This window comes from Gambusia affinis, linkage group LG22 (genome assembly GCF_019740435.1).
Source record: "Gambusia affinis linkage group LG22, SWU_Gaff_1.0, whole genome shotgun sequence".
Taxonomy (NCBI): Eukaryota; Metazoa; Chordata; class Actinopteri; order Cyprinodontiformes; family Poeciliidae; genus Gambusia; species Gambusia affinis.
The window spans coordinates 2,456,175-2,887,116 of record NC_057889.1 but is presented as its reverse complement, the minus strand read 5'-3'; the positions used below and the strand labels follow the sequence as shown (position 1 = coordinate 2,887,116).

The window sequence follows — 430,942 nt, the reverse complement described above, 5'->3', positions numbered from 1 at the left end:
TGCTTATAATTAAGCTGTCTTATTAAAATCATAAACTTAAATATATCTTATAGGAATTTTAAATGGTATCCCATCTTAAGGGTCATATTTATGAAATGGAAGAAATTTTATTTTATGAAAAAGCATCAAAATTGTCTGTATTTGTCTTCAATACATTCACTGCAATTACACTGAAAAAAGTAAATGGAGCTCCAACTTATTTGGTCACAAATAATTGAAGTTTGTCAAACTTACTTTATTTATGTTTGTTTAACTGGACAATAAACTAAATAAATTAGCTTGGATGAGCTTCATTTGATGACTTTTGTCCAATTATTTGAATATATTTAATTTTTTATAGGAAGCTGAACTTCTACCCAGTATAAAGTCTTTTACAGCTTCTAACTGGTATTATTTTGTTCCAGTATCATCCTCCGTCCATTTTCCAGTCAGCTTTGAGCAACTTCCCTGTCCCCACAGCATGATGCTGCCACCGCAATGTTTTATGGTGGGTGTGTTTTCAGAGTGACATGCAGTGTTTTCATGTTGGTCCAACAGTTTAATTCTGCTTTTATTTGACATTATTTTGAAGTCATGGAGTAAACTCAAGTTTATTCGTATAACACATTTCAGCCACAAGGTCACAAAAATCACTTTACAGAATGAAAACATGACACAAAAAACAAACAAAAACATCAAATTACAGTAACAAAATAAAGAAAAGTAAAGAAAGTTGCAATTAAAGCTGGAATTAATTTATTTTCCAGTTATTATTAATGAAAAGCAGCTCTAAAAATGTTGGGTTTCACCCTAAACTTAAAGGAAATCAGTGTTTCAACTGTTTTTTAGTTTTCTAGAAGTTTGTTCCAGATTAGATTAGCATAGAAACTGAATGCTGTTTCTCTATTTGATTCTGCTTCTAAAATGTAATTTTAAACGGATCACTTTCTTGCCATTTTTTAAAACACAGTGGTTTATTTCAATTTTTAGGATTTAAAATAAAGATAAACATAAGAGAGGATGGATTTTGGATTTTATTCCAAACTAATATGTTCTAGAAATGTTACTGGGACTTTAACTGAGAATTAAGAGCAAATAAAAAATTGGAAAACAGATAAAAACCTGCATTTGTTACTATATCTGTATTTAAAAACATAAACTGGTTAATTTTAGTTTTCAGTCAAAGTTATTAAGATCTTTTATGGAAGAGCCAAAGAGCCACTTCCAGACTATAATATAGAAAATTATGAATTACTCAAGAAGTTAAAGTTCTGTTATCTTTTTACTTTAAGATGCTTCACATCTCAGTTTAGTTTTTGCACAGTTGTTGTAAGATACTCATGCCTACTTACTACAACCTACAAATCAGCTAATGAAATGCATTTAAAAGAGACAGAAAAGTGTATTTGGTGTGTTTTGTTGTCATTGTTTAGTTCCACGGTTCAAAAGAAAGAAGCAACCCTGAGCTGCAGCTGCAGAAAGAAACCCATCTTTTATTTTTTAAGGAGAGGGCGGCGTTCCTAAATTGAGGTCTGACAGTCGGATATTGATTGAGCTGAAACCTTGGACGCTGCAGAGCCCACACCTCTCCCTCGGTCTGCTGGATTTAGCATTGTTCTGGAAGAGACTGACCTTCAACTTGACTGATGGATAATCTGTTAGCAAAACAATGGATGAGACCTGAAACTTTCCCAAAGAAAACATCAGTTTTTATTAGACAATCTGGGCTACAATTAAAAAAGGGGGAAGATTAAAGGTCATTTCAAGAGATTTACCGTAGTTAAAATATATATTTTAACATTTTTATAGTTATTTTCTTTCCAAATAATAAGGGAGGAAAGGAAAGTAAATAGTAAAAGTGTAAATTTTTTTGCCACATCTACTGAATTCTGCTCTTTAAATCAAAGAAATTTGACAAGTTTTAGGTTTTGAACTTAAATTTGTGTTTGTGAAAGCAGTAAATTGTGTTTCTCCAAGAGTTGAGAACTTAAAAAAAAACACAGAAGAAAAAGGCAGGATTGGGAACTATTACCCACGATGCCTAGCGGCGGGTTTTTGCATCTTTTGTTGCACCATGGAAAATGGGTGTGTTATTGATTTTTTCTACATTAAATATAATTTTCCTTTCACATTAACATTATTGTGCTGATCTAATGCATAAAACCCCAGTAAAACAGATAGTCTATGATTGTAATGTGACAAAATATTTAAGCTCTATTATTGATTTTGGAATTAAATTCTCCTTTCTTTAATATATTTTATATGAACAAAGATCAACCTGTAAGCCGTTTTGATATTGTTGACCTAATGTGCAGTTGAACCAAACATTTCTGCAGGTTTTCACTCTTTAATGCGCTGAAGGTTGTTTAACAAGCTCAAGCTGCAACAGCATGTCCTGTGATTAAATCTGCAACTTTCTTCCAGAGATCCTCCGTTCTCTTTATACTCCTGCCTCTCTAATATTTGTACAGGTTTTCCTTTCAGGTTACAACTGAACAAAGACAAAAATGTGTTTGAATTTTAAATAAAATTCAGACTTTTAATTCCTATAAAACGGCTTAACCTTTAAAATAAGGATGAACAAAAGTAAAGGCAGCACCTGATTTAGCTTTGTTTGTGGTGCAGATCCTTGGGCCTACCCACTCCCACTCTGATGCTTTGTGGTTCCCGCTCAGCGCTGCGACCTTCTGAGCAGGAATCAACACTTCATCAGAACTGTTTCACTTCCCATCCTTGACACCACATTTTTCGACTTCGGCGGTGTTTGTTGTCACTTTCTTTTCACACGCTGATGCTGTGAAGTGTTTTCTCTCTGCATTATCCGTGCCTCTCTCTCCCGCTCTCGGCTCAGGGTGAAGGTGGAGAGGCTCCAGGCTCTCATTCAGGGAGCGAAGCGCCTCCAGGTTGCTGCCGATCAACAGCACCCTCTAGAGGCCTGGAGCGGGTACTGCTTTGGCGGAAAGGCTGATTAAAAAGAGACTTTAAGAAAACAAACTCTGATTATTGATTGAAATCATGTAGAATACAAAGACCAGGATAGAAGAAATTTTATAAGAATGTAAAGTGTGAGTTTTATTTACATTTGAAAGAGGATAATAAGAAATAAGACAAATTATATTCAGGATGCATATATTACTTTACATATGGAAGAGGATAGTAACATTGGTAAAAAATACTTTTTTCTAAAAATCCTGACTTTATTTTAATCTGAGAATTCTGGCCCCCTTTCCTTCATAATTCCGATTTTAATTTCACAATTTTGACTTTAATCTCAGAATTCTGACTTTTTATTTCCCTTGAAACTTTCACTTTGGATCTCGGAAGATTAAAGTCAAATTTTTATTTTATTTTTCTATTATTATTATTATTATTATTATTATTATTATTATTATTATTATTATTATTATTATTATTATTATTATTATTATTATTATTATTATTATTATTATTTTATTTTTTATTTTTTACAGTGACCCCAATCCTTTTTCATACTTATGGGCAAAATAAATGGACAGCCAATAGAAAAACTTTCAAAACCTCTAATTAAAAGCATAAAAAAAAAATCTAAAAATTCAGAAAAGTGAAACGTTCCTTCTCAATCCGACTGCCTGTCAGATCCTCTCCCATCGTCTCATTTTCCATTTAGAGAAGTCAAGAAAGGATTTAAAAATTCTCTCAACTTTTTACAAAGAACTTTGAGTTTCTCTTTGAGAAATGCAAACCTGTCATTCGACGGTCCAGTTTGCCTCAATCTTGATGTTTTTCTTTATCTTTTTCACAACATTCTCATCCTGATTAGGAAAAGTTTGTCAAATCTTTGGATCAGAGAACGATGCAGAGAAAGACCCAACTTTACCTAATATTACTGCAACATTCAGAAGATTTCATTCTATTGTTGGTTAATTAAGATTGATGAAATGTGGATTTAATTGGACTGGATTGGATCTGAAATGTTGCACCGAGATCAATAAACTTTGTGCAGTTTTTAAAACATATTTCCGTCCTCTGAAAACCAAACCCTGGATGTTCCCGTTGTACTGAAAGTAGGCTGTTTTGAAATGACTTGTTTGCAAAGAAGGACACTGATCTCTCTTGGCTGAAGATTAACAGTCGATATTGATCCTGTTTCATCTGGTTCACATCAGCAAACCTGCAGTTTTGTCCTCTGAACATTCAAAAACAGACATCAGTGTTTGAGTCAAATTCATATATTCACCAAAAAGAAAGGAAGAATACAAGAGTAATCAAAGAAGGACACAAATAACAGCAAATATTTGTTGTTTTATCTGTGCTTAAAGTAAAATGAGACCAGAATCTGCAGGTTAAATCAAAGTCCAGGAGCCAGATTTTTAAAACCTAACATGACGGGTTTAAAATAACAAATCAGGTTGTTTCAGACCGACCATGCTCTTGTTTACCAAAACACAGAAAGTGACTCTTTGTGAATGAAATGCCTTCACATTGGGGTGCTGGACTGCAAAAATCTGCCATAAACAAGGATTCCGACCTTTTGCTCTTTGCTGTCCTCGTCAATGATTGACGAATAACTGAGCCGTCCCGTTCATCCGCCCAGCTGAGCTATAAGCTATACAGACTGTAATTATCCATCAGAAGGGGCGTCTGGTTGAGCGGATGATGAGCTGCTAGTCTGAATCCTCAACATGGACTTAAGCAAGGCAGCTCTTCTCATTGGAGCCTTCATCTGCTCTGGTAAAAGGAAAACTGTTGATTCCTTGAACTAAGACTTATGACTAAGACTAGATGGTTTAAAACTGATTTCACACAAACAAGATTGGATCAAATACTTCTGTTTGGTATTTTTTTTGTTTAAATTGATAAAAAATTTGATATATAAAGATACTGCTATGACATACAGTTACCAAGTTCTCCTTTTAGCAAAGTGCTTTTCACTGGATTTATTCCATTCATCAAATCTGACATTTAACCTCCTGAATCAAATGAAAATTCATATAAAATGGTCACATTTTTTATGTATTTATTGCAGTTTGCAGCTGTTTTATTCCAGTCCTGTATATTTTTCTGTCCTTGTCCTTTTAATACTCAGGAAGTATGGTGTAAATAAAGCCTCTGTGCAATACAGTTTTTCTCTCAAAGTCTTTTCAGGAGGATTTTAAATCGCTGATTAGTTTTCACATAAATCAAAGGCGAGACATTTGATCAGATTATTTAAGCACAAAATGGAGAATCATGTTGCATGTTGCTTTTTCTTTTGTATAAAAACTCATTTTAGACTTTTATACAACTCAAATTTTGTTAATAGGAAGAAAATAATGACTTTAATTAGTATTAAATCTTCCATGTTCCAGAACAAAGCAGCTTTTTTTCTAGTTACACCATTTTTTGGTGAAATAATTAAACACTAAGCATTTTAAACCAATAAACATTAAAGTAACAAGTGCAGTTAGACAACTTATGTCTCAGAAACTATCTTTAAACTAAAACTAGTCTTCTGCCCATCTTGCAGAAAAAATTTGTTTTGGAAGGACTAGATTTTTTTTTTTTTCATGATGTGTGAAACAAAAGAGAAGAGTTGATGGCTTATTATACCTGAAATCTGATTATTTTCATGGAGTTAACAGATTATTTAAAGGAACTAAAAATTATTAACATCGAGTTTTATGATATGCTAACTGGTCAGTGTAGCTAAATGCTAATAGCTTAAACAAATAAAAAAAAGAGATTAGTGAATAAAAAACTTAATATAATTTGGATAAATGTGACTAATTAACTTAATCTAATCCAGTTTATATTAAAATACTAAACCTATTATTATGTTTATTATTAATATTATCTTTTTTAGCTAGCAGTCTTGAAAGTGCTAGCATGCTAGCAGGAAAGCAGCAGATATTTCTTTAAGAAATCTGTCTTATGAGAGGAGCATGAAGAAAATCAAACTGTTGTTTCAAATGTTTTGCATCTGTATAATGAAAGTTTTGTATTAATAGTTTTTCTTGTGAGTTTAAAATTTTTTTGTAACCTGGAGTCGGACATTTTGCTCACTGGTTGTTCAAATCATTCAACTTTATGCAGAGCTGAAGATTTTAAGTGACAAAAAATCTGTAAGATTCTGGAGAAAATGATTCAGAAAACATTTTCACATCTCCTTTTTAGAAGCATTAGGAAGTGTCTCAGTGGTTACAAAAATGAGAATATTCGTTATTTATTCATTCAAATGTGTTGAATGAAGCCTTGAACATTTAGAAATCTTTGTATGACTAAACTTGCCTTCACATTTTCTTATATAACGAGGGGTCCTCTAGGTCATGGACTTGATTCCTGCAAACAAATTTAGATAAAGCAGCTCATAAAATGTCTCAAACATCCCGGTTTAGCTAGAATATTTATTTTATTTTATTTTTATTTATCATAAGATGAAAGATTCTGGTGTCCAGCAAATAGTTTTGTTGTTATTTTAGGTCATTTTTTCATCTAAGTAGTATATAAATATTGCATATTAAATACATATGCAGAGTAGGATTAAAGAGTCACTATTTGGTCGTTTATTGTCTTTACTTCTTTTCAGTTTATCCACTTCAAAAGACGTAACAATACTGAAAATATGTACTTCTGTTTAACAAACATTGACGGATAAGATCATCGTCTTTCAATGATGGATAAAATTTTTATTTTTTCTTCCAGTTGGTGGAACAGAAGTAGATGGTTACTCTAAAACTGAAGGCGCGTGGGTTCTCTCTCTGAACAAAAGACAGTACATGGTAAACAACGTAGCCGAATGTGCAGCCAAATGTGAAGCTGAAACGTCCTTCACGTGCAAGTAAGCCGTCCCCTAAAAAACTCCCGTCTTCTCCAGTCTCTGCAGTAAGTTTAAAGTTTGATCCGTCTTTATCTTTCAGAGCTTTTGCTTATGTGGAGAAGGACCAGGAGTGTTGGACGGCAGCAGCAAATTCAAAGACGGAGCTTGTTCTTCGCAGACAAAACTCTGCTTTATATGAAAAAAAGAGTAAGCTGCTTTTTGTTTTATTAAAGATGTTTCCCACCTTATACACGGCTTGTATGTTCATGTTTGCTCTGTGGTGCAACAGCAGTGACGTTTGAACCATGTCTGCAAACAGCAGCGATCAATGACAAGCCAAACACTTTGCTCTTGATTTGTGGACTCAAACATCACTGTTTGGTACCAGTTTGGTGCCAGTTGCATAATTCTGTTTGGTACCAGTTGCATGATTTTGTTTGGTACCAGTTCCATGATTCTGTTTGGTACCAGTTTGGTACCAGTTGCATGATTCTGTTTGGTACCAGTTTGGTACCAGTTGCATGATTCTGTTTGGTACCAGTTTGGTACCAGTTGCATGATTCTGTTTGGTACCAGTTTGGTACCAGTTGCATGATTCTGTTTGGTACCAGTTGCATGATTCTGTTTGGTACCAGTTTGGTACCAGTTGCATGATTCTGTTTGGTACCAGTTTGGTACCAGTTGCATGATTCTGTTTGGTACCAGTTCCATGATTTTGTTTGGTACCAGTTGCATGATTCTGTTTGGTACCAGTTTGGTACCAGTTGCAAGATTCTGTTTGGTACCAGTTTGGTACCAGTTGCATGATTCTGTTTGGTACCAGTTGCATGATTCTGTTTGGTGCCAGTTTGGTGCCAGTTGCATGATTCTGTTTGGTACCAGTTTGGTACCAGTTGCATAATTCTGTTTGGTACCAGTTTGGTACCAGTTGCATGATTCTGTTCGGTACCAGTTTGGCACCAGTTGCATGATTCTGTTTGGTACCAGTTTGGTACCAGTTGCATGATTCTGTTCGGTACCAGTTTGGTACCAGTTGCATGATTCTGTTTGGTACCAGTTTGGTACCAGTTGCATGATTCTGTTTGGTACCAGTTTGGTGCCAGTTGCATAATTCTGTTTGGTACCAGTTTGGTGCCAGTTGCATGATTCTGTTTGGTGCCAGTTTGGTTCCAGTTGCATGATTCTGTTTGGTGCCAGTTTGGTTCCAGTTGCATGATTCTGTTTGGTACCAGTTGCATGATTCTGTTTGGTGCCAGTTGCATGATTCTGTTTGGTACCAGTTGCATGATTCTGTTTGGTACCAGTTTGGTACCAGTTGCATGATTCTGTTTGGTACCAGTTGCATGATTCTGTTTGGTACCAGTTGCATGATTCTGTTTGGTACCAGTTTGGTACCAGTTGCATGATTCTGTTTGGTACCAGTTGCATGATTTTGTTTGGTACCAGTTGCATGATTCTGTTTGGTGCCAGTTTGGTTCCAGTTGCATGATTCTGTTTGGTACCAGTTGCATGATTCTGTTTGGTGCCAGTTGCATGATTCTGTTTGGTACCAGTTGCATGATTCTGTTTGGTGCCAGTTTGGTTCCAGTTGCATGATTCTGTTTGGTACCAGTTGCATGATTCTGTTTGGTACCAGTTGCATGATTCTGTTTGGTACCAGTTTGGTACCAGTTGCATGATTCTGTTTGGTACCAGTTTGGCACCAGTTGCATGATTCTGTTTGGTACCAGTTTGGTACGAGTTGCATGATTCTGTTTGGTACCAGTTTGGTACCAGTTGCATGATTCTGTTTGGTACCAGTTTGGTACCAGTTGCATGATTCTGTTTGGTACCAGTTTGGTGCCAGTTGCATGATTCTGTTTGGTGCCAGTTTGGTGCCACTTGCATGATTCTGTTTGGTACCAGTTGCATGATTCACTCTGGAAAACTACTTTGTTTCGTCTAGAATACCTCCTGGAGTGCATCAATGGAAATGGAGCAGATTACAGAGGAACCAAAGACAGAACAAAAACAGGAAAACTGTGTCAAAGATGGGATGCAAAAGTTCCACACAGACCCAAGTACCTCTTCACAGAACCAGATTTATTCCACTTTTGGTATTTTATCATTTGATATCTTTTTTCTAACGGCTCCTTTTTTGTGTCTCCTGAAGTTTCTCACCACAGACTCATCCCCTCAATGACCTGGACTCAAACTTCTGTAGAAATCCTGATTCGGACGCCCAGGGACCCTGGTGTTACACCACTGACCCAGATACTCGCTGGGAGCATTGCAATGTCTCCAGCTGCACTGGTAGAGTTAATGTAAAAAGAAACAACTCCTCATCATACGTGAGGAGTCTCTGTGTTTTCATTGCACACAGAGTTTTGTTTGGAAAACTTTGTGTGTATTATATATTTTATATGTTGAAAAAAACATAATTCCAGTTAGTGGCTAGAGGAGTCTCCCTCAACACAGATCATACCAGAAACCTTGGTTTAAGTTATGACATTTCTTTAAATATCTGAATGCAGAAATCTGTTAAAACCCAGAGGACAATTTTAGAAATCAAAGTTTTCACCGTTATTGCAATTCAGGGTCTCTCTTTTGATTTTTTTGTTGGTTGTTTTACCACATAAACAGTTTTTCATACCTTTTGAGTGATGGCTACTGTTGTGTGCGAGAAAAAAAACATGTCAGAATCTGTTTAGCATTATCAGCAACTTCAAAGTTAAGCAAGAGCATAATATTTTCTAAAGTTGAGGTGGAATGAAAATATCACAAAGGATGAGTAAAGGAGAATATTTGACTGGTTTAAAAAATGTCAACCTTCTGACTCGTTTGCAGAGGACTGCATTGTCTGCAGCGGTGAGGACTACAGAGGAAAAACCTCCACCACTGAAAAAGGCTTCACCTGCCAGCGCTGGGACTCCCAGAAACCTCAAAATCACGGCTACAACCCTTCAACGTAAGACCACACTGAAATATGTACACACATGTTTTATTTGTAACCATGTTTAACTAGATTAGTCCCAAATACATGTGATTTAGGGGATAAAATAAATCTTGTTGTAGTCTGCCAGAGAAGTACCTGGAGGAGAACTACTGCAGAAACCCAGATGGAGATCCGCGGCCGTGGTGCTTCACCACCAGCCCGTCCAAACGCTGGGATTTCTGCTCCATTCCTCGCTGCAGTGAGTCCAAACATTTCTTTTTGTTTGCTCTTACTCTTCCCAGTTTTGTGCAGATGTTCACACAATCATTACTTGTCCCTGAGCTCTGCTGGTTTTTTATTTGTAGCATCGGTGCCTCCCACCATCGTCCCGGAGACGACCTGCATCACCGGCGAGGGTCAGGCGTACCGAGGAACGATCGCCGTCACGGAGACGGGTAAAACCTGCCAGAGCTGGTCGGCTCAGACGCCCCATAAACACAACCGCACACCTGAAAACTACCCCTGCAAGTGAGGACAAAGGCTTTTTAAATACAGTGATGTTAATCGGTTTATAAATATTAGTGGGATTTATTAATGCTCATTACGGAAGCAGAGAGGAGACATTTTCCGCAAGTAATTTTTCCAGATGATTGAAGTTCATCTTGAGAAAACAAAGTTTATTTGTGTGAGGATTTGGTTTTTATGTGTGTTTATTTAGGTTTCTGAGTTCAGTTTAGTCTCCATGTTGTACTGTTTACCTCTTGATCGTCTCCAGCTGCCCCTCGTTTCCCCTTGTGTATTTAATCCCACTGTGTCCCTGCTGCTGGTCAGTCTTTGTCTCTGCTACCAGTGTTGAGTCTCCTTACCTGAATGCTCACCTGTGCTGCCTGGACTTTTCTGTGCTCCTCGTTGTTAAAATACCATAATGCCTCATGGGTCCACCGCGTCTACCTCACCACCTACAACCATCCTATTCATGACAAATTGGTGTGTCAAACCTGATTACTTCCTTCCAATACCTCCAATCATCTCATCGTCTCAAAAAACCATTTACCATCTCATGAAAACTGTTCAGTTCGTGAAAACCGTTGGCATGTTACCTTATTATTTTTGGAAAAAATAATCGGATAAACGATATGTGGAAAATGTCCATTCCCGGCTTCTGTAGCTCACGCCACCAAAAGCCCTAAAAACATCAATAATTGCTTTGTCTGCGTTCTTCTTTTTCAGAAGTTTAGACGGTAATTACTGTCGTAATCCTGACAACGAAAGGAGGCCCTGGTGCTACACCACCGACTCTGAAACTCGCTGGGAGTACTGCAGCGTGCCTCGCTGTGGAGACGCTCCGGATCCGGGTACACCAAAAAACAAAACATTTCTCACTTAAATGTAACTCCTAGAATTAAAATCCACTACTGTAGCTGAACACAGGAAACATTCAGAGTTGTCAAAGGCCAAATATTGTGAAAATGTTTGGTTTCTCTGTGCAGCTGAAGGCGTGGTTCCCCCAGAAGAAGACGACTGTTACGAGGGGAACGGCAGCAGCTACCGGGGAATAACATCACAGACCATCAGTGGGAAAAGATGCCAGTGGTGGAGTTCACAAACTCCTCAAAAACACAGCAAGACCCCAGAGAGTTTCCCTTCAGCGTGAGTATTAACTGATCAGGAGTAATGATGATAAATACATTTTATTAAATATATCGATTTACATATCTCTTCAGTTTTACTGCCTCCACACTCAACAGAGTCTAAAAAACCTTTTAAAATACCGTAGAATAATCTCACACTGAATTTTTTTATTAAATATACACATAAGAAATAATATTTTACTAAAACTAATTATGTCAAACCTCTTTGTACTGTTGCTAGCAGGTTTTGTTTAAGCCTTTTTTGTCAATAAAAACCACCAAATAGTCCAAATTACCCTCAATCACCAAAATGCAACGTTTAAAAAGTTGAAATGTCTTTCAGGCCACAAAAATGTGATTTTTAATTTTAAAAAACTAAAGTAAATAAATAGTAAATATTTATTTATTTTTGCCTTTTACCATAACTAAAAAATGCAACATGTTAATTAAACAAACATAACGAGTTTTTGTAAAAAACTGATTTGAAATAAGTGTTTATTTAAAATCCAAAACTCTGATCTACTTAAAGCATAATTTAAATGTTTTATGTTGCATCTGTTGTGTAGAAATTGTGACTCCAGTGATTTTTTATTATTTATTTTATTTTTTTAAAAAACAACAATTATTTTAGGGATTTTCTCCCCACTGATTATTGTACTGCAATGTTCTGCTTAGTCTAGATTTTGTGAGGTTATTTTATGACGTTATTTTACAAACGGGTGTGCCAATAAGCATAAACTGTGGTTTAAGTTTTATTTTTGCCACAATAACCGAAAATCAATTAATAGAACAGTACCTGATTACTTTAGATTTCCTTTAGATTCACACTAAAAAGTCATGTGTTGAGTTTCTTTTGAACCATAATAAATGAAACATGGAATAATATATTTGTTGTTTATTGATGAATTTGAAACCGTAATGTTTTGTGTTTCTATGATGTGAAACATTGTTGATTAAATGTGCTTTATTAATTGATTGGACATAAAGCTTGAAGTTTTTGTCTTTCAGGGACCTGAAGAGGAATCTGTGCAGGAACCCTGACGGAGACCGAGCGCCGTGGTGTTACACCACCGACCCCACAGTCCGCTGGGAATACTGCAACCTGGAAAAATGCTCCTCCAAACCGGAAGGAGCGCCAAGCCCAACTCCGGCTCAGAGAGGTGCATCTTTTTCTTTTCACTCCATCATTGTTGTGGTTTTACTCCTTGATTTATCGACTGTCTTCGGTACGTTTCAGACTGTAAGATTGGAAATGGAGCGACGTACAGAGGCCCGACCTCCATGACGCTGGTGGGCGTGACCTGCCAGGCGTGGAGCGCTCAGAGCCCACACCAACACAACAGCTTCACACCAACCAGCCACCCTGATAAAGGTCTGGAGGGAAACGTAAGCATCTTTAGTTATTTCAGGCTTTTATTCATATTATGTATGTTTATTGACAAGTATGCACCACCTTTTAGTGGTTTTACTCATAAAATCTATTAAAATACCTTTTGTTTTATGCTTATAATGTAAGAAAATGTTAAAAAGTTCAAATATTTGTACATTAACTGAATTGTACAATAAATAAAATTACAAGAATAAGCTCAAATAATATGTTGAAATAATACAAGAACAAATTCCTGATTATGAGAACAAATTCATATTATGACGTTTTTCTCATATTTTATTAATTTTACTTTATTCTTATAAAATTGACTTTATTGTTGAAATATTATAACTGTTTTTCTCATATTATTTTGACTTTATTCTAAAATTAATTCGACTTTATTCTTGTAAGTCCATGTCTTTCTTTTGTACTTTGACTTAATTCTTGTATGGTTATATTTTCATAATATTATGACTTTGTTCTCATGCAAGTTTATTCTCGTATTATTACTACTTTAATCTCAAGTTGTTTAAACTTTATTCTCGTAACTTTTCAACCTTATTCCCCCACTTTTAGTTTTTAATTTCTCTTTTCACGGCTCTAATATTCCGTCATAAAATTGTGTGTTAAAGGGGCCTCATTGTTGTCTGTTTATACTCACTGTGTCTCCATAAATCTCGACCAGAGCTGCAGAAACCCAGACAACGATGTGAACGGGCCGTGGTGCTACACCACTGACAGGAACAAGAAGTGGGATTACTGCCAGATCCCTGATTGTGGTTTGTAGATGTTAATTTATACCTGGATTGGTTGGTCAGAACACGACTGAATAGAAAAACGTTTGCAGTTTTTTTTTATCACTTTATTCCAAACAGATCTTCTAGATAATACCTAATCAAATTAAATTCTGTCACCCACTAAAAAAAAACAAAAAGTTGGAGAGTTATGAAACAATAAATAAATTGGTTCCTAAAAGTGAATTCTAGATTTGTACAACATAGATTCAACATGTTGATTCTTGTTCTGGGTTGCTAAGTAAACTAACAGGAGTTTCTTTATGTCTTGCTTCGATATTAAAATGGTAAATCTAAATATTTGTCTAAAGTAATAAGTTCTCTACAATTTACAAAGGTAATAAACGAAAAAGCATAAAACTAAATGTTTGCTGGTTCTCCATGTTTGATTATTGTTCTGAGTTGCTAAGTAATAAACTAACTGGAGTTTCTTTAGATCTTGCTCTGATATTAAACTCAATGTTGTCTAAAGTGATAAGTACTGCACAGTTTATAAAAGTAATAAACTAAAAGGTATAAAGCTAAATGTTGGTCTAAAATAATGAGTACTCCACAATTTCTAAAAGTGAGTTCTAGATTCGTATAGCTGAGGCTAAATGTTGGTTCTCCATGTTTGATTCTTGTTCTGGTTTGCCAAGTAAACTAATTTCTAGTTTCCCTATGTGCTGCTTCGATATTAAAAGTATAAATATAAATGTTGGTCTAAGGCAATAAGTACTCCACAATTTATAAAAGTAATAAACTAAAAAGTATAGAGTGTAAGTGGAATGAAATTACAATATCAGGAAGAATATGGCACATATAGTAAGATAAGACACAGACATGCAGCCAGCAAAGACGGTGACAATCACAGAGTGTATCTGTTTGCTGTGTGTGTGTTGGCATGTGTGTGACCATGATCCATGTAGATCGGTCTCCCAGGCAACAGTCTGATCTGATGGTCTTATCTGAGAGCAAGTCCTTGGAAGCGCTCTGCTCCACAGTCACACGGATGATTTCAGAATCGGAGCGTCTTGTTTACAAGTCATCCAGGAGATTTGAGATAGCCATCCAGCCAAGGCTGACACAGGGGAGCCAGTTCAGAGACAAAATGCTTCAGGTCGGGTGGATTTTAAACTTCAAACTGCTCTAAAGTCTCATCTCTGTTGATTCCAATCATCCAAATGAGTATGGGCGTTCCCACCGGGCCAAAGTAACAACTTCATCCTGCTAGTGAGTTCTAGGGCCTGTGAATCTCAGCAAGAATCACATCTAACTTGCACCTCTGTCCATCAGCATGTTGGTGTGAGTGTTCGCTAGTCGGCCCAATCCATCACAAATTTGTTGATATCGCAGGTATCTTCCAACTCCAAACAGCAGAAATCCAAATAAATCCTGGTGTATCCTGGTGGGTACATCTCCGCAGGACAAACAGACTCTCCTATACCCAGTCTTCTCTTTGAGAAAATCTTATAAATTGCATTGAGAGACCAGTTGACCAGATCCATAATTTGTAGCTTTGATGATGTACAAAGAGATGCTCCAAAAAATGCAACACAAAAACAGAGCAAGTGAAGGCGTGTAGGGTGGCCGCCTTCACCAAGAGTTAGACAGAAGAAAAGATAATTACTCTTCTGTAGCTTGGAAAATTATCCTGAAACAATAATAGTTATTTTTTAAGTTAACCTGGAGAAAAATTACACAAAAAACTGAAATTGTATTCAATGTAATAACAAAACTAAAAAGCGGAAGTCTCATAAAGACAATTAGGAATAAAAAGTAAACTCTTTTAGTTTTTAGTTTTCATCTTTATCCTCCTTAGTTAGTTTAAAAGACAAACTCTCACTTTGCTCAACCTTTTATAGTTGTATCGATTGGACTACTGCTTATTTGGAACCCGATAATCCAAAGCACTGTGTCAAATGTCTTAACAGTGAATGTCAGGTAGAGGCCACTGGTCATGAGATTTTTTTACTTAAAGGATTTTTTCAAATCCCCAGGAAGGTTAGGACATTAAATCCAAGTGGGCCGGTCTTCATCTTAGATTTATTATTGGTAAGTAGTGATCTGAAAGGTACAACCAGAGTACCGGTTTGCAGACACCATTGCCGGTGAAAGCCGTCAGTCAAAGGAATAAATCCTGGAAACCCAACATGGATTAAATCTTTATCGTTGAAGTTTTAAAGAGAAACAATTTTCTCTGTCTGTCATTATAAAACTTGAGGACTGTGAACTGTCTTTGTAGCTGGAATGGACTGTGGGACGCCGGTAAACAGGCCGAAGCGCTGTTTTGGTCGTATTGTTGGTGGCTGCGTGTCCAAACCTCACTCATGGCCCTGGCAAATCAGCCTCCGAACCAGGTGAGCATGAAAAACCCTCCTGAAAATGTCAAAAATGATAATGGAACCAAAACACAAGATTTTCAACTTTAAATTATTTATTATTCATTACACTTTTTGCACAAGTTCAATCTTCGGGTGTCTTCACACCTGACAGTCCGATTGGGACCAAAGTTGCAACATTTTCAGCTGCTGTAGTTCACTATCACTCTGCACTGTGTCAAATGATCCAAACTAATTAACAAACCTGTTCCCCTCCTCACAAGAGTCAGTGAAGGAAATGTCACAAAACTTCTGATGAAGACACCGAGCACAAATTCATTATTCACAAAATGTAAACAAAATGGAGTAGAGTCAAATTTCAGTGGCTTTAGAATTTCTCTTTAGGGTTTGGTAAAAGACCACGGCCCCGTTCTACTGCTAGCGCTGAAATAGCATGTTTTGATTGTATTTACCCAGAATGCCCTGTGCTATAGTCTGCTTTTGGATCAGACTCCATTCTGCTTGCCTTTCACATCTGCATTCGAACCGCACCAGAGTTCACTTTTTGTAGTTAGAATCAGAGTTCAATTATGCATTCACACCTCCCCAAACAAATGGGACTTTCTAGATAAAAGAACTGGATTTGGATTAAAATTGACTATACAGAGCTGGTGTGAATGGACCCTTGGGTAATGAGGTTTTAATCTGGTCAGTTCTGCCTGTTTTTGGCTCCTTTCAGAATGAGCTGTCTCTTTAAATCTGCCCCCAAACTCATTGTTTACACTACATGTGAAAATGGCTGCAAACAGATGCATAATTAAACAAACCTACATCTTTGAAAAACAGAAGTGGAGCCTCCTGCACAACCAATAAGAATGCAGCAAGTGGTTTCTGGGTGATAAATCAACACAAAACACAGAGCATTCGGTTAAACCAGCTGACCAAACATGCTGGGACAATACCGGTACTTGAGTTGCTAGGTAACGGCGCACTGCCTGTCGAATGTGATTTAACAGTCTGAAGGCTTTTGAAACAAAAACATTAACTTATTGCCAAAAACTGGTTGTTTTTTCAAGCTCTTGGGCTTTTCTTTAGAAGCAGTTGAGGCCCAAATGTAAGTACAAAAATGTGCTAAATGTGAATTTTGCAACACCTTTACTTATTTCATGGTCTTTTCTATTATCAGCTCAGGAATCCATTTCTGTGGTGGGACTCTGATTCACCCACAGTGGGTTGTCACTGCTGCACACTGCCTGGAAAGGTCAGACAACAAAAACTTTACAGCAGTACGCTTGTATAACAAATCCTGTAATTAAAATAACACTGGATGGCTGGTTTGCATGGACTTGCTCTGCGGTTGCAGCTCCAAACGGCCCTCAGCCTACCAGGTAGTCATGGGAATCCACGGGGAAAGAGCTACAGAACCATCCAAACAAATACGGCAGCTGGAGAAACTGGTGCTGGGACCCAATGGAGCGGACATTGCTCTGCTCAAACTGCAGAGGTTGGTAAAAGTCCGATCATGATCGTGTCCCAGCGCAGCATGTTGTTAAGTCAATTATTTAATCCCATAACTACACACTTTTGTGTTTTCAGCCCAGCTGTTATAAATGACAAAGTGCTTCCTGCTTGTCTGCCTGAAAAGGACTACATTGTTCCCAGTGGAACAGAGTGTTACGTCACTGGTTGGGGCGAGACTCAAGGTACGTTACAAAATGCTTTGAGTTTAAAAAAAAAACGCGCCAACTAAGATCCAAAATGTTCAGAGCGTTCTCAGCAGATGGGTAAAAACAAAAAAATAAATCAGCCCAAAACTTACGTGATTAAAATACTCACAGCGGGAAGAAAGCAAAATAAATCAAGACTTGCAATACATCAGGATAAAAATAAAATATGCACATTACATTTGAAACATATTGGAGAGATCTCCTCTGGCTGCTCTCAGGGCTGGCTAGAACCACTAATTAGAGAGAGGGGGCGGGTCTTAGCGCAGTCAATCATGTCCTTTTTGCTAGCGCTACAGTTTCTCCCTGTCAATAGAGCTTGCTGTGAATGCTAAGGCTAGTTAGCATGGCCACTGAGTTATTTCTTCATCATTAGCACATTCAACAGCACGTTCACGAGGTTGATTGACTGCGCTAAGACCCTCCTCCAGACTTTGATTGCTTGTTTTACACTGGGAGTGGTGTATTTCTTCAGATGAGCATATCAGGAATATTTTACCGTTACAACAAATATGTAAAACAACATTTATTTTTAAAATAAAAGTTACATACTGCAGCTTTAAAAACTGTTGTGAATGTCCTTTGGGATGAATTTGTGTTGCAGGTACAGGAGGTGCGGGTACGCTGAAGGAAGCTGGATTCCCTGTGATTGAGAACAAGAAATGCAATCAGCCATCTTACCTGAACGGAAGAGTTAGGGACCACGAGATGTGTGCCGGAAACATCGATGGAGGAGTCGACAGCTGCCAGGTGAAGAGAGCTTGTCATAATTCACCAATAATGTCATAATTCACCAATAATGTTATAATTCACCAATAATGTCATAATTCACCAATAATGTCATAATTCACCAATAATGTCATAATTCACCAGATAGAAAATTGAAAGTGAATTGATAACTCTGAAGGTGAATTAATTCAAGCATCATTTATTAGTTTTCTAAGTGTTCATAATTTATACAGATCGATTATATTGTTTAATGTTGGAGAGATGGTACAATAATTCATTTATCTACCTGCTTACTGTTACATTAACAAGCATGTATAAACTCATCAAGGGGAGGAATGTTTCAGAGCCTATTTTGATGTATTTGAAATAGTGGCTTCTTTTTGGTCAGTTTTCTACGATGGGGCCACTGTAAATAGAAAAATCAAAAAATCTAGAAAAAACAAGAACATTTTTAGAATTTTTATTTTTTGGAAATCGCTGCAGCTGAAATTAATATGTTTTTATTCATATTACTAGTTGTTTGTATTTTTGGCCAATTTTATAATTGTCTCTTTTTTTGTTTGTTTTTTACTAAACTTAATTTTAATTTTGTTTTATTGTTTATCTACCTGTGATGTTGTGATTGCTGTGCAGTGCTTTCCTCAGCTGAGGTTGTTCTAAATGTGCTACATTAATAAACTTTGACTTGAGAAATTTTGAGATTAATCAGAAACTTTCTAGAAAACAAATCTCTTCATATTTTTGACTTTTTGAGCTGACTTTTTGAGCTAATTTTTTGTAGAAAATTTTTGAGATTAATCTGAAACATTTTGGAATATTTTGGCAGAAATTCACTCCTCTTTTATTCCATCTACAATGTCCCTAATATGCCATCATATTTATCTTTGCATGATCTAATTCTAAACTATTATAGCTGTGAAACAATATTTGCAGTTATTGTTTTTAGAAATATCTCTTTCTTCCCTTTAACCAGCTGCTAACAAATCAACCACAAGGTGGCGGTATTGTAATAGCTGCTTTTCACTCCTATTTCCAAGAAGAAAGAAAATCCCTGAAAACCCTCCTGTTTAAACAGGAATTTTCCTGATTCAGCAAACTAAAATATAACGTCAACATGTGTGTGGCTTCTTTTTCCAACAGGGTGACAGTGGAGGTCCTCTGGTGTGTTACGCACAGAATAAGTACGTCCTGCAGGGTGTGACATCATGGGGTCTGGGATGCGCCAACGCCATGAAACCTGGAGTCTACGCTCGGGTTTCCAAGTTTGTGGACTGGATCGACCGGACAGTGAAGGCCAACTGAAATGTTTTCTAACATTTCAGTTAGCATGAAATGAGACCGGAGGTCAAAAACAGCTGCACACCTTCCTGGTTTTGGGTTTATGTGAGAGTTTTATGTAACAAGATTAAATTGTATGTTATTTAGAAGAAACCTGGAGCCTATATGTGATTAAAAGTTTATTGATGAACATTCTGCCATATGCTTTTTGAATTGATTGAATGAAATAAATTACACTGGATTTGGTTCCAAACATCCCTTTATTTTAATTTTATTTTCATCTTCATTCTTTTAGATGCTTTATATAAAACATTTTAAAATGCTTTATATCATTGGCCCCCAACCTTTTTATCACCGTAGACCGGTCAAGGCTTGGCAATTTTACTGCGGTCCGGGGGAACGGGTGGAGAGGAGGTCACATGAAACAATGTTAAACTTTTTAAAACACCTTTTATTTTGCTGCATTTCAGGGGAAATTGATGTTTAAATTATTGCAGATCCTGTTTAAGGTAAGTTAAATTAAGATAAGTTAAATTAAGATAACTTTAAAAAATGTGAAAATTTGTTTTGCAAGGAATTTATTCTGCTCTTCCTCTGTCTTCATGATGCTGTTTGACTGAAGTCCTCCAAACGCCCTTCAAGCTTCTGCAGAACAGCTGAGATTGTAATAAAATGTTCTGGTTTCAACCTGAACACATCATTAGAAGTCTGTTTTTAGTACTAGACTATATATAAAAGCAATATTTTTACTTGTAAAGAAAAAAAATAGAACAGCATGAATAATTTTCAATAAACTTAAAAATGATTCCCTATTTTGTTCGTTCAATACCAGAACCTGGATTGTTCTTTATTTACCACCACAAAATGTGACAAACTCCAATGAGCCTGTCAAAAGTAGAGTTTATATGAAGCACATTTCAGCAGCAAAGCAGTTCAAACATCATAGAAACATAGCAGCCAGTTATAAAAGCCAGTTTGTTGCTTTACAAGACATTGTAAAGCAACAAAATTAACCATCAAATATAAATCAAATATAATTATCAATGTTTCTTTTATTACGAATTAAAGGCAATAAACAGGTGGGGTTTTGACATTGACATAATCCATGCAGAGTGAAAAAAATCCATGTAAAAGCTAAAACCAGGTAAAAACCTTAAGCAAGCTGAAATATTAATTATAGTAATCGGGTTAGCATTCATATGGCAGCTGCAAAAACTACACTACATTAAATACAAACAAAACAATGTAAAAGCACAAATTAGTTAAAATGATATTAGCTTAAATCAAGCTAATCATGTTTTTTGCTAGCCTGGTGGCTGGAAATGCTAATTTTAATACACCATCTAACCATAGCATATTAGCAACCAATAATCTACTGGATGTAAAATGCTTAAACAGCCGGCATGCAAAGTTGTATGAAACAATCCTTTAAAACTAATCACTTTTCCTCAGGTGTTAAACAGAACAAAAGTTATTTAACTAATTTCTGACAGCTAAGAAACTAGATGATTAATTATTATTAATTAGACAGGAACTGAAACATCACTTGCAAAACACAAATGTCATATACTGAGGCATTCACACTAATGACTGATGCAACATGCTGCTGTTCCTGACAGGATTTCAATAAAAATCACCATAAACCATGTTGGTAATCTGCATGAGGAGGAGGAGCTGTGCTGTTGTGTGTTTTTAAATGAACAAATTGATAAAATGCCAACCTCTTTTCTTTTTTTAACTTCATTGAGTTAGTAGCAGAGTAAGATATTTCTAACAAATGTGCTGAAGAAAATTAAAACCAAATACAAATTCTTTTTTTTTGGCCACCTGGTCTTTTAATTGGTACCTTATGTTTAATGCATAACTCCACTGGGTCAATGACAATCTCTGCAAACACTGGCTTCCCAGCATTACTGTTGCATCACTGTGGAAAAAAGTTACACAGTTCTTGATATCATTTTGGATTTTGGATATTGAAGGAAACACATTTTTGATACATCAAGGATTTTTCTTTAAAGTTTTCTGCTAACCTGTTCATATCTTGCTGCTGTTTAAACTCATTACTTGTGAAAAAAGACATCTGTCCACACAGTCAGTCGCACTCCAACCTCCCTCCGTAGACAAGAACAAAGAGCTGTTTTATCCTTAAAGGACTACATTTAGGATGGACTACAAAAATCAATTGATTGTCCTAAATTTCCTAAAACCAGTTTGGGTAGTGATGTTTTATCAGAAATATTTCATTTATTATTGTTAAAATTGATACTAAATATAATTTTCTCTAAACATATTAGACAAAAACATAGTCAGAGAGAGAAATTAAAATGGATAAAACGTTGACAGTGTAAATAGCAAAGCTTTATTTACTGGAAAGAAAAATATATAAACAAGGACTATGGACTGTTGCTCTTTGAGTTACTTGTCAGGCCAACCATTGGCTAAAAAATTAACTGCCCTATTCATCCAGTACATTAAATTTACCCTACTACAGGGATGTTTGAGTGCAAATAATGATGAGCTGGTGTGAGGTCCTCACCATGGACTTCTACAAGGTAGCATTTCTGCTGGGAGCTTTCATCTCTACTGTTGTTTGCAACATTTTGATGTCATCTTTCTAATCACACTTACTTATAAAGTATATGGACGTTAATCTTCTTACCTTGTAAAAATGTTCGCTGTAAATCCGCGGTTACACCGAGGACTGCCAGTCATGATTGACGGCTGTTATCCATCGACACCGTATTAAAAGTTACACAATAAAAAAAATGACAAGCTAGGTTTCTACACTTGAGTGTTTATGGGGCGCACCGCATAACACCCTATGACATTTTTAAAAGTGAAAGCTAATAAAAGCGATATTAGATACAGAAGCTTCTGAATATTTCCTGGGTCTCATGAACTGGATTATAATTTTTTTCTAGGCATGTAATGCTGACTCCTAGAACATCTCTTCACCTTCTGAATTTGTTCTTTTCACATACAGGAGTAGCTCTGGATCATGTCCTTAATAATCACAGCTTTCTGCTCAGTGGCAGGATGCGTCCACTTTTCACATTTTCAGCGCCTCAACTTGTCCCTCAGAGTCTAACCTGGGTCAACTTTCTTCTGTTAGTCTGGCTGGAACAATATTAGAAGAAGCAACTGAGTAATAATAAAAGAACTAGCAGTTAGAAAATGCTGAGTCACTGGTAACTATAAGACAGAACATTCTGTGAGAAAATGTTACTCTGTAAGAAGTTTAAAGTTTCTGAATGCTTCCTGGATGCTATGAGCACAAATTCCAGTCATACAGCTGGATTATTTATTTCCAGACATGATATGCTCATTCCTGGAACGTCTCTTTACCTTCTGAATTTCTTCTTTACCACATGCAGGAAGAGCTCTGGATCACGTCCTGAAAAACAACTTTCAGTCCAGTGCAGGGATGCGTCCAGACTCAAAGAAGAAACTCGTTCTGATCACTGATTCATCTTCTGGGGACAGGATAGAAATCCCTGCACAGAATCTGAAAGACAGTGGAATCGAGACCTATGTTATTGGTAACATTTGTTTGTTGTGTAGATAATTCAGTTTCATTCGTTAAAGAAAAACACATTACCAACAAGAAGTTGTTATTCTTAGATCAGCACTATAACGAAGCATGTTTTTTTATAGGTCTGGGCCCAAATGTTCACAGACAGAATTTCATTAACCAACTGAGGACCATTGCTTCTGAAGACACAGAAAACCATTTATATCTCTTTTCAACTTACCAATCATTCAGTGATGCTGCCATCAATATATCCAGAAACCTCTGTCATGATGCCACCAATCTGGAAAAACAAGGTATGTTTGTTTAAAAATGTAGTTTGTTTAAATGTCATGAAATAATAAAACATAAATCCCTTAATCTGCATTTCAGCATTTTATAAAAGTAGATGAGTTAGCAAAAAATAAAACTGTTGACAAATTGTTGGGATCTTGGTTCATTGCAGTTATTTATGGGTTTGTTTATTTCTGTGTTCCTTAGTTTTTTATTTCTTTCCTCTGGTGCTCAGAGGTGGTGCATGACAGCTTTTCTCAGATTTCCCCTTGGCTGTCTACAATGTAGCCAGAGCTAAACGACTGAACATAAAGCGCTATAAAAATACAGGTCTTTTACCATAAACATGACTGGACCAGCTGATCATACATTGTCTTTCTAAAACCTGCTGACATTTCATTCTTTATTGTCAGGGCTGCAAGCTGATCCAACTAATTCAACAGGTAAACACATTTACAATCTGATTCACACTTTATGACAGCGAGTTCTGCAACAAAGTGTGCTTGTACTCTTTGGTCCCCAAGGAAACTCCTCAAGTGGGAGCAATGCAGGGGTGAAAAATAGTTTTAAATTTTTGTAATGTAAAATAATCAGTTATCATCAACACATGATGTTGTTGCTACTATCAAGTATTAATTTCTACAGGATTTGGGTTGTTTATTTTTAATTAATGAAATGGTAATTTTGCATTTACTCAACATTTATCTTTCTGAAATTTAAATAGTTTGGTCATCTGAAACATTCAGCCGTGAGCAAAAACTCAATCAGAGGAGATCTGTACTCTGAACTGCACACTAACTACAAAAAACAAAAAATTAAAAGACAATTCCATTTATCATAGAAACAAATGATTAAAAAAATATTGTCAAAAGAATGTAATATATAATAAAGTGTATTTCCTTCATGTGTCTTTGCTTTCAGAGCCGGACTCTGAGCTGACCCGTATCACTGGCCGTGGTGAGGCGTACCGCGGCACCGTTGGAGTAACAGCGAGTGGCAAAACATCCCAGGATTGGGCAGTTCAAAGGTCACACAACCCTCCAAACATTGAGCCAGAGAGATTTCCTGATGCGTAAGAGAAATAATTTGAATAACAGACCCAGAAGCAATGAGTGGAATAGAGTTTTCAGTAAAATATAAATGAGTTTATGTTTTTATCAAGACACAGTACAGCATGATTTATTTTGTCATGATACATATAGTACAGTACAATATGTCTTACAGTATACTGTAAAGGTTAAACATGAAACAATACTGTTGGATGTATTTTTCACACATAGTATATTACAATATTATTAATACAACTGGAATGGTATTATGCATTTGAAACATTACAGCGTTAAATGTTTTTCACACACAAAATCCGATGACATTTTGCCATAATATAAATACTCTGTGATGTATTTTAATGACAATTATTGAATGATTAATTTATTTCATGATGTGTTTTGTAGTGTGATGTTTCTTTAAGTGCCACAATAAAAATAACTAAACCAAAAGAGGAAGAAAATTTTGATTTTTGTTAAAAATTCAGTTTTGAACATTGTTTTAAAATCCAGTTGGTTGTAGTTTGATTCCAGCACATTTACAGGTTGATTTAAACCTTTTTCGTAGACTGGGTCAAGAAAACAATGCAAGCCAACTAAAAAGCTGACCATCATGTTGTATTGTGAAAAAACAAATGCTTAATTTAGAAGTAATGCTTTGTATTAAAAACACATTAAAAACTGATTTCTTAAGTTGGAAGTAATTTGTCAAAATAAAACTAAGCTACTTCATTAGTTTTCAAGACTTGCTTCACTTCCTGATTTTCTTCTTGTTTTCCCTTTTTTCTGAGAAAAGAAAAGACTTTAAGTGAATAACAATAAAATTGTATTATAGTGTCAAAACACAATAAATACATATAAGGTACAGGATAAAATGCTAAAGTCTTACTGAAGACTTAGCATGAAGGGTTAGTGATTTAGGTTTTTTTTACCGATCAGGAAACTCAACGTCCTCGATGGAATCAGGGAGAGAAACTCCTCTGGTTTCAGGCAGGAGCAGAACCAAACCTCCAGCTACCAGAGCTACAACTCCTGTTTAGGAACATGAAGGTCAGTGAAGGTCAATGCTTGGATAACTTTAACCTGAACCAGACAGTTCTGGTCAGCATTTGCTTTGTTTTTTTCCCATTAGCTTAAGAACAATTTATACCAGATTAAGAAACCTTATGATGAAACCTTATGAAGCATTACGGTGATTTTTTCTGTCTTTGTTTTTTGCCACACTTAATATTTAAAATCATCAGACATCCTGTGTAAAAACCAAAATGTAGTTTTTAAATAGTGATTTAGTTTCTACAGAAAAATCAATGCACTGCTTAGAAATATGATTTTCTCCTGTTAAATCACAAATACAAAAAAACTAATTTTTTGGTGAAATTTCAACAGCCAGTCTCTGCCTGGAATGTAAAATAAAATAAATCACTTAAAAAGAACCTGAATGACAACATGAAGTAGGTGTTAAGATCCCAGAAAGCACAACAAAGCTGCTAACATCAATCAGACTGTAAATAGTAGCAAAGGCATTGTTAAGGTTTTTGCATTGGCTGGCCTGTCCAGTCTGAACTGTTCACTGGATGTCAACACAAACAAGGGAACATCAGAAACCTACCAAAGATAATGAGAGGCAGTTCAAGCCAGATGCTGGCCAGTCTGTAGAGCAAGAAGGGAGAAATAATTCCTCCAATATCACAAAGAGTGGAGCAAACCGACACTCCTAGGTTCCTGTAGCACAAAGTTAGAGAGGTTAGTTTTACATTACATTAGCTTTAAAGGAGTCATCAAACACAGTCAGCCAAATGGATGCTTATTTATTAATCACCTGACACAAGTCGGGTAAAGCTCAGTGTTAACAAACACCACCATCTCAAAGGCCATGGTGATCCCCAGCCGACCGATGCAGGCCACGATGGTCTTTAACCAGAACATGCCTGAAGAACAGAAAGTATTTATGCAGTGGCTGTTTTTGTGCTTCATCCAAATTTTAGCCTTTAAGAGGTCTTACTGTCAGGAATGAAAGCAGTAATGATGCAGGAGATTCCAGCTACGATGTTGGCGGACGCAAAGGGAAGCCGACGGCCGATCCGCTCAATCGTCAACAGGATGAGGAACGCGGCGGGAAACTCAACCAGACTGGAGATGAGGAAGTCCATGTAGACGTTTCCTCCTGTTATCCCCACCCGCATGATGAGGCCCTGATAAACCACAGCACTGGTGAACCTAAGGAATGAAGACATGGAAAGTTAAATCTTTCCTACATGCAGGGCTGGAAAGATCCGACGTTTTAGATGAACCTGACCAGTTAAACATGAGGATCAAAGTGTGTTTTCTCATATTGGGAGTTCTGATCAAGTCCAACAAAGAGGCAGAGGTGGACTCAACTTCATCATCAGTTAAAATCTGTAAGACACAATTAATTAAAATTACAATAGCAACAGTAATGCAGTTATGGATTAAATTATACAGTACTGCCAGTAGTTTAAAATATGTTAGGTAGTAATATCCACATGGTGTAATCAACCAAAGTGAACAAGTTGTTTTCAGTATTTTTGATGAATTATATAATTAAATTGTACATTATTTCTTGAAAATTTTATATTACATCCAATTTTCAACAACTGTTTATTAAGAATTATGCAGAGGTGGGTACAGTACCCAAAACTTGAATTCAAGTAAGTAGGACTATTTCAAAATACTTTTACTAAAGTAAAAGTAAAAAGTAGCCGTCCAAGAAATTAGTCAAGAGTAAATAAGTTTTTGGTAAAAAGTCGGTTACTCAAGTACTGAGTAACTGATAAAATTATCAATCATTTAATATTTAAAACATGCAAATCAGATGGACCAAAATATAAATTTAAGAGAAAATTTGGGTATTTTTAGAACCAAAATAACAATAACAATAAGTCATGTATATATGACTAGTTGTCATATATACATGGTAAAATCAGTTTATTTCAATAAAAAACTTTTGAAACTCTAACAAAGAGCTCAGGTTTGTGTCTGGTGAGTTTCTGGTTAAACATGTTTGTTTTTCATTCACTGAGTAAAGAATCCAGAAATTTTACTCATGTAAATGTAACTAGTTACTACAGTCTTATTTTAATATATTCATTGTCAAACTCACTGAATGTACAAAGTTATCAAATACATGCTGAAGTGACAGAGTGAAGTAAATAAATACCAAACGTCAGGAAACCTATTAAAAACATTTTCTTCATTGTATTGATGGATTCTTTCATCAAAGCAAAAGGGATAAATAAAAATGTACTCAAACCTTATTTACATTTTAAAAAATGTCTAAATCCTTCCACTTCAGCGGAAAGGAGACTGATGACAGGATTTACCTCAAAATGAGAGGAGAGATTCTTCCTGTTCTCCTTTGCAATAGCCTCAGTTATTTCCAGAGCTTTTGAGGAATTGTTTTGAGAGATGAGCCACCTTGGAGACTCTGGGATGAACCTGACAGACAAAACCACAGAAACATTTTCATCTTCAAGCAGGCAAAAGGGGTTGTTTCTTTATCTTTTTAATATCAACAGTCGCCTGTATTCTGACAGCAGCAGAAAGCAGGTTGCATAAACTAAGAAGATTCATAAACTCTCAGAAAGGTTTCCTGTACCTCATTCTTGTGATCAATAGATGAATCATTTGCTTGGCATAGAGATTTATTAACGATTGAATACGTTCACTGGACTGATGTTCCAGCTCAGTCATGCATCAACACAGAGAGCCAATCAATCTGCTCTGTGTTAAAACTCTGGAGAATGAGTTAATGTTTCAGGTGCTCATCAGGGCAAAGGTGAAAATGTGGCCTCTGTTGTTCTGTGATTCTACCATCAACAGAACATAGAAACGTTCAGATCGAAGGAAGGAACCGACAGCGGCCAGTGAAATACTTCATGGCATAAAATTACGTTTTTTAATCCATGGCATCACAAAGTCGCTGATGTTGCTTGTTAAAATAATATCTCTAATGGACAATCTCAAGTTTTAATCCTGGTTGCACAAAGGAGCGTCATCACAGATCCTTCCTCCTGGCACCTGGGAGACTTTAAAACCATCACTGCTCCCAATAAACTCAGTCTCAACATTCCTGATGTTATTTAAAACTTTTTAAGTCTGTTTTTTATACAATTGTACATGTAAATGTACATTTTGGAAATTACCCTACTCGTTTACACATTTCTTTGACTCTGGGTTTGTTAATTTAGTATTATTTCACCTCATTATACTTTTTTCATGGTGTCACCATCCAATTGTTTTGCTCAATTCTTAAACATTGACCATGTTGGGATCAATGTTTAGCGTTACAGAGATTATGTGTTTCCAAGTTGTCAGATAATTGTTAGATTATACAGTAGAAGCATTTGGCTTGCTGTGGAGAGAGAATCTTCATCTGTGCAGACAGAGAGTCTGCATTGAGAAGCATTAATTAAAGCTATGCTAATTGTTACACTATTTGGATTACAATTGCAGAATAAATATGAAACATAAACATTCATTTTACATGCATTGTAATCCAGTTGTAAAACTGTATTTGCCTGGTAATAACTGTGTAATAAATATGTTACATCTCAGATGCATAGAAAGATACACAATTATAATACAGGAGTATTTTGGAGAAATCTACAGATTAATTTATTTCAATATCCTAATTTACTACAAAAGCAAACTTCATAGTGACAGATTACATGAAGTAAAAATGTTGGCCAAGTCTTTACATAAGGACAAAAACCTGCAGTTTGTTACCTGTAGTAAACAAAATAAAGGGCATACGGTGCCGTGAAGGCAACCTGCAGCCAGCGCCAGTCAGTGATGAAGTAGGCGAGCAGAGGGAGGATGAGGAGCCCAATACTGAAGAACATCTGATACAAAATGCCGACTGTGCGTCTGTACTTTACCCCAACTAGTTCTGTTACTAAAACAACAGAAAAGGCAGAACATCAAGCCACGTTCTGTTTGAGAGAGAGAAGGAGACAAAGTGTGAACGCTCATCATTACGCAGCACGTATATGGCCATCCAGCCTCCTTTGACGCTGAAGCCGAAGATGGCCCTGAGCACCAGGATGACGATGTAGTTTGGTACTACAGCCAAACCGATTCCTGCTACGACGTTTATCACGTTGGACATGAGGAAACTCTTCATTCTTCCAAATCTACAGAGAAAAAACAAAAACAGCATGTGATATATTCTCCTTAAATACTTTTTCGATATGAATGAAATCCTAATTTTAAACTACTGTCAGTAACAAATGGCTAAGAGTTTGATTTTTCTTACTTTTTTGGGATATTTTTTTTGTTATTCTAGGTATTTATCACGGCCCTACCTGTCAGCAAAGTATCCAAAAGCAAAGCTGCCAATGAGGAAGCCCATGTTGAGAGTAGACTGGTACATATCCACCAGCCAAGCATCTGAACACACCAGGTTGAACTGAAAACATTTCAACAGAAAACGTGAAAATGATAAAACAATAAAAACAAGAAACTAATTCTGAGAGATTAGTGGGTGTCAAAATAAAAATATATATATTTTAGTGATATTAAACATGTCAAGTTGGTCAAAATGTGTCATTTTATTCTTTGAATTTATTTTGTTTAGTCAAGAAGTTATTTCTCCAGCCATTTATTGATATAGTCAGCGCTGTTGCTCATGACGGTTGGTGGTTACCATAGCAACCAGTAACTGACAGCTCCTCCCCCTTTTTCTGTTGCCGTGGGTAACTGTGGTTCACATTGGGATCAGCTCTGTGTTTTCTTTACAAGTATTATTTAAAACATATGAAACAATTTTGCCATTTTTTGTACATGTTTTTTCTATTATTACAAATGTTTATTTTTTTCTCTGCTGTCTGCTGCTCATAGGAAGCTGTTCCTCTGTAGTTTGTTTGTTATATTTTATTTAATATTTTGGGGCAGAAGCTGCTGGACCCAGTTAGCAGGTATTTTCTTGGACTGTGGAAACACCCAGAGAAAATTCATGCATACAAAAATAAACTGCAGCTAAGAATTGTTCCAATCCCTGCTGCACTATGAACCCTTTTCTTTTATCTAATGTGGAAATATTGCATGAATTTCATCACATTTTTTAAACGTTTGCTCAAATGCACAGATTTCTTTCTCACCTCAGTGACAAATGACTTCCTGCCTTCATAATGATATTCCCAGCCTTCCTGAAAGACAGAAAATAAAATAAAAGAGAAACTGTTTCATTAAGAACAAGTGAAGGACACCTAAACTTTTGTATAGAAATTGGAGTTGCCATGTTGGCAGGTGTTTGAGAGTATTGAAGATGTCAGTCATAAAAAAAATGTCTTAAAAGCAAACCCATATATTCACAGGACAAGAATACTTTCTGTACAATGAAAACAACACAACATCAAAATTGCATTTTTTGACCAAATTTTGCAACAGAATCACTGCTGACAAGCAGACTGTGGAAAATCCCTTTAAATGATTTATTTTAGTGGTTAAAGCAGGTACAATACAGTATGATGAAGAGGTAAAATATCCTGTGGTGAACTGATTGACATTAATGGAAAACGTCTGATTCAATTATAACACTGAAAAGATGCAAATTAAACTTTTCATTCCAACCCTGCACATGTTCCCTGACTAAACTACTGACACCGACTGCATGGTACCGATGGCAGCTGTTGTATGAATCCGATATTTATCAAAAAAAAATTACAACAAAAATTTAATTTGTAGTTAGTTTGTCTGACGCCACAAAGAGAAGTTTGTTACTCCTTTCACAGCTCTAGATGTAAAAAACCTCCATTACATTTTTTCAGGATGGGAGCAAAAGGAGGAAGCAGCGTGAATGTGGAGCTGCTCCGCTGCAAACCTCACAAACAGGATAAAACCTTCATATTCTGTAAAAGATTGTTTACAACTCCACAAGAACATTTTTATGTAACTTCAGGGTCACAGAGGGGCTAACAAGAAAAGCAAACACCATTATAGTGATCATTTCTTAGCAGACCAACATTGTCTTCTGTACATTTATTGTTATTATTCGCCCAGCGTTACAAGGTTATGAATTAGGACGTTTTTCAAACCTTTAGCAGAACAGAGGTCACACATGAAGACTTGTGTCTGAATCAGAGGTGGACAGTTTTGTCTTTTTTTGTGTATTTCTTTATTGTGTCGACATTCAGAGAGCAAAAACAAGGATCTGAAAAGGCGATGACTGTCAGAAAACATCACAGCGGTTGTTTACCTCCATTGTCAGATCGCTGTCGATCATTATGTTATAAACCCAGTTCTCTGACCTTCAATAACTGCAAGATTTTCACAAAGAAGGGCGAGGTTACACCACTGGAGAGATAAAAATTAAAAACTGAATGGTCCTTTGTGTCTTGTTCTCCATCAGAGTGGGGGTAAATTATTCTTTCACACTTTGCACCATCAAAATCTGACCTACACATTTGCACCATTGGATGATGCAAATGTGTAGGTCTAATGAGAAAGAAAGAAATAAGTCAGTTTATTTCACGTTATTGTTGGCATAATAGTATAATTGAAACAGAGACACATTTCCAGGTTCTTGTATTCTACAACTTTCCCACTAGAGGGCGAAATTTAAAATACACTTTCACCTGTTGCAGAGGTCAGAAATACACTGAGGCAGTAGAAATTATTTTAATTCCATATAATGTGTAATTTTTTTATCTAGATACTGGAGCTCTACAGGAACCTGTTTATGCTGTCAGCTGGAAAACTTTCTACATACTGAGGCAGAAGGTTTGAGATGCTGCTTTTTCGGTTAAGAAACTAGTAAATTTACTGTTCCTTGCCAAACAACCACAATACAAAGGTGCCAAATGAACGCATGAAAAGATGCTGAAGAGAGCTGACGAGTGACAGAGCTGTTTGAAAAACAGAGACGGAAAATATTTTACATGAAGTCCAACAGACAAAGCAGTGACATGCCTGCACTCAGGAAGCTTTGGAGAGAAAATATGAAAACTTACATCAATAACACTTACAGTCCCTCAAAGAAGACACCATTGGCTACATTTTGATGCATAAATTATTTCTATATGGTGAAATATGTTCAGACAGCAGCATGTTGTTTGTGAAAAAGCAGTCAAACTTCTGAAGATTTCCACCAGTGGATTACAATAAAAAACTGAAAACAGACAAAAATCTGCATAAAACCTAAATTGTGATTTTAGAAAAACTGTAAGAGATATCAAAAAGATGAATCATTTGAAGATAGTTTAACACTTTGTGACTTGATTAAAAGTTGAATGGAGTTGCTATGTTGAAGTAGGCAGTAAAATAATAAGCTGTCAAAGAGCACAAAGTGCTGAATTTTGTGGAATTCTGAAGAATTTCAATGCTTTTCAATGGGGCTGAAATTCACATAAAGGTTTAAATACTTCAAAAAGTAGAATAGATTAAATTACCAAAAGTAATAGAACAGTTCCCCAGAAGAAGCTGAACATTTTGATATATGAATTGTTAAAATCGGTTGAATTATGCATAAGTAAACTCAGAAGGCAGACAGTAATAATAACAAAAAAGAGAAACAAAATCTTAAGAAGTGAAAATGCTGAATGCATTTGACTGCAAGAAACTGACCTTGCATGGTGTGACAGCCACTCCGCTAAAGTCCAGTCCTTCTGGGTCACAGCTGAGTTCTGTGTTGTTCCAGTCCACCTCATGCTGATCGCAGCTGCTGTGCTGCAGGACTCCTGAGACGTTGACCAGCGGCGCCGTCAGGCTGCGACTCTTCTCCAGGCTCCATCCGCAGGCCGCCCTCTTCTCCACCAACACAGAGTCCCGGCACCAGTGATCCGGCGTGAAGCCCTGGAAGACAATCCCAACGTAGACGCCGGAGAAAGGCAACGACAAGAAGCAGAGCATGGCGAAGATCCGCTTCTGGCAGCGGCCGAAAGAGCCGGCCTCCTCCAGGAGGTCATCAAAGGTCGCCATCCAAACGCTGCAGTTTGAGTGTCTGATGCTGGTCCGTTCTGCTCACTGTAGGTTACTGTAAAGGTCTGCCCTCAGAGATTTTCAACATTTAAATGTTGCGTCACAAAGCAGGTCAATGTCCGGAGGTAAAGTCCAAAAGTTTGATGAAAAAAAAAATCTAAAAGCTGCACAAGAGGGAAAAGCTTCATTCTTTTTAATGAGTGAAAGGCAGAGGAGTTATCCAAACCTTAATACACATAATTTGTAACTAGCATTCACAAGCATGCTTTCCATTTTCAATGAAGTATTACACAATCACAGATTCAAGGAATACAGATAATCATTGGTACCCAGGAGTGTTTAGGGTTCAATGATTTACATATTTACAAACGGCTTTATGTGGAGAGAAAAAGGACATTTTCATTACCAGCTTAACCAACATTAAATGAAATATAGGAAGAAAAACAAATGCTGCATGTTTTTTTCTTCTTCAATAAAGAATAAAGTCAAAACATTCAAGAAAAATGTTGAAATGCTGAGAAAAATGTCAAAATTCAGTTTTAAAGATAAAACATTGGCAATAATTTGGAAATAATGATGCAACTGCTGTATTCAAGATGTTTATATCCTGAAATAATTTCCCTCTTATTACATTTTATTCTAAAAACATAAATCATATTTACATGAGGAATAATTTATAGATGTGATTTACTTTTTATACTTTTATGTATTTCATTTTAATCTCAAAATGGGAAGCAGCAAAACTTCCTCATTGTTTTTTTCTTCTTCATAGAAATAAATATAACTTTTCTCCACATAAACAACAAACCAGAAACAATATATAGACAATAAATTCTGAACTTTAGCTGGATAAAGGCGAGCTACTGTGAACTAATGAAAGTTCATAAACAATATAGTTTGAACATGAAATCATGAAGTAAAAACTTCAGTTTTCTGCTCCGATATGTTTCAGCTGCATGATTATCGCCCCCTGCTGGCCATAAGACGTCACGTCAGATCAGTAAAACTACTAAAACTTTTTACCGCTCAACAAAAACACTCAATACTCCAGTTTATTTAGAATAAAACTCTTTAATAATTTAATACTGCAGCCAAACAGCAGAAAACATAAAAGCAGATTCATCTTGGCTCTAACTTCTGTGAATATGTGAATAATACAGCAACAATATAAGTTTTAATGAATCCAAACAAATAAAAACAGAGCTGAGGAAGAGAAATAAATAAATCAGACAGCTGCTGGTTGTTTGCAGGACGACACGTTGCTGTTGGGCAGCAGGTTGGCCAGCTGCTGGCTCTCCAGCATCGTCTGTTCCTTCATCCTGCACACAAACATCATGCATGGAAAAAACGTCGTTCACCGACGACTGCAACAACTAGCAAACAAAACTGAAACTGATTAGCTAATTTATACAATAGAAAATTCTAATTTTACCTTAGTTCACTTCAGGAAAACAGGTAATAAACACAATCTTTTAAATATTTTGCTACATATGGTTAAAATTGACAACAGAGATTTAGCCAGGCTAAGAAAAAATTAATAAAATAAAATAACGAGAACTACGAGAAGTCATAGTATTGTGAAAAAAACTTGTACAAGAATAAAGTCATAATATTACAAGAATAAAGACGAAAAATTATGAAAACTGACAACAAAAAGAGTATTAGAGAGACAATAAAACAATAGATAAAATTAGAATAAACCTGTATGAGAATAAAGTCATTATATTGTGTGTTTATTCTTACATGTCTTTATTTTTCATAATATTACAACTTTATTCTTGTACGACTTTATTTTATGTCTTTATAAATGTACTTTTATTTCTTTCACTATTTCTTGGCCTAGCCCCAATACTCGGCTGTAAAAAACAGATTATTGTGGAAGTTTAGTTTCAATCTTTATTTTTTAGTAAAAAGTAATGTCTCCCCCTGCTGGCTAGTAGGTAAAATGCATGCTCAGAAATCATAAATATTGGTTTTACTTTTAGACTCCGTTTCTTTTCCTCAGTTTGATTCTTTAATCTACATCCATGAATGAAACTGGACAGGTGCATTTAAAAATATTCTCTTTTTTTGAGGCATGCAGCTCACCTCCCAGGAAACTCAATATCGTCGATGGTGTCAGGCAGCGGCACACCTCTGGTTTCTGGAAGAAGGAGAACTAAACCACCAGCCACGAAGGCCAAGCATCCTGCAGAGCAAATGATAAACTCAGCTTTTATAATCATGTTTACGTCTCATTTCCCCTTGCAGTCACTCAGTGGAGTATTGATGCAGTTCCTTAAATATCCACTATGACCTCACATTTCCACAAACGTTTGGAGTGACACTACTTTGCTTTAACACCACAACATATAAAACAATCTAAAATAGTTTTATTTAAACTTATTAGACGCTATTATGTTGTGGTTGGTGAATATTTGCGTCCCCAGAAGTAGAAACACTGATTAGTTGATATAATTTACAGGCCTGATTTTGGACCAGACAGTGGAAACGCACACAAGATACAGACAAGGGAAACTAAAAGAACTATAAAAAATGAAATTAAGAGGAAAACTGTTCTGGTTTACATTGATCCATCCATCCATACATTTTCTAACACTCTTAAATGACACAGCAGGCTATTTAAAAAACTAAGAGCACACCAAAAATGATGAGTGGGAGCTCAAGCCAGATGATAGCCAGTCTGTAGAGCAGGAAAGGAGCGACAATGCCCCCAACGTCACACAGGGTGGAACAAACCGACACGCCGAAGTTCCTAGAAAGACAACAACAAGTCTGAGATTTAAAATGCTTCTTAACCGAAATATACAAACAATCAAAGAAAGAGTCTTACCGGACAAATGTTGGGTAGAGTTCAGTGTTTACGAAAACGACCATCTCAAAGGCCATGGTGATGCCCAGCCGACCGACGCAGGCCACCACAGTCTTAAACCAGAACATGCCTGAGAGAGTCGAGGAAAAATAAACTGTTAACTGCTCAAAGACTTGGAGTAATGCATTTAGTTTTCACAGCTGATGCTTCGATATACTCAGTTCGATTGGGGATCAAAATTTAAACATTTGTTACATTTTCAGCTCGGTACGGTTAGCTATGTGTCAAACAAAGTTAACCCTATGAAAACCAGGTCCACCTCCTCGCCTGTGGGGGCGCTGCATCAAGAACCACTGAAGGAAACAAAACGAAAACTTCTGAATGTTAAACAAAATGGAGTGGCAACAGATTTTAACGGATGTAGGATTTCTCTTTTGTCTTTGGTGAAAGACCACGAGCCATTTCTCCCACTAGAGATCCATCGACCGAACTGAGACCGAGGTTTGTAGGCGCACCAGAGTTCGCTTTAGAGTCCAATTACACATTCACACCTCCCCAAACGAGCCAGACATTTTAGAGTTAAATGAAAGTGGACCAAACAGGGCTGGTGTGAATGCTTCAGTTTCTCCTGAGAGCCTCACTGTCAGGGATGAAGGCTGTGATGAAGCAGGAGGCGGCGGCCACGATGTTGGCGGTGGCGAATGGGAGGCGGCGGCCGATTCGCTCGATGGTGAAGAGGATGAGGAAGGCGGCAGGGAACTCCACCAGCCCGGAGATCAGGAAGTCGATGTAGACGTTTCCTCCCAGAATCCCCAACCGCATGATCAACCCCTGGTAGACGACTGCACTGGTGAACCTGGAGGCACGCAGACACAGAAGCCTTAGAAACACATTTTTGGGATTAACAGAACAATAGAAGCATTAAAATTGTACCCTAACATTTGAAACTGTGTCAAAGTCAAGCTAAAATCAAATCCAGAAAGATTCTCTTCAGCCTGGGAATGAAAGGGTTAAAGGTTGTTTTTTTTTACATATTTTGCTATAAAACAGATCATCTGTGAAAATATCAGTCTCTTCCACCTCTTACCTGAGCTGATATTTCTGTCTGAAGAAATGCAATATTCCTGGTCAAAAACAACCAATCAGAGCGAGGAGGAAGGTCACAACGCCATCAATCAACCTCATGTACTTGTTGCTACCATAATTAGTGGCTATGCTAACTAGTCTTACCATTCACAACAAGCTCTGCTGACAATGAAAAACTGAATCAGCCATGATTGGCAGCGCTAAGACCCGCCTCCTGGCTCTGATTGGTTGTTTCTAGTTAGCGCTATGAGATAGAACAGGAGCTCAGTTTTTTCACAGATTTTCTATCTCATACCACATTGTTATAACAGAGTCACTTTGAACAAATTATTGATTTAAAACAAGCTCCTATATCTGCCTGAAAAGTTACATGTAAGTTAGTTTTGTCTTGTTTCAAATTTACTAAGATATCTGCACTGGAATCTAGATGAACAAAACTTTTGTTTTTCAACAACTGGGGGAAAACCAGCATTTGCGTGGAGTTTTAAGAGAAAAGCTCACCAGTTGAAGCTGAGAATAAGCGTGTGTTTTCTCATTTTTGGAGTTCTGATCAGGTCCATAAAGGAGGCGGTGGAGGAATCAGCGTTATCATCCGACAGCGTCTATAAAACACAAACATTCAGGAGTTTCACACGCCGGGTTTTCTGTGTCCAAACTGAGGAGGAGAGGTGAGTTTTACCTCAATCATCTTGGACAGAGTCTCCCTGTTTTCCTTCGCCATGTCTTTGGTGATCTTCACAGCTTTGGACTTCCTGTTCTGAGACAGCAGCCATCTTGGAGATTCAGGGATGAACCTTAGAGGTAAAAACAACGACAGAAATCAGGAATCTTCCACAAATCCCAGTTTTTCACCTGAGAGTATATCTAAAGCCGTGTTTCCAAACCCTGGTCCTCAAGACACACTGTCCTGCAAGTTTTAGAGGTTTCCCTGCTTTAAAGTGCCTGATTCAACAAATACCTGTTAATCTGTCATTAATTGAAATCAGTTGGATTGAAAAGCAAGGAAATACCTAAAACATGCAGGCAGTGAGCCTTGAGGACCAGGGTTGGGAAACACTGATCTAAAGTATGAGCTAATTTAGAAATATTTTCAAGAAATTTCACAGCATATTGATGGTAAATATGACTTTCTATCAAGTAACGTTGAGGGAGCAGAAGTAAGAAATGCTGCCACCTGCAGGTGGGATTTAGTAGTCCATTTTGACAATTTTTTCTGAAAATGTCTCCACTATCGCTTGGATTTCTGTAACTGCAGAATCATAAAAACCTGGAGGGAATGATTGATGTAATTTGGCAGCAAACAAAAACTTTTGCAAGCCAATTTTGAAAAAAACTCACATTTTTTGATAAAATGTTTTTCCACTAGGATGAGGTGTTTGGTTTTTTTTTGGTTTTTTTTTGTGGTGTATCAAAATTAGTGTATTTTGCAAAACTGCAAAGGAAAGTTTTTTTGTTTTTTTTTGTAAATCACACTTATCATGTGATCAACAGGCTACGGAAGAGGATTACGGCCAAAAATAACAAAATTTTTCTTTGTTCACTAAAGAAGTTCACTGTTTACTCATCAGTGAGGCATTCAGGTGTCTCACCAGTAGTAGGACAGGAAGAGGATGTAGGGGACGGTGATGACGACCTGCAGCCAGCGCCAGTCCGTGATGAAGTAGGCGAGCAAAGGGAGGATGAGGATGCCAACACTGAAGAACATCTGGTAAATAACTCCCACCGTCCGTCTGAACTCCACCCCAACGATCTCTGTGACTGAAGTACAAACATTTTGTTAACTACACGGATTTAATTTATTTTTATTTATGTAGAACAATAATGACTTTATTAGAACTGAAAAATCACTTGATGTTTGTTTTGTACAGATGTGTTCAATTGTATATTGGAAAGGAAAAAAAGGAGAAAATTTCCACCAAAAAACTCTGATTTTGAAATTAATCCCAGAAAGTTTCTAGAAAAAAAACTATTTTTGAGCTCCATAAGATGAAAATTTACAAGAAAAAAAAAACTATAATTTTGTTTTACAAAAATAAATTTGAGATCTCAGAAATTTTCTACAAAAACATAGAAATAACTGAGTTTGAAAAGTTGAAAATTTACCCCAAAAAATTTTTTCTTTGTAATTTTTAGATTAACGTAAAAAATTTTCTAGGAAAAAAAAAAATTCTGAGCTCAAGAAATCATAAATTTGCTAGAAAACTTTGGAAGCTTTGCTCAGCTTCCAGAGTCAAAAATTATTCACTTTTGTGAATCTCCTAATTTTTTCTCACACATTTTCAACTTCAAGTCCAAATTTTCTCATTTCTTTCTGGGTTTTTTTCCCCTACCAATTTTTTGACTTTTCAAACTCAGAAATTTCCAAAATTTTTCTACAAAATTCTCAGTTTTTTTGGAACTTTATCACATTATTTTGTGGTACTGCTGTGATAATAAAAGTGATAAAAGCTACTTTATATATATTTTATGACTGTATGCCTGTTACTGTAAACCACAGAAGTCAAAGCACCACAAACACATTCTGGACAGTTTTAACAGTTTTTAAACATCATTAATTAGAATTTATTGTGACAACAATAAATCAAAATCTTCTCATGATAAGAAATTTATCATAATAACTGATAAACGATATGATTTGGATGTTATATAAAAAGATTCTCACTGAGTACGTATCCCGCCACCCATCCTCCTTTCACTCCAAACCCGTACAAAGTCCTGAAAACCAGTAAAGAAATGTAGTTGGGAGCCACGGCCACCAGGATGCCGGCGATCCCGTTCAGCACGTTGGACATGAGGAAGCTCACTTTCCTCCCAAACCTGCAGAGACACAAACATTTACTGGGAAATGATCCCAAACTTCGACGTCGTCCTGCTGTTTAAACTCAGAGCAGAGAAAACAAACCAACCTGTCGGCCAGGTAACCGATGGCGATGCTGCCGATCAGGAAGCCGACGTTCAGCGTGGCCTGGTACAGATCCACCAGCCACCCGTCTGAACACACCAGGTCAAACTGGAGACAAAATCAGGGTGAAACATGAAATAATTAACATTTTATTATCATTAAACAGAATATTATTAACCTGTCAGAAATATCAGTCTTGGCCAATAATCTCCTGCAAAATTTTTTTTTTATCTCAGTGGGATTTTCTTGGTGAAACAAAAGTTAACAAAATAAAATAAAAATAAATAAATGAGACTACAAACTTTTGGAAACCACAGAACTACATTACATTGATTTCAGAAATTTTAAAGAAAAAGAAAAAAGAATTTCTGAGCTTCAAAGGTAAAAAAAATAAATAATAAATAACATTGGAAAAATGAAAAATGAAAATTTAAGTGGAAAAAAAAACAAGGAACTTTTCTGGGTTTGAAATATCTAAATTTTATGACTTTTCAAACTGAAAAGTTTCCAAATTTGTTTCCTCCAAAATTTCTGCGATGAATTTCAGAATGTTCAATTTCTCAAACTCAGAAATGTCCTTTTTCTATAAATGAAATTTACTCTGTCTTCATAGTTTTGTCTTATTTCAATTGGTCAAAGATTTACACTTGAAAATAGACCAACCTGGTAAGATTTTGTGTTTTTGCAGTGAAAACCAATTTTCTCCTGCAAACTTTCCTCTGGCAGAAATTTTGATCCTTCACCAAATGCAATAAAAATAGAACATTTTTATTTTCTATCAACTCAAACTCAACTTTGAGTCTCAACTTTCCTCACCTCGGTGACGAACGACTTCCTCCCGTCATAGTCGTACTCCCAGCCCTCGGTGCAGCCGGCCGTGGGGGTTGCGCTCCTGTCAGTCTCCCGTGGATCGCAGCTGCTTTCCGTCACGTTCCAGTCCATTTCGAAGCGCAAACAGCTACTGGGCTGCAGAACCCCGGTGATGTTGACCAGCGGCGCCGTCAGCCTGCGACTCTCCTCCCGGCTCCATCCGCAGGCCTCCCTCCGCTGCACCGCCGCCGAGTCCCGGCACCAGTGATCCGGGGTGAAGCCCTGGAACACGATGCCCACGTACACGCCAGCCCACGGCATGGACACCATGCACAGCAGGGCGAAGACCCGCTTCTGGCAGCGCCCGAACTTCCCCGCTTCCTCCAAGATGTCGTCAAAAGTGGCCATGAGTTTTGCCTCCAAGCAGCTGATCTGTATGCCGGACCTCTCGCTGCACACCGACCATTCAAACTGCGGGCCCAGTTCGGCCCAGTTGGGCTTTTAACGGGACCAACTGGAGCAAAGGTCCACTGAAATGCGTCTGTTCTTCGCATGCTGTGCAGCAGAGCATGAAAACATTTGCTGTGATTTTTTTCAGACGTCAGACGAACAGTTAGAAGTTGGCGCAAAGCCTGCATGAATTTCTCAAAGCTTCGTTAACATAATTACATCTGACGGAGCAGCTTGATGCAACCAGTTAAAGTTTAAATAGTGCACATTTAAACCCGCTCAGGTCTGAATTAATTCAGACTAGCTCGCATCGTCTCAGACAAGTCTGAAAAGTGTTTCTATGGAAAGAAATTGGGGCCATACAGTTTGTTCAAAAGAACAAACAAACAAAAAACAACTTCTGTTCAGTTTCAAAATAGATTTGAAACTGAAAAAAATAAAAATAAAAATCAGACTGGAAAAAGAAAAACAAAGATTTTACATTAAAAAGTTATCTTGAAATTGACAAGTTTGAAACTGAAAAACAGATTTGAAATTGGAAAAGGTAAACTGAATAAAAAGATGATACTCAAAAATATTTTGACACTGAAAAGATTTGAAACAGGAAAAACTATTTTGTAATTTTAAGAAATTTGAAAAAAACAATTAAATTGAAGATTTGAAACTGAAAAACATCTTCAACACAATTTTTCTGTTTCCAATCTTTTTTTTTATTTCAAATCTCTAAAATACACTTTATGGCCCCAATTTAGCTCCATAGAACCTGAAAAAGAAAACTTGATTTCAGAAACAGTTTTGAACACTTAACAGTTTTACATCCTTTTTACAGTTTTAAAACTTCTTCAGTTTCAATTGTTTTTTCTGTTGCACAAAATTTATGGCCCAAATTTAGCTCCATAAAAAGTTCAATAATGTAAAAAAAAAAAAAAAAAAAAAAAAATCGAAGGAATATTTCATAGAAACTGTCATCAGGATGAGATGAAACTTCAACAACAGAGTGCAGATCTCTTATTTATTCAAATAATGTATTATTCTTCACATCAATCTTTAGTTTTTAAATAAGAAAACTGAGAAAAAGCTGCAAACAGAGAACATAATTCAGACCAACTCAAACATAACGAACCCCATAAGTACCGAATCATCATCCCAGGGGGGTTTTTCTAGTTTATGTCACAGTTTTCTCTTAACTCCAGATTTCATCCTGAAAGTTTCCCGGATGAGAAAGTTCAGGAGAACGTTTACGACAGAACAGTCCCATGCAGAGGAGAAAAGGACGCAACAGAAAACGGAAAAAAGTTACAAAATTCCCAAAACAACAGTTCAAACCAGAATTCAATAACAAGTGACTGAACTGGGGCTGTTTTTTTTTCTTTTATTTTACATTGATGTAACTCCAAATCAACAGTTTAATAATTTAATTTCATCTTCAAACCCTTTGATAAATAATCTGAAATCATGTTGAGGAAAACCCACACATCATCTCTCTCTCCCATGATGAAATCTGATTTTTAAAATGAGATACTAGTGATCTAAATGATAAAAACAGGAGCGCTGACGTGTTTGTTTTTGGTCAACTCATCCATAAAAACACCGTCAGACTCTAAAAATGAAAGAGCTTGACATAATGGTTACCTACAGAAGCTTGAATACTCCAGTTAGTCTAATCCTAAAGAAATTTCTCTCATAATTTGCACTTAAAATATAGATTTTTTTTGTCACATTCTAAGACTTTGTTCCAGTGTATTTTACAGGAAGTGACAAAGTCTCAAATAGATTGTATTTAGGTAGATGATAGTAATAAATGCAGCTTAACAATAAATTTTGTTTCCATTTATCAGGTTTTTTCAAGTGTTTTGAAGATCAAGAAGAAGAATTTTGTATTTTTTTAGAGGAGAAGATAAACTCCTTCTTTAGGGGTGTAGCAGTACATGTGATTGTCCCAAATCCCTCAAACTACGACAGAAAGAGCATAAAGTATGGAAAGCTGAGTTGGGAAAAAATGAAAATCCAATCTAAAGCTCTCCACACCAAAGCAATGCAAAGATCGCATCAGCTAATAATGACAGATGTTTGTTTAATTTATTTTGAAACATTTAGAGCTTTTGGTAACCAATGGTTACAAAGGAGAGCATGTTGGGAGTATGGCAAGCCAAATGGTCATATAATCAAGCACTTTGTTGTGCCTGGTTGTATCTAACATTACTAAACCTTTAATAAGTAACAAGGCTCCTAAATAAAGTTTGTTTTCTGTTTGAATTGAGGTTTTTGTTTCTGTGCTAAACCCAGATCAACCCTGACATGTGGTTTATTTGTACTGCTACACCCAATTCCTGTTTCTGATCAAAGCTGGAAACTGCAAAAAACACAAAATCTTACCAAATATTTATGTCTAAATTCTAGTCCAAATATTTGAAAAAGTTCTAGTTCCATCGGTAGATTATATCTGCAAGTGGATTTATAACACGGGAAAAATGTTGTCATAAGTGATATAAAAGCACTTTCATCAATGTTATGGAATTATTGATTTACGCCGATATCTTTCTGAAAAGTTACGTGTAAGTTAGTTTCAAGTACACTAAAGTATCTGTACTGGAAATTAGACAAAACTTGGTCAGGTTTTGTGCTTTTGCAGTGGAAACTGACTTTTTTTGGACAAGCAAAAGTTTTTGCATCAATTTCAGTTCAGATTTAGATGTTCATTATCATTTATTTATTTTAGCAAAACTGAAATAAATTAAGTTAGATTTGCAAAACATTTAAAACTCTTGTTTGACCTGTTTTTAATTTGATCATTTTGCGGGAGCTGCTACTTTTCTTAAATTCAGTAGCGTAAATTGGACAAAATATAAGAGGATGTTCAAGAAAATATGAACCATTTTAAATCCTGGAATTACTCAAAACTAGAACATCTGAGCACTGATTCATTGGCAAACCAAGCTGCCCAAATACGGCGTAAAGAACACTGCAGATTGGTTTCATCTCTCACACCAAACAGATACTGATGCAAGTTAAATCCTGCACGTTTTTGGCCAACTGTGAACTCTGACACTGAAAAATCTAAAACATTTTGGAGCAGAAACATCAGCAAGACCTGCAAACCAAAGTTGAGTCTATAACATACAAGAGCAGGAAAAAAATCTAGATTAGTGACTGAAATATGGCTTCCAATCTCCAGTTTCCCTTCAGTCGACCGTCCATTCCCACTTCAGGCTGTCGTACAGAAAATCGGTTAAATAATCATAAAATAAACGTGTGTGCGACACACCAAAGAGGTCGAGAAACAAAAAACAAAACACGATCGTCCATTTACAAAAAAAATCTGTTCGACGGACAAAATCATCAAGGAAGGCATCAAACTTTCTTTTTAAGGGGAAAGAAAGAACAAAACCTGCTCTGCTAGCAGCTGTAAACAGTGTCTTCGTCCCTTAATAACGTTTCACCAGCTTCCCAACACGTTCCTAAAGAAAAACCTAACAAATGTTGTGCTGATTTCATCAAAGTGCTAAATTAATGGCACGACCTTATTCCAAACTGAAAAATAAAAATAAAGAGTTGTGGTTTTCTCAGAGGAACGTGTGCAATCAGGGTTTAATTGAGAGACGCAGGTACTAAAGGCCTGAAGAACAGTTTTAAATAATAAACCTCTCAATAAGTTAAAATCAACACCGGCAGTCCGAGTCTGAATCGGCCGAGAAAAGGCGCCGCGGAGGGAAAGAAAAGCAATCTGTTGGTTTTGCTGCTGCCGTCTTGGAGACATTCACTGAGAGAAGAGTTCAGGCGGTGACATCACACCCTGAGGAGATCCTCGTCGCTGTCGTCGTCCTCACGCTTCCGGCTGCGAGGTTTGCTGCTCTTCCTCGCCCGGTCCGCCTCCTCCAACAAGCCCACCAGGTCTTCATCACTCTCCTCCTGAAATAAAGAACAAAAAGCACGCTGTGAGGCTTTGGAGACGATAAATTATCCCAGAAACTATTGTGATCAACAATCATATTCTAAACTGACTAAGCAAGTATAAACAAAAACCAATTTTACTGGTTGATAAACTGTCACAGAAATTACAGTAAAAAACGATGCAATTCTTGTTTTGAGTCTAGATATTAATATCTGCATCAGTTCCAATGTTGGAAAGAAAAATCTAGATTGGGTATCGGTGACAATGTGTCCAATCCATAAAGGCAGATCTATTCATTCTAATTCTATGCTTTGTGCTCTGAGTGATGCCATCCTTTATTTATTTTGCATTATATTGCAGAACTGGCAAATAAATTTATATCTATATTTTAAATCAACTCCATTGTTTCTCTGTATTTGTCATTCTACCTTGCAATGGATAATAAAATAATCCATTTTATTATTTGCACATAAATAAAATGGATTATGGAGTTTTTGTAAACAAAATTTGAGTTTAAAACAAATGACCGATCGACCGGCGTGACCTCTGACCTGCAGGACGGAGCTGCGCTGAGTCCTGGACGCCGCCGAAGGTTTCAGCACTCTGACGCCCGGGACGCTCAGCACCTCGTCCTCGCTGTCGTCGTCCTGCTCGTCCAGAGAGAACGAGCGCAGCCCGTCCGTGTTCACCGGCTTGGTCCTGATGTGGCCGTTGCTATGGTTACTCCTCCCGTGGTGCGAGGAGGAAGACAGAGGGGCTTCCAGCTCCTCCATCAGCCACTCCATCTCCTCCTCACCGCCTTCCTCATCTGTGTTGACCTGGGGGTCAAAGGGCGGATTTAGCAGCAGCAAACTGAAAACTCCTGCGTTCTCTGAAGGCGGGAAGAACGAACCTTTGAATATTTATACGAGACTTGATTTCCTCTCTTGCAGCAGCCGGCGACCTTCTGCATCACGAGCTCCCTGGAAGGAAATGAAGAAACAAAAACTGATTTTTTCTTTGGCTGATTTCACACCTGTCAGTCTCATAATCAAATGTTGCAACCAAAGTTGTAACATTTGTTTAATTTTCATTTTGTACAGTTTGCTTTCACAAAGTCAAAGCAAACTGATTGAAAATAACATTCCCCTCCTCGCCTGTGGGGGCGCTGCATGAAAACCTCTGAAGAAAACACTTTTGACTCCAAAATCACTTTAGAATGGAATCTTGGCGTCAAAAATCTAACTTCACTCAAATTGTGAGTTCGAAAACGGTTCCCAGCCCAGGTATTTACCCAGAATTCCCTGTTCTGTCAACCGTTTTCTGCTTTTCTAGCAGTCTCTGGTTCACTTGGCGTTCCCATCAGCATTCAAACTGCGCCAGAGTTCACTTCAACGCAACAGAGACTGAGGGTTGTAGGCGGACCAGAGTTCATGAGCTCAACTACACATTCACACCTACAGAACAGCGAATATTTAAAATAATAAAAGTTTTTTTTGTTTTTTAGATGCAGTGTTGGCTTTTAAATCCTCAGATTATCTGTTTACATTTTCGCTTTCAATAAACAAACTGGACTTCCTAGACAATCGATCTGCAGTTTGAGTAAGACGGACTGAACAGGACGTACCTTCGTTCTCTTTTGTGCAGCAGATATCCCAGCAGACAGACGACCAGAACCACAAGCAGGAGGGTCAGCATTATTCCCAACGTCTGGCTGCGGCGGGAAGAATCGATGTCGCCGTCCGACGTCTGACGATCGACGGTTCTGCAGAGAATCGACCTCCGTTTGAGTAAAACCTCTAAAACGCTTGAAGGCGTGACGTCAGGAGACGTTTACTCACATCAGCCCACACACGGCCTCTGTGTGCCACACAAACAGGTACTGGCAGTCGTCCGTCTCCAGCAGGAACTCTGGGATGCCGACGCCGACCGACGGGTTGCAGTAGAACGTGATGGTGGAATAAACGGTTCTGTTCTCCTCGTTGTGGCACTTGGAGTCCGAGGGAACGATAACGTCCAGGTTTCCTCCTGGAGACGCCAAGCAAAGACCTTAGGCCTGACATTTAAAGACTTTTTAATCTTTGCTAGTTACTTGTTGTTTGCTTTATACATTCATCTGAAAGACCAAAAATTCCTCAAGATTTTCACAGATGTTTAATTAAAACTTGTTCTGATTCGGAGTTCGTCTCTTCGTTTTCTAGTAACTGTTCTGGCGTTTGAAGCAGGTTGATCAAAATGCCTCTGACAGTTTCTTTTTTTTTTTTTTTTTTCAAACTTATCAGAACTTGAAATTCTTGGCAGCCTTCACTTCTCCTGATTTTTGACCCTTCAGTTTTTGATTTGGGCCGGATCCAAAGTTGAACACCTTTATTTTAGACAAACTTTGCAATGCTGAGTGTTAAAGAAGCTAATCACAATGCTAACAGGATTAGCATGTATGCGGCTGATCCGAGAGGAACCAGCTTTTCTACAACAACCGCAGGTTTTGGTGTGAACCACGTAAATTACCGTTGATGTAGTACTTGGCCTTGTCAGAGGAGCCAATCTTGCGCCTGTAGTTTGTGTTCAGCTGCACCTGGCAGATGTTTGCTCCAAGGCACTTGGGCAGGGAGTTGTTGGTGATGCCGGACAGCTGGATGTGGTAGATGTAACGGTCGCCGTTGGTACGGATGTCGCCAGATGCCTGATGTGCTCTGACACAGAAATAAATAGTTTTCACGTTTAATTTTGGGCTGAAACTAATGACTGTTCTAGAATTTGATTAATCGAATAAAAACAATTGGAACATTTTTCATCTAATTCTTTTTTTAAACGGTGCTAGAAATTCATAAAAAAAGATGCAATAAACCATTTAATTCCTTTACCAAATAAGAAAATAAACATTTTATTGCAGAAAATAAAATAACATTTCGGCATTCCCTTAGTGCACATTTGATGCTAAAAATACTTTAATTTCATTTATATCGAACATCAACATGTGAAAAGCTTTTTGCTCGACTCATCCAAACGGTGTAAAGTTCTGTTGATTAACTTTTGGATTCACTAAATAGCTTAATAAGAGATTTATTTTTAACACAGTGCCACTAGAAATGTTTATAGTTTTGGCTGAATTATCGCTCAGACTATTATTCTTTCAGTAAACAGCATTTTATAAGTCTGTATATTCCACTTAATGATTAACTGATTACCAATTAGTTGATGATGATTTCAATAATTGATTAATTACGATCGTTTCAGATTTTACAATAAAACTATCAATTCAGAGCAGATGTTTGAGGTTATCCTAATTAGTTTGGTGAAGAAGTTCTTGAATGAAAACTGGGATTGTGGCTGAAAACTTTTATCTCTGTTGCACAGCAGGTTGGTTTCTGTAATATAAACATTAATATGACTCTGTATGGGCTACCTGGTGTAGAGTTCTCCCAGGTTCAGACTGGTTCCGGTGTCGGGAACCTTTATCATCCCGTTCTCGATATGGACCTCCTTCGGCTTCACAGCGCAGGCAAGGAGAGTCTCCCAGCCAATCAGGAACTCACAGGTTGCCGTGTCGACCCTGTTCCACGCACAGAACAGAAACCATCATGGACGACTTCACAGAGTCGCTTTCATATTTACACTGAATGAAGGCGAAACTTCAGACACGGTGAGGAAACATCAGGTGAAAGTGAAACTTTATGATGAAATTATTCAGTTTTAGTTAATAACATCCTGAAAATAAAATATGAGATAAATTCTGAGCTAAAGAGAAGAGAGAATTTATTTTATAATGTTCATAAACACTTTAATGCAAAGGATTAAAGGAGTCAAGGAAGGAAAGGAAAGAAGGAAAAAAGAAGACATTTTACAGAAGAAAAGGAAACAAGAAAGGGAGGACATGTAATATTTTAGAGAAGATATAAAGAGAAAGAAACAGAGAAAGAGAGAAAAAAGAAAGAAAACAATAAAGAAACCAATAAATGAAGAAAGGACAGGATAGGAGAAAGGCAGGAAACAGAACGACACAAAAAAAGGAGAGAATAAGGAAATAAGTTTGTGTGTGAGGAAGAGATGAAAGTCATGAAGAAGGAAGGAAATATAAATCACTGCCTGCAGCATCACATGTGGAAACTAAGATAACAAATCAACCCCTTAATGTAGCAAAACAAAAATATTTTCCTTAAAAAATGAATTAGTGTGACATTTGTAATGTCTGACTATTTTCCAGGTGAGACATTTAAGATCTGTGTTTGTTGTGTTTCACCTGAGGAGTGACGGGTGACCCACAGTGGAGCCGCAGCTCAGCTGGATCACCGTTTTGGCCTTCAAACTGTTTCCACACACATTGTCTCCGTCTGAATAGTTCACGTTTATCTTTCCATCTGTGGAGGAACAAAAACCCGATGAAAAGGCTCGAAATTTACACGCAAAACAGCCGAACCTGTGGTTCAAAAACTACTTTTAAAAGTTTCTGTTGAGGGAAAATATTTCCTGCTATAATCTGTGTGTTTCCTACCAGAGTAGCTCATTTTCTGGGTGTAAGCCCAACCCAGAGTCTCAGTCTGTCCGGATTTGGAGTGTCGACACACCGTCGCCCCCGTTGGACAGCTGGTCAGCCCACCATAGATTCCCTGACACAGGTTGAAGTAATACCTGCAGGAAGGGATCCACATTTAAACGCACCATTTATCAATCAGACTTAAAACATTTAAGAACGTATTTTGAATCATAAAAAATCTAAGGCAGTTAGCTTCTGCCTTTGTTCACATCTGGATTTACCACATCTGCCTTCTTCTGTTGCAAAATTATGGCATAAGATTTAAAAATGCGGCATGACCGCTTGTGACTGCAGATCGGATTTGATGTAGTTCTTCATATAATCGATTTTTTGTTGTGAAAAGCTCAGAATTGGGCTGTGTAGACTGCCAGGGACAGTTTGGGTTCATAGGTCACAATTTCCTGTTGGTTTGGCATTCAGAAGTACTGCAACTGTTCCATGAAAGCCATAAGATTTTAATTTCGCCAAAGGGTTTCTCCTTCCTCTTCATTATATTCTTTGAATTAACGTCTCACATAAAACAGCAATAAATCCATTAAAGTTTCTAATTGTAATGTGACAAAATGTAAAACAGTGGGAGTGCTGTGGACGTTTTTCATCATTAGTGAGTCATTAAGTTGTGCAGAAGTCTGTTAATCACTCATCGGTTTAAAGCAGAAATGTTAAAGCAGCTTAAACCAGAGGTCACATCAAGGTCACATCAAGGTCAGGAATTTCCTCAAAGAGACCGTCATGAGATGTTTACGATATCACAGATTTCTCTGTATTTGATTAAAACTTCTAAAATTCAACAATATTTAAAATCCTTTCACAGTTAAGGAATTTGGTCTGCAGATAAAAACATTTTTGAATTAAGCATAAAACTGTAATGTTGAAGTTTTTTTGAGCCGCTATAGTGGGCCGGATTTTGCCCACAGGCCTTAAATTTGATACCTGTGATCCAAAGCATGCAGGAAATACTACTTAATATATTATTAAGCTGAGAAGATTTTCAAATAAATTATGCAAAATTAACTGATTAATGTTTCTGTACTTCCATTTGGGTCTTAACTGCTTTTAAAACCAACACAAACACTTAAAATAAACAAATACCCAGCCATTTATTTGGCAATATGTTAATATTTTGGGGTGTCTGGAAAATGAGCCATTTCACAAACCTCCTGTTACCTAGCAACCCAAGCTGAGCTCCAGTAGGTTTGGTCAGCTGGTTTTACCACTGTACAATGGCTGCTGGAAAAGACAAGTGTTTTTTCTGTTGACTGACCATCCAGAAGGCACCTGCTGCACTGTTGTTGGTTGTGCAGGAGGTTCCACTAATGTTTTTCAATGATGTAAGGTTGCATAATTGTGCATCCGTTTGCCGCCATTTTCAGGTACAAGTGTAAACGTTGAGTTGGAGGAATTACAATTAAATTATTTAAGAATGATTTTGTGCAAAATAAATGTAACGAACATGCTTTGCAGACCCATCCTGACCAGTTCATTGGTCAAATTTAAATACAAACACCTAAAAAGACAAAGGCATGACAAACTTACGAATATCCATGGCTGGTGAACTTCCACGGCTTGGTGCGCGACGACATGGATCGCAGATCGAACGTATGATGCTGGCTCACCAGTTTGCACTCCATCTTTGTCGGAGGACAGACGGCGCTGGTTTTCCACTCGAACGTGGCCAGGCAGCCGGCGGTCTCGGACAGCAGCTCCGGGGCGCCGTGGCCCACAAAGTGATCGCAGGTGAAGAGGATGGACGACTGACGCTTCGCAGAAGTTGGAACTGAAAGAGAAAACAGAGGAGAATTTTACATTTGAGATGTGGTGTCTTGCAAAAAAAAGAAATCTGAACTTGGACTAGGCCGCTCTGATACAATCCCACTGTTCCTCTGAGTATTTCACAGAAATAACTGCAAATGAAAGTGGTTGCATTGGATTTTATTTAGATGATCTGAAGCTAAAGGAGCTGAAAACATTTGGATTTGCATGTAAAAATCAAATTGAAAACATGTAACGTTTTCTTTCCTCTTCATGTTGATCAAGGTGCAAAGATTTTAATTGCTTGTGTTTTTCTACAGTTTTGTTACACATTTGCTGGTGTTAATTAGATCACATTTACAGATGTGGAACATCTGGTTCAAATTCTGTTGAAAATTTAATTTTAAAAAATCCATTAAATAGTGGATTAGATTTCAAAATCTTTTAAATTTTACTTTTTGCAGCGTTGACGACATCCCGACCTTTTCGGAGTTCAGGGGTGAAAAACTCACCTCCGTTGCAGAATCCCCACTTCTGGTCGGCGTCGTAGTTTGAAGTTGTGGCGCACCACTTCCTGCCATCCGTCCTTCCATCATTAGTGCATTCGCTGTAGGACTTGCTCCGGAAGGTGAACGGGAACACGCACGTCTCATTGTTGGTGGTCACTAGAAGACACAAAAGCTGCTTCTTTAACCATCTTCAGCAGGAAGACGTTTCTGCTACAGTAATGTTCAGCCTGCTGCAGTTAAAAGCAGAGTTTTAACACTTTTCATGCAGCAAAATTCAAGCACTTCTAAAGCATTTTCAAGATAAGCTGTAAAACTTTTCCAGAAATGCAGTTTAGAGATAAAAACAAAAAAAAAGACATTTTAAATTCTCTAAAACTCACTAATTTATTACCATTAATAATAATGTCTTATGACAGTTTTCTACACTGTGAAGACAAAATTAAAGCAAAATTTTATGTTTTGAAATGTCTCTTTCACACATGTACTAAACATCTGAGAACAAATTTAACAAAAAATTTTCTAATCACAATTACGTTCAACATACAGATAATTGAGCCGTTAAGAATAAGAAATATTCTGTTAGGATAAACACAATGCATAAAGAAAGTTACAAAAAAATCTCTGAAAATATTTACTGCCATTTACCAAATTGAATTAATTTTAGTAATTCTAATTAACCTAAAAAAAGAAGCGATTAATTGGATAAAAAATTTTTTTTTCTTTTTTAGGTGTATGAAAATATCTGGTTTCAACTGTAAATAATGTTTTCCAAATTTGGGCTTTAAATTAAACGTTAGATTGCACTTTATTATAAAACTGTGAAGCTTGAATATCAAAACTTTCAAGGATTTTATACAGAAATCAAGCACTTTAAAGGATTTTAAGCACCTGAAATTTATAACACTAGAGATTAAGTTTGGTTGTTTAGCTTTAATGCTGTACAACAATTCTTTTAAAAATATTTAAAAATTTTTGGTTCTTTTGTAAAAAATCGTTTATAAATTGATGGTTTTGTGTCATAAAGGACAGAAGCGTCTTCCTACTGGCTGGGCATGGATCTCCTCCTCCGTAGTGCATCAGCACCGCCTGGTCTTCGTGTTTGAAGTCCATTGTCATGGCTTTGCTGATGCCGTACGATGAAGCCGGTATCTTTGAACCAGAACCCGGAACCAGGCAGACCGCGCTCTGCTTGCAGCTTTTCTCCACCACCGAGTCGCAGACGTTGATGCGATACGTCCCGGAGGATCCACTCACCTGCAGAACCGCAGACAAAGATGTTTATTTCCGAATCCAGACTGACTGGAACTGGAACACGAAGCCTCTGATCCTCACCTGGACTTCGCCGGAAAGAGTTTTGAGATCAAACGTGAAATCCAGCTGTGAGTCTTTCAGCTGGCAGCCGCTGGTTTGGGTCGCATCCGGGCAGACGATGGGAGTCGCCCACTCAAACAGGTAGACGCAACCCTGCAGCCTCAGCATCTGAGGGGAACCCTGGAGGAAAATATCCACAGATTAAAGACGGGGAGGCGGGATGGGATTATTTCTGGTGAGAGACGGCAGACTGACCAGCTCCAGGCCTTTCTGGCAGGTAAAGACGATGGTTGAACTGTAGTTCTGATGAGGATTTGCTGCACACCGGGTCGAGCTTTGGTAGGTGATGAACACTTCACCTGTTATTTTGTTCATCTGTGGGCCAGAGGTTGAACGGCCGATATCCTGCAACAGACAGAATTACAGAAAATTAAAGCAAAAAAAGAATAAGAAACAGAGCAAAACTCCAGTTAACACTTTAAAAAAAATCATCCAGCTGTTTCTTGGTGTCTGGAAAATGAGCTGCTTCAAAAACCTCAGGAATGTTGAGTCTTGATGCGCCGTTTAAACTCTAATTTCTGACCATTTTTATTTTAATGTCCTGTGATTTTTTTTAAAGCTCAATAATGATGTGAATACAGAAATCAAGGTTGATTTATCTGTGCACTGCCACATATCAGAGCTGAAAGATTTCTATAAATAAAGTCAATCGATAACTATTAATGACAGAATTTGTGTTGATGGCTGCTCTAAAAACCAGACCGTGTGCTTTGAGATTTCTCACCACAGGTGGTCCGTTATCGGGGTCCATGCAGACTGCAGCACCAGGTGGGCAGGTGACACCGGGGATGGGATTCAAAGGCTCGCAGAGGTTGAGGTAAAAGTCAGGAGAGTTGTCGTTTTGGTCCACTGCGTCGTCTGATTGGACAGGAATGGAGAAGAAGACGGAGTTAAAGAGGGAAATAAATGAGTTAAACAGCAGGCAGAGCTGAGCCCACCCACCTGTAGCGCTGTAGTATCCAGTGCGGTGAATGAGAGGAGACAGGTCTATTAGAGAAGAGCCGTTGTGGGCCGAACAGGTCACCTAACGATTTTAAAAAATCATATAAAAATGATTAAAATGAGAACAGCTTCAGGCCCATTTCACTGGACCACTGCGGTAAGTCCCCATGTTGAAAAACATTCAGTTCCAGTGTTTTGTGAATCATTTTCTAAGCAAAACTTCATAGAAAACAAAAACAAAATCATAAAATCATGCATCCAATAGTCAATACTATTGAAATGAAATTTTTATTTTATTTTAAACAGATCTAAAATAAGCTTGTTGTAATAAGAAATAAATCAAAAGATGATGTGCATGATTTATCATTTTTCTCTTTCTACCAAAAGCTGGACGATAAAAGTCTTCAGTACTTGGTCTCAAGTAGCCTCATTTTTTGAAGGACAAATTCATTTACAGACTTAAGAATGCAATTTTATTTGTTGTTTTGTTTGTTTAGATTTAAAATCCCTTCCAGTTCCAATGTTGGCTAGAAATGAAAGTTTATTCAGCTTACAGAATGACAGTTGACCATTACATCTGAAAACAGTCTCAAAACAACAATATTATCTTTTAACACAATAACATTTGGTACAATTTAGCATCCAGAAAAACCTAAACCATAAAAAAAACGTACCGTTTGTTCACAAGCCAGCGCTGTGTGGACGGAGAAGAAGTGTGTGCACGTCTCAGGGTTTGTGCTGATGAAGACCGGCTCCTCTGAGGTGGAGCTCATGTAGGAAGGCCTGAACAATCACATAAAGACAAAAAAAATAAATGTTAATGGTTGTTACCAAGAACAAATCACACTCTTTATACAAAAAACAGTAGGAACAAAAACACCTCCAGCTGCAGAGCATCCAGAACCAGAAGGAAGAACTGAATCGTATCGACGCCTCAATGAGTAAACCAACTTTTATTACCAGAGATAATAAAATAACGGTCTGTAAGTCTGAAGTCTAATTCAGACAAGGACTAAATCAATTAATCGGTTTAATTGTAATTAACTGTCAACTAATTTAGTAATCGATTGATCATTAATTGGAGTAAGAAGACTCAAAATAAGGCAATTTGCTGAAAAAAATCCAACATATTCAGAGCAGCCAAAACTGTTCAAAATAAATCTATATTTTGTATTAAAGATTAAAAAATCTTTGTCTGTAAACACATTTTACCCAAAACTCCTCAAGTGGCGTTTTTTTATTTTCACCCAGTTCAGGTTCATGAAAGAAAAACTGTTACTAAACACTAAAACGTTGAACAAATTGTCTATTTTCATCTTTTAATATTTTTCTTATATTGTTTAAAAAAGGATTACGCAGTTAAATGAAAAACCTGTAGAATATGCCATTATTTTAAAACTGATTGACCATCAGAGTAAAGGATAGATTAATCGATTATTATTTATTAGTTGCAGCTCTAAAATCTACACAAAATAACGATAAATTAAAGAGTTGAGAGCAGCAAGAAAAACACCTGCAGATGAAATTGATGATGGTCTTGTGCTTCAGGAGGGGGTTTGCAGAGCAGGGACTTCCTCCTTCATACGTCAGCTCCAACACATGATCTCTGTACGACAGCTTGGTGCTCGATTCACCGCCGCTGACGGCCGTGTTTCCCTCCTTAATGCAGACGGCTGCACAGACAGATTCATATCAACTCATCCTGGTATGAAACATTCACAACTTCAGTCTGTTTAAACATCTCCAAGCACTCCAGCGGTTTTAATAAACTACTTTCATGTGCTGCAGGTTTGTGTTTCCAGTTGGAGAGAGGGTAATAATTTCAGAGGGTTTTGATATATTTGGACGCAGTGATGACGCAGAAACTCTGTAAACGGTAACCAGGTGAGACCTGCAGGACATATTTTAACAGTTACTGTGTCTGAGCACAGGACACAGGATTGTTCAATAAATAACCCAATTTCTTTACTTTCTTGTTAAAATTTTAAGTCATTTTCTGTCTCTCTGGCTGGTTAAGGTTCAGTTTGTCTTCTAGGGGAAAGGAAGGAGACGCGTACCAGTTCCTGCACTGCATCCAGAGTTCGTCACTTCTCCACAGATGTTCAAGCGAAACATTTTCTGCGGTTGCTTGTGATCGTAGACGATGTAATCTTCAGATTTCTTCAGTGGATTCAGGTCAAATAAGTGACCTGGAGGAGGCAGAAATAATTAACATGGGAAAAATGTGAGGATCAAATCTAAAACAAGAGCATTGTTGGAGTGAATTTCTTTTGAAACTCTGATAATTTGTACAGTGAGAATGAACAAAATGACCAAACTAAAGGATTTATTTTCTGCTCATTTTGATAATCATGACTTCCAGCTGATGAAAATTTTGAGATTATCTAATAATAATAATAAAAGAAGACATTTAACACAAAATGTCTGGACAGTACATATGGTGGGCAAGAAGCGACTTTTGCATGAATTATTGCAGCAATGCAGTTTGGTATGGAGGCTGTCTACGTTTATTTAATAAAGCAACTTCTGCTCATATGAAATGTTGGGTCTGACTTATATTCTTACTCTTAACAGATTTAGAAATCTTTAAAACTGTTAAAATTGCAATTTTCCTTCCACTTAACTTTCCCATTAAAGTGGTTGGATACGCCACTCTGAACAGTCAGCTCCTAAACCAATGATCTTTTTACTTACAAAAGGGCTTACAGAAGTTAACTGACCATTTAATTGTCCAAACTGAAATTAAGAAAATATATTTGCTCAGTTGCTGCACTTTTCAGATTAACTGAATCTTGAGTTTTCATTCGATTGTCCATCATTTAAGAATGACCTGTAGCGGGGTTGGTCACTCTGCAGTCGTCGTGTTGGCTGGAGTCCAGAGGGCAGGCGGCCGCCGTCTGCCACAGGAAGGTGTAGACACAATCCTCTATCGCCGAGATCAGGATGGGTCTGGAGTCCTGAGTGGGACAAAAGAGTACAGACGCAATAAAAAAACAAAAAAACAAAAACAAAAAACAACAGCGACACAATAAAAAAACAAAAACAAACAAACAGCGACACAAAAAACAAAAAAATAAAATAACCATAACAGCTGAGGAGTTTGTTGGCAGAACCACTGAATGAATCAGGGCTGCAACTGATGATTAGTTTATTAATCGATTAAACGATTAATAAACGATTAATCGATTAAACGATTAATAAACGATTAATCGATTAAACGATTAATCAAATAATTGGCACATTCAGCAATTTTTCATTTAGCTACTTGAACCTTTTTGTACAATACTAGATGTCCATCAAAAATGAAATAACCAATAATTAAATACCTTCTTTGAATAAGAAAAATTTACATTTTATAGCCTAAAATGTAATAACAGCATTTTGCAGCTTCAAAAATATACTTCTAATAACAACATGTAAAAAAACCCACCTGGATTATTTTTTGAATTAATAATTTGTTGGGTTTTTTTTTGGACCAGTTAAAGCTAAAATTAACCCTTTGAAACCTTTTCTATATACAGAAAAGGTTGCTTTTAATTTAATTTTAAATGCAACATCCATATATTTTGTGCCGTTTTGGCTCAGAATATTTTGCTTTTTACACAAATTGCCTTTTTAAAGTCTGTTTACTCCAGTTAATTAATCAGTGACTGAATTAGTTGACAATTATTTCAATATCCAATTAATGTGAGTAAACGTTTCAGCCATAGAATAAATTCTGATAAATCTGCACACATTAACCGTAAGGTGCATAAAATTAAAAATTCAGCATAATTTGGGGAGTAATACGTTGAGTGTCCTTGGTAGCTCCTGTACCGTTAATCCCAAACAGATGTTATTATTTAACTTGAGTAATGCCAGAGGTGTGTAGCTGGAGGCTGCAGCTTCTCTCACCACTTTGTCTTTGTCACACTCAAGACGGATGATGCTGCTCCGGTTGTTGCTGCCGTCCGGACAGCGATGGCCGCCGGTGTACTGCAGCTTCAGGATGCCTCTGTCCGGCTCAGGGCCGGACGTCAGCTGCCCCAGACTCACATAGTCGTCCCCGTCCTTCAAGCAGGACGCTGCGCTGGACGGACATTTCCACGGGGCTGCAGGGCGACGTGCAAAACGCTCAATGTTTGACTTTGGAGTGTTTAGTGAATGTGGAACGCTTTTGGATTCACACCGACCTCCCTGCTGCACCAGCGACCTGCAGACGTTGATGTAAAACATTTTCCTTTGGTCTTGAGTCGAGACGTCCACCTCCCAGTTCTTAGAGTCCAAAGCCAGAGGTGAAAGGTCGTAGGAGTGGCCCTGACCGTCGCTGAGGATAAAACGAGACAAAAAGAGGCAAAATTTAATGATTTTGGCTTTAAGTCAGTTACTTATTTTGGACTAAATAAATACATATATCCCCCAAAATGATAAATTTTACATCTTTAAAATATTTTAATTTTATATATTAACTTTGATTTTAAACTAAAATCCTATTTAATTATTTAATTTAATATTTTATATCCCTATTTAAATAACTTTTTCACAAAAACATTTTTTTGGTAATTTTTTCTTTTTATAAATTTTTTTTAGAACCAACATGAAGAAAATTAGTTTCATCTGTTCACAAAGAGAGATATAAGAGTGATATAAACCTTTACACTCCTCTTTTCAGTTCATTATATTACTACACTGCCAGATTTTTATCTACTTATATTTAAAAATATACTTCTCTCCCACCTTCGATTATTGTTCTTGTATTTAAAAGGAAAAATAATCCTACTTTAATCACAGTCCAGCTCATTTATGCCCCCTAGTGGAGATTCCTGTCATTTCAGACTATTCCAAACCCAGTCCTGTAGGATTTCATCACCATGTGCACACAGAGGGGAGGCAGAATGCGTTTTGTGCAGGTTTACTTGTAGGAGCAGCTGGTGGTTTTGACTGGGATGCACGCCAGCGCAGTGGGCCAGTTGAACAGGTAGGTGCAGTCCGGCGTCTCCTTCATGAACTCTGGTGCTCCCTGGAGACGGGAAAACCCAAACACACATTTTTAAGTATTTGAAACAAAAATGTAACAATCATAAACAAATCCTAGCACATCATTAGACAGAATAAATAATAAATATTAGAGCTGCAAATAATTATTTTGGTAATGGAGTATTCTGACGATTAGTTAATTAATCGGATAAAAAAAAAATTGACCATACTACAGATTGTTTATTTAACCATTTAAACCTTTTTTATGCAATATTGGAAATTCATTAATGATGCAAAAAAAATATTTAAATCCTTTGGTAAATAAGGAAATTAACATTTTATTTTATTTTATTACTAAAATGCAGTAACACGGTATTCCTTCAGTGAACGCAGCTAAAAAAATCTTTCCAAAATCAACATATGAAAAGTTCAACTCTTTCTGCTTGACTTAACATCAAAACAGTTTACGGCTGATCTGATTAATTTAAATGATTAATCATTTAAATTAATCAATTAATAATTGGACAGATAAAGATTTTTTTATTATTTACAGAATTTGAACCAGATAAAACTAAAACATCTAAGGAGTTCAGGATAGAACATTTTTACAGACAAAATGTTTTGTTTTTATCTTAAATGCAAAAATGTGTATATTTTTTGTACAGTTTTGTATAAATTGCTCTGTGTTGTTCTTTCAGCAAACAGCATTTTTAACTGGAATTGCTGCATACCAGTTAACGATTAATCAATTACTAAATTAGCTGATGATTAATCAGATTAATCGTTTTCGTCTAAAGTGAGCCACAATGTTCCCGCAGCTGGTGACACCTACTGGATGCTTGTCAGGGTTGCAGGAGAAGCTAATGACTGTGGATCTATTATAGATTTTATGGCAGACATCCCCACTGGTGTAGTTCAGGAGGATCTGATCCCCAACGAAACTCAATTTCTGGTTGGACAGTCCTACAGAACCAAACACAAGAGATTAGAGAAAAAAAATACTATAGACAAAAGAATATGAATACATGAACACGTCCTTACCAGCGATCTTGTGAGTGTTTCCAGCCACCTGGCAGGACGACACGCCGTCTTTGGCGGTGCAGACATTTTTCTTCAGTGGGCGGCAAACCGACAGGTAGTAAGAGTACTTGCCACTACGGACGATAAGATCTTCGTCTTTAAGGGAGCTGAAGTCAAACTCATAGCCACTCTTGGTGTCACGAACTCGACAGTTATCTCCTGCAAAGAAAAGACAATTCTTGCTTCAAGTTTTGTAAATCCTTTTGATTGAAAACATCTGACTGTTGGAAGTTAAACGTGGTTTTACCTTGAACCTTCCTGATGGGGCAGGCCTCCGACGTCCTCCAGCGGAAGATGTATTCACAGTCTTCTTGACGGTCAAACACGGGGGAGCCCTGGAAGTAAACAGCCATGCATCAAGACGAAGCTACTTGATTGGTTTTGGTTAGTTTTCTGCAGAGGTATGTGCTAATTTATTCAACAATATTTGCTCAAATTAAAGATGTTGAATTGAATTTTCCAGGGGAAAAAACGCAAAAATTGCTACTACAAAAGGCCCACGTCTATTCATGGATTCCCCTATCTGTAGATATTTGTTGTGGACTCTCTCACTGAGATCCTTCAGACTAGCCAGGAGCAATTAGCAAACACCTGGTGGAACTAAACATCAGCTGAGATTATTATAGGAGCTACTTCTCAGTAAAATGCTGATAAAAACATTAAATTGTTAGTAGAGGAGCCGTATTGTGATGACTTCCTGAAGGCAGAGTTTCAGAAGGAGTAGGAGTTTTTAAAGAGACAGTACTGTATTTCCACTCTCATTGGAGCTGAAAGACTCACCGGACTGTCGTCACACTGCAGTATGATGCGTGTTGAGTAAGTGGACGAACTGCCACACTTGTCTCCGCTCTGGTACACGATGCTGATGGAGCCGTCCTCCGCCACCTGCGGGCTGGACTGCATGTATCCCAGGTTGAAACCTTTCCCACCAATCACAGCGCAAGCTCCGAGAGGACCCACTGAGGAGGAGGTTTACGAGAAAGGGTTTGAAATCAGAGGCTAAAGTGGAAAACCAGAGGGAGCCAGAATGTTCTGCTGTCCTAACCTGGACATTTGTCCATCGTCGGAAGCGGCTTGCAGACGTTTATGTAGAATCTGCGCGACTGGCCGGCGTCCGTCGGGATCCACGGAGCGTCGTCTTCATCTCGGGCCAGGTGGCTCAGATCATACTCATTTCCATGGGAATCTGGAATATAATCAAGATTACTTAATGGCCACAACAGTTAATCAAATTAATCGTGATTAATCAATTATTGAAAACATTGCCAACTAATTTAGCAATCGATTAATTGGAGCAGCCAATTCAGAACGGAGCCTTAAAACCAGTAAAGAATAAGAATAAAGTGTCGGTGTTCCTACCAGCGATGGTGCAGTCGACCGCAGCAGGGACGCAGGCCAGCGCGGTGGAGAACTCAAACAGGACGTCATGAACCACATGGCTGGATAAAGAACTCATTTCCTCATGAACCTGCGTTATTGAGCCCGGGTGAGAGTTTGGGTCGCACACAAAGTTAACGATGAACGTGTCTCTGGTTCCTGGAGAAACATGGTGACATCACAAGAAAAAGAAAAAAAGAAACTCAGGAAAAATGTGGAAGAACATTAAATATTTTAAGAAACTCCATAATTTGTAGCGTTAAAATGTTTCCCAATATTTTCCTGGCCTCCTGTTCGACTACAAACAGTAAACCAACCAATCACAGAGCAGCAGCTTTTCTGCTGTTCGATGTGTCGATGCTTCCTGAATTTGTTCTCAACCATCTTACCTGATGAAATAAAGGTTTTAAAAAAAACAACATTAAATAAAAAAAACACAATGCATTTCGGATGTGATGAAATCAACTTAAACGACAAATAACTGAAATCATTTGTGAAATTAAAAATAAAATTCAGTTTTTAATTAGTTACAGTTATTTTACATTTATTGTTAAATGAAATGTGTTTTCAGTACCTGTTTTGTCATCCAGCTGCCCCATGTAGGTCAGCTGTAGTTCACCGTTAGTGGAGTATTTGAGCGTCTTCTGCACCCCCACTGGGGACACCGGCAGCTCCCCCTCCAGCTCACAGCCACCCATTCCCGAGCCACATTTCGGGGCGTCTGCACAGATGTTCAGCTGCAAACAGGAGGTATCACTTCTGTTTAACAAAACTAAAACTCCTGGATACATATCATAATAAAAGAAGTGCAGTTCGCTTTGTTACATTTAAATGAGGGAAGACAAAATAAGGACAAACTAACAAAAAAAATGCAACTTTTTGTTATTAAGTGAGTTCCTGGATTTTTTTTTAAATGATCTAGAAGATCTTGCACTGAGACGAATGTAAAATGACACACCAGAAGCTGTTTTCATTAGAAATACTCTCAAAACTTTGTCTATATCCGATTGATGTAAAAAATAAATAAATAAATTTTGCAATTGATGTGTTTTCTTTAAATAAGAAATGAAACTAAAATCACACGCGACTCGTGCGATGTGAAAGAAATGTTTCCATTGCAGACTAGCAAAATAAACTGAACAAAAACAAATCCCCTCACCCTAGCACCAAAACTTAAATCGGTGTGTTTCCGTAAAGCAAATTTATTTTTGAAATGTCAAATTGAGCAACAGAAACATTGTTGGTTTCACCAGTCAGAGTTTTACCAGGAAGTCTTTGCCGTTAGCAGTTGTCTTGTATCCTTCCTTAGAGGCCAAACGCTGGAGGTTGTACTTGAAATTTGAGTCAGGGTCCACAATCGCACAAGTCTGAAAAATACCAGCAATCAACATTTTTCAGCATTTTACCTTTGAGTGAACAGGTGATCTTTGCTGCAGGTGTAAAAATGAGGAGGATGTTGGAAACGTACGTTATTCTCAACGGTCTGGATGGCGCAGGCTGCTTTGGTCTCCCAAATAAAGATGGCAGTGCAGTTCTGGTTTAACTCAAACTGCGGCGACTTGACCTTCAGAGTGAGAGGCAGAAACATGATCACATCCAGCTTCATGGAGAACATCCACAGGTTGGTTTTGTGACAGACTGGACTTACTACGGCTCCTCTGTGGCAGACCAGGTGGATGAGCGTTGTGTAGGACAGTTTCTGACCCTCCGACATGCAGACAGAACCGTCTGTGAACTCCAGCAGCAGACGGTCCCGGGCCTCGATGATCGGCCCTTTCTTGGACTTCCCCATGCTGCTGACGGACACCACTTCCTTTGGCGAGCCCTGAAGGCGAAACACGAGGCCACTTAAACTTCCTCTGGATTACCAAAAGGCTACGATGCTAACCCGCGGTGGGAAAACCTGAGCTAATGCACCAGAAGCAGAGCTAATGCTTTGCTTCTAGAAACATTTAACTTAGTTTAATGCACTTTGCTTCCCCTTAATACATTTTTCCAGATTATTTCAAAATCTCTAATTCACTTAAAATTAAATTGCTGCTTGAGAGTTGTTGTCTTTCAAAGACAAACATAATTCGAGCTGAAGTTAGCATTTTAGCATTAGCTTATGCTAAAGCATTCATTGTTAGGATTATTTTTAGTATTTTCCCAATTTTTATTCAATTAGTAAATTAGTAAACAATTATTCCAATAATCAATTAATCAACCTGACAATAAATGAGAAAGAATTTGATTAAATGTAGTGACTGTATGCAGTTTGCCACACTTATGAACACTTTTATCACTATACCACCACAAAATATTGTAGTAAAACTTGAAGTTTTACTAATATCTGGTGAAGAAAAAGGTGAGTTCAGACCTTTTCTGTTATGTACTTCATCTGGCAGACCGATGCGTCGTGGTCACATCCTGGAACGGGGACGATTGGCCGACAGACGTTGATGTAATATTTCTTCTGATCGGAGACGTCGGTCATATCCATCGCCACCCAGTTGTTGGCTGAGGTGGACCGCGACAACCTGGAGGCAGAAGAAGAAGCAGCAATTAGGTAGTTGAGGACAAATTGGTACACTGCAAAAACATAAAATCTTAGAGTAAAATTGATCTAGTTACTAGTGTAAATATCACAAAACCAACTTGCAAGTAATGATTCAATGAAATTTAAGAACTTGTTTTGAGTCAATAATTACTTAATATTGATTAAAAAAAATTCTTGTTTGACCAGCAGATTATTTAACTTGTAATAAGATATTTTTCCAATTTTATCTTATTTCCTTATGCTAAGGAATTTGAAAGAAGACCAGAAATACTTGGTAAAATTTTGTATTTTTGCAGTGGCTGTTTTAGATGAATTTTATATTCAAGCAACAAAATGAAAACACAGATTTTTAAAGAGTTTACGCAATAAAATAAAATCAGATTCAGATGCAGAATGGCCGTTTATTTTTCAGTTTTATTTGCAAAATATAAAGAAATTTATATTGTATGTTTATATTTATGTTGTTCGGTTTATTTATTTTGGATAAATCCAGCATTAAAAGTTCATTAGAATTTAAAGTTTATTGATCTTTCAGGATGTGTTCTTCCATTATTCAATCAAACTCAATGAAACTTTATTTGTATAGCACATTTCAGCAGCAAGGCATTTCAAAGTGCTTTACATCAAATCAAACACAAAAACACAATGCAACATAGAATCAACAATAAAAACACAACATAGTCAGATTCCGTCCATAAATTTGCAATTGATTACGTTTTGAATACAACTCTAAACAAGTGGGTTTTTAGTTGAGATTTAAAGGAAGTCAGTGTTTCAGCTGTTTTACAGTTTTCTGGAAGTTTGTTCCAGATTTTTGGTGCATAGATGCTAAATGCCGCTTCTCCTCGTTTGGTTCTGGTTCTGGGGATGCAGAGCAGAACCAGAACCTGAGAGGTCTGGAAGGTTGATACAATAACAGCAAATCTTTAATGTATTGTGGTGTGGAGAGACTTTAAAACTGGTGTTATGTGCTCTATCTTCCTGGTTTTAGTGAGAACACGAGCAGCAGCATTCTGGATCAGCTTTTGCAGTTGTTCCCATTATATTACTTGAAAATGGTATAAACAACAATATTATTGTTTCACCAGCTTCCCAACACAGTCGTGATGATTTCATCAAAGGGCTGAATTAATGCTGTAATTAATGCTAACGTTACATTTAAAAACAAAAGCATTACCTGGATAGGTCATACTGGTCCAGTGTGATGGGATCCGTCACCAAACACTCGTGAGGCCGCTGAGGACAGGCGTAGGACGTGTACCAGCGGAAGTTATAGGTGTAGTTATCTTCTACCTGCATTCAGGAAGTGTGAATCAACAACATGCAGAAAGAGTTTGAAGGACGTCAGAAGAAGGAGGAATTTTACCTGGAACTCTGGGCTTCCTGCTCCAGCCTCGGGGTCGCACAGGAAGGAGATGAGGGTGGATCTGAAGGTGTGGTTCGCATTGTTGTACTGGGAGCCTTTGCTGTAGGTCAGCTGGATCAGGCCGTCGTAATAGGACAGGTGGGAGTTCGCCTCACCCAGACTCCAGGAGCTGAAAGCAGGAGCAGATGGGAGTTAATCCTGTAGGTTTGGATTGAGTGCAGAGATTTGGAGGCGAAGGTTCACCTCTTTTCCACCTGGCACGCTCCGGCATTCTCAGCACACGCAGCGGCTTTGACCGGACCGCAGACGTTGATGTAGTAGTCGTAGCCGCCGCTGGTCACGTTGTAGTAGCCGCCGTTGGGTTTGGTGAGAGGAGACAAGTCGAAGGAGAAACCTGTGGATGCAGTTAGAATGAATGAAATGATTCTCCCTGTGGAAACTGAGATAATTCACATAATTTTTAAGCATATTTGAACAATATTGACATTCTGAGTTGAATGGTGCATTATCACCAGTAGGTGGAGGTAATACGCACCAAAATAGCTTCTTCTTGAGTTAATACATGCAAGAAGAAGACGATAATGACTTTTTATGCGATACCGGCGTGACACAGCATGCTGCTCCCAGCAGCCACTGGCTGGGGGATCCAATCAATTCACAAGGTTTCCAAATGGACATTTTATTGAAAAAATCCTTTTGCAGGAACCGATGAAGCAACATTTTTACCATCCCCTTGTTTCAGTTTTTGGATTATAAATAAGCAGCTAATAAATGATGCCATCATCTAAAATGTCTGGAATTAGCCTAAACCTCCTGGAATCTTTGCAACTTAAAAACCAACTGGTTGAAGAATACTGAGGATCTAAACCAGGGGTGGGAACTCCTGGTCCTGGAGAGCTGGTGTCCTGCAACTCTTAGAGTCTCCCTGGTCCAACACACCTGAATCCAACAGCTGAATCACCTCCTCAGTGCAGTCAGGTTCACCAGAGTCCTGCTAATGACCTCATTATTTGACTCAGGTGTGTTGAAGTAGAGACATCTGAAAGTTGCAGGAAACCGGCCCTCCAGGACCAGGATTGCCCAACCCTGGTCTAAACTATAAACAACAAAAAAGCCAAATATGCAAAAATCCCTTTTAGATCATTTTTGATTTCCAATGAAGCTGATTGAGGAAACAAAGGCAACCATAAAAAGCTAAATATGTTGGGGTTTTTTTCTCATGTTGGGGTAGTTTAGCAGGAAGTATTGGAGACTTGTGTTGGTGTCGTACCAGCCTGGGGGTCCTCCACCGTGCAGTCGTGTCCTTCTGTTTTGGAGAGGACGCAGGCAGCGGCGGTGTACCACTCCACCTCATAAAGACATTTATCAGGGGAAACGCTGCGAAGCATGGGAGGGCTCTCAAGATGGCCTGCAGAACATGCAGGAAGGAGGAGAAAGAAGGTTGTCGAATTTTAAAGAAGATGCTAAAGATGCATAAACACAGAGAATATGGCAGTGAAATCCTGTTGTTTAATTCACCTGGTTTGCATTTGAGAGTCAGGATAGTTTGGGTCGTCTTCCTGTTTTCACAGGTCGTCCCTTCAGTGTATGTCAGTCTGATGTCACTTCCCTGTTTAGTCATCCGGGGAGGAGAGAGGAAGCTGCCCAGGTTGATGGTTTTATTATTTTTATCTGAATCAGAAAGAAACAAAGAGATCATTAAATAAATGAATCGTCATATTCAGCATAAATTATAATGATACACTACAAAAACAATATCTTACCAACTATCTTTGGTGTAGTTTCTAGTGCAAATATCTTGGTACACTCAAAATAAGACAAAACTAACTTAGAAGTATTTGAAGTCGATAATTCCTTAATATTGACGAAAACGTTCCAGTTTCACTGGCAGATTATTTCACTCATAACATGGGGCGTATTATTTTCATCTAGTGATCTTAAATATCACAATCAAATTAAATTTCTATGACTTTAAAGTAATCGAATGTGACTTAAAAGACATTTGACTCCGTAGTTTAATGCCTTGAAATTGGGCTTCTGTCTCTTTAAAACTCCTGCTCTTTCTGAAACTCCGCCTTCAGGAAGTCATCACAACATCGCTCCTCCATTAACCCTTTAGCAACATTTTTTAACCAGCTTTGCTCTGAGAAGTAGCTCTTGTAATGAGCTCAGCAGTTGCGTAGTTGCTAATAGCTGCTGGCTAGACTGAAGGAGCAGAGTGAGGGAGCGATGCTCTGTGAGGTGGAAGCTGGAAAACTACAACTTAGAAGAGGAGCTGCGTCTCGAAGGCGGGGCTAAGTCCACACAGGCGTTTTGCACAGCTGAATGGTTGCCATGGAGACTAAAGGATTTCTCAAACATTCATGAAATAATCAAGGCAACGCTCCAGGTTTGTTTTTGATGAGGGAATAACATTATAACATCAGAAAAGTTGATTTGACATAATATCGCCACTGTGAAACAAGTTATCTTATGCTGCTGAAATGTTACTTGTGATGTACTGAGATATTTACAGTAGAAACCAAAATCACTTGGAAAGATTTTGTGTTTTTGCAGTGTAAGATTTGTGATTCTCGTGGACGTCTTACCCACAGCGCAGAAGGAAGCGTCATCTGGGCAGCCGGCAGCTCCTCCTCTCCTCAGGACTTTGTGGCAGATGTTCAGGAAGTAACGCGTGTCTGATTTGGTGGCTGGGCCGACCTCTACCCTCCAGTTCTCACCGTCCTTCGACTCTGAAGCAGAACAGAGAAAAACACAACAGATCAAGACAAACTTGAATGATTCCAGGTTTCTCAAAGTTCTTTTTAATACAGAACTATGATGTGATAAATTCTTTTTTTTTTCCCATCAATGTACTCCTTGGGCTTCCATAATTCTGAGTGATGTCAGCGTGCCCAGAGCGGCCATCTTGTTTGGACTTTGAATTCAAGTCAACTCCATGATGGAATATTAAGGACAAGCTACGACTTCGTGGAATATCGTCTCTACTGCCTTGAAATTGAGCTGTTAGCATGTTAGCATGGGGCTGTCGTACGGCAACAGTTTTCAGTCAGAGGCTTCTTCAGATTTGTTGCAGCACTGACTGCTAGTGGATCACCATCCACAGAAATACTTGGAAGACGTCAACTGAAATTATGCTAAAATAGCTCAATTTAGAGTGAAAATTATTTAAAAACTCAGTGGAAGGATTAATTGAGCAAAATTAATTGCAGGTCGGATTAATCAGAAGTGGAACTCACCGGGATATCTCGTAAGGCGTGAGAGGTCGTAGTGTTTGCTGCCGTCTCTGACCTGACACAGCAGGTCCTCCTTCTCCTTGACGCAGGCGAACGCCGTGTCCCAGCTAAAGTAATACGTACAGTCCGTCTCCCCGGCGAAAACCGGACTGCCTTGTCCGTTGTTTGCTGTAAAACACAAAGAGAAAAATAAATAAGATCACATATGACATCATTTGACATTTACCTTCGAACTGCACCTTATTTTCTGATGCTGATGCAATCAGTTTTAAAGCTATTAAAGCAGTAAGTGCTCAAGAAATGTGATTATGTTACAGAAATGTCCAACTCACATGCGGATTTGTTGCATTGGAAGTTGATGATGGTCATCCTCTGGAAGCCAGAGGAACATTTATCTCCACCTGGATAAATCAGACTGAGGTCTCCATCTGAATACCTGCAGAGTAGAAAATAACCCTTCAATGAATATTAACCAAGAACAAAATATTTAGATTCTGCAGATTCATTAAAGCTCTTGCACCTTTTTGTTTTCATACAAATCCAATTCTCAGGTTTTTCAAATTCAGGCCAAAGTTTCCTCTCAGTTTATGGATCTGAGGTAAAATCATCAGATTGCGACGAGTTTACAGGCTACATATAGTAAAGTAAACCTGAAGTGATCAAAGGTACAAATTTATATTTTATTACTTATAATTTGGGTTGAGCGGTAAATCAATCTTATCGATTAATCAAATTGTATTGATTTTTTAGATTATAATTTTGAAAAATCTGTATTTTTTTCCACCAAAACAATCATTGGGTTTCCATAGTTCAGGGTGATGTTAGATATTTTCTGAGATTTGTATAATTTTTTGTTATTGCTCTATTTTTTTATTTTTTTTGGGGGGGGGGGAAATTGTTTAAAAATAAGATTTTATTTTTAATCCATACTGTAGACTTTTGATCAATAATCTAGACACTAATATCAATGAAGTTTATTGAGTATGCAGTATTTTACATCATAAAAACATCATAAACCTGCCAGTAATTGTATTTTATCAAATAATAAACGTTTGGTTCTCTGTAGAAAACTTCAAGTGTCACATTATGAATAAATAAATTGGGATTAGATCTATTTTTCATTAAACCTAAAGAACAGAAACCGGCACACAGAGACGAACATTACCGTAACGTCTGGTTCTGGAATCGTCCGGCCACTTTAAAGGTGTTTCCGGACTTCTTGAACTGGCAGGACGAGGTCAAAGGGTCGTTGCCACACACATCATTGGAGACGCTCCCACACACGTTCAGGTAATACAGGTAGCTCTCAGAGCCTTCACCGGACGGAGACGGGATGAAGTAGGGCCTGTCTGCAGCTGAACGCACAAAACCAACAGCATGTCTGTGAAAAACTCACAGAAAAGATGATCTGACTGGATTTATATTGGCATTAAAATCTAAATATATCTATATATATATCTATATATATATCTATATATATATCTATATATATATATATATATATATGTTTGTTTGTTTGAAAACTACATAAAAATGATGATTTTTTTTATGAGCTGAAATGATTTAAAGTTTCTTTTTCGCTGTATTTTTTTCAACACGATTTTGAAGTTTTTAAAACTGTTTAATGTTCGAAAACATTAAAATTTATTCATTTACAGACTTCGTTCAAATATTTCAAACTGCTTCAATGCATTTTTAATAGTTTTATTTCTTTTTTCTGCATCATTTTTTATTTTTGCAAAAGAATAAAAACTGCTGTGAAAGATGCAACATTGGGGTGTGAAATTCAGACATTTTTACTAAAACCGTTTCTAAACTTTATCACGTTAAAAACAAAGTTACCAGCTGAATGAATCATGTTTAAGTTTTAATTTTAAATTATCAGATTTTAGATGCATTTTGCTCACTGTTAATCAGTAAAATTGAATAAATGACAAAAACAGGAAGCTTAAGAATAAAAATAACTGGTCTGAGTTTGATTTTCTAAACTGAGAAAAACATTTTTAGATAGTGATCTTGGACAAAAATACAATACATTTATCTAACAATCAATTGATTACAGATAGAAAATAATCAGATTTCATTAAAACGCTTCGAAGCTCAAACCATTTTCTGGTGTAAATTTGCATCATAACAGCAGGTTTCCAAAAGGTTTCCCTCCATATTCTCAAAGATATTTACATTTCCAGACATCTGCATTTTTCAACCAATCTGAAGTATAAAAATAAAACTTTTTGTTGGTGAATCAGATGGATGGATGGATGGATGGATGGATGGATGGATGGAAGGTCTCTATATCCATTTGGTTTTAGAAAAGAAATTCAGAGTTTTTATGGTTTTTCAATATTTACCTGCAGATCATTTTCTGTTTAGTGATCAATGTTGCATGGATGTTTGTATTGATATATTGTAAATTTAAACTGGTGCATGTGTATAGTAAAAATCTGGGATTAAAAAAGCTCCTGTTTAGACTTACAGCCGTGGGTGAGAGGTGAAAGGTCAATGGAGATGTCGTGCTGTTCGCTCGTCAGTTTGCAGGTGTGACTCTCCAGGTAGTCTCTGTGACAGGCGTACTCAGTCACCCACTCCACCTCGTAACGACAGTTTGTGTCGGCCACCATCCTGGGGACGCTGCCCTGAAAGGAGAACAATCAGGAGTTACCTGGAGAAAGAGGAGGTTAAGTTCCCAAAGATTATACGCAAGTAACATGAAACAGTATTTGCCCGAGAAATTATTGGAGTAAAAAGTTATTGGTAAATTTAACTGATCAAATTATCAGTCACTTAATATTTAGAAATGATATCAATTGGACCAAAATAGTTATGTGGAAATTTTGGTATTTTAAAGTTCACACTGCAAAAACACAGGATCTTAAGTAATTTTAGTCTAGTTTTTGGTACAAATATCTTAGTACACTTGAAATAAGACAACTGACTTCCAGGTAACTTTTCAGAAAGAAACATGAGCCAATAATTCATTAATGTTGATGAAAACGTTCTAGTTCCCATGGCTGATTATTTAACTTATAATGAGAATTTTTTTCAGTTTCTCATGAATATTAATAAGTTATTGACATGAAACAAGCTCCTACATATCACTGAAACGTAACTTGTAACTTGGTTTTGTTTTATTTCAAGTGCACTAAGATATCTGCTCTAGAAATTAAAACAAAAATACTTGGTAAGATGTTTTTTCAGCAAATAATAAAAATAATTTATATAAGTAATAGTTACAAAACAACAAAATCAGGCAAGAAAAAAAACTAAAAAATTTTCAAAATCAATTTTTTTCAATAAAAAACTTATGAAACTTTAATAAAACCTGCAGTGAAGTTACTTACAGCAGGCAGAGTATTCAGAAATTTTACTCAAGTAAGAGTAGCAAATAAAGTTACACAAATAAAAATAAAAACAATCCTAAAACTAAGTTTTTTCTAAAACGTTGCTACCCAGCCAATGCCTGGAAGCTGAAAAGTTAAATCTGAGACCCAGACCAGTTGATGGGTTAGCAGCGCTAGCTGTGGGACTTACAGGATGGCGGCTCGAAGGACAGATGAAAGCGATGTTGACGGTCGGCCGGTGTCCTGCACATCTCTCTGGAGGCGTCGAATTGGCGCTTAACTCATACTGTAACCTCAAACTGGACAGAAAATTACATAACAATTTTAATTCAGTGTTTTGTTTTTTAAGCCAGAAACAATTAAGTTGTTCAAATACTAAAACTTTCTGAAAAAGCAGCACGGTGGAATCGTTTCGTGTTCAGTTTTAACAACAAGCAGGAGAAGAGCTGGAGGAAATGTCTGCAGCGATGAGAGACTCGCCTGTCGTTGGACACGGCCTCCAGCGGCCGGCTGGGAGCCCCCATGCTGAAGCAGTATGGACCTGTGATGAGGCAGGCTGCAGAATCCTTTGGACACGACTTATCTGCAATGTCTGCAGGACAGAACAAAAGAACTGAAATCCTACAGAGACCTGCATTGAAAATCCTACCAGCCTCGTTAATGAAACTGATCCGTTCAGCATCAGTTTCTTTCACTGATTAAAATAAAATAAGGAATTAAATCAAAGTACTATTTAGTGATAAAAACTAACAATTTCAAAAGTCTATTAATGTTTCTGAAATTTAAACTGAAGGTCTTTTACTCGACCTAAATCTGATATACCTAATAATGAAATCCAAGCCCTCAGCTTTCTATGACAGGCTGTTATAGACAGAAAATAAATCATTTTCCACCTGAAAAATCTCAGAAACTTTCAGAAAAAGAGTCAAAATTTCAAAGAATTTGCAATAAAAAAACTCAAAAATTTTTATATTGATCTCAGGAAGTTTCATGAAAAGATTTCTGATAACGTTTACAAATATTCTTTGAGTGTTTGACCAACATTAATAACCCCACTGCTTCCAGCAGCTGACAGTGACACTGATTTTCTGACAGAGAAACGTAACGATGAGGTTTAGGGCCACAGATTTAAAAAAAAACAATAAAAATGCAAAGATTTTTCTCTCAGAAATTCATTTTTTAAACTTCTGAGATCAAAAGTCAGAATTCTCAGAAAAAAGTCAATTCTGAGAAAATAAATCCCCCCGTTAAGATTAAAGTCAGAATTCAGAGAAAGAAAAATCTGAATTTTTTCTTTTTCTTCAGCGGCCCTAATGCTCTTCCATAAAAACTGCTTTAAAACGGCCCAGTATTTCTAAATCTAATCAGCCGTCCAGTTTTCACTCACTCAGGCTTCGGCAGATGTTGATGTAAAAGTCGGAGGAGTCGTCGCCGTCGTCCACCAGGTAACCGTCCTCCACCTGGATCAGAGGGTTCAGGTCGTGCTTCTTACCGTCTGAGTCGAACACGTAGCAGGGAACCTAAACACAGCAGGAGCGTTAATACATTCACTCAACAGGAACACAAACAGGAAATGGATTTTACATCAACACAAGATAACAGGTATGATTATTTTAGAGTTCAATTATTCTGACGATTAATAGGATCAAAAAAATTGGTACATTTTGCAGATTTATCATTTATTCACTTAAGCCTTTTTATACAAACTTAACACATAAAAAAGAAATATTTAATTAAGAAAATAAACACTTTATTGCCTAAAAAGCAATACTGCATTCCTTTAGATAAGATTTGATCATTCATAGCAAATAATCAAGCTAAAAAAAAAAATACAACTTGTGAAAAGCTCAGACCTTGACTTATCAATACAATGCAGGGCTGATCAGCTGCAGCCCTGCATTAATCCATTTTAGATTAATAGATTAATAGTTGGATTGTAAAATATGCTTAATCGGACTTTTTTCAACAGAATTAGAACCAGGTGAAGCCAAAACTACCACTTGAGTTCTGGGTAGAACATATTTAATAACTAAGAAGTTTATTTTTATTTTTTTATCTTAAATAAAAAATGTTTACATTTTTGGTTTAATTACTCTTCTTTGAGCAAATTGCCTTTTTTGAGCGTATGCTCCAGTTAACTATTAATTAATTACTAAATCAGTTGACGATTATTTCCATAACCGATTCATCACATGATTAATTGTTTGGGTCCTAACCGGTTGCAAATGTTTTGGTTACATCAGTGAACTTAACAGAAGTTGAAAAAAAAGTAATTTGTGACTGAAATGTTTGAACTAATGCAACGTTAAATTCATTTCACGATGACAGCATATGACAGGCTTTCTGCTGCGCAGCACAAACAGCAGCGCTTCATGGGATGTGGAAGCTCCACTTTCTGTCAGCTGACTAATTGTTTCTGCAGAAAGATGCGGTTTCCTTTCTCACTCAGAAACCTACAAGCAGGACCGGCAGTCAGGACTCCCACCTCTTTGTGTGGTTTGAATTTGTCCTTCTTGCAGGCAGCGTAGGTCTTCCACTCAAAGTAATGAACACATTCAGACAGCGCCACGAACTCTGGGGTGCCCTGTTAGACACAAGTGTGAAAAAAACTGTTTCGTTATAAACAAGCAGAAAACAACGTAAAGGACATCGGCTTTTTACTGGGTGGGTGACTTTTCGGAAAGATTTATCATAAGTTTCCTGTGTGACCTAAAGTGCATGAAGTTTATCTGCTTTTACTTACCAAGAAAAAACATCTTTTGAGTTTTATTTTTTAACAAACTTTTTCTGTAGCTACAATTTCCTGGTATATGTGAATATTTGAGCTCTGCAGCTCTTTGGTTGGATACCAAACGTTATTTGCAAGAATTGCCACAAACCTACCATCAAACAAAAACACACACGGTCCACTTTTTCACATCTGACACCGAAATCTTAGATTTAGTATCGACTGACATCAAATACAGAAAAACAGCTGAATTGATTTAAAACGTTGTTTTTTTAAAACACAGATATAAATGTACCGACTTACAAATTTATTTCCCCAACTCTGCACCAGTACAGCTCACTTAAACACACCAATAGTTTCAGAAGCTTGGTCAAACATGTAAAAACGACTTTAATTTGTACAGTCAAAGGAGTATATCGACCAACACAAAATAATAAAGAAACATCATTGCAGTAAAAATTGTGCAGAATCAAACACTGAAGCCCAACAAGTCAAATAAATATTTAAAAAGTTGAGACGCTGAACTTTGCTAGCAAGTTTGTCAGCATAATCTTCCCTTTTTATCATTTCATTGTTCTTTTTTTATTGAGTTTCATTTCTTGTTTTCAGACATAATAACTTGCTAAGTCCTTTCTCTTTGGAAACAGAACTGCTCTCATTGTGACTCGACAGGAAGTGACATCACTGCCAAAGCTACAGCAGCTCTCCATCTCTCTTTCACACACACACACACACACACAAAACCACAGAACAATGATCAGATCTAATCAGCAGACATCTGTTGCTCTGCATTCATTCTATACAGAATATCAAAAGTCGCACGTTTTTGTTCTTCTATTTCTGTTGCTTCTAAAAACACTTATTTCAACTTATTTGGCAATTATGTCATGTTTTTTAGTGTGTGGAATTTCAAAAAAATGAATGTAACATCACAAATCATCAGGCACTGCGCCATCGCCAGCAACCCTGATGGAGCTCCAGCATGTTTGGTCAGCTGGTATTGCTGCTGTATGCGCTGTACAACGGCTGCTGGAAAGACAAGTGTTTTTCTGCTGACTGAGCATCTAGAATTTCCTTGTTGGTTGTGCTGGAGGCTCCACTTTTGCTTTTCTAAGATTTATGGTTGTATAATCGCACATCTGTTGCAGCCATTTTCATGTGTGAGTGTAAATGCTGAGCTAGAGGGTCAACAATTAGGAAATAAGCAGAGACTAAAATCTCATTATCTAAGAATGAGTTTGTGCAAAAAATGTAATGAAAATGTTTTGCATAGCCAATAGGAAGAGTAGGTCACCTTTAAAGAGTTTTTATACCACAGAAATTTTATAATTCTTAAAGGCAAAAATGTTACATTTGCATCTTTTTTATCTCATTTTGCTAACCTAACCTGTTCAAGAAGAAAAATAAAGTTTCCTTTACATTGAAATGCTGCAGAATTTTTGTTTGCATATCTGTAGACGTATTGAAACACATGCAGGGTTTGTCTTTAGGCTGCCAGAACAAAACAGCTGCACAGAGCAGCTGACGTCAGGGAACAGACGAGAATACCCCACAATACCAGTCAGTCACTTCCATATATCCTGAATATTACACAACGCTTGTTCAGGAAGAGGCCGGTCGACGTCAGGCCGGTCGCCTTGGGTCTTACCATGGTTTTCCCACACTGGAAGTCGATGCTGGTCTGAACCGGGTTGGCTCCTCCCGGGCATGTGTCGGTGGCCTTGTAATCCAGCACGGTGCCGGAGAGCTTCTGCAGGGAAAGGTCACCTGCAGAGTAAATGAGGACAGGGTCAGCACGCTGTTTTATCTGCTAAAATCATTCATGTTCACTATTAGTTTTCATCTCCAAGCAAACAGTTTGACAGATTAATGTCTCAAACTCCCAACCTCCAAATTTATTTTGACTGCAGAGTCAGAGCAGTTTTCATTTTTCATGTCAATACTCAACCGGAAAGAAAAAACTGTCTGCTGTGGGAAACGCTCAGCGCTGCCTGGATCAGAGTTTTAAAAACTGACAGCAGGCCAGAGAATTTTTTTAAAATAAATATTTGATATTTATTGGCAGAGAATTTACAGATGGATAAAAAAAAGAACTGGAACACCTGAGAAAAAAACAAATGTTTCTCCTTGTGATTGAGTGAATATTTTCAGTGATTTTATGTGTTTGTTTGTGTGACCTCTGGATCAAGATAGGCTGCTATCACATGACAATCATAAAAGAAATGTAAACGAGCAACCAGATGACCGACAAACCTACAAACTACAGGAGAGAAGGAAGAACAGTCGGTCTTTCCACGGAGAAACTGAAACCTATATTAGCAACGCACGGTATATCATCATTAATATGCAACTATTTCAGGCATTTTTTTAATGTATTGATATCAGTTCAATAAGAAAAACTGGATCTTTATTGCTTTATTTTAATATATCGTAATACATTTCATATTTTAACATTGTTAATATCTAACTTTGCTAATGTTCTTCTGTTACAGTCTGGACTTACGGTAAATTCAATCACGTTTATTGGTATTGATTAGAACATTTCAGCAACCAGGCAGATCAAAGTGCTTTATATGAATAAAAAAAATAAATAATGAAGTAAACTTTTTTAATATTTGAATGCACAGATAATTACTTTGCAAGAAAGATTGAATTTAAAATACACCAAAAACTACATGCTTTGCAGAAAACGAGAAAGGAGTAACAAAATCCAAAAGTGATTCAAAGGTAAACAGAAAAGAAGCTGGGAGAAATTAAACCATTTCCTATTCAGCCTGTTTGTTTTTGGAATGTTTTATTTTTTTAAAGCACAGCTACAGAAAAGATTGCATCAGATTTTACAGAAACTGTTTGACATGTTTCAACCTGAGGGTATAAAACATGTAGCTTAAAGTCTCTGTTGATTTTACTTCCCTGAGTTCTGAGAAAACTCACATGATTCCTTGAACTCACTGTTAGTTTAACTTCTCTAATTTACCCTTTGGAATACAATGAGTCGGATAATTTAGCACCTTATCGTAGTAAACTGCTGAGCAGATAAAGCCTCAAGCGAGCAGCTCTGTGTCCGTGAGCTACTGATGCGTTCAGGGGTCATGTGAGAAGTCAGTCACAGTTGTTTAACTCCAAATCATCTGACCTCTCTGCTGCTTGGTCACCACTTACTCATTCTTCCTCTTTACAGAAGAGTACTTCCTCAATGTACTAAAATAAGGCTGTAATAAAAACCAACAACTGCACAAGTTTTCACTTGATTATAAAGCAAGTGAAAACTCAGAAGTGTTGTCTTTAAAGCTACACGGCTCCTTGTTACAGCCGTGACTCTGATATCAGATTTTCAACAAAGGGGACTTTTGTGACCTCCGGCTGCAGGACAAGCTGTTATTTTAGCCTGAAATAACTCTGTCTGGCAGCCAAGGAGGTCAGCAGAAGAATAAAGGAAGTCTTAACCGGCATGAGAATGACTAAACATTGAGACTGATTCAAACACTCTAAGTGAGCTTCTGTAAAACATCAGCTGCATTTTTTTTTAGCTCAAATATATTTTAAAATCAGACAAAGAAACTCTGAATGATTTCATATATCAGAGATTTATTTATTTATCCTAAAATTAAATGTTGTCGTAACTAGCTTAGCCTGACACGATACATTTGCAGGACGATAAATTGTCCCAGAGGTTATTGCGATAAATGATAAAATTATTGTTTTAGTAGCATTTTCAAATATAAAGAAAATAGCATAATAATACCAGATCAATCAACTTTAATTTTGTAAAGAACACTCCACACTGCAACTTTAAGATATTTTAAATATAAAAAATAAAACTCAACAACCAAAAACAATAAATAAAAATAAAACCAAAACCACACAGAACTGAAAACAAAAAGATTTTTAAAAATCCCTTCAAAAATTATTAATTAGTGGAATAGAAATTATCAAACTCATTTAAATTTATCATGCAATTAATTAATTAATTATTTGCTTATTGCAACTCATAGACGTGGATTGAGTAGCTGTCAGTGATGCAACTGCATCTGAAGAGGCCTCTGACTGAAGACTGTTGGTGTATGACAGTCTCATGACTGTTATGACATGCTAACAGCTCAATAACAGAGTGTGTGTCATCCAGAAACAGTCTCTGGATAACACAATCAGTTGTTAGCAAGCTGCTCTTCCGGCTCCTCTTTAAATCTTCCTGAATGGTTAGAAAATCGAGTGGAGAGACAGCGGAACAGGAGAAAGGATTTTTACTCATTATGCATCCATGAAGCCTCCTTTCCAACTCCTCTGTGATTTAAGGTTGCAGTTCAGGTATTATTGGAGCTTTAGAGATGCTAATTAGCTGCTCTCAGTTGTAAAACCTTGTTGCTATGGTTACACATTATAACAACTGTCTGAAAGTAAAAAAAAAAAAAAGTGGGAACAAAAATCCTTCCAGCTGTGCAGCCAGAGGGAATAATTATCCAAACATGAAACACCTCAATCAAAAAAAAAAAGTAAACGTTTAGAAAAAGAACAAATGAGAATAAATGTAGCAGCGATGCTCCAACATGCCGTCATAATTAGAGCTGCAGTTCTAGTATAAAAAATAAACAGATTTATATTAAGTTATCCAAACCTAACTGGCCCAATGTGAACAAATAAATGACTAATAAACGAAGAATGTAGTAGGAGATCCATCCAGTTTGTATTCTTACTCAGAGTGAAACCAAAATGTAGTTCAGACCTAAAACTGAATTAATTTTTCAAAATGGGTTCATTCATGCAACAGAACAGGTGCAACATCCTTCTTTAGGAAGGAAGCAGAGAAAAAAAAAGCTTGTTTTAATTCAGTAATTCCTGAAAACGTACCAGTTCCACTAGCAGATTAATTTGCCTACAACAAGGGAACAATATCTTTTTGTAAGTAAAATAATTGGGTCTTTTTCATCAATATTAAGAAATTATTTACTTAAAACAAGCTCTTATATGTTGCTGAAAAGTTACTAGTAATTAGTTTTGGGTTATTTCAATTACAATAAGATATTTTCAGAAGAAACTAGATCAAAAATACTCTAAGTTTTTGTGTTTTTGCAGTGAAGGAGATGAGGATGCTGCTGACAAACAGGAGGAAGAGGAGGAGGAGGAAGAGGGACTCTGCCTGTTCAGCACAGAGATCAGATCTCCGATGAAACACCAACAAACTGATCCATACAGCATCAGATCAATAGTTCAGTCAGCAATAAAACCTCCTGTTGTCGACAGCAAGACTGAGAGCGCCGTCAGGTTGAGGCGGCATGGAAAACATAAAAACATCAATTTTGCCTCTCACTCAGTGAGGAACACACAGCAGGAGAAAACGCTGATCAATGCTTTACCTTCAAGATTAAGGAGGATTTCTGCAAGGTTTTTATGTGAAAATTATTCTAACAAAACTCTCATTTTATGGTTGCATTTCTGTGACATCAAAAGAAGAGAGTTTTTCTAAAAGAAGATTAGATATTTCTGGCACAAACAAAGCATCTGGGTATGAAATATAAAAACTATGGAGTTTAGGCATTTTCACGTTTAAATTCAATTTTAAATTTAAACAAATTTAAAATTGAATTTAAATTCAATTTAAGTTCAAATTGAATTTAAATTCAATTTTAAATTTGAATTATCCATGGATTATGTTACGAGAATAACATTTTAATATTTTGAGAATAATGTTTTAATATAACAACTTTATTCTCGTAACATTACTTTGTTGTTGTACGATTATATTCTTGCAATATTACAGTTTATTTTTTCTTTTCTTGATGTGAACCTAAATCTATGTTGTCAACCACAATATTTTGGATAAAACAAAAACGAGAAGCTCTTCTTATATTTTCATTAATCTAATGTTGTCTGTTAAGTTTCAGTCATATTACATAAAAACCCTCAGGAACTCCTAAAACACTTAAAATTGTTTCAGTTTAAATGAAAATACAGAAAAGGTTTTAAGAAATATCCATTATGTTTTATAGAATGATACTTTGATATTTCGATTTTGAGTTTTAATTGCCGTAATTTGTCTATATGATTGGAATAAAAGGTATTTCTGGATATGAAATGGATCCGTTTCCCGTTTAATTATATTAATCTGAATTAAAACAACAGCTTCAAATGACCAGTCAGAACGTGGATTGATCTGGATCAGATATAAGGCAAACTTTTCCGTTGTATAAATATGAAACTAGTCCTGCTTTATTCATCAACCCTTTTCACTAGCCAGGCTGTCATCTGGGTTTTCCTCGGGGGTAAATGACGGATCCTGACTCCATTCAGCAGCTGCGACTCCTTTTAAGGACGTATCAGACTTTATTTAGCAAAAACGGTAAAATCTTACTTAAAATAGAACCAGTTACATCCGACTATCTGACGTTTTTTTACAAACCGAACTTAAAATGTTATGAAATTCAAATAAAACTGCCAACTAAAGCTGATGGATGCTGGTTCTAGACTTTGACTTCCAAACTTCAATACCTTCGTAGAGTTTAGGCAGTAATTAAAGTTCTGCTTTAAGTGAAACTTTATTAAATTTAAGGACTTGGCTCTTCTGACTGGCTGTTTGAAACAACCAATCAGAAGTCAGGATTTCTACAGAGGCAGTCCTAATCCCGCCCACTGAGTTTTGATGGTCAAAGTTCACAGTTCAAATTAGGGCTGAAATGATTAATCGTAATTATTATTAAAATAATAATCAATTAATCATCAACTGGAGAATACAGACTCAAAAAAACGTCTTGCTGAAAAAAAACTACATATTCAGCGCCAGGATTAAACTAAAACAGTACCAACAAATTTACTTAAATAATCTATGGTTGCAGCCTTAGTTTAAATTAATTCATAGAGGTCTTTAGGACAAGAATATGACAATTTATTTAATTAATAATGAAATAATTATGTCTAGTTTTTTAAATTAAATGAATAAATTTAATTGAGGCACATATAATTAATTCAACATTTAATTCTGTATTTATTTATTTTTAATAATGATATTTAAATAATTATTTCATACATCCATTATTTCTTGTAATTTGGCATGCTTCACTCTCCATACGAACATATCTACCAAACACAGACACTTTTCCCACATAGCTCAGTCCGATATACCACCAAACAAAACCAAAGCGCTTTCTTCCTCCTTACTGGACTGTACTTACCGACCGAGTACTTGACTTCACTGTCAAGGTTTTGGGCGCAAACTGCAGTGCTGGGCCCACAGCTGGTCGGTGGTGAAGACTCACAAAGCTTTATGGTGTATTTCACTTTATTGTCCAGGTCTACTGCCTCCCATTTATAGCTGAAAGGCAGATAAGACAGAATTAATTAGGAAAGAATTGAAATCAATATTTAGTTAATAAAAATGTGAAGGGGCAAAACATCCAACATCTTCAATAAAGTGTTCACCAATTAAAACCAGATTGAGGTTAATTATGGACTTTTTCTTTAGTGACAGAAAGTGACAAAACCAGGAAACAAACAGCAGCCAGTGTGAGCATTCAGGTACCTGGTTATCATTCCTGTCATATTACTGAGTCAATATTTAGACAACAGCTGCACTCACAGAGCTCCAGTGAAGAAAAGCAAATATTTAGTCTCAGATGATTTGCATCTTTTATGCTGACTGCAATAAAAACACAACGCAAAAGCCTAAAAACGCCCCACATTTCCCTTCAAAGTACTTTTGTAATCATTTTCAAAATTGATTTTTTAGTCATTTTATGTTAAATATTTTACAATTTAAACAAATGGGAGGAACCAGCGTTTCATCTTTCCTAAACTGAATCTGAATGCACTTTGCCACAGACACTTAATTTGTTGTCATCATTTAATAACATTTCTAAAAAAAAAAATACCACAATGTTAGCAAAGCATAGAGCTGTATTATTTATGCCTGAATACGAACAATTTTTAAAATTTTACACATCTCAGCTTCATGTTTGCTTCTTGAGCAAACAAAGTGACACACATAAAAACCTCCATTCTTTAATGCAAAAATAAAGAAATTACTGCAATATTATTTTTGCATATTGTGATGCTGCCATGAAAGTACCTGGCATGCATCGCATCAAAGATGTACTTTGCATCCTTTGCAGGACCTTCTTGCTGCAAAGCAGCAGTGCAACTGTGCAGTTTGTCCGCCATCATGCCAATTAACCCAGGATGATCAGCACCTCTTGTGATGTCATCAACAAATACGCAAGAACAGAGCCAGAAGTTTAATTTTTTATTGATTTTCTATTTCCATTTCATGTATTAAAATGTCTATTAAAGTAAGGTTTTTTTAGCTTTATTTATATCTGGATAAAATATGACAAAAGTAAATTTAATACACAGAAACTATGAATCAATAGCACTTTAAAATGTGCTCGGAAAATGTGGTCAATCTGGTCCTTTCAGCTCCCACCAGCACGCTTTTATCAAACGGCAGAGCTTCTGCGTCAACCGTCGCTGCCATCTCAACCGCTGGTGTCCAGTTTAACCGACTGAACGCGGTACCGCCGAAGCTAAAAGTTGCTTCTGTTTCGAAAACAAAGAGCTGCTTTTAGCTGGAGATAAATGTCAAAGGTGCTGCGATGCTAGCATTTGAACGAGTCTGGGGGGAAGCGATTTAGCGTCAGCTAACACAGAGATAACCCGGTTTAAATCGTTAGCTGAGGGGTTTAACTAGGAAATAACGCTGTTTAATGCGTTGTAACGTCTGTCTGTTTCTGGAGGAGGTGTGCTTGTTACCTGCAGAGGTCCTGGTACCACAAGCTGCTGCGGACCTCTTCTGCTCCGGACCGAACCAAGAAACATCCCAAACCGATGCACAGCCACAGAACCAGCCTCAGAGGCTGGCGTTGAGTCGGTTTATCCCGGAAAAACATGTTTCTATTCAGCTGGACCCCGAACGTGGAGCCGAATTAAGACGACATGATACAGCAGAGAGTATCGGCTCTGAACCGAATCAGTAGGAAGTGACTGAATCACATGACAGGACGTCACATGACTCGGAGGGTGCTGACTGTAGAGGCGTTCGCGGGCAGTAGGAAAACTAATTTCCAATCCACCAAAAGCACAAACGTCACCATATCCATTTCCGTTTGGTGTGTTGAGTCATTTTGGAATTAAAATACCATTTATAGATCGGTTAGTCCTCTTGTGTTGGTATTTGTCTATAAAATAAAATCAAATAATTAAAATTAAAATGAGAAGCACTTTCTCTATATTCAAACCCACATCTACATTATGTGTGTTTTAAGTAAGAGTTAAGTAAAACCCTTGAATAAAAAGAGATATGATAGTAGATAGAATAGAAATAGATATTGGATCTACTTTTTTTAGAGTAACATTTTAATTGTGATTTTATTCTCGCCTTTTTATACTGGAATTAATATTGGAAACATGCATGAACAACAGTGACAATTTGAAGAAGAGATATAACTTGGTTGTGTTGCTTAAAGTGTACTATGGCTATCTGGGACTGTAACAGAGATCAACCGTATGAAAATGCATTTGTTCAATAACAATGACTTTTGAAAGCTAAATAGGATTCTGTACTATTCAGGATTCTTGGCAGAAGACATACTGGAAATCAGAGCATAACTTTAAAATCATTTGATATTAAATTATGACAAAAAACTAAAGTTTAGCCAGTATTTGATGATGTCTGTAGTGTCTGAATGCAGAATGAATGAAACTCGTTTACTAATGTACATTCATGGAAGGACTACTACTGCCTTATTTCACTCGGAGCCTTTAAAATGCACTCTTAACAGCATGAAGACACATTTTTTTGGAGGTTGGTGTTTCTGAATGAACGCCACAGAAAGGTAATTCCAGGACAGTTTGAGTTCTCTACCGCCATCTAGCGGCCATCTTGTAGAAACACGCTGCGCCAAATGGCATAGCTAGACTTTCTAAACAGCCTTGAATTTCTTTCTGTATTTGTATATTATTGCCTCATGATAGGTTTTTAAATTAGTACCTTGTAACAATCGCATTAAACAGCCCTATAAGTATCAATAAATTATTTTACCTGACATATAAAACCCCAAATAAAAGTGGTAAAACATACTGAAACTCAAATTACTAACTTTCTTTGGCTTTATAAAATTGCTGCTCCCTTAAGACACATTATTCATTGCTGTGCCTCAAAGTAGAAATAACTCATGACCCTTGGTGTTTGAGTTTAGATAAACTCATAGCCACTAATGGGCCCAATAGCCTAAAGAGAATTTGTCTATCCTGATCAAGAATGACATATCAGACAAAAGAACAAGTCCAATGCAGACCCAAAGGTGCCAGTTTATCAAAGATGTGCTTTCAAGTAGATAAAGTGGGGCTATCATAGAACATTAACACTTCAGAAATCATTGTTAGCTTTTACTAAGCCAGACTAAAGGTTAAAGATCTTCAACTGAGACGTGAGCTGGTTAACAGCAACTGTTTCTAGTAATTCATAGAGAAAAGGCAACTTTGAAACGTGAGAGAGAAATGTTAGAGAATCTTTATCTAATCTAAATAAAGATAAGATTTATTTTCATCATGGATTACCTCAACCGTTACCTAAGATTAACCACAATTTTTAAAAAGCTGGGTTCAGTTTCACAAGTCACTCCCAGGCACGATGACTAGAAAACCTGTAGAATCAAGAAAATGAGTAAATAAAACATCTGACACAAAACAGGCTAAAAGATATATATAAAAAACAACTAAGCATGGCATAATCTAAAGATAAATCAAGAACAGAAGGGAACAATGCCATTACCACTGACGGTTTCTAATGGTCTGGGGCTCCGATAAACCACAGTGAGTAATCGTTGTAAAACAGAGAAAACATGAAAAAGGTTGCGAACTTTCCAAGAGATGTTGGTGTTTCAAAATTACTCTAACTGTGCATCAGTGACTCAGTGTTCATAACTCAACAACCGATTAGTAAATGAAGTGCAATTTTGCCACAGCATCACATTAGAATCCAAAATCTGCTCAGTTCCATGACGATCAAGATAAATCTACAGTTACATTTGAGTCGTGTATCAATCAAAACAGGCTTTAGTGAACCAAGCTATCAGCAAAATACATCCTGCCGTCAACAAAATGGCCAAAAAGGTAACAGTTAGCAAAGAACAAGCCTAAAAATGATGAGTCAAGATGACAAACCAACAAACAACATTCTTGCTCTCTGCTACCATCTAGTGGTCATTTTATAACTACACAAAACAAAACCCATCATACAAATCAGGTTAGCTTGATTGCAAAATAGCAATGAATTTTCAGAAATATTTTTGTAATTTTAGAGGCTAATTGTTGCTTTTTTTACAAATCTGCATGCATTACTAAATGTTTTCAGACCTCTGTAATTTTTAAGGGTGAAATGTATTAGCATTAAAAACTGAGCACTTTTTGCAGTTGGTTCCCAGGGTGAAAAGGTTTCAAACGTTGCAATAAACTCTTGCTGGTGTAAAATGCTATCCCAAAGGAAATTGCGACCTAATTTAGAGTCTAGAGGAGTTCTTCAAATTACCGTAAAAATTTGGGAAGGTGAACAAGGATTTGTGTAATGAAGATAAGATTCACTCACATAGTTTGGAAGAAAGACCAGCAGAGACTCGTTCAGTCTTTCACAGGTGCAGCCGATCATCTTCACGGCCATCATTCAGTCTTTTTGTCCATCACTGTTTGGTTTGGGTCAACAAACCAGTACAGGTCCGGACAACAAAAAACGGAAATGGTTTCGTCCCAAGCTGTTTCTCTGGACACATTTCAGCCAAAGTAACTGGCTACTCTATTAAACAAAACAAGTCTAACGCACTACTATCTACTTTAGAAATATTTAAGTGTTAAGAAACATTATTTCCTTTAAGTTTTAGTTGAAATTTTTGTTCTGCAAGAAAGGATTTACACATTATAGAAAACAGAAGTGTTGCATGCAGGCAGCTTATAACTCATCATGCTCTCCGAGTTACTTTAAGTCATTTAAAAGGAACAGTACATTTTAATAAAACACACAATTTATAAGTAAAAAGGCAGAATTAGTTAATATATTAACTATCTGTAGTCCCCTGGTTATGATGTGAAAAAAAAGAATAGACTTAAAACCCAACGTACTAAAAAGATGAGAGATTACTAAGAAAGTAGACAATGTAATACATCAAAACAGATGCAATTTCTTTAGTTTTGACAAGTGAATCAATAACTAATCATTTCACTTAGGTCGGATTTATATAGATATTCTCTTCCTTTTTTTTATTAGCCTCTTAAAAAGGCTTGTTTTGTTTATTCAGGTTACATTTCTTTTATATTAAAATTCAACTGAAACATTTGGAACATAAAACCCAAAACAGAGCAAGCATGTTTATATCGCTACATATTTAAGAGCTTTTTGTTTCAGCTTTTTGTTATTAAAAGCCTTCCAGGCGTTGTCATCAGAGCCGCTGATGACTCTGACATGGTTCAGACAATTGATGCTGCATTTTGTGAGTAGGTGGAGCTCAAAGAACTGACAGCTTGTCAACAACTCGCTGAAAGAGAAGACCTCTACATAAAAGGAAAAAACTACTTTTATTCTGAGTACTTTATACAAAGGTAAGATAAAATTATCTGTTTATGGTTTGGAAATGAAGGGAAAATGTACAAAATTTTGGCCTAATTTAAATTTTTCATGTAACAAACAAGAGTAACATCAACTCTGGGATAAGTCGATTCACATTTAGCCTAAATGATGCCTGTGCTGATTATCACTGTGTTTGTGAACATCAGTTTGAATTGCAATAAATATTTTCAGCTAATGGATAATTGATGCACTCTCACCCTTCTCTCGGCGCTGACGGGTCAACAAAGTGTCAGGTTTGTTTGGCCGTCTCAGATTTACAACCAGAATCCTTCAGCTCACACAAGAACAAGCAGCCAGGCCGGGTTAAATGTTAACTGCATGTTTGTAAATGCTGAATGCAGCTTAACATTTATGAGAGCTTTAAAATGGTGCCCAGAGGAACGTCTAAGCTGTTTATTTTTAACCCGACTACTTGTTAATAACTACCAGATGTTAAAATTCCAACAAATTCTTGATCTCAAGCCAGAGAAGGAGCAAATTTAGCTTACAGTTTTTAAAATTATGGGCTTAAATATGATATGATAATATCTGAACAATCCTGCACTAAAAAAAATGTTTAATACAGGAGAGTGTCTGGTTTTCTGAACTGAGCTGCTCCTTGCTGAAGCTGCATGGCTGCGTCGCTGGTGTTCAGGCTGCATGACCGAGGTCCACAACTGGTGAGTCTGAGGCTTATTAAGGCCACTGCAGATAGAAACAAAATATGAGAAAATCTTTGAGAAAAATTTCAGGAATTCTGGGATTTATCTCAGAAAGTTTCAAGAACGTTTCCGAGTTTAAAAAGTAGAAAATTTGCTAGAAAAAAAATCAAAAACCTTTGAAATCTCAGAAATTTTCTAAAAAACTTTGGAAATTTGAAGTTTGAAAAGTCAAAAATTTTGACTTATGGAAAATTTGAGTCTTAAAAGTTGAGAATTTTTTCCTTCTTCAACTAAAAGATTTCTGACTTTTTTTTTAGAAAAAAGTCAAAAATTTTGACTTACGGAAAATTTGAGTTTTAAAAGTTGAGAATTTTTTCCTTCTTCAACTAAAAGATTTCTGACTTTTTTCTAGAAAAAAGTCAGAAATTTTGGACTTTTCAAACTCAGAAATTTCCATATCTGTTCTAAACAATTTCTGAGATTAATTTAAAAATGTTTTTTTTTTTCTTGCAAATGTTCAGTTTTGAAGCTCAGAAAACTTAAAAGATTGAGATTATTCTGAAAATTTATTGGGTTTTAGTGGAAATTTATTCCTTTTTTTCTACCAACGGTGGCCCTAACACGCTGTCATAGGTGAGGGAAGTGCTCCTGGAACGAGGATGGAAAGAATATGACAAACGGAAACGTGAGGACAGCGACTGGAACCTCTACTGGAGGGGGTCAGAGTTTCACAGCTCAGAATATCACAGCCTGCTGCCATGGCAACGCCTCAATCACCATCCCAAAACTGCTGGCATCACGCGAAAGGTGATGCTTTGATATACAATTACTGTTATTTTGCATAGATTACATTTCCACAAATTATTAAGCAGCGACCCAACAGAACCAACAGTCTTTCTGTGGATACAGCTTCTGTAAACAGAATTATTAATTCAAAAAGGGGAAAGACAAGAATTTTGTTGTTGACTGAACATCCAGAAATCACTTGCTGGATTCTTGTTGAATGTGCAGGAGGCTCAACTTCTGCTTTTCAAAGATGGACGGTTGTATAATTGCGCATCTGTTTCTTACGTGGATTTAAAGTGACAGAGACCCTAAAACAGCTCAAAGTAGGCAGAACTGGGCAGACTAAAAATTGTAATAAACATTTTTTGTTTAACCCACAGGCCTAATCTGTTAGAGGAAGCACAATAGGTCACCTTTAACAATTTTATTATGAGCTTAATTGAAAGTGAAATAAAAACATGTTTTTATTTCCAAAATTAGTTTATTTCAACAGAAATATGCCCAAATATAAAATTTATGAAAAACTAAATTATGCTCTCCTAACTTCTTTTGAAAGGACTCATTGGTACGCAACCTGAGGAGAATGAAGGCAACATTTGGTTCAGCTCTCTACAACTTCAGTCCAACAACCTTCATCCTTCCCAACGAATACACCAGTTTCCTGACTGAATACAACAAGCTGCTTCCTAATAGAGAACAATCAGTTTGCTGGATTTGTAAACCCGTTGACCTCTCCAGAGGTCGAGGTATTTTCCTCTTCCGGAACATGAGAGACCTGGTCTACAACGGCTCTGTAGTGGTGCAGAGGTATATCAGCAGCCCCCTGCTGATATCAGGGTACAAGTTTGACCTGAGGATTTATGTGTGTGTGAAAAGCTTCCATCCACTTACTGTTTACATCCACCAGGAGGCGCTGGTGCGCTTCGCCACAGAGAAATACAACCTGTCCTCTCTGTCTAACGTGTTCGCTCACCTCACCAACACCAGCATCAATAAGTGCGGTCCCTTCTATAAAACCCAGAAAGGACAGGTCGGTTCAGGGTGTAAGTGGACTATGAGTAAGTTCAGGTATTTCCTCCAGAACCAGAACATCAATGAGCTGTTTCTGTGGCAGAGGATCAACAACATCGTCACACTGACGCTCCTCTCCATCACTGCGTCGGTACCGGACTGTCCAAACTGCGTGGAGCTTTTTGGCTTTGACATCCTCATTGATAGTAAGTTCAAACCCTGGCTTCTGGAGGTCAACCACAGCCCGTCACTGGCTCTGGACTGCCAAACAGACTTATCAGTAAAGAAGGGGCTGGTCAGTGATCTGGTTGATTTGATGAATTACACAGATATTGATGGTCTAAGAGGCAAAACTTATCAGACACAACGAAATGTCCAAACTTGCTTTAATGCCAACATCTCAACACCTGTTCCTTCACTCCCCAAGCTGAAAGATCACAACTTTCAACAGAAAAATAAAAAATCTTCAAAAATGCATCAGGAAAAGTCAAAAAGACACCTTCCACCTATTGAGACTTTACACTGGATACTGGGCTCATACTCAAAGATGAACGTGGTGAAAACGGGTCTTTCATCACGCCAGATGAAATATAATCCTCAGGTTACTGGGGTCACAAACCGAGACGTTGCTGAAACCCAAGATGAAATGGAGAACGAGGTTTCCTCTTCGGTACTCGGCACTCAGGGCAGAAGGTCAACATTCAGACCGTCTACAGATTCCTGGAGGCTTCCAGACATCTACAGGTATTCGTTTTCCTTCTTACTACTTCATACTTTGAGTACAAATAGCCAGACTTTCTCGTAATCTACAGATCTATTGGCCTGGATTTCAAAATATTGTTAGAAGTTTTTTTGGACTTTGGCTGCTTTTAGGGAGTTTCCCCACCAGCTAGTCTGGCAATTCGCTTTCACAATGCACTGCATCAAATCCAACCTAATTGAAAAACCTGTTCCCCTCCTCGCCCGTGGGGGCGCTGCATCAAGAACCACTGAAACAAATGACACAAAAACCTCAGAAGAAATGTAAACAAAAATAGAGTGGCATAAAATTTTAGCAATTGTAGAATTTCTTTTTGTGTCTGTCTAAATAGCGTGACCCATTTCTCCAGATAGCGCTAGGCTAGCTTATTTGTTTTGGTTGCATTTACCCAGAATAAGTACCAAAGGAAAGAAGAAAGAAATAGAAAAAGTAAATGAAGGAAAGATAGATTTTAAAGAAAACTCAACTGATGTCAAGTGTTGCTTCACAGGAAACGTCGGAGGTTCCATGTTCAGGAAGCGAAGCCTCCAATTGGTCAACATGTTCCACCAATCAGAGCTGGAGGCTTCATTCGGACCTTTCCGTTTAACCCGGCAACACTGAAGGCTTCCCTGGTCAAACTGGACGTCCCGGTTGTCATACAGGAGCTGCAGAAGCTGACGGCTCGGGTGGCTTCAGGCCGACGGAAGGACACAACAGGAGAGGAAGAGGATGAAGACTGCTTTGATTCACTGCTGTGGGGGCCAGAAGACCCCCCGCTGCTCAGTCAGTGGTTCAACACCAAAACAAAAAATACCTGATCCAAGAAGCAGAAATGATCAGATTACGTAATTGGGAATATTAGATGAAATTTGTTTCAGTGAAACTCATATGTTGTGTTTTTGTGTCTTGTTTATTAAAAGAACCAGGAAGAACATCATGCGGCCAACTGGTTCTTTTGTTTCCTCGTTAATTATTCAGGGTGCTTAAAGGCCTCTTTATGGGAAAAAGAAACAAACACAAAACCTCACCAATGAGATTATCAACTGGAACATGATGCCCATAAAGAATCCATTAAGGGAGTCCAGTTAGCATCTTCTATTTCCTGAAATTTATGTCATTCTAGTGCTTTAAAAATGTTCCAGTCTATTTTCCAAAGCCGTGATCCGTATTTATCAGGATGGGAGATTAAACTGAGGGCCAGAAGAGGGCAGCAAGTCTCAGTTTCAACTGACTGATGAAGTGAGAGCAGAAAACAATTTCAGATTATTTACACTGAATCTGAGGGGGAAAATATCACAGAGAAATTAGAGTGGTTTGATAAAATCTAATTAGTGTCTAATTGACCTCTTGATGTGAGAGTTTTGTGTCAAAGTTTCCACTTAGTAAATATTGATTTTACAGTTTGGTTATGAAACACAGAGGATCGGAAGGATGCAAAGGGATTTATGAACACTTTTCCACATAGTGACGATATTAAAAGGAAGGAGATGTTTCAAAATGAATAAAGAAAAGAACATTTGATAAAGGGGGAGAAATGAAAGAGGAAGGAAAATAAAGAAAAAGAAAAATGAAGGAAGAAAGGGGATAAGAACAAGACAGAAAAGAGAAAGGAAGAAAGAAGGCAAGACTGAAGGAGAAAATGAGTAAAGTAGGAAGAAAAAATGAAGGAAGGAACGAAAAAAGAAGAAGAGAGAAAATAAGGAAGGACTAAGAAGAGAAGGAAGAAAAAACAAATAATTATTTACTTAAAATAATTTTTTATATCTTGCTGAAAAGTTTCTTATAAATTACTTTTGTCTTATTTAAAGTATTAAGTTATTTGCAGTAGAAACTAGACATCGACTGCCTGGTAAAATGTTGTTTTTTGCAGTGTTGTTATTGAAACACACAGGTCTGGAACACTGGTACCAGTTTTGACATGTCCATGTAGGGGTGGGTGGTGCGCTGACAGGAATCCTGAAAGGAGCTTTCAGCAAAACAATCAGACATGACTCTAACACAGATGTAGTCAGTGTTTTGTAGCAGTTAAGCAAGAGTTCGTAAAACTTGTATTTTAATAGGCCAGTGTGGAATTTACTGTTGTAAAGCAGGTTTGTGGTTTTCATTAGCAGCAGGTTAAGCTGTCTTGTAAAGTGGGAGGCAATATTACTACTTCTAATGCATGAGCAGAACCGGGTTTAGCACATTATTTCTGAATAAGCCCTGTGTAAAGATCAAACCTAGTCATCATCACAGGTTATTTCAGCCTCTTAATATGTTTTGTTTAACCTACACTAACATTAGAAAGATTTATGTCATGCTCATAATTAAAAAGGTGGTTAACGTGAAGATAAATTCAGCTTTGAATAGATTTTAAAATACTTCTGTCAGTTTAATCGGTTTTCTGCTGCTCCAATCTGGATCAAACTTCCAGAAAACTTCAAAAATGCTGAAACTCTGAGTTCCTTTAAATCAGAACTAAAAACCCACATTTAGTAAGATTAATAATAACTGAAACTTCAATGCAAAAATACAAAATCTTACCAAGTATTTTTGGTCTATTTTCTAGTGTAAATATCTTAATTTTCTTGATACAAGACAAAACTAAATCAAAAGTAACAGGATTTGAGTTTGGCAAAGTCCAAGTCTCCGGAGAGGAAAAGAAATCACCTGTGTCGAATAATCCACTTCTTGTTTTTGCCATACTTCCTGTTTGTTTTGCCAATTACTCGTCTACCTGTCTTTGTTTGCTGAATCAAGCCAGAAAGACGATCCCAAGATGCTACGAACGTGTTTTGATACTTGTTAATTAAACATTGTTTAATCTTTTTGTGGCTGTGGTCTGTTTTCTTGGTCCGACTCGGACTTCCTTCATCACACCTGGGGAGAAATACATTGATAAGAGCTTATATTACTAATAAGAATAAGCAGTAGCACAACAGAGAGCAAATCCTGATAGTTATCCAATTTGCAAACAGTTAATAAGCGAGCAATCAAAACAAAACAGTTTTCTTTCTTTGTTATTCTCCCATATGTTGGTCGGACTGCTTTGGCACAACATAATGACTGGGTTTCAAGTTGCTCCAGATTTTACTTTTGTTTTCTCTCCAAAAGTTCTTGTGTGCACAGTTCTTCAGATTGAATTCAAGCCTGACTATTCCCTCAGTGCTGCATTATGCCAGTGTTTTGGTACAACTGCAGACGTCAATGTTGCAACAGAACCTTATCATTGCACTAAGTGTTTTGTCAAACAGGTTGAGTGTGTGGCAGATGGGCTGAGTTGCTCCTTCTTAGTAATATTGAGATACTTCCAGCAAATCATGCAATGTCTTGTCAGGAAGTGAAAAAAGAAAATCCAGATATGTTAGATTAAAAATGTTAATTTATTTGGGGAGAGTGTAAAAGTTATATTTATAATCTGTGATACAACATTTGAAATACGTTTGTGTAAACTAGAAGTCTGCTACTTATGTTGAAGCAGGAATGCATCCAAAAGTCACAGGACAGTGGCACTGGAAACCTCTGGTACAAACCAACTCTGACTGACCGCAGTACATCCGCAAATACGTGCATGCAGACGACCTTGAGACTATTACAACACTTTTTTAACCTATCATTTCATAAGTCTTGCATGTGAAGCAAGAGGAGACTGGCAGAGCATTGGGTTCTTGTGATACAGATCTGCAGATTATTTTGTTTGCGCATAAGTTTCTCATGAGACAAACAGTAAAACAGTAAGAAAGCTAAAACAGGAAGCAAACGATAAAATGTGAAGACGGATCCTTAAAAATTATCAGATGAAACCAAATAATCTGCTGCTAAAGCTCTGCTTGCATGCCATCATACAACCGCAGAAGGTTTGAACGTGAAAAATCCCCAGGATATCTGTACTTTTAGTTTCTTTACTTTCTCAGACAGTTAAGTTATTATCTAACTCAGTTTAGGCAACATAAAAACATTAGAAGCATAATATCATGAAAGACATTAAAAGATTCAATGCTTCAGCAAAACGCCTCCAGGACAATCCAATAGTGGAAATCCTTCACTATTTAGAAAAAATACCTTCATCAAAACAAGAATTGAAAAATTCCCCAAAAAATTGGAAATACTCTTCCAACCCAAATATCTCAATATACAGGGATGAATGTTCAAAATAATCATTATTTACTAAAAAACATTTATTTGAATTCATTTGCCTTCTATTGTTGAAACCTTTTTAGCATGTGTGAGATCACTGATTATATTTCTTCCTGTTTGAGAATTTCTTAGCTCTAAGCAATTATACCAAATATTATGGCAGTGTATAAATGCCATTAGAGATAGAAAAAAAGTAAATTCCTGCCAAAAAAACTCAGAAATCTTTAGATTAATTTAGAAATTTTTTAGGGGAAAAAAAAAAAGAAATTTCTGAGCTTGAAAAGATAAAAATTGGCAAGAAAAGTCAGAAATTTTTAGAGTAATCTCAAATTTTCTGAAAAAGAAAATGTTTGACATTTGAACATTTCCTGAGTTTTGAAGGTCAAGATTTTCTGATTCTGAAACTCAAAAATTTCTAAGTTTTTTTCTCGAAAATCTCATAATTTCTGATTTATTTTAGCTAAACTTTGACTTTTCAAGCTCAAATTTCCAAATGTTTTCTAGAAAATTTCTTTGCTTTTCCCCGCAAATTGTTGATTTTTAGAGCTTAGAAATTTCCTTGTTCTGCTAGAAAATTTGAGATTAAAAAAAACTTATGAGTTTGTTGGCAGACATTTATTTTTTTAATTTTATTTACAATTGCTCTAATATGCTGTCGTAAATGTACATAATATTTTTTTCTACATTTTGTAATGCTACACCTTCAGTAACTGTCCTTGAGAGCCACTGTTTTGCAACCTTTAGATGCATCGTTGGTCCATCACACCTGAGTCAAATAGATGATGAAGATTACGTGGCGTGCCCTCAGGTTCTGAGAAGGCCAAATGTGCATTTTGAGGTCCTGATGCAATCTGTGTTCAATGATCAAATTGCAAAAGGCTAAAACTCAGTTTCAGCATTTTTATATCTTAGATTTTTTTAAAACCTAACTATTTCGAAACAACCTTCTACTGTTAGCTAAAAACTTTAATTCAAAGCCTCTCCATATGCTTCATCCATCCATCGTCTGTACCCGCTTATCCATGTGGATCACTGGATCCAGTGGTCATTAGTGTGAGGATAATGCTACATGCAGTTCTCATAGTATTGCTGTTCTGATGATTAAAACTAAAGTAATGTGATTCCTGTGTTGTTAAAACGAAGATGCAAATGACTAAATGGAAAACGTTATGGTTAAATGACTTGGGATTTTCAACGGTAATCTTGAAGAGAATATAATCTTATTAACTGTGTTAGTGTCAGATTACCAATGGAACAAAATGATGAAGTAATCATATGTCATTGAGACATCAAGTGTTTCAACAGAGTATAGATAAGAATACAGCTGAGAAAAGGGAACTAGTTAGAGGTGTTAAAGGAAGAAATAGTAAGTTAGCTTAATTTGGAAAAAGCTTGGCGCTCTCAATTTCTTTCCTATTTCCCGGATTCTTCCAGTGAGCCGCGTGTGCCAATCAGGAGCAGCGATGCGTGATGACGTCACAGAGTTACAGCGTTTAATCTCATAGGAAACCACAATGAAGTAACAACATGAGCTGCAAAGCAGCCAAGATACAGACTCATTCCCTGAGACAGACAAAGAATAAAAACAAAGGGACAATGACAGAGAAAGAAAAGGCAAAGACATGTCTTTGGAGAAGGCTGATGCCAAAACGGCACAAATATATCAGCAATCTAAATTATTAACATTGTGCAGTAACTTTTATAGTGAAGGCGTTTCTCTCCTTGTTAATGTATTCAATTAAGGCGTACCCCTGGTTCGACCAACCAGGAGCTCCCCTGGACACTCAGAGGAACTTAGACCTTCCCTTAATTTCACGCCAGAGATCAAAGGCCATTTGCTCTCTGGAAGAACAATGGAGCAAGCAGCTGCATCCTGGGCTCTAGGGCCATTTGGGCAAATAAAACCATAAAATAAGACTTCACAGATACCTGTGAAATTCGGAGTGTCTCCTTCACAAAGTTAACTCAGTGATTTAATTTAAGAAAATATTATCTTCACAAACCTAATTCTGGTCTACTACATTCAGCATCTCAAAAGATTTGAATCTTTGCCTTATCACATAAATCCTGAACAATTTTCTAATACTAAACAACACATTTTCATTGAAACAATTTCCATTTGGTTCAGATATTATCATAGTACAATTTTCAAATACATTCAGCATTCACCATTCTAAACTTAGATAATACACTTTGGTTAAAAACTTGCTATTAATATGTAGAACATGTCTTAGAAATTAAATGTTAATGATCTCAACATTCTATGTTGCATTTTAGTTCAAACCCTGCCAGATGTGGTTATAAAACCTTTTGATGTTCTGTGAACCCAATCGGCTTCTGCCCTGCACTAGATGCGAATTTCGTGGCTTCCTGAGCCCTGATAACAATACTAAAAGATCTCCTTTGATCTGCATCTAGTTCCTGACCTTTGACATTTACTCTGGTGGATAATTTCCTGTAAATTCTTCACAGAATATCTGTTTAAAACTAAGAAATTTATACAACATAGAATGTTCAAGATACCTTTTACACATGACATAAAATTAACTGTTTAAAGCATTAGAAATAATCATTTTTCTTAACAGAGGTTTTGGGCTGGAAAAGTGAAGGGTCTTGAACAAGAATGCAAACCGAATGACATCATTTCTCCTAAACTTCGGGGGATTTGAGATAATCTATTCAAGCATTCACTCTATAAAGGGAGTCTGCCAACCAATGAAACACATGTCTATTAAAAAAAAAACTATAAAAAGAAGTGAAGGAAGAGGAAGTGTTGCTGTTTCCTCCAGACGTCAAAGGAAGCAAAGGAACCGGAGCCATTGCAAAAAGGATTCAACGCCTAAACTCAAGACTGTCAATCCTGACTGGGAATTTCTCATCAACTGTGGCTCAATATCCAAAGAAAAAGGCAAAGAACTTGGCAACTGAAGAGCCATCCATCCATCCACTTGGAGGAAAAGAAGATCTGATCTGACTGGGGTATGAAAGCCATTCCATCTCCCAAGGTCTCCACTGAGACTCCTTCAGTTTCAGCAATAGAGAAATACACGTTAGGTTGATTATTTTTATTACTTGAGTATTCTTGCTGCTAAATTTAAGTCACCTTTAATCTTAAATTCTTCAATTGTGGTAAAATTGTATTGGTGTATGGTCCATAATCTTTTTGGAGATTTAAAGGTTAAGGCCAAAGTTGGTAAAACAAAATCCCTGGGGCTCCATATGAGTCACTAAATAATACCTGCCTTAGGGTCAAGAGCAAGTTGCAAAACAGAGAGAGCATGACTGTTAATGTTTGATGTCTGTGAATCCACGTTGACTGCAGGGCTACTCAGTCTGACTAATTCATAGAAAGACGTGGGGTGGGACACCAAGATATGGGTCCATAAAGGGAGACATGGAATAAGTTGTTTGCCTGTTGTCCTGCCCATCCCAGCCTACAATTGGTCTGTGGTTTCCTTAGACAGCTCTTTGGTCTTGCTTGATTTTCTGAATTTTTGTAGATTATATCCTTCACATTTGAGATACACCTATGATGAAAATTGACATTTCCATTCTTTGTAAGTTGGAAACCTTATAAAATTGGTGATATACCAAATACCTATTTACTGCATGTCATAATAATGCCGTACAGAAATGATGAAAATCACTAACTTTGTCTCTCATCACAGGGGGGACAGTTGGATTGAGTCATTAACACCCTCCACACACAGTGTAAGTTACAAAATATCATTGCTAACGAAGCAGCGACTGCTGTACCCACTATTATTGGGAAGTTGAGTGGAAAACATTGGAAAATGGTAAAACAAACAACAGAAGTAACTGGAACTTTCAGAGGAATGATAATTCAAGACTGAAGTAGATTCACAAGGTGTGAACTGAGGATGGAGTCTGAATCAGAAGCATTTTGACTGGGCTAAAAGGAGAAAGGAGTGGATTGTTGCTCAATGCTCTAAAATCCTCTTTTCAGACAGAAGGAAACGTGTTTCATTTAAAGACTAATGATCCAGTGCCTACAGAAACATGGGAGTTGAATAAAATCTTGGGCGACTGTGGCTGTATGGTAGTCGTCTTGCAATTGGAAGGTTGTAGGTTCGATTCCAGCTTCCTCCTGACACATTAATTCGCCTCTGGGCAAGGCACTTAAACCCAAAGTGCCTACCGATCTGTGTATCAGTGTGTGTTTGTGAGTGCGAATGGGTGAATGTGACTCTAGTGTAAAGCGCTTTGAATGGTCAAAATGACTGGAAAAGCAATATATGAGTTCAGTCCATTTATCATTTACCATTGAGCTTTAAAGAAAAGCTTCCAGTCAATATTGATTTTCTCATCTTATCAAAGCTTTGGATTCAGTCAGGAAATTCACTGGGATTGTTGTTGACATAATTACCCTCCAATGTATGTCAAAGCGGGAATCCTGGAGGCAGAAGATGGGATGCAGGTTTGTGAGCTTGGGAAACTGGTGACACTGGGAGGATGGGTTATCTTCATCCTCAATGCAGCCACTGCTGCTACCAGTAGTTCCTGCTGTGGAATGCATGGGAAATGCACGGCGTTTCGGAGGTGTTAAGGTTCGACTTGTGTTGTTTGGCACTGTGTGACAAGACGCAGCTGTGGTTCCAGCATGATGCTGAACTCTGACCGAATTGGGCCTGCGCTTTTTCCGGGTCTCGACCTGCTGCTTGTGTAGAGAAGGAGCTGTGTTTTTGTTTCATCAGGGCCTGTAGATTGAATTTCCATGTTCAAGGTTGGGAATGTGTTGCTTCAATGCCTGAAAACTAACAATAACTTCCTGGTTTCTCCAGGCAGGCTCAGTTGGAAAGACTGTAGTCTAGCTAAGAGGTGGAGAGTCAAAATAAAGACAGTGTTCTATTTTTAAAAAATGAGTGCGTTTTTAAAAGAACATGCACAAATAAAAGGCAATGCAAGTGGCAATGAACACAATGATCAAATTAGACTCAACACTCACCTGGTCAGTCCCAGGTGACACTTTAAGAAGCTGGTGGCACATTTCAGTTTTTATTAGAATCCATAACGCAATTCTGACAACTGGGATTTCATCAGTTTTTGCATTTGTCACCTAAATTGTCCAGATCAGAGATAACCTGGGTACATCTAAAATAGAATTTTAAAAGGCTGATTTTACAGCAAAATACCAATATTATCTCTATCTGAAAGACATACTGTTGCAAGTCTGCTTCTGAATGGCTGAAAATGAAAAAAACTGAATTTCACAAGGCTTACTCAAAGTCCGGACTTTAATCTAACCCTTAAACATGTCATTTATCCATCCATCCAGCACTATACCAACTTCTGATAAATACAAATAAGCAGCATTTATTGCATTCCTTTGGCATGGAGTGCTTCAACAGAACAGCAAACCTTTCTTATTGAATTTAACATCTAGCAGTCTAGACATTTGTAGCTGCCTTTGAATGTCAATGAGGAACCTTCCCGACTAATGAGTTGTCTGAGACAGAAGTCCTAAATGAATCATTATGAGGAGCAGAAGAGTGTTGAACAAATTTGAAAGGAGTCGTTTGGTAAAAATCTTCTTGTACTTTAAGCCACTGAACAACAATGAATCCGCTGCTTATAAAAAATCTGAGGGTCAAGCAGTGATGAGTGTCTGGGACAGTTTGTTCATCTGACTCGTAGGTATTCGCCTCTCCAGTAAACCATCATGGTGACGGTTTCTCCAGACAGTAAAAGCTGAATGATAATGGTGCTATGCAAACAGTAGTGTCAATGTTGAGCTCTCATTATGTAAGCTAATGCTATACTGGAAAACAAACTGGATTTGTGAAGCAAAGGCCAGTTCCGTTTCCTACTTTTAACCACAGAAACAGACCATCATAGATATTTTTTAAAAAAAAGGTCATGCTCACATTTGTTATGCAAAAAAAAAAAGCTACAGACTTTTTGTTATCAGCAGGCGGTCTCTCCATTACATTATTGGTAGTGAAACATTGCAACATTTATAACTATGCAGTGTTGTTGATGTGATTGTACCAAAACTGGGACGTTACTAACATTGTGAGATTAATAGTATCATAATCCAGTAGATTATTCATCCGTTCATCCATTGTCTTGGCCGGGATTCAAACCCAGGACCTCCTTACTGCAAACAGTGATGGGTAAAGATTTACTCAAGAAAAAAATAGTATTACTACAACATATTTTTACTCAAGTAAAAGTAAAAAGTAGCCGTAGAAATTCCTCAAGTAAGGGTAAAAATGAAATTGGGCATAAAGGTGAATAAAGTACTGAATAACTGATCAAAACATCGATTATTTAATATTTAAAAATATCAAGATATGTTGAGATGTTTGTGTTTTAAAGATCAAATGAAAATAATTCACATAGAAAACATCATTACAAAATGAAATCAGGCAAAAGAAATATCTTTTTTCAATGTAAAGCTTGTGAAACTTTATTATAAACTGCAGGTGTGTGTCTGTTTCTGGAGGATTTTTAGTTAAAACAAGCTTCTTTCTAATTCAGTGAATCTGGGTTCAGTATCCAGAAATTTTACTCGAGTAAAAAAAATAAATACTATAGTAAAAGTAGAAAGTGCAGTGTTGTAAAAGTACTCCTAAAAGTAGTTTTTTTTTTCTAAAGAGTTACTCAAGTAAATGTAACTACTTACTCCCAAACTCTGGCTGTGATTCAGCAGCGCTAGATAAATTATTTAATTTAATTCAGTTTGTTTTTATTGCACCAATTTACAACATATGCTGTCAGTTCAATCCAATCATACACAACAAACAACATGCTAGTGTGTTCATGCTTTTAGTTTGCTGTTCTGCTTCTTTTATTCATTGATATCTTTGTAAAATTAATGAAATATTAATGTTAGGATCATCTTTTTATCTGCATATGTTATCAGTTAGATTAGATGTATGTAAATGTGGGAGGAATGATAAAGGTGGAACAGGAGAAATGGGATCCTGCAACAGCAAAACATTTCAGCCTTGTGAGAGACGGCCCGGTTCAAAGTGAGAGGAGTCGACTGCAGAAAGAGTTATAGATGTCAAGACTGTGCACACAAGATGTCTAGTGATGTCAAGACTTGGCTTCACTGCCTGAGAACAGTAGTCTGATTGTTTATGTTCTCAGCTGGCTGCATATTTTTCTCATCCTCAAAAAAGCTCTATTAAATGTTCCACTGGGTTAAATAATCAGAGCTTAAACTCTGCAGATTCCACACTGATGCTCTTCAGTGACAGGATTAAAAGTTCAGTGCAATATTTCTAGGAATCACTCATTCTACATAAACTCTTGGTCATTTATTGGTGCATTTTCTTCATAAACCGCAAAAAACACAAACAAAACTGTTTTTATGGCTTTCTCTAAAAGTCCATAACAGACTGGTCTTTGTAAACGGTTGTGTGTCTCTGTGATGATGTCCATTGTACAGCAAAAGTTAAAGTTTACAGTCTCCCTTAAAGGCAATCAATACCAAGAAAGTTGAAGATGAATTTCAGCTTCCCGATCTAATCTAAAATATTATGTTTCTATGAAAAGCATCTGTGAATAGGCAAATTTTCCACCAATACTGAGCTGTGAGTAGGCTGGGTTACCTGTATTGAGTTTTTAAAGTTATCTGTTCTGTAGCATATTAAGTTAGCCTGAATAACAATCAACTCAAATGGAGTGTCAAAGAAATTTTCTTCTTTCAGAATTGCATGATAATGCTTTGTTTTCCTGTCTCAGGCTGGCAAAAGATGATTAACGCCAACATAGTTACTAGGATTAAAGAAACAACAAAGATTTGGGTCTATACACACTATCTGGAGTGATTTAATTATTTAAATTTCACTTTCAGGTCCAGGAAGGAGCTCCACTCTGAAAAAGACCTTGACGACAAGTTTCAATCTGCAACATTGTCTGGATTTGCTGCTGGAGTAGAAAAGGTGTTCAAAGCATGGAGAGTTTGAGGCCCAAAGGCAAGCATCCATTCTCGCGCATTAAAAAAATGTTTCTCCCTCAGGATGCAACATTCCTCACAGCTTCATTTACTTTCCCTTACATAGACCGATGGCAGTGCTGCGTCCAATCTCCTCGTGACTGTGTGTAGGCTTTCCATTATTCCCAGAGACCCACATCTGCGTACTCTGAGGAGTTTTTCTTTAAATATCCCTTCATAGCACAATTTTTTTAAAGTGACATTGGGTCATTGTTGAAAACTGTCAGTTTTGGGACAAACTGCAGCTTCTGGGATTTACTCAGACGATCAAACTTCTCACAACTTGCACCAGGAAACCAAGACATGCTCTGCTGGAAGGTGAAATGCTTTTTTTCCTACCCCAGCTGGCTTTCAAATTAGGTCAAGTTAACGTGTCTTGACACGACTCCTACTTCGACTTGTCAAGACTTCACAAGTTTCCGGTTGGGCATTCAGGAATCCAAGCACTTTGAAATATTGCTTTATATGCAACCAGGTTTTGTTTAGCCCCTCAAAAAAAGCAGAACTATGAAAGAGATTTTGCAAACTGGTTCTGGGGTTTTTAATCCTTACTGGTCCAAAAGTGGAAAAGCATGAGAGGCCCCATGGGCCAAAAGTTACAAACTGTCTCACATGTACTATCAAACCCTTACACATGCAGTCCAACCGTCTTACACATGCTACCGATGACTTCTCTCACTTCAAGATGACACAGGGACACATCTACAAGACCAATTTTAACTGAGGATAATTAATTAACAAAAAGCTTTAACGTCTTATAACTGCCGGAGAGAAACTTAAAATGTGAATCAGATATAAACTGGAGGTGCGCTTTTATTTTAAATCGAGTGCAGGATAGTTTTCTGCCATTTCCGAAGAGGCGGCGAGTTTTACCGCAATGGTAGATGGGGGTTCAGGTGCTGGCTGTCGGCTTCTATCCAACTCTTCAAATAATGCTGACACTACTGTAGGAGCACTAACGATGTCATTTTTCTGTCTGTGAAAACCCGCCTTTTCCTGCCTGGGGTCCAATCAGAAACTGAAGTTTAAAGTCAGACGCTGTAAGAGAGTTTGTAAGTTTTGTCCCATGGGGCCTCTCATAGAAAGCAGTTGATGACTCACCTCCTCCGTCAATAAGGAGGGGCCACAGATTCAGGAGAGAGTAAAAACTCAGAGTGGACGCCACTCACTTGACCTGAACTTCGAACACAGATCTTGTCGCACAGAGTAGGACTGAAACTTTTTAAAAGGCAACTTCTTTACACACAGCAGGACTGAAATCAGAGCTCAGAAGCACAACAAAGGCAAAGAAGAAACTTGTTCAACAGGATTTCTCTGTTCTTTGGAGGGTAAGGCTTGATCTAACGGCTGATTTCAACATTTTATGGAACAATTTGTTCTTCAGTTTTAGGGATTAACTGTTTTCTACATCTCTGCTATTTTCTTATTTGCAGACATGACTTTAAATACATCCATCAACACCAATGACTGTTCTGTTGCTAGCAATGATCTGTATAAGTTCTATGCAGCTGTGATGATTGTGATTTTTATCTTGGCTTTGCCTCTGAACGCATCGGTCCTCCACCTCTTCATATTCAAGCTCAAGTTCTGGAAATCCAACAGCAACAACATTTTTCTCTTCAACCTGGTGCTGGCAGACATTCTGCTGCTGATCTGTTTGCCAATCAAGGCTCATAACTTCATTGATGGAAATAGGAGGAGTCAGACAGACGTCATCTGCAAAGCGATGCTGTTTATGTTGTTTTTAAATCGTGGCGCCAGCATCGCCTTCCTAACGGTGATCTCTATAGATCGATATTATAACGTGGTGCACCCAGGCAGAAAAAACCTCCTGAAGGTTCTGAAGAAATCTCCCTACATCTCAATCTTCATCTGGGTGTTGCTTCTGCCTCTCACCATTCCCACCATGATGAGGAGCTTCGACTGCTGCAACAGCCTCGACATCGATAAGACAAATGGCCCGGGAAATAAGACTTCTTGGAGGGAGGTAAGGCTCTTATCTTGTTTGCATCAGCAGTGTGAAATGGGAAAAACACTGAAAATGTGATTCATAAGAGATTGAAACTCTTTTGCAACCAGTTTACCTCCTTTGTAGGAAAAAGAGTCACAGTTAATGACAGCATTTCAATAAGTTCTAGTGACACTTTTCAGTATCATCTCAGTTATACAATGCAATAATTTAATTTGAAAATAAGGAAATGAGTCAATCATTTGGCTGAGAGTCTTGGAGAAAGTCTGTCAAGCTACTTGCTGAGTTTTTAATGAACTTTCTGTTGGGTTGTTGATGTTTATGACAATCTCAATTTGTGTTTTGTTTGATAAATTTTCCCGCAGCCTGAAGATGTAGCCAGAGAGGTGGTTTTCTTCACCCAGATCTTCATCCCCTTCATCATCCTGGTCTACTGCACCGTTCGCATTGTCAATCGATTGAAGAAGAAATCCGTTGGGGATAAGACGAAACTAAGGCGAGCGGTCCTCCTCGTGACCACTGTCATGGTTGTTTTCTCCTTCTGTTTTCTGCCGTGCGCCATCGCCAGGATGGTGCTGCTGATCTTTAGGGTCAACGCAGAGCTGGAAAACTTTGAGATAACTGCAGAAGTGGTATTTGATGGCCTCATGGTCCTCTCCTACCTGGACTGTCTGCTGGATCCGCTGATTTACTGCTTCTGTAGCACCAAGTTTAAAGCACTTTATGTCTCCAATTACTTATCTTTTTGCGTGAAAGAACCCCCGGAGCAAATCAGCTCAATGGGAAACACAACACAACCGGCGCGCAACAAAGTCATTTAAAAAAGTGACTTCAAGTTCTGCTGGGTGTTTATGAGCCGATAGCTGCTGTGCAACAACCAGACTGACTGTGCCTCGGATTCCAGGCCCAAGAGAGGCTTTACGTTAAATTATGCTATGAAGATCAGAAATATGAGGAATATTTCAATACATTTTATATCTTAGATGTAAAACGAAGTGCTAATGTGGTTATAACTCTGGATCTATAGCTTCTACTGATGTTGACAGAAGTTCAGTAAGATTTTTTGTTTTTTTATATTGCCAGTACTTTTTCAAGGGAGTTGTGAGTAAAGTATGCACATCTGTTTTTCTTTTCTTCTTGGACTGTGAGATGAGTTACACAACCCCTTCCTGTTAGAGGAATCCTCTGTTCAAATCTGTAGCAGAAATTGTTGAGAGAATATTTTTATTCTGAAAATCTAAATGCAAGAGTGCTTTGAGTAGCAAACCACACTTATGCAACCTGATTGTTTTAGCAGCTAAAGAAAAGTCATTTTGTAATCCAAGTTACGTTTGTTACATACCTCTCTTTCTGACATTTACATTCATTTTTATGAGATTTGAAGGTTACTTTGTGTTATTTTGGTGGGATCTTCTTCACTGTTGTATTTTCCAGATTTCAACATAAGCACAAAATATGACTAGAAACTTTCCTGAATTACAACAGAAGTAATGACTCTTCCTTCTTACCTAGAAAGGTGACATATCCTCCTGTGACTGAGTAACCCCACCTGAATAAACCACATCATTTTAATGATATCATTTTAGTAATACAGGTGAGAAAGGATGAGTACCGTAAGCTGCTCTGTGTCTGTTTAAAAAAAGACTAAACCTCCTCTAGATAATCTGTCATCTGCTGCGTCTGACGCCGACATCCATGAGTCACAACCTTTATGGATTATTACCCAAACTGTCTTTCCAGGATAAACTTTCAACCTCAGCGTCGAAACATGAATCAACCGGCGATAGTTTTAATTCCCTAAAGGTCACACCTGCACTCTCAGAGTGGGGAACCATAAAAAGAGTAAATATTGACAAAGAATTGTCAAAACTCAGAACAGTTTGCTGGTATGTGATACTATCCCAAAGTTTACAAACACATAAAATGTTTAATTTGTTTAATTTGCTCACTTCTCTCAAATTTCACCTGTTTACTACATTAATAATGTATTTTTTTTTTTTTTTGGAAGAATGTGTCTTTATGTGTTCAAAAATAAACTGTCAAATTTATTCTGGGTCGAGTCTGTAGTGAAAAGTAATCCCATATCACCATGTTGCCACCACCGTGTTTGGTTGCAGTATATTTTCCTGTTTTTGGACCAAGCAAACATTTTACAACTGTGGCCTGAAAGGTAAATGTTGTGCTTTCTCTGTGCGATCTGTCATTGCTTTTATCACGTCGTAAAGTGAACAGTAAATGTCTTCTGCACTGATATGTGACAAACACTTGGACATCATACACCCAAAAAATGGCTTTTGTTTACAAGAGTTATTGTGTAAATACTTCTGTGCTGTAAATAAAGGTGTAGGGTGTGATTTTTCCAAATACAACGTATTTAAATATAACATTTAATTTCTACTCTCTGCTCCTTTATGCAAACATTTAATCTATATGTGTATTTTTTTTTACAAACAATTAAAGCAAAGCTTCAATGTGTGAGTATGAGTGATATCTACAGTCACAATGTGCAAATTACAAATAACACAACCATCCAATCTCAAGCTAAAATGGTAGAAATAATCACATGTTATATAACTATTATAACTTTGTGTTGTTTGGTTAGTTTAATCTGTTAGAATGACAGGTTTTACCGAATCAAAGCAGGTTAAAATATTTTAAAACAGAAGGACACACAAATCTCTTGGAGGCAAAAATGTAAATAAATAATCCTCTGCATTAACTTGGCTTCACATTCGTAAACAGATTCTTTTCTAAACAACATTTTTAGTCACATTTTAACATTCAGTCGCTGTTTTTCTTCAGCTTTTTATCAGACATCTTAAGTTAAAGCCAAAACTAACTGGTACTTAAAGCTGGTCTGAAACAATCAATCGGATTAGTTGTGATTAATCAATTATTAAAATGATTTAGTCACTGATTAATCATTAACTGGAGACACTCAGTTAACGAGACTTTTTAAAGTCTAATAAAAAACTAAAAAAGGACTTTTTTAAAGAACAGCATAGTAAGAGTAGTCATTAATCCAAAACTGTTTAAAAAATACACATTTTTGCATTTAAGATTAAAAGAAAAGGCTTTGTCTGTAAAAATGTTTAGAGCTCTTCAAGTGAGATACTTTTAGCTTCACTTGGTTCAAATTCTATAAAGAAATATAGAATTTGAACCTATATTTCAAATTCTGATGAATAACTGCTGTCCAGTTATTCATCTGAAAAACGATCAACACTTCAACCCTGCACTGAAGTTTTTGAGCTCCACGTGCTTCCTTTGCTACAAAGCGCCCTCTAAAGGAATGTTGTGTTACTGCATTTTAGGCAATAATTTTTTATTTTCATTAAAAATCTAATTAAATTAATTGTTTATTTGCATTTCCTTTCCTCTAAAATAATACTAAGTGGTTAAAGGAGATATCTGCAGAATGTGCCAATTTTTTAGCAGATTAATCGTCAGAATATTTGATAGAATACTGAAGTAATTATTAGTTGCAGCCCTAATTTCACACTTTCCTAACATTACCCACCTTGAGCAAATCCCTACAATCTGTGGAGGCATCATGCTGCCACTACCATGCTTCACTGTGGGTATGGTGCTATTTTGATGATGTCAACAAATAACAGATTACAGGTCTCTGTGTTTTCATTCTGACTCAACCTTCAAATCATGAGTCTAGACATTAGAAAAATATTGCTTGCGTTACTCACCAGGATGTGTCAGAAGTTTCTGCAGCCCCTCACTGTCGCTGTTGGCTTCTTGAAAGCCTCCACAAACAGGTCCAGTTCATCTTAAAACTAACTCCCAGTTCTTGTAAAGCTACTTTTGCCCCATATTGCTTCTTTCTCCAGTGTGTTCAATGGCAGTTCTCATGCTTGATATGCAATGAGATCCATTGCAGACATTTAAGATTTCTTCACCAAAAAGATGCAAAAAGGATTGTTGCAAACAATTATTTTAGTAATTTTAGCAATTTCTCAATTATTCTGTTGATTAATCCAATAATAGATTTGATCAAATAAAGCAGCAATGGATATTAACACACATGTTCATATCTGTGCATCCCTAACAAGCTTGGAAAATTAACTTGCACTAACAGCTCACTTTTTATGTCGACCTGGATAAATATCACAGGTACAAATAAAAAGCAGCATTCTCACTAAAGCACTTTAAAAAATAAACCAACAAAAATATGGATACTCCCGTTTTTGTTTATGTGAGCTACTTGTGCTAAGCATCTACTCTGCCACGCACTTCCCCGCTGTTCCCTCCGGGATAAAGACTTTCATATTAAATAAATCGCGGTAATCAATTTCAGGATGCCTATTGGTCCCCCAAAAAGAATTAAAAAATCTAGGCATTTTCACCAGGCACTGAAATCCCCGCCGACAAAGTGGACATGTACGGAAAGAAGAAGATGTTTGATCGCTCTATGTTATGCTAATAGCGATTAGCAACTACTGCTGGTGGAAGTGAGAGCTTTGCGCAACAGAAATAATTGTCCGGCAGGAACACATGGCGCTAAATAGAATAACATAATTTAACGAAGGTTCGAGAAAAATAATTTACCTAAAGAAATTTTAACAATCGAGGTACCCGAGTCATTCAAAGAATCATGAAAACCCTAAATGCAAAGGAACGAATTTCATAAAAAACTCAAAAGATTTTTATTTCAGTTTAAACAAATTCACTGTGAGTAGAGGTGGGTTTTATGTGTTTGTTTAAGGGTGTGCACGTTTATGCAACCAGGCTGATGATAGATTTTTTTATTGTATTAGCTGTGTCCCTGTAAAATGTTTTGAAAAAAAGTTACTAGATTTGTAGCTTTCTTGAAAAAAGTTGGTAAATTTGTTTTAAAAAGAAGCGGCCCCAGGATGGAGCCTTGGGGAACTCCATATGTAATTTCATTCAGTTTGGATTTAAAATTGCCTATGGACACACAAAAGGTTCTATTGGACAGGTAGGATTTAAACCAGCTGAGAACTATACCAGAAATGCCAACCCAGTTTTCTAATTGTGATAATAAAATGTCCTGATCGACTGTATTCGAATGCAGCACTCAAGTCAAGTAAAACTAATATTGACATTTTATTACGGTCAGTGTTTAGACGGAGGCCATTGAATATTTTGACAAGTGCAGTTTCAGTGCTGTGATGTTGACGGAAGCCTGATTGATGGACATCAAAACAGCTGTTCAGGGCCAGAAAGCCATTTATCTGCTGCAAAACCATTTTTTCTAGTATTTTAGAGAAAAAAGATAAGGTAGATATTGGTTGGTAGTTGCCTAGAATTGATCGGTCTAGATTATACTTTTTGAGAAGTGGTTCAACTACCGCAGTCTTTAGAGCCCGAGGAAAGACTCCAGAGAAGAGGTCCGGAGCCAAAACCTCTGAGACCTTTAAGAATAAACTTGTAGGCATGATGTCAAGGGTTAAACCAAACCATGCCTGCATTACCACAGCTAATTACTGTCAGCATTATACTGAGATCCAAAGTGAAAGCAGACGACTGGAAAGTATCAGGCCTCAAAAAGAGAGAGATTAGATTACAGCAGATGATGTTTCTGACTGGCAGAGTGTGGTAGGGAATAAAAGATGTGCCAAAACCATCACAGCATGACCCATCATACTGGTTATTTCAGCCAAAAGCTAGAGCAAGAAACCAGTTAGAGGCACAGCTACTGGTTCTTTGAAGAACAACGTTTGGGTAGTTAGAAAGCAACAGAAACTGAGAAGACGCATGATTTCTAGAAAATTAGGATTAGGTCAGTTTGTGTTCACACTGAGAGTAAAGTTAGAGAGCAAAGTTTGAAGAATTTCCTGTCACCAAATCACAACTGGTAAATTTTGAGACAAAACAAGAGCGTAGAAAAAAATGCTATAACCTAATCTGGTACATCATGTTCTGAAACTCTCACATTATCATCTCACAGGTTGAACTTTTCTGCTGCTCTGGGGGCTGGGCTTCACTGCCATTGCAAAGCGGCTGGCGGTGCCTGCTGATTTCCGACATTACACTTTTCACATGGTTTCCCTTCTTCTGTAAGAGCATTTTACTTTTAGGTCACTTATCTACTGCATGCATCTTTTGAACCACTTCCTTTTGTCACTGTGGTAAAGTTTTTATGCAACTGGTAAAATGATGACTTCTTTTATAATCTGTTTTCTGGAAGTTCAAATATTTTCCATTCAAAGGGGCAGATAACTGACATTATCCATGACTAACTATTGTTGCCTCCGGTGTCACCTTTGCCAGTGGGTGCAAGACAGAACATGCATACCCTGTATATGTGTGTGTGTGTGTGTGTGTGTGTGTGTGTGTGTGTGTGTGTGTGTGTGTGTGTGTGTGTGTATGTGAGATGTGTTGCAAAAGTAATGTGGCACTGGTTTTGTGCAATATAACCTCATGTCTAGAACATAGTGCGTCAGAGGAGAATAATGAGGCAGCAGCAAAGGGAAGTTATACGGTAAATGTGATGCTTTGCAGGAAGTAAAGTTTAAGTTGGAAATCATTAGCTCTGCATGTTTTAGTGCAGGAGGTTGATTTAATGTTTTACTCCAATAGAACAATCTGTTTAAAGTGTAATTTGTTTGCAATAAGTCAATAAGTGCTTTGGTTTGGATTTTGAAATGAGCACTAAGATATTTGTTAATGTTGAATCAAGTCATTCTCTAAATGGTATCGTCTCACTAATGCATTTCTATTAGGTTGTTTTTGGTAAATGCAGCATTTTTATAAAAACTGAAGGACAAAGTAACTTGATTGTGTTATAAAATGGCTCCATGTGCCTGGAAAATACATAATATTCCCAATTTAAAGGACTAAATCTCTTTAAAAAGAGAAGTGGGCCAAGATTCTTCCACAATATTGCAAAGGAAAGAATAATAATCTGGAAAACAACTGTTTTCTATTAAAGGTGAATTTATAATAAACTCTTTTTTTCTGTTCAATTCTTTTTGACAACAAAATGAAAATCTTTTGCTTTTATTTCTACTTTAAGTTGACCTTGAAATTTTGCTCTCGTTCTATATGAAATATATTAAACTGCTTGTTTCTAACAAGCAGTTTTATTTTATCTTGAAAAACAAAATGTTCATATTTTAGCTGCAAAAACAATTTGTTGGCGTCGGGACTGAACCATATAAGAACAAGTGCTTCTACCCTGTTTTTAGCCGAAATACATTATGTGGTTCACTTCCTGCTGCAGTAAAAGCTTTATAACCCAGAAGAATTATAAATCCATTAGGATCCACAGAGCAAGGACTTCTCTTATGTCAGGCAGTGCACAGGATGACAAAAATGAAGGACTTGATAAAGGTCAGAGCAGAATGCTGAATTTGTTATTTGGTGTGAAAGGCAGCATAAAACCTTAAGGTGCAATAGGCTGAGGAAAAATAAAGCTAAAGGTAAAAGGAAATTACAAAGACAGGCCAAATGAATAAATAATATATTGCTTTGGGCAAGAACTGTTGAAAAGTCTTTACTTACTTACTCTTCTAGGAACCACAAGTTACTTTTTAAGCCTTGTGGTCAAAATATGACTAACAAAATTCGGACAAAGAATTGTATTTTTTCACATCTTACCAGAAGCAACTTTATGACATTTTTTCATAAGTTGCATCAATTAGAGATTTTCCAAGACTCCATAACCTCAGCGTGACTCAAGCCTGCAAGAAACTGATGTCAAGTGTGAAGCATCTGAGAGTGACGTTAAGTTCAGACGGAAGAGAAACAGGCAGAGGAGTGAGCACCGGCACAGGCTGCAGAGCAGAAGGCAGGTAAACTACATCTGCATTCACAGCAGACCTGCTTAGTCCATTTTAATCAAACTCCAGTTTGTTTGTCTAGGAAGTCCAGTTTGTTTGGAGGGCTGTGAATGTGTAATATAGCAAACTAGACTCAGTTGAAGTGAACTCTGATGCAGTTTGAATGCATATGTGAACGCCAAGCGAACTGGAGATCGCTCCGAAAGCAGGAGTGGACTACAGCGCAGGGCATTCTGGGTAAATACAATGAAAACAAACACGCTAGAGGAGGAATTAGCTCCTGGTCTTTTACCAAACCCCAAATCCTACAACCTCTAAAATCTGACACCACTCAATTTTTATTTGCATTTTGCAAAGAAGGAAGTTGAAAGAAATTACTTTGTGACTTTTTCTCATGAGATTGAATTAAGTGGAGATTTACCTACTGATCCCTATAAAACTGGATTAACTTTAGGGATTAAATCTGGATTGCAACAACAATAGACCTGTCTCTTCTTGACCTGCTGGATCCCAGCATTGTGTTTTTCACACATCTTAAAACTGACAAAAGAAAAGGAAAATAAATCACATGAAGATTCAATTGAAATGGTTGAAGGCCAACTGATTCCGATCTGAATGTGAGATCAACGCCTGGTAGAGTTGGTAGTGGTATTCCACAGGGATCTTTACCCAGGCTGCTTTTATTTCTATGTTCATGCTTCCTCTGAGTTGATAGCCAGGTTTATTTTTCTATACAATCTAAACAGGAAACTCCTGTATTGGGGATCTAAATGTTTGCCTGGCTTATAGATGTATTTAATTTTTTATATTGAAGTCAAATGAAACAGGAAACTGTGGTCACAAAACAAACATTTGTCTGTGTAACCAGTTAGTTACTCAGAATTTTACTTCACCAGTTTCTAGAGAAAAGGTTGTTGCATATGATATAGCTTACTAAGAAGACAGCAGAGATAAAATGATACTTATCAGTTTCAAATACTGCTTTATACCAGTTTCAGGTGGGTCAGACGAGTTTTGACACGTTCGCTAGATATTGCAAAGCTTTCTTCAATTTTGTGAATTGTTGATAAAAATCATCACAAATCCAGGTTTCACCTTTTGGACAAAATGAGTTACACCTATCTGTATTTGCAAATATTCACAGAAAAAAAGTTAAATGTAAACGGTACAGAAAATTTATTTTAATGCGATCGCTTTAGGAATGTGACTAACAATAAAAATTAATTTTAAAAGATAAATTATTTAGAAAAATAGGTGGATAACTGCAAAAACACAAAATACAAAGTTTTTTTGGTCTCGCTTCTAATGCAAATATTTTAGTCCACTTTAAATAAAATAAAACTAACTTACAGTAACTTTTCAGCAAGATACAGGATCTTATTTTAAGTCACTAATTTCTTACTTTTGATGAGAAAGTGCTAGTTAAATTGGCAGATTATTTCACTTATAACAAGAAATTTTTCCCATCTTAAATGTGAAATAATCTCCTAATGGAACAAGCATTTTTTTCATCATTATTGAGAAATTAATTACTTAAAATACACTCCTTTATCTACCTGGAAAGTTACTTATAAGTTAGTTTTGTCTTATTTTAAGTGTAGTAATATATTTGCGCTAGAAACTAAACCAAAATTACTTGGTAAGGTTTTGTGTTTTTGCAGTTTTACCCAAAGATTGGACTGAAGTAAGAGCTCTGTTACTTCGTATTACTAGTTTCCTTTTTGTGTCTTTTTAGGCCGAAAGCAGGATCTCATCTCTCTTTGTTGTTTACCAGCAGACGTTTGTGTAATATTTTCCTGGGAAACCATAACTTACTCAGTGATTCCTGATGAGAGGAATACTTTGACATGCGTCCACATGATGCTGCAACAGAGAAACGTTCAGGAATTTCACAGTTGAGATACAAATTAAATACTAACCAGTCAGGTTCCTCAGAACAAGAGCTAATTTTTGTTTAGTTTTTCTCCTTAAGGAAAGGAGCTCTGACGCTTCTCAGTTAGTTGAGCTGCTCTTTTTAACCACACCTCCAGATGAAATAAACTTTCTTCCTCTTTGAGGAATCAGTTGCAGCCTTGCCTGAAGTGAGAACACACACACTCAGACGGAGTGTTTTCTCCTCCTCTCTGCGCTGCTTCTGATCTCTTTTGTTTGTTTGTTGTCTCTGTTTCCCTGGGATCTTTTGTCATGGATGGCAACGGATTGTCTGGATTTCTCAATCACTGCAAGGATCTGTGAAAGGAACTGTTGAATTTGCTGTTTAAGAGGAAAGAGGGGAAAATCTGGAGTGCCAGATCGTGGCAGAGTGAAGACGAAGGATTCAGTTTGAGATTCATCAAAATGTGTAATATTACTTCTTCATCGAATGACACCTGTTACACACAGAATGCAGTCACTTACCAAGTCCTCTCCGGCGTGATGACTGTGGAGTTCATTCTGGGACTTCCTCTCAACCTGTCGGTGCTCTACATCTTCATCTTCAGGTATTTTCAGCTACAAAGATAAACATTTTCCTGACATTAAGATGTAGATATGGTTAGATTATGAGGTTCAACTGTGGTAGCAAAGGCTGTTGAGATGCATTTAAAATACAACATCTGCATAAAATATCAAACAACTTAACTTAAGTAAATGTAATTCACTGTTAAATTAGTTTGCATGTGCAAATACAGACAAAAACTCTGATGCTTTCTGTTTTATGTAAGATGTTTATAGATTATAGAAATTGGACTGCAGGTCCACATAGATGCCACCAGATTAATGTGCTGGGAAACAGTTGTTCTAACTATGAACGACAGACCAACCACAGTCTAACATCTTTATGTAGTCACACATTCTCTGAATTCAAGCGTTCTATGCAAATATAATAATATAGCAGTAATTAATCCTGACATGTGAAACTTTACTGTTGTTGATACTGTAAAGAAACAGAATAGTTTCAATCAACCATCTGCAAATGCCAGGAACCAAACGTTCTGATCAATGTTCTGTTTCTAACTAAATGTTCTGTTTCTAACTAAATGTTCTGTTTCTAACTAAATGTTCTGTTTCTAACTAAATGTTCTGTTTCTAACTAAATGTTCTGTTTCTAACTAAATGTTCTGTTTCTAACTAAATGTTCTGTTTCTAACTAAATGTTCTGTTTCCTTTCAGGTACAAATTCTGGAAGAATAACAGCGTGTTCCTCTTCAACATTGTGGTTGCTGATTTTTTGCTGGTGGTCTGTATTCCTGTTAAAATTCACCACTATCAGAACAATCTGAGGCACAGTGAGGATCAGGTTGTTTGCCGTCTGATGCACTTCATGCTGTTCCTCAATCGAGGGGCCAGCATCGGCTTCCTCATCACTCTGTCCCTGGACCGCTACTTCAGCGTCGTCCATCTGGGGAGGAGAAACTTTGTGAAGGTGCTGAAGAAGTCTCCACTGATCTCTGTGCTTATCTGGGTGTTCTTAGTGCCGCTCACCATCCCCACGATGCTATCTTCCTTCGTTTGCTGCAACAGCCTTGGCCGAATTAAAACCACAACTCTGGAGGTTTTTGCGGACACTTTCAGAGAGGTAACATTCTGGCTTCACTAATTCACATCAATATTCAATGTACAGATATTTACCAATGACTCATTGATGAGAAATAATTTTATACAATATCTACAACCACATACTTGGCAATCATTCACAGACAGGCGGAGTTTGGTAGTAACTAGTTACACTTGAGTAACTTTTTAGAAAAATTTACTTTTAGGAGAATTTTTATTAGTGGAAATATAAACATCTCCAATTTATATTTTGTTTCTTCTGATTATGTAATTTTTAAATATTAAATGATTGATAATTTGATCAGTTGCTCAGTACTTGAGTAGACATTTTACCAATTACTTTTTTACTTTTACTTCAGTGAAAACATGTTGAAGCAGTGCTACTCTTACTCTGGACTCTCTGTCCACCTCTGACATGGTATTACTGTAAAAACACTAAATAAAAACCCAGAGGAACCAGCTGCCAACAGCGGTCTCTAAAGTATTAAAAAAACTATATAAGACTAAATAAACAGATAAATCAGAAATTAAAAATAATGAAACACTTGAGAAAATATTTAAATATCCCAGTACTTTGAAAAAATAATATATTGATTTAAGAGACAGGTTAGAAGCAAGACAAATGGAAGATGTAGCTTTTTAGCATACAGTGCTGTATTTAAGTCGACCTGCAGCAGCTATTTACATAAACCAGTCTCTCAGAGAAACAACAATTCAGGGGATTAATTATTACCTACATGGGTAAATCTTTCCACTTCACTAACTGACAGCTGAGTTACTCACATCAGTACATTTCTTTAGGAATCACCACTGATTTGTATTTTTCCACCAATTTTAAAATAAAACCTGCAATAACAACTAAGTATTTACCACATAAAGCACTGCTATCCTGAGTAATAAGCTTTTTTTTTTCAGATCGTCTTCTTCTCTCAAATCATCTTCCCCTTCATCATCCTCATTTACTGCACAACTTGCATCATCAGTCGACTGAGGAGGAAATCGATTGGGGAAAAGGCCAAACTGAGGAGAGCCGTGTTCGCCGTCCTGTCTGTCGCCATCGTCTTCTCCATCTGCTTCCTGCCATGCACGGTGGCTCGGCTGGCGCTGCTGATCGTGAGGCTGAAACACTGTCAGGAACTGGAGGACGTGGTGGTCCAGGTGTACGACGCCCTCATGGTTTGGTCCTACGCCGACTGCTTGCTGGACCCACTGGTTTACTGCTTCTGCAACTCGGGCTTTAAGGTAGCTTACGTCTCCACTTTCTTCCCACCACGTCTGAGGAAGAAACTGCTGAAGTCTCCCTCGGCCTCACCGATGGTCACAACAACAGCAGCTACAATGACAACAACTGTAGTCTCAGGGGCTAAACTGATTTAATTGCAAATAATGGAAAAATGACCATTAGTCAATCTTTCTGGTTTAAATGTAGCTATCATAAAAACTTGTCAACTACTCCTGCACCCATAAACGTTTCTTCTCAGGAACAAAGCTTTAAAATGTTCCCATTATTCTTCCTTGAAAATGTTAAGATAGGTACATAGGATATAGAAAATATGTTACATTACATTTTTTGTATAAAATCATTCATAGAAAATGATTTTTGAGTGTGATCAGTTCTGCCTATTTTGAGCCGTTTTATGATGTCCTGTCACTTTAAATCCAAATAAGCTGTAGCCACGCCCCCTCAACTCAACGTTTACACTTCCCTGTGAAAATGGCTGCAAACCAATGCACAATTATACAACTGTATGTCTTTGAAAAGCAGAAGTGGAGCCTCCAGCACAACCAACAAGAATGTAACAAGTGGTTTCTGAATGATTGCTCAAGAACTAATCACTTATCTCTTCACTGAGGTTGCTAGGTTACGGTCTAGTGCCTGCTGATTTGTGACTTTGCATACAGAAGCAGCCGATTTTTCAAACACCAAAAAAAGACATGAACTTATTGCCAACAACATCTTTAATGAAAGTTGTTTTAATGTTTAAATAGCAGAAAAGTTAGTTTCAACAAACTAACCTATAATTTCATGGAAAGTTATATATAAATTTATTATTTGTTTCTGAAAAGTTATCAGTAAAGTCTTTGATTATGACCCATAACTTCCATTTAGAAAAATAATTTGAGTCTCAGAAAGCTAAAATCTCTTTTTCTGTGAATTTCAGAAAGGTATCCTGAATGCTTCGGGTTGACAAATGGCAGCCTTCAGGAATATAAACATTACATTTCACAAAATTACTTTGTTAATTTCAGGAAAGTAACTTCCTGGGTAGTAACTTTTTAGTTACAGATAAATAACGCATACGTTCCAAATAGGAAACATTCAAGTTCCAAGAAAACAAATTACAAGAAACTGCAGGAAAAAGTAACTTGGGACTTTCAGAAAAGTACCAGCATCCATCAGGATGAGAACCTTCATAATCAAGGAACTTAAAGCAAATTCTTTAAGGAACCAGTAAATCAGTGCTTCTCAATTCCAGGTCCTCCTGCGCTGCATGTTTTAGATCTGCCTCTTTTCCAGAAAAGCTGATTCAAATGATTGCATGACCTCTTCTGCAACCATCACGTACTGCAGGAGGCTCTCAATAATCCACAGATTAAATCCAGGTGTTTGGCAGAAGGGAGGGAGCGTGAGAACCGCAATTAAGAAACACTGCAGTAAATCAACATGCAAGTTTTAGGAAGGTGATCTGTGAATCGTGGAAAAGTAACATCCATTTCAGAGAGAAACCTGTTTCAGGAACCTAAATGTAAACTTTTAAATCATGGGGATTAACAGTTAAAGTTTCAGAAAAATAACATTTTTGTTTCCTGAAAGCAAATTGTAAGTTTCTGTTAACATAAAAATGTCTGTAAGCTCCAGGAGAGCAAACTGAGAGTTTCAGAAAAAGAACCTTTACTTTTTTCAATTAACTTGTTAGTGTCAATAAAGTAACATCAACTTTGAGGAAAATAATGATAGTTACAGATAAAGAACCTCAAGTTTTACAAATGCAACCTGTGAATTGCAGAGAAGTGGTTATGTGTGTCAGGACAGTAACCTTTACTTCCAGGAAGTTAAGCCTTATTTTAAAATTTTGGTAAAGTAGCCTTTAGGTTTCAATAAACAATGTATTAACTTCAGAAAAACAACACATGAGATCCAGCAGACTCTCTAGTTATTAGTAGGAAAGTTTCAAGAAATAAACCTGCTTGTTGTGTGATAATAACTTTTCCTGTTTTTTAAGTTTTAAAGTCTAAATTTTATTTTGTTGCATTTTAATCCAAGTTAATTTTTTTTATCCAGATGAGGGAATCTAGTGGAAATGCTTCTGCACTTTTTTCACTGTAGGGTTTCCATTACCTCTTCCTGTAAGGTGTGTGTAATCCTGTAATGTTTGTTCAGGTTAAAACATTTAAACCTCTGCTGTGGGTGTTCAGAGACGTTTGCGTCGTGTTTCGACTCATCTCGTCATTTTTTCCTCCTTTCATTTGGTTAAAAAATTATACATTTTTATGTTCAAATAATATAGTTTGTGATGTAAATATTTATATATCAAATCACTTATATATTTATTTTAATTTATTCCAAGCCAGGAGTAAAAGAGTTGAGATTATTTATGTATATCTTGCAGGTTAATAAAAAAGAGCCCAGCTCAGTGTTTAAGACTTGAAGTGTTGAACTTTTTCTCTTTTCTTTTCAGAGTTGTAAATGTTGACTGGCCGTTTTGTCTCCAGTTTTAAGCTTTGTCATCATTTTATTGACTCTTCATGTTGTTGAATCTGTTTCATGGGCTACAAAAATGTCAAATAAAACTTTTTATGCTTTACTGTAACAATTCATGTGATGTTGCTTATCTGAATTAGATTATTTATGGTTTGTGATGCTGTCTGAAGATCTCTGTATAAGGTTGCTGTAAATACAACCCACTCAGGAAGGAGTCTGGGAGTTTTCTCGTTCATTTTCTCCAAACACCCAGAAAAAAAAAAAAAAGATCTCCATACCATCCTAATGATGCCTTCCCTGCAACGTCCAAATATTGACATACTTCTATCTCTTCAGGCTCAAATTTCCACTTTTTTGCAAGCAATTACAGAAGTTTGTTTAGACTGTATTATCTGCAATTACACATTCACAAAAAACAGTGAAGGTGTGGACACTTTTACACTGTGCAGTGTTGCAAGAGTAAATGTGGAGGTGGCTGCTAAGCTGGTCTAAGCAGGAAAATATCTGAAAACCATCAACAACTCAGAGAAAGTACAACAAAAACACAGATCAGCTTCTGACGTATTTTGAAATGGGCTTCTCTCTCTGACCACCCAAGCAACGACAAAAGTTGCGTATGGCATTTAGGTCTTGAAATACAATTGGAAAGTAAGTTTTAGATTTCTAAGTCTAAATTCTGACCCAAAAGGATTTGCTCCAAAACGAGGAATTAGCATCTCATCTGGAAATCTTAACAGGCTGTTTGGATTTAAAAACTCTTGACGAATCTTCCCTGTTGCGCGTTGGTTCTGCAAACTCCACTGTAGACTGCTACACTACTGCCCTCTAGTGGTAAGAAAACTAACTTTCAGATTCAGCAGAATTTAATAAAGAGAATTTAAATAAATTAGAATAACCTAAAAAGGTTAATCTTTTTTAGAAATTTGATTCAAAAAGTGAAACTGATATATAATATAAAGCAGATATTTACATACATTGAAGAAAAATACAAAATAGTCTGACTCTAAATCAGACCAAACTTCTCCTGTTACGATAGCCGAAGTCAATTATCTTTGCTAAAAAACAAAATACCAGAATATTGTTTGATTAATTGTTTAAATTCAGATTATTTCAACTCTATTTTGGTAGATTTGAACTTCAAGGTGCATGATTCGGAGTAATGTTTTGAGCATAAAATTTGTTTTGGTCTTCCCGATTGGCTAATCAGGAGATCAGGGAGATGTCCCGGATCTGATTTTGATCAATGTGAAATTAGCTGCTATCCCTGTATGGCAGAACATTTTGTGTTTGTAGTTACAATGTAAGCAGTGAAGCCGATTGTATGTTAAAACGGCCTGCCATAACAGATGTCCCTGACCAGCGTCTACCTCACCTGGTGTAAAAGGTTGTTTTGTTTATGAAGACACTCTGACATAACGGGTCAGTATTCTTGGTCATCAGGGTTTTAAAGACGGAAACTAGAATGAGAAACGGCGGCCAAATAAGTCGGAAACCTTGAAAGGACGAGCCATGAACAGGTATTACACAGTGAATGAAAGTTATTACAACTAACACAATAAAGAGTAAAGAGTAGAAATACCTTTTATGGAAAGTGCACTGTGATGTTGGATAAATCAGCTCATTACACCTGATCTGAATTGACCAGAGAACTTATGAAAGATTTGAGTATTATGACTGTTTTGAAAGTCCGATTTATAGAAGCAGAGCTGAAGAGCGACAAACAGGAGAAATCTTCTGGGATAAATATTTTCTGGGTCAAAGGAAAAGGTTTATTTCTGGTGTTGTTATTGAAACATGCTCATACCGTACACTCACCGCCAGGTGGCAGCAGAGGCCAGCGTTTAAACCGGGGATAAATTCAAATTCAACAACCTCACGGCATTTTATGATCAACTTACAAACTAAATGAGGACAGTAACGTTATTTGTCAGCTCATTTAAAACGTGATCTTAATAAAAAAAATAATAATGTTGCTTTCCTCTTTTGAGACAAAATGTGATTTTGGAATATTTGAACACCCAAAATCATTAGCTCGCAACAAAAATCTAGATTGTATGTGGAGAAAGCAACTCAGATAACAACAAAAATAATATTATAAAATAGTTTTATCTTCTCTAAACATCAGAGTTAGAGTTTTACGTAAAGGGTACATTTCTTTTAAGAATCCAGTAATCTTATCGTTCTTCTATAGTTTTATGAAGTAAATAGATTCTCTTAACTGAGCTGTTGATCTCTGTAGCTCCTCCAGAGTTACTTTGGGATGTCAGATGATGGAAGACTGCCTCATGTTCCTCCCATCAATCAAAAAGTTCTAGTTATAAGTGAAATGATCTGCCAGTGGAACAGTATATTTATCATAAGTTAGTGTTTTCTTCATTTTCTTCATGTGTATTAAGATAACTGCATTAGAAGATAAAATACTTGGTAAGATTTTGATTACTTGCAGTGTAAAGTTTTTGGTCTTAATATAAAAACTGATACTTAAATAAACTTACTTTATCTATACTCACAGGAATATTTATAAAGATCAAAACATTGGGAACTTCTACAAACCCGGCTGGCTGAGGAAGAGCTTGTCATCACTCAGAGTGAAGAAGAAAACCAAGCTGGCCGCTGAAAATCTGCAACAAAGAGAGGCATCTTATGATCACTAAGGCATAATAAGGGTTTTTATTATTTTTTATTTGTGTGGCCAATAACTGTAGAGGGCGCTACATGCTAAGTAACAAAACTTTTGTATTGTTGGTACATTTAAAGGGACAATAAAAGGTAAAATCTCTTCTTTTTTTAGCATAACATCATAATTTAATGCTGTTCCATAATCAAAATAGCATTGCAGGATTTCTCATGCATGTTTGAGAAATCCTTTAATCTCCATGGCAACAATTCATCCTTGCAAAATGTCTGGGTGGATCTAGCCCCGCCTTCGAGACGCAGCTCCTCCTCTCAGCTGCAGTTTACCAGCTTCCTGCTCACAGAGCAGCCTTCCCTTACTCAGCTCCTTCAGACTAGCCAGCAGCAGTTAGCAAACACCTGCTGGAACTGAGCTCATTATATGAGCTACATCTCAGTAACATTGGTAAAAATATTGCTAAAGGGTTAATAGAGGAGGCATGTTGTGATGACTTCCTGAAGACTGTTTCAGAAAAAGTATTAAATTACAAGGACAAATTTTTTCCAAGTCATATTTGATACATAGAATATTTTGATATCAATTAAAGGTAATTTAGTTCCTTGATTTTGCCATAAAACTGCCTGGAAAACACGAAACACTTCCCCTTTAAGCTCTTCTGGTCTAAATTACTGAAAATTAAATGAGACGTCAAAGTTTCTGACAGGAGGAAATGATTTAAAATTTTATTTTAAATGGCAGAGTTGCTTAATATTGCTGATAATACCCACTTTATTCCAAAAATAGTGCTCCAGATCAGCTTCCAAGAGCCAGTGAAGCTGCAGTCCAAGCCAGCAGAGATCCAAGGTGGCGCTCTGCCATCTCCAAAGAGACTCATCTTCCTTGGTTTGCTGTGTGATGTCAGTGCCAGGCTTCAGAGGGCCTGGCGCCCAATATTTTCTCCTCCTGCTGGGGTGTGTGTGAGTTTGCATCCAAACACACACACGTGTGCATGTAGTGTTGAGAAACACACATGCTTGGAGATTAACAGTGATGACAGATGAGGCCTGGACCAGAACATGGCTTCGGGCAAAGGTCAGAGGAAAGAGGTCATTTCACAACACAACATGCACACAAAACACTACAGAGCAAACGCACCGCGGAAATATTTACAGTGAATAATCTGATCTAACCTTTCTAATACTGTTCACCCAGTTTTCATATGCAAATGGGCAATTTCAATGTGCATAGAGAGGATATTTAGTTTTACACAAACAGGTGGGTAAAGTAGCCAAAGAATTAACTCTAGATTAAAAAAGTATTTGATAGAAGTTTACTCTAGTACTGAGAAACTGATCAAATTATTAATCATTTTAATATTTAAAAACAATGTCATCAGATGGACCAAAATCTAAAGTTAAGTGGAAATTTTGGTATTTTAAGGACAAAAATGACAATAATTCATACAAGTAACTAAAAAATAACAAATTCAGGTAAAAGAAATGTTTCACAAATCAGTTTCTTTTAATAAAAAAAACTTCTGAAACTAACAAAGACTTCAGGCGTGTGTGTGTGTTTTTGTGTGTGTGTGTGTGTGTGTGTGTGTGTGTGCGTGGGTGTGTGTGTGTGTGTGTTTTTGTGTGCGTGTGTTTGTGTGTGTGTGTTTAGGTGTGTGTGTGTGCGTGGGTGTGTGTGTGTGTGTGTGTGTGCATCTGGTAAATTTCTGGTTAAAACAAGTTTGTTTTTCATTTAGCGGGTAGAAAATCCAGAAATTTTACTCAAATAAGAGTAGAGACACTTTATAATGAAGTTACTCAAATAAAAGTAAAATGTACAACCTAGTAAAAATATTCCTGAAGTATTTTTTTTTTTTTTTAATAGTTACTCAAGTAAATGCAACTGAGTAAAGCTAAATAGCTGCCAATAAACTAAAACCTTTTACAAAAGTGCAAAATCAACAACTTCCAATTTATTTTATTCTCATCAATCATTCACCATCAGGAAACATTTTGTTTCATCTTTAAACAAATTATTAGTGGAAATTTTGCATATTTATGGATTTTTTTAGTTGAGTATATCTAAACTATTAGAAAACAAAAAGCTGTTCTCTGAAGGATTTAGTCAAAGTGCTAAGAATCAACATTCTTAGCACTTTGTTGGTTTCATGAATAAACTTGTACCAAATTGAATGGGCTCGCTTTTATTTTGGCAGAAAAAACATTTTCAAACAAAGCCGGAAACTTTAGTGTAAGAAAAAACTCAACATGTCTAATTTCCGAGGTTGATTTATTCAAAACAAACTGCATCTCTTCTATTATTCTATAAGCAACTCTAATTTAAAACAACTCATTAAACAGACTATAAAAATAGTCCCACCAAAAAAATAAGATATTTCACAATTTGTTTCCAAAAGAATTGAATCTTACAGATGTACAAAGCAGGAAGTTAAAAATCATGTATGATAAGAAGCTGAACAATATTGGGTGGATTTGTTTGAGTTGGCTGTGAGGATTCCTCAGGACTTTTTGCCGAGTCCGATTGGACAGGTGACTCCTGTCCCGCCCAGGCCGCAGTATCCATGTGGGTTTTTACTCAGGTACTGCTGGTGGTAATCCTCAGCGTAATAAAACGGTTTGGCTTCAGTGATTTCTGTTGTGATTGGACCAAAACCTTCCTCTGCAAGAACCTGAACGAAGCAGAAGAAAAGAAAACACAACAGAAAATAGTTTAAAAGTCAGGATATAAATGTTGACCGGTGTCAAAAGACTAAACATTTTCTTTAAAGGACAAATTTACTAAAAAACACACATTAGGAGGTGAGCAGGACATCATTAAAACTGAGTTTATTTTTTTTTCTTGCAGGTGTGGCTTGTTTTTATTATTATTGTAAACGTATACTGTAAATTACAATAGTTAGCTGCACATTGGATAAATTATACATCATGTATGATGTTATCCATGTTAATTTTTTTAATCATCAACCTGCTAGAGATGAGATGAAAATTAGCCTTTCTTGGATGCCCATGTTGATTAATATATATTGTCCCCTTCATAAAATGAATAAATTCAAATTCAAAACATTTAAAAGCCAAAATATGAATTTTAAAATGAACTCTAAAACATTTTGTGTCAACAAAGCAAATCTCTTTTTCAGTCGGATTATTGAAACTTTTTGAAAGGACAGAATAAAAGCAAAATGATTGAATCAATATATAAAAACTAAATAGTTTTCCTTCAAGGTTTTCCTGAATAAAAGCAAAGTGAAAGTATAATTATTGATGATAACCGTACAGATGGATTTTAACTAAAGAAATAATATGCTTATTTGTATGAATATTTACACAGATGCCTTGCGAAAGTATTCATGTCACTTGTACATTTTCTCATTTTGCTGTTTTACAACAAGATTTTGTGTTTTAATGCAAGTCCAACAAAAAGTGGAGCATATAAATAAAAATTTCCAAAATTATTTACAAATAGAAACAGAAAACAGTGAGTTAGGGGTGGATTAAATTAACCACTAACTGGAACAATCTAAAATGTTTTGTGCTTTGTTGTGTTTATGAATCTATTTTAGCCTTTCAAACGGATGTTTCAGCTGTCAGTCTGACTTCCTCCTGCAAAATGAAGCTGCAAAAGTTGGGATAAAACGCCAGAGTCAGTTGTTGTTCAACATTTTTTGAAAATAGTGTCTTCTGTTGATTATGCATTACCCAAATGATGTATGCATAACCACAATATAATACTCTTTTAATGCTGCACGTAAACTTTAACAAAAGCATAAAAAAACCAAAACTACAACCATAGCTAATAAACACCAAAACAAAACCACGTTTAACTAATAACAACCACTAAACGCACTCTAAAAACTAACTAGAAGCAACTGAATTAGACGAACAAAATGTCACAATGAAATAAAACTAAACTATAATGAAAAACCCAAAACTACTGAGTTAATAATGTTTTCATTTACATAAAGAAGACAGTATTAAGCTAAAAAAGAGGGTTTGTTTCTCGTGTTCTGATGGTCTAAATCCAATAAATGAAGCTTATAAAAGCTTTTATAAGACAAAAAACTTAAAAATGGTGCAAAAAACCCCCCAACAACACAACTTGATAATTTAAACCATAAACTTTCTTATATTCTCAAATAAAACTTTCTTTTTGTCCTGGTTTCATGTTTTCTGTCTTTAACGCTGTTTGTGTGTCTGCATTAAATCAAATTTACCTGAAGAATCATTAACCTTTAAGCTGAACTAATCCCATCAACACCTCATCCTGCCATAAGCATCTTATACGTCTGAAGTGAAGAAAAACAGACTTACACAATGGCTGTATCGGTTGGTAATGACACCTTCTCCGGCTTGTTATAAAAATTACTCAACCAGATGGTGTGTGGGTAATTTAAAAGACAAAGAGAGACAGTGCGCATGAAAACACACACACACACACACACACACACACACACACACAGACGGTGATGAAAGTTTAATCTGCGATGGAAGAGGCTGCCGTGTTTTTAGCTGGGAGGTTTACAGCTCAGCTTTTTGTTTGATCATCTCATGGATGGTGGAGGAGATAAATATGATTTGACATTTATTTGCTTAGGCTTTTATTTGCAAAGCTGCTCCTATTTCTTCTCGACTTGACAGCAGCAAACCCAAAACTCGGAGTTCATTAAGTTTACGGTTATTATCCTGTTGGTCAACAATCATCTGGGCTGATTCTGAAGCTCGGTCCGAGATCAGCGATTCATTTTCATCAAATGAAGAAGACGAAGCGCTCTGGTTTTACTCAGTAAAAATTTTATGTGAATGTAACGACAGTCTGGGCATCCAGGTTAATTATTTAGAGGTTGGCGCTTCATTTGATTTAGAGGAGGTACTCAACTGGAAACAAACTGCGTGCTATAATTCAGAGTTTGATTATACGCTCCATATCCTGTCATTATGTGCTGTGTGTGGCTATCTGTTCAGAAAAGGTTAATAAACGGTGTAATAAATCATCCTTAATATATTTCATAGGTTAATTAAAGCGCTCGGATGCGCTAAAAATAATTTTTATTGAAAAGAAAGGTGGGAATCAGCTTGAGAACGTTACCTTAAATGACAAATAAAATGGATCATTTCATGAAAATATGCAATTTAAATTTTTTAATAACAGACACAAGCAGAGGAAATAATGAAAAAGCTCGGGTAAGTGGAGGAGGAGGGTAACAAACAAAGATCAAGCAAAAGCAACTAAAATTTAATCGAGAGCAGATGTAATGATGCTTCTGTCTGTATGGAAGTTCATTACTTAAATTAATGAATTAATTAATAAAATTCATTATTTTATTACCAAATGATGTAAAAAAAAAAAAAACATGTTCATGCAATGAAAAAAAACCCTAGCAATAAACAACAAACCACTTTTAGTTGCTATATTGGTCCCAAATGTTGCAATTTTGTCTGCAACATTTGGGACTGCAATTCCAGCTGCAGCGGTTTCCTTTCAGCTGTCAGACAATCTATTTACAAAACCTGTTCCACTCCTCACCTGTGGGGGCACTGTGCCAAGGACTACCGAAGGAAATGTCAGTGAAATCTCAGAAGAAGACACTGAGCACAACTTCATTCTTCATAAAAAATAAATAAAATGGAGTGGTGTCAGATTTATAGCAGTTGTAAGATTTATCTTTTGTCTTTGCGTACTATGACTAAAAACCTCGGTCTGGAGACGACTCCAATAGCAGAATGCAGACTACAGCACAGGGCATTCTGGGTACACAGGACCAAAATAAACATGCTAGCCTAGCGCTAGCAGGAGAAATGACTCGTGGTTTTTAGCCAAAGGCAAAAGTGAAATCCTAAAATTTCTAAAGTCTGATGACACTCCATTTTTGTTTACATTTCGTGAAGAAGGAAGTTGCGCACCTGTCTTCTTCAGAGGTTTCTGTGGCATTTCCTTCAGTGGTTCCTGGTGCAGCGCCCCCACAGGCGAGGAGGGGAACAGGTTTTTGACACAATGCAGTGTGAAAGAGAATCGCAGCAGGTGGAAATGTAACAAATATTGCTATTTTTGTCCCAAATCAAACCTAGTCTACCGGTCTGTCATGTGTGAAAACAATCTTATAAATCATCTACTTGTTGCACAAAATCCATAGGTTGCAGACTTGCAACCTGGATATTTATATACTTTATATATTGTCATGACTTTATGAAAGAAGTCACCCAAGCACTGATTAGCAACGTCATGTATGAAGTAAAAACTTTACAATTCACAACAACAGGGGAATTTTCTCTGAAAGAGAAAAGTTACTTCAGTTGTGGATTTAATGCACTAAAACCAGAGCGGAAAAATTCAATATGAATAAATTCTCTAAAAACTAAAAGAAAAACAAACATTTTAAAGCTAAATTCAAAACAGCTTTAACGTTATACCCTTGTGATGGCACTTCACATTTCAAAGGTCAGTCCTTTAGGGAAATAGGAGTTCTTTTGTTTTAGCGCAAAAACAATCACACTAAAAGTGTCCTCAGTAATTTCACACATTGGTGGCTTTGAGAGAGGTAATTATTTGAAAACCATTTTAGCTTAATTGACGTCAGCATTTGGAGACCGTTAGCAAAGAAATCAGCAAACAAGCCCAGAGGGTCTGAGAGGCTTTAGAAGCAGGAGACAGGAAAAGAGTTCAGCTCAGCTTTCAGTCTGATTCATCACTTCCTGTGAGGTTCTAATGGACTCAATCTACGGTTACACATATGTAGGGAAGGTTTTCTGCAGATGCAACACAGCAGCTATAATGGGATGCTGTTAGGTCATGAACTAAAAACGGCTGGAAAGTCTTGATGACAAAAAAAAAAGAAACATATTTCCATGTATTTTCAAACATCAAGGAAAACATATTAATACAGTATTAATATGCATGTTGTTGTTTACATCCGGATATTTTGTGCACGATGCTGGAAGGCAACAAGACGATTGTATTACATGCCGTATGTAGCCGAACTGCAGCAGTAGAACAATCCCATCAATAGCCTTTGATTTCTTTTTCTTTTAATTCTTTGTATTTATATTTGACGAGTGTTTGAAAATGTTGAATGTTTGTTATGATAGATTTTTATGGGATGGTAAAAGTTAATTATTTGTGATTGAAAGTGGAATAAAATCAGCTGAAATTCTCAGCAGCTGCAGATTTGTGTGAAACAGGGTTGGGCAATATTGACTTAAAACTATATTTTGATATTTTATGACTTTATTGTGATATTGTAAAAAAACAATAAAAAGGACTATTTATTACTTATTTTTTAAGTAACCCATTGGCACAGCATTTATAGCACCACAAACAAAAATAAAACTTGAAAAACATTCTCATTGTATCAATAAACTGCACAAAGTATTTAGATTTAATAAAATGTACGGATATTTATTGATCCTCTGGTGGAATAAACAATGGAGAAAATAGCAAACAGAACATTTTAGATCATACTGTCACTTTATTTTTTATTTATAGTGACAATAAATCAAAGAAATTCTTCATGATAAATGATAAATGTGCATCTTTAATGTGAAATCAAATTCCTTATTTTCCAGAACTACAAAAAAAAAAATCTTTTAGGGGTTAATTTAAGACTGAAATGGCAGAAAATATGGCTGCTGTCCTGTTTACACCAGTTCTGCATGTGAAGCTCAAAGCGGCAGCGTAGCCTGCTGTGGTGGCATCTTTATTGTCCTTCCTTCTTCTCAATGTTTTCAAAGCATTTGCTTGTGCTGGAGCCTGATGCTGTGTTAGCTGTGTGCCATAAATGCATAATTCACATCCATTAATTTGCATGTCAGAGAGGTAGATTGCTCATTTGGTATGCAAATACCTCCAACTGCTCCGGTAAAGCAGGAAAACGTGAACAACGCTGATAAGCGGCCGGAAGGAATGAGAAAAAAAATAAAAGAAAACAGAGGCTAGGTGAAGGCAGAAGAGAGGGAATCTGTGCACAAAAAGGCAGAGGAAATAAAAGCAGCAGTTTTTGTTTAGAAGTGGAAAGAAAATGGATCAGCCAGAAAAGATACCAGAACAATGAAAACACCCAGCTTTCAGGAGCCATGCCTGCACCCACAGGCCGAGCACACATTATTACATGAAGCAACGATACACACACACACACACACACACACACACACACATTTACCACTACCTGCCATTTTAGACGCAGTGCACACCCTAATGATGGGTAGAGGCGAGAAAAGAAAAGGGAGGCTCCTTTCATGCTGCAGACAACCACCAGCCGCCTGCAAGGTAATTTTCTGCAGCGTTATTGTGCCTCACACACACACACACACGCACACGCACACACCAAATTACCCAATCACACTCTGTGTGAACAATACAATCAAGGCAGCCAGCGAAGCGAACATGGTCAATGCCGTGACACCAAATGAACCCGTCTGTTTTCCTTCTGGTTTTATTTTTTTTAAGTTTCTTATCTCTGGTTTAAACTTTTATTTCACCTTTCTCTGCTCCTCCATCTACATTTTTCATGGCAGCTGAGTGAAAAAGGGAATAAAAGAGCATTTAGCTTTGTATTTAACTGAGCTTTTCAAAAATTTAGGTCAGCGCCTGATCTGCAAGGCTTCGACACAGTCTGGGTTTTCAGAAATAACGAATTGGGTGGCTGGATACAAAGACTTTAAAGAGATTTTTTGGAGCACAAATTTATAAATATTTGAAGGCATGTGGCGAAAAGAAGAGAAGAATTTACATAAATGGCAGCTTTAGGCCCTTCATCATCAACCGGACTTTGTTCTGGTATAAACAATAAAAATTATGCATCATCAGAACGAACCCAAAGTGTGAGTATGAGAGTGTGTTCGTTACTTTTGCAACTGAAGCGATTTTTGAGTAGGACAGATTTAATGCCCAGATGGTTTGGCATGGAGTGTGTTTGCTAAAGGCCAAGCGCGTTCTCTCTCTCTCTCTCTCTCACACACACATACACGTACGTGCACACACATGCAGACACAGATGGGAGGGGGTGGGTGAGCCAATCTGGTGAGAAAAATAAAAAGCGGAAGCAAAATCTAAGAGAGATTTTCAGGAGGACATGGCTGTTAGAGCTGGAGTCAAGAAATTTCTCCATTACGCAGAGAAAGTTGTCTGTGTTTCTGCGAGAAAAAAAAAAGAAAAAAAGAAAACCAAAGCGCCAGCGGTCTGTTTCATTGATGTAGAGATAAAACTGACCTGATCCAACATCAGTATCAGAGCCGATGCTGATGGCCACCAATCTGGACACAGTGGTTTCTGTCATTTTTATTGATTAGATTTACACAAATAGATGTTTACAGCCAAACAGACTGGAAAATAAACAGTAAACTCATGGGCCGCATGTCACATTAAATCCAATAAGCTGCTGCTGGCCACAACCCCCAACTCAACGTTTACACTCCCACGTGAAAATGACTCCAAACAGATTCGCAATTATACAACCGTCCATCTTTGAAAAGCAGAAGTGGAGCCTCCTGCACAACGGACAAGAATGGATGCTAAGTCAACTACAAAGGCTTTTCTCTTCCAGCAGCCATTGTACGGCGCATGCAGCGGTGAAACCATCGGACTAAATGCGGTGCAACTTGGGATGCTAGGTAACGGCGCAGTTTTTAATAAAAACATTTGAGATTAATCTAAAATTTCAAAAAAAAATTTCTAGGAATTTTTTTAAACTCAGAAATTTCCAGTGTTTTTATGACAATTTCTGAGATTAACCTAAAAATATCTAAATTTTTGGTCGAAATTTAGTCTTTCTATTTTTTTAACCATCCAGTGGCTCTAATAAATAATTGGGGATCCACGTTTATCACGTTTATTGTTAAACAACTCAAACGTCTGAAAGTATCTTGATTTTAAACAAAAACAGAAAATTACAACTCCGGATGTAATAAGTCTGATCTCCAGGTAAATGTTTTGCACTTCTGAGCTTTCTCTTCACTTCCTCGTCCCTGCAACAAACCAAAGATTATTTTTATAGGTTTTAATACTTCAAGCGCTCGTGGAAAACAAGCTGCTGAAGGAAATCAATACGTGCAAAGTCCCTTAAAAGAGCCAGACCTTCAAAAGGATTAAAGCTTTAACAGTTTCACTTCGGCACAGTTTTGTATTGAAGCAGTTAGAGTCACAACAATCTTTACCATCTCTGTTAATTAACCTTTTGAATCTCCACTCCTCACCTCTCCGCGTGTTCAACCTCATCCTTCCATCTCTCTGCTCAAAGATCTGCTCACAGTTTTCGTCCCACCTTCCTGTCGGCTGACTTTGTTTTCTATTCATTCTAAACATAAAAGGCCTCAAACCAGCTGAAAGCAATGGAACAACCCCAAAAAGCCCAGCAATAACAGAAAATCCTTTTCAGACAGATATCGCTGAAAAGAAAAAAGAAAAAAAAAAGGTTTCAAAAAGAAAAGGAAGGCCAAACAGGGTGAGGAGAATAAGAGAAAAAAAAGACTAATGAAAACCAGACTACACTAGAAAAGAATAGAGTAGAATAGAGTCGCCTCTACCCCCGTCAGTTTCCATGGAAACAAGCCTTTTGGTGCGATGGCGGTGGAAAAGCCTCAGCAGGAGAGGAGTCGGCGAGGGAGGCGGCGTGTGAACGGCTTTTTGTGTGAGTGGACTTTAAAAGCGTTCGGACGTAGACGAGCTGCATGCACAAGCAGGAATAAAAGGAACGGTTCTGATGAAGGGAGCGGGTCCGGACAGCAGAAAGGGATGCTGGGAAGTGAAGTCAAGCTGATGTGAATCCTGACAAAGCTGAAAAGATTAGCAAAATACTGATTTTTAATGTGGCTCATATAGTTTACTGAAACTAATAAAGTGAACTGAAACACATAAAAACTAATTAATGGGGAAAAACTACAATTAAATTACTGTCATCTATTTCTAAAACATATGAATTATGGAAACAATAATCTTCATTGTTATGTTTATGAATTTGATCTATTTAGTACTTTAGAACTGATGTGAAATTGATTTTTTCTCCCCACAAACAAGCAGTTTACATCAGTTCAGTTAATTCCTGCTGTACTCACCCATCCTGGAGTGAAAACAGCAGGACGTATTCACTCCAGGACCAGCTGTGGGGAAGTTTGTTTCATTTTTCAGACTGAATCCTGATAATGCTAACTACTGGTTTCCAAAACAGAAACCATTATGGAGCAATTATTAATGAACAACGTGAGTCAGAATTAACTAAAACTGATGAAATAACAAAAGCTGAAGTTGAAAAAAAACAACAATTTTATTAACTGAAACATATAAAAACAGTAGGTAATGGGGAAAAACTATAAATAACTGGAACTATATTGTGCATTTATAAAAATAACTAAAACATAGTAAAATTACAGATATAAAATCCTTTGTTTTTCTGTTTACAAATCTATTTTTAAGCCTTCTGTTCTCATGTGAAATAGATTTTTCTACGTCAGCTGTCGGCAAATTATGATACTTCATAAAAACCAAACCACACACACACATATATATATACATATATATATATAATCACAACATAATACCTTTTTGAATTCTGAAAATAAAAATTAAACAAAGTATGAAAAACTAAAACTATCACTACAATACAAATGTAACTAAAACTAAACAATATTTAACTAAATTAGTAAATGAACTCTAAAAACTAACTGAGTTGGACAAACAAAAAGTCACAACAAACTAAAACTTAACAACAATGAAAAACCCAACACTATTAAGACTCAGGCCATTTGACAGATGAAGACTGCAAATCATGCCTGATGCTAGGGTTTAAAAACATGTTTAAAAGGAGTTTTGGTTCAGAAAAGTTGGAAAATTACAAAAAATATATCTAAAAAAATTGATACTTTCAGTTGTTTAATAGCAGAAAAGGAGCAAAAACAGCCTGATTTCAGTGAAAATGGGTCAAAACTCGAGTCAGATGAGTGGTTAGGAATGGTAAATATTTAACACAAGGGTAAAAAAGAAAATCACCAGATTAGATCTGACCTCAGCAAACAGCAACAAAACTGAGGCACCGCGCTGCAAATCTGTGCATACAGTTATCTTAAGAGAGAGCAGAGATTTTAATGAGCTCCGTTTTTAATCCCCGCCCCCCTGCACAGCAGCCAGCGGGCGCCGGGGAGGATAACGAGGGAAAATGAACACGGAAAAGTCAAAATGCCAAAGGTTTAAGTCTGTGTCAGACAAAGGGAACATGCAACACAAAAGAAACTTTGCTCAGCATTAACTTTAGTCCAAGGCGTAGATGAATTCATTTCTGGATTTTAATGCTTAACTTATTCAAGAACCAAGTTGGAGGAAGAATGAAGAGTTTTACTGAACATCTTTAATAATATTATAGAACAGCAGCAGCTCATTTAACATGGGTGACCCAGTGCAGTCTTTCTAAACCTGTGGTACCCGAACACGGCGCCCCCTGGTGGTCCGCAACATACTGCATCCTAAAAATTATTTATGTGGTGAAAGAAAATGTTTATTTTTGCTAACACAACTCAAGTCTGTTATGTGTTTATTATGCTTCTAAATTATACCTGTTGTATTAAAGACGTTTTTTGATTTCCATGTGTTTTCTATCATTGAAACCTTCCACATTTTCAGAATCTGTAAATAACTCAAAACACCCCAATGATGGCCAGTCATGTTTACAAAACAGCACCAAACGTCTCATTTGGAGGAACACAGACAATGAGCTACCAATATTTTTATTTCAGGTTGCATATATGAAGATGTTGTGTTGCTGGGGCAATTTCAACTTAGGCAGTTCATGAGTGTTTGTTAAATGGGTAAGTAGTCCTATGCATAAAAAAGTTTGAGAAACACTCCCCTAGTGGTATGGAGGACTTTTGTGGAGCAAACTTTCACACTTGCTGTTGTTTTGACTTTATGCAGCATTTTCTCTTTTGCTTCCATTTTCTGTGTTTGCAGCTTTTATCTGTTGCATTTGTCCCTGGTGAAAGTTGTTTTTTTGGTTATTGTCGGGGTTATTTAGCTCTTCTGGTTGTTTTTCTTCAGAGTCAGGCTCATGCCGTTACATTGGCTCATCTCTTTTGTCTCAGTGAGTCGCCCTGCCAGGCCCATTTCGCTTTGTGTATTGGTTTCCTTTTGACCGCCTGCTCTGCAACATCTCAGTTTCACTTTTAAATAAAACTCTAATTGCTATCCATCTGCCCCTCCCCTGATGTTGTCCTTCTCTTCCCACTGACCCTGACAAAAAAGGATTCACTCTGTCCTCTACAAACCTCCCAGCTGTCTCACACAGTTCAGCTTTTCTCCAGATTCTTTAAAGGGATCCACATTTAGTTGTAACAATAGACTTTATTTCAGAAATATTTATTTTAGACATTAAAACAACACTGTAATAAAACTGTAGGCTGCTTATTGTCACTCGGACTTAGCCATGTAGCTGCAATGCATTCTGGGTAAATGATGTATGCTTGGTCAGATTGTGCTAGCTCCGTCCAGCTAACAGTTTTAAGCCTTTTCAAATTGAGCTGGAGCGTGTTGAAATCGATGGGAATGTAAAAATCAAGAGAGAAAGAGAAACCAAGAGATATGATGAGGAGAAACAAACAGAGGAGGAAGAAAGAGTTAGCCGAAGAAGCTCCTGGTATTTTGCTGCTACCTTCAACTTCATAAATTAAACGATGAACGATATGTACCTCTGGTTGGACTGTGATCCGGTAAGCACTTCCATTGTTCTGTGTCCAGTACGGTAACACCTGTTTAGGGTCCGGTGTTGGTCCGTGGTTTTAGATTCAGTAACGGCAGCAGTAGCATAAGTTATGTTAGCTGCCTGTCTAATGTTTGTCCCAGTGTTTTTCGCTCTGGCAGCAGCCGGGTTTGGCCGCTTTGTGGATAAAAACTGTTGGTACAGGATTTATTTTTAGCTTATAAAGGTAACGACCACCTGTTAGAGCCTTCATCAGTTTTGCTCGTACAAATTACCTCAAGTCTTCTGGAGAGAAATGTTGAGAGCACAAATTGGTCTCTCGGAAGTTGTGATCGGCTTTTTTTGACCATGTTGTTCTTTTTTTTTTTTAAGTCATGTGGGAAGTGATCCAGACTCACCTCACTATTTGTTTTTATATATTTTTTTAATTCCAGCCAACAGCAATGCAGTGTAGTACTATCTAAAATGACACCAATAAAATGAAATATGATAAACAACAACTCAGGTAAAGTTAGCCTTCCCGTGTTTACTCTGTAGATTCCAGTACAGAATGGATCATCAACCCATCAGATGAAAAAATGGCTACCTCCATGAGTGAAAAATATATAAATAATTTTGAAATAATTATGACTTTTGCCGTATCACAAACAGCATTTTGTAAGTTAAAAGGAAAATGACAACTTATTTAGGCCAACATCTTCTACTAATGGTGGATCCCTTAAAAATCAAAATGCTTTTGTGCACAAATTGTTCAAATAACAAAGACTGGTGGATTTGTTCACCTTCTGGTACTGATCCTTGGAGGCCAACGCTTCCTCAAGCTGCTGCTGCGTGTAGGCGTAGATGGCAGAGCGGTACGTTGTCCCCACATCGTTCCCCTGACGCATTCCTGAAAACACACATGCTCGTTTTTTAAAACGAGGATCTCGATGGCAGCGTGGCGTCTTTGTCTTCGGTTCTTGGAAAACGTTCCAAAAATATAACCTGTCTTCTCCTGTCTTGGCAGAACCGAAAGCTGTTTTTTCATGACTGATCATGTCATCGTTTTGCTGTCAGTCTGTCAGCCTCAATGTTTCAGGCTTTCCAAGGCTGGATCACATATGTGATGCTCTAATAATCAGTTGAATGCAGGAACAGGTGTGAAAATGGTAGATATATTGATCATATGTAGCAGGACGTAGCGAGCAGAAACTGGCAGTGGGGATTTATCATGATAAATTTCTTAATTTGATAAGAATTTTGAGGTATTGTTGTCACAATAAATAACAACTGATGATGTTTAAACCCCTCAAACTGTTCTTACTGTCAAGATTGATCATTTTTTCCACTGTTTGTTCAATGAAAGCATAAATAAATATCTATAAATTTGAAAATACTGTGGTACAAATCACAGTTCTTTATATGAATTGTGTCGTAAAGAAACATTACAAATGGGACTGGGAAAAGTCCCAGAAGTTGTTGCTGCAAGTAATAATGTTGTTGCTTTGGCACCATTTTTAAGTAAAACATTACAAACTCAAAAATCAATAAACTTTAAATTCTGATGAACATTTCACCCTGGAACCTGAAGACATTTTTAATATCCAAAACAAATAAACAAAACAACAGAAACAACAAATAAAATGAATAGTGAAGTTTCTAGAAACAAAACTGTTCTTCAGATTAGGTGAGAATAAATCACCAGACTGAAGACATTTAACATCCAGGTTTTGGTAGAGAGAAACGACGAATCAAGCAAACAGAAATAATTGAATTTGTTTTAATTTATGAAGCGATTAATTGATTAATTAATTGATTGCTTATTGTGACAGGTCTAGTTGTGTTTGTGTAGACACTGATGCTGCTGTGTCATCCACTCACAGTCATGCAGTTACTTAAAAAATGTAACAAAGGCTGATTAACATGGCCACCGATGACGGCGGATAAATAGTTTTCCTAATATAGTGACTTGTTTCTCCGCCATTAGACCATTTAGCAGCGCATTCATGAGGGTGATTGACAGCACTAAGACCCTCCTCCTGGCTCTGATTGGTTGTTATTGGTGCATTTCTTCAGACAGCAGTAACAGCTCAAAGAGGAGGTGGAGACGTGTTTTCACACATTATCTGTCTCATATTACACAACATGATAACAGTTTTAATATGTAAAAACACATTTTTTATAAAAGTTGCAAGCTGCAGCTTTAACTCTGTATTGCCCACACCTAATAGAAACTCAAAAATAAACCCCCTCCTGTTCTATTTCCAGGATTTAGTCAGGAATGTTGTGTTTACCTTGAGTCGGATTGTGACTTTCCCAGAAAACCTTCAGCAGGCTGATGAAGCTGATCTTCTCTGGATGGTAAACAACTCGCACCACCTCAGTGTGTCCGGTTCTGCCTGCAAAATACAACCAGCAGCATCAATGCTAGAACTTAAATATAAGTAAATGCAAAATAATTTTTCATCTATTTAGGAAAAAGAAACTAAAACCAACCAACAGTTTGTCAACATTCACACAGTGAAAGTGACCCAATCAGATTTCTTCGCCATTATGCAGCACATATCAGACAGACCGATGTTCATGGCAGTCGAATCCCGATCTTTTCTCCCCCTCAAAGAAATTGGATTTGAGCCTCTTCCAGTTGTGGAAATTAATCGGATACGTATCAATCATGTCGCATTTTACCCGGTTTTTACTTCAGGGAAGTGAGACATGCATCATAATTCTGCACCAGACTCGGTAAATCAGGACATAAATAATGGCTGAAAATTATAATTATGAAATTATGAAACACTGAAGCGCATCTAGAGAAGGGCATTTATCGCATTGTTTACCATTTATCATTATAAATGTTTTATAGGAATTTTGATTTATTGTTACTCCAATAAATTCTAATTAAAGACTTTTAAAAACCCTCAACACTGTCTTTATTGTTTGGATTGTTAAGTTTTACAATTTTTCTCTCTTTTGTTCCACAAGAGCATCAACAGATACAAATAATTTTGAAAAGATGATTGAATGTATTTAAAGAGTGCAGCTTGGTTGTACAGATCACACGTTTTGTAAGACTGGTGTCTGGTGAATCACAAATGTTTTTCAAGACCAGACCAGTATGTGTGTTTGTGGGGCTGTGATTGCTTTAGCATGCAGATGCAACCGGAAAGTAACCTAATCAATACAACCTGAAAGTAACCTAATCAATACAACCTGAATGTAACCTAATCAATACAACCTGAATGTAACGTAATCAATACTTCTTATCGCCACGTTTATTACTATTACATTGTTAGCACAAAATATCCTGATAAAACTCCAAGTTCATATCGCCCACTGCTCAGTGCATCACATCCCATCACTTTAGTTGTGACTCCAAACCCAAACGGACCTCTCTGCAGTCAATCAGAACCAAACATGGAGAAGCAGCTTTCAGCTTCTATGCTCCACACATCTGGAACAAACTTCCAGGAAACTGAAAAATGTCTGAAACACTGAATTCCTTCAAATCAAGGCTAAAAGACCCGATTGCTTAGATCTGCTTTTGTTTAATTAGAACTGGAACATTGATCAACACATTTCATGTTTATTGATTTTGAAGATGAAACATAATGGTGACTGTATGATGTTTTTATGACTTTGAGCTGCACTGATAAAAGCTTTATGTAATCTAACTTTAAGACTGTTGGATGATCCTCCATCCATCCATTTTCTTTACACCCTTCTTCCCTAATGGGGTCGGGAGGGTTGCTGGTTCCTCTCCAGCTGCGTCCCGGGCGAGAGGCGGGGTCACCCTGGACAGGTCGCCAGTCTGTCGCAGGGCAACACAAAGACATACAAGACAAACAACCATGCACACACTCACACCTAGGGAGAATTTAGAGAAACCAATTAACCTGACAGTCATGTTTTTGGACTGTGGGAGGAAGCCGGAGAACCCGGAGAGAACCCACCATGCACAGGGAGAACATGCAAACTCCATGCAGAAAGACCCCCGGCCGGGAATCGAACCCAGGACCTTCTTGCTGCAAGGCAACAGCTCTACCAACTGCGCCACTGTGCAGCCCTGTTGGATGATCCTCTTTTTGCAAAACAAACAAAATCAAATCAAACCCTTTCAGCAGGTATTGATCATTGGCAGAAAGTACTAAAATAACCTTTTGATTTGGTTGAGTTTATATTTTTGTGGCATAAAGTGACTGAATTATACAATCCTTAACATACCTTCACAGCAGAAGCTTTAATGCTTTGAAATGAGAGCTTTAGGATTTCTTTTTTTTAGATGTACGACCTTAAAAAAGAGCAGATTTACACAAGAAAGACACATTATACATCCGGTGTCCTTGAAAGGCCAGGCTGGTCCAAAACTGATTTTCTGCAGAAGAAAGATTTCCTCTGCTGCGAGTCAAACAGCAGCTGGTGCTGGTAATGAGTGTGACCCATTACGTGACACCTCATCTTCTCCACGTCTCTCATTCCACCTCCACTCCTATGTCTTTCTCTGCCTTATTACGTTTTTAATATCAGAAGTTATGGATTCCTACGGCAGATATTGGCGAACAGAGACAAAGCAGCGGTCCGCATTAAATTAATGTCTCACCAGGCCAATCTCGCAGGAATAAATTCATCTCAGACTGGATGGGAAATACAGTAAAGATTGGAATCGGAGCAGAAAATAAAGCGGCAGCTGGTAGGAAATGTACATCCAGGTGCCAAATGATCTCATAATCAGGCTGTTACTCAGAATGAAGCAGTCAGGTGAACGTGTTGGATTACCAAGCGGACAGATTTCCTAATTCTGGAAAAGTTTTAAAGCATTTTGTGCCAGAAAATAAGTTTCACTGTTTGCAGCATAAAAAAGACAATATAAACCAAAAAAGCAGCCAACATTACCATTATTTGTGGTAGTTTCTTCTCATTTTGCACATCTAATTTGACTGCATACTAAAAATTACACTTACTGTCTTTTTTTTCACACAGTCTGGGTACTGTTTTTATTTCTCTCAGCCTTGGAAACAACATAAATGAGTCCCAGAGGAAACCCTAACACCAGGAGCAGAATGCGACTTAACTCTCATCCCTTTCAAAGCCTCAAACTGTTTAGCAGAAGAGCTGCTCAAATCCAGGTGCTTTGCCATCCTGGAGCTCAATCCATAATAACTGGTCTAAAGAAGAAGAGTAAAGTTATGTGCAACTTCATGAAGAAAAGAAAAAGGTTTCTTGATAGTTTGATGCAAATACAAGTCAAACAGCTTTAAATTAAAAGTATAAATTGCTTCAAACTTGTGTTTTTTGTGCTTTAATCACCATTTACTCAGAAGGTGAAGTTGGTTTGGGAAAATAAGTTTTCTTGTTATGATTTTAAAATTACTGTTCATGCATCATATACCTTGCATGTAGCTAGAATGTTCTCCAGTTAATTTCTAATTATTTTTGACTGTTTATTTCAGTCTTCAAAATGATAAGTGCCCTTCTTGACACAAAAATACACCTGGAATGACCCAAAGGAGGGAACAGAATGTACAACCAGGGACTTTCCTGAAAGTTTGCATGTATGCCCACAACCATTCTCAAGCATTTGTTCCTCTGGCTCGTATAAAAAACAAACAGAAAAACAATTTATTACTCCAAATATGCATACAAAGAAAAAAACCTTAGCCGTGTACAAAGAGCTCAGAGGAAACCAGAATTATTGTGACTGTTTTCATAACGTCAATGAAAACAAAAAAAAATACCCACAAGGAAAAAAATTAAGAAATGGAAACAAAGAAAGTGATTTGAAAAGGAAAAATGTTGAAAGACAAATAATGTAAAACTGAAATACGATTTGGAGTTGAAATAAAAATAAAATTGGAAAGGATATTTGAAAAAAAATTATAACTGAAAAAAAGATTAGAAACTGAAAAAATTAAACAAAACAAAGATTTGGATCAAAAAGAAATTTCTAACCTGAAATAAAAAAAATTTAAACTAAGAATTAACTTTAAGAAAGATCAGTTAGAAAAATTGTTAAAAAGATTTATGTATGAAGAACGCTGTCAATAAATGAGAGACAAAAACACCAACTCAATCAGAGAGGAACAGCGTTGGAGTGTTTTCAAATCTACAAACAGGGACTTCTTCTCAAAAACAGAGTAAAAATATGCAAATCTAATCAACACAAATTGGACCTAAGCTGATTTGATGGTAAAAATGTAACCAACAGTGAATATTCAGGTATTGTCTTTCCTGAATATGTTAATGTTGGAGGAGCACTTTATTCAGCCAAGTGGCCTCTTTCAGCAAAGACACAGAGCTAATTAAAAACGCTCAAACCAGCTCTCTTTACGCAGAGTTTCCTGTTTATATCTAAACTGTCTACACCATGCAAACTATTAAATGCTACAGTAACTTCCTGATAAGAAATAATGAAGAAACATGCAAGAAATATGATATAAAAACAAAACAAATCTCCTCGATTTGTCAGGGGAGAAAACATCTACATGAGTAACACAGTCAGCCGTGACTCTGAACACGACTCACAAATTCATACGTGGGATTTCCTCTCCTCCGATAACCCTCCAAAGCCGATAAGTCAAGCGCTCAACTTGTTCCTTCAAGCATTTCAAATGTGTTCAAGTTCAGTTTTACACCATATATCCAAATGTCAGACAAGAATCGAGGAAAATAAGGAACAACTTTCAAACTTTTGTAGTTTCGTCTGTAACCTTCCAACAACTTATTGAATATATTCAGCATTTATCAGCAATTATGTTTACTTAGAGACTTTTGGTGCAGATTTACCAAATCATAGCAAATTAGAGATGGGTTTCATATGTTCAAATATATCGATTTAAAGATGACTTATTATGAAAACTTTGTATTTTGTATGTTTTTGTTCTTTCATTTGGGTTTCCGCTGCTTATAAAACCAGACCAAGTGATTAAAAAAAAAAAACATTCAGCCGGTTTTTGGAAATAAGTTAATGTTGTTTTTTTTTGGTGTCTGGAAAATTTGCCATTTCAAAAAACTTCTGAGTGTAACGTCACAAATCAGAAGGAACTGTTCTGTTACCTGGCAACCCCGGGGAAGCACAGCCCTGTTACCTGGCAACCCCGGGGAAGCACAGCCCTGTTACCTGGCAACCCCGGGGAAGCACAGCCCTGTTACCTGGCAACCCCGGGGAAGCACAACCCTGTTACCTAGCAACTGAAGATGTTGAACATCACCGCTCTCAACAAATTTACTAAATGTTTATGGCTCTGCTGTTATTTTGCTAAATTCAAATAACATTTATGCTGTTATTTACACGTCTAAGTTTCAGCAGCGATCAACAGTGTGACAGGAAGATGTAAGATGTTAAGAACATATTTATGATGGGCATTTTTTACTCTGCTGAAATAATTTTGACCCTGTCAGAAGTTGCTAAAATCAATAATAAATTCAAACTTGTGCACTCAAAGCTGCAAATTGTAACTTTTATTAAAAAAAATCTATTTTTTGACATGTTTGTTAAAACAGTAACTACGTTGTGACAGTATGTTGTGAAACAAATAATCTGTGAAATAAAAAAAATCCTCTTCCTCCTCCGAGTGCAAACTAGAAACAACCAATCAGAGCCAGGAGGCGGGTCTTAGTGCAGTCAATCAATAAGGCCATGCTATGGCTAGTTAGCATGGCCACCAATTATGGCAGATAAGCAGTTTTCCTGTAACTGTAAGTTGTTTCTCCACCATTAGCACATTTAGCAGTGCATTGATAAGGTTGATTAACAGCGCTAAGACCCTCCTCCTGGCTCTGATTGGTTGTTTTTGAAAAGGAGCAGGCATTTCTTCAGATGGCAATAGCAGCTCTTTTCATATATTATCTGTCTCATAAACTGACACAACTTGGTGAAAGTTTTAACAAATATCTAAAAAACATATTTTTTAGTCCTTGTTTTTTAAAATCATATAGTTGCAGTTTTTATTTCTGATTTCTCATCATCATCCAATAAAGATAAACTCATAAACAGTTTGACAAAATAAAACCGAGTGAGACAGTAACAGACAGGTGGTGATGCGGGGCTAATGATGGATTTACTGTGTGCTGGCGGACTGGAAGAGCCACTGGGGGGTCTGGACACACATCACACACACAGAAATAGTCGCTGCTCTGAGCGGTCGGGCATCAATAGCTGCCTTATCCATGCCCCGGTTTAATAGGGCCTGAGGGAAATGAGGCGCTCCTCTGTTTCTGTCCTGTTTTCCACAGTTTATTAACAGTCAGTAGAAACACATGCATGTGTGTGTTTGTGTGCGTTGGTATGCAGAGTCTACCTGTGCACACTTCCTCGTACGTGGCGTTCGGAGTGTAGCCGCCAGAGTAGCCCACTTGGGTGGAGTAAACTCCCTTTTGTGTCCAAAACTTCCTTTCTGCTCCCCAGAAACAGCCCATGCCTTACAGAAACCAGAACGGAGACGTTTATATATCACATCTTTTCTCCTGCTTTAAATGAATTATTTCCTATATAGCACGAATCGTCTGGTGTGTATTTTGACACTTACCAAACATCACCATCTGTGTCCCCTCTGGAAAGGGCGGAATAGTCCTGTTTCCATTCACATCATGTTTGGCTGCACGAAGAGGGACAAAATATTGAAGTTATTAACAATAAAAAATGTATTTAGCAAATGTTTCACCTGTTTTCTTCAACCCCACCAAATTATAAAACAAGACAAAATGAATAGACAACCACACATTTATGTCCAAAAGGTTGATTAACAAAAGAACGGGAAACATGTTGGAGTAAATGGCATCCTGAACACTTAGAAACAGAAACTTTTTAAATAAATGTCTGGTTGCATCCGCCAATAAACTGGAAATTATAGGTTTATTTTAAAACATAATGAACTTTTGAAAACCTTTAAGAAGATGACAAACATATTTTTAACACACCAATTTTGAAAAACCTATTTCGTTGCATCTAATCAATAACTGGATGTTAGTACTGGCAGAAAATAAGAAGAAAGTGACAAGAAATGGTAGGAGTAACGTGTGGCAGGTTTTTTGATGAAACTTATTCAAGTGTGATTTTAATTGAGTTTCTTATTTAATCGAAACGTCGCACTTGCGAAATTGTGTTATTTCAACATGATACAAAGTTTTACGAACATTTTTAATGGAAAAATGAGTCCAGTGGTTTAATTGTCTTAAAAGGGATTTATTTTGTTGTCAGTATTACATCATGTTATTATTCTAAAACATAAATACAGAATACAAGAGCAAAAAGGTTATAGAAACTGTGAAAATGCAGTCTGAAAGCATGTAAATTCAAAATATTCAAGTTTGTTTCCCATTATTGTTCCCTTTCAAATGTTTTGATGCATAAATATTCAGCTTCATCCTCTCTAAAGACGTACACATTTATTAATCCAGAACGTACAGAGAAACCCAGAACGTGGCACAAAGTCTACCTAAAAGCTGAGAGTACACACAGTGACCCAGTTAAAGAGGGTTTGCAGATTTTCAGAGCAGCTGCGCTCGGTCCAATCAGCGGTGAGCCAGAGGTGCATGAGGACGAATACGAGTCCGTGCAGCCACCTGGCTGAGCCACAGCGCATTAACTCGGCTTGCTGCGGGCTGCACGTGTGTGCAGATGGTCTACTCAGGGGGAGGAAGATGGATTCAAAAAAAATTGGAATGATGGGGGGAGAAGAAAAATGAAGCAAACATCTGGATGCACACACACACATGTTCAGCGTCTTCATGCATAGATGCATAATTGTCATGAGGGCTGCATGCTGATAGACAAAAGCTGGAGAACGGGTGCTGCCAAGCAATCAGCAACACACACGCAGAGTGATAATCAGCTTGAGCTTTCTGTTCTGCTCTCAGCATTCTCAAGTTTTGCAAACATGCATCATCTGCATCTGAGTCAGTGAGTTTAGTCTGATTACATGAGGAGCCTTTTATTGTGAAGGATTCAGATGCTCCGTTTTCTGCACAGGGAACGATTCAGTTGCTGCAGGGAAAACATCTCAGCCTCTTTAAAGAGGATTATTCATGTTCCTGAAGCCACTGTTGGTTTTTCAGAACAGCATCCATACATGCAAAATTCATGTGCATTTCTTTCTGAAAACTCCACCTTTAGAAAATGTCCCTTTACATACGGTATTTTTTAAACTGTCACCATGCCGTGATCGTTTGTTATGACACAGATAATCTGACTGATCTTCTCCACCTCCTTCCCATGATGGAAGAAACACACCAAAAACAACCAATCAGAGCCAGGAGGAGGGTCTTAGCATCTTAGAGCTAAATGGACCTTACCAGAGGGGCCGCTTTTCATTGGCTGATGCTCATTCTACGTGGTCACGTGGTTGGTGGTCTCACAAACACACGCTTCCCGTTAACTAAGTACAGCATAATAGCAGTACTGATACAACTTCTGCACAGTCTTACGTTAGCTAAACAGCTCAATATGCAATGTATACTGTATGTGACATACACTAAAGATTTTATTTTAGCAGAAAAGGCTTTGGACTAAACTGTTACTCGTGTTAGCCACAATAGCACCAAGTACAGCTGGTCAATCAACCATCGCTGTGTTCAGGGAAGCGCTGATTAATAATCGAGAAATAAATATCAAGCCTGGAAACTTGATATCGTAATGGACTGAATATTAACGTAATCTTTGCTCGTCTTGCGGGGCGCAGGCGGTTGCCACGGTAACAGGTGTGCTTAAACTACAAAGAGAGAGAGAGAGTAAAAAGGTACGAGTGGTTTTGAGTTGATCACCTGTTCGGGTTATTTTACCTTTGTTTACCTTTGCTGTGGCGCATTACAGCCGCTGTAGTTTTTAAACGTTGGACTACGTTGGACTCATTTGTGACTATACGTCATTCACAACAAATATTAAATAGAACAAATATATTTCATAAAATTTTAACAAACAAATGGCTTCTACCGCGATAATTATGTGAAATTAAATTAATTATATCCCAGCTTGAGAAGATTTGCCTTTACCTTAACAGAACTCTTTGGATCCTTCTATCAGTCTGTAGCTTCTCATATTGAAGTCATCAAACCAAAGTTCAGATCATCCATAACTGACTGACACCTGCTAGCCTCAGGTTTGCAACCAGCTTGTGACTGAGAAACCAGTAACTTCCTCCCAGATGATGATATGAACTTGTTACCTCCTCTGTCCATTGTAGTAGCTGATATATTGTGAAAATCCGGTAGAAATGATGCACTAATGGAGTCATTTTTACATAGAAACAATGCGCTACGAGGCTTTGCTTGTGAGACTTGTGGTCACGTGGGTCGGTTGTGGGCGGAGCTTGGTAAGGTCCATGTGCTAATGACAGAGAAACCTGTCTGTCTGCTGTCATTGTTGGCTATGCTAACTAGCCTTAGCTAGACTGCCATTGACAGCGCTAAGACCCGCCTCCTGGCTCTGATTGGTTGTTTCTAGTTGAAAGCAGAGGAGTTCGATTTGTCCACACATTACCTGTCTCATAACAAACTGTCACCATGTTGTGACAGTTTCAACAAATATGTAATAATTACATAATGCAGCTTTAAAATGGACAATTTCTTAACCAAACAATCCCTGCATCATGACAAATATATACTTCATATAAAAGGTATTCAACCCTTTTCATATTTTACCCATTTTATGTCGTCTAAAAATCAATCATGATCAACAATATTTGGACAGTTAAAAAAAAATAAAAAAAAATTATTGATATTAAAATAAAAGTAATTTCTACAAAATAATGACTCAAACAGTCGTCTCCTTCAGAGCGACTGACCTGATTCAACAGAGGTCCATCCATTTGGAGCAAGTAGCCTCACAATGAGTTGAATGGAGATTTACTTTACATTTATTTTTCAGTTAGACAGCGACCCGAAGCATCCAGCTAAATATTCTGGACTGACCTTATTTGCAATTAATTTCAAAAGTCTGCAAAATTTCTAAGATTTGTCTAAACATTTTTTTCAAGCACATTTTTGACTTTTCAATTTCAAGAATTTCCATTTTTTTCTGAGAAATTTCTGAGATTAATTTAAAATTTCTGAGATTTTTTGCCAGAATTAACATTATTTTTTTTAATCTACAATAACTCCGATAACAATCCTCTATTTTCTATTTTATGTTACATATTTTTATTTAAACATGTAATTATAAGTATTTCGCGGAAATCAGTTTTGACTGTGACAATATTTTTCATCCAAAAAGTCAATTTTGTTGATCATGCTTGATTAGTAAAAGAAATAAAATATAAAACATCCAAATACTTCTGGTAGGCTGTAGAATTGATGTTTTTTTCTTGCGTTATTTTTGACAGCCACAGTAAACCAAAGCATAACTAAATTGTTAAGCTAACATTTTCCAAAAGGAAAGAAGCAACCAGCTCCTCCTACAAAACTGACTTTATTTTCAGCCGCAGAAGCAGCAAAGACACCAGAACAAAGTCAGCGATGCCCCAGTTTTCAGATGCTGCAAATCCTGCAGGAAAGCTCCAAATAAAAAATGCAAACTAAATGTAGAAAAGAAATAAAGGTTGGTGAACAACACACAGCATTCTTCTGCATCCCTCAAATCTTAATGATTTTAAATGGAGATTTAAAATCCCGAGACGGATCCTCAGCCTCGTTTTCCTCCCTCCTCCGCTCACATTATCCTCTGTCCGTGTGTGTGTGTGTGTGTGTGTGTGTTGGTAATGGCTGCCTTCAGGGAACTGCAAAGGAATGTTCATTACAGGACACACACACACACACACACACACACACACACACACACAGATAAACAATTTAAATGTAAATGTCAGTAGGAAAGAAAATAAGTCCAGACAGAATACTAATGACTTTAACAACTCGCCGAGTGTGTGACAGAAGAATCAAGAAACAACAAAGCAGCAGCAGAAGATACAGATCAGCTGCTTATTATTTCTGTCCAGCTGTGCAGCGGATGAACTTGTGTATCTTCAAATGTAAACATCTTCCTCAGATGAAGAGAATCCAAGAACACACCTTCAGCTGTTAGGACGACAAACGAGTGAAAAGATTCTGTCTTTTGTTTTGTTTTAAACTGATTTTGCGTCTCTTAAATATTTTCTTTATCATTGTAGATTTTCTGACCAAACAAAATGATTACTAAACCACAATGATGAAGATTTGGTTTATTTGACCTGTGCATCCTCACAGAAAAGGAACATTTACAGACACAATAACTACAATGTGGTATTAGAGCCATGCTAAGAAAATGTTAAAAAAAATTAAATCATGAGAATTGTCAGAAAATTATGATGATAAACTCATGAAATTACAAGAATAAAGTCACATTACAGCTTTATTCTAGAGATCGAACGACTTTATTGCTATATTATTCTCATATCATTTCAACTTCATTCTTTTGTGACTTTCTAATCGTCTTACTTTGGGTTTTTCTTCTACGACTTTGTCCTCATAATATGATTTTATTCTTGTGCAAGTTTATCCTCATAACTTTAGTCTTGTGATATGACTTTATTCTCAAAAAGTAATATTAATTAATTTATTTAACTCAATATTATGTATTTAATTTCTCTTTGGGATCAATAAAGTATTTTTGATTTTTAATGTTTTCTCCTATTATTACATCTTTGTTCTCATAATGTTATGAATTCACTCTGGTGTGACTTTATTCTCAAATTATAACTATTCTCATACAATTATGACTTTATTCTTGTCTGGGTCATTTTAAATGGCGTTTTAAAACGTATTTTTATTTGTTGGCCTGATACTGTAACTTTTCAGCTGTGATGTTCTATTTTTATTTTTTTTATTTCTTTTCATCAACTTATTCTATTATATTATTGTCTTTGTACAGCTTTGTGCAGTTTTAACCTGTTTTCAAAAGTACATACAACTTTATTTTTATTGTCGTAATATTATGACTTTATTCACATACAAGTTTGTTCTTGTAATTTTATTTTTCAAGTTTTTCTTAGTATGGCTCCAACACTCTGTTGTAGCTTGAAATATATACGTTTATATATAAAAATAGGTTTGGTTTGAAACAAAAGTAACCAAGTTGGTTTCTGTTAAAAGCAGAAATGTTGTCAGTTTTCCTCCATGTTTAAACGGGTCAATCTGAGCCATAATCAACTGCTGCAGCCAATTAAGGTCGCTGGAGGCAACATGAGGCTAATTTTAGCACAGTGTAGTACTAAAATAGTCCGCTCCAATAACAACATGAGGCTTTTTTATATTCATCTTTTGGAGGAAGCCACATCAATATGGGAAGAACAGATGAGCAGAACAGAAAGTCTTTAAGAACAGACTGTAGATTTATAATTAAATAAAACTAAAAGATAAAAGACCAGCAACATCAGGCTGCAGAAACAGAAATCTAGTTTTCAATAGTTTCTGGGTCTGTGTTTTTCTTTTCTTGTATCAATGAATCATAAAAAATAAAATTCTTCATAATATTAGAAAGAAAAGTTGATTTCTGTTGTATTCTTTTAGCATTAGCTGCTGCACTGCAAAGACACACAACCTTACAAAGTAATGTTTGCTCTAATTTCTAGTGCAAACACATTTCACTTATGAGATGTAAAAATGTCTTGTAATAAGTTAAATAATCTACCAGTGGAAATAGTAGTTTATTAGTTAATATTTAGGAGTTATTGACTTAAAACAATCTCCTATTTCTTGCTGAAAAGTTTCTTGCAAGTTAGTTTTGTCTTATTTCAAGTGTACTGAGGTATTTGTACAAGAAACTAGACCAAAATTACTTGGTAAGGTTTTGTGTTTTTGCAATGTATTGTTGTCGTAACCTTTAAGCTGCATTGTAAGTATTTTCCTGTAGTGATTCTAAAATACCCAGAAAGTAAAAACATTGCTTGTTCTTAATCAAAAGTAATTCATGTATTTTTTTGTTTGGTCTCATCTATAAATACTGCACAGCTTATGTCTACTAAACTCCTTTAGACAATAACAAGACACATTTAAAAGGTGGTAACAATAAAAACAAAAGCAGTAACACATTTTATATTTCCCAGCTGGTGCATGAGTTGTCACTCCAACAGGACGAAGCAAACTGCATTACATTTTTGCTCCATTTCATTTTTCCTAAACTGATTTTAGCTGTAAGAGCCCAGTTTGTACTGGCAACTAATTTGCTTTTATTTGGTTGTGAAGAGCAGGTTAGAAAGCATTTCAGGAAACTTCACATCAAACAGTAAGCCACTTCATTTTAGGTACAAAGTGTGTGTGTGTGTGTGTGTGTGTGTGTGTGTGTGTGTGTGTGTGCGTGTGTGTGTGGGACTAACTAGGAAGCCTCCCAGTCTCTTTCTTTCCCAGCACCCTGAATCCTGTCACAATAATAAGCCTGATCACAGAGCAGGCCTTTATCCATGGTGACGTCTGTACCACACACACACACGTACGCACACACACACACACACCCACGCACACACACACACACGCACACACACTCTATTAGTGCTGCTCTATTTCAGCTGTGTGTGTAAAGGCAGCCAGAGCAGCTCCAGAATCAGCCAATCAGAGCACAGTACACTCTGCAGGCCTTCATCACGTTTTAATTTTCTGTTGAGACGATAAAGATAACAAAAGACACTCCTAAAATATGCAAGATAAGGAAACAATCATCAACGGGTCAGCCTTCATGATGGAAGAGTCTTATTCACATTCATTTCCATCCTAAAGACTCGACTATTTTTAAAGAGAAAATTATGGAAAGACCAATCTGGGTGGCGTTTTATATATTATATAAAATCTTGTAACTCTTCAGTTCCTCTTCTTATCTGTCATTTTATAAATATGCATTGTAACTCTTTAGTCCTAAATTATCCGCAGCGCTCATCTTCGTTGTGTCTTTTATTCACTTCTAACTTGTTTAGATTTATTTTCTGGTGACTTTTTGATTAATTCAGTTAGTTTTAATTAGTTTTTAGAGTGTGTTAGCTATTTTTATTAGTTATCATTAGCTAAATGTTGTTAAGTTTTAGTGTAGTTTTTATTGGTTGGAGTAGTAGTTTTAGTTTTTTTCATACTTTTTACATGCAGAATTCAGAAAGGTGAAAGTATTGCATTGTGACTGTAAACATCTATTGGGTAATGAAAACTCAACAGAAGATATTGTATTTAAAACATGTTGAAGAACCGACTGACTACGGCATTTCATTACAACTTTTGCTGTCTCCATTTTGCAAGTGGTAGGGAGTGTTTTAATTTACCGACAGCTGACAAAAATAAAAGATAAATCTGAAAATTTTAATGCATTAATATTAGATAAGATTATACAGCGAAAGTCGAAGGTTTTCTGTGGAAAAAGTTTAACATTTTTTAACTTTCTTGTGTTCTGTCGCCAGCCTGCGTGACCACGTCTACATGTTGGAGTTTGAAATTTGACATGCGTGAATTATGCTGGTCGCTCGGCTGGATGAGGACAAGCGACCTCATTGCACAAGTTTCATAGGAAATGGAACAATAATGAGCTCAGCTGATGCTTAGCTCCACATGGTCTATGAAAAAGTGGATTTTTAAACAAAACCGGCCCTTTAATTAAAGGAAATACTTTGCTGAACAGATTAGTTGGTACTCAACAGCATAAAAACTGATTCATTGCAATAAAATACTGACAGGTCACAGGCTTGTACATCTCCATCTTTGCTACCAAAACATCCCGGTTGGCACGGCGACCGGAGAAGAGTTGAAACCTGTGCTGAATTTTCAGGAGCCTCTCCTCACCTTCCCACCGGAGCTCCAGAGTTGACAGTGATAAATGAAGCACTGCAGTTAATGTCTGGCTGGGAGGAGAATAGGGGAGTCTACACACACACACACACACACACACACGATTGCCTACACCGTGCTGCAATTAAATCTACAAAGTAACCTCCCCCACCACCCTCTCTGCCTACGTCTCTCTCTGATTGCCTGGTTTCTCCATCTCTCTCCTCCTCACGTTCCCATCATCCTACATTTACCCCCCAGTCCGTTATTTTTCTGTTAATCTGAGCTTCTCAATCAGCTGCTCTGATTGCTGTCTTTGTTTTTATTACCGTCCGTCATGACAGCCATCAGTGTTATCCTTATTGCTCTGTGTGTTTGCCTTGCAAAAAACTCAAGGAAGTTGCGGCAAGCCGGTTTATGCAAATTGTTAAATCGCAGCAGCACCATGGATATATTTAGCACAGGAATTCAACTGCTGCAAAAATTTAGATATATTTTCAGCTTGGTGATTTATGCAAATCGCACAGCCAGATAGTAATTAAAAAAACATTGGACGCTAAGCTAATGGAAAAGAGTTGTTATTTTTACTTTTTTGTTATTAACGGACATTAAGTCATCCTTTGTATTTCAGAACACTGCAACTTCATAAAAAGCTGGTTTCTATACACAAGTCTGAGTCTATGTGCAATATCTCTTTGCACATTCTGAAGCAATTATTTTAATAAATAAAGAAAAAATATTTCATAATGGTGCAGATGCTTATTTTTTTTACAGCACAGTGAGCTGTAATGTTTTGTGGAGGAACTAAACCATGTTTCCATCAACATTCTGCTTTTTAAGTATCACTTTAAAAAGGACAATACAGCAAAATTCAAAATTACTTCCTCAATTTCACAAAAAGGTTTTGATGACGTCTTTCCCCTTTGAGACTTTTCTTGTCACAGAATAGAAACGGCAGATATTCATAATATTATACTTCTTTCTGCTTCTTTTCATCCATAATTTTGGTTAGTTGTTACATAAATTATTCATATTTAGTATTGAGTAAATGAATAAAAAATAAAATGAAATGAATTTCATCAGGTGTGGCTGTAATAAAGAAGATAAAGTTACCAGCTAGCATGAACATAAAGCTGGACACAATATATAGTTATATATCATATATATAAACATGATCACAATATATAATCACATGATCAATATCAATAGAAAATACATCTGACAGAATATTTCACTTAACTTTGATCCAGAACCCCACGGCATTCTGGGAGATGTAGGCAGAGGAAAAGCTTTAGACGCTCAACCTCTCACTGCTACCTAAGCTAGATTGGTGAAATCAACCAACTTTCTCACTCTCTAGTTACCTAGCAACTCACTCATTCTTTGGTTACCTAGCAACAACCTGCTGAGTAACCAGCAGTTTAAAGTTTCACCACTGTGCCTCTTCTGCTTAAAAATAAATAAAAAAAACAACGGAGTAGAGTGAAAACTGTAGAAAAAGCAGCAAAGGTCAACTCAACAGATTGGTAATATTTCAGGTATTTAAAACAAAAAACAATTAATCAATAATTATTGATACCGACTTAAATGAAATACGTGATACGATTTTTTCAGCCATATTGTCCAGCCCAACATGAACCAAATATCTCAGAAAAATGGAGGCACAGAAGTTTCCTACGTCAGAACATTTTCTATGATGCGTTTCCATCTTCCCTTTAGGACATCGACTCTTTTTGGGAAAAACAAAACCACCTCAGTGAGCGTATACACTTTTTTGTGAAATTGCTGAAGTTTTTCTTCAGTTCTATTCAGTTTAAGTGGAAAGTTTAATGGGTGACTCAGCAAACAAATGAAAGAAAATAGGAGTTGTAATAAAATAGAACTCACTTTTTTCCACTTAAAGTAAATATCAGAGATGTGAATCTTTCTATCTGTCGATTCATTTCCAATTTTTAGGGTCACAGTTCAATTCAGAAACCAATTTTTCTATTCAAAAAGTTTAAATATGTGACTGATAAGAAGACAAGGTAGTGTAAACAAATGGATATTTCTTCAAAACAATTCATACTTTACCAAATTCAGTCTATATTTAATCAGAACCAGGTTTCTACATAAAATTCTTAAATTTCCTGAATTAGGTTAGCTTAAAACCCTGGATTTTTCTTACATAAAAAAACATCAAAGAATTGTTAAAAATCTAATTTTAGAAAATATTTAAATCAATTCAAAAATCCCAGGATTAGGATTTGTGATTCTCAATAAAAACAGATTTTTCCCTGCACCACTAGTAAATATATTAAATATTCCACAGTGGATTAAATGGTAGCAATGTTTTCTTTGTCAATGTTAAAATCTGGTCATATTTACCAACTACATGAACTGTCCTTCTTATATATCTACTGCAAAATGAATTATTACTGGCACCAAATTTTAGTATTTTCCTAGTCTACTGTCCTTTACTTCATCTTTCTTAAACCCTGAAAACAGCTGACTGACGGCTGTGAGTGTAGTTAGAGTGGAGGTTAATAAGCCTCCACAGGGCCTTTCTGCAGTGTGTGTGAGAGAGAGAGAGAGAGAGAGAGAGAGAGAGAGAGAGAGAGAGAGAGAGAGAGAGAGAGAGAGAGAGAGAGAGAGAGAGAGAGAGAGAGAGAGAGAGAGAGAGAGAGAGAGAGAGAGAGAGAGAGAGAGAGAGAGAGAGAGAGAGAGAGAGAGAGAGAGAGAGAGAGAGAGAGAGAGAGAGAGAGAGAGAGAGAGAGAGAGAGAGAGAGAGAGAGAGAGAGAGAGAGAGAGAGAGAGAGAGAGAGAGAGAGAGAGAGAGAGAGAGAGAGAGAGAGAGAGAGAGAGAGAGAGAGAGAGAGAGAGAGAGAGAGAGAGAGAGAGAGAGAGAGAGAGAGAGAGAGAGAGAGAGAGAGAGAGAGAGAGAGAGAGAGAGAGAGAGAGAGAGAGAGAGAGAGAGAGAGAGAGAGAGAGAGAGAGAGAGAGAGAGAGAGAGAGAGAGAGAGAGAGAGAGAGATCTCCCCTACGGGTCCGACTCAATCGATTGCTCACAGCCATTAGTCGTGAGACAGTGTGCGGTGGAGAATCGGACTTAATGCACTTTGCACTGGCAGACTGATTGGACCTTTTCAGACCTCTATGTGTTATAGTAATGGCTTTTTGCATTCACACTTTCTGTAAGTGGATGCTGTGGAAAATGTTGACGGCTGCAGCGAGTCAGAGCTGCGATCCATGTGGAATATTTCACAACACAGGCTGAAACTCTCACATGAAATGTGATTGTTTATAGCAGAACGATGCTGGAAATAAATCTACAACCTAAATTTTGAGCATCTATAAATCACAGACAGCTGCTGTAATTCATTAACATCATTATATATTCCTTTAAGAAAAGGTTATTTCTGCGTTTCTTACCTGTTAAACCTGGAGGTGATTTGGGAGTCGAACTCTTAGCCCGACTCCTCCATATCAATTCCTCCCTGATTTTTCTGTGACCGCTGCCTTTTTCAGGTAAGATAATGACCCCCTAAAAATACTTCATATAAGCATTAATTGGCAATTTGAGTGTGTAGTCAACTGAAATATGTTTCACATCATCATATGAAAAGTTTAGATATTTACAAAAGACTTTGTATGAGAAGATAATCTAATCAAACACTTGAGTAACGACCGACCTTGCAGCCTGAGTCTTTTTGCTTCTCTTCATCTTTTCACTTCCCTCCATCTGTGCCAATGTGCAGGCCGTCCTCATCCATTATGCCTCTCACATTCACCCCTAAACACTTGTCATTTTTCCTGTCAAGGTTAACAGGGCAGTGTCGACAACAACGAGCCGCGCTGATGAAATCTTGCACAAAGAGAGACTCATTTATCCACAAGAGTCCATCTGTGTTGTTGTGGAAACGGCACTGAAAAATGCAGACGGACTGAAGCAAGGAAGCAACAGCCTGATAGGACTGAAGATACTTAACATGTACAAGAAACACGGCTGTCGAAACTGATCCAGGTTGGCAGAAAAAATAGGACTTGAGTCCTGACATTCAAGCAAATCAGCAGATTTTCACTAACAAGCAAATGTTTAATGATATAAACGGTGAAAACAAATTAAGAAATGGCATCAACAACAACGATGCAGCATGTTTGACAGCTTTGATTGTGTGCAGATGTAGCTGCTGTGGGTCCTTCATGTGGAAACAGGAAAACATCTGGCTTCAACGAGCTTTCAGCTGTCACACTGTGAGCTGCCAGGAAGCTGCTTTTTTATTTTTTTATCACAACAAAACTGCACTGAAATCTCTCAATATCATGCCAGTGTCTACAAAAAAAGATCCTCAAAGTAGAACAAAAATGACACGGACACAAGCCTCCTGCTGCCCACAAGCACAGCAGCTAATGAAGGGACTCTGCTGCACCAGCAGCCAGATGTTTGAACATCTGCATTAGGCTGTGATGAAGGAAACACACTCCTCTTCATTAGTCTTTTGTCCATCTGTATATAAAGGTGGGGAGACTTTTCAGGCCAGCATAACATATCACACGCAATTAAATGTAAAGTTAATTCCAAAGAATTTTGCTGGACGATAAATTCTTGTCCCAGAAATTATTGTGAGAAACGATTACATTGTTATTTTAAGACCATTTTCAATGGCACCAAGATTTTCTATAATAATAATAATAATAATAATAATAATAATAATAATAATAATAATAATAACATAATTATTGGACTGCAACTTCTTCAAACATCAAAAAACACTTAGAATATCCAAAATAAACAAACTGAACAATAATAACTGAAACTGATTTTAAGGACTCTGCAGCCAAAGTTGCAAAGATTCTCACAACTGAATTCAGTTCAGATGGAAAAACAGACTAAGTTTGGATTTTTGTAGAAAAAAGAAAAGTGTAAACTAATTTTGTTTAGTTAGGTGTCAAATGTTTTTCAAAATATGTGATAGGTGATTGTTATTTAATCGTGTTATAAATTAAAACAAACAATTTCTATTTGAACAATTTATGGTTTTTTTTTTCATTTTCTTATCAAAAACTGCATAATAAAAGTCTTTATTGTAGTGCTTTGTTGAAGGAAATGTCTCGTTTCTGTTGTTTTGTATATTTATTTAAAATGACTTCCAATTCCAGTGTTAAATGTTCATTAGAATTGAAAGTTTATTGATCTTTCAGAATATTTTCTCACAATATCATGCCATTATCATTATATTCCTTAAAATGGGGTCGAAGCATCAATATTATAGTTTATCCCAATACCTTCTGGGCCAATTTATCGTGCAGCAAAATTTGTTATCGTGACTGGACTATTGACAGGTTTACCCTATACATTATTTAATTCCCTTATTACCAGTTGAACCTTTAATATGGAAACTAAACTGTGAGGTCATTGAAAAGTACCTTACCAGGTTTTGATGCAGAAAAACCACATCACTGATCCCAGTATACGTACATCTCTATCCAGAACAGGAGAGCAACAAAAGCAGCAAACTTACTTTAAAGACGAGACAGGAATTGTAAAATCTAGAAATCTCCACTTTTGGCCCGCTTTCTCTCTTCTCGCTCTGCTGCACTTCAATACGTTTTCCATTTTAAACTTGGACACCAGCAGTTCCCAATAGTTTGGTCACTGACACAAACCTCTTGGTTGGTGCGAGGTTGGCCTTCTTCTGGCTCTGATTGGCCTTTCTGTGGTTTATCCAGGAAAATTTTCCAGGAAAATACCAACCAGTATGAAATCTGTTGTTTTTCTGTTGTCCTCCAGAAGCCAATGACGTCCAACGGCCCAGAATCTGACTTGCGAAGAAAAGAAACCTGAAAAATATCTTCTTTTGTCTTTGACTCCCAAATCCCAGAAGTTCAGTTTCCAGTCGATTCAGTTAAAATATGGATTTTTTTTGTTTGTTTTTTCGTCACAGATGCTGAAATTGTCCCCGTGCTTCACCACAACCACCATGCCTGGACGTTTCCTGATTTCCTCTGGCGCTGCAGCCCTAAACCAGACAGACAAAAGAAAGGAAGCTCTGCCAAGTCTCTCTACTGCAGGCATAGGCTTTTCCTTTCCCTCCACTCCCTCGTGCTTTCTTCTGTTCCCCAGAAGCGTTGGCGAAGCTCCAGCAAGTCTGCCATGCCGCCTGAACCTTCCCGTCCATCCCGATCGCCGTTTCGCTGCGGACCCCCGCCCTCCTAACCCCTTCGCTCCCACATCCTCCTTCTCCAGTCCAACCCCTTCCAAATCGGCCAAAGTAGTCCAACAACTTCACTCGGTTTAACTTCACAGATTAAATCTGAAAAAGCTCTAACATTTTAGCACAACGCTAATCAGATCTTAAGTCTCGGATACAGCTGAGTCAACACTCCATTCACCAGACAGCCTTTATATTTACTGCTTGTAAGTAAAGGCCAGCATAAAGGGCAGTGAGTGTGTGCTTCTGTGTGTCCTGGGCCCTTCCTTCAGTGCCAGAGCAGACCTATTCATCATGTGCCAAGGCTCAGCGCCCTCACTTGTACTGAAGAGGGGGCATCTTGGTGCCAACTGCCCTCACTGCCAACTTAGTGCTGCTGTCGGCCTGTTTATGCACACAGAAAGCTCCCTATCGCACAAACACACACACAGTGCCAGGCGTGTTTATTGGCACCACCGGTAAAGATATGGTTAAAGTCTTAGCATATCTTTTATTGCAGCAGCATAATCTTGCTCTGAAAAGATTGTCTAACCTTAAAAATGGGTGAATTTATTCACCGTTTGCATTTTTTTATATAAAAATCTGTGGTGAAGACAATTTTCACAATAAACAACCCTTTATTTAATTTATTTATCCCTATTTTCAACTTATCAAATTGTCTATGAACTCGTAAGGATTTATCTACAAACTTTTCTGGGGTAGAAGTATGATGTTACACACAGATTACTAGAGACCAAAAATATATTTTTTTGGTTGCCAACACTCAAGTGGCTCAATTTCTCATTCTAAGGAATGAACTAATATTTAAAAGTGTCCTGTTAGTACACAGATAGGTATTGTTAACTGGGATTTTTTTTTTAAAAGTAACTATTTTACACATTAGTGATTTTGATTTGATATTTTTGACATTTATTTCATGCTGCATGGGTGAAACTAATCTAAAGACATATAGACAACACAGACAAAACTCTACTACATTATTTTTATGTGGTTTGCAACTACCAACAATTATATTTCTAAAAGTTTAAAAGTATAGTCCGGAAACAATGGCTAAAACTGTCATAAAAGACAGTTTTCTGGTTCAGTTGAATAGTTTCCTGAAAGGCGTTCCCCTCCCCAATATGGCGGATCTAATGACGTATTACAACAAAAACCGGCGCTGCTGAACCGGGGGACGCATGCGTAAACTATAGCAGGCGCGGCAAACTGACAAAAACATTTTTTAGGACTTTTTACCGTAATTTGTCACATCGGTCACAGTTTACGATTCTACAGATGTTATTTGCTGCCAAGAACTACGTGAATTAAACATCAAAAACTGTTAATATCGGTTCAAGAGGCTTGAAAACAAATTAAGCTTGGTTAAAGCTAGCTCAGTCTTACCGGAGACTTTGATGCAGTCAGCCCGGCCGGGTAGCGCTGTCTCTGGCGTTGGCATCTGTGTTTTAGTGGCCATGTCTCCCATTCTACTGTTGATAAAGTGACGCCAAACCAAACGCAGCCTGGAGGAGGAGACCATTGAAACCAGAGCAGTTACCCATAGAGCTGCATAACAGCTAGCTTACCTAACGTTACGACGGAGCTGATGTAACAGGGGTGCAGCGCTGTTACACAAGTCACCACAAACACGGCTCTCCATAACTTATATAAATTTATAAAAAACAGAATAAGTTCTTGAAACTATAACTATGACAGAAAATACTTCGTCTCAGAGACAGGAGTTGTTATTTCTAACTAATTTCTCTTTCTGTAATATATATATATATATATATATATATATATATATATATATATATATATATATATATATATATATATATATATATATATATATATATATATATATATATATATATATATATATATATATATATATATATATATATATATATATATATATATATATATATATATATATACACACACACACACGGTGTAGGAGGACCAAAACGGTCATTTCTTACGTAAATCAATATTTTTTTGTTAAATTAATGTTATAGAACTTTAGTCAAATAAACAACTAGATGACTAATATTAACTAACAGGGAAAGAAATCTAGAATTAAAAAAATAATAATCTTAAAAAAATATTCAAAATTACTTTTCAGATTCAATGTATTTTTTTCAGTTGCAAAACGTTTTTCATTTTTTTTTGTTTTTCAGTTTCAATTTTGTTTTAGTTTGAAATTATCTTTTCAGTTTCAAAGTTTCAATTTGTTTTAACAAACTTTATGGCCCTATTTATCTCCATAAATACCTGGTTAAAAGGTATTTTCAAAACGTACTTCTGAGCTTCATCAGAAAGCACTTTCTAAATTATTGATTGTGTTTCAGAGAATTGATACCCAGGAAGGAGATAAAGCTGATTCAATCAGCACCAAGCAGAACCAGTGAGTCAACTGGTTTCCAGTTTACAAGGAGAAAGATGGAAAGAGACAGATGATGTGCCATGTGGAAGAACGCAGGAGGAACGCTGCTTGTGCTGAAAAAATGTTCCTATTGGTGTCTGATGATGTCTATATGAAAGGTGAGAATCATCAATAATTCAGCAGGAGGAAACCCGCCAATATCACCACACAGGAGAGTTGTGGTTTTTGCATCACAAACTCATAATAATTGAGTTTGTTATAAAGGCCACAACCAAAAGCTTTTAGATAATAAAACATCAACGTCAAGGCTAAATGGTTGATCTGGTTTGGTGGTTTTGAACTTAAAACCTCCAGTCACACAAAGGGTGATTCTCAAGTCCTCATATGGAAGCAAAACACTCAAAAATGTTTGGTTTTATTCAGGATATTAAACAACATCAGCCTTATAAATCTTAATTTCATAAATAGCTAAAATTCCAAAGTAAAACCCCTTCAAAGGAATAAAAAAATCCATTAACAGCTGAGAAATCAGACATGTTTAATGCATTAACTTGTTCTCTAAATAATAGATTTAAGATATTTGTTTTTCTTTATTTTTTAATGTAATACTTGTGTTTTACATCAATCAAAACATTTCAGTTTTGATTGTTGATTCTATGTTTCTTTGTGTTTCAGTGTTTGATATGATGTAGAGCACTTTGAAATGCCTTGCTGCTGAAATGTGCTTTTCAAATAAAATTTGATTTGATTTGATTTGATGAACTTCTTCCTGATCCAAATTTTAACTACCTGAATCCCACATCGTTCTACTTTGGCATCAAGAGGGAGAAAATGATCCAAAATGTTGATATTACCGCAAATAACTGAACTTGAAAAGATGGAACTGAGTTACAGATTATTTGCTGCTTACATGTGCATAAATGCAGAAATGCAAAATTCTCCTCCAGCGTATTAGGGTCATTGTAGATTAAAAAAAGGAATACATTTCCACCAAAAAGTTTTATTTTTATTGTATTTATTTATTTATTAAGAAAAAAAGGACTTTTCTGAGCATAAAATGTCAAAATGACTAGAAAACAAAATGCAGAAATTTTTAGATGAATCTCAGAAATTCCTTAGAAAAAACAAAGAATTTCCTGAGCTTAAAATGTCAAAAATTTACTAGAAAAAGCAGAAATTTTTAGATGAGTCTCAGAGGTTTTGTAGAAAAAAACAAGCAAAAGTCTGAGCTTGAAATGTCAAAAATGTTCTACAATTAAACTTGAAAATTTCTAAGTTTCAAAATCCCAAAATTTTTAACTTTTGAAACTCCAAAAGAGGAAAGCCCGACTACCTTGCTGCAAAATGGGAAAATTGATGGAAAGATCCGGATCTTTGACATCCAAATCTTACAACCTTTCATCACTTCCATGATGTTTTACTGTTACAATCTTTCTTATTTAAAGGAAAACACATTTTGGTTTTAATGAGACCTAAATCTCTCAGCCCAGTGTTTCGGTGAATGATATTTCCACCATATTTGGCGCCCCCTCTACGCAGCGCCCATACAGTGGATTCCCACTTTCTGTGCCACCATTATCCAGAGTCCTGAGCAGATCTTCAAGCATCCTGGTCAAATATTCTTTTAAAAACAAGTAGGAAGCTGAAAACTGTGAAAACTGAGAATCTTTTCAGGAAAAAAGATTCTTGACCTCCAGACCTCACAGTTTATGACGATGAGAGACGGTAATTATCTAAATGTGAGACTGAATCATGTTCACAGCAGCCATGTTTTGAAAAAACAAACAAAACAACAACAACAAACAAACAAACAAACAAAAAAACTTTGCGTGTTTAATATTTCCGGAAACCATCTGGATTAACCTAAATTATGGGCAGTCAGGTGGGGTGAGCCAGATGCTTTCACTCGGCCTTTCCTCCCCCTTCCTGAGGAGGATGAGGATGAGGATGTGAAAACCTGCCTTCATCTGACTCCCTCTCTCTCAGAGGACCACCCCTCCCCTCTCCTCTTTCCTCTCCATCTGACTGCGCCCGACTTCTTTCCCTCCATCCTGCCACAGAGCTCCGCGGACTGCACCCAGCGCGCCGAGGAAGGAAGCGACATTTTCATCTTCTGCTTGTCTTCTTCTGCTGCTTCTTCCTCTTCTTCTTGACTCTGGACTATGTCTGCTTAGCGATTTCCTCTGGAGGGTAAAACTCTTCATCTGCAGAGGGGAGGACGGTGTGATCTCTGCATCCCCCGCATCACCACCATCATCATCATCATCACCACCACCACCATCATCATCATCATCATCCCTCCGCATCCCTCCATGGAGAGGATTAAATCCCGCAGAAGCCGGTCGCTTTTTTTTTTTTTTTTTTTTTTATATATAGTGAAAACGCGCCGTTTATTCCGCTCCTTGCTTTTGGAAGGTATTGTTCGGTTTTGCGTTTATTTGAAACTGATATTGACGCTTTAAGTGCGTTTATTTGCAAACGCCGCAGTGTGCTGTCGCACTCTGCGGAACTGCTTCCTCTCCTTGTCATAAAAAAACATTTAATATGATAAAAGTGACATTTATCTCCTTAAGAGGTCATGATGTAATGTAATGCTCTGACGAGAGAGGAGAGTCATTTTTAGAACTGTTTTGCAAATATTTCGTTTCTTTGAGGTCGTTTCTATGATTGCTGCATATTAAAAATGGTTAATAGTGGCTTCAACCCTCCCAGCCGACCCCCACAAAGGAGCCCATCCTCCCCCCTCTCCTCCCCCTCTGCGTTTTTAGCCTATGAGCTATCTGGGTCATTTGCATTTCTGCGTTTAATGAGGCTGCAGATGGCTGCGTTTCTTTTCATTTCTACCTGAGAGCCGCTGAGCTGCACTGATGCACCTCTCTTCTCTTTTCTGCATCATTTTCTTCCTTTTTTTTTATTTGGAGCTGAGATGATGTGTGAACTGATGCGGGATGATGGGTAGAGCTGCAGCCGCAGCTTCCTCCCCTGCAGCAGTGCTGTATAAGAACGCACATTATGGCTGCTGGATAATGGAGGGGACGCTCCGAATGTCCGCAGTGCTGCTGCTGCTTAAAGGACCATACCGGCGTTTTCAAACCGGATCTGGCAACATTAGATACACATACCGGGCATGCATTGCATTTTAAAAAACGTAATGCATCTTTCCGCTCTGCCAGTAAGCCATTATTAGTTTCCACTGTGGGATCAAAATCAATTTGTAGAGATTTTACACCTGCAGCAGACAGGCAATCAATTTCAGAGAGCATTAGATCCATACTGGCAACTCTGGAGCTGATTTTTTTGTTTTTGTTTTATTGCATTCAATGTAAATGCAAATTTTTAGAGAAAAATTAATTATTTTAATCTCCCTAAATGTTAAAATTATGAGGCACATTGCAGCGTTTTCTTTGACTAAGAATAAAATCAACATTTCATCGGGCGATCGCTGAAACTGTGTGGAGGTCAGATCAAAAAACACATTTCAAACTGGAACATTTCAGTTTTGATGTGAACTGTAGATGTCAGAGCTCATTATATTAAACCTTTTCAGTGTAATGCACCTTAAAGCATTAAATGCATTCAGAGAATCTGAACCTGTGTGAGCTTGAATCACACAAAATCATGACCATTTTATCATAAATCATTAGAGATGAATGAAAATTATAACATTTAGTAGTTGGTCTATAAGCAGTGATTGAACAGTTCAAATTCTTTAGAATCACAACTTATTAAAAAAGCTACATGTGCAAATCCAAAATCTTTGACGTGTTGAGGTTGATTTTGGTAAAAGGTGATGAAGTAAAAATATAAATGTTAGCTGAATGTCCTGCTAAATGTATGCAGAAAATGGTTAAAAATGGCTGAAGTGTTGGAGGACTTTGGGTTTTCTCTCCTCGTGTTCACAGCGGACCTTGATTTAAATGTCCATACAATTAAGGCACGCGGTGAATGCCAAGAGAGGGACTGAAAATCAACAATCGCAGAAATATACGAAGTAAAACATTCACTTTTAGTAACTTAACAAATGGACGCAGTACCACCCCAAACCACTAGACGGCGTACTCATTTTACTCAACTGTCACATAGAATTTCTTTTGTGTTTCGCTGATTAATTTAGACAAAAAACAAAACTCTTAGTTAATTTGAAGGTTGGTCTACGAATAAACAGTGAATAAGAAAAGAGGCGGGGCTAATTTGTATATTTATAAAAATTTGCATATCTAATGAGGAGATGTTTCAGAGTAACATTTAATCAATTAACAGATACTAAACGTTTTCCTTTAATTCATATTTTTAGGAAATTATTTTTTGGGGGAAAGTTTAATTAACAAAAATCGCAGCCTGTGGAGATGATTTTTTTCTTCTGTGGTGTTTTAACATCACAGCGCCCTCAAGTGGTCAGTCTGGACAACTGAATTTTATTTTAAATCACCACCATAATGAGAAAGATTTCTTATTTTAATTCAAAACTTACTGTTGCTTTAAATACCAACAAGTAAATTTAAATATTCTTGTAGGACAAAAACTAAAAAATTGTAGACAGCAAATATGGAAAATTGCTGTAAAATGTAAAACGGTGCTGCCTTTATTACGCCGATAAATACAATTTACCTGCAGGAGTTTTCTTACAGTTTATTTAGCGATAATAATCTGGATTATTTGATGAGAATTAAGAGAGTGGAAAGGGAAAAGAACAAAAGAAAAATAAATGGAAATGCAATATTTTTAGTTGAAAATACACAACTGAACTAAATTATTTATGAGTTTCAACATTTTTGTTCTACTTCATGAGGAATACGTAATTATAACAAAAAAATAGACTGATAGTTTAAGTGACAGGCAAAAATAAAGGGAATAGGAAGGGATGAAAAGGCAACACATTGGTACAAAATGGTGAGAGAAATTTGGTATCGTTCAATTATTGTACATAAATTGCATCTTGAAGTGCCAGAATATATTTCCTAGATGAATCTCTAAATCAACTCAGAAACCTCTGGTCTTTTATGTTTCATGGATTAACCATTCTTAGCACAGATTAACACATTGTAACCAGCTGAATTAGGCTGATAGAGGGTAAATGTTGGCAGTCGCTCCGTTTCATGCAGCTTTAAGTCGGCTTGCCAAACTGGGTAATGCTTGAATTTGAATCCATTTGAGTTGAAAACTGAGGAGTTAAATCCCCTGGTTTGTTGGAGTGGAGACATTTAGAGGTAAAACCACGTCGGAAACGTTCAGATGGCAACTATTTTGGTTATTTTGACGGCCAGTGAGGTAAATTAAGGTGAGGGAAGTAGAAAAGGATGAAATTAATACTTGTATAGTTAAGAGATTGTTGCCTCATCCGCTCTGTTTTCACATCCGTTCTCCATCAGAACCAACTCTGTTTGGGTTTCTGCTCTGTTGCATCCCTCTTACATCAGCCTCCTAAATCCAGAGAAATATGTCGTAATTCATCATCCATTCATCATCCAAGAACAACAAACTGCAGCCCTGCAGGTCAGCAGAGATTTGCTTAATCGTCTGTAAGCGAGACAAAAAGCTGTGACAAATAACCAACGTAAACTAAATTCTGTCAAAATAAAAATAAAATAAAAAACGCTCAACACAGAGCCAGTTGGATTATGAGCTGCAGGAATCCTTAATAATTCATTCTCTACTTTGCATTTATGTTTATGATGCTTTTCTTCAGAGCTGCAGAGAATAAAGTTTCCTAATAGAAAAGTTACAAAGACAGTGAAGAAGCTGCCGAAAACTCCAGTTTAAGGATAATAATAAATAAAATAAATTCATCCATCTTCAGTATTTATGTAAACTATGAGTGGATAGTGAAGGACATGTTTAGTAGGTGAGCAGGAAATCCAAGTTATTACCCTGTAATGCATTTTCCTCAAACACTTGCAGACTTTAATATTGATCGCGGATGTACAGGAGAGGCTCTGCTGGGAAACGAGAAAAAGACGATTATTATGTTTACATGGGACAATTTACGACTCCAGCGTATTACCCTCGGTTCTGTCAGGTTATCTGGACAAATCCTGGGCTTAAAACAACAAATATATTCAAAATATTGTGAAAAAATGTAAAACCATCCTTTATTTTCTTTCTTTGATAAACGTTGCTGCACAAAGCAATTTTAAACATTAATGATGCACAAGGTTATACAAAATAATCAAAACGTTCCGTTATCACATTATAAAAACCTGAAATAAGTTAATGCTTATATTTTAAATTAGCAGTTTTTAGATTGATTTCTCTGTAAGGATTTTATCTCTCAATAAAGCACCACCATGTTTTATGTGACTTATGATAAATAAAATAAACAAATCTGAAAACTTGTTTTCTGTCCTTTGTTCTTGTTTCATAAGATAATTTATTGTTTCATATAAAAACAAACAAACAAATATTGTTTACATTTTTACTGTAAATACAACTGGAAACCAGGCGTTTAAAAGTCCAGATTATTGGACGGTCACAGCTTCTAGTGCAGACGTTACTATGCATCAGTATGAGGATGTTTTATTACGGTTTTCATTTTTATTTGTCCTCTGACAGCTCAAAAGTAAACATTTCTGGTTTATGTGGGTTGTGGCAATAAACTGAATCAATAACAGCTCTCTCCAAATATTTCCCCTGCATTTGAACAGCATCAGCAGCTAAAAGTTTCCTCTGTGTCTGAGCCAAATGAATGTGGAAACATTTGACTAGTAGTGCCTTCTAACCATATATCAGCATTTTGAATTATCTTCCAACTATCCCAAGTAGCATTGACTTGGAGAAACATTTTTGTGAAAAAGTTAATATTTTAGCTGCTTCCATTCACTGCAGATATGTTTTACAGTTATTGATAAATAAATTATTGGTGATAACTTTTACTTCTACTTTGATGTAGTTAACCTTCACAGGTAAAACATTTATTAACAAACTTTATGCTCAAAAACAACACCCATGACAGTGAGAAAAAGTGGGACTTTAAGCTGCTTCCTTCACCACAGCTATGTATAACAGTTATCTATATATCTATATTTCTATATTTATTTTGTTTATACTGTCAAGAGAATCCGGTACCTTGATTTAAGATTATTACAAAAGATAAAGGCAGAAAAGCTTAAAATCCTTTTTTATTTAGACATTTTTAAACAAAATACATTCTGTAGGAAACATGCAGTAAAGGCATAACCGGCTTCAAAAACACAGATTCACAGAAAAAACAACATTTCAGTCTGCGTACATCAAATAGTCGTAAAACCGATCTGCACTGATAAATAAAACCAAACTGCAGCTTTACAACATAAACAGAACTTTATTTAAATTTAGATGACAACCTTTGGCTTTACCAGCTGTGCCATCCTGAGAGAAAGTCAAAGAAATGACAGAACAGATTGAAAGAAAGATGTTCGATGACAAATGAGATGAAAAGTCCAAAAATATTCAGCAGTACTTTATGCATCTTAATATTTGTTTTTTCTTTACAAATTTCCTAGAGTAAAGAATTCACTTCAATATAAACTATTTTGACAAACTAATGGCTAAATACTGTAAGATACTGCGTAAGAGGAAACTAAATTGTAGCTATATCTAAGGTGTTTAATTGAAATGTTTAGATCTTTTCGAGGAAAAAATATTTTTGTGTTTTTTTTTCTTCATAGCAAAACCTTATTTAGAGGCATTTCAATAAAGATTATCATTTTGTATTTAAAATTCTGCTTTGTCCCAATTAGAAATGGTTAAATAGTAAAAACTAATTCAATCAAGACTGTTTATACATGTAGCAAAAGCTAGCACTGTTAGCTTAGCTTTAATTGCATCATACAACATGTCAGAAACTATGGTAGAAAGTATTGTGTTTGAAGACCACAAACCTTTACTTATTTGTTAAAATAAAATAACAGAATTTAAGTCTGAGACCAACCAGTTGTTTTCAACAAATTAGCTAAACTAAGCTAGGCTATGCTAATCTATTAGCTTAGCCAAAATAAGATAAGTACAAAAAGAATACAAATGAAGATATTTTCCAAAATATCACACTATAAATCTTGTTAAAATATTCATGTTAACCACTTATTAGCACAAACGTGAATGAAATGTAAAGTATGTTGAAATTCTTCTGACATCCATATTTGTAATTTTTTGGTTATTTCTTCAGTTTAATTTAAAATGTTTATGTTCTCGTGAACAGTACAGTTAAACAACATTAATTTCAATAAAACAGAATAAATAAATTAAGAAAAAATATCAGACAAAGCTGGAAGAGAAACAACTGAAAAAACAGAGAGAAAGAGCAGCAGCTAAGGAATATGGAAGTATGTACGGAGTCCCATTAGTGGAAAGAGAATCCTGTTGCAGGTAGACCGCCGCACCAGTGATTTAGGAATTTTAGGACATCCTGACACTCTGGACTGTGAGTCGTCTGTGGGGATAAATCAACGCAAACAACCAGTCACTGATAATTTGTGTCTTATTCTTACAAACCCTGGTAAGGAAATAAAATCCAGAATAATCCCAGAGCTTTGGGTACGTGGATTTATCAAAATAAGGCATCCAAAATCACATAATCAATCTGAAATGTACTGTGAAAAATGTTTTGTTTTTTTTGTTTTCTTGGGATAAAAAACTATTATCAGCTGAAAATGTGAATGACATAAAGGAACAATAAACTAAGTTGGTTCCAAAAATTATATAATTGTATTTATATAATTAATTATTTAAATAAATGCGATTTTTAAAAATAGGTATTTGTTACTTAAATACAAATAATGTATTTAAATAATTATTATATTTATAAGTTTATATATTAATTTAAACCAAGTTTAAGTTTATGGTACTTTCTTGTAAATCAGACATTTGGTTGAGTTACAAAAAGGCAAAAATCAAACTTTGGCAAACTCAGAAGAAAACCTTAAAGTTCCTTTTAATTTGTCGCTTCAGAATTTTGAGTTCTGACAACTTTTGTTTTTTACAGTGCTGTATGTAAAAGCATTTTTAGACATTTTGATCATTAGTTCTTAAAAAAAACAGAATATATAAACACAATATGTTTACACATTCCTACTATCTATTACACATTTGAAAATTTCTAAAGCAAATTATATAATTTTAAAAACTGCTTTAGGCTCCCAGATTAAAGGAGTGATGTACCAAGTTAACTGCCATCTAGTGGTAAAAGGAAACATTACAACCAGCTGATAGTAAGTCATAGAAAATTGCAAGAAAAGCTCTTTATTAACCCAGTGATATTCACATTAATAATTTAAAATCAAACCTGGTACAAGCACTAGTTTTAAACTGTTCAGATTAAGAATAAATGTTAGTAAGAATAAGTCTAGTCTCACCTTTGTTGCCATTAGAAATTTATTCCAGTCTTCTTTGTTGGCTGCTTTTCCAGCAACTGGAAACTCAATTTTATTCCTCAGCACAGGATAACCTTCAGACACAGAAAACACAGGATGGGAGGTGAACTGGAAATATCACCAGATATTTATTCTGCTCTTATTTAGCAGAATGAAAGCTTATTTTGTGGATTATTAGGCATTATCCTTAATATGGATAAAATAAGAAATAAGTCTTCAATAAACCAGAACTTGTTCAAGCGAGGAATTTTAATGCACATTTCTAATCAACTAAAAGCACAAGAAAGAAAACTTTCATAATAAATGACTGTAAACAAAAAGGTAAGAGCTCAGAAAGTATTTAGAGGCTTTGGATTTAATCTGGATGCTTCTTCAGACCACAGTTATTTTCATATAAAGTGATCAATGAATTGTGACGATGTGATATTGTTTCTGGTGGTTATTATTTGAAAAAAAAAATCACTTTCATGCTTATTGCACACATAAATAATATGAGTTATAATTAAATGTCCTAAAATTGTCCTCAAGAATGTGTGAAAAGGATGAGACTAGACAGAAAACAAATTACTGCAGCTGAATGAGGCATTATGGGTAGTTTCTCTGTTCTGGGTGAATAAAAACAAAACACAAATGTGGAACACTTTTTTTGTGAAAACTGTAAATTCATGAAAGAGACAATTCATAGGCCCCCAAAATTCAGACTTTATTCGTCTCAGAATTCTTAATTTTTCAAAGAATCCTGAATTTACTTTCAAAATTCTCTGAATTTTGATTTTAATTTCTGAATTTTGATGTAATCTCCAAATTCTGACTGGGATCTCAGAATCCAGCCTGCAATCTTCTGAGAAAAAACTCACAATTCATTTCTTTTTCCAGTGGTCCTAATGCTCTTCTGCATTTTTTGGTTTTGCCTCTTAGAGGCTACAAAGGCTCGGTTTATTAATATTTCTTTCCTAACTTCAAATTTCCGAATTTACAGACTATAAAACATGTTAAACATGTGGCGGTGCGTTACCGGTGAGGACACACGGCAGCGAGCGAAGGCCGGTGTTGGCGGCCACCAGCGACGCTTCGTACGTGTCCCTTTCGTCCCGAGGCAGAACCTGTTCCAGCCGGTTTTCCACGGACACCATCAGAACCCAGTCACGGATCTGCTCCAGCTGGGCGTCCTGCCATCGATATGAAAAATAAAACAAGAATGGCTGTAAAACGCTGTAAGCGTAAGACGGTATAGTAGAGCCATTGTAGATTAAAAAAAGGAGGATTATATTTCTGCCAGAAGAATTTCTGGGTTTAGTCTCAGAAATATTTTAGAGAAAAAACACGGAATTTTCTGAGCTTGAAAAGTCAAAAGATTCCTAGAAAAAAACTCAAAAATGTTGAGATTAATCTCAGAAATTTCCAAGAAATTATTCTGGAGAATAAAAAGTCGAAGATTTAAGAGAAAAAACAGAAATTTTGAAATTACTTAAAAAAAAAAAAAAAAAATCTTCCAGAGAAAACTTGGAAATTTCTTGGAGTTTTGAAAGTCAAAAAATTGCTAAAAATAACTCAGAAATTTTGAGATTATTCTGAGAAATTTTGACTTTTGAGTTTCCTTATTTTCCTAGAAAATTTCCAAGATGAATGTAAAGATTTCTCAGTTTTTTGGCGTAAATGAACGTTTTTAAAATTTACCATGGCCAGAAATCAAAACCAGTCACTGCTTTAGCAGGATGGATTACAGAACACAGAGAAAAATTAAAACAAAATATTGTAGTGCTGTATAAATATAAACAAATTTAAATTTAGTGAATATAACGTCTTTAAGCATCCTTACATCCTTAAAAATACAACTTAAAGTCCTTCCTTTTAATTTCTGCAAAGCATTTTGTTTTGCCTTGTGGCTGAAAATGTGCTATATAAATTAAATTACCTTTTACCTTCTTTTTTTTTTTTAAAGAAAAACAAATTCCAGTTTCAACAAAAGATGTGCAAAAATTTGATAAATTCGGCCTTCAGAGGTTTCAGTTTTCGCTAAAATCAGTTCGTCCATCATCTCCTCTCATCTTTCGTGTCTCCTGAGTCTGCGGTTAAAAACCAAAAAATGATGAAATGGATCAATCCAACAGCCAACGTTCAGCTGACAGCGACACTAATGATTTCATAAATCCACGCGAGCCGCATCTATTCTCATTTATTAACAAGACCAGGGAGGAATGTGACACTAACTCCATCAGATCTGATTTGTGGCACGACATCGATATTGTCTCCATCTATCAGGCCGTAATTTGAGCGTGGATCTGAGCTGAGTGGGAGGAGGAGACTTTCTTACGGTCACGCAGAGTTTGGTGGGAAGCGGGACCTCGAAGGGAATGTCTGTGTCCAGAAAGTCGGAGTGATCCGGAGCGTGGCCGTCGTCCAACGCCTGCAGGAAGCCAGGAAAACAGAATAAATAAGTTTACCTTTGAATCACTAGTTTTAGAAAACAAAAAAAGTGAGGAAAACAAATGGAGCTGGAAGAAAGCTGGTAAAAAAATAATCTCAGAAAACAGGATTAATGTAAAAATAAATGATTTATGATGTTTGGAAATAATTTATTTTTAAGAAAAAAATCAAGTAGAACCCAAAAACTCTACAGTTTGTGCAAAAGACGACCGACCTTCCAACACAGTCATAGTCCAAAAAAAGTTTTTATTTATGAGAAGGGAATCATTTTCTCCATGGTTTAAGATCTAAAAAATAAAGTATTAAATATAAAAAAGGAGAAAATGACCCGTCATACTGGAAGGCTGTCTTGTTTTTCATTATTTGTGAAACATTTACAGCTTTTCAGAACATTAATCTCAGAAAACTATTGATTTTCTCTTGAAACAAATATATTACATTACAATTTTTGTGAACATTTAAGTTTTTACCAGTAAATTAAAAATTTCATTCCTTGACGTTTTGACTATTCTCCTGCAAACATGAGAAAAAAATGCAACAAAGTTTATACCTTTACCAAATGTCTGATTTTTCAGAAGATATTCTGTTATTTTTTGACATTTTTTTTCCATTTAAAGCATTTATTTTGAGAAAAACAACAAACATAGATAAATGAATAAAATAAACAAAACAAAGTAAGCAACAATCAAAACACTAAAATAGAAATTAATGTCAACGTAACATGTCCAAAAGGCTGAAGGAAAAATATATTAATTTTAAAATTCCTACCCTAATTTTACAACTTTTTTATTTTTTTAAATTTATATTAGGGCTACCATTCTGTCAAAGAGAGATTATATAAATATACTTACATCACACAAGTCCACAAAGTGGTTGAAAAAGATAAATGCCATGTTCTCCCAGCCAACAGCCTGACAAATAAACATATCCAGGTTTTAAAGATGAAGATAAAACAAGATTATTTAAAAAAAGAAACTAAAAACTTGTTGCAATTTAATCACCGGTGAATGTGGAACCCAACAGGAGTTTTAATATCGTTCATAATATTGTTCTTTTCAGCATAAGCTGGGTTAAATAAATAAGAATGAAAACCTAACCAGACAGGAGTAGCAAAAAGAAAAAGCTATAAATTTTAATTAATATTGAAAAAGGTTTGTAATATTTCCAGATGGACAAACCTTGCAGGCCAGGCCAGCTTCATAGAAAGCTTTATCTGCACGAATCAGCTCAGTGTAACGCAGCAAAGACACAGAAACCTTCGCTGCTATGCTCATCTGAAAATGCAAATAAACAGAACAAAGAGCGTCAGTGAAAGCAGCATCTGAAAGCTTTTATGAGTAAAAACTGCATTGTTTCAATATGAACTTATTCAATTCCTGCAGAAGACATCAGTCACCATGCTACTGGTGATGTTTGTAAAGTTACAGTCAAAAACAAACCACAACAATTTGGGTTATTTAGCCTGAAATAACAGAAACAGGGGCTCATTTTTCAAATATTTAGTTTGGAAGCTTAGCGAGTAAACTATATTGTTCTGAAGAAGCTAAATGTTTAGCAAATTTAAAATTTAGCGCAAAACAAAATTTCTAGTTAGCAAGCTAAATATTGAACTTTTAAACAAATATTTAATTTGCATGCTAAATATCTAATTTGTAGCTAAATATTTAGTTTGTAATCTTAGTGAGTAAAAACGATGATAAGAGAGACGACATGACGCGACACATGTCATGAGTTCACAGAGAAGTTTGCAAGAACCAGCTTTTATTTTGATAGTCCACTTTCGCTTATTGGCAAGTAAATTTGGATATTACAAAAGCTAACAAAATATTTAGCTTCAAACTGGATATTTAGCTAAATAATAAATTAAATATTTAATTTGAAACTGACATTTATAAATGAAATAGTAATAACTTGGTGAAAATATGACTTGGAAAATTAACCCCCATGTTTTTATGACAGGCTGAATCACCCAAACTATTGTGATTATTTTTTGACTACGTAACTTTACAAACTGCCCCCCATACCTACCAACTGAAACGCTCTGTGTTTATGTCAGATTTAAAGTTTACCAGCTGCTCGACTCCTTTAGCGGCGGATCGCGCGGCCAAGTAGTGAGCGATCAGCAGCATCTGCTCAAAATCTTCATGAGCCGGAGAGTTGGCCTCAGCCGACTTGGACAAGTTCTCACACTGAAACGAAACAAGAAAGACATTGCATGTTTTGCTGCTGTCATGTCAGAAATATGAAATCTTCCTCTTCCTCGTGTTGGGATTCACCAGCTGCAGCAGGAAGTTTCGCAGGTCGGCCCACAGGCGGAAGGACTCGGGTCCGGCAGCGTCGGAGAGGTTGATCAGGTCCAGGAACAGACGCTTGTAGATGTTGAAGTTCTTACAGGAAAGAAAAGAAAACTGAATATCCTGAATTAAATTTTTAAAACATCACAAGTAGAACAAGATAACTGTGGTAAAACACAGGAAAGGTTCTGGAGTATGTTTTACTTGTGGGTTTGGTGGCGCTCCGTGCTGCATGTAGAGCTGCAGCGCTTTCACCGCTTCTTCCTCCTTGATGAGATGAGTCGCGTAAAGAGCAACGTACTTATGGAGGATCTTAAAGTTCTGGCAAAATCAAACCAATCAGTGAGGAAGAGCACAGAAAAATTATTCATAATCAAAGAGTTTGACTGACATCTAACGGTTTATTGGGGCCATTATAGAAACAAAACTAAATACAACAAAAAGGAGGAAATTTATGCAAAAAAACCAACAAAAACTCAGAAATGTTTAGATTAATCTCATAGGTTTTAGAGGAAATACAAGGACATTACTTAGTTTTGAAAAGTCAAAAATGTGCAAACAAAAAAACAGAAATTGACATTCAAATTTCTGAGTTTCAAAAGTCAAATATTTTCACCTTTTGGAAATTATCTGACTTTTAAAAGTGAATTTTAAAAAATGTTTTTTTTACAACATTGAAACATTTCTCTGCCATGGGTGAGCTCAGCAGCAGACCTGGACTTAAATTATAATCCTTGAACACAAGAAGCTGGTCAGTTGTCTTTTTGTCTTTTAAAGCAACAAACATCTCAGAAAAATCAAGACAACGTAAGTCAGCCTAATGTACTTTTATTAAGTTTAACATCAGTTTGTAAAAAATAACTATAAAAAACAGAGTTAAAGTCCGCCTTAGGAATATTTACAGATTAAACAGAGAGTCTGTCTTTGTACCTGTTTGGAAGCCGTTTCCAGACATTTCTCCCACTGGCCTTTCTCTGCATACATATCCAGAGCCGCCATGACGTCCACACTGACCAGCTGAGCACAACAACAGCTCGTCACATCCAGGAAACACACAGCATCAAACTTCAAACTGAGTGGAGCTATGACGCAATATTCACTTTTTGCATGTTTTTTGTACTTCCATTTGAGGCTCTGCTGATTCTAAAAACAGGCCAAGTGCTTAAAATGGCAATAAGTTTATGTTTTGTTGGTGTCTGAAAAATGAGCCGTTTCAAAAACCTCCCAATTGTTAAGTGACATTCCATGAGCACAGCAACCCAAGCAGAATTCCAACACATTTGGTCAGCTGGTTTTACAATGGCTGCTGGAAAAGACAAGTGTTTTGTTGTTGACTTACTATCCAGAAACCACTTGCTGCATCTTGTTGGTTGTGCAGGAGGCTCCATTTTGCTTTTCAAAGCTGTACAGTTATATAATTGTTTATTCATTTGCAGCCATTTCCACATGCGAGTGCAAATGTTGAGTTTATGGCACTATGATTTTTATGTAAGAAATGTAATGAATATGTTCTGTATCGCCCAGCATAATAGTTCACCTTTAAAAGTGTTTGATGAGCAGAGTTGTAGGGAAATGGTTTTAAATTTTAGAAATTATCTGTCATAAGAGTTTGTTTTCAGGAAAAGCTTAAATATTCGTTCATGCATTTCTTTTCAATACAGTAATCCCTCGTTTATCGCGGGGGTTACGTTCCGAAAACGACCCGCGATAAGTGAAATCCGCGAAATAGAAAACTTTTTTTTTTTACAATTAGCAACTATTACATGTACTGTATACAAATACAGTGACTCACGTGTAGGCCGTTTCACTGCTCTTCAGACTGCTGCATCCTGACTGCGCTCTGCAGTGTTCTCTTCTTCGAAATTACAAGATAATTTGGCCAACTTAATGTTAATTTGCCAAGCTGTTTTATGTACGTACACATAACTGCACGAGACGACAAAACGATAGCACAATTCGTAGCATGTTTTGATACAAGAAGCGGGAGTGAGTTTTTAGCGAATCAGAATGCAGAGCACAATGCACAAAAAAAAAAAAAAAAAAAAGCATTATGAAAATCCGCGAAATAGCGAATCCGCGATAAGTGAACCGCGAAGTGGCGAGGGATCACTGTATTTACATTAATTTACTGGGAAATATGGGAACGATCTACAGATTGTTTTTCTATCATTTAGTGTTTGGGGTTAATTTTGAGGTCAACTCAGCAGGAAAAGCAGAGAGATGCTTACAGACTCCACTCTGCCTTGGTTTTTAAGATGCTCCTTGTACTTCTGGTCCACGTAGTTTTCATATCTGTGAAAAGCAGCTGGAAGTTCAGAAGGTAAAGAGACAAAACTTTTCAGTTTTTGGGTTCAGAAAAGATGCAGGTGTGTTTTTAACCTCGGCTCCAGCTCTTTGGCGACTCTCTTGGCTTTATTCCACTCTTCGCCATCAATGAAGGTATCGATCGCCTCTTTGATGAGGTCTATGTTGAGGTAAAGTTCAGCCGCCTTAAAAAACAAAACACAAAGAAATACAAGTGAGATCAGAGTTCAAAAGGCAGATAACTTTGTTTTTAAACCTTTGAGGAACCTTTAAATTGACTGTTCACTATTTAACTTTATATCCCAAAATGAAACACCTTGTTAAATTAAAATAAAAATTCAATATTATTCTTTTTCCATTTTCGTTCTTTAACAGTTTCAGACCTATCCAGAGATATAAAGTATTTCACATTTCCTAAACCTTTTATGCCTGCTTTGTCCAAAATTAATTTTTTTCTAAAAACAAAAATCAGAGTGGAATATTTTTGATGTGGGTGTTCCAGTCTTCGCCAGATCAAAAATGAACATTGATTTTTATCCAGAATTTTTTTTGGAGCAATGAGAGTTAAAAGCTAAAAACCGACACTCATAATCCAAAAGTGTGATAAAAAATATATAAAAGTATATATTTTTATCTTTACTGAATAAATTTTTTTAATAACTTTAAACTCATCCTTAGATACAATGTTTTTCATATTTTTCAAATTATTTCAAAGATTTTATAAATGTTTTCTACAAAAATCCAGATTTGTTTGAAAGACAAAAACCCAAAATATGCAATATTTTCTAGAAACAAAATGCAAAGTGGAATATTTTTGACCGAGTTACTTCAGCCTTAAGTGCATGCGTGAGTTCACTCACAGCGCTGAACTTCCTGAGCTGAGCGAGTCGCGGCCCGACGACCTGAACCACCTCTGTGGCTCGGTTCCCACTCAGGAACTTGATGGAAAGTTCGGCTGCCTGGAAACAAGCAAAAAAAACTAAATATAACATTCACCTGAACTGGAGTTTTAGACCTAGTGACACAAAGAAAAACATGGAGAACAACATTTTAAAAGCGAAACATAAATTTAACATATTTGCTTATTTGGAACTAATGAAACATGTTCATCGCTGTTGCAGGAATCAATGCGACTAAAGATAAATTCATGGATGAGTTTCTCTACATGCTGCAACACCAGTCCTTTTATCCTGGAAGTATTCTCCAGCTGATAAAAGGCTGATTTTGTAACCACCTTTATGTGACTCTGAATGTTCAGTTTTGATAAATAGTTAGTATAAACACTGATGTTAACCTTTAATCCCATTATTGCTTTTTCCGACCCTTTGACCTTTGCTAAAGCCTCACCAGGAGGCCCAGAGTTCAATCAGCAAACGGTTGTAACTCCCGACTCGTCCCTCGGGTCGACGCTACGGTTTCTGGGTTAATAAAAATCCCAGCGGAAACAAACCTATTGATCGCCACGACCTTTCCCTTCACAGCAAACATCCAAATTTCAAATGATCTGTTCTCTGCAGCCCTCAGGTCAATAACACACAGAACCAGACGTTTGTCTTCACACTCCAAGGAGACAGAGATCCACTGAGCTTCAGACATCCTCAGCGACTGACACCGTCTGCTACGTTACACTTTAACTTAAAATACATGCATTGATGTTATGCATTTGAATTGGACTAATATTTATTTCAACTGCAGATCTGATTAATGTAACACTCAGCTTCGATAAAAGTTAACCAACAATATGCTAAAGGCAGAATATAAATTACAAAGATGCTACGTTTACATTTATTTTATTTTACCCAGGATGCACCGATATGAAGCTTTGGGTCGATAGCCGATATTTACAGATATTATTTATAGAGCCGCTGCTAACAATTATTTTAGTAATTGATTAATTTACCGGTTATTCTATTAATCAGATTTTTAAAAATCCCCATTCTACAAATTTAACAATTTAAGTGTTATACAATAGTAAAAATACATTAAAAGAGACAAATAAACTAATAATTCATTTAATAAGAAAATAATAATAATGTAACAGGAATGCATGTCCAAATGTATAATGGATTCTTATATCGCATTTCTTAGTAATTGTGGTATAAATGTAAAAAAATCTGAAAAGTAAAGACCTTTAGGAAAATAAAAATAAATAAATAAAAGTAAACATTTTATTGCCTAAAACAGAATAAAACTGCAAAAAAACTTAAGGAGTTTTGACCAAAACGTATTTACATATTTACAAAGGAGTTTTTTTTTCTTTTATAATAAATACAAAAAGTATATATCTTTGAACAGTTTTGACTTAATTACTGTTCTGCATACGTTGTTCTTTTTTTGAGTTTGTATACTGTAGTTAATTAATCTTCTGAAGTCTCTCTCTTCTGCATAATTCACACAATACAAATAACTATGAATGTTTACTAGAGATGAGCAATATAAACTTTAAATGTCATCCAGATATAATCTGGTGCTTTAGGCCGCAGAGCGTCGAAAGCCTCAGAAACAGAAACATTCTCCACAAATAAAACATGCTGTACCTTTTATTATTCAGCAGTTTACCAAAAGCAAAGATTTCATCACAGATTTGGACGAATTTTCTGTTTCCACCCAGAGAAACGAACAAAAATGAGAGAAGACTTGGAAATCTGCCTCTGTGGCATAAAAAAAGAAGATCTCTTCAATCAGTTTGTGCCAATTTTCAGTCACAAGCGCTTCTGAGTTTTACAAGTACAGTGCCTCTCAAAAAGGGATTGTGTGATGGAAGAGAAAGATAACATTCAAAAATAATGTTTAAACTTTTTGCAGATATAATGGGATGAAAAATGTCCTCACTACCTGATCAATTTGGATAACTTTTGTAAGGTAAAAGCAAATATTGTGAAGCCAAAAATCTGACTTTCTAAAAGACTGTGACAAACAGAATGGTGAAATTAAATCAAAACTATTAGCTTAAAGCAAAGCCCTTCAATCAGAACACGACTCAAAGAAAAAAATAAATAAGACCAAATAATAACAGCAGACATTTAACCATCCATTCATTCATCCAGCCACCAGGGGCGCTGTTATAAAGTTTATGGATAGAGTGGAGAGATAAAAACTTTGCATGGAGTTAACAAACATTCAGGTAGTTTGGATCTTCTTCTCCAGACAGAGTAGTGAATGTATTTTTAATGATTAATGATTATTGAATGAATCTTGTGGGACTTCTACCTTCATCCAGCACTTTTCCATCAGGGCGAGGTCGGACTCGTCCTTCACCTTCAGGTAACAGTCGACGGCGCGGGAATATTCTCCGGACTCCTCCCACTCCTTGGCCTGCTCCAGCCAACCATCCACACCCCTAAGCACAAACATTCAGGATTACATGCGTCAGAAAATCTTTCCTTTTATTTCCAAAAAAGACTCCCGTTAATTTTAAAACATGAACAGTATGTCTGATTACTGAACCACACCTCCACAGCAGCTTTGCAGTGCTCCCTAATAAAAAATGGGGCTTGCAGCTGTAAGCTCTTCAGGAATAATTTAGCGGGTTTTTTTTCCTCACTTTTTTTTGTCTCCACTGGCAACTTTTGATCTTTTCTCCCACGAGCCATTAAAGCATCGGGGGGAAGATGAGAGCTGCATGCTGCTGGTTTGCTTGCTAACGAGCTGTTGGAAGTTTGAGTTTCAGGGGAAAAACACGAGATTTTTAAATAAAGCATCTAACTAACTATTTGTGGAAGGATTCATTTGGTGAGCTTCAGAGGAAAGGCTGCAAAATCATTGGGTTTGCTGGTATTTGAGGTTATTTAAAGGTGACCAATTATGACTCCTCAAAAAGGTTAGCTGTATGGGCTATAAAAAACATGTTCCTTACATTTTTTGCACAAAATAATTTTTTAAATAATTAGATATCAGTCTGCAGTTCTGCCTGTTTTTAGCTGTTGTTGGACCTCTTGTCACTTTAAATCCAAATAAGCAGCTGTTGGCCAAATCCGCCAACCCAACATTTACACTAAATCAATTCTGCACAATTTTTCTGTTTATCAATACAAAAACTTCAGATATCAGTACTGACAGTGACAAAAGTGGATCAGTGCATCCCTACAAAAACAGCCAGGTGATTTTTTTAAGTGAGTGGGCTTTTTTAGTAGCAGTAAAGACTCAAATAGAAGTATAAACATTTCATAATGTCAGGGCTGAACTAAGGCTGAATTATAACTTTACCGGCCCCCTTTCTTGGAGGTTTCCCTCTCGTAGTCCTCCTGCAGAATGGAGAGCTTGCTGGGGAGATACTCCTTACAGATCCGAAACGCATCGCTCCACATGTCTGCATCCTGTTAAACAAAAATAAAAATAAAAACAACCGATCTCAATGGGGCACATAAAACAATGAAAATAAGAAAAACGTCACCTTATAAAACTTAACGGCCAGCTCAGGCCTCTGCGCTCGCAGCAGGAACGCCTCGGCCTTCAGGAAATCCTTCTCCTGGAAGCAGAACCGGGCCTGGCCGACCAGAACCTCAGGGACGCTGTCCGGGTCGTAGCTCTCGGCCACTCGCTGAGCGTCGGCCCAGTCCTTGTTGTGGACATACCTGGGACAGGTTTGGACAAAACTTTAAATTAGACAAACTTTTAAATATAAAATAAGAGACAAATTAACTAGTCCACCATATTTATGCATTAATCTGGAGAGTAATTTGAATAAATGTGTAATTTGTACTCCTGGAAGAATATTTTAAATTAGAAATCATGACTTTCATTTAATTCGCAGGTGTCAAATTGAAGGCCCGCGGGCCAAATTTGGCCCACTTAAAGCTTTATGTGAACCATAAATAGAACCTTGAAAATAATCATTGTAATATTTTGTCAATCAAATGAAGGCAGATTTCTACAGAAAAGGATTAGGGTAACAACAACAAAAATGTAATTCTGACTTTTTCTTAGAATGTATAAGAATTATTCTGACTTTAATATTTTAAAAACAAGAATAAGATTTCTGAGAAAAACAATTCTGAGCGAAGAAAAGTCCAAATTCTGACATTTTTCTCAGAATTTTGACTTTTCATCTCAGAAGACTAAAGCCAGAACTCTTTTATTTTCAGTGGTCATAATCTTATTCTATAGTTTTCATATGCAATCTGCCAAATGATATGAATGTAAAACGATGTTCAGGACTTTCATAAAAGAGAATTTCAATAATTCAGATAAAAAACGGGAAGCAAGACAGTTAAAAAACCAAACTCTTCCTCCAGTACTCACATGAACACGGCTTCTTTTGGTTTTTCTGCTTTGATGAACTCAACCTCCGCCTCAGGAAACCTTCCCTTGTTTTCAAAATGAAACATGTCAGAATTAAGGATTAGCAGAAAGTATGAGCTGATAGTCGCAGGTAATAATGTCTGCTGCATTAGTGACTGATCAAATTTACAACAATGATAATCAGGGAAGCATGTCAGACTGGTGGAACTTCATTCAGATGGGAACTGACTTCCTCCTTCGCCTAATAAAGAAAAATCCCGGTTTTAATGAGCCGGGCCTCGTTATAAAGCGTTGAACATCGCTTCATAATCGAATCAAGCTTGTAAACAAAATCTTTCCCTCTGTGCTGGCGGCTTAGATAAATGAGACAGGTGGCTAATTTACCTCGTCCTCCAGGTATATGGCATGCTTCAGGTGGATCTCAGGAATCTTGTCTTTGTAAGACAGGCGAGCCAATTCAAAGGCAAAGTCAAAGTCACTGAAAATTAGAGGAAAAGTCAGTAAATAACACTTTGTAGACATGAATCTAAGCAGTAAACTAATAAATCCCACAGTAATCTCTGTTGCCAAGCAGATAATAATGATGATGCTCACAACTTATTAGCAGCAGACTCGATGGCGTAGTCCAGCAGGCCAAACTTGTTGAGCAGCTTGACGGCGGCCTCTCCGCCCAGAGTCTTGGCCCACAGGAAGGCCACCTGTTTCTGGGCGCCAGCACCTCCATGGCTCTTTGCCACCTGACGCAGATCACAGGGATATTTATATAGAAATCAGTGCACAGCTCGTACATATATTGGGAAATTTGCAGCTGATGATACGAGAGACAAACGTGCAAGTTTTAAGTTAGTTTGAGACAACATAATTATGGTATTTCCAATACTTTAAAAGTGAACAGTTTAGTCCTTTCTTGAACATATTCATCTTTCCACGTATCTATTTGAATATTTTCTCTTATTTATGTCCAAAGTGAGTTCAGGGGACATTTGTGGCTGTTGGAATAATTTTGTGTGGCTGAAGAATGGTCCGAATTTGGACACATTTTGTTATTGATTTGAGATTAAAAATGGAAAGTTAATTTTCTTTTAAACGGAAAATGTTAAGTGTTAAGTGCTAGCCCTGTTGTGTTTTGCTTTTATTTATATTTCAGAGTTGCTTTTGAACCATAATAACCCAGTATATTTGTCATGTAGCGATGATTCTAATGTAATGTTTGTCACTGGTTTGTCAATTATCGAGTCTATTTTGTTTTCATGGCTTTATTCTTGTGTTTTATTATATAAAGTGCTTTGAAATGCCTTGTTGCTGAAATGTGCTGTACAAATAAACTTGATTGATTGACTGATTGATTTATTTCTTAGTAAGGTGGGCCACAAACACCCATACATTATACTTGGCGAAACACAGAACAGGATTTAAAATAAAATAAAAAATTTTGTTACTGGAAATGAACTACAAACATTTTATAAACCAACAAAATAAAAAATAATTGGTCGAAAAAGTTAAATAGTTGTAAACATTAAGACAAATTATACTAATGTTAGGATCATTAAGATATTTGTTATTTATTTATTGTTGTGCAGGTAAAAAGAAAGAATTCACAATGATATTATTGTTGAGGACTTTCTATCTAATGAACTGGAGTTTGATTAAAACGATGTAAATGAAACCAAAGTTTCCTAAAAGTTACTCATGAGTTCTGGAAAGTAAACATAAATTCAGCTGCAGAACACCTGGACAGGTTAAAAAAAAATGTAATAATGTATTCATATGAATAAAAATGAAAAATGAAGATGTAATGTGATGTTTTTACCCTGTATGCGTCCTCCCACATGTCATGGACTCGGTACATATGGACTGCTGCCTTCCACTCCTCCGCCTCCATTAAGTGATACTCTGCTTCTAAGAACCGGGACTCGGCTTCCAGCTCCTGCACAAATAAATAAAAAAGAAGCATATTTACTAAATATACCAGCATGAGTTAAACATCAAACACAGAAAACTTCACAACTTAAAGCTTAGCATGAACCATTAGCCTCCTGGTTCCCTGCTCAAATCTGGGACACAGACAAAAAAAAAAATCTGAATCTGCTACGATTATTCAAAGCTCTTACAATTTCACTTTAAAGCAAGATAAAAAAGTAAGTATTAAACATATTTAGATACATTTAGATACAAAAACTGCCATTGTAATCATTCATGTATGTAGCTGTGTAGCTAACATGACTATGAAAAGATTATTATTTTCTGTGTAACCATTTGGGAAAACCTTTATGATTATTTGTTCCATTTAAATTAGATGCATTATTACACGTGTAAAAATCAGTCTAAAACTAATTTGTTGCTGAAATAAAAAAAGATTAACAAGCGTTTTTCTTCATGTATTGTAGATTTGGGATTTGAGGCCTTTGAGAGTTGATCTTAATTTAAAGGTTCAGTAGTCTGTGTTAGATAATTCATGAGGGAATATTCCACAGTTGCAGCTCATTTGCTGTGAAATTCACCAACGCTCTTTTCAGCGACTACAGTCACCAAGACAGACAATGTAGTCAGCGACAAAAACTCAACAATTTACATGAGCAGCAAGGGCCCAACTTAGAGGCCAAGAAAATATAAAAAATAAACTAAAAAACTGAAATCTGACATCTGCTGTATTAAAAGAAAGTCATCTAGTTTTCAGTTTCTTTTGGTTTGTTTGAAATTTATATTTAGTTATAAGATTTGAGTCACTTTCTTTCAAAACATTTGCTAATATTTAAATCTATTTATTAATAAATCAATAGAAGCAGTAAAGTCAGTAAAACTCTCTAGATAACAATTCTTTTACTTCATATAAATGTCTGGTTGTAAAAAGACAAATAGTTTGTGTGGTATTTAACATTTTGCTTCGTAAGAAAATTATTTTGGCAACATTTTTACCCTCATTACAAATAAAACGCTTCCATCAGCATCAATAACTGCTAGACGGGACAACTTTGCATCAGTGTTGAACTGCAGTTGGGGGCCACACAAAATCAGTCCGAGGGCCACAAATAGCCCCTGCGCCACACTTTGGACACCCCTGGTGTAAACAATCTGAAAATAACTAACTGGTCTTAATTTCGACTTGTGTTACACTAAAACTGCTCCCTTTCATTGATCATTTCTTTTAGTTGTTATATAAAGTATTTATATTTATTATTTATTGTGTGAAAAAGAGTACTAGTTCCACTGGAATATTATTTCACTTATAACTAGAAGTTTTACATAAATATTAAGGAATTAATGTCTTAAAACAAATCTTCCTAAAGTTACTTGCGCGTTAGTCTTCTTACTTCAAATGTACTAAAATATTTGTGCTACAAACTAGACAAAAATACTTGGTGGGATTTCGTGTATTTTCAGAGAATGAGGTCGACTGATTCCTTCAGAGGGGAGTTTTTCCATCAGCTGCTGCACCTTGGCCAGGTGGAGGTGGGTCTCCGTCAGCAGGTCGGGGTGATGCTTGGCCACTACACGAATGACATCATCAAACATCCGGTTTTTCTTGTACATTGCGACAATGAGGTCAGGTCGATCCAAGGTGGATAAAAGCCTGCAAGGTAAAAAAAAACAACGTTTTAGCATATTTGTTTCTTTTTCATGCAGTTTTGATACATATGAAAGGTGAAAGTAAAGGTGGCAGCTTGAGTTCATTTACCTTTCAGCCTCCTTTAACTTCCCGTCCTCCTCCAGCTCCTGAGCTCTGCTGATGTACAGATCGCCAACCTCCTCCTCTGTCATGCACTGCACAGCCAGCTGCACACATTTTACAGCAGCACAAATAAATCCGTCACATAGTGGAGAAAATCTTCAAAAAACTGGCATTCTGGATGAAATTAATAAATAAAACCAACTTTGCTTCTTCAGTGGTTTGTCACTGACCTTGTGAGCTTCCTCCCAGCGCCCCGCTGTGGTGAACATGTCAACTGCATCTTTAATGTGGCCGCCCTTCACAAACAGCTGCTGCGCCACCTTCAGGCCAACAAAGGAAAAACACATCCATCAGATGGATGGTTGGAGAAAAATAACCATGACAGATGATGGAAAACAAAAAATGGATAAATGGAAGGATGGATGATGGATAGTTGGATTGATGGTTGGATAATGGATGGATCCTTGGATGGATGGATGGTTGGACGGATGGTTGGATGGATGGTTGGATGATAGTTGGATGGATGGATGGATGGATGGATGGATGTTGGATGGATGGATAGTTGGATGGATGGTTGGATGATAGTTGGATGGATGGATGGATGGATGGTTGGATGTTGGATGGATGGATAGTTGGATGGATGGTTGGATGGATGGTTGGATAATGGATGGTTGGATGATGGTTGGATGGATGGATGATGGATCGATGGATGGATGTTGGATGGTTGGATGATGGTTGGATGGATGGATGATGGATCGATGGATGGATGTTGGATGGTTGGATGATGGTTGGATGAATGGATGGTTGGATGGTTGGATGATAGTTGGATGGATGGATGATTGGATAGTTGGATGATAGTTGGATGATGGTTGGGTGGATGGATGGATGATGGATGGATGGATGGATGGATGGGTGGATGGATGGATGGTTGGATGGAGGTTGTGTGGATAATTAGATGGTTGGATAATTAGATGGTTGGATGATTAGATGGTGGGATGGATGGATGGTTGGATGGATAGTTGGATGATGGTTGGATAGTTGGATGATGGTTGGATAGTTGGATGATGGATGGATAGTTGGATGATGGATGGATAGTTGGATGATGGTTGGATAGTTGGATGATGGATGGATGCTTCACTTTCTGTTGTGTAAACTTCGCTGCTCCTTCAGTCAAATTTCTCTTTCAGATAAACGACGGGAACTTTTCTTTCTCTCCATGCAAACTCTCAGGTTTCCTCTCCATCTGACCGAACCTGCAGTAAACTTCTCTTTCCAGACGTTTCCAAAGCGGCGGCGCGGAGCGCTTGTTATCTTAATTACCTTGTGTGAATGTTCCCGCAGAGCGATGCAGCTGCTATTTTCAGCAGCTGAGGCCGTTTGGCTCAGCTGAACTCATCACAATCAGCGCAACATGCAGAGCGCATCAACACCATCATCAGCTTCCTGTTCCTTTATGCTTTCCACTTCCTTTGTCTCATTACGTCCCCCTTTGCAACAGCTATACTCCATAGTTTATTGTGTTGAAGGTACATTCAGCAAACTTTTCATTAAGGCTGAGGCTCTCTGAAGCAAGCCGTTACACAAACAGAGAGACGGGAGAACAGTTAAAATGGCGACTGCTTAAACGCTTTATAGACGCCACAGAAATTCATCAACAAAACTGCAGAGATCCAACAAATCCATTGTTCTTCAGTTTAAAATGTATGACATTTAATGACTTGGTGGACGATTATATTCTGCAAATTATGTTTAAAACACATAACATATACTTTCCAAATAAGATTTATTTAAAGAGACAGAATTTATAATTTGAGAGGATCAAAGAATTAAAAAAAAAAAATTTTTTTACAAAAAGAGACAGGAATTTAAACATTATTTATGTTTAGTATTCATTTTTGCCTCATTTTCTGATCTTTTTTGCTTTGTGTACAGTAACAGGCCTACATGTAAGGAATGGTTAAAATTCAAGTATAATTTAGACTATATGGATCAAAAAAAATATTTCTTGATTTTAAAAATCCTTGAAGATTGTTGTATAATCATCTCACGATGGATTAAATAATTTAAAGGTCTGATTATTTTGGGAGCTTTAAATTATTCATCGTTCTCTTTAACTAATTTACAACTTTTCCCTCCATCTTACCCCAACATTTATTTCTCTCCTCTCACCTCGTAGTCCTGGACTGAGGCGTAGTGCTGAGCTATCTTAACGTAATATTTCTCTGCTGATGGATCTTCCTGTAACTCCAGGATGTGGACGGCCTTCTTCCACTGGCGAGCGGCGATCGCCGCCTCGATGGCTTTAAGGGTGCAGCTGGGAAACAGACAACACACAAACCTTATTTTGAAAAAATTGAGTGGTTTAACCATTGATATATTAAATTACTGGATTGAATATCACGTGGTATTACACATACACAAAATAATGCAAGAACACATTATCAAAGATCAATAAACTTTAAATTCTATGAATATTTAACACTGGAGCTGGAAGACATTTTAAATATCCAAAATAAATAAACAAAACAACAAAAACAACAAAGAAATTCCATGCTGAAGTTTCTGTAAACAAAACTGCTCTTTAAAAAAAGAGCTAGTTGAGACCAAAACATCAGACTTTTAACAGATTGAGTTAATATTCATAACAATCAAGCAGGATGAAATATTTTTTGCTGTAGCTCGTTCAATTTGAACAAACTATTGCTCCAAAAAGAGGCAGTTATGTTAAATTAAATTATTGTCCGATATCAAAGAGACATTTGCTCAGTCCTCTCTTTAATCTCACCAAACTCGCAGAAACAAAACTGTTAATATGACCATTTCAAAACATCAGAAATTTTCTCAGCTTTAATTTATTTAGACATATTTTATAGAAATCAGACAAGAAATAAGGGGCATTGTGAACATTTCTGTGATAGATTTATGCACATCCCACACTGGAATACTTTGGTTTTGTTGCATAGTAACAGAAACTGCAGGTGTGCGTCACTAGCTATAGCGGCTAATCAGCGCAAAAATATACCGATGGGTTTAGCTACCCGTTGGTCAAAGCTAAACTTTTTTATTCGTTCAAACTTTCTCTGCTAAATCTGGGCTATGACTAACTGCCTATATTTGGATCTTTGGGCACGGTTAAAAATAATTCCTCTTATCTTTATAATTGCATTCTTGGTGAGGATTTAAAAAGGGATTTCTGGCTCCGTCTGCAGTGTTTATTTATCTTTCCTCCTCTCTCCTCTCCACCTGTCCATTCTACACCACCCACCCTGCTTCAATGAAATGATTGATGGCGGCGTCCATCTGTTTCTGCTGGACGAGGTAGTCTCCCCAGGCCTCCTCCAGATTCACCACCTCGGCAGGGAAAGCAACACGAGCCAGCTCCACCGCTTTGGGAAGAGGGAGAAAATTACTTGGAATAAAAACTACAAACATATAAATAAAGATATGAAGATATTTGAAAATACCTTTTCTGAAAGCTCCACCTTTGCAGTAGCACTCCAAAGCTCTCTGGTTGTTCTTGACCTTCTCATATAAATCTCCAGCCTGGTCAGAAGAGAAGAACATGAAGATTATGGAAGTTAAATCCTACAGTTTTTCCTGTGTTTTTTATATTTAGCATTCAATGCAGACAAATATCAAACACCTAGTTTCCAGGGATGAAATCAGCAGATTATAATTACAGGTCAGAAACATTAGATGATAAACCAAAGAAGTCTCAAATTCTTCATCAACCTCTACTTGAAAATCCAACATGGCTGCCCTGGGTGTATCTGGACGTTAGTCCAGGATCCGAGTTTTGACTCCAGAGTTTGATGTAAGGCTATTAGACTCAAATAGCTGTTTTATTTACCTTAAAGGCACTTGCAAAACAAGTAAAACAGGTAGATCTTGTACTTCTCTTCAGTTTCAGATGTCTAATCAAACACGGATGAAAGAATTTTTGAGAAGAGTTTTCACACAGACATAGGGAAATGTGCAGAGAAATAGCAGCCAGATGGAGTGGAGCTCAAAATAACAAGCAGAACAAGCAGCTCTTGTGCTCAAAGTTTCACTCTCCTGTCATCAGTTGGGAGAACAATACTTCACTAAACAAATAAATAAAAATCAGCACCACCTACTCTCTCGTAAAACTCTCCCTTGATGAGGCTGGCAGCAATGCGGGTGACGGTCTCGGTGCTGTTGCAGATCTCTGGCCGGCTGATGGTCAGGCGGGCGGCTTTGGCAGGAAGTCCCGCCCTGAGGTAGAGGTTGATGGCGCCCTGGAAATCTCCTTGGCTCTCCTTCACTTCGCCGGCGCGCTCGTCCTGACCCGTCTCCGTCAGCCACTGGTAGTAGTTCTCACGCAGGCTGCTGAGCTCCGGGTGGCTCTGTTGTTCACCCAGGAAGGAAAAACTGTGTTATCTTTTAAAGAAAACTTGTAAAGCGAATCAAGGGCTTGGACATTCACAAACATCTACATTGATTTCATGTATAACCAGGACTGATTAAATGGAGCCTGCAATGTTGGGTTTCCATGGCGATAAGTAGGGCTGGGCGATATGGGTTAAAAATAAAATCTTAGTTTTCAACACCAGCTGCATTTTCAGATTTAAATTGACATTTCTCTTGCTGTCTGTTCAAAAAAAGAAATTAAGAATGATAGAAAATATTTTCAAAAACTAGTTTTTATTTTAATAATTGCTTTTCTGATATGTTACGTAACATTACGAGGGAAAAAAAAACACAATTTTACCAAAACGTCTTGAAATACACTCAGTTGTTTGCATTCCTGCTGATAATTTGATGCTGATATATTAAAATATTTCTTTATCCGTTAAACCGACACCAAAGCACAACTTTACAAGATGCTCAATATTCCTCATTATAAGTTTTTGAAAAATAATCTCTCGTGTTGGAGTTCTCATAAAGTGACTACTTTACTCTCGTATTATTTTGACTTTATTGTGGTATTACTGTGTTCTTGTAATACTACGACTTTATTCTCACAATAAAATTTTTTTATCTTAGCCTGACCATATATTACAGAGTTGACCTGAATTCAAGATGGCCGCCCTCAGAGTGCTGTCATCAGTCTGAACTATGGAAACCCAAGAAGTACATTGGTAAAAACAAATTCCTGATTTGCCAAAAACTAAATCTTGAAAAACAAAAGAAAAAAAGATTAATTGGTAAAATCAATTTATCACATTTAAAAAAACCTTTAGCAATGAACTTCCTCCAAAAAATATGTTTAATTTGGCTTTGGTGAGACCTCAAACCCGGTTATCTAAAAAAATCCTCCACTTGATGCATTTAAATATGGATTGTTTGCATGTATTCCTGTCAGGTAAGTTCACCTTGGCTTCGGCCACAGCAATGCACTCATCCCACATGTGGAGCTCTTGGTACATCTCGATGGCCTCATCAATAGCATTCTGCAGAAACACACAAAACATCAAACATATCAAATGACGGTCATTAGGAAGCAACACAGGCAGATGAATTAAAAGCCTTTTTGGTTTGTGAGTAAATTAGCAACAACTGACCAATAAAACCATCTCACTTTTGGCAGAATGGATCAGATGGGTTTAATATACCTGACTGGTTCAAATTATTTCTGTTTAGTCAGTCACACCAACCTGCTCCATGTAATGCATCTCAGCCAGTTTAAAGTTCTTGTCCAACATGGCCATGTGGGCTTGGACCTGGTAAAATGACTTCCCATCTTCTCCCTAATTAGACGACACACATTCAAATAAAACAATGCAGAAAGGAAAATTCAGCTAAAATGCTAAGATTTGCTATTATGTCACTAGCATGTTGATTATCTTAATTCATTTAGTTGGCAAATAACTTGACAAAAAAGGCTTGTTCTAAAATAACTCTTTGAAGAACTTTAATTAATATGACTTTCAACAACATTTAATTTCCCTTTCTGATCAATAAAGTATTTTAATTTTAATTGAAAAACTTAAATTTAGCGAAAATGCTAAGATCAGCTACAAGGGTGTCAGTAGCATGTCGTTGACTTATTCCATTTAGTAGGCAAACAACAGCGTATAAACTACATTTAGCTAAAATGCTGTCATTTGATTATTGACGTACTACTTAGTAGTAACAAAAAGTACAAGCCAAATTTAGATAAAATGCTAAGGATAGCCAAAAATACCTTAGCTTTTGAGGATTTGCTGTGTCATAGTTTTAGCTAGAAACGCTATTTGACTTTCCGTTTGTAGAGATGATGATACTTTTTACAATTTTTCTACAACTTCCCTCTTGGCACCTTGTTATATTTTAGCTTGTGGGCTATCACTAGCAGGTTGACTAACATTAATTTACTCCATTCAGTATGCTAAGATTAGCATTTATATCAAAATTAGCTAAAACGCTTAGCTGAAATCATTAACTTGAGGGCAGTCAAGCTGTTCAAAACCAACCGTTTCCTGTGAAACTTTGTCTGCGATTTGATTGGTCTGGTGGAGGAACCGAACAGTTGAGACGTCACCTAGAGCAGCAAAACATCTGCAGAACGACAATTTAAAAAAAACAGAGAAGAAGAGAACGATCAAGAGAGATAAGAGGAGCGATGAAACAACAGTAAAGGCTGATCGAAGGCCTGGAAACCTGCAAATTTAATGAACTGAGATAAATAACAGAATCAGTCTAATGAGCCTTCACATGCACTGCAAGTCTGAGAAATAGAAACCCCTTATAGCATTCGGCTACTTTATTACCAACTCTGTCTGAACAGTTGCATCAGATTAATGAAGAAGTCATAAAGAGAAGTTTAAAAAAAACAAACTCCTTCTTACTGACTCTTCCTCATTAACATCAGTTTCCCTCATTAAGGGCATCCACTCCAGAGTAAAAAAAAAAATTCTTTTCTCAGATTTTGGGATTTATGCAAATGGAGCCAAACCATAACGAACAGCATATGCATTATTAATGACAGAGAATTCAGATTTGAGGAGGTTTTTTTTACAACAGAGAGAAATAAAGATGGAGAGCGCGAGAAGGGGAGGATGACGGAGAATTAAAAACTGTCTGATGATAAATGAATTTGGAGGCTTGAACGCACCATCTGCTGTGTGCTTGTGTTTAATTTTGTATACCCGGACATTTCGGGGAATCTAATTATGCATTCTTATAAACAAAATATTTCTTTGTTATGTGGGGAGAATCCAGTTCTCCCAGAATATTTTCTCCAGAAGTTTTTAAAGAAAAATAAAGTGTTTAAAAACGCAGGTTTGTGTATTTCTGTTGACCTGCTGACCTTTCTGCTATGTGCAGCTGGCGTGCCTCTAAAGTCAACTTGCTGAGTGTCTTCCACATGGCCTCAGTCTCTGGCAACATCTCCAGCGTCTCCAGAAACGCTGTTGCTCTGGGAACAAACAGACATACAACCTGAAACTCGACAAACAGTCAATTAAGAACGCACCGGGTCTTCTGTCGGGTCTTTCATCCAAGCATCAAACACAGTGCAGCTGCTGTAGATGTTTTTTCAGCTCTAGTTACTTCTTTTACTGCAATTTATAAACAAATCCTGGTGTAAACAACTGTGAAGCTAAAATAATTCATCTGTAGGAATAGAATTAGGACTAAAACAATTAATCAGATTGATCAATAGGCTGGCGATAAATCAGTTTTATCAATGTTTGGTTTTTGAAAGTTTAATTTTGGGAAAATCTGGATATTTTTCACCAATGAGCTCCTTTTAGTTCAGAGTTCAGACTGATGTCAGGCCGCCATCTTGTTTGACATTTGTGATTTACAGCTTCTATTTCTGTGAACTTTTAATTCAGGTGAACTCTACGATGAAATAAAAAGGGTGAGGCAAAGATTTTTACATTTTTTAGAAAAAATAAAGTCATAATGTTACAAGGATACTGTAATAGTAATATGTAATAAATTGAAATAAATGAGAATAAAATATTAAGAGAATGAAGTAGTAAACTTCATAAGATCGTTAATTATCCAAGCGTTTTTCTCATTAAAACAAATTTTTTCTTGTAATTTTAAGACCTTCTGGTAAAATTGCCTCTTTATTCTGTTGATATTGTGACTATATTCTTCTAATTAAACAAAAATGATTGTAGCTTGGCCCTGATACTCAGCTGTAAACCTCACAGAAGTGAGGATTGAAATTAAAGCCACTTTCTAAAAAAGTGCAAGACATAAGAACATTTCTGTAAGGAACTGTGACTGTCAGATGGTAAGGGATTGAGGTAAAGCTAATAAGAGTAATTTTTAAAGGGGACCTTTTATGCAAAATTCACGTTTGCATGCTTCTGTACTTCCATTTGGTTCTTAACTGCTTCCAAAAACAGCACAAGTGATTTAAAAATACAACCAATGTTTTTAGGCAATAACTCAGAGTTTTTTGGTGTCTGGAAAAGGAGTTTCAAAAATCTCCTGATTGTAATATGACAAATCAGCAGGAACTACCCCTCCTAGTTACCCCAGTTGAGCAGAACCCGTTACCTAGCAACCCAAGCTGAGTTCCAGCATGTTTGGTCGGCTGGTTTTACTGTTGTACAATGGCTGCTGAAAATTAAGTGTTTTGTTGATGACTTACCATCCAGAAACCACTTGCTGAATTCTTTTTGGTTGTCCAGGAGGCTCTACTAATGCTTTTCAAATATGTATGGTTGCATAATTGCACATCTGTTTGCAGCCATTTTCATGTGTGAGTTGGCAGCAGCTTATTTGGATTTAAAGTGACAAGAGGCCCAAAAACTGCTAAAAATAGGCAAAACTGAGCAGAGTAAAATCTGCAAAATAATGTAATGAACATGTTTTGTATAATCTGTAGACTTATTCTAACCTGTTCAAGGAAGCATAAAAGGTGATTTCTAATAAAACCCAAGAGAGTTGTAAAAAATTCAGCTGCTCCTTCTTTGAAGTAAGAGGTCAGTTAATTATTTCCTCCGTTCGATGAGAAGCCTTCACAAGAGGCTCCTCTTGGAGGTGTCCAAGTCACGACATGCTGAGGAGACACATTACGTCTCCCAGCTGGCCTGAGAGGGCTGCAGAAAAACAAGAGGAGCAGGAGGAAGCTGAGGGATAAAAGGACATCTGGGTTCTTCTGTTCGCCCTGCTGCGCCGCAGTGATTCACACCGAGGGACGGATGGATGTTTACGCGGCGCCACACTCATCATTAGAGCCATCTTCTTCTTTTATTCTTCCAGGAAGCGAGGACTGGACCTACCTGTCGTAATCTCCGTCGTCGATGGCGGTACCGAACTCAATAAGGCCTTCGTCCAAAGTGTACGCCACCATGTTGACGCCCTCCATCGCTATGACGTCTGTCTTTCCATCGGCTCGTTCCAGATCCATGATGTCTCCCTGGAAAAAAAAAGATCAACTTTATTCAACTTTATTGTGACACAAGCAAGAAGTTTGATTTCAGTTCCACTTTGCTCTCAACTGAAGACATTTTAAATACAAACATGTTCATTCTGGATATTTGGCGGATCGATAATATGCATTCATATCGGATATCATCCATTCCATACTGATACGAAGGCCGGTCGCAATAAACAATAAATCAGTTAATCGCATGATTTCCATTTGCATGATTTCCATTTGCATGATTTATTGTTTTTTCTCTTTTTACCAAAAACTGGATGCTAAAAGTCTTCAGTCTGGTGCTTCGGTCTCAAGCACCAGACTGAGAATAATTTATATAAATAACAAATTCAAACAAAAAACTTTTCTTTTAATATAAAACATATGAAACTGTAAGAAAAACCGCAGGAGTGCGATAGTCTAACATCACTTCATAAGAACTTACAAAAAAACTAACTAACGTAAATCTAATTCACGTTAAAGAATTACTGCAAAACATAAAGAGTGATGTAGAAATATTTGGGCTTTTCTTAATTAAAAAAACACGTAGAATAGCTTTAAATCATGTAAACAAATACGATTCAGCTTTTCCTGTTTTGGCTGAGTCAGATTTAACAAAATTATTTGTGGGCTGAACTTTTGTACTTCCCAAAAACTGATGGAATCATGAAGAAAAACGTGAACTAGCATCTCAAAAGATCAGCCAGGAAGGCGTGTGCACCCACCCTGATGGGGAACATGGTGATGCTTTCTGGGCTGTCGATGCTGTACCATATGCAGATGTTGCCCCGGTTCTGGGCGACCACCACGTCGCTGCCGGGAACCCACTGGACGTACGAGCAGAAACTGAGCAGCGTGGTTTTCATCCGGGACTCGATGTCGTACAGGTTGAGCTGAGGAGGAGCGAGAAGACCAAAAGCACAAGATTCATCCTCAACAAGCTTAAAAACAATCCGCTGCATTGAAAAAAGCAGGGTTTGTACACTTTCCCACTGTAAAGTTCAAGCATTTAAAAGGTAATTTTTAAACTTATGGAAAATTGTATATTGAGTGGTCAGAGAACCAAACATTAATTTAAAAAAAGAAAATCTTGCAATTTCAATAACTTTAACATTCAAAATATGAGACGATCAATAACGCACTGAGGCATAAGGAATAATAAATATTAGTTACCCAGAAACAATACAAACAGATTGTCTTTAGATAAAAGATTGCATAAATTAAATGCTTAATCACAAAGCAAAAAGGAAGTTACAAAATCAAATCTCTAAAAAATGTTTTCTGGCATTTAGCAAATAATTATGGTAATTCTAACAGACATAAACAAGGAAAGTTCAGTCTGATTCAACTTCAGACAGTAAGAGTGAAAAAAACAGTCTGTCTTTTTATTAAATGTATGAAAGTATCCATAAATTTAGGCTTTTAATGTAGGTTTAGATTACAGAACTGTACACAGTTTGAACATAAAAAAAATACAAAAATCAATCACTTTACAAACCTTGAAAACACCTAATTGAAATTTTTATGGATTTAAATCAAACTTATGAACCCTTAAAAGGGAAACATTAAACTGTCACACTTTCACACTCACCCTGCTCCACCTTCAAGACGTTTTGTCAGATCAGATAAAATTATTAGATTTAATAATTTGGCAAAAAGAACCAACAATATTTTTAAAATAGAGATGTAACAATGCAGATTTTAGCACATTCTTTTGCTAAAATCATGCAAACACAACCTAGCAAGTCGTTGCTAGGCAACCAAAGTGAGTGAGTTAGTTGATTCCACCAACTTTGCTTAGCGAGCCATGAGAGGTTGGACCGCTGAAGCCTTTTCTCCGCCTACATCTCCCAGAATGCTGTGCGATTCTGGTTGAAGTTCAGTGAACATTGTACATATTGGAAATGTAATATTCTATCAGACGTATTACTTAACGATATTGATGACATGTCTATATATATTGCTATTGATTTGTAGTATTTTTATTTATTGTGTCATTAGAATAGTTTTCCAAACAAAATTATGACATGAGCTAGTTTTTAAGAAATGGCTATTAGCTAAGCAGATTTGCAGTCACTATTTTGGACTCTTAAGAATTAAAATAATCCACTCTTATTCTGCTATGTGAAAAACAAACTGAATCTAAAGCTTGGAATGAAGAAAAGTGGAAAGTGAGCCTCTTCAGTGATCCATACATAATGGTTAGTTTATCCCAACTGTCCATCCTAATTCCCGGGTGACCAAGCTGCTCCCATGCAGAGCCTCCAGGCATATTGTGGGTGATGGATGCAGCTCTGACAGCAGACAAGCCCCAACTAAGGATGAATGTTTTTTCCCTGCTATATCCGTCTGTCATTTGGCCTCTCTAATTTACTGCCTGCAGCTCTTTATCTCATTGTTTCCAGTCTTTCAGCCTCTCGGGGCGCTGAGGTTTCATTCTCACCCGCAGCTTCTTGTCCCTGAACAGCAGTTTGCGTCCGGTTTCATTGAGCTCCAGCCAGTCAATCTTGGAGTCGTGGCTGATGGTTCCCAGGTTGCAGCCTGCAGCCAAGTCCACTGAGGACGGAAAAAACAAAAACAACCAGCAGATTAACTGAGGGGCAGCCGGACTGCCAGCACAAGGCTTGAACCTGGGTTCAGGATTAAAAATCAGCCAGTTACCCAGCGGGGAAAACAAACACTAACTGCTCCATTAGCTTGTTGCTCTGTTAGCATTCAGGTTTCTTTAATTAAAATGTTGCATTGTTCACTAACTCTGCTTGTCTTGGATGAAAAACAGAATAAATGAAGTTTCTAAACACTATAACATTCTTATTTTGGGAGAGTTTTAGTAAAAAATAACTCTATGATCTAGTTCTGCTTTGACATAAATGATTTTTGGGGATAAAAAGCCAGATATTATCACCTTTAAAAAGCTGCACATTGCTGATAATCATATTGAAACACAAAAAAATCTTCACGAAATTTTCTGTACTTTTTTTAATTTGACACATTAAACATTGTGAATGAACATCAAAAACAGTCCTGATCTTAATGGACATGTTGATTTTCTTTCTATTGCATTGAAATTATCCAAACGACCTTGTTCTTTTTAACACACCTCCTGTTTCTTACCAATAGCAATGGTCTTTAAGTCGATCAGGTAAGCAAGTTTCTTGTTGTCTTCCACTCCTCTCTGCTTCCTCTCATTGAGACGCGCACTGGAGAAAAAAATACTCATCAGTTATAAGTGACTAAATGTTTTACATGCAACAATGAAATCTAGATGCTGATTGTTTGGGTTTCTGCAAGGATCAATATCGCCATCTAGTGGACAGCTGTGTCTAAGGCACCAAAAAACTGCTACAACCTAATTCATTTTTTATCTTAATACTCCAAATATTAAAATTTTGCAGATAATTGCTTGTTTTCAATGTTTAAAATTACAGTATGGATTTTAATCTTCAGATCTGACTGGTCTGTTAACTGTGCTGATGTGTGTTTTAGCGCTCAGATGCGTTTCCTTCCTACCTGATGAGGTGTGGGTTCATGAACTCGGTTCTGACTGATCCCAGAACCTCATTGTTCGTGTACTCCACCAGGCTCAGCTCCCCGGCATTAAAAATCATGCACACCTGGAAGCACAGATTTTAATTCAAACAACAGCACAGTTTTATAAATTTAGCTGCTGTTTTTTTTCAGCTTATATCACCATAGTTTTTGAATAAACAAAAATATTTTGGTACACTTACATTTTCATTTTCAAAAAAGAACTTTTCATTTCCTCCAGAACCCGGCCAAGGAACCTGAAGAAGGAAATAGAAGGAAATTTATTAATCTGAAACAAAACTGCCCATTATGGGTTTTTTTAATTAAGTTTAAATTTTGACAAATTAATTTTTTCCGTATTTTATTAAAAAGTTTTATAAATTCATTTATTTTGTAATTAAAAGTGTGCTTTAAGTGTTCTATTCTTATTTTTAAAATATGTCTTAGTAAATCTGTCACTTTTCTTATTTTATTTTACTTTGCTATATTTTATTTATTTAGAAAATAAGATTTTATTTATTGCAAATAAGTTTATATATTAAAATATTAAGTGTCCATTTCTTTTTATTTTTACTTTATTTTTTTATTAGAAATATTACTTTTTTTTTATTAAAAAGTGCCCACTTGTTTATTAATTTTTATTTCACTATATATTTTGTTCATTTATTTAACCAAAAGGTACTTCTTGTTTATTTTTTTAACTTCCCATTTCTTTAAAATATTATTTATTTCAATATGTTTGTCTGACCATTTAATTTTTTATTTAATTTGTACATTAATTCTCCTTCTTTTATTTCTTCATCAACACTCTTGCCCATTTCTTTTTATAATTTTTCTTAAATACCAATAACACTTTCTTTTAAAAAAATAAAAAACCTCAAAACGACAACAGAATAATAAACTATTTAAAAGACAACAGACGGGTTCAGCACCTCGCTTAGTTTGTTGGTCAGCAGGTCGCCGAGCAGCAGTGTGTCGGAGGTGTGAGCCACCAGGTAGCGATCTTTGCCCATGATCTTCACTTCTTCTATCTCATAGCCATAGTAGGACTTCAGCACCACCCGGGTCCCAGTGGACAGGTTCCTAATGATCACCTGGGAGGAACGAGAGAGACATGAGACAGAGACAGAGATGATGATGGGAAATGCAGTTGGATGCTACATCGCCATAGCAACAGAAAGGTGTGTGCTGGTCGTCGGGTTTCTACCTGGCTCAGCCCAACGTAGGTCATCTCAAACTTGTTCTTATAGATGGCTCTTCTCAAGCAGCAGTCAAACAGCTCCACTCCGCCACACAATGTTCCCTACAGAAACACAACCACCAAAGAAACACACAGAATGTTTCAGGGAAGATCTAACTCCTGCTTTAGTTATCTAACTACAGCGGCACACAGCAGACTCACAGCACAAAGACGCGATCCGTCTCTCTTCCAGGCCAAGCTGGTGATGGTGTAGAGGTTGGAGATCTCTTTGGGTTTGGCTTCATCCCACATGCTTCTCATGGGAGCCCAGTTAAACACCCGCAGCCTGCAAGATCATCACCAAGAAAAACCTCTGAGACTTTGGAGTTAACACTAAAAGAGCTATAAAAACTTAAATAAAAAAAACACTTTAAAACAAAACCTTTCACTATTTACAATATAAAATTAATGTTGCATAAAAGTGATAATTAGTTACATAAAATATATTAAAAAGTAAAACATTTCACATTTAGAAATGCCATTAATCAATGCATGTACTGTACTGGTGAAAAAAACTCTATTACAATTACCATTGTAATTTTCTGCCCAATCATCAATATTTAAAAATCAAATTTTTGCCAATACAGATTCTTAGCTTATTTAAAAGAATCAAGGAAAAAAAGTCTTTAAAGGGTTTGAAAAGTTGATCAATATAGCAACAAAGACAATGTAGGGCAACAATCTGGTGTTTATTGTTAACCATGAATGAGTTGGCCTGCCACAAAAACAAATTTAACTGCACAATAAACTGTTCCAATAAAACCTCAGAAATTGTCTAGAAAACACGCTGAAATCTCTGAGCACCAAAAGTTGAAAGTTTGCAAGAAGAAAACTAACAATTTTAGATTAATTTCACATATTTTCTACAAAAGATTTTTAAATTTTGTGAACTTGTAAAGTTGAAAAATCTTGGCTTTTGGAAATTTTTTGAAAATGTATGAGATTAATCTCAAAATTTTTTCTTGCAAATTTTGCACTTTTGGACCTCAGAAATTTTCATATTTTCTATAAAGTTTCTTAGTTTTTTCTTTCAAAATATCAACTTTTGAAAGTTGACAAATTTTTTCTAGAAAATTTCTAATATCATTCTCAAAATTTCTGTTTTTTTTTTTGTGTGTGTAAATTTTGATTTCCTGTCTACAATGACCCTAATAAACTCTTGTAGAACAGAAAGTCTAAATAAGTAGACATCATTCTGAACTACAGATACAGAAGAAGTGCACTGGAGAAAAAACCCCTCTTTAATTCAACGTTTCCATAGCAACACAACAGAAGCAGATTCAAACCGACCTGTCGAAGCTGCCGAACACCACGGACTGGCCGCTGGGGCTGGTGACCGCCACTGTGAACTCCCTCTCCGATCGGTCTCGGCTGTAGTCGAAGTTCTGCAGAACCTGGCCCTCCCTGCTGTACGCCACCACCTTCTTATCGCAGCCGGCCGCCATGATGCTGTAGGAGCCCCAAGCTAGCGCGTACGGAGGACACGGGTGGGTCAGCAATTTACCCTTAGGCACAACAAGACGGACACAGAAACATGAAAACCTCTGAGGGAGTCAAGAAAGTACCACGGTGAATTAGGGCCATTGTAGATAAAAAAAAAAGAAAAGATGACTAAAATTTTGCCAAAAAACTCAGAAATTTTCAAGAAAAAAAGAACCGTGGAAATTTATGTAGTCAAAAATTTGCTAGAAAAAACACCCACATTTTTAGATTAACCTCGGAAATTTGAGAAAGAAAAATTTTTGAGCTTCAAAACTCTTTTTGAATCAAAAGTTACATTTTTTTTCTAGTAAATCTTCAACTTGTACTCCTTTTTGTTTTCTATCTAAGGCCCTGATACACCGTTGTAAGAAAGTCCAGTAACAGATGAATATGCAGATTTAATCTGAAATCACCTGAGACTCCCCGGAGCCTTGATCATCGAAGAAGTAGCGAACGACTGTCCCATCGGCATGACCCGAGAGGATCCCCTTACCAGAAACACTTACACGAAAAAAGATTTTTACTTTAACTTTTTCATCCAGGGACAAAGATGTAAAACAGCTGGATGGTTTGTGTAATACATTAGGACTAGAATATTTTTTATTATTTCAGAACATTCAAGGTGTCAGTTCCAACTTAATTAGGGCTGTTACTAACAGTTGTTTTAGTAATCAATTTTTCTGATGATGAAAAATGGCACATTCTACAAATGTTTCATTTAGAAACTTAAGCTGTTTTAATACAATACTAGAAATACACAAAACGTAAATAAATAACTCAACTCATTGTTTAAAATGGGAAAATAAACTATTTAATAGCATAAAATTCCTTTAGTGAACACTTGATCATTTGTAGCAAATAATGCATCTGCAGCTAAAAAATACTTCTATCCAAAATAAAAAATATCTATAATTTTTGTACAGTTTTGGCTTAATTACTGCTGTTCATTCAGCGAACTGCCTTTCTTTTAGTCTGTTTAACAATTAATCAGTTGCTAAGTTAGTTTTATCCCTAAAATTAAAACACTAAAAACTCTGGTTAAGCTGCGCAAAAGGCTTAAAGAAAAGATGGCTGACATGAATTTTTAATTTCCAAACAGTAATGTTTAAATATTTTCCACCTCATCATCATTCAGTGAAATACAAAGGGATGAATTATTAATAAACCCCACTGACACTCCAATTAAAGGTTGAATTTTCCTACATTTCTTAAGTGAGATCAACTTAAAGGCTTTTTGCACATCTTTACCAGGGTGCTAATAACAGTAGGGGGCGCTGTGGGGATTAGACATTTACTTAGCCGTCAAAGAGACGACGCAGGACTCGGTGGTGTAGACAGTGGAGGATTTATTCGTCTGGGTGTTGGCCACACGGACCTGAGAAGAAAAGAAATCACAACTTCGTTACTTTCTTTGGTTTTTGCAAAATGGTAACTTTGCAATCAGTGGAATATAAATCAAATTTATAGAATATGAGTTGTGCAAATAAACTATAAACTAATAATTTATTCATCTTTCTTGAACAACAGAAGATTGTGGGCCATTTTTGCACATTTGTTTTAATCCAAGTTTAAGTATACAAATTGAATGCCATAGATTTTGAAAAGGTGTTAAAATGACAGTGGCTTACCTTGCCATCAACTAATCCATAAACAATAACAGTTTCTGCAGGCCAAAGAAGGCGAGTCACAGCGCTCTGCAACAGAGTTGGTAAAGTTAAATACTCTTTAGTTTCAGTTTCTCTTTGTTGCAGAAACTGAAAATTTCAGAGGAGTTGCTCCATTACTGGGACAAATGTCTCTAAAATTAACGCAAAAAAAACCACTTTGAATTTTAAGAATTTTTTAACAGATTGGTCCAGTTTTTTCATGTTGTCGAAAGGGTAGGGAAATATATATAATATAAATAACATCAGTTATTTGCTGTAGCAGCAATATTAATACTGGATATCAATATCAGCTCAAACTTTTATATCAGTGCATCCCTGTCCTTTATGAATTTCATTGTAAGAAGATTTTGAAATGTTTTCCTATAAAAGCTCAGCTTCTCTTCACTCACCGTCTGAACAAATTTGTTGCAAATGGCTTTCTTGTCCCCCCTATGAAAGATGAAACCTTATGAAAAACTGGTCCACACATTATTCATTATTCATGCAAAAATTAAATACTTTTCCAAAAATACAAATAAATACACAGTTTCACTATGAATCATTTGAGAAATTTCTAACACGGTCAGGATTTAACCTTTTCCTACCACACTTTGTTCTTCCACTCAGCTTTCTATACCCATGCTTGAGTGCCAAATTCAGAATCTTACAAAATATTAGAATTTTGTAAGACACTGATTGGGTTTTCATGTTAAAACATTGTGTTTTAATTAATCAGCAACCATAAACCAAGTGGAAGCAACTTACCATGTTTCCCCAATTCTGTAGACGTAGATGATGTTGTCTGACTGGCCGATAGCAATTTTGATGGAGTCAGGCGAGAAAACCATATCATTGACCACATAGCTCTGTTTTCCATACTGCCAAATTACACAATACCTACATGTTAATGTGGTAAACTCTAACAAAGACTGAATAATAACAGAAGACACAGTTGGGCCCTCCTTAAATATTCTTTAGTTTCAGTTTCTCTGTTATACTCTGGGAGTATAACAGAGATATACTCAGGGATTAAATGTCACAGAAAGGATTGTGTTGGAGATGTTACAATATAATGCAGTTACTCTCCACACAATTACCATTTTTTTGAGATATTTAATGTCAAAAATGCTAATTTTACATGAGTATATAAATGATTTATTAAATAGGATCTTTTCCGCACAGGGAGGAGGAATATTTCTAGTATAAACCTTTGCTGATTTTATGTCAGATGTAATATGTAGAAATATAAAATTAACTAATTTCCACTTTTTAAAGATGGTCATTCAAGTGCATATTCTTCAAAAAAAGAAGAAGCTTTAACCAAATAGTTTAAATTTGCACTTATATATTAAAAGATAACAGATTGCTAAAATTATGTTTTTGAATGTGTTTTATGCATCACCTTCGGGTCCAGAGGCTTTGTGGAGAACTTGTCTCTCCTTTCTCCATGCTCATCATAGAGTAGCACCACTCTGTCCACAGTGCAAACAGCAAACTTGCAGTTGTTCGGTGCCCAAGCCATACATGTCACTTTGGCAGCACCATCCTATGCAAAAGAAATAAAATAATAACTTAAAAAAGACCCCCACAACTACCGAACAATTAAGTTGCTTTTTAAGCGCTAACAAAAATGCTAACTAAACCGGAGTATAACAAACCACAATTTTAATCGTTTCCAAGTTACTAAATAAATACATTTTTTATCAAAACAGAGCAAAGTCAAATATCTATTCATGTTATGAAAATACACTCACACGGAGAGAATAAAGGGGTTTAAATTATATTTTGTCGATGTAACGTGCAAGCTAGCCACATTAATCTCGAGCATCTGCTAACGGTAGCTAACCTGCCCGACTTCAAAACTTACCTGTGGGGTTAAAAGTGTCTTAATATGCTTCAGCTGCATTCTGAAAATAACTACAGGAAGCCCAAAGAGATGTTATCAGCGCTCAAATAATTCTTTAAAACTCGACCATTTCTCCGTCCTTCTCCAGGATAGAAGCAGCAGCTAGCAAGGACGACATCTTAGTAGTAAACAGAGCTGCGATCTCCTTGGTTACCGCTCTGGGAGAGGAACCGTGTTGCGTTTAAAGCAGGCGGAAATTTTAAAACGTATTGATAGCTAGGTTTTTTATTTCCGAAGATATTTATAACAAGTAGTGTTAAAAGATACCGACAATAAAGCTGATCAAAGCAAGCTTTAAATTCTTTAAATTTGTTGTCAAGAAGTCTTCCCATTTACTCAGAAGTCTAAATAAATTACGAAGCCGCATAATAACAGTTAAGATAATGTCAATTTTTTTCTTCGATCTAGCTTATTAGCTATTAATAATACTTAAATATTTAAGTAAAAATATACATTCACTATTCAAATTTCCGGGAATGACTTAAATCCAAAGAGAGAAAAAATACAACTGGAGATGCCGGGGATTGAACCCGGGGCCTCATACATGCAAAGCATGCGCTCTACCACTGAGCTACATCCCCTTCCACGGTCAACCCAGCGCCATTACTGGTTATATATACGCACCACCGTTTATATTCTGATTTTCATCAAGATTTTAACTTTTGAGACGAATATAAATGTGAAATAACTCGAGATCCAATAAGAATCACCGATATTGTCCAAAATAATAATAATTAAAAAAAATCTGTGGACATACTTAACAAAGTTTTGTAATACAGAGCGAAAAAAGATGCAGATGTTTTAAAAACATCCAGTGTTTTTAAGAAATTCTAATTTAAAGACATATATTTAAGAGTGTTTAAATAATTAAGTTATTTTCCAAAATAGAGCTTTCTCCTTTTATGACATGAAATAAAACAGCAAAATTATACTCGCTGAAAGAACTATTAAATGTCAATTCGACTCTATATCGCCATCTACTGTTGGTTTGAATGAATCTTCTGTCTTGATGGCATCAAATGGATTGGACTTCTGTTTTATTCCAAGATGTGAAGGTTGCGATAAACACAATTCATAAGCAAATTAGCAGAGGATGCAGGGTTATTTCTACACATTTTAAAGGACAGATAATGTTTCATATATGTCTCCTATCAATACACACAATTTTATAAAGTCTACGACTTTTATTGTTGTCAGTACATTGCCGGTATAGAAGTTGTAGATGTTTTTACTTTTACAATCTTTGTATCTAAAAAATTGTAAACTCCCCAAAAATTTCTTGTCAACCAATCAGCTTGTGCTAAACTGAATGTGCAAACTTTTCAGTTCCACAACGAGAATTTAACGTGAATAATCTTGTTTATTGCAACAATAATTGTGTCCACAGGATGACCCAGACACTGTTTTTCCTCCATAAACAGTTTCAAATACTGACTGCCAAAAACACACAAAGTATGAGCTAATCAACAGAATGCAGTTGGGTAAGTAGACCGAGCTGCTAATGGGATTACAGGACTACATATAGGCTACAGAGCACGTTCACACAATTGCAACACACAGTTTTACTCATACATGAGGCTGTTTCAGTGTGCAGAAACGCACAACTTGAAATTTTTTTTTTTAAATCTGCAAAATGTGGTTTTATTCTCAGATGATGTTCTGAATGCAAACTATTTAAATAGTGGGAAATGAGTTTTCTAATATCCTTTGGCAGTAAATGCTAGATTTTTTCACAAACAAATAAACTTAAAGAAATTATGATTGAAAATTTTTAACACACACATATCAAATATTTATTGTGTGAAAATTCAGTTTGCTTGAGTTTCACACAATAAATTTTATTTCAATTTGCTTGAGAAAACTGAAATAAAGTAATAAATCCAGGGTTTTTCAGGTGATGATTTGCTGGTCAGGAAACTCATAAATATGATTTAATAACGAAACTCATAAATATGAATCATGTTCAGGTCAAGAATGTCTTTTGGCTCTTCATAAGAAATCTGTCACATCCGGTAGATTGTTTAACCAGCCAACTAAAAATAACTAATAAAAAAAATATTTTTCTGGAAGCACATCAGCTCCAGGAATATTTTATTTTTTTAGCAAACAGAGTGGAGATTGACTCACTGAACCCTGACTGAAAGTAAACACACCGACTTCAATCTAACTTTTCCACCATTTGTCATAGCATAAATAAAAACATAAGTGCATCTAAAGTTAAATCACTTCATAAACCTTCAATCAGTACCAATACGTCATTTTGATTAATCATTTCTGTTTTGTTTGCTTCCTGGCATGTAGAGTTAAATTTAGATTCAGTGGGTCAATGATTATTAATATTAAATCATTTTTCAGTTCTGGCTATTAATAAAAACAAATCCAAGATGTCTTCCTGTTTGCAGATGGAGAAACATGATGCAGATATTTTTATCTGACCTGATTTAATGAGATGTTTGCAGCTCTGCGTTAGTTTAACGCACCTGACAGGGAAACATGAAGCCTGAGCTGCTGGGAGAAAACATGAGCATGAAACATCTGAGGAGAGAAAACAGCAAATACTAAAACTTCACCAAAAAACGTTAAAGTGTTAGCCAAATGAACTATTTAAAACTAGCTTCTGCATCATTTATGTTAGTGATTCATCTTTGTTTCCCTTCTCCTGTGCATAAAAACTATTAAATACGAATGCGAGGGTGAAACTAATATTACAGTGCTCTCCAGATAACTATTGAAAATTACAACATAGCGTGAAAGAAAATACAGTGACATGGAAAATGTGAGGAAAACTGTTACACAGCCAAAAACGGCAATTTTCTCTTATTAAAAGTGATAACTGGAAATTTAATAAATACATTTTATACTTGAAAAATTTCTTTCCCCAACATGGACGGAGTACGACAGAGTATTTGGGCTTCACTAAGAAAAAAAATTATTTTGAGAGCAAAATCATAACATTACAAGGATAAACTCATATTACCAGAATAAAGTCTTAATAAAATGACAATAAAGTTATAGCAGATTGAAGTTGCAATAAAATTGAAATATTAATAAAGTCAGATTATCAGAGTGAGGTCATGCTAAACAAGAATAAAATTGTAACGTATCATGATAAGGTTGTAATAAAACGAGAACAGGGTCGTAATATTAGCAGAATAAAGTCAAATTACTAGGATAAATTTATATATATATATAAAAACAAGAATAAAGTTATAACATTACTAGAATAAGGTTGGACATCAGGAGAATGAAGTAGTAATTTTATGAGAATTCTTCCTCAAAAAAATAATAAAATGAGGTATCTGGCTATACTTTTATGAACAATAAAATACTTAATCTTTTAATTAAACACAACACCATCAAATCATTATCAGTAAGACTTTGAAATGACTAACGAAGCGACTGTTTCAAACATCAGATCCATCAAAAAAAACCTTTTTCTCAGTGGAAAGACTAATCCTGTAATCTTACGACTTTCTTCTGCTAATTTTATGATTTTATTCTCGTAATTAAAAAAACATCTTAGTCTGGCTCTAATACTCCATCGTAGATTTGAATACGGTCAGAACACAGATGAACGAGGTTTCTGCCAGCACTTAAATGCATCACAGCTTGCAGATAAGTGAGAACACATGAATCCAAAACAAGCAGAATTATGCGTCAATTTAAAGTAATCAATGCGATAATTTGTCTCAGTTATCAACTGTTAATCTGGGATTTTAATGTGATCATTTTTGATCCGTAATGACGTGATTAGCTTATCATTTCCACACCAGTCATGTACAGAATCAGGCTTTTAAATCCTTTTTTCTTCAAGATTTGATATTTTTCTTTGTTCTCCACTTTGATCATAGTGTATCTCAGTTGAATCGATGTTTTGATCTCACTGTAAAGAGGGATTTTGCCCATAGCTTTTAGTCTATAACTTTACTTTTTGTTTGAATTATTAATAACGTAATCATAATGTCTGCATGTTAACTTACAAACTATCAGATTAACTTAGAAGAATATTACAAACGTGTTCTGCTTCTCAAACAAAGGTCTAGTTTTTACATGCTGGAGTGATTCTTCAACAGGAACGGAGCAAAGAAATGAAAAATTAATAAATGAAATATTAAATATTATTCTGTAAAGAAATGGTCTTCAAGTGGTATTAAAGCATCTTTGACTGAAATGACTCAACATTTAAAAGATGGAACCAGATACTTGTTGAACAAAATGACAATTTGAAGGAAGTAAGTCAGTTTAGTTTTTAAAAAATGAGTAGAGACCAAAACATAGTTAGGAACGTAAAGGGTTTTCATTTGGTTGCTTTAAAAACACAAATGGTAATTAATAAAATCAAATAATTTTTAGCCCATCCTATGAGAATAATAAAAAATGGATAATTTCCTCTAAATAATAATAATAAAAAAGTTTGACTAAGTCTGGAATCAGAAAGCACCAGATAACGCAATAAGAGAATTTAGTGTTTTGTGAAAACTTGATAATCAGGTCAGTCATCGTGGTTTTTCATGACACAAAAGCAGCAGAAAACTTCATTCAGTCTAATGATCTAAAATAAAGCTGTGCACGATTGTGTCGGTATGTAAAACATATCCAAGAGCTGAATTTATTTTCTGTTTGTTTAAACTCCCAAACTAAAGCAAGGTTTGCTGCCTGAGCTAACACAAAAGGAGATAAAGCCTTTTTCTCTCCTCATAAATTCTCAGACTGGATTATTTTCTGCAGGAACGTACTGCAAACGTTCACACCTTAATCTCATTTATTCCCACTACAATTATTCTTCAAGGCACACCACTGTCAATGTCAAGTCAGCAGGTAAAGGTTTAGATTTCCATCCTGAAGGAAACAAATAATGCAGAACTTAACGGATAAGTCAGACACTTTGAATTTAGTTCAGGTCAAGTCAGCAGTTCCATTTCCATCACAAATGTGAGCAAAACTTTGTCGATATTCCACTAATGTTGATATATAAAAAAACCATTTTGTAATTGCTGTGTTTCCTTTAAATCAGAATGAATTAAAATCATGCATGAATAAGTTTGTTTATAAGATAAGTCATAAAAAAATATATGCAGTGCCATCATCCTCCTACCACATCCTGTCATCGTTTTCTTCAACGTTTCCATCAGTAGTAACATCCAGTTGTTGGTCAAGTCACTCATGATACAAAAATGTGTTTCCATTGCAAATTTGGGAAATACACTAAACAACTGAAAAACCTCTAACCTCCATGCACAAAACCTCATCAAAAAACGTGCTTTTTGATAGGAGTTTGATCTCCTAGTTAATTGGTCGTAACTGTTAACCATAACATTGCACAAACTGGAATTACAAAAAAAAATTTACTTAATGGAAACGTTCACATTTTTCGATAAGTTTTGCGTAGGATGAGAAGAATCTTCAGCTGTATCAAAATGTGATCAACAACCGGATGTTACTATTGGTGGAAAAGATGAAGAAGTAAACAGGAAGTAGTATTTTTATAATATTTATTACTTTATGATCAATGGAATCGCAGCAGTTGAGCTCTACTATGCTGCTACTTTAGAGCAACATATAAAAGTTTCAGGATTGCAGATCGAGGATCAGACTTTGATATTAGTTGCATTTTTACATAGAATTAAGCAAATTTAAATTCCAAAAATAAATGTGTCTAATAGAAACAAAACACTAAAAAAACTAATTGTGTATTTTGATAAAAAGGTTTTGGGGTAGGATGAAGTGGTTTTTTCAGTCACATAATAATTGATTCATTTCACAGAACTCAACGGAAACATTCTTTTTTTTGCATCACATGAGTCAAGTGATCAATAGCCAGATGTTACTACTGGTAGAAACTATGAGGAAGAAAACAACAGGAAGTGGCATGAGAATGATGTTTTTTTAATGTCTTCCTTTGTGAACAAACTTATCCACACACATTTTTAATTTCATTTCTTTGCAACTGTGAAGGTGTGTTTTTTCGACATTAGCTGAATACCAACAAGGATTTGCACATATTTGTAATTGGAAAAGCAGCTACTCTTTGCTTTTGTTCATAATTAGGAAATAAAACAACAAACTCTACAAAAAGAAGCCAAGACAAAACATCAGATTAGACTCTAATCTTAGTGAATGTGGACACAAATGAGGCGGAGCATGAACCCGGCTGGGTTGACTGAACCACATAATGCAAAAGAGCGTGACGCTAACTTCAAAGCATTGATTGTAACATCTCTTCCTGCAGTCCATCAGAGCTCCACGGTTTGGTGTGGGTCGCTGCCCGTCTCGCTGTGGCTGGGGGTTGTTGTTGTTGGTTCTTTTAAACACACAGTGACATCTGGGCTGGTGTGAGTGTGTATTTGTGCACATGATGCGTTTCACCAGAGTATGCAGGGAAAAGCTGAAGAGTCGTTTGGGTTTTCCATGCAGGACAGCGGAAAGGCGAAAACGATGAGTGCATGCTGATCCCCTCTCCATCTCAGCTCAGACGTTTGGCATCAAACCACGAGACTGCAGCGAGTTTTAGGTGCAAGTCGATGCAACAATAAACAGTGGGAATTGTTCAAAAGAACAAGGGAGGAAGGAAATGAGTGCATGTGTTAATGCTTCGTTTCTGCTGAGTGGCTGGATTTCTGTGATGTTTGGCATTGAATTTATCACCAACTTTCTATCCCAAAGTTAGTAAAAGCAAGTTAATGTGGGGGATATGTAAAAAAAACCCAAAAACAATAAAAAAGTTCTCCATCTGATGATCAACGGTGTCTAAAATCAAAAGGAGGTGAAAAGTGATCAAATAAATAATTCGTCCACATCTCCTTTTTATGCCATCCTTAGTGGTTGGAAATGGAATGACCAGAGGAGACTGGGGAGGAGTTTTGGCGTAACACACTTTTACAGTCAGAACCAGCGTCAGATATTTCAGGAACTAGAAGAGAGGGTGGGGACGTTGGGAACATTCGGAGATGTCCATGTAGGTCCATGGAGGCGGTCTGTAGTGTTAGCTGGGTTAGCATGGGGGGCGTTGGGGTTTGGGGGGCATCAGGTGGGGCAGGAGATCTGGACTGGCTGGTGACTCTGGGCTGGCTTTTCTCTGGGTTGCTCACAGCGGTCAGATGGAGCTGGATCGAAGTAGAGCCGTGAAACGCTGAGGGAAAATTAAAAACAGAGGCAGGGTTCAGATCAAACGGCTCCGAAACATTCAAACTTCAACAACCATTACTGGAGTTTATGCAACGGGCAACAAAGTAGCATATGATTGTGAAGTAGAAGAAGAATGAATAACCTTCACTGTTTTTTCTAAAATTAAAAATCTGAAACTAATAATCAAATATAAAAATTATGCATTCCACAGACTTTTCTTTTAACAACTTAAGTTTTTTCTATAGAATATAACATAAATTAAAAGATACAAAAAATAATTAAATTTCTTTTTAAGAAAGGTAAACAATAAACACTGATTGTGTCGGTGCATTAAAGTTTGCCACCTGGCCAAACACAAAAGGAGATAAGGCCTTTTTTTCCTCTCAAATTCTAATAGTCTGGATTATTTTCTGCAGGAACGTACAGCAAACATTCACACCTTATTCCACTTTATATCTGCAACAATTATTCAATTAGTAAGCAAAATATATATATATATATTTATCTGCTTTTCCTTCACAATTAAAAACTTGTCTATATTGGTCTTTTTTTTAATTAAATCTCAAAGTACCTTAAAGTTTGTGGTTGTTCAGTTCAGACAAGTCTGTCGCAATAAGCAATCGATCAATTAACTGCATGATCAAATTGATTATTTCCATTCTGATGATTTTTCTGATGAAATTTGGTCTCCAGACACATCATTTTATTTTTGGGTTTGGTTGCAAGTGGTTTTTATTTTGTTTTTTTATTTATTGTTTTTGGTTGTTTTATTCTGGAAATTTAGAATGTTTTCGACTTTCAGTGCTGAGTTTGTCTTTGAGTCGGCAAACTTGCATTATTATGTCGTTATCAATTTAGAACTCGAGTATAGTACAGGATTAATGCTGAGGCTTTTATTCTGAAACCCCCCCCATCATCTTACCTTCTTGCGTCAGCTAGTTGACACTTAATCACATGATCACTTTCCTGTAAAAAACAATAATACAAGATGTAAAATTGCTTGCATATCAGCATGGATTAAAAAGGTAAAAAAAACAAATAGAACCCAGCAGCAGCTCAGGTTTTATAAAGCAAACAACATGGATAAAAGTGTTACAGAGTGCTGAGCAATGCAAGCGCTTCATTTTTCATTTCTGTGAGTATTTGGTTCAGATCAGTGGACAACATCTGGATCTCTCATGCATCGTAACGCAGACACACACAGGTAACGTGTTGATGAACGGGGCATGCATGTAGAAATCAACATGAGGATGGTTGTTGGGGTTAAATGGAAAACTGCAGGATTTTGTTAGCCGAGTAGCAGAAGCCACAAAATACAGCTGACGTGTAAAATAACAAAAATAAATTAAAAAAACAAAAACAAAAACAAAACGATGGGAAGAGGACGGGACACAGATCATTGGAGGCGGCTCTTACGAGTCATTTAGACTCTTGTAAGCTGTCTCTGGGGTTTTCTTCCCCCGCTGTGTTGGCTGATGGAGGCGACTGGGGCTCAGGTGGAGGCATGGGCATGGGCAGGGGGATGGGCTTACTTTGCTCCTCTGGGGTTTCTGGACCCAGATCGGATGCTGGCTGGATTATGATTACAGTGGTACCTGTTGGATTGGAACAGGGAAATCCTGAGGTGTGAGTCCATTTTAAATCCTCTGCTGATGCAAACCAGTGAAGCTGCTTAATGTAGTTTAATTCAACCACTAGAATGTAGTAAACTACTGCTACAAAGGGTGCTGTGTTTTACTTCTGAGGATGTTGAGGATTCAATATTTTAAATCAAAACAGTGACCTAAAAATATGTTTTTGTCATATTTTATTCTGTATGACAAGAAAATGACGTCAAAAACCTTAAACTGTTTCTGCAGCTTGAGCTTAAATCAATCTTTATCAACAAATTAATTTCCTTGTTGACTTTGCATCAATTTGACATAAAATGACCTTAATCTACAAAGACAGCTGCAACCTAAACACTGGTTGTTAGGCCTGTCACAATAAACTAATAAATTAAAATTAGCTCCATGTTTTCCATTTGCATAATTTATCATTTTTTCCTTTTTCTCCCAAAAAGTGGATGACAAAAGTCTTCAGCCTGATGGTTTGGTCTCAACTAGCCGTATTTCTGAAGGGCAATTTTGTTCACAAAGACTTCATAATTAATTTAGTTGTTTCAAATATTTAAAATGTCTTCCAGTTCCAGTGGTATTTCTTCATTAGCATGTAAAGTTTATTGATCTTTGAGAGAGTGAACTTGCATTATTATCAGTTGAAAATGATCTCAAAACAACAATAACAGTTTATTGCAATTACTTCTGGAACAATATATGGTCCAGTAAATTTTGTTATTGTGACAGACCTACTGGTTGTCCCACATTAATACAAACAAAACTCACTCATCAAAATAAATCTACATAAACCAGAGTGACCCAGAAGCACTTGCCTCCGTCCTGATCCGCTCTGATTTGGGCCTCCAGGTCTTCAGGATCAACATATTGGTAGTTTTCCTCGTCGTCGGGGGGTTTGCACTTTCCACAGCAGAAACAGCAACAACAGCAGCAGCAGCAGCAGGTGAAAAGTGTGCAGCACAGCACCAGACTCTGCAGGGATTTACATGCAAACAGGTTTTCCTTAGTCGTATGACAGTGGACATAATTTAATCTTCATCTCTAAACAGTTGGATCATCAGATTACATGTGATTCTGAACAGTTCTGCAGTGCAGCCAGAACATTTAGGTATTCTGAATTTGTTTGCCATCTAAGAAAATAATCCAAAAAAGACTGTAGATTTAGTAATTTGCCTCTGATACAAGATAGAATATGTTTTATGTCACAATATTTACTGCAAACGACCTAAAAACAACCACAGCAACATAATCAGGAGCTTAATCACCTCTGACAACATCAACAAGCATCAACAGCATCATATCTATTTACATTGTGTGGTACTCCACTGCAGAAGTTGCTGATCCATGTCAGCTTTAATCTACAATCCTGGCAGGAGGACAAACGTCTATGATTGCATCATGAGGATGAACCAGAGGTCAGCATTAGGCTTCACCCAGCTGTGTTTACAGATTCATTAAATATGTGTTCATTTGGCTAATTATTTATCCTTTTGTTAAAAGAAGTTACTGCTTAGTTGCTGTAAAAACAATGTAAGATTTTGTTAAATGTGCGAAAGGCCACCGGCGTTACTAACCTTAAACCACCATTTGGACATGAGGAAGTAGTATTTAACACTTTCCTCTCCAAACTGTTCGGATACGTAAAGACCCATGGAGCCGTACTCGTCGTAAATCCTTCTTTTGTTCTCATCGTTTAAAATAGAATTGGCGTTGTTAATCTCCTTAAACTTCTCCGCTGCGTCTGGGTTGTCTGGGTTCTTGTCCGGGTGGTACTTCAACGCTAGTTTTCTGAAAAGAGTTCAGAGGGGATCAGAGGCAAACGATCAGTTTTGGACTTTAAGAAGGATTGTTTTATGAAAATAACTTCCAGGGTCACAAAATTCAACATGAAGTTCCTGGAAATAAGTACAGGGTGAGTATTTCAACAGAGACAGCTGAGACTCTGTATAAACAGGTTAATGACTCAGACTGGCTCACATCCAGTCAGCTCACCTGTATGCTTTCTTAATTTCCTCAGCTGAAGCGCCTTTCTCGAGGCCTAACACTTTATACACGGTCTCACCGGAGGTGGACATCTTCCTCTGAGGACGGGCAGAATTCTGTTCAGCCATGGCTCACCTCTACAAACGAAAATAAACGATTCATGTTACACAAACACAAAAAATGCTAAACAAAAGTCATAGTTATGGCACCATATTTGTGCTACCACCCTGAGCGTGCAGTGAGACAGATGTGAGCACATTTACCGATGTGAGCTAACAATAATTTGCTTTTTGTCGAGTTTAAATCTCATACAATCTAAACTCTCAAGCTCAATTCCTGATGAAAGATTAAATTAGTTTTTACAATACAGTGATCCCTCGCCACTTCGCGGTTCACTTATCGCGGATTCGCTATTTCGCGGATTTTCATAATGCTTTTTTTTTTTTTTTTGGTGCATTGTGCTCTGCATTCTGATTCGCTAAAAACTCACTCCCGCTTCTTGTATCAAAACATGCTACGAATTGTGCTATCATTTTGTCGTCTGCAGTTATATGCATTACATAAAACAGCTTGGCAAATTTACATTAAGTTGGCCAAATTATCTTGTAATTTCGAAGAAGAGAACACTGCAGAGCGCAGTCAGGATGCAGCGGCCCAGTCTGAAGAGCAGTGAAACGGCCTACACGTGAGTCACTGTATTTGTATACAGTACATGTAATAGTTGCTAATTGTAAAAAAAAAAAGTTTTCTATTTCGCGGATTTCACTTATCGCGGGTCATTTTCGGAACGTAACCCCCGCGATAAACGAGGGATTACTGTAATCGTATTGTAGTTTTATTGATAGTATTTATTGATCAAATTTAAAAAGTGATAATAATTAGAAATTTATTGTCACCTTGTTTTCTATAACCTTGAATAATTTACTTATAGTTTATTGTAATGACATATAGCTTTGCTTTGTTTAAGGGTTCATAAATTATAAAATACCACCATCAACTTTTCCAAACTGAGTTCAAAACCACAAGCAGAGGAGGTAGTGGTTTAATATAAAATTTTCACAGACGTAAGTGAGATCTGAGCATTTTAACAATATTTACTCTCTTATATTGTCTAAACAGAATGAGGAAAAAAGTGACACATAATGGGTAAAAACATGGATACAAAATGAAAGAAGGCTGGGACACATTGTTCAGTATTACCCCAGCAATCAAAAATGTATTATTTGTATTTGTTAAATGAAATAAATTACTGGAGATTTGATTAATCACTGGTTTGAAAATGCTACTTAATCCAGCCAACAGTTCTCCATTTCCATACTACGTTCAACTGGGAAAGATAACATAACTGAGCATGTAAGCATTTCAACATAGGAAAAGTCATTAACAAAAGACTTTTTCCTGAACTACACAAACGGATTCCTGGTGAACCATGGCAACTGTACAAAACGAGCACATCTATTACTCAGCCATACAAATAATGCCACAGCGGTCATTGACTAAAGAAGATTACATTTTGCTGATCTAACAGATTACCCATCCAAGTTTACGTCAGAGAGGGACAGCGTCCCGGTCAGAGTCTGACTGGACCGCTTTAGACAGACAAACACAACAAAACCGCTCATCCACACACAGACGTCACGGGGGAAAAAAAAAACAAAAAACACAAAACAAGTTGGCAGAGGAAAATGTTCTTCTGCCAAAGAAAAATCAAAACAAGTCTAATCAATATATTGATTGGACAAATGGTACAAAATTACTGATGGGATCTTTAGAGAAAACACTGATTTGGAAAAAAAGAAAAATCTGAAATCAATCAATTTATCTCAGCCAACAACAAACAGAAGTTTTCTGATGTAAGCTAAGAATCACAAACTTAATGAACTCAGAGAGAAACAGATAAAAAAGTTAAATAAAACTCTACCGACCTGTTTTTATTTAGCCTGACATCTCACAGCTTATATAACAAAAATATCTAAAAAATTAAATACAAAAGCAGCAATTCTTCCGACTGTTGAAGGAGTTTTGCAAATGTGATCTTTAACTTTTATTATTTTGATTGATGTACAGACAAAATAAGCTTATTCCTTATATATTTTATTGCCTTTTAAAAGAAAACATTATTTTAATAAAAATGAGAGGCAATCTTTCAGCTTATGTATCATAACCAAAAATATTTCCAAACAACCCAATTTGAAGTGTTTAATTCAAATTTACAATGCTGCACCAAGTGATTAACTACTCCATTAAATAAATAAATGACCCTATAAAATAATTACAAAAAGTTTTATTTAGTACATCAGGGAATTAGATTTTTCATTTTAATAAAAATACAAAGCAAACCATAAAAATGTTTATTTCCTGGGGACAGTTATTTATTTGATGGAGTATTTATTATATATTTATTAATAAAATTACATTTTTAATAAAACTGCTCTCCATATTCTTACACGCAAAATCTTCTTTCAGCCAGCTGTCAGACAATGCACAGTGAAGATTTCTAAACTGAAAAACAATTTAAGCAGATTGGATACTATAACTTTCAAATAATTAATTACTTCACAAATTTGGTACAACATAAAATTAAAACTTGTCAGCCTCTTAACTATCAGCTGCAAAGATTTTTAAATAGAAGAGGCAACACGAATTAATGTTTGCATAATTTCTGACTGTTTAATAAGCAGCAGATAAAATGTTTGGTCCCTACTTTCAGTTTTAATGAGTGCAGCAAAGAAAAATTTTGTTTTTTGTAAATGAATTTGTTTGAATTCACTGCAAAAAACTGCAGTTATTTAAAGCTGATTGATTTCAGTTCATCAGAATAAGGCATTTCATTTTTCCACAACAATCATTAACTTTGGACACATAAAACCTTTATTACTTTTACTGGAACTATCCATCCATCCATCCATCCATCCATTTTCTTTACACCCTTCTTCCCTAATGGGGTCGGGAGGGTTGCTGGTTCCTCTCCAGCTGCGTCCCGGGCGAGAGGCGGGGTTCACCCTGGACAGGTCGCCAGTCTGTCGCAGGGCAACACAGAGACATACAAGACACACAACCATTCACACACACACACACACACACCTAGGGAGAATTTAGAGAGACCAATTAACCTGACAGTCATGTTTTTGGACTGTGGGAGGAAGCTGGAGAACCCGGAGAGAAAACACCATGCACAGGGAGAACATGCAAACTCCATGCAGAAAGACCCCGGGCCGGGAATCAAACCCAGGACCTTCTTGCTGCAAGGCAACAGCTCTACCAACTGCGCCACTGTGCAGCCCTTACTGGAATTAAACGACCAGATTTAGAATCGCTTTCATGGAGAAATTGATCAAACTAATCCTGAATCAGGCTTTAAAGCCCAGCAGTATTTCTGGTCGGGGAGCTAATGGTCGCCCTATTTATCAGTTTTTCTCCAATGAGATCAGTTACACATTTACTGGGAAAATCCTCTGAATGATTCCATCTCCAGCGCAGCAGAGAGCAGCTTTCCTTCTATTGTCTCTCATCTAATTAGTTAAGAGCCTCATGCTGCTTACATCCCTTTCACAACTGCACCAGATGGTACTTTCACTCAGTAGTTCCACATTCTGACTCTTAAAATGGGTCACTGGCAAAGATTAAAGTCACTTCCTGGTTTTACAAACACAGAAAACCTCAAAGTGTCAACATTTAAAATCCATTTCATGTCGAACTGTTACACATTCATAAACTGAAAAAGGAAACAGTAGCTAGATAATGACACATTTACTACATTAGAAGTGATTTTGCTTTAAGGGTGAAACGATTAATCGTGATTAATCAATTATTCAAATAATCGTCAACTAATTTAGTAACTGATTAGTTATTAATCAATTACTGAAGTATACAGAACTCTAAAAATGGCCACTTGCTGAAAGAACAGCACATTCAAAGCAGTAAATATGCTAAGGCTGTACAAAAAAAGATACAGTACAAATATTTTGCACTTAAGATAAAAATACAAACCATTTGTTTATAAATCTAACTTCTGAGGTGGCAGTTTTAGCTCCACCTGGTTGAAATTCTGAAAAAACAATTTTTTTATTGCTATCCAATAATTAATGCCAAGCATAAATTAGTAGACTGATGCATAATTAGCTACAAATGATCAAGCGTGTAGATTCCTCCTGTTACTGCATTATAAGAAATGAATGTTCATTTTCTTATTCAAAAAATAATGAGCTGTTTTGCATTTTTTAATGCATTTCTAATATCCTGTAAAAAGGCTTACATAGTTAATTGAAAAATTTGCAGAAAGCACCAGTTCTTAAAATCTGATTAGTTGATTAATCATCAGAATAATCGATTAATAAAATAATAATTTGTTGCAGCCCTATTGGATATATATTCAGTCTGCAATAATTTTGGTTTAGAAGAATAAAATATATGAAAGCATAATATCTGTCAGCCTGGACTGCTGGAGAAATTCTGCCAGTTACATAAGAAATGCAGCCTTTAACAGGAACATATGTTGTTTACAGTCAGTTTCTACTCACTGGAGCTGAAAGACTTTAACCAAGTCATCCTCACACATTTCAGTTTTTGAAAACAAATATCTGAAAACAAACAGCAGTGTGATCTCAACCTGCAGTCTAACAACTACGATAAGAGAGAAGAAGCCAAGTCAGGTTCTGGACTGAAATAAATCTTGCATAAAGATCACACGGACATGTTTAGTCCAAAAATGTTAGAAACGCCACAGGTCCAGATGGCGTTCCTGCTGGAGCCAAGATGGCTGCTGTAAATACGGCACTAACTGGGTTTAGGATGGCAGAACTGGAGACATAAAGTGGAGCTTTTCTTTGGAACATAAACATTTTTGATTACTGATCCAGCCGCCACTACAGCTATTGATCGGGTATCAGTGAGACAGGCCTATTAGGTTAATGGAGCAACTGCAGTCTTTGTGATTCCAGCTCTGCAAACAGGCCTGTGGTGTTTCATTATGAAACGAAAAACTAAAAATATCTACAAGTTTAATATTTTTTGTATAGAGTAAATATTCCAAGCCTGTATTTCTTGTCATTTTGATGATTCTGGCTCACAGTTAAACCTGTTAATTAATGAGCTAGATCATTTTCATTTTGAGGATTTATATTTATTAAGGACAATTTCATTCAGAGACATCATCATCAAATCTTTTTATGTTTTTGGTTTTGTGTGGCTTTTATTTTTGATTTATTAATTGTTTTGGCTGTTGGTTTTATTTAGTATATTTAAAATATCTTCCAGCTCCAATGTTAAATGCTCTTTAAAAAAAAAGGTTTTCTGGTATTTGAGAGGGTGAACGTTCACTATTATGCAGTTTTCAATATATTATTTAAAAATTATCTCAAAACAATATGATATATTGCAATAATTTCTAGAACAATTTAGTCCTACTCAGTTTACATTTTCAGCTTCTCAGAAAATTTGAATAAGATCAATAAACAGCAGCGTTCAGGCATTTTAAAATCTATAACCATTAAAATAAAAAAATAAATAAAAGCTTGAAATATTTCACTTTCTGTGTAATGAATCTGTGTGTCACTTTCTGAAGTTTTTATAATATTGTAATGTTTTGAGACGTACATGTAGCTTAAAACAACCTGGTCATCTATATTTCAATCTGTCTATAGTTTTCTATATGATGCTGTATTATAATTTTATAAGAAATGTCAAAAAAGAAAGAAAAAAGAATCTACACATGATATTTAGTCGACCTGAGAAACCCTGAGTAAAACAAATGAATCACGGTAATTGACAGAAAACAGTTTAAAAAAATAAAAGCTATTTTTAGCAGAAAAACCTTAAAGCATTTTCCAACTCAAAGCGTCTTGTCAAAGACACCAACCGAGGAAAAATCATGTGAAGACTGCAGGCAACCACTCTTATAAAGATCCGACTCTGTGAAAACATCATTTCAGGACAGCTTGATTATTATTAACTGATAATAATCAGTTAAAAATATCTCTGGAAGATGAACAGCAAGTGAACTGTGACACCAACAACCGGCAGCAATAAACTGGACAGCCAATGTAGCCAAAATTAAACTAAAATTAACAACTTTTTATCTCAAATGTTCAGGAAAATGCTGCTTTTATGAAATAAATCTGAAGAAATAAAATATTCAATGAGGAATCACCAAGTTATAGATCACTAGTAACGCTGAATAAACAAATATAATGAAGTTTAAATTACTAACAGGGTGAAAAAGAATACATTGTGAAAAAACTGGGTGTTTTATCAGCACTTGGATCAATAACCAAACATCTAGAAAGAATAAAACAAAATGGGGGTGACAAGTAGGATGACAATCTCTGTAATCGGATAAGTGAACATTAGAGGAAGATTGGCTGAATTTGGGGTTGAATTCAGGTGAATCTGATCGGTCAAATAAATCAATTTACAAATGACCAGATTATCTTATATAAGCCACATTGTCCATTAAATGTAGCCCTACTACTTATTACATCACTATGGTTACACACATGTTGGAATATATCAAACATTTTCATCATCCAAAGTTTAAAAACAAAACAATTTACATCCAATATTAATATCTGTATTGATCCCGATATTTAAAAAATTCTAGATCGGACATCGTGACAATGTGTCTAATCCATGACGGCAGATCTATTCAGTCTAATTCTATGTTTTCTTATTTATTTTAAAATATATTTATATTTCAGTAAAATGTGGATTGGTGCATCCCTAGTAAGTAAATAAAAGAATAAATGGTTTGAAAGGAAAAACCTTTGCCTTAATTTAAGGATATTTGTGCTGAATCATAAAAACTAGGTAAAAGTTAGCCGTACTGATTGTGACCTAATTCCTGCAGGATCAAACGTTCCCAGCAGCTCCACCAGTCGCTCTAAATGCAACCCTAAGAAAATCAATCAGCCCTCAGTAGCTTCCATGCACTGAAGTGCACAACTTTATACAGCAACAAACATCTTTATACTTTCCTTCTAAGCAGTTAGACCATTTAAATTTGGCTTTGCAAAAGTTTTTTTCAGTGCAAGATAATTCAACATTGTTCATAATGCATTTTTCAGTGCATGTCAGGTTCCTCAATCAGCTTTTCTTATAAGTGATCTTGCAGTTGCCTGCTGCATTCATGCTAACAAAACGTCACATACTTAAAAGGGAAACAGGATATGGGCTAAAAAATGGTCAGCAGACAATCAGTAGCATAAATATTTACTCAATGTTTATGGTGAAAAAAAAATAGTGATGAAATTACAGCTACTGTAACACAGCACTTAGGAAATTCCTACTGTGCTTCACTGCAATAGCATCGCTCAAACTGCATTTTCATATTTTTTGATCTTTATGTGGATCTAGAGAACAAAAAAAGTTTTTCTCTGAAATATATATTCTATAATACTGAAAACGTTTGTAGGTACATCAGGATACCAATCAAACTTTTTGTGGCACCTTTTGTGAAGTAATTCAAAGTACTGAAAGTGTGCTGTGCTTCACTAACACTTTACTGCGAATTGTCTGTAATTTTCAAAAGAACTAAAACAATCTCTAAGCAGGAAGCCGATTGTGAAGAATCTGAAAATGTTTTTGACAGAGAGGGAAAGATTTTCAACAATATTCTGTGCTGCTAAGTAGATTTCCTGTCAGTTTTGTTTTCAATAGTAACATTTAATAGCTTGAAGTGTTTTAGGAGTATATTTTCCACATGCAAATTATTTGTTTTGCCAACCGTGTTGAGCTAACCAGATAGTTTCTCTGGATGCAAAGCTATCTGGTTTCAGGTCCAAAGTCCTGTTCTTTAGGTTTTCCTGTTGCAACAAAGATGTTTTAAAAAATTTCCTATGCATCAACGCCTGCAGAAAACTGTTAACGCCCAAAATATCAACAACATACAGGAGACTACAGAGGATTTTCCCTGCTAAGTATTGATTTGTACTATTCTCCTGCTGTGTGTGTAAACGCCACTCCCAAAGCAAACATTTGTTGTATTTTTGTTTGTTTTATATATTTGCATTCCCATAAAACTTTGGGTGGAGTCTCACACAGGGCTTAAAGAGTCAAAAAAAAAAAAGTAAAATAACCTGTTACAGTATGTTTCTTTACTACAGAGAAATATTAGGGCCACCAAAATAAAATAAAATAAAATAAAATAAAAATCTCACTTCATTGCTGGACAGCTTCAATGCGAGTCATGCAGAAGAATAAATAACTTTCTGGAAAAACATGTTGGACTTTTAGTACCTATCTTAATTCTGAGCTTGGAGATAAAATTCTGTTGCTATGGAGTTGCTATGACAACAATAAACCAGACAAGCTTAGAAGGAGCTCTCACCTTGTTACGGCATTAGTACATTACAAGTATTACTGGATTACAATTTCTAAGTATGCTAAGCTTCATTTTTGTTCAAATTCAAAAATACTTTATTAATCCCAAAGGGAAATTAAATGTTGTTGTAACTCGTTAATTAAGATTCTTGGTGATGGCTGTTGGCAGGAAAGATCTCCTGTAGCTGTCTGTACTGCACTGAATCTGAACAAGCCTCTGACTGAAGATGCTCTGCTTTCCCAAGGAAGGTTGGGACTGAAGTTATGGTTCACCTATGCTTTGAAGTGCACTTGTCTTCCAAGATGGCGATTTAGTGGTGAGGATCTGCATGCAAAGTAGAATGCTCTTCTAGTTCAGACTTAGGGAAACTGTGCATTTTGAAGAAAAGGTGGAATTCTTAGTGTAAAAACAATTCCGAGTGCAAAGTCAAAATTCTTAAGAGGGGAAAAAGTCAGAATTCTTAATATTACTTTTTGTGAAGTATAGTCAGAATTCTAAGGGAAAAAGAAAATTCAGAACAAAGAATTCTGAGAAAAAATTCGGAATTCTGAGCATAAAGTCGGAATTCTTAGGGAGAAGATAGAATTGAGTAATTTATTTTGTACAAACATCAATGTCACTAACTGTAGAAATGACTGAATACTTGTAAAAAAAAAAAAGAAGAAAAACATGATCACTGCATACAAATCTTGACCACAGCAACAGCTGCAGAAAAAAGTTTTGTCAAAAATGTTATACAAAGACTTATGCATGGAGAAATAATCCTCAACATAATTAGAAACAGCTAAAATAAAGATTATCGGTGTTTAAATCCTTTAAAGGTTCATGAACTGGATTGTCACATTCTGGACTGGGGCTGATTTGTTAGGCATCACTCAGCGATCATGTGGTATAAATAATATTAAGATCTGGGTGCTGCTTTAGAATAATGAAGGAAGATTCCCGTCTGTTTGTCCTTGTAGAGCTCTAATCCTTTGCTAATCCCCCCTGCAAAGGGACAACTCCTTCTATTTTACACCTCGCCATTCATAAATGTACCATTTTGAACAGCGTAACCTCAGCATCCGTTTCTACTTATTTTGCACATTTTAATCGGGTTTATAACCCATCTGCAGAGGCTTGATACACTGACTCGAGCTGTTAACAGATGTAATTTTATCACGCCAATGCCCACTTTTTTCTCCGATTTTAATGTGTTTATTTTAAAAAAAGCAAAACAGACAATTCAGTTAAAGAAAAAAGAATACATTTAAAAATCTTTTAAATCCATTCAGGCTTCGCTAGTTTGAGCCGTTAGCTAACGTTAAGCTAGCTGGTAACGTCCCAGCAGAAATAAAAAAGCCTCACCTTGAGTAAACTGGACACCGTGAATCTCGCTGTAAGGTTAACTGGACCATAGAGGCATCCGGTTTAATGTCTTATACGCCAGTTAACGGGTCACACAGTTCCGTTATCCCGGTGGCAAGTGAGTGATAACACCCGCTACTTGCTGGCTTGCCGGGTCGCTCCTCCTTCCAGGAAATAAAGGGTGAGGAGTGATGCGTTCAAGGCCCAAATCCGCTTATCAGCAAAAAAAAAGTTGACCGTGAAATAAACTGAAGTGTGTGGAGAACCGAAAAATTTTACTCAAGTGACACATTTTTACTAAAGCCGAAGTAAAAAGTAACCGTCCAAACAAATACTTTTTACTTTATTTTATCTGAGCATCTAATTTAATGCCTAAAAATGTCAAAATAATAATAAAAAATAAATTATCCAAAAACGTTGGTATTTGAAAGGCTAATATAAAAAATGATTACAAATAAATACAATAAGTACAAATTCAGGCAGAAGAAACAGCTTTGTAAATCTATTTTTTAATATGAAACATAAAAATAATACCTGGAGTATCTTTTCTGTATCTCCATCTCCAAAAATGCTCAGTAGATAAAACAAAGATTGTGTACTAACAGGAGGTCTCCATCCAACATAAATTCTAGGTGAATCTTTGATGTATTTTTGGTAAAAGCCTGTTTTTTCAGGAAAGTTACAGTGGGTAGAGTAGGGATAAATTTTACTAAGGAATAGCAATGCTTGATGTCACTCAAGTAAAAGTACAGTTAAAGTACTCAAAAGTACATTTTTGCCAAACTGTTAAAGAAAATTTAACAGAGTATAAATAGTTACTACCTATCTATGATGATATACATAAGCGAAAAGCAAAATTAGGTTTTGGGGCTCCCTTTGGTTTTGGCCGATTTCCTTAATTCTGGAGGATTGGTGATTGCCCGATGTTTACATGTGAAACCCATCTTATCCGCTACTCTTATCTTCGTCAGCAAAGGTTTAAAAATAATTTTCTGTCCTCTTCTGCTCTGCAGTGAGAGGTGTGACCTACAGACTGACCCACCAGGTCAGGTTTGCACGTTTACAGTTAACAATATTCACTCCACTGTTGCCAACTCAGTAATTTTCTTGTTACATTTAGCGACATTTCAGACAAAACAAAATTCATATCAACCTGCACCTCAAATTCTCCACTCTTTTTTCTTGCAATTTTACAAAGCAGATTTAATTATAAATTTCACTCCCTCATCTCTACAAGAAATAAAATTGTGATTTGTTAGAAAATACATTTGATTTAATGTAATATGCAGTTTTAGTGCTGTCAAATCTTGATCCAGAAGTTTTTATTTCAGACATTGCTACTCATTTGTGGTTCAAATTATTCTGACTCCAATTTTTACAATAGCTTTGGAAAAATCTTTTTATTTCAGGCTCATCAACACTTTTACTGACATACATTTCTATTTGGACTAAAAAATTTTTTTTTTAAGTACTTACAATATAAGAAAGCATTGACAGTTACAGTTAAACACAGAAAATGGTTAAAGAACACCTGTGTTTTTCTATTTCCACAGAAAATGCAAATTTTTCACAACAGCTGGTATCATGACTGGTCAGCGCAGAACCAGTATTAGTATGACTTTAACTGGTCCCACGAGCCAACAGAATATGCATTTTATAAGCATAAAGGAATAATCTGTTCTCATATTCCTTTAAGAGAGTACCACCAACATCCACCAAATGGCTTCAAATAGGAATAAAAACAAGACCTAGAAGTGAAACATTAAAGCAGCATTTTAGAAACTAACTCTAAAACTAATAATCTACAATGTGTTCTCCTGTCATCTTGCTAGTAACATTTTTACAGATTTTCAGGAAAAAACAGAAATACTGCATTGTAGCACTTCAAGCTTTGACCCATTGTGCTACAAATAACTGGAATATGGATTTATTTGCCAAGTACGGTGGCCAGGAGGGCCATTCTGATATACATGCCGTTCTCAGCTTGACGGAAATATGCAGCCCTGGGGTCTGTATCCACCTCCGGACTGACGAGACAAAAGGAAAAATTAAGTTACTCTGGAAAGTTTTTGCTTTTTGAATGAGTTTTGCTGCACAATAAAAATAGGAACTCACCTGATTTCGTTGACCCTGGGCAGTGGATGCATCACCACCATTTTCTTTTTGGCAACAGTCATGATGTGAGGAGTGAGGATGAACTGACCAAAACACTAATAAAAACAAAAAAAATTAAGGATCTTCATAACTGGACTGGAACGATTAATCATGATGAATCAATATTAAAATAATCAACTAATTTAACAGTAGATTATCCGCTTACCGGAGTTTAGAGACATAAAAAAGCCATTTGGTGAAAAAAAAAACACATTCCCATAGCCAAATGTTCTCAGGCGGTTTAGTTTTAGCTTCAATTAATTCAGATTTACTAACCACATGCTATGTTATTGCTCACCAGGCAATATAATGTTACTTAATGGATTATCTAAATAATCCATTAATCGTTAGAATAATTGGTAGATTAATCGATTTCTACAATACTCACTAGTCGCAGCTCTACTTCATTTCATTCTCTGAATGTTTAAAACTAAAACCCAACTTACAGCTTTGTACTCATCCTCAGATCCAAATCTCTCCTTCTGGATTCTCGTCATGTACAGGACGTCCGTCTCAGGCAGAGCTTCCTCAATGCTGTCAAACTCTTCCTGTTAAAAAAGTCAAATTAATCAGTTTAGTATGCTGGAAGCCATTTTTACACTCTGGGTTCATCTGTGCACTGCAAAAACACAAAATCTTAAAGTATTTTTGGTCTATTCTCTAGTGCAAATACATTAGTTTCATCTTTTTTCATGTGTACTAACTTACAAGTAACTTTCAGCAAGAAATAAGAACTAGTTTTACTTCAATGATTCCTTAATATTACTGAAAAAGTTATAGTGACAAGTGAAAAACTCTGCAAGACATTTTCTCATATAATAAGTTAGAAATGTCTTCCTCCACTGACCAATTGTTTCACTAAGAAAGAAATCATAAATTACAGATGTTCAAACTATGGCTGTAACATGAAATTCAATTAGTTTTAGATTTTTTTTCCCTCTCTAAAAAATTATTTCACATATTTTCAGAGGGGAAATTTATATGGAAAGCTTATTTACTGTGGTTATGTAATATCTTGGTATTTTTTTCTCCTTTGCCCACTTAAAGAATTATGATGTTCACCTGCTTGATGCCCTTCGAAGCCACGTAGCTGATGATCTCTGCAGGCATGTGGAGGTTTTTAGGCGCTACGTAGCGCAGAGTGATGCGGTACTGAGTCAGCAGCTTGGCCAGAGAGTGAACAGTGCGGCCATGTTTCAGGTCTCCAACCATCGTGATCTAGCAGAAACACAAACTGTAAGTGTTGTGCTCCTGATCCAGATCACGATCTGAGTTTCCCAGGTTTTACCGTCATCCCGTTGACCGTCCCAAGTTCCTCCCTGATGGTGAAGACGTCCAGCAGGGCCTGGGTGGGATGTTCCCCGACGCCGTCGCCGGCGTTTATCACTGGTTTACGGCAGTGACGGGATGCACTCTGCAGATAAAACATAATGTTAAAATACTAGACTGGTTCACAAATCATGCAGCTAGAATGTGACCTGCAGAGTACTGGTCAAGTTTTCTGTCTAACACTATTTGTGTTTTGCTGTAAAATGAGTGCTGCTTGTTTTAAGTTTTAGGCACAGCAAGCAAATGCCACCTAAATCTGATTCCTTTTTTTTTTTTTTGGCCCGTATTCGACGTTTTCACTGCAATCTTTTCACCCCTCTCTTCCAAAAAATGAATTTTGTGCTACTTCCCATATGTGGCATCAAGAAGACATTCACACAGCCCTGTTCAGTGGCTTTAATCAAAGTTTAGTTCGTTTGCCTGGAAAGTCTGACTTGTTTGTGGAAGTGTGAATGTGCAATCAAACTCTGGTGCAGATCAAAAAAGTAAATTCTGGTCTGCCTACAAACCTCGGTTTCAGAGACTACTCCAAAAGCAGGAAAAGGACTATACCGCCGGGCATTCTGGGTAAATTCAATCCAAACAAATGGAAAAGAATTGGCTTGTGGCATTTTACCAAAGACAAAACAGAAATCTTACTACCGCTACTAAAATCTGACACTGCGAGCTTCACAAAATCTGTTTCCATTTGGTGAAGGAGAAAATTGCGCTCAGTGTCTTCTTCAGAGATCTTTGTATTGTTTCCTTCAGAAGTTCTTGATGCAGCGCCCCTACAGGTGAGAAGGGGAACAGGTTGCTCAAAGGATTTAGTTGGTTTGACACGGTGCAGCGTGAAAGAGAATTGCACCAGCTGAAAATCTAGCAATTGTTGTATCTTTGGTCCCCGGTCAAACAGAGTCTACTGGTTCTCTTAACAGGTGTATCAACACCCTAAATCAGATACGAATCCGATACAAATTTTCTAAGCATTTGTTGCATTTAAACATTTAGAACAAAAATCAGTTTGTATGTCTGGCAGGCTTGGGAATATATCAGGATCAGAATGACAAACGTATCTCTACTGTTCTTTCAGATTGACCTAAACTATAAAACTTCAAAAATCGAAGCATGAACCTCTAATCTAAAGATTTAAAAGCAAATTAATGAGAAACAGGCAGTGATCTGTCAAAGCAACTGCAGGTTATGTTTCGTCGATGGGCGGTCATCTGCCCTTGGCTTCGAGATGACAGATTGCAAGAATTGAGTTACCATGCTATTGTCAAAAAGAAAAACGCACAAAGCCAAAGACAATAGCTTTTCAGCAGTTCTATGTTAAACTCCTTGGTACAAATGAACAAATGTCAGTGCAAACAACTGCAGGTAATGTTAGCATTTAAAAATTTAAGAGCAAAGCACTCAGCCAAAGCTTCTTCCACTCAAATCTTTGATTAAAAAACTCCTTACCGCCTGGATGGAGAAGACTTCCTATCCACACCGATCCACTGAACTAAAGTAAGAAAATAAAACCTAAGAAACTAACTGATTGGGGAAGTTACGTTTTTCAGAAATGACAAAAATGAGCAGACTTTTAAAAAGGAGAGAGGTGTGATTCCAGTTTATGGAAATTTTTATTTTTTATTTTCACCTGTAGTTTCAACTACATGCAACAGTCCTTTACAAAATTTTAATTATTCCTTTAAATTGAAAATATAAACAAAATATGTTCTTAAATGTTCAGGATCCATGTGGGTAAACTCGTTTCTCTGGTCTTAATTTTTAAAATAGGAATAAAGTTACACTCAATGATTATAAAACGTAATTTAAAACCTTGAAGTTTTCTTGCCTGAAGTTTTTAAGAATGTGTGTTGATCCAGAAACCCACCTCCACAGCTCCGGGAGTCGGGTGTCGGAGCACCAGGACGTCGGCGTAGCAGCTCATGGTCTGAACAGAGTCTGCCAGCGACTCTCCCTTCTGGGAGGAAGACGTGGAATCGCTGAAATGCACGACGGAGCCGCCCAGACGCTGCATGGCTGCTGCAAAGGAGCTGCTGGTTCGAGTGCTAACCTCGTAGAACATGGACGCCATGACTTTACCCTGACAGGACAGGGTAGAACAACAATTAGACAGAAAATATAAATGTTAAAGGTCGCCGATAGTCCTTCTTTGGACATGTTAGAATCGGTCTAAACTATTAAATTCTTTTGCACAAAATCATTTTAAGATAATGAGATTTTAGTCTTGAGTTCCCATCTTGAGTTGTTTGATCTGTCTCTCAAGCTGCTGCTGGCCTCACCCCCAAACTCAACGTTTAAAATCACATGTGAAAATGGCTGCTAACAGATGTGCAATTATACAACTGTACATCTTTGAAAAGCAGACGTGGAGCCCCCTGCATAATCAACAAGAACACAGCAAGTGGTTTCTGTGTCACCAACAAAACTACCGACTTTTCCATCAGTCATTATACAGCACATGCAAATGTGATTCTATATCTTATTTATTTCATATTTAACTTATGGAACAATTTGCCATTACATATCAGAAGTGTCCACTTCCAAAACTATTAACATTTTTATTCTTTGGCTTTTAACACATGTCGAGACCAAAAAACACTAATTTATGGCAAGAAAACGACTGGGTGTTTTTTTCATGCTTGGGCTGTTTGTAGAAGCACAAATAGAAGTTCAGAAACATGAACATGTGAATTTTGCATAACACGTCCTAAGATCAGTTACCTTCAATATTTCCAGGCTTCGCTCTTTCTGAACCAACAACCGCAAAGTGTGAGCAACGTTAAAAAGGTGGGACATCTGAAGGAGAGAAAAAAAAAAAAAAAAAAAGCAAAAAATAAAACTTGATTGTGATTTGACAGAACCACAGCCATATTTATGTCCTGCATGAGTTTTCGTCATGGAGGTACCTGCTCTTTGCTGAACTGGCTGACAGTCAGGATGTGCTGGCCCACTAGAGGGTGAAGAAGGGGAGACATCTGGAAGTGGGGTACCTGGGAGGGAGTAATCTGTTTGGACTCGGACAGAGGGGAGAGCAGCCTGGACAGAGGCGGAGGATGACTGTAGGCGTCACCAGAACCGGAAGGCGGGAACATGGTCAGGTCTACAGGAATCAGAAAAACACAAGCAGCGGAACAACTCACAATAACTGGATTCCCATTAACATTTGACATCGGGACATCAGAAAAGGTTGATGGAAATGGAAACATGTGAAATAACCTCCTCAATTTTACAAAAACATTTTTACATCATGAGTTAACAATTATTCGATTACTAAATTAGTTGATTTCAATAATTGCTTGAGTTGGGTTTTTTGCTTTTACAAATAAAGAGTAGATGAATCTCCATCCGGTGTTTAGCCTGTCGCAATAATCAATCAATCAATTGCATGATAAATTAAAACAAGCTTGCATGACTGTTTATTTTTCCCACGTCTCTCTTTCCACCAGACTGAGACAAAAATCTTCAGTTTGGTGCTTTGGTCTCACTTATCTTTATTTCTGAAGGGCAAATATGTTTACAGACTTCAGTATCCATTTTATTTGTCTTTTCCGTTTGTTTTGGATATTTAAAATGTCCTCTAGTTCAAGTGATAGAGGTCTGCTAAAAATTAAAGCTTATTGGAATTAGAATGAACATACTGACAGATCTATTGACAGAAGGTTTGACCACGTTGAGGCATGATGGGTAATATCGTACCTGGTGGCAGTCCAGGATCAGAGGAACGGTGGAGTCTTGGCGGCAGAAGGAAACGGGACTCTCCCGGAGCGCGTCTGGGACTTGGAGGTCTGGTCCGGACGTGTCCTTCACGAGGAGGAGTCGGACGCGGTCGCTCCGGAGACTGATGGAACAGGAAACAAACTTTCTGAATAAACAATCTCAAGATACTTCCTTTTTTTTTTACGGTTTCAGGTTGAATACCAGTGGGACGTCTTTAACTGGTTCAGCTGACTGTATGGAAGCAGCGGGCCAGGTCTTCACATCCTCACCGTAACCAGGAGGCACCAGAACCTGAAGAGGACAGATATTCTACTTTAAACTCAATAAAACATTCATAAAACAGACGATGTGGAGCAAGAAGCCGACCTGTCCGTCGATGTAGGCCACCTCTCCTCGCAGGACAACCCGGAGAACTTTACCCTTCACCTTCAGGCCTTGGAACGGCGTCCACTTGGACTTGGTAAACTGCATCGACTGAGGAATAACCCACTCTTGCTCCAAATCAACCTGAAAAAACAAGAAAAATAGTTAAAGTAGAATTACTTCAGATTATTATTATTTATTTCAGTCAGTTTTTAACCTTTTAATACACAATAAGAACAAAATGACAAAAGCATTCAACTTGCACGTATCTGTTTTTCTTTCCAAGAGAAAACTAATAAAGAAATAAGAAATGTTTAAATTTCTGTTAATGGCAAGAACACAAAGTGTGTACTGAAAAAAGTGTTTGTTATACATAACAAACACTTATATCAAAATCAAAATCAAAAACACTTAGATCAAAATCAAACTAACAGAATTTTTCCTGTATATTTTATCCCCAAGTAATTCCAGTTGAGACTGTCGACAAACACGTAAAAGAATATAAACAATCATAATCAAAACATATTGTATTTGTTTAGCAAATATTTTTTAGATTTTTTTTTTATTTTACGAATGAAAAACAGTTTCAACTCCTTACAAATTATTCCACACCTGAAAAACTTAAAACAATTTTAATATTCACCCAAAGATTCAGCTTTCTTTTTTTTTTTTTTAACAAACCCTTTTCTCAATTCAGCTTTTTATTTAATTTTGAACCATTTCTGTCTAAAAGTTGGAAGGAGATTATGAGAAAAAATTATGTACATAGTCAATGCAGTCAAAGGCATAATGTTTTATAATTGTAAGAAATATTTCATTGGTTGGATGAAAATCTGATTAAGTTATAATTTGGATAATTTTCTCTTGATGCATGTAGACAGGTTTATTTTTATGTTTCCCCAGATCTCCACACAGCAATTCATGTATGGAAATATTAACAGCAGAATTTATAGAGTGATTTTATTTTTTTTTTTTTTTGGAAAATATTTTTATTATTAATATGAGCAGTCCAATGCAATTTGTAGTCGAGCATAACCCCACAAAAAAAAAAATTAAATCTGATTTTATACACTTAATCTGTTTCAATACATTTTATCATGAGCAACTTATCTTTTACTTATTAAAATTTTATCTTGCCACAATTTAGTAATTATTTTTGTCACATTATTTCTTTAATACGTGTAATTCTCCTTCTTTTACAGTTCCTATGGGAATCTTCATGATTCCTGGTAAAATAAAGAAAAAAGTCCCAGCCTTAATGACGTACCTCTACGTAGGTGTTTTCCTGAACAGGCAGGTTGAAAATCTTGCGGGGGTTGTCATAGAGACGTCGGATGATGTCATCTAGAGTGAGGCGGCCATCGCTGACGGCGGTCAGTAGCAGTGGCAGCATCGTTTCCAGGCCGGGGTAACCGGGAGGAGGACGCTCAGCGCTCTTCTCTTCCACAGAGTGAGGAGCTGTCGACCAACGGAAATAAAACTAAAGGTGAGCTGTTGTGCTTCCTTAAACAGGTTAGGGTAGGTCTCTACAAAATATGTTCATTTTATATTTTGGTTCATTAATTGATACCTACTGATACCCTCATTGAACAGACGGAGAAAACAGTAAAACTAATCCCAGCAATACGATTGCTATGAGCGATTTTAAGCAGCATTGACTGGAATTTATGGTAAAAACAATCAATCAAAATTCTTATAAAAAATTAATGGCAATAAATGGTAAACGATACAATAAATGCCCACCCCCAGCGCTTGGGCTGATTTTAGAGGCAGTTAAGACCAAAATGGAAGAATAAAAATGTGCAAAATGTGAATTTTGCAGAATAGATCCCCTTTAAAATAATATTTTCTTTGTGAAACAGCCTAAGATTGGCGCTCACTAACCGTGATCCGTAGCGAAGCAGTCTATAACGTCCAGGTTTTCCCACAGCGCCTCCATGTCCTCGCGGGCTCCCAGCATCGGTCGGACCTGCGCCCGCCCCTCTCCGATCTCCGTCACATTTTCCTCGCACAGGAACAGGTGATGGGGGGCCACTTCACACGTCACCTGGATGCCCTTCTGCTTAGCGGCTCGGATGACCAGGATCTACAAAACAACTCATCAATGATGGAAAATCTATAGATGTTTGGTCTGCATCATCCAGCTGAATATGAACGGTGACTCACCTCCTCCTTTTTGGCCACGTGGCAGATGTGGACGGGACGCTGGTAGAGCTGCGCCACCATCAGGATGGCAGCAACAGTTTGCTTCTCAGCATGAGCGACGATGGGCATCTGCTTGGGCCAGTTCTCAAAGTGCTGCAAAGAATGATCAAGTTACTATTTTAATTTCAGTTCTTATAAAAATGCTGCTTATCAAATATGACTTTGAAGAAATTTGATTTTATAACTTAGCGCCTTGAAATTGGGCCTTTGTCTCTTTAAAACTCCTGCTCTTTCATAAAATCTGACTTCAGGAAGTCATGACAACACAGCTCTTCTAATAACCCATCATAAACGTTTTTACCAGCGTTTCACTGATAAGTAGCTCCTATAATGAGCTCAGCAGAAGTGCAGTTCCACCAGATGTTTGCTGATTGCTGCAGACTAGTCTGAAGGAGCTGAGTGAGGGAGTCACACGGAAGAGATGCTCTGTGAGGCGGAAGCTAGAAAAACGTTTTTGATCAAGAAATAACATTATAACATAATGTAAGGCTAAAAAAACAATATTTAACATAATACTTCCCCTTTAAGAAAAGAAAGCAAAAAATGTGCCTTTAAAGAATTTTAAAGGTTCAAAATAAAATAATTAAATTTTTTTGCAAAATACTTAAAATAACTTGGGAAAATAACTGGAAAAGAAATGTATATAGTTTGCATCTTTTCAAAAACAAATTCTGTGTATGGAAACCAAAACTAAGGTTTCATGTTTTCATTTACTAAAATGCAGATGTTTTTCTTTTTTTTCTTTTAAGAAGCAAATAAAGTTTTGAGATGCATTACTTCTCTTAAAATGATACTTCTCATAGGGACTGTTTTACTTAATAAAAATTTAAAGATGATCTTTTATATAAATTCTACGTACAAAATGTGAAAAAAACTCATTTTTTGAACAGTCACTGGTGCAGGGCTTTGAGTTGAAAACATCTGCACTTTTTGGATAACATGATTTGATTTAACCAACCTCCATCCACAGAGAGACGTTGTCCATCTTGAGGGTGGAGTATGTGTCGTTCAGGTACATCTTCAGACCTGCAGTCTGGGCAGCGACGGATGGCAGGGTGGCAGCGTTGTCTGAAGCAGCGCCAACATACAGGGCGTAGTCACAGCGGCAGCCCGCTTTGGCAAGCTGATGACACATTACACATTTAACGCCATATCTGATCAAATACTCCTGGTTTTGGTTTTACAAAAGACTTTTTACAGATGTTTATCTAGAATTTCTACTTCCAATGATTTTTGTCTGGAGGCGTACCTTCTGTGCCAGCGCCAGGGTGCTGGCATCTGTGATGGCAGGCGACGTGTTGGGCATGGCACACACCAGAGTGACGCCTCCTGCTAGAGCGGCGGCCGTGCCGGAGGAGAAATCCTCCTTATGGGTGGCACCGGGTTCCCGGAGGTGTACATGGACATCGATTAGCCCTGGAGATCAACAACAGGCCAATTTAACCGCAACACAGTGGTCATTTTAAGCTGAGTTAATAAGCTAACAGGTAAGAAAATTATTTCCAGAGAAAATGTATTCATATTAGAGCTGGGCGATAAATCAATTTAATCAATTAATTGTATTTGCTGTCTATAAGATTTACATTTTTTAAAATCTGGATTTGTTTTCTACCAATGTGCTCAAGGTTGTATATATACTATCTATTAACTGTGGAGTTTATGACAAACTGGAGTGAAAATGTCAGTAGTTGTTTTTTTCAGGCAGACAACTTTTACTTCAATGTGTTAAACTGCAGTTAAAATAATATTGTTTTTTCTCTCTTTGGGTTAAATTTAAACTTTCAGGTATAGTCATTAGTGGCATTCAAACAAACCCTGAAATTCTGATGCACAGAATGAAATGTACAAACAGTAGAAGCACAGATTATTTGCATCATTGGTCATTATAATTACAAAATATTATTAATGTACTAAATAATATGCATACACTAGGCACATTTGATGATTATGAAATACATTCAGCAAGCACCTTTAAAAGCAAGTACTTACTTTTACTCAAGTAAAACTGTTAATGTGGTACTTTTACTAGAATACTTTTTTGTCTATTTGTAGTGTTTGTAGTACCCAGAAGGTTTTGCAACACACAATAATAATATTATTTTGACATTTTCAAGTAAAATATTGGAAATGGCATAATAATTCAAGAACACATTCTCAAAGATCAACAAACTTTAAGTTCTAAAAGAATTAACAATGGAAGTGGAAGAAATGTTATTAATTCAGAAAATAAATAAAACAACAAAAACACCAAAGTAAATGAATTCTGAAGTTTCTGGTAACAAAAATGTCTTTAAAAAAGGGGGCTAATTGAGACCAAAGTACCAGCCTGAAAACTGTTTTCTGAATCTTTTTCTACCAAAAACTGAATGAAAAAAGAAAAACAATAAATCTTTCAAATGTAAATTATTGAGTTAATTTTAATTAATCGTGTGATTAATAGATTTATTGCTTATTGTTAGGCGACAGGCCAACAGTGTTTAGTATTTCTCCTTCACCGGAAGTGCCTGAGTTGCCTTTAAACACCTCAGTCCACAGATCAATGTGGAGATACAGAGCAAAACATTGAAGCTCCACTTTATACAAAACACAACAGAAATATTTAAATGTGAAAAGGAAGGTTTTAAAAGCATAATGGATTGACTTTAAAAGGAGACAACAAAATTTATGGATAGTCCTTTTAAATCAGCTAAGACAGAGAACAAAAAAATATTAAACACTTTTTATATTCACACTGCAGACAATAATGAGGGTATTTAGTAATAACTCACCCGGCAGACGGACGAGTGTTTGGGAAGTCATGCAGTCAACGTGAGTTTTCACAGGCGGCGATCGACCGATCTGACGCAGAGCCTGCAAACAAATCCACCATGTGAATATTTTCAGATCCTGCCCAGCAGGTTTTACAAGAATTGCCTGGAAGGTGTCAGGTTACCTGAACAAAAAGCTTGGTGCATTTGATGTCAATGATGAGCGGGACAGAGTAGTCCACGGCCATCCGCCTGGTCCGGTAACCCTTGGTGACGAAGGAGGACAGGCGTCGGCCGCCGCTGTTCCTCATGGAGAGGTTGATGACCAATTCGAAGTGGTTCTCCTCCAGGTAGTTCATGATGCTGCGCTGTCGCTCTTTAGTGGGGCCTTCGCTCTCATCTTCCTCAAACGGCCAATCCACCGCAGTCACCTGGAGAGGAGGTCACACAGACTGACGGTGAGTCTAGTAAACAATTATTCTGACAATTAATTGGATGAAAACATACTGGCACATTCTTCAGATTTTTCTTTTAACCACTGAAGCCTTTTTATACCTTAGATTTAAAAATACAAGCGCAAAATAATTTGCTTCCTTTTTTTAAATAAGAAAATAAACATTTTATTGCCTAAAACGCAATAATATAACATTACCTTGGTGAAAGCTTGATCATTTGTAGCAAAGGATGCATCTGCAGCTAAAAATATATTTGTTGTTGATTGTTTTTTGGATTATGAGAGGAAAGGAAAAGTTGATTAATAGATTTTTTAACCAAGTGAAGCTAAAACTGCAAGTTGAGGACTTCAGGGTAGAACTAGACGCAATAGGGAATAAACCAATAAATCACATGATAAATTAAAACAAGCTCAATAATTTCCATTTGTGTCATTTATCAGTTTTCTCTTTTCTTTCTTTCTACCAAAAACTGGATGATGAAAGTCTCCAGTCTGGTGCTCTGGTCTCAACTAGCCCCTTTTTTGAAGGACATTTTTGTTTACAGAAACTTCACAATTTATTTTATTTGTCGTTTTTGTTTTATTTATTTTGAGTATTATAAAATGTCTTCCAGTTCCAGTGTTAAACGTTGATTAGAATTTAAATTTATTCATCTCAGTACCGGTCCGTCGTGGTGAAGAGAGAGCTGAGCCAAAAAGCGAAGCTCTTGATTTACCGGTCGATCTACGTTCCCACCCTCATCTATGGTCATGAGCTTTGGGTCATGACCGAAAGAACGAGATCCCGGATACAAGCGGCCGAAATGGGTTTTCTCCGCAGGGTGGCTGGGCTCTCCTTTAGAGATAGGGTGAGAAGCTCAGTCATCCGGGAGGGACTCAGAGTAGAGCCACTGCTCCTTCACATCGAGAGGGGCCAGTTGAGGTGGCTCGGGCATCTGGTCAGGATGCCTCCTGGACTCCCTGTTGAGGTGATCCGGGCACGTCCCACCGGGAGGAGGCCCCGGGGAAGACCCAGGACACGCTGGAGGGACGATGTCTCTCGGCTGGCCTGGGAACGCCTTGGGATTCATCCGGAGGAGCTGGTGGAAGTGGCTGGGGAGAGGGAAGTCTGGGCCTCCCTTCTGAAACTGCTACCCCCGCGACCCGACCCCGGATAAGCGGAAGAAGATGGATGGATGGATGGATGGCATCTCTGAGAATGTGTCTTTGCATTATTATGCCATTACCATTATATTACTTGAAAAAGGCCTCAAAACAATATTAGCGTTTATTGCAATAATGTCAGGGACAATTAATCATTCAGAAAAATCTGTATATATTTTTTAAAGTTTTGGTTTAATTACCGTCATCAGTGTATTATTCTTTTAGCAAATGGCCTTTTTAGAGTCTGAATTTCCAGTTTTTTAATTTATCGCTTCAGCATATGCACCTATATATGAAAAAGTTCCTGTTCATTAAACAGTGCAACACTGCCACCTGCTGATTTAAACCTACATATGCAGTGTTGTATTTTCAATCTCAGTTTTAGACTCTTTAGAAAATGCTGACATACAAATTTTACTTCATAAATTGTATGAAACATCAAGTTATTTATTCCATCTACACATCAATCACTTTCTAGGTTATTTTTGACCATTTTTTTAATCAGAATAAATATGCATATATCTGTTTAATTGCTCTGTTGTGCATTTGTCAGAGAGCGTGTGTTTAGCTGCAGTTTTTTGTTAGTTATTTTTAACTGCTTCAGCTGTTGTATTGAAGAAAAACAGATTTTGAGAGTCCTACCTTGACTCCATGTTCTGTGTAGAAGTCGGCAGTTCCCAGACTGGCATACAGGTCATAACCCAGAGACTCCAGAGCCTTCACAGTGGGCAGCAGCTCGCTCTTGTTCTATCGCCACACAATTCAAGAATCAATAAAAGGAAGGAAATCTCACACCATTCAAGTCTTAACTCCAACACTAAACTATTCTATTACTGGTAAAACATTTTACTTTAGCTTTATTTACAGTTTTATCTGCATGTTATACGACAGATTTGTTCACATAATGGTTCACTTTCACAAAAATATCTGATAAAGTAAAAGAATGTTAAATACCTTGTAGCTGCCGATGGAGAGCAGGATGTTCTTCTTGGGGATCTTGAATCCTGTGGAGAGCATGGCTTTGAGGTACGCCTCGTATCTGTTCTCCCCAAAGCAGGCAACTTCCCCGGTGCTGGTCATCTCCACCCCGAGCACCACATCGGCCCCGGCGAGGCGAGAGAAGGAGAACTGGGGAACCTGGAGAATGGAAGACACACGGTTATCGTTTTAACAGGTGAAGGAGAAGAGAAGCATGTCTGGTTTGAGTTGATTTACCTTAACTCCCACGATCCCCTTTCCACGCATTAGACCGACTGGCTCCACTTCGACTCCCATGATGACCTGAGTTGCCAGGGCAACAAGGTCCACTCCTAGCGTCTTCGATACGAAAGGGAAGGAGCGGGAAACTCGAACGTTGCATTCGATCACCTTCAGCAGGTCGTCCTTTAGAGAAGGGATAGTTAATATTGTTAAATAATCTATGTTGTATGATTAAAGTAATCAATGGTAGTATTCAAAATAAAAAAAATTGAATAATTTTCTTAATTAAGTACTTATAAAAGCTGATAATGTCAATTAAACTGTCAAAGGCTGCAGATTAAACAAAAATAAAAAATTTTTAACTCAAAATATTAAGATAGTTTCTCTCAAACAGAACTTTGTGTGTCAGTCAAAGTTTGTGCTAGATGGATATTTCACTTAGAATGTTTTTAGACAGTTCATCGTTTTGATGGATTACAATTCGCATCAAAACGATGTGAATCTTGTCTGAATTAAGATCACTTGGTTTTAACTGCACAGAGAACAAAAACAAAACAAAACAAAAAGGTTTCTCATCCAAAGAAGGTGAGACCTTGCAGGATCAGAAAATCCCTCGCTCAGATTCCTGCCAACTTCAATTGGAGAAATGTTCCCTGATTTCAAAACTTTGCCAGACGTGCTGCTTGAAATTCCAGTCTCCAGTACAGCAGCAGAGTGCGGATTGATAAATAGCTGCTTTGGTTCATGTTGCTCTTAAATTAAGAAATATCAACCATGCTACTGAAAATCTACCAGTGAAGAAACAAAAAATCATGATTAAGATTTAAAGCCCAAATCTGGCTCACCTTGGCGATCAGCTGCAGGTTAAAAGGTCCAGTGACCTGCAGCTCCTGGCCGATGGCGTGAACGATCATCATGATCCTTTCGATGGTTTTCTGATTGAGATCCTGCGGAGGCGTCACCAGGGTGGCATCTCCGGAGTGCACACCGGCGTTCTCCACGTGTTCAGAAATCGCAATGGCCGTCACTACCCCGTCACAGGCAACTGCGTCCACATCTATCTCCTGGTAAACACCAAAAAAAAAAAAGAATTTCATAGCCATAAACTGAGGCAATGTTTTTCACAAGTGTGTAATTATCGTGTAGTTTATCATTTATCATGATAAATTATACTAATTGTAATTTATTATTGTCACAATAAATTCCAATTACTGATGTTTAAAACTTTCCAAAACTGTCCATTGTCGAAATTGATAGTTTTCCTATTTTCTTCACTGTTTGTTCAATGAAAATGTCAACACCAATACTGAACACACTGTGTGCAGTTAAGCAGTGAAAATCACACTTCTTTATATCACTGTTGTTCTAAAGAAACACATTATGATAGAGATATAATTTCTGTTTCCATTACAAATGTGCACAAAACTTTGTCAATATTCTGCTAATGTTTACATTAAGCCAATTTATTTTTGAAATGTCAAAATGCGCAACGGAGACACAGCTAGAGTCATAAAGTTAAAACTTATCATTATCACAATGGTACATCAAAATAATGTGATAAAACTTTAAGTTCATATTGCCCGGCTGTGGCTTTAACTCACCTTTGCTTCCTGAATGAATTTAGAGATGACGACAGGATGTTCTTTGGATACCGCCACGGCGCTGCTCAGGTATTTCTCAAGGTCGCTGTCGCTGTATGCCACATTCATGGCTGCACCACTGAGAACATAGGAGGGTCGGACCAGGCAGGGATAACCCACCGTCTCACAAAACTTCACAGCAGACTGCAGGAGGAAGGAAAGAAGAATTAAAAAACCGAGCAAGATATTGACGTGATCGTCTCTCCGGCTTGCCGTACCTCGGTGTCTGAAAGCTCCTTCCACTGAGGCTGGCTGATCCCGATGGTGTCCAGCATTCTGGAGAACTTGAATCTGTTCTCTGCGCTATCAATGAACTCGGGTGACGTTCCCAGGATGCGGCACTGCTGGCGGTGCAGCGACATGGCGATGTTGTTGGGCAGCTGACCCCCCATGGAGAGGATGACCCCCTCTGGGTTTTCACTCTCGTAGATATCCATCACTACCTAAACAAAGTAAAAAAACTTCCTAATATCTCAGAGTTTCTTTTAGAGAGCTGCTTCAACAGGCGACTCACCTCAAAGGAGATTTCATCAAAGTAAAGTCGGTCACACATGTCGTAGTCCGTACTGACCGTCTCAGGGTTGTAGTTCACCATGATGGTCTTATAACCCATCTGTAAATACATTCACAACTTAATAACTTGAATTCAGTTGAATTTGTTTTTAAACTACCTGGTGGGAAATTCTCTTGTATTTCTGAGGATGAAAGTAATTAAAAAGCTGCTCGGGTTTAGAAAAACTGAAGTTGTGAAATGAGGATATTACTTTGGTAACATCTTGCGGTTTACCTCTCTTAACATGTTTAAAGTAATGGAATCTAACATGACAGACTTGCAAGAGCATTACACATACGTTCGCTGCAGACTTTTTATTTGTAGTTTTTGTTTCATTTCGCATTTGTCTCACGGGAAAAAACAAATCCGCAAATCAGAAAACGTTTTACAAATTTAATCATTCTAAACTCCAGCTTAAAAATTATTCAACTGGGGGAAAAGCCAGTTCCTGTTTGCTTGCCCACGCAAACATTTCATAGAGGAAAGTAAAAAAAATAAAAATAAATAAAAAGTTTTTTGAAGTTACATATTTAGTCAAATCCAATAAAAAAAGCAGGAAATGTGCCGTATTGTTTGTGATGTTGTTGATCGTTATCTTCTTGTCAACACGCCTCTTGCTCAGCTTATTGTCTGTCAATAAATTCATCCGATTTTTCAACCTTACTATGAAGCTGTTCTTTTAAAAACTACCCCATATTTCGACCATTTCCAATGATCGTACCTTGCGGAGCTCCGTGATGCAGCCGACGGCGCACCAGTCGAACTCCACACTGCTGCCGATGCGGTAAACGCCGGAGCCGATGACCATGACGTGCGGCTCGTTGAAGCTCAGGTCGTTCTCGGTGCCGTGGTAGGTCAGGTACAGGTAGTTTGTGTGCGCCGGCCACTCGGCCGCCACCGTGTCGATCTGCTTCACCACCGGCAGGATGGAGTAATCGTGACGCAGCTTTCTGACTGCGAGCTCAGTACTACAAGAAAGAAAAACTGATTTAAAGAAAAACAGAGAAGAAACGATCAAGTTGAATCTGTCCTTATTGCTACCCACCTCTGTATAGCCAGTGCGATCTGCTTGTCTGAGAAGCCCAGCTGCTTTGCCTTACGCATCACCTCTAGAGGTATGGTGCTCTCCACCTGGATTTATTAGAAAGAAGAAGAAAATTCAGAGTGCAATCTGTTTTTAAAGCTAAACTCATAATGATCTAACAGTTTACCTGGTTGTAGTTCTCAAGCAGTCGCTCGTGATCTGCAATGTTTTTCATTTTGTGCAGGAACCAGCGGTCGATCTTTGTGAGCTCATACAGCTGATCCACCGAGTAGCCAGCTTTGAATGCAGACGCCAAAACAAAGATTCGCTTATCGGTGGGAGTCTGCAGCTCCTGCAGAAAGCAGAGGGACAGAAAGATGAGACCTGACTCAAATAAATACAGCTCAACTCAAAAATAATTCATTTATCCCAAAGGGAAAACAAATGTCATAAGTTATACCATCCAAGCTACATTTATGAGTTGCTGCAAACAGGAAGGATTTCTGGTAGCAGTCTGCGTTGCAACAAATCTGAAGAGGCCTCTGAAGACCAACGACTATTTTAGTAGAAGATCATTTTGTTCATTATTCTGATGATTAATGGGTTAAAAAAACTGACCCATTCCAAAGTCTTTTGATACAATGTTAGAACCGAATTAAAATATGGAAATAAACCCAACAGTAACATTTAGTGAAAGCTTGGCCATTTGTAGCAAAGAATGAATCTGCAGCTAAAAAAAAATACTTCTAAAATACATAAAAATTTGAAAAGCTCAACTCTTTCTGCTTGTCAATACAGTGTAAGATTGACCTGCTGACTTTCTTTTGATTCATCGATTAATAATTGGACATTAATAATTGGTCCTTAATAGGTTTTAATTTTTAATTTGAACTGACTCAAACTAAACCTCGGCAACCGAGGAGTTCAGGATTAATATATTTACAGACAAGTTTTTTTGTTTTTTTTATCTTAAAAGCAAAATGTGAATATTTTTGCATAGTTTTGTCTTAATTAGTGCTTTGAATATGCCGTTCTCTTTGCAAATTACCTTTTTTTGAGTGTGCATACACCAGTTAGTTGATCAATTACTAAATTAGTTGACAATTATTTCAATAATCTATTCAATTAGAAAAGGTTGATAAGATTTCGTAAGTCAATAAAGAAACATGAGAAAATCCAGACAGGATTTACAAACCTTCTCGGAGACGGGTTTGATGGTGTGGTCGAAGCCGACACAGTTCTCATCCACCATCCTGAGAGCTTTCTGAAAGGCCTCCTCAAAGCTGCGGCCGATGGCCATCACCTCCCCTGTGGGAAAAATTATTTTTAAATAAACTTCAAACTCAGTGAAAACAATACGACTGGACAAAAATGTCTGCAGCTATTGGAGTTTAAATAAGACAAAAAAAGGATTCTACAAAGTATTTTACAAACATGGTTATTATAGTTGTAAAATTTGTTTCTTTTTTGTCTTCTTTAAAATATAAATATGCAAATACTGTTAATTTACGGCATAATTTACAGTGTAGGGGGTTTAAATTTGGAATCTGCAAACAGATGGGAGGGAAGAATGGATGGATAGATACACAGATGGGTGAACAAACAGGCATATGGATGAATGGACAGACAGACGAATGAAAGGACTGATGGGCAAACAAGAAGATGGAGGGTCAAACAAGCAGACGGACGACTGTCGGATATGGAATGGAAAATAATCTGAAAATCCAAATAACATTTTTTCCACACAACAGATCTGGAAAACTGAGATAGCAATAGCATAAACTTATGAAACAGATCTCTGCAGGTGAAGAAGAGTACTTCCAGTCAGGATGCAAAACATGTTCATTACCCCCCCTCCTCCCCCCCCCCCCACACACACAAACTTATTTTTAAATAAGATTTTAGTCAGAAAATATCACTGGCAACGCCTCCTAACTCAAGGTTAACATTCGCACATGAAAATGGTTACAAACATTTGCGGAATCATACAACCATATATCTTTAAAAAGCAGCAGTGGAACCTCCTGCACAACCAGCCAGAATGGAGCAAGCAGTTTCTGAATGGCATGACAACAACAAAACACTTGTATTTTCCAGCAGCCATTGTATGCAGCGGTAAAACCAACTGACCAAGTAACATGGTATTGCCTGGCAATTACGACTAAATTGTGAGGGTTTTGAATTTGTGATTAATTTCAATTAATTAATTACCAAAGCTACAATTAACTCAATTTAAAAAACGCTATAGAGTCTCGCCACTAAAAAAGACATTAACTTATTGCCGAAAAACTGGCAATAAGTCTCCCAATAACTGTGTCAGCAGAGACCCAAATGGAAGTAGAAAAACAAGCAAAAAGTAAATTTCGCAGTTAAAATTACTGAGGGAAACATTGAAAGATTATATATTTATACTCTCTTACCAACGCTCTTCATCGAACTGCCGATCTTGGTGGAAACCCTCAGGAACTTGCTGAGATCCCATCGAGGCACCTTCACCACACAGTAGTCCAAACTAGGCTCAAAGTTTGCTGTGGTTGAGTTGGTCACCGAATTTCTAAAAGACGAAGCAAAAATCACATCAGAAGCAGCTACAAAAAAAGATTACATTTTAAGTGAAAGCTGTAAAATTAAGAGGATTTGTTGGTTGAAATGCATACTTGAGTTGGGGCAATGGTATTCCCAGGCCCAGTTTAGCTGCTACATATGCCAAAGGGTAACCAGTTGCCTTACTGGCCAGGGCAGAGCTCCGCGACAGGCGAGCGTTCACCTCTATGATGTAGTACTGAAAGACAGTATGCAGGATTACAGCAATGCACACATGTTTACAGGCAGAGATGCAATCAATGAGCTAATATAAAGTTGATTGATCCTAATGATAAGCAGCCATTTTCTTAAAAACCTGAGTGGCGCCCTCTGCTGGATGATAAATTAAAATGAGATCAATAATTTTAATTTGAACGATTGATTGGCTCTTTTCACCAAAAACTGATTGACAAAAGTCTCACGTCTGGTGAGACAATTTTGCACACAGAGTCTTCGGCGTGTAATGTATTGGTTGTGTTTTGTTTATTTTGGATATTTAAAATGTCTGAGTTTCCTTGTTAGATGTTCGTTAGAAATTAAAGTTTATTTATATTTGAGAGAGTGTACTTGCATTATAATGCCATAGTCTCAAAACAATATTATCATTTATTGCAATAACGTTTGGGACAATTTACCAAAATGTATGCAAAGTTTCTTACTATGTCAGGCCTAACGATGGGAATTAATTTTAATCTAATAAACCATTAATTGACAATTAGCCATAAGTCCAATGTTTGCATCGTTGTTGCAGGTTTCATAAACATCTTGTGTACCTGATCAGATTCAGGGTTCAGAGCATACTGGATGTTGCATTCTCCCACGATGCCAAGGTGTCGGATCACTTTGATGGCCGTGTTTCTCAGCATGTTGTACTCGTGGTCGTTAAGTGTCTGACTGGGAGCCACTACGATGGATTCCCCTGTATGGATGCCCAGCGGATCGATGTTCTCCATGTTGCACACCTGAACAGCAGCAGGAAGGGAAAGTTAAAGTAAAAAAAAAAAAAAGGTTTTCCAGGTTAAATAAATCTGATGCAAGGTACTCACGGTGATGCAGTTGTCATAGGCGTCTCGGACCACCTCGTACTCGATCTCCTTCCAACCTTTGAGGGATTTGTCTACAAGGACCTGAGAGGTGTGAGCGAAGGCCGACATTACCAAGGAGATGAGTTCTTCTCTGTTGTTGGCAAATCCGGAGCCCAGACCGCCGAGAGCGAACGCAGAGCGAACCAGGACGGGGAATCCCAGGCGCTCTGCAGCAGCAATCGCCTAGAAGAAAAATTCAAAGTGACCTAGGGCTGGATAATATAACTTAAAAATAAAATCTCAGCTAATTTCCATTCCAGGCATGATTTTAATAAGCTTTTCGTGTTAGTTTATTTTCTAATATTGACAGGATAAGTGACAGGAATAAAGAATTATTCTCAAAAAATGAGAATAATCATCCCTTCTGTGATCACCTGCTCCACTGAAAGAGCCGCCTCACTGGGAGCAACATGTTCATTGATCTCCTCCATTTTCTCCACAAAGATCTTTCTGTCCTCCGTCATCTCGATGGAGGCGACCGGCGTTCCCAGAACCCTCACTTTGTACTTCTCCAGGACGCCCATCTTGGTTAGTTCCACGCCACAGTTCAGCGCGGTCTGACCGCCGAACGTCAGCAGGACGCCGTCCGGACGCTCGTTCTTTATCACCTGGAGACGGGACACAGTGTTTAATATCGCTGCTTTCTCTCTAATTACATGATCATTTGGTTTATCGAAGGGAAACGATGAATCCGCACCTGAGTGACGTAATCTGGTGTGATTGGCAGGAAGTAAACTTTGTCAGCGAGACCTTTGGATGTCTGCACAGTGGCAATGTTGGGGTTGATCAACACGGTCTGGACGTTCTCCTCCTTCAGAGCCTTTATAGCCTGCAAAGGAAAACAGTGAGTTAAAATGAAAAATAGACATAAATACTTAAATTTACAGGGTTAGTAAATTTTTCCCACGGTATAATTCAATCATTTTTAGGGTAATGCAGGAAGTTTTCAAATTCTTCCAGCATCAGAGAAAAACAATACAAATACAAACTAAAAAAGTTTAAATTCATTATGATATGACCTTATTTATTACAGTTTATATTTTTGTGATTGTATTCTATATTCTAAACTAAGATAAAGAAAAATTTTCATTTTAATTGTCTCTCTCTCACACGAAGTTCTAATTTAACAAAATAATCTCAGAATTTCAAGAACTTTGTCCGACGTACAAAATATAAAACGATCAATAAATCATTGAGTCATTAGAAATAGTAAATATTCATTACATTGAAACAATCCCAGCAAACTGTGGATAAATAACCTTCCTGCTCAAATTTAGGAAAGAAATTTAAAGACAAAATACAGTGAAAATGAGGAAAAAAATCTCTAAAAAAATGTTTTGGCCAAGTTTTTTTTGTCATTTAGGAAATAGAAATAATTTTGGTAATTTCAAACTGATTTAAACAAGAAATGTTCAGTCAGATTTAACTTCAGACTGAAATAAATGTGAAAATACGTGGTTTCTATTGTAAATAACGTTTTACAAATCTAGGCTTTTAATCAAACATTAGATTGCACTTTTTTTCTAAAGTGTCCCTTGAAAAACAGCATGAAGGATTTAAGGCACTTCTACAAACCAAGGGTGTAAAAAATAAACGTACATTTATTTGGATGTATTATGATAATCTTAAGGGAACAGTTCGTTAATGTCGGACCTGAGATCCGGAGTAGTCGAACTCTCCGGCTTGTCCGATGGAGAGCCCTCCAGAACCCAGGATGAGGACTTTCTTGGGCCTGACAACCTCATCGGTCTTTGGGGCACCAGAGTATGTGAGGTGGTCCGTCAAACGCTGCTTCACTGGAAACAAAACACATAAATTATGAGGGAGAAACTAACGATTAATTTACTAATTAATTTAATCTGATAAAACAAAATGGTCACATTCTACAGAATTTTTATGCAAGACATTTTAAATAATTAAATGTAAATAATTACATTTTTTAATGTAGTAGTAGTAGTAATCATTTTATTGCTTGAAATGCAATTAAATAGCATTCCTTTTAGTGAATTTGAAGCTAAAACTAGGCAACTTGACGAGTCTTGGCTAAAATATATTTCCAAAGGTTTTTGTACAGTTCTGGCTTAATTACTGCCTTGATTATATTTTTGAGTCTATTCTCCAGTTAATAATAATCAACTACTAAATTAGTTGAGGATTTATCATAATTAATCTAAATTAATCCGATTAATCATTTCTGTCTTATTTGCTCAAGTATCTGCCCTTTTAAATTTCTAATCTGTTTAATGTTACAAAAATTAGATTTTATAATCCAGGGAGAAAGTAAATACCAGCTTTTCCTGTGTTGCCCTCTTTGAAGTCTTTGACTGTCTGGAGAAAAACATCAAACAGGCTGACCAGATCAGTGGGGCCGGCCATGTGCTCGGGGTGGAACTGAACGCTGGAAGACGAGAACAGTTTCTGATTTTATTCACAGGAACTCTCTGCTGTGAGTCCTCAGTTGGTTCAGTGGATCGAACATTTACCTGAATAAAGGTTTAGAGTTGTGCACGATGCCCTCGCTGGTGTGGTCGTTGGCGTTGGTGAACAGAACGTCCCAGTCGTTGGGCAGGGTGTCGGGGTCGACAGCGAAGCCGTGGTTCTGACTGGTGATGAAGCAGCGGTCGGTTCCGTTATGGAGACACGGCTGGTTGTGACCACGGTTACCATATCTGAAATTATAACCAAGAAAAGTTACAAAGACACATTTTTTATTCATATTATAAACATATTAATATTATTACTGGTAGTGACAGTAGAAGTGTAAATGGTATTGGCAAAATTTGTTTTAATTTTATTTATTCCTCCTTTTGTTTAGTAATTTAGTTATTAATAAATGTCATTATTATTTTTCTATTAATTCTGCAATTTACTATTATTATTATTATTATACTTAGCATTGATTTTGCCATTAGTCTGCTGTTATCTTTTAGTAATTTTGCTTTTATTCAAGAACTTAAAAAGATTTAGAATTTTGCTACTGGTTATGCTCTTATCATTGATGATGTAATTATAACTTATTGTATTATTATTTTAATAGTATTCATTTTTCTATTATATTTTAAATGAACTACATGCACACATAATTATCTGTTTGCCATATGTACGACTTCTACTGTATTTGATTAAGATTGAATTTTGTCATGTTTGATTCAAGTTATAGAGATATTTCATAAATTAAACTAATTACTTTTTTAAACATTTTTCAAAACTTTTCGAAGCTTTTTCCACTGATATAATTATTGTCTAACGTACGTTTGATGAAAACATACAATGTAACTAAATTGTGGTGCATAAAAAGCAAAAACTCATCAACTTCATGTTGAGCATTAAAAGGGATTTCCTTATTTTCCAATAGCTGAGACTTATTTTTGTTAGAAATTAGCAAAATTGAAAGGGACACATTTGAATTTCTTCCCCAAGAAAATCCTATAACTGTACAATAACTGCTATATAACTCTATAATTTTGAACCCCTTTAAACTCTCATTTCAGAATTATTTTTTAAAGAAAAGGAAATCCAATGGTTAAAAACAGAGAAGAAAACATCTGCATAGCTGTAGTTTGTAACAATGAGTCCAAACAAACTATGAGGAGGTGAGCAGCACTCCCCTCAGCAGTGGGAACGGTCGCTGTCCTGATAAAAGCTGCCTAACAACAGGCTGTCTAATCTCTGCTCGCTGTGCCTTTGGGGTTCAGGGTCGCTGGGTTTTTGTTGCAGCTTCTGACCGGTCCAAATCTCCAGAACTCATTCAGGAGACACCAAACTGCTGAGGACAGCAGAATCTGCTTTTCACAGCTTAAAGAGTGAAAGCGCCAAAGCTGGAGGATTCGGGGAAAATCAAGTTACTATATCTGAAGGCTCGTAATTTAATCTGGTGTGACTGTGAGATGTAAAGCTGTTATCTTTCTAACAGCACTAATTTTTTCTTCAGAGTTTAGTAGAGCGTTATAATTTGAAACGCGGATTTAAGTGATTGCTCTTTTCTTTAACGGAGAAAACTCACTTCATCTTGTAGGTTTTTGCTCCAATCACCAAGGAGAGCAGCTGGTGTCCGAGGCAGATCCCAAAAACAGGCTTTGGCTGATCCACACAGACCACCTTCCTCACGTTGCTGATGGTGGCCTGGCAGAACTGGGGGTCGCCAGGACCATTGCTGATGAACAAACCATCAAAATCTGTGGAAAACGATGAAACAAAATGTTCCAAAACCTCAACATTAAACAACTGCTGGTCCAATCTAACCTAAAACAACTTTACAATGTGAAGTACTGACCGTTAGCGTCCAGCGGATGGTCCCACGGTACGACAGTAACGCGGGCTCCTCTTTGAGCCAGGCACCGGATCTGGTTGTACTTGATGCCACAGTCGACTGCCGTGATTCGCAAACTACCACTTGGGTTGAACACTCTTGGTTCCTGGAGACAAAAATTACATTAACTGACATCAGTAGCTAAAATAGATAGATAGATATGTTACAAAGAGTAACAAAAATCACAGAATTTATGTTGTATAACAATGAATTTATGCATATCCTATTGAAATTCATGACAAGATCAATAGTTTGCCTCATATATATATAGTTCATGAATGTCATATTTAGTTTTTTTTTGTCAGAAGTAAATGTACAAAGTAAGTCTGAAAGTACCATGCCGCACTGATAGGGGGCAGTGCTGAGCCCCTTATGCACAACTGGCAACAGGTGCGCCTAATCTACACATTTAAATGAGTGAAAATAAATCAGAAAACTCTAAAAACATAGGGTTGGAATAATATATGTGACTCGGTTTCCTGCTGAACTTATTGACATCTCTGGTAAAACTACAAACATTCTGGGTGAGTCACCTTCATAGACACTTCCTGGACCAGGTTCCTCTGATCTGGGTTATCAAAGGGGATGCTGTCCTCTGGAGTCCCATCTACAACCAGTTTCCCCAACATGGTGCCCTTCTCTCTGATCTTTTTAGTCAGACAGCGAGTGTCAACACCTGGAAAGAAGGAAAACAACTTTAAAAGCCTCAGTTTTTTAGTGTTACATACACAACTTTAAATGTCATATGCTGAATAAAAGGAAAACATGCATTTCATATTGAATGAATTTTCTTAAACATAGATTTTTCTTACCTTGCAACCCGGGAATGCCATGCTCTGTGAGCCACTGGTCGAGTGATTTTACTGAACTCCAGTGACTGGGATCCTCAGACAACTCTCCGATGATCAGAGCTGCAGCGTGAATCTTGGAAGACTCAAACCACTGAAAAAAACAACATGAAAAAAATAATCCCATTAATCCATCATTGACATATGGTCAACTAATTGTGCTTTTTGCAATGCAATTATTAATTGATTAATTGAAGAAAATAAAATTGGCTCTACACTGTATGGATGTTGCATCCTTTGCTACAGATTATGAAACGTAAACTAAAGCAGTTCTGTTATTGCATTTTAGGCGATAAAATGTTTATTTTCTTATTTAAAAAGGAGCAGGTTTTTTTGATTATTCACATTACTTAATGTATTATTAATATTGCAGAAAACAGATTTGAGTGGCTAAATTAAAAATCTGCCGAATGTTTTTTTAAATCTGATTACACCATTAATCATCAAAATAATCAAATACAAAAATAATCTTTAGTTCCAGTCCTACATAAAAGCAAAAATTACAAAAATTCACATGTTGTTTTTCAGTCTATTAATCAATGAAGTTCATTTGTATATCACATTTCAGTAACAAGGCAGTTAAAAATAGAAAAATACAAAGTCATAAAAGACACCAAAGTGTCAACAATTTAGAAAACCAGAAACAAACATTATATTTTGATTAGTGCCATTATCAACATCATTAATACACGGCAAATAAACTCCAAATTAAAACTCAATTTCAATTAATCCACCTGATCTAACCTTGATTTTTCAGTACCTGGCTAAGTCCAAACTCTCCCTCTTTGTTGTTTGGTACTCCATAGTTGCCGATGAGAGGGTAAGTGAGAGTGAGCAGCTGGCAGCGGTAGGACGGGTCCGTCAGAGCCTCAGGATAACCCACCATGCCAGTCTGGAACACTAAACACACAAAACATTCCTCAGTACAACTCAAAACATCATCCGTCTCTGTTTTTATTTAATATCCAAAATGTCTTTTTTCTAATTTTCTAACATAGCACAAAGTTTTTCTTTGGATTTTATGCTTCTTATGCTTTCTGGTGACTTTAGAAGTAGTGTTGTTAAATAAATGGATTTAAGGTTTTAACAATATATTTTGTGGTATTATTGCAACAACATAAGTGATATTCATTCCTTCTTTTTAGGGTAACTCCATCGTACAGCAATCACAACCCCACAAACACTGATCTTGAGAAACATTTGAAATATACTTCTTAAGTAAATGAATAAATGATAAACAATACAGTAAATGCTCACCCATACAGTTAAATATAGATTTTTTAAAAGAAAATCTAAGCAAAACTAATTTAAATTGAAGGCATACAAAAATACTCAAGTCCAAAGAAAAGTGCAAGACAGGTCACTTAAAAAATGTTTATAAGTTGTCCATATTTGTGCATAGAAAACAGTAATAGGTTATTTACAAACAATTTAAAAATATATAAGTCTATTGGAAGCAGTGGTTAGAAAATCTTACTGTTGCTTGGAGGAAGAATCTGTGATAATGCTCCTTTATGCATCTAGGATGGCATACTAACTACTCTCATTGATAAGGAAGTTAAAACTTGAGTCTGGAGTTAAATACAATCTAATGACCTAATTAAATAACTGAAAACCTCAAATATTTGTCAAACTGGTTGGACTGTAGCACATTTTGACAGTCAAGACTTGTTAACTTGCTCATCAGCTTTCACTGGAGCTTAGAACTCGTTTATTTGGAAGTAATTTATTTCACGAAGTGACAAGAAATGGCATGTTTGGGAAGAATTTCTGCTTTTATTGACCGGATGAATGGAATCCGGCAACACAACTATGCTGTAGATAACAAAGGACAGGTTATCAGAGTCTGGTACTAAACTGTGATCTGTGACTCCAAATGGACACAGATCAGGGTAAAAAAAAGAAAAAAAAAGGTCAGTCTGAAGGCAGCGAGATATCCAATATATTTATTGCAGACAAGGAAGTGAATATACATTAAATATAGTAAAGCTAACATTTTCATATTACTTACCAACTTCTCCCGAAACAGACACTTTCGCACCAAAAAGTCGCCCCCTAAATTTTTCTCCATCTTCCAGAATCAGAGTAGCTAAAGTTGCCATTTTTTTCTGTCAAAGAGCTAAAGCTAACAGGCTTGCTGTTTAAAGAACGGTCTCCACGTGAACCTTACGCCTCACAGCACGCGAGATGCACAAGATGGATAAAATAGAGATAAAAACGAGCTTTAAGGGTCAAAAACGGTTAGCTAGTAGCGGTAGTGTATGTTGCGTCAATGAAAGGAAAACAAAGGTAAAAGAAAGCGAAGATGGGGAGTTTGGCGGTTAGAAAGCCAGGAGAGATGCCAGAAAAGTGTTCCACACGCGCCGCCAGCAGCGTGGAAGTCGGCCCGCGGTGAGTAGCCGAATGTTTGACGCAAAACTGAATTGGAGCTTCCGATAAGAATTTTCAAAATAAAAGTACCATGTCATTTATTTATTGCTAAATTTGAAGTCAAATTGTAAGCGAAATGTGTGTTTTGTTGTTAGACTGTGGCTACAAAAAGAGACAAATAGCAAATAAGCAATCTAGTTCTTTGAGATTATTTTTCTGTATAAGATATTAAAGAAGTCATAAGTGGTTGATTTATCCGATGAATATAAAATGTTAGATATTTTTTAAGAACAGAGAAGCCCTTCTAACTTCTATTTTTTTAGCACAAATTTTTTTAATGAATTAATATTTCTAGGTTTGAGAGTAAACTGATGTAAATAATGTTTAGATAAACACATACAAATAAAAGTTGATAGTAGTTTCCCACCCTTTCTGGCAGCTTTAATATTCAAACACTTTAAATAGTTATAGTTGCTTGACAAGTATCAGATTAACTAAAGAGTCTAATTTCATAAATGGCACATTAATGTTGAAACAGTAGAAAAAAGGTACCATACCGCCGAAATTTTAATTTGAATGTACAGTTTGTTCGTTTCCTTGTTGACGTCATACGGTAGATTGTTTTTTTTAAAACGCCTATTTCTCATTGATTTTTTTCAGTGCGTCTTGTGAAGTTGTCTTAAAATACCTCCTTGGTCAAATAGCTAAGCTGCTAAAAACACTAGACATTTTTAAAATGTCAGCTGATTTGTTTTTGTATGTTTAGTGCAATGTTGAGTTCCTTAATTAATTAATTTACGTTATGTTTTGTTATATTTTTGGTTAAAATATCTAAATTTAAAATTAAAATTAATATAAAAAAACGTTTTAGTCATATTTATTTTTTACAGAAATTACATAGATACATTACACTACAGAGTAATTTATTTATAAATATTAGTTATTTTTTTCTGTTTCCTTTTTAATTTTTGGGAATTTATTGGACACATTTATTTTAAGGGATGTTTTTGCTTACTTATGTTTACACTGAGTTTATAGAAGTGGATGGCGCTGGTAGCGTTTTGGTACCAGAAGAGGGCAGTATTACTTTAATTTACTGCAAGTTTGAAGTTCGCTGACTTCCAAGTAATCTTGATCAACTTGCAGAGATCTTGATCAAGAAAATGCTAAAATGGAAAATAACAAATGTTTATGATGCCGCGTTGATTAAATATAATATGATGACGGATTATAAGCCCATTGAATTGCTGTGATATTCTTAAAGCTGATATGGGGAGGCATTAACAAGTCTGTGCTTCAGCAATTGTCTCTTTTTCGTAAAAACATTTGTCTGCAATGATTTAGTCTATTCCTTAAAGACGCATATTTGTATGTATCCAAAATAAAGGCTGTTCATTCACTTAGATTAATTGTTTAATCTTCATTAATCAGACCAAAAATTCACAAAAGCTATAAAATTATAGCAATATATTTTTTTAAAGAAACAGCACCACATCTGGGATTTTAACTAATTTAGAAATTCCCCTCCTTTTAGACAAAAAGAAAATCATGATTTTCAGTAAAGATGGCTGATTTCAAACAGATACATCTGGAAAAGTAAAGAAAAAAGCAACCAAAAACACTGAAAGTGTTGTGTGGTTATTATCGCCAACATTACTTTTTTCAAACATTAGGATTTGTTCATTGTTTCTAGCAAATATTGCACATTTTCAGCTAAATTATTACAGATTAAAATACCAGCTTTTTGAATTTTAATTTATTTCTTATCTTTGCTTGAAGAAGTGTCTCAGATTTATCAGTTACAAGTCATTTCAGTCATCATTTGTGTAAATTTGTCACTTTCACTATAACATGAGAATGACTCACTGTGTGAGAGAAGATGCCACAAAACGCAAGAATCTCCCTAATTATCTCTGCGGGTTAAAATAGATGGGATTGTTCACAAATTTTCTTTTAATTTGTAATTTCTCATCTTTTTTATCCTATTATTAACATTTATTAGGTAATATTAAACTTAATTCAGTTATTTAGAGCAAAAGTATCTTCTGAGTGAGTTTTAAGTCAGCGTATGTCACATTATTTACTCCAAGTGGCAAAAATAAAACCGTCGTTTCAGCCAAACTTTTCATGAAATTCCTCCATCATCTGCTGACGTTAAACGACGTCAGCGAGAACAGAAGTAAGCTAAGCCGGTTGAATAATGCAGAACATTTTGCCAAGTCTTGCTGCCAGGGATTGCGGATGCTTCACAGATAACAACAGGCAATTAAATTAAGAGCCGGACCAAATTTTCTGTCAGATTCCTAAGAAGAGGAGACACAGAGGGAAAAAGTGGAAGATAATTAAAGGGAAAATAAGTCTTCATACACTGACACCTGCATGCTATTGTTGTTATTGGTTGAGTTGACTGCGGGGCTCCTGTGAGTCATTTGTGCTTATGGAGCTGAAAGGTGTAATGGCCAACAGCCTGGAGATGTTTCTAAATTTTCAGTTTAGATGAATTATGTCACTTTTCTAGAATATAACAAAATAAGGAGATAAATGTGCTTTTATAAAGGGGGTTAGCTTGAAGACGCAGGCCATAAGTTTTAAAGATCACTCATCCTTACATATGCAGAGAGTCGGGTAGTAACTATACGTTTACTCATTTACATTTATTTAATTAATCTTTTTGAAAAAAATATACTTACTTGAGGAATTTTTTTTACACTTTTATTTGAGTAAAAATATATTGAATATATTGAGTACAATTTCTTGCACTCAAATAAAATAAAATTAGTTAAAACTATCATCATGTTGATATGAGACATGTAATCTGTGAAAATATCAATCTAGTCCACCTCCTTCTTTGGGTGCGATTGCCATATGAAGAAATGCTCTGCTACCGATCAAAAACAGCCAATCAGAGCCAAGGGGAGGGTCTTAGTGGTGTCAATCAATCTCGTGAACTCACCTTTACAGGAAAACCGTTAATCCATCATGCTAACTAACCTTAGCTTTCCTGACAGGGTCTGCCTTATAGAAAGGTGGGGAGCAATGCACATCTTTCTATAAGGCAGAAAGGCACTAAGACTCACCTCCTAGCTCTGATTGAGCAGCTGAGCAGCTGTCAATATAGTGACAGTTTCAACAAATATGTAAAAAATCTTTTCCTGTAAAAGTTACGTACTGGTTTTTATTAAATAATCTAATAAATAAAATCTCAAAATGTGGAACAAACCATTCATATGGTAAGTTTGGGGGTTTAAGAAGAAGAAAAAACAAATTTGACATTTACAGCTGTGATTAGCATTTTACCTTAGCGATTAAAAAAAGGAATACTTGCTAGAGAACACAGATCCTAAGTCTCAATTTTTAGATTTCCAGAATGCTATTAATATTTCCAAATCCAGCATGAACTGCAACATGTAACTTTACAACTTTACAAATGGATAAATACAGCGACCCTATCCTGTTTAGCCTTCTTGTTCTCTGCTGAATGATTGCTCTCTCTCATGCAGCCTGAATGAACCAGACATGTCTCAGAAATTTGTAGAAAATAAACATTCCATATTCATTCTGTTAGCTTCTTAGTTTCCATAAACATTGAGTGTTGATATTAAAAATAGAAAGTTGTTTTCTTTTATTGACAGTTTGATGCTTTTGTTTGATCAAAAAAATGTATGGATATTGCTTAAAGTTTAAATCAACTCTACAGGTCAGAATTATGCTGAAGACTAAAAATTCAACTTGCTGAGTGATAATTAGTGAAATATTGGCAAGTGTATGTATAAGTTTGAATAAAGAATAATTTGGATATGTGTAGATCAGTATAAATCCACAATAAAATTAAAGCCATTTTTTGTTTTTGTATAATTATTCCTCCCCTGGAAAAATAAAAGTTGAAATAAATAAGTGCAAGAGCCAAAATGGATGACGTGCATGCCGACGATGGCCGCATGGCATCTTCACACTGAAGTGTGAAGAAGGTGAAGAGAGGATCAACATCCTCCACCTCTCCACCTGCTGCAGGTGTTTCTCAGTTCAGATGCACAGATAAAACTCCAAAGAGCCGAGGAGAACAACATGTTGGCGCTGAAACTAGCTCTAAAGGTTAAAATGGCAGAAGAGGTTTTAGTTTGGGATGGTGACCTTTATCTTCCAGTCCTCCTCCTTCCTGTCCTGTTTGCACAATCACAACACAAGCAGAGATCATCCTTCAAGAAAATGCAAGCAGCGCGTAACTCCACATGTCAGAAACAGTCCAACACTGTTCTGTTCCTGGTGGGATACAGAAAAGTACAGAACCGCATTGGATTCACCTGAGAAAAATTACCTTTTGACATATTTTGAGAAAATATGTCATAATTACAAGATCTTGTCTCCTAATTATAATATATTTTCTTGTAATTGCGAGACCTTTTTTCATGATTCTGAAAAGGTTTTCTAATTATGAAATAAGGACTCTAATTGTGACATCTTATCTTGCAATTACAAGATTTTTTCTAGCAATTATGAGATCCTATCTTGTAATTATGGCATCTTATCTCAATTATGAGATTTTATTAAATAATTACGAGATAAATTATGAGATGTTTTCTCAGAATTATGATATATTGTCTTATAATTATGAGTTAATGTTTCATAATTATGGGACAAGATGTAGTTATGAGAAAAGATTGTAATTATTACAAGTTCATGTCTCATAATTATGCCATCTTATGTTGTAATTGTGAGATTTATTCTTGTACTTATGGGATATGTCTTAAGATCTCGTAATTATAACATCTTTTCTTGGATTACAAAATAAAGCCTCATGATTAAAATATCTTATCTCTGAATTCTGAAATTATTTCTTGTATTTTTGAGATCTTAGCTCATAGTTAAATCATCTTATTTCTCAGTTACGCTATTTTTTTCTTGTAATGAGATATTAACTCATAATGACTGAATCCTGATGTGGTAATTATGAGATAAGACAACTACATTTTTTCGTTTTTTGCTGAATGCAATGCACTTCAGCAGAGAATGCTGCAGCAGACCCAGAAATGCAGCAGTTCTGGTTCTGTTGCAGCATCAGCAGTGATGCTGTGTGGACATTTCAGAGCCGGTTTTCTCCATCTCTCACTCTGAATCTGAATCACTCATCTGAAATTCAAACGAGGCTCAGGAAAGTTGATGAGAAAAACTAGCAACAAAAGTTTTGTTGGTTTCATTTGGCCGGTGCAGAGGTGTGAATGTTTCTCTCGTCGCGCGGCACTTCGGCTGCAAGAGACTGTAATCTGTAATCATGAGCTGTAAGAGACGCTCATGATGTCGGGAGACACTGGAAGCAGATGCACAATGCGGTGAGTCATGCTGTGGGCCAGAAATTACTGAGTGCATTCCTCCAATAGAAACAAACTTCAGCTTTAGTAAAAACTTCTGACAGGATTCCTACAGAGCCTGGAAGAGTCTGGAAGAGTTTGGGAAATCTGGCATCTTGAGTCAAGACTTTTCCAGACAAAACAGAGAAAAAGTAAATGATTTCTTTCTTCCTTTGTTTCCTATCTTCCTTGCTTCCTTCCTTCTTTCATTCATTTGTTCCTTCCTTCCTTCCTTCCTTTCTTCCTTCCTTCCTTCCTTTTCAATATGTACTTCTGCTACTCTGTGAAGTAAAAAGCAGATATAATTAAACGGTTTTCAAATAAAAATCTCTAAAATGAAAAATGTTTAAATGTTTCCAGTTCGATTAGAACCTGGGCAGAAAATAAATCAATAAAAACTAAATGATTTAAGTATCTTTTTCTCCAAAGCTTTCTTTCCTTCCCTGAACTAAATGCTATTTAAAAATAAAACATTTAATTGAAATAAATATATTCCTGTTGAGGTTTGTGGAGGTTCTGCACTGAGTGGACCGGTCCAGTCAGACCATGTGTCACCTCTCATGAATTATTAAACGGATGATCCAACTGTTGACATTAGAAACCAAACAAATCTGTTCTGCCATCACTGTCCACCGTACGCCGATCAGTGTGTGTGTTTGGTTTGCTGATGGATTAGGTCAATGTTGGCCTTTTATACTGATTTAATATTTATTGCTACAACTTTGGTTGGAAATTAGAGGAAATTAAACAAGGAGAAAAGTCTGGATGGGAACATGTTTGGTTTTCTTTAGGGCTGATAGCTAAAACTGATTGATTTATTTAACAGACATGATATAAAACAAAAGACAGAAAAAAAAATATCTTAATTTTCTGAAACTGTAACATGTCACTACAAAAGAAAAGCTGCAAGAATGAACCCTTTTAAATACAGTTAGCTCCAGTAATTTAGTGATGTTTTAGATATTTTGTTTAGGGTTTTTTTAAGAACATAAATTTAAAACCTTGTTTCTAATTTTAGTTTTAACAGCTGACAGTTATATCTTATTCTTAGAAATCATAATATTATTCTTATCTTTTTTTTAATTTTTCAACAGACCTACAAGGAAAATCTACGAATTTACTGAAGAAAAAATATCAATAAAGACGTTTTTCTCTACATAAATAAAAAGTCAAAAGTCTTAATAGAATAGAATAGATGAAATTTAGGTGTTAGATTAGCAAAGTGACATCGATGTATGTAGATTCACACAATGACAAAATTATTAAAATAAATACAAGCATATCAAATTTACTAAATTAGGAATAATATACGACACACGATCAAACGTTCAAAATTAAAATTTCAAAATTACAGCATAACATGTTAGTTAGCAAAAATAGCAAGTTTACAATTCCAGTCATGGCCTGGAACTTCAGTTTATTCAGAAATAAAGTTTTTGAACTCGTTTTATGCTGGGTTTAGAGTCATGACTTCTTCCTTGCTAAGTGGCCCTCCAGCCTGTGTTGCTATGTGACTCCTTTAAATGTGAAAACCATAATTTTCACTTTCAATCTTTTGTCCTGTATGTTTCAAACAAAATAAACTTTCATTTCTGGGATTTAGAAGAAACTGGAGTATTGGAGAACATTGTTTGGTTTCATTCATCCTAATTTCACCCCCAGCTAGAACCCATAAGAGGTAATAGACAATAAGGTTGGGCCTGAGAGTGTTTGGACTAGGACAATATTACAACAGACTTCTTGTAAGTTGACAAAACACTCCAGGTGAGAGAAATTACAAAATTTCTCAGCAGGAGACCAAAACAGTAACGTTTCTAAGAAAATGCCAAACATGTTGGTAAGTCAGAAACTCATTATGGTCGGATTACAAAAAGGGAAAGTGTGAAATCATCTCCAATTGGACCAGTTACGTAAAGTGAGCTGCAGTGTGAAGAACTCCCTGAACTCGATTAGGAAGCAGCAGTTTGTTGGTGCTGATTCAGTCAAAATGACACCATGCAGCAACATGTCGCCACATACTCATCTTTTCTTCTCCACACAAAGTGTGGAAGAGGAAAAGTAAACATACAGAAACTTATGGACATTTCACATAAGAAATTCTAGATATTTCTATGTTAGTGTTTTCTTGTTATTATTTGTTTTCATTATATTTCCAATTTTATTTGCACTAGTTGAATGCATACATCTACCATCAAGAATACATTTAAAGGGGCAGTGTTAAGTGTTTTTCTGCCACAGAGTGCTATTTCATAGCACAATCAAGTAACTATGTTGCCTTCAGATATTATAAAATGCTGTTTATCAAATATAAATTAAAATAAATATAACTTTGTAACTTAACCTTGAAATTGATCCTCTCTGTCTCTTCAAGAAACTTTTGCTGTTTGTGTCAGTGGTTCCTCATTATAGGAACCACTGACAAGTAGTTCCTATAATGAGCTCAGGAGACGTGCAGTTCTACCAGGTGTTTGCTAACTGCTGCTGGCTAGTCTGAAGGAGCTGAGGGAGGGAGGGCTGCTCTGTAAGGCAGAAGCTCGAAAGCTTGGAAGCTGCAGCTCAGAGGAGTAGCTTCGTCCTCAGAGGCGTCACTCTGTCCCATCAGATGTTTTGCACAGCTGAATGGTTTCCATGGAGATTAAAGGATTTCTCAAATATACATGAGAAATCCTGGTGTATATTTGATGTTATTAGAACATCATGTTCTAATAGTATTAGAACATGATGTAAAGCTAAAAAAAAGAGTCAATTTTACATAACACTGCCCCTAGAAGATGGCTTTTTATATCTTTAACTTGAATTGTGATTACAGTCAGAAAAAATGTAAGCTCTCTCAAGGCATAATTTAATTGATGATATCTGAAATATATGTTTCAGATAGTTATTCATTGTAGATATCATGAATTGAAACTGCCATGCAACTTAATATTAAATCTGACATCATTGCTCAAAATGTAATCTGAGATATCTCAAATACATTTTGTGTAGTCAAAATATAATCAGATATATATTAATTAACTAACGTATCTAGTCATAAAGTGATTTAAGACACAGGGAATGTAAGTGTGGTGAAGCCAATTTTATGTTAAAACGGCCTGCCATACAGTTCGGCCGTTCAGGAAACTTCCCGAACCTCCCGATGGCCAACGTTCCTCTGAATGAATCCAGCCACTGAAAACAGACAAATGATTTAAAAACATAAATCATGTAATTCTGAACAGTTCAGAGATGATCCATCTGGTGAAACAAAGACGCAGAAATCACTGTGAGTTCCTTTTCCTCCCACGTTACAGAATCAGAAAGCTGCTGCTTTGTGTAGAAAATACATCTGTCTACTTATAACTCACAGGAAATGAATGCAGTGGGTTTAAGAATGCATTTAGGGTTGTGGGTGGAGAAGTGGAAATGATTTTGTTCCTCAGCATTGAAGCTTTGTAAAGCTGTCGGTTTAGTTACTAATTTAAGATATTATGTAAATAATGATACATGAAAAAACTGTGTGGGGATTAAGACCAAGAAGACAGAAAGAAAAGAAGAAGAGAAATAACTTTTATTGTCCCAAAGGGAAACCCAAACGGACGGCAAAACAGAAGAATCCAGATTCACACAAAGGTTTAAATATAACAGAATACAAGCTAATAATACTGAAGAGAATATTTACCATAAAAAAGATAACGCATCACTTTTAAAGAAATATCATCTGAAGAACTTTCTCAGGCTCCTGAAAGGATCCAGAGTTTCAGCCACTGAAACTCTGGATGAGAGTTGAGAAGATAAAAATCTTCTCATCATGAGTTTAAACTTTATGTGGTTGACAGCATCAGTCAGGACTCGTCTGTTGGCTCCAACTGGGTCAAAACGGACCATCACAGCCAGATTAATGACGTCCTGCAGTTGCCAAGAGATTGATTTCTAAAACAAATAAACAAAAGAGGAAAGAAAGATTATGTTTTCATTTTTTCAGACTCAAAAATGTCTTATTGATCTGTTTACCTCCTATCTGCTGTTTCTGGGGAACTCGGCGGCTTTTTGGACTCTGATGCATTATCCACAGAAATGTTCATTTCTTCTCCTTATTTACTTTTAAGTAAGCTGACATTTTGACTCATGAAGTATTTATTCTGATTCTTTCATGATACTATTGATGATAGTGATAACATTGAACATATTAAAGACACTGACAATAGAATAACTGTCCTGATCACATTGATAACAATATGATGAAAACATGATCAAAATTATTTAAAAATTGTTTTTAGGCTCGGTGTTTATATTTGTGATTATTATTGAGTGATCATTGTGGTAGATGAGCTACTGCTGCTATTAGCTAATCTACTGCAGCGGTGGTTGAGAAGCTAATTTAAATATCTGATGATCACATTTATATTTCAAAGTGAGTCACAGAAACACAGGAGCCTGGAGGCCAATTTTCCTTCTGCGTTTGTTTTCATCTCTCTTTCTCTTATCGTTTGTTCTCACCAAGTCGCTCACGACTCCATCAGCTGTCACTCTTCATCGGACTTCATGGATCTTTAGCAAGACTCTTGTCAACAAGATGAGACGGAGCAGATGACATGAAAGTGATGACACATTTCTCTCTAGTTTATTGGTCGCTTTCCAGCTAATCTGCTGCTCTAATTTCACAGCTTGACTTTTGTTTAAGTTGCAACATTTCTGGCAAGATGTGTAAATCTGCAGAGAACAAGAAGCTCTAAACCAATGACTGATATTTTGGCTTTCAGTTGGTGTGAGTATGTCTACAAATGTAGATAAAACAACAACATAAGGAAAACAGGCAGAAGTTGTTTATGGACGTGTTAAAAATTATTGATATGGGTTTATTTCAAATGTAATGGACATGGAAAGAAAGGAAAAAAATGGAGAGCAAACATTAAAGAAGTTTGTTTCTACACCTGCAGAAAGAGAGAAAAAACACAGAGAAACTACAAACTACACAATGCTAATTAAATTAAATTAAATTAAATTAAATTAAATTACATTTAGTGGTAACTGCAGCCCAAGATGGAGCATAAACACTTGGATCCAAATGTTGTTTTTGCATTTCTCAGCTTATAAGGTCAAATTTTCCAACTAATACTTAAACTGTGAGGACTGATTGCTCTTTATGGGGCCCAAAGCCGCAGTAAAAAGAAAAAATAACTTTTGTTTTTGGGTTAGTGATTAGGTTTAGGACTATGGTATGAATTGAGTTGAAGTTAGATTCAGAGTATTGCTTTGAAAATGAATGAAAAATGAACTGAAAATACATTTAAAGTTGAAATAACAATGGTTAAATATTATTTTGTCCATTTTTATAGTTTTGTATTGGACAAACGCAAAAAGATGTGAAAACTTGTTAAAATTTAATAATAGAGCAAATTTAGCATTTATTGGGTTTCATCAATACATTCAGCTGAAAATAAGTTTGACCCCGCTGTCATAAAGTATTCTCCATCATGGCTGCAGAATATTAAAGAAAATTATTTTAAATTAAAGTGATTTAAATATTTGGTTTAATCTGCAGTTCTTACAGTTTTAAGATGATATTTCTGACCTTCACAATGCTGCAGTTTAAAAAAAACAACAAAATGACAAAAATAAACTTATATTTACAAGAGAAGTGAAAACACACAATTTTTACTGTAATCTTTTTTATTACAAAATATAAATGACAAAAAGCTTTTAAAACTGTGCTGCTAAAACAAAGACAGATGTGACAGACAGGAACTAAGCTTTTTTTTTTTTTTTTTTTTCTGCTACAGTTTATAATGTACAGGTGAGTGTGATCCTGCTCAGGTAGAAACCAAAACTTAAAGACAAGATGAGCGGAAATGAAAATGTCTTAATCTGAAGGAAAGTCATAACAGAACATCAATCAAAGATTATATTTGCTCCAGAACACAAACAGATTCCTTTCTTTGTTCAGAGAAATTATTCCACACTTCTGAAGACAGAAAGCAAACTGTAAGTAGTAAAAGATTATTCTGACAATTAGTCAATTAATTGGATAAAAAATTGTCACATTCTATAGATTTTTCATTTAACAACTTAAAACTTTTTTATATATTAGAAATACACCAAGCGATGCAAGTAATGACATTTATTTTTTAAATTTTATTCCCTAAAATGCAGTAAGTTCCTTTAGTGAATTTGATTTGGGTGAAGTTGATAGGGGCCACTTGAGGGGTTTTGGTAGAAACATATTTGCAGACAGAAATTGTTTCACCTTTAAATCAAAATTTATTTATATTTTATGCAGTTTTGTCTTGATTACTGCTCTGAATATGTTGCTGTTTAAGCAAATAGTCTACTCCAATTAATGATTAATCGATCAGTTGATGATTATTTCAATAAAAGTTTCAACACAATTAATAGTTTCATCCCTAATCAGAAGTGGTTTCACTTAAATGAGTTAAAAGTATTTATGTTTCTTAATTTTATTTAGTCATTTTCTGGAATGTTCATCTTTCCAGACATTTTGTTTGGACAGAAAATAAGAACTGTTCTTGTCTGTCTTGCAATTATTTCTGGTACCAATCACACTCTCATTTATCAATCCGCTGTTTGTTTCAGGCACGGATTAAAGAACAGCTGATTTCCAAATGACAACATTGAAAACAAACAGAAGGACGTCGGAGGGTTTCCACGTCACAAGCAGATCCACTACAGTTCAGTTTAGCGGGACTGATGGGAATGAGGGGGTCTGAGAAGTCCTGTTCAGTGTTTTCCGTCACTGTTCTTGAATAAAAACAAAAAACACATGCGTAAAATGGCACCATGTGTGCGTAAAATGTTGCCAGTGGGGAAGGCAGGCGCATCATCTCAGAGGTTTTGGATTCTGCCATGGAGGAATCCCCGGGAAGCTTCACTTTCCCACCTCGTCGAGCACCTTGCGGTTGAGCTGAGCCTGCTCCCGCTGACTCTCCATCTTGGCAATTTGGATCATATTCCTCAGCAGGTGGAAGGTCAGGTCGATGGAGAGCGGCGGCTCCTCGCTGCGCTTCAGCAGCTGCTCCGCGGTCCTCAGCGCCTCGTCCTCTTCCGCCTCCTCGCCGTCAACTTCCGGCAGCAGCAGGTGGAGGCGGTCCGGGTCCCTCCGCTGGAGCAGCCGCAGCAGGTGGTCGCCCACCAGATCCGAGGCGGCGCCTTCCGTGGCCGCCCTGAGAAGAACATCGTCCACCTGCTGTGTCTGGAGGCGGCTGGTGCCATCCAGCCAGCCGGGGAGAGAGCGCGGTCTGCCGGCGGCGGGGCGGAGGTGTGACGAGAGGAGGACCGAGGAGAGGAGCAGCAGGAGGGGGACCGGCTTCATGTCCTGCAACCAAAAGGAAATTACGATTTTTTAAAATTAGTTTTGAAACTTAAAACTTCTGACAGTGTAAACATTTTGGCAAAAGAAACTAAATACTTTTCTGCATGACATTTATAAAAAAAAAATCCTCAAGAGTTTTGTCCCAGCTAAAGACAACTATGACCTTTAGATGGATGTAAAAAGCTGCAGAACTCACTTGATTTTCGTCAGTTGATGCAGCTGAACTTTTCAGAGATGTCTGGTCTGATTCTGGAAAGTCCTGTGAGCCGCGGCTCCAGAGGTCTGCGGGGTTTTATACATCCAGCCCGCTCCTTTTTGACGTCAATGCAACAACATGCCGCCGTCTTGGAAAGCGGGCAGCTCTAAAAGACGCACAACGATGCGGCAGCTGGCGGAGCGCGGATGGACTGAGAATGTAAGCAGCAGCTTTTACTGCTCTGTTTGTTCTCCATCTTCTTTTACAAGACGAAGGAAGAAAACGCCAGAATCTTCACTGGGTCGTTTTATTTGGGTTTAACAGCCCGACGTTTGCTAAAAAAATATATATTTTATAAATTTAGCTCCTTCCTTATGCTTTTTGAAGTTTGGTCAAAACCTTTGTTTAGCATTCCAAACTATGAATAATTTTTCATTGAATTTATGATTTTCAAAAGCTGGCATGAAAAATTCAATTCAAAGTTTAAACCAAACAATGACGCAAAGAAAGAAAATTAAACTAGGAAAACATTTCTTCTTCTATCGATTGCGCCAAACTAACTAGTGAGCTCTCCATGGTGCTGAACCTGCTCCTACTTGTATAACGTTGGATTTCACACAATGACAAAAAGGAATATTTTAAATATCATAAGATAATTTCACGTGAGTTTATTACAAATCACAGAAACATGCATCTCTGTCTCCATCTGCCACTTAAAACACAACTAAAGGCTCAACAATGTTTTGGCATAAATGTTTCGAAAACATTTTTACCCTTGAATAATTAGGTCTGAAATCGCTGCAAAAACAAAACTTTTATGTAGGTTTCACCGACAGTGACGTGAAGTGAACAAACATTAAATATATTTTGTCTGTTCAACACTGAGCCTTAAAAGGTTTTGAAATAATCCCGATGTCCTGCAATCAACACTGCAAAAACACAAAGTCTTCTCAAGAATATTTGCTCGTTTGTAGTGCAAATATCTCAGTACCCTTGAAATAAGATAAAACTAAGGAGCTTTTAATGTCTATGGAAAAATGCTTAAAATAAGGGAAATAATCTCCCTGATTATTTCAGGTACTTTTTAAAATCAATAATAAATTAAAATAAGCTCATATTTTTGCTGAAAACTTCCTTGTAAATTAATTTTGCATTATGTCAAGTGTACCAAGACATTTCCACTAGAAATGAGTCTAAAAGAAGATTTTGAGTTTTTGCAGTTTGGAGCTGGACAAATCTGTTTCTCTTGATTAAATGTAATCAAATTAAAGGTTTGGATTTTTCTACATTATTTTTCAGAGTAAAATCCTGACTACATTATTCAGTAGGTTTTTGAGACACTTTTGGTCATTTTCCTGCTCTGGGTAACTTTCAGAAACAACGATTGGACTAAAAATCAGTGCAAAGGAAAAACCAAGTTCAAACAAATACTTCAAACTTCTGACCAAGGCCACTTACAAAGTGTTTGGAAGCAAAATATACAGAAACGCTCCGACTTTTGTGCATCGCTGCGTCCAGATGAACTCCACCCACCCTCCTGTTCAGGTTACTCTGCAACAACACTCCACTCGTTTTATCACCTTGGCTTAATTTGAAAATCACAGGCAGTTGGAGTGCTGCTTGAAAAACCTGCAGCGCTCTGGGTAGAGCTGCTCCCGTCCCTGGAGGGGGTAGAAGAGGCTGTTTGGCGGAGTTTCAATGCATTCGTCAGATGCTCTCCGCTTGCAGATATAGCCTGAGTGTTTGTTAATGTGGCTGCCAGCGTGGCTCAGCAGCCTCCAAAAACACAACTACTCACCAAAACTAACAAGTTTCCCCTGAAGTTCACTGAGGCTAGACGGTCCGCCGGCATTAAAGAGCAAAACTTTATGGTTTCAAACATTATGTAGGATTTTTATTTGTTAAAATGTGCACAGTAAATATTCAACATTTTCCTTAAAGTATGAAAAAGCCAACCTGATTCTTAGAGGCAGTTTTTAGGATGAAGAGATATAATGATGGTTCGCTTGAACTAAACAGAGCAAAACCAACATGGTTATGTGAAAATATAATTGCTGCCCTGGTTAAATCATCAATTCATTGTAATTAATCCATTTTTTTTCTACAACAAGGTCTGGCCATCCTCTTACCCGTAGATTCAATAAACCAATAAGGGTGAAAATATTTCAAAAAGAAACAAATTATGCCCTGATCTACAGAAATTCAAGTACAGATGTGAAGAAAAGTCTTCAACATTAATCAATCTGGATAAAAGTAGAAAGTCAGTTTCTACAAACTTGGAAAGGTGGGAAATTGATGATCAAAGTCCATAAAAACCTTGAAGACTCATCTAGGAAACAGAGACTCAAAAAAGTGTTTCCTGTGTGGCTTTGGGACATAAACTAATTTCAATATTCCTCATCATAGCACAAGAACTTTTTAGAGAAAAACAAGCGTTTTTTTCTTTTCTTTTCAGAAACTGCTGCATTTCCACGGAGCAAATGTATTTTTCAAAATGTCAAATTGTGCAATTATGTGGTGAATGGAAATGCAGCTACTGAGATCTGCAGTTGAGATTCTTCCAAATCTAAAGTTAAACTAAAACAAAGAGTAAACCATGACGGATAAGACTTTTAAACATTTAGACAACTTTTTGTTCCTGAGGGTTATTAAAATGCTGGCAGAAGAAACCAGAACAAAGTACAATGAGTCAGGTGGAGGAGAGTCCAATAAAGCAAACATGTAAATCAAAAAGACATTATGAGTGAAGCTCATCGAGGCGATGAGGAGAACATTTCCTTCATCAACCAGCAGGTGTTAATGTACGTGTGGCTCCACTGCAGCTCTGCAGCCAAATCCCATTTCCATAAATAACAAACTTTCACAGACATTTCTGCAAAAATGCAAGTTTGACTTTCAAGTGCGAATTTGTCACTCGGAGTAGACGAGCAATCTTCCCCGACCTTTTACATGTGATTCAGTCACAGTTTTACACGTTGGAAATATCAGGAGACTAAAGGAAGTTGTGCTCATTTCTCACACACACTCGCAGTCTACAGTACAAATGAGTGTAAAAATCATCATCATCAACAACAAGACAAGCTGGACTTGTGAGGTTTCTTCACATCTTGTTGGCCTTCCAGGTCAGGTAGGAGTTCCAGGCGACGGCGACTATCTGGACGACGGCCAGTCTGCAACGAGGAGCAAAACCTGAACATGTGGGAATGCACTTAAACTGGCATTGGTAGATTTAAATTCACTCTAAAAAGATCAACTTTTAAATACATTTGCAGATTCAACCTTTTAAAGAAAGCTTAGTATCTTACAATATGACTGGAAAGCAACAGAAGCATAAAAATCTCACCTGTGATGCAGCGGGACGAAGTAGAAATTAGCAATCTGGACTGGAGGCCACAACTAAAAAACCCATTGAAACCAGATGAGAATTTATGTTTATAATTGTAACTAACCTCAAATGAACAGATAAACAAGAGACCAGAGGTGGACAGAGTACCCAAAAATGTTACTCAAGTAAGAGCGACGATACTTCAACTTATTATTACTAAAGTAAAAAGTAGCTGTCCAAAAAATTCCTCAAGTAAAAGTAAAAAAGTCTTTGGTAAAAAGTACTGAGTAAGTGATCAAATAATCAATCTTTTAATATTTAAAAATTACACAATCAGATGGACCAAAATAAAAGTTACATTTAAATTTTGGGATTCTAAGGATGAAAATGACAATAATTCATTTAAGACAAAAAAACAACAAAAACAAGTGAAAGAAAATGTTACTAAATTAGTTTCTTTTAATAAAAAAACTTTGGAAACTTTAACAAAATCTGCAGGTGTGTGTCTGCGTCTGGGGGATTTTTGGTTTGTTTTTCATTCAGTGGGTAGAAAATACAGAAGTTTTACTCAAGTAAGAGCAGCGATTCTCCATAATAAAATTACTTAAGTAAAAGTAAGAAGTACAGTATAGTAAAAAATACTCCTAAAAGTGATTTTTTTAAAATAAAGTTACTAAAGTAAGTGAAACTGAGTAAATGTTACTACTTACTACCCATAGGATCTTAAAGGTTCCATTTTTATTTGTATGTGAATTTTTACATTTTCATGTAAATTTACTGAAAACTGCATAATATAACATTTATATTTAAAAAAAGTTTTTTTTTTTTTTTTTTTTTTTTTACATATTTATTAAAACTGTCATGTTGTGAAACAGATAATCTATGAAAAAAAAATCAAGTTGCTCCACTTCCTTGCTGAGCTACAATAGGAATCTGCAAAAATGAAATGACTTTCAGTCAAAAACAATCAATCAGAGCCAGGAGGAGGGTCTAAGTGCTGCCAATCAAGATCATGTAAGGGCTGCTAAATGTGCTAAAGGCAGAGAAACAACTTACCATTACAAAGAAACTGTTTATCCACCTCCATTAATGACTATGCTAACTGGCAGAAACTGCTGTATAGCAGAAGTAAAGGTATGAGAATCATACACAAGGATGATTGACAGCACTAAGACCATCCTGGTGGCTCTGATTGGTTGTTTGACAAACGTTTTGTTTTCTGTAGTTGGCAGTGGAAGAAGGCAGAGGAGCTTGATTTTATTTTATTTTTTCTCGAGAAACATGTTAAAATCATATTTTTAAAAAAGTCACAAACTGCAGCTTTTATTGTGCAATGCTTGGCCTAAAACCGTCTCAGTGCTGCCCTCCTCAGGTTGAATTGTGCTACTGCAGTTGATTTTTTTAATGTTTACAACTCTACAGCTTCATTAGTGTCTGAAGTCCTATGTTTTGGTATAAAAAATAATCTCACAACCATGATGGAAAAAACAAAATAAGTAAATTCAACATCAGAAACTTACATAGTAGTTAGAGATCAGGGCATCTGTGTAATCCTGTGAGAAAATGAAAAAATATATTATTGTATAAAGAAAAACAAAATAAATGCACTTCAAAATAAAAATAAACATATAAATATCTGTATAGAGATATTAACATACAAAAGCAAATACATTAAAATTACAGGTAGTTTAAGACATTTAAGAAATAAAGAGGGGTTGCTTAAGAACTGAAAGAAATAAAATGTATATTTTTATATGCGGGGTTTTATGTGTGTAAAAATGGCTCAAAATGAACTAAATAAATGTGGAGATCATATTTTCTTTACTCTTTTTGTGATCCTGATGTGACCTGAATGTTTTTATTTGTCTTATCATCAAAAGTTTCCATAAATCAGATATTGCTCAAATATTTAATGTGTGTGCAATGAATTTGTATGAGTTAATGTCATAAAGTGTCACAGCCCAAAAACCAGAGCAGACAATGATTAAGTTCATTCATGAAACAGGAAGTTCTCTCAGCCAGCGAGGAACAAGTTGCTCACATCCTCGTCACGAAGGACGGAGAAAAGAAACGAACTGGAAGAAAATGTTTAGCTGCGCTGCGAAGGACTCAGTGAAACAGTTCTTAAAACTCATGCTCAAATAATTCAAGATTTTTCCTGTTCATTTGAATTCCTGTCCCTTAACATAAATTAGTCTTCCACCTGCAGAAGATGGAAGAAACAAACTGAAGTAAAGAGCAAAACGGGATTGAGACGAAACATTTTTTATTTAAATTCACCAAACTGGAGTTTAACTACAGATATTCAATATTTATGGAATAAATTCATACAAAGATGAGGACTGGAATGAAGAAGCAGAAAAACAGAAAAGAGGATGGAGGGATGAAGAAAAGAGTAATGGGAGGAAAGAAAGAATTAGATACAGGGAAGAATGAATGAATGAATGAATGAGTGAATGAACAGTTAACTTTTCTCTGAAGAAATGCCTTCCTCCAGTTTTTTCCATTTCAGCTCAATCAGGTTTTATTGATAAATCTCAAAATGGCGTCTGAACGTTAAAGCAGCTGGTTATTATTATTATAAAATGATCTCTGGTGGTTTTTAAACGATCAGAATAAACAAAACTACAGGAAGAGGAAAAAGAAATGAAGAAACCAAAACAGACGAGATTAAAGTAAACACATTTTATAAGACATGGCGTATTAAATACGTAGAAATATAATTAATTTTGGGGTTTAATCATGTTCAACTGCTTCACCAGTTCCTTCTGCATCAGCAGCGATGAGTCACCTGATCATGATGTTAGTAACTGAAATATTTGGCTCATTAATCAGAGAGAGGTTAATCCAGAACCTGGAATATGATCAGAACCACAAATCTAAGGTAAAATATGTACAGACGTGGTTGTTACGGCCTCAGTTTGACTGTGACCTTTTGACCTCACAGTAAATACTAAACAAGACCGTTTGGTAGCACAGACAAAACATTACAGAAGAAAAGTTTCACGTCATTCTACCTAAAGGTCACCTGAATGCGTCTCGGCGTATAAAAACAACAAGCCAATGTTCCTGCTCTGTTTTTTTTTTTCCAGGCTGAAACACTTTTCTAATTATGGACAAACAAGCTACTTCACCACCTGAGGTTAAAACACGTCACAATCTTCAGACAACAGAACAAAAGGAGGCATTTTCCACCGACTGTAAAGGAGCTCGTTGCATCCAGACCCGTCTGTGTTTGTGTGCCAAACAAAAACTCAATTTATATTCTGAAGGAGTTCAACAGAAAAGTATTAAAACTTTAAAATGACGACGTCATCAAACTTTGTTCTGCTTTTTTATGATGTCATTTACTGAAATATTTTTTCCAAATGGAAGATAAGTCTTCCATTTGAAAAAATATTTAAATGGAAAATAGATTTAAATTTTGTGTACAAAAATTGCAATGTTTTTACACAATTTGTGTATTGTTTTGCATAATCTTTGGTGTCTAAAAATTATTTTTGTTACGCAAAATTCAAATTTATTTTCCATTTCAATTTTTTTCCAAATGGAACTTGTTGTTTTACCCCCAACCTGTAGAGGGAGCTAAAGGGAATAGTGATGAGCAACTAGGTGGAAAATTTACTGAAAGCTTTAGGAAATTAATGACTGAATTTTATTTTTTTTAAAGAACCAAACTGAGGTTTTACTTTTAGTTTAAAATATTTTATCTAAACATGTCAGTTTCACTAATTTTGATACAGCTGAAAAAACCACCTTATCAAAAAACTTTTCATCAAAAAACTGAGTTGTTTCAAAGTTGACATGTCTTCATTAAGCACATTTATTTTTGTGATTCCAATTTCAGCTGGTGACAGACTGATGCATCTTAGGTGCACAAAGGAGCATTCTAGCAGATCCTTCCTCCTCTTTTTACATTTCTTCTTCACCTGAATTATCCCACTGGGAGACAATAAAATATATTTCTATTCCAACAGAGGCTGTAGAGTCTGAGTCTGGCCCCTTTTGACCCTTGCAGGGTCAGATGTTGGGTGAAAGACTGGCAGCTGTCTCAAATGTTTTCCATTTCTGACTGATTTGTCCCATTGTAGACTGATGGACTTCAAATTGTTTGGAAATGATGATTGATGGGCAGAAAGGTTTGTTTTTCTAAGGCTGGGATGCTGAAGCTGATGGCAGTGTGTCCTCACCTAACTCCTGCATGGCTGCTAAACCTTAACCAACTAACCAAATCACACGATAAATTAAAATTAATTTCCATTCTGATGATTCATTTTAAAGGGAAATTTTGTTTACAGAGACATCAAAATCTGTTTTCTTAATGGTTTCAGTTGTGTGGTTTTTATTTCCATTTTAAATTTGGTTTTGTTGTGTTTTATTCAGATATTTGCAATAACTTTCAGCTCCAGGTTAATTGTTCTTTAAAAAGTTAAAGTTTATTCATCTTTGAGTGACTGAAGTTGCATTTTTTGTGTGTCAATATATTACATAAAAATGGTCTCAAAACAACATTATAATTGTTTATTGCATTATTTACTGGGACAATTTATTGTCCAACAACATTTGTTATTGTGTCAGGCCCAGTGCTGATGATCAATGATCAATAATGATGTATATTTGATCAGCAGCACCTTTTCAAGCAGCAATGGTGGACTTATGGATTCTTTTGGTTTATTTAATGTCATCACCCAGAAATTGTTCAGACATCATTTTTATTAAGTACTGATGTTAGATAAAAGATAAGAAAAAAATCACACCAAAATGGGTGTTTTTCAAAATAAAGTGTTAATAAATAACAGGGCTTGATGATTTAATCAAGTTTCCTTATAATTTTCTTGCATTTACACTAAAGTTTAATATTTTGCACACTTTTATTCTTTCATTTGGGATTCAACTGCTTCTAAAAACAGCTAAGGTGCTTAAAAAGAGACAAAACAGTTTTTTTGGGACTAAATTAATGTTTTTTGTTGCTTGGAATCAATCTTTGGGAACTGCGCCGTTACCTAGCAACCCCAGCCCGTTACCTAGCAACCCCAGCCCGTTACCAAGCAACCCAAGTGGAGCTCTAGCGGGGTTTTACCACTGTATTCGCTGTTCAATGGCTGCTGGAGAAGACAAATGTTTTGTTGTTGGCTTGTTGGTTGTGCAGGGGGCTCCACTTCTGCTTTTCAAAGATGTACAGTTGTATAACTGCAGCTATTTTCATGTGCATGGTAAAACGCTGAGTTAGGGTGCGTGGCCCACAGCAGCTTATGTGGATTTGACAAAACGTCCTAAAACCGCTCAGACTAGGAAGATAAATCTCTTCATCTAAGAATGATTTTGTGCAAAAAAACTTTCATAAGATTGTTTTGTAAAGCCATAGGAATATCCTAGGCTGTTCAAGGAAGCATTGATGTTCAATGTGCATTCAATAAAAGTGTCCAGAAATGTTTGATTTTGTGAATAGCCGTTTAGTAGCCCGCTCCATCAGTTTTCCTCTCACGCCCCCGCGCCGCCAGGCGTCGTCATAATGAGCTCATTTGTCATTTATTTTGTGTCCTTTCTGACATTTACCAGGTTGGCCTTTCAGGTCCAAGCCTCTCCTTTGGTAAATAATTGATGGTGATCAGCGGCACACTGGGTAAGCAAAGCGCTGATGGACGTTTGAGCAGCTGGCACAACACGACGGTTCGCTCTGACCTGGCATACAAACAAACACACAAACACACACGCACACACACACACACACACGCTTATATACGGAGCTATGAGTCACCCTGGCTGGTTCGACAATCCCTCCTCCTCCTCGTGCCTCTTCCTCTCCCCCAGGAAACAGTTTCCAACATTAATGTAGGTGTTGGAGGTCTTCAACTGTTTCCACAAGGGAAAAAAATCAAACTTCCTCCTTTTGTGTCAATATTTGTAACTGCTATTTGGTCAGTTTGTGTCGGTCTGCAGAGTAATTTTAGTCGTTTGCAGGTCACTTTTACAATGGCACATCATTGGTGATTAAAACAAGTTAATTCATCGCTAACGTCCTACTTAAAGGCCTCTGGCACTTGTTTGGTGTGGAGTGCTTTAGAAAGTAGTTTAATCCGCTCATTTTCTGCTGTGAGACTTAATTAAAACCAATAATGTGTTCATCCTCTTCTGAATGAGGTGGGCGACAAATGTTTAGCTTATTTGGCTGCTAGTACCTTTATGTGATTTATCTCTACTAAATCAAACTAACAGTGTAGATTGAAAACTCTTCTTCAGCTTAAGTATATTTATTTTAATAATAGTTCAGATCTGTATTTGCTCACCCGCTTGAGTTTGGCAATGTTCTCCTCCACTGTTAGTCCATTCAGGGCTCCAGAAATACTGAGGAAAGTTCCCAGGAAGCACGGAGCAAAACACAACTGAGAACCCCAACAAAAAAAATTAAAATAAAAAATAAAACAGAAGAAAGGAATCAGTGGTGCTTCTGCTAATGCTAAAGCACTAATCATAAACATTGGCTCTGGCATAATTTACATGTTCTATTGTATTTCTGTTTACATCTACTGTCAATATTTTATTTTGTTATTTTATGTTCCTTGTTTGAAATAAAGTTATTGAAAAGGGAAAACATTAGGAGAGGAAATGGAACTGCTGCGTAAACAGTCTTCATCCACTTCAAAATAAGAGCATGAATATAAACAGGTAACTATATGGAACAAATTTTACACATAAAACTTCAATATCAAACTTTATTCAACTAAACATTTACGAAACAGCCAAAGTAATTGGCACTTTACAATTTATCTTAAAAAGTGAATTTAGGAAAAGCTAAATTAAGCAAAACAATTTGCTCTGCTAATTGCAAATTAGCAAGTTAACGGATGTTTTCCCTCCATTGAAAGAAATCTTGGGAACTGAAGTAACTTTTTAAGTAATTACAGACAGAATAAACTTAGTTGGCTGCACATGATTTACAGTCAATGCTAATCACCGTTTTCTCTCACCTGGTCAACAAGCATTTTCTTCATGGCGTCAGATTTAGACCCTCCAACCACGATCCTGTCCAAAACTTTGTACCAGCTGCCGATTACCGGACCCTGTATGAGGTGAACAAAAAACCTGAACAAAAATGTATCTTTTATATGGCAGTAAAATTATTTTAACACATTTTGTGGCATATCTTGCAAATCCTGTAAAATATTCAGTTCTGTGAAAAAAGCTTTTACCAACTTAGTAGTTTATTTGAATTAGTTCTAAAAACAGACAAAGATAAAAGAGCAAAAATAAACTTCAGTTTGAAAATAAAGACATTTTAAAAAAAAGAGTGACAACCTGGCAAAAAAAATTATGAAATCATCAACCAGCTGCTACATTTCATAAAAGATAAATACAATTTTTTGATTAAATAGAACTTTTCTTACAATGGTTTGTCCTCAGTTTTGTGGCAAAAAATTTCTATATTGATCTAAAAAATTAGACAATCGCAACAAGTTTTCGGTTTACTTTCCCACAAATATTTCCACTGATTTGCTCAGATCTTAATTGAAAAGCTGGATTTTTAACAAATCTCCAGCAAATTATGAATTTGTTTTATACTCTAGAATTATGGCTGATGTAATTTTAGACCTAACAGAGAAAAAAAAATATCAACTGAAAAATATTTCTAAACCTCATCTCATTTAAATCTCAGCATTTTCTGCATATATTTTTAGATCAAGTGCTTGATAAATTCTGGATTTGAGACGATTACTGCAGCACAAATAAATGCTTTCGTCACAAAGACGTAAGAATCAAATATGCAGCTTTTAAAGGTAAATCGCACAGCTGTCAGCAGGATTTACTGGATAAACTATTAAGAGTCTGACAGAGAAGAAATTGCTTTAGTTGGATGTAAACGTTAATAAAAGAGTCCCATCAAGCCATCATAAATGACACAATAGATAAATAAGAACCACTTTTACCACAAAGAAGAATCCTATACTCATCATCCGGGCTGTTCGTCCCACATTGTGATGAGCTAATCCTCTCCTCTCAATCAGCTGTTGGGAGATGACATCACCCACACCCACCAGAGACCCTGAAGGACAAAAAAGCTGTCAGTACACTGTGCCTGGTGTTATATGAATGCGATCCCTGCAGATTCGATTTGTAGCTGCAGAGACGTTTTCAGTACGAAGCTTTTGTTAAACAGGAGCAGGATGAGTGGAGCTCATTTATTTTGTTGAATTATGGCAGAATGCAGGCGCGATGCTCAGTGTTTAACTCCAAAATGGTCGGGTAGCTGTCGCAGGTAGAATGCATTTCCACATCTGTCTGATTTTTAATGTGTTGCCATTTAAAAAGTGTGTTTTAAATGCTATCTTTGCTTGCTGAATATTAACAAAGTTGCATATAAAAAGCAATGATAGGAGATGTTTGGGACTCCAGGTTTAGCAAGTCAAATTTAAGACTTAAGACCTTTTTTTAATCGTGCGATTAATTGCTTATTGCGATATGCTTCGGCACGCACATCTCCAAATTGTACATAAAGGCTGCTTGCTGAGACAAAAGAAAAGTAGTGATTTTTTTGGTTGCACTTCAAAACTAAAATGAATTCAAAGAAATTTAGGCAATCAGTAGTTTAGGTAAACTATTGTAGAAAATGGAAAACTAAAGCTTAAGGTGTTTAGAATAGATTTTTAATTTTTTTTATTGTTGCTGCAGTTAAAGATGAATTTACTTTAAAGATTTTGAACATCAATAAATTCTAAGCAGAAAATAAAGTAGATCAAATTGAATTAAAGTAAAATAAGTAATTGAATTTAGTAAATATCAAATTCCTTAATTAAAAAATAATGCTGCTTCAAAAAAATATAGATTTTTATTTTTTGGGTTGCACAAAGAGTGAACAATGTAGTCGAATAAACACGGCTGGAGTCAAGAAAAGGTAATGAATTTACTTTAATTTTGTTTTATATTTTATATATATATTTGAAACATTACAGCCATGTTCTGCTGTTGAATTGGAAATGTATTTATAGCAGCAGTAAAAGCCTGAAGGACAGCAGCTGCTGCAGTCGATGCACTAGAGATGAATCTAATAGCAGCTGAACAAAGTAACCTTTTTTTAGGGGGTTTTTCCTCATAGAGGAGCTTATAAAACATTTTAAATGTGGTCAAATCAAATGTCAATGTTTGATTCACACAGTTTCCTTTACAAATAGAAACAGACTCCATCAGTTTTTTAAAAATATTTTGCTGCAAAATCTGATGTATTTTGTTTTTTGTTCATTAAAAATACACACTATAGTTTTTAGGATTTTAATTTAAAAACAACAAATCTTTTTCTTTCCACTCCCAAGATATACACCAATAACACAAATATTTAAAGAGAAGTGGCGAGAGCAAATGAGGTGGATTAGCAGAGCTAGCTAACAACTGATTATGTCATCCAGGACATTTTAATGTGAAACGTTGTCTCTGTCAGGAGTGCTACAGCAAATGTCTTCAGTCAGAGGTTACTACAAATTAGTTGCAAAGCTGACTGCTACTGGAGATCCTTCCTTACCACCAGTAAACAGTTATTTTAAGATACTTTTAATTACCCTTTAGGATAAATAAAGAGTTGTATTATTATTATTGAATTTGTTACATCTAATAAAATACAATTTACATTTATTAAAGTTTGAGGTGACAAAACATGCAGCATATGTCACCCATATGCCCGAATAACATGCAAATATTTTTTCATTTAACAAACCTTTGCAGAAAATAATGCATTTTATGTCCTATGAGAGAAAACTGCACAAGCCAGGTTTTTTATTTATTTACAACCCCATATAAAAGATCAAAAACATCAAAATATTAAATATTACAGTTAGAAATTATGGATTTCATTTTAAAAAAATATGCAAAGTGAACCACTACAAAGAAAATTGCATAACTTTAGCAGCATTATGTCCTGTTTATTCTGTTCTTCAAAGTTTAACTATCACAAGAAACACTTTAAAAGTTAAATGCAATTCAAAAATACTGTTTATAATTCCTGATTAGGATTTAATATAAAAACATATCGGTATTTCTGAAACACGATAAGATTTGCAGAGTAAAAGTCTTCTGAGCAAATTTTCCTCTAAATCTGAATTTCTGATTGAAATAGTCTTGAAGACAATCATTCTTTAATTTGAATTAAGGTAAGATTTTTTTCAGAAAGTCTGATGGACGCAACGTGACGAGTATCTGCTGCCATCTAGTGGCGATAGACCTGAACTATTTTGCAATTTAGTTCAATCATTACAAAAAGAAATAAAAACAAAAACAAAAAACGGGTCAAATATAAAACTGGAAATTTATGCAATAAATGCATGTATTTCAAATTATTTAAATGCTAAAATAATCTTTTGATATTTTAAAACATGTTGCATTTTATGTTGTGTTTTTGTGTTTGATTTGATGTAAAGCACTTTGAAATGCCTTGCTGCTAAAATGTGCTATACAAATACAATTTGATTGATTGATTTTAATATTTTATATAAAAAGCAGTAATAATTAAATTTTAGCTATTATTTTTTATCTTTTATTTGAATTAATGTTGCTGACTTTAATTTATTTCCTTCAAAGCGAGTTGGATCTAACACAAAACTTAGTTGCTGGGCAGATTAACCAATTAATAACACCAATTTTAAATAATTTTATGATGACTGTGGGATAGGAAAACATGACGTCATTCAATAAATAGAATTTTTAAAAATATACTGAATTAAAATTTGTATTTTATCATTTATAATATGTAATAAGGAAATATATTTATCTAATATGATATGGAAACTTTTTTATATTTGATAAATTAACAATTTACTGGGACACTTTTGGTCTTCCATACTGTCACAAAAATATTGATTCATTAATGTTACTTGTTATGGCTACTCTTGCATGCTAACAAGTTTCCAAAAATCAAAAGGTGCCTGAGTTGTTTCTAGGAGGAGGTTTTCAACTCGTCCAAAACAAAAAGCACTTGCGGAAAGTTTTCTGGTTGCAAAATGTGAGCTTTCTTTATGTATAAAAATAACAGAGAATATTCTCTGAGTTGACTTCCAAAAAATGTAAATATAAACTTTATTTGGTGGTAGAAAAACTGTTCCACTCCTCACTCCTTAACCAAACAATCAGATCAACCACAGTAGCTGCTTCTGTTTGTTAATAACAGCAGGAGGCTGACTGACAAGGAGGAGGGTCTAAGCACAAAAAAATCTACAATTCACATAAACTTTAGATCTGTAACATCAATACAATAGCAAAAATAAATGAATCTAATTCTCCAACATTACTTGTTAAAGAACAAAGTTCAAAAGGTTTCCCTTGTTGATTCTAAAACTGAGGTGAACTGTCCACTGGAGCAAAGGTTTGGTGAAAAACTGACCTGCAGTCCAACATTTTTAAACTCATTTCAAGCAAAATACAAGTTTCTATGTACATAAATGAGCATTACTCCTTTTATAAAGTGCTTACAGCATATTTAAATGATTGCAATGAAAGCAGAGGTGAGACATATTACTTACCAGCTGTGACTATCTGGACTGACCAGGGATATTTGGTCATCAAGAACTGATAGGATCTCCATAGACTAGCCATCCTCCTTAAAAATAAAGGAAATGTTGATAAAAACAAAAACAGCCAAATCAGAAGCAGCGTGACCCAAATTAAGTAAACCTGCAAATAAGCATCCTTATGTCCACAATTAGAACAAAAATTCGCAAGGCTCTGGAGAACAGATCTACACAAGGAGGAGGTGATTAAGCAATTTCATTCCAGTGTTTTGTACCCGTGGCACATCTAAAAACTGCTGGACAGCGGCCCTCGAGGACTGGAGTTTGACACCTGTGCATTACATCAATTTAAGATTAGCCTGTACGTTTTTCCTAAATTACATATTACTCAACTGGATCCCAAATGAGCATATTCATAGATTTTGTTAATGCCGAATTAAAGACTATACTGACATTAATACAACTAACCAACGATTTACTCTTTAGCTAAAATTCAATTTCAGAATTTTCCAATGAAGTGTAGAAGCTCGTTCTTTTTGAACGGAGTTTGGCGAGACAAGGATTGGGAAGTTTTAAAGTCGGCTTTTTAGTGGTTTTCCGTTAAAGAAAAACACCTTGAGCATCGAAGTATATCTTCCCGAATAACAGCTCAGTTTAACCGCTTAACAAGTCGCAATAAAGTGGATTAAAAAAAAGCAGTAAATGCAAAATGTGTTACATGCCTGTCTGTGAGTCCGGCTGAAACCGGAGAAGAGTTAACGATGCCTTCACGTGCTCACATCAGCTCGGATTTTTCAGCTACATAAAAAACTGTTCTGGTACTCACTAAATTTCCTTAAAACGATTTATAAAGTATGACAGGAACTTCAAATATTTATTATTTACAATTTTATATCAATAAATTAGAATAATAAAGCAGATAAACATAAACAAAGAGGTACATTTTAAGGATTTTTTTTTATGCAAAAGCCTTTACTTTTACAGATTACATATGATATATATATATATATATATATATATATATATATATATATATATATATATATATATATATATATATAGCATCTTTTATGACAGTAGGCTGACAGGAAAGGGGGAAAGACATGCGGCAAATGTCGGTCGGGTCCGGGAATCGAACCCTCGACATCCGAGTCGAGAACACAAGGCCTCCAAATGTGGGTCGCGCTATCCCCTACACCACTACAGCACTCCCCATATATAAAGCATTTTTAATATACAGTTTTGAACCTTTCAAAAAGTACTTGAATGTACAATTCTGTATATTTACTAAGCATTTGATCAAAACAAGCCCCAACTAATCTAATTTTCTACGGTATTTAAAGGTACCATCAAAAGTACGGAAGTTCCGCTGTAAACAATGAAATGCAGCCTGTGCTGCCCTCTAGTGGACAGCCACGATATACACCAAAACAAAAGTTTAACAACAAAGTTTCTCATTTTTAAGTTTTTATTTATTCTCTTTAAGCAAAGACACACTTACAGAAACAGAATCAATACCCATTATGACAACTGTTTAGAAAACAAAATGGCACAAAGTACATAAATTTATTATGTTGCCTCAGATGAATACTGGCAGCAGTGTTTGTCAGTAAAATTATAGTATGAGGTATTGATAGTTCGTACAAGTAACAGCTGAAAGTTATTTCAAGTCAGTTGTATTTGATTTTAGATGCTTCAAATAAATGTATATTACTGTTTTCTATGAACATGGTGACACAAATTAAAAAAAACTGACATGGAGCTCAGCACAACTGAGAAAATATTCAATTTTAAAACTTTGACAGTAGAAATGCTGAATGAGCAAACTTTTAAGTTGACTTGTATTGCATATATTTCTGAAAAACTGATTCATACAAGTCAAAGATGTGTGATATGATGAATGTAATTACCTGTAAACAAGATAAATAAATAACCATGTAAAACTTGGCTAAACAGCAGCAAGGACGGGTCCCTTTAAGGGCCAGTTTACATGCACGACCTGAGCCTGACAAATTATATTTGACCAAATCTCATACAAACACAAAATGGCGCTCAATATAGAGGATTAACAAAACCTGCTGCATTGTTAAAAAACAATAAAATTCTTTTAGATAAACATTTTAACTAAGAAATATTAAACTTTGCGGCGCAAAATAATAATAAACAAAACATATTTAGGCAAAAAAGTTTATATTTGACCTCTTCATTCACTCATCAGTTAATCGTCTTCAAGTGGTTATGATTGCTGTCCCTTTTGGTGAAAGTTGCCTGAGATAAGAACATTTACTTTGTAGAAAATCAAAATGTAATCTCCCCAAATTCTTCCAGAAATCTTCACTCTGTTAGTGATGCACTAATATCTTAAAGTTGGACATAAATGTGTGGGACGATGATCATCAGAGATGAAAACGTTGCCTGAATTTCATGCAACATCTTAGTGCAAAAACATAGATCAACATCCAATCAAAACTGAGCCCAGATCTATTTGATCTCCGCTGGATTTAAATTAAATTAATTTATTTACAATATCTGGCTTCGAACTGTGCAAAAATCCAGTAACATGTTTACCCATTATAAGGCTCTTCAGAAACACTGTGAAAACACAACATCAGATTATTTCACTTATAACAAGACATTTTTCCCATGTTACAAGTGAAAAAACCTGCCAGTAGAACTAAGACTTTTTCATCAATATTAAGGGATTATTTATGTAAAATAAACTCCAATTTCTTGCTGAAAAGTTACTTATAAGTAAGTTTAGTCTTATTTGAACTTTATTTATGTGAGAAATTAGACCAAAAATACTTGGTAGGATTTTGTGTTTTAGCAGTGAAATTAATGATCCATAAAAGGAACTTTAAAGCATCATAAGAGAAATTACCGACAGTAAAAGGAATTGAGTTGTGTGTTTTAGTGAAATGTCCTGGATTGTGGGAAATGATTCAGAGTGAACTTTTACCTCTGGTCCCTTTAACAAACATTTCCCTAATCTTACAAGTTTGCCGTCACATAAAGCCCGCTCTGTGGGATCCAACAAGAACCAGATCAGAGCGTCTTGGTGGGAGAAGTCAAGCAGATAAAGTAGAAATTTATTATTCAGATGCGTTCACAGCGAAGTGGTCCTGTAACAGTCTGTCCTCAGAAGTCCATTCCTTCATCACTTTCACAGACATCAGACGGAGCGTCGGTACCAAAGTAACGATCCCCAAAGTTACCTGAGAAAAAGAGCAGAACACCAACATGTTTACCATGATTTCTCCTTAAAACTTAGTTCTCCTCCACACTGCACTGTGCCAAACGAACCAAACTCATTGAAAACCTGTTCCCCTCCTCACCTGTGGTGGCGCTGCGTCATGAAGGACAGAACATAAAAACCTCAGAAAAAGACACCAGGCGGAACTTAATTTTTCACTAAATCTAAACAAAATAGAATAGCGTCAGATTTGAGCGGTTAGAGGATTTTGCCCAGGGGTTGTATTTACCCAGAATGCCCTGTGCTGAAGTCCAAACATGATAATGATATATTTTAAGAATTAATCTTTATTTTTAATGGGAAACCCATTATTTAATTTGAAAATTGAATTCTTCAGAGGAAGTGAAGAAGTTCAGCTCCTCACCGATTCCTGGAATGATGTGGAACTGGTCGTTGACCTCTTTGTCCACAGCGGTGGTGATGATGCGGACCTTAGGGAAAGCGTAGGCCACTGAGTGGACGCCCATCTCCGCCATGAGCAGGGAGAGCAGGAAGATCTTATCCTCGGCCACATCGTGGTCCTCCACGAGGAACAGAAAGAAAAACTAATCAGAAATGATCAAAAACGGCTTTTTTCTTTTTAAAAAAAATACATTTTAGAATATTTTTATTTTATAAAAAGAATAAAAAACAGTTTTCCTTTTTAAAAATGGTATTCATTTTAATTCTTTTGATATAAAATATATATTTTTTTAAATTATGTAATTTTCATACTCATTAAAAAATAAAATTAATTCATTTTGTATTTATTATTACTCTATTATTCAACAATTTTTAAAATAAAAAAGAATATTTTTTCTTAGGGTAAAAACAGACCTGGGAATAAAGCAGCAGATTATCATGAACATTAAACATTTTACAAAATTCCACACATAGAATACTAACAAAATTAATTAAATCTCCTCAATCTTTGATATATTAGTATATTTATATTTCATCAAAGAAAAATATGAGAAAATAAGCAAATGACTTTAAATAGAAGTCAAGAAAAAAAGTCTGATGAACCTGAAATGTTTTAAGATGACTAAATTTTATTACTAGTAACCAAGAGGCTTTATAAAGTAGGTTCAAAATTATAAAAGATATTTCACTAAAATGTTGAAAGAATGTTAAAGTTACTTATTTTAGTTTTTTAAACATAAGTTAAAATGGAAGGTGGGAAATCTAACTGATAAATCCGTCCTTCACTTTTCTTTTGCTTATTAACAAGCTGTTTATTATTTCTCAGGAGTTTGAAAATGAATTTAAAAAAATACAGAATATTTCTGATCAGAATTAAAACTAAAAACATGTAAAAGTTTAAACTGGACCCACCAGCAGAACTCTGACTGCCATGAGAGCAGCGGCTCCGGTGGAGACGGTGCTGTCCATCAGGATCACGTAATCCTCGCTGATCTCCTTCGGCAGCCGGAGGTAGTGAAGCTGCAAGAAGAACTCGGTAAGAACAACACGCAGCCACCGAGACGCCGCTCACAAACACACAAACCTCCGGCTCCCCGGTGTCGTGGTTGGTCTGGATGAGGATCTTCCCCAGCCGGATGTCTTTGCAGACGGCCGTCAGAGCCTGCTCCATCGTCTCCCCGGCCCGCAGGATAGAAACCCCAGTGATCTTAACGGGACAAAAAGTAAGAAAACAACAATAATTTAGTCTGAAAGCTCCTGCTGAGCAGCAAACAAGTCAAACTGCAGCTTAAAAATCTGAATCTACTGCAATGGAGCAGAGCTATGAGAGCTACGGCCACTAGGGGGCAGCCTCAGGAAGATCTTTATCCAACATCTGAACAGATAAATGACTTAATAACCAGTTTAAATCATCAAAGTGACACATAAATGTACCTTTTAGAGAAATAAATAGCATAATAACTCATAAATGCCAGGATATGCAGTTGGAAACTCATAACTAAGACAAACATTCACTGCATCAGTTGGAGAGCCAGTAAATTGTAAAAGAAAATCTTTATAAAAACTAGTTTTAAACTGAAACATGTTGAAAGATTATTTTTATTCCATGAGTAAACAAAAAAGAAAAGAATTCCAACTTTTCTCAAAATTCAGAATTTTTTTCTCTCTCAGAAGATTAAAGTACAAATTAGTTTGTTTTAGTTATTTAGTTGTTGTTTTTTTTTCAGTGGCTCTATCCTGAAATGTCAAGGCAGGAAACGTTAAAACAAAGAATGAAAAAGTTAATCATTATGGCCCCAACACACAACCTGGTGGTGCACCGCAGAAAATGTCCTAACATTCAAACCAATACACACCTTTCATAGAAAAGGTTTGAGCTGAAAAATAAAATTTGATTGATTAATTAAAAGGATGGAAAAATCTCTCTGTTCAGGTTAAACTTGTAGAAAGTAAAGATTTTCATCTTAATTTATTTTATGGTTTGAATTGATTCTTGACTCTTGCTAATGTTACATTTGAAGGATAAATACTGAAGTTTCATATGATATTTCCATGTTAGATGATGGGAGACAATGGGATGGTGAATAAAGTCCATCTAATTTTGTTTTCTTGAACTTCTCCAAATCTGCCAAATAGTTCAGTTCTGTACTTTCCAGTTCAGCGTAAAGAACCAGAACCAGAACCTTTTTAAAAGTTTCCTCTCTTCTTGGAGGTCCAGACATTGAATCAGCTCAGCAGAGAGTCGATGAGATTCTGATTCTTACTCTTTGACCGCTCAGCCTCTTTCCCTCGTAGACGGTGCCCTGAGGCGTCTCCACGGAAACGGGCTGGACGGGACAAAAACGGTCCGAAATTCAGTTCCAACTCGAAGCCAAATGTTATTTTACACTTTGTTTGCTCCAGTGGGCAGGAAGGTCGGCTAATGTTGATGCTGAAAAGCCTCACCTTGAGAGGCAGGAAGGAGAGGGCATGTTCTATCAGCAGCCTCATTAATCTCTTGGAGTAGAAGATAAACTCGTCTCTGTTGGTCTCCTTGTTCCTACAAACACAAACAGGAAGCGTGCGACCTGCAGTTAAAACTCCTGAACGTTTTCCTGCACCAGGCATGAAGTCGGGCTGCAGGAACAAACTGTTTGGTCAAACAGAAGCAGGTATTTCCTGTAAAAGGTGCGGCGGCGCGCTCTGACCTGATGATGGTGTGCATCCCGCGGACCTGAGGCGTGCTCTCCATCACGCTCAGGGTTTTGGGTAAAGGCTGACCCTGATGGGCCGACGCCAGAGCCGATCTGCAAGAAACAAACAGAAAAAAACAGAAAACATTGAGATTTCTTTATGCACAACACAATGTGAAAAAGCCAAAGTTAGACTCAGACTTCAGAACAACAAACAGACGGACGCACAGATGCTCTGAAATGAATGGATGAAGAGAACAGATATTTTTCCATCCCCAAACTTATTCAGATCTGGAAAATACTTCAACTAAGTAAAGGAAATATAAAAAGCCAGTGCAGACATTTTAACTACATGGTGTCAAAGTTTATTTGCATAAACTGCAAGTGTAACTGAATGACTTCTAAGTTGTTTAAATATAAATAAATTAGGTGAATATGGGTAATTATTATGCCAGGTAGAAGAGTTAGATATTACCAAACATAACATTTCAGGATTACAGAAACTATATTTGTGCATAATTATCAGTCACATTGAATATTATTTTATGCATTTCATGCATAAGATAAACACATTTTAATCATGGACTATTTATGGAAAAGAAATCCCATTAATATTTAACTATTAACAAACAAATATTCAAATTGAAAAGTGAAAAACATCAAATTTGCAGCTCCTGATCCACATATTGAGGCTTCCTGTTGAGCTAAAGGAAATTTTGTCCAAACAATAAAACAACCAAACAGTTTTTTTTTAATAAATAAATATAAAAGGGAAAATTTTTCAGTGTGTTTTTATGCACATGCAAGAAAAACTATCTTGTTCATCCTTTTATTTTTGTCTGAATTTAGGTCGAATACTGTGTGTTTTTATTCTTTTTCATTTTATGGAAGTCAAAAAAGTACAATAATTTTGTTTCTTAAAAAACTAAAAATGTAAATTAAAAAGCAGTGGTTTTATTTTTCAACAATAACAGAAGACAAATTCTTAAAGTATGCATTTATAAAACTTGATAAGTTCTGTTTTTCCCCCTATAAATGGTCATGCAGCTTTTACAGATCTACAGAAATGTTTATTTAGTAGAGCAGGGCAAAAATGTGAAGTACAGCAAACTGTTTCATAAAAATGTGGAAAAACATGTTGATCCTAAAGAACAGTAGAGGAGCTGAGATTTTAAGATTCCCTTTGTTCAATCAGAACAGCATCTCCTGTAATTGTGCTGTAATCTACATGCAAAACCATAAAAGCAACCCTGAATATCCTCAAACACATGCAAAGTGCTGCAAAGCGTCAAAAATGCTATTTGTCTGTTTCTGCTGCTCTCTTTTTAAATTGTGCTCACTTTCTGCAAAAAATAAGTCGTACATTTGTTTTATTTCACAAAAATGCAAATTAGGAAAAGTATTCTGCCAGCCAAGACTTGATAGATAAATGTCAAAAGCAAGCATGTTGCCTGAATTTACAGATAAAACATGCAGCTACTGCAGTATTGTAACAGGTTAGTAAGTTTGGAGTGGATGGAAACGGCAGGATTGGGCATCTTATATTTGAACAAAAGATGCAGAAGTCGGGCCTCACATATCCCAGCGAAGCTTCCTCTGCAGAACGCCACAAAATACAAGGAGAAAAAAACACAAAAAAGGGAGAGAAAGAACATTTTGAGTCGTGGAAAGCTCTGACAGATCGGCGCTGTGCAACACTGAACAAAAACGCTGCAGCAGTTCATCTAAGTGGGTTTAAATTAGAGCTCTTTGTTTGTATTCTCACACCTGAAAGAGCAGCAGAGCTCCTCCACGTTCACAATGAACCTGTGATTTATGTCAGCATTTATTAGCACGGCTTCACGCAGATTCAATCAGATTAACTTGCCAAGACAAAAGACCTTCAGAGTCACGATCGTTGCTTTTTCTGCCAAATATCGGCTTTTCTGCAAACTAAGAGTTCACTCCATCGCTGTGTCTGCTTTGTGTTGCAGCAGGACTTCAAACCGATTTCTAACATAAAACCGATTACTTTAAAAATAAAAAAATAAAAAACTTGATGCAGCGTATATAAGCAGATTCAGTGTCGGGCTGATTGTATTTTGGTGTTGATTTGAGCAAACATGGCTGCAGGAAGCTAAATGTTAAAGCAGGTATATACAGTATATCCTTGGTAAATGCTAAAGGTAGTTTATAATGTAACTTGTTTTTTGTTTGTTTTCAAGTAGAAAAAAACAAAGGCTGCTTGATTATGGAAAACAAACATTGTCCAGTAGAAAGATTTTTTAAAGTAATTTTTTAAAAGTTGCATTGAATGTTTTGATAAAATATGATGGAAACTTCTGATCCTAAAAGCCGCTGCAGCATCTGATCACACCAGCAGCGAGTCTAGATTTTTGTCCTTATTAGTGGAAAAGAAGTAAAATGATAACTTCATCTAAATTATCTGCAGTCTTAGATTACATTTAACAGCGAACCAAAACTTGAAAAACAAAACTATTTAACCAAACACACGGATCTGTTTGTTACATAATTAAAATGTTTATCTTAGTGTAGCTGAACTGCATACAACTCTATTTTTAGCACCGTTATGCCAACTCTACTCAATTTATCTACTTAAAGTGAAAATCATTGAACCATTGTACAAACACTACAAATTCAAACAGCTGTTTGATTACCCACTTCCTCTTTTCATAAAGATATTTTTTGTGCAGTAGTCTTTTTGTATTATTATTATTAAACATCATCAGCATCGACCTGCCATTGGGACCAGCAATAGAAATGAGCTACTTTGCAATAATACAATGCATTTGCATTTAAATGTTGATTGATATGCAATGTTCCATTCTTAAAAAATAAGTAAATGCAGTTGTAAAATAAAAGAAGCATTTCTGTCATCTACTGGCATGAAGTGTTGACAGAAAGTTAATTTATGTATCACACGATACGAACAAACTGATTGACAGCTCTGGTGCAGCTGAATTCATCAGTGAAAAGGGGAAGCTAAGTGCACTAAATGTTTTCAAAGTTAGCAAAACAGCAGTTTGGCCAGTTAAATTAAACTTTTTACATACTAAAACCCCAGTTCTTAAAAAAATAAAAAAGGTTTGACTGTATGGAGAAACAGGAAGCAGAGGGGAGTAAAGGTTTGGCTGTAATGAGAAAAATAAATAAAAAGCTGTTACAGGCGTACCTCACATTGATCTCACGCTGGAATGGTTACACAGCATTCAGCCAGGCAAGGAGGGGTCAGGCACATACAAGGACACACACAAAAACACACACAGTGAGCAAAATAAAAGAACCTCAAACCTTTAAAGCACAAACATTCTGGGCTCCACGCACCCTGACAGCTCAGCCATGAATATTAATTTCATGTCTGGCTGAACAAAAACTCAACAGTGTCATAAATCAGATTTTAGTAAGTGTGACCATTTTATTTGATTGTGTAAAACGGGGTTGGAACCGCGAATGATTTCATCAGTTAGCTCAACAATGTGCTTGGTAGACTGAGCCAAAGCTTTGGCAGATAAACTCTCCATGAAGGTTGCTTTGAATTTCAGATGCAGCAGAAACTAACAGACGATTCAACCGTGGAGTAAATCCTTTCCCACGGTTTAACTGAAGAGAAGGTCTTCCTGCTTCCAGAAGATTAAATAAAAGTTCAACTAAAGAATCTTTGACGGATATATTTTAACCCAGTCAGTTTGAAGGAGTGAGTTCTCTTGTTTTTATTATTAGGAGATAAATGACTTTACTGCTTTATCTTTAGTGTTTAGCATCATGAGCTGATTTAATAAAAATCTTGTGTCAAAGATTTTTATTAAGAGCTTTTTCTTGCTGTCTGCCAGAATTTCTGCCGCCTTGAGGGCGGGGCTACGTCCACTCAGGTGTTTTTCACAACTGAATGGTTGCCATGGAGATTAAAGGATTTCTCAAACATGCGTGGAAGAATCAAGGCAGCACTCCAGCTTTGTTTTGATGAGAAAAAAAAACTTTATAAAATTATAGAAAGCTAAAAAGAAAGTCAATTTTACCTAAAACCGTCACTTTAAAGAGGAGCAGCAAAGGCAAATGAGGTGGATTAGCAACAACTGATGATGTCATCCAGGACATGCTACTGTGGAAATTCAAGAAGCTGAGCTGGCAGCAAACAATGATCTTCAGTCAGAGGCCTCTTCAGATTCTCTGCAACACTGACTGCTACCAGAGATCTTGATTCATTGAAGACACTTGGATTATATGATAAATCAAAGAATACTTTATTTAGTCTTTTTTGAATAAATAAAGTATTTTTGAACACAGTAGTTCATTCATCCAAACTCTACAGGGAAAGAAAATAGCAGCAAAAGCTACTTCTTAAGAAAGTGATCAATAAAACCATGTAACTTTTAAATACAATTATGCAATTTGCTAATAATTTTTATTTTGCACATTTTGAAACTAAAGGACAGTCGACGAGCTTCCTGTTCCAATCACGTTGCATACTGCAGGTGTCATGCAGTGACTGTAACTGATGTGTTCTGCTGATGGCTGTGAATGAATATGTTGAAGGTGGAACAGATCATAGTTAGCTGTGGGTTATAAAAGTGAATGGATGACAGAACAATGAGGAGAAGAAAGATGGAGGACACCTCTCCTCTCCGCACGGCGCCATTAATCTCAGATAACGACTACAGAGCTGAGGTCAGAGAGGTGCAGCAGGAAGGAAGGAGGAACGAGACGAGGAAACCAGAGGAGCTTCACTAAACGCTTTAATAACCAAAACTTTGCACTTTGCTTGGATGGATTAACAATCAATATTTTCTTAAGAGGGAAAATCTTATTTATGCTACAGGAAGAGCTGGATTACTACCGCTTATATTTTTTCTTTTGTTTCCCTTAATAAGTAGCAGAAAATGAAAATGGAAGGAGATTTTTTTTAACTTGATATACGGAAATTATTTGCTGCATTTGTTGTCATTTGCTGTTGACATTTGAATTATTATCAGGAAATATCTAATTTTTCTTGAATTATTTTAGATTAACCAAATTCTGTTTTTTTTCTATTGCCATGAAACTCTTTGAACACAAAACTTACATCTTCCAAATATGTTTAAACAGTTAAGTTTAAATTTCATGCTGCAGAATATTTGAAAACAAAATTAAAAGAGACTTTTTTGAGTAAGGTTTGCTAATATACTAAGAAAATGAAGAGAATAAGACTATCAACATCTATTTATATTCACTGCTAGATGTTTTGGAAAAACAGGTTTCTGAGTTCTGCATGTTTTAAATGTTTTAATGCCTGAAAACATGAATATGGGGGTCAAACAGAGGGATGAGAAAACCGATAAATGGATCAAACCTTTCCTAATTTTTGGAGACAATGGTTCTGCAGTTTTTGCAGAAATGCTGTGTCGTGGTTTTCCTGTCGTACGTCCAGCCCGTTTGGAATAATTGATAAAGTCACATTTAAAAAATGTGTTTTAGCTTTTCAAGCAAGTTATCTTTTTCTTTGATAAAAAAAACTGAAGGAAAGTCAAACTTCTGGCTTTACAACCTGACAGCCATGCTCACATATCCACACTTTATGACGCAGCCAAATCCCGTCACAATGGTTCCCACTGACTGCAGACGGAAGCAGCTAAAAGTGTTGATCTGAATAAAGCCGACTTTGTTTACATTGTTCCTCATATAAAAACAGCAAGAAGTGCAGGATCTGGAAGGGGAGAGTCTTATCAGGGCAGGCAGCTGAAGCAGCTCTTTTCAAACAAACAATCTGCCACAAATCGAACTAAAACTTGTGAAACACTGGGAGAAACTGCGACTTCAGCCGAGTCAGCAAAACACAAACAAGTAGAGACCTTATTGGGAATCCTTACCTTCTCCAGCTGACTGTGGACATGCTGAACAATCAGATCCAGAGCTACAAAGTTTTCTCCACCTGAAGGGAAACACTTTTAATCAGTAACTTTATTGAAAAAAGGAGATATTTGATATTTATAGGATAGTTGAATGCATAAACTAAAACCAGGAAGATAGAGCACATAACACCAGTTTTAAAGTCTCTCCACTGGCTCCCTGTAGCTCAAAGAATAGACTTTAAAATACTGTTGTTAGTTTATAAATCACTGAATGGTTTAGCACCACAATACATTAAAGATCTGCTGCTGTTGTATCAACCTTCCAGAACTCTCAGGTCTTCTGGTTCTGGTTCTGCTCTGCATCCCCAGAACCAGAACCAAACGAGGAGAAGCGGCATTTAGCATCTATGCACCAAAAATCTGGAACAAACTTCCAGAAAACTGTAAAACAGCTGAAACACTGACATCCTTTAAATCTCAACTAAAAACCCACTTGTTTAGAGTTGTATTCGAAACGTAATCAATTGCAAATTTATTGATGTTGTGTTTTTATTGTTGATTCTATGTTGCATTGTATTTTGTGTTTGATTTGATGTAAAGCACTTTGAAATGCCTTGCTGCTGAAATGTGCTATACAAATAAAGTTTGATTGATTGATTGATTAAAGGCGAGTGACTTCATTACTAACCTCTGGGCACCACGATGTCTGCGACCTGCACCGTTGGCTCGATGTACTGCTCGAAGGCCGGCTTCACAAACTTGTTGTACTGCTTGATGATGCCGTTGATGTCGCGCCCGCGCTGAGAGACGTCTCTCTTCAGCCTGCGGATCAGCCGGATGTCCGAGTCCGTGTCCACAAACACCTTCATGTCCAGCAGCTGCAGGGAAAAGGTCACAAAAAGACGTTCAGTTTGATTCTATCTGGAATTTCTGCTCCCATTTCTCCTTTTCCATTTTAAAATCCTGAATTGCTTCAGAGATAAATGATGTTACTCATGTTTTTGCATCTGGACCAAACTAATTCTGAGGTGGTTCTGTTAGGACTTGTTTTAAAATAATTTGTGAACATTGATAGTTTGTTAAACAGCAGGTTTGTATGCTCTTGTAACAGGACTCAGTTTAAAAACAAACGAGAAATGACACGTTTTTATTTTTTGAATGTGTTTGCAGTGCTAGAATGAGATTGATCTTATAATCTTTTTAATAGATTAACAGAACTAATAGAAATTTAAATCTTTGTCTCTTATTTCTTACAACAAAACTCAATCCCAGTCAGTCTAAGCAGAAATAATTTGTTGTAAAGTCTTCCTACAGATTCTGAATTGGATGAACTAGTTACCATACTGTTTCTGCTTTAATAGAGAGAATTAATGTTGGTATTTTTCCATTATATTCCCAGTTCCTGGCATCCTGCCCGTCTGGACAGGATCTGAACCCAGACCTGTATATTAGCTCTACAGATTAGCAGCTATAATTGGCTTCAGTTACTAGAAAGGAGACAAAGCACAATTAATCACAGAGGACAATGGCTGCTACTGACTGAATAAGAGGGTAATCAGCAACAGAGACGGGTCTCCAGGGAGGCTGGCCGCCTTATCGCCACAGTCCAGCGCACAAACACACAGAGGAGCCGACGCACAGCAGCAGGACTTATTTACCATTAGGAGCGACGTCCCTTTAATTCTTATGGATTTTCACTGACCATAAACAGGCTTTCAATAAAAGAGCAAATCAATGTTTTGTTTAAAGGCAAATCTCTTCACATAAAGAGGCTTCAGGCAGCAGACTGGACTGAATCTTCACTTTGATTCAGCAATAAGACGTCAAACGAAGAAAAACTAGGAAAATAAAGGAGTTTAAATGGACAGAAGATAATATTTCTACAAAATTATCACCCGAATATTAAATATTACTTCACGAGGATCTGCCTCTGTCTGCAGCCCTGAGGGGTAACAGCTGTGGTGGACAGACTCTGGGACATCGCTGCTGCCCTGAGGCTAAACCAGCTGTTCCAGATGCTGCAACCAAAGCAGAGCTGCACAATGTATCGTAAATATATCCTCATCGCAATATCAGTGAGTGCATAGCCACGTTGAGAGAGCAACATATTCTTGTGCAAAATGTAATAGTTGGTCAACTAGAGTTTCAAAACGCCAAATATTTACCAACAGCACAAGATTTTCTAACATCATGCAGCCTTAAACTACACATTCTAGTACACATAGTCTGCATCTTATCCCGTTACATCTGCATAACTATTATAATCAATAATTAGATGAAGCTAATAAACAACCAGGAACATGATTTCTGCATCAACCAAACTGATCAGCTTCATTGTGTCACAAATAAATCTAAACTGGAGTTGAATCAACTCCAAAAACTTTGATCTTTTTACCGTCTAGAATATGTGCAACATAAACATAAACAAACAAAAAAGCAGAGAATAATTTATTTCTTTACCTTCAGTAGCTCCTTGTTGGCAAAGGCCAGGATGCCCTCAAAGATAACCACATTGGCTCCATAAACTGTTTTCTGTCACAGAGATGAAAAATAAAAGATAGAATAAAGATTTTATTGTTTATGTCGTCAGTTTAATGTCCATAAAGATAACAAGACAGTTTCTGAATTGTAGAAAGAGCTGAAATCCTAAAAGTTGTTCAAATGAAGATATTCTGCGATTTTAAAAACTCTGAGTGTAAAACTCAGAAAAGCAGCTTCGCTTTACTAGAGCTGTTCAAGACTCAGATGATTTCATGTTATTTATTGTCTGTTCTCAGCTCTGAGGAGAGATAAGAAAATGAATAATGATTTTTATCCTTACAAAGCAGATATTTCAAAGCTTTATGTTACGAGATAAAAAGAAAATATTTCATGATCACTCAGTACAAGACAAAATATTGTCCAATACGACTCAGACAAGAGAATTTTTCCCTTCACGTTTGCACATTTCTAACCAATAATTCAGATTTAGTAGAAAATAATCAGATATATCAGGCTGTGTGACATTCTGCAGCACCTTTGATGCAGAAAACATAAATAAGCTCCAAAGTTATCCCGACTATGTAGGGAAGAGATTTTATTATTGGTATTATTGCAGGTGTAGTTAAATAATAAATATGATAAACATGTGGTCAAGTTCAAGGAAATAACTAAAATACTGAAGGAAAAAAAGCAGAAAATACCAAGAAATGAGAAGAAAGAAGACGTTAGGATCACTGTTTGCCACAAACTGATGACTAAAGAACCCAGCAGTGTGAAAGATTTAAGAATGATTTAGAATCTCTTTAACGTCTGTAACAAAACAACAACACAAAAAAACAGAAGGTCAAGTTTAAACAGACAGAAGTAAAATTCAGGAAGCAGCTCAGGAGTAGAAACTGTAACCGAAGCTGCAGCAGAGCAGCTCGGCCAACACTTCGACACTTAATTACATTCAGCTGCGTATAAAAGGGCCATAAAATGATCCCAGAGTCGCCGGCCGAGATGGCCGATTTCCCATGAGGTGTTGTGCCAGTCAGCCATGAAATTACACGGCGACAAAATAAAGAGGAGACGTCAGAGAGACGCAATGCTTCAGAAACGCTCTCAGATGGAGAGTTTCCTGTTTTCTGTGGATCTTTTCAGGGAAAATGAAGCTTTAATTGTCAGCAAACTTGCTGGGAGAATTTCAAAGAGTATTTTTACTACAGTGGTTATTTTCTGACCCATTCTTTGCGCCGGCTGTGACTGGTGAAGTCGTACACTGGCACTTTGATGCTTTTCCCCTTCTTCAGCTTCCTGAGGACGGTGATGAGCAGCTCGAAGTCGAAGGCGTCGGGGTGATCGAAGTTGTACTCGTTTTTAGCAGCGAGCTCCTGCTCTTCTTTATTCAACACCTGAGACACAAACAAACCAGAGCAGCAATAAAACAGCTGATTCAGATCAGCTCACATTCACACCTGTTCAGACTTCATATTGTGGAAATACTATTTTCTTAACTGTAGTAAGGATGCACTCTGAAAAGCTGCTTTACTAAAAGAACAAGAACAAGTGATAGTTTTATTTTTTTAATCTAAGAAGTTCAGACTTCAAATTGTTAGAAAAGCCTGAGGATAAATGCAACAAATGGATCAATGAAGTTATTTTAGTCTTATGATTTCACAATATCGTCCCCATGAACTCATTGAAATAGTTTTTCTCTACTTGATCTGGAAAAAGGAAAAAAAAAAATCACAAAACTTTATTGTACAAAATGAATTATTTGTTAATGAAAAATGTTGGGAACAAAAGATTTTTCTAAGTATGAGAACGAAGTCATAAAATTACCAGAATAAAGTCGTAATATTACAAAATCACAACATTACAACTTTATTCTCATACAGTTTTATTTTTGTAATTTCATTAATTTATTCTCATAACTTTTTTATTCTTCTTAGTATGGCCCTACTATACTAAGTAGGGCACATTTGGTACATTTGGGTCAACCAAATGTACGACCCGTCAAACATCTGGTCGAAAATTATAAAAAGAAAATATTTTCCAAACTGAACAGTCTAAGCAAACACTACTGGAAGCTTAAAGCAAATTATTCCATTAAAAAACAGAAAAATATCAAATATAGTTATATTTACAAATCAACAAAACAAAAATACATTTATAGAACTCAGCATTGCAGATCAATCGATCAAGTTTATTTTGAAAGTACATTTCAGCAACATGGCAGTTCAAAGTGCTTTATATCATAAAAACACTAAAATACAAAGTTATTGAAGACGCAGTCAATGACTGACTGTTTCATCTTGAACTGCAGGAATTGCTGCACAAATATTCTGCATGTTTTCCCTTCAATATTCCACTGTGTGACCTTTAGTCACATATTAAAGGGACAAATTTAACAAACATTTTCAACTTAGTGTTAGAAGCAAATGAGAAAAGAACCAGAAAACCTTGATTTCACTCCGTATTGCTGAAATCAGCAAAGGGGAAGGGAGGGTGGGTTAATCAATTCAGTGGAATATGATTTATCATCTGGTTTCTTTTCGAATCAAAAGCTAATGAACTAACAGAGAACACCGGAGGTAAACGGTTATCGAAGGCGTCTTATTGCTTAGAGTGAATCTGCAAATTTACAGCTGCAGACGCTATGAATCAAAGCTTGTCGTTCTGTTTTTTAATTACTCAGAGTGTTATTACCTTGTAGAAGGAGTCCATGGAAAGCAGAACCACCCAGGGAACATCCAGAGCTTCGATGATCTTATTGGCCACTGTGGTTTTTCCTGAGGCACTTCCTCCACACAGACCTGCAGGAGCATGAAACACAAACAGCAGCGGCTCTAATTAATGCAGACAAATGTGAAGAAGCACTGCTGCTAGAAAAATACTAAACTAGTTCAAGAACTAAATAAATACAACACTTTCATCATATAGTTATATGACATAACACCAGATATGACAAACTGGTATAATGAAAGATTCTTAGAGGTTAAATTCGCTAGAATTTGAATTTCCTTAGACTTGCAATGTTCCTTTGTACTATTTGGCCCAAAACGACGGATTGGCTGCATTTCCATTACGAATGGATGCAACACTTTGTCAATATTCCGCAAATGTCGACAAAACAGTTTCACAATTGTGTTGTTTCCGTTACATAAGAAACACAAATAAAGTTTGTTCATGTGCTGTCATTAAAAAACATGCCGCACAAAGCATTTTTGCATCGTGTGATGCAAAAAAAAGAACATTTATGTAATTTGTATATTTTTTCAAAAAAAAAAAAAAAGAAAGAAATTGAGGGAAGAAATAAATCATTTAAAATTGGAAATTGAATCTGGTATAAAAAAAGATTTTATTTTTTTAAGCCATATCACTTTGAAAAATAAAATACGGGTGTACCAGTATGTAAAACCTTAGATTGTAAATAATAATAATAATATTAATAATAATTACATACATTTTTTTAACATGTTTAGCTGTAATTAATCAATCAAAATAAACAAATTAAACTCCCGACCCTAGAAAAAGCAGAAGAGGTGAAAAATAGCAATGAACAGACCCCCGTTTACACAAAAATCAGATTGACTGGGTTCCAGGAGAGTAGGGCTCCCAGCTGGGAGAAGCACACACACCTCCAAATTGTGCATAGACTGCCAATGCCATGATAATTCCATTGTTTAAAGTGACCTGCACGGCTCCATTCTTGGGCTGTCTTCATTTACAGATCCACAGGACGACGATACGGCAGAGCTGGAGCGAAGTAAAGCATCTGTAAAAAGTATTCAACCCCTCTGATGTTTCACCCTTTTTATTGCTGTTACAAATCAGTCAAAATGTGGCTTTTTTGTCAAAGAAAATCATTTAAAGTAAAAATTTAAACAGATTTCTACAAAATAATTACAATTACATAAAAACATGAAACATAAAATAAATAACTTTAAGTAAAACACTTATTTTACTGGATTAAAACAAAAAATATGCTGCTTGTTTCTATTTTTAAGTACAGCTGTAGGGATGTTATAGAAACACTTTTTCCTTTTATTTCACCAAAACATGTTTTAAAGTCACCCAGCTGTGAAAGCTGAACAACAAACCCTGTTTTCTATTAGCAATAAAAACCCAATTGTTAAAAAAAGATAGCAGACGCAGAGTTTTACCTCCTTTCATTTCTGTTTCTTTTATTTTCTTCCCATTTTATCGTTTTAGTCGTAATTCTTTTCCTCTTTTGCTCCCCTCTCCATCTTGCACCAAATTTTACTACGTCTCCTTCAGTGCAGGTCTGACCAGTTTTCTGCTGCTCCTTTCAGCAGTGTGTGAAATTGGGACCAGTCACTACGCTCTATTGGCGATAACAGATTGCAGACTGAAGAGAACGTCCACCTCTCCTTCCCACTGGTCTGATGAGTTTATTTACGCTACGGTGCTCCGTGGATGTCAAACACGCACACCTGGACCTCACTCCACAGCTGCTGGGAAGCTCGCTGACTCGGATGTTTTGCTGTGCAGATCAGTATGATGTGTCGCCATAAAGGCTCATACAGACAGTAACCATTAGATTACGGTTTGCTAAACTTACAGCTGTAGCAAAAAAGGTTTGAGCATGACAGAAATATTGTTTTTCTCTTTAATGTTGTTATTTTTTCTGTTTATTTATTCTGAAACTCAATGAAAACCGAGTTTCTTTTATTGAGAAATGTATGTGGTTTAAGCAGGACACCGGCCCTAAAGCTCAGGAGTTTGACACCTGTGAGAAAAATAAAAACTGAAATGTTAAGGTTTTATCAGCCTCAATAATCTTAGGTTGTTTTCACACTTGATATGTTACATTTTTACTGCGGTTCGCTTTCACACTGAACTGTGTCAAACAAGCCAAATCGTTCAAAAACCTGTTCCCCTCCTCGCCTGTGGGGGCGCTGCACCAAGAACCACTGAAGGAAACAACACAAAAACCTCTGAAGAAGACATGAGCACAACTTCCTCCTGGGCTGAAATAATTAATAAAATGAATTGTGAGGAATCGATTATTGAAATAATTATAACTACTTCGCTAATCGATTAATCGTCACTGCAATTAACAGTTAAATATAAGAAAATGATCAAATCTCTAGTTTACAGTAAAACGTAAAAAACTGTAACAAACCTTATTTCAAATGGCTCAGAAAGTGCAATTAGAAATTTTTAATATTAAATAAATAATTAAACATGTTGTCTCTAACAGCACAAAGCATTAGACTGAATAGATTTGATACCCGATCAGATATTAAGATCAGATTGGTGCATAGACTGCAGTTTATAAGTACTAAATATTTGCGTAAATTATTCATTTTCAAGACATTTAAATGGGTCTTTGGTGACGATGTAGCAGTTGGAAAACAAACCAACCACCAGGAGAACTCTGGTTTATGAAGCAGACACCATTAGTTCTCCTCACCGATGACGAAGGCCTCTTTGAAGGTGGTCCCGGTGACATTGTACCACGGTGGTCTGCCGGCAGTGTAGATGGTCCGTTTGTTGGTCCTCAGCAGCGGAGGCTCTGTCTTGGACTGGCTCGTGGTCCGTTTACGTGGTGACAGCGACGGGGTCAGAGGACAGCAGGGGACCCGGTTGGAGAGACCGTCCATGGAATCTTCTCCGCTCCCGCTGCATTTAGAGGGACAGACATCGATAAGCAGACAGCTCGCCAAAACATTATCAGTGGTTGTATAGTTCATTAAGAGGATTAGATGAGATGTTTTTGCCATCAGATATGCCTTTTTGGTTCATATGTGACCCCCTGCTGCTCCTTTGCAGGCATTTCAAGTATTACAATATACATGCGGGTTCAGCTGATACTACAACACTGTAAAATTGTGGACTTGCACATAAATTGTTGTTCTGCAGAGAGGAAGAAAGAAACATTTTCACTGGAATGTCTCCGTGAGGACTCTCCGCAGTCGGACCTTTGGTATCGGTGTGACTGAGGGAGAGGAAGGTAGAACTTGCCTATCCTCCCCAGGAAAACACACCGTTGCCCAGGAAACAGCGTGACATTGAGTGGGGAGACCACCATTCACATGAGTAAGGCTGTCATCATTTGGCTTGGTTTGTGGAACGTTATCTCACCAATCCTCAGTTAAAAGTTTCTCTCTTTAGAAGAGAAACAAGCAAAACCAAAGCACATGTTTCCAATTAAAGTCCCAATGTTTATATTTGGATTGGTAGGACAGAAGCAATGTTACTCCTAATATGTAGATAGCGTCTACTGCATGTGATCAATAATGAATCTGATATAATAATGTATATATGGAACATTCACTGAACTCAGATCCAGAACCCCACGGCATTTTGGGAGAGGAAATGATTTACCTTCTCAACTTCTCACTGTGAGCTAAGCTAGCCTACTCACTCAATCTTTGGTTACCTAGCAACAACCTGCTGAGTAACTTGGGCAGCAGCAGTTTCAAGTTCAATGTAAAACCATAACAGTTTAAAAAAGAAGAAAACAATGGCGTGGAGAGAAAACTGTAGATAAAAAAAAGGTCACACTTCCAATTATTTCAGATATTTAAAACAAAAATAGTAATCAATAATTACCTATATATCGACTCATATGAAATGCTTTAATTCAGCCATAAGGTCCAGGTCTACTCTAATGGATGATAGTATTAGTGGTTTTTCATATTTACACAGGTCCCCTTTCTCTGATTACAATTTAGTTGATCTGAAACAAAAAAGTAAGGAGATAAATACTTTTTCACAATACCTTGAAAGGTATTAAAATAAAAAATTAACACGTCCTTATTGAATATTTGCAGCGATATTAAATATGTTCTTGTTTTTTTCCCCTCTTTTGTTCTCCCAGCAGCCACGCTGACACTATGCGTGGGTCTGACGGTGAAGGAAAGCTAGCCAGCTAGCTGCGTTAGCAGGATAAAAACGATCGGTTCAGGAATCCAACAGCTGCAGCAGGCACTCCATCCTCCCGACAGGATTTCTCACCTGTCGGTCCTCAACATCGACCTATCCGAGTCCTCTCCCCCATCTGTCGGCTGCTCGCCCGGCTTACTGTCGAGGATAATCGCTGCTGCCATAACGGCTCGGCGCGGAAACCAAACACTGGGTGCGTGATGACGTCAGAAGACACAAAGTGATGTTGTGTTTATGGAAGTCGGAGAACGTCGGTAACTTAACCTCAACTGTAAGAATGAAACACATTATGCTCTTTGAAATATGAAAGCTTTCTTACATCAATAACTACAGTAATAAAAAAGCAATTTAAAGCGTTTTCAGATAAAAGACTTCACCCGACATTTATTTTTTAAACTACATCTATTATGCGATAGAAATGTTAATAATGAATGAAAGGCAAACTATTGCAGCATACAGATAACTGTCAAATATCTCTTTATTTCTTAAATTTAAGTTATGGCAGTCGTCCTGATCAAAATGACAACTTGCATTATTTTGATATTGTTCAAGAAAAAAATTCTATATGAAAATGTATGAGAGGTTTATGGGAGAGTTTTATATATTTGTACCAGCTGGACTTGATGTTAAATCAAATCAGCTTCATTAATAAAGAACATACAACACAACCAGTTGAATAAGGTTTTGCAAATTAGTGAGGTCTAAGTTTAATATCAGTCAATTTATAGAAGTGTTTTATTAGATAGATAAAAAAACAAATAAATATTATCCAGGCTTCATCATTGATAAGGCTGGAAAAAGAATTATAATAAAATTGTGGTCTGCTATAAAAACTGTAATCTTCATAATACAAAATGTATTTATTCCAACAGTTCTTGTGTTTTTTTTACAATTCTTTTGGTCTTTTTCTTGTCAAAGCCTTTTCAGTTTCTTGCTTGCTACACTTGCTTGAAGACCAAAGCAACTTGTTGAAATTGACTACCAATCCAAAAATGGTAATCAGAAATAACAACTGAATCAAATATTTCAACTTATGTTTTATGTTTAAAAATTATTGGATTTTAGAAAACAAAAGAATGATTATGATAAATTTAAGACAAAAAAACATTATGGAATTATTATTTTTTCTCTTTCTTATTTTTTTTAATCGTCCCTCCAACTTTATGCGTGTCCCACAGCGCTCCCTAGTGTTCCTCCATGTGGCCGCGGCCCTCACCTTGAAAAAACTGGTTTAGATTGTAGTTTATTGTATGATAATGTGGCCTGCCTCAGTTGCTGAGCCATTTAATTATAGGTCTAAATGGATTTTTGATTTGGTAAGAAGGACTTTGAGTGAGATTTTTATTAAGACTGATGGATGTGTGATCAGGAAATCAATGGTAAGAACAGAACTGACATCTCAAGAAGGCATAATCCGATTTGCAATACGATTATAATTTTATACACACAAATCAATAGGGCCGATCTGTATTAAATGGTTATTTTTCGATCTAATTGAAATTGAAAACATACTTTAAGCCCTGTTTTAATTTTAACAAGGTGATTTAATCGGGGTTAAACGAAAAGAGGGTTAAGTTTATGCAGCATGACATGCATTTGATGGAACAATAGATATAAATGTAAGTCAGATTTTCTTGAATTATTTGTACCACTTGAGCACTTTGTTAAATATTTATTTTGAATGCAGATTTGATGTGTTTTTGTCCAATCATAGTGTGGAGAAGTGACGCTCGCGCATGCTGACGCCTGTCCCATTAACTTCAGGTGTCCTGCGATCAGTCAGGCTCTGCAGGAACAGCAGCAGCTGCAGCATTCAGCGCGCTGAGCCTCACTCCTCAGTCCTGCTGCAGCTTTTTCTCTACAGGATACAAGTCCAGCAAGATTTTGTTCTTTTAAAAGGAAAAAAGAAAACCTCACAGAAAACAAAACAAAATTTGTTTTCTCTTGTGCTTTCAGCGCTGCAATGAAAGAATTTACGGATTTGTCCTGAAGACTTGCAGATCCCAGAATATGAGGTGTTGGCTGACTTTCTGCGTCGACTGAAAATCAGAGGAAATCGGATTCTCGTCTAAGGAGGAGAAAGAAATATTTTTACATAAAAAAAATATAAGTCTGAACTTAGAAAAATGGATACTACTCCGATTAATTCAGAGAAATCCCATCTGATAGACGAGAAGAGCGCGAAGATGTATTCCTTAAAATTACAAAGGTGAGACAATAACTGGATATCCACAGAATAATTTCCAATTTTACACGCATTTTATTGAAAAATGTTTGCTTAAAATGTGAGACATGGTGAATGAGTTATGTGACATAAAAAAAAACTTCATACAAATCCACGCGCGTGGTACGGAAATGTCCCGCAGCCTGGGCGTAACGTGCGCAGTTTGTTACTGTGCTGCATGTTCAGCATGGCTGACGCGGGCAGTTTTATGTGAATGAGCAAATTCATTTCCATGCTTGAGTTGTTTCTGGACAGCCTGTGACAAATGGCCCCGGGGGCCAGTTCACTGAGCACTGCTAAAAACTCATCATCTGTCGTTAGAGAGGGCGCGCGCGGCATGCGGCGGATCCGTGCACGTCCAGACCGCATGTCAGCCAAAATGCAGGAGGGGGTTGCATGAAGCAAATCCACACTCTGCTTAAGATGTAAAGATACAAAGAAATAAAGAGGTGGGAGAAATTAAGTTAGTTGATTTTGAAGATGAGAAGCGTCAGATTTGTTCTGCGCAAAATGAAAGTAGGGCCTAAAATTTTAAACATAACCGGAGAAAATTCTGGAGATTTTAATCTAAATATGTTTGTCTTTGAATGTTAAACACAAAATTCGATCACTTTTCCTTAGAGGCCTCATCTCGAGTCCGTTTCCATCATCTGATCAATGAATGTTTTAATTTGTTGGAAGTAAATCCTGCTAAGTTATTTCATGTGGTGGTTAACTTTTTTATTTCCCAAAAACAAACTGTTATCCTAAGAAAACTAATAATACAAGCAGATCCTTCATTTTTTCTGCAAGCACTGAGGCCCCCAAAAGAGGAATCAACTCTTGTTTGTCGATATCAAGCAGAGGTGCAGAGAGGTAGACAGTTGAGCATATGGCGCCGCTTTTGGAATTTCACGCACCATTTGCGCCATTCCTACGCGCTTGCGTGCGCCTTTACTGAGTCATCGTTTGTAGTTTTTGTTTAGTTAGGTGAAAAAGGTTCATGGGGCGACTAAAATACATACTTCAACAAGTCAAATATTTGCCTTTTATTGGTAGTGATTCTTAAATACCAATAGATTTAAAAAAATAAATAAAAAATTTAGATGTGAAAATGCGTACAAGTTATCCTGAAAACAAACATAATATTTGAGTCGGAATTCTGCTCATGATATTAAGAAAATGCTGGAAATGTCAGAAAATAAGGACAAAAATGATAAAGGAAAATTTGAATCGCGTTAATGTGTTTACATCAAGGCCCAGTTTGCAGAACAGAAAACTATTATAATTTTTAGGTGGAAACGTTGCATCATTTCAAGATTATGGCTTCAATCTCATCAGGAATCAGAAATGTGAACAACCTTTAAGGTTTTTATCAGGGGCGCTTCTAGACAGTTTTTTTAAAGGGCCAGAGGGGCACTAACAACTTTAAGGTGGCACAACTGAACCAAAAGCCAGAGTTTTATTAAAATATTATTATGGTGAGATGATCAAATTTATGTCTAATAAAAAAAAAAATGCATATTTGAACCAAAAACATCTGAGATTATGAGTTAGCACATCCTATTTTAACCCCCGCAAATTATTTTCAAAATGATTCAGATAAATTAATGGATAGATTTTTTTCTCCAATAAGTCACTTATATTTCTGAAAACATATTGTGTTCTGGCTCGTTTTTTGTTAAAAATAATTTGCTTTCTGATAGTTCTCATTTAGATCAACCAATGGTCATAATAGTCATTTTTCCAGCTTTAAAGCTTGAAAAATTAAAAATGACAGACATTATTTTGCCACTGAAGAAAAATGGAACATATTGACATTTTCCTTAATACAAGATGTGTTACAGTATAAATCTTTTGAGAATTGGAAATTTATTTAGCACAAGTTAGGTCTGACCCCTTGCTTTGTCTGACTGGTCGTCCAAAACCCAAAAATATGTAGTTTATTGTTCTAATTATGTAAGAAAGACAGAGAAACTTTGTGTTTTTCTGTAAATAAGTCTAACAGTTTTAATTAATATCATCTGTAAATTTTCTGGGCCTTCTGTATATGAAATTGTTATGAATATGAAATTAATTCCTTAACATGAACTGTAAGAACCAATGTTCATCAGAAGGTTCAGTTTTTAACAACCAGCAACCAAAAATAAACCAGGATTAGCATTTGGGTTGTTAATTTTTCTTGGTTTGCATTTTGCCTTTTATTTGACTTTGTGTTAATTTTGGAGCAAAACTGATTGTCAAAACCCAATAATAGTTCTATGATGCATTTCACTTCAGAGAAAGTCTAGAGAAACGTTAATAACGCAGACTAGAGCAAAGCAAAACTTAGCAGCTCAAAATGTTTGTGTCTTTTCTCAGGTTTAAATGCACAAAGTTAAAACTTCTGGCTTTTAGCTGTTTCTGAATGACTGAAAAAAGTCAACAAATGCCTAAAGATTACAGCGTAGCAGATAAATATAATATATGATATACAGACTGGTCGCATTTTCCTCAATCCTGTTTTGCTGCATAAACATAAAATCTCAGGTGTTTAAAGGTAACAAAGATGTTTTAGAAAGTACCAAGACTTGGATGTTTTATCGACTTTCTCTCAAAATGCAGAAACTAAATCCTTTGTGTTTAAGGCTATTTCTCAGTTCTCTTTTGGTTATTCTGATTAGTTTATTTCATTTAATCAATATTTTAGTATTTGCAGGGTCTGTGTTGCCAATGCTGACACAGATACTTTTAATTGCCATCAAACTTCTGATCTTCAGGTGTTTTTATGTTTTTTTCTCTCAATTATTTTGTTCAAAGCTGAGAGAGAATTTGGTCAAAGTTTATAAGTGTCTACAAAATACTTTAATAACATATTAACATTATTTGTGTTTTCTACATAAGCAAAATGCAAACAAAAGTTTTTATCTTAGCATCCATCTGATACCAACTTGGTATCAATGTTATTGATATTTTGGATTGATCTGACCACTTTCTAATAATATCTATTCATTGCAATCCAATCCCAACTCAAGTCAATTAATTTAAAATTGTAATTTGACTTAATTCAGGAGGTCATGAACCTGTGAGTAAAGCTACAAATCTATGTTCAATGTATTGTGTTTTAAAGAAAGTTTTAGATACCAGTATTTAGAGTGAAACTGTTTGGTCATTGCTGACCATATATGCTGTTTATCTTTTGGTCAGTGTTTATTTATTTAATCCCCAAATGATTTGAGACACAAACTAACAATATTTGACACTTAAAACACTTCAGTTTACCTAAATATGCCTCTGAAAAAAGACGTAAAACCACTAAACTATCGAACAAGCTTTTCTCACTCTGCTTCCTGGTTCTAAAAAAGTGATGCTTGGTAGATTCTGGTTCTGGTTCTGACCACTCTGCGGATGCCTGCAGGTTTTGCCAGTGCTGCCTCACTGCAGCTGCAAAATACCAAAGTGCAAGTTATGCAACTACAGAACAGTAGACATGTAAAGTTATATACAACGCGATACAAAAGAAATGACCTTCCTCTGTTTTTGACTGAATATGTCAGATCATCAAGCAGAATTTTAAATAAGACAAATAGTTTACATAGCAAATACAAAAAGCCGTTTTCAAGTTATGATTTAATTTATTGATGTGTAAAAACTATCTACAGCAATTAAACCTTTCTTAAATTAAATTTTCTCTGGTATTTTAACGGTTTGGAGGTTGGAGGGTCTCCATGCCATTCCCCTAATCTTTATCTACAATTCATGCTTTTCTATTCACTTAAAGTCAGGATTCTGGTTGGACTGCTCATAAAATATTAACATTACTTCCAGTCCGAAGAAACATGTTGTAAAATTAAAATATTAATTTAAACCAGGATCTAAATAACCATAAAAGATTCTGTCTCTTTAAATAAAACAATAACTCTATAGGAAGCATGTTAATTAGATCACATGTTTCTCCGAATAGATTTGCAAAACAGAGTGCTATGTGTTTGAAAAATCATCCATATGTAAAAAATAATTTAAATAAATCCAACATCCTATCAAGTGGCGCTCAGTGTGTGTGTGTGTGTGTGTGTGTGTGTGTATGGAGTGTGTGTTTTCTTGTCCCCTGGGTGTAATTGAACAGAATCAGTTTTCTGCTTGACTAGTTCTTTTCATTCAGGACATCCCCTGACAGGAGTGTGTGTGTGATAAAGGGATATTGTGCAAAGCTTGCACTGATAACGTGAAGTGTGTGAATTAAAGTGTGTGTGTGGTTATCGCAAGTCAGGCCAAATTAGTTTTTTTCCACCTCATTAGTGACATCATTGCACCCCCATCACTGCACTTGGTAGGACCAGCAACCAGAGTGTGTGTGTCTGTGCAATGGATGAGTGTTTATATATCTATAGATACAAATATATCTATAGATATATATATATATCTATAGATATATAAACAGAAGAGGTTCATTTCTGAATTCTTGCTTTTTTCACAACATTTTGACTGGTTCTCTCATAATTCAGATTTTAATCTCAGCTGAATGCAGTTGATTGCATTAGATTTTATTTAGAAATATCAAGTATGTGACACATAAGCCACACTTTTCAGATATTTGTTTGTAAAGAAGCTTAAATTTCCTTTTATATTGTTTTCAAGCTTTGCAACATAGTAAAATTTGACAAAGTTTAATCAGTATAACTAATAATACAAAGTAGCAAAACCACAAGATGATGAAACATAAAACTTGCAAATTGTTCAAAATGTGTCATTTAGAAGATTGGCAGAAGCTCTAAGACATAAACTAACTGGATTAAATGTGAATTAATTTGAATGTTTGGTGCAACTCTTAGATTTTCTGTCTGCAGATTTTTTTTTTCAATCAGTCTTAAATGTATTCCCAGCTTGGTAATATTCATTTCCTGAGTGTGTGTGTTAATTTTACTCAGAAAAACAAACTCTGTGAGCGTTTGCTATCATTCAAGGCCAACAGCAGTCGATTTGACCTGTTTCCTCCATGAATGACTACTCTCACCGTTCATCCGTCTGAGTAAACATTGATTGCTGAAGAGTCTGTCAGGTTTCCAGTTTGAAATCCACTGTAGCTCTTCTAAATGATACTCCTGTCTGCTGCAACATTTACTCAAGAAAATCAATGGTGTCGGCATCTAAACACACTGCAGATTTGCTGCCATTACAAGAACAACACATTAAAACCCAAGTTGGTACAGGTTCACTGTAATATAAAATGATGTTTTCCAAACCTTTTCTAAAAACAAGAACATGTTTGACTCTGTTTCTGCATCCTTTTAGCTCCTTTGCAGACTCCAAAGAGCACTACCAAGACTTCCCTTTAAAAAATGGAGGACTGTCCGGTGCTACGGAGCTGAAGCGGCATGTTGGTGCACACTGCCATTTACCCAAAACTCTGGTTGGCGAGGACAGCGGTGACAAGCTGCTGGCCAAGAAGAAACTCTACATCGCTTCTGCAGTCTGCCTCGTCTTCATGATCGGAGAGGTCATCGGTAAAAAGTTCACAATTTTAGAAACTACACTGAAAGGTTTTGATGAAAATGTAGCAATTTTGGTGTCCAAATAATCAGGTGTGCAACTTTTTAATTTTTAATTTAAGTTAAGGTACATTTAAATACATGATACATATTTTTAGAGAAAATTAAATAAAATAGTTTCAGCGTCCAAATAATTACGTGCAGTATATAAATTTTAGATTTTATTTTGTTTTTAAGACATATTTACACAAAAAATAGAAATAGGTTTACTTTAGGTCATTTTGTTTTCTTTCTAGTAAGTAAAAAATCTAATTTTATTTTACTAGCTCACAAATAGTGGAGGTACTTCTCCAATAAAACCACAGCAGAAGAAAATCTTCTTTCCCTGAAAGCTTGATGGGTCCTGACAGCCTCCCCAGTGGAAACCCAGTGCAGTAATAGCTTCTGGAGTCCAGAAACACTTTGCAGTTTCATTATCTTGGTTTAGATCTTTGTAGTCTAACAAAAAGAACTTGTCCTGACAGACAGGTAATTGGTTGAGCTTCACTGGTTTCCTGGTTTAGCTCCATCTGAAATTTGATTAGACCTGGTGGTGTTTCAATTACAGCTGGCTGTGGCCGTTTTTGTTTGTTTCTATGTGTGTTAGTGAGTTAGCAGCTGTGTGTTAGCAACCAAACAGGATAAAGTGTCATTGAATATGACTGGAAATAGCACTTTCTTTGTAAAATACAATAAAAAATGTTTTTATAGATTCATCAAATTCATGTCATAATTTGGCTGCACACCAGGTCCCACTAAAACCTGGGAGTACAAGTTTGGTTTACAAAAGGAAACATCTTTATTTTGTGTACAAACTGTTCAGTGCATTAGATTCTGTGTAAGCACACACATTTTATTAATATGAACTAAACGTATGCACATACTGTGTGACAAAATGAGAAAAATACATATTTTAAAGGTGATGCAGCAAGTGCAATACTGTAAAAAGTTAACTTTGTTGTAAAGTGTGTAAACTGGCTGACATTCCTTTGGTGACTGCTGAAACATTCAAAATGACTTGCAATAAAAGAGTAAAACCTGAGGCTACATCCTAATTATGAAGCCCTTAAACTGCATGTTTAATCACCAACGAAAGCCGTCGTTTAAAGTTTAGTTTATTACTCAAGATTCTGTCAAGCATCTACAAGCTGAGTTTGTTTCAAACAGGAGGCTACCTGGCTCACAGCCTGGCCATCATGACCGACGCTGCCCACCTCCTCACCGACTTTGGGAGCATGATGGTGAGCCTGTTCTCCCTGTGGATCTCCTCCAGACCGCCCACCAGAACCATGACCTTTGGCTGGCACAGATCAGGTCAGAATAAACTTTAATAGCTATTTTAAAAAAAAAATCATTGGAAATGGAGATGGTGATGATGATGATGATGATGATGATGATGATTTTGACACACAGTAGGTGATAAGGATAAAGAGTGGAAGCAAACATTTCAACCGTAGCATTAAGTGCTGCTGTAGATATTAATGTAAAAATAAATGCAGTTGATATTCTTGAACTTTGATAGAGGATATCAAAATGTGCAAAATGTTTTGCACATTTTGCAAAATATGCAAAATTCACATTTTGCAGATTATTGTACTTCCATTTGTGTCTGTACCACTTCTAAAAACATCTTTTTTGGCAATAACTTAATATTTTTAGTGTCTGGAAAATGAGGCATTTTCAGAACTGCCTGTTACCTGGCAACCAAGGCAGAACTCTGCCCGTTACTTAGCAACCAATGCAGAACACCTTCATGTTTCGTGCTGCTGAATTTGTTTTGTTGTTGACTTACCAACCAGAAATAACTCGCTGCATTCTTGTTGGTTGTGCAGGAGGCTCTTTTTCTGCTTTTCAAAGATGTACGGTTTTATAATTGCGCATCTGTTTGCAGCCATTTTAAACGTGTTGAGTTCCTGTTGAAGGAAGCACATCAGGTCACATTTATATTCCAGCTTTTCCATCTGAGGCAGAAGCTTGCTGATCCGTAAAGTTTTGGGTTTTTGTGCAGTGAAGTGATCGGTTCCTGGTTCTGCTGTCCCCACAGAAATCCTGGGAGCGTTAATCTCCGTCATGTCCATCTGGATCGTTACAGGAGTGCTTGTCTACTTAGCCATCGAAAGGATTGTACGCAACGACTATGAGATCGAGGGCCATGTAATGCTGGTCACTTCTGGATTCGCCGTCATTGTAAATATTATGTAAGTACTTGGTTGTTTAATAGCTTTAAGCCAAATATATTTAAAAAAAACTGTTAAAACATCACAAAATTCAGTTTTTTGTCTGTCTGCAGCCAATTGATTAATAGGAATTCAGTTTGTACATTTTTGTTTAATTTATTGTTTATTTAAGTAGTAATTTGTACAATTTCAACAAATCTATCTCCAGGATATAAAAATAATATAAAAAAATCTCAGAAAAATAAATTCCAATCTATTTTTCATTATATTTTAACTTAATTTGGAGGATCACCGTATTTTTACAATAAACCCATCCAGTTTGTTTGATCTTGTTCAGAGTGAGCTTTTTAAATGGTTTATAATTCAAATTTTGATGGAAGATGAAACAGTGTTAATGGAGATTACAGTCCACTTCTATATATCAGCATGATGGTTATTTAGTAGGATGTCTACAGAACTATAATACTCCAATAAGTATTTAATTTAAAAAAAGTTAGAAAAGTAAATTCAGTTTAGTAAATGTAACTATTCACAACCCAACTGTGGAACTAAATAGTCTTTAGTTCACCACATCTCTTCACTGCAAAAGTAATAAATAAACTGAATCCCAGCTGAATTAGAGATGATTCCACTAAAAACAGATTTTTCTGTGTTTCTGCAGAATGGCCTACATCCTTCACCACTCCACCACCCTCCACCCTCATGGCAGAGGTTACCAGCAGATCGACGAGGACGGTCAGAGCCCCGTCAGTCATGGCCACTCCCACACGCTCCTCGGTAGCCATGGCAGCACGAGCGTCCGTGCCGCGTTCATCCACGTGCTTGGCGACCTGCTGCAGAGCATCGGCGTCACGGTGGCAGCGATCATCATCTACTTTCGGGTCAGATATAGATTCTTGTTAGGGTGAGACTGAAACGTCAGTTTGATCCTGTCGGCTCTTTAAAACATTCCCGTGTGATTTAAACTAAAGTTTCATGCATTAAAAGTTAATATTGTACAAAAGTATTGCGACAAATTAGATGTTATGTGCCAAGAAAACAGAATGGAAAATCTTCGGAGCATAGCGTTTGTTTTTCTTTTCTTGCCTTCAGCGTGTTAATATCTAACGTCAGCAGGAAACGCCATCTGATGTTTTTTCTTTTTGTTCTCTCAGCCGGAATATAAAGTTGCAGATCCCATCTGTACATTCCTGTTCTCCATCTTCGTCCTTTTCACCACCCTCACCATCCTCAGAGACGTCTTCAGGATACTCATGGAAGGTAGAGCAACATGTTAGGAGACATTATCACTTTTGAATTAGGAGACTTGACCGTCTGACTAAGTACCTGCCACATTTTTGTAGAGCCTTTAAAATCCTAAGATGCACTTTTTTATGCAACTAAAGGCGATAAATTAAGATAAAACAAAAGGTTAACAAAACAGAAAAAGCAACTGAGAATCAATGTTTTAAGACTTATTAATTGGACAATCTTTCAACTTTGGAAACTTATGTGCAAAATCTTCTACTCAACTGAGAAAATCTTGTTCTTGTGTTTGTATTTCTGGTAATTCTAGTCTTTTAAGTTTGATTTCTGTCTGTTATTTATCAGTAATCTCTCCCTGAGTTCTATTAATTAAAATCCATTTTAATTAATCACATTCTATCCTTTTTTCTGCCTTTGATCTCAGTAATGATATTATAAAACAATATTAAAGAAACTAAGAGCGAAGCAGGATCAACCAGTTAGTGCTGCTCGTTTATGCAGGACAAAGCCACAGCAGATGGTCGTATCCTGAGGAAGCAGTTAGACTGAAAATGTCTTCACACGTCGCTAAACCTTAAGACAGATAATCTAAAAGTTGATACTACAACAAGAACATGCTGAAGGTGCTGCAGTCAATTAAAAAAACCGACTGAACTGTAGACTGGTCTGTGCAGTGAGGGCCCCGAATCGCAGTAATTAGGAGTCTGCTGTGTTTCAGGATCGCCTAAAGGAATCGAGTTCAACTCTGTGAAGGAAGTGCTGCTGACTGTGAAAGCTGTGAAGTCTGTTCACTCTTTACACCTGTGGGCTCTGACTCTGGGACAGTCGCTGGTTTCTGTTCATCTGGCAACAGGTAGCAGAACACAGAACCAACGTGTGAAAGTGAAACTAAAAGGAGAGAAATATGAATTTAAATGGATTCATCAAAACCATGGATTATTTTTAACACACTTCTGACACAAAATACATGCATATCATTGAGAGACACGTACAACGGTGTACAATGGCCGCTGTAAATAGACAAAAGGTATACATTTCTGTCAAAACAATCACACATTTCTGACAATCTCAAAAATTGTCTGGACAAAACAAGAAAATATCTGAGCTTCAAAAGCTGGAAATGTGTGAGAAAAAAAATCTGAAACTTTGAGATTAATCTCAGAAATAATTCATTAAAATTAAATAATAGAGTATCTTTTCACACTAATCAGTACGTCCAGAATTTCATGATTGGTTTTGTGACATTTTGCAATAAAAATCACTAATTTTGAAGATAATTTAGAAATATTTGCAAAAAAATGTGCACTTGTTTGATGGTTAATGTGACTTTTTGTTACGATGGCATATTAGGGCAATTGCATAAAGAAATTAAAAAGGGAGAGGTAAATTTCCACTGAAAACTCATAAAGTTTTATATTAATTTCAGAAAATTTTCTAGAAAAAACAAGGAGTTTCAAAAGTCTGAAAGTTTTGACTTTTGGATTTTTTGTTGTTGAAATTTTCAAAAGTAATAAAATAAAAACATTTTGACTTTTGAAACTCAGAAATTTCTGAGATGAATTTCAGAATTTACATTTTTTTCTGGTGGAGTTGTTCTCCTCTATTTCTATCTACAATGTCCCCAATACACTGTCAGAGACACGAGTAAAATATGGTCACTGCTTGTGTTTCTCCATCAGAGGAAGGCGCCGACACTCAGTCGGTGCTTCAGGAGGCCACAGAGCTGCTCTACACCAAGTTTGGTTTCCAGAACATCACCGTCCAGGTGGAGCTTTACTCTGAAGAGATGAGCCACTGCTCCCACTGCCAGGACCCCAGGAACTGACATCCAGACTCCAATCAACTGGACCCAAACGGACTTGGAACGACTCAAAGACACGCTCACAACATTTTCCACAGGTCGGGCTTCACTGCTGACAGTTGTGCCACATTCATCCTGCAGCTTCCTGGTGAAGGAGTTGAACCGGCTTTTTTGGCAGATCAATGTATTGGACAGAAAGTTACAAGAAATTAGACAGCAAACTCATCCATGTGTTTATAAAGCATGCAGATGATGGTGATGGGGCTCATGCTAACGTTGAAGGTCAGTGCTAAAGTTTATAGCTTCACAAAAGGTGTGATGCATTTGCTTTTCAACTCCTTAAAAAACTACTTCACAAACAGACAGTGGTGGGCACAGCTAACTAAAAATACACGACCCCTAAAGCACTGGTTCAGCTACACAAAACATTGTTTGGCAGGAGCTAATGAGAAAGCGCTAAACTTAACTGCTGCGTAAACAGTCTTCAGTCACTAACTAAACTAACCTAAAACTTCAACACACGTCAAACATTATTCAACTGAAAGTTTACAAAACAGCCAACTAAATTAGTGTTTTAGAATTTATCCCCCAAAACATTTATTTAGCTGAAACTAAGTGTGCTAAATGTTCTCAAAGTTAGCAAAATGCTAAAGAGCTAAACAAAAAACTATTATTAGTGCTTTAGTTAGTTAGCATAAGTGTGCCCACCTCTGCAAAACACTAATAATAAAGGATAGAAAGCATGCTTGCTCAAAATATCCCATAAAAAAAACCATTAACAGAAAGAAAACAGTGAATAATTTTAACTAGCTGAGCTGTATGCATCGATTTAAAGTAAAGAATCTGCAACTTTTATGCATACAGCTATAAAAACAACCTGTTAGTGTAAGCTGAGAAACTGAATGTATTTTATCAAATACAAAAATTTATGTCGTTCTTATGATTGTCACTTTTCACTGCCAACTCTCCAGACACAATCTTTTCAACAATGGAAATCACTGCCTGATAATATTTATACACCAATATGATTGTTGGATTTCTGCTTTGAATCATTGTTATAAGCTTTAATTGTTCCAGAAAAATAAAACCCAGGAGATCTGCTGGTTCACTAGTAAAACTTGCTCTCAAATTTTGGAGAACACAGTGAAAAATGTCTTTAGACGGTTTGTAGTGATATTTTATTATCTACATACGTAGTTCCAACAGAAGCCATACGAAGTGCTGATTCCAAAGATTATTTTTTTTAAATGCAGAGCAAAGTAGAGTAAAGAAAGAATTAGAAATAGAAAAGTTATTGACAAAATAAACTCGTAATCAGAAGATGAGCCAACGTTACTCATCGCATGCAGCATCTGATGACAGATTTACACATGGATGAATTTGATGTTTGAACACTGAGAGTCACCTACCAACAATAATGTCACCATGTTTGTTTTTTCCTGCTTTCTGCTGCAGATTGAACAAAATTTGCAAAGTCAAAAATCAATTTCAAAGCTCATAAATGTTTATTTACATTTGGTGTTCTAATGGCAGTGACCAAAAATGCATCCAAAGTTTCTGTTAATGAGGAAGAAAAGAAAATCTGCTTATTGCATACATGTGGTTGGTGCCATATAAATACAGATACCGTCTTGAGATCAATCACTGTGAATACTATCTATTTGAGGAAACTTTGCATATATGCACAGCTGGAACCATAGAACCAGTCCTTGGCTCCCAGTTTTTGCTAAGAGCATAGTTTTTTGGGCAATCATCACAGAGTGTGTGTAAAAAAATTAAATATAAAGATTTTTATATAAACTATTCATTATTGTCCAAGTGCCAAGGGTTCTGGGTGATGATCCCTCTCTAAGTTCCTAAATGTCTTTTTTGCCTAATATTTCCCTTAAATAACATTTGAAAATGTCAGGCTTCAGAATTTGATCTCTAGTACTTCTTAACATCTAAAATGTAGCATTTCAGGAGAGATTTTAAGCTAATTTAGGTTATTTTAGTAGCAATTTGTAATCAGTTTAGTTCAAATTTGACAATTAAGTTACAGCAATGAAAAGTTTGAAAGCCTGATATTTACTAATACTCTGGAGTTCCTTGAACTGTAAAGGGAAAGGAGTGAAAACTGAAGAAGAATCTATTACAAATAGATCAAAAAGAATTGATTCTGTCAAAAAACTCCAAAAGGTTATGATTAAACTCAGATGTTTGTTAAAATAATACAATTTATGACTTTAAAGACAAAGATTTGCAAAAAAGAAAGAAATTTTGAGATTAAGCTTAGAGATTTTTGATTTTTCAAACTTAAAGATTTTCTTGTTTTTTCTGCAAAATTTTTTAGAATAATCTGATTTATGATTTTCTTCTTTTTAAATTTTTCAAACTGAGAAATTTTCTTGTTTTTTTTTTTCTGTCAAATTTGACAGAAACGTACTGCTCCTTTTTTGTTTGTTTCTGTCCTGATATGCTGTGGTAGCATCCAGTTGGCTGCCATGAGGTCAGAGGGCAGAAATGATTTAGTTCTGCAAACGAACGATTAGTTTCGGCTTCACACCAACATTCATCTCAGCCGTCTCTCATCGCTACAGCATCCATCCATCTACAAAATGATTCTTCATCCTGTGAGCTTTTATCTGCTCTTTGCCTCTGCAGCTCACTATGTTTGTCACTTCATATGTAACTACGTAGTTCTGTGAAGGAGGAGCAGGACGGGGAACTCTGAATGCCTTATGTTCATCCAAGTTTCCTGCATTTTTTAATTCAAGAAATGATTAATGCCGTGGTTTTGATCTTGAGAGAAAATAATTAAATTGGTACAATTTTTATTGTGGTTGTGACAAAGTTGAAAGTTTTACTAGTTTGTTGTAACACAGAGACACAACAATAGTCTAAATAGACCCAAAAGTAGGAATTGTGTAAATTTTGATAAATTTATCCTGCTGTATAAATCAAACAGCTCGGTAGGATTGTTGCATCAAACAGATTTTGAAGTATTGCGTCGGATAAAAGTTGATAAAAGCATCAAAATTCAAAGTAGCTAACGTAATTTTGAAAAAAAAAAAAAAAAAAAAAAGGCTTTCACGCTAGCTTGAGGTGCTTTTCGGCTTTTCTGAAATGTTTCAAGGAAGAGAAGGAAACTCACTTATCGTATCGGTTTTGAGGTAGGAAAGGCTCCCATCCACCAGGGGGCGTGTGTCTTACCAGAGGCATGAAACGTGGAAAGATTTCAAACTCCAAATCTCTATTTCTACATTTTTCTGAGATGTGCGGCCCATGCTAGCTTGCAAACTCTACATCTTGTTTGTTACATGCATAGGGTTAAATTTTGCATGGATTGTTTGTTTCGCTCCAAACCAGAAGACCGAAACTTGCCTAATTAGCATTTCCTTTTTGTGACATTTAAAAATTTTGCTCCAAATTTGCATGACAATTGGATGTAAACAGTTCCCAAGATTCTTTAAACCTCAAGGCAATTACAAACCACAAACATTTATTTTATTAGATTTAAGTTTGCTCCTGTAGAAGCTAACGCGCTAATCAAAAAATAATTAGTGCGCTAGCATAAATGTTCCCACCACTGTCAGTTTGTTTTTAAAACCTCCCCCAATACCTACATAATACTCATGATCTGCACTGAGTAACACTTTCTATTTAAATGTAAGCCATTAGGTGTTGATGTTTCGCACAAGTGTTGCACCTTGTGAACATTTTGTTCATTGCAAACGCTTGCATGGTTGTTCGCTGTTATTGAAGTACGCTGAGGTTTTTCTTGTTCAACTGCCAGTCAGAATATTTCGGCACATGCGGAGGATTAACTAAAGAATAAAATCTTTACAATTCATCGTTTTATTTTCAGAAATAGATGTATATTTGCTTTCTTTTTAAAATTATGATATATATGTAAAATTCTATGAAGAATTAAAAATGACACTGGATTTCAAACATACCAATGTATGAAGTTTTATATCCATGCATAGTAAAGGTTCTGGTGCAGCTTTACTGTCTGAAAAAGTTTCTTATTGAAGAAAAGAAGCACTTTGGGTCTGTTTACTGTCTGTTTTTGTGCTGTTTGTGGCAATTATGCTCTGCCTGCGTGTTGTAAATATGTCACAAATGTATTTTCAGTGTATAATTTTGTGCATACATGTGAATAATTTTCTGTTCCTTGTACAATCGACCTTCATGAAATCTGGCGAAATGGCATAAAACATGTCATAACTGTGAAGTTTGCTGTTTCATTTTTATGTGCAGAAAAAGTTTTGTAAAGTGGAATAAAACAGTGGATATGATGAACGGAGGCTGCTTTGTTGGTTTGGAGATTAATCCTGCTGGTTTTGTGAGAAGAAAATACATTTTCTTAGTCAGGAGTTTCTTTAAAAAAAGTTTTATTATAAGCAGCATTTCAAAAGTACCAGTAGAAAAAGAATTGATGAACAGCTTTACATACTTATAATTATAAATTAAGATTAAAATAAATCTGTAAAAATACAAACATCAGGCCTGAGCTTTTGGCTCAAGATAAAATTAGCTGAAAGTGAAAACCTACTTTCAAGTTGATGTTTCTGTACAACTCATAGTAACTGAAATATAAAAGTATTTAGATATTCCATAGTAACAACAATCCAAAATAAAACACACATTTTTGCTAAAAAGAAAGAGGACAAAAGGCACTTAGCTGCAGGCTGGCAACGTTTTTATAACGAAACTGACTGAAACCGTCTGAATTACTGTCAACAAAAATATTTACTGATTACTGATTGTTTTTTGAGTTTAGAGTTATGATTTCTGCTGTTTGAACGAAGAAGCAGTTTAAAATAAACGTAGAAAAATGTTTCAAATTCTTTGATTTCGGCCATGACTTCTTTTAAATCTCTGTCCTTCTGTTCACCTGCTTCCTTTGGGAGACGATGACGACAACTGAGTTTCAGAATTCCGACTTTAATCTGCTGAGATGTTTCAAAAAGTCAGAATTATAAGAAAAAAGTCAAATTTCTGAGAAACAGACAGAATTCTGAGAAAATTTTAGAATTCTGAGATTAAAGTCTGAATTTAGAAAAAAGTCAAAATTCTGAATTCTGAGAAAACAAAAACCTAAATTCTGAGATAAAAGTCAGGTGTTTTATTTCTTCTTCTGTGTCTCTAATCCTCCGTTGTTCTCGCCTGTAATTTGTAGTCATGTATTTATGTATCTTGGGACTTTTTCTGCAAACTGATTCATAAGATTCACACATGCATTTAAAACCAGAACAGATTTATTTGAGGCCTTGTTGTGGATCCAGGACTGACGGACGTAATGTCTCACCTGGTGGCAGTGCAGTGAGGTAAACTGTGTTGCTCTTGCTGCTCCGCCGCCGTCTGGACGCCGCCGCTGCGGTTCTGGACCGAGTACAGCGAGCTGAACTGGGCCTGATGTTTACTGATCATGGTCTTGACTTGTGGGGTGATGAAAGTCCTCGCACAGTGGAGCCTCACCAGGCCCGTCTGACCCGCAGAACCAACCCACACATGGCTGCTCATGTTCGGGTTGAACCGGGCCTGCAGAGGACAGTGAAGACAACAGCAAATGTTCTTAAAAAGAACCAAAACGGACTGAAGACACAAATCTCCAGTTTCTCAGTAGAATCGAAACACACTGATGGGGGACAGAATATAAACAAACCAGCAAAACGTGTTTTTGATATATTTGATTTATTTTGCAGAGAAAACTAGATCCAATAAATTAGCATTTGTTAAATTACTTAATTATTTACTAATCTACTTATGTATTTATTTTTTTACCTCTTAACTTATTTACACTGCAAAAATACAAAATCATACCAAGTATTTTAGTTTCTAGAGCAAATATTTTAGCCCAGCTGAAATAAGACAAAATTTATTTACATGCAACTTTTCAACTAGAATTAGCAGCTTATTTTAAGTGAATAATTCCTTAATATCGACAAAAAGGTTCTAGTTCCACTGGCAAATTATTTCACTTATTTACTTTCTAGCATATTATGTTTAATTTATTTTCTTTATTCCTTATTTACTTACCATTTTCCTCCATTACTTAATTTATTCCTCTTTTCCTTTTCAACTTTGCCAACTTACTTTTTGTGCTTAATCTACTTTTCTCGTTTGCACAAATGTACTTTACTTTATCAAATTACTTTTTTTAATTCATCTACTTCTTTTCTTCCATTCCTGATTATTTATCTTACTGCTCATTTCGTGTTTTAGTTCTTTCCTCAGTAATGTAACAATTTATTTTTTATTTCCTTCCATCCATGCTTCCCTGTTTAATTATTTAGGCTTTTGTCATTATTTGTCTGCACTGTTAGCACTTTTAAAAAAGGCCGATGTCTCAGTGTGAGTTAAATCTTCAAACTTTAATCTTATTTATAGTAAATCCCTGTGATTATCTGAGCTTCTTTAAGTAAACACTCAGTTATTTATGACTCAGCCGTCGCTCTAAGGAAGAGAATAAAACACCTCACTTAATCTTCCTGAAAATCCTCCCAGTGATTTTAACTTTTGCTTTCTTTCTTTCTTTCACTGCTGACTCATTCTTAACCATTTATTCCCTTCAGATGAAAAAAAAGAACAAACCAGTGAAAAACTGTGAGGGGTTTTTTGACCCATAAAGTGTCCGTCGATCACTTCACCCCGAAGGGCAAAGCAGCTCCCTGGACTCTTGCCTCTTAAAATTAAACACATCATATCCTCAAATGGTCGCTCTCCATCTCCCCCTCCTTCCTCCTGCTGGGAGTGACATTTTTCTCATTTTCCACATCATTACATTTGGCCTGACTTTATAGCTGCCCATCAGAGAAGGAGGCAGATCCCACCTTTGATTTCTTTCTCTCTCATTCTGGCACTTATCTGTTCCTTTCCCCTGTTTCTTCCTCCCTATATGTGCTGCAGAATGAGTGTGAAGATCAGATAAAGTGTTGTAAACGCACCTTGTAGAGAGCAGCCAGCGGCATGTCATCCAGGTTCATAACTGCTGTTACTTCTGTGCTCTGCATGTGTTTCCACAAAGCGTGCTTACTGAGTCCTGTAAGGCATCGCTGGAAGTCAAAGGGACCAATATTAACGCAAAATATTCAAATAATGGAAACAATAAACTGCTTCACTCCAACAGTACGAGTTTCTAAACTCTTTTCAGACGGTTTGCATGAAAAATCAATGAATCCCTCCTGGCTCAGTTCCCCTGCAGTTAGCTTGGACTAACTGAGCTAACAACCAGTTACTGCACTGCAAAATCACCAAATCTTACAAAGTATTTTAGATCCATTATCTACTACAAATATCTTCGTACAACTGAAGAAAAACAAAACTAACTTTTAACTTAGTAATTCCTTAATATTGAAGAAAAAGTTCTTACTCCACTGGGTGATTATTTCACTTAAAACAAAACATTTTCCCAAATTATAAGTGAAATGATCTGCAGGATGAACTGGTGCTTTTCCACCCAATATTAAGGAATTATTGACTTAAAACAAACTCCTATATTTTGATGAAAAGTTACTAGTCAATTAGTTTTGTTTTACTTCAAGTGTACCAAGATATTTTCACTAGAAACTAGACCAAAAATACTTGATAAGATTTGGTTTAATTTTTAGAGAAAAATAAGAAACTTCTGTAAGTAATTATAGTGCCAAATTCTTATTATACTTTAAATAAGACAAAACTAACTTACAAGTAACTTTTCAGATTGGATGGATGGAAAAATAGAAAAATGGATAAAAGGAAGGATGGATTACATGTCGCTACTTGAGTCGCCACAATGCTTAAACGGTGAAGAAGTGGATAAAATCTAGAAATAAAAATATTTTTAATGCATTTATCCAAACCTGGAAAACTCAGAAATCAAATCCAGGCTCCTGCAAATCGTATATAGAAACATGTCCACTCCTTATTGTAATTGTCAACCATAAATTAATATGCAAACGTTTGTCTTTGCACAAAGCTTTTCTTAAATGTCCAAATATTGAATATAAAGAAACTGCACACATATGACTAATTAGGTAACAATCTGGCAGCTAAAACCAAAATCTGGATGTTAGAAAACATTTTACTGAAATCTTCTACAATTGCAGATTTGAGAAAATAAAAATATCACTTTATAAAAAACCTTCAAATCTGATTCAAATGACTTTTACTCACTTTGTTATTTTTCTTTCAATGATGAAGTTATTTATGCTGGTTTTAATCAATAAACATTATTATTGTGATTAAAAGACCACCAACCTACCAGATCCAAGTCTTTAAAGTGCAGGTAGTATTTCTTCACAGCCTGTTTGTACGTCTGAAACTTCAGGTGAAGACTAGAATCTCCTCCAACTCTTCCTCCCTCGTCTTCGTCGTTTATTGGTTTTTCTGTCTCTCCTGCTTCTTGTCCTTCCTCTTCCTCACCTTTGATTTGTCCTCCTTCTGCTTCATAAGGCTCCATAGATGTGACGTAGGCAGGCTGAGGAAAAATAATTAATAAAACAAACTTTCTACACCTTTAAAACTGAAAAATCAATCAAAAAATCGTTTTTTTCTACAACTTACAAAACGTCTCAAGGACGTTCTCTTGACAGAGCAGTTGGGCAGCGGTAAGATGGAGAGAACCAGATCGCCGAGCGTATCTGATGACATCACGGTGTGCAGCCAATCAGAGTAAGACAAAGACTGCGGCGACACAAACAGACCAATCCAGTCATGAAGATCAGTTTTAAATAAAATATGCTTAGTTTAGATATGCTTAGTTTTTATAAAAGAAATAAAATATCGTCAAACAAATGCCAACCGGCTCTTTACTATGCAAAGCATTCTGGGTAGATGACATATGTTAGATGCTAAGGCGCTAGCTTAGCCCAACCAGGAGAGCAATTAATATGTTATAAAGTTCAGCTCCTTTAATTTGATCCGAAGTGTGAAAAAATAAAGTACAATGCAGAAAAAACTGGGAAAATGAAGGAGCTCCAATTTCTAACTCAACCTGTTTACTGTTAGCTTAGGCTTGAAAACATTTTATCAGATATATTAGAATGAGGTTTTACAAAGACTTAAAGAGAGGTTGTCATGAAAAATAGATTTTTTTGAGCTGGAAATGGATGGATTAAATATCTGACACAACCGCTGTTCATATTTTTCTCTTCTGATGCAAATCCTCTTTGGAGGAAGGTTTCTCTCACCCATACAGACGTACTCCGAGGGATTGCAAAGTAGGAGCGCAGGTAGTGATCAACGTAATGAACTCCAACTGAACTCCTCCTACAACAACATCAGCAAAACATCAAATCAACCAGGACATTTTGGTAAAAGTTCATTCTGATGTATGAAACGAACGCAACATTTAGCCTCTAATATTTCAAGAAATTATGAAAACACACAATTTCATTTCATTTTTGTAAGCTATAAATTTAGCCCTACATTTATTAAGATGTGTAATTAAACACTGGCTTAGAAAGAGTCAAAACAATTCTTAGTGAAAATATCAAAGAAAAAAGATAAAAAACTGTTTTCTTTGGGAGTTTTAAGTGTAAAATGTTTTCTATGAGGAGTAGAAAATATCCGGCCTTCTGGTTTTTCTTTCCAACTAAATTCTGGAGGATAAAAATTTTCTCTCTTTTTACGCTTTTCCCCATGAAGTGCAGATTTTTTATCTGAGGGTACATATTTAATTTTAAATCAACATGGCATTCCTAAACGTGCATTTATTTTTCTAGACTTAAATCACAGATTTCTTAGTCCTTTTTAGCCTATTTATATAAAATACATATCAGGGTTTCTGGTGAATATGGAAGGATTAGTAAAGTTGAAGTGAGATAATGTCTGGAAACCCAAACATTTTTGCAAATTCTTCCCTTTTTTGACATTTATTTTACTTTCTCATGTGGTAAGATGAAACTCTTTTATTTGAAAAGAGCCTAATAATCCCATATTCTTTGTCCAGAATAAATAATCTCTTCTTAGTTATTTTCGCATTTCCAGATACAGATGGAAAACACAAAAAGTAAATTTTTTTTTGTATTTATTTACCTGAAGAAACTGTGTTTTTATAAATAGATGAATATACCTGTAATATGGATCCATCAAAACAGTCGTCAAATGTAGATTTAGTGACTTCAGTTTTTAAGCTAAAGTTTTTGAATTTTTGTTGAACTTTAGTTTTAAATGTTTTATCATCTATTTATGGAACAGAAATGACTCAGTTTGTTAAAAAAGACACATGCACATGTTTATGACAATAAATGAACTATTTTGGCATCATGTATTTACATGCAATAGTAAATCTTATCCAGTGTTTCCATGACAACAGAAGCTGGGTTAGAAGCTTTCTTACGGTACGAAGGCAGCTTCCTGGCCAACCAGAACCCCAGGTGAGTCCAGCGGCCAGCAGAGCTCAGTGGTCAGGTGGCGTTTTTGGACCTTGACCATGTTACTGAGCCTCCTCAGGTCCCACGTCTTCAAGCAGCGGTCCTCACCCGATGATGTCAACAAGTATCTGTCAACAGTTTGGGAAATTAATGATTCATTTGGAAGAATCCATGCATTTTTATTGGGAGACACACACAAAAAAAGTCTGAATATTTGATTTATGCTGTGAAGTTTCAAGTGGAATTAATTGTTTTTCTCCTCATTGATCAACACTGCAGGCAGTGTCTGCTGTAAGCAACGTATGACACAGAAATCAATAAGTTTTAATGCAAAGAGCGCAAAGAAAATCTGTTCACTTCATATCTGAGAACAAAAAGGTTTTTGAATCTGAACAGAGAAAAGCAGAGCTTGACTCAAACTAACAAAGCTCAATATTCTTCATTGTCTTTGCAATTTTACATTTTCTATTCATTTTAATCCAACTAATATTCTGTTTTTTAACATAAAACAAGCAGCTGAAGTGCAAAAACACAAAATTAGGATTTTTTTTAAAGACAAAACTAATTAGTTGTAGATTTGTGCACATATAAATGGTGCTGATGTGCTGTTAATGATCCCATTAATTATTCAGACGTTTCCATACTAGCTGCAGTAATGCAACATGAATACAAAGTTAGATTCACTGGTGCAGAAGTCTCAACGTGACTTCCTTTAGGATTACTGAATATACAGACAGTGATACTAAAAGATATGAAATAATAGTGGGCAAAACATGGAATTAGGTAAACAACTAAGACAAAAATGAAGCAAAAAAAATTAATATCTAAGAGTCTAGACAAAAAAATCTGTAATAAAATAGTTAAAATAGTTAGAATTCAAAATATTCAAAATATTTTTGCATTGTTACAAATAAATACACTTTAAAATATTAAACTGTTTTTCTTGTTACTGAACAATTGCAGAATAATCACAGTAAAACATGACATAATTTTTTTAAACGTAACACTTTTTTCTGCTAAGATTGATCTAAAACGACACACAATGCAAATCCAAGAAATAACAATCTAAATAAAATAAATAAAAAAACTAGATATATATTTTATATATGCTATATTTCAGTAAAAGTTTAACATCAACGTCATGTATCTGGAACTGGTTTATATTTAAGGATAACTTAACTACTAATTAGTAAAACAGAAATGACAGAAAAAAAGACTTCAAAGTTAAACTGCCCTTTTATTTTTATTGAATAATCATCGGTTTCAATCGTTTTTTGTCACTTCTAGCATTGAGCAAATGAGAATGAAAGACTTCTACAGCATCACACTGAGCAGTTGCAGAAATTTTAACTACCGTTCTAATTTCACTGACTGATGGAGCGAGCTGCTCCGATGCAGCAACTGCAGATTAATGTATTTAACCAGAAGATCTGTTGATCTTAATCATGTTGTATTGAAATAAAGAGACAGAAGACAGTAGAGGGAAAATATTACTTAAATTCTTGTTGCAATCTCAGTAAATACACATTTTTGTTGCAACACAAGGGAGCAGGTAAAGTATCTAACATATAAAGAGAATATTTCTTTCCTTCCACTGCAAATAAAGCGGTTGAGTGATTTGATTCAGTTTCATGGGAAAATAGCAGCACAGCTTAATGAGGTGAAATATTGAAAGATATCCACTGATTTGTTTGTTTATATCATCACCTATAGCTGATGTATTTCCAACAAAAAACTGTTATTATTATTCAGGAAACACATTACAAATCTAAACATCAAGGTTTATTTAGTCTTTTCTGGAGTGGTATTTTTCTAAGTAGAATCGCGTCGTTAGTATTTTTGAATTTCTCTGTGTAACTTAACTCTATAAAAAAATATTTGTGGATCATTTTCCTATTTGGATATTTTTTTGCAGTGCATATCTAACATATTTTTAAAGAAAAGGTAGCTTGGGAAGCTGAAATACCTTTGCACTATGCTACAAAACACACTAATGGCTGCCATTTCCAAAGCAGCCAATCAGGGAGCGTCATTCCTTTTGCTAAGCACTGATTGGCTATATACCTCTCAAATAAGGAAGATGTCAGCTTCTGTGGTAGTGATAAGATATTAAAGTATATTTGGTGTTTGAACAATTAAAAAAGGCAGCTCTAAGCATTTTTAAAGGAGATCTGATGTATTTCCTGATTTCAACTATTTGCAGGCGCTAGTTCTTGCTAACTCTCGCTATTAATGGGAGTCAATTGTACCAGAATGTGTTAGCATTTAAAATTTTTACAAAAGAAAAGTCTTATGTGGAAAATATGGATGTATTTCACAGGCATGAATACAGAAAATACATATTACCTATTAAAAAAGGTTATTACTAGACTCTTATAATAAGGTTCTAACTTTGGAGTACCTCAGAGGCCAATTCTAGGACCTCTACGACACCAAAAGCTAATTTTGTCAACAATGAGTGACGTTGCGCTATTGTGCTGAACAAGTTCAGAGAACAAAAAGATAGCTGATTCAAAGAGCCCAAATTTGTGTAAAATAAGGTTTAGCAGTCACCTTTTGCCTTAAAGTAGTAGATTAAAAAAACTAAAACTGGATATTTTTGAAGAAAGAAAATCAAGACAGTTTGAACTTTTTCTGCATTCCAAACATTGAGGCACAATAAAAACTAGAAAATCTTTGCATCCTCCAACAGTCAGTGGGAGAAGAGCTCACCTGGATGCAGGACAGAAGACCAGAGCTCTGACGGCGTTGTCGTGAGCGAGTATCGATCGATAGGGCAGCAGAGTCAAAGATCGATCCGACTCTCTGACTCGCAACAAAGAAGATTTTGTACAAAGATCCCAGAGTCCAACAACACCTGAAAGGAGAGAAAATTATTAGAAACAAAATAATGCAAAAGACAAGAAATATTTTATACAGCAAAGAAGAAATGCATCAGCAACGGAGAGAGATCCAGGTTATTTATTTGTTCTTCCAGAATCTGGAAAATCAATTCGTACCATCGTAGAATCCAACAGCCATTATGTTGTGGGGTTTTTGAGGAAGCCAATCCATAGACAGAACCTGTCCGCTCCTTTCTTCACGAAGAGATTTGATGCAGCCCAGTTTTAATGTTATCACACCTCGCACCTGCAGAAAACGAGAAGAAAACAATAGAGTGCACACAAAACAAACCAGTTTCATGAATTTGTATTTTCCTCCAGGCCAACGTCACCTGGTGCTTTAAATGACAAACAGACGTGTAAACAAAGCCTACCTTGTAAATTGGTGGTTTTTCATTGCTTTTTTCTGTGAAGACATAGAATCATCAACACATTTAGTTACATAATTCCATTTTGAAATGTTTTTACATCTTTAAGATGCAAATTTACATTGTGAGAAAATATGAAAAAAAGTCATGGATGAAAAAAAGTCTTCAAGATGTATTAAAATACTGAAGGTTAGAGTGAAAATAAAAACTGTATGTTTGTGGATTTCATGGCTCTAATCCAGCAGTGGTTTTCTAAGTGATCATTTTTGTGTTCAGTGGTTGGTGAAAAAAGGTATCAGGCTGTTCTAGATCATTAGTTTTCCCTCCTCCTCCGGTTTGGATTCTTAGCGGTTCAGATCAATAGTGTCTGGTTTATTCACCCAAACTATCCATCACCTCACCACAACCTGAGTAAAACACAAACTACTCCTTTACAAATCTCAAGACCAAACCTGAACCCTGAAATAATCATTATTCATGTAAATAAATCTGTATTAAATCCATTAAAAAATCCAGAAGGAGAGAAACTCCAAACCTTGATCTAAAAATATTCAGACACTGAAAACTCTGACCCAGAACTAAAGAATGTCAACGATTGCTTTCAGCAGAGAAAAATAAGCCGGTGCAAAGCGCAGCAGTTTGAGTCGCCCCCCGGCCCAAAGTAAGTCCTCGATGAATGGCAGCACAGCGATACAAGACGAGTCAGCTACAAGAGCTAAAATTCATAGCTTCCAACACTAATAACCCGCTCAGCGATGCATCTTTTTTGTCATTTCAATTATAGATCCTTGTCTGATGGAGAAAGGCGCCATAAATTATGTGAGCTCCCAACAACACCTCACATTCTCACTGCTCATTGTCACCGAGCCGCTCCAGTCCTGCAGGTTTTAACGGCCTCCTCCTCTCAGTCATTGTGGCGACTGGATCGACAAAAGCCATTTACAATTATCTGTCGCAAACAGAAGTGCAGAGACACTTATAGGTTCTGTTTAAACCCGTTTGGGTCAATTTCCTCACAGAAATGGCATCCAACCAGATCCATGTGAGATTGCCTTCTGCATATAAATGATGGATTAAAGAAAGTGTGCAATTATGCAAAGGTGACCTACTATGGTTCCTTGAACAGGTTAGAGTGGATTTATGGGCGATACAAAGACATGTTCATTAAATTTTTTTTTTTGCACAACAGCATTCTTAGATAGAGATTTTAGTCTAGTCAGCCTAATTTGATCTGTTTTAGGGTTTTTATCGCTTTAAATCCAAATAAGCTGCTGTTGGCCACGCCCCCCAACTCTACATTACAACCAGACCTCTTTGAACAGCAGAAGTGGAGCCTCCTGGACAGCCAACAACGATGCAGCAAGTGGTTTCTGGATGGTAAGTAAGCAACTAAACACTTGTCTTTTCCAGCAGTGGTAAAACCAGCTGACCAAACATGCTGGAGCTCACCATGGGTTACTAGGTGACGGGCTGGGTTTTGCTATGGTTGCTAAGTAACGGTCAGTGCCCAGGAACTGTGTCTTACAATAGAGAGATTTTAGAAATGACATGTTTTCAAGACAACAAAAAACATTAACTGGGTGATTTTTAATCATTTAAAAGCATCATTTTTGTTTTTAAAAGCAGTTGAGACCCAAATGGAAGAAGAAAAACATGCAAAATGTGAAGCTGGAGTACCCTGAGAGAATCCACACATGCATAGGGAGAACAAGCAAACGCCATGCAAAAAGATTGGGGATTTGGACCCAAGACCTACCAACTGCGCCACCATACAAATCACAAACTAGGAAACATGTAAAGCTACTGTAGTAAAGCTCTGAGTCTGCCTCAGTTACCTGCTATTGTTTGCTGCTATTTTATAATGTGAGCACCTGGAAACTGTTTTATCCAATAACTATAACCAGCGGCTGGAAGCAGCATCTTGGAAACCGAACCCAATGATCCGTAAAAATAAAATAAAATGGAAACCAGGGGCTACAAAGCAGTGGAGAGGGTAAAAAGAATGAAATGTCAGGTTTTATAGAGCTTTTTATGTCCAAATTCAGACTTGCGTATATTTCCGTTAGTTGTAAAACCGAGTCATGTGTAACAGAGTCCAGCCTGAGACCAAGCAGTTAATTTATTTTTCTTTAAGAATAAAAACATGTGAAACAAATACAGTTTAAAATTTAAAACTAATCTCTTTTGCATCATTCTTACAATAATGAGCAAATATGGCAGAAACACGCCTTTTATGTTTATTAACCCTGCAAAAATGGGACAAAAAACTTGAAATTCAGCTTTTATTGAAGCAGCAAAATTACACAATGAATAATTTAGTAAATTCAAACCTTTAATTAGAGTACATCTATTTACTGCCACACAAATAAACTTGACTTACTAAGCAATATGTTCAAATTTTCTTGGGAAATGAATATGACGATTTCTCTTAATCTCTCTTCAAAAAGGAAAGACATGAGAACAAGTTCTTCAAGAAAGGTAGGTGAGTGATGGTGTATGAAGTGACAATTACAAACTTCACATTTTATTTAAATTTGTTATTTAAATCTGCTCAAGCTGTATCAATATTTCGGCCCCAATGTCAATCAAGCTCATGTACTTGTTGCTAAATGTGCTAATGACAGAGAAAGAATTTATTGTTGCAGGAAAACTGCCGTCATCGGTGGCCATGCTAACTAGCCTGAGCATTCATGACAGCTTACCAAAGACCGTCACATGGAGAGGTGATTGACAGCGCTAAGACCCGCCTCCTGGCTCTGATTGGTTGTTTCTAGATAGCACTGGGAGAACGCAGAGAAGCTTGATTTTTCACAGATTACTTGTCTCATGCTAACCAGTCACAACAGGGTAACAGTTTCAACAAATATGTAAAAAAAAACAAAAACATTTTTAATAAAAGTTACATACTGAGGCTTTAAAAATTAACAACAAGGCTAACAATACTCTAACTGTGTTAATATTTTAGTTAAAAACAGTTGTGTCTTCACGTGGGATTTCCCAACTGAATAACCAAAGTCAAACTTTATTCTTTTATCTGCAGTAAAACATGAATTTAATATACTGTCTGTGTAAAACCATTTATTCTCAAGTCTCTCTTGTTCTGAAATGTGATGATTCCAAGCTGCTGTTGTGTTTAAACAGATTAGCGGCGGGGCCGATCCCTGACAGGAATAAAAAGCACTAACTCACGCAGACACAAGCGCCATTCTGCATATGATGGATGCTGCAGATAAAGCGGTCATTAATCTCATTCACACAGCGTTCTACCAGCAGAGCCCCAGAGGCGGCAGACAGGACTGGACCACAGGCTCCACCATCGATAATCTCAGCATGGACTCGGTTTTTTCACAAGATTTTTTTAAACTACTGTCACTGTTAAAGCTTCATGGCACAAAAACACTGAGTGCCCCGGAGGGCTTTGTCATTTTAACTAAGATTTGCTCCGGTTAATGAGCTCCATGTCTGATATGATGGATAATCCAGCTGTTTGATTGATTAAATAATTATTGAGTTCATTTAGTTGCCTATGAAAGCCTCCTGACATCACCTTCTTACATGGTTAAGTTATTCATCAATTACTTCTTCAACAAAAATGTTGGATAATTTCTCATAATTATCCTGATGTTTATGATTTCCTGAAGGAAAACTGCTTATCTTCATGATAAGTTTAAGTTTTTGGAAAGTGGCACAACATTTTTTGATGCTCCAGCACATCATGAATAAGGTTTGAGGCAACAAGCAGAAAAAAATCTGCACTGAATGACTCACAGATTCCTTCTAATTAAACATTTGCTTAGTAAAGGAACCTTTTTCTGAGAAAAGCTAACATAAAAAATAATGTTCTGGTTTATGTTGAGTCAAATGGGACTAAATCTTCTGCTTCCTGGGACATTTTTGCAGAGCTAGTGCGATTTATCCATCAGGTGTTAATCTGCAGTCCTTAAATTTAAGGCTGCAGTAAACCAACAGCACCCTCTGCTGGACACAGCAAATACTTCATGTTTTTATCCTGCTTAAAGAAAACGCAATATGAGAATGAAATCATATTATCTGATTAAAGAAAATTAGAATAAAGTTATATTACCAAAATAAAAACTAAATAATATGAGAATGAAGTTCTAATATTATGAGAAAAAAAGCATTCTTACTCTGTTAAAATGAGAAATGTTTAGTATCTTGTGAAGTTATGTTAATAAGGAGATTCTTCATCTTTCAACACTTCTGCATCAATTTATTATGAGTAACAAGACTTTGAAATGATTCTGCAAATGACTGTGAACATTTCAAAGAAAGAACCACAAAAACTGAGTTGATCACACCATAATTGGTGTTCTGTTTCATCACGCAGAAATTAAAATGTAACAAATATTAAAATTTTCCCATTTCACTGTAAATGAGCAAACAACTTCTGAACAGTTTCACCTAATTAGGAACCATCCTAAGCAACAAAATGCTGTTGGCAACTAAAGTTTTCCTTCCTGTGGGTCAATGGTTAGAGTTGTTGTTTGACAATCTGAAAGCCGTGGGTTCAATTCCAGCTTCCTCCCACCACAAAGTGCCACCTCTACTGAGCTGCTCTTTAAAAGAAAGCTAAAGGTAAAAACTTAAATCTCTCCAAACACTGACAAAACTCTTCTTAAAGAGGACCTGTTATGCAAAATTCACATTTTACACGTCTTTGTGCTTCCATTTGGGTTTTCATGGCGTCTACAAACAGTCCAAGTGCTTAACAAAACCACCCGGCTGTTTCTCTTAACATTAAGTTCATATGTTTTGGTGTCTGGAAAATAAGCCGCTTCAACCCTCCAAATGTAACATCTCAAATCAGCATGCAAAGAAGCCCAGCCCGTTACCTAGCAACGCAAGCGGAATTCAGCCTGTCACCTAGCAACCCAAGCAGAGTTCCAACGCGTCACCTTTACATTGAAAAGAAAATTTGAATTGAGCAGGTCCTAGACAAGATATAGTGTTACCAGAGTGTGTGAGTTTTGTGCTTGAGAGCAGAGCATCAGGATGAGGCAGGCTGTAGATGGTGACCACACCGCTGGACGTAGCTACAGCCAGCAGACCCAGCCTGGGCAAGAAAGGAGCCTAAAGGCAAAATGAAAGATGAGATTTCATGTTTTTAAGGGTACGTAACACATACAAGTTGAGTTCAGTTCACTTTATTTGGGATCCACATTTAGCTGCAGCAATAATATTTTTGCAGTGATTCATACATCACTTCTAGACAACACTAAAACAATTTTTAAAACATAAATGAAAACAAAACAACAATATGGAAGACAACATGGCAGAATATACCTTGTTTTAGGTTGAACACATTACTAACTCTAGTATGAAATCAAGTATTTATATTGTTGGCTGTTATTGTTATAATATCTAATATTGTTTTATCTGTCCTTTAAAATGTTTCACTATCATTAAATATAATACCAGTTGGTAATTAAATAATGTACATTTTCTGTACATTAACTTTTGGTAAAATGAATCTATTTTTAACAGCATGTCTAGTCAAATGATACATAGACTGAACGTATATTACACTAGAGTCACATTCACACCGATACAAAGATCGGTAGGCAATTTGGGGTTAAGTGCCTTGCCCAGAGGCACATCGACATGTGGCAGGAGGAAGCTGGAATCGAACCTACAACCTTCCGATCGCAAGACGACTACTCTACTGTACAGCCACAGTCGCCCATACTATGTATATTGACCAAACAATATATTTTGAAATAAACTAAGTAGCTTTTGGCTGAAAAATACACAGAATGCTAATTATTTTTACCTTTCTGACAGAGTCAGGAAGCTCCCAGCCTCCTGCTGGACACCACTTTAACTGCCAGATGAAGCCTTTGTCCTGAGCCAAACCGTAAACCAGGGAGGGCTGAGAGTCTGGTCTGCACAGGATTTACACAAAGAATAATCAGTCTATATTTACAGAGGACTTTTAATGAACGGTAAGACCGAAAAAGGAAATAGATTTGAGTTCAGTCTGGATGTCTATATTTACTATCGACCTCTTGTTGTACTCCAGTTTGCCACAGTCCCACAGCTGGACCAGTCCGGGTTCTGAGTAGGTCTGGTTCACATAGTGCAGGTCGTCCATCCCTCGATGGCAAGCCAGAGCGATGTACTGGGAGGCCGGAGCGCCGTCCGGGGTGGGACACCATTCCAGGGCCCAGACGGGTCCACCAGCAAACAGAAACATGTCCCAGCGGCCCGGGTGAGCCGCCATCGCCTCAAACCTGACAGGTTCAGCAACAAGTTAGCTTAACTCAACATTCACTCAACCTTTCATCTCTTAAACCACTGAATAAACGGAAAGGCTCATCAGTCTCACCTGCTGAGTCTTAGCAGAGGCGTCTCTTCCTGGTTTAGATTGTCTCTGGACACTTTGAAGGCAGCCGACTCCAGTTCTTGAGGAAGGTATTTTTCTAATTCACTGAAAAATCAATGAAGTAGATTGACTAACACACTTTAATAACTGTCCTGACATGCTAACATTTTAATATCCAGGCAGAAGAGACAATTTCCACATTAACATGGGCTGGATCATATCATCAGCTGTTGACAAGCACTGCTAATCTACATCCTTTGCTTTTGCTGCTCCTTTTCAAAATAAATAAATAAATAATAAATTAATTAGAATTAATTAAAAAAATAGAATAGAATAAAAATATCCTTTATTGTCCCACAATGGGGAAATTTCTGTGCAGCAGTAGCAAAGTGACATGCAATAACAGCAAATAAAATAGGTAACAGTATGGCCAAAATGTCAGCATAAACACTGCAAAACTATTAAAAAAAATACTCCAGTCCAGAATAATCTGCAAATCAGTTGGTTGATTAAATCATCAGAATTTAATTAATTAATTATTTACAGACCCTGAAATTAACTTGATTAAAACTTCTAATCAAGTTCCACCACTAGTTTTTTATTATTGCAATTAAATAATTCAGCTAAAAAAACAAACAGATGAAAATAATCTACTTTTCTGGTACAGGCTCCCAGTTGTTAGTGGAAGGAATCCATTCTGGAAACACCCAGCTGCTGTAGTTCTCCTCCCGGCTGAAAGCACAGATACATGGTCAAAAATAACAACTTTAGAAAATATACAAAAACAAATGTTATTTCTAGCTGCACCAGCAGAATTTTTTTCTATTCATTTTGTGATTGAAGTAAAAACATTTAAGTCTGAAACATGGTGAGAAGATCTTACAATTTTTTTGTCATCTCAGCAGAATCCAGAATTGTTCTTATGATACTAACGTCGAGTCCGTTGTGAGGTTTACAATTTTGGCTCCTCTGCTGGGGAACGTAAACAATCAAAATGAGTTTTTCACATAATTCACCAAAAGATATTATTTTATTGATAATTAAGTTTAGATTTATTAATGGAGCTAAAGCCCTTCATCTATTTCCAAGAACTAAAATTGGTAGTAAGCAATATTTAGACAAACTATCAATCTCTGATTTTTATTTCAATGTCAAATTAATGTAAATATTAACTAATGACTCAGTAGTATCTAAACAAAAATTACAATACCAAACTCAGTGTATTTAATGAAAGTAAATATTAGACATCATCTTACTGGGTGAAAAACAGGAAGAAATTTTTCTCGTTCCCTAAAATTTAATTTAGCATCTGACACTTCTTGATATTCCTCTTCCTCGTCGGTTTCTTCATCTTCCATATTTGGCACAAAGTCTTTCTCAACGTCATCAAGTTTTCTCTTTCGACCTTGAGCGCAAACATAAAATCACAAAATGTAGCATCACACAAAGTCGCCATTTTTTCTTCATGTTCATATGTTTTTTTGGGAACCAAACTTTCTATTTATGCACACATTAATTCACATTTTTTAGTTTCTTTTACTTGTTTTTTCATCAACACTGATTACAAATAAATCTGGTGTTAGTTAAACGGAAGCTATAATGTCTGGTGGAGACATCCACTGTACCTTTTGTCTGTTTGGAAGATTTCTGTTCGGATTCTTCGTCTTCAAGCAGCTTGGAGTCGAGTTCATCTCTGGGATGAGAGAAAACCTCTTTGGCTAAAAGCTGGAGGTACTTCAGTGCCCTGGAAGATTTTTGGTTGAATTTTAAACACTGTAGAGCCACTGGAAAAATATAGAACTTCATATTTGCGAGTTGAGAATCCACATGACTAAAAGATGATATGGTTCCTTGCAGACTTCACATCAGATTTCCTGAATTCTCATAAATTTCCCCAAAGTGTTATATATAAATTCAAGAGTTCACTAAGAGTGTTGAATATTTCTGCAACTTGTACAAAGAGATGGAAGAATAGATGGTTTAATACAATACTTTAAAGCACATTTACCAAAAAATATCCTTTGAAGGTCTAAATTATTAATAACAATTCAGATATACATTATGTAAACAACAGGAAGCAGAAATATTAAAATTCAATTCAAAAGTACTGAATTTATCCATAAAGGAATTAAATGTTTTCATTACTCATATCATCAAAATATTATCAAAATGCTATTGGGGATGATGATAATGTGGGCAGGAAGGATCTCCAGTAACAGTCAGTCTTCCAACAAATTTGAAAAAGCCTCTGACTGAAGACTGTTGCTGTTGTCCAGTTTTATGGATGTTATAAGATGCTAACAGCTCAATTTCTAGGCAGCAGAGATGATACCGTACTTTCACAGTAACATGTCCTGGACGACAACATCAGCTGTTAGCAAGAACTGCTAATGCACATTCTTTGCTTTTGCCACTCCGAGCAGAGAGATGTTGGAGTAGGGGACAGGATCCATGAAGCTGCAGGTATTATTGCAGCTTTGGAGATGCTAATTAGCTGCTCCCACTTGTAAAACCACCTTGTTGCTAAGGTTGCACAACATGAATGTCCGTTAATAAAAAAAGAAAATTCTTCCAGCATCCAAAACTAGAAGCAACTGTCTCATTTAGCTGAGAAAATTGGTTTGTCTCAACCCAAAATAATTAGAAATAAAACTCCACAAAAAGAACAATTAGAACTAAGGTAACATAGAAACATTTCATGCTTTAGTTATTCTCTTTGCTAGTCCAGATATCTGAAAACTTTTCAAAACTGTGTCTACCGTAGTGACAACATGTGACCTACACTTTAGCTGCTCCTCTCCGGCGACGGCCCCCTGACTGGACCTCCTCTCCAGGTTCAGCAGGAGGATCTGGTTCCTCTTCTTCCGGTGGGTCTCTAACTTCCTCCACAGGCTTCTTTCTGACATACTTTCTTTTCGGCTTCAGTGACCCATTTTCCTGCTGGGCAGAATTTTCTGCAACACTGCCTCCAGTTTTTCCAGTTGGCAGGTCCCCAGCAGCAGAGGCAGTTTCTGCAGGCTGTGTTTTCTTGGGTCTTTTTGGTTTTCTAGGAGTTATTACTGTATCAACAGAGTCTGCAGGGATTGTTTGTGGTGATTCTTTTTCTCCATTTGTGGTCTGTTGTTCAGGTGTTTTAGTTTTTCTCTGTTTTGTGGGAGTCTTTCTAGAGGTTGCTCCTTTCCCCACTGACTTTCGAGGGGATTTCTGTTGGACCCTTTTAACAGTATCCTTGTCATCGGTTTCAAAATCAGCATATTTAGAATTTCTCTTTCGTTGTCTTCCTCTTGAGCTACAAGACAAATAAATATCCTCCTGTGATGGCGTATCCAGCCCTGCAAGGAGAGGTTGAATTATTTTACAGTGATTTGCAAAACAATTTTTCCAAAAAATAACATAAAATAAATCTGAACGGTGTGCACTCCACATGCAAAATGGTGAAAAACTAACATTTCCATCACAGTGTTCACACCCCATTCCAATTGTAAAACACAATGATGGCAGCATCATGCTACAGGGATGATTTTCTTTACCAGGTCAGAGAACAAACATAATTAGCAAAGAATAAATCCTTTTTATAAACTTTCCCTACAACTCAGAAGCAAAATGTTGTTTGTTTGTGAAATCAAACTGTTCTAATTTGTCAGTAAAGGATTGCGTACACTTTTAATTTTCTAGAAAATGTTTTTTATGCATCAGCAAATTAATACTTTTTAAAAATCCAGTAAAAGCATGATTTTATGACACTTGAAATAACCAACAAAATGTTGCTTTCCAGTCATTTGAGATATTGATATAGCACTCATGACATATTTGATAATATGTTACATATTATCAAATATGTGATATATTGTGTGGAATCTGAAGACAAAAAACTATGTTCAAGACATTCTCCATCCCATCTGACAAATTTTACGTGATTCAATAAATTTGTCTTTTTGTAAGACCCTTGAAAAAGCACATATATATACTTCTGCTTCTGAAAATCTAATTAAAATGATTATATGATTATATGATTATAATATGAAAACAGTTCGAGGAGTACAGGATAGTGTACAATAGAAGTAAATTAGAAATGTACACATTTTTGGAAAGAAAAGTTGGATTTTTAAATGCATTATGTGTCTAAAATATATGAGGTGTACTTTAACAAACCTTGTCCAGATACAACGGGATCCATTGGCTCCAAGTTATTTATGTGAGGGTTGTCCTGCAATATGCTTCGTCATCTATGGGACATTGTTCAGCTTCGATTTACTGTACACTGGATGAGAGCATGATGATTCAGTGACATTGCATAATTTTTTAGCTTGTTTTTAAGAAACTTTCAGAACAATTGGAAATAACTACAATGAGTTTAAGCAGAAATCAATTCACTACACATATAATTCAATCCAAATTGCATCAGATTCAGTAAAAGTAAAGGACTAGTTCGCGGTTTAATAACTCTATATAAAAATATATAAAACTAATAATAGTTTATCAATTTCAGATTCGAATTTAGAGTTAATCAAATGCAGTAGACAGAGAAAAGCAATAAAATATACATTTACAGAAGATAGGAATCAGACGCTAACTCTGGCGTTATGGAGATATACTGTCACTATGTTCACCAGGCTCCATTGAAAAAAATGATACTTTACGTTTACTGAGTATTAGCAGAGTTCATACCAGAAATTAACAAATAAAAATCATCACGCTGCATTGTATCACGTTTCCCATGGTTTCGGTGCATTTTTTATTCGCAAAATAAATAAAACTGAAACTTATTTCAGTAATAAAAGTCGGTTGTTTTCCTAGCAAGTCACCGCCTTTGAGCCTCGCATTTTGGCTAACACACACGGCTAGGCTAACGGGCTAATATAGTAGTAGCGTGTGGTGCTACTTTCACCTCGATACCACAGAAATGAAGATCGCCGGTGATCACCACTGATTGCCACCATTAAAACCTAATCGTGAGAGAGTCTTGGACTTCCACCCCGGTGGCAAAGCCTGGAATCCCTCGTACCAAACTCGGGATACCGGACACCAACAGCACGGGATCGAATCCCGAGCGCAGCTCTCGGGAACAAACAGGTGGATGATGATGGACTACACAGAGCAAAAACCGTCGTAAAAGATACACTACCTACTATTTAGTCAGAAAGAAAAAACTGCAAATACCTCCAGCGCTGCATCTGATAAAACAAACCTACAATATGATTACATCAGACCGCCATGTTACTGTAGGGGCATGGTAGTCTACACCGCCCCCTGTCAGGACAAAGTGGAATTACAAGAGATTGGTTTCCACATCACTGGTGCCCAAAAGTTGTACTCAAGTAGCCTCAGATAAGTGGGTTATTCTGAAGCCACTCATTGAATATATTTTTGCTCAAGTAAAAGTAAAAAGTAATTTCTGTAGTAGCATATTTGTAGTAAAAATATTTGAAGTATAAACAAACACATTATTACTACTGCTGTTGCAAAGTTTCATACATATGGCAGACATATTGGATTTTGAGGAATTTCCAAGTCCAAGTCCAAGCCATTTTCAACTTCAAGGGCTATTTAATATTTTTTTCCTGGTGCTTATATCAAAGATTATATAAATAGCCAACTTTAAGAAGGGTAGGCTTACATTTGTACAGTTTCACCTAATAAATTAGGCTTAAAATGACTAAATATCAGAATCAAATATTTGCCTTATATCTATAAGAATTTGAAGAACTATTATTTTTCACTTTACCACAGGAACTTATTAGAATTTTTTTTGTTACAATAAAGAGAACATGATCCATATCTTTCAAAATGTGAGTTTTTCAAGATCAGGAATTCAATCTGTGAAATGAAAATTTCAGAAGGTCACTGAAAAAGAAAGTTAACTTTTTGCAGAGAATGTGTTATATGTAAAAGTCAAAATGATAGTTTTGTCTTTTTGAAACACAAGCAACACCTTACAAACATTTAAAATGCTCAGTAGGAAGCTCTTAAAACAAATTAATTCAAGACTTGATTCTTTAGTTTGGTTTGAAAAGAAATGTGCAAAAGGCAGAAACAAGAAGAAAATACATTAATTAACATTTCATCAGCTGAAAAAAATATCTGTTAAACATTAGAGCTAGATATAACCGAAATAAACATGTCTAACAACAGTGGATGTAAATCACAGAGAACATGGACATTAATCTATCAATATCAGGAATAATATTAGGAGACAATAACAAATCTGCAAACAGGACATTTTAAATTCTTTTTTTCATTCATCAGTTGACAAAATGTATTCATGCAGTGTAAAAGTTTTTGTGATTTGTGTTTAAAATATCAGATTTTCTGCTGTGTGTGAACTTTATGTAGCTGTAGACTTCATCTAATATTAGAATCAGTTTGAATAGAGGAAACCAATCATATTTAATCTCTTTTTGTGCTTTTGACACTGACAATATTGTAGACTAAAGCTTAATGTGTTTTTTGTTATTAAGATCCACACAAACAGAAGTATAACACATTTGTTGAGGATGAAAAGGTTGGAAAAGTCTATTTTACACATAAGAGAAAGGCAGTAGAAAAAAACTTTTAGAAACACAGTTACTGGGTCGGTGCTACTTTAAGATTTCTCCTGTCTTTCATCTGATGAAGCCACAGATGTAAATAAAACAAAATGAGGTTAGACAGATCAAACTTATGAGGCACAAAGTGTTGTCAGAGAGAACAGAACACGTTTTCAATTAAAATATGCTGACATCCTCATGTTGTGTTGAACTGACTTTACCTTTCATGGTTAACAACAAAGACAGGAAGGTTTTAAAAGAATTAGAAAGCATTAAAAACTGGTGAAAATGCCCAGATAAATATTGTGACTACATTAGTTTTAAATCCACAACTTGCTATACGTCCTTCATCAGTTCAAAGTTTTATTTGTAGTATACTTCCTGTTGTTGTCTCATCTTTAGTAGGAGTAGCCGCCTGTTGCATCATTTATTTTAGCAGCTGATGCAGGATCCTATCAGGCATTTCTCCATCATTTTGCAGCGTCAGCATGTGGCTCCATGATGTCGGGCCGTTTCAGATTCCACTGGTCGAGATGGCGCTGCATGCCATGAAGCCCGGCTTCCACCTCACTGCTGCTGAAACCGAAGCAGTCTGTCTGTTTCCCATCCACCATCCCGGTTTCTCCTATCGTTTCTCCCTTAATCCTCCCTTTGACCTCCATTATCTCATCGCTGTTCTCCTCTGATTTGATCGTGTCCACCATGTGCATGTCGATGTGTTCCGGTCCCAGCACGGCTTCCTTGCGGTCCATGTCCAACCACACAGGTCCTGCTGGAGGTTCTAGGGAAGTGTAGTGGAGCTCTGGCTCTTCTTGTGAGTGGAGGTTCTGCTGCTCCGGATGGAGGAACTGGGTTTGGTGCTGCAGGTGATACAGAGGCTGCAGTGGATGCTGCAGGGGCTGCTGGTGGTGATGATGATGATAATGATGATGCTGCTGTTGGTGCAGGTGGTGGTAGTGGTACTGGTCAACAGTTTGCTTGTTTGCATGGACTGACTCTTTTGGTTGGTTCTTGAGGAACTTCTCAAACTTCTTGGAGGCTTTTTTGTTTGTTACAAACCAGTCCTGTTAGGACATAAAGCGAAGATATAAATGAAAATAAAATGGTTAAGTAAAGCAACTAAGAATGGAAGCAATTACTATTAACTGTCGACTATCATCAACATCACTATCTACAGTAAGTCTGAAGAATTCTGAAATAATATGAGTTACAACAACATTTAATTTCCATTTGGAATCGATAAAGTATTTTTAATTTTGAATCCAATTTGATTTAATATTTTATTGGATTAAAATTAGTTCCAAATGATTAAACATCCGTTTAAGCCTTCTTATAGCGTTGTAGTTTGGCCGGCATCCAGCAGAGGGCACCAATGGTCACCCTTAGGCGCAGCCTTTGTTATAGAAATTAAAGATGGGTACTAACCTAGAACGGCAAAGAGAAACGGTCCAAACAGAGTTAGGTGCGGGATGCAAAATGCATTTTAAGGGGTTCTGTTTTAAAATAGAAACACTCAATAAATTCCTTAAGTTTCACTTTAATAGCGCTGATTCACCCCAGCTGCGTGACGGAGCAGCTTTTTCAGCTTAACGCTGAAAAAAATGTAAAATGGGAAAAAAATCATTGTGCCTATAAACTTTCATCTTTTAAAAATCTGTGGTGAGTTAATGCGCAAAGTTGTAACATTCCTTTAGGAGGAACCAAGCGGTATTTATGTATGACCATTCTCCTTAATCCATAAAACACTCAGATTTTAAGAAAATGGCTGGTTGGCTGATTAATACGATCAACTTTGGATCAACTCTGTTGATAATTTGCATCACTAAAGCTCCTCAGTTTATTGGATTTTACATTATGTCATCTGCTTCTAGCCGTGAACAGTCTACCTAGTAGAACTGCTTTTCTTCAAGAACCAAGATACATATTATTTTCCCAAACTAATTCTCAAAAATATTAATATATACAAGACCTTAAAGTTTTATTCAGAAAAAAAATATTTTCTGAACCTTTCTGAGCCTATTAACAGATATCATAGAATAAATTAATACAATGGAGTCATCAGCATAAAGCGTGACCGTAATGGGAGGAAAAAAGCATATCCAAAGCAAGAAACTTGGTAATTTATAATTACCTGTGAGTGGACTGAGTTTATGTGATATTTCACTCCACTTTCAGAATTAAACTCCTTGTTGCATATCAAACATCTGTATTTTCCAGCCTCAAATTCACCCTGAAAAAAGACAAAACAAACCTTAAAGTGAGAATATTTTCACATATATGTTATTATATGCGCTAAACAATTGCTCTTACACCTATTACTTTTTAATTCAGAGTTTATGTTTTTATTTAAGGATATAGAAAACAGAGAATGCAGGAAAAATATGCTGGTTTAATATTTTTATTTATTCATAGATTTAACTGAATTTTCTGGAAATTATTTTTCTAGACACAGAACAGATGATGTACCTTTGTGCACAATCCCAGGTGAGCTTTCAGCCCAGACACACTGGTGTATGTACAGTCACAACCCTGAGGGAAGAAGATAGTGCAACACATAACATGAGTTTCACTTTATTGACACTGAAACATTGTATTTTTTCAAGTTGGTGTAAGTAAAGTAGAAAAAAAAAACATTTTCGAAGTGTAAATCCAACCCATGACTTTAATACATGGTACAATGTCTGTAAAACACGCAGAGTAAACTCAGAAAATTATTTGGTGCTATTGCCCCTGTAAACGCTTTCTATTGTCTGGTTCAGGCTATAAGGCATGTCAAGGCTGGCAGTAGCTTGAAATAGATTGCAAATAAATCCTCAACTTAATTTTAAATCAGATTAACTGTTCAGGTTTAAAATGTAATTCTAGTAAACGTCAAATAAAAGTGTGTCCTACCTGGTTGGGACAGTGAACTTTCCTCTGCAGCTTCACCTCATTCTTCCACTTTCTCAGCACCTCTTGGCTGAACGCCGGCAGGCCTGGTCGGGCGTATTTCAACTGGTAATGGCAACAAAATGAAAAAATTAAAGTCTAATAGTTTTCATAAAACCAATTTTTGTGATCAGAAACATTCTTCATGCCTTCTTGTCGTCAGGCACAAGGTCTGACTGAAACTTCCTCTTGGGCCAGTCCTTTGGCAGTTCATTGTTGGCGATCTCAGCCAGGTGGAAGTTGGCCACCTGTGCAGAGGCGCGCTGCACTCTGCCGCTGGGCGTCCGCTCTGGGTTAGCCTCCCTCTGGGCCTTCAGGGCCTCGTCCTCTTCAGGCTTCTGGGGCGTCTGGAAGGAACGAGTGGAAGTCTTGATCATAATGCAACATTAGCAGTAGATTTCTAGCTAATTAATACAACTAGAAGTGACAAATTACTGTAAATGTGTAAAGTCAACTTACAGGAGCATGCTCTGATTTCAGGTGGTACTCCAGACCAGCCTTGGATTTGTATGCTTTCCCACAGTGGGAGCAATTCAGCAGCAACTTCTCCAGCTCAGACTCTTCCTTCCCACACTTCTTCATATGGTACACATAGCCCATGATGCTGGTGAAGGCAGCAGTGCAGCCCTGGGGAATAAAAAGTATTTGTTAGTCTTTTATGGTTTTCAAACAGACCAAACTGCAATGTGATCAACACCTCACTTCTTTAGAGCATTTCAGTTTGCCGAGTCTCTTCAGGATTTTTCGCAGTTTGTCTTTGATGGCGCGGTCGTCAAGGCCTTTGGTGTCATCAGCTGATGGCTTTCAAGATTAGAAAAGTTAATGTCAGCATTCTGGCATTGCAGATATTACAGCACACTTATAAATAACACCTGTTGCACATGACGTATGCATTAAAATGATTAAATTGGGCGTTTAAAACTGCAGCAGATGAAACAAAAACAATACAAATTATTAAATCGAACATTTAAAACTGCAGCAGATGAAACAAAAACAAGCATAAATGCTATTTTTTGAGCAACAGAACAGTGACAGTTTTACTTTACAATGTAGTGTATACTTTGGAGGCCTAAAATACACAATAAATCAAGGAAACATCAGGTTTTGCTCTTGGAAAGTTGTGTGTTATGCACTGCTAGCATCCCTGCTAACACTGCAACAGAAATAAAGGGGAATAAATAATGATCTTACCAGGTTGCTGTGGTCAGCCATGATGTGATACTTCATCCCTGTGGAGGATTTAAGCTGCTTCCCGCAGTGCTGACAGGTAAAAGGTTGCTGCAGATTGACAAGACATTTTTAACTAACTTAATACTTTACACCAAGTACTTAAACAAGGCATAAATGTGGTTACACCCCACATAATCTTAATAAATACTTAGGTGTGTATTTTACTGAGATTGTATATGGTAGACTAACACAAATTGGTGCCTCATGTTAAAGTGGAAGGACAATAATAAAAACCAACTGAAAGGTGTGTCATACATTTCTGTAGACATTATTGATTAAAAATCATCAGCGGTCAGGGCAGTTGTGGAGAAATTTAAAGAAGGGTGAAGTTAGAAAATCATCTCAACATCCCACAAACCTCTGTTCAATCCTGAACTGCTGTTGTTTACAGATATTTCTTGTGCAAAGATTTAGAAATGTGCAAGTATGCGGAAAGAATTAACAAAAAAACTAACATCTATGTAATTAATTAAAATCTGTCTGTTAAAGTCACTGCCATATATTAAATACTTGTAATATAGTAATAATTTTATTTTGAGAGATGCCCGCCTCTTTTCAGATCAGTAAACTTCTTGGTTTAGTGAAAAATCATTTAAATTTTAAATCTGCCATGGGTGTGAATAATTCCTGCAATGTTTTGTTTCAAAAGTACAAATGCACACCGCACATTTCAGATTTCTATTTGCAGAAATTACATCATTTTCATTCTCACCTTCCTCACAGTTATAATCTACTCTTGCTGTATCACATGAAATCCCAATAAAATTCACAGAATTTTTCAGTTGGAATGGGACACAGTTTGAAGTGAATGAATGAATATAAATGTAATATATATATGATATTTATAATATAGTACATTTTTCAGCCTCACCAGTCTGCAGTTCTCCATGTGTTTCTTCAGCCCCTCCACAGTTTTCCTGCTCACACTTTTACATTTGGGACACGTCACTCTCCCTTTGGCCACAATCTGGAGCTGCCAACGCTCCTCTTGGCTTCCTGGAGACGGAGCGCAGCAAGAATAACAATAAAGTTTTACTATCACAGACATAAATATCTATCTAATGAATACATAGTATTAATGTTTTGAATAATTTTACATAAACACTTAAGGATCAAGTTTATTTGTCAAACTGCAGGACTACTTCCTTGATCCAGTGCAACTTGATTGTGCAGGTGACATTTAGTTTTAATACTAATGAAAAAAACTAAAATTTGATTATTTTTAATTAAGCTGTTCTCACCTGGAGGGTAGGTTGGAGGTTCCTTCTTGATTGGAAGAATGATGGGTTTCTGATCTTCATTCATTTGGACAGTTGAGCTCCTACTAACACTGACTGCATCTAAAATTGAGATACATGAAATAAGTTTCTTTATTACTGCGTCAAATGTATAATTTAATGTGTTCTCAACTGAATCCAAATCAGACTTTCGCTCTGTAAAAAGCTGAACCAGTTGGACAGGATGGAGACCTACAGGACATGCTGCCCTCTGGTGGTGGAAGGAAGTTATTTACAGCAGGGCCTGGCTCCACTTCTGCTCTCTGGACCTTCTTCATGTTCATGTCTTTGAAATATAATACGAAAATAACATTGAGCTACCTTATGTAACAAGCTAGCTCTTGGGGCATATGAGAAACATATTCTAGTGATTACCGGGTCTCCAGATGTTTCCTCGTTCCCTGTCTGAGTCGCTCCAGACTTGCTCTTCCTGGCTTCGGCCGTTTCCCCACGTTTGCTCTGGTCCGCCGGAGGATCCGTCTGTTCCTGGATCCCTTCCACCGTTCCAGGCCTGATCCTGGCTTTGGTTTCTCCCTGCCCCCCATCCAGACTCGGGACCTTGCTCCTGGCTCGTGAGCCAAGCCTGATCCGGTCCAGAATGGCCTCTATCTCTGTCAGGAATCCATGTTTGGGGTTCTTCCCTGCCTGGAGTCCAGGCTTCAGGGCCTCGTTCCCTGCTGGAGCTCCAGGTCTGTTCCCCAGGCTGCGGCTGCTCCCGGCTTGCCTCCGATCCTTCAGGCCAAACGTCCTTCCCCATCTCTCTTGGAGGCATGTTTATGGACCTTTCATCCGAGCCGTTGGCCAGGCCACCTGATGACATCACAGAGCAGCTGGTGGTCGGATAATCCACAGATCCCAAGGAAACATTCTGCAGGTCTTCATACCTAGCATGAAAACAAAATAAATAAACTACAAACCTGTCACAATGTCATGTTTTCTCGTTTTTTCTTTTGTAAAAGGTGACATATTATGCCTCCTTGAACAGGTTAGGAAATTTATATTGGTATATACAAAACATTATATTACTTTTGTGCACAAAATCATTCTTAGATATTGACATCTTAATCCACTCAGTTTTGCCTAATTTGAGCTCCTTTCAGAATGAGCCATCACTGTCACTTTAAATCCAAATAAACTGCAGCTGGCCACGCCCCCCAACTCAACATTTACAAACCAACGTGTTATTATGCAACTGTACATCTTTGAAAAGCAGAATTAGAGCCTCCTGCACAACCAATAAGAATGCAGCAAGTGGTTTCTGAATAAGTCAAAAAAGGTCATGACCAGCAGCCATTGTACTGTGCATATAGCTGAGCAAATGTGCTGGAACTCTGCTAGGGTTCATATCTTCTCAATTTCTTCACCTGTGAAGAAGTGCAACACATTCTGTACCCAGAATGCAATTCAAGCACATATTATGGTATGAGAGAAAAACACCTGATGTGTTTAGACATGGCTCCTCAATTGGAGCTGAGTTTCTAACCCCATAAATGTGAACTTTTTTAGTAACACTGGCTGAATTAGATGATGAGTAATTAATATAATCTGTGTCAGAAAAAAATATATACTTGCAAAAAATTCACTTATATTTGCTACCTGGCTATATTACAAAGGTTTAACCTTTTGTTGCTGCAAGTTCTTATCATCTGTACATCGTTGTGATCTTTAGTCTCTTCTTCCTGCAAAAAACAAACACAGAACTGTGAGGATGAAGCCTGAACAGTCGTACAAACTCATAAATCAGAACTCTCAATGTAAATAAGATAACGTAGAAAAAAACTACGTGATGCAATCATTTGTCTTTCTTACCTCTGGATTTTCAAACGGATGTAGTTCACCTCGTCTGTCAGGAAACCTTTGAACAGCTGATGTTTGAAAACACAAAGTAAGTTTAGTTAGCTGGACTAAAGGTAGGAATATAAAAATAAATTCCTTCTTTGTCGCTTTACCTGGACATGGAGGTGAACTTCTGGCTTGTGATTGGACAGGTTTCCTTTTCCTCGGCACATACAAAGGTGACATATCCCCTCCGATGTGGGCGGGGTCCATACTACGAGAGCCAACCCCTCCACTGAAGAAATCAGCACTGCAAATAGAAATAATGGAAGAAACATTCATGGACTTCAGTTGTTATTACCCAAAATATGCCAGGAATTTTTCTATTTTCTTGGAAAATGTAATTTCTAATTTGAAATTAATTCAGATTGGTTTTTACAATGTTTTGCAATTTTTAAAGAAATGTACCTTGAATTGTGAACCATTAAATAATAATGACACATTATTGAGAGAGAATATACAGTTTGCAAAAGAAAAGAAAACCCAATAAACTAGGAATAAATTTTTTTATGTCAATTTTATATACTTAGTATATATACCTTATATACCTTATAAGATATAGTTCCATGAAAATTTGACAGCCATGTACAAACAGTAATAATAAAAACAAATATTAATTAAATAATCAATAAGGAAAGAAAAGAGTCAAGTTGAAACAGTTGAAAGGAACATTTAACAAAATAAATCAAGTCCAAGGACGGGACCCCGAGGATCTCCATCTGCAAACAGTGCTGCTCCCGCTGATAAATGAAAGGTTCAATCTCCATTTTTTTTTTATGAACAAGAAACTGACTCGAATAAATTAATAAACTATTTTTCTTTCAATCTTTAAATAATTTAAAACAAACAACCCCTAAATTAATAACATTGTCATTAACCGTCCCCAGGATTATGGTGCCCCTATGCAACTTTATATAAAAAAATGACAATATGCAAAGTTTGTTGGTGTCTAAAATATTTAATTACAAAATAAATTAGAAAGAATAAATGTTTTAATGTCTTGACATTCCTTTGATTTGTCATCATATACATTTAAACTGAGAATCATCTTGATTTAAAATCCAATTCCTACTGAAACAAAAAAACATTTCAAAAGATGACACTCATGAGGTGTAGAAAGATTTAGAAAATCCACACTATTCATCGATATAAAGGTTAATTTGTAAAATTATGTCCTCAGAATATTTTTTTTAGTATTTCGGACATTATATTCGCATGTAAATTTAGTAGAGTTAAGAAGGCATAATATTTCTTTCAGGAAAAAGTTGTGATGAATGATGAAAGCCTGATGATTCACTTTCAGCTCCTGTTGTGTTTACACTCTGCATTTGCATCCCATCTGACATGTGAGCTGTTTCTGATGGATGTGCTCATATGAGGCCAGTCTGCTCCGTTTCAACAAAACTAAGATAAAAACGTAAAAGAAAATAGTAAAAAAAATTTAATGAATTTAAGTGAATAGTATGACGTTTTACACTAAACCTGCAAAAAAGATCAATTTTTGCAAAGCTGATAATAAAAAATGATCTCTGGCCACCACCATCTGTGTCAGGGTGGACAAGAGAAAGAAAAAACAAAAAGATTTGGATTTCAGACGACGAAAACGAGTAAAGCAGAGCTTGTGTCAGATATCCGATAAGCGTTTCCCCCCATACTGAGGCTCCACTCCTGACCGCCTTTCATTGTTTCTTAACGGGGTTAGAAATACCAGAGAGCCTACCGTCCTACAGCCCAGTCCCTCTGCAAGGACGGCCAGCCTCCATGTCTTCCAGTCCGGCCTCCTCTGTTGCCTTTTCCCCGGCAGAGCAGCCGCCAGGCGGGCTAACATCAAGGACAGGCCCGGTCCCTGGATGAACACGGAGAAAACCTTAAGCTGTGGCTGCACCTACATATGGACCAGCGCAATAATATACCAGCCACTGGATGCGTGTGTTGTTGAGCGGAACGCCCTCCTCCTGCTGGAGAGAACAAATAAGACCCGCATCTGCTGCTGCGTTCAGGGCCTGCAGGACATACCGCAATGCAAACCCTCCGAGGAGGATTAAGTTTACCGAAAAAAAGAGAAATACATTCTGACTTCAACATTTTCATCTCTGAATTTTGACATTATTGATCTCAGAAAATTAAAGTCCAAATTATGAAAAAAAAAAAAAAAAATCAACTGAATTATGAGTTTTAGTTTAGTTCCTCGCAAACCACCAAACTTTCATGTCAAGTGGTTTTCCACAAAATTAGCCTTAGTTGTGGGTATTTGCATGCATGGCTGTTTATTATATCTGTATAGCCATGTGATGGACTCCACTCCCAATCCTGCACGGATAACGGATAATTTAGATAATGGATGGGTAATATATTTCATCTTCATATATGTTTTTATTCGATTTAATAGAAGAAGCCAAGACAAACTACACAAAACTTTGTCAGTAGCTAAGGGATCACTGTAAATGTAAGAACAAGGAGGAAGTCAAAAACTCTCCTGTCTCATCATTTTCTGTCCGTGTAAAGCACTTTTATATTTAAGTTTAATGTTTATTTTGACCTAAAACTTGTCAAATAAAAACTATTTTTCTTTTCAGAACTTATGTTTGTTTAATAAATTATGGACAGATAATTTGGATCACTAGCTGGAAACTTGATGTTGGACTGAAGGAAAAAGCATCTCTCAGATCCTTTTTCTTAAATGGGCCATACGCTGCAAAATTCACATTTTGCTTGTTTTTGTACTTTGATTTGGATTTTTCCTGCTTATAAAAACAGCCTTAGCACTTAAAAAAACACAAAAAAACACAGGCATGTTTTGCAATAAGTTGTTTTTTGGTGTCTGGAAAATGAGCCGTTTCAAAAATCTTCCAAATGTAATGTCCCAGCCCGTTACCTAGCAACCCTAGCAAAGCCCAAATTGTTACCTAGCAACCCAAGCCTGAGCTCCAGGACGTTTGGTCAGCTGATTTTCACTTCCATATGTGCTGTACAATGGCTGCTGGAATAAAACAAGCAGGTTGCTGTTGACTTCCCATTCAGAAACCACTTCCTGCTTCTTGTTGGTTGTGCACAAGGATCTACTTCTGCTTTTCAAAGATGTACGGTTGCATTATTGTGCATCTGTTTGCTGTTATTTTCATGCGTGACTGTAAATGGCGAGTTGGGGTGTGTGTCCAGCAGTAAAGTGACGGAGGCCCTAAAACAGCTGAAAATAGGCAGGAGTGACTAAAATCTCCTCATCTAAGAATGATTTTATGCAAAAAGTGTAATGAACATGTTTTGTGTGAGCCCATCCTAACCTGTTCAAAGAAGCACAATAGGTCAGCTTTAAGATATAAATTCCAGATACTGTTAATTTTCTAGATATTCATTCTTCTTCTGTTTTCTACATTGCTTTCTTATTTCACTGTAGCACATTTGCAAGAGAGATGCAAACCATTTAGCACAAATCATGATGGGAAAAACATTCAATGGGTTGAATTGTGAAAAAAGAACTTCATGTGGTGTTCATGTTGAGAAGGTTTGTGAAAGTGATTCATTGTTTACCGCTGAAGTTCGAGCGTCATGACAACAGCAGCAGCAGTGAGCAGCACAGAGATCCTGGTTCTCAGATGCTTCTCTGCAGAAGCTGCTCTTATTTTGCTGTCATGTTTAAAATATTTATTTTATTATATTAAACTGATGAAGAAGAATATAAAAAAAAAAACTTCTGGTGGATGTAAAGAATTAAAAATCAACCAGCATATTGTGTCACAGCTATTTTAGTCTTCACTGCTACTTCCCTTTTTCTAAAAATGTTCTCCTCAGGTCAGATATGTAGGCCCGGGGATTTCTTCACATTTTCTCACATACTTTCCACTTCACTGTACCGCAGACTAACTTCCTGTTTCTTCCTGTCACACTCGGTCTACCAGCCCAACCAGCTCCTCTCTACCTTTGTAGTTATTTAGAAGACATGCTCGCTCAAAGTGAAAGTAAAAGTGCTTCTCTAACAGGTTGGAGATTTAGCTTTACTGCAGTGAGGACGAATCAGAAAAACAAGAAACAATCAGGCTGTTTATTCGGTAAATATCTGTAATAGTTTAGGGTAATCCTCATCCGGGGTTCTGAGTCTCGGATGCTTCGAAGAGAAACCACCAAAAGGTATTTTCTGCTTTTTTGACTCAGTCAATGTATGTGCAGAGCAGCTGATTGTACTTTGATTGTAAAGATATACTTAGTTTTTCATACATGTTCATACTTTCATTTTCAAATGTCAAACAGTTCTGACTGACACTTTGTCTCTTTCTTTTTACCCAGAAACATGTTCCAGCAGCGTGAAATTGGTGAGGAGATCTAGTTTACAGATTAAACTCAGAACAGGGACAACACACACAACGTTTTATGCAAATAATGACCGTCTGTTGATGGAACAAAACACACTCAAGCGTCAAGGTTGTTATGAATGACTGTGCCGCTTCCTTCCTGTTTTGGAGGCTTCTGCCGTTTTTTTGGTTTCAGGGTTCAAGCTCGTTAGTTTTCAGCCACAGCAGGCAGCAGGTTCACACAGCACAGTGGCTGTAAAAACCGAGGAACCTTTAAATAATTATACAACCTGTAGATATGACTGAGTATTCTGTATTCAGTTTACAGCTGAAACAGATGATTGGATTACCTCAAACTGATCAGAAAAGCTTCATTTAGGAAAAATAACAAATGTTTGAAGAAGTATTCTATAAATATGATTATGACCTGTTGATGTTTTTCACAATACATATTTAAAACGTCTTTAATTTAGTTTCTATCCTTTGGATAGAAGGTCAATGCAAACAAAAGCTTGCATTCACTGGGTTATATCTTTCTAGTTGAGCAATAATTGAATACTGAAGCTGATCTGTGATATTGACAGAAGTTTAGAGAAATTACAAAAAATTCAGAAAGCTGTGGACGGGTGCAGAAATACAAAAAAAGAATCACACGTTTATTTCAGTTTCCTTTTGATTCAGTGTGTGAATAGATCAGTGAAGCACAAGCAGAAACGAACCCTGAAATGGTGTTTAATTAAGATTAAAGGTTTGCTGTTCAGCCTTGTTTCTGTGTTTTTGCAGACAAGAATTAGCCAGGATTATTAAGCAAGGAGGAAAACGCCCTGTCTCCACACAGCAAACTTAACATCAGTTGAGCTCAACAAATTCTTAGCTGTTTGCCTTATACAGCTCAGAGATGGTGAAAGGTTGAAGATACATTTATTTCTCATTTGTTTCTTGAAATTCTCTTGTTTGCAAACTTATTTCATAATCCACTTTTGGTAAAAAGTCATTGCAGCTCTGGAGTACAAACAGTGAAAAACACAAAAACAGTTTAAAGTACCATAAAAAGTTGGTGTTAATCAGTGTTGGTTCTAACTGAATCTTGTTTCTGTTGATGTTTAGGCTTGGGGAGTAGGTTCTTTGTCTTTGTAGCAGGCAAAACCAACGAGTCTCATCACTCCATCGTTGACCAGCTGAGGAACGCGGATCAAGTTGAAGCTTACTCTCCTGCAGACTGTGACTACGTCCTGGTGATCTGTCCAATCGCGTCACGCGTCCTGACCGACGTCACAGAGGCTCTCAGCAAGGCTCCGAGTAAGACTGCTTCACATTAATGGAAAATATTCACTCATCAGTTTGTGACCTTATGCTAAAGCAGACTTGATTTACACAGCAGATAAATTATCCCAAAAAAAAAAAAAAAAACACCAGAAAGTCCATCTGTTTGTGGCTCAAGACAGAGAAAAAAGGAGTGGCCTAGTCAAAGTACAAAACTAAATCTAATTGAGATAATGTGACATGGCTTTAAAGCAGCACTTCATTATAAAACCCAAATCAAATTAGTGAAAAATGAACCCAATCTGGGTTAAATTTATTTATTAAAACTGTCTGTAAAGAACTGCAGTACAATGTTATTTAAAAAGTGTTTTATGTTCATGTCTTCAGATGATAAACCCATCATTCTGGTGGTGATGCATCACACATTCGACCCAAACCTCATCATAACTGAAAGCAGGAGGCAGGTGCAGCACCAGAACGTCCGTCTCACCGTGGATTACTTTTTCCATCAGAATAAAATCCTCAACTGTAACCGTAATAAAATATCATGGCGTGAAATCCAGATGTTTCTCGGCATTCCAATTACCAGGGTAAATATATTTGTCTCTGATATGTTTTAATGTAATAATGTGCAGTGGAGTGATGACTTTACTCACTTAGTTTTCTGTTCTTTCAGTACTCTCTCCTGAAATCTCTGATTAAAGGTAAATGTGGCAGAAACCATACATTTTTCATTAATTTCAAGGTTTTTTTTCTTCTATCTCACTTCAGTACTTTACTAAAATGTGTAAAGAGTTAATAATAATTACAATTTGACGTGAAGTTCTTAAAAAGCTGATTTCAATCTCAATCCAGTTAAGAGGGTTGATCAAGAAGCAGCAAAACTTGTAAAATTTGTAGAATCAAACACACTTGGAGTTAAGAGAGAAGTGAAAGAAACACAGATGTGTGAAAAATAGATATTTCTAAAAGAAGTGATAAGTGACAGTGTCAAAATTAGCTATCAGAGGAGATTCATTTTACACTTTATTACTGGTTTGTTGTGAAGAGTTGAAGTTAGATCATAAAACAAAACTACATGATATTATAGGATCTGTGTGATGTTTTTATTTGAACTACTTTTCTTCAATGCAAACTAAACCAAATAACTCTTTGTTCTTTTTTCCCTTTAGGTATAAAGAAACGTAAAAATGCCATATTTATTGTCACTGTCCTTGTTGTGTCTATAACTGTTGTCACGACGTCCATCTTCATGGTTGCAGCACATAAATAACCCTGACTTGCATCAACTGACTATATTCTTTCTTTAATCAATTTTTAGTTTGTCTGAAACGTTTTCACAGGATGAAAACGTTATTGTTGGATGAAAAGATGCAAAGGCAGAAAATCTGATCACTTTTTAAAACTGCAACGCAACAAAAGTCTTAATTTCACATTTTTATATCTAAAGATGACCTAATAAATAAATTATCCTTGTAGGTTAATGTAAATGTTTCTTTGGTTTGATTTTATTAATGCATAAAGTTTATGCATTTGGTCACATCACACCTTTGTTAATAAGAACAAATAGAAAGTCTTTAAACGCCTCCGACCGCTGCAGATTTTTTACTTAAACTAAATGGATATCTGCAGTATTTATATTGGTTTTTACCTAAATGAAGAAGGAAAATTAAAAATTTAGTGAAAGTTTTCTCTGTGTTTAATTTTTTGCATTATTATTTGGGTTTGACAGGAAGTAGAAGCGGTTTCATAATTAGTTTTTGTTCTCGGTTCCAGTAAAAAGCCGAGACATCCAGAAAGCATGTGAATGTTTCACCTGTATCTAAATGTTATTCTTAAATTAAAAAGAAATTAAAGTTGTAAAGTTATGCTTGCAGTGGTTATTCTATTATTTCATTTCCTTCTCACAACTCAACTCCTCCTGCAATAAAAGCAAAATAAACAGTATTAAAATTATATTTTTATACTATAAAAATGTACCACAATGATGCAAATTCTTGACATTATTGTTTAAGAACATAATTTAATACCAACTTGATGTAGGACTTGTTGGAGCATTTTTTGTCTCAGTGTTGGATGATGAGGCAAAATCGACTCACTACTTCTGTCATTATTATGCAGTTTGTTTGCATCATAATGCATTAATTTATTTATGTTGCACTTTTAAAAACAGGTTGAAATCTGAACCAAAGTGCTGTACAGAAACAACTACACAATACAATAAGTTGATCAAAAGAGAAAGAGACAAAAAAACAATACAAAAACATAATGAGTAACAGTAATAAGTAAATTTCTAGAATTTCTAGAAAAGTAAAGTTCTAGAAACGGATTTAAAATGACCCAGTCTGTGGGCAGATCTAATCTGGACAGGCAGTTTATTCCAGAAAACGGGAGCAGCAACGGCGAAACCATGATCTCCTTTTCTCTTAAGTCGAGTCCGAGGGACTTTCAACAGCAGCTGATTATTTTGTCTTAAGGTTCTGGACTCAGACTGAAGTTTCAAAATATAGTGAACAAATCAGGTCCAGGAAATAAACCTTTTCTTGTCATAAAAAATAGATTTTTGTTGAATAGAAAATGATGCAGAAGCATCACAACCACAAGCATTTGGCTTAGAAGAAGCAAGAAATGTTTCAGCCACAAGGTGGCACTGTAGTTTTTGTAAATGCAGTATTGTACTAACTCATTTCCTTCCTATATATTTTTAATCCAGGAAACTAGTTAATCAAGCTTGAAAACAACCTTTGACACGTTAGACTGAGTGAAAAACAGAAGTTTATTTAATCCCATTTCAGAAATATAACAGATCATTAAAACATATTCAATGTTACCCTAAAATATATTAAATGAAACATTTAATTAACTCCTACTCTGTTTATAATTATGCCTTTACATCATCATGTTGTAACAGAATAAATGTGAATAAATCATCAACCCAGAAACATTTGCATCTGAATAATTTCACTTCAAGGTTTTCAGGACATCAACACTCCACCTGGTTGTTTTTACGAACCAATACAATAATCACCAGCACAACTATCTCTATAAACAAAATTACACCCAAAATTTTCAGCTTTTTTGTTGTTACTAAATTCTTCAACCCTGAAAAAAAGGACATGCAGTTTATATTTCACATATAATTTTATCAGAAAAATCAGAGCATAACCAGTTGGACGAGAAACAAAGTTTCTACTTACATTCTCCAGTGTTTTGAAAGCCGATCTGAAAGAAACAAATGGTAAATTGACAATATTTAGCTTCCAGTTTACTGCATGGATCATTTCCAATATGTTTAATAATTTAGATACCAATTGGTTGGAACGTCCAAGATGATTCTGGATCTGAGCCCATGATTTAATATTGCAGCTAGAATCGAGGAGATGCTCGTTACAAAACAGAAAATCCACAGTCAGGACGACGTTCAAGTCATGCACTTGTCTGCTGCTTTCTGCGAAAGCCAGGTTTCTGTCGTTGGTTTCATGCAACACAAGCAGAATCACTGGTTTATTGGCTGAAAGGGAAAAAATTGAGACAAAAAAGATAAATAAAAAAATTATCACCTTTTTGCAAAACAAACCAATTTTGATACAGCTGAAAAAGCACCTCATCCTATTGCCAAAACATTTTAGTGGAAAGAAAGAGGCTTTTCAAAATGTCAAATTGTGCAGTTACATGGTCAAGGGAAATGTTGGTATTGACAAAGTTTTGCTCACATTTGCAATGGACAAACAGCTGATGTGTTGTATTTCTGTACAAACTTATTTTCCAACCCGTTAATGAAACTATGGCTGAAAGTGAGCGACTTACGTTCGCTTTGCTTGAGTTTAGTAATATGAATATCTTACCAGGAACTTTGGCCAGGACTCTACTGATGTCTGCTGCAACACGGGACACAATGCGGTAGAAAACCAGGAAGTAGTCACAGTCTTCAGGAGAGGAAACTTTAGTTTGGCCGATGTCTCTAATCATTTGTACAAGGCATCTCTGAGCTCCAGTTTCTACTCCCTCAACAATGACAAAAAACTTTTTCCCCATCTCTGCTGCAGAATGAAAGACATTATGTAAAACCTTCACACATAAACACTGAAGGAGCTTCAGAAATGTTTTACGAGACAAAAATCTTCCTTTTTCTCACATAATTTTAAACTTTGTATAGATCTGCATTAACCTGTCATTTTTAGTTCTTATGCTTGTATTCTGTGATTGCAGCTGAGATATATCTGCTCTTTTACTTCATTTTCAGAGTCCTTATTCAACAGAGATTTGCAGATGTTGTTGTCTTTATCTTTTGTAGCAGGTGAAAACAGACCAGACCTGTTATTGCTCATCATGCCTGAAATCTAAAACATAAAGTTCAGCTGAGCATTAAGAGCAGAACTGCTTCATAGACAAAACTCCCCACTTTACTGCAAACTAGACACCAAAAAAGAAAAGAAAAAGATTTTCTCTTATGAGGTGAAATGTTTTTAAGCTATTTTTCATTTAAAAACATGACCTGGGTAAGAGGCTGCTAAAACACCAAGGACTGAAATAAAAAATGTTGCAAAATTGAACATTTTATCAGTTGGTAGAAACTCACACATATGATTCTGAGCATAAACAAAACTGTGGCAGGAAACAGATATAATACAGTACAGGTAAGCAGTTTTGAATTTAAAAAAAGCATTTAGAAGATTTTGTTAGTTAACAACTCACCTCACAACTTGTTCATTAAATGTTCCAATGCAGTTTAAAAACCAGAAATCCTCTGACTGCCTGAAATAGTTTCAGTTTTGACTCGAGCAGAAAGCTGCTCTACAAGTTTCTCTCAGCAGATGAGAATCTACGCAGCAGGTGCATTGAATCTTATTGGATGGCAGAGTTATGTGGAATGCATTAAAAATCCACTATCAATAATATTTACCATCACAATATTGTTCACAGAGAAGATCAGATTCTTGTTTCATTCTGAAAACTTTGGAAACTTAAACAGGTAGAAAACAGTTCTACACTATGGGCCTGAGGCTGGCCCTAATAGAGATAAACATTTTAGTAAATTTGAAACTAATTTGACTTCTGGATCAGATTACTGGTCAGACTGAAGAAGATAGACAGATGAGTAAATGGAAGTATAAACAGGAAGTATTGCACATTCAGTAAATGGTGAGGTACCCAGTGGAGGTGGTTTTTAAAGTGATTCCTTTTCAGAGACTTTAACCTCAACTGCACAGGGTGGGAAGGAGATATCAGTATCAACAAACTGAGTAACTAATCATCTTTAAGTCATCATATTTTCCTTATTTCACACAGATATGAGTCAGATTATCTCAAATACACAAATGAAGCAGATAAAACAAAGAGGTTCATGACTGAACTTCTTTAGCTCATCTTGGACCTTTTTAAACTGTGGTGATGAAATAAACATTTTAATATCTTTATCTCTCCACAGGGACATGTCTGAGGTAAAATATGCAGGTAAGAAATTGTTTTGTTCTTTTTAGTAGACAATGTGACTAACAACATATATCCTGAATATCTAACACTCTTCCCTTCAGCAATTTAAGGAGTAACACTGTTTTATGGCTCCAGATTTTGAGCAAACTGTAAAATATGTAATATGCTTCACTGAACACCAGCATAAAGTTGCTGTGATAGTAAATATGTGTAATTATCTGGTAGGTACGAAAGCACCCAGCCTTTTTTATTCCACACCATGTTTGATATTGACAGGAATGAATTTGCACTGAGAAAATGAAATAAGTGGCTCTGCATAATAAATGTACACAAGAACTAAAGTATTTGACTGAGCAGCTGCAACAGAGTAATTATTTCAAAATACATATATAATAGCTAGCTATAAAAACAAATATGTTTTCTTCTATTGATTCTATATTGTTATAAGTAATATTATTCATTTAATCCATTGCAGATATTTTCATGGGCAAGTGTAAACACTGAGTTAGGTCAGCAGCAGCAGTTTATTTGGATTTAAAGTGACAGAGGCCCTAAAATGGCTCATTCTGAAAGGAGCTGAAAATATGCAGAAACTAGCAGATTCAAATCTCATCATCTAAGAATGATTTTCTGCATAAAATTGTAACAAACATGTTTTGTATATCTAATCGATTTATCCAAACCTGTTCAAGGAAGCATGATAGGTCACCTTTAACCGTCTGTTTATTTATTAACCATCTGTTTATTTCTTTTCTTAACCATGACGCCATTGAAATCCATTTCATTTTGCTTCCAGATTCTACTCCACAATCTGAGCTCTGCTGTGCTCACCACTTGATGACAGCCCTGCCTGGAGCAGAGGAGGTCTGATGTGCTGCAGACTGATTAGTGGGGTCACACCTCTGGCCTTAAAAGGCGAAGCAGAATACCAGCAGCAGAAGACCCCTCTAAAAATATCTCTGGCTCTGAATGCCACGTGAATGCACCAGCACCAATTAGGTTTACAGTTTCTCAGCTGGCAGTTGAATTTTTCCATCAAACTCATGGAAAAAATGTTACATTAAAAGATATTAACACCTTGGACACCTTGTGGTCACATGGTGCAGCAACGCGGGCCGGTTGGGTAAAGTTACCTCTCCTCTCTTCTCTTCTGCCTTTTGCTTGGATCACTGCAGCGGTCCCAGTGGTCAGTCTAATTCTGTCTGAGCTGGTCGGGTGGAGGAGGGGGATTGCTGTATCTGCAATCCCAGGCCCAACCTGCCAAAGGGCAAAGACACTGACTGTCTAAACTTGGTCTCTGTCACTCTGTCTCTCCTGCCTTTTCCTCTCGTGTAGCATTAAAGACAAACGTTAGAAAATATTTGGACTTTTTGTCCGTCTGATAAAAGAAAGGAAGTTCTAATTTTTGAGAGTCTTGGCTTCAGAGTTTTTTATGCTGGAATACCCCGTCGGATCAAATCGTTCAGAGTGAGAAAAATCCCAATGTTTTGTCTTCATGGAAACATAATCTGCCGAAGGATCGCCTTTTCAGAAGGATTTTAATTCTGGAAGTATGACTGAAGCAGCTGAAGGTAAAGTTTTATCTCAGTTTGAGAAATCCTCCTTCTGTATTTTGCTCTGGCAAAAGTTTTGTTGTTTGTAAATTAAACTATGGGTGTCCAAATTGTGGCCCCAACTGCATTTTAATTCAACAATTTTGGCCCACATGACAAAGATGTTTGGACATTAAACTTTTCAATTTAAGAAGTGTTTTATAAAGAAGCAGCTGGCAGCTCTTTGTAGATCTCTGAGACATTTCTGAGACATGTAGGACCCAGTCACTATCAACACTGTCGCCAATAATCATGTCACCTGATACTGCATGACATTACTTTTTCTTATTTTACCAGATTTAGTCAATGTCAGTAATTAAGCTTATTTTTGAAACTACAGTTCACTCCTGTTTGCAGATCACAAATTTGTGCAATAAGCCTTAAGATACTGTCATAATTAAATAGGAAAAATCCAACCTTTGAGAAAGTACATTTATTTTGTGGTCAAAAGAGATCCAAAATTAAGAATTACATGCTCAGCAGTGAGACATTTAATCTACTAATCAATTCTTATGAAATGTTATGAAAGTGTTTCTTTAATTACTTTTTTGGTTTTTATTGTTGTCGTGTGAACCTTTGACAACATGCTTTGGAGAAGAAGTTTGACTACCAAAACATGGCTGAAGAGTTCCTGTTTGAAAATGAATTTCTTCACTATTGTCACATCATAGCACACAATAAGTCAGGCTCACTTGAAACTTAAATTCAAAGTTTACTCTGAATTCCTCCTAGAAATGCCAACATATGAGAAATTTTCTTCTAAGTTTCCAATTTTACTGCTTAATCAGATGATTATATTGCGTCTGAATGATTACAAACTAACTAAATGGATCTTGGTGATGAACTACAAAGCAAAGACTCATGGGATAACTTTGAGTCAAGTAGCATTTAAATGTAGGCTATATTTTTGCCATAAATGTTACAAAACTGCAAAAATAATGGCTCTCATTAGATTGGATTACAAGTTCAAATTTATTTATTTTTGCTGCAGAATTTTAAATTGCAGATGGAAAAGCTGAAATGACTGATGCTGCAGACAGATGAAAAAGCAAATGTGCAGCTATAGATCTTGAATCTTATTTCGTTAAAAATTGATCTTAATAAATTGAACCTCCAGATAACTGATTAAATTTGAACTGAATCTTGAAATTAACATGCACTGAAATATTTCTTCCTCATATCTCATCATTATCCATGACAAAAGCTCTTAAATATTATCTGAAGATTTTAAAGCAACAGTTTCAAAGAGTTAATGGATCAATTTTTTGGTGAAAAACAGAATGTCTGACAGAAAATAATAAACCTAATATTTTATCCCAGACTGAACCTCGGGTTTTTCCTCACATAGATTAATAATATTGACAAATAGATAAAATAGTTATTCGTCTATTTGTAGCAATGCATTTTGTTGTATTTATAGTAATATTTAATCATTTCCTCAGGCTTACTTTGACAACACTGCAGACAATCTTAGCTGGGCTATAATGGATACCTGGTAGGATTGTAGAAACCATAGATGGAGACAGATCAGCTGTAAACTGGAGGATTCATGTGTGGATGACTGAACAAGCCTTTTAAAGCAGGTTTCAGAAACTGGTGCTCATCCAAGCTCGCATGAAAAGGCCAGAGGTTAAGAGGTCATCTGAAAACAAAGACACTGATTTCAGGATCTTTAACTATAAATGTCAACACATCAATCAGTCACACTGACAATCACATTGAAACAAGCCTTAAATTATTTTCTGTTGTGGTTGTAAAAAACCCCAAAAATGATGGAATTGATACTATTAATGAAAAAATACAAACACAGCAGTATGAAGGGAAAAGTGCATTGGACCAGCAGGAATAAAACACTAGGAACCAATAGACTGAAGGAAAATGAGCAGCTTTAGTACTTTGGAGCTTGATTGCTGGATCACGAACACATGGCTGAGTGTAAACAAGGTTCAGCTGAGAGGAGAGACCAGGCAGGCAGACTGAGGGAGAGAGAGAGGAGCAGGGAGTAAACAATAAACAAACAGAAAAATAACAAAATGCAAAAGAATGACTAACCAAAGAAAGAACCAAACTAAGAAAAGCACTAAAAAACTCAAACAATCCAGGATCCTGACATTTTCATCTGAAGAACCTTACAAATATTATATAGTCTCATTGAAAGAAGATAAGATTAGAAAATATTCTTTAAAATAATACATAATCCAACACCAAGAAGTACTCTGGAATCACATCAGAACTGCTGGACAACATTTGAGTCGGTGATGCAAAAACATCAAAAAGATGTAGGAGTCTGAATAAATATTTATTTTTCTTATAAAAACACAATCTGTTATGAATTGATTTGTACACTAAGCCATCCACCTGCATCCTCCCTCAAAACACAGCATTCACACGCTGTAGCTGTAGCTGGTGTCCAGACTCGATCAGTGGGAATGGGAGCAGAGCGTGGATTGTGGTTTGTGTTCAGAGCTGCTAAGCTTTCTTAGTCAGCAGTAATGAAGAAGCTTGCAGTCGCCGCCAGCAGTGAGCTGAGGAGAGTCAACAGGTGGCTTCAGCTGGTCTGACAGACACACAGCAGCATAAACCACTGATTGGGACACCGCCAGGAAGCCATGATCCATTTTACAGCAGCCAAAATGCAAATTAAAGACGTCTAACTGGTGAATAAAACAGAGGGAAACTACAACTGCCTCGTACCTAATCTCTAACTTTCTTTCCTAATTAGAAAAACAAAACAAAGGAAACCAAAACAAAAAAAATACAGCTAGAAGCAAATGTGAATTAAAGTAAAGCACAATGCAAAATACTGAAAATCTGTACAAAAACCCTGGATTGTAAGAAAAAAAAAAGCTCATTTGCATGACGGGGTATTCAATCCAGGCTAAGAAAATAAAAATAGTAAAATTCAGAGAATAAAGCCATAATATTACGAGAATAAAGTTATTATATTATTCTGGTAATATAGAGATTTTATTCTACTTAGATTCTTATATATTCTGACTTTATTTTGAGAATATATTATTAATTTATTCCTGCATTATTTTGACTTCATTCTTGTAATATTGAGACTTTATTCTGGTAATATTACTACTTTATTTTCTGACTTTATTATCAAAATATTCCGAGTTTATTCTTGTACAACTTCATTCTCATACTACAACTTTATTCTATTATTATTTTGATTATGTTCTCATAATCAACTTTTTTTCTTGTAATATTACATCATTCTTCTTACTTTATTTGTTTTTCTTATTTGTTTTTATTTATTTGTTTTTCTTCAAAAAAACTGCCAAATATACAACAATAACAAAATATATTATGATGTGCAAAAGGTAGGATCCCAATGAAAAGCCAAAGTTTTCAATAAAAATAAATAAATAAAAAACAAAGAACTTTTGTAGAATAACTGTGGGGATGAGGAGCAAAGATCAGGAAATTGATCTTTCGCTGAGTTTCTGATCAGTTGCAGGAAACTGATGAGTTGCTCAGAAAAGGTGGAGAATCCACAGAGAACAATGCAGAAATGAAGAAATAGACACACTGAGGAGGATGACATGAGAACCAGGAGAGCTAATCACAGGTGAGTAGATGCAGCTGGTGAAGGGAACAGGCAGAAATTAATAAGGAAATAAGGAACAGCTGTGAAGGGGAGCAGAATGGCAGACTGAAGGAAATTATGAGTCATAAGTAAAGCAGAGAAAACTTCATGGAAAAATAACTAAACTTGACTTCAATAGTAAACAGAGAGAAGCACTAATCTAAGGAAACAAACATATAAACTAACAGAAAGAATAAACTAAAATAGAAGATCTAACTAAATAATAAGAAAGTGATCACAAACCAGAAGCACAAATAAAATTAAAATGTTCAAACATCTGACAAGGTCTGATGCTTAAGAGATGCTTTCTTCTTTTTGTTTAGAATCTCTGTTTATTCTAATGTACATTAAATGGTTAATAACATCCTGAATTTCTCCATCATAATTTCTATAACCTTTGTTACAACAGGGACCAGAATAAAAGAGAATAAAATCACTGATTGCTTTTTTAACTACTTTTTGCCTCATGTGATCCAGCAGATATTTTTGATATTATGTCCTTTATTTTTTGATTTGACTATTTTTTTTCTTCAGCTCGATCGTCAGTGACAACCACCATGGTCATTGACGGGAAGGCCGGAGAGGCCGGCTCGACGACTCTCCGGTCGTCAAAGAAAATGTTTACAGATGACCTCTACTCTACGTTCAGCTCCCCTCTGGCCTGGATCCTGGTTCTGGCACTAATCATCACCTGGACATGCGTCTTCATCATTATGTTTGATTTGGCCGACTATAAGACCATTGCAGGTAAAAGAAGAATGGTGAATATTTGGTAAATTCTGATGTTGAACTTATTGAATATTTCTTCTTATTTGATTCTCTGTGGTTCATCCATTATTTTAAATCTAGAATTTTAGAGATTTTGATATTTTTGTTTTCAGTTTGACTTCACCTTTCTTTAGAAAGTAGTCACAAACTAAACTCTGTGGTATGTTGTTTGGCACTTTAAGTAAGACTAAAGCAATTTTAAAAACTGCATAAAAACGCTTTACAATTATTGCATTTCTGAATATATTGTTTTTAAGCTTTAATGTTTGGAATTATGTGAAAACATAGTTTATTTGGGTATAAAGGAAGAAATAAATATTTTCTTTTAGTCTTTATTGTATGTTTTATCCTTAAGTTTTTGCTAACTTCAGGGAGAAACTGGCAATTTTAATATTTGCAGAAAAAATTCCCCTGGAAATTTTCTTCAGTTTTATCATATTAAAGCCATTAAATTAGGCTGTGTAGTCTCTCAGCATTGTTTATTATATCTGAATAATAAATGAATAATATTATTCAAATAATATTATTTGAATAATTGTATTATAACAGAGTTATCTATTCTAACACTACTATTGAAAATCTCCCACCATTCATCTCTAACAGAAAGACTCACAAGAAACTGATTTTGGTTAGTTATTTCATTTCATTTTAATTTACACTGACAGCGTAATGCAAATTAATGTACACATCAATAATAATGTTTGTAAAAGCTATAATAATCAGATTTATTATTGAAAAAGACTGGATGCATGTAAAACCTTACCATCATGTTGGTTTTACTTTCCTTTCTCACTAAAGGTTTTTACTCATCATCACTGTTTTTCATCCAACCAGATCGCCCTCCTGCTGGGATCAGGAAGGTTTTAAAGAGTTCAGGGCGCAGAGGCAAGACTTCTCACCTGCAGCTAACTTAGCAGATCCCTAATGCTTCTTCTAAAACTACTAATGGCTTCATATAACATCAAAACATAGCTGTTTACAGATTAGTCCCTCTGTTTTTAAAAGAAGATGCATTTGCAAGCAGTTTCTGGTGCTTTAGCAGGATTCTGGATGTTTAGCTTCAGTGGAAGAAATGGATATTTGCCTGTCCTGATTTTGTGCATTTGCTCACATACAAAGAAATGAACAGTCTCTAGTTATTGTGGTAGTGAGTTTTAATTTAGAGAGACAGAATGAAACCGCTCCAAAAGAAGGAGGCGGACTATAGCGCAAGGAACTCTGGGTAAATACAACCAAAACAAACGCTAGCTAGAGCCTAAAGCTAGTGTGAGAAATGGCTGGTTGTCTTTTGGTTAGAGAAAAAACAAATCCCGCAACCGCTAAAATATGACGCCAATCCATTTTTATTTTCATTTTGTGAATCAGGCAGTTCCTCGGTGTCTTCTTTAGAGGTTTTTGTGGTTCAGTGGTTCTTGGTGCAGCGCCACCACAGGTGAGGAGGGGAACAGATTTTTCAACTAAAATAATGGCATAGTAATTATTGACTGTTCATTAGTTTGTAAGTTGGCAAACTATTGAATAATAATCTGTACAGTCATATTAAGATTATTTTACAATGTTCTGTAGAGGGAGGAGTACATTGACTGCATTGTTTTCTGATGTTTGCAGTTTATTTCCTGAACTTTTCTGGTTCAAACATTCACAAAATCCATGAATGAAGTTTGATCTGAAAACAGAAACTATGGATTTTTGAAATAATTGAACTTCAGATGAGCTTGATTCCAATTAGTTGCATTAATTATCGATTTCTGATTAGGCTAATCGAGCTCCTCTGAAATCCCTGTTATGTATAAAGCAGTTTCTGACTGAAGCTGAAGGCTGAAGATTTGAAGGATTTCTGAAATGCTTCTTTATGCAGCATTATGTCGGAATGCGTCCTGAGGAAGTTAAACTGGAAGATGGGTTACCCTTACCTCCTGTGACGTTTTAGGATCCATTTCTTAAAAGTTCTTGCTGCCCCACTTTCAGTTTAACCCCTCAAAGTGGATCTATGTCTGTCTTGAAGAAAATATTTAATTATACAGAAACTCTTATTGTTTGAAATTATTCAATTTAGTTACAATGTTGATAAATATAAACTAAAATCTTTGTGTTTTTGCCTTGTTGACCTCTGTACTCCACCAGGAGGTCTCAGTAAGTTCGGTTCAGATCCTGTGAAGGTGGTGAATGATGCTGTGGATGAATCAACAAACATTATTAGCGCCATGTTCCGTTTCACTGCGAACCTCATTGCTCCAGACGAAGAAGAAGGTACACTGAGTTCTTCAACACACAATTACACATTGCATTTGAATAAAAATAGGAATTATATTTTGTCTTATTCAAGCATGTTTGAAAAAGAGTGATTATAGATTTATTTTATGATCAAATTTTCAACACATTCATGTACATGTTTTTTTTTTTTTATCTTCCTCTGCAGGAATGTTGTATGCAGTGAGGAAAAAAGGTTTGTTCTACAGCAGCTTCATAGAGAATCATTCTTCCTCAATCCTACGGCAAACTTTGCCTTCTGTGTTCATTTTTTGTGTAGCACAAACAAATGGAAGATCTACTTCAATTCAATATTTTTAAACTGCTTGAGTAAGAACTTCTTAAGAGGAGCAGGGAATTAACATCAGATTTTGATTTTAAAAGAAATTTTATGCAATCACAATATGAGTATATGTTTTTGTAAAGTTTTATTGAAAAATGGAATGTGGCAAATTATAAATGGAAAATTTTTGATGGGATTCAGAAAGTAGCAGATTTTTGCACGTTTTCAATTTCTAATTCATTTTTGGAGACAGACTCTACGTCGTTTTGTTTGGAAGGCCTCCCTGCCATCACCCTAATCTAACCTTCTGGCTTCTAGAAAGATCTGGTATCAGATTCAAGTCTGTTTAAGAAGAAATGTGGTAAAATTAAGATTAAAATTGAACTTAGCTTCTTGAAATTAAAATCTAATAAAGTTGAAGAACTACAGGAAAACATTCACATCTAGGATCCACAAGTTTCAGATTCTGCCCAACAAAAATACAATGAAACAACTTGTAGCTTAAATAATGTACACAAAAATGCTAATAAAACAATTATAACATGACAGCAGAAGGCTGTGAGCCATGGATGAGTTTTTGACTTGTGTTTATATAATTTGATTTGCAGCAAGTATAAAGTTTGGAGACACTGTACATGGCATTTATCAGGTTAAATTAAGGCTGGGAACCTTTGATTTAATACACATAATAATTTTTTACATCTAAGCTCCTTTTATTTATGAATCATTTCAAAGAGTCAAGATGGTTGGATGATGATGAGGAGGAGGAAGGTCAGGTGAAGAGTAAGAAACCAAAAGGTATTTCAGTTTTTTGGGTGGGTGAAGTTTGGTTTCTGATATAACAACTAATGGCGATAAAAACAGGAGATTCTTCTTCTTCTGCTTTCCTTTAATAGTTGTGCTTTTCATCCTTGATCATTATTAACTAGACACTTAATATCTCCCTCCAAAATATTCCAATTAATTAGATTTATATTGCAATGTGAAAAAGTATCTACACTTTGACTTTATTGTTCCAGTTTCTCGATTGACTTTTAAAATGTTTTATTTGCTTCTGTAGGAGAATTTTTACCGCCAAGAAGTAAAGGTATGTTCCCTGAATACATTTCATCATTCTTTCTGCATAAGCAAACGTCATCATCTGAAACACCTGCACTGGTACAAAAACGCACCGAAATGAAAACCATAATAAAAACTTCCATCAAATTTATGTAATTGTTTAACTTGTTTTTGTTGTCGTAACAACATATCAGTTAAATATCATCCGTACTTGATTTTCTTTCAACATCATCATAAAAATTTTACTTGTGGTGCCACTTTTTTTCTATTGCTTGATTTCATAGTATAAAAAAAAATAGTCTTCAAAAATTTTCCAGGAGAAATAGTTTTGATTTCTGCTTTTAATGTATTATTATTATTATTATTATTATTATTATTATTATTATTATTATTATTATTATTATTATTATTATTATTATTATTATACCTTATGCATTTTTACAGTTATAGGAATGCAAGTTCAGACAAAACTAGAAAAGGCAGAAGAAGCATCAAAGGAAGAGGAGAAAGAAGAGGATGAAGATGAAATAGAGGAGGAGGAGGAAGAGGAGGAGTATGAAATAGAGGAAGAGGAGGAAGAGGAGGAAGACGAGGAGGAGTATGATGAGGAAGGGGAATATGAAGAGGATTATGATGAGGAGGAGTATGAGTATGAGGAGGAATATGAGGAGGATAAAGAGTTAGCTGATGATGAGGAAGCAGAAGAAGAGCAGGAGGAAGAAGAGGAGGAGGAACAAGCAGATGAGGAAGAGGAAGCAGTAAGCACTGAAGAAGTTGAAGAAGAGGAGGAGGAAGAAGAGTTGGGTGAAGATGAGGAAACAGAGGAGGAGGAAGATGCTTTAGCTGATGAAGATGAGGATGATGAAGAAGAAGGTGAGGAGGAGGAAGCAGTAAGCTCTGAAAAAGTCGAAGAAGGGGAGGAAGAGGAGGAAGAAGCACTAGAATCTGAAGAAGATGAGGAGGAGGAGCTGCAAGGAGACATCCAAGAGAAGGAGGACGAAAAGGAGGAGGAAGGAGAGGAAGAGGAGGAGGATGAAGGAGCTGAATTGGAGGAAGCTGAAGAACCTGAAGAGGAGGAAGATGATGAAGCTCCTCCATCAGCTGCAGTAGAGGCTGAGGATGATGAAGAGGAGGCAGGAGAAGAAGATGAAAAAGAAATGAAGGCAGACGCTGCAGCTGATGATGAAGAGGAGGAAAAGGAGGCCTCTGATGAAGCTGCAGCTGCTGATGAAGAGGAGGAGGATGAAGAAGAAGAACCTGCAGCTGCTGATGAAGAGGAGGAGGATGAAGAAGAAGAACCTGCAGCTGCTGATGAAGAGGAGGAAAAGGAGGCCTCTGATGAAGCTGCAGCTGCTGATGAAGAGGAGGAGGATGAAGAAGAAGAACCTGCAGCTGCTGATGAAGAGGAGGAGGATGAAGAAGAAGAACCTGCAGCTGCTGATGAAGAGGAGGAGGCGTCTCCTGAACCCGTTTCCACCTCAGACGATGAAGAGGAGTCTCTGTCTCCTGATTCCGACGTTCCCGTCGTCGTCATAGACAGCGACGAAGAGGCACCGCTGCCTGACGATGATGATGATGTTAAAGATGAAGAGCATGAGGATGACAGCAGTGACGATGCATTTGTGGATTCCTCAGACATCAGTGACTCAGCACTTCTGTCCAGTGAGGAAGATGATGAAGATGACAGACTAGCAGCGACGACAGACAGCGATGAGTTTATCGCAGAGGACACTGAGGAAGACTTGGATCTAGATCTTCCTCACATAGCAATTTCTAGTGATGAAGATCTCATCGTTAAAGATGAGGAAGATCTTTCTCCTCTACCACCTGTCGATGATGATGATGATGGTGATGATGACCTAAAGGTTTCTGAGGAAGATGATCTGGACCAATCAGACGACGTTTCTGTGGCTTCCTCTGAACTGTTTGCAGATGATGAAGATGAAGGTAAAGATGAAGACCTTGATAAGGACGACCTCATTGACCTTGAGGTTGATGAAGATGAAGAAGATCTTGTCAAACCTTTACAGGAGGAAGAAAAAGAAGTAGCAGAGGAGGAAGAGGAAGAGGAAGAGGAAGAGGAAGAGGAAGAGGCGGACATTCTTCCTTTGGTCAGCTCAGACAGTGGAGTGTTGGGCGACAAAGATGATGATGATGATGATGATGATGAAGAAGATCTTGATGAGGACTCTCTGAGTGAGGATGAAGATGAAACAGAGGAAGACGATGTTGAGACCAGCTTGGATGATGAAGAGGAGAAAGAAGTTATAGAAACATTGGTTGGCACAGAGGAAGACATTGATGAAGCTGAGGAAGACGAAGGTGAAGGTGAAGATGAAGACGAGGAAGATGAAGACGAGGAAGATGATGATGGACTTGATGACATCCTGTTGTCAGGTGAGGTTAAAATTTCATTTCCTCCATTTTTTAATCCAAAATATCCAAAAGTTCAACCACAGATTTACAGTTTTTGGGAAAAACTTCACAAAATGACAGCAATAAAATATAAACACTGAAATTTATAGAATTAAAAAATTATTACCAGAGTAATAATTCACACCTTGTTGGGCTTAACCTTTCAAATGTGCTGCAGTTACTGCAGTTCTACTACTCTATGGTACTTTTTTCTTCCACTCAACTTTTCCTTATCATGCAGCAGTATGCAAACTGTTTTTAGTTTCTTCTGAGAAACTAAGCTATTGATTTTCATTGGCTGTGAGCTGTAATCATCAAAACTGATAGAAATAAATAGCTGAAAGTTATCAGTTTAACAAATCCATTTAGGACACAATAAAATTGAATAACTGAAATAAATAAACTTATTGACGATCCTCTAGTTTATTGAGGATCATCAATAAGTTTCTGCAACTGTAGAAGGGTTAAGCTGACTAACATTGTTCAAAGCCTAAAAAATTGAGGCTATAAAGTTGTTGATGTTTATTAAATCAGAACCAAACTAGCAATAATTTAGCCCTAATGAGTTGCCTCTAATCCAATGAGACCCATTTTGGTAAAACAGTAATGACAAAAAAATAAATAAAACTAGATTGGTTGAATTTTTAGTGTTTAAAATCAAAGAAAGGAAATAAATAAATGTGTAACAGAGGCCCATGAAGCTGCATGTACAAATATTATCTGATATTTGGAATTCTGAAACCAGATTTAATTCAGCCACAGTCATCTCAGTCTTAAAGTTAACTTTCATTAAATAAATATGTAGACATTTGATCATTTATAGTATCTAAAATTAACTAATTTTAGTAACTAATTTTAATGACGAATGTGGTTTATAATTGAAGCCGCCATTGCAGCAGCGATCACTGGCCAGGAGGAGGCAGCAAAGACTGCAGTAGATGATGAAGAGGCTGAAGCTGATGAAGTCAAGGTGGAGGAAGATGAAACAGAAGAAGCTGGTAAATATCAGCTATAAATTATATGAAAATTAGTGTCTTTATTTTAGATTTTTAAAATAAGAGCAATGCAATCACTTCATGAGAGAAAGACTCAAATAAAAACTACGATTCATATTTTAAATAATTTTGCAGATTAAAACTGCACCAGAACGTCTGATAGCGCTTAAGAAGATCTCACAGTTTTTCAGTTTGTTTATAAATGTGTAAGTGTTAGTGTTTTGTTTGGTTCCCATCAGAGACCAGCCAACCTGCTGCTCCTGAGGAGAAAGATGAAGAGGAAGCTGAAGAATCTGTTTCTAAGCCTCAGAAATCCATCGACAAATCCGAAGATAAGGAAGAGGAGTACGACGAAGACGGAGACGAAGAAAAGGCCACAGTGGATGTGATTAAACCTGTGCCTGAACCAGAGGAGGAAACATCCAAAACAGAACCAGCAGGTTAGAAACTGAGCCTGAGGAAATGAGTTTTTACCTGATTTGTTTTTCATGTAACTTTAATTTTGTACTTTGTGATTTTCAGAATGTCCCTGCCTACATTCTGCAAAGACAAAACAGACTGTCACCAAGACTGCAGATAAAAAAGGTTTGTTTGTATTCCTGGTTAATTCATATACAAAATCTCAGTTTAAACTTGAGCAGCTGAATTTAATCACAAGTATCATGAACATGTGCCGTAGTATTTATACCTCCTGAACTTTGAATACCTGAAGTTGAGTATAAGTTTATAACTGGTCAAAAATGCAGGCAGTAGAATAAGATTGCTATTTAAGATTAAGGGAAAATAACATGAGATAACGAGGAAAACATGGAGGAAAAGAAATGCAACAGAAGGAGTCAGTGGAAAACAACATCTGAATCTCCATTGACCATAAAATTAAGCAAATTGGAATTACAAAAATAAATTTGCTTAATGGAAACACCAATTTTAGTTAAAAGATTTTTGTGCCAAGATGACGCCATCTTTCAGCTGTATTAGTATTTTTTGCAAAACTGCAATGCAAACACTTTTTTCACATCACATGAGTCACATGATCAATAACCTGATGTTGCTACAGGTGGAAAAAAAGAAGAAGAAAACAGGAAGGGGTACGAGGATGTTTGTAAATATCCCATCACATGAACAAACTTAGTAATTTTAATTGCATTTCTTTTTTAATTGAAACACTGCAATTGCAAAATTGTGCTTTTTTGACACTATTGAGAAATCAACAAAGTTTTATGCACATTAGCAACTGAAATTCAGCTGATGAGAACTGGAGAGCTTATCTACCCAGTAGGAAATGTGGAAATGACAAAGGAGACAGAAGAGCTAATCATTGGTGAGTGGATGCAGCCGAATGGTAGAATGAGAGTGAGGTGAAAAATAAACAAAGAAAAAAGTAATGAAGGAGAAAGGAAACCTCAACCTGATATAAACAATAAACAGAAAGAAATAGTAATCTAACAAAACAAATCCAAACACAAACAATGACAATAAATAAACTAACATGATGGGTGAACTAAAATGGAAAAACAGGAAAAAAAAACAAAGAAACGAACAAGACAGAAAATAAAATACATTAAAATTTGCGATTGTATAATGACAAAATATTAAAAAGTTCAAGAAGTATGAATATATTTGCAAATCAGTATTAAAAATTCTCTATTTTTGATATTTTTAGGATTTTAATTTAGTGTTTATCTGTTAGATGCTCCCCGAAGGGTGTCGGCTGTGCGACGGAAAAAAGGTAATTCTAATAAAAATAAAACTTTTTTCTTTTAATAAGCAACAAAATCTTTCCAAATACAACAAAAATAATAGTTTTCTATTTTATAAAAGTTTATAACTTGAAGGAATTATTATGATGCATTGAAAAGTAGGTTGAAAATATTTTTTTCCTGTTCATTTATTTGTATTTTACTTTAAGAACAGGAAACTGTGAAGAAGACAGATGAAAAGCCAAAAAGACAAGGTAATACCAAACACTATTATACATGTCTTGTGTTGGTGTAATTACTTCAACTACGCTCCGATGTTTGGTCCAGCTCTTCCTAGATTTCCGGCTCTGGAGCCAAAAGCCAGAAGAATCCGAAGATTAGGTCCTCTTCTGAAAGGTATCCAGAACATAAGAAATCTCAGCAGTCATGCACACTTATCGATAAACTAGTGCCAGACAGCAGTGACATTATTTTAATCCGTTAATGGAAATATTAATATGAATTTTATTTCATAAAGCTAAGATAAAACAGAAGAGCAAGATGTCAAAAACAGGTAAGCAAGTCAAATACACATTATTACAAAAAAGGGGATATTATTTTTTCCCCTTAATTGGACTATTTTTTATCACCAGTGATGGAGACCAAGGAACAGGAAGATACCACAGAGTCTGCACAGGAAGGTAAACAATTAACATTATATAGTTTTTCCCTCTTTTGTTTTCTAATCAATATACCAAGTAAAAAAACAACAACCACAAATTACATTATTCTCCTAATTTTGTGGCTACAGATTTAGCTTTTTTTTTTTTTTACTTTGTTGATTTTCTAATCCTTATTCAAATCTCAAATAGCCTAAAAACATTTGCAAACCCCTGCTCTTAACTAAAAAACGTCATAATCACACTATTCAAGATTTACTTGTTATTTCCTCAAAAGAACAACTGTAAACTCAAAAACCAGGGGAAGTAAGTGTGACGAAGTATGTGTGCTCGTTTTTTGTTGCATATTTTTATCAATGTTTATAGAGAACAAGCATGAAAACAGGTGAAGATTAAATTTAAGAACATTTTTCAGTATCTGGTAAAGGTTGACTACAATGTACAACTGACTTGTTCTGACGTAAACCCTTAATTAGTTTTAACTTCCCGTTTGAGTTGTGATGCTTTTATTTTGAAGTGTCGACTTCCTATTTAGTTGTTAGCGCAACAGCAGCTTAACGGCAATCAAAAGAAAGAAGAGAAATTGCACCGTAGATTATAAAATGTATTTTGTTGCACGCAGCTCCTCCACAAAAGCAAAAGGTATTTATGATGCAAATAATGATATGTTTAAAATGTTGTGTGACAATCATTGAGAAAAAACATTGGTTTATGATCGATATAGCGGCCTAAACAGAACTAGCTAAACCTGCTCTGGGTAAGGCTAGCGGCATAGGACAAATCACCATGGTAACCAGTAACCGCCACTGCTTTGGTGCTAGGATATCTGGAAAATCCCGGCTTAATGGACCTTACCAGAGGGGCCGCTTTTCATTGGCTGATGCTCATTCTACGTGGTCACGTGGGTGGCAGTCTCACAAACACTAGCTTCCCGTTAGCTAAGTACCGCATAATAGCAGTTCTGATACAACTTCTACACCTTGAAGACTGTCTGCTACACAGTCTTACGTTAGCTAAACAGATCAATATGCAACGTGTACTGTATCTGACACACACTAAAGATTTTATTTTAGCAGAAAACGCTTTGGACTAAACTGTTACTCGTGTTAGCCACTCTAGCACAAAGTACAGCTGGTCAATCAACCATCGCTGTGTTCAGGGAAGCGATTAATAATCCAGAAATAAATATCAAGCCTGGAAACTTGATATCGTAACGGAGTGAATGTTATGTTTTTAACGTAATCTTTGCTCGTCTTGCGGGGCGCAGGCGGTTGATACGGTAACAAGTGTGCTTAAACTACAAAGAGAGACAGACTAAAAAGGTACGAATGGTTTTGAGTTGATCACCTGTTCGGGTTATTTTACCTTTGTTTACATTTGCTGTGGCTCATTACAGCCGCTGTAGTTTCTAAACGTTGGACCAATTACCCTGTTTGTTTGTGACTATACGTCATTCATAACAAACATCAAAAAGAACAAATAGATTTCATAAAATTTTAACAAACAAATGGCTTCTTTACCGTAACAGAGCTCTTTGGTTCCTCTTATCAGTCTGTAGCTTCTCATATTGAGGTCATCAAACCAAATTTCAGATCTACCATAACTGACCGACTGACACCTGCTAACCTCAGGTTTGCAACCAGCTTGTGACTGAGAAACCAGTAACCTCCTCCCAGATGATGACGTGAACTTGGTATTTCCTCTGTCCATTTTAGTAGCCTATATATTGTGAAAATCCGGTAGAAATTATGCACTAATGGAGTCATGTTTACATAGAAACAATGCGCTACGAGGCTTTGCTTGTGAGACTTGCGGTCACGTGGGTCGGTTGTGGGCGGAGCTTGGTAAGGTCCATCCGCTGTCCTGGTTTGTGAAACAGCCTTCTGCTGAAATGGAACTATGCATGGTGCATAAAAATAAACAAAAAAATAATTCTTCAGTCAACTAAAGAAACAAACATAAGGAAAAGAAAATAATGTTTACATTTCAAATTTGAAAGTCAGCAGTTAGCATTTTAAAGCTCATTCAACCATAAACATTTCTTGCAACATAACTATAGTTATCCATTTCATTATCTACAATTAAAATCATATTGAAACACAAAGTATGATTATTAAGCTAGTTAAGCATCTGATGTATATACAAGTCATAGAATTTATTGATTTTCAAACATACTAAATACATATGTACATAAGATGTGATTTTTGACTTATATTTGGCAGCAAGTGTTAATCAAAAGACCTTAGGTGATGTATTTGGACATTTTCAGAAACATACTTTGACTTTCTGTATGAAAGGAAAAAAAAGCAACTGACCTGAAAAGTTATGTTAACTTCTCTCCTGTTTATTTGACTCCAGATAGTTTGGATTACATGAGGAAACTTTAATATGCATTTAATTTTTGCTGCAGTCAGTCCCTGCAGACCTGCTCCAGTTTACTGCCCGGCCCCCCCAGGATGGTACGGTAAGTCACCCTCTAATAATAACATACATGAAATGCTTAAAAATCTGTAAAAGACTGGTTGCATCATAATTAAGTAAGCCATCTGTTTGCTGAAATTGTCTGTGTTTTCCAGTTCATCACATCGTCACAGACAATCCGTATCCTCCTCCAACTATGTCAGGTATTCACTCTGATATGGGATCAACTCTGGTCTGATATTTAGCATGCAGTGAGGTCATGAACAACTTTTGTTTTTTTTCTAGCTCCCTCTGCTCCGATTGTGACCGTTCACCCTCCAGCTCCTCCATCACAGCCTCCATATCAGCAGCCTCCTCCTCCACTAATGCAGCCACTCTATGCTCACTATCAGCCTTATCAGCCACCAGTGCAACCTGTAGAACCTTCTTCATCAGTACAAGCAGAACAGCCAGAGGCTCCACAACCTGAACCACCGGTGGAGCCTGAGGCTCCGCCGGCAGCAGCTGAAGACCAGGGTGAGGAGGACCTTGAAGATGATTAGTTACTATGGAAATGGATTAAAAACAGCAAAGATCTGAAGAAAGACATGATTACACAAAGAGAAACACATAATACATATCAAGTTAATATAGTTCCAGTTTTAAAGCAAATATTGAATGATAAAAAATTATATTTGTTTTTCTTTTAGAACCAGAGAAAGTTGTGAGAAAAGCTCCCTCAGTGAAGAAAGGTACAAACTATTTAACGAGTTAAATTTGCAGACATCAACATTTTCCTCCTAATTACAGCTGTGAGCAGTAATTATGTATTTTATTGTGTTTTCTCAGCTGCAAAGAAAAAAACTAAGGTTGCTGATTCAGTAAAAGGTACTGGATCTTCTTCTGCTTTAATTCACTGAATCAGTGGGATGTTTTCTGAAATTAACTGCAGCTACAGCATGTGATAACTGTAATATAATGCATTAATTAGGCACAATTTGCCTTCTGTGGTCATTTTACCGCAATTATTTTCTCTGAGTGAAAAGGACGAAACATAAAGAAGCATTTCCTGTTTAGCTTCGGTTAACACAGTGACTTTATGACTTAAACTATTCCATTATAATAAATGCTGTGAAATAATTTACATAGAAATTAAAATGAACACAAATGTTTGTTTCTTTAGCTAAAGCTCCGAAAAAAGAGAAAATCAAACTTTCTGCTGAGGCTAAAGAAGGTGAAGTATATGCTTAAAAAATTGATAATATAAATATTTTAAAAAATGTTGCTCATTTCAAATTTACTGTTTCATCTACAGAGAAGCTTCCAAAGGAGAAATCCAAACTTCCAGCTGAAGCTAAAATAGGTAAATCTGATTTTAGCTGAGTTATCAGGCTGTATGCTTTCAAAAACTTTGCTTTTTTTTGGTCATATTTTATCATTTCTTTCTAGAGAGGCCTGTAAAGATGAAATCAAAACTTCCAACTGAAGCTAAAAAAGGTACCTTAAATATTAATTACTTTATTAGCTGCATGTTCTTGTTTTCTGTTGTTATTTGTCTTTTTCTGTTTTCTGTCCATAGAGAGGCCTGCAAAAGAGAAAACTAAATCAAGAAAAGGTTAGCTGAGTCTAGCATTGTCTGGGTTGTCATTACTAAATAAATTGAGATGCAGCCTAAAGAAAATGTCAGCAGTGATACAGAAACATGATTTTTTTAAAGCTAATCCCAACAATTTGCTCATAATGTTAGAGCCTGCAGCTGTACAGCAGAAGAGGAAATCAGTGTCTAAGAGGACAGGTAACAACACGCACCGACTCAAATTAATATGCATGAAGTCAGTCATCATTCACTGCAGTGACAAGAGAGATGATTGTTGATTAGAAACTAATTGTTTCTGTTCCCCTCCGGAGCGCCGGCTGTCAAGAGCAAAGTCAAAGCATTCAAAGATAAGAAAGGTGCAATTCTGATGATGCATGAACTCTGCAAACTTTCCCGATGGTTCATTTTTTTTTAAGTAATTGAGTTTGACCAAGTTTCTAACTGAATTTAAAACTTTTCTAGTCCACTGAATGCAGATGCTAATGGTTTGCTTTTGCATAAATGAGTAAAACATGTTGTGTTGGACAGAACCAGAATCACGTCCACAGCCTCTGAGACTGAGGACAAGACTGGAAGCTGACAGGAGGACAAACGTGACCGCTAGAGCTGAGCCAAAGAAACCAATCAGAGTTTCCTTTAAATCAGGTAACTTCAACAAAAACAATGCAGGTTAAACACAACAGACACTTTCCTGTACTTAGTGGTTCTATTAGTAATCTAGGACAGCCAACCATTGTTTTTATCTGTATATTTTCCATATAAGAACACAAATATAATCTTGTCTCTGAAATTTCTTACCTCAAAGTTCAATCATAGAAAATGGCATTACAGATTTCACGTCATTATTATGTATTAAACAGATGAACCTAATAATAAAAGTTCTGTCTCAGAAACCCCATGATTGAATAGAGTCATCTTTAGCATCTGTAACTCTTCAGTAGTTGATCAGTTTTTTCATTCATTCTGGATGATTTTAGTCCATTGGGACTTCATAACATTATCTGACTTCATTGAGGTTAAAGATATTTATTTTTGAAAAGTTAACTGAAAGTCCCACCAAAACACTTTAATCAGGTTGATTTCTGGACTTTGACTAGGCCGTTGCATCACCCCAATTTGTTTTCTGCTGATCATCCAGTTAAAGATATTTGATGTTTGGCTGTAAGAAAACTTCGTATTCAGAGAAGTTCATGGTCAAACCAATGAGAGCAGAGTTAGTCTAGTTTATTTCAGATATATTAACATTCAAGTAAGTATAAGTAGAAACTTATTCAACCCTAACCCTTTCTCTTATACATGTCTTACTTTATACATTATCCTTTATTGTTGTTGTCATCCAGTGAATGCAAAAGAAGTCCAGGTCATCATTCCTCCACCACCATGCTTCACAGTTTGAATGAGATGTCTGTCCTCATGTGCATTTTTTATTTTTTCTGTAAAAAGGCCAAACATCTTAACTTTGGTCTTATCTGTCCAAACCACATTGTTTCTGAAACTAAAGCTATGCTCATATATTATTTTTAGCACAGAAAATTATCTCTCTCATATGTGTCCTTCCAAAGTAGCCATGGATTTTGTGCTTTACATTTATTAGAAATAGCTGTTAAATTTGTATTGTATAATAAAATGTATTTCAGTTTTAAAGCCGAGAGTGGGCAGGATGAAATGCCTTTGACCTCACTTTAGTCACAATAACTGAATCCTCAAATGATGCTGAGAAGAGATGGAAAGCCGGCAGAGTTCACTAATGTTAACAGGCTGAAGGCATGCAATAGAAAAGGGGAATAATTAGACAGAATGTGTGGGAGTGGGAGGAAATGGTCAGAAAAGAGTTGAGAAAAGATTACCAGAAAATTCCCACTCAGGTTCATAATGTGTAGATTTCAAAACGTCCAACTATAGGAGAACGAGCGGTTTGCGGGTTTGTCTGTTAAAAAGGACATATCCTGATCGCTGCATTAAGCACAATCACAATGAAACACAAATATTTATCTCCAGCATAATAACCAATACATAATGTATTCTAAAAACAAACCAGTGACCATTTAATGAGCAAATACAAATTGTTATGATTCAAATCTCATACTTTTTACCAGATTATTGGCATTTTTATGTGTTTATTTTGACGTCTGGGAGAGAATCTGGCTTGTAAAAAGGTGTATGGATTATGTGATTAAAGTTGTTTTCTGCCAGATAAAACTCTAATTGAGGATGTGCTGTGAGGTGCAACACAGAGGGAATGTAAATGATGATGGTGATGCATTTTGCAGGATATAATTGGGCTTTTTCTTTTCTGTTACAGAAAAAGCTGCAAAGGCTGAAAAGAAACCAGGCAAAGAAGCTGAAGGTATAGAGCCAGAAAATAATAAATGATTCCTCTGAAATCCTGACTTCAAACTGATCAGCATCTTTTCTCAAACTCTAGATAAAGACAAACAGCCAACGAAAACTCGTAAGTATGACCCAGTTAGGCCTGTCGTGATAAACAAATCAATTGATCGCACAATAAATTAAAACTATCGACCTAATTTTAATTATCAGCTTTATCGTTTCTTCTGGCTTTTTCTCTTTCTGTTGATGACACTGAATGAAAAAAGGCTCAACTCCACTGCTCTCCACTGACCCTCCCTTCCTCATTTCCTCAGACTAATGTTCAGTTCACACTACACCATCTTAGAGCTGTCAGCTGATTGTCGGCCCATTTTCAAAACCTGAGAGAAAGAAATCCTAGGTATAACGGTTCCATCGGGTTCCATCGTGCCGTGTGGTGTCCAACAATGGGCACAAAATAATGGCTACAAGTTCAATTAACTCATTTTAAAACCAGGCATTAATCAATACTATACTACAATCTACCTGCAGTGCATGTGGCTCTAGTGTCAGCATAACGTCCTGACTGAATGAAAATCATCATAACCTATTTATGTCACGTTAACGAAGAACAGCTGAAAGGTTACCGGGTTCATCAACTGCGTAGCAATTTCGCTGCAACTCCTCCCCTCGTCATTTCTATATTCTTTGCATCAAATGTTTTATAAACATTAATGTTGTTTCCACATATCATCTCCAATGTCAGCTGTTTGGGATTCCCCTCTGTAATTTCCCCTCAGAAAGCAGGAGGAGAATCCGGCTTTCTGATTGGCTACCTGTCACATTCAACAGGCTGCGTTAAGCTCCCAGTCGGGGAAAACCCCTGATTTAGATCGGCGGCCACAACGATCTACCGTAACACACCACACACTACAGGATGATCAGTTATGAAATTACAAGCGACAATCTTAGAATGTTGACCGTTCTAAGATTGTTGTAAGGGGAAAATTGTGGCAAATAATCGTGTAGTGTGAACTATTGCATCAGGTAGTCGATGTGCCCATTTTCTCTATTTAAATCTAATGATTACTGAAGGTCAATATAATTTACAGACTTCATAATCTGCACTCTTTTGGTTGAATGCAGTATTTATTTCCAATTTGACTTTATGTTTAGTTTTTATTCTAGTACATTTTTTGTTAATGGAGAGTGAGAATCCATTTAATTTTTGATTGTTTTGTTCATTTTGTTTTTCAGTTCCAGTGTTTAATGCTCTTTTGAAAATAAAGTGCATTTATCTTTGGCAGGAAATCACATGCATTATTACGTCATTTCCATTAAATCAGTGTAAAAAGGTCTTCAAACAATATTATCATTTATCACGATAATTTTTGAAACAATTAATTGTTCAGCAAAATTTGTTATCGTGACAGGCCCAGACCCAGTGAGCATTGTTTGTCACGCTGGAGAAAGTTGAAATGTTTTGGGCCTTAATGCATAGAGCATGTTTCAATCAAACCAAACAACACACTTCATGTAGGCCTTTAATTTGATAAATTTACAATAAAATGGCTGAAAAAACCCACAAAACTTGGAAGGATAGCAGTAATAAGGTAAAAATGTATTCTTAATGACATTCATTAAATCGCTTCGATAAAACTAAAAATATCATCCAGAATATATTTATTGAATTTTGTGATTTTAACATTTATCTCCGACTAATATAGCGGTGTGGGAGTTATTTTTATTTTTGACAATAATAATTTTATGTGTATGCTTTGTTACTAGCGAATGGGGAAGACGCTGCTTCCTGTAAGGTCTGAGGTATAAAGTATGTTCTCACCTTATTTCCACTGACTGAACCAGTATGAGGAGATGCTAACGCTAATGACAGCACAGTAAAAGAGTTTAATGAGATAATCTAACTGAGACGAGATTATCCACATCTTTAAGGGTCTTGAATTATTTGAAGAGATTTATGTTTTACAGCATTAATAGATTAAACCTAAGAACCAAAACTGATTAGTCTCCTGTTCATAATGAGTCATTCAGTGGATTCCCATCACCACCCCGAGTGTCCCCACACTTCTCTAGTTTCTGACAGAACTCCTCCTGTTTTCTACACCCGTTTGATTTTGGCTGAAAAAAGAAGAAAAAACAGAATCTGTGGTAAAGTATTTTAAAAGAAGTACTTTAGTGGTGTGGAAAGGCATGATCCCAGTACCAGTGAAGACATTTACACTTTTTCTTAAAACTGACCTTAATCAAAGTTATCCAATAATTTGAATTATTTGATATATGCATATTTTTTGTATGTGTGTATTAACATTATATTTTAGTTTTGATAGAATTGAAAAGATGTTTACACATTGCTGTGTGATGTTAAGTCTTACCACATAGGTCAAAACTTTTATATTATCAAAAGTTTTCAGATACTAAACTGCTCATAATAATAACTTACAATAATAATTAGATATTGATAGATTTTTCATTTTGATTTAAAACTAGGTTTTACTTCAGGAGATCATGAAGCTATTTGTTGTTTATAGCTTAAAGTTTATAACCTCAGGCTGACTGGTGGAAATGACAACTATACAAATAAATAAACATGGAAAAATAGACATGAGAGATGAAAAAAGTTTCTTAAATGAATCAGTTTTGTTTTAAATATTTTGTCCATGCTCAAACTTTCCAACAAATTTCATAAAATTTGCTTTAAAACACTGATCTTCAAACAAATCAAAGTTGTCGGCAATTTATAAGATCTCCAAGTATCAGTGTTTCTTTTTATCTTCACTGTAAAGGGTTTTTGAAGAAGCAACTTAATTTTTAAAAAGTTGAACTTTGGAATAAGATTGAAGAGGCGAAATAATGATTGTTGGGGAAAAAAAATCCATCTATTCAAGTTTTTCTGTTTATAAACTTGCAGTAAGTCACTGTCTCCATTTCCTCCAATTATGATGAGCGCATAATTCCTTAATCTCAGTTTATTATGTTTGACTTCTTGCAGAGGAGCCTGAGACTGAAGACAATCTTACAGAGAAGACAGAAAAGAAGAAACCGAGTAAGATCTGCTTCTGTAATTAAATTCAAATTAAAAGATCAACAGTAGTCAATGATGGTGGGCACAACTAACCCTAAATTATAAACCTTATAATCATAAACATTATTAGTTTAATGCTGAAGTATTACAACAACATGGTGGAAGCTAATGATAAAGTACTAACTTCATTTCAAATCATGTCTGCTGTAGAAAGATTGCAACCATTAAGCACCAATTTCATTTTGAAGTAATTTACAAGATTTTTTAATTTATTTAGATATTGTATTTTTGTTTATATCTTCCTCTCTTCATGCTTGAACCACCACTGATTAAACCCCCCCCCCCCCCCCCACATACACACACACACACACCCACACACACACACGTCATATCGCCTTCTTTTCTTTCCAGGTCAGAAATACTTCCAGTGCATCTATTTCCCAGGAAAACATGCACACTATCCTTTACGACCTTTCACCCCGGCCATGTCTCCCTCCATGTTGTCCCCTGCTGTACGGTCGATGCTGGAGCAGCAGAGAGCAGCCAGAGCAGCGGGACACTGACCCGACTGACGGACAGATCTCTAATTCTGTGACTTCCTCTGTCTGTGATTCAGACACAGGCAAGAAAACAAAAAGAGGACAGATAGATTTTATTTTTACTTTACTGATTTTTTCAGTGGTTGAGCTGCTGGGGACGCTTCTGAAATGTTCTCAGTCTTTTGCACCCACAGCTACACGTTTACTGCAATACATTGTGACTAAGTTTAAGATTTTCTTTGCAAATACAAAATACATTTCCAATCAACCCTTTGGTTTTTTTATATATAATTTTAACCACAAGGAATTTGAAAGCTGACAGTTTTTACCTTTTTCTGCTTCGCTACTAAATGTCACAGCAGTGACCTGCGCTGCTCCTGTTCATCACAGATCACCTGTGGGTGCAAGAGATTAGCATGCTGACAGTGAAGACTCCAAACCCAGAGGCTCCCACTTTTATCCCAGCAGCTTCCCCGTCTCCTAACATCCAGCAGTAAAATCCAGCTGCATGGTAATAAAAACTGAGAGGCTCTCTATCAGAGAGCAGGATGGTGTCCTGGTTTAACCTTTAAATATTTAAATTACAGGCATTTCTCCTTTTATAGTTTGAATCCCAGAAAACAAGCTAATTCCTTCCTTTTTTATGCCATCAAGTGAGACCCAACTGCAATGCAAAAAGTTAAGTTTTACAAACAAATGCATATGTAAAACTAATTTTTAAAAAAAGAGTATATTAAAGAGAGAAACTAAAGTAGAAAAACAAAAGTGTTGTACTTTACTGTACAAAACAAATTATAGCAAAAATGAAAAGCAGTGCAGTTTAAATATGTGGAATTAGAACTGGGTAATGTGGAGATTTCTGCTTACTTAACAGAGTGTCAAAATAAACAATAATATTAAGAAAATTGGTAGTTATTTATATATGTTATCAGTAAAATTGGAGATAAAGACTTAAATTACATACAACATCTGAATTATCCATTATGAATATTTTAGATAACACAGAACTTTGAAATAATTATATTTCTATTATGCATCAAAAATACACTTAATTATTTTCAAATAATTATTTTAATTATTTCCATATTTTATTCGGTTATTGAAACCTTTTCTCTCAATGTTTTTCTTAAATTGTGGCACCTTCAGGCCTCCGTAGATAACGGTGGCGAAGCTGCAGGAGTTTTAACGTGACGCGTTTGGAGACGGGGAAACTGCAGGACAACTTAGACGTGACCAACTGAAGCGACGCGGTGAAAGAATGTAGTTTTCTTATCAGCCTGTGAACCGGGCCTGATACGCTGTCGTTGTTTTACCTCGATTCTTCTCGGTTCTGGTGATGTGACTCAGCAACACGTTCACCGTTATGGTTTCATGACTTACTGAGCGCTGCCAGACATTTCCTTCTGTTGTCTTATTCAATAGAAATCTATGCTACTGTAAAGGAACCAAAAGGGAGGTTCTACTCCCACAATGTTTCTCTCCTGATGGTTCTGTGCACATGATTATCATCAAAGAATGTTGAAAATAAATAGTTTATGTGACAGAATAGTCCAGCATACTTGTACTGCTGCAAAGGGACTAAATAAAGCAGTTTCACATGTGGGACTGGAGTGCGGCTAATCTGTGCCGAATTATGCACTAGCTGATCTTTTTGAAATGTCAATAATACAAATAAAGTGGAGAAAACTATTAAAATGCAGAGTTTATTTTTGTAAACCTGCAGAGAATTTGTGTCATCTAAAACAGTGGATCCTTGACAATTTAGAGTTTTCTGAGGAATGAAACTCCAAACTATTCACAGAAAATTCACAGATTCAAGGATTTATTTCTAACAGCGTTTCTAAAATATTTGAAAGAAAATGCAGCTTGGGAAGCTGAAATATTTTGACACAATCCTCCTGGTCGTTCACAAAGCAGCCAATCCAGAGACGTGCCATTTAATTTTCTTGGCACTGACTGGCTGACCAGAGATAAAGGAGACTGGATAAGTGCCAAGACATTTTCCTTTGTGCATATTAATGAATATTAATGTATATTTGGGGTTTGAACAATAACAAATATGCAGTTTTAAGAGTAATAAGAGGTGGGCTCAAGTAATTTTGCTGCTTGTTGGTGACTTTGGTCCCTAACCCATAAATACGGGGATCCACTCTAGAATTAAAGATTCTTCAGTGACATTCATGGACAGTGCGGACATTTTTGACAAGTTTTCCAAAGCAGCTCAAATGTGTAACTCTTTGTTATTTTTGAGTTTGCCAATTACCAGTTTGCATAAACTTCCTCAAAAAGTCAGAAAGTTTGGGTGGGAAGTATTATTTTATGTCTGCCAAACATCTAGTTTTGGTTTGCTTTGATGCATTTAACCCTCAGGTCTGTTGAAAACCTTCGAGTCCAAATCTAAAATGGGTTCAAGGAAACTCTGGCCTGACTACAGTGAATGTGTTTGTGGGAGTGGCTTTAAATCACACCTGTACGCCAGGTGTTGACCTTCAGATTGTTGTAAATGTCGTGTTTGCAGCTTATATTTGTGTTATTTACATTAAGACACAGTATTTACATTGTACAGCTGCAGGTATGTTGTATTTTTATTTAGTTATTACTGTAGATTTAATGTCAGTGATGGACGGACAGACTATGATCTGATAAACCCAAACAGAAGGAGCCAAACAGACGTCAGGGCAATCTGATGTAAATATCATGTTTGGTGGGAAACTTAGTTGATGCTTGAATATATTACAGGTTTTAAATTCATGTTTGATTTTGTTAAAGTGAGTTGAATTTTTATGCATGTTACATTTTATCACAATACTTTACCTTGACATTTTTGTTTTATTCCTTCATTCTTTTATTTCACTGTTAGTTTTTCATCTGCAGAGGAATGAGAATTTATTGATCTTAAACCTCCGACACAAAAAATGTTTGTTGGCATTTTTCCAACTGTGAGCAGAATAAAAGCAGTAAGAAATGGTGTTTAGCTGTAAAATGTCCTAAATATGTATTCCATTTTCATTTTGAGCATTAATGTTTTATTGCTGCCACTAACCTTGGTGCTTTTTTTCATCACTTGACCAAGTAAGCAGGTTAAAACTAAAGGTGAGCAGCTTCACATTTTAGAAAATCAAGTCCAGGCTTCATAAAATAATGGATATATGAAGTGAAGTGGAGCCACATTCAACCAATCGCACACATTCATTAAACAGGTCATTGAGGTAGATGTTATAGAAATGCATTTTCCTTTAAACAAACATTTTTCTCAAAAACAGATAAGAAGTTACTTGTGTTTCATTAAAATCAGATTTAGATTTGAGACCATCTTGGAACTTTATTGCAGTTTTTGTTCATTTCTTTTGTTGCTGTGCATTTAATTTATATTTAGATATAGTTTTCTCAAAATAAGGTGTGTCTTTGTTATTTAGGCACTAGAAACAAATAATTTGGTAACATTGACACTTGATTCATGTTTAAGTTTTTATTTAAAATCACTTTCGTAACTTTTCAAGACTTTAGATTTAAACTCTGCTTGTGTTTGTTTTTCTTTATTTTTTATTTTATAACAACAAAGGCTACTTAAAAGTTTGAAAATAACTCTGCCTTAAAGCCATTAATGATTAGTTTTATATTTGCAGCAATAAACTAGTGAGATTATTTTCATGAGAGGTTATTTTACTCAAATTTGTGTTTCAAATAGACAGAATAAAAGTTCTTTGATTTTGTTTTCTCAGAAGGAACTGATGTTTATTTTGTTATTTTTTTATGTTTTATGCATGAGGATATCCTTTGAAAAATATAAATTGGTGCAAATATTCACTGATGTGACTTTTGTGTGTAAAAACAAAAGCAACAAAACACAAAACCTTCAGAAGCAACAGAAGCTCTCATTTAAAGATCAAAATGTCTGCTCTGTAAAATGTTGAAACATTCACTACAAAATGAGTTTTTGTGTTATAATGTGAATAAATATAAGTTATAATAATAATAAGTTATTTTGTGCTTCATTTTATCATTAAACATCTGAACAGATGTGATTTTATTTCTCCTGAGAATAACCAATACTTATGGATAATTTATACTGGTTTTGAACATTTCCTACAAAAAAAATGATTTTTTTCCTTCAGTGATTACACAGGTTGTTTACCCTTTTTTAAATCAAATCTTTTAGAGTGAGTCTGATAAAATGTTTTGAGCATTTATTTTAGTGTGTTGGTCTGATTGAGATGCAGAGAGAAAAGTATCAGAACCAGTCAGGATGACATACAGTTACTATTTTAAATACCTGATTAAAATAAAAAGAGAAGCTGAACAACAACAGGTTGTAATTATCTTGTGTTTGTGATTCTGAGGGTTAAAACTTTGGTTTTCATCCATTCTCATGTTGTTGATATTATCATCATTATTTATTTGCTTAAATCCTCTTTTAGTTTAGGAATAAATTTAAATCTTACCATTTTTAGATGTCATGTATTGTTTCCCTGCATGTCTGTTTTTTTTCTTTCTCCAGCTCTACTTTCCTTCCCAACTGTTTCACTTCTAATTTCCTCTGCCTGCTCGTTTCTCAGCTTCATCTACTTACCTCTGATTAGTTCCTCTGGTTCAATTAAAGCAACTGTTTGTGTTATTAAACAAACTGAGCAGCAGAAACAAAGAAATCACTTTAATATTCAGGGGTCATCTGCATGTATTTGACCTCTAACCTTTGGATATAAGTGAAGGTCATTTAATTTTGACTCCTGTAGCATTCTTACCTCTCCAAAGATTTAACATTTACACACATTTCTACCTTTCACAAGATTTGCATTAATTCTTTTAAATGTGAAATCTATTGAATTAATCAGTGAGATGAATGTATTTTTATCTGAAAGTCCCAATATTTGTTTCAAATATTAAAGGAAACAAAATCTAAAACAACAGAGTGAGAAAATCTGCATGTCCATATTTATTTTGATCATTTTACATTTCAGCAAATTGTCTTTGAGGACATTTACACACAGAACACCTGCTAACTGGACAGTTTTTGCTCCTCTAATATACTGGCTTTCCATAATAACTTCACATTTCTGCTTCAGTGTGGTTTTCCTACTGCAACTATACAATCAAAAAACTGAGAAAAGAAGAAGTGAGTAAACTCAAAATTATGCATTCATTTCTTTTCTCCTCAAGAAATTACCAATCAGTAAGAAAAGATCATTCAATGTCATCAGTGCACAAATACTTAATGATCAGAAACAATACATTAGATTCCCAGTGGAACAAGTGGCTTTGGCAGAGACATAACACAATTCAAAGTCAGTGAGAATTAAACCGCTTACAGACTATTGATTATTACAAAATACTGTATAACAAGAGCGTGATGGAGAGCAGAAGAAATAAAAACGGATTAATGAATCCCAAATCTTCATTAAGCAGGTTGTATGCAGAGAGTTGTCACTGCTGGACGCTTTAAATCATAAAAAAGAAGATTAAATCAGTGAAAAGTTATTCAATTCAGGTTCCTGAAAGCTGGGAGTATTTACTGGATGTCACTGAGAACAAACCTACCGATACAAGGTGAGCTAAAAAATACTTAAACAAGTGAAACTTCAGCGCTGTGTCTCGTTTACTGATTAGCATGAGTAAAAAAAAGATGTTTCCGTTTCATCACCAAATCAGCTGTAAACCACGTCATCAGTTACATCATGGAGGTTCCTGTGTTTTACAAACAGCAGCTGTATTTTCATTACAAATGTATTCAAAACTTTGTGTTTTTGTGTAATATCAATAATTATGCAATAGTGTGAATACAATAAGTCAGTAAAGATTACGCCACTCCATCATCCTCCAACTATTTCCTGTCTTCGTCTTCGTCTTTTCCACCAATAGTAACATCTGGTTGCTGATCACATGACTTGTGTGGAAAACCAAAAATGTTTCCATTGCAGTTTTATAAAATATATTAATTACGATGAGAAAACCACCTCATCCCTGCACAAAAACGTTTGGTTTTTTTCCCCTCAAATTGCAGCTGTAGGCCAACTTCAGCTATTTCTATAGCATTTTCTGGTTTATGGAGACAAACACACATCTGCTGTACTGGGACAGATCGTCTTCTTTCCCATTCTGTGTGGCCAGATTTTAATTTGGCCAGATAATTCTGATTCTGAAATCAGACAGAAAAATGTCAGATTTTGCTTTTGCAATATAAAGTTAGTTTTAGTCATTTATACAAATCTTTTTCAGGTGTGACTAAATGTGACGACGCTGCATGTTTTCATGAGAAAATAAGCTGAGCTGCACAATTTTCTATAAAATAAATTACAAAACGTAGCTTTTCAAAGACTGCTGTTACTCTTTATGACATACTGTGTTGTAAAGATCTAAAAAATGCTTAAAATGTTTTGGTAAATGTGTATGAAGATCTGTGAACCTCCAGGATGGCATCTTAGGTGGTTTTTAGATTTATTATTTTTCAAGGTTTAAAATTCGGATGAAAATTTGGGAAGAAAGACAAACATCATGTAGAAAAACATTCAAAATGCTGAATTTCTTACATATGAAACTTATTTTGGACTGCTTACAGTTTAAAAAGCACACATCTGACACTTTTATAATAAACATTAGCAATTTCCATAAAAATACTGACAACATAAACATCAAAAAATACTAAATGTTCAGTGAGGAATTACCAGAAAAGAACATTTTGCTGTAAAATTAAAGATCTTCTGTATAACCATCTGCTAAATACTGTCGCACAAAACAATCAGCGAAATTCACTTCTATCACTTTAATCTTAGAAACCTTCGGAGGAGCAGCAGGAGGCTCTGAGTTCACGGAGAGGAGCGATATTCAAGCAGTGTACATGTTTAGTTCATGTAAACGTTTAATCCCAACAACTGGAAGCATCTACAGTGGCTGTGTGAGAGTGTGTGAGAGTGTGTGTCCCTGTTTGTCTTTACACCTCCTGACCTCTGACCCCCACCATGCTGTTTGATAACCTTAAAAAAATACATCCAAGGTTTTTGTTTATACGCAGAAAATAAAGTCTGAGCACCTGGTAGCTTCTGTGAAGGATTGTTACATTTTCTCAGATTCAAATTTTGCCCTTTAGTGGACCTGGTTCATTTTGAGATTATTTTGCTTTTTTTTTAAAAACATAAACTAGACTAATATTAACAAAAACAGCAACAGTGTTCCTCTTTTTAAACTAGAATATATTTGGCTGGATAATTAAACTACTGGTGAAATGAGGTTAACTGTTTAAATTTATAGTGTTTCTTCCTTAAATTCATTCAAAACTGTTAACAATTTATAGAGGAGATTTATGTTGTGTATAGAAACTTTATACCCCAAGCATAAACTTTGATTAAGTCAGATTAAACTCCTCATGGCCCAAAAAGTGTCAATTTTAAAATATTAGCTACATCTCTTAAAATGTGGATGTACCAGTTAGTTTGAAAGCATGAAGATTGAAGTCCAGATCAAAAACTATTTAAATGATCAGTATTCATGTCTAAACTCAGCCTGGTTGTTGTTGTCAGTCTAGTTTCTATTATTATATTTCAGCCACATCCTCAGTGATGCAGCCAGTCAAATTCAGCATGACTCATTTTTAAAAATGGCTGCTTAACGTCATGAAAATGGTTTCCAAAATGTATTTATTTTCTGTAAATCTCTGGTGAAAGCAGGACTGTATTGGTTGCTGAAGCTCCAAAGTTTTAATATCTCAGAGGATCAAGGATTGGGATTCTGTAGAGGCAAATTAATAATCCAACATGTAATCAAGGACTTCAAATTTAGGGGAAGAAATGACAAATAAACTTTTTTTTACAGGAATTTGAAGTAAATGTAGCGTTAAAAAGATATGAAACTTTTAGACCTTCTGTAAATCTTTGCATCAAGATATGCTGCATGTTACCCTCACATTTACTCAAATGGACCAGAAAGAAAATTATAATCTCAAATTTATGCAATTTTATGTAAAAAATATAAAAAAGGGAAGAAATGTTTATACACCGTCAAATCTTTTTTTATGCAGGAACCATCAGAGCCAAATTATTACAAATTTTGAGCAGCTTTTTGCTCAGAGGGACAAACTGATTATAAATTCAGGGAATGACAGTGTGAGCCTCAGAGCGGCTGGTTTCTGTCTGTGAGGCCTGGCTGCTCTCAGAACATCCCAGCTGCGGCTCCACGTTCAGCCGGACCCCTGAGGCTCTCTGCCTCCGAGCGGACCACACCGGACCCGCCCGGCTGCCCGTTCCCCAGCTGGAGAGACGCTGCTGACATTCACTGGTCGAAGCTTTGCACTTCATTCACCTGATGTGGGAAAACTGTAACAGCCGTTTATCAAACGCCATCAGAGCCGGATGCATTTCAATAAACTCTAAAAATAAAAAAACAGGGTGGAGCGAATGCTGAGTTAAAGCTTCTATCTTATCTATGCTGTCATAATGGGGTCTAACTTTCTAACCCACATGCAGATTTACTCCAGAGATCGAGAAAGTTTTAAGTGATTTATTTCAAGAATGGTGAAAACACAGGGAAACAATCCGGGCCCGTTGGGACAGGAACTCAGGTTGACTATGAGAGAAAACAGATGGTGAGTTTGAGGTCGTGGGAAATTGGAGTTTGTGCTGGTTAGTGAGCTTACCTCCAATCGGGAGGAAAAGGGGACTGGGGGAAATCCAGGGATCTGGGTCTGATTCTGGTCCGGAGGATTGTGGGCGGCGGCGTTGGAGGACGGACAGGTAAGTCTGGGAGCTTGAACCGTTTCTGCTCAGAGGTGACTCCCAGTCTGTAGGTCCAGATGATCCTTTGCAGAGTCTGCTTTCTTCAGCACTTCCAAGGGCAACCAACGTAATTGGCAACAATCTGGCAGGGAGTGTCGGCAGCCTCCTCTAGTTATACAACTCCTGATGGCAGAACGGTTTCAGGTGCGTAGTCTGGAGACGCCCTCAGGTGGAACAAGGCTTCCAGCGCCCTCTGGTGGATGAAGCAGCTCCAGATCCCAACATATGCAGTAGCAATTTAAATAAAAAATCTCACTAATTATAACATCTGTACTCTATATATAAAATTTAACCTAAACTCTAAGTACTTAAAGGTCTTTATACAGAAAATAAATGTCCAAACTGTTTGGAATATGTTTGACTTTTTCTTTCATTGTGTTTACATGGTTAAAAAAAGAAAGTTTGACATAATTTATTATTGTCTGTGTCTTTAACCTACATTTACTAAGGAGAGACACATTATTGCAGTTTGGACCGTCTGCAGGTCTGCAGGGACCGCGAGGATCAGCATCTTTAAAAACTAAACATCCAGAGGTCATTTGGGTTTTTTGGGACATTTTGAGTTTTCTGAATCACAAAACAATAATGAATGATTATTTTTCTCAGAATTCTTTTTTTTTTTTTACTTTTATTTGTCAGAATTTTGATTTTAATATTGTGAATTCAGAGAAAAAAATAATAATTCTGAAAAAAAACTCAGATCTCCACAATGGTTTATTTGGACCAGATAGAAAAAGTTTGGAAACTTTTTGAAAGTCAAAAGTTGAACATTTTGAAGTTTTGTTTTGGCAGAAATGTGCTCCTTTCTTAATGACCCTAATAATTCATAATATGTATGTGATAATGCTCCAAATAGATGGATATCTGTCTTAAATTAAACTCTTAAGTGGAGTATTGTTTATTGATTATAACACTTTGTAATAGGAGAGTGAGAACTAGTTGACATGTTTGAAACCAGACACAGAAATTTAAAAATATAAATACTTGTAAAAGTGAAAGCTAAACTGATGTGTGGCTTGGTTGCAAATTTTAAATTGAAAACTGTAAATAGTTTGTTTTCTTTAACATGAGCCAATAAACCTGCAGAGCCATTTGCTGCATTATGTACAAGTGATTTCCTGCAGAAGCAAAAGAAATGGTGCACTCTATAACATCTATTTCTATAAATCTTACATAGTGAAAAAACCTTTACCCTGAAGTGAAAGTTAAACTGCAGCTACTCAGTGATTTATTTATGTTTTAGGATGAACATTATCATCCAAAAATTACCCACCTTGCAACACAAAAAGTGCCACAAAGCAAAAGAACGTTGCTTTTATAAAATTATATTTAGCCCTGTTTTTAGTGGCTATACTCATTAGGTTCTGAAAATACGACTTCTTCTTCTGAGGAGAGCCTGAGGCTCTGTGGGGCTTCTAATGGTGGAGCGGAGCAGTTTTCTGTGACATCTGGGTCAGATGGAGAGAAAATGGCTGAAAGGGGGGAAAAAGCCGATGATTCATAGAGACAACTCTTACCGTAAAGGGAGGTTTGCTTTTCCAAAAGATAACTGGAGAGAGACGGAAATTTTAGACATTATTGTCATCGGAAAAATCTTACAAGAAAACAAGCAGGGTCTGTTTTTCTGTGGCCCCCTTCTTGTCCGTGTACAGAGTTTTTCTTCACAAAGATATAAAAAAGCCTGCTGCTGTGGCCTGAAGCCCTCTTTGAAATATGCTTTGCAGTTTTCACACATCCGTCGGCCTGTAGTAACCGTGGGAACCGTTACCTCCGCAGCTCCGCGCGGCCTTTAGACCACCTTCCCTGCTCCGCTCTGGATTGTTTAAAGACTTCATATTTACAGTTTCTGGAATTGGCACTTGACATGAAACTACATAAATAAATATAGTGTATAGAGGACCATCAGAAGCTCGTCAGTTTCTGGACGTGTCCCTGCTGCTTTCTAGTTTGAAGAAACGTCTTTCTGCAGGATGAGAGTTGCTTCCAATATGTGCACAGGTACGTTCTTAGGAATTGAAATATTGATCTATTTCTGCTTCTCCGCTGTAACTTTGGCCGTTTAGTCCAACGACAGCAGCGGCTGCAGGTTGTCTTCTTCACTCTTCACTTTGTCCGGTCTCTTCAGGACTCCTGGCTCCACCACCGACTGAGACCTACAGCAACAAAAACCTTCAATAAGATCCAGGCAGAGCTGGGTAACAACCACATCACTGTTTACACACAAACTCATATAAGACATTGTGGGAAATGCAAAGAAATATTTGAAAAAGAAAAAATCCAGCACTAGTTAAATGTTTTCTGAAAGGGTTAAACTAAAATGTGAAAAAAATGAATGAATTGATGGCTTATATTACAGAAAGAAAATAGAAAGTAATTTTAAAAGAAGTCATATTATGTTGTGTACATTTTTCATTTAGTTACATTCTTCCTGTATGAGTTCCTAAATGACTGGGTTAGTAATAAATATAGAAATGATTTCCAAATGCTTACAAAATAGACTTTACCGTTTTGAAACATCGTAAACAAAAATTCACAGAAACTCGTCAGAACTGAGTCAGACAGCAGAGTATTTTTATCCAGACTAATTACCTGAGTCATTATTTGATGATTAATTAGTGACGAATGATTCAACAGTAAGTGTTGTCAGTGTGATGCCCTGCAGTGACGGTTTGTTGTGTCAGCTCTGGATTGTTTGTCTTCCATATCATAAACACGTTTGAGTCGCATTATGTCTCATGTGATGAGATGATTTACTGCCACAGTGGATTATGTTGTCCGGTGGCCAGTAGCAGGAATATGCTGCACTCCAACAGGGACTCTCTGGGTAAGACTGGGTTAGTTTCTCTGGTCCCACCACATGGAAGTTAGCTTTTTGTTGAGGGTTTAATTTAAATAAATGGTGAAGATTTTTTTAAATCACCAAACAATCCAACTGGATAAATAGTCTGACCTCTTCATGGTTTTGGGGGACATGTTTTTCTCCAGGTCTCTCTCCAGGTCTTGCACCGACAGAGTGTAGGACTCTGGGCAGTAGTCCGTCTCCTCGTCGTAGGCGTGGTCCAGCAGCGTGCGCGCCCACGTCCCCATATCGTACGGCGGCATCATCCCACCCAGCTCTGACGGCAGGATCTCCGGGTGGATCAGCTGGTGGAGGCTGTTCAGGTTGTTACCGTGCATGAAAATCTGCAAAAAGGAAAGAAATGCAAGACTGGAAATGATGAACTGGAGCCTCACTTTTCCTAAGATTTGATTTTAGAGTAAATGTTTTCACTCTGGTGGCCTGAATTATAAAAGAAAGTAGAAGAAAGCAAAGCTAGCATCTATTTGTTGTTCATTTATGATGCAAAATAACTTAATTTACTTAATGACTATATTACTACGATATTTGTTACATCTTTATTTAATGTGTCGTAATGAACTTTAACATTTAACATCCTGAGGTCTGTAGGATCTGAGATGAAGCTGTTGGGTTTTTAAAAGTTTCTCTTTTCTTTCTGAGAATTTGCTGGACTTTTTGCTCTTGCAGAGATTTGTGGCTCTGTTAAAGGTTTTTCTCTCTTTCCCTGCATCATGAGGCCTTTCACATTGTTTGACAATGATCCTATAACCCTTCCCAGATTAATAACTGCCAGCAGTTGCTGACCTAAAAAAAGCAATTTGCTGCCACACTGTCAGAGCCGCCATGACACGTGATGAAAACCAACAACGAGCAACGAGACTGTGCTGCGTTCACACGACCTTTACTCCTTTACTGGATTACATTTTTATGATAATTACAGAAATACAATCTTAAATAAAATAGAGTAATGATAACTCCTGCAGTGTGCACAAAGCATTGTAAGCAAAGTCAGATTGTTTATGAGCGATTGCTGATAAATTAAATTACAATTGACACAGTGTACAGTTTCATTCTATTTGCTGTTCAGCTTATCTTTTTTTAAAATCAATGTTTAAAGACCTTTTCTCCTTTTTAACATGTGAACCCTCTGGTCTTACCCTTTTCCTGGTCTTGTCTTTGAGGAAGGGTCGGATGACCGTGTAGAGGGCGTGGATGTACCAGGGCTGGTTCACAAAGTGGATTCCTCCGAATCTGGCAGGAAAACTGTCCTGTTAGAAACAGAAAAATACGAACTAAATACACACGCAAAAGATCATTTTATCAGGAAAACAATAATTTAAAACAAAAAGTTTTAAATTATTTTACTAAAACCAAAAGAACAAAACTACTTTTAAATGATTATCAAAATCATATAGCAGTATATATTTCCTTTTACACTTCAGGCCTTCAGTTGCATTTAGCACAAATTAATTTAATTCATGCTACCTCAAAGGAGAGGTAATTAGACTTTAATTAGTACACTAGTAAATTTAATTTTGCAAGATAGAAAAGATTTTATTGAATTCATTTTTTAAAATTAATTGATCACCTTCTCAATACTCAGCAGAAATTAATTGACATCACAGCTCTCAGTCCCAGGTGATTATAGTTGTTGACAAGATTTCTTGCATTTTTACTCTGAAATTTTGACAACTTCTTAATAAGTGTTTGGAAGCTCTCTTTGCCGTCACCCTAATCAATTTCTATCAGATTCAGTTCAGGACTCTGTTTGACCTTCCCAAAACTTTAAGAATGATTTTCATTAGTTTTATTTAAGGCTGCCGTCATCCTGAAGGTATTAATTTCAAATTTCTTGTGTTTTATCAGCCAGTCAACGAGACGAGTTAAACTCGACCTCTATAGAAAAACATTGAGGTCCAGTTAACACAAAATTACCTCTGCGAGTTTCCTGTCCCTTTTCATTAGATTACTTTTGCAAATGGTCTCTAACCGCATATTAAGTAGGAAATGGTCGGGTCTATTTTAGAGGCACTGCAGCTCAAACCCGGAGGGAAATGAGTCTGTGTTGCTGCAGGTTGGCGTGCAGCATCAGAGTCCAGCGCAGCCGTGTTTCCTAGAAGGCTGGACACAATTATTATTATTACAGTCCACTGCTTATGTGTCTGAGTCATAATTTGGCTGCTGTCCAATATCAAGGCGAGATTACGCTCTGATGAAAATTGCTTGGAGTGGACTTTAATCTAAAAAAAAGTGGGAAGAAATATTTTGGCACGGAAAGAAGAAGAAGACAAAAGCTCCAGAGGTCAGTGAAAGTCTGGGCATTAAAATGGTCAAAATGGTGGAAAAGTTTCTGCTTCACTCAACTTCATCTGTGAATAATGGGCAAAAGTCTTGGGTCAAAGTAAAATTCTTTAACATTTGGGTTAAAGAAAAACTATGAAATTAATCAAAAATGTCTACGTTTTTGTCCAAAATGACATTTCATGAGAATTGATACAAAGAGTTTGTGCTATTAGAAATGTTTCTCCATTCATCCATCCATTTTCTTTACACCCTTCTTCCCTAAAGGGGTCGGGAGGGTTGCTGGTTCCTCTCCAGCTGCGTTCCGGGTGAGAGGCGGGGTTCATCCTGGACAGGTCGCCAGTCTGTCGCAGGGCAACACAAAGACATACAAGACACACAACCACACACACACACTCACACCTAGGGAGAATTTAGAGAAACCAATTAACCTGACAGTCATGTTTTTGGACTGTGGGAGGAAGCCGGAGAACCCGGAGAGAACCCACCATGCACAGGGAGAACATGCAAACTCCATGCAGAAAGACCCCGGGCCGGGAATCGAACCCAGGACCTTCTTGCTGCAAGGCAACAGCTCTACCAACTGCGCCACTGTGCAGCCTAGAAATGTTTCTAGTAGATGAATATTTTTTACATAAAAGGTTATGACTCACCTCCATTTGCAATTCCAAAGTAATTCTGCTTTTGTTTGGAGATGAACACTTAAAAAGCTTTTAATGGATCTGTGCAACTAAGACTTAATTTTGAGAGTTAATATTTTTGATTTGCCATCAGAACAAAATTTCTATGTTTCTGTAATAGAATGCTGCGCAGTAATCAAACTCAAAGCTGAAGTAAAACAAATTTCTATGCAGATCGCAGCTCAGGAAGCTTACAGTTAGCAAACAGTTAGTAAACAGTTAGCACAGCATTTTCTCCTGTGTAACAAACAGGAAGTGTTTTTCTTAAAATCTAATTGTTTTAGATGTCTCCATCTGATTGTTCCCACAGGATTTAAATGATCTTTCATCTGCCATAGCAGATGGATAAGAAACATATTTTCTTTTAACATCTGAAAGCAGATCCATTTAAATATAAAAGTATATTTTTAATTCAAATACCAGGACTGTATATTCTGTACCTACACTATTGACCCATGTAGAAGAGAAATGTATTTTCGTAACCATGCAGCCGTGTTGCTCCTCTGTGTGGAAACCTTTGGCCTGCTCTTTGCCTGGCAGCCATTTTCCCTTTGATGAAGCGACCTGCTGCATTATGCATGAAGACCTGAAAATGGAATAAGAGCTGCAGGCTCCTGACTGCAGGATCAACAGGATCAACAGGAATCTGGAGGACTGACGTACTTTCATACGAGAATTGGTCAACATCGAAATTTACATTTCACATCCACATTTTCTGCCCCAAAGAACCAAATAATGAAAAGGTTTCTCTTTTGTCTAGAAAACAATAAAATCAACAATCCAAATTAAACAGGGCAATAGTCAGCAGATTCTAATTAATAATAAAAATGTGTTTTATTCATTTGACTTGTAGGTTAATTTCACACAGAAGTCGAATGCGTCCCAAATTGACCCATACTATCCAACCCTTACAGGCAGTCCCAAACTTTTCACCACAAGAAATCCAACTTGAGCCACTTCCATACATGGAACGAAATCCGATACGTATCCAATAGTTTTCATAGTCTGGATGATCATGTCGCATTTAATCCGACTTTTACGGCACTGATGTGATAAATACGTCATAATTCTGCAACGGATGTGAACGATGGCTGAAAACCTCATAATTATTAAATTAGGAATAAAGTCTGTTCCACCAAAACACATCACATCTCTGTTGGTACTGACAACAAACTTCTCTACAGAAGTTAAAATCAACGACAAAAGATTGATTTGTGGTCCTTTTATCAGCTTCCTTTGTCTTGTTCTGATTTTGTGACGATTCTTTTGACTTCCATCACCGAATGAACTTTAAAAACCATTATTTATCCATGAACAGAGTTCTCGTTCTGCGCATGCGGGTTTCATGGGATCGTAAATCACAAAGACCTTTGGTTGAAGTCACATCATGCAGCAGCAGCACGAAACATCACATTAAAACATCAGAAATCCAAACTGAGACCTAATTTTACTTCTATCACTCTGCTGGTGTTAATCATGAGTGGAGAATTCAAACTCCAAAATATGTTAATGTTTAAACATTAACATATTGTAAGTTAAAAACAGAGAATCTGCCACCCAAAAATTAACCAAAACACAATAAAACAAAAACAAACTGAATCTTTATATGAATTATTTGAGCTATTTTCATCCTGGGGTTAAAAATCAACATCTTGAAACTGAACTAGTTGACAAATAAGAAGCTTAAACATTAAGAGCTGCATTAAGAGTCAGAACCACTTCAGCGTTTCCTTTGATGCCGGCCGGCCGCGAGGCTAAAGTCGATCCTAAAGAAATGAGAACTTTATTTCTGGTTTCCTGCTGCAGGTCACTTTCTGAAGGGAGGGGATGATTTTAGGAAAAAAATGCTGAAGAGGCGAAAGAACGACAGGAGATTGAGAGGAGACAGTTTACAACTGGACAGCTTGTTGATCTGATGCTTTTCACTCCAACATTTCTGTTTTCTGATGCTGACTCATCTTCCTCCTCCTCCTCCTCCTCCTTCTTGGAGCCTGTGGCTTCACTGAGGAAGATAAACACATTAGAAATGATTTGCTGCCTAAAGCCTGACTTGGTCTTAAAGAAATGCACCTTCCCACTTCCTGCTTCGTGACATAAAGCACTCTGGCAGATTTACCTCCAAATCTGACCCCAGGCCACAACCAGCTTGTAAAATCTGCTAATCTTACAGACGCCGCTCTTTTCCTTCAGCAATAATTACAGTAATGATTTTCATTGTCTTGTCGACTATGATGAAATGGATTAACGTTGAGATTTTGGCTGCATTCGTTTCACGTCAGGAGACTGGAGCTAAAGACGTTTTTTTTACTGATGGTTTAAATTTATTGCTCACTCTCTGAGATGCTGCTCAAATGAAGTCAGTTGTAGTAAAATTGCAACGACTGTTTTATTGTTTCAGTTTTACACCCACAATAAACTGAACACACAGACAAAGTGGTGCAGCTTCAGTAGAAAATGGATCTGTGAATCATTATAGATTTGAAACACAAAATAATTCTTGCAGGTTTGAATAAAACAAACAACAAATAATTTCTTAAATTCTTCAAGTTGGTTATGTTTTTCTAGATCTTTTCAGCAAAAAGATCAGGAAATGGATCAATAGATCAGGAAATGGATCAATAGATCAGGAAATGGATCAATAGATCAGGAAATGGATCACTCTTCTGTTCTGCTTTTTAGTATCTGAGTGTTTATAGTTTCATTTATATTAAACTGATCAACATATTTTATTTGTATTGATGATTTTAATGATGACATTTGATTAAATGTCTGTTACTGGTTTTCACAACTGTCGACTCTGATGTGTTTTTGATGTGAAGCACTTCAAACGGCCAAATAAACTGAATTAGATTAAAATCACAAAAATGGCTGATAGAATACTTTGTGTTGCATGTACATTTTACATTGTAAGAATTTGATTTGTTTGAAAGTTATTGTTGGTAAAAATCTCAATCCAACTTTTTTTTATTTTTTTTATTGGAGCTGCCAGACTAAATTTAGGTGACTGAGGGCCACCCAAAATTGCTCAGAGGGCTGCAAAAGGCCCTCGGACCACACCTTTAGAAACCTCTGTTTTTGTGTTACACTGCTACAAACTGTTTAGCACGTTTTCTAATTTGATCACAAAATGACTGGGGTTGAATATTGTGTGTTATTTTTATGTTTTGAGTCGTATGAAGTACTGGGTCAGGTTCTGTTTCTCTGATTTTATCCTTCCAGCAGTGATTACTGCTGCTTTCTTTTCCTCCCAGCAGTAATCACACACCAGCTTCTCATCCTGTAATCATCCTCCTGCTACATGAGCTGCCTGGTTTCTATTGTTTCCTTTTCTTTTTGCTGACCTTGTTGTTGCTTTTTGATTCTTAATTTCATCTGCTTGCCTGCATTTTTGTTCTCTGAGACACTTAAAGAAAAAAAAAAATCTTAACCAGTATAAAAATGATCTTTACTCTCACCTGTTGTTTGAAAAACTCAAAATAAAATATTGGTAACTAAAGAAATAAAGGAGCTGGATCATAAAAGCAAAATAAAACATAATAAACAATTCAGGTTTTAGCAGTTTCTGTTTGTCTCATTGATTAATTGCTGTAAATTTCCACAACAGAATATGAAATTTAACATCAATATATTAGCTGTTAGTTTGGAAACTGTGCTTTGTTTAACATGAATTTCCAGAAATATCAGCATCAGCAAACTTAAAAAAGTTTAAAATTCTTTTCTTAATTTTTAACAAAGAAATGAAACGATTGTCTTGACTTACTGCCACATGATGATTTGCAGGAAAATATTTGAGTGATCATGTTTGAATTTTCTTATTAAAAAATGAAATGTAACGTTCAAAAACAGCTGCAACACTGAATCCACTTTATGTTGGGTTCAGGCTGAAAACATTTCCAGGAAACTCTTCAGAGTCGCAGTGTGACTGAGAGGATTTGGGCTGAGATCGTATCACAGGAGCTCCAGTTCAGGAGAAGATTTAACAACCGTAGTGATGTAAATGTCTAAAACGAGCTTCAGAGCAGAGCCTGAACATGACAAACAGCAGGAAACCTTTCTGATTTAAGCATTTGGCATTTTTCGGATTCCACAGCTTCAGTGTTTGGGTAGAACGATCCTTTCCTGAACTCACAGCAGTCATGAAAATGTTAGATTGTTTTGAAATGCTGAGAGCTTGGGAGACAGCAGGCTGCTCTGATTGGATGTAATTACGTTTGGATTGAGGCCCAGCAGGCTGGCAAAGTTTCAGACATCAGAAATAAATAAACAAGCTACGATGGAGCGAGGCGTGTTAGCATAACACAGGCAAAAATTATCCAGGTAGCAATAATCATATTCTCTTTAAATACTGTAAATGTTTTAAGTATTTCAGTTTACGACTGTGGTGAGAAAAGGCAGAATGGATGTTTCTAAAATCTCAAAGGAAATCTGGGCTTTTTAAAAATGTTTGATCATTTTCTGTATATGAATACACCGGGGCTTTTGAAACAGGAAAAGATCTGCAAGTGTTTCTACAGGAAGAAGAAGCTGCAGCGAACACTGCAAAGACACAAAATCTTACCAAGTATTTTAGTCTAGTTTCATTTTGTCCTTATTTTTAGTACTTAACTCATGAGAAACTTTTCTGCAAGAATTAGGTCAATATTTCCTTAAAACTAGGAAATAAGTATCAGTTCCACTGGATGTTTTTTAACTTATAAATATTTTCCTATAAGTAAAATAATCTGCAAGTGGAACTTGAACTTTTCCATCCAATATAAAATATTTACTTATTTAAAACAAACTCTAATATCTTGCTGAAAAGTTCCTTGTAAGTCGTTTTGGAAACATTTATTTCAGGTGTATTCAGATGTTTGCATTGTGTGTTTTTTTGCAGTGCAATCACAGAAAATCCTTATATATTGTTACTTTGAGATAGTTTTGTCTTATTTGAATTGTACTGAGATATTTGCACTAGAAGCTGGACTGAAATACTTGATAAAATTTTATGTTTTTGCCGAGCAGAAGAGTTTCAGTTTATGGCTCCTGGTTACAGAAGCAGCACAGTGAATGCAGCCGCCTGCGTAACTCAAACTGTAGTCACTGCAACATTAACCAACGGTTTTGTCAGTGCTATTAAAAAAAATCTAATTTGAGTGATACACTGGCTCGTATTATTTTCAGTTTTTAATAGTAAATGCTCCTGCAGTTATTTTCCAACACTGAAGTGCTTCTGTGCGGAGAATCCTTAGACGATGCGTATTGATTAGCTGGCAGAGGAACCAGCATCAGCGGCAGCAGCAAGAGGACCGAGTCAGCATCCAACGCTGGCTGGACGCTACAACAAAGTCAAACAGGAGAGATTTATACACACACTGTAAACCTGCATCGGCTGTAAAGTCCAAACAGCCCGAGTAATTATTTATAGAACAGGTTAAAACCAATTAGGCTCAATTGATTACACATAAAATGGATCTGTTCAAACTGGCCAGCAGAGAGAAAAACCTGTGATTATCTAATGGGACAAAAATGGAATAACAATACAAGAAAAACGTTTCAGCGATGGATCCTGGTTGCTCCGTGTTTATCAACAGATCGAAGAAGCTTTGGGTTTCTAGTGAAACCTGGAAGTGACAGGCCGATCATTTACTATTCGGTTTATCAAGCGGAGGTTTGACAGCAGGGTGAGACGGGATGGAGTCAGATGATGGGAAACAGATTCACAGCATCGCTGCCTGAGTTATCGCTCAGCACCTGTCCAGCCACAGACAGCGAGAACATCAGAGGTCGCCTCTGGAGCGATAACACAAACACACAGACTGGTGACGCTGCAGAGGAGGCGTGTGGCACGGAAATGTGACAAGAGAGGAAAGATTAGCGCTACAACAAGCAGCATGTTGGGGACAAAGATTTTTCTTTAAAAATATCAGACATGTGTTTTTGAAATCCAATGTTTCTTGGTCGTTTGTACAACAAGCTAATTGTGAGATAACTCTGAAGAGTTTATGACTCCAAAGGGACAAACATAGACACTAAACACAACATAACTGTTTACATAAGTAATGGACGTCAAAATCTATGGATCAGTTTTAAAGTTGAACAATAAGAGTCAGAAGTTCATAAAATGAGCTAAGAAAAAAGAACCGTTTAAAATTTCAGCATCGTTTCCATCCAGATTTACACATTTGGTTTCTTCTGGTGAGTTTTGATTCATGTCGCTTGTGATCGACATGAACATTCTGAAAACTATCAAACACATATCTGATTTATTACCACATGAAGTAGAAGATGGCATTTATCATATTGTTTGTCATTCATTGTGATACATTTAAAAATGATAGGAATTTTCATTTATTGTTGTGATAAATTCCAGTTATGTTAAAATTCACGATAACTGATGTTATTGTTGAATTTTTAAATGAGAGGATCATTAAATTTGGTCAAATGCATTTGTGCAGCTTAGTGTCATGATTGGTGGTTGAAATGTGGACCAGATTGCAGAGGCAGAAGTTGAGTTTGTGGACTTTATGAATAATCTTAGAAAATACAAAGTTTAGGCAGCACAGGTGAGTAAAATAACTCAAACACTGGCAGCACTGGGGAAAAACACCAAAACACAAGACCAGGATCTGGGAAGGAGCAGGAAACACGGTGGGATTAAATATCCAAGGGGTAATCGGGGCAAATGATACGACACCGGGACTAATAAACACACACAGAAAACCAAATCCTCACACTTGGTGATATAGATCAAAACTTCTGTATAAGACTGGAGTCCTAAAGAAGTGAATTTGAGAAATATGGGAATATTTTTGACTATCAGTTTTTGTCTTGGTGGGGTTATTTTTGCTGAGTCATGCTGTCAAAGCCATAAAGTTACCAAGAAAAGAAGCAAAAAGTTCTTATCATCACTATCGGGTGAAAATATTGGATTTTTTTTTGTAAAATCTGGTGTAAAACAAAACATGAGTGTATCCAAACTATTCAGCATGGTGGAGGATCTGTGATGCTGCGGGCCTAATTCTCTTCCAAAGAAAAGGAAACTCTTTCAAATAAAGATAGGTACAAATTTGTTTCCCTGATAGTAAAACTGATAACTGGTTACAACAGTAACGAGTTGCTTCATTTGGATCAATATTTATGATTTAAAGAAAGTTTTTTACTGTTTAGTTTAAGTTCTGCTACTTGATCACATCAAACATTGGATGGAAATGCAGATGATTTAGTTTTGCAGAATCAAAAGCTTCAGCAGAAGAAGAAAGGCCTTTAAGGTTTCACTGATTTAGAGGCAGATGTTTCGTATCGATACAGTAAAACGTTAAATAATTAATAAAAATAATCCACTGCTTTAATGTGCTTTTTGTTTTAACTAGATGCTGATGTTGATTTTAAATGTTGCTCTTAAACAAAACCCAGTTTTACAGCATGTATATGGATGAAAACCAATCACTGCTTCTGTCCAGCCCTCAGTGCTTAAATCTATTCATGCTTTTGTTCTCACTGATTGCCATATGCAACTCTAAAGCCATTATATTAAATATATGCAAACATATTTCAAGAAAATGATTAAATAACTGATTATTTTCCCTTTCAACATTTCCATCATGTTGAGCTTCTGCGCCTGCTGCAGAAAAACCTGAAACAGAATCAGATATTTAGATGAAATCAATGTTTTAGCAGGCAGTGAGTCCATCAGCAGCCGCTGTTGGGCAGCTGATGTAATAAAACCTGACGTGTCTTCTACGCTCCGCGTGTGCCCGACTTCTGCTCATAAATCTTTTTATCCCCCATCGTGTTTTTTCTCAGGCTTGGTACAACACAGGTTGATGAGTTCCCTCCATGTTCTGCTCTGCTTCTGTCACTTTTAATCCACATTAAATAAAATAACTTGTGCTCAAAGGAGGAACAAATGCATTTTGAAACGGGGGACAGCGGTCATGTGAGGGCTTTTTTTTTAAAGTGTAGCCTGCAGTGATGACTTTGTTTGCTTCTGGTCGGCTCCATTCAGAAACCTCCTTTATGGGAAAACAGAGTGGACTTAATGTGGAAAATGGGACAAATCAAGGATGAGACTTTCAGGAACACTCCAACATATTTATGCTGCTCCAGTTTGGCCTGAACTCTTTTTACGGACTTCAACAGAAAAAAAGCTTTTCTTTGATTTTATTTCTGTTTGCTTTTAGAGATGAAGCAGTGTGTGTTTCTGACTTTGGGATTTTTTTTTATCCCAATCTGTTTTCCTCTCATCTCGTCAATTCTAGTTCATCTCTGTTTTTACTCTCAGACCTTTTAACCAATCAGACCAATTCACCTCCGCTCTGCAGCTCGGAGCATTCGACCCATTTGTTTGTGTTCTGTTACAGAGTAGAACTTTTTTCATATTACAAGGTAACCAGTGAAAATAGATGAAGAAATAACCAGAACAGATAAGGTGATCTCTGTACTCACCAGCGATTCTGAGAAGTTTCAAACAGATTATTGAGTTTTCCTGCTGTAAATCAGTCATATTGTGTAGGTTGCTACAGGTAAATATATTTTTAGCAATAAAACAGGTGGTATAATGTGGCTGTGATAAATTATAAACAGAAAAATAACATGACATAAATTATCCAATTTTACCTGAATTACTTCTAAATCTCTTTCACCTGCAGTCATTTAGTTTTGCTTTTTAAAATCTGAAGAGCTCTAAAGTATTTAAATATCTTTTTTAATGAATCTAGAAAATATCATGTTTTAAGGGATCCATCTGTCCCGTTGTACAGTTTTACACTCTTTCCCCCTGTAGCTCTAATAGTGTTCATGTTTTTTCACTATAAATATCTAACTTCATCGTTTGCAGAGTCCTCATACAACAACGTGATCACTCCTGTTATTCTGTTGTAGATAATAATATTTAACACGGTGACCAGAGGCTTCAGCTGCAAAACAAGCCAAACTCTTCATCCAACCTCCACAGCACAATCAAGTAACTCTGCTTTCTTCAGTTGTTATATATATCAAATAGGGCTTCAAACTGAGTTTACTTTGTAATTTAATGGCTTGAAATTGGGCGTCTGCCCCTTTAAGAAACTCCTGCTCTTTCTGAAACTCCGCCTTCAGGAAGTCATTATGACATGGCTCCTCTATTGTCCCATCAACAACAATTTTACCAGCATTTCACTCAGAAGTAGCTCCTATAATGAGCTCAGCAGATGTGCATTTCCACCAGGTGTTTGCTGATTGCTGCTGGCTAGTCTGAAGGAGCTGAGTGGACGAGTTACAGGAGATGGCTGCTCTGAATGGTTGCCATGGAGATTAGAGGATTTCTTAACCCTGTATGGCAGAATCAAGGCAACACTCCAGTTTTTTTTTTTGAGGCAGTAACATTATAGCATAATGGAAAGATCAGGAAAATGTATTTTACAAAACACTGGCCCTTTAAATCATCCTCCATGCACAGTGGCTCCTTTACTGCAATTACTAAAACAAACAAGCTGCCGAGCATCATTAACATTCACAGGTTCTTCACTTCATTGCTTCACTGAGTGCTGAGAGGTAATCAGGCTGGTAATGACATCATTCAAGAGCTACTTCAGGAATCATTAAGAAGCTTTTGTATTTTTTTCTTTCCTGTGTTTAATAAGTGTATCATGATGCTGCTGGTTGTCTTCCTGCTGGCCTGCATCCTGGGTGTGATTGAGGCAGTTGACCTGCCGGTGCATTCAGATCGCACTGAGCCTCAAAGGATCTTGTCGTCCTGCCAAACAAACAGAAGGAGGGAACAAGATGCAGCGACACAGAACTGCTTTGGACCGGGATGCTGAGATCATCACTGCGTCGCTATTTCTGAAGCTTCTGAAGATTTTACACCACGCTGTTAACTGACCTGGTTGCAGAAATCTGTGGTCTGCATGAACGGCACCCCTGATGAAGATCTGAACGAACCCTCTGAGAAATTAGTTTTTTATTGCAGCGGTGTAACCTGAAGAGCCTTGGAGGTTTTTCTCGTCCTTTAACATCCGCCTCACTGTGAGGTGACAACAGTCCTGCTCATTGTCCTGCCTTCCCTGAAACACTTCCTGTGTTCACGTTTAGGGGTTTCCTGACATGTGAAGATCAACATCATCTGCTCCACACCATGCCATGTTCTCCCGTCTTTCTACTATTGAGGAGCAGCTAACAGGTCTGAGCTGCTGTTACATCCTGCTGTCTCACACAAAGTATTATGTCATTATTGTTATTTTTTCAAGCAGAATGTGAAATTTTAAATAAAATTGTGCAACTTTGATTTATTAAAGGAGACCCACTATGCAAGTTGTATGTTTTTGTACTTCCATTAGGGTTTCCACCGCTTCTAAAAACAACCCAGCCACTTAAAAAAAAAAAAAAAAAAAGACAAGAAAAACAAACAAACAAACAGACAAAAAAAAAAACATCACCCAACTGTTTTTCTGGAATGAGTTTAAGATTTTTGGTGTCTGGAAAAGGAGCTGTTTCAAAAACTTCTGGAATGTAACGTCACACATCAGGAGGCACTTCTGCATTCTTGTTGGTTGTCCAGGAGGCTACACTTCTGCTTTTCAAAGACGTGTAGCTGTGTAATTCAGCATTTTGTTTCAGATATTTTCACATGTGAGTGTAAACATTGAGCTGGGGGTGTGGCCAGCAGCAGCTTATTTAGATTTAAAGTGATAGTAGCCTTAAGACATCTCATTCTAAAAGGAAATGAAAATATTCAGAACTGAGGAGACTAAAATGTCATCATCTAAGAAGGATTGTGTGCAATAAATGTAATGAACATGTTTGGTATCACCCAAAGACAGATCCTACTGTGTTCAACAAAGCATAACGGGTCACCTTGAAAGGCTTTAGAGTTAAAAAATACTGTATGAAGGATACTGTAAACTTACAGCAGTATCATCTTGGTCTTGATACTCAGACCTTTGATCCGCTCGTTACTGTACTTTCAGGGTACAGCCTGAGCTACTTGCCAGTCCATCATAATTCACAAAACCTGTAAATTTTAAAATCTGTGGTCTGTTGAAAGTGAAACATGCCAATAATTGTGATTAACTCCAGATTTCTCCACAGGGCTGGAAGTTGGCTGAATGGCCAGGCTTAATGATTGGAGCCCCCAGGAACATGACGGACCCAACTAATCATCCAGAGATTAACAAGCTGTGTTCATCTTGGCTTCAGGGAACAGAACCATCACATCTGTAGAAATGTTCAGCCTTCTTTCAGATAGAAAAACCCTGAAGACCTGGACTGCATTTATCACAAGGAAAAATCCAAGCATGCGTCCAAATCCAACACCAAAACGCAGCTGAAGATGAATAAGGAGCGTTAAGACGTCTGTAACTTACACACATGAAATGTCCTAAACCATGCTACCCCAACGGCAGGCTTTTAAAACTACATGCAGCATTTTTAAACCACTGGAGAACAAATGACTTCAGACTGATTAATAATTATTTAGTTACAAATATTCAGCTGATTAAAAGTCTTTTTTTAAAGTGAAGAACAGGAGGAAGTTTCTGCATCACATCACTAACAGACATGAGAATATTCAGCATCCAATAAATCTGCCGGGTTGTTTGTTCAGTTCAGAGACTCAGATGAGTTTAAACACTTAATCTAAAAGCACTTTTTAGTCTCAGCCGCAGATTTTAAAACAGCAGCTTTCTCATCGTTTGGCTGCGGGGAGCTAATTTTTGTTTACTGCCAGTCAAAGTGACAGAAAGATGTTTTAAAATCTGTCATTTTCAAGCTGCACTGGCTTTTAGAAAACTGGAAGTCTGTATTGCCTTTTGGGAAGAAAACAGCTGATTTCTATCTGACTGAACAAATGACCCATAAAGCAACAAATAGAACCAAAAGCAAAACCTTAGAATCGTCTGAATGTGTGTGTCTTTTTCTAAACATCCACCGGTTTGACGGCGACAGACAATGTTTTTACGAGTCGTCCTCCACAGTCAGTATCACTCTGGTAAATTTGTTTAAAAACTCAGAGTGTTTTTGCATGAATGTGTTGATGAGTGGAAGTTTGACTGCAGAGTGTCGGTCTGTGAACCTGCAGGTTGTAGAGATGCAGAGCAGCTGCAGAAACATGGGGAAAGTTTTTTCTGTTTTAACGGGAAAACAGGTTGGAGTTTTCCTGAGGTTCTGTCTCTGTTTAAACCCGACCGTTCAGCGTCCATTTAAAATGTAATGTTTGTTACAATGGATGATGTTTTTATGTTTTCAAGATGTAAAACACTTTGTTATAAATGTTCTCAATTAAAATGTATTATTTAGGATTAACAGGTAAATGGTACCATATGAAGGCTTCCTTATGTCTCATGATGGAGGGAAAACGTGACATTATTATAATTTTATGAGGTTGGAGAGTCTTGCAGAAAACACTAACTAATTGCATCACTAAAGGTTGGGAAATCTGAAGCGCTTCCTCTATTTTAAGACAAAGAACTAATGTTGTTTTCTGGTCAACACTCATATTACAGACACTTGGATGTGATTTCTTTTTTTTTTCTTTCTTGTATTTTTGGATGAGACACAAACTATTGGCAGTTTCTCTTTGAAATTATCTTCAAAACCTCAGATCAGCCAAACTCTCAGAAGCTTATTTCACAGAGATGGGGAACATTTGGTCAGAGCGTCCCCGTCTGCAGCGAACAGACAACAGGCAGGATGGAGAGTTTAAATCAAGACGACACTGTTAGCAAAGCCAAACCTGGTGAACAGCTTCTTCACTCACATCAAACTTCAGTGAGTCTCGATTTCTAGGTTATTGACAAAAACAATAAACTGTCAAGTTTGTATTTCAGCCTCTAATGATCTCAAAATCATTCATTTCAGCAGACTTCAATAAATCAAACATCCTGGGATTCCTTTTCCTTAATTTATTTGACATGAATCTGAAGCAGAAGTGTAATAAATCTGCTGAGTGCAGTGAATCCTCCGAGGTGTCAGGAAGCAGCGCGCCTCTCTTCATGCATATTTTACTGGCTTATTGGCACCATTTTTACAGGAGTCCCAGTTATTTTGGAGGTCTGTGTTACATAACAATGCTAATGCAGAGACTCTTCTGGGAGTTCAAGGCTGCAGATATTTAGATTTTACTGGGGGACAATTCGATTTCTCTGTTTCATATATTTATGTTTGTATTTCAGCTAAAATCAAGTATAATTCACACTTCTTACATATTTTTATTCAAAATTAATTTTCTCATTGAGGGCAAGAAAAAAGTTAGCAATGTTAAACCCTTGAAGCGTTTCTCTGACTGCAGATATGCGGAGTACTGCGGTCTATTCATGGTATTCAGAGTTTTCTGTGGAATGTAACTCCAGAAAATCTGCAAAAAATTTGCCTTTTCACTAATTTTATGAGAGCATATCTCAAATATTTTAAATAAAATGCAGCCTGCGAAGCTGAAATACCAGAAGCAATGCAACTTCACACACTACTGGCGGCAGCCGATCCAGGAGCACCGTGTGTTTTCCCTCTGCACTCCAAGACAATAAACCTCTATGTTAGCTTCAGGGGTTGTGGTATTAATGCATATTAAGTTATATTTTCAATTCAATTCAAATTTATTTAATCAAGGAGAGCACAGTAAACAATGTGGCCTTTTAAAGGAAAGTAATCCTTGTTTTGTACGAAGGTTTTTTAGCTTGACGCTAATTTGCAAATCAAGTCCTTCATTGTGTGTTTAAAAAAAAGAAAAATTAAAATGAAAGATTCCTGTCTCACACACACACACACACACACACTCACGCACGCACACGCACACACACACACACACGCACACACACGCATACACATGCAGATAAACACTCAGAATTTCTGCCGTTAGAAAACTAATCTCTCTTTTTACGCCATTTTTTGATTTTATGAATATCAATGCACTTTCTTCATGTCCAGTATTTTCCACTTTAATAGTTTTCTAAGAGAAGAAGTCTGTGTCACGTCAGAATTATGGACCCAAGAAGTCGTGTTAATCACTAAATAAACTTTTCCAGATACTCTGATAAACCTACAAAAGGTTTGCATAAAAAATATACAGGAATATGTAAGAAAATATTATTATTTTTTTTAACCTTTATTTCACGAGGAAAGTCCTATTAGGATTAAAACTCTGGTAGCTGCAGCTGCTCCAACAGTAATTTTGTCAAATGAACTCAAATTAAAAGTTGGATTATCCTCAGTTTTTTCATTACATTTTGCAACTGCAATAAAAATCTTTTTGCTTTCACATCTTTACCAGTAGAGCAGAAAAGCAACCTGGAAATTTATACTTATTAGTTACAGAAACAACGAAAGTTTTTTTCCTTTTGTTTTCTTTATGAATTGTCAACACTCGACGTAAATGATGCAAATCTACAAGATTGTTATAAAACGAATGGGAAAAGGTCAACCTCCCCAAAAATGATTCCCACGCTGTTTCTCCCTTTGTTCTGCCAGCAGCGTTTCCAGCTAATCACACATCATCTATTTACATGACTCACGGTACATTAACAATCTCCCACGTCGCGTTCGCTGACGCTCGATTGCTGAGGGGAAGAAAACAGCCGAGAATTACGGAGCGGCCTGTTTTCTGTCTCAACACACAACAAAAGGGAGCCCATCTGGAGGAGAGGGCAAAGCAGATAGCGAGGCAGTAGGACATGTTGCCGTGGTAACGAAGCAAGGGTGGGATGAAGCAGGAGGGGGCCTTGGAAGGCGGAGGAAGAGGAAGAAAGGCGGGGGGTTAAGAGGAAGGCTCGAAGCCGCCTGATGATGCTTGTTTGAGAAGAAAAGTGAGAAGAAAACTGGAGATGTTTTCGATTCGCTCAGATTTTGATTCTAGCAGAAAAACTGAGCATTTCTGGAGCAGACGACTGACTGAGGCTTCAACTAAATCAACAGCTACGTGGCTGAACGCTGCTGTCGCTGCAGACAAAAGGCTCTGCCACTATTGTCCCTGCTGAAAGAAGGATGGAGTGGCTGAAGTGAGGCAGACAGGAGGAACGGGAGGGCGATGATGTTATTAAAGAAAGAGGTGGGGGAGGGGCAGGAACACAGAAAGGTGGGAGGCCAGAGAGGAGGAGCGAACACAAGATTACTTCACTTCTTTCTGTATCAACTCCTTTTCTGACCATGGAACTGAATATTTTTTCCATTTCAGCTCCATTTGCTTCACAGTTTACTGAGTTTTATTTCTCATTTATTCACTGAAAAGGTCAAAGCTTAACTTTTTTTTTTTTTACCAAACTTTGTCCCATTTTAATCTGAGCAGCATGAAAACCTGAGGATCCCTTTAATGAGTCCCAGATGTGACAGAAATGTGTTTGATTGTTGGAGCGACTGAACATCAGCAGGTTTGTTTCCTGTTGGAAGGTGTGGACACATCGATCTGTTCCCACAAATAATGGGCTCAGTTAAAGGGCCTTTTAGCTTATTGATCAGATGCTGCGTGATTGATATTTTGTCAATATCGGGACAGAACCTGCTGATGTTTCAGCTGTAATTGGCATATAACAGGTGACACCAGGCGCTTAGCTTCAGTCACGTTATCTGCAATAAATGTTTTTACTGCAGATCTCCAGCTGAGCCAGGCTGCCTCTGATTTCTAGAAAGGTTAAAGTTCACTTAACTTGGCCTGCAGGACCCAACTTCATACCAAGGTGATGAGTTTACAGTCTGGATGCTTCTGTTGTCAACTTTATAGCTTTCATGCAAAACTTACAACAAATGAAACATGAACACTAGATGTGACAGAATTTGATGCTTCACAAAATGTTTCATTTTTTCTCATTGAGCCTCAATTAAAATGTGTTGCAAACATATAAAACAACAAACATCAAAAGAAATGATTTCCTCAGAATTTAAATCTAAGTTTTTAAGAAAAATGTTTTTATTCGACTTTAATATAAAGTAAAATCCTATCTATTTTTAAAAATGATTATTGCACAATGCCAACATTTATTTCAGGTTGTTTGGTATTTAGAAGAATCTCAAAGATCTTTCCTAAACACCAAACCAGACTAAATATATGTTCAATCATTTCAAGGTGTTTATTCATGGCAAAAAAAATTAAAGAAAGGATGGGAATAAATAAAAAAATGGTCAAAAGTAGCTTACTTTAGGTAGAAGTATTGTCAGGTACAAATAAATAAATAAATAAATAAATTAATTAATTAATTAATAAATTAATTAATAAATAAAACTTGTGAGATGATCAGATGTAATTAGATGCATAAAAGGACCTGATTCAAACTTTAAAACTGTTTTCTCCATTTCCGTAATGGATTGTTCAGAACTGATAAGAGCTAAAACAAATATGTAATTATCGCTTTATTAATTCAGGAATTACTGATATTTTTAGGGACCATCACTATATAGAAATAAAATATCTGACTGCAGAAACTGAATAATTCAACATTATAAAATTTTTTTGTTTCAGAATTAACTCTAAAATCTTTTAATGATTTCAAGCGGAGCTGTCGGTTGGCGTGATCTAAACGTGAGGAGCGGATTGGGTCCTTGTACTTTGCGCCACATCGTCATGGAAACACACAGCAGCTGTATTTGCACATCTTCCAGAGTTTTCCTTCCATGGATCCAGCAGCTGGTAAGAGGTTGGTTAACTGTCGGAGCGAGAAGACGGCTCATTCATTACTGTGATGGATCACTTTCAGAACCAGAGCCGCAGCTTTGACCTCTGGAACAACGTGGCTTCCCGGCATGGCAGGCAGTTCTGGTCTGCTGGCCCTTTAACAGGCTGCATCAAAACCCAGAGAAATAAAACAACGCCACGTTAAATGCAGACATTAACTTCATTCATTTGCATCCATATTTTAAAGAGTCTGCTGTAAAATAAGCAGCTGTTTGCTTCAGACTGGAACTAACACTTAATTCGTGAGGATTTTTCTGATTTGCTGCTCAAACCAGAATAAATGAGCTTTTAATCACTTCAGCTGCTTAAAAAAAAATCACCTAAATTATTAATAATTATTGAAGAATCATGTAATTATGCAATAATTGTCTTTCCACACAGCTGAGATTGTAATCCAGGTGTTTGGAAAAAAAATGCCTCAATAAATGTTCAATATGCTCAAAATGTCTTAAAGTCATAATTCTGATCTGCTCCTGAGCTGTTGGTGTTTTATTGCAACATTTTCTTTCAGATTGTTTTAAAACAATCTGAAATGCTAAACTTATTTATGTAAAACGTAAATTTCAAACTTGTCCTGAGGAGAAAAGCAGATTCTGGACAGTTGGAACTTTAATCCCTCAGTGAAATTGTAATCCTGCAGGATTATGACTGGATGGGTTTGAATCCCATCATCCACAGTGTTTCACCTCCTCTGCTTTCTTGGACTCTTCAACATAATCTCTTTTATGGAGATGAAGACGTGCAGGTGGAGGTGGGCTTTTATTGTGACATAAAGCAAATGTAATTACTGGTTATTAAATGGTAATTAAATGGTATTTAACCATTTTAAAGAAACTGTCTGCAGAAAAAGCAGCTGGTTATTTATTTAAATATTGACTGTAAGTATTTTCACCCATGCAGCTAAACTCTCCAGTTTGACCACATTGTTTCTATATTTGCTTATTCACAGAGCAAACCATTTACTGCAGCTTAATATCTTATTACATAATTGTGTTGACATGTTACAACTCAATGCTTAACGAAATATTTAATTAAAAAGAGGTTGCTGTGTGATCGTCTCTCACATAATTCAGCTTTTGTGTTTCAGTGAAAATAAATAATCCACTAAATGATTTTATTTATCAAATTTGGCTTGAAAGCTTTCCTTAAATGTCATTTGCTCTCCAGTGATGTTCCTACTGGTGGCATAAACCACGAATAATACAAATAAAATGGAAAATCAGTATTTAAATGTCATTTCAGAATTCTGTTCTTATTTCTAATTTTGCACAATAAAAAAACACCAAATGGTAAACTATAAATGTTAATTCTAGTTTATTACCAAGTGAAATTAATAATAGACTTTTTAAAATGACAGTGGTCAAACTTCAGCCCATCATTATCATCATCATCATCATCATCATCATCATCATCATCATCATCATCATCATCATCATCATCATCATCATCATCATCATCATCATCATCATCATCATCATCATCATCATCATCATCATCATGACCAGTAATGATCTCGTCACTGGGAGGGAATTAATCAACATTCCAGTTTAAGTTATGAATAAAATAATGACTGTTATCTAATCTTTGATCATTTTAAAGTAGCACTTTGATGTAAATCCAATCAAATTGTTGTTTTTCTTACTGTCTAATATTGTTGCAATATTAGTATTTAAATGGTATTAAATGCATCCAAACACCAAAAGAAAAAATGCTTGAGGTTGTGACACAATCAGTGTTTGTCTTTGAATTAGGGCCAATTTTTGCTAAATAACATTTAACTGATCAAATTTGTTTATTACATGTAGATAATTGATAACATTAACCATGACTGCTGTTTGACATCCGTCATCTTTAGCATCAAAACTCCCTTTTTGGGATCTGATCTCTTTGAAACTTTTGTTTAGTTGCAGTTTTCTGACTGGCAGCACATCCAGCGATCTTTCCCGTTTCTCTGGTTCCCGTTTGTCTAGACTTTACACCCAGAGGCAAAAACAAACCCTGAAGAAAGTTGTGAGAAAAACTAAAATTGCAGAGCAGATGAGAAGCCTTGAGGTGCCGACTCAGACCCGACTCAGTTCTGCACACGATGCAGAGCTGCAAATTGGATTGTGAGGGATGTGGTCTGCATGCTGCTCTGTTTGCTCAGAAGCAACTGGATCAGGGTCGGCATGACAGGAGGAGAACCGAAGCACCGCGAGCATCAGGTGTCCTTGTGTTTGTTTTACAGTAACCCAGGTTCATTTCTGTTTTGGTTAAAAATTAAATAATTGGCACATTTATGTCAGATTCTGATGTGAAAATACAGACTAGATCGCAGCTGTCACAAGAACAACTTTTACTGGATGATAAGTCGTCTCAAAAATTATTGTGATAAATTAGAACACTGTCATTTTATAATTATAATGGCATAATGATGCAAGAGTTCCCTCTCAGAAACTGAAGTTTAATTTTGCAAAAAAAGATCCAGCATTAGAAATGTAAGATATTGAAAATTTCTAAAATAATAACCAAAAAGCAATGAAATAAAAACCGCACACAACTGAAAACCATAAATAAATTAGATTACAATGCATCTGAAAATATTAAATATCAGAATGGAATTTATGAAGCTCATTTCATTAAATTATTAATTGCTTATTGAAATGAAAAAAACTTAAGAGGAAGCAGAAATAAATACAATATACTGTTGATACCTACGTTAGTTTCTCTTATAGATATTTATTAATATTTGAGATATTTATGAGTCCAGAAACAAAAGCAAACCTGATCCGCAGCTTCAGAGCTGAAGTTAATGTTTCAGGTGGGAGTTAATTGAACGATGCGCCGGGTGTGAAGCTGCCGTCATGCGACTAAACGACGCTGCAGAATTAACTGCATGGCTGCTAATCTGCTGCTTTAAACTCTCCAACCTGAAGTGAGTCATTCTCACCGCTCCACTGTCAGATGTTTTCTGAGTCAGCCTCTCCTCTGCTGGACATTCGCTCCAATAACTCCTCTTCTTTTATTCAGAAAGAACTATCAGAATTAAAACCCTGATGAAGCCACAGAGGAGTCTTTATTCACTGAGGTTTGGATTAAATCTTGTTTAAATGAACGACTCTCAGTCATTAAGTCCATTTGACTCAACAGGAGACAAACAGCAGGAAAGGATTTAACTAAAAAGCTGATTTGTTTCATTTTGTGCTTACATGTAAGAAGCTAATTTCAGATTCAAATGAATGAACACGCAACGCTCTGCACAGCAAGAGTGTGTGTGTGTGTGTGTGTGCATGCGTGTGTGTGTGTGTGTGTGTGTGTGTGTGTTGTGAAGAAAACACGGTTCTTCATACCGTGTTTTCATTCTGGAAAAACAAACAGATTTATTTGCCTTTTTTACCAAGTGATATTCACTCAATAACTTTGTAATCCATGAAAAAAAATGCAGTTTAAAATAACAAAACTAATAAGTCAACAATAATTCATACTCTGTCTGGAGCTCCACAAGAAAACAGTTAGGTATAACTTTATTTTACATGAAAACTAATGTTGATCTCATCTGGACACTCGAGTTCCTCCATCTGCCTAAATGTGTCTGGCCCTTTAAATCTGCAGCTCAACAACTCCATGAGCTCCAAGCAGATATGATGCAATATCATACAAGATGCTTTGATTTAAATAGAAGACAGAAAGTAAAAAATATTTCAGAAGTACTAAGCAGTTCTGGGATCATAAACTCTAACAACATATTATAAGTATTTATGAACCTGGCAGGTGTTTTGGAATATTTTCAGGAGACTTAATGAAAAGTAGGCAAAGTATTTGCTTGCCAACTGGATGAAAACGTAAAGCACTCATTGCTGTCCAAATAGCTGCCTTTACAAAATAGATCCATGAATACTGTAACCTTCCACAGATAAAAAGTGTAATAAAGCAAATGTCTGCATAAATAAACAGAATTTACATGCAGAGTGTCAAAGGTTTATTCTAAAAATGCAATATAGATAAAAAGGTTTTAAAACAGAACATTAGTTTAAAGAATCAGTCTAAAATTGTGGAAGATAAAATCTGTCCAGCCTGCAGTGACTCTGAGTTTTGGATCAATCTCACAGTAAAGTGCCTCAGGTTACAGAGCAAATAAAATCCAGCTGAGAATTACCTGCAGTATATATCCAATTTTATGTAACATGTTTTACTTCCCCTGAAGGGAAAGGTGCAATAGATCTATAGAAATGTCTTTTTCATTGCTGATAGTAATGAAGGATAGCAGCCATGAGCCAGAGGCTGCTGTGAAGCCGGTTATTTGTTTGTTGGGTCTCTTTTAGCTCTTTTCCCTCCGGTCGTTTCAGGATCTTATGTGTGTTTCTGACTTTCTGGAGGTTATTTTGGTTGCAGAGAAATGAGAAGTTCGTGTCTAATGTGCAGCCCTGCAATGGCCTGGTTTCATATCCATGGTGGATTCAGCCTTTTGCCTGCAGGCTGCAGGAAAAAGACACTAATGGAAACATTAGAGAAAAATTAAACATTAATATGCGTAATATTAATGTTTCACTACATCACTACATTTTGACACATTTACATTTTGCAGTATTTATTAATTTAAATAACAAATACTGCAAAGGTACAGTTACAGAAACATTATCCTCTCTCTTTCTTCACGTTCAGCAGTTTTTAGGTGAAATTTGTGCTAAAAATCGCTCTGACTTTGATTTCCACCACAAACCCATCAGACAATCACTCATAACACATCACGTTGTCTCTCTCTTTCCCCGAGAATCACTCTCCCCGTTGGATGTAACTGTGACTAATGGAGCCCAAAACAAATTGGCAGCTGATTCACAGCCATGTTGTGAAAGCAATAACGAACTCCACTCATCTGCACATCAAACCTCACACACACGCAGAGAGAAGAAAGACGTTTCCCTCCCTGGTTTGGCTGCTGGCTGCAGGACAGCTGAACTCTGCCCGCCACCATTTTCCTCAGCTAACTCATTTCGATAATGATGTTAAATGTGAGCCGGAGACCGAGAAGACAAATGATTTTTCTGGGGTCTGGAGAACATGGAGGGCATTGAGTGCCTTCGCGTTTTCCTAGTTTTCACAACTCAGTAATAAAAAAAGATGTTTTTTTTTGGTATTCTGGTGTTATTTTGGTACTTTTTGAAAAGCAGAATTGAATCTAAGAGGCATATTTTAACAGCAGACTAATGGAAGTGAAGCTGGAGGTCTGCTGACAAATAAAAATGAAGCTTTTTAGTGTTTCCTGCCTCTGAATTTAAAGAAAAGCAACATTTTGGTTGAAGTGGGATAATTTAAAATTGAACAAAAATTAAAGCAGCACACAAAGTTAGAAAAAAATACAGAGAAAGTAAAGTATCACAAAGTGCAAACTAAACTAAAAGCATGTCTTAATTAAAAAATCTTAAGTTTTCTACTGTAATTTAAATCAGAAGAAATAAAAGCAACGATTTATGTGCTTTTCATACTTTCAGTAAATACAACTAGATGTCATTTGTGCAATAAGATGTTCTATTAATGTATAATTTATCTATCAGGATGTGTGTAAGTAAAGTAAGAACAGGACTGGTTCTAAACCAGAACCCTGAGGGACTCCGTGAAGACGGCTGATCCAATTTCATATGACCTGGTTGACTTAAACCTGAAAGTTTTCTTTGGAAACTAAAAAGCTGATCAGTGTGAAGTTGAACCAGATCACACTCTGGGTTCATAAGGTCAAACTTCCACAACAACAGCAGCAACATCTGTGGAGGAAAGCTGCAGTTTTTCTTTCTTGTTCTGGACACGTTTCCCAGCCAGCAGCTCAATCAGACGCTGTTTGGTCATGCAGCTTCTTACCTGCAGCCCCTCGATGGCCAGCCGCAGCATGCTGGGGGTCAGCTTGGAGGCCTGCTTGAAGGTGAAGTTGCTCCAGTCGATGATGAGGATGAAGCCGTTCACCTGCAGCTCCGGGTCTTCGATCATGGACTCCAGAGACAGCAGGATGGCTCGCAGGATGTCCACAAACGTGTATCTGAAGGAAACATCACAAGGTTTTCTCTTTTCTTTGAAGTAAAACATGGATATTTCTACACATTACTCAGATTGTTTTTGTCTGTTCAGCCTTTCAGATCCACAATAATTCATTAATAATTCCTGTTTTCTCTGAAGCTAAAGCTTTAATTGACTTTAAGGCTTAATATCTGCCTGCATGTTTCATGGCTCTTTGGTTTTTGCCTCTCAGTTATAAGGCCTCTGGTTCCATCCATGTGGTATCAGGTCAGTTGACCAGTGCAACTGGTCCTCAGGTGTTGAGTGCTGATGTTCCTACAGTCCATTCACAGTTTGTTTCAATACAAATATCCAGTATTTTATTGTGTTGTTATGCAGTAGGTCACAAAAAAGTGCAAAAACAGTTTTATGAGGGAAAATGATACATGGTTTTAAATTTCTTTCAACAAAAAATCTGGCACACATTTATCTTCGGGCTTTTTGAGTCGATAGTTTGTAGAAAAACATTTTACTGCAATTTTAGCTCCAGCTTTGCACGTCTGGAAACTGAAGGTTTTTCTTCTTTGCAAAAGAATCAGGTCAGATTACATGGACAGTGACTCTGATGATCAATTTCAAAGTTTTACCATTGATTCTTAATGACATTTAGGTCTGGACTTTGATTAGGCCATTCATAAACCTTTGATATAAATGGATATTCGTTTCCAGGTTTCCAACCAGGACTGTTTGGATTCTAACACTCCAAATCCAATAATGGTACCCGCAGCATAATGCTGCCACCACCATGTTTCACTCTGTGGTGATTTGCATTTGCATCTTCCTCCTCATTCTGATTGTAGGCTAGAGATCCAACATGTGGTATCATCTGACCAAAGTATTATCTTCCTCATTCTCTGTCTTTCTGATTTTTCTCACTACTTTTTCAAAAGCAACATTTGTGGGCTGATAGTCACATTTTTCCAATTTTTACTTAGCTTACTCTCATGTTATTTAAATTTACTTCACAAATGTTAATCAGTTTGTGTACAAAAACCAAATAAGATGCACATAAATGTATGTTTATAGCATCACAAAATGTGGACATGTTCAAGCGGTGAGGCTGGAGAGACCTGGTTAAATCCACAGCTGGCCTGCTGCTCAGTTTTATTTGCTTTTCAGTCATGTTGGATCTTAAACCTTAATTGCCAGTAATGAAGCCTCCTGCAGAAATCTGCAACATAAGTTGGTGCCTCAGTGGATCCTTGAGGATTTTTCATCCAGCTGATGCTTCAGATTCGTCTGCTGCTCAGTTACCATGACATCATCTTACTCTTTCATCTCATGTTTTCATCATCAAACTAAATCATTGTGCAGAATCTAAATCCATTTTTTGAAAAATAACCTGCATAATTAACAGTAATAATGTTCATTTTATTGTTTTTGTGCATATATTTAACAATAAGCAGACTGACACAGAGGTCAATATGTTAATAAAACTCTGATTATTTAACACTAAACAGAACTGATCTCTTTTTAAAGCCAAACAAAATCACTTTCACCTTTAACCTCAAACTAGATGATAATCTGGACCAAATCACAGCGAAGCCTGAGCATTTATGGGAACATGTGGGGAAAAATGAGAAGCAGAGGAATGAGAATGACACAGCAATATTGTGTAAATAATAAATTAGGCTAAAATTATGCAAATTAATGATTGATTCAATGTAGTTTTAAACTAATTTATTCAATAAAAATCATCAATGCAGGTCTTTAGATAAATGTTGATTAAGCAATACCACAGTAGCAGCTTTCCTACCCTTTGAAAACCTTCATGGTTGAACTTTTTAGTTATTCATGATCCTAGTGTTATTTTTACTATCATCAGTTTATGTATGGAACCAGTGCTGTCCGCTGGGCCTTCAGGTGATTTATGGTTCACCATCGAGCTCAAAGCAGGTGATCATGGTGTGTAAAAGCCAGCCTGCTTCTTCTCAGAGGATAATGAGTTAACGAGGCTTCAGTCCATCCATCAAACTGCAATTAGGCCCAGTGCTGCTTTGAGGATGCAAACATGCTGACATGCAAAAAGAGGATTGTTGCCCGTAACTCGCCTGCTTTTTCAACCAATTAGCAAGCAAATAAGTGCAACACGTAGAATTATTTGCATCAATAGATTTTCAGCAAATCTATTGATTTGAAGAGTGCAAGCATCATTAAAATGTCATTGTTTTGGCTGTAAGAAAGATGAAATCATGACCTTTTGCTCCATTTGTGTGACATGTTTGCTGTGCAGTTCCACTAACAAACAAGAAATAAGTGTGAAAAATAAAAACAAAGTTTCTATAACCTGGTTGGAAAGTATAAACAACCTTAAACTGATACATTTAACTCTGTTTTTACCAACATTGCTACATTCTACCTTTAAAGAGTTTTCCAAATTTCTTATATTCTCTTCAGCCGAATCAACATATTTTCTAGATTGGCCTTTTTAAAACTCAATAGTTTGACTCAATATGAAACTGAAAGACAACATTTTTAAATTTTCTACTAAACAGTAATCGATTAAACTGACATCCATCCTGACAAACCCCCGGTCCAAACTAAAGATGAGCATGAAGCTGCCTCCATGTTTTACTGCTTCTTCTGCCTGCTGGGTTTTGTGTCAATTGTCCTTTTTTAGAATTATGGTTCCAGTTTGTTTTCATCAAACCAGAAAACATTTGTAAAGATTTGGCATATTTTCCCTTTGTTCTAATACAAAGTGTTTCTTTTTAGTCCAGACAAATGGAGAAACCAGGAAACTGTGAATAAGTATTTAAAATTTCTACTTTGGCTTTTGATCAATTCTGGAGAAACATCCCTGTTTTATTTGACTATTGATCACTGCGTGTTGCTAATAGAATAATAATCACACATACGGATCATTTAAAGCTACATATTCAGAAGAATCTCTTCCCTTGACACCAAAAGAAGAAGTTAAATATTTTAACATCATTAAACTGTTAAAATGATTATTCTTTCCACCAGCTGAACAGATCAATTGTTCATGAACATCTGATAGTTTTTGTTAACCCACAGATTATATTTCATCCCAGTTTAAAGTTAAACTGGACAAAGTGACATCACAGCAGGTTCTCTGGTCATTTCAGCCTTTTACCTTTTAAGTAATGTGACTAATTATAATGCATTTCTAACTAATTATTTAAGTAACTGAGATCTTTGCCTTAAAGCAGAATACATGAATCAAGATCCAACAAAAAGTTTTCATTTTTAGAAGAATTTACTCCTGATTTGAAAAGGGAAATACCAGAAATGATTCAACATTTATTTCATTTTAATCTTTAAGTCAAAAACAAATACAAAACCATGAAACCTACTGGGTTAAGTAACTAGTTACATTTACTCTGTTACATTTACTTGAGTAACTTTTCAGAGTATTTTTATTACATTGTACTTTTGACTTTTACTTGAGTAATACTGTCATAAAGTATTGTTACTCATACTTGAATAAAATCTCTGGATTTTCTACCCACTGTGAGTAACTTCACTGAATGAAGAACAAACGTGTTTTAACCTGCAGCTTTTCTTTAACTTTCACAAGTTTTACATTGAAAGGACATCAATCCATCCATCATCCATCCATCCATCCATCCATCCGTCCGTCCGTCCGTCCGTCCGTCCATCATCCATCCATCCATCCATCCATCCATCCATCCATCCATCCATCCATCCATCCATCCATCCATCCATCCATCCGTCCGTCCATCCATCCATCCATCCATCCGTGCCTGATTTTGTAATTATGTTATTCATGTGAACTATTTTCATGTTGGTCTCTAAAATACCAATATTTCCACACAACGTCATATTTTCTGATTACGTAATTTGTAAATATTAAATGATTGTTTTAATAATTTTTACTCATGAGTCGCCTTTTTACAAAACTCTTCTTTTCAGTCATTTCTTGCATGATGTTTACTTTTATTTGAGTAAAAACATGTTTCAGTGTTGAGTTAAATCTTTGGGGGATTCTTTCATCTCTGTTAAAATCTCCAAACATATTAGTCCATTTATTGTCTTTAATAACCGTTTTAAAATGATTATATCTAATATTTCACAGCTGTTTGGAGAAGGTTGCTGCAGTGGTTCTTAATGACTGAGTGGTGCTGAACGGACAGCTCCTCCAGCCTCACTCATTCATTTCTACGGTTTCACAAACACAGATGACTTTTCGACGATTTCGGCCCTAATTTCATTTTAAAAAATAAAAAAATAAAAAACATAAATAAATAAATAAAAAATTCTCACCTGCTCTGGTCCCAATTGGCTGCAAACAGAACCAGGATCTTCCTGCCGTATTTGTCCAGATTGGAGAGGACTCCCGGGAAGCCGTCCTTCAGAGCCTGCTTGATGCCCGGGTCGGTGGGCTTCAGGTTCTTGAACATGTCCAGGTTCTGCTGCCTGTACTCGAAGTACTGTGCCAGCAGCCGGAACGCCTCAAAGTGGTTGAATTTCCTCGCCCTGAGGAATCTGAGGATGAAGGCGTCGTCTGTCCTGAGGAAGCCGATGTCCGGCCGGGTGATGATCATGTCCCGGACCTCCTGGATGTCCTGGTGGAGAGTCTCCGGGTTTTCCTTCAGCTCCACCTTGGCCTTCTCCAGGGTCTCCGGAGAGAGCCCAGCCTGCAGGTGAGTCATCGTTTGCAACAGCTGTCCCTCCGCGGGGGTTTCCGGCGAACCAGCTGAGGAATCGGTTAGCAACAGGGCAGGGAAGTGGACGGAGAGCGTTTTGTGATCAGTGGCTGACTTCAGATGGAGGCCTGCTGCTCTGAACACGTAATCCACCCTGAACTGGCACAGACGCCGCCGCTGCTCTCATTCTGTGATGCATTTTCTACATATGGGCCACTCACTTTTACGCACGCAATCATTTTTTTTTTCTAACAAGATTTGAACTTTATTATGATTTCCCAGCATGCATATGATGAAGCGACGTCCGCCGGGGCTTCAGGCTGCACCAACCTGCTGCTGATCCGGGTGGCCTGAGCGACAGCCGGGAGCCTCCATGTCAAAGCCGCTCCGCGCTTTCTCTCTCGATCTGTGACTCACTGACGACGGCAGCATCCCCGTCTCCCCGAGCGTCTCTCGAAGCGGCCGGACAATGCGGCACGACCCTGCAGCCGCTGCTACGTGAACACCAGCAGACCTCCGCCTTCACAGCGCGTTTCCATCCGCGGACCTCCTGCGAGCTGCTGCTGGGTGAATCCGCTGTTTAAAGCGTAAATCCACCGCTTATTCTGGGAGTGAAAGTGAAAGGCATCAGAAGGGGAGGCGTCCGGTGGTGTACAGGTGTCCCGAGTGGTTTGGCCCCCTCCTGCCTCCGGTTGCTGCTGTTTGGAGAGGGGTGGGGTGGATGAGGTGGGGGATTACCGTCTGTTCGCTGAAAGTGACTGACATTCAGAGAGTCTCTGCTCGGTGTGTGGATACCACCGGCGGGGGGGAGGAGGTGGGAGGAGAGGGAGGAGTGAGACAGAAAGAGGGAGAGAGAGGGAGAGAGAGAGAGAGGGAGAGAGAGAGAGAGAGAGAGGGAGGGAGAGAGAGAGAGAGAGAGAGAGAGAGGGAGGGAGGGAGGGAGAGAGAGAGAGAGAGAGGGAGGGAGAGAGAGAGATGCCAAAACGGGATGCAAGGAGAAAGAGAGGACGAGCATGAAGAGGCAGCTTAGCTAAATGGAGAACAGAGGATGAATAAAAAAAAAAATCATAATTTAGAAAGTGAAATAAAACTAAAACTAATGAACTTTAGTCAAAATTTGTGGCCCTTTCTCACCTTTCTGTGATCCAGTTTTCTCTGTAGGAAACCTGTTTCAGTCTTTTTATTCTTCCGCTTAAAGTTTTATGTATTCATCTTTTAAAATGCAT

At 36.4% G+C, this 430,942-nt stretch overlaps 21 protein-coding genes and 1 non-coding gene across 40 annotated transcripts; 8 read left to right on the top strand and 14 right to left on the bottom strand.

The window, feature by feature from the left end:
* Window positions 1-4,566: 4,566 nt before the first annotated feature.
* LOC122825218 (plasminogen-like) lies at window positions 4,567-19,739 on the top strand. Its single transcript, XM_044106425.1, has 19 exons — window positions 4,567-4,689; window positions 6,640-6,775; window positions 6,855-6,961; window positions 8,700-8,814; window positions 8,907-9,046; window positions 9,581-9,701; window positions 9,809-9,927; window positions 10,034-10,196; window positions 10,899-11,023; window positions 11,159-11,318; window positions 12,308-12,459; window positions 12,537-12,685; window positions 13,354-13,447; window positions 15,687-15,801; window positions 16,949-17,023; window positions 17,126-17,266; window positions 17,359-17,465; window positions 18,091-18,236; window positions 19,356-19,739. Exons 1-19 carry the CDS (start codon window positions 4,641-4,643, stop codon window positions 19,515-19,517), a joined length of 2,376 nt encoding a protein of 791 aa, XP_043962360.1. The 5' UTR covers window positions 4,567-4,640; the 3' UTR covers window positions 19,518-19,739.
* A 3,162-nt stretch (window positions 19,740-22,901) lies between these two features.
* On the top strand, window positions 22,902-24,371 carry LOC122825217 (von Willebrand factor A domain-containing protein 2-like). The gene is made up of 4 exons (XM_044106424.1): window positions 22,902-23,032; window positions 23,148-23,318; window positions 23,709-23,738; window positions 24,217-24,371. Exons 1-4 carry the CDS (start codon window positions 22,918-22,920, stop codon window positions 24,369-24,371), a joined length of 471 nt encoding a protein of 156 aa, XP_043962359.1. The 5' UTR covers window positions 22,902-22,917.
* A 75-nt stretch (window positions 24,372-24,446) lies between these two features.
* On the bottom strand, window positions 24,447-33,527 carry LOC122825216 (solute carrier family 22 member 2-like). The gene is made up of 12 exons (XM_044106423.1): window positions 32,925-33,527; window positions 30,461-30,508; window positions 29,666-29,769; window positions 29,340-29,494; window positions 29,088-29,256; window positions 27,683-27,797; window positions 26,638-26,738; window positions 26,344-26,558; window positions 26,161-26,269; window positions 25,951-26,063; window positions 25,274-25,373; window positions 24,447-25,127 (listed from the first exon to the last, which is right to left on the bottom strand). The coding sequence occupies exons 1-12, from the start codon at window positions 33,276-33,278 to the stop codon at window positions 25,061-25,063; spliced, it is 1,650 nt and encodes a 549-aa protein (XP_043962358.1). The 5' UTR covers window positions 33,279-33,527; the 3' UTR covers window positions 24,447-25,060.
* An 807-nt stretch (window positions 33,528-34,334) lies between these two features.
* On the bottom strand, window positions 34,335-43,957 carry LOC122825215 (solute carrier family 22 member 2-like). Of its 2 annotated transcripts, none has more exons than XM_044106420.1 (11): window positions 40,895-43,957; window positions 40,083-40,186; window positions 39,839-39,993; window positions 38,766-38,934; window positions 37,856-37,970; window positions 37,678-37,778; window positions 36,732-36,946; window positions 36,112-36,220; window positions 35,921-36,033; window positions 35,367-35,466; window positions 34,335-34,597 (listed from the first exon to the last, which is right to left on the bottom strand). In XM_044106420.1, exons 1-11 carry the CDS (start codon window positions 41,294-41,296, stop codon window positions 34,504-34,506), a joined length of 1,677 nt encoding a protein of 558 aa, XP_043962355.1. In that variant the 5' UTR covers window positions 41,297-43,957; the 3' UTR covers window positions 34,335-34,503. The 2 variants fall into 2 exon arrangements, with proteins under 2 accessions (XP_043962355.1, XP_043962356.1); XM_044106421.1 differs by having other exon boundaries at window positions 39,839-39,891.
* Window positions 43,958-44,101: 144 nt separating this feature from the next.
* igf2r (insulin-like growth factor 2 receptor) lies at window positions 44,102-83,953 on the bottom strand. The gene is made up of 51 exons (XM_044106419.1): window positions 83,680-83,953; window positions 82,107-82,246; window positions 76,589-76,707; window positions 74,698-74,796; window positions 73,600-73,732; window positions 72,693-72,804; window positions 72,403-72,511; window positions 71,348-71,507; window positions 70,037-70,226; window positions 69,204-69,307; window positions 68,875-69,039; window positions 68,224-68,367; window positions 67,154-67,306; window positions 66,906-67,043; window positions 65,879-66,029; window positions 65,636-65,804; window positions 65,447-65,562; window positions 64,090-64,249; window positions 63,379-63,555; window positions 63,199-63,294; window positions 62,996-63,097; window positions 62,305-62,467; window positions 61,713-61,889; window positions 61,399-61,539; window positions 61,134-61,312; window positions 60,601-60,688; window positions 60,315-60,512; window positions 60,106-60,236; window positions 59,213-59,316; window positions 58,490-58,623; window positions 58,212-58,408; window positions 57,148-57,274; window positions 56,375-56,506; window positions 55,831-55,990; window positions 54,992-55,100; window positions 54,318-54,399; window positions 54,100-54,233; window positions 53,571-53,720; window positions 53,337-53,495; window positions 53,048-53,258; window positions 52,008-52,160; window positions 51,280-51,520; window positions 49,702-49,838; window positions 49,450-49,567; window positions 48,616-48,762; window positions 47,718-47,902; window positions 47,051-47,237; window positions 46,837-46,974; window positions 46,123-46,192; window positions 45,782-46,048; window positions 44,102-45,247 (listed from the first exon to the last, which is right to left on the bottom strand). The coding sequence occupies exons 1-51, from the start codon at window positions 83,814-83,816 to the stop codon at window positions 45,125-45,127; spliced, it is 7,416 nt and encodes a 2,471-aa protein (XP_043962354.1). The 5' UTR covers window positions 83,817-83,953; the 3' UTR covers window positions 44,102-45,124.
* A 3,628-nt stretch (window positions 83,954-87,581) lies between these two features.
* On the top strand, window positions 87,582-91,557 carry ttll2 (tubulin tyrosine ligase-like family, member 2). Its single transcript, XM_044106418.1, has 4 exons — window positions 87,582-88,203; window positions 88,819-88,992; window positions 89,528-90,726; window positions 91,233-91,557. Exons 1-4 carry the CDS (start codon window positions 88,156-88,158, stop codon window positions 91,540-91,542), a joined length of 1,731 nt encoding a protein of 576 aa, XP_043962353.1. The 5' UTR covers window positions 87,582-88,155; the 3' UTR covers window positions 91,543-91,557.
* Window positions 91,558-103,767: 12,210 nt separating this feature from the next.
* On the top strand, window positions 103,768-107,246 carry LOC122825212 (hydroxycarboxylic acid receptor 2-like). Its single transcript, XM_044106417.1, has 3 exons — window positions 103,768-104,134; window positions 104,240-104,793; window positions 105,141-107,246. The coding sequence occupies exons 2-3, from the start codon at window positions 104,242-104,244 to the stop codon at window positions 105,594-105,596; spliced, it is 1,008 nt and encodes a 335-aa protein (XP_043962352.1). The 5' UTR covers window positions 103,768-104,134; window positions 104,240-104,241; the 3' UTR covers window positions 105,597-107,246.
* A 7,382-nt stretch (window positions 107,247-114,628) lies between these two features.
* On the top strand, window positions 114,629-117,677 carry LOC122825211 (hydroxycarboxylic acid receptor 2-like). Its single transcript, XM_044106416.1, has 3 exons — window positions 114,629-115,012; window positions 115,683-116,088; window positions 116,982-117,677. The coding sequence occupies exons 1-3, from the start codon at window positions 114,870-114,872 to the stop codon at window positions 117,441-117,443; spliced, it is 1,011 nt and encodes a 336-aa protein (XP_043962351.1). The 5' UTR covers window positions 114,629-114,869; the 3' UTR covers window positions 117,444-117,677.
* Window positions 117,678-124,649: 6,972 nt separating this feature from the next.
* Window positions 124,650-160,563, bottom strand: msra (methionine sulfoxide reductase A). 3 transcript variants are annotated; one of them, XM_044106412.1, is made up of 6 exons: window positions 160,325-160,563; window positions 144,569-144,637; window positions 144,341-144,460; window positions 138,341-138,445; window positions 136,850-136,956; window positions 124,650-125,066 (listed from the first exon to the last, which is right to left on the bottom strand). In XM_044106412.1, exons 1-6 carry the CDS (start codon window positions 160,458-160,460, stop codon window positions 124,896-124,898), a joined length of 708 nt encoding a protein of 235 aa, XP_043962347.1. In that variant the 5' UTR covers window positions 160,461-160,563; the 3' UTR covers window positions 124,650-124,895. The 3 variants fall into 3 exon arrangements, with proteins under 3 accessions (XP_043962347.1, XP_043962350.1, XP_043962349.1); XM_044106415.1 differs by lacking the exon at window positions 160,325-160,563 and adding an exon at window positions 158,397-158,853; XM_044106414.1 differs by lacking the exon at window positions 160,325-160,563 and adding an exon at window positions 158,252-158,273.
* A 7,845-nt stretch (window positions 160,564-168,408) lies between these two features.
* On the bottom strand, window positions 168,409-205,879 carry ift172 (intraflagellar transport 172). The gene is made up of 48 exons (XM_044106411.1): window positions 205,681-205,879; window positions 205,216-205,359; window positions 204,579-204,691; window positions 204,224-204,263; window positions 203,796-203,861; window positions 203,463-203,542; window positions 202,581-202,668; window positions 201,976-202,190; window positions 200,848-200,971; window positions 200,653-200,748; window positions 200,378-200,539; window positions 199,649-199,702; window positions 199,428-199,531; window positions 199,032-199,117; window positions 198,361-198,473; window positions 196,643-196,810; window positions 195,778-195,914; window positions 193,842-193,949; window positions 193,006-193,090; window positions 192,208-192,300; window positions 191,926-192,003; window positions 190,708-190,956; window positions 190,054-190,132; window positions 189,855-189,975; window positions 188,759-188,903; window positions 186,820-186,909; window positions 186,596-186,693; window positions 186,355-186,490; window positions 184,730-184,846; window positions 183,514-183,656; window positions 183,304-183,397; window positions 182,920-182,984; window positions 182,072-182,252; window positions 181,885-181,994; window positions 180,889-181,018; window positions 178,539-178,637; window positions 177,754-177,863; window positions 177,603-177,666; window positions 176,305-176,391; window positions 175,579-175,695; window positions 175,357-175,467; window positions 175,150-175,269; window positions 174,259-174,354; window positions 173,932-173,991; window positions 172,968-173,060; window positions 171,669-171,822; window positions 170,636-170,727; window positions 168,409-169,713 (listed from the first exon to the last, which is right to left on the bottom strand). The coding sequence occupies exons 1-48, from the start codon at window positions 205,717-205,719 to the stop codon at window positions 169,624-169,626; spliced, it is 5,244 nt and encodes a 1,747-aa protein (XP_043962346.1). The 5' UTR covers window positions 205,720-205,879; the 3' UTR covers window positions 168,409-169,623.
* Window positions 205,880-206,228: 349 nt separating this feature from the next.
* trnaa-ugc lies at window positions 206,229-206,300 on the bottom strand. Its single transcript has one exon. It is a non-coding gene; the product is annotated as a tRNA-Ala (tRNA).
* Window positions 206,301-207,675: 1,375 nt separating this feature from the next.
* dnajc5ga (DnaJ (Hsp40) homolog, subfamily C, member 5 gamma a) lies at window positions 207,676-226,313 on the bottom strand. 2 transcript variants are annotated; one of them, XM_044106409.1, is made up of 7 exons: window positions 226,108-226,303; window positions 216,453-216,580; window positions 216,035-216,248; window positions 215,276-215,432; window positions 214,261-214,439; window positions 213,767-213,810; window positions 207,676-212,848 (listed from the first exon to the last, which is right to left on the bottom strand). In XM_044106409.1, exons 2-5 carry the CDS (start codon window positions 216,569-216,571, stop codon window positions 214,264-214,266), a joined length of 666 nt encoding a protein of 221 aa, XP_043962344.1. In that variant the 5' UTR covers window positions 216,572-216,580; window positions 226,108-226,303; the 3' UTR covers window positions 207,676-212,848; window positions 213,767-213,810; window positions 214,261-214,263. The 2 variants fall into 2 exon arrangements, with proteins under 2 accessions (XP_043962344.1, XP_043962345.1); XM_044106410.1 differs by lacking the exon at window positions 214,261-214,439 and having other exon boundaries at window positions 226,108-226,313.
* Window positions 226,314-227,485: 1,172 nt separating this feature from the next.
* cad (carbamoyl-phosphate synthetase 2, aspartate transcarbamylase, and dihydroorotase) lies at window positions 227,486-255,853 on the bottom strand. The gene is made up of 44 exons (XM_044106408.1): window positions 255,467-255,853; window positions 254,216-254,355; window positions 253,420-253,549; window positions 253,141-253,283; window positions 252,572-252,713; window positions 252,302-252,473; window positions 250,782-250,967; window positions 250,587-250,696; window positions 249,952-250,094; window positions 248,996-249,127; window positions 248,673-248,906; window positions 248,260-248,481; window positions 247,987-248,175; window positions 247,288-247,412; window positions 247,051-247,184; window positions 245,826-245,938; window positions 244,818-244,982; window positions 244,652-244,737; window positions 244,328-244,574; window positions 243,568-243,666; window positions 243,272-243,496; window positions 243,015-243,197; window positions 242,259-242,477; window positions 241,429-241,596; window positions 241,168-241,350; window positions 240,856-240,960; window positions 238,802-239,047; window positions 238,638-238,719; window positions 237,119-237,285; window positions 236,828-236,992; window positions 235,831-235,962; window positions 235,549-235,750; window positions 234,932-235,122; window positions 233,668-233,808; window positions 233,503-233,592; window positions 233,281-233,422; window positions 232,491-232,684; window positions 232,306-232,380; window positions 231,452-231,664; window positions 229,550-229,675; window positions 229,324-229,479; window positions 228,708-228,809; window positions 228,223-228,317; window positions 227,486-228,134 (listed from the first exon to the last, which is right to left on the bottom strand). Exons 1-44 carry the CDS (start codon window positions 255,555-255,557, stop codon window positions 228,035-228,037), a joined length of 6,705 nt encoding a protein of 2,234 aa, XP_043962343.1. The 5' UTR covers window positions 255,558-255,853; the 3' UTR covers window positions 227,486-228,034.
* A 10,368-nt stretch (window positions 255,854-266,221) lies between these two features.
* Window positions 266,222-268,740, bottom strand: uts1 (urotensin 1). Its single transcript, XM_044106407.1, has 2 exons — window positions 268,673-268,740; window positions 266,222-268,479 (listed from the first exon to the last, which is right to left on the bottom strand). Exon 2 carries the CDS (start codon window positions 268,474-268,476, stop codon window positions 268,033-268,035), a length of 444 nt encoding a protein of 147 aa, XP_043962342.1. The 5' UTR covers window positions 268,477-268,479; window positions 268,673-268,740; the 3' UTR covers window positions 266,222-268,032.
* A 1,778-nt stretch (window positions 268,741-270,518) lies between these two features.
* mpv17 (mitochondrial inner membrane protein MPV17) lies at window positions 270,519-284,284 on the bottom strand. 2 transcript variants are annotated; one of them, XM_044106405.1, is made up of 8 exons: window positions 284,209-284,284; window positions 283,499-283,575; window positions 279,923-280,038; window positions 278,966-279,058; window positions 278,285-278,380; window positions 273,518-273,550; window positions 272,016-272,068; window positions 270,519-271,842 (listed from the first exon to the last, which is right to left on the bottom strand). In XM_044106405.1, exons 2-8 carry the CDS (start codon window positions 283,569-283,571, stop codon window positions 271,773-271,775), a joined length of 534 nt encoding a protein of 177 aa, XP_043962340.1. In that variant the 5' UTR covers window positions 283,572-283,575; window positions 284,209-284,284; the 3' UTR covers window positions 270,519-271,772. The 2 variants fall into 2 exon arrangements, with proteins under 2 accessions (XP_043962340.1, XP_043962341.1); XM_044106406.1 differs by having other exon boundaries at window positions 284,101-284,216.
* Window positions 284,285-284,940: 656 nt separating this feature from the next.
* Window positions 284,941-305,235, bottom strand: si:ch211-243j20.2 (uridine-cytidine kinase-like 1). Of its 3 annotated transcripts, none has more exons than XM_044106403.1 (15): window positions 305,089-305,235; window positions 303,542-303,750; window positions 300,811-300,917; window positions 299,343-299,513; window positions 298,099-298,170; window positions 296,327-296,516; window positions 295,657-295,718; window positions 292,986-293,002; window positions 289,829-289,927; window positions 289,587-289,680; window positions 289,406-289,468; window positions 288,226-288,348; window positions 288,054-288,161; window positions 287,104-287,260; window positions 284,941-286,701 (listed from the first exon to the last, which is right to left on the bottom strand). In XM_044106403.1, exons 1-15 carry the CDS (start codon window positions 305,178-305,180, stop codon window positions 286,625-286,627), a joined length of 1,641 nt encoding a protein of 546 aa, XP_043962338.1. In that variant the 5' UTR covers window positions 305,181-305,235; the 3' UTR covers window positions 284,941-286,624. The 3 variants fall into 3 exon arrangements, with proteins under 3 accessions (XP_043962338.1, XP_043962337.1, XP_043962339.1); XM_044106402.1 differs by lacking the exon at window positions 292,986-293,002 and adding an exon at window positions 291,390-291,409; XM_044106404.1 differs by lacking the exons at window positions 284,941-286,701; window positions 292,986-293,002 and having other exon boundaries at window positions 287,110-287,260.
* A 1,692-nt stretch (window positions 305,236-306,927) lies between these two features.
* On the top strand, window positions 306,928-320,234 carry slc30a2 (solute carrier family 30 member 2). The gene is made up of 8 exons (XM_044106400.1): window positions 306,928-307,225; window positions 312,491-312,702; window positions 313,894-314,040; window positions 314,771-314,924; window positions 315,565-315,784; window positions 316,058-316,163; window positions 316,867-317,001; window positions 317,828-320,234. The coding sequence occupies exons 1-8, from the start codon at window positions 307,143-307,145 to the stop codon at window positions 317,971-317,973; spliced, it is 1,203 nt and encodes a 400-aa protein (XP_043962335.1). The 5' UTR covers window positions 306,928-307,142; the 3' UTR covers window positions 317,974-320,234.
* Window positions 320,235-322,313: 2,079 nt separating this feature from the next.
* gtf3c2 (general transcription factor IIIC, polypeptide 2, beta) lies at window positions 322,314-343,140 on the bottom strand. Of its 6 annotated transcripts, none has more exons than XM_044106394.1 (21): window positions 343,043-343,140; window positions 342,035-342,143; window positions 340,665-341,214; window positions 339,508-339,626; window positions 339,139-339,287; window positions 338,766-338,854; window positions 338,537-338,614; window positions 337,886-337,987; window positions 337,563-337,790; window positions 337,331-337,442; window positions 336,513-336,630; window positions 331,546-331,577; window positions 331,289-331,418; window positions 331,002-331,146; window positions 328,256-328,417; window positions 327,105-327,183; window positions 326,479-326,598; window positions 326,177-326,392; window positions 324,882-324,989; window positions 323,243-323,475; window positions 322,314-323,149 (listed from the first exon to the last, which is right to left on the bottom strand). In XM_044106394.1, the coding sequence occupies exons 2-21, from the start codon at window positions 342,057-342,059 to the stop codon at window positions 323,122-323,124; spliced, it is 2,823 nt and encodes a 940-aa protein (XP_043962329.1). In that variant the 5' UTR covers window positions 342,060-342,143; window positions 343,043-343,140; the 3' UTR covers window positions 322,314-323,121. The 6 variants fall into 6 exon arrangements, with proteins under 6 accessions (XP_043962329.1, XP_043962331.1, XP_043962330.1 ...); XM_044106396.1 differs by having other exon boundaries at window positions 343,008-343,131; XM_044106395.1 differs by having other exon boundaries at window positions 343,012-343,131.
* A 293-nt stretch (window positions 343,141-343,433) lies between these two features.
* On the bottom strand, window positions 343,434-368,377 carry znf512 (zinc finger protein 512). Its single transcript, XM_044106391.1, has 17 exons — window positions 365,747-368,377; window positions 353,401-353,526; window positions 351,794-351,930; window positions 351,654-351,709; window positions 351,441-351,523; window positions 350,220-350,728; window positions 350,041-350,130; window positions 349,809-349,907; window positions 349,439-349,563; window positions 348,529-348,615; window positions 348,040-348,138; window positions 347,797-347,964; window positions 347,487-347,684; window positions 347,302-347,403; window positions 346,876-346,938; window positions 346,541-346,639; window positions 343,434-345,473 (listed from the first exon to the last, which is right to left on the bottom strand). The coding sequence occupies exons 3-17, from the start codon at window positions 351,891-351,893 to the stop codon at window positions 344,880-344,882; spliced, it is 2,472 nt and encodes an 823-aa protein (XP_043962326.1). The 5' UTR covers window positions 351,894-351,930; window positions 353,401-353,526; window positions 365,747-368,377; the 3' UTR covers window positions 343,434-344,879.
* Window positions 355,548-359,097, top strand: si:ch211-245h14.1 (uncharacterized protein LOC563420 homolog). Of its 2 annotated transcripts, XM_044106392.1 has the most exons (6): window positions 355,548-355,805; window positions 355,962-355,987; window positions 357,074-357,265; window positions 357,617-357,819; window positions 357,906-357,933; window positions 358,402-359,097. In XM_044106392.1, exons 1-6 carry the CDS (start codon window positions 355,780-355,782, stop codon window positions 358,500-358,502), a joined length of 576 nt encoding a protein of 191 aa, XP_043962327.1. In that variant the 5' UTR covers window positions 355,548-355,779; the 3' UTR covers window positions 358,503-359,097. The 2 variants fall into 2 exon arrangements, with proteins under 2 accessions (XP_043962327.1, XP_043962328.1); XM_044106393.1 differs by lacking the exons at window positions 355,548-355,805; window positions 355,962-355,987 and adding an exon at window positions 356,013-356,874.
* LOC122825196 (triadin-like) lies at window positions 363,906-389,470 on the top strand. Of its 6 annotated transcripts, XR_006369595.1 has the most exons (33): window positions 363,906-364,233; window positions 368,384-368,596; window positions 369,452-369,502; window positions 370,742-370,867; window positions 371,037-371,063; window positions 372,211-372,237; window positions 372,654-373,441; window positions 373,616-374,606; window positions 375,509-375,622; window positions 375,859-376,059; window positions 376,142-376,204; window positions 377,310-377,348; window positions 377,529-377,573; window positions 377,647-377,715; window positions 377,837-377,872; window positions 377,952-377,999; window positions 380,389-380,442; window positions 380,555-380,602; window positions 380,685-380,915; window positions 381,089-381,130; window positions 381,228-381,266; window positions 381,562-381,612; window positions 381,694-381,741; window positions 381,828-381,875; window positions 381,958-381,993; window positions 382,126-382,173; window positions 382,287-382,331; window positions 382,504-382,620; window positions 384,278-384,322; window positions 384,401-384,427; window positions 386,074-386,109; window positions 387,296-387,349; window positions 387,740-387,826. XR_006369595.1 is itself a non-coding variant. In XM_044106386.1 (32 exons), exons 1-32 carry the CDS (start codon window positions 364,215-364,217, stop codon window positions 387,889-387,891), a joined length of 3,942 nt encoding a protein of 1,313 aa, XP_043962321.1. In that variant the 5' UTR covers window positions 363,906-364,214; the 3' UTR covers window positions 387,892-389,470. The 6 variants fall into 6 exon arrangements, 5 of the variants coding, with proteins under 5 accessions (XP_043962321.1, XP_043962322.1, XP_043962319.1 ...); XM_044106386.1 differs by lacking the exon at window positions 386,074-386,109 and having other exon boundaries at window positions 387,740-389,470; XM_044106387.1 differs by lacking the exons at window positions 382,287-382,331; window positions 386,074-386,109 and having other exon boundaries at window positions 387,740-389,470.
* A 3,307-nt stretch (window positions 389,471-392,777) lies between these two features.
* Window positions 392,778-430,528, bottom strand: clvs2 (clavesin 2). Its single transcript, XM_044106383.1, has 6 exons — window positions 429,334-430,528; window positions 424,894-425,068; window positions 400,626-400,736; window positions 399,580-399,812; window positions 396,853-398,782; window positions 392,778-396,277 (listed from the first exon to the last, which is right to left on the bottom strand). Exons 1-5 carry the CDS (start codon window positions 429,720-429,722, stop codon window positions 398,689-398,691), a joined length of 1,002 nt encoding a protein of 333 aa, XP_043962318.1. The 5' UTR covers window positions 429,723-430,528; the 3' UTR covers window positions 392,778-396,277; window positions 396,853-398,688.
* Window positions 430,529-430,942: the final 414 nt, after the last annotated feature.

Coding starts and splice junctions, on each gene's coding strand:
- cad (XM_044106408.1), bottom strand. CDS start 255,557: ATGGCAACTTTAGCTACTCTGATTCTGGAAGATGGAGAAAAATTTAGG. Junction 250,968..252,301: donor GCAAAAACCTACAAGATGAA/GTGAGTTTTCTC, acceptor TTATAATTTCAG/ATATGGTAACCGTGGTCACA. Junction 228,318..228,707: donor CTGAGGATGAGTACAAAGCT/GTAAGTTGGGTT, acceptor TGTTTTTATTAG/TGTTTTGGTCAGTTCATCCT.
- LOC122825211 (XM_044106416.1), top strand. CDS start 114,870: ATGTGTAATATTACTTCTTCATCGAATGACACCTGTTACACACAGAAT. Junction 115,013..115,682: donor CTCTACATCTTCATCTTCAG/GTATTTTCAGCT, acceptor GTTTCCTTTCAG/GTACAAATTCTGGAAGAATA. Junction 116,089..116,981: donor TTGCGGACACTTTCAGAGAG/GTAACATTCTGG, acceptor TTTTTTTTTCAG/ATCGTCTTCTTCTCTCAAAT.
- ttll2 (XM_044106418.1), top strand. CDS start 88,156: ATGGCTGCGTCGCTGGTGTTCAGGCTGCATGACCGAGGTCCACAACTG. Junction 88,204..88,818: donor ATGACCGAGGTCCACAACTG/GTGAGTCTGAGG, acceptor ACGCTGTCATAG/GTGAGGGAAGTGCTCCTGGA. Junction 88,993..89,527: donor CTGCTGGCATCACGCGAAAG/GTGATGCTTTGA, acceptor TTCTTTTGAAAG/GACTCATTGGTACGCAACCT.
- LOC122825196 (XM_044106384.1), top strand. Junction 377,574..377,646: donor TGAAAAGCCAAAAAGACAAG/GTAATACCAAAC, acceptor TGTTTGGTCCAG/CTCTTCCTAGATTTCCGGCT. Junction 382,621..384,277: donor CAGAGTTTCCTTTAAATCAG/GTAACTTCAACA, acceptor TTTCTGTTACAG/AAAAAGCTGCAAAGGCTGAA.
- mpv17 (XM_044106405.1), bottom strand. CDS start 283,571: ATGGCTAGTCTATGGAGATCCTATCAGTTCTTGATGACCAAATATCCC. Junction 280,039..283,498: donor AGTCCAGATAGTCACAGCTG/GTAAGTAATATG, acceptor TTTGTCCTTCAG/GGTCTCTGGTGGGTGTGGGT. Junction 278,381..278,965: donor AGAAAATGCTTGTTGACCAG/GTGAGAGAAAAC, acceptor TGGGGTTCTCAG/TTGTGTTTTGCTCCGTGCTT.
- LOC122825218 (XM_044106425.1), top strand. CDS start 4,641: ATGGACTTAAGCAAGGCAGCTCTTCTCATTGGAGCCTTCATCTGCTCT. Junction 6,776..6,854: donor GAAACGTCCTTCACGTGCAA/GTAAGCCGTCCC, acceptor TTTATCTTTCAG/AGCTTTTGCTTATGTGGAGA. Junction 17,024..17,125: donor GCTGCACACTGCCTGGAAAG/GTCAGACAACAA, acceptor CTGCGGTTGCAG/CTCCAAACGGCCCTCAGCCT.
- znf512 (XM_044106391.1), bottom strand. CDS start 351,893: ATGGACCCCGCCCACATCGGAGGGGATATGTCACCTTTGTATGTGCCG. Junction 349,908..350,040: donor ACCAGAGGGCAGCATGTCCT/GTAGGTCTCCAT, acceptor TCTCAATTTTAG/ATGCAGTCAGTGTTAGTAGG. Junction 346,939..347,301: donor AAGTTCACTGTCCCAACCAG/GTAGGACACACT, acceptor TTCTTCCCTCAG/GGTTGTGACTGTACATACAC.
- igf2r (XM_044106419.1), bottom strand. CDS start 83,816: ATGTTTTTCCGGGATAAACCGACTCAACGCCAGCCTCTGAGGCTGGTT. Junction 58,409..58,489: donor GTCGCTGGTGCAGCAGGGAG/GTCGGTGTGAAT, acceptor GTCGCCCTGCAG/CCCCGTGGAAATGTCCGTCC. Junction 49,839..51,279: donor TTCACCAGCCATGGATATTC/GTAAGTTTGTCA, acceptor CCCTTCCTGCAG/GTATTACTTCAACCTGTGTC.
- dnajc5ga (XM_044106409.1), bottom strand. CDS start 216,571: ATGGCTGAACAGAATTCTGCCCGTCCTCAGAGGAAGATGTCCACCTCC. Junction 216,249..216,452: donor GAAATTAAGAAAGCATACAG/GTGAGCTGACTG, acceptor AACTCTTTTCAG/AAAACTAGCGTTGAAGTACC. Junction 215,433..216,034: donor TGTCCAAATGGTGGTTTAAG/GTTAGTAACGCC, acceptor AAATCCCTGCAG/AGTCTGGTGCTGTGCTGCAC.
- ift172 (XM_044106411.1), bottom strand. CDS start 205,719: ATGCAGCTGAAGCATATTAAGACACTTTTAACCCCACAG. Junction 175,696..176,304: donor TGGAAACGGCTTCCAAACAG/GTACAAAGACAG, acceptor TGATTTTGCCAG/AACTTTAAGATCCTCCATAA. Junction 170,728..171,668: donor GCTGCCGTGTGTCCTCACCG/GTAACGCACCGC, acceptor CTGTGTCTGAAG/GTTATCCTGTGCTGAGGAAT.
- si:ch211-245h14.1 (XM_044106392.1), top strand. CDS start 355,780: ATGCTTCGAAGAGAAACCACCAAAAG. Junction 355,988..357,073: donor GTTCCAGCAGCGTGAAATTG/GTGAGGAGATCT, acceptor GTTGATGTTTAG/GCTTGGGGAGTAGGTTCTTT. Junction 357,934..358,401: donor CCTGAAATCTCTGATTAAAG/GTAAATGTGGCA, acceptor TTTTCCCTTTAG/GTATAAAGAAACGTAAAAAT.
- slc30a2 (XM_044106400.1), top strand. CDS start 307,143: ATGGATACTACTCCGATTAATTCAGAGAAATCCCATCTGATAGACGAG. Junction 312,703..313,893: donor CATGATCGGAGAGGTCATCG/GTAAAAAGTTCA, acceptor TGTTTCAAACAG/GAGGCTACCTGGCTCACAGC. Junction 314,041..314,770: donor CTTTGGCTGGCACAGATCAG/GTCAGAATAAAC, acceptor CTGTCCCCACAG/AAATCCTGGGAGCGTTAATC.
- LOC122825215 (XM_044106420.1), bottom strand. CDS start 41,296: ATGGCCACTTTTGACGACATCTTGGAGGAAGCGGGGAAGTTCGGGCGC. Junction 37,779..37,855: donor CTCTGTCCAAGATGATTGAG/GTAAAACTCACC, acceptor TGTGTTTTATAG/ACGCTGTCGGATGATAACGC. Junction 36,221..36,731: donor CACAGCCTTCATCCCTGACA/GTGAGGCTCTCA, acceptor CGACTCTCTCAG/GCATGTTCTGGTTTAAGACT.
- LOC122825216 (XM_044106423.1), bottom strand. CDS start 33,278: ATGGCGACCTTTGATGACCTCCTGGAGGAGGCCGGCTCTTTCGGCCGC. Junction 29,770..30,460: donor GGAAGTCATTTGTCACTGAG/GTGAGAAAGAAA, acceptor AAATGTTTTCAG/TTCAACCTGGTGTGTTCAGA. Junction 25,374..25,950: donor ACTGCCTCTCATTATCTTTG/GTAGGTTTCTGA, acceptor GTTCCTAAACAG/GAGTTGTAGCTCTGGTAGCT.
- LOC122825212 (XM_044106417.1), top strand. CDS start 104,242: ATGACTTTAAATACATCCATCAACACCAATGACTGTTCTGTTGCTAGC. Junction 104,794..105,140: donor ATAAGACTTCTTGGAGGGAG/GTAAGGCTCTTA, acceptor ATTTTCCCGCAG/CCTGAAGATGTAGCCAGAGA.
- gtf3c2 (XM_044106394.1), bottom strand. CDS start 342,059: ATGGATCCCGTTGTATCTGGACAAG. Junction 337,791..337,885: donor CCTCTGCTAAGACTCAGCAG/GTGAGACTGATG, acceptor TGAACCTGTCAG/GTTTGAGGCGATGGCGGCTC. Junction 326,599..327,104: donor CTCGGAGTACGTCTGTATGG/GTGAGAGAAACC, acceptor GTGTCGCCGCAG/TCTTTGTCTTACTCTGATTG.
- msra (XM_044106412.1), bottom strand. CDS start 160,460: ATGGTCTCCTCCTCCAGGCTGCGTTTGGTTTGGCGTCACTTTATCAAC. Junction 144,461..144,568: donor GACACAGATGGTGATGTTTG/GTAAGTGTCAAA, acceptor GGTTTCTGTAAG/GCATGGGCTGTTTCTGGGGA. Junction 125,067..136,849: donor CCAAGGATCAGTACCAGAAG/GTGAACAAATCC, acceptor TGCTTCGTTCAG/GTTCTTGCAGAGGAAGGTTT.
- clvs2 (XM_044106383.1), bottom strand. CDS start 429,722: ATGACTCACCTGCAGGCTGGGCTCTCTCCGGAGACCCTGGAGAAGGCC. Junction 400,737..424,893: donor TGGCCATCGAGGGGCTGCAG/GTAAGAAGCTGC, acceptor TGTTTCTAACAG/GACAGTTTTCCTGCCAGATT. Junction 399,813..400,625: donor AAGACAAGACCAGGAAAAGG/GTAAGACCAGAG, acceptor TCCTTTTTGCAG/ATTTTCATGCACGGTAACAA.
- si:ch211-243j20.2 (XM_044106402.1), bottom strand. CDS start 305,180: ATGGCAGCAGCGATTATCCTCGACAGTAAGCCGGGCGAGCAGCCGACA. Junction 288,349..289,405: donor AGAGGCTGAGCGGTCAAAGA/GTAAGAATCAGA, acceptor TGTCCCGTTAAG/ATCACTGGGGTTTCTATCCT. Junction 287,261..288,053: donor TGGCAGTCAGAGTTCTGCTG/GTGGGTCCAGTT, acceptor TTCCTCGTGGAG/GACCACGATGTGGCCGAGGA.
- uts1 (XM_044106407.1), bottom strand. CDS start 268,476: ATGAAGCCGGTCCCCCTCCTGCTGCTCCTCTCCTCGGTCCTCCTCTCG.
- LOC122825217 (XM_044106424.1), top strand. CDS start 22,918: ATGCGTCCAGACTCAAAGAAGAAACTCGTTCTGATCACTGATTCATCT. Junction 23,319..23,708: donor CACCAATCTGGAAAAACAAG/GTATGTTTGTTT, acceptor CTTTATTGTCAG/GGCTGCAAGCTGATCCAACT. Junction 23,739..24,216: donor TGATCCAACTAATTCAACAG/GTAAACACATTT, acceptor CTTTGCTTTCAG/AGCCGGACTCTGAGCTGACC.